This window comes from Rhipicephalus microplus, unplaced genomic scaffold (genome assembly GCF_043290135.1).
Source record: "Rhipicephalus microplus isolate Deutch F79 unplaced genomic scaffold, USDA_Rmic scaffold_21, whole genome shotgun sequence".
In the NCBI taxonomy this organism is placed as follows: domain Eukaryota; kingdom Metazoa; phylum Arthropoda; class Arachnida; order Ixodida; family Ixodidae; genus Rhipicephalus; species Rhipicephalus microplus.
In genome coordinates this window covers 2631611-3208326 of record NW_027464594.1, presented here as the reverse complement: position 1 = coordinate 3208326, position 576716 = coordinate 2631611, and the positions used below count along the sequence as shown (strand labels likewise).

Here is a 576716-nt window from a genome sequence, read left to right as displayed (position 1 = left end):
ATTTCTCGTGGACACTGGTGCCTCAGTCTCTTTAATCAGTGCCGCTGATTTTCATAGTCATTTTTCCAACATTCGGCTTTTCGCCTTCACACGTCGTTCTACAAACATATTCCAAGGAAACGATTGATAATTTAGGTCATTTTACAGCTCAGTTATCCTATCGCAGTCGCACTGCTTCCATTACTTTTTATGTAACTGCCAATGGCAGCTCGCTTTTGGGACGTGATGCCATCAGGGCTTTGTCCATCAACATCGACGATGCGTCTATGACGTGTGCTCAAGTCGACGTCCAAGATGATCTTCCAGCCAACGCGCCTTCTGACTTCCACCACCTGTTCACCCGTGAACTGGGTTGTGTGTGCGGTTTTGTGCATAAAGTGATGCGTCGACCAGGTGTGTGCCCTGTGCGTGCCAAGCTGCGCCGCATTCCTCTTCTTCTCCGTGAGCAAGTCTCTGCGGAACTGTCTCGCCTTCAAGCCAGCGGAATCATCGAGCCTGTCTCTGCTTCCGACTGGGTTTCTCCACTGGTCGTCATCAAGAAAAAAGATGGATTCCTTCGACTATGTGTCGACTTACGAGAACCGAACAAGACAATCGTCGTAGACGGTTTTCCACTTCCTCACATTGAAGAACTGCTTCATCAGCTCTCCGGAGCGGTATGTTTCTCCAAGCTGGACCTCGCGTCCGCTTATCACCAAGTTGAACTTTCTGAGTGCAGTAGAGACTTGACCACATTTGTATCGCACGAAGGCTTGTTTCGGTTTCGCCGCGTGTGTTTCGGGCTTGCATCTGCCCCTGCAGTGTTTCAGAAAATGATGTCAATTATTCTTAAGGGTTGTAATGGCGCCCTTTGTTACTTGGATGATATTTTGGTGTGGGACGTACTCGCGAAGAGCACGATGCTAACTTGCATACTGTTCTCAACCGCATCAGTGATTGTGGTATGAAACTTAATAACAAGTGCATTTTTTCTGTGAATGAGTTACAATTTCTAGGGCATAATGTCAGTTCCCGCGGCTTGACACCTGTTGAATCTAAAGTTTAGGCCCCACGGCCTACTGATGTTAAATCCTTGCAATCTTTTTTAGGTCTTGTTGGTTATTATGCCAAGTTAGTTCCTCACTATGCTGATGTTGTTGAACCACTGCGTACTCTACTTCGTCAAGCACAGCCTTTTAACTGGTCAACTGAAGCTGAGGAGAGCTTCATTCAAGTTAAGTCAGTACTGGCCTCAAAGCCAGCTGTTAGTATTTTCAATTAGAAGCTTCCCATCGTCATCACGACGGATGCGTCCGATGTTGGACTGGGAGCAGTGTTTCAACAACTCAGAGATGATCAGCTGATCTCTATTGCTTTTGCATCTCGTATATTGACCCCTGCTGAACGCAGATATTCAGTAGGAGAGCGTTAAGCTCTCGCTTGTCTTTTTGCCTGTGAGAAATGGCATGTTTACTTGTGGGGCCGGCACTTCACATTATGTACAGATCACCAAGCTCTAGTTGCTCTTCTTTCTGCAGGATCCGAAAGCCGCCGCCCCATTCGCATTTCTCATTGGTGTGCCAAACTCATGTATTATAATTTCAGTGTTCAATATTGTAAGGGTTCTAATAACGTGGTTGCTGATGCACTGTCGCGCCTTCGTCTTCAGATACCGGTTACTGAAGAGCGGGATGAGGAAGTTGTTTCATTAGTTACTTTTTGCATTACTAAAGCTGAGCTTCAGGCAGCTACAGCTGCAGATTTAACTTTGTCTCAAGTTCTCAAATATTTACGTGAAGGATGGCCTTCCAAAGGTGCTCTTGCTTCTGAATTCTCGCCTTACTTCGCAGTCCGACAGCAACTGTCTTGTGTCGAGGACTTGCTTTTCCGCGATGAACGCGTGATTCCCCCTGCTTCTTTCCGTAACAAGCTAATACAGCTTGCCCATGAGACCCATCCAGGCATTGTCCGCACCAAACAGAATCTCCGAGACAGGTACTGGTGGCCAGCCTTAGACAAGCAGGTCGAGCATGCAGTTTACAACTGCCATATATGTCAGGCAGCTGATAAGTCTGCCAAACCAGCATTTTCTCCGTTACACCTAGTCCAGTGGCCTGATCGGCCTTGGCAGAAACTCGGCATGGACATCATCAGTCCTTTGCATAATGTTCCGCAAAATGCCAGGTTCATTGTTTCCCTCATCGACTACCATTCCAAATGGCCAGAAATTTGTTTCACGCATACGGTTACTTCTGAGGTCATCATTGAATTTCTGTCTTCAATCTCCAGCCGGGAAGGGTTTCCTGATGCCATAGTTACGGACAATGGTCCACAGTTTCAATCCCAACATTTCGAGGCTTTTTTTTTCACAACGAGGAATTCAGCACTTGAGGACATCAGTTTTCTATCCCCAATCGAATGGGCAAATCGAGCGCTTTAATCGCGTTCTGAAGGAACATATCCAAATCACCCAATTAGAGCACCGTCCCCTCAAGCAAGTCTTGACTGAATGTTTAGCTTCGTACAGGTTCACACCACATGGCACCACTGGAGTGTCGCCTGCTCAACTTCTCCACGGTAGGCAACCGCGAGTTGCTCTCGACATAGTCTCTTTGCCTCGTAACATAGCAGTGTCTTCTCCTGATCAAATTCGTACCAGGGTTTTTCCTCGTCAACAAGCAATGAAAAAGTATGTCGACACCCGTCGAGGTGCAAAGCAGTCCAAAGTTCGCACTGGCGATCTAGTCAAGGTTCGTGTGCCAGGCAAGCGCCCCAAGTATCGGGGTCCTTACAAAGTCTTGGGCCAGGTTAGCTCCACTTCGTTTCGCTTAAGTGATGGTAACATCTAGAATGCTGCGCGCCTTGTTATTTTTTATACAGATTCGCCTTCAACACCTAAAAATCTTCCCCATCACGTTCCGTCCGTGCCTTTCAACTATCCATCAGATTATTAAATGTGGCCTCCATGCACAGGTATTTCTTGGAGGGTTGAGTAGTTACCAGTCGGTGTCGCTGGTTCAAGTACACCAAGTCATACGGTTCACTTCGAACCTTTAAATACGGCTGAGACCGTTGAACCGGACTTCGGTCCGCAAAATTCTTCCGAAGCTCATGCTGCGAGCTTTGATGAGACCGCAAATTTTAACGCTCGTTCAGAGCCTTCACAATCTTCCACTGATCTTGATGTGTCACATCAGAGCAGAAGTGACCAAGGTGCAGAGACACCTGATTCTACACCCAAAAGGGCCCGCCCTAAGCGGAAGCGGCAGAAGCCTCGTCGGTTCGAAAACTATGTGATGTAGAACTCTTGTTCCGAACAGTTGTGTACATTTTTTTTTTGTTTGCCAGTGCATTTTCAGGACTCGTAGTGTGTGAGTTCGGAGTGCCGTGCTCCGAATTTTCATGTGTTCTAACGTACATACCTTGTATATACTTTTTTATCGATCATGTATAAATATAAATAGTGTATAGGTGAACTTTTTTCTAGGAGGGAATGGTTGTTGTGGTCTGGGTTTCAGTTTCGGATTGACATGTGAGGATGCCAGGGGGCGCCGCTCTGGCATCTAGGACTTCAAGGCGACTAATTTCAAGGCGAATAGGAGGAATTTCAAGGCGAATAAAGAGTGTGTGTTGGGTTACCGTGGAGTGTGGTTGTTGTGCTTTCTTTCGGCGCTTCGCGCCAACCCATGTGTTCCGGCTGGTCAGTGTCCCCGCCGGCCGCGTACGTCTCCGTCGGCCGTCTTCTTCTTCTTCTGCTTCGTCGGGACCAGCCAGCCCCAATACAGCAATAAGGTCAATCAATGCCAGAAATACATTTACGGAGTGGAGATGGCGAGCTACAGCAGTTTTGCTGGCCTCCACTGGCAGTATACAGTGGGCGTGCCAGTGTACGGATATATGTAGATATATCATTACCAACAAAAAAACAACCATAGAAATAACAATGCAATCCGCTGAAAACGTATGCCAGGGCGTACCAAATTACCAACTGAAAATTGCGTGTTGTGACATATCAGTCGGCGAAGTACCGGCAAATGAGGCCGGCAGCTTTCGGTGACAGCCTGCGTAGCTGAAAGCGCGACGTTCGATCGTCAGCGCTCTTTGTGCGAACATCGACACAAGACGAAATAGTTGGTTTACGTTCATGGATGTCTAAACTATACTTTACTGTTATTCTCACACTTTAAAGTTGTGTGTGCACGAAGGCAGAAGCGCCAGTAACACATATATCAACGCGGCTGGCACGACAGCTTTAATGCTCGCTGGGCCGGGCACTAAGTAAGGCCGCTCTTGATGCGTTGAGTTGGTATGGTTGAAGATTCTGAATTTGAGCATCGCAACATTTCTTACTCTTGCCTGAAGTGAGTAGAAGGATAAGCATGACGAGACGTACATTTATGCAGTGTGGCGGAAACGAACGACAGCTTTTTTTTCTCGCTTTCGCTGGGAAACTTTGTGACGCAATCAGCTCATTTAGGTTTCCTCAACATTACGGTAAAAAAATTTCCCGTTTCTGTTAGGAGTGGCGTGCAGCTCCAAGCTTACAACCAGTGGAACTTGTAATTGTTACAGCAATACACGGATGACGCGAATATGGCTGGTTTACGCGGGGGCATATGTGAAAAAAGGTGCATTATGGTTAATGCGATACGTACGTGCGCCGCAAAAATTACGTATGCTCGGTATGTGTTAGCGTAGGATCTCTCCCTGCCGTCGAATCAAGTGTTTTATATTCAAGGACACCGAAACAAACCACGGCACACGCTACAATAACATGCACGCTGCAGCTACGCTGGTAGAAACAGTGCGTGCTCCAGTATTCACCAGTGCCAGTAAAAATTCTAGCGCTTCAAGAACTTTGCAGGGCACACCATCATCACAGCGGTTAAGCCAGCGCCCCTACCAGTGCGACGTAGCTTTTTTCCAATGCACCCAGCGAAGTGCCCGTGATTACAAGCGTGCAAAGTGCCTCCAGCGTGTATCAGTGCCAAAAAACGTACTGACATCACGCTGGTTTGCAATAGCAATGGACAGACTGATGGACGGACAGACAGACGGATGGACAGATAGATAGATAGATAGATAGATAGATAGATAGATAGATAGATAGATAGATAGATAGATAGATAGATAGATAGATAGATAGATAGATAGATAGAAAGATAGATAGATAGATAGATAGATAGATAGATAGACAGACAGACAGACAGACAGACAGACAGATAGATAGATAGATAGATAGATAGATAGATAGATAGATAGATAGATAGATAGATAGATAGATAGATAGATAGATAGATAGATAGATAGATAGATAGATAGATAGATAGATAGATAGATAAATAGATAGATAGATAGATAGATAGATAGATAGATAGATAGATAGATAGATAGATAGATAGATAGATAGATAGATAGATAGATAGATAGATAGATAGATAGATAGATAGATAGATAGATAGATAGATAGATAGATAGATAGATAGATAGATAGATAGATAGATAGATAGATAGATAGATAGATAGATAGATAGATAGATAGATAGATAGATAGATAGATAGATAGATAGATAGATAGATAGATAGATAGATAGATAGATAGATAGATAGATAGATAGATAGATAGATAGATAGATAGATAGATAGATGCTCAAAGTGGTTGCAGTACGTAAAGAAATTCATTTTAAAAGCCATTGACAGTATAACCACTAGAGTTATATTTTTTTAATGTGCTTTGTTCTTGAGGGCAAGAATTATCACAAAAGACCCTAAAACCTTTGCCTCCTGGCCTGCATTCCATTAGGATTCGAGTCAAAACAAAGAATGATAACATTCCAATGAATTATCTGACACTCGCCGCATATGATACTCAAAACGGTGTTGGAAAGGGAGTCCGACGTTGACATGGGAGGAAAACTGTGTCAATGGAAATCGAAAGCATATTTTCAATTTTTTAGATAAATATTATTATTTGAAATTTTGACTGAACGGCGATTTTATTCCCGACACCGTTCACCCTAATCCGAAAAGATAGTTTGGTGGATTCGTTCTCAGAATGCTTTTCTCACACGACAGCCTTCGGATTGAGCCTTCTGTCTGCCCTCTTGATCCTACTTTTTCATTCTGGACACCGTGCTGGCTCCGTTGGAGCGGGGAACAAGATACATTTTCCTTGTTCGACCGATAACTTCTTGGACACAGCGGCACAATACACGTCCTTTCTTTGCGTTGCCGCTTAGCTTTTAACATCTCAGGGTGTTGCAGTGTACATATGACGCCATCGAACTTCACAGTAAATCAGATGCTGTAACACACTAATTTTAAACGTGGCGAGGCTCCGGCAGCAACAGGACGACAGGAATTTCGCGAGTTCGTGCACCCTCTCGACACGCAGCGCCGCTTGTGGCATCTGAGTGCATTGATCACATGCGGGGCCAACCTCTCTCGTACGGAATGCGGGCGCTCAGCACACTAGGCAGTATATTTCTACACACTGTAGCTACAGTTGCCTGCTCCAAGTATCGAGCCACTTGTTATCCTCCGCGTGACTTCGCACTTTCTTGCCGTAGCAATCATTCGCAGATCCTTGTGGCGAAACTGTGCCCAAATAACGTGAAACTACCTATGTGATAACGCATTTCACTTACGTGTTATAACGATTCCTAGAAAGAGAAATGAGCCAAGTTTTTTGTAAAGCTCGTCCAGATTTTGTCGCGTCACTTTGGACGCACACTGTTTCAGCTACCTTTGGCCTAGATACAGTACAAGTAAAATAGCACCGACGGCATGATAACGATAGGTGCACTGTACACGCACACACAGTATTACGTATCACTTTGTAATGAGTAGTTAATTATTTGATTGGTTTATGATTTGCGCACATTTTATCGTTGGTTGAATTCCTAGCAGTGCACTTTCCCAAATAATTTAAAAAAAAACGAAATACGAAACGCTCCAAGTATGATATAGACGCGTGCTCACGTGCCACTACTCCGGCACTTACAAACCTTGATGGAAGGGTACACAGCTGCATACATTTATCACCAGCATAGAAGCCTAAACTGAAGGGAACGTGCCTATATTTGACTTATGTTAATTAAAAGGTATACGTTATGACGGTGAGTGGTGCAGAAAAGTTTTTACGACAACACATAGTTTAAGATTAAAGGCTGAAACGTACAATAAACTTCAGCATCAACTTGGCCAATTTTTCTGCCTATTTTTCAGCACCCCGGAATGTGGGCCGTGCGTCATTCATCGCTCAGGTCCTTGCTCAGCTGGTCGCATCAATCTTTCGCCTTTTACTAAAGATTGCCGTGGGGTAGGACACTCTAATGAGCCAATAGGCCAATTTTTGGGAGGCCTTGCCCGTTTGGGTGAGGCCTACTTTAAAAATCAAAAGTAAGACTTCAATGCTTTTGTGTGTTGACTTCAAATAGCCGCTGGGGTTACAAATCGAGTGAACTTTCGTTGCTGGACCTCACACCCGACGGACGCCATGGTGGCGCTTTTTTCCGCGATTGCCATGACCGGCTTTACCAACGGGGTGGACTGTCGGTGCCTTTTGAACGCAATCTTATATACCCGCCTCTTGTCTGAGCAGGCGATTTCTTGTTTACTCCTAGAGAAATTTATTTACGCCGCCCCCTGTATTGCTGGTGTCGACAGTGCTGTGATTCACGAAGTTTCAAAACATGGTGCTCCAGCTTAATCGGGGTAGAATTTTAAGATACGCTGACGCCCTCTATAACAAATCAGCGTTGTTGACTACTGCTAAACCAATCATTTTATAATAAATAATTAATTGGCAGAGATTGATTAACTAACTTTAAAGCAATGATGAGTCAACCGAGAGTTTGACGGAAACCAATCTTGTTGCAAAGGAACATTATCGCAATCAAGGTAAACGCTGGGGATTAAAGAAGCATAAACGAAAAAAAAAGTGTTTTGTCAACTGCATTGTTCGCAGGGCTCCCTTGCTGAAGCCGAAATGCCTTGTTTTTATATGGATGTTATATTGTGTTTTTTTTTCACTGTCCACGTAAATCATAGTTGAGAGTGAGCTTCCGACAACTTCAACCTGGAGTGCTGATGTATAAAATACATCACCAACATGTATAAAATATGCACACGTAGATTACGCAGAATCAGTTTAAAAAATTTCTCTGAGAGTGGCGCCGATTTTGCAAACTTTTTGAAAAGACAGGATTTATTTCGGACTTTTTGGCACAACTGCGGGTAAGTGAAAAGTTTACCAATAACAACACTGCTGGTTATTATGATTACCAAGTCACACATTTCGCAGAGAACAAATTTTACCGCATCCAGCTGCGATGCGACGCCATGAAAGCAACGTTTGTGTCTGTCGTCTCCACAACATACTTGAAGTATTTCGCGTCGAACAAAAAAAACACACCACCACAAGATCGCGCTCACGAAATATTCGGCCCTACCGGACCATGCCATCAACGCTGCTCACACCGAACTGCTCAGCGGCAGAATAGCGGTGGTGGCCATGGAACGGTGGATGCTGGCACCCACGCCACCAGAGAGTTGGTCTTCCCTCAAAAGATTGCTTTTTGCGCCCACGAAATCACGTGATTAAAGCAACAGAGGTGCTAGCGGCGAGTCATATCCAACGCGGATACTGTGTTCTCCAGGGGAAACATTTACAGCAATTCTTTTGCTCACGTTGCTCAACGCATTGCAGTGCTCGAAGTAGATTTGAAGGAAAAGGAAAGTGAAAAAAGTGCGTCAATTTAACTGTCTGTGTTTTGCGGCGGTCACTGCAGCACTCCCAAACGTTACGCATAGAAACGAAGCGCTTCTTTCGCTGTGGTTCCTGACAACAATAAGGCTGTTTCACATGCCGCGATTGCAGCGAAAAAAATCGTTGCGTTCGCTCCATTCGCTCTGTTCGCAACCGCTGCTAATGGTGGTTTCATTTCACATGGTCCTTGATTTTCGCTCTGCGACTGGAGCGTCGAGTTCTTGCCACCCTTCTTTTTGACAGACACCGCAGAATTTTTCGAACGTAATGTAATGATTTGTGCATTATTATATCATTAAGTTTCTATAAACGGTAACGAAGGGTCCGCGTGTTTCAACGTTTAAGAACACTTCTTAATCTAAACTAATTTTAAAATGCACAACATCGGCCATTACTAAAATAAACACGTCAACGCTATTACGACGGCTTAGCCGGCCTGGCCCTTTTTCACAATTCCCGACCGAAAATCGCTCCCGCCGTTGCGACCAGAGCGAAAATTTTCCACATATTGGAAGCTCGCCGCACACCGCTGCGGCGTGAGCGAACTGGCTTTTTTTTTTTTTGCTGCAAGCGAATTCGCGCACTGAAAATCGCTACTCTTGTGTCATGTGAAACGGCCTATACGCAGACGAAGCGGTTATCTCCTGTGCGACCTTGAGAGGCAGATTAGTCGTCACGCACCGATCACCATCGTCACTGTGGTGCATTATGAGCACCGCAGTTCGTGCGTGCAAGTGGCAGATCAGGCGAAAAATTTTAGGGACGAAGCTCTAACCTTGTACACCGCCAGGCGTAACCGGCAGTATCAGACAAACAGACATACAGACAGATACACAGTCAGACAGATGGACAGACGGAGAGGCGGACGCACGGAAGCACGAACAAAAGCACGGACGGACGAGTGGCCGGATGCACGAAGGACTCACAGACAGACAGACAGACAGACAGACAGACAGACAGACAGACAGACAGACAGACAGACAGACAGACAGACAGACAGACAGACAGACGCTTCGCCCCACTCATCATCGTTGACTCCGAGGATATGTAGTAATCTTTTGTTGTTTCGCAGGCATCTGCAGTACGAACATTATTAAATGCGAAGCATTACTTAGCGAACTTCGGTGAATATTACCGTATCTATCTATCTATCTATCTATCTATCTATCTATCTATCTATCTATCTATCTATCTATCTATCTATCTATCTATCTAGCCGCCTACGACTTTTAGCTCTCCTGGCCGCTCCAATAATAATATTGATACCGAAATTGATATGGCAAAACCTTACTGTATGAAGAATGTATCTGACTAGTCATAACATTAAAATCACGATATCTATGTCATAAATTTTATGATTCACATTTCATGGTCCTTCAGCTATTGCGGTGGTTTCGTTCACATGGCATGTTGCAAAACTGGTATGGTATGACATGATTGCATGGCGAACACAAGCGACTGACCCTAACATGAAAATCATGACATGCGTGGCATGTAACCACATGACTACGTTCCATGCTCATGATGCGCTCGCGGCCGTTTCGGTAGCGTCACATATACCAAATTTCGTATCACAGAAAGTGAACTGATGACGAAGGTATGCGACTGATGCAAACATGATAATCATGAGATGCGTGTCATGTAACAGCATGACAACATGCCACGCTCATGATGAAGTCGCGGCAGTTCACTAGCGTCACATATACGAAATTTGGTATTACGGTACGTTAATGAATGACGAAGGTATGTGACTGGTGCAAACATGATAACCATGAGATGCGTGTCATGTAATAACTTGACTGCATGCTACGCTCATGATGCGCTGGCGGTCGTTTCGCTAACTTCACATGTACCAAACTCGGTATTACGTGACGCCAATAGATGACGAAGGTGTGTGACTGGTGAAAACATTATAATCATGAGATGCGCGTCATGTGAGAACATGACCACATGTCATAGTGATGACGCCAATACATTTCGACGTGACGTGGTGTGCCTGCTCACCGGCGTTCATTTCGTCGCGTCACGCCGGCGTTGCCATGCCAGGCGCACCGACACGTACCGGTGCTTTCTGTGCAACGGCTCTGAAAACAACTTTACGTGTATCAATGAAAATCATTCAGCCCCTGCATCATCGTATTTGAACTCGCCCGGCAGTGGCTTGCGCGTTCTGCTCGCCGCAAGGCCTTTTTTTTCTGTCTTTCTCTCTTAGCCACATGTTCTAATCTACGGGCCGAGTAACAGTTCTTTGTTCGTATGTATAAATAGTGTCAGTGTGGCAATGCACCATTTTGAGAGCTTGCTTCGTAGCTATTCTATGCAACGCCGGCCTAGTACTTGACGTACTTCACGTCGGTATGAAGGCACAGCTGTATTGTATACGAGATCGTGCACGTAAATTGTGTATTTCAGTGCGCACACATCTAACACGCAGTGAGCGCACACCGTACAATGCATATACACTCAGTCCGGTAACAAGAAAAGATTATTGTCCTTCCGCATGAACGACACAACTTCTAATAACGCGACACGATGCTTACATCACAAAACGAAAGTTCGCGTGTGTTCACAGTTGACACAATGAATAAGAACCGACGGAGCGTACAGCTGAGAGCTCCGCGTGCAAATTCCATCAACAGTGAAGCAAACATACGTGAAAAGTGCCGCCAGGCACATCCGGCGGTGCACGCGATTCGCACCGAGTATACACTACAGCTGGGCATCGCACAGCTTTTCTTAACATAAACACGCAAAAGAAGCAGCACTCGTGGATTGACTCGCTGCCGGCAGAGAACACCACTTCCAAGGTGGCTGCGGCAGCTGGTCGCCGGAAATCGCGATGTGTTTATGCGGGTGTTTGCGATGCGCTGGCTTCACGAATATGACGTCATGGCCTCTGCTATATTTTTCTTTACTACATAATACAGCCCCTGAACTAGCGTCATTTACTACCTGCTACGCACGCGAGGGGAGAAGAGCCTGCACATTGTCAGTTTTTTTTTTTTTTCAGTGACTTCACTACTGCGCTGCTTTAGGCGCCACGAGAGGTTGGTCAGACCCGATGGTTTCTTCAATAAATAAAATATCAATTTTTTTTCTTTTCGACGCTGGGATTTGAACCCGTACCCTCATTCTCCGAAAGCGAGTGTCTTTACCACTAGGCCACACACCCTTTTTTTTCTCTTTATTGCCTTCTTGACTACAGGTCAAGCTCATGTGACAAAACCATCACACGTGTTTCATGTGGGATAACGCATCAAACAAAGATATTACATCTTCAACACAGTTGGTAGTCTCGCACTTTTATATTATAACAGCTTCCACGAAACACTCATTAACGAATAGAACTCTTACATCACAGTGTCTGTACGATAGCATATTACGCCAAACCGAATGAAGACCAAGTAAAAATATAACATCCAAATTTTGCACAGAACTATCGCAAGGCAAAAAACGAATTCCATATGAAGTAAGAGATAAATCTTTTGTTCAAAGTTCTCTGTAAAATTTCTCAAAAGAAAATAGCATTCTTACAATCAACAAACATGTGTTCAATGGTCTCAGGTTTGTTACACAGGAGACAGCTGCTTCCCCATGGTCCATACATCCCTCTCTTTTCAAGGCACGTTTTTACTGGCAAGGTTCCCGTATGAAGTTTAAAAAAGAAGGTTTTAACTTTGGGTGGTGTACACATGTTTTTCACTTGCTTTAATACGTCATGTTCATATTATTTTTCATACTTTGAAGGGTAAAGGGGCACAGGAAAGACATTTTGTATTAAGTCTTTCATAAGGCACTTTCTTTTCACATTAGTTAGGTAATCTATCGAAAACCTTGCGCTTAAGAAACGATATGAGGACACAACTTCGCGCAAGAACGATGAAAATGTGTGTCGTTCTCCCCTGTCTGAAGATAAAAAGAAGTCAGGCATGTGGTGTAATAGTGTTGTTTGAAATAAAGAATATAAAAAAGCGTCAGACCAGAAACCATGACCCTTTTCATATTCCTCTCACAACATCATACCTATAGTAATTTCACAGTGCCCTGTTTTTTATCACCGCTGCATTTCTGTTACCTTCAGTCGTCACGTATCTTTCGTGTTGCCTTAGGTACTCGGCCTCATTGCTTATTCATACGCCCAAATATTTGTATTTTTCTGTTATCTCTAGCGTGATCTTCTGTATTCTAAGCTCACTACCTTCATTATCATTAAAATCATGACTGCTGATTTCTTCATACTGAATCTGAAATCTAACCTATCTCCCTCATTACCACAGATGTCCATCAATCTCTGCATATCTTCCTCTTTCTCTCTCTCTCTCTTGTTTTGCCGCGGAGCGCAGTCCGTGTGTTTACACTGGGGGAAGGGTTCCGAGAGAGTGGTTGATGTTATGGGCTGTCCTCTGTATGCATGTGCCTCAACTCGAGTAATAATCTTCTTCTCCAGTTCAGCTCGCTTTCAAGGATGGCCATCGCTTCAAAATTCATCCGGTGATGCAACGTCTTGGCTTGTTCGGTGACTGCGCTGCGCTCTTTGTAGAACTTCCGCACATCGTAAAAGGGAGTACTGGAAAATACCGACAGTGCGAACAATATATGGAAAAGAAACACTCGGGAACAACTTACCAAGATTATTAAGCAGATTAATTTGCGAAGGGCTTCAATTAGATAACATGTCTCTTAAAGCCATACACATTTATTTTCAACTCAAGACAAATAATTCTGGAAAGGCATTCTTCTGATGCCTCTCATTTCTAAATCTCGCGCGCACGAATAAATTAAGGTCTTGTAAAAAGAACGTTATTGTAATGCTGTATTTTTCTTTCTTCTTTTGCCTTTTTTTTCTTTGTCTCTGCAGAGTATTGTAATTATGTAAACTTATACATAATTGTTTTTTTATATAGCAAAGAATTGCAATTATGTAAACTTATACATTATTGTTTTTTTCTATATATGTCTTGTATTACATAATGCTGATTTATGTTGGTTTCTTGTTGTTGCATCACTGCTGTTCAGCGCCAATGAGGGGGCCAGCGGCCTCGTCAAGCTGTCCAAACGACAGCTTTTTCCGCCCGCCCCGTCATATCATTCATTGTATTGATGCGAAAATAAAGTCATTGCCATCGTCATCGTTGGCACTTTGCTTCAGTCGTTCCGGTAGGTTTTTAATCTCGCCGATATACGAAGAGGGGAACTAGGTGCACGGAATTTGGTAAACGACACCAGGGGTCCGGTTCATTGTTGGCCCATCTTTCGGCCGGAGGAGGAGGCGGCCCAGCGTACACGAACGCACGTGCGCGATGCGAACCCCTTCCTTCTTGGAGATTAGCGCCAACATCTCGCTAGTACCCTGAATGTATGGAACCAGTACGCCTTTCGGAGGGATACCAATTAAGGGTGATTGAGTTTTTCGCATCCTCTGTTGCTCTGCGCGGCGGGTGGCGGCTCGAATGAAGTTGTTTGGGTATCCGTTTTTTCTGAGGTCCGCAATTACGCGGCCTTCTTTTTTCTTTCGCTCTGCGTTATTGGAGCATAAGTTCCTAGCTCTCTTGAGTAGCGTGGTCACAACCGAGGCCTTATGGAAGGCGGGGTGGGAAGAATCAAATTGAAGGTAGCAGCCAGTGTGCGTTGACTTCCTATGAACGGAGAACTCCAGGCCGTTGCGCTTTCTTGCCACCTGGACGTCGAGAAACAGCAGGCAGTGGTCGCTTTCACATTCGGTCGTGAATTGCATGGCTGGCTGCACGGAATTTAGGTGTTGTAAGAAGCTTTAAACTTCAGATGTTTTAATGACGCCAAAGCAATCGTCCATATAACGCATAAAAACCTTGTGTCGCGGCGAGAAGGAGCTGAGTGCTTTCCCTTTTATGTACTCCATGGTCAGCTTTGCCATCGTGACGCAGATGGAAGCTCCCACTGCAGTTCCACTGTTCTGCCTGAAAATAGTTCCTTTGTAGGAGAAGTACGTACTACTGGACAGGCAGAAGTCCAGTAGACGGCAGAGCTCGTCGACCGCCAACAAGTCATTTCACTCAGGCTTGCGTCCTCCTCAAGCACTGAACGGCAGCGGAAACAGCTAAGGGAAGTGGCACGTTGGTGAACAATGAAACGACGTCAAATGAGACTATGCTCTCGTCATCGTCTATGCTCACATCTTACGCTAACTGCACGAGGTGGCTGGAGTAACCAACATGAGAGAGAGAGGGGGGGTCATTATCCACCCCGCGAGTGCTTTGAAGACGCCGCTGCTACGTAGTCGCCGCAGTCATCCCTGAGGAAGGAACCACGTCGGTTTCGAAACGTCGGGTTTCTTCAAAACTTTTGGTTGCAGTCGAAATCATCTCTCAGTTTCGTACCCAACCAGACAGACTTCTTTCGAATGTTTACATTCAAGTCAATTAGCCATGACTTCGGACACGATACCATGCAGCTCGTCAAGTGCTACATACGCATCAAGGAAGGCATCTCAGTCTTCACGACTCATCTCGACTTCAGCCGCACCTGCAAAGAAAGGAAAGTCGTTCGTCTAAGCCTGCGCCTAAAACGACCTGTCTTGACCCCTGAAGACTTGGAAGTCGTCACGAAAGCCGAACAAGAACTGATCAATGTCCGACTTCATGAAATAACGCCTCTCTGCGGAAAAAAAGAATTGAAACTGTTCTTCGCCAAGCGTCAACTTGAGCACCGCATCACGGAGTTGATGTCTGCGGTCGACGCGTTCGCGGACGCCGTTACGGCATCAACGGCAAAAAATCACCGGACCACTCTGGATAAGAAACTCTCCTACCTGTTTGACCGGAGTTTTACCCAAAGCATCCGAAATTCCAGGCTTGTCACCAATCTTTCATCTCGTCCACTCACTGATCGGGAAACTTCTGTCCTGGCAAAGGGACATGGCTATAACATGGCAACGACGCCCCGTCTACCGAAACTTGTCGCGGCTGTAGAGGAAGCCATCCAAAGCGTGAGGCCGGGCGCCAGAGAAGAAATTGGGCTGAAATCGATTGGGATCGTTTAGAAATTACCTTTACAAAGGAAAAAGAACTTGACCACAGAGGAGAACAGAGCACTTTGGGAACTCCGACGGGATCGAAGCATTGTCATCTTGCCCGCCGACAAGGGCAATTCGACGGTGGCGTTGGACAGTAGAGACTACGATCGGAAGGTTTCAGCTCTTTTAGAAAGGGACGCATACACGCAGCTAGTAAAGAACTCAACGAAGCGAACCCAGACACCGCTAAACAAGCTACTCGCGGAAATTTTCAAGCATTACCCGGATCTAAAAAACACTTTACCTGTGACTAATCTGCCGTAATGGATCCGCACCGAGTTTCTATGGACTACCGAAAATTCACAAGCCTGACGTCCCCCTCTGATCGATGGTAGACTTCACTTCCTCTTCATTGCGACCCCTTTCAAATTTTCTACACCGAATCTTCACCCCACTTATCCGGAAGACACCACCTCATGTGCGTGACTCCAGTCACTTCGTGCAGCTAGCGTCAGATGTGAGCATGAATGATGGCGAGAGCATGGTCTCATTTGACGTCGTTTCATTGTTCACCGACGTGCCAGTTCCCTTAGCTGTCTCCGCTGCCCGTTCTGCGCTTGAGGAGGACGCAAGCCTGAATGAAAAGACTCCTTTGGCGGTTGACAAGCTCTGCCATCTACTGTAGTTCTGCCTGTCCAGTACGTACTTCTCCTACCAAGGAGCTATTTTCAGGCAGAACCGTGGAACCGCAATGGGAGCTTCCATCTCCGTCACGATGGCAAACCTGACCATGGAGTACATAGAAGAGAAAGCACTCAGCTCCTTCTCGCCGCGACCCAAGGCTTTTCTGCGTTATATGGACGATTGCTTTTGCGTCATTAAAACGTCTGAAGTTGAAAGCTTCTCACAACACCCAAATTCCGTGCAGCCAGCCATACAATTCACGACCGAGTGTGAAAGCGACCACTGCCTTCTCTTTCTCGACGTCCAGGTGGCAAGATAGCGCGACGGCCGGGAGTTCTCCGTTCATAGGAAGTCAACGCACACTGGCTACTACCTTCAATTTGATTCTTCCCACTCCGCCTGCCACAATGCCTTGGTTGTGACCACGCTACTTGAGAGACAGCTAGGAACTTATGCTCCAATGAAACAGAACGAAAGAAAGAAGAGGCCCGTGTTATTGCGGACCTCAGGAAAAACGGATACCCAAAAAACTTTATTCGAGCCACCACCTGCCGCGCAGAGCAACAGAGGACACGAAAACCCCAATCAACCTCAATTGGCAGTGTCATAACCGGCAATACAAGGAGCCGGCATGCAAGGGACGCTCATCGGCGTACCTGCCATACGCTGTCCGCGTTCCACAGGAACGCGGGAAATCTCTTGGCGCGCTGCGAGGAACGCGCATCAGCAGGCCTGCTGTACGCAGTCGGCGTCTAGCGCGTGCGCGGACGGCTATAAAAGGAGCGTGTCGGGAGTGCACTGAGCTCTCTCTCTCTCTCTGTACTTCGCTGGCCCGCTCGTCTCGAGTGCGCTCTGGGCCCTTGTGATGGAAAGGCGCGTCAGTACGCTCTCGCTGTGTCAACAGCACTCGAGTTCGCACAGCTGAATTCTCCGGCAGCGTCTCATTATCCGGCAGCGTCTCCGTGCTTGCACGGGAAACGCTGCACTGCTTTAACATGCACTCCGAACTAAAGGAGGCCGAACTCCTCCGCTTGGTCCAAGCCTTCGTTATCAGTAAAATAACTTTTACAACGCCTTACCTACACTTTCTTAAATCAGAATCCGACCAGATAGACATCCTTTTACGCAAAGCGTATAAGTTCGCTTTAGGGGTGCCTATACGGACCTCCACTGAAAGGCTTATGCGTACTGGCACCTTCAACACCCTTGCTGAACTAGGAGAAGCCCATATTGCATCTCAGTATAACAGACTTTCTAACACCGTGACAGGCCGACACATTCTACAAACCCTTTCTGTCACTCCGGCATCCATCACTAAGGTCAAGTACACCATTCCACACCACATACACGAGAACCTATACATTCCACCACTTCCAAAAAACATGCACCCTGAGCACCAGAAACAGCGCAGGATGCAGCGCGCGAGGGCCCTCAAAAAACAATTCTCCTCCTCCAATGATGTGCTCTATGTTGACGCCGCCGATTACGGAAACAGGCATCATTATGCAATATCGGTAATCAACTCTCACGGCCAGGTCGCTGCGGCCGCCTCCGTTCTTGCTTCTTCTTCGGAGGAAGCGGAAGAGGCGGCCATAGCCCTGGCCCTGACAATACCTAGTTCATCCGTTATAATCAGTGACTCCAAAACAGCTATATATAATTTCGGAGCGGGCAGGGTTTCTAAGCCAGCCCTTTCCCTACTTTTGCATCATCCCCTTGATCGACTTGTAGCACTAATCTGGACTCCCGCACATGCGGGCCTTGCCGGAAACGAGGCGGCTCATGCCAGTGCCCGAGGATTCACAGTCCGGGCACACGCATCCGATGTGTCGCAATTCGCTACGAATGAGGCGCCATTTACAGCGCGGGATCGCCTTATTTCATTCCACGATATTTGCACACACTACCGTTTAGAGCGATTAACCTTCCCGCCACTCACGCGCAAATCTTCACGCAGGTGCGAAATTCTGTGGCGACAGCTGCAGACTCGCACCTTTCTTTCGCCTTACCTCCTACACCGCATTCATCCATCCTGTTATCCTTCCCCCTCATGTAAATTTTGTGCCTCCTCCACAGCAGACTTGAACCACATCATGTGGCGCTGCCCTAAGCACCCTCTTCCCCCATTCCTGAAACGCCTAATTTCTAGTGAGGAGCAGTGGGAGGCTGCCTTGCGCAGCTCGAGGCCCGCTATCCAGGAGGCCATCCTGGAGTGGGCTGAGAGGGTAGAGGAGGACTACTTCAAGTAGTTCATCCCCACCACACCCTTTCCTGTTGCCCCCTTCCCTTTAACAAGGGATAAATAAAGTTGTTCATTCATTCATTCCTGAGCGCGTCCACTCGGCGCGGTTGCCCATTGGTTCAACGAACATTCAAAAACAAAAGTGAACCATCGAGCCGGGACCGCATAGCAACGCATTGTCTGAGAGAGGAGAACGAGCGGAGATTCAAGCCATGACCGCAGAGCAACTCATCGCAGAGCGAGCCGAGACGCGAGTGGCGTCAGACGGAGCCGATCGAGCTTCTGCACCGAGTCCAGTTTCCTTATACATGTAACCTCTGCCGATTCACCTGTAACTTAGCACAACACAGTTTTTCTTAAAATTTGAACCTTGCCTTGACTACATCCATTCGGACATCACTGACATGGCGCAGCCGACAGGATGTGAATCGACCGAGCTGCATGCGGAGGAGGAAACGACGGCACGAGAAGGAGCGACGCCACGCCGTACATCGTCTCGGGACTACAAAACGACCATCGTCGAAAGCGCGTTCACAACCCTCGACCACAGCACGATGGCCAATGCAACGAAAAAGCAACTCGTCGACGAGCTGAGAGCACGATGTCTACGGTGCTCCGTACGAAAGGGCGAGCTCATCGCAAGAATCATCCGCGACATCACTCGCCAAGCCCTAGAACCGACGGACTCGTCAACGAAGGACCAGGCTGCCTACGACGACGACAGGCAGGCGCACCTGGAGACACTGTCCGCCGACAACGCGAGGCTTTGCGCTGAACTGAGCAGCCTGTGAGCCCAGCTTAACCGTGCGACCACGAGTGAACGTGAGACATTGCACGAAGCCCATCAGAACGCTTCACTGCCAACGGAACGGGTGACGACTCCAACCCTAGGGCTGCACCATTGCGTCCCTGCTGACATACAATGTCCTCGGGTTCGACGCGGCCACCATCACTGAACGACGGCACCAATCAAGACGCGGAACGCCCCGTCGCGCCAACCGTTTCAACGCACCAGGGAGAACCTTACATGGCCCAGATCCTCGCCGCGCTCGTGAACACACAAGCCCTGCTCGCCAACACGCTGTCGAGAGGTCCACCGACGACGAGCCCGATCCAGATTCATTTCACAAGCGACACGCCATCCTCAATCACCTTGTTCGATGGGACACCGCAACAAAGTGCTCACGAATGGATTACGCAAGTGGAGAGAATCGCAGAGCTCGCCCACTGGACGCCATCGCGGACGTTGGTGACAGCAGCAAGCCGCTTGACGGGATCTGCCAAGGATTGGCACAGCGCCGACGGCTCACAGTATGACACCTTGGAGCAATGGAAAGAAGCGCTCATTTTCCGATTCAAACGAAAGCTGACAATGCAGAAGTTCCTCGAACTGCAGACGAAGCGACGCATTCAGAGCCACGAGACCATCGTCGAGTAACTGTACTCGAAGAACGCCATTCTGAACAAGGTGCCGTACCGTTTAGCCGAAAACGCCAGCATTGATCAGGGCGGGCGAGAAACGAGCGAAGAGGGACAATAGCAGCCACGAAACAGGGACTACGTCACCTAGGCAAGCGAACTCTTTTAGATGCGGAGCTTCTAATACTCGAGGCTTGTAGTGCGGCGCCGTCCGCAAGCTTCCTCCTCCTTCTTCCACCATCTGTGCATCCCTTCCTCCTCTACACACCGCGCGCGCTTCACTCCTCCACCATCTGTGCACCCTTCCTCCTCTACACACCGCGTGCGCTTCTCCTCTTCACGAACATTCGCTAGCTGTATAATGTAGCGCGCATGCGCCGTCACGCTTCGAGAACATCGGCAGCTGACGCGCGCGCATGCGCCGTTGCGCTTCTTCCCCTTCTCGAACATTCGACAGCTGACAGTGCATGCGCCGTCGCGCTGTATATATACTCAAGGTCGGTGCTCGCTCGCTCAGTTGCCGCTCGTCGGTTGGTTTGTACGGCGCGTCGACGTCCAAGGTCGCGGAGAAATGAATTCCAACGAATCCACAAACATAATGATCGACGTCCCTTCGACCAGCGCCGCCCTTTCGCATACGTGTGTACGTGTTCACTCATTTAACACCCCCTCCTACAACCACGTTAACCAATTTAGCCATCGACCCAAGTAAGTCGCAATTTAACACCCCATTTCCCAACCACGTTAACCAATTTAGCCATCGACCCAAGTATGTCGCACTTTAACACCCCGTTAACCAATTATATGCTCCGCCTCCTCCTCAGTGTTCCCCCGAGGGAAGCTGCGGGCAATTTTTTTTGCATTCGACGGGCGGCACATTACCAATAGTGTCCGGTAATGCTAACAACTGACCCGTCCGCGTGTGCATTGACAGTGGCGCCAACTTATCCATCATGAGTGCCAATGCCTTGACGGACGACATTCCCACGCACGCATGAGTATCGCGCGAGAACATTGAAGTTCTAAACCGCAGCATATGCCCAACTCTCGCTGCAACGCTGGATGTGACACTGGGCACCACGAATGTGCGAAGACGTCGTGGTAACGGAACTGCCCAGCGGCATCGACCTGATTCTGGGATCAGACTGGCGACGAGTCGCGAACGTCGACGTAACGTTTCACACGTCAAACGATGTGACTATCGTTCCAGTCGAACCCTCCGGAAAATTTTCATCGTCCGAAGTGCCACCCCCGAAACAAGGCACACCAAACCGCACCGGGTAAACGCTTCTTGCGACGTTCTGCCGGCTATCGGACGAGAGTGTTTCCAAAGACGAAGGGTACGTGTGCCTCAACACGAAATGTCCCGCACCCGACGAAGACTTCACGAGTCTAGTCGAAGATGCCACACGGAAGATAACGAAGGATGCCACCGAGGCAGAGAGGGAACAACTTCACGCAATTCTGTTAAAGCATCACCAAGCGTTCACTTCCAAAGGCGACACTTTGGGCTTGTGTCTTCACACTGAACACAGCATCGAACTCAGAGACAATATACCAGTGTCATCGAGGCCGTACAGGTGTTCACCGGCTGATCGCAAGTTCATCCGAGAACAGGTAAATGACTACCTCTCCAAGGGCATCATAAGGCCGAGCGAAAGCGAGTACGGTGCTCCAACTATAGTCTTCGACCAACCGCACCCCCCGACGACTCCACGAAGAATGGTACACGACTATCCCAAACTCAACGAGAAAACCATCAACCCTTCTTATCCAATGCCTGTCATGGAAGACGTTATTGACGATGTCATGCGTGACGGATCGGCTTACTTCACTGTGTTGGACGTGAAGACGGCATTTCTGACTATACGAATGAAGCCAGACGACGTACACAAGACCGCATTCGTCACTCCAGACGGAAAGTACGAATACCTTCGAATGGCCTTTGGGTTTTCCAAGGCCCCTCAGACCATGCAAAGAGTCATGCATCGCACGTTCGATGGCTTACCTAGGACAGCTACGTACATGGACGATGTCGGGCAGGGAGCCACAACAGTGAGGGAGGCTTTGGATTTGCTGAACGAATCACTAAGGAGAGTCGTGATCAACGGCTTGGCTATGGGTCTCCGGAAATGCCAGTTGATTCAAGTCAAAGTATCTTTCTTGGGTTACGTGATCTTCGCCGAAGGACGAACACTGGATGAATCCAGAGTTGCCGCTGTCGAGAAGTTCGAGCCGCATCGCAACGCAAAGAAGCTGTACTCCTTCCTGCAGTTCGCTAACCACTACCGAAAGTTCATACCGGAGTTTGCAAAGGTAACGCACAAGATACGGCACCTTCTGGCGAAGGACGTTCCTTTCGTATGAACTGACGCTCATGAAGCAACCGTCAACGCCATAAACCACGTCTTGAAGAACCCGCCGATTTTGACGAGCTTCCACCCAGACTGCCCGACTAGCGTTCACGTCAACGCTTCGCAAACCGGGCTGGGCGCGGTGCTTTCTCAAACTCAAGATGGAAAGGAGCGAATCATAGAGTACGCAAGCAGATCACTAAACGAGCACGATCGTGGTCTACACTCTAATCGAGTGCATGGCGCTCCACTGGGCGATCATCGAGAAGTTTTCGGTCTACCTGAGAGGAGGCCCTCGTTTTACGGTGTTCACGGACAACTTCAGCTTGTCATACCTCGTCCAGAAGGGAACCAGCAACCGCAGATTTGCGAGGTGGACGCTCGACTTAGCAGAGTACACCTTCGACGTCAAGCACAAGCCAGGACGCCAGAACTCCGCTGCTGACGAACTCTCGAGGCAGTCGGAATCTGCAGAGGCTTTTGACCAGGGCGTTTCGACCCGAGACCTCCACTGCTACGCAGTAATGGTCGGCAAACACAGTCGCCTACGCGAGTTTCAGGAGAGGGATACTGACTGCAAAAGATTTCGGGAGGAGGCCAAGCACAAATCTTCAGACTACGAGATTGAAAACGACATACTGGTGAAGAAATCTCTCGAGGAAGGACGGATCCGTCGGGGGGTGATCAATCCCGCTACCCTCCGAAGCAGTGTGATGATCGTTTTCCACGACAACAACGGCCACCTAGGCGTCGAGAAGACAATAGACCTGATCATGTGAAAGTACTGGTGGCCATCGATGAAAAAAGACATCCGCGAGTATGTTGACTCCTACCACACGTGCCAGACTATCAACGCCCGCACGACACGGAATGAAGGTTGCCTCATCCTACGCGATATTCCTACTGATCCAAACGCGGTGATGTCCCTGGATCACATGGGCCCACTAAACGAGAAGTGAGACCACATCCTCGTGTGTATCGACCACGCCACGAGATACATAGACGCCGTGACCGTACCGAGCACATTGTCGACGCACTACCTTGACTTCATGACAAACCGGTGGATTCCGCGATTTGGAGTTCCCAGCGTCATAATTACGGACCAAGCCAAGGGATTCGTGAGCAAGAAAACCAACCAATTCCATCATCGACTGGGAATTGCTCATCAGAACTCCCCACTGTACTGGCCACAATCAAACGGACTGATTGAGCGAATGGTAGGAACATTGAAACAGGTGCTACGCAAAATGCTAAACAACAAGGACAAATGGCAGAAGGAACTACCCCGAGCAACGCTTGCAATCAACGTCACGAAGCATCGTCACAGTGGCCACAGCCCATTTCGACTCATGCACGGCTACGACCCAAAACTGCCAGGAGAGCTCAACCTCGCCTCAGTCGAGGGAGACATCGACGAGTCTCATAGACTGCACGACTTGGCAAGGGGACGTGCGGAGACAAGAGAGAGGCTACTGCAGAGTCAGCGCAAAACAACGGTCCGATAAGACAAGAAGCGGCGAACTTCGAGGTTCATAACGGGGGACCTCGTCCTGCTTGATTTGAGCGCTCGAGGCACATTATATCCTCGCTCTGAAGGTCCGTTCGAGATAATGGCCCTCGTCGGAGGAAACAGGGCCGAGATCCAAAGAGTACCCCACACACCGGGCATGATGAACTAAAAAATCGTCAACGTGGAGCAGCTTCGTAGATATAAGGAGCCGCTCCTAGAAGTTACGGAACCATCGCCATCTAACGACACGCACGCCTGAGTACAGGCGCGATTTTCGGGAGGGCCGTGTCAGCGGCACTCGAGTTCGCACAGCTGAATTCTCCGGCAGCGTCTTATTCTCCGACAGCGTCTCCTTCTCCGGCAGCGTCTCCTTCTCCGGCAGCGTCTCCGTGCTTGCACGGGAAACGCTGCACTGCGTTAACGTGGACTCCGAGCCCTGAGCACGTCCACTCGGCGTGGTTGCCCATTGGTTCAACGTACATTCAAATACAAAAGTGAATCTTCGAGCCGGGACCGCATAGCAACGCATCGCCAGAGAGAGGAGAACGAGCGGAGATTCGAGCCGGGACCGCAGAGCAACGCATCGCAGAGCGAGCCGAGACGCGAGTGGGGTCGGACGGAGCCGATCGAGCTTCTGCACCGAGTCCAGATTTCTTATACGTGTAGCCTCTGTCGATTCACCTGTAACTTAGCACAATACAGTTTTTCTTAAAATTTGAACCTTGCCTTGACTACATTCATTCGGACATCGCTGACAGCTGCAATGTACTTCTCTTGCATATATGTAAATTAAACGCATCTTCTACTTTTTCGTGAGACGCGTCGCAAGAGTCGTCCTTTGCCGGATCCTGGGTGGCAGCCTCAACCCCTCCCCGGGCATATCAACTGGTTGGCAGCGGCGAGATCGGTTCGTGTTCTTTCCTGGTACCGATGCTGGTGAGTTCTCACTTTCTGAAGAGATTCTGCCAAGTGTTTTGGATAAATGGTGATGTTTATCCAAAAGGGTAGATTAGTTGCTGCTTTGTGAAGGATTGCGTTTATTAGAGGTACCTTCACGGCAGTTTGAGCAACGGAAGTCTGCACGGGGTGACCATGGACTTGAACAAATTGAGGAAACCGGATTTAGTGCTGTTGTGCCAGGAGCTGGGGATTGAGGTGGCGACTATACATAGGAAGCCACTTTAATACAGGCAGTTAAGGATTCTGGCGCGGATGCGGAGGAGCTCGCCGAGTACTGGGAGCTAATTCAGGAGAGGATGAAAAGGGCACAAGAAGTCGAAGAGCGAGAGCGCCTTATGTTTGAAACAGAAACCGTCAGGCGCAAAGAAGAAGCGGAAAGCCAAGAAAGGGAGCTTGAGCGCTTGCGGCTTCAGCTTAAGATTGCAGAGGCAAAAGGCGCTAGTGATCTGGGAACAGAAAATGCAGAGATCCGGGCAGGCGCACGAGTGAGCATGAGGGACCTCTTGCAGCCTTACAAAATGAGCGAGGACATAGCGTTGTTCCTTGTAAATTTCGAAAGAACTTGTGTGAGGATGGGGTTTGATCGTGCCACGTGGTCTCAAAAGCTACTAATGATATTGCCCTGCGAAGCAGCGGACACGCTTGCGCGTTCGCCAGCAACAGACGCGGATGACTATAACAAAGTGAAGGCTGCCCTCCTAAAGAAATTCTGGCTTTCAGCAGAAGCGTTACGCCGACGGTTTAGGAACGCACAAAAGAAAACGGGCGAGACATTTCAGGAGTTAGCATTCAACATGAAGGCCGATTTGGTGGAGTGGCTGAAGGGAGAAGGTGTCTACGAGGATGGGAATAAGCTGGTCGACTTGATCTGCCTTGAGCAATTTTACGGGTGCTTGGATGAGGAAATGCGCCTGTGGATTCAAGATAGACCGGGGGAGAGGAACATGGAACGCGCGTCTGAGCTAGCTGATGAGTACACCGTCCATCGCCAGTCAGAAAAAGCACGCGTTCGTCCATTCAGCATACGGCCGCTCAAAGATTGCTTTGTGCGTAAAGGCGCCAGCTCTGCAATGAATGCGCCCGAGACCGAAGCAAAGGAAAACTCGGGGAAGGAAAAGAGTTTTGAGGTGAAAAAGCCACGTTTGTGTTTCCAGTGCCAAGAGCCAGGACACATAGCGGCTGGCTGTCGGAAACCGAAGGTAGTGTTTTCTTTTACGGGCAGTGGCGACGAAAACATGCAGCTTTTGAGACCATACCTTCGAGACTTAGTCGTAAACGGAAAAGAATGTAAGGTCCTTCGTGACTCCGCAGCTACAATGGACATTGTCCATCCTGAATATGTTGAAGCTAAACACTTCACAGGTGAGTGCGCGTGCATAAAGCAGGTAGTAGAAAAGAACAGCGTTTGCCTGCCTATCGCAAAGGTAACAATTGAGGGTCCATTTGGGGTACTGGAGACTGAGGCAGCAGTATCTCCGAACCTACCGAAGCAGTACCCGTACCTTTTTTCGAACAAGTCTGATATGCTTTTGAAGCAGAGAGGTCTCAGCTTCGGGGAATTCGTAGCACAGGCTATTACCCGTTCCATGGCGCGCGAGCTCGCCGCTGTGAGGACTAATGAAGTCGAACAGCCAGTACCAGCTGATCACTGTGAGCAAGCATCAACTAGTACGCGTGAGGAAGGAAGCATGTCTGAAGCACCTGTGACAGTGGACGATAGCAGTGCTACAGAGGCTGCTATTCAATCATCAACGCAAGTGCCCGCATGCTACACAATGGAACAGGCGTTTCCCCACATTGTGCTACCACATTCTGAAAGTTTACTTGACCTCCTCAATGTCGACACGGAAACTTTAGTGCACGAACAAGATCTAGACCTGTTGGTGCAAAATTTAAAGAACTTTGTCCAGGAAGGAGTATCTCGTAGGCGAATAGGTTTCCAACGCCGTTCGGGTCTTTTGTATTGTCAATACAAAGATAAGAAAGGGGTCCATTACGACCAGCTGGTTGTCCCTGAGAAGTATCGGAAACAGATTATTCGCCTGTCACATGGCGAGGGATGGGCTTGCCACTTGGGAGTGAAGAAAACTAAGGCTAGGTTGTTATGGGAGTTCTATTGGCCTCGTTGCTTTAACGATGTCGATAAGTATGTACAAACATTCGATGCATGCCAAAGAGTAGGAAAACCACATGAAATCCGAAAAGCACCCATGAAGTTGGTGCCGCTAATCACAGAGCCTTTCAGGCGCCTTGTTGTAGATGTAGTAGGGCCGCTCCCCGTGACCAAATCAGGCTATAAGTACCTTTTAACCATGATTTGTCCAGCCACAAAGTTTTCCGAGGCTATTCCACTGAGTGAAGTCAATTCAGTAAAAGTGGTGGATGCGCTACTATCTATTTTCTCAAGAATAGGTTTTCCAGCAGAGCTTCAAAGCGATCAGGATAGCGTATTTACCAGCGCTCTGACGACGGCGTTTCTGGAGCGGTGCAGAATTCGCATTGTTCGAAGTTCAGTGCAGCACCCGCAGAGTAATAGTGTGGAGGCGTGGCACGCTGTGCTAAAAAGAGTACTCCGCACGATTTGTTACGAACAGAAGAAAAATTGGGAGGCTTGTTTACCTGCCACTTTATTCGCCTTGAGATCTGTGCCACATGAGTCTACTGGGTTCAGTCCTGCAGAACTAGTTCATGGCAGGTCTCTAAGGTCACCCCTCCGCATGCTGCGCGAAGCATGGGAAGGCCGCGGAGAAGATCATACCGTAGTTTACTACGTTTTGAAGCTCCTAAACCGTCTTCAGTCATGTAAGAAGTCTGTGGAAGCCAACATGAAAAGCGCCCAAGCTAGGGCCAAACTGTACTATGACAAAATCGCCCGCAAGAGAACTTTCGCTGTGAAAGACACGGTGTTATTGTTAAACACTTCGCGAAAGAATAAATTGCAAGTACAGTGGGAAGGTCCCGCAGAAGTGGTAGAAAAGCTATCAGACACGAACTATGTCGTTAAAATGCCAGAGCGGCGTAAAGAGGTTAAGATCTACCACTCCAACCTAATGAAGCCTTATAAGGAACGCGAAGCGGTGGTTCAAATGGCGCTGAATGTACCTGAGGAGTTAGAAACCAATTTTCAGTATCCAGAACAGAAACATGAAAATTCGTTCGAAAAGCTCTTAGCAGATATTGAGGAGAATGCGCACCTAAGCAACCAAGAAAGGCAGGAGCTCAGTGATTTAGTGCGCGAGTTTGAAGATTCCTTTAGTGACACGCCAGGGAAGACCACTCCAATAGAATACGACATAGAACTGATTTCTAACGACCACATTCGGTCAAAACAGTATCGTTGGTCTCCTAGACAGAAAGAAATCTTCGAAAGTGAAATCAAACGCATGTTGGAGCTTGGTTTGATTGTCGAAGTGGATAGTGAGTATACCTCACCTATATTTCTCGTAGAAGCTCCAGGCAAAAAGCCTAGACCATGCATTGATTATCGTCAGTTAAATGCAGTAACTCGGGACCAAACCTACCCCATCCCTAACCTAGAGGAGAGAATAGAAATCATAAGCCGTGCAAAGTATATATCGACGCTCGACCTGACCAGAGGCTACTGGCAGGTTCCGCTAACTGAACGGGCAAGCCGCTATGCCGCGTTTATTTCTCCTCTAGGAACTTTCCGTCCCTTAGTCCTTAGCTTTGGGCTGAAGAATGCACCATTTCGTTTCTCTCGGCTAATAGATCACGTTCTCAAAGACATGCAGGAATACGCATTGCCATACTTGGATGACATTGCGATTTTTTCTGGTAGCTGGGAGGACCACCTCTCGCAGCTGCGACAATTGTTAACGCGCTTGAAGATTTCGGGGCTGACCGTAAAGGCAGAGAAATGTCAGTTGGGAAGAGGAGAGGTCAGCTACCTCGGCCACAAGGTTGGTCAAGGTTACCGGCGTCCGCTAGAGGTTAAAATCGCAGCAATAGCTGGTTACCCCAGACCTACCAGTAAAACTTACACTCGATCCTTTCTTGGATTGGTTGGGTACTACCAGCATTACATTGCCAACTTTTCAGAGATTGCTAGTCCACTCACTGATAGCTTGAAAAAGAACGAACCTATGAAAGTGCAGTGGAGTGAAGAGAAGGAACGCTCATTTGCTGCTCTGAAATCTGCTCTGTCCAGTTGGCCTGTGTTGAGGGCACCTGATTTTGACCACCCGTTTGTACTGCAGTCCGATGCCAGTGATCGGGGAATGGGAGATGTGCTCAGTCAAAACGACGCTGAAGGGAACGAACACCCCGTGGTATTTGTCAGTAGAAAACTCACGATTCGTGAGCAGGCGTACAGTGCATCGGAAAAAGAGTGTGCGTGCCTCGTATGGGCAATACAGAAACTATGATGCTATCTGGCTGGATCCCATTTCGTGGTCCAGACAAATCATTGTCCTTTAACATGGCTGCATAGTATGTCGTCGAAAAATGGAAGGCTTTTGCGTTGGAGTTTAGCGTTGCAGGAGCATAGCTTTGAGCTCAAGTACCGCAAAGGCAGAGACAACGGTAACGCCGATGGCCTGAGCCGAGGTTTTCCGTAGCTGAATAGCTAAAGGAAACGCGGAACTGTACAATTTTTTGAGTCCTTTGTCAGACGCAAGTGCTACTATTTAGCCTTGTGCGTGTGTGCGCGCGTTTTTATTTCTTTGTTCGAGTTTTGTACGTCTAGACCACCATAGTGTAGTCTTCTGTTGTGCAATAAATTACGAGCCTTGCAGCAAGGTACACCTGGTGATTCTCGGGAGAGCTGAGTGTTCTCAGTGTGGGTGACCGGTTTGAGAGCGTCTTCCCCGCTAAAGGCAGGCAGAAGATTGCTATGCCTACCGGTCCAACAGCATGGCATGGTGGACACGACGAACCAGCTATTGCGGACTGTGGCCCTTCGGTAGGGCTTCCTGCTTCCTTCGGCCAGTGGACGACCAGGCAGCGGGGATGGGGCCTTTGCAGTTGTGGACAGTCACATGCTGTGACCAAGCGTGTGATGTGCTGGGCCTCTTCACGACGTCGAGGTGAGCCTACCGTAAGACCTGCTATGTGGTGAGTGTCTCTGTGTTGCGGTGGACAGTGTTGCGCCTACGGAGACGGACTACGGCCACTTCAGGGAGCAGCGCCACTGCAACCCTTACGTGACCTCTTCGGACGGCGGACGAGCTGTCATAACCGGCAATACAAGCAACCGGCATGCAAGGGACGCTCATCGGCGTACCTGCCATACGCTGTCCGCGTTCCTGTGGAAGGCGGACAGCGTTCACAGGAACGCTGTTAGGGGAAATCTCTTAGCGCGCTGCGAGGAACGCGCATCGGCAGGCCTGCTGTATGCAGTCGGCGTCTAGCGCGTGCACGGACGGCTATAAAAGGAGCGTGTCGAGAGTGCGCTGAGCTCTCCCTCTCTGGACTTCGCTGGCCCGCTCGTCTCGAGTGCGCTCTGGGCCCTTGTGATGGCAAGGCGCGTCAGTACGCTCTTGCTGTAATGTACTTCTCTTGCAAATGTGTAAACTAAACGCATCTTCTACTAGTTCGTGAGACGCGTCGCAAGAGTCGTCCTTCGTCGGATCCTGGGTGGCAGCCACAACCCCTCAACGGGCATATCAGCAGCCCCCCGAAACGCGTACCATTTCCATACGTTCGGGGAACCAGCGAGATGTTGGCGCGGATCTTCAAGAAGGAAGGGGTTCACATCGCGCACGTGCCTTCGTGTACGCTGAGTCGCCTCCATCCCACCCGAAAGACTGGCCAACAATAGACCGAACCCGCGGTGTCGTTTACCAAATTTCGTGTGCCGAGTGCCCCTCTTCGTATCGGCGAGACGAAAAACCTACCGGAACAACTGAAGCAACACGCCAACGATGTGCGGGAGTTCTACAAAGAGCGCAGTCTAGTCGCCGAACATGCTGAGACGTTGGATCACCGGATAAATTTCGAAGCGACGGCCCTCCTTGAGAGCAAGTCGAACTGGAGGAGAAGGTTATTACTCGAGTCGTGGCACATACAGAGGACGGCCTATAACATCAACCGCTCTCTCGGAAACCTTCCCCCAGTGTATACACACGCACTGCGCTCCGCAACAAAATAAGAGAGAGAGCGAGTCATTATCCACTCCGCGAGTGCTTTGAAGACGCCGTTGCTACGTTGTCTCCACAGTCACCCCTGAGGAAGGAACCAAGTCGGTTTCGAAATGTCGGGTTTCTTCAGAATTTTTGGTTGGAGTCTAAATCATCTCCCAAACAAATGTTTTCATTGACCTCCTGAGGCGGCTATTATATGTTGTGGAAGAAGAGTAGAAGCGAGCATGGGCGCTCCATCTAGCGGTTGGTCAGAGCCTATCTTGCTGGGCCACGAAAAGGCTCGAGTGGCCACTCTTTATAGTATGTGTTATGATGTTTATTAAACCAGAGAAGCCGCAACGATGCCGCAACGAAAAAGGGCCGTACGACAAGTCTGGCAAAGGCGGGTGTAAAGTACTCGGCGTCTTGTAAACAGTCAAGAGCATCGTCTATTCGTGGTATTCTTTCTTCGTAATCTTCTTTAAGTGGCGATAGTCCACGCACAATCGAACGGTGCCATCTTTTTTTCTTTACCAGAACCACGGGTGATGACCAAGCGCTTTGAGAAGGCTGTATGACTCCACGTTTAAGAACGTCATCTACTTGCTCCGTAATGGCGCGGCGCTCTTCGGCGGAAACGCCGTAAAGACGCTGTCGAAGAGGCGAATGTGAGCCGGTGTCGATAGTATGAGTGATAGTCGTGGTGCGGCCCAAAGCAGGTTCTTGAAAGTCGAAAAAAGAGCGAAACTTGTCAAGGAGAGCAACAAGTTGGCGGCGATGCGAGAGGGAAAGGTCTTCGTCAATAGCGTTGTCGAAGGCTGACGAACTTGGTGGCTCAGACGCATGAGTGATTGCGGCAATGTGACATGGCGTTTCGTCGGGAAGAATAATATCATCGATATGGTCAACAGGTTGCACATATCCCAACGTTTCACCACGAAGTAAGCCAACTGGGTAGTTGCAGTGGTTGGTAACCAGCATTACGGTTAAACCAGGCGCAATTGTAAGAACGGCAAATGGGAGAACGATGCCCTTGCGTTCAGTAAAAACCGGAGATGGCGTAAACACCACCATGGCGTCAGGTTGCGCCACACATGAAAGGCTTATAGGGACCGAAGCTTCCGGAGGCAAGGTGGCGTCGTCGTCAGCGATGAGTTTGCAGATCGAGCCTAGGAGACCGGTCGGGTGGTGGAAATTCACATGTTGGCACAAGGGACACTTCGGCACGGGAACAATTGATGATAGCCTCATGACGTGATAAGAAATCCCAACCGAGGATGAGGTCATTAGAGCAAGATGGCAGAACAAAACACTGTACGACGTACAAAACATCTTGGATGATGACGCGCGCTGTACACAGCCGAGGGATGAATGCGTTACGCGCTAGCCGTGGACAGCACCATGCCACAGATAGATGTGGTCACTTTCTTCCGTTTCCGACAAAATTTTGCGTTCATCACAGAAACGGTGGCCCCGGTATCAATTAACGCTAATGTGGCGACTCCCTCAACATCGACATCAACAACAATTTGCGGCGAAAACGGAGGCCTTGAGAATTGCGCACAAGTTGCAGTTCTTGCCTCCGGAACTGCACTGATTAGGTTCCCTCCTCAGGAGGTGGTCGACGACGCATAGGCGATGGCTATCGGCGACGAGGGGATGGGAAACGAGCAGTCGATGGGCGGCGATCCGAGTCTGCGTGCCTCTGTTCATATGCAGATGTGGTGGCCTGATGCGGCGCGTAGGTAGGAGTTCCGAAGTATACGTTTGCAGGTGTGGGGCGACGGCGGCAGAAGCGTGCAATGTGGCCAGCGATGCCACAGGCGAAGCAGATAGGACGATTGTCTTGGGTGCGCCACTCATTAAATCGACCGAAAAAGCGAGGTGGGGGCCTGTAAACTAGAGGCGAGGCCGGAGGAGGTGGAGCCGATAAGGCGACTGAATGCGGTGGGGGCCGGCCGACCACAGCTGCGTAGCTGAGAGGTTAAGGTGGCGCAGGTGGTGCGTAGCCGACAGCTGAGAGATTAGTGCTACTGAAGTGCATGGGTAAGGGGCCTGCACTGTAGGGAGGACATCGCAAATTTCAGTGCGTATGGCCTGCTACAGCGTCGAAGGCAGGCTTGCGGTGGGCGCGTCGCTATGCGGCAGCAGGGAGAGCTGTCGGGCGATTTCCTCCCTGATGAAGTCTTTGATCTGGTTGGACAGACCTTCTTTGCAATCGTTGGCATTTGCGAGTGCGACGGCGGAGATCGAATCCGGCGGTGGGACACTCTGTCGGGCGATGGAACGCTGACGGCGCAATTCATCGAAGCTCTGGCAGAGGCTTACGAGGATTGCCACCGTGGTCGGGCTTTTCGCTAGCAACATCTGGAATGCGACATCCTCGGTGCCCTTGAGAATCTGCCGAATTTTCTCTTCTTCAGACATATATGGATTCACACGCCTGCAGAGGTCGAGCACGTCCTCTATGTAACTAGTAAACGTCTCGCCTGGCTGCTGGGCTCGGTGGCGCAGCCACTGGTCAGCGCGGAGCTTGCAGATCTCTGGTCGGCCGAATGCTTCAGTCACAAGGGTCTTAAAGGAGGGCCAGTTGGCGATGGCGGTTTCGCGCTTGGTAAACCAAAGCTTAGCTACGTCTGCCAAGTAAAAGATAACATAGGCGAGCTTAGAGTCGTTGTCCCACTTGTTGCTGGCGCTTACGCGTTCGTACAAGGAGAGCCAGTCTCCGACGTCTTGCTCACCACTGCCGCTGAAGATTGGTGGGTCCCGTTGGCGAGTAGCACCGGGGCAGGTAGACGGGACAGCCGATGGTGCTGGCTGGGCTGAGATGGGCTGGTTGGCGACTGCGTCCGTCATGTCTCGCGGTGGTCTCTCGGGCAACTTGCGAGAGCGGAGCTCCAGGTCTGCTTGGGGATCTCAGCAGCCTCCACCAAATGTTATGACGTTTATTGAACCAAAGAAGCCGCAATGATGTCGCAACGAAAAATGGCCGTACAAGTCTGGCAAAGGCGGCCCAGGTTCTCGTGCAATCAGAGCACGGGGTTTTTCTTCTTTTTGGAAGGCGCATACGCGTTAGTGCGTATGCTCCACTACATATGTTTATTTGTGTTACTTACGTGAAACCCTTCCCCTTATTATTATTTCATAAGTTATTTTTTTTCTTCGGGTTTCGTATTGACGACAAGTCAACCCAAATATTTCGCTATATCTTTGAAACAGGTACTCATGGGTATTCATACAACAGTATACATAAGTAAACCAAGTGCTGTGCTGGCGTGATTCAACTGACATAAGCAGACTATCACTAGCATCATTCGTCATGTCACCAGCTAAGATTATGCGCATGAAACACTTCTAATTAAGCGTTTGAGGGCGAATTGGTCGCCCTAGAAACTTGCCTTTATTTGCTGTACGCAGTTCAAGTGATCCGAGCCGTAGTAAAGTACTTCCCGTTGTTGAAAATTTGTGTAAGTTGACATTCTGTGGGTCTTTCCAATATCTGTGATGATGCATATGTAATATACTGGACGTCCTGTAAGATACAGGACATAAACGCCGTCACATGCACCTTGGACCCACTCATGCTTTTTAATGATTTCGGCATTGGTTTGGACACTTTATAATATCTGTTGCCTTTTTATGTACAAATTCCTGTCACAAACTAAATCGTGTGATTTGTTTCTGCTTTGTTTTCGCTGGTACGTGTGCTGTTTGTGGCTGTGCAAAGAAAAAAGTGCCGCCATATCCACGAAGTGAATGATGATGAGTGGGCGAAGGTCTGGAGGAAAACCTGGTAAACCATGAATCTTCCGTACATTTTGCCTACTCGATTTGATTACAATGCTCCCCCTAGCGTACGTCGCCGCACTAAATCGAACGATTGCCTTTCACCAATGACACGTGCCATATGTGACATCATTCCTATTTTATAACATCTCGCATCTTTCATCATCAACTACAAGTACCGCCGCCTAGTTTATAACATCTTGCATCTTTTCATCATCAGCTACAAGTCCCGCCATCTAGTGAGCACTGAAAGAACTAAACGAGAGGTGGCTACATGGATGGATGGATGGATGGATGGATGTGGCTGTACCCTTTAGATCGGGCGGCGGCTAACGCCACCTAGCCGTAATACTTAGTGAACTAACCATTACATTTATCTTTTTTTTTCCTTTAAATAATGAAGTTGAGGATTCGTACTTCGCAGTGAAGGATTTAATTTTCACTTGTGCCTTGACTTTAGCCACCAATCAGATAACCTACTTCTAGTTAAGTCTACCCGCTTCAAGTCTATTTTGCCCTCGCTGTCCCTAAATCCCAGTGCTTTGAAAAAGTCTGCGCCATCATCCTGGCTACATGGATGGATGGATGCTATGAGCGTCCCCTTTATAACGGGGTGGTGACAAGCATGCCACCAGGCTCGACAAAAAAAAAACTTTTTTCTTTTTTTTTTTCATGTTGGCCTAATGCCTCTACTTCGATAAATTCTATCTTAATGGAGAAAAGGTAAATTTTCAGCTTAAGGTCTCTGCCATTTACGGCACACTGTCCATATTTTATTTTTCCAATATTTATTTTTGTCCTTTCTCTCTAATTTTCTGCCACCAATACTCTAACCGTCTCTTACTTATTTCAATCGCGGGTGTGTTCAGCTTTCCATTGTTGTCCCTAAAACCCAAGGCTTCCTGTAGGCTCGTGCCCAAACGTACACCTGGGTGGATATCTCCACATTCAATCAGAACATGCTCCGCCGTTTCCTTATCTTTCCCGCAGCATGTGCATTGTTCTTCTTCTTTACTGAATCTTGCTTTATAACTACGCGTTCTAAGGCAACCCGATCTCGCTTCAAACAGTAAAGCGCTTCCCCTTGAATTATCGTAAAATGCCTCCCTCCTTATTTCATTTTTGCCCTTTCGGTAGTTACTCAAAGCCGGTTTTTTCTCTATAGCTGCCATCCAGTAAATCCTCTCCGCCTCCCTGACTTTTCCCTTAACGCTCTTTGTTGACATATGGCTCACAATACCAGCCGTATATTTACTAGTGAGTCTTCTAGTTCTTTTTCTCCACTGTGTGTCCACGCTCTTCCTATACAAATAACGGAACACCTTCTCTGCCCATCTACTCTCCTTCATATTTCTTAGCCTTTCTTCGAACCTTATTTTGCTCTGCGCTTCCCTCGCCTCAAAACCTGCCCACCCCATATCGCCCTTTACAGCCTCGTTTGTCGTCTTCCCGTGAGCACCCAACGCGAGGCGTCCCACAGTCCTTTGATTTACATCCATTCCCGATTGCACCTCTGCCCTCATGCACACCACTGAGTTCCCAAAAGTAAGCCCTGGAACCATTACACCCTTCCACAGACCTCGAAGCACCTCATACCTATTGTATCCCCACAACGCTCTGTGCTTCATTATTGCCGCACTCCTCTTTCCTTTTGCTGCCGAGGCTTTTTCCTGTACCTCCATGTATCTATCATTCTCATTTACCCATACTCCAAGGTACTTGTATTCACTTACCCTCGGTATTTCTTGGCCTTGTATGGACACCGTCTGATCACAGGGATCATTGAATACCATCAAACCACACTTCGTTACACTGAATCCTAGTCCAAGAGCTTCACCTTCCCTTCCGCATATATTCGCCAGCTGCTGTATATCATCTCGACTGTCCGCAAATAAGACGATATCGTCCGCATAAAATAAACCTGGAAGCTTCTGCTCAATCATCATGCCGCCCTGTTTGTGTGACAGATCAAAACCAATGTTGCTACCTTCTAGCGCTTTTTCCATACTCACCATGTACAGCATGAATAACAGTGGGGACAAAGGACATCCCTGTCTCAGACCCCTGCTAACCTCAACGTTCTCTTTGCTACGCATTCCTTCCCACTCTATGCAAACTGTATTTTCCCGGTATATCTCCCTCAAAAGCTGTATACAGTCGTCGCCCATGCCCATTCCTTTCAATATATCCCACAAAATTTCCTGATTAACGTTGTCGTATGCCCCAGTGATGTCTAGAAAAGCCACGTACAAGGGCCTATTCTCTATTTTAGATATTTCTATACACTGAGTGAGAACAAACAGGTTATCGTCTAACCGCCTGTCGACTCGAAATCCGTTCTGAAGTTCTCCCAAAATATCGTTATGTTCGGCCCATGTTTCTATTTTCATTTTTACTGCTTGCATCGCCAACCTGTATAGTACCGATGTAATGATTAGTGGTCTATACGAGCGAATCTTGTCCTTTTCTCCCTTGCCTTTATAGATTAAGTTCATTCTACTTTGTCGCCAACTGTCCGGTATTTGTCCGTCCTTTAAGCTTTTTTCTACTGCTTTTAACAATGCTTCTTTAGTGTTATGTCCTAGTTCGTTAATGAGGCTAACGGGAATCCCATCTAAACCCGCGGCAGTGCGCTTTGGAATTTTTCCTTCGGCCTTTTTCCAGTTGAAATTATCTAGTACTAGCTCTTCCTCTGTTGCTTTCTCCGCCACACTTTTACTCACCGGGGAGATCCCCTGGACGCTCTTTTGAAACGAATCGGCTGTTACCTTTTGGATGTAACCTAGCGCTTCGTACCCTTCCAATTGATTTCCTCCTTCATCTAGAATATGCTGTTGCGTTGTGACAGACTTCCTACCCAGCGCCTTTATGTGGCTCCAAAAAATCCTAGGCGCGGCCTCCTTTTTTTCGTGTATCTCTGTCATCCAGCGTTCACTTTCACCTTTAATTTTTGCCTCTACCAATTTCTGTACAAGGGATTTTTTCTCCAAATATATTTCCCATATTTTTTTTACTTCGTCCTGCGGCCGCTTCTGCTTTTTTGCCTTTCTATGCTCCCGTGATGCTTCGCGTCGCTTCTCGATCGCCTCCCGGATTTCCTTGTTCCACCAACTTTTTGGCTTCCTTTTTCCTTTCCAGCAAACGGTTTTCTTCTCTTTCCATATCTCCTTCGTCATTAGATGTAACAGCTCCCTATACTCCCAGTCCTTGCCTGGTATTTCGCCTACTTCTTCCTCGACCCTTGCGGCTATATTTATTATTTGTTTGTCATTTAAATACGAGCTGCCAGACTTTGATTCCATGCTCATATTTTTAGTTTCGTATCCCATTTGTAATGTTATTCGTTTATGATCACTACCCAAGCTGTTAATGCCTTCCTCGTCTATCCTCATTTCTGTCAGTTTGTGGTAAATTCCTTCAGTCATGAGGCAATAATCAATACTTGATTGCTTGTTTCCGACTTCCCATGTGATCTGGCCGTCACATTTAGGCCCCGTGTTAACTATCTCCAGACTATGTTGCTCGCAAAGATCTAGTAATAACTTCCCATTGGTGTCTGAATATCCGTCAAGGTCATGTATGTGGGCATTCATGTCCCCTAGAAGGATGATTTCGGCCCCATTACCAAATTCCTTAATATCCGCACTCATGCAATCCACTATCTCCTGATTCTTTTCTCTGCAGTTCATGCAGGAGACGGTACCGCCATCTAGTGGACACTGCAAGAACTAAACGAGAGGTGGCTACATACAGGCTACAGGGGACGCACAGCCCACGCCCTAAGGAGCTTCGCCTCTAAAAAATGGTGTATGTACCGACAAGCTTTCACGTTGATTTGCGTGGGAAGGCACAAAAAAGATAGGCCAGGCCTTTTTTTCAGTTTTATGGTGACGAAAACCGTCGCAAATCAGCCGCAGCTGTGAAACGCGAGAACTTGCCTTCGATGCCGCTTCTCGGTTATGTTTTGGAGCGGCTTACAAGGAAAAACCGATTAGCTCTCTCAGGCGTTGAAATAAACCATGGAATTACGCATTTTTCTTTAAGTAAGCCGTAGAGGCGCCTCAAGGACGTTTGCCTCAAAGCACGTTACCGTTGTGCATAGCATTGCCATATGCGAGGCATTCTTGATATGTGGCGTTTAACGTCCCAAAACTACCATATAATTATGAGAAACACCATAGTGGAAGACTCCGAAAATTTCGACATCCTGTGGTTCTTTGACATGAACCCAAATCTCAGTACACAGGCCTACAGCATTGTCGCCTCCATCAAAAACGCAGCCACCGCCGCCTGGATTCGATCCCGTGGCCTGCGTGTCAGCAGCCGAGTACCTCAGCCACCATATCACCACGGCGGGGCAGCGAAGCATTGTTCACGGTTGCCATTGTTGATATAACTGCAAAACTCTTCGACACGTCAAAGCGATATCGTCATACTCGCGCAAACTAAAGGTGTCACTCGGTCATCGAGCCAACGATCCAGCATGTATTTCTTCCTGCGTGGTTATGGTTCATTAAGGTAGCGAACGAAAAGATGACTAACAGACTAGTTGCTTTTTTCTGATTATATGCGGCTGCAATGACACACCTGACGCACGTGCATTGCGCAGGGCTATTCTGGCTGTGGTGCGCTCCACGAGACTTTCTCGTGTGCAAAACTAGAAATATTTAAATTAACAGAAATGATTTGAATTAACACAAAAACATCACTACGGAAACTTGCCGAGTTTGTCTACGGTCCGTACGCATTTCGCGGCGTTGGCTTGAGCGTACGTATAACCGTATTGTCTACAGCATGCTGAGGAAGCATTATCGCGAGCGTATTGCGGGTGAAAGTGTCGCCCAGGTCGCCCTTATTGTTTGCATGAATGACTTCTCCGGTACATTTGTTGTATGCGAGGGTTCACCGTAATTATTTGTGGCTACGTAGTTTTACACCACGCATTTGCATTTGTACCCAAGAGCCTCTTGCTGAACTGGTTCTGTCCTTGCATTAAAACGAATTCAAATGTGCACATGTGACGTAGGCTGCAGCAATGACGATGACATTTTGCAAATGAGCTACATTTCTGCCATTAAGATACCTCACATATTTTGATGAGGTTCTCGAAGCTAGAGCTACACGTCAACATAGCTTATATGTTCATTTCAGGACCCTTCTACAGCCACTGCAACTTCCTCTGTTGCGGCTGCTACTTTTAAACCTGCGAGCGTCCCGATGCTCTCTTCTCGTAGGCAGCTTGTGTATTTGCTGCGCTTGTCATCACGTGATCATAGAGGCTGGTGGCGCGCTTTTAGCTGAGACGACTGGGCGAAGCCAACGCACTTTGACGCCACTCGGTACCCACTGGGTTTACAAACATAGAATGGGTCTATAGCAGTGGACGGGTTGACGAAAGCCCTATCACGTTTCAAAAGAAAATAAGCCACGTTCCGTATGTATCATCCTGCCAGCCTCTCGAAGCAGCTTTTGCTATGGGCTGGGTCCGTACTTGCCTCACGCGCCAGCTCCCCCACTGGGCATGCGTATTCCCGTCTTCTCTCTTTCTACTCTCTTACGCTCCTCTCCTCTGTCTCCCGAGTCGGCGGCGAAGGCAACAAAACGCTTCCTCAGTTCACACGATCACCTTGTCACCGCTAATCATCGGTCTTACAGTTCACCTCGTTTCCGTGCGAGAGAGCGTGTCTGCTTTGGTTAGAATGTGATTACGCTCGGTGTCTGGCGTGTGCGTTAAGGGAGCAACTGCGTAGCAGTGCTATAGTCATAAATGATATTCGGCAGTGCTCACGACCGCAGTCCCCAACATCAAGCGATGGTCACCGGAAGTGTAAGTCAGATAGAGGTATACTGCACGTTGGTGCACCTTCTTAAGGCACGGGGACGATCTTCTGTGGGTGCCGTTATCCATCTTTCCGCTGCTTCGCATCCACACATGGTTCCCTTCAGTAGGAGATGGCGTAACTTTGTTTTTCTCGTGCTAGGTCACGTAAATACCAAGCTCTGGAGGTTTTCCGCCTACAGTCCACCCAAGTGGCGCGGTGGTTATACGGTTCACGGCGGCCAATGAGAAAGTCGCGTGTTCGATCCCACGAGTCATCATAAAGCTAAAGGGGCACCAAGGTGGAACACTCAGTTTGTTTACACCAATTAGGTAGCCCCTGAAAACGCAAAAGTCGTGAATTTCTCTATCATGAAAATAGGGAAAAAATTAATGCCCATATTTAAATTTTATGCCATTTCACCGCGCGTTACACCACAAGTTTCAAAGTGTTCTTGTATTTTGGCAACATCGTCTCACTGAAGTTTCCTGAAACTTGGTGCATTATGTCTATGGCCCCCTCTGGTGTCAACGTACGGCATTGTTGCAGATTAGGGCCTACCATAGGCACTTGTAGGCCATCAAAACCTATGACGTCTTGGCGTTTCGTGTTCGATCATTTTGGTGGCTTCGCCACCAACGTTTTTTTTTTTTTTCTTGCAATTACGCAAGAGAAAATGCCAAGTCACGTTAGACCTCAAGCTAACCTTCGAACGCCAGTGTTATCGATGTGTTTCGTAAGTTCATGGTGTGTACAGAAGTGCTACACTTGCAAAACACATCGATCTACCTCGTAACTCTCGTAGCGCTTCGCTCAAAGCTTAAAGGTGCAGCAAAGAACCACTCGCTCACTGTTTCAAATGAAAGCGATTTCCAGAAGGCCTGGGATCTGTGGAACTTTTCAATTCCTTTTTTAAAGACGATACTCTTTCTTGGAATACTTGTATGCAAAAACATCGGTCTGTCTGTCTGTATGATTGATTTATTGGTATGTGACGTTTAACGTCCTAAAACCACCTTATGATTAGGAGAGAAACCGTAGAGGAGGGCTCCGGAAATTCCAACCACCTAGGTTTCTTTAACGTGCCACAAATCTGAGCACATGGGCCTACAGCATTTTCGCCTCCATGGAAAATGCAGCCACCGCAGCCGGGATTCAATGCGGTGACCTGTGGGCCAACGGCCGTGTACCTTAGCCACTAGACCACCATGGTGATGCTATATATCTGTCTCTCTGTTACATTATTCTGTCACCCAGCAAAGTTTAAGCACTTGCTGAACGCCCAGTCATCTTGAACTCGTGTTTGCATTCATACTTGTGGGCACTGTCGATCAAAAAGCCAATATTACTCATATCCGAAACGCAACATTAAAACGTAAGTTTTCGGTGGTGGTGTTCCTTTACTAGAAAATGCATATATACGTAATTTCAAAGGCCCTAGTGCTTCTTGCGCTGCGGTGAAAAAGCGACGCTGGCGTGAAAAAGGGCTCTGCCGACGAAGGTGCTGCCACCTGGTAGGTGCCATGGGTTCTGCACAAGCTCATGTTTTCTTATGGCACTGCCACGTGGCGTTCCTATCTCATGCAGCACCTCCTCCATTTTATCAATGCGATACAGATGCAACTGATTCAACGTAGAGGAGGCGCTGCCGGAAACAAGGCAAAACATAAATGGCCGCTTAGCCGGCTGCAGGCTATCCACCCTTTCAATCACGGCTCCCTGGGTGCTGCCATAGTCCTCTCTGAGCTGTTGTTAGAGCACGTCACCCCCCCCCCCCCCCCAAAAAAAAATTAAGAATCAGTGTACTGCCAAGTTTGTGACGTCGGCTTTTGTACTCTCCTGCAACAGCCCATAAAAGAGGAAATCCTCCTCTCCGTAAAAAAGGACCATTGTCTCTCGATGAAATTTGCAGACAAGTACGCAGACACGCGTCCAATTTAAAGAGGCGAAGCTTCTGAAGGCGTGTGTAGTTCATCTCCTGTATGTAGCAGTCACCTCTCGTTTTAGTCCGTGGAATATCTGCTGGATGGCGGTACTTGTTGATGATATGTGGGGTTCAACGTCCCGAAACCACCATATCATTAACAGAGACGCCGTAGTGGAGGGCTCCGGAAACTTTGACCACCTGAGGTTCTTTAACGTGCACCCAAATATGAAAACACGGGCCTACAACATTTCCGCCTCTATCGGAAATGCTGCCGCCGCAGCCGGGATTCGATCCCGCGACCTGCGGGTCAGCAGACTTGTACCTTAGCCACTAGACCACCGTGGCGGGGCGATGGCGGTACTTGTATATGATGAAGATATGATGGAAAGATGCGAAATGGCAGTACTTGCAGTGGTCACTAGTGGACGGACGGACGGAGAGACAGCCAGACAAACAGATAACCAACTGGCAGACGGGCGGACGGACAGGCGGAGGGACCGCCGGACATGCAGAAAGAGAGACGGATGAACGAACGGACGGACAGGCAGATGGACGGACGGATGGATGGACAGACGAATGGACGCGGCCAGCGAATGATTCACGGTTTGTCGTTAAAACCCTTCGATGCTTCGCCCCACTCACCATCGATCACTGCATGGATATGCAATGATTTTTTATTCCTTCGTCTATCTACTCTCGCTCGTCCTAGTTAGTGCATCCCGCTCTGGACAACTCAACGCCGCGGGAAAGAGCGCCGGGTGCACATTTTCTGTCAGTATAACAGTAGATAAAGGACAGGGCGATGAGAGAGCGCCGGCGAAGTAATTGTATTGCACGCGCTGGAAACGCAGACGCTATTCACCATTGTTATAGATTTATTCGAACACGCCAGGGCATAACAAAAAACATAACAGCACCTTGGTAAAAATTTTCAATGAAAGTTTCAGGCGTAAACCACATGTATTGGGAAGAATAAAAAAAATGGCAGCATATCCACGGGGTGAATGATAGAGAGTGGGACGAAGCATCCATCCGTCCATTCATTCTTGCTTCCGTCCGTTCATGCGTCCGTCTGTGTGACCATGCGTGCGTTCATCCGCCCGTCCGTGCGTACGTCTGTTCGTGTGTCCATCCCGGCGTTCGTCCATGCATCCGCCCCTGCGTCCGTTAATGCGTCCACCTATGCATCTGTCTGTGTGTCCGTTCGTCTTGCTATTCAACACTCGAAGTACCACCATCTCGCATCTTTTCATCATATATTCCCCATATAGAAGCACCGCCATCCAGCGGACTTTCCAAGGACTAAACGAGAGGTGGCACACGCACACTTTCTTACGGCTTGCGCTTCGTGTCTACTACCCACCTTTAACCACCTCGAGTTCGTGGTATTTACTAGTTCACTCTATTCATGGCACTGCGGCCCAACGCTCGCTAAACGTGGCTAAGACCAAGGAGGTTACGCCCAGTGAGTATAACGTAGCAACCCTTTTTGTCAAATAGTGCTCAATGTACATGCCAATGGCTGTTAATGGGGCAGCAGGGACAGCATACTTAATGGGGCAGCAGGGACAGCTTACATAATGGCGCTGCAGGGACAGCGGACTTGGCAGCAGGGACAGCATACGACGGGGACGCTCATTGCTGTTGTTTTCCCAGGTTAGGCATTTGCCCTACTGTTTTGTATAGTTCATTCGCTATCCTAATGCTGTCTCTGTTGCCTATTTTCAAAGTTCGTACTGTTGTTGCCCACTGTTGAATCTGTAAACTGGCCTTTATTCACGGGTACTGAGTTCGCGGACTTCAAACGCGACATTCGGAAAGAAATCAGAGAGTTAAATAAAAGCCTTGAATACATAACCAAAGACTACGAAAATATAAAACAAAAGTATGCTGAAATTAGGAAAGAAAACGCTGCTCTCAGGGCGTCCCAAGAGGCAATGCAATGTGAGATAGACCATTTGAGAAAGTTGGTGCACGAAAATTCCACGCGCCTAACTGCTCAGAATCAATACTCTCGAAACAAAAATATATAAATTAAAGGGATCCCTCGTGTCCCTAATGAAAGCCTTGTGCAGTTGCTTGCCGAAGTTGGTGACGCCTTGGGGGAGCCAATAAGTGAACAGGACATAGAAATATGCCACCGTTAGCCAGCGAGGAGTGCCGCTTCGCAAAGTAACACGGCACCAGACACAAGTGTTGCAAAGAACAACGAGGTACGCCCTCGTGTAAGCGCTGTTCCCGATCGGGGTAGCAGAGCGGGCAGTGACGCCTCCCTGAACGAAAACATCGTGGTTGTTTTCAATCGCCGAGCTAAGAGGGATGTCATTGTTAAGACAGCACGGAGAACTCAATTCACAGCTGAGGAACTGGGATTCACAACTAAACAGTCTGTTTTCGTAAATGGGCACCTTCGTCCCCAACTGAAAAAATTGCTGGGCATGACGACTGCTAGGAAACGGGAAATGAACTGGCGCTTCGCGTGGGCAAGTGGTGGCAAAATATTTGTGCGTGAAACGGAAACATCTCGTGCAGTTCAAATCACATATGTGAAGCCGACTTGCATAAATGTAGACATTAGCACAGTAATTGAAACTAATTCCTCAACCATCAACATTAGAATAGAGTACGATGAAATCTTTCCCCCACAAGCCAAGTTGCAATCTCTTAGATTTTTTGACCACTACATTAAACGATTACTTGGTACATGCAGAAACAAAAAATGTAATAGCTACAGATGCTTCTGTCAACAATGAAAAGGCAGGCGTAGGAATTGCGTCTGATTTCCTCGGCTGGTCTTTTTCAGTAAGGCTTCCAGATTTCACTCCTATATTTGAAGCCGAGCTAGTAGCTATTATTTTAGCTCTTCGTAAAATTCCTACGACCGAGACCAGTGCAATCATTCTAACAGACTCACTTTTGGTGTGTGCAGCTCTGACAACCTCTGAACAATCTCGTGCCCTAGCAGCGTTCCCCACATTAGCACCGCCGCATTTAAAACTACTCAAATTAGTGAGGGTCCTAGGTCACTGTGGATTACAATTAAATGAATTGGCAGATGCTTCGGCACGAGCATCACTCGATGGACCAGTAATTTCAGTAATTCCCGAGTTAGAATACTTATCAGGGGTTAGATATAGGAAATTCGCTATTTTTACAGATAGTTTAGAAAATATCACACAATGGACAGATTATCAGCACCTCAAATTTCCATGGAAAGCCCAGTGGAAACCGTCAAAAAAACTTGAAATTGTAATCTCCAGATTGCGGTGCCGTGTCCCCCCATTAAATTTTTATTTACACAGAGCTGGTATGACACTTTCCCCCCTTTGTCCGTTCTGCGAAGAATCAGAAACTATTGAACATTATTTTGGCTCATGTCGTAACTATGCATTAATTAGGAAACGACTTTTAGATACTGTATTCCATTTGCGAAGCTAGGTTTAAATTTAACCACAGAAAATGTTCTAAGTTTTGGTGCCTCTGTTTTGGGAAATTGCCACAGAGATGCATTCGATGCGGTGTGTAATTTTATTCAAGACTCTAAACGTTTTTCAACATAAAGCCCACCTTAACAGATACTCAAAAAAAAAAACGGGTCGAAAAGTAATTTTCAATTCTGGATAAATCCGTGACATATTAAATTAATCGGGTTTGGCAAAACCAGCTGTCTGGTCGGCTCCCAAAATCAAGTTGTAGCTATTAGTCTCTACTTTGTTGTTGATTCTTTTTTTTACTATCTAAATCTTTGGTTTCTTTCTTTTTTTTAACATACTGTCTTCACTATACAACTCCTCTTTTTTCCGTTGTAAGCAATAATGCAGTTATCGTCCATATGAGACTATGTGTTCTCTTGGCCAATCCCCCAGAGAGGGTACGAGCCATGAATTAGAGGATACAAACAAACAAACAAACAAAGATGCGCGCGGCCGCTTCAAGCAGCCGCGGGGCATCTAGCATGCCTTAGGCTTATCTGATTAGCGCTTTCGTTTTTGCGGCGCGACCTTTTTTTAACTTTACTTTCTTTTCTTCTTCCTTTTTTCCTTTTGTGCAGATGGCGATATTACCACGTGATATATACATACCTAACACTAGTGGATATTGCAGTATCGTGCACTTAAATGCTTGATCAGCTCGCAACAAGCACGATGATATAACTACGTTTCTCGACGACTTCTCGTTTGAATTCGACATCATCATGATTTCTGAAACTTGGTACACGTGCAATGACGAGGTACTACGCTTGCCAGCGTATAAATCGTTCTTTCTTAACAGGCCCTCTCGTCGAGGGTGAGGTGTGTGGCAACTAATTGCTGACCATTTAATTTGCAGCCTTCTCTCAGACTTTTCAGCGATTACACCAGACTACGAAGCATAATCGCTAGTATGTCACAAGTATGTATATGTGGTAGGTTATGGTCCACCTCACGAAAAAACAAAAGCGTTTTTTTTTATTTCTTGAAAATCTGCTTACGTATGTGTGCTCTAACAAGTTGCACATAATCATAGGGGGCGACTGCAACATCAACTCTCTACAGCAAACTGAAACATCTGGTAACTTCAAACTACTACTTGATTCTTGTGCGTGTGCTAATATTATTACTGAACCTACACGCACTTCAGATACTGAAAGTCTTATGGACTTTCTTATTACAAATGACATAAGGGATTCAACCGTATCTGGAACTGTTATTGCCGATATTAGTGATCACTACCCTATATACATGTTTCAAAATCGCAACGAGTATCTTAATTATGCGAAAGTATCAACTCCAGAATCATACAAAATACAGGAAATTAGTAACAAAACATTAGACACTTTAAGGCGTGAAGTTACCCATATTAGTTAGAATCCTGTCTATAAACCAGTTAACGCTAATGAGGCGTATGAAATATTCATGTGCCTGTCAACAAAAACTTACCATAAATGCTTTAAATATAAAACGGTCAAAACCCTCAAGAAAGGTCGGAAACAATGGATGATGTGAGAATGTCTGGAAACGATTGAGAAGAAAAATCTACTGTATGTGAAATTCGTGAAAACAAGACACCATAACGATCTTTCGGAATTCAAGCGGTACAGAAGTTTTGTAACGAAGCACCTGAGAAAAAGTAAGGATGCGTACAATGAAGCTCTCTTCAAGAGGGTTAGGACTCGTGGCGACGTGCTTTGGCGAGAAATAAATAAGCTTCTAAATAGTCGTTGCTGTCGAGACAACGCACTTGAGTTAAACATAGATAACAAAATAGTAAATGCTGAAGAACTTGCTAAAAAATTTAACGTGTACTTAACATAGCTGGTGTCCTCCGATTTATCAAACCCTTCTCGTGCCTGTAATAGCGATTACAGGGACTTTCTAGGTGGGCCAAACATGAGCACTGCATATTTTTTAAACAAAACTCCTGAAGAAGTATTGTCTGTATTTCTGTCACTAAAAATACTGCTGCTCGGGACATAGATGACCTACAAATTAAGCATATTAACGCAGCACTTGATCTTTTGCTACCTGTTTTTACCCATCTGTTTAATACCTGCTTATCTGCGGGAGTTTGCCCAGAAAGAATGAAGCATGCAAGAGTTAGTGTCTTATACAAATCTGGTGACCGAAATATCTTTTCTAACTATCGTCCGATCTCCATAATTCCTGTTATATCTAAAGGGCTAGAGAAAATCATGTACCAACGTGTCATGTCTTTTTGTGAAAAGTACTCTATATTATCACCGCATCAATTTGGCTTCCGATGGGGCATGTCCACGCAACTGGCTCTCCTCACACAAAAAGAACTCATACTTAACTCATTTGAAAAGGAACTGTTAACATTGGGTGTTTTTATTGACTATTCCAAAGCATTCGACAGAATCAACCACGAAATACTCTATGCGAAATTGCGTCATTGTGGTTTTCGCGTAACCCCACTTTCTGAAACCGTATTTATCACAAAGAACGCAATCTGTATATATAAATGACCGCCAATCCTCCTTACTAACCATAACGTCAGGTGTACTTCAGGGCAGCATATTACGGCCCCTACTGTTTATAATTTATATAAATGACATAACAAGTGTCAGCAAATGTGTGGACTTTATAATTTATGCAGATGACACTAGTACATTTTTTCATAGTAATGATTTGAGTAACCGTGCAGACGCAGCCAACAACATTCTTAACGACATCTTTATATGGAGCACTGCAAATTATTTAATGATCAACACAAAAAAATCCAAAGCTGTGGTATTCGCACCGGTTCAGAAGGCTGTCTGTCGTGGTTTGGATATACACCTAGGGCCCAAAAAAATTGAGGTTGTCAAAGAAGTTTCATCATTAGCAGTATATTTAATGAAAATACTAATTGGAATGAACACGTTAATAAAGTAACTAGAAATATAGCTAGGACGTGTGGTACACTCGGCAGATGCTTCCAGCAAACATTAAACTTTTACTCTATAATACATTGTTTTCATCTGACATAAAATATTGTAGTCTAGTGTGGGTAGATGCATCTAAAGAAAATCAGAACAAAACATTTTTACTGCAGAAAAAAGCAATTCGTCATATTTCAAACGTACCATACGACGCACATACAAGTGCGTCGTGTGGTACGTATATTCAGAGAATATAACATTTTACAAATCTATCACAAACACAGCTTTAACCTTATTATGAAATGCATACAAAGCTTGCTATCAAACAACGCTTCTTTTCTTAAACTGTGTAACCTCAGGAAAACTACGCAGTTTCATTATGACATTCTGATAAGGCCTTCCTGGTTCGTTCCTTATTCGCGAACTAATCATGGTTTGAGAAAACTTGAACTCTGTATTCCTGCTTGTTTCAACATGTTTGAAAATAAAAACATCGCCATCTTTATAATACATAAAAAACCACTTCAGGAGCTTCTCATCCAGAATAGCGGCGTGTAGCTTAGCTTCTTCTAATTGTACGGCTAAAATACTATATATGTAAAAGAAACACCCCATAATAGTGCTCGTGTGTAACATGGCATCCTATGATATTTGCTTTCTTTGCCATTTTTATTTGCTTTTTTTACGAGTAAAACAAGTATCATTTCACTCGTCATTGTTTCCCTTGTACATCAAAACTTGTGCTTTTCGCATACTCAGTGTTGTAAACGTTTTATAATCATTTTGTAATACTTCATTAGCCATTTAGCAACGTGTGCATTGTTTCATGATTGACCGTACCCTGTTTTCTTGTTTTGTTTGTTTTCCTCTCTTTGTGGTTGGCTTATTTTATGTAAACCTGAAACTGATCTAATTTTATCCCTTTTCTTTTTATTTCCTAATTTCTTGAAGTTTGAAAATCGACGTCAAATTGTTGTTTTTTTTTTATGTTTGTGCTCTGCGGATTTGTAATGCCATGTGAAACGGGGTAGGAGCCTCGTCAAGCTGCTAACATAGCAGCTTTTTTCTCTTACCCTTGTGTTTTCTTTCCGCAACTCAGGGAAGAAAATGCTCAATAAGACTGAAAATAAATCAAATGAAATGAAATTAAATGAAATGAGAGACAGGAGAATTCGGCTTCTAGTGAACGCGCACGCTGCGAATTTTTTATTGTTCAACAACGCACAGGAGGAATCTTCCACCGACACCACTTTGCAGGGCAATGCGTAAGACATGTTTTACACTATTACGAGGTACGAACGGGCGCTCTGTTAAGTAGCTTCGCCCTTAAAGGAATTTCTGTTTACAGGTACAAACAATTCCTGTTGTGCATTTGAATGTATATTAAGATATATTAGCATGTCATGAGAACTAACAATGGAACACATAAATGTCTTTTGTGTATGTATAATTTTTCTCAGAAATAAAAGTCTCTTGAACGACTTTGGTCGGAAACGTGATCTCAACCAAGAATTTTCGTCGGTGTTTATGGTTTTTTTCCGTGGCCTTTTTAAATGCTTTCATTCCTAAATCTAGCTTTGGGCGATCCAGCAGGCCAAGGAAGCTGCCGGGAGACACGGTCTTTTCGTTAGCTCCTAGGTGGAAGCCCAGCCCAGCAATCTGCCGAAAATAATTAAGTCTACCTCTCTCTCTAAATTTGAAGCTACGAACAGTGCATGTCACCGACCTAATATCTTCGCCTTCTGTTAATATCTCACTCTCTATTTCTCTCTGTTTTGCGACTAACTAAAGTCATGTGGTTTTATTACAATGACATGGTGTACAATATCTCACAAAAGAGCACTGGCTTGCACATGGTCGTTATCTCTGGTCCGGTGGAATCGCCGCACGTCCCGCTCTTCTCTGCTCACCCAAACAATAAAGAGCAAAGAGAAAATAAACACGCGCGCGCATTCTACGACGCTGCAATGCAGTGCATGCGAATGGCAGAATATCTGTGCACAGCTCGCGTTGCAAACATGTGGCCACGGCAGGAACGAAAACAGGAGAAAGAACTGTTCATTGTTTGCGCCTGACGTCGGGACCATTCCGTCGCCGTTGGCGCCCCGTCGCTTCTTTGTTCTTTCATGACTTTGCCTATCTGTCGGCGCTATGAATCTAGCAGCGTTTTGTTTTGTTCTTAGTTTTTTACTTTTATTTTCAATACCCAGCGACCCACTATTCAGACCACTATTCTTCCTCGTGTCCCAGACGCATCCGTTGTTCGCAAAGGCACAAAAGTTCACAAAGCGTCGGCGACAATAAGCTTTGAAGCCTGCGTCCCACAGAGCTTCGGAAAAGTATATTAGTTAACAAGTCGCTTCAGGGGTCGAACTATAGAGAAGATTGTTTTGATCTCGCATCCGTGCTTAGGGTTGGCATATACAGTGATGATCATCTGTCAGTGTGGTTGGCCCATGGGTTGTGTTTTTGGTTGGTCATGTCACAGCTGATGGCAACCGAACGCGTCCGCGCTATACAGATGGCTCAGATGCTACAAGAATAAGAAGGCTAAGAATAAATTCACCACTGAGTCATCGTCTTTATCATCAGCAGCAACAGTATGAGTGCGCCCACTGCAGGGCAAGGCTCTCTCCCATGTCCCAGCAATCAGCCCAATACTGTTCTTGCTGTTGCCTCGTTATATCCGCCAGCTCCTATATCACTTCTGCCGACCTAATTTTCTGCCTTTGAGCCCCCTCCCCCATACCATCACACGTAAGTCTTCTCTTGGGACAGAGTCAGTTACTCTTAATGACCAGCGGTTATCTTGTGTATACGAGCTACATACCCTCCCTGCCCATGTCCATTTCTTCTTAATTTCTACGATGTCCTTTAAATACCTTGGTTGGCTGACCCACTGTGCTCTCTTCTTGTCTCTTAAGGTTGCACCTATAATCATTCGGCATATTTCTTTTTATTGCTCGCTGTGACCACCTCAATTTAGGCTGAACCCTCTTTTTAAACCTATAGGTGTCTGCTCCATATGTATGTACCAGCAAGATACCGCTGTTATATGCCTTCCTCTTGAAGGATAATTGTAAACTACCATTCATGTTTCGAGAATGCCTGCCGAATGTGCTCCACCCCATCCATATTCTTCTAGTTATCAAATGTGAAATATTCATTTGCGTACTGTAAGCACTTCTGGCGTCTTATCTACGTACCTATCTTTCTATCCATCCAGCCGCTTACGTCGGGGTGCTCTCGTGATCAGCTTCTTAACTTGGAGCGAACCGAGATTAGCATGGGAGAGTAAGATGGTTTGACGAATACGACTTGTGGTCGTGAAATGAATAGTACCACAATCTCGTCGCGTACGTCGTCAAACACTTTCCGCCAGACAGTGGCACATACCCGCGGGTGGTTATCTGCCACTGGTATGAGGGTATGTGGCACAGGTGATTGACATTTGATATCCTACCAGGAACGACGAGGACACACGCGAATACTTTAACGCGCGAGCGTTAAGAAAAAGCTAGTATCGGCTGCGTTGACCCGACGATTGTAAAGACAAAATGTCAAGGTCACAGCAGGAATCAAACCCTAGCATTCTGCGTGGTAACCAAGTATTCTACCACAAAGTCATGCCAGGTCTCGTAACTACTTTTCAAGTAGACCGTTATTTATTTATTTATTTATTTATTTATTTAGTTGGTTTTTCATTTATTTACTTATTTATTTATTTATTGACTTATTTATTGTTAATTTATTTATTCGTTTCAATATACTGCAGGCCAACTTGCAGGAGGGGCAGTACACATAAAAGAACAAAATACAAGGATGGCTTAATACATGCAATGATCCCATTGTGAACATGATGCATAACATTCTTAACGCTCTTACGTAGATAAATAAAAGAACGTCAGCACTAAGGAAACATACATCCTAACAAAAAAATTGGCCCCATGTCTGCAAGTTTCACTGCAAATGTCGTCGAAAGACGATATTTGCAGTGAAACAGACGATGTTCTTGCGTTTGGAGAGAGTGAACAAAAACGTTTATTTGATGTCCTGCGCGAGAAAATTAGTGACTCTCTATTCTGGAGGCGCTGCGTTAGAGAGTCTCGACCCGTGAAGCGAAGGCGAGCGAGGCACGTTAGACACGAGCGCTATCTAGCATTTACCTTCGAAAACCGATGGAAGGCGTACATACGCGCCCGTCTTGGAGGCGATAAGGTGTAGAACGTGAAGCGACGGACAGGTGCCACCACAATGTCGTCTTAGCAAAGCGTTGGAAATGCCTTTCTGAGCATAGCGTTGCATTGTCGGCGCAGCGTAATAAACGCTACCGTCTTTTGAATTAATTTTGTATGCCTTCTCTAGTATAAAGACACGCATACAAAGTATTGACGTGTTGTTATGGAGCCTCAGATATTCGCAGTAATTGCTTTTTTATTGACAATCGCACAAGCATAAACGCTGCAATTTGAGCAATATTGGTGGGCACCGCGGATAGCGTTGGCCGTTTGGTATCGTTTGGTGCCGTCTTGGGCTTGATTATACTTGCTGCAGCATATCGGCCTCCTTGTGAGTTTCAGTAGTTGTAGATGTAAACCAACACGTCCCGGAAGCACAAGAGTATGATTTACCTATGCCCGAAAGAAGGTATTTAGCACAGACTTTGTTTTGTGGTCGTGCATGGTACATATCTCTTGTCATACAGCCCCCATTACGAAAACCTAGGTCGTTGCAATCCCTCATTGGTTCATTTTTCTGGTCAGGTGGTACAGAGCTGGTTTGCCGAGCAGCACTTGGGCCATCGCGCAACTGCGGTGGATTCGCATTCCCATCCGTGTCTGTTCGCTGCCAGCTGCTTTCCCTGCGATTCTTACTTCGCTTGTTGCACGGTGATTAGTGTCCCGCGCGTGGGATCTTGGCTGCTATTTGTTAGGCACCAAGATACGATATTTGCCACCAGATGCAGGGCTTAATTCTGCACCGCAAACACTTGACGTGCGTGCATTTTATTCCACGGCAGTAGCATTTTATCGACACGCACAGCAAGTTTATCCCGATGTAGACATTCTAGAAAGTCGTTTTGTAGATACGACGGCGGCTCTTCTGCTTCCTCTGATTCCTCCAGCCCGTCTAGCACGATCGAGACATGTCTCGTGGAGCGCGATAACGGCATCGTTTTTGCCTGGTCACCTCCGTGACATTATGTGGCGTCTTGGATGGAGAGTACCCCCACCACGGGACAGACTGGAGAAGTGGGGCGTGGTCCCATCTTCTACCTGTCCTAACTGCCCGTTACAGGAGTCTAATCAGCATATGCTGCACCAATGTGTCAATGCAAAGGTGTTTTGGAAGTCAGTTAACACTAGTTTTCGTGGCCTAGGTGTTAATCACTTTGTCACATCTGGTCGCTGCTCGCGTAGCCGCCTTGCACGCCTTCCAATAGCTGCGGGAGCTTTTTGTTTGTGGCGTAATAGGTGCGAAGCTGTTCCGGCAGGTAATCGTCGTCGTGCTCTTTTTCCGATTCTGGAACTCCTCTACTCTGAACTCTTATCGTTTCTGTCGGAGGAATGATTCTTCCTTGGTAAGGAAGAATTTCTCCGACAATGGTCGTGCCGTTTCGTGTCCGTAGTTGATGGACGTGTTTGGCTAGTTTTCCACCTGGCCTAGTTCTTATAGCCAGGTCACCTGTCATTTACTGATTAGTGCATGTAATCTGTATGTGTTTACTATTTCTATGTATGCTTGTGTATGTCCCGTATGCGTGTGGGTTCGTGTACATATGCACTTCATTCTAACGTTGTAAATTGTGTAAATTACACCCATCTTGATACTGATTGCCTATATTTGCCAACATCTTCATCAAGTACTGTAAACTCTTTACATATATAATCATGTACATCATGCATATTTTAATTACTGTATACTGTATGTAGTCATTAGTAACATGTGTTAGGGATGCCCTACGGACTTGGACACGTTTGTTTGTTTGTTCGTTTGTTATGGTGCTTGTTGTAAAGACACTGGTTCCATGGACTTGTCACTTCCCACGATAGAATAATTTTTTCCAAACAGGCAAATGTACAGACAGAAAGACAGACCAAAATTTTTGCGTCAAAGTACTTAAAAAACATGCTCTTCTATAGCTTGTACATTGTGTGGCGACGTTATGACAGAATCTGGAAGTCTGTTCCAGTCCATTATAGTTTTGGGAAATAGGATATTTTTAAATGACTTACTTTTGACGAAAATCGGTTTCAGTGCATGAGGTCTCGTGTGTCTTTTTCGTCTTGTAGGACGACGAAGGTATGTCAAGTCACCTACATTCATGTCACCAGCTCATATGTTACGTAGGAACTTTATGTGATGAAAATGTCTTCACTACTATAAAGAAAATATTTTGTTTTTGGTCATGAGGGCAACAAGAGAGTCTGTTCGCTTATATTTACAAAAAATAATCTAACAACCTTGCGTCAAATTGTTTCGAGCTGATTACTGTCTTTTAACGTATGTGGGTCCTATATTTGTAATGCATATTCTAATCTTGATCGCACAAAACTGTTCACCGCAAGTATGCGCACTTGAGAAGAAGCATGACGGAGCCTTTTGTGCAAGAAGCACAACTTCTTAAATGCCTTCGCGCATACGCTCTGTAATACGTTTAGTCCACAATTACTTACCGGTAAAAGTGGCTCCAAAGTACTTGTAATTGTCAGCTGTTCAAATGGGAACGCTGATGGTTATTATTATTGCGGAAATTTTCCTAGTGATTTCTAATAAAACTGTAGGCCCCTGTGCTCAGATTTGAATGCACGTTAAAGAATCCCAGGTGTTCAAAGTTTCCGGAGCCCTCCACTACGGCGTCTCTCTTAATCATATGGTGGTTTTGGGACGTTAAACCTCACATATCAACCAATCAATCTAATAGAACCATTTCCTGTACATTTAGCTGCATATCCCAAAAGTGACTCGAAGAACTTATGTTATCAATTTCTTGATAGAGCAAATGTTGGTCGCTAGTAGAAGTACTTTCTTTAAAAATAATGCAGTCATCTGCAAACAGCTCTACTGACACAGATAGTAAAATGCGTCTTACAAACTGTCATTCATTCATGTCACGTAATACCAAATTTGGTATGTGTGAAGCTAGCGAAACGGCCGCAAGCGCACTATGAGAGTATGTCCCAAATGAGCCCTCAAAAAAAAAAAAGCGTGCGCTTCTGGATTTTGACTGCTACGTGAAATTGAGGCACCAAACTGACTTGACGGAAAGCGGTGAAAAGAAGAAGACAAGCATCGAAGGACTCCTCGGGTGCGCTAGAGATACTGTATATGCTACCTTTATATACAGTAACTATAGGGTGCACCGCCTCTCCTACTCGAAGGCACCGCGCAACGCTGACCAACCTCCTCGCATCCATCGCCGAGTGACCTCCAGAATAATCGAGAAGGAAAGCGTGAGTCACTCCCTAGTTGCATCACGTGTCGTGGATAGTTCGATAAAAGTCTCGCCCCTTCCCCAGCTTTGGTTGTACAGCGCGCCGACGAACTTTCCAGAACCCAGGGCGAACGTATATAACCGAGCAGTGGCGAAGGGAGAGCAAGAGATTTGCGCCAATGTGCGTAGGGCGGGAGATGAAGAGAGCTTGCCGCCGTCAGCCAAAGTGCTGGTTCTACAGTAATCAAGCAGATTAGATGAAGAGGTTTTCCACCTGCGGGTGAAGGCTTCTATTACAAGCAGGGGAAGAGTGTGTGTTTACCACCAGTGGGCGAAGACGCGTTCTGCAGTCGCAGTGCGTGAGTGGCCGACGTATTACCGGCGAAGATGTCTTGTTATGGGAGTGCGGACATTTGACGATGCGAGGTACCCGGAAGAGAAACATCTGGAGCAACGGAACGACAATTAGCGCAAGACTTTGAGTGAATGGTTCCTTGGAAAGAATAATTCAACCTTTGTTCCAGGAACTTTGGACTGAATAAGTTTAACGAACTTCTTTTTTGTCTTTAAGTGTCTTGTTTAGTGCATCGGATTGCAATATAGCGCGTGTTGTTGTTTGTTCCCATTGTTTTGAGTATATCTTGCGGGGTTGTGTACCCATCGTTTAGAGTACCTTGTGATTAAAGACTTTTCGTGTTGGACCATTACCGACAGTGCATATTTGCGTGCCGTTTGTTTGGCCATATTTCAGAATATATCTTTCTTTCGTTATGAACTCTCGGCTCTGACTCGTTATTTGGGCCACAGCTGATGTTCGCTGGTGCGCCAAGTAGGACCACATCTAAATTGTTCGTGCTTTCGTGGTGCAGTTCAGGGGGCCGATACTTCAGCCCTTGGAATTAGCTCGTATCGCTTCCCTAATTAACAGGACTGGTGACAGCGTAGCATGTAGTCACGTTTTACATGACACGCATCTCATGATTATCATGTTTGCGCCAGTCATATACTTCCGTCATCCATCCATGTCACGTAATACCAACTTTGGTATATGTGAAGCTAGTGAAACGACCGTGAGCGCAGCATGAGCGTATGGTTTGTAGTCACTCGTGACTTTCATGGCATGCATGTCATGGTTTCCACGTTAGGGCCTTTCACTTATGTTCTCCATGCAGTCATGTAATATCGAACCAGTTTTGCAATATGCCATGTGAACAAAACCACCGCAAGAGCAGCAAGACCATGACATGTAAACAATGACATACGTATAATGATTTTCCTGTCATGACTAGTCACTCATGCTCGCCATACAGTCATGTTATGCCGTATTATTTTTCGTATAGATCCCATTTACAAAACGGCCAGGAGAGATAAAAGTCGTAGGCTGCTAGGTAGGTAGATAAGTTTAAAGTCACCGAATTTCACTGAGTAATGCTTCGCACTTAAATAGTGGTATCACGTGATACCAATGGCATTCATGAGCATGTGAAATTTGATGTCAATAGTTGCAGCCGCTTCTAAAATATTACGTGAAAACTGACATATACCACTTACCATACTTCCGGTCCCTTAGAGAAAGAAAATATGCAAAGTCGTACCTTATTCAGCAGTTTATTAGACTTCAGCCAGCAGAGTTAAAAGTTTCAAAAGAGACTCTAGTCAGGCAGTAGTTTGTTCTTGTCCTCCATCTCTAAGATACACGGTGCAAATGAAGATTTGGTTTAACTTGAAAACCACGATATGATTATGAGAGATGCCGTACGGGAGGACTAAGGAAATTTAAAGAAATTGCGTTTCTTTAACGTGCACCTAAATTTAAATTAAAGAACTCCATGATAAATGCGGATGCCGTGGCTTTCGGGTCAGAAGTAGAGCACGATAATCACTAAGTCACCACGACAGGTATCACACTGCTGAAACGTAAACTGGCCACGGCTAGTTTTTGAGGATCTACATTTCTGAGCACTGCATCAGAAACTTAAGTTGCCCTGTCCACAGCAAGTTATCTTTTCGTCTACTTTTCGTCCTTCTCATTTGCATTAGAGTTATTTCTAACGCTCTGCATGCTTAGATCTTTCTAATATTGTGTATGATAAAGAAATCGAGCCCTTAAAATCTGCACTTATTTCTTTCTTTTTAACGCGTGTATTACGTCCCCACTGTATCCGCAGTGTATATATTCTCCGGATGTCCGAGACAAAAAAACAATGCGGACGCTTGATAGATCTCAGTAACATCTTAAAAAGTACCACTTGCGCCTCAGATGTGCTTCCATTCAGACTATTAGCCTTTTTAAGGACTAAGTCATGTGCGTAGGGCAGTAAACATAGCCAAGGCCTGATCTGCATTTTTCAGACACTACAGTGAGCTTTCAATGAAGTGACCTTTAAGGGACCCAAAGAAATAGTTCACTTAATCACCACAGTAAATATTCACTGCAATACGGAAGTACAGAGTGTACGCGCAAAGGTAGCCTTTACATGGCTGATATACTATAATGAAAGCTCACCAATATTTTCCACACTGAACTTCTGGTTGGGTCACTCATATGCGTATCCAGCGCAAGTTTATGCACTCGTGTTTGATACCACGTGCTTCACTCCGTTAGTGCGCTTTTGTAATTCACCTGCAATTAACAGCTTTGTGAATTTCCCGCATGTTCACTTATTTTCAGGGCCTACCGGCTAGCGGACCATTTTCACAAGAACCATGAGTCCCTAAAGAAATGCTGCTCTCACAGTTACTACCACAACCATTTACGGCGGCGGAGAAGCATTCTCCCCTTTGCCCTTGACTGCCCTATAGTTAGCGGCTTCGTTTTGCTCTTGACGTACAACGCAATTATAATAAGCCTTGCCTGAACCTTTAACTTCTTATCACAAACGATAAGCTTGTTTTGCGTACCTAATACCAAATCAATCACCGATGCAGTTTGCCGGCCCACCAACCCCTCCCCCGCCTGGAAATGGAAAGTCCATACACTTTTGGTTGCCACAATTAAAAGTTTTTTTTTTCAGAATTCACTATCTCTCACATAATTGATGAATGGCAGATTCAAAAGAGGGGAATGGACATCTCTACCTCCTGCATGTGAACTCTTCACGCGTGGCCAACACGGAGCCCTCCATTCTACACTGTCCTGTCCTACTTCCCTATCGAAAGAACAAAGCCATTTTGAACATCCCTATTATGCGGCAGTACGCACAACAGAAAGACAACCCTCATCAACTTCACATTAGCCGATTTCAGAATCAGCAGCAGCTTGGCACGCGTGATTTAGTGTCTGCCTATCACCCCTTCCAGTCTCCCAATCCATCAGTGACCTTCGGTCCTCTAATAAAAGAATCTATCTATCTATCTATCTATCTATCTATCTATCTATCTATCTATCTATCTATCTATCTATCATCTTCGCACCGTGGCACGCGAACGTAGGAAAGGCATAAGGACAGCAACGCGCAAGCAAAGCAAGGGCATAGAACTCGACACGTCGCGCTGTACGCAATACTCGCTCAGTGGTCGACGAACCCGCTTGCCAGTGATAAGTATAACTGGGTAATGCACCCTGTACAGTTTTTTTTTTTTTAATAAGTAAGAGCGATTAGGAACACCACAAGCGTGCAGCCTTCGTCGACAGCGCCGCGCCTTCGCTGAGCCAATGAGTGGCACGGGTTACACGAGAGGGTTGCCCAATCAGCTGCGCGCGCTTGCATCATCAGATCCGCCTCAAGCCGCCCTGTCACACGGGCTCCGACCGGTTCCTAAACTCGACCATAAGTTCATTGTGCAAGCGTGCACACTTTAGCAACCGCAACTTGACGATCAATTTTAAACAATAAAGAAAAAAAAGGCTTTTGTACTTATTCTACATTGTGGGTCACGATTTCCAGCGCATTTCCACGCATCAGTGCGTTTGTGCATGCGTTATTGCACACGCTTTAGTTATTTAACAAAAGAACAAAAAGCCTTCTGTGATACGCAGTCCGCGTTTTTTTTTTTTTTTTTTTTTTTTTGCTGGAGAGCCTGCATTACTAGAATACGCTTTGATCAAGATCGCAGGGCCCGCCCTCCATAACATTTTATCAGCCAATTTAACTTCCGGAATTAGTGCCGAACTCGCCGGTCTTTCATTTTTTTTCTAAGTAGTCACGACATTTTTCATGAACTTCTGATATCTGAAAGTATATCGCATTTATTATTTTTGTTTAGTACAAGAAGAGAAACTAAAAAAAATAAAAACAAGGTGCAGTTGAGGGCGGCTGTCCTTTATTGCATGCCTTGGCGCAGGACGTACTGGAAGCCTAGGTATTTATTTTATGCTATAGATACACGGTAACACACTGAAAATTGCAAATGTCATTGCTTCGCCGTAGCAAACAATTTCATGATTAATAGTTAATATTTGTGGTATATTTAACGCATGGTGTCACACAAAGCCTCGTCGTCATCTGCAACCATGTCCAGGGTAAGAACAGTCGCTGTCCGACACAAAGACCGTGTCAACACTAACGCTGCTTTCTGTACTGCTGCAAGGAGTGCCTTTTTCTTGTTGCATCGCCGCCACCGACTTTGTTCTTGTGAAACGGCATTACGAGATGACTGTTTCCTAGCTTAAAGCACATGCAGGAAGCACGCAATGCGTTTTTTTTTTTTTTCTCCTTTCAAAAATCACCGCCTGTTGAAAATCGCAAGCAAAGCAGTTGACCATTCGCGGAAATCTGCAAGGCGATTTTCCTGCCAGTTTATTTTCCAACCAAAAAGAAGAAAAAAAAACAATTGGCAGATCCCACGTACAGTGAGAATCGATGATATGCGAAGCACGAATGAAAAATTTCTATGTCTCTTTAAAATCAGCTCAACGTTACGATATGGAGGTAAATGATGTCGTAGATGACTTCCGTGCCATGATTACCATGTTTGGACGTGTCGTTTACCTTTGTCGTCTATTCGCGTCACGTGATAGCAAATTAAGTATATGTGGAGCAAGCGAAACGCCCGCGAGCACGCTATGAGCGTGGTATGTTGTCATGTTCTTACATGGCACGCGTGTAAAGACTGTCATGTTTGCCCCAGTCATATATATCGTCATCCATTAGCCTTACGTAGCACCAAATATGGTATATGTGGAGCTAGCGAAACGGCCGCCAGCGCATCATGAAAAGTCCAATATACTACAATGTACCGTTGGCGCGCGCGCACGCTGGGCACAGCGACGCTACGTTAGCAAAACGCAAGCACTTATAGTGTGACGCCAGGCGCGACCAGCGTCCGTCGGCGCGGGCCGACGGCAACCGTATCAAAATGCGAGATGATGCATTCCGCGCCGATTCGTTACCCAGACATCCCCTCATCTCCCTCCTTTAGTGACGGAGGGACGCCGGATGCGCTGAAACGCGCATGCGTCAAAGCAACGCAGCGCGGCATGCCCGCGCGTGTGTATGGCAGGACCGTTGCCTTGCATGGCAATGCCGGCGTGACGCGACGATATGAACGCCGGCGAGCACGCGCATCACGTCACGTCAAAACGTATTGGCACCTTGACTGTGGCATGTAGTCATGTTCTCACATGACACGCATCTCATGATTATCATCTTTGCACCAGTCACGTACCTTCATCATCCGTTGGCGTGACGTAATACCAAAATTTGGCATATGTGAAGCTAGCGAAACGGCCGCGAGAGCATCATCAGTGTGGCTTGTAGTCATGCTGTTACATGACACGCATGTCGCGATTATCACGTTTGTATGTGTCATTTACCTATGTCGTCCGTTCGCGTCGCGTAATACCGAGTTTGGTATATGTGACACTAGCGAAATGCCCGCAAGCGCATCATGAGCTTGGCATGGAGTCATGTTACATGACAGGCATGTCATGATTTTCACTTAAGGTCTGTTGCTTATGTTCGCCATGCAATCATGTCATACCATACCAGTTTAGCAACGTGCCGTGTGAACGAAACCACCGCAAGAGCTGCAGGACCATAAGATGTAAATCTTGACATTCATGACACACAAATATTGATTTTCATGTTATGATTAAATGTGTTCTTCATACAGTCATGTTAGGCCATACCAAGTTTATCGAAACAGCCAAGAGAGCTAGAAGTCGTAAGTGGATAGATAGATAGATAGATAGATAGATAGATAGATAGATAGATAGATAGATAGATAGATAGATAGATAGATAGATAGATAGATAGATAGATAGATAGATAGATAGATAGATAGATAGATAGATAGATAGATAGAGATAGATAGATAGATGGATAGATAGATGCGCTCAATGTCGACAAAGTTCGTTAAGAAATGCTTCGCATTTAAAAAAACCTCCAGTGCCCCGACTGCTTTTCTCGCTCACTGTGCTTTTACCACTCCTCTTACAGTGAAAACACCCGAGTGCGACAAAACAACTTTTGCCCCCAACAATGACTGTGTGGTTGTCTCACCTCGAACTTTCCTCAAATCCCATGGTGGGCGAAACACCTGTGGTTTGTAAATAGGGGAGTGGGGGAAGGCAAAAACACAATGAGTAAGGAAACCAGTCTGAGAAGGAGACCTTTTGGTTGGAAAACAACCTTGCAGGAAAGCCAGCTTGGAGATTTACATAAATGGTCAATTGAAGACCATGACAGTCCATGATACCGCTATCACGGCGGAAGGACCAGAAAGTCCGACTCAACGAGTATCAGTTATCGTTGACATTACAGTACAAATCCGTGCGACGAGTACAGCTCGGGATTGGTGGTTAGAGTGTCAATACTTCCACAGGTAATTTTTGGTCCATCACTGGTTGCTCATTTACATCAGGCCCAGTTAGACTGCAAATATTACTTGAGACTTATTACGCGCATCACTGTCGCACGGCTCCGGCACCTTCGCATTTCGTAATCAGGGGATCGCTCGAAAAACCGCCTTCCGAAACCCAACGTGCGACCTCATGCGTTCAACGTTGGACGCAGTCAGAGGCCGCTAACTACATTTAATGCGCAGTGCCACAACAACACGACAGCTTACAAAAAGAACAATCGCATTTATTGCGTCAGATCCCGTTAAATTAAGAACCGATGTGGCCGATCAATAGCTTCGTCCGAACATTGTGTAGAATACGGGTTTTCTCGTGCACCCGGGGTTGACGCACTTGTCTCCCTCCTCGACCTTGGCCGGCTGGTCGAACGGAATGCACAGGCTCTTAGCACCCATGGCAGGCGCGCCGGGCTCCGCCTCAGCGTCCTTGGCACTGTTCTTCTTGATCTCGTCCTCACAGTCCATGTCGCCGCAGAAGGGAGCCATGATGACACACTTCTGCTCCAGCTTCTGCAAGAAGACGTCCCAGCTCTTTGTGACCGCCTGGTACTTCACCTGATCTGCCTTGGCACGATCGAACATCGCCTTCTGAATCGTCTCCAGCAGGCTCTTGATGTCACCAACTGCGCTAGCGGCGCTGTACGTGATCTTCTCACCCGTGTCCCTTCGCACGGCCACGAACTGGTTTTGCTGCATGTCCCGCGGACCAATTTCCACCCTGACTGGAACTCCCTTGAGCTCCCAATGATTGAACTTCCATCCCGGCGAGTAGTTGTCCCTGTAGTCACCCTTACACCGGATGCCCTCCTTGCTGAGCGTGGACTCGAAGTTCTGGCAGAACTTGATGAGTGCAGCCTTCTGCTCCTCCGACATCGCAGCTGTGATACCGCACGGGACGATGACGATCTGATAGCTGGCCACCCGCGGTGGCAGCACCAGTCCCTGGTTGTCCGCATGCACCATCACGAGCACACCAATCGTTCTCGTGGTCAGACCCCACGAGTTCTGGTACGCGAACTTCTTTTCGCGCGTCTCCGGGTCCTCAAACTGAATCTCGAACATCTTGCTGAAGTTCTGACCCAGGTGGTGCGACGTGGCACCCTGGATGCCCCGACCGCTCGCGGGCACGTAGCCCTCCACGGTCGTCGTGAAGTCGGCGCCAGCAAACTTCTCCTTTTCCGTCTTACGACCCCGTACTACGGGAATGGCCAGCAGCTCCTCATAGACGGCCGTGTAGATGTCGAGGATCTTGTAGACCTCCTCCACGGCCTCCTCTCGGGTCGCGAACGCCGTGTGGCCCTCCTGCCAGAGGAACTCTCTGGTCCGCAAGAACGGCTGCGGGTGCTTGAACTCCCAGCGCACAATGTTGCACCACTGGTTGAGCTGTAGCGGCAGGTCGCGGTGCGATTGGATCCACTTGGCGTACGACGGGTACATGACAGTCTCGCTCGTCGGCCGGATGGCAATGGGCTCGGCCAGATCGCTGCTGCCAGACTTGGTGACCCAGGCGACCTCGGGGGCGAAGTCTGCCACGTGCGTCTTCTCCCGCTCGAGGGCCTGAGCTGACACGAACATAGGGAAGTAGCAGTTCTGCACACCAATGGCCTTGATCCTCGCGTCGAGAAACTCCTTGATGTTCTCCCAGATGCTGTAGGCCCACGGACGCAGGATGTAGCAGCCGCTCACGTCGTAGTACTCGATCATTTCAGCCTTTGTGATGACCTGGATTGTTGAAAAACGAAAACAAAAATGCCACAAGTTGTCGATATTTGCACTAGTTATGCCCGAGAGATGTCTTCAAATAAATTAGCAGGCATCACCTCAAAAGAGTACAGAGGCAATGACAGAACTTTTTTTTTTCTCAGTAAGAGTAGTGTGGGAGGCCAATTACAATTATACGATAATGTAGGGCTGGTTTTCTGGTCAACGTGGTAGCAGTGTGGGAGAGGGGGGTGCCGAGCACTGCCTTGCTGCTGCCGCCCCCTTTGCCACCTTTAAATACCTATGCATAACAGTATGGCAATTTACCCATTTTCAAATGGCACAATTTAAACATAAGTATGTCATGACTGAACACGATATTTCAATATGCCAGAATCATTGGAAGGTTCAAGGGGGATAGCAGTTGAACAGATAAGGTGAAATTACTTCAAGAACAGTTTCACACTTTCACCCCAAGAAGACTTACTGATGCGACCCAACTTAAACACACGTAGCAACAATGACAATGTGCAGGGCAATGACAAAAATAACATTAATTTTGACAGAAAAAAGTGACAGTGTGTACACATATTTGCAAGAATAACAGCAATGCAACAACAGTCAGTTACAAGATAAGAACAAGTGTAAGCTCTGCCCACAGGTGTCACTCTATCACCGAGAAATAATTTGCAGATGCCCCGTCTGTTGCCTGATGCCACAGAAATATGCAAACTGCATTTGCTTGTTTTTGTGACATCAAGAGCCTTTCACATATATCAGGTAGATAGTCTTCCCATACAGACAAATGCTGGTGTCAATGGTTCTCAGTCAACAACTTGAACATCCTGGCCAATTTCGAAATTTCTGCAGTGGAATAATTCTATGATGATGCATTCCATTGCACAACTGCAAAATTAATCAGATCTGAGGTCATGTTACAAAGAAGATACTAGCATATCGCAAAGGAACAGTGTTGATTTGTTTGTTATTCAAAGAAATACAGATGGAACATTCTATTAAATGCAGTTCTGTTGCAGTAAACTGAAGTTCAAGACGTCTCAATTATTGAAAAAAACATTAGAGAGCTTCAGAGAGCCCTAAATACTTGACCACTGACCTTTCTTTTCACACAAGTTTCTGTTTCAGTATGGAGTCAATGGCTACATAGACACCACAATATATTGGGTTATTATGTTTCTACAACCCATGTTGCAGTTACACATGAGGTCTGAGCCCAAAAGAAATGTCAAGTTTTCTTACGGGAAACAACGCCTCACACAATGTCCTTAAATTTCACTCTCGTATGAGATTGCAATATCACGCAACAGGGCAATCCATTAGAAACCTTTCACATGAAATTAAGAGAACATGAGTTGTGGATTTATTTGCTGTAATTTTTCGGGTCAAACCTGATGATGGTAAACAGACGTGCTTGGTTTTTTTGTGCTGATTTCAAATATGCAGCAATTTTTCTGGGAGGTCAACTTGTTCATAAGAGAGACAATGCTACCAAGCTACTGTTTCCACAGAAAATGTTTAAAAAAAAACAGCTGAAGCCAATGCAAATGTTATCGCACACCTTTAATTATAACATGCAATAAGTATAGCACTGCAAACACTTTTCAAATCAAATTTTAATTTGTCATTCTGCATACAATCTAGTGCAATGTTCGGACCATAACTGCCACAAAGGAAACCAGAAATATGTGCGGAAAATTCAAGTAATCCTCGATTAATGCGTGGGGTTTAACATCGCAAAACCACCGTACGATTATGAGAGACGCCATAGTGGAAGACTCCGGAAATTTCGACCACCTGGGGTTCTTTAACGTGCACCCAAATCTGAGCACACAGGCCTACAGCATTTCCGCCTCCATCGGAAATGCAGCCGCCGCAGCCGGGATTTGATCCCGTGACCTGCGGGTCAGCAGCCGAGTACCTTAGCCACTAGACCACTGCGGCGGGCAATTCAAGTAATCCTCAACCGTGAGCTTCGACTCTGACAAACTAAAGAGAAGCCAGAAACATTTCATGCTCATTTTTTACAGGCGCTCTCAGAATGAGTCGGAACACCGAACATGCAGCCGCTCGCTGGCGAAGTGCACTGGCAGATAAATACAGGCAAGGTCTGTGCATGGGCGGTCTACCTAGCTAGCAAGTTTATCTCTCTAGTGCATCTAGATTGATGTCGTCTTGCTCCAAAAGGATAGCACTAGGTGCTCTTCAGCAATACATCGTGGGCTGGACAGATAGAGGCCTTTAGCATGCCACGCTCCATAATTTATAAATGATGAAAACTTGTCGATTCCTTTATAAATGATGAAAACTTGTCGATTCGCAATCACCTGCATTTATTCTGAAAGACTGCGCAAGAGTAAGATGGCATGGCTACGCTGGCATTGCTGCCTTCTTAGAATTGCCTTAGTCTGTTTTCTGAAGTATTGTTTCTTGATTTAATTACCTAGTGATCAGTGTTTCTGCTAGCTTGGTTATACGAGGGCGATTTCTACTATCAAAGACGCTCCCCTCACGAATGTCTCTGTGATAGCACCAATGAAACATTTTAGGTATTTAAATAAGGTGGCATGTTGGTCAAGGCGAATTTCAGGCAGATGAACTGATTTCATGCGCACTCTAATAAGCTCTGCGCCACTGTGAAGCTTTTTATTAGCACACCACATATCATAACTCGCATATCTTTGTGCACCAATTACAGAATCTGGGCTCTTGGTAAAAAGTATTTTTACACTTCAATCACGTCTCATCACTTCTTACAACAAACATTCGTTGTCTTTTGCTAAGAGGTAGTAAACAATGCTAGTCAGTGATAATCTGTCTCACCTAAAAGCAAAATAAATAGAATCATAGAATATATCTATTTATAAAAGGAAGAACACCTTTCATTGCTTTCATATAGAACAAAAAGTCGAGATGTACCCGCGTTTAATCGATATGCCCATGGTTCCAAGACAAAAACACCACCCTTTGTCAGCGCTAGTCACAGCCACATCACATACATCTTTTGATGAAATAAAGAATACAGCCCAAAGTAACAAACAAAAAACACCAAAGCACTTGAACATGCATGCACGCACGAAGGCTTATGCTCTAATGCGATGCATGCGCACACACAGCGTGTCGCGGACACCAACCACAAAGCTGCCCTTATCAAAGCACTAAGGGGCACCTGGTGCTACCGTTTTGTAGCCGTGCAATGCAAGTCTACATGTACACTGTTGTCCTTTATGAAAGGGAACACGAACGCGTGGCCTGTGCTTTGCGACAGCTGCCTGGAGCACCATCAACTAACACCAAAAGAAAGCACGTTGGCTTTCGGCATCATCTCTTGCCAAAAAAGATAACGAGGCATGGCCGGTAGACAAGCGCCACTAATTACACCCCCTCTCCGCTCGCACAAAAGATGCCTGCAGTGCGCAGTCTACAGCCAACATATAAAATGTTGTGCGCGGCCACGCAGTTATCACTCGATATCCCTCGCCGCGCGAGCGTGAGGGAACTTAATGCAGCAGCGTTTGTCTACTGGCCATGACTCGTTATCTTGCTTGGCAACAGATGATGCCTACAGCGAACGTGCTTTCTTCACTTGTCGGTGGATGGTGCTGTAGGCACGATCCACCGCCAAGTGAAGAAAGTACGTTCCAAATGCGTGGCCTGTGCTCTGTGGTGGATGGTGCTGTAGGCACCATCCACCACAGAGCACAGGCCATGCGTTTGCGTGTTTCCTTTCATAATGGACGACAATGTACAAGAGAGCAATGCTTGCTTTCTAGGGAAACCACGCACACGCAGACCATCATACTACTTTTGTGCAAGCACGATCCTCACGTGGGCAACTGCGTGTATGGTGTTCCGAATCATTCTGAGAGTGCCTGTATATGTTACAGAAAACTGCAGTGCAGAAATGTTCTGATCAGAACTGAATTAAACACTTTATGTATGTATAAAAATGCTGCAGATTTTATTACCTTTTCAAAAATGTTTCTTTCACATACTTTTTGTTTCTACAAGCAATGTCCCAGTATTTTATAAAGCGGTTCTCAAAATCTTCACTTGCTAAGTGTCATCGTCCCAAGTGCAAAGAAGCAAGTGGTAGCACCAAAAATGTTCGAACATTCTCCATTGAGTTACATACACACAACATCACTACTTTAATGATACACCACAATATCTCATATCCTGTCTCCTCGTGCAACTTAAAAGAATCCTAAAAATATTCATGATCCACTCCACCCTGCGAAGGTGGCTGACTAGCGAAGCTGTGTAGCCCCCCCCCCCTCTGTTGTATATTTATTTTATTCACATTTATTTATCATTTTTAATTTAGCTTAGGCTCCATACCTGCCAAGTTCAAAAATTGTGAATCCAGGAGACTTCCACGGCAAGGGAAGGGGGTCGCATTGTTTTATCCCTGTCCCCCTTTTTTTTTTTTTTGCACCAAAGGAAAACTAAAAATGTCGCAAAAACTGGAGAGGGAGCCGCATTAGTTTATTCCTACCATTTTAGCACCAAATGAAAACAAAGATAAAAATTTCAAAAAAAAAAAAACTGGTGGTGAGGGTGGGGGGAATCGTCAACATGGAATTGTGGTCTTATAACAACTCGAAGTGGCCGAACACACGAAGGTAGGGTTCCCCTACTACAGTAGAAGGCGCAATTCTTGAAGGGGGAAAAATTTGCTTTAATCTCCAGAAATTTCGCATCATCAAAACAACTAGCAAAATATATTTTTGTCAAAAGAATTCGCATAAGTCTTCCAGGGCACACGTGAATGATAGGGACGCACAGCAACTGGCGGGAAAGCGTGCGTCCAAGCCTCGCATGAGACCAACTAAAAACTGACTGCCAAGGTATAGTCAAAGCATGCAGCTCGACAAGAACGTGTTACTAGATTGTTTGGACAGGAACGCCAACACGCTTCTAGCCTTTTTTTATGTCTTTATTGCCTTTAATAACCACTGCGTCAGCCCCATGCCCTCGGCTAGTAGTCACTATTGATGATTGCATTGCTGGGACCGCGGTTCCTCACGTGGCAGTTGCGCAAAACAGTAGTTCCGTTTTCAACTCGGCTGTGCTGGCTGCGCGCATGCCTTCAGAACCAAGTAATTTCTTTGCTATCTGTGATTGCATCTGCCGCTGTTTTGTCCGCAGCGTCCATGGAAAGTAACGTCGCTTTGATTGGCCGAGTGTTGGACATGCATGCACTTTTGAAGTTCTGTCAGTTATGTCGTCGCCATACATGATCTTGGCTGGAGCGAGCGCGGTTTCGACCACAAATGATAACCACAGTTCTGACAGTGCGTGCTTTGGCCGCGCGGGTCCTTCCGAAGTTTCAAGCATGCTGATCTCGCCCTTCGTGTGACGATTCGGCTTATATTATGACCAGCCACGATGAGGAAAAGTGTGCTGAACATCTGAACCAATGGATGTAGCGCAACTTGACTGGGAAGGTTCACGAATTCGTATCTGCCGGTTTCGCATCATTCAGATGCTACTGTACAGCTACATTAATGCCTCCTAAATTCGTTTACAATGAAATGCAACAGGTTCCCAGAAAGCCTGGTTCGGATCGTGCTGCATTTTTGTCAATGCGGCCAGATCACGCACAGAAGTTTCGATTTCCAGCAGACTTTTCTGACAATACAAACGTAAGAATCGGTCAAAATCAGGAAGTCCCCCCGGAAAATCCGGGAGACCTGGCAGGTATGCGGCTCCATCTACCTCAACATGCGTGGGACAGGGATGCAGCACACAGGTTAGATTTTATTTATTTACACATTTGTTTATTATTATTTTATCCATTCATTTACTTATCTATAATTCATTTTTTTACTTTATATGCTTATTTTTAGTGGACCAGTATTTGAGTAGTAAGGCTTGCCCAATTTCAGTCTCGTACCTGTTCTTCGAGGAGTATTCTGTAGAGTAGAGGACAATTGATGGAGTTACCATATGTTCAAGGACAGTTTCCTAACAGCTCTCTTTCTTTTTGTTAGACACAATATTATAAAAGAACTAATAGATAATAATGCCATAAAAAGGCAATAATGGTATTATTACCATACTTGGCATTATTGTCTGTTCTCATTATTATTACTCTCAGGGTCACACTCATGTCAATACGTTTGCCCAGTTCGCCAGCAGTAGCTCGAGCTCAGCCAGGCTGTTAACGACCACTTATTGACTATTATTTATTTAAAGGCAAATAAAGGACACTCATTATGATTATATTCTGTTGAGTAGGTAACCCTTCATGGAGTTACAGCAGTGTGACCATTTGCAGCAACATATACAGGAGTTATGAAACTGACTGATGTGCCCCACCTGAGAGTACCAGTCCGGAAGGTTTTCCTCCTTCTTGGCTTCCAGCCCGAGGCGCGTGACCTTCTTGGGTCCATCCTGTGGTGCAGGAGTGCTCTCCTTCGTCGCTGCTGGTTTCTTGCCTTTCTCTGCCTGCTTGGGCTTGTCTGCCTTCTTCGCCTTGTCACCTTGCTCCTTTTGCTTTTCCTGAGACAACGATTTCGTGCCGCTGCTCGATGACGGCTTCTCAACCGCTGCCGGCTTCCACTCTTGGCCAGTGGCAGCCTTGTAATCTGCCTTCAACTGGAGCAGGGTCTTCACCTCGGTGTCGACGACATCCTTGGTGGCTTTACTAGCCTTGAGGGCCCTGACCTTGTCCCCTTGCGCCCGAATCTTCTTATCTAGTTCCTGCGCACCACCCGATGCCGAAATGTCGCCCGTGCCAGAAGCTGGTGGCACGGTGGGGTTGCCGGGCTTCCATTCGTTTCCAGTGGCAGCCTTGTACTCGGCCTTCAACCTCAGTAATTCCTTGATTTCAGGCTCCAGTGTCTCCTTAGATGCCTTCTCCGCTTTCAATTTCCTCACCTTGTCACCCTGTGCCTGAATGCTTTTGTCCAAGTCTGCGACAGAAGCAGAGTTTTGTGCAGGAGGGTGTGGATGACTTTGCTTTGCAACAGGTGGTGCCGACGTTGGCTGCCAGTCTTTCCCGCTCAGCTTCTTAAACTCTGCTTTCAAGGACAACAACACCTGAACTTTGGCATCTACTTCCAACTTCTGTGCTTTGTTCGCCTTCAGCTGCCTGACCTCGTTGCCAACCTCTTGTATCTTGTTACCCAGTTCCTCCAGCTGCCCAGATTGCATGACCACAGGCTTGCTGTCCTCGATGGGTGACTTCTCCGATGCCTTGCCCTTGGCTCGTTGCTGTTGTTCCTTCAGGCTCTCCCGTGCATCATAGAACTTTTGCACCACTTCTGGAAGGGTCGACGTTGACTGCGATCCATCAGGAATGTGAAAAAGCACCAGGGGTCCCTCCACACTAGTGTGTCGCGCAGCTTCTGGGTCGTACGGCTGGTCACATATGAAAAAGCCTTTTCTTTGAATCTGGATGATGTCGGATTTTTCGAGTTTTGCCAGGAGTGGGTCACCCAGCATGGGCACCTCAAGGCGGGTGTTTTTTCTCACAAAATCTTTGAAGTCATCGTCTTTACCCAATACTTGTTTGGAAAGAATGTGGTCGAAGAAGACGCACTTGCAGCGCACCAATGGTACTGAAGGCGTCTTTGCAAGCCATGTGACCTTGAGTGTGTTTTTGTAGTTTTTGTCATCAAGATTTGGTTCCGCAACAATTTTGCTGACTTTGCCATCACCACCTCTGTCTACACTTTTGATTTTTAAGTTTCCAAGTCCAATGAAGGTGACATTATCCCCGGCCTTCATGACCTGGGCATCAACCTGGTCTACGAGCAACTGCTGAGCCACAACTACTTCACGCTGTCCAAGAGCCGGGTTCTTTGGGTGCACTGCAACTTGTAGCCTGTCCTCTTTCAATCCTGGGACATCAACCACAACGACATCTTGTTCCTCAACAGCTGTGTGCCGGGGAGCTACCGGGTCAATCACCTTCTTGTTGAATGCCCAGATTTTGTCCCAGTCCATCATCACAACAGACCTAGAGGACCCCTGGGCAATGATGAACTGTTTCAGACCTTCAACAGTCATTCCTCTTCGAAGAACTCCGCGGACAGTGGGCATGCGTGGATCGTCCCAGCCGTCTACAATATTGTTTTCAACAAACCAGGTAAGCTTTCTTTTTGACAGCACTGTGTTCATCATGTTGAGCCTGGAGTATTCATAGATGTGCGGCTTCCGCATACCGAGGCTGTCAAGAACCCAGAAAAACTGCTCATCTCTGTCATGATATTCGGTGGTCCTTAGTGCATGAGTCACATCCTCGATGCTGTCTACGATTGGACAAGCAAAGTCATACGTGGGGTACACCTTGTACTTGCTACCTGTTCGCGGGTGGTTCATTATTTTGCACCGATACAGGGCGGGGTCCCTCATGCAACCGTTGTTGGAGTTCATGTCGATCTTTGCCCTGACGCAGCACTTGAGCCCGCGCTCACTGCCTTTCTTCATTTCCTCCCACAGTTTCAGGTTCTGCTCGACCGTGTTGGACCTGTTTTTGGACTCGATCCTCTGCTCGCGCTCGGCTTTCATCGTTTCCGCGTCGGTGTCGTCGACGTAGGCGAGACCCTTCTTGAGCAGCTCCTCGCACTTATGCAGCAGAAGCTCGAAGTAGTCGGACGTGAACGTGAAGCGATCAGGGGTGATCTCGAGCTTCTTGACGTCGTCCAGAATCACCTTTTCAAAGTCTTCCTTCTCCTTCTCCGGGTTGGTGTCGTCGAAGCGCATGATGAGCTTGCCCTTGAAGGCCTGCTGGTAGTACTGGTTAAGCAGGGCCGCCTTGGCGTGCCCAACGTGCAGGTAGCCGCTCGCCTCGGGAGGGAAGCGGACCACCACTTTGCCCATCTCGGCACCGGGAAGATCAACGAACTTGCCTTCTTCCTTGCTGACCCTCGTTCCGGCGTCACCGGCTGTCGTCTTGGGTAGCTCGCGCACGGCGGCAACGCCGGCCGGCAAGCTGGCAACGACGTCCTTCACGTTGGGCTGCTGCGCGATGAAACGGTACCAGCGGGAGACGTTCTGCGGGCATCGTTGCGCGGCCAGCGCCGCATGCCACGCCGGGTTCCCGTAGAGAGCCTCCCAGGCGGCGATGTCGGCCAACGTGACGGCCCGACCCACGAGGTAGGTGACCGAAGCGAGAGCCTTGTCGAGGCATCCCAGCGCATGGGCGAAACCGGCATCCGAGCCACGAGACAGCCGGGCGGTCGCGAATTCGATCCAGTGGTCGACCTCCGTGCGTTCGAGAACCGTGTTGCCGTACAGCTGGCCGTCGGGCGCCGTGCGGGCTAGGAAGCGCGAGATGAGCGCCGATGATCCGAAGGACTTGCCGCCGTCGAGCTGCAAGCACGTACTGCTGTTCCAGTCCACGTTGACAAGGACGGCCGGCTTGACGTACGCGGCGGTGATCAAGGCACCCACGGGGGGCTCTGTTTTGCTGCAGCTTAGCTTGAGCTGCATCTTGCGACACGGCACGTCGGTTGTCACAACGAGAGAAAAACGGCACTGTTTTGTTCCGGCTCCGGAGCGCAAAACTCAGCGGAGCGGATGCGGCGCGTAGCACCACGCTGTCACGGATTGCCAAGAAAGGATAATTGAATGGGATCACGAATGGGATGATGTAAACTTCTTAACTTTCGCTTCCTCGTGTTTATGAGAAGGTGTCGCTACTAAGCAATCATACTAAAACAGCAAGTATTTAAATTGCAAGTAAAGTGACACAACTACCAAGTTTACTACAATTTGGCTGTCAAATTATAAATGTTTTGCGTTGTTTTATTGCCTAATTTAGGCGAGTTTTTGAACTTGACGAGTACAAAGTGGAGCTAACTGACCTTACCCGAAACCAAGTTTGAAACGTTCAACCAGTTCAATCGACATCGCAGCTAGCAGAGGATTCTCGTCTGGTCGTGGTTGGTGCTGCAGTCCAAGTACGGCGAGCCGAAGGAATGCAAAATTTTGGAGCACTTTCAAGCAAGTTTTCGAGTAACAGCTCCTGTTCGGGCTCCCACAGTGTATGATAGCCCGATATCGTTTTGGTTTAAACATATCCGACTTTTGGTAAAGGCCCGAAATGTCGATATTTACGCCCACCAACCAGATACGGTTGACTAACGTCGCCGTGGTTCGCATGAAGAAGGGTGGTAAGCGCTTCGAAATTGCCTGCTACAAGAACAAGGTCGTGGCTTGGAGGAACGGCGTGTAAGTACCTTCTCTTCTGTCCTTAGAAGACGTCCGCTCAAGCGTTGTCTGTTTGCGCCAAAGCTAGGCAACTTTAGCAAGCTGCGTAACTGTCATACCAGAGTGAGTTACTAGTGGTTTTGCCACTGGCATTACATAAGCGAGACAGGCATTTTGTTGTCTGTTCACGTCAGTCTTCTCTTTCACAGAGTTTAGAAATGAAACGGCAAGAGCTATATGGCCAGTTTTTTAAAGCTTTAACGCGTTTCACGTGTCAAAACTGTTAGCATGCCACAGCTTTATGGCAGAACATTGCCGATGTTTCGTAAGCTTTTTGCATTAAACTAATGTTGCGTAAAGGCTTGAAATGATTATCAGAGTGTGCGGATGACACATTTAGGTTGGAATTATGGTGGACTGTCTGTAAATGTTCCAAAATTGCACCACTTCATTCCATGGCACTTGACATTCTGATGCATAAAGAGGAAGGGGTAATTGTTAAATTGTGCATGTTTCAGTAATTAATCTTAGTCAGCGCGTACTAATCCATATTTAATGGATTCAGTCTGTTCTACTTCTACGTGGGAACAACTGTCGGGCCTAAAATACATGGGCTATTTGTTATGACTTATAACTTTTGTTGCTCATGGAGTGGGCAACGTCAATGACTCATCAAACATGCTAGTATCTTCTGCAGCAATACGCAGCACGATGAAGTTAAGTGAGCTGTACTTTTCCAATTGTAAGATTGTGCAAATGTGGACAGTGTTTCAAGTTGAAGTAAGACTTGGAGCGTGACAAGCTTCCACAACTTGTCACGTGAATGTACACACTGCTGCTGCACGGGATATGTGCGCGTGTAATCGGAATATCGGATTAAAATGATGTAGGTTTTGCAGTTCCATGTGTGTTCAGCTTTAGTTGTGCTATTTGATGATGCAGCATATTTGTTTGTATTTGAATATAGGCAGTAACAGGATTTATTGGAGACTACAGAGAGAACATTCAATGTGTGAACATTCGAGGACATTTCCAAATGGTTTTCCTTTAAAAGAGGGTCGGTTTTTATGCAGAAACACCACTCACTGAGAAAAAAAAATCGTACCAGCCAACTTTGCCTTCGGACAGCTTATAAGTTTATTTTCGTTAATAAGCAAGAAACATTTATTATTGAAAACTCGCATCTGTTTTTTTTTCCTCTTCCTTTTGAATTCATGCACTAGGCCCCTGTGTCTTGTATCGCTAATGCAGCTCACTACAGGCATGGTCATTATGGGGGAAGGGTGATGGTGTTAAATCTGATTACTGCCGTTGTATTGGTGCATTAGGTGTGATCACCTTTCAATTTAGTATTTACGAAGCCCCACTCAACAAGGTGCATAGTTTGGAATGGTATTGTAATCGTAGTAAACTCTAAGTAAGCTCTACTGTTTTTTTTTTTCCTGAACTCCAGGCAGCCTTTAGGATTTGTCTTGCTTAAATATGGAAAATATTGTGTGTTCAATTTATTATAAAAATATCATTTTTTTTTCATGTGTTCGAGCTTGTCTTGCCAAGTGTGCATACATTTAGAATGTGTGGCACTCGGCATTGAAGGCATTTCCAATTTAATTTCACTGCATTTTAATGATGTGCTGTTGTCTTGTTTTATCACCTTTATTGTCAGTGTTTAGATAACGGTTATTCTGTTACAACAGAGATCTCAGTCGCATTAGCTACCGGGCTGCAGTCAGAAAATTTATTTCTACAAAGGGCCAGGGCAGTGAAGAAGTTGGCAGCTAGGGCAATTAAACAATATTTCAGGTGTTTTCTAAGGAATTTATCAAATCTCGTACATATGGGTCACTTTTGAAGGGGATTTGGAGTTTGTATTCAAGAAACATTCTATGCTGATCTCCACAATAAGTTGAAATGTGGGTGCCAATACTCCAGTATAGATTTATTGCCCCTCGGTTATGTTATAACAGAAAGTGGCTGCATGGGGTGCTCCATGAAAAAAATATGCTTAAGACCAATCCTCTAGCTTGCCCAAAGAAAGTGGTATTAATTATGGCAGGCAAGGAAATTTAGCGACATTTATAAATGTTGCAAACAGTCAGATATTGATACAAAAAGTATGGGACGAAGGCTCTCATGTGTGGGCCGCGTGCTGCTATCAAAATGTCCGCATGTTTAAGACCTTCGATTACAAGTTTCATGGTTTTTTGAACATCCAGAAAATCACTCATGGTGGCAAGCAGTTGAACACACATGCTCAATATTAGTCTTTTTTCACGAAGTAGACTTAGCGAACCATGTTTCTGTTTCTTTAGTTCATTACTCAAGTGTTTTTTCTGGAATTTTAGCGTTCAGTTTGATCAGGGGTAGTCCACTCTTTGAATGACCCCTGCACAAATTGTAGTTGAGCAGGGATCGTAGCGTAGTGTCGTTTGATGCATATGATTGGAGCTCGTCACTGACGAGTGGGGTTTTGTTCCTGTACGCTCTTCATCGCAGGGAGAAAGACATCGACGAAGTTCTCCAGATGCACACTGTGTACACGAACGTCTCCAAGGGCCAAGCAGCCAAGAAAGAGGATCTAATCAAGTGCTTTGGTACAGACGACCAGACCAAGATTTGTAAAGAGGTACTGCAGCTTGTTGATGTGCTAGCATCCATACTGTACTTGTGCAAAGTTCATTTTTTTTGTCTTTAGTGTAATGTTGCTGCATAAGTTGCTTTAAAAAAGTTATTATGGTGCCATTGGAACTCTTTTTATGAGGCAAAAAAATGGAAAAGTGATCATACTTCTGGATAATCAGTGTGGTGGCAGACCCGACATCAGAGATTTGGCTGCCCTGGCCATGCTTTGATTATTTCAGAGGCCATGCTATGGAATGTGTGTCATGCGCTCTAACTACAAGGCACACATTTCATGAGTGGGTGCTGCTCATAGGCCAATAATGTAGTGAACACTTCCCAGTTTTGTCAACTTATGGAGTCTTCAGTATTATGATATTAAGGAGTCTTTTGTGTCTAACAATGAAAACCAGCCGTTAAATGTACATTTCTTAGGACTTTTTCATTGGCCAAGTAGGTAAGCTCTGGCATCCAGTAGATGTCAAACCTTTCCTCCTCTCTGGCTTTTGTAGGCCAGTGCAATCTAGCTTATATGTGCTGTGCAAGTACTCTGTCTTTATTTTAAAATTTTACGTGGTATCCATTCATACAAGGTTATCGAAAAACGAACTTGTAGTCTTTGGATGCTGTGGTAGCTACATTACGAAAAAAAAAAATTTGGCTGCACAAATACGTGCGCATCAGCAGCTGCAGTGTGTGTGGTATTGTGAAGTATTTAGCTGCCTTGTTTTTCACTCGCCAAGAGGCGGTGACACATGTGGATCACTGGCATGTATCTTCCAGAACCACCTGTGTGTTTAGGTGCACCTTGTCTACTGTGTTGTCTCTGCATTAATCTTGTGTGCCCACCGCAGTGGAGTAGCGGTTACTGAACTCAGCTGCTGACCAGAAGTTCATGGTTTCTGTCCCAACCATGGTAATTGCATTTCGATAGAGCTAAATTGAGCGATTTTGTTAGAGCAATATGCTAGAGGCCAGTGTGCTGTGTCGTGTCTGTGCACTCTAAAGCAAATGGTCGAAATTTTTGGAGCCCTCCACTGGAGTGCCCCTCATAATAAACTGGTGCATATGGGTCGTTGAACCATGGATATTATTAGCCTTGCGTATCAGGTTGACAGTGTGGTTCAGCACTGCAGTCACTGCCCTTGACGAACCTACATAGTACACAAGCTTTATGCTTTGCCTCTTTGCCCTGTTAAGCAGTAACATCTGACAGGGACCTCATCAAAGAAGAGATGACGTGGATAGTACTGTGTCAGCCTTAGTCTCATAGTCGGTACATATCATGGAACCATTAAAAACGTTGAAGTTTTCATGTCACACCATTGAAAGGGCAGTACGAACACAAAAAATCTACAGTCTGGTACAATTTCACAAGTCTTGAGAAGCGCCGCCTAGATGACCAAAGCACAGGAGCCGATTGCCTCTGCGACAAAAGAAATAGTCTCGCTTATTCACTCGGCAATGTTTGGCAGAGGTGAAGTCACTGGCTGCCCTGTTTATCACGTCTGGCTGGAGTGTGCACCCATTGGGCATCTGCACCCATTGGGCATCTGCACATGTGAAGAGAATGTCATGTACCTCTCAAGTTGTATACGACCTTAGTGCTGTGCGAATGCTTGCTTCAATATAAAATTTGATATGTTATCAGATAATGTGGCTCGACTTTTAAATTCATGTTTGTACGTAACGAATTATTTTACACCACGAAATTTCAAAGTACTCAAAATGAATGAATGGTAGGATTTTGCCTCATCAGAATCGCCTGTAAAGGTGGTTTCACTGTCATGTGAGGCTTCTATGCCGTGAGAATACGTGTTAGAGGGTAGGCAGCCGTGAGGTCCTACTTCGGAGATGAGCGGGAATGTTACCTGCGCACAGATTATTTCTTCCATGTTTGCTCTTTTTTTTAGTTTAGAAATGTATTGTATGGCTTTATAAGGGCTAAGTAAAGCAAATTTAAAATATAATGTCCCGCTTTTAACTTGCACTTTATTGCTGTTAAAGGCCTGCTAGTATTTGAATATGCTTCAAAATTACTTGATACATATTACTATTTGCTTTGATTTGACTTCGAACCAAAGGTTGACATTTGCACAAGCTTAGCACTGTTCAATCCTAGCAGTTGCAGTTGCGATTAAATGAGGCAAAATGCCATAATTACTCACATAATTTGTGCAACCCTTATATTTTGCCAGCTTTATGGAAAAAAAAATTTACTCGCAAATGTTACGCTCGTCGACCCGCCCGGGTGAGCTCACTGGCACGCGCACAGATACTTTCGACTATTGGGAGCTTTGAATGGGTGCGCTGTGCGCGCGCCTCGCCGAACTGGCAAGCGCTATCAAACGGGCTGCGAATGCGAAGCCCTTTTTTCCCAGGCGTTCCCCCGTACTAGGACGCTGGACTGCTCGAGCATTTGCCGCCCTTGACCTCCCTCTATCTCCCCATCTCTACCATGAAAATGTATGCTCGTGTCATGGCACAGGCAGCTTTCTGCCTTGGAGGCGTGCGAGCGCCTGTCATGCCAACAGTTCCCCTCGTTCTCTGCGTCCACGCTGTAATGAGCTCTTGATTAATTTTTGAAGTTTAGGTCTCGCCATCCGTCGGTTGTGTGTTTACTGTTTTCTTGCGATGGGCTATATTGTATTATACAGGGTTTTTTTTTAAGCAAAACAGATTTTTTTTTATCTGTAATAGTTGAACACCTGTTGTCTTCACAGCCAATTTCAGGTAGCGATAGCCTTGGCGATGACGGAGCCTTCGCGTACAGAGATATTTACTGACTCCAGGGCTGGCACCCGGGCCTTTGCCTCGGGGGTAATCTCTAGGAAGGCTGCCGCTATTCTTAATTCCAGGGGTGTGGTAGGCCACCACACAATCACCTGGTTTCCGGCCCACATGGGCTCAGAGGTGCATCAGACTCTTCCCAACGCCAACGAACTTGCCCATAACCGTGCGCGAGAAATCACGTGCTGCGGCGGTCCGGGTGGGTACGGAGGTGGGTTCGCGGATAACATTAAAGATCCACTTGGCACCTTTAACGAAGTGACGTCTCATTATCAGTTGTCTAGGCGGAGGTACCCACTTCCGCATTCCAAGCTCACTCGGCCACAGTCGTCGGTTCTTCGGATGCTACAGGCAGGTTCATTCCCATCTCGTAGCACATTCAGCCACTTTGCTGATGGCATAACTCCAGGATGCCCTAGTTGTGAGGCAAATAACTGCACACTCGCTCACATGCTGTGGCAGTGCCCGGCGTTACATGGCGCAAAGTTCAGCACAGAAGAACACTGGGAGAGGGCTCTTAAAAGCCCCGAATTCTCAGTCCAATACTCGGCAGTCCAGGAGGCCTGCGAACGGGCGGAGAGCCACGGTTTCCAAGTCCCGGCGTGGACGCGGCCAGCAACTGCGGCGGACACTTCTTAGGGGCGTGTCTGACCAGTTCTCCAGGACCAAATAAAGTTCATTTCACTTCACAGCCAATTTTTAGGTCGAAGCAGAAAGATATTGCCACAAATTAGATCACTCAGGGATGATTGACAAAAATAATTTAATTAAATCTAGCACCGCTGTATAGAAACTCAACGATAGATCTCTAAAGCTGCGCGTTATATTTTCAATCTTTTTAAACTGCGCTCGCCATAATTTGTGACCTAGAATAACTTTGCCATATAAGAAACCACCCTAAAATTGATAATAAAAAGTTATTTGAAATTTTTTTTATCTATTAATCATTTTTAAGTGACCTAATTAGTGGCAAAATATTTCTGCTCAGCCTAGAAATTGGCTACGAAGACAAGTGCCTGCCTATTAGTCTTTTAAGGAAAAATCTGTATTGCTTAGGAAAAAACACCTTGTATGTACAGCAAAATTCAAGCTCGCTGTTATAAAGTTTGCAAAAAAAAAACTGCAACTGTGCGGCCAAGCACTTCTGTGTAAACTTCAACGTGTGCCGATCAGCATGATCAGTATGAGAGAAAGCAGATGAGTGTGTGCTTGCTAATACAAGTTTTTTGTCTTTGAAGCAGGCATTTTCAATTATGAGCAAACGCTTAGGTCCTTCGGTATCATCCTGTCATGGGACGTAGTTTCTCCAAGCATTGTCGAGAATAGCTTAAAAAAAATGGGACATGCAAATACGCTCATTGGAACGAGGACTATGCGCTTTTGGAAAGACGTGACAGCGGCTGCGATGATTCGCAAGTGGAACTTTCGATCAGTGAATCCAATTAGATTGTGCATGACCGGAGCTTACTGGTTAAAGTACGTGCTAACTTTGTTTAATTAACTAATAGTTTATTTATGCTTAGATTTATTTTTTTTATGTGTATACTGTGCGCGTTTGGACCATTGTACTTTATGTTGTATGCATTCGCAAAATCCCCGTGTAATTTGCGGAACCTCTTCTCGGAGCCCCAAAATTCCCCCAAAAGAAGTGCTCAAAGTATGCGAGTGAATACGGTATTAGGGGACTGTGTACTGCGGGATGTCAGTGCAGATGAAAGAACACAAGATGGTCGAAATTCCCTGATCCCTACACCTTGGCCTGCCTAATCATATGGTGGTTTTGATATCTAAAACCCCAGGCATTACTATTATTGGATTCTCGGGTTCTGCTGGCCAGTATTTCTGCTGTTTCAGCTCATAATAACTATGGAGCTAAATGATAATTTAGTTTATATAGCATACACCAATTTCTCGCCACCTGTTCAGGATATGCCGAAACTTGCGAGCCTCTTTAGTTTATCAAAATAAGGAATAGCAGCTCTGTTAATTGCTGCTGTGAGTCTGTGCTGGAAGTTTTGTGAGCACTCCTGATGTTGAAACACAACGATGAAGTACGACAGTAAATAGCATTTAGTATGACAGTAAATAGCATTTGGTTGTAAAAAAAACAATGAACCAAATTGGCTATAGTAGTCAAAAAGAAGCTCTGTCCTCAACCATCTGTAAGCTCCTAATAGATCGCCACTGTTTACACTCGGGAATGCTGTTGTTGATCGGAATGGTGGCCGTTTAATTAGTGATCGACCCATGCACAGGCAAAGCCTTTGGTATTTATGGCCACTATTTGACACTATTGGGTTTTGTTTGAGATGACATTTCACCATTCACACAACCCTACCAAAAGCGACCAGCAAATGCTGCGCAGTGTACGTTTGGCACACAGCACAGAGCATTTGTCCAAATTCAACTTGCAGATGCCGTCACTGCGTATTCAGTGCGAAACCACTCATGATGAGACTATGTTGGTATTTTAGTAGCGCATACTGCTCACATATAGGAAGTTTAGCTAGAGTGAAATTGCATTTTGTTTGCTGTCTAACCCACTGCCCATCAATCGACCTCCAGATCCTGACCAAGGGCGAGCTCCAGGTCTCAGAGAAGGAACGCCACAGCCAGCTGGAATCTAGCTTTCGGGACATTGCCACCCTGGTGGCCGACATGTGCATCAACCCGGAGACCAAAAGGCCCTACCCTGTCAGCATTGTCGAAAGATCCATGAAGGAGGCACACTTCTCGGTGCGGCCCAACAAGAACACCAAGCAGCAGGTGGGTGGCACTTCCTTATACAACTGGAAAATGTGCTACAGTGAAATCTTGTCAATTCGACACTTGTTAACTAGGAAAGTTATATCTTTCATAGGTGTTCTCTACTCCCGGTCGATGTATGCATTGTTTAATGCAGTCGAAATTTTGTTAATTTAGTCGTATTTGACAGCAACCCTGTTAATCGGGCAGACCTCAGAGTGCGCCAACTCCAAAGTGCCACAGAAGTGCAGCCCAAAGGAATCAAAATGGCTTTCGCAGGCAGTTGAAACGGCCAAAGGCTTTCGGAAAGGTGCGGTTGCCACATACAGTTGCGTTGTTGGTGGCTAGTCAGGTACGGGTTCGGAGCAAATTTTGAATTAAGACATTGGGGTCAGTCAAAATGCATTCGTATTGTGAACAAAGTTGCGAGTGATGAAAATTTCATCTTAGCTCTGCTGTGGTGCAAAATAATTATTGGCTTTACATCTGCATCAACAAAATGAAAGTGCATTGATATGTTCAACATATATTTATTGTTTCTTGATGCTTTTGACAGTTTTATATTCCATACACTCGGACACTTTTTCTAGTCACGTGAAATCGGAGTTAACAAGCTTTTACTGTATATGTTGAATTAGGCTTCTGTGAATAATGTACCAGCTGAAATATTTGAATGAATATTGCAGTATTCTGGTTTGCTTCAGTCTGGATTTAAATTATAGAAAACATTTCGAAGTATGCTAAAATCACAAATATCTGTCCGCATGTAATCCTTTGTTAAAGGTGGTTTCGCTGTGATGGAGTGCTGTACCGTGAAAACACCTATTCAGAGAAATTACGTACGCACTGCTGCGCTGCCTCACCTCAAAATAAAGTAAAGGTATTACTCTCACATCGATTCATCATAATTCAAGTGTAAAAGCTTGTTATACTGGCTGTTTTAGTGAATACGGTTAAGTTAATTTTAAAACCAGCATATTTTATTGTTACTTGCATTCTATCAAAAGTCAGTTCCTTTTGCTAGTTGAAGTTGCTTCTAATTCAAAACAATGATATTTACATATGCCATGTTTCAATTTAAAATATATTTTTTGCATGAGAAGTATGTTAAGGTTCTATAACAATTGAAATATACATTCGAACCCACTTATAACGATCCCAGATATAACTATCTATCGGTTATAACGACCGTATTTGGTGCACTTACGATTTTGCTATGCTACCCTTTGAAACTGAGTCCACATACAGCGAACATCTTTCAAAGCCTCCTGCCTTTACAATGAACACGGTAGCAGTAAAAGTATAGTGCACATGAAACAAAAGAAAAAAAGCTAAAAAAAAAATCCAAGCACCCTAATGCATGTGATAGGTGGGCGCTCACTTGTGCTCTCCTGCAGTTTACTTGTGATGAAGTTATCACAGACTGCGACCAGCACCGCTTGCAGATTTCAGACATTGCAAGCAAGGTCGTTCACTTTCCAGACGTTTTTCAGTGGCAGAACGGAAGTGGCGAAAAAAAGAAATAAGAGGCAATGTGATACTTGCGGTCAGCTTTCGCACAGGAAACTTTGGCGCCGTTCTCGGCATCTCCGACTGCCGACAATTAACTAACAATGCCTTTGATCCCGAGGAGCCATAAATGCGAGGAGTGATAACTTTTGTCCCATAAAAGTTCACTGTGACGCTCAACTCTGACACCACCATGGGCCTTTAAAGGTTCTCGATCTTTCGGTAATGGCAAAGACCGCTTGATTAGTGATAATGACTTCCGCGCTGTTGCGGCGGTGCCTTAATAGATAAGCATAAAAAAAGCGATGGCGAGGTGGTTGGTGGCGATGAACATGCCATTTCGAGTTTTTGACACACCACCCACAACCTTATCACAGTAATCTGAAGATAGCTGCTCAGCACAGTAACCGTGGTACAAGCGTGTCATGCTGCCATTCGCAAGTTCGCAGCCGCTGCATCGTGCGAGGCCGTTTGCCTGCGTTTCTCGCAAAATTCTTCGTTCTGTAAAACAGTCTGCTTGGCGCACCCAATCACGATCTCGAGTGAAGCATGTTTGCAGAATGCACAAATGTGCACACACATTTGGACTGCTAGCAAACTGTCATGCTACGGCAACAGCTGAGTAAGCGACGTGCTACACCTAAGTAATCATTGTCATCATGACCCAAGTAGCCGGGGTTGATTGGTTGGACGTTGTGATACCGTGCTTTAGTGGAACGGTGGGAGTTCATTGCAAACATGGTTTAATTCACTCGTGAGCATACAGCCATCGTTAGGCGACAAGTGAGGCGAAAAGGTCTAACTTGTCAGCGGTAGCGTTGTCTGCCCTTTTTAATAAAAATACACAGAAAGAAAATGGTTTGGTCACTAAGTGGACATTCTTATGGGTGGGTTTATATATGATCTACTGATATAATGACCATTTATCACGGCACCGTCGGGTTCGGCTGTACATATATATATATATATATATATATATATATATATATATTTTTTTTTTTCACTTACTATTCAAAATTGTTTGACCAAATCACTATTTGCCGCGAAACCTGGAATTTGCTATTCACACAAGGTAGGTGCTACAAATCTGTGCTCCGATTTTAGAGCCAAGCATAGCATCAGCCAATTGGGAATGAGAGCTGACTGAAAATAACTGATATTCGTGTCACTCACTATAATTTTTATGTTTTCCTGCATTGCTGTTTTATATTTTGCAAGGTAACTGTAATACTGCTCTAACTGTTCAGAATCTTTGAGAAATTTGTATAAAAGTCTAATGGTTCGCCTAGCTGAGCAGCCACTTGTTCAAACACCACTTGTTCAATTTGAACCATAGTTTCATACAATAATACCTAGAGAGGAATCTGGTGCTGTAATCGTACCCCCATGGGAATGATAAGAAGTACAGGCTTCGGATTGGACAGCATTAGCTAGCGAACTGTCTACGAACCTTTTTCTGCAGTTTGTTTTGTTCTTTGTGCAGGGTGGACAGTGGGGTGCTGTGCAAAGCTCTGAAGCAGTGCCTTTGTTGTTCAATGGTGCTACAAACTGCTAAGTATTTTGATTTCGTGCAACGTTTGAGCTTTACAAGTCGTATTTGACAGGTTAAGGGGGCAAACTGCTCTTTGGGACCCAAAAGTGACAAAAATATTCATTATTTAAAAGTGACATATTTGGTTTCTGCAAGTATTTTTCTATCTCTCTGCAAATTTTCACGCACCAAGAAGTAGTAATTTTTTTGTAATGTCATTTTAACTGTCCAGATTCTTGGTGCTGTTAACATGCAGAACCTGCAAAAAAAATGGGGAACCGACTTTGAGGCTTCTTTATAATTTGCCAGCCCCTTTGTCTAAAGCTCTACTACCAATTTATGAGCGCCTTCGTGAGGATTGCTAAACATGCGCACCATGATCGTTGCTTTTTGAAGAAACTGTGTGTTTTCAGTTTTTTCCATTTTTCTCAAAAAAGTAAATTTGTGACTATTCAATTTTGAGGCCCCAATATCTCTGCAGCTAGGGAAGGTACAGCAATATTTCTATTTGCAGTGGAAATCTGTATGTGTGTAGAATGCAAGTATGGGAGCAAAATTTACAGCACATGCCTTTTTAATTAATTACTAATGAAAATTGTAACACAATTCCAACTGCTTTTGATAATGTATAGTTCATTTTGCTGCAAAATAACCAATAAAGGTCTAAAAACAAAAACCTCTTCCATACTTTCACTCTATAGTCGTTAGTCTATGTTGGCATATCTTAAATATCACTTTTAATTAAGCACTTTTTTTTCTATGGTGGCCTTAAACAATAGGGAGTGAACTTAAGTTATCTCAGCAACAAAGTGAGTTACAGGACAACTGATTACGTATTTGAAATCAGCAGAAAAAACTGTATAACCCTGGGCAGTTTTATCAAGATCACTGAAGAAATAAACAAAAAATGTCTAAGACCAGTCTGCCCCCTTAAGTAAAGCGTCGTCCACTCACCACTGCGCATATGTAGTGTTCCATGCCAGTGCAAAATACTGTATTGAGTTCATGTTTCTTCATAAGTGTGCCCTGCGAAAACTCATTTAAATCAACTCCAAACCAACAGTGAAAGTAAGTAGATGCACCGTCACGCTCCTTTGACTCAGCGTCGCAATAAAATGAGGTGCATCAGAGCAGGGCAGACTCCTTGGACAGACTCGCCTGGCACCGCAGCAGACAAAACGTTTAGTGTCTCTCACTTAATACTGTACTGTTATTTCCATAAATAGATATAATGTGTATTTTGGAGGAAACAACAAGCATGTTTGTTTTCAAGTGTTGCAAGAAATAATTTATTGTATTTTTATGCCAAATCTGGAACATGACAGAAAAGTAATGCGCATCTTTGTGGTTAAATCTGCCCAGGTTTCACTTCTACTCCACTGTTTTGGAAACCTTTTGCATTAAGTATTATGTACAAAAGAATGAAGCAATTTGTAATTAAATATAACTTTATACAGGGGTGCAACAACTGTGCCAATTTGATACCATTCCCCATTGTTGTGCCGAGCCGTGCCAAAACCTTGAAATTTGCTTGAATTAAGCCAAAATGCCCGACTAGCCGCAAAATTATTCCAGGTGCTCTAATTTCACTGAGGAATGGAGGCCACATGGGCCACCTGCACTTTGCATCATCGCCCCGCCGCGGTGGTCTAGTGGCTAAGGTACTCGGCTGCTGACCCGCAGGTTGCGGGTTCAAATCCCGGCTGCGGCGGCTGCATTTCCGATGGAGGCGGAAATGTCGTAGGCCCGTGTGCTCAGATTTGGGTGCACGTTAAAGAACCCCAGGTGGTCAAAATTTCCGGAGTCCTCCACTACGGCGTCTCTCATAATCATATGGTGGTTTTGGGACGTTAAACCTCACAAATCAATCAATCAATCACTTTGCATCATCATTCAAACCAAGTGTGCAGACCCTAATCCTAAACCACAGTGCAATTTGTATACTCGTTTGGTGAGGACACTCCTGAGGCACAATCGACCAGTAAAAGTATAAGATGAAGTTGCAACGCCGCGCACCCATCGGTCCGCTGACCACGGCGGATATCTATTGGCGAAACGAGAGAACTTCAAGCTGAAAAAAAAAAAAAACGTTGCCGTAGCCACAAATGCTTCGTGGGAAGTATGAATATTCTAGTCGGCAAATGGAAACAAGGTCGACGTGCTGTGAATGCCATCATTGCCATAGCCGTGGTGCATAAAACATTTTTCTGGCTTGAAGTTGCGCCATCTCGACAACAGATATCCAACGCCCTCGCCAGGCCAACGAGCGCATGTCGTTGTTACTTTACCTGGTTGTACACTTGTGGCAAGCGAGCCAAGAAGTTGTGTGATAAGCCTAACCCCACCGTGAAACAACAAAGAGGTGGGGGTGTAGCGGTTTGAGAATTGCTTCGCCTTGTTCTAATTCGTGCAAAACCTTGTTTAAGCCGCCTTCGCTGCAGTACACCACTGTTCAGCAGAAAAGTGTTTAATGATTTGGAAGGAGCTGTTAGCGCTAGTCACTCAACACATCACATTTTGTTCAATTATTCAATCGTGTATGCGCTGCATAATTGCGAGTATAACTTATGATCGCTGACGTGTAAAAAGGTTACTGGCAATAATTTGGAGCAGCAATTGGAATTTCTGCTGCCCTAAGAAAAAAAGTCACAGCTTCGCCACAAATGCGAAGCAATGAACACGACAGCAACAAATTGGAAGGTCACACAGAGAATGGAATGCAGATCGAAATGTGCCCCACGTTTCTCACGACGTGCAAATGGCGCGCAACACACACTCACAGGTACAGATGCACGCGAATAAACATCTCAGTTGTTACTTCACTGGGTCTGAAAAGCATGCACTTTTCGCAAACGGAGACTGCAATGATTGCAGTGACCTTTGTGCACCCGGTAACTGAAACAGAAGTGTTCCAGGTAAAGCCAGAGGCCAGCCAAGACGTACTATCCTTCCCTCCTCCCCATCGCGAGATAAGGGCACAAGAAAGCGTCCCTCCCCTCTAAATGGGGCAAAGTATGCGTGTAAGATTAGAGCGCACGCCGCCACGCAATGTGGCGAGGCCCGCTCATTGCGCCATGTCGCTGTTAATGCTGAAAACACGAAAATACTATCCTCAGATGCCCGTGAGCAGCGGTAAGTAGTAGATATAGCTTGCCGTTTGAACGGTGAAGGACGTGCTCCTCGGTGGCTCAGTGGTTAAAGCCTTGCACTCACGATTGAGAGGACCCACGTTCGATTCCGCGTGCTGAAGTCTTTTTCTGGTTTTTTTTTTTTTTCTTTCTTGCATTTTCGTTTATATAAGGACGTATACCTATACGGTGAGTGACGCCGATGCCGGCGGCAAAGTCCAGTTGAGAGTGTCCATATCATTCATATCGCAATAAAAACTTGCCAATGTTATTTTCACCACCCCTACTGCTTAGTTTTGCGAATCTCCCGAACTCCAAGGTCACCAGCTTGGCAGTGCCACATATGAATTTGTAGAGTCGGTCAAAAGATTCGGCAGGTGCAGCAAATGCTAATGTGGGCTCGTCTGTTCAGGAGGGTAATTCAGAATAGTACCTTTTACTGAAATAGCATTGCTCATTTTCATTCTGCAGGATTTAGGTAGGTTTAATGTTTTGTAGATAAATTTTTTTTTAAACATAAGCGTTCCTTTCATACTACTCCAAATTTGGTCTGTCATGATAAAAAAATTGTTTTTTTGTTACACATAACCTTCTCGAAATTTGGATTTGAGTGCTCCAGAAGTGACATTGTGCTTCTTCGATAATTGCTCCAAATTAGATTTTGGATGTTGCACGGGTGCTTTATATCACTTTGTTCTACACGCGGCCAACAAGCGTTTCAAATCTCAAGAACGTGATCCATCTGTTTTACACACGGCCAACAAGCGTCGCGAATCTCAAGAACATGGTCCATTTGATGCAGATCCGAAGCCTGTGCCCATGGGGGTACAAGCACCGCTGAAATAGCCAGTGTAGACACGAGTGTCGAATTCCCCTTAGACTATTGTTGTACGAAACTCTATGGTTTGATCAGTCTGGAAGCTGGTTTTATATTGTTGGCATTGACGAATCAAGGTAAGCTTACCAATTTTTTTAGAAAGCAGTAACTGTTTTCTTACTTTATTGGCTCCATCTTGCTTATTTACTAACGTTTGAATGCTTGGCTCTTATCAAATGTATTCTCCATGTCTGTAATGGTCATTGTAGACAGATTCGAACACACTTGCTTTCAGCAAGCTTCCTTCTTCCCTGTTCTTGTTCGGTGTCAAGCGTGAAAGAATGTTCTAGTGAAAACGTGCCGTAATAGAATTTAACTCGCTTAACCGTCTTTCTGCAGGCTCTAGAGGCCATCCGTCAGCTGAAGGAAGTGATGCCTCTGGAGCGGTCACAGATGAAGCTACGGGTGGTGTTGCCTCATGGCAAGAACGTGCGACCACGCCTGGAAGCACTCGCCTCATCTGTCGAGATGGCCACCATTCACGGAGACACGGGCACACTCGAGATGGTCAGTGCTTCATTATTAGCGTATTTGATGTAGATGGTAATTTGACAAAAGTGTGCCACAATCATCCTTTTTTTTTCTCCTACACAAAAAGCTGCAGTGCACAACTTTAGCGTGGTAGTTATCAGTTTTCTACTTGCTATCTGTCAAATATCCACTTACTATCTGTCATGTATATGCACACACACATCTTTGTCATGTGTTAGCATGACTTATTGGCAAATCAGCTTTGGAAATTCAATTAAGGTGAAAAAATGTTATCTGCCATGTTATATAGTACAAAGCTAGATTAAAATTTATATGGATTTCTTGGAAAGAATGCTTCCTCCTTGACCAAGAGTTTGTTCTGGCCAAGGCTTTGAACTCAAGACACTTTCCTTGCCAATTACTCTACGATCCAGCTGATCAAGAGGCTAGCGAATCTCGGTGCAAGCACAATTAGCTAGCCGGCAATCGTTGCAAGAGAGGCCTCTTAGGGTGTTGGAGCAGTTTGAGCAAGTGCAGCTAGTTTTCTTTAATCCCCATTGATCTACATAATTGATTGTTTTAGAAAAAAAAGCTAGTCTTATATTTGAGATTTAATGTGACACTAAAGGCAATGCATGTCAGAGTGACAGCTCAATGTATGACAATGTCGATAAGGGCAATATTAAAAGCAGTGCCCTACTTACCGAGAAATCAAGCTAAATGTACCGCATGATGGGTGGGCCCCACGAGTGGAATAGTTTGGGAATGATCCCAATGATGGTCAGAGCAATAGACCACAATCAATTACTAGTATTCAAACTTGCGGCAATAAAAAAAGAACCTTCCACGTATCAAGAGATGTAATAAAATGCTGCTTGTTCGTTTCTGTAAAAGGAAAGAACGGCCTGGTGTTACTACAGGGAAGGGTGCGAGTGGTTCGAAAATTTTGTTCTCTCCGGGTTAGGCTGGATAGGTGGTGCCATTTAGCTACAGTGGCCAGAATGGGAAAGTGTGACGAACGGCAAGCGGCTTTTATGGGAGGCGCTGAAGCCTGAGGAGAGGAAACCACGTGGGGGAGCTCTCTCCCACATTCACGTCACTGAAGCTTCACCACACCAAAACGCATGCTGTTTCTTTTCGTTCAGTGCCATGTGCGTGCGGTTAATTTTACAGATCTGCGTGCATAGTACCCCCCCCCCCGTATTCTGTAGTCATGCTACTGACGCAGAGTTACTGTTTCGTGCCTGGGTGTACAACAGGATGCAAGTTTAATAAGATTAAAATGTTCTTGTTTGGTGTAGGGAAGGGCATAGCCTTGCTTGCACAGTGGAAACGGGCTGTTCCTCGTATCGGAAGAAAATTGTGCAGTGTGCAAACTTCACTTCAACGACGGGTTCATTTTTAGATATTTCGAGCACACTGAATGGTGAGCTCATCCGCATTGACAGAACCAGGCCTGCACTGCTTCTGGAAGCAGTTTCATCTCAGTACCCAAATCTTCCTGCCTATTGCTCAAAGAAGCTACCACCGGAAAGAAAGTTATTTACAAGGTCTGAACAGCACGCCCCACCGAGGAAGAAACGTGCACAATAAACTGCCGCGTCACTAAGTATATGCTGAGAATGCTATCAATAATGTGGACTTTGACAGTGATTCGTACATGCCCCCGGCTGCGGCGGCTGCGTTTCTGATGGAGGTGGAAATGCTGTAGGCTCATTTGCTCAGATTTGGATGCACGTTAAAGAACACCCGGTGGTCGAAATTTCTGGAGCGCTCCACTACGCGTCTCTCACAATCATATGGTGGTTTTGGGACGTTAAACCCCACATATTCATCAATCGATTAGTACATGCAGTTTGAAAATCTCAACTTATTGTCGCCTTCCTGGGGAAAGCATACGTTCAGTGTATCTCCTCTAATTGTTGGTTACAGCGTGTATGAATCCAGAAAAGATGAAAGCATCTTGTTCGCCAGGAAGTTAGTTGTTTTCACACAAGAAGAAAGCACGGTGAAGCAAGAAGTATTTGTGAAAGGAGTGCAGATACTGCACACAATGCATGTGATGACCCCTCCTCACTGCTTGGGCGCGTAGACTCTCTAAGTGTGTGCTCAGGGGCTTGTGTGTAAAATCTAGGCTTATGCGAATAGTGAATTTTAGGTTCGAAGCGAATTCACAGTGAAAAGTGTTTTTGGTTCATTAATTTCTTCGTATAAAATATATGACGTATAAGGAAAGATGGGTGTATTTATCATGACCTAACTAACCTGCACATTATTTTGTGAACAAGGCCTCTATGCAAGACCTTTCTTTCCTTTTTCCATTCAAAGGAAGTTGAAACAACTTTTAGAAGCGGCAGGATTTGATTTTGAGAGGGATGCAAGTGATAACCTGTAAAATACATACATTATTCATTACAGCTAGTGTCTATAAGCCGGCAAAACAAGCTTTTAATCTTGAAAAATGATCAATCTATTTGAGGATAATATGTTCACTTAAAGAGACTCTGCAAAAGTTTTTCAAGAAGTAGACTCGCTAAAGAAGCTTATTGCCTTGTGAATTAACGGCCGCAAAAATTTTTAGAATCTGTCCAGTATGAGCGGAGTCGCAAAGATTTGCTGCATGCTGCAATTGCATTCTTTCTTCTCGCCCCAACAAAAGTGCTTTAAACAAAGGGAGAGATGCCATCATTAAGCAGCATGCGTGTTCATTAAGTACTACGTACAGTATTTTTAACTGCAGATGAGGTACGGGCATGTAGGGACTGCAGCCGGAATAGTGTGTGCCAGTCATCTCGCATGCATGCACTGGTTGCGTAGGTGCTCCTGACAGACCCGGGCAACTTCAGGCAAGTGGACGAGCTTGTGAGCAAGGAGAGCAGAGGTCGTGGTCAGCTGGAGGTCATCAGCCTCAAGGAGATCCAGGAAGGGGACGAGCTGCTCGAGTGATCACCTCACAACATCGTCAGCCGCAGTCCGTGCATCACATTTACTGAGGTGTGCCCTTCAGTGACCATAACTGCATCGTTAAGACTGGTACCTGGTGTTGTGGCCGAGGCTAAATGATTAGAAGAAACTTTTAAACGTTGTTGCATGTTGATTGTATTCAAATTAGTTGCTTGGTGATCATGCCAGTATAGAGACATGCTCGGAAATGGGGCATTTTTCTTGAGTGTAGGTGTGGTGTGGCGGGGCATGTCACGGTGGGGCATAAATGTACTGTACGCAAAGGTGATTTAGGTGAGGAGCATGAAAAAATGTAAAAATTTTAATGTTTTCTCACTGTGACGAAAACGAATAAAATTTTACAAATCAGTGCACTGCCTGCTTTTTTTTCCCATCTTGTGGGGTATTGCACACATCTGTCTTCAGCTTGGGTCACATTTGAAATCTGCAAGGTGCACTTGACTGATCTGAAATGCGATGCAGCTGTGCATTTTACCCGGGCCACACATAACATGAAAATAACTTAAATCCAGTATTCACCTTAGTCTTGTATATGTTAATGCTAATAATCAGAACAAGCATTTTAAATTTGCTTTATTGTGCGTTATAATTCAAGATATAGTGGCGCTCTTCATGGTATTTAGGTTTAATTGTAATATAAGAATTTCTGAGCCTTAATTCTTTAGTTTTTTTTTTTTTTTTTTCGGGCCTCTAATAGGAAACACAAAACCCCATTGCAGTTAATGAAGACGCGTTTGAATTCCAAGGCATATTGCAATATATTCTTGAGCGGATAATTTCAAGCGGCGGTCAGCACCAGTCTGATTGATTCGAAAACTTTGGATGCAGTGTGCCAATGCCCGATCCAGATTTCACCACAAAACCGCGGGAACAACAATCCTTAAGATATTGAATGTCCCCATGAGAAGCCAATGTTGCATTGATATCTAAGCTCGCTGTTCAGACGTGTATAAAATTCGGCACTTTTGTCGCATCTGTGCTTAAAAAGGCTTTCTGTAATGCAAAGAAGTGCATGTGTTCCTTTCAGGCGTCATTTATCATGGTAAAAGCAAAAAAAAAAAAGGTTCATGAAATTGGATTTATGCAGAGCTTGTTGTCTTGGCTAACCAGGCACGAAGCTACATTTATTCGATGCAGTGCTGTACCTGCATCGCTTTTCAGTACAGGACATGAGACAAGTGAAGTCTAAAAACTATTTATCTGCTTATTTGATCCATATGTTCTTTAATAAAACACACTGTACTTAAATATCATAAGGTGCACTGAGGAAATGCCCTTGTCTAAGGTTTCTTTGCATTTAAGATATCTGCCATGTACCTGTCTTGAGGGACTTAAAGGCCACAAAACGGTCACCCAACTATTTGCGATTATCAGCGAAATCTATAAGTAGAGGGTCTATTATGCCTATGCAGATATAAGAAAACTGCTGGGACTGCGTGGAACGTGCAGCACTGTCGCAACGAAAGCTGGAAGAGCGGACTTTCAGAGCCTTTTCTGATCATTCTTTAAGTAACTGCCGCAAGCAGACTTGCTGGGTACACACTGCGCCATAAATAATCATAATTTTTGTGTAGTAGGCTGGCATTTACTATGCTATCCTTTGTAATTATTTGGAGAAGCGTGTTATCCGCTACACATTTGCAAGAAATTTTGTGCAAATTTTTTATGCAGTGGCGAATGAGGATGAATTATGCCTTAAGTGGGTATGCGCCACATGTAATAAGTGATCAAGAGCAAGCTTTTGTATTGAGTTGGAACATTGGACGACCCCATCATCATGCAATTCACATTGTGTGCTGTCTGGTTGTTCCTTTGATGTTCTAAAACACCTTATTACTCATAATAGCGAGATTCCTGTCCTGACATCAAACCTGCCTATAAGGCCAGTTAGGAAACGAGTTGCAATACCCAGCGTGCCTCAATGGTAGAATGCTAAGCTGGCACGCAGCAGACTCTGGTTCGAATCCCATTGTGCCCTTGGCGTTTTTTATTTACACAGTTTTTTTCTCATTTCTTGATATACTGGTTATGGACACCGGCGGACAACTACGGCACTGCACATGACTCCTGTTCTGCTCTGTTAACAGCTTTTGCTGTAAAAGATATTTCTGAGTATAACAGGCCCTAGAAGTCACCGGCTGCAAATCTCGGCCCCCAGCAGCAATTGCCATTTTGTCATGGTGCCTGTGGCTTCACATACAGCAAGGTGTGGTGCTGTTGTCTGCTGCTGGTTTGAGCAACTGCAAATCGTTCACTTTCTGTGCCAAGCAGAAGAAATCTCCAAGTTCTCTCGCGCACTGCTGACCATAGAAAAATGTCGTTCGCTGGAATGCAGATGCTCGCACAGCCAAATGCTTGTTACCTCACGGCTCACAAGTGCTTCAGTGTTGCCCGACTCTCAGGTCGCACACGCATTTGCAAATACTCGGTAATAAGTTAGGAGCTCAATCAAATGTGCTAAAATTCTGCCAGCTTATAATACCCAAGACGTTAGTTGAGAATACGACCATTTCGTCGTCGGCAGCTGGTGAAACGGGCGCGAGCCACCAAAGTAATTTGGGAACACTGGTCTCGCTCGTTTGCCTTGTCTGTTTGAGCGGGGGGCATTTTTGGAGAATGTGACCTCACCGTGCTCTGCTTTATTACCCGAGGATCTGTCCCCTGTGTGAATACCTCTTAAGGGAGCACTGGTCTCTACACCAAAAAATTCATTGAAAAATCAGTTTTTCAAGAACATTACTTTTGGAATTACTCAATTACTCTCATTATCTATTATGGTTCCTGTCCCTGAGGTCAATAGTTTAGCTGTAACACCAATTTAAAAACACGTAGGTCACCAAATCTTTTGCCAGTGTTAACACTAAACCAACATATTCAGTGATACCACACTTGCGTTTCACTGCCTTAGGGCTCTACTGATTGTAGCTAACTAATGTTCTGCCAGTGCACACGTGCACACACAATGGTGCTTTTCCACAATTAAATGCCACATTTGTTTTCTTCATTCCTTCAGAATACTAATTTTGCACGCCAAGCAAGACATTTACTGCAATTTATTGGTTACTATCACGGGTAGATGCAGATAGAATTTAAAATTCTTTTCTGCAGCATGAAGTTAAGAGTTAAGAGTGCAAGACAGCGCAAGTAAACTTTAATTAGTTTGGTTTTAAAATTTTTGAAATCTGTCTTTCATGCCTTCTGTACGATCACTGCATGGCCATTTTCAAAACTATGGCATTCAACGTACTGTAAAAAATAAGCAATAAATATGCAGTCATTAAAATGCTGCCTTTATTACGAGCCTTGTGCTTTTTTCTATTGATGAATAAGTCACTTGTAATGGAGGCATAAATGTTGTAGGCCCGTGCGCTCAGATTTGGGTGCACGTTAAAGAACCCCAGGTGGTCGAAATTTCCGGAGCCCTCCACTAAGGCGTCTCTCATAATCATATCGTGGTTTTGGGACGTTAAAACCCACAAATCAATCAATCAAGGTGACTTATACCTGCCAAGTTTCCCGGATTGGCTGGGAGACTGCCGGGTTTTGACCGTTTCTTTCGTTTGTAAGGTTTTCAGAAAAATCTTTCGGAAATCAAAATTTCTGTATGTGATCTGGCCGCATTGACAAAAAAGCAGCTCAATCCACTCCAGGATTTTCGAACCTACCACATTTTATTATAAATGAATTTGAGGCATTCGTCTAAACGTACAGTAGAATCTCAGTGTTGTGAAACCGCGGAAGATACGGATTCATCAAATTCCCCAGCCAAATTCCACATGTCTAAATTTGAGTAAGAATAAGTCACTAAGTCTAAATTCGAATGTTTCGAACACATTTCCTAATCCCGGCCAGTGATATGAACTTTAGTACGGAAACCAACGAACGAAGGCCAAGAGCAGCGTACTCAAAGCTTCTGAAGTATGTGTGCAAGCGGCGCGCACACTGGCACTGTCTTCTACAGTGCATGTGATTGTCATAGCCACAAGCGCTGCGGACAAAACCGCGGTCGTTCTTGACACGATCATGTATGGCAACCACGTAACTTTGCAGAACCATAAAAGCGTGCGCGCGTCCAATGCTCAACCAGTCAAAGCAACGCTGCTTTCCACAAACTCTGCAGACAAAACTGCAGCAGATGCGATCATAGATGGCATAAAGCGTCTAATTTGTAGGTGCATGTGCAGCCAAGCACACAATGATTAAAAAAGAAAGTATATCGTTTGCCGCAACTGCCGTGCACGAAACCGCGGTCGCAATGACGTGATGGGGATCTACGACGGCACGCAGCTAATGTAGCGGTAGATTAAAGGCAGTAAATATGTCAGAAAAAAAAAGGCCAGACGCATTTTGGCATTCCTGTCAAAAGAATCAAGTAGTAAACAAAGCTTTGACCAGTGCTTTTGTGGCAGCCAGCTGCGCCATCCCGTCCTTCACTGCCTTCATGATTCTTCACTGCCTTCATGATTGACTCACCTTGGACCAAGCTAACACGTCATGGGACAATTTCATCATGCGGCATTACATAGCGTGTCGTGACAGTGATGTGATGATAATGTCCGAAATTTCTGCAACTTGTCTTATATGTGGTGATGTCGTCAAGTGATCATTATTTATTTCTATCACTTGTTTCATCCCTGACCCTGCTGAGAGTCAGTTTTCACATTTGATGAGGTTTCTGAGGCTTTCACCTTCATAGACTTGGTCATTTGCTCACAAATGACAAATGATGCAACTTTTTTTTTTTTTTTTCCGAATTGTCTCTCCCTTTAGAGTGATAAGGAGAGATGCAATTCAGAAAAAACTTCCGTTTACGTGCAGCCTAAGGCAATGAAATTTTCGCAGTACATATAGGCTTTTATGCGGATTTCAAATATGTAATAATTTTTATAGTAAGTTGCAGAGCTTTTGTTTTAGGCCATGACAATGTGTGAAGTATAGTTCGTTTTGTACCAACTTTTTATGTCACTAAGCTTTTATGGTTCTGAGCCATTAATGTCTCATATTGAAACCTCGACTTGCGCAAGCTGAAAGAAAAACTAAAAGAAAAATATGAAATAGTGCCTGCTTTTTTTTTTTTTTTTCAGCTTGTGCAGCAAGTCGAGGTTTCAAGTATGAACCCACAAGTCTGCAAAGAAGTGTGGCTCATATTTCTTTACTGTAGAATGCAAATAACTGTCAGAAAAGTGTATAAGACATTTTAATTCACAAGAAACATAGCATTATGAGAATTCTTTGAATCCTCAGCCCATACTAATTGCTTGCTTTAGGTGCATATTAATTACACAGGCATTATCAATTTTAAAGGAGACACTTGCACCAATCACATGTTAAGGAATATGTGGGCAAAATTTCATCCCAATCCGGCTACTATTGTAACGAATGTAGCAGCTTCACAACAACGATGTTCTATTTACACGGTTTATTAAGGGGGAACTTGTGCCCAAAGTGAACGACGCAGATCCAAGGGCGGTAGTCCTCGTGAGCCTCTGCCTCGAGCACCCTCGTTCTCTTCTTCTTCACGCGCGTTGGCTGTTCGGCGTAGTACCGGGCGCATGCAGGGCCAGCTCGTGCATTACGGCTGGCTTCGTCGCTCGTAGTCGTGCCGTTAGCGTTTCTCTGGTTCCCAACGTCCGCGTTGCACGGAGCAATGGTAATTTCCAGTGGCATTATCCCCCCTCTCAAGAGGCATCGTCCCGATGCTTTCGATGATAAAGTATGCAGCGTTTCCGTCTCGGAAGGTTTGTAAGAGGGAAATAGTTGTACAGCAAGCAAGTGGGGTGGCTAGTCTTCGTACCGGTCGTACTACGGTTTCATGCGCACAATGTGTACACGCTCGGTGGGATTGCGTCGTTTAGAATGCTCATGTCCTGTAGGCTTGGCTTCATAAACGAGGTCGCTGAGTCATTGTACTACCTCGTAAGGACCGAAATATCGACAAATAAGTTTTTCAGACAGGCCTCGTCGTCGTACTGGGGTCCATATCCACACTTTGTCACCCACTTCATACCGTGTTTCACGTCTTACTCGGTTGTAGCAGTCGGCATCGATTCGTTGTTGGTGACATATTCGGTACCTTGCTAATTGGCGGGCCTCCTCCGCTCTCTCTATATAGTCATCGAGATCAGAAGGGTAGTCATCTTGATCTATAGGTAACATAGCGTCCAGTGTTGTGGTAACTACACGACCGTAAACTAGTTGAAACGGGGTAATCTTGGTAGTCTCTTGTACGGCGGTGTTATAGGCGAAGGTGACGTATGGTAAAATTTCGTCCCACTTTTTGTGTTCGACGTCCACATACATAGATATCATGTCAGCTAGAGTTCTGTTAAGGCGTTCAGTTAGGTCGTTGCTTTGAGGGTGATATGCAGTAGTTTTCCTGTGAACAATGTTCAGCAGGCATTCCATGAGTTCCGCCGTAAAAGCCGATCCGCGATCGGTGATTACAACAGTTGGAGCGCCATGCCGTAGCACTATGCTCTGTACAAAGAATTTGGCGACCTCAGCTGCCATTCCTCGATGCAAGGAGCCTGTTTCCGCGCATCTCGTTAAATAATCAGTCGCTACAACGATCCACTTCTTGCCAAGTAAAGATGTCGGGAATGGTCCAAGGAGGTCCATTCCAACTTGTTGTAAGGGTGCTTTCGGTGGGTCTATCGGGTGCAGAAGGCCCGCTGGCTTAGCACGAGGCGCTCCGTCTTTGGCACTCGCGGCATGTTCTGACATAGCGCTGTACTGAAGACAATAGCTTGGGCCAATAATAGTGCTGACCGATTCGTACAAGCGTTCGAGTGACCCCCAAATGTCCAGACGTAGGCTCATTGTGGCACGCTTGTAATATTTCTTTCCGCATAGTTGCGGGAACGACAAGCAGAAACTTTTCACGGTTGGGCTTAAAGTTTCTCTTGTAGAGGACATTTCCACGGAGGCAGAACGATGCGAGGCTTCGAGAAAATATACGAGGTACTTGTACGTCAGCTCCTTTCAGGTGTTTCATGAGCGGGAGCAATTCTTCGTCCGCATGTTGAATTTCAGCTATCTTAGAAGTCTCGACAACAGCCACCAATGGAAAGTCCTCTTCATCTGATAGTGCTGTGTCTGCAGGTGCCCGTGACAAACAGTCGGCGTCGGTATGCTTCCTGCCAGATCGGTATACCACAGTTATGTCAAATTCTTGCAGTCTGAGGCTCCACCTTCCTAGTCGTTCGGACAGGTCCTTGAGGTTGGCGAGCCAGCAAAGGGCATGGTGATCTCTGATTGCCTTGAATGGTCTACCATACAAGTACGGCCGAAACTTACTGATGGCCCAGATGACGGCAAGGCATTCTTTCTCTGTGGCTGAATAATTGGTCTCCGCCTTTGTTAGAGTCCGGCTGGCGTATGCTATCACCTTTTCTTGGCCATTCTGCCACTGTATTAGGATGCATCCTAGGCCGATGTTGCTAGCGTCTGTGTGTATTTCCGTGTCAGCTGTTTCATCGAAATGAGAAAGGATTGGGGGCTCTTGCAACCGTTTTCTTAATTCGTTGAAGGCGTTGTGTTGCTCTGTTTTCCACTGAAAAGGTACATCTTCTCTTGTAAGTTGTAGTCACGGGAACGGGGGACGTCACCTCTCACTGGAGAATCTGGACGAGTGGCTTGGTTGGCGATCTGCGCACAGAAATCTTCTGCGACATCGATGTCTTGCCTCCTTTGAAATAGCGCGAGCGCTTTGAATGGAAAGCGCTGTTCCGTAGGGTGACGCAGACCTTGCACTGTTTTCCAAATGTGTGAGAGTGGCTTGCGAGGGTCTAGTGACTGGCAAAACGTTGTCCATTGTTCCGACGCTAATCTATCCATGCGACGCTGAATCTTCTTTTGCATCCTCCTGGCTGCCCTAAGATCGTGAATTGATTTTGTACGCCGATACCGACGCTCCGCCCGGCGTCGCAGTGCTCGGAGTCGCTCCAACTCTATATCAAAGTCGTTTCGTGCGGAAGATATCGTCACCGTGCGAGTGGCGTTTTGCATTGTGCTCTTGTTTCCTCTAACCCAGATCGTAGGCCATCGCTGCAAGCATCTTCCATGTCAGATTTGAAGTTGGTCCATTGGACTGCTTGAATGGTCGTCCGTGGACCATAACTAGACAAGCCTTTGATGTTAAGGTAGATTGGAATGTGATCACTTCCTCGTGTCTCAACATCTGGAAACCACTTGACGTATCTCGCGAGGGAGTTGGAGACAAAAGCAAGGTCGAGACAGCTGCCATATGTCACCCCTCGAAGAAAAGTGGGGCTGCCGTCGTTCAGGAGAGTAAGGCCATAGTTGTAGGCGATGTTTGCTAACCTGCGTCCTCTTGCATTTGTCTGCGTACTTCCCCATGCGTGACTGTGCGCATTGAAATCACCTATGAGGACCCATGGTGCAGGAAACACTCTCAAAATATCCGCTAATCTCCTGGAATCGAGATTACTTGACCGAGATATATAAACGCCTATGAGAGTAAACATGAGTTGGTTCTTTTTCACAGTGATGCAGACATACTGATTGTCATCGTGAGGTGCAATTGGTTGCACAACATACGTCAGTTCACGACGAACAAAGACGATGATTTTGCTGCACGCACCGTTCGTTGAAGACATGACAGCTTCGTACCCCGATAGTCTTATTGGTTTCGACAAATTGGGTTCACAAATGACGATGATTGGAAACACGTTGGTAAACACAAACTGACGAAAATCTGACTACCACATGGACCTCCTTTTTACAATGGAGGAGCTCGAGGCGGCACTAGCTCTCTGCAGGCGTTCAACTTCTCCGGGCCCAGATGGTATTCCGTACCAAGCCTTGTGCAACCTTGGGGAAGGTGCAAGGAGAGAACTGTTGAGCCTCTACAACATCTCGTGGCAGGATGGCAATGTTCCTGATGACTGGAAAGTAAGCCGCTTGTTACCCATCTTGAAGCAGGGCAAATCCCCACTCGAACTCACCTCATACCGCCCAATAGCACTGGCCAGCTGCGTAGGGAAGATAATGGAACGGATGATACTAGGCCGCCTGGAGTGGTATCTTGAATACTACAAGATTTATCCCAATTCAATGCCTCGTTTCCGACGCGACCGCTCTTCTATTGACAATGTCGTTGATCTAGTTTCGTACGTTCAGCACGAAAGATCCCGTACGCGACTATCTGCAGCTTTGTTTTTAGATGTGAAAGGCGCTTATGATAATGTATTACATGAAGCCATCTTGGGTGCTCTTGCGGTGGTTGGCCTTGGTGGTCGAGTCTTTCGGTGGATTTCGAGTTACCTGGCTTCAAGGTCATTCTTTGTGTTAACAGAAGATGGCCCAACTACGCGACGCTATACTTCCAGGGGTGTTCCTCAAGGCGGAGTTCTTAGCCCGACGCTATTCAATCTTGCACTAATTCGCCTTGCTGAATACTTGCCAAGCACCATTAAAATCTCAATATACGCAGACGACATCTGTGTCTGGACATCGGCAGTCACACGTCCTCAGATACGTTCCCGGCTTCAAAAAGCAGCAACTATGATTGCCAACTACTTGTTCAAACAAGGTCTCAGCATATCACCAGAAAAATGCGCGCCGGTGGCTTTCACTCGCAAAGCGATGACCCCTTATGTCATCTCAATCTGCAGGCAACTGATTTCTTATGCCAAAACCCACCGGTTTCTGGGCATCATTATTGATAGGGACCTCTGTTGGAGTCCGCATGTGACCTATATGAAGAAGCGCCTGACCGCTATTTCTCAACTGTTCAAGTTCCTGGCAGGAAAGACGTGAGGGATGTCAGTAGACGCAATGATGGAGCTCTACAGGGCCCTGTTTCTCGGTTTCCTCAGATATAGCTTGCCCGTGCTTAGCAATACCTGCAAGACCAATGTTCGTGTTTTACAGGCAGTACAAGCCCAAGCGCTGAGAGTGTGCCTCGGTCTGCCCAGATGTACGTCAACAGAAGCAACAATTGCAATTGCTGGTGACTATCCGATACAAACTCACATTGTTGTAGAAGACCTGAGAACGCACATCCGACACTTCGCACGTGCCCCCGGCCATCACCTTGCACTGTTGCCTTCAGAGAGGCGCCAAGCATCGTTCGCCAAAATTATCGTGAAATACAACGATAAACTTCCCTCGGGCTTCACTCATGCATCTAAACCATCCATACCACCTTGGTGTCTTATTCGACCCACAGTGCATCTTAGTGTACCAGGGATCCGGAGGAAATCTGAGTTTTCGTCGCCCGTGCTGAAACAACTGTCTCTCCTTCTTTTGCACGAGAAATATTCAGACAGCATACATGTATACACCGATGGTTCCACGAACCACCAGTGTTCGTCAGGGGCAGTAGTTATCCCAGCAAGAGGTGTTACCATCAGCTTTAGGACTGACCACTCCACGCAATCTACAGCAGCGGAACTAGCTGCTTTGCGCGCTGCACTTTGTGTGGTCAATCGAGAACCACCGCAACAATGGTCGATTTTCAGCGACTCAAGGGCTGCCCTACAATCTGTGCTCTCAGCACTGCGTCGCGGCTCGTACGAACAGCTTGTTTTCGAAATTCGATGCCTTCTCCACACTTTACTCGAGAAAGGGCATCATGTGACGCTTCAATGGCTGCCAAGTCACTGCGGCATCATAGGGAACGAACATGCCGATACTGCCGCGCGGGCAGCCCTTGAAGGAACACGAGAAGAAGCCATACCACTTTCGAGGATTGATGCTGCCAGTAATCTTCGACGACTTGCGCGTGAAATCACGTTTTCAGTATGGTGCCCACCAAGCATCGATACGAATCGTCAACACCACCTGTCCTCTTTGATGGCTCTCCGCATGCCCACTGGACTCGACCGAAGAGAAGCCACCTTTCTTCATCGCTTATGGCTAGGAGTGGCATTTACAAAGTCTTACTCCTTTGTCATAGGAATGGCCGACAACGCTCTCTGCGATGCCTGTCATTGCGAAGAGATGCTACACCACATCCTGTGTGACTGTCCATTGTATGAAATCCAGAGACAGTCACTGGCGTCTGCTTTAGCGCGCATCGACAACAGCCAAATGTCTGTGGACACTATTCTGTCATGTGCCCGAGAGAAGACCTTGCAACAGAAGGCGACGAAGGCTCTGTTGAAATTCCTACGCGACACCGACTTGAACAAGCGACTGTAACAGCAATGTCACACACCGCGAAAGACAAGACTGGACTATGACTGAGTGTGCGCGCGTGTGCTGCCGAATATGCTGTTTCTATCTTCCCTCTCCGCTCTCTTTCATCTCCCCCATCCCTCTCCCATGAGCAGGGTAGCAAACCGGCTGCCTATAGGCTGGTTAACCTCCTTGCCTTTTTTTTCCCTCTATTTTCCTTCCTTCGTTCCTCTTGTAAGTTTCGTCAAGGGTTCTGCAATCTGCTGGAAATTTCTGACAAATCGTCGGTAGTAAGCACAGAGACCTAGGAATCTCCGTACTGACTTTTTGTCTGCTGGCACCGGGAACCTTGCAATGGCGGCTGTCTTTTCGGGATCAGGGCGCACACCGCGGGCGCTGACAACGTGCCCAAGGAATCGAAGCTCTTCGAAACCGAATTGGCACTTCTCTGGCTTGATGGTTAAATCTGCCGAATGGATTGCTTCTAACACTGTTCGCAGGCGCTTGATATGCTCCTCGAATGTAGCGGCGAAGATGACCACATCGTCAAGGTACACTAAGCAACACTGCCACTTCAATCCGGAAAGTACAGTGTCCATCATGCGTTTGAACGTTGCCGGCGCACAACAGAGACCAAAAGGGAGAGCCTTGAATTCATAGAGTCCGTCCGGGGTAACAAAAGCAGTCTTCTCGCGATCACGTTCATCAACTTCAATCTGCCAGTACCCACTTTTCAGATCTAGTAATGAAAAGAACTTGGCACAACGTAGTCTGTCTAATATGTCGTCAATACGCGGGAGGGGATATACATCCCGTTTAGTCACAGCATTTAATTTCCGGTAGTCAACGCAAAACCTTGGCGTGGGTCACAGAACGAGCGCTAAACAAGAGCGCGCCGCCAAATCCTTGCGACAACGGGCGGCAGAAACGCCGCGAGGTAAAAAGAAAAAAAAAAGAAAGCAAACATCCAGGGCTCCCGGGCGCGCGCTCTCCCCGCAGAAGCACGGCTTCGCAGACGATCCTCCTCACCCCACATCGGCGGCCCAGCAAGGCCGCGATTTTTCTAGAACGAAGGAGGCGGGGTCAGACCGAGTGAATCATCCTCCGGAGAGGGCAGTCGAACCGTCTCGTGCCTCTTCCCAGCCTTCGCTGCGTATCGCGCCGACGAAATGACGAGAAACATCTGGAAAGTCGCGCGGAAGGTATTTAATCGAGCGGCCGAGACGATTGTACTGTGTAGTACGTTGTTTGATTGGTGACGTATTGTATGTAACTATTGTGGAGTGTGCATTCTTGTGTATTGTTTTCGATCTGCCATTTGTGAGAATATAATATTTGTTTTGTTTATCAACTCTCGGCTCTGACTTGTTCTTTGGGCCACAGCCGGCGTCCGCTGGCGCGCCAAAAAGGACCACTTCTAAATTGTCCACGCTTTCGTGGTGCGGTTCGGGGGGCCGATACTTCGGCTCTTGGAATTAGCCCGGCGATTGCCCCCCTAATAAACGGGACAGGTGTGACAATTAATCTGGCGTCCGCGATACAGGACCTTTTGGTGCACAGTGTGTCCAAAGTAGTGAGAAAGAGCCTCGAGTTGTTTATAGTGCTATCGGAACGATTTTGTGTGTTGTTCAGTGTTCTCGTTAACGAGTGTAGGGGAGTGTTCCGATAGACTGATTTAGGCAGATACTTTTTGCACGCGGCAAGGTTTTATTTGAGAGTTGCGAGACACCATGGATCTCGAAAAGTTAGTTGCTCTGGGTGAGAAGATGGGTCTTTCTGGCGCCGAACTACGGAAGTGGGTCACCCAGAGGGAAAAAGAAGAAAAAGAGAGGGTCAAAGAGGAAAAGGCAGCTGAGCTGGAAAGGGAAAAGCTGGCGGTCGAAAGAGCCAAAGTGGAAAAAGAAGCTGAGTTGGAGAGAGAGAGGTTGGCGGCAGAGAGGGCCAAGGAAGAAAAGGCAGCTGAGTTGGAGAAAGAAAGGCTGGCCGCTGAAAGGGCGAGAGAAGAAAGAGAAGCAAAGGAGCGACAGCTGAAAGAAGAAAGAGAAGCAAAGGAGCGACAGCTGAAAGAAGAAAGAGAGGCAAAAGAGCGACAGCTGAAGGAAGAAAGAGAGCAGCAATTGAAGTTGGAGCTGGAGAGAGAAAAGTTGGCAGCCGAGAGGGCGAGAGAAGAAAGAGAAGCGGAGATGGCTGAAAGGGAGCGGCAGCGGCAGCACGAGATGGAACTCGAGCGGCTCCGTTTGCAACAGCGAAGTGAAACTCCCGTCCAAGCTAGAGTTGAAAGCAGCGAACGGGAAGATCACGGCTTCCGCTTGAACCCAAGCAAGCTGCTCGTAGCGTTTGATGAAAGGAAGGACGACCTAGACGCGTACCTCCACAGATTTGAGACGATTGCGAGGAGCCAGAATTGGCCGGAACAGCAATGGGCAACTGCTTTGAGTACTTGCTTGAGTGGTGAAGCGCTCAGTGTGTACGGTAGGCTGACGCCGACCGATGCAGCCAACTACGCAAAGGTGAAAGCGGCTTTGTTGAAGCGATTTAGATTCACGGTGGAAGGATTCCGGGACAGATTTCGGACAGGAAAACCAGCTGATGGTGAGACGGCTACGCAGTATGCCGCCCGACTTTGCCATTATTTCGACAGATGGATTGAACTTTCAGGGACAGCGCAGGAGTACGATGAACTTAGAGAGCTCCTAATTAGAGAACAATTTCTTACTAGTTGCCACCCAAGCCTGTCGCTGTATTTAAAGAGAGGAAGGCTGAGTCATTTGAAGGAATGCTTGAATTGGCTGATCAATTCTTGGGAGCGCAAGGTGGCACTAATTTGGCCAAGGTAAAGAAGGAGTGCCCCGATGATTCGAAGAAATTGGCTCCCGAAGAAAAGAAGCGTGCACCAGAGAGCATTCAGCGATGCTTTCTGTGTAACCGAGTGGGTCATCGCGCGAAAAACTGTCGAACGATCTTTACGAGCCCTACGGTAGTGAAATGTTTTAAGTGTGGTCAGACTGGGCACAAAGCAGACGCTTGTCGAAACGGAGCGAGTCAAACTCACCAGGTATCCTGTGTGCAAGCAGCACCGAAATCTGATAATAATGCCGTCACTGATGGATTCGTAGAGTTGAAGAATGGGGAGAAAATTCCTATTGTGGGTGCTGTAATGTCAAAACAGCCAACCGGTGTTACGAAAGGAATGCCAGCGCTACCTGGAAAAGTTGCGGACAAAAAGATTACGGTGTTAAGAGATACCGGCAGCTCCACTGTTATCGTGAGGAGAAATTTGGTACGGGAAAGTGAGTTGACAGGCAGAACGAAACCGGTCTGCTTAATTTGACCGTACGGTTCGGATGCTTCCCGAAGCAGAAATTGAGGTTGAAACCCCGTACTTCAGCGGGAAGGTCACTGCTTTATGCATGACGACCCCCCTGTATGACCTTGTCATCGGAAACATCCACGGGGCGCGAGGGCCAAGTGATCCAGAATGTTTGGGAGAAGACCCGAAGATAGAACCCTCGCCAACACAGCGGCCGCGAGATACAGGGGAGGAACATCCCGTGACGGATCTCGCTAGAGCCCAAGGTGAAGCTGCGGCGCAAGAGACAGCGAAGGAGAAGACGATCGTGTCGAATCAGTTCACAGGCCGAGCAACTGGACGTACGTCGGCACGACCTCAACCGACAGACAGTGTAAAGGAGACGGTGTTGGCCAGCCGGGCAAAATGTAGAGGCATTATCAAGCGGGTAAATAAACAGACAGGACCCGTCGAATGTAATGACGCATTAATGGTGTCGGAAGAGACAACGATGGCTGAGACGACGCCTCAGATATCGTCGTTGGAAAGGGCTCGCCGAAAAAGAACGTGGAAGCACAAGAAGAGATCGAGCGAGCACCGCAAAAAGGGGCGCAAGCGCTGTTCGAAGTATTCAGGATAAGTGCTGAGGTCGAATCAGAATGTGTTTGGCAGTGTTGAGTGCCATATGTTGTGTTAATGTTGTGGTATCCTGTGTCACAAGTGTCGAAGTGTTGTGCTGTGATGTGATGTATAGTATTGTACCATTGTTGTAGTGAGAGAACTTTGTACATTTGTATTATTGGGAATGTGTGGTGCAGTGTTGTACTCATGTGCTTGTGGTGGTGTTTTCACGTGTTGTTTAATTGAACTACAATGTACGATTGTATTGAGTGATATATTGTGAATGTGAAGTGTCATGAGCGACGGATTGTGTTACAGTCTGTGAGAATGTGTGGTGACTGTTCGCGCTCGTTTGTGTGGTTTTGAATATTATGAGATAATATTCTTAAAGTGGAGGGCAGTGTCACAGAACGAGCGCTAAACAAGAGCGCGCCGCCAAATCCTTGCGACAACGGGCGGCAGAAACGCCGCGAGGTAAAAAGAAAAAAAAAAGAAAGCAAACATCCAGGGCTCCCGGGCGCGCGCTCTCCCCGCAGAAGCACGGCTTCGCAGACGATCCTCCTCACCCCACATCGGCGGCCCAGCAAGGCCGCGATTTTTCTAGAACGAAGGAGGCGGGGTCAGACCGAGTGAATCATCCTCCGGAGAGGGCAGTCGAACCGTCTCGTGCCTCTTCCCAGCCTTCGCTGCGTATCGCGCCGACGAAATGACGAGAAACATCTGGAAAGTCGCGGGGAAGGTATTTAATCGAGCGGCCGAGACGAGAAATCAGGAGAAGACGGAAAGTTAGCGCCGGAGCGCGTAGGAATTCCGCCGTGTAGTCGGCGAAGGTTCTGCCCGTAGTGACAGAACAGGAGGAGACGGAAGTGAGCGCCAGAGTGCGTAGAGATTCCGCCGTGTAGTCGGCGAAGTTTTTGGTCCGTAGGGACGGCTCGAGCTACAGGCAAGAGCGTGGGTTTACCGCTATCGAGCGAAGACGCGGGCAACAGCTGCGTGTGGGAAGCCGACGGATTTCCGGCGAAGAAGTTTGAAGCTTGGAGAGTGGCCATTTGAGGACGCGAGGTTTCCTGGAAGAGAAACTTCGAGAGCTGCGGAACGACAACAACGCTGGACTTTGAGTGAGTGATTCTCGGAAGAGTATCATTCAGACTTTTGTTCCAAGGACTTTGGACTGAATAGGTTTTCTATCTCTTTAGTCCTTAAGTGTCTTGGTTGTTCAATGCATGCGACTGCATTGTAGTGCGTATCGTTGTCTGTGTCCGTTGTTTTGAGTGTGGCCGATTGTACTGTGTAGTACGTTGTTTGATTGGTGACGTATTGTATGTAACTATTGTGGAGTGTGCATTCTTGTGTATTGTTTTCGATCTGCCATTTGTGAGAATATAATATTTGTTTTGTTTATCAACTCTCGGCTCTGACTTGTTCTTTGGGCCACAGCCGGCGTCCGCTGGCGCGCCAAAAAGGACCACTTCTAAATTGTCCACGCTTTCGTGGTGCGGTTCGGGGGGCCGATACTTCGGCTCTTGGAATTAGCCCGGCGATTGCCCCCCTAATAAACGGGACAGGTGTGACAGCGTGTTATCCTTCTTCTTTACAAGTACTACAGGAGATGCCCACGGACTGTTAGAAGGTTGAATAACATCATCTTCAAGCATCTTCTGTACTTGATTCTTGATGACTTCCCTTTCTTTTGGTGAAACGCGGTACGGGTGCTGGCGTACCGGCCTGATTGTCTCGTTTGTTATGATCCTGTGTTTTTCAATGATTGTGCGTCGTACCTTTGAACTATAGGAGAAACAGCTGCCAAATTCCCGTACAAGGTCGTATAGCTTTTGACGTTGGATCACTGAAAGATTGGGATTTACGGATATTACGTCGCAGACATCAGATGTTGGTTTCATATTCGTTGACGTTGTTTCAAGGCTGCATATTTCTGTGGCTTCACAAACCTCATGAAGAAAGGCTATGGCTGTCCCCTTTGCTATGTGCTGGAATTCATTCCCAAAATTTGTCAGGAGAACGTCTGCATACCCGTTTCGTAGCTGGATAATCCCTCGTGCCACACAAACACCTCTTTTCAGGAAAACATCCATGTTGCTGTCTGCCACACCTTTGTAGTCACCAAACGTATCATTTCTGACTAGAACCATTACACTGCTCTGCGGCGGTACAGTTACATCATCATCGACGATGCGCAGTGGAGTGGTGTATCGCTCGTCTGCTCGAGCTACCTTTATAGCTTGTTTCGTCGAAAATGATACGCTGGACCTCTGCAAATTAATAATGGCACCATTTGCTTGCAGAAAATCCATTCCGAGTATAACTGTTCTCGAACATACGGGCAGGACAACAAAGTCACCAACGTAAGTGAAACCTCGTATCTCAACTCTTGCGGTGCATCTGCCGAGAGGCGTAATAAGGTGACCGCCTGCCGTACGTACTTGAGGTCCACTCCATTCGGTCAGAACTTTCCTGAGGCACTTCCCTAAATCGTAACTTTTCACAGAGTAATCCGCACCGGTATCGTTTAAAGCCATGAGCTCTAGCCCGTCAATTACCAACGGCAAGTCTGAAGTTATCTTCTCATTACTGCACTTCTTTACCTGGAGACAGTCATCGTCGTTGTCGCACTGGTGTCGCAGTGGAGAATCTTCGTATTTCGAATCACCAGCGGCCTCGCCTCCACAGGTCGCCCACTTCAGTTTCCTGGGTTTGGACGAGGTGAACGATGCCTAGGTGCGTTCGGAAAGGAACGTGGACTTGGCGAGCGCTGACGTAGAAGGGATGGTGACAGCGGTTGGTGACAGCGGTTGGTGACGACGATGCAGGTCGAAGCTATGACGTGAGCACAGGTATTCCTCGATGTCGGACGGCCTTTCGCCGTTTCGCGGACACGGTGCGTTGACCTCAAATCCTCGAAGACCAGCTTGACGATATCGGCAAAACCGGTAAAGATGGCCAGCCTTTCCACAGTGGAAGCACAGGGGCCTACGTTCCGCATCTCGCCATGCATCGCTTTTCCGAGGTCTTGTCTCTGTCGGAAGAGGTGCGCTGCGAGTTGCCTCTACGATATGGTGCGGGCTACGTGTTGTCGGTGCGTAAGTACCAGGTGTCTCGTAGGCGCACAATGGACAGCAGGCCGCCTGAGCACCTCAGAATAAGTTACCGCGTGTCGTGTCGGTGGTGCATCCCTTTGCGGCTCCCGTATGGCCTGCCGAATTTCTTCTCGGACAACATCCGCAATAGACAGTTCCGGTGAAGCGGGTGGCTCCAGCTTGCGTAGTTCCTCCCTGACAACTGACCGGACGAGCTCCCGCAGAGTGTCAAGATTATCAACAACATTTGCCGAGAAGACCCCTGCTGATGTGCAGGCTACGTCACGATTGTATTGCCGGGCTCTCTGCTGTAGCGTCGTTTCTATTGTTGTTGCTTCCGACCGAAACTCAGCAACAGTGCGCGGGGGATTGAGAACGAGTCCTGCAAACAGCTCTAGTTTTACCCTATGCATGAGATGACGCACCTTCTTGTCTTCAGTCATGTTGGGATCAGCTCGCTTGAACAGGCGGGACATGTCTTCTATGTACATAGCGACAGTCTCATTTCTGCGTTGATTCCGTGCACGAAGAGCTGCTTCTGCCTTTTCCCGGCGATCATTGTTGCCAAACGTACACAGTAGCTGCCGCCGGAACTCTTCCCAGGACGTCAAAGATGCGTCGTGGTTTTCGTACCACACTGGCGCTGCGTCTTCCAAAGAGACGTATACGTTGCACAACTTGCCTGCTTCGTTTCATTGGTTTATGTTCGCCACCCTCTCGAAATGATCCAGCCAGTCTTCTGCGTCCTCGAACGGGTCACCATGGAACACCTTTGCTATGACGGGCTGGCTGACAATGAGCTGTGATGGTGCAACTTGGCTAGTCATGGTGGTGGCGTTTCCTGTTTTCATCGCTGATGCCCTTGGCACAGGGGGAAGTGGTCCAAATTCTGGTGAATCCCCTCGAATACGGCGACTGATCCGTTGGTGCACCGGCGTAAGCACCACGGCTTGCGGATGGTCAGGGCTTGGACTTCGTTCTCTCATAGGGGGTTGGAATCATCTACCCCGCACCTCCACCAGAAAATGTAACGAATGTAGCAGCCTCACAACAACGATGTTCCATTTACATGGTTTATCAAGGGCGAACTTGTGCCCAAAGTGAACGACGCACAGCGATCAAGGAGATCCAAGGGCGGTAGTCCTCGTGAGCCTCTGCCTCGAGCACCCTCGTTCTCTTCTTCTTAACACGCGTTGGCTGTTCGGCGTAGTACCGGGCGCATGCAGGGCCGGCTCGTGCATTGCGGCTGGCTTCGTCGCTCGTAGTCGCGCCGTTAGCGTTTCTCTGGTTCCCAACGTCCGCGTTGCGCGGAGCAATGGTAATTTCCAGTGGCACTATTAGAAGGAACAAAAACGTGATGTCGGAATTCAAGAAGTTGCCCAAAAATGGATCTTGAGAAAAATGCCATTTAAAGCTACAAGTTAAAGCTCATATATGCAGGAAAGATATTTTGTTAAGATGATTTCTTCTATTGAGAGAGCTTGGCAATCGTCATTATTTTGAGCATCTGGCTTCAGTGAACTTATGCGAAATACCATGGCAAGCAGCCAAGTGACAATTTCCAGCGGACTCTAGACAATGAGCTCTTTTCAATTTTTAGCAGCCACCTTGTGCTTTTTAAAAGCAATTTCGGCCTACTTGGAGTTTATTCACAATCGTCAGTTTTATTTTTTTTTTGTGAATGTAGAGAAACTAAATTTGTGAAAGTAAATAAAATCGAAAAATGTGTAATTTTTTTTTTAAATTTGCGTTCTTCAACTGTCATCTCCCCTTAACCTTGAGTGCCACCGTAGTGATGTAGTGGTTACGGAGCTGATCTGTTGACTTTAATGATGTGGGTTCAATCGCAACAGTGGCACTCGTTTTTTAATGGAGGGAAAATGCTTCAGTACTGTGCATTGTCGGTGTATCTTAAAAAACTGCAAGAAATTAAAGTTACCTGCAGCCCTCTGTTGTGGCATCTCTCATCGCCTCAGGGCTTTTTTAAATGCAAGACCACACAAGAAAAACATTCAACCTACCTAGAGACTTGAGGAAGTGGTTTGAAGAGGTTTGTGGGCTTCGTTGGCATTCAATTTCATTGGTCATCAAAGTTGAGTGTGTGACGGCCATACGAGGCGCACTTGTGGTATGTCGCTACACGCTGCAGTGCTTGTGACATTCTTTTACACTCTAGTGTACAAGGTCTGGGTTTAATTTCTGGGAGCATACAAATTACTCCATCAAAAACAAAAAAGAACAGCAAAATGCAAAAATTCTTCCTTTCATTGAACATAAAACAGCATCACAAGGCTGAAATTATTTTGCAGCCTCCCCATTGTGAATTTCTCACAACCCTTGGATCAGCGCATGAATCAGTGCTTTTTAGGGCATTGACACTAACTATAAAAAGTGCACATCAAAAGAGAGGTAATAAAGCATAGTTCATTTATTCACTATGAAAACACCTTAAATAAATGCACAGTATAGGGTTCACAAACGGTTGATATTGCAGTATGCGTGTGCATACTGCATGCATCCTACAATCCTTTGCACATGTCATAAATGAACTGGCGTAGGGTGGCAAAGTCAAAAGGCACGTTGAAACAATGCGTGGAACTTCTGAAAGGCTTTTGTCTGAAGCTAGTGCATCCAATAATGGTTTAAAAATTATCCACTTCCAAATGCATGGTGAATCAGTAGAAATGCACCCTTACCACTCTGTACAAATGTACACTCTACTTCTCATAGTTAGAAATTTTTTCAGCGCGCAAACATAGGAAAAAAAAAAAGGAACAGCACAGGGTTCTGTATACGGCCCTTGTCCCTTTTTTCTTATGTTTGTGCACTGAAAAAACTTGCAAATATGAGTACGAGCCAACTAGCCCAAGCTTCCACTCTAGCAAACTAGTTCTCACTACATGCTAGCACTTGCTTCTGTTAGGTCACGTGTGCAGAAGTGTGGCGTGGTGTTTAGCTTTAGGTTCAGTCATTTTTATGTTCGGTTAAGCATGGGAGATTCTTATGAGCACTCGTGATTAGGCAGAAAGTGACATTAGAATGATTGGGCAGTGTGTGTGATGAGTATTTAGGACTGATGAGTATTCAGTGCTCGTGTTGTTCAGATCTTCCTTGTTATTCATCTATGCGCTGTTACACTATGAATACCACCCAACTAGCCTGACTCTCCATTTTGCTGCAATTCAGAACTGCCTGCACTTCATTAAACAAACTTGCATTTGATGCATTTTCGGCTTATAGCGCTAGGGTACTCGTCCGACTGTTGCCCTCACCGGAGAATATTTCTTTGTCATAAAGCGACAGCAAAGTCACGTCATGCAGCTGCTGAATTGGTGTTTTCGGCACGTTAAAGTCAAGAAAAGACAATACCAGGAACCGTCTCCATAGTTGGAAACAGTGCAACAAAAACACCGACAAGTAATGACCTGTACGGATTAGTAATCCTGCGTCCTAACTTGTCCGTGTTTTTATTGCTTTTTTTTTAAACTGTGGAAGCATACCAATCGGCTCCCACTCAGGCATTGTTAAGTGAAGCCCGAACGAGCACACCGTGAATCAGGTCAGTGCTGAATAAGCAGGCATGGCAATGGCCGCGAAGGTTGTGCCTCATTTTTTTTGTGCACATTCTGTGCATCACTATCCTCAGGGCTGGCCTGCTTTGAGACGGAGAAATAAATCTCTGCGCTGCAGTATTTTTGGTCCCGTACACCCTCACGTAGCATCACTCAGTATTCCAAGAAACATTTAAGCTACACAGAGGCCTACATGAACTGCACCGTCACGTATGGTACGCAGTACTAGTGCACGCGCAGTGTTGTGCGTTGTGTTCTGTGCACAAGCTGCGTTTGAAAGTTTTGAAAGCACAGTGGTTTTAGATTGACACTGCACTGTAAACGATGCTCTGGCCTGAAGTTATTTCCCTTTGATTGATGAGTAGAGGTCAGTCTAACGTGACTCCAGGACAACCCAAGTCCACCTCCCAGTACAGAAAGCCTTCCTCTTCGAGCTGCTTGCACACTGCATGCAACTCGGTCCCACCGCTCGAACCTGCATAGAATTTCAGTTGCGAAAAACATTGATAATAATTTGAAGAGGCAGCTCACTAAGTGATTCAGCTGAGAAGTTTGCAAACGTCTCATGCATGCTTAACTATCGTGAAAGATATGTAAGAAACCTTGTTAAGCCAACTTCAGCTTCTTGTCATTTAAGATATGCAAGGTGGATGATTAAAACGTAGAGTTAAAAAAGCATGCTATATTATTTTGTTGTGGTTGAGCAATATGCATCACCTTGCCTAAAAACAGACTTGAACTTGGTGTATTAATTTATGGATTAAAAAGATAGGAATGCTCCTGGTTGTTCTTGACGAAAGTTATAGCTTAATTAGAATCCTCGGCTCAAACGAAGGGCATCGAGAGCACATATATTGTGATTTAAAGAATCCCCCTCGGCAATATAAGACATTAGTCGTAGCTGTGCAATGACCACCTCCCACTGCCTACAAAGCTGCCCCTGAAGCCAACATCAGCCGACAGTGATTACATAATTATGGAGCTACTCCGCTGCTTAGCCACCGTTGAAAAAACAAGGAATAGATGAATGAAAGCTAATGCAAAGGCACTTAGCCTTTTGTGGTATTGAAACCAACATTTCTCAAATTACATGCGTAGCTCTCTATCGTCGAGCCACCATTTCAGAGGCCTCTTAGCACACTAAATCGAGTATGCATGACGATTCATGTATTTTACACTGGCTGTGCAAAATTGTCCAGGAAAACATCCGGCAATCATCGCAATCGTTGGTACATGGCAGAGTTCTACGCACCCATGCTGTTTTGACAGCCAACACGGCACAGCAGTAAGGCACAGCCACCACCGCCCGCCCCCGTCAGCTTTGCAGCGAGACCGTGTTGGGCGGCAATCTCGGCAACCCGGTCCAGTCGTGGGTGGCCAACTCCTAGGCAGTTCAGCAGGGACTGGTTCATCTGCACCAGTTCCTGCACAATGCCCACACACGCACTCATGCAATTTCATTTATATTTATACGAGTACCCTAAGAGCCCAAAAAGGGCATTACATAGGCATGGATACAAGTGTGATACAAAAAAGGAACGTACATATGCAAAGCCTGCAGGGATACACGCCCCTCGCTCATGACATATGGTGTTGCCATTCCCACATGTTTTTTAAGTGTTTCCCTGAATCAAGCCGCCCTTGTTGCAGTCACGAGCAACGCGAACGTCTGTGTTTAGCAACAACTCCTTGTAATGTGCAGATTGATGTGCAAGAAAAACCTTTTTGCTTTGTCATTTGGTGCTACGAATATTTGTGTGCTTAGCGAAGGCCTTTAACTAGTGCAGCCCTTTTGAAGACAGTTTCGGTGTTCTGTTTTACATTGTTCAAGACTGTACATGCATAGCTAAATCAGGTCTGCATAGTTGTACCGGAAAGTTAAGAATGGCCCAAGAATATTTGCTTTTGTTCTACTGGAGAGAACTGTCATTCAAGTTGGAAAGGAACTTGCTTCTTTCTTTATATGTCTCGAAGTCGAGTTCACACACATTAGCTTAAGCTGGCATACTCGACGAGGTGATCTGTGGCACCACCCAGTGGACAGCATCCCGTTACTTCGAATGTGCCTCCATTCACAAGAGTTGACTGTGGGTTTATGCAACCATTTATTTTAGGCAGCAGCTTTAAATCAACGGCAGTCTTAGAATGAACTCAACGAGTTGCCTGACAGGTCTTTTATTATGTATATAAAAGCGACTAACACTTGCGGCAAGAAGGACAAGCCGTTTGATGTCATTAGAAGCCCTCTTGTGAAGTGCAAAGTAGCTGCAAGCTAATCTTTACCGGGAATGTGTAAGAGGGTGTTCCCATTTTTGACAAGTCCAGCAAGCTGTCTTGATGCTTTTTTGTGGTTTTCTTTACTAAAACAATTACTGAGCTCTATGCTGCATGCCTGATTGCAAGGAAAGATGTGCCATTTGCCTGAAATCGCTATAGCCCCCTAAAACACCCATAGGTAAAAATTTAATTGTGGAATTCGGGTTGTGCACAAGTCTACAGCGTCGGCATGTCGGTCCACCCCTTCAAGTTCCCTTCCTCGGTATCAGAGGTGAAAACGCAAGGAGCGTGCGCAACTGCTAGCAGAAGATAACGTGAGTGTCCGTTGGTGGTTCGGTGGCTTTTATCTTGGGGTTTCATGTTTATGTCATGAAACTTGATGACTAACGAGAGGTATTGTTCATGTTTAGTGGACCAATGTTAGTGGAATTTGCTCAATTTTTGTGGGACATACATGCTTTAGGATTTTCATGCTTACACAACGAAATTCTTAGACCAATGACAGGTATAAAGCTTTGCTCCAAGACACACTCATGCATCTTTGCACTTTGTTTGAGTAAGCGTAACATGGCAGCATTATAAGTTCCCGTCATTCTCACGTCTGCATCGCTTTTCATACCCCAAGGTCACTTGTGAGTTATTGCACTGCGATGTACTGCTCCTGTTAATGCTAGTCTGTAATGTCATTTATGTGGTCAGCAGAAATGAGATAGCTAGGCTTGTGCGAATAGTAAATATTAGGTTCAAAGTGAATTCGAAGCAAACAGTGATTGAGCCGAATAATTTCAAATCGAATTCAAATGGCATATATCACATAATGTAAAGAAAACCGAGCATATTAGTGATAAATAAACTAACATGCACAATATTTGTTCTTTTTTTATTGAAACAAGGCATGCACAAATGTACTTTTTGGCTCAAAGGAAGTGAAAGCAACTTTGATTGATAGCAGGATTTCACTTTCTGTAGAATACAAGTAATACCCTGTAAAATAGGTTTTGTTTCAAAATTTATTATATTTGGAGCATATAAGCCAGTACTACAAGCTTTTAAGCTTAATATACAATGAATCGATGAGAGGGTAATAGTACATTCATTTAACCTTGACATGCGGCTTCGCATCAATGCAAATTTCCCCCGGATGAACGTATTCACAGCACAGCGTCCTCCCACTGCCGTGAAACAACTTTTACTGAGAGGTTACATGCTGGTTATGCACACCTATTTGTTAATTTTGAATAATTTAAATTCGTGTCAAAGCAAATTCAAATAGTATAACATTTGTTCGAATATTTTAAGTGCTCAAATATTTGCACAATTCTAATGACAACCTTCCAGTTACTTCACTAGTACCCTACATTGTGGGCCCCACATTTATTAGTGTTGTTTCATTGCATTAAGGCCTTTGTCGGGACATGCACTGCTATCATACTACTTAGCTAGATCAATTATATATTTTTTATTACACTGTCTTTGCAGCAGTCATGCTTTTGTTATTTTTGGGTTGGAGCTGGGGTATCTAAATACAAACTATAGTTCGCAGTAATTGAATTGTTTTGCTAAAGGCTTACCAAGGATTTGGAAAACATGTTCTCTGCCGCATCGAGTGCTGTCTTTAGGAGCCTCCAGAAGGTTTCAGATATTGCTTCAATAGATTCCAGGACTGGCTTTATAACATCTGGAAACTGAATAGCAAGAGATTCGGTTCAGCTAACCTGATCAGAACTTTGTTGGATTTTACTTTGTGGTGAACTCTAAATGAAAGATGCTGGCAGCAGTGCATTTAACGATGCAGAGACAAAGTTGCTGAGGTTTCCGATAACATTTAATTTTTAATGCTCAAGTCTGGTGGACTGAGGACCGGTTTCCGCTTTCATCTCGCTCTCCACGCCTGTGTTCACAGCGTGGAGGGACAAAATAAAATGTTCTGCGACATGCTGGCAGTGCCACGTCTGCGCCAAGGATAATTTAAAGTTCACCACAACTTCAAAAAAATGAATAATTAAATTTTATACAATGTGACTAGTTACGTGTGGCTTAGGTTTTGTTGAATAATATGATTAAATTAAGATTAGTCATGCAAAATCATGCTGGTTTTCAAAAGAAGCAGTTCTACGTGGGTAAAAATTTTATCTGCTTCGTAAACATCCAAAAATGCATGGATGTGCAATATATGGGCAGACATGTGGTGCTTAATTTGACAAACAATTTCTTTATGAGCTGAGCTTATTACTGCACAACAATATCGTGGTGGGGCTAACATAAACAATCTGCAACTAATCTATCGTAAAAATGATCTCGAGAATAGACAATTTATTTTTCACAGCCTAGGCATCTGACAACAGTGGGCAATGCATGTTGACAACTCGCTACCTGATCATGCCTCTTCTTGACACCTGCCACTAAAGCCTTGGTGTTCCTGGGAACTCGGGTGTTTACCAGCAACACCTTGTAGCTGGGAATGCTGGAGAGAAGGAACAGAAGACAGTATCCAGAGGTTCTGATGATGAAAGTGGCGTGCAGAGCAGTTATCATTGTCTTCGTATCAACGGAAACTAAACTTACAGAAGAGTATTTCTACAGACTGTTTTGGTAATTAAAAAAACTTATTACTTGGTCCCAAAGTTTTTTTTTTCTTTTTGATCTAAACAACACTCAACTTTAAGTCCTTTGCTTTTTTTTTCTGAGCAGCGAATTTTCAGAACATCCTTCTTTACCTCGCTGTTACTGCAACATTACCACTCTCACTTGCTTTAATTTGTTTTGTAATTCTGTAAATGCTAGTGCTTTATGCAGAAAATGCACACATGCAGGTGCAATTTTTTATTCCCCATATTTATAACCAGCAACAAAATTTTGTGAGTATTATGGTTCGCATAAATCTGAATTCATGTTTTGTTAACACATTATGATTTAACTGTAATTAATCCATAATTCAAGGGTCAAGGTTATAAAATTAAATGTAACTGACAGTATTTAATTAACAGTATACTAGATACACTCAAACCTGATTATAACAAAGTAGCATATTACTAAAAAATAAGTTCATTGTATCTGAAAACCCATATAAAGGTTATTTCTAGCACCTTATCTATTGCAAGGCTATTGTTTATTAACTTTTTTTGAACCGATATTTCATTATATCTGCGTTTGGTATATTGAAGTTAGAGTGTACATGATTCATTGTGACCTAGACGCACTTTGGCCTTGTTGGTGAGCACAACTTTGTTGTGTTTTTTTTATCAATTTGACGTGGTGAAAGTTTTGCTAAACCTGCATGAAACAATAAAAGAACTCTATTATCTTCGTACATCATATGTGTGCCAATATGGACAACGGTACAGGCACAATATAAGTGACTGTCACAAATGTCAAGTGTTCCCGACCGCATGCCCTTTTGTCGAAGGGAGGTCTTTGAATTGAGCAAAGACTTCCAGCAAGTAACTACTTTTCAACAGCCCCGCCACAGCTTTCCTACACCTGCAGCAAAGAGGGCACGTATACGTTCGGGGAAAATGACCTCAAGGGGGATGCGTAAGCTTCAAAGAAAACTTGGCTGCTTCGGCAGTTGACGCTGAAACAGCAGGAAGGGTGGTCGTCGGTGTCGCGAGTCTCGCATATGTGGCAAGCATGGAGTGTTCTGCGCAGCGAAATTGAGTCGGCTGCAACACTGGGCACCTTTGCCATTTACCTAAGCTAGGGAGACATTCAGCGGCACCTCGTCAACTTCCCTACATGCACCAGGAGCTGGCCTGGTTCGTAAAGAACTGTTTGTAGTGATTTTTTTTCAACCGTTATTTCATTATTTCCAGCTTTAAATAATTGTAGTTGTGTGTACTGCATTCCACAGGAAGCTCAGGAAAGAGAGCACCTTTTTGTAATTCCTTTTTGTATCTCTCTTAGTTTCCATCAAGTCATTACTTCATTAACATTTTGCATCGTGTTTGCTTGTACCTATTGTAGTGTTCTTTTAGAGAATAGTTTGTTTTGTAGTTGTTCTTTCTATCATGTGTATTTTGGTTTGTTTTTTTCCGTCTTGGTCAAGTTGTGTTAGCTCTTGCCCTTGCACTTGCTTTAATTAAATGCTTGTTTGCGTTCGATCAAATGTCCGTGTCTGCTCTATGAGTACGTCAGTCAGACCCAAACGTCACTGCATGTGCAACCCGGCATGGGCCGACTGATCCACACAAATTTGAAATGTACCACTTGGAGGCCTTTCAGCCGTCGCAGGCCTAAACGTAAAGTGGAAGCCTGCGAGTCTGCCGTACGCCGCTGTTAGATCAGCGGAGCCACACCAGAAGTGTGTGACAGTGACGAAACCAAGCTTTCATTACGTATCACGGTTAAACCCCTTTGTAAGAGGCATGTTCCGGGCACCAATTCTTGTCTTTCATATGAGATGTCTCTTATAAGCAGGATACCATGTATGCATTTTCCTATCAAACCGTATTTTACTGTAGGCACACTGGTTTCTCTTATGCCTATTTGTCTTTTATATCAGTGTCTTTTATAAAGGGGTTCAACTGTAGATGTCTGACTTGTCCTCCCAGCCACTCTCACTCATGCATTTGAGTTCCCATTTGTCCTTGATATCAACTAAAGCACTCTGCCAAAGCTATCTTTTTACTAATAAGTTGAAAGAACTTGGCTAATATCGTTACTTACTGGAATCTTATTGGTGGAGACAGAGAGTTTCTTATTTAAACACTAGAGGGAACTCTGGCGCTAGTGTCTATGGAAGCTACAATGCACGCCACTTCAGCCACAATGGAAACGATGGGCAGTACACAAACTCATGCAATCTTCGTTCTTCTGGCTCCATTGCACGGAGCGCAACATGGACCCGCTTTGTCATGAGACGACAATCACCAAATGTTCAGCAGTTGCACTTCAGCACCTTAACCTTTTATGCTCACCAATATCAAATTGGGTCACAAAGTTCACAATGGTAGGTTCTTTTATTTAAAAACAAAAGCAAAACACTGCAATAAACAATGCCACAGGTGCATTCGAAGCCACTAGTACTAAGGCTAGGCAAATCTGCATACTACCCATCATTCCCACGGGGGCTGAATGATTGCAGCACCAGAGTCCCCTCTGGTTAATTTCAGAAAACTATGGGTGAAGAGAGCAATCAAAAAAATGTTCAGTACAAACTATAGCCATTGTTTGAGAACATGCAATCCAGCATGAATTTACCAAGTAAACCCAGGTTTTACAGAAACAAAACATTGTTGTGAAAGAAGAACTTGGCCAGTTTCAGGTATCGAACCTACTACGAATGCCTCCGTGAAGGCAATCACTCTAATGTCTGAACTAAGCAGGAAATTACTGGATCACAGAATGCGGTTTAGTGGTTGAAATACAAGCGCGTAACCTATAACAGGTCTTTAGAAGATAAGTGCGTAACAGGTTTCTAGAAGACATCGACATGCACTCGTCTTCATAAGTCCATGTTCAGGTTACACGCTAATTACTAAACTATACTATGAATAACCAACTTGCATAATCAGCCATTTTGACAAAAGTTTAGTCATTCAACAAATCAAACCATGAGGGCACCGAATGCAGCAATCGCATCGGTAAAAACCCTGACGGTTCGGGAATGTCCATCATTCAGACGGCACAAAGTGTATGCCTCGGTAAGCTGTCGGCCTCGGGTTTATCCTGCGGAATTTTTCCTTCAGCTGTCAAGTTTTTTTCATGAAAAACACTGTAGCTTTGTTCAACTTTCCAGTGGTGCCAATTTCTTTTTTTTTTCTTTCATCAATCGTCGTCAACATTTTGAATTTTCACAGAAGTGGTCTACCGAATATTCACTCACCTCTCAAGAGATTCACTTATTTTCCCACCCTTAAATAGAACAGCACCTCCTGAAAAAGAAAACAGTGCTTTCTTTATACTTTCAGCATGAACGACTACGCACTAGAACTGCACAGCATTTCAAAACTATTCTAGTCTTCTCTGTTTCAAATCTTCTACGTCAGGTGTATCAGAGACTACATGACTTTTTTATTTTTATAGATGCAGCTGCAACTATTCTGAGATCATCTCTTGAATGTAGGCATAAAACTACATGAGTATGTAGATAAATGTAAAGTCAAACCAAATTTTTACAAACTGACAAGAAAATTTATTGACTGAACAGAGTAACCGTGAGATTCGGCAACATGGAAGACAAATAGAGAATTATCAAATCTGTGATTATTGTCTGTGTAAAATAGTTTAGTGTAAAGAATCAGCTAAAAAATCACATGTGCACACATGCAAAAACAAACACCACCACAGTTTATAAATGAGCTAGTTAATTAGTGTCATTTGTTAATTAGTACCTATGCTGTCCTTCGTATTGCCTGCAATATGTTTCTTCCACTCATTTATTTTGTATAGTGAACCAGTAATCATATCTGTTTGTTTCAGTAGTACTTTAGGGTAATAAAGTGGCAGGCTAAGTCTGAAACCGCCGATGCTTCAAAATTGGTTCTATAAAAATATGTGCTTCAGTTGAGGCACAGAGTTCAGATTGTTAAGCTTAAATGTAATCATTTCTATAATTATTCTTATCCATTTGGACCTTTTAAAAAAATTATGATTTCTGCAGCATCCCGAAAATATTGATAAAAAAAGGAAATGAAATTTACAAGCTTTAAGGTAAACACCTCAATGACAACAACAAGAAAAATAGATTTGCGTGCAAAGATATACGCATTTTCGATGTGTCAAGAAACCGCAATATTGAACTAACACGTGCAATCACATAGCACGAAATTTATGTGCTCTCTAAAAAAGAATAATGAAATTCCCTTAAGGTAGTGCATTATTTCTAAATATATTTACTGAACGTAAGCATTGTATGAGTCAATTGATGGGTACCGTAGGTGCAGATGGTGTTGTCGATGCCTGAAGGTTGACCGTGCAGGATGCATTCTGCCTGGAAGGCCCAAGAGCAGATGAGCTCACGGTCCTTGCTGGACAGGGTGCACTGTACAACTCCATACTTTGCCAGAAGCACCGTCGCCAGGACCGTGCTGTAAGACGCCGACGATCCGAGACCCGCTCCCAGCGGAAGCCTCGAATTAATGGTGAACTTGAGTGGACCAAAGCGCCTGTGTCGTTCGAGAAATTTTTAGTTTAGACTAATGTCGTAGATAATTCTTGAAAAAACAAAACGCTCTCACATCAGTGCCAGAGTAGTTGAAAGTGGAAGTTTAAAGTGACCAGGATTTTTGGTAGAGCTGTGCAAATAGTGAAATTTTGGGTGAGAAAGAAGTAAAATATTGCAGTGAGTCCAAGTAAAGTATTTTGCTAATAGCTTGAAGCAAAATTGAGGAAAGAAGAAAGTTAGGGAGGATTCCTAAGCACATCCTTATGAAATAGCATTGTGAAAGTGTTTGCTAGATGGATGACGTGCTGGTGAGGGGGGGTACTTCTCAGTTGTCTTATCAAGCATGAGGCAATGCAAAGGCCGAATAGTATTAGTACATGATTCGGCGCTGCCGACAACACGTGAAAGGCAAGGATGCTCAATCTCTCCTCTTCTTTCAACTTCTGTGGAAGCCTAATTGATGGATGCACAAAGTTGTGCTACCTTTGAGTTAGGAGTTCCAAATACGCCTCGTAGACGTCAACATTCAAGAACATTAGAAATATTGAATGCTGAAAATTTTCGGCGTCTGATTTTTCCTACTTTCTGCCCAGCCAAAACAGCACTAACTGAGATCTCACCTTAGTCACATGTATTGTCACCATGTTGGAGCCAGCGTTTTCTCGAGTCAAGACAATCGCGACCGTAAAGCAGCTTGAAAGGCAGCTTTGCCGCTACGACAATGTAATAAGGTGAAGCATAAAAAAAATCAAAAGTGTCACTGGACGTTGATTGTGATTGTCTGAAAAGTTCGACTGCAGGTAAGCTTAAAATGTAGCTCTTTCGCAATACGAAAATGTAATAAAGTGAAGCATATTAAAAGTCTGAAGGTGTCACATTCAATCGAACGTTGACCCAGCAGTGTTGCAGAATGGGCGCCTCCACACCATTCTCGTTCTAGTCCAAGGAATTCGATCTTGCCTCAATTCCATTTCTTTGAATTCCTCGGAATGAAAAAACATAGCCCATTCCCACTACTAAAATGGCAAGGCAGGTCAATTCTATTCCTGTAATCCCTCAATGTAGAAAAGACATCTTGATAGCTTCCTCGAGTTAAGAATGAATGTGCCGTTGAGATTATGTCATTAGGTGCAATAAGAACTGTGAAAGTATGCAAAACACGTTACCAAGTAGAAGAGATAGTAGCTTAGTGACATATCTGGTGAAATTTCAGGCAAAGGGGCCGATATGTCTAGACAGGAGGGACAGTATTGTAAAAAAGGGTGGAGGAGGAAGGTATGAGGCAATACGGTGCACAAGCTCGAGTACGAAAGCTCCCAGAGAACACAAGCATCGCGCTATTGTCAATACGCATCACAACTCAGAAAAGCACTTTTTAGAACATAAGTTTGAGTCATTGACAACAAAGTAAAATCAACCAAGTGAGAGTTAGGGCAATAGCAGGTGGCCGAGGGAAAAAAATCACAAGGAGTAGGAGGGGGGAGGGAATTATGCCACCACCTTAGCTCTGCACAACAGATACCAACAGCATAGAGCCGCGGTTACATGAAGAAGAGAGACAAACTTCGAAGCCAAGCCATTTCAAAAATACTGTTTTATTATTAAATTTAAGGTGCTATATATTTTACTAATGTTTGATATTTGATTACCAGTGTGTATGCAAAAACATGCTCTATTTTTAAAAAAAGACACATTTTCACTCCGTGCAAAAGGTGCTTAATTCAATGCCCATTCTACACAAAAATAACTTCGTTATAGTACATGAAAATTTGCTACAAACACATATTCACAGCAGTGTATCTAAGAGAAGGTTGTACTCCGTTTACGTTATTTTAACCACGAAACAGCTTAGGAATACATCTCCCATAAGCAGAAGTATATGGTGTTCTTCAACAAGCAAAGAGTGCCAACGTGACATTAAAAACACTGACATAACATCCATGTGTCTTGGAGAAGTACGTGACATGGAGAACGCACCCATGAGAAGAATACTGAGCTTGATAAAGGAATCACTCCATTGACTTTAAGAACAGTGTCGCCTATAGTTTAGAAGGCCATTAAGCCATGTCATGGTCAATGCTTTCCTTTACTTCATCTTTGCATTCTCCCAAGATACTAAAATGTCCACCTGGAACTCCCTGTATTAATTGACAGTAGTTTTATAGAAAATCACTGAAAATGCAAGTAAAAGCACTTCTGACATGTTAAAAAATGAAAGAAAGAAAAAAACACCAAAGAAATATCTAGGAATATCATCAGCATAGTAAGCTGCTTAGCAATTTTTTTCACACTATGAAGCTGAACAGATGCTGAGAAAAACTCTGATGCGTAAGACAGTATACTGGCTAAAGTCAAGTTTTTGGGTCACGGGTGGAATGTTTAGGCCGCTGTGGTAGCTCAGTGGTTAGAGCATCGAACGCATTATTCGAATGTTTGCTCATAGCCTCTAAGTTAGACTTCATGCTTAAAACACCAACTGAAAAAGAAACAGGCACCAAGAGCAAAAAAGGTATGTCTCCCCAAAGCTTCCTTTTTTTCAAATCCGCAATGTTTTTTTATATATGTCGCACATAATTACAAACGGTCTCCAACTTTCATTGTTTTTGTTGCCATACATGTACACGATGACAGCACAAGACTGCATCATAATAAGCTCAAGCATTCGTATCAGTCAAGATCTTTTTCCTTCGTAGATGTTGCAGTGTTCATTCTTTTTAAACCAACTTGATTTTGGCATATGCACTTGGTCCATCTTCTTCATACTTGAAAAACCTTTTTTGTTAAGGAACCTAGCCATGAAATAACAAGGCGAGGCCAATAAATGGGCCAGTTTAAATGTTGTTAAACAGACAATCATGGGCACATGTAGACAAAATAGGCATTACCATCTCTTACCAGCCCCCATTGCAGTAACATGCTCAGCTCATTTCAGTTTTAAATGTATTGCATTAGCACACACAACAGCTGTCGTTTAGTGAAGGAAGGTTGCATTGCATAGTTTCTACAGGAGGTTTTAGCTACAAAGGATGTGCAGCTGCACAGTGAAGTCGAAACTGAATTCTATTGTTTGACCCTGGAAAAATTAGAAACCGCACCGTTTATCGTGATGAAAAAAGATCGTCCGGCTATAGTTTAATAGGCTCTACAGCTTCTCTATTGTATACTTTGCAACATTGCAACAAAGCTGCTGCTTTTCAAGTTTTTTGGTTCATTATTGATAACTGATTATTTTAGCTCATGACAATAAAAAGCACACCCACAAAAAAACTTGGGTAGCTAAAATTGACAGATAAGAATACTTTAGGTCTGTTCTGTTCTTTCAATATAAAGCACGCTTAAAGCTATGGAGTTCAAAACATATACGTGACAATGGTATAATAAAAGAAACAAGTGCCTTATGACTAAAATTCGCCTGTTTAGATGCATACATTTCTCTAGCTTTTTTTTCTCTACAACATTCATAGCTATTTCATATTATTGTTGCTAAAGCTGACGGAGTTTTTCACAGTAGCCAAGTGACAAATTGTTTATATATGCAAGAAGTATATAGGACAATCCTAAGGACTCGTTTCTCTTTCGGTGTTGCTCGATTAGTGTTGCTGTTGCCGTGATGAGGAAAATAACAGAGTGTGAAGTCAGCAGAAGCATAAGAGAAAGTTGTTTTGATTGTTTTCGATAACTGCTATTCAAGGGTGCGCGAGTATTCGAAAATTTGCACATAGATAACAACGGCACTAGTGGTAACGTTGAATGAAGGTGTGAAAAAGAAAGCCTCACGTAAAATTGAGTTTGGTGTTCAGTCGTGCCAGAGAGGCAAGAAGTATCGCCACTCACTTTTTTATTTTCTTCGTCTAGTAATTTTTTTCACATGCCTGAAATGTTCATCTTCTTAGTTATATGAAAAAGCCATAGGCCCACTGAAATGACACTGGCTGCTGATGTACGTACTTCCTCATGATATTTTTGTCATCTCTATTTGAAAGCCTGACAGCAGTGCCTCTGTGTTACAGCTAAGGAGCTGGCCCTCTTCCCTTTAGGCTTTTTATTTTTTGCTTTGAATACATATGACTTTCCTTACCCTACTGTACGCTACGACTTCTTATTTGTTTAGCATATGTGTGTAAAGAGAAAAAGGGGGGGCAGAGAGTGAGAGCTATATATACATAGGTGCCCATAAGGAAAACTTGCAGCTGCTGTCACAGTGAAGACACCTCCCGTTGTTAAAAGTGTTAGCTGTTGTGGCACTTCTTGTGCAACGACTCTGGCTAAAGGAGTGCATGAGCGGCAAACTTTTCTGCCTTTGGTTTTTTTCTCCCTCCCTCACTCCCCTGGTCAATTTCCCAGCATTTCTTTTATCTTGCTGTGCACCTGTGTGCACGCTAAATTTCCCATATGTAGATTCCAAATAATGTAAAAGTTAAATTACTTTATTTACATCACTCTTTTTTTTTACAATCATCAGGAGCTAACCGCAATAATATAATTCAACAACCTTCAAGCTCGATTAATACACATAAATTTTCACTCTTTCTATCAGCAATCTCTCACTGAAATGACTTAACTACTATTGTTGTGGATTGTGATGGGTTCTTATTACTAAAGTGCAAACTACTCGTTTCTGTTTGCGATTTCCCTTTTTTTTTGCCTCTGTAACCACTCCTGCAATGGTCATTTAAGCGTGCAGTATGTTCAGGTTCAAAAAAATACCTCAAGTACAATTGCCATGCATTTATACCTACCCATTGTTGTGCCGTAAAGTGATACCCACGACCAGAAAGAGGAAGGCCAGCTTTCCTTGGTCTCTAGGTTTGGAAGACTTTGCGTCAATTTCGAAGGCGCTGCAAATGTCTGGCACGAGGCTTCCGGACAAGATGACAGTGGTCGTATAGGCTGTGAGATAACAGGGTATTTTTAAGGCATGGCAGTATGATGCCGAATGTGAGCCAAACCTGCAATCGACATGCACTAATCAAGACATACTTTCATTCCTTTGATTTTTAATTGGAGCCTTTTGGGGTGTGCTAGCAATTTACGATGTGTTTTCTTCCGTGGCCATGTTTCTTCCGGTTCAGGTGTTTACTGGACAGCATGGAATTTTTAATGATTAATACAATTCCTTTCCTCTTGCTTTTTCCTTTTTTATGAATACAGCAAGTTAGAACTACCATCAGACAGTTTTCCTCAAACTGATATAAGTTTGAACCTTACTCATCTGAGTAAAGTATGTTCCCTAAATTAATTAATGAGTCATGACGTGTACTCACCTTGTCAAAATCTAACGGTTGGGTCAGAATTGAGACACCCGCAAAGATATATACATAGGTTGGTGCTTGCTTTGTTAAACGCAATTCAAATACCATATGAGCTTGTATTTTGGCTGCTGCTGTAATCTATAAAGAAGTGTACCCATGCCATTCTAAGGACGGTATTGCTCCACATAGAAAAATTAGATAGTTTAGACATCACACATTTATTTTAACCATTTTTAATACGAGGCTACGGAATGCATTACGATCAGGCTTGAACACCCATAAGTATATGAACCATTCATATACTCATGGGTGTTCGTACACCTCTGCTTTCTGCATCGTCCAGTGACAAGCCATCTGCCGTCGAGAGAGTATCTCTTACGAATTGCGCTAGAGCAATGCCTTCGACAGCAATTCCTTCACATCAGTGCTCTCAACCTCAGACGATTCCGAACTAGACAGCATAGACAGTGGCAGCGGCACGCACTCCTGTGGTCTGTATAATTTTGCTCTCTGGTGTACACACTATGAGAAAAACAAATAAAAAAAAGATGGCAATTACTTCAATAGTTTATTTGCAGGTGATAAATGACCTGCAAAATTGATTTCTTGTTGTTTACCCTAATTCTTCCAATGTAATTAAAATCTCACAAATTAGTTCTTACAGTAAGCACGCCTTCCTCTTCCAATGCATCCTTTGCAGCTGCCCTTTGCACTTAATTTAAATATATTCTTGAAGAATGGCTTTTGAAAATTTTTTGTTGGTGGTGTACCTGCTCATGAAGGTAGCCGCTTGATGTGAGTTCTGCGTAGAGGGGTCATAGTGCACGAACACCTCACACACAAGGTTGCGCTTACTAACTGCTGAGGTGCTGGCATGTGTGCCTTCTGTGAAGCAGAGCATTTCACTGTTTTGCAGTAACTCAGTGAAGCTATTCTCAGCAATGAAACGAAAAGCTGAAAAAAAGATCGTTCATAGGTGAGCTCTTTGCATCGATATTTGATGCAGTGATGACCGCGGAGTATCATCAATTTTTATTGATCGGCTAAGATCTAGCAGAGTATTCAGATGAAATGAGTACCTGTGTTTGCCAATCTGAACATGGACATATTCAAGGCATTTGCATAGCACAGCCACACGTTCCGCTTCATAGCAAAATGAGTGCCTGTGAAAAACTACGTAGCTTTATAGCAAAAGCTATGTAGCTTTGGCAAAATTTAAGATTCACAAGGTGCGTTATTGATTATAGCTCTCCTTGTGAATAAAAAAATATATGTTGGCTTTATGCAACCACACACTAAATTAAATTACTTAATACCTGTATACATTACTGGGCAAAAATATATATATTTTTCAATTACAAAGTGCAGAAATATAAGTGATTACAGGTAATTGATCACATAAAATTTATTGAATTATGTGTGATGGCTACATGAAAAGTCAACCAAAGATTTTTTAAGTTCTTCGAATGAACTGGAATTTCGGGTTATTCAAGTTTTGATGTCGAATGAGTCAATTATTTACACTGCCGAATATTCATATACACTATATAGTCCGCATACATTGACTTCTTATCGCGAGTAAACAGAAACATCGCTTAGGATGCGAACATTAAACGCACTTCTTTCGGGAACGGCAAAAGCTTCAAACTTGCTGACGGGCCAGGCTTCGACGAAGTCGAGGTCCGGCGCCTCCAAGACAACGAACGAATCGTGGTCGCAGCATGTCACGCGGGTCCTCAGGTTGACGCTCGCCGCCACTGCGGCCTCGAGAGAAAAAAAGAAATGCGTAGGCGGATTGAATGCTTTCAACAGATCAGCATATATGCGCAATATACAACCAAAACGTATACGTGCTGGCGTTATACTGTTACGTGGTTTCGGCTGACGGTAACTCCACGTAACAATAGGTAGGCGTCAAATAAATATCTGTAGCTGAGGATCGTGAGCTATAGAACAAAGCAGACCTTCCACAGACACATGCACGACAAAAATGCACGTACGATATATTACGCGTACGCGTATACGTGTGTACATGAAATGGAGTCCACCTACATAGATTTGTATCTAAAGGTCGCGAGCCAGACACAAGGCGGAAAAAGAGACACCGAACTCGGCGGCGAATACACGAATATCGAACACGAGGAAAAACGGGGCCGCCTCGTTTTGTTTTCCTAAGCGGGACGAAAGTGCACGCACGACCGAGCGCTGGTTTAGCTAGCCGCAGAGCGAGGAAAAAAGAAAAAAGGCAGCGTCTCAAAAGCAAGGAAAGACCACGACGCCCGACGACTCTGCACTGCAAACTCACCTTGCCGTAGACTACGGCGTGTTCGCCGTGAATTATGGTTTTTCCCGGTGCCGACGCCGTGATGGTGGTCATCGTAGCAGACGATGCCACGCGCTCGCGTCGCGAAACAAAAGCGCGATCACAGCCCGCCCACACACGACTTTGACACGCGTGCTTGTTTTGGTTTTGTTTTGCGCCAGTGTGCGCAGACGTTAAACATTTGCGCGCGTAATTTGGTAGCAAACAACGTTACTAACTTCAGTTGAGGTATTTATTGTTGATTACATGTTTTTAATAAAAAAGCGTTATAGATGTTTTACAGTTTTAAAATTATTTGTAAATTACAAGTATGTAAAACTTTTTTAATATTACATTTACATTTCAAAATACAAAAAAATTAAAATGCATTAGAATAACTTTACAGCCTTCGTAAATGCTCTGTCTTGTTTTGTTATTTTTTAAACGTGACTTACGGTTAATTTGTAGTAGTACAAAAGTTTACCTCAGTGTTAGCATCACTGTGGCTGTAACTGCTTTATTGTATTTTCTCCTCACCCTCTACGCTCACTTTTCTTCTCGCTCACTTCGTCGGCGGGCGGCAGCGAGCGTAGGTGCGGCGCGCCGAGAGTTTGGTTTGTGTTTCGTGTGGAGAGACGGGTCTTGCTCGGCCGGTTGTGTGCGTACGCGACGGAGCAACTTGCTCGCGCAAAAGTTCAATTGAGTTTATTCCTTCCTTTCTGGGGTCGGCTGCGCAACAGGTTACATCAGATTCGCATTCGCTCGGTACTGTCACGCTGAACATCGCCGGAAGAGTCGAGTCAGTGCCGGAGTCGTATCTACGTACACGAAGGTGACTTGGTTTGCGTACTTTCCGCGGAGTTTAGAAAGAGGAAAAACGAGGTAAGTGGTGCGCCCGTGAGCGCTCAAATCGCGTCGATCCGGTAGCTTATCCAACGACTCATCGACGCTACGCCTGATCGTTATCTAACTTGTCCTTTTGAAGTCCTAGAAACACAAGGTTAAACACGCCGAGAACGGAAAGTCGGGAACTTTTCTTTGGTCGTCGCGCAGTTTAGCAATCGCGCTTGTGTGTCCCGCTTGAAGGGGAAAGGGATATAACTTTGTACTCCTCGACCCGTCGCGTGGCATCTATTACGATCGACCTTCAGCTGTATGATTGCCATCCTCTTTGGTCATCGGGCAAGAGGAAAGAGAAGGGAGAGACCGGACGGACGCGGTGTCTTCGCGTGGATTCATTCTGTCCGCTGCGTGCGACGCGATTGGTCGCTTCCCTGCGCAGTTTCCGCGACGAGGAAACGAGCCGTGAGTGAGAAAATCGCGCAACTTTCTAACGGGGCTGTCATTATCCCATGTGCATCCTCGACGAAGCCGTGACAAGCTGTACATTGCTTGACAGCCATTCATGATGATGTCGCGTGCCTTGACGCTGTGTTTCCGTTTATTTATTGAGTGCGCGTTCATTCGCAACGTCTTGCGATGGTTGTATCATCATATATTGTATTCTACTTTGCTCACGTTCAGCATGTACGAGTGGCGTAGCCAAGGCGCCCCCCCCCCCCTCTTTCTTTTTTGCCATAGCACAAAATGACTCGACCACATCTGCCTGACCAGCCCCCACTTCATATCAAGGACTTGCCCCCCTCGCTTTCCCAAGAAAAAAAAAGATTTTGCCTATGCCCCGGGCAAGCACAGTAGCATATTCAGAACATCATTCATTTTTGTCTTCCCCAACTTTCAGCTGTATACATGCACCAGATCTTTTCTGAAACCAATGTGCATATTAGCCTGTACCATTTTTCATCAATAACATATATTAGACCTGCTGGGATGTATATACATTTTAATGCTGAGAATTCGAAACATACAATACAACTGTTATAGCCGAACTTGTACTGTTGTGTTGGCAGGTTGAAGGAAGATGTCGTTCGATCCAGAGCGCAGTAGCACCAATGGCAATGAGAGCCCGGAGCTCGAAGATGTGGACTCCCCGTGGGCAGCACCTTCGGCGTGAGTAATTCTCACACCCCTTTGCATGCTCACCGTTATCCAAGCAGAATGAGTACTCTTCCAAGAAAAAAAACTGATAATCAAGGGGCAGCGTTCGCAGTCGTTGACAGATTGCATTCTGGTCAGAGGCGGGAAGTTTCCTGCAAGAATTACGAGCACTAACACTGGCACTAGTAGCAATGTGAAAATTGTGTTCGCCCATGGATATGTGTCTGCTTTGTCATTCTAGCTCTAAGTGACTTAGTTATTCTGCAGAAGGTTGCTTTATAAATGGAGCATTTTGCAATGCTCCATTCTGTGCACACAGTTTTCTTGCCTTCGGCGCTCCTATATCACGGGGCTGCTTCAAAGTTTGAGACATTAAAGGCAGATTATGTTATGCGGTGGTGCAAGCGAAGCTTCGTGAACATTTGTAATAACATATGCCAAAGTTGGAAAAACCATTAAAGATCATGGTTGGGCTATATTAAACACCACTGCCTTAGAGTTCTGTAGTGACCTTAGCAAGAAACTCCATGACCATTGGTTGCTCAAAGCAGGCCCACATTATATACTTGAGACAACCATTTTTATTGCAATATACTTGAGTATGTTGCAAAAAAAAAGTTTTTTTTCTTGTGTTGAACAGAGCATTCTGTGCGAAAAAGAAGAGGGTCCACGTTTTATTGCATAACTATTGCGAGAGCATTGAAGCTTATGAAAGCGGATGATGAAATGGCAGATGAGTAGGGGAAGTTCAACAGGTAATGCTTGCTCTTTGTACAGTCGGTAAACTCACATAGAAGGTGCAATAATTGTTGGGGTTTAGTGTCCCAAAACAACTACTTCATCTATTTTACCCTGAACTGGACATGGCTTTACTGCGGAGAGTGGGATACATAAAATAAATTACATAAAGAGTAAATAAAGCAACATCAAAATGATAAAATTTACCGAAAATAATATTTTGTGCAAGGCAATTCAATTTTAATACAAGTGTAAGTATGATCAGAAACATACGGCAAACAAAGTAAAATAAAATATATATACAATACACATTTTGCGTGTCATTGAGGGGCACCGCAGTGGACGTCTCCAGAAATACACATTTTGCGTGATTATGAGGGGCACCGCAGTGGACGTCTCCAGAAATTTCAACCACCTGGGGGTTTTTAATGTGCACCTAAATCTAAGCACACTGGCCTCAAGCATTTTCGCCTCTATCGAAAACGCTGCTGCCGCGGCCGGGATACGAACCCACGACTTCGGGTCAGCAGCCGAGTGCCGTGGCCACTAGACCACCACGGCAGGTCGCATGGAAGGTGTAACTAAAATGCTAAACTAATGCACTGTATAATGAAATTGTTTATGTATATTTACTATATGCATAAATAAGTGTGCGCACATTTATAGCTGCACAAGTTGGAAACAGGTGGTTCAGCACAGCGCCCAGTTTACACTCATGTCGCAGGGACAAAACAAGAACAGTAAATGCTTAATGCACGCACACCTCTAATGTCAGCTGAGCTGTCTCACACCATATGTATGGTGTTAAAAGTTACTGCCTTCACAGCACCGTGCATTCTCACAATGCAACGATTCATGAAACGTGCGTTTCTTCGTGCAATAAATTGTGTTCAATGTGCAAGCATATTTCATCAAATTAAGGCAATGTGCTTAATTATACCTAATAATGCTTTTCGCGGTACTACTAAGTATTCGGACTTTTGCAAAAGAACAAGCAGCAGGTGTTTTGTTATATTGCTGCGTGGTCATAGTGTTCCGTAATAATTATGCATAATTGCAAACTTTGATTTACTCATGAAGACAGAGTTGTGTAATGATATCGCAAGTTGACATATTAAAATATATATAGTACTATAGTGAAGGCCAGGCCCTGGTCGAACATTGAATGAAGGGTTTGTATGTGTTACCTTCTGTATGCTTATATTTATATTTAAACTTAGTGCGAGCAGTGTAAAGTATAACTGTTCTAGGCATCAAAAAATACACAATGGTTAGTACTTGATTGATTTCACATTGTTTTCTTGCTATAAACCTTGCTTATGTGATCTTCAAAACACACGATAAGTGGTTGTACTGCTCTATCCCTAAAATAATATACTTATGTTAATTTTTCCTTTTTTTATTTGTAGCAACCTGGCCAATCGATAATTTACCACTGTATCATTATGTTTATATTATGGGCATTGTATGCTTGAGCTCTCAAGTACAGTTATCCTATAGGTACCGCCTGCCGCTGATGCAACCATTTCCCGACAGGTTTGTTTGACAGATGCACATTCATCTGCATATCACTTGGCTTCCGTTCTTTGGGAAGAGTCTCTTGAATGTGGGCTCACGGATAACACTTCTGTGGCCTCTGCAGATATTAGTTATTCACGTTCTTATCGTATAAATGGCTGCTTTACGGTAGCATTTTCTTTTTTTTATGTAAGACCAATGCGGCTTGTGCCTTTTCTCTGATAAGGGATGGCAACGCATGGCCTTGGTTGCCCAATGTTGCAGTTTTGTCACTACTGAACATTTTCTATGGTGGCCTTTTTATTCAGATCTATTCATGTGAATAATTTTGTTGGACAGCTCAGGTTTTTCAAACGGTCAATGTACATCTTTTTTTTTTTTTCCAATACGTACTGCTTGATTTGCTTGAGACACACTGCGTGCCTTGCCTGTCAATGCGTGGAGTAAACGAGAGCTTGCACCACATCTTCGTTCAGATGTGAAAGATTAACATCAGTGGGAAAAGCTGTAGATGTCCATCTGTTGCACAGCAATTGGAGTTGAACTAGTAGCTGTTGTGTGCGATCCACCTGATGAGTATGGCCGTCTTTGTTGGCCCTTTGAAACGCTTCGTACGCAATTGCGTGTACCATGTTTTTGCTAGTTTCATCGAATAGTGGCTTATAAAGAGCAAAACACATTGAGGTTTGGATAATTTGAACCTTCTGCCTCTAAAGTGCGACCTAGTTTAGTTTCATTCGCAGTATACTGCTGCATATGATTGCCTTACTGAAAGCACTACCGTGTTCAATGAGTCATTCAGCATGCCCGCTACCACGAGCCACATCAGAAGTATTGCTTTTCTTTGCTCAAAATGAACATAACTTAAAATTAACTTGCCCTGTTTAGCTGGAGATTCGATTTTATTTATGCAAAAACAGAAGATATGTTACTTCATAGTAAGTAGATATTCAATTACTACTTAATTTATATCAATCACAGTAAAATGCATATATCAACATATTGACATGATTTTTTTTAACACCGTATTAAGTGCTTTGAAATAATGTATAAATTTGATGGACATACAAGCAATTCTTCATAGCTGGTGTACGGAAGGTTATGCACAAACGCTCGTGCACTCTGCGGAATGAAACGTTATGATGCAAGTAGTGCGCATGCTGTAAGTCATTCGTTCAACTTACCCGAACCATTCTTGGCTACTCTAGTTTTTTCATTTTTCTTCTTTTGGGCCTTCTGCGTCTGAAAAAAACATTGAAATTCTCACCATTTTGGTCATTATTATTATTATCATGAGAGCACATCCCAAGTTCTTGAGAAGCCATGGCTCAGATAAGGAGAAAGAGGTAAAGAGGTGCACGATTCTACTTGCAATTTCAATGCAGTGCACGCAAAATTGAAAGTTTGAATGTAGAATACGCAGACCATCCGAGCTTGTTTCACTTTCCAGTGTCTGTTTCAACCTGTCACTGCAGTGCTATAATTCTAAACATGGGAATACAACTAGCTTGAACCCAAGCCTTAGATAATTCTAGTGTACATTAAAGGGGGGGGGGGGGGGGACCCAGTGATTTATAATATTTATATTTATTTTTTTTATATAGGTAGGGCAAGCTGGGTGATGGGACAAGAAAGTCATTTGCCTTTTGAGGTCTAGGCATGCCCAGAAAGAACAAAAAGCAGTTATAGGTGGTCTCTGCATTGTTAGTGCATCTGTAGCACTCTCAATCTCGGCCTTTCAAAAGGAGATGAAAGAGAAAAGCGATTCATACCCTCATGGAAAAGAAAAACCCGGCACTACATAATCACTTTCTTTATCACTTTTTTTTTTTTTTTTGACGTCCAAGTTTCGTGACGCAAGTTGCATCGTCCTTCGTGGTCTTATTCGATGTGGCAAGCAACCTATGTGTGTCGTGAGAAATTCCCCTCGTTTGTGAACTCAGTTGTCGTGCCAGTTATTAACATACAAAAGGTGGCAGCCCACTTTTCTATCATTAGCATTCTGCTTATGGAATTGGTTTCTTGGGTTTCAGTAAGCCTGCCTTGCAGGCGGAAAGGAATAAAAAAAAGGGAACCTCTTCATTGAAGCATCTGTAAATTAGCTTTTCTTTTTGTTTCCCCCCCTCCACTCGATAGAAATAGGCAGCACAGAAGTCATCACACTTGTGGTGGAATGGTGCTCTAGTTGCACAGCAATGGAGTAGTAGGAACAGAAACGTGATAGCGCGGAAGCAAACACGAGGGATGAAAATAGAAGGGACGCAGGCAAGCACCAACTGAGCTTTATTACGAAACGAGAGGTGCGTTTATATATTTAGGCTGTGGTTTTAGTGACGAAGAGAACGAGTAAAAGCAGACATCTTTCAATCATGCATCAACAGAAAGAACAGCACAGGTACGAACATGGCAAGTGAACAAAAATAAAAAAAGAAAACCTGCAAATAACCCAGCCAATGTACTTTTTCATTTGTTTTAGTTACGCAGTATGCTTGCAGTAACAAGACAAAGCACTTGTAGGTGAGCGAGTTTTTGTCAGGGGTTCCTTACCTTCCAGAGTTGTGCAAGCAATCTGTAGTCACCTTCATGCTTCGATAGCCTTTGCACAAATATCCAGCGAATGTCTATTGTGCCTGTTCTTTTTGCTTTAGTGCATGGGTGTTTAAATGGCTTCAATTGCGCTGGCCGTCATCATTCAAGGTTGCGTAATGCATGTCTGCTGATGCGTGCAAATGAAAGGGGCACTCACTACATTCATAACTTGAATTTACAAGGTGCATAAAGCGGAACAGGGGTTCCATTGAGAACTTTTGTCAGCCATGCCTGTGCGAGACAGCATTGGCAATGTCGAAGAGGTTGCGAAGTAGTTTGCCACTGTTCCAGTTCCGCTTGTGCTGCCTGACGTGGCACCTTAGCGGATATGGTGCTCTTGTACATTTCACCAGGTCACGGGCTCGACTCCTTCCCCAGGAGACCACGTCTCAATACGAGCAAAATGCGAAAATGCCTGTGTGCTTATTTCTACATGCAAATAAAAAAAAAGACCATTAAAGTAAATCTCAAACCTTCCTCTGTGGTGTGCCTCATTATGGTTTTGGCACATAAAACCTGGGGGTTCTAATTTTAACATCATTGATGTTGTTGTTTTTGTGACATTGCCAAGTTAGCTTTTTAGCTGTAGTTCAACTGCATCATACATTCACTTGTTTTTTTTTTTTTTGTGTGTGTGTGTGTGTGTGTGTGCGCGCGTGCGTGCGTGCGTGTGTGTGTGTGTGTGTGTGTGTGTGTGTGTGTGTGTGTGTTTAACAGAATATTCTCCTTTGCCAGTGAAAGGTGGTAGTTTTTGTCTTGATGCTTAGAGTATAGTAATAGCAACATCAAGGTAGTTTTCATACTAATGTTGGTGCTCAGGCTATTGTTTAGGCCTCTGAATATTGAAACTTCACATATTTTTCTTGCATGTTACTTTGCTAATATTTTCATATGCAACGGTGAAACAGTGGCTCGCTGGTATTGCTTTACATCTATTGGTCACTTTTATTACAGCAACAGCATTAGGACAGCTCGGGCACCAGTAAAGTAGAGTTTGCACCACACTAAGCAGTGGCACAGCCAGAATTTTTTTTTTCGGGGGGGGGGGGGGGTCAGTTATACTTTATGTATGTTGTTTGTTCATGCGGGAAATTTTCCAGGGGTTTCAAATGAAAAATCCAGGCAACTGAGGCTTTTCTGGTTTTCCCAATGGCACATGAATGTGGCTGAAAGCTGTATGTTTATAAGGTGTGAGTGCAGCAGTTAGAGCTTATTCAAATTAATGTTTCAAGGGGCTATGTATATAGGCGCTGATTTCTATCTTTCTTTTCTCTCTCTCTCTCTCTCTTTTTTTTTTTTCAAGCGCCTTTTGTTGCCTCACTCACCTGTGTCCCTGTGTGCTATTCGGCAATGCTGTGTATATGTACGCTGGCAAGTGCTGTTGTAACAGGGTGCGTATATATGTCCTTGAAAACCGTTAAAATTCAAAAGTACATTTTCAAAGCCCTAAAAAGTTCTTAAAACTGTTTCTTTCCTTGAAAACCTTCATACTTTTTTTTATGAAAAATACAGGCTCATTGATTATGTGACCTGCTTTTTAAAGTGTTTATCTGACAAACCCCCCTTTTAAAAGAAAAATGCCAGTGTTGTTGTGTTTTGCATGACTTCACTGAAATATGGAAGCACACCATGAACAAACTCGGAGACTCATACTCGCACCTATTCATAGCTCACCTATTAAGCCTATGCGGCCTTCTTCGTGCAGTGCCCCGTCATACGATTTGTATGCCCACCTGCCGGACTGGCTTGATTGAAATCTTTTCCTCTTACCTAGTGGCAACTCTACTCTGCCTCGAGTACTTGCACTGTTTCTTTTTCTCCTCTGTCTCTGCTGCGCAAGTAGTGCATGGTGGAGCTACTCGGTCAATATCTGCCAGTGCGATCAGTTGCTCAATGAAGTTCTCAATGAAGTTCTCACCTTTTGTTTCTCATACATAAAGAACAGTGTGTTCATCTCTGCTTTTGTAACGAAAGTGGTTTTGAGGTGACAAATAGTGAAATGCCATTCTGCCTGACCAATTAGGGACAAGCGCAAAGTGGAGGTGGTGCTTGTGACCGGTTCAAGCGGCTTCCTGGGCCAGCACGTGGTCAAGCTGCTGCAGGAGCTGGACAAGAACGTCAAGGAGATCCGCCTCTTTGACATCAAGCCCTATGAGAACAAACTGAGTGAGTGCCATTCACTGTTTACACTGAAACTTCGATATAACAAATTATCGGTTATAATGAAGTAAATGAAGAATAGCTCTGTCATATACAGTGTTGCAAATACATGTCTATAATGAATTTTCGGATATAACCAAGTATTTTTGTGGCAGGTAAAACTATGTTGTAACGAGGTTTAAATATATTACCCTACTTAACTTCCACAGTTCTCATAAAGCATGCATGTAGAACTCTTGAAAGGGTATGCGAAGAAGCCGATAAACATGTGAGCTCTTCGTTCCTGCCTGTTCTAAGGTGGACGTGTGGAACGATACAAACATCTCTGAGCTTACTACATATGGTACCAAGAGTTGGACCTTGACTAGGAAACCTATCGTACATTTGTAGAGATACTCCATATTGCTTTCGTACATAAGGGCAGTGTTATGTGTCAAAGAGAGAAAGCTTCTGGGGGTGAGCCTCTGTACAAGCATTCTGGCAACATTGAAGAATTGCCTTTAATTTCCTGAAAGAGGGTCTTAATCAGCTTAGCTTACACTTGTGACTGTGTAGAATTAATGCAAATGTGGAAGAGAAAAGCAGGCCACTACCTATGTCCAATTTAGTGCTTAGTTGTTCATTTTTGCTTTATTTTTTGCTTTTAAATAAGATGCTGATGTTTTGTCTTCTCTAGCTTAAGCTAACCTAGACTAGAAAACGGCACATTCATTAGGTGTGCTCTTCTGTGCACATTGCTTGCGTAGCTTCTCCTTTTATTGCCTCGGAAGGTTGTCTGTATAGCAGTGTCTGCATAGCCGTGCCTTTCAAGATTAAGCACGTGATATCCTGTCTAGTTTTCAAAGCACTGTAGGCATGTGCACTTGTGTTTAAATTGTAAGTATGTTAGAAAGACCAAAGTATTGCTGAAGGTCTAAATCAAGGTGGCGTTCCTTTGAAATCTGCTGTGGAAGTTATTGGTGCTATGTACCAGCAGCAGCCACATTCCATTAGTAGTAGTAATAATAATAATAATAATAATAATAATAATAATAATAATGCCATAGTTCTCACTTGTAGAATATCTTTTTAGGGTGCACGTTGAAGAATCGCATGTGGCAAAATTATTCTGGAGCCTACAGCACCTTAGGGTAATGAGCCACTCTGCAGTGTCAGGTTAATTAACCATGTAATTTAGTGTAATCACATCTTCAGTCAGTACAACAGCTGTGTAATACAGACATCACACAGGTGCCGCTGTCGTTAAACTTTTGTAATCTTCCTGCTGGTCTGTGTGCTGCGGGAGTTGTATACAGCTCCAAGTAGATTGTGAGAAAGAGTGAGGCATTTCAATACATGGTAAGAATGCAGGCATATTCAGTACCAAGTGAAGCAAGGAATATAATCTGCTTAACGAAAATTTGCCGAAGTCATTCATTCGAGTTAGCTTGAATGTATGACGTGCGCATCATGCTTTTAAACTAGCAGTTAGACAAAAGGGAGGTCACATTATGCTTAGAGGAGTCTGGACATACTAGTTCAGGTTTGCCGGAGTTCAAGTGTTCTACGCATTACTGCAGAACACAGCACCGAGAAGCCCATGAAGGCCACCGTGGGTGACATCTGCAATGCCAAGGCGGTGCAGGAAGCATTTGCAGGCGTCGACTGTGTTATCCACACTGCTGCCCTGGTGGACTGCACCATCTTCCCTGATGCAGAAGCCATGGAAGCTGTTAACGTTGAAGGTAAAATGCTGCTCAGAAGTAAAATGCTGATGCTTGTACATTTTTAATATTTTTGTTAACTACTGTCTGTCAGCGCCCAGCCAGCCGTCAAGATGTTTGCTGAGTGCAAGATGCTCACTTATGTGTTCGGAGCTTCCGAAATGTTATCGGTGATTCCAATCTGATTGCTTGCATGGAACCAGCAGCCGTGTACATTCTATAACGTGTTCTAGCACCAGCAGTTATATGCTGGAACTTAGGACAGCACCTGTAAAAAGAGTCCGAGTGTTTCGCACATAGATAAGATATTAACAGTTGCCAATTGCACCTGCCACTGTCATTTTTCCCAGAATGTGACCTGTTATGACTGGACACTCTCCTTGCAGCAAAGAGCTGCTTTGTTAACGTACGTCTCAAGTTCTGCTCTGCTCACCAAAGTGTGTGACTCTGGAAATCAGTAGATAACACTATTGGCTATTGCATTCCTTTCAGACGTTGTGCATTAGCTTCACAAGAACCATTGCTGGCATCTGCTCCGCCAGAATTATGCTTAGATGGCCACAAGTTGAAACACTGCATAGAAACGAAAAAACAGAACACAAGCTTGATTTATGTGTCTTTCTTTGGCGTGTTTCGAAAGCAGTGGTCACGGTGAAGTGTCACTAAAAGTTGGTGCATGCTGGTGATGCACATTAATTGCACTTATTCTCAGATGCCAGACATGGCTCTGATAATCTGATTGAGGCTACGAGCAATAACAGCTAAGCTAAGTTGTTTGGCTTGCAAACGTATCTTTCGGGGTGTAACTGCAGCACGCTGAGCTTATTTGCTGACTTTTCATTCTTTCTACAAAAGGAGAGTGATTCAAGTGGTTGTAGTAGTGTTCTTGTTCAGATTCCTTGCTCGCACTCTTTGCACTCACCCCACTCGCACTTTTCTGCAGTGGTTGCCGTGGCATGCAGTTATTTACTGTTGCAGTGCAATGTGATGCTGCCATGCTATAATTACTTTTGCACTGACAATCATTTGATTTAGCTAGCAACATTGAAGTCAGCATATAGTTAATGGGCTATTATGGTAGAGGTAAGTCTGACGTGTGGTAACATTAATATTGGGGCAGTCTATGACGGTACATCTACACATATTTCTGCTAATTTTGTGTCTTTCCCGCAACAGCACAGACCATAAAGCTTTTTATCGGATCATGCGGTTTGTTAACATTCAATGCTGGCTCTACATGCGTGCATTATTACTGCTATGAATGTGACCTTGATACAGTTGCCGGAGATTTCAGAAGTCTTTCTTGATGCCATCTGCCGTAGGTACGCGGACAGTCATCGACGCCTGCATTCGGCAAAACGTACCCTACCTGGTGTTCACGAGCACGGTGGACGTGGTCGTGAGCAGCAATCACATCTTCTTTGGAGCGGAGAACACCACCTTCACGCCGAAGCACTTCCTGATGGGTCCCTATGCCGAGACCAAGCACCGTGCCGAGCAGCTGGTGCTCCAGGCCAACCAGCGTGTGCTGGCCGATGGTAAGTACGGCACTGCTTCCTTCCCCTTTTTATTTTGAAAGATCATTGTTACTTTTCTTCAGTGTTAGAGCACAATAATATTTTGGAAACCACGCAAGTACGTGCTTCTATTATGTGCACATAGCTACCGTATCTACTTGCTTAAGGCCAGCACCTCATTTTGGAGTGTGAAAATTTGAAAAAACTGGCACTAAATATTAAACACATGCATGTGTGCATGACCTCATAGACTGTAGTGGCATGCTGTCTCAGTCCCGGGGACTGCACACATGCTACCAGCGGTACATGCTGGTATGGTTGACCAGGAGAAGAGGAATCATTCAAGGCTGCTCGGTTTTTGGTTACATACCGCTATTAGCCCCGAGAAGTTGGGTGCCGCCACCTGGTGGGAGGCCTGGGTGACGTCACGACGCGGACTCTTTGATGCCCGCTGCGGCACGCCTACATAACACTCGCTCACTTCATGCGCTGTTCCGCTGTTTGCAATCGCTTGGTTTGCTTATCTCAAGCTGCAGATAAATGACGAAAACAGAATAAGAAATGATCCTTGTAAAAATAATAAAAAGTTTGCTTTTACTTCTGTGCAATCACCAACGGTGCACACGCTCGGTCACACCCTAATATGAAAGGGATGAACAGGTCTGTGTCACGCAGCTAACCCCAATGATGGATTCCATTCCGGGCGACGGCAGCCGCATTACGACGGTGTGAAATGCAAGAACACGCTTCTGCTTAGGTACGGCAAACTTATTGCCGCATAATCACGTCATGATCTTGAGATGTCAAGACACCACATTTACATTATTATATTGAGTTCATGGGCGATTATATTAAGAGATATGGGGGTTTCTCCTCCAGGGTTGTTTGTTTCGAACGCATCCACGTATTTGCGAACAGCCTTTTTACTGGTGTGCCAAGCCTCGCGTGCAGTGTCGAGTTTCACAAGATATCTCAAATGCGATGGCCTCTATAGACTACCACTACAGCTTTTGTCTGTTTCTCATGTGCTTGTTCACTCACCACGTTGTTTAGTTTCATGTTTCTCTCGCAGTAACTTAGGTGCTTCATTTCACCAAGATTATTGAGGTTGAGTGCTGTTGAGGTATGTGCAGAAATTCTTGATTGTTGCTGTCACATCCTGTCTCCATGCAGCATCGTAGCAGCATTGCTGATGCGCTCGTAAGTACCAGTTAAGATAGCCACCTCATAAATTAATTTTCCATGCAGTTGATTACATGTAAGTGGGCATGATGTGTGAGACCTCATGGAGTAGTCACCTCATGGAGGCAATGGATATTTATTTATTACTTGGGCCGTGTCACTGAGTGCACTGTCAAAAAATTTATTACAACTCTCCAGCGCTTCTTTTAGAATCACTTATATCAGTGCTGCTCCCACATTATGCTATCACTGTGACACAGCGGCAAAGCAGACCATTATTTCACACAAATCAGTGTATACGACTACATAACCCCTGACGACCGTTGTTGTAGATATGATCTGAGTAAACAGGCATATCTCAGCATTTCTAAAATCATTGTGTACTACTTTATTTTCCAAATATGTTAAGTGACTGCTTTTTGCAGACAGTTTCATGTAAGGTCTTTTGTAGAAGAAAGCGCAATTCTATAAAATAATTTAAATTACAGTTAAACCTGCTTATAACGAACCTCCATACAGTTAAACCTCGTTATAACGAAATCGGAGGGCCGCCGCTATTTGCTCGTTATAACCAATATTTCGTTATAGCCGTAGCGGGCATTTACCGCAAATATTATTCACTGTACTTAACCCAAAATAATAGCGGGTGAAATAGCATCCCGCCGCATGGTGGTATGCAACAAAATAACCGCATTCCCAAATAAAAAGGAAAAAGTCATGCACCTGTTTTAATGACCTTCAAAATACACAGCTTGCATTTCAGGCAGACTTAGCTGCAAAGAAGTCCGTAATTGGACGTTGATGCATCTTCTTGATGCGAACGATGGCTCGCTCAGCTGCGGCCGCAATGTTCAAGCCATCTTCGCCGCCCTCGTGAGCGCCGAAGTAGCGGCGCAGTACGTCCACCACATCTAATTCCTCCGACGCCGTCGGCACGTTTGTCTCCTGTTCGTCGACAGAGTCATCGTCACTGGTTTCGTTACGATCACTGACAGCGCGCACAATATCGTCATCCAGGAGCTGCTCCGTTGCCACCGCTTCTGAGTCCGCACTCACATAGTCGCAAAACGACTCGCTGTCAGGCACGACACCGGCGTCACGAAGTGCCGTCCATAATGCAGCGACTTCGTCTGATGCGGCAAAACCGTCCGGTACAGTGGGCTCGTCTGATGGCTCATCGCTGGCGTCTGGTGCGGCGGCAAATGAGGCGTGTCGAAAGCAGTTTGCGATCGTGGTCGCCGTCACACTCATCCACGCGCCTGAAGCATTTCGAGCGCAGCGTACAAGTCAACATCGGTGTCTCGCTGCATCCTCATGTTGAGCAGGAGCTTGTCTATCACACGCTTGCGGTAACCTGCCTTCAGCGACATAATCACGCCTTGGTCAAGCGGCTGTATTTTTGCTGTGCAGTTGGCAGGAAGGAACAGCAGCTCGATTTTTTGAAGCACGGCAGCGGTATGGTGGGCGGTGCAGTTATCTAAAACAAGGCACACCTTGCGGTTCGCCTTTGCGATTGGCTACGTACTAAACTGGGAGCTGCCTCTTCCCCTTAAAGCAGGGAGGGGATGCACTTTTGCCAATTACGAAAATTTGCAGCTTCTCAGAGCCGGTCATGTTCGCACAAATTTGCGCAGTGATCCGCAGCTTACTTTGCCGCCATGGCACGGCTCGCCTTTGAGGGCTAACGTCTTGTGCGGCAACATCTTGAAAAACAGAGCGGTTTCGTCCGCGTTAAAAATATCCTCCGTGCTGTATTTTTCTAGCTGCCGCACGATGCTTTCTTTCGCCCACTTGGTAGCCTCTGCTTCGTCGACAGATTGCGATTCGCCGCAGACCGCTCTCCCGACAATGTCGTGGCGCTCCTTGAAGCGTTGGAGCCAACCCGAACTTGCTACGAAGTTGTCATAGCCCATGATGCAGGCAAAGTCTCTCGCTTTTCTTTGCAGCAAGGCGCCGCTCACCGGCAGATTCACGGCCCGCGTGTCCAAGAACCATTTAAAAACGGCCCTTTCGATCGCTTCAAAGGCAGGTGCCCTCATCCTATTAGCGCTTCCTTTCACGCCACGTGCAACAGCGTCGATGATGGACTCCTGCTTGCTCAAGATGGTTGACAGTGTGCTCATCGATACGCCAAAGTCTCTTGCCACGTTGCCTTTCTTGGTCCCCGATTCGACGGCTCTTATCATAGCCGCCCTCTGATCTAGCGTGATGCGCTTTCGCTTCCCGCCTGGCGCATTCATGTTGCTGGAATCACGAGCGCAGCACGATAAAAGATAAGGCGGAAGCGGTCGAATAAGAGAAGAAACACGCACGCAAAAGCAACGCGGCTCACGTCGGCGAGCGACAACACTTGCAGAGAAAGTGACTGTGAAGAGGAAGGGGCACTCTTTTGTGCTGCCCTCTAGGAACCGGTTACTCAAGGGGAAGGGGGTATGTAAGATTACGAAGCGCGCCTCAGTGCCATGAGAAAGAGGAGAGGGAGAATATAAAGAAGACACAAAAGAAAAGAAAAGGGCGAGACATTCGCGGAGCACTCCACTGTCGGTGATAGCCAAGCAGCGCATGTGCAGCGACCTCTCCTCCGGAAATAGCGCGTGCCGTCTGCACTGCGCGCGTTGCTGGAGGGCGTGTGGCGGGAGTTTTCAACTGCTAAATACAGTTCTCGCATTGCGCGCTGTCTCAAATTCGCGTTGTGCACTGTCGTGACATCGGCTCAAAATTTTACTTCCTAACAAAATTTGTTCGTTATATCCCATAACAGGCAAACTTTGCCTCATTAAAACGAGGTGTTGAATACATTGGTTTGTATGGGGACTTTCAAGGGGAATTAGGATTTGCTCGTTATATCCATTATTTCGTTATAGCCCGTCTCGTTATAACGAGGTTTACTTGTATTACGAATTCCTCAATAAAAAAGTTATATTCCCTGCGATTACCCCATAGAAGCACATGTATTTGTGGCCTCTATGTAACAGCAGGAGACGTCTTTGATATAACGAATATTTGCCACGGTGAATCGGGAATGTTGCCCCGTATTTTTTCATTTTGTCATGAACACGCATCTTTTGTGGTTGCCTCACCGCTGACAAAGCGCAAAGTGGCCGGCACGGCGCACTTGTGACCTCGGCGAGAGGCGGGCCTGTGCCCCAAGAGGTGACGTTGCTGCCGCGAGCGTATGTGCAGATGTGTCCTTCCCCTCCCTCCTCCTCTAAACCAAAAACACAAAAAAAGAAACCTATTTTTGTGTTGGCAGTGCCATGCTCTTATTAGGCGTGACGTGGGGCCGCGCTGCATATGGAAAGTGCTGTACCAAATAGTTTCCCGTGGCATCACTGTCGTTCGCTCTTCATTTTCGATACCGTGCACGCCTTCATGGTTTCACTGCATGCGCATGGTGTGGTCCCCAACGTCGTTTAGCTTTGCTTTTTTTTTCCCCTTTTTGAATGCAAACGGCTGGGTCGTCACTACCTATGGGATGTCAGATTAGGCGCTGATGGAAGCTCTCCTCGACCATGGTGAAAACAACTGATCTCCAGAGGCCGACGCATCACGTGCTATCGTCCTGACCCGCACCGCGAGTTTGCGGATCATAGCCTTCACGATTAGCTCTAGCGATGACGCGACGGCGCGTTGAATACAATGCAGTGAATATGGCAGGAAAAAAGGCAATGTTATATGCAGTCAGGCCGGCAGCTAACTCTTTTGGATTCGATATCACGGAGCTCCTACAAAACGCTGGTGTGAGCAAATACGGCTGCTCCAGGGAGAAGTGTTCTTTTCACACAGTCTCTTGACGTTGAAAGCACACCAACGCTTGCCGAGATAGCGCACGTGCCGGCGATCGTGCTCATTAAATCAAAGTTCATTGTTGCCACTCGAGTGACACCCCCCTCTTCGTGTTTTTTCATGCTCGTTCACGACGGGTGGTTTTCTTTCTGTTTGAGCAGACAGTAGTTCTAACACGTGGGGGCACATTATTGTATGCACCCTTCAGGCGATATAAATGGGCTGGCTCATTTTTTTATCTTTGCTTCAGCAGCGCTCACACGCTTTTACCTGCTCGTAAAAGTTACGCTGCGCAAGGGCATGCTATTAGATTGGACTTGTTACACAACATGGTGGCGACGGCAAGAGCCCGTCGAAGGTGTCTATCTTTATTTATTTTATTTATTACATACTGCTGACTTGTTTACCAGGTCTTAAACAGGAATGGGAATACAGAAATGTTTACTACAAAAAACATAATTGACATCACACAGCATACTGACAGTGGGTACAATCCAACACTTTTGTACTAATTTACAAAAAACTGAAGAAAAACATTTCAACAATGGCATAGCTTTGCTGACTGAAACGTAGTAAAAAATTAGAAGCATTGCGTAACTCTGGGCTGCATGACTACAAAAAAACTGTTAGTGGTTATTGAGAGCATGTAGAAATAAATCAACTGTTGGACACTGTACAGCATCGGGTGATAGGCAATTCCACTCACGGGTAGTTCTTGGAAAAAATGAATACCTGAATGTGTCTGTGCGGTTTACGTAATCTAGATCTTTCTTTGAAGGATGTGAGCGCACAGCATATTCACTTATTTGTCGAATGTGCACTGTTTTGTTGATACCAATTTTGTTGTGGAAGATGAGGTAAAAAAGCTTCAGCCTCTCCATTCTTCTTCTCTCCTGTAGTTTTTCGAGATCCGCTTTAATTAGTAGAAGTGAAGTGGTAGTATGCCAACTATAACAATTAAAACAAATCGGACAGATTTTCTTTGGATCATTTCTAACTTTTTAATATTGGACTCAGTAAAGGGATCCCACACTGCAGCTCCATATTCTAATACTGGTCTAATGAAAGTTTTGTACGCGAGAAGTTTGATGTGTGGTGTGGCATTCACAAGCCTCCTTCGCAAATAGCCAAGCTTTTTCATTGCCTTTCTTTCAATATATTCTATGTGTTCATTCCATTTTAAGTCTGGTGTGAGTATGAGTCCTAAATATTTGTGTTTAGTGACTTCGGATAACGCATGACCATTGACGTGATAGGTAAACAAAAGTGGCTGTTTCTTACGCGTAACTCGCATCGCTACTGTTTTTTTATAATTAATTGTCTACTGTTTTTTATAATTAATTGTCACCACGTTTGTAGCATTGCTAGTGCAGTATTTAAAGATTCCTGATCACTGTAATTATAAATTTCCTGATATAGTATACAATCGTCTGCAAAGAGCTTTATTTTTACGGGCAAGTTTAGCACAATATCATTAATAAATAACAGAAAAAACAACGGCCCCAAAATTGACCCTTGAGGCACACCCGATTTCACGGGGGCGGAACTCGAGGTGACACCATCGATCGCAACACATTGGCTCCTCATTGAAAGATAAGCAGTTATCCATGCAAGTAATTTCTCATTTTTCAGAATTGGTTTGAGCCTAATTATAATTTCTGGTGACTCACACGATCGAAAGCTTTTTCAAAATCCAATAATATAACATCTACTTGACCGTTCATATCGATCGCTGCTGCTAGGTCATGAAACGTCTCAATAAGCTGGTTTACCGTAGAATAGCCTTTTCGAAAGCCGTGCTGAAAGGGCGTGATTAGGTTATTTCTTTCGACTAACATAGACAAATGTTTGAATATTATATGCTCTAGAATTTTTACACTAGTGCATAGCAAGGAGATAGGCCTAAACGAGGATACAAGCGAATGGTCATCAGTATTTGATACTGGAGTGATCTTAGCGTGCTTCCAATCACTTGGAAGTTCAGCGTGCAGGAGAGATGATTTAAAGATCAAGCATAGGTATTTGGCATTCCATTCAGCATACCTTATCAGAAAGGTGTTAGGTACAGAGTCAATGCCCGGTGACTTGTTTGGATCGAGATTAAGCAGAAGCGATAAGACACCCCCTTCAGTGATACAGACGTCATCGATAGGTGGCATGGTGTCATAGGTGATGAAATCACGGGTACTGTCATTATCACGCGTGTACGCTGAACAGAAGTAATCATTCATCGTGCCTGCTATTTCCCTCTTGTCGGTTATAGCATCACCGTTAATAGATAAGCTTGATACTGGACTTTTTTTGGGTGAAAGGTATTGCCAAAACTTATTTGCTGATGTCAAGAAAAAATTTGTCAAAGCCTCGCTTTGATATTTTTCCTTTGCACTTTTCAGTTTGGCTTTCAGTGTGTGACGCATCTCTGATATATTATCTAGTCCAGACAATGATGGTCGTTCTATTTGTTGCTTTCTTGCCTTCTTTAGCTTGCGCCCTAGGCGTACAATTTCTTTTGTAATCCAGGTGGCTAGACGGGTTTAATACCTTGCGTTTGTGAGGAAAAAAGTTCTGGATACATTTAATTTCTAGGTCTTTGAAAAAGCACCACAATCGGTCAACAGAACATTCACTTTCTTAAGAAAGCGTTAGGAAATCAGAATAAGAATGATCAAGAGCGTCTATTATGTCCACATCACTAGCACGCAAGAATACGGGTACAAAAACGGTCTTCTTATTAGGCATTTTAGCATAGTACAGTTGAAAGCTTAATGACACAATTTTATGGTTCGAAATGCCGTCATAAATTTCTATTACCGGACTGCGGTTATATATACCTCTACTAACAAGAAACAGGTCTAAAATTGTGCTAGATTCGTTTTGAATGCGAGTGGGCATTTTCACAAGCTGCGTCAAGTCATGGAACAGCAAAACATCGAGAAAAGATACAGATGCAGCAGGGATGGCATGTAGAAATTCACCCGACCAATTTATCATGGGAAAATTAAAGTCGCCACCGATTAAGACGTTGCAACTACTCATTTTATACTGACACACAAACTCATCACCACAATTGGGCAGACAGTAAAATCCCCCAAAGATAATATGTAGCTCATCAAATAACACTGTAACGACAACAGATTCAATTCCCTTAATATTGGGTAATCGTGTCACATATAGCGATTCTCGAAACATGATAACACCGCCACCACGGGAATCTCTGTCATTACGGTACATTTAGCAGCCTGGTGGCGTTATTTCATCATCACCTATGTCTGGGTGTAGCCACGATTCTGTAATTATTAACATATGCGGTTTGTGGGCTATTATTACACTTTATAATTCAACGACCTTGTTAATAAAACTACGGGCATTTATGTTAAGACAACGAAACTGCTTAGTGTCCTTGCTTTTATGTCACTTCTTATCTCGCAGCCTGCTACTGCGTCGACTTATAGGAACCCTCTTGATGTGAATACTGTCCCATTCATAGGTTTCGTTATCAATTCGAATTTTATCATATGACAATTTCACCTTTACTCCCGCTTTCCTGCTATCAGAGGCACTATCTCATAGGTTCTTTCGGATTTGCCTCGTGGCTGCCGAGAAGTCCTCAGACACAGAAATGCCCATTCCTTTCAATTTAGAACAGTTCTTCAGCACGTGTCTTTTTTTCCCTTTCATCTATGAACTTTGAGATCACAGGTCTAGGTTTGTCGGGTTGCTTACGCCCCATTCTGTGTAGTCTTTCGACAGATTTTACCTCTACACCAAGCTTAGTTTTGAACAAGTCTTCAACTATTGCTGATTCCAGCGATTCTGGTGTTTCTCCCAGTTTTTCAGGAATGCCAAAAACCAGAAGATTGTTTCTTCTGCTTCTGTCTTCTAAATTCGCCAGCCTTATTTCTAGTCCTTGCACTGTTTTTTCGAGATTGGCGACGTTGGTACTCAGTTCCGTGAGGGTTGACACTGATGTTTCTACTTTTTTAAGTTCCGACTCTATAGTATCAAGTCGTTTATGCATAGTCTTTTGGCCTTCAAGAAGTTCTTTCAACATTTGTTCGGTAGTCGGACCTGGGTTCGATTCGATATCGCCACAAAGTTTCAATAGAGACAGTACTATGTTCCGCACGTACAGGTAACACATGCATAAGCTGGTGGGGCACGTCAGCTAGATAAAGCAAGGATCACTAGTTTAGACACAGGAATACTTGCTACTAACCTGCATAAAGAAAACCAAAGGGTTGGTCATGGCTGATACAGGCGGCCAGCCGACGTGCCCACTGAAGGAAAGCCGTGATGTTGGACAGCTTATATAGGCGTCAGTCGATGATGGTGGTAGCGTCCAAGAGTTGAGAACAAGCGATGCCATTTCTGTGCAGTCGCCGAGATAGATCAGCGCAGCGCCGACGGAATCCACTAGCTTGTTTGATGCATCAGCCGTGAATATCGCCCGTGCCAGGAGCAACTGCATAAGGAAAACCAAAGGGTTGGTCATGGCTGTTACAGGCGGCCAGCCGACGTGCCCACTATTGCGATACCAATATAATTGGTATCGCAATAATACAAAAGATTTTTATTGCTAAATAAGTGTATTGGGTAGCCATACCTTCAGTTTCCTTTTTGTATAGTTTGTGCATTTATTTTTCAAATTTTCGTACCGGACCTGCATATAACGAGATCCTCTCTAAAACAAATTTTTCAAAAATTTCTCAATTTCCTTATATCCTGGTTTAACTCTATTTTCAGACAGAGATGTAACTAGCATTATAAACCGCAATGTATTTAGTTAACTGAAAGCATCCAAATTTCACTTGGGATACTTTGGCATGCATATGTTTTAACCACAGAGTCTATGCCTAGTTTTAATCATAGTAGCACCACTTAGCATATTTTATGAACACCCATTTATTGGCGTACGCAATGAAAACAATGTGCGTCTTCCTGTCCTACACCACCATTTTCACAGCATCTCTTACGTTCAAATGGTTGTCTGCCTATCCTAAGCTAAATTATAAAAACCATTTACAGCTTGGATAACTTTCCCTAGTTGTGAAACATTCTACCTTCAGCGATTTGCATCACGAAATCGAGAAGTAATCACCACTGCATCGCTGAAGAGCGGGTACACTGCGGGCGCAGATAAGGGCGACAAGCGGCGGTGGAGCAGGCGAGTCCTTGCCGTGACATCACATTGCCGCGACCGCAGCAACGCCAGTGTTCGTTCTTGGGGGTAGTAAGAAGACGACAGGTAGTGAACCACAGGTGCTGTTAGTTTCGGTATTTAGCTGGTCAGGTTACATTAACTCAGTAATTATGAGCTAGGTGATGTCAGGCTAGTATAATTGTGGGATGGGTTATGTTAGCTGTAGTAATTTTTTAATTAAGGCACAATGAAAGAGTAAAAACAAAAAACAAACTTTCGGCAGGTCGGAACTTGCAACCTTTGCATAATGTGTGTAATGGTCTACCAGTTGTGCTGTGCTGGGTTGGCGAGTATACCGTATTTACTCGCATAATCCTCCCAATTTTTTTGCCGGAAAACCGATCGAAAGTTGGGGGGTGCGAGAATTACGCGAGGAAAACTTTCTACGAAAACGTACAGAGGGAAAAAGAAAATGAAGTGGCCGCAAATAGGAACTCTCACACCAACAACTAACAGCAATCTTTATGAAGTACTACTTAAAACTTACCTCAACAATAAAAGCAGAGGTTCAACATAAGACAAGATTTAATTGAGACATAAAAAGTGGAAGCAAATAGTCGTGAATTAGAATACCATACGCAAAGCTTGCGGATGTTGCGGGCGTAGCGGTAGCGTTCGTCGCTCAACAGGAGCCCTCAAGAGGTAAGCGTGGGACGTCAGTATTGGGCTGATGGCTATTTAACAGAATTGTCTGCAGTTTCCTTCTTAAGAAATAAAGTTTACCATCAATCCCTAGGGCCTACCGGCGGCCGTGTTGCCGTTCTTTAGTGCATTATCTATCACTTGCAACTTGAAAGCAGCCGTACTGCTTCAGTATCGCCTCATAACTTGACAAGGTTACCGACGCAACATACAAAACACGCCGCAACGCGTACTGGCCACTTCGGCTTGGCTTGAGTTGGATTGAATCTCTGTGCAATAGTACGCTTGATATTTAAGAGATGTCGCCAGATGACGTGCGCTATCATCATCAGTGGCTGGAAAGAGCAGACGACATTATTGCGGCAGTTTTCGGGGGTGCGATAATTACTCGAGGAAAAAAAAGAAATCGTATTTTTGTTGGGTGATGTGAGGGGTGCGAGAATTGTGCGAGTGCGAGGATTACACGAGTAAATACGGTAACAACCAGTGATTATCTTGCCAGCAACCACGTAAGACTAACCAGTCCACAAAGATCTGCATTGTTGTTGCGGTTGATGAGGTGCATTTGTTCTGAGCAGCAGCGGTATGATGACACGTCTCGCCTTCACTCTGTGATGCACAGGTCACACAAAGTTCAGCACGCTGGTACTCCGGCCAACTGCAATGTACGGGGAGGAGGACCAGCATTTTGTGGTGCAGTTTTTGCGCGTTGCCAAGTCCTCCAAGAACACGCTGACCAAGATCCGCAGCGTCGACGAGCGCTTCCAGGTATGCGGGCATAGTTATGCCTTGTTGTCATAGTGTTACTTTTGGAGGATGGTTTGCATGACGTGCGAGAGAAGACTGAGTGGCGAAGCGACGTTTCTTGCTGTACACAATGATATAATATCAAGGGAGAATTAGATTAACATTGAGTGTAGTGCTTTATTTGCCAAAACTGTGATATTACTGTTCAGGCATGTCGTTGTGAACTCCAGACTAATTTTGACCACCTGGAGTTCTTGAATGCACCACCTTAGTCGCAGTAGGCGAGAGTCCTTGCGCACTGACAGTACTGTGCTTTGTCTCAGTGCACATTCAAAAACTGCGAGTAGTCGGAAGTTACCGAAAGTCATTCACTACAGCGTCTCTCATAGCCCAAGTATGTTTGGTACATTAAAGGGACACTAAAGTCAAATAACAATTTTGGTCAGAGTGAAAGCTCAATATATGGCATCTAAAATGACAATATTATCAACAACAGTGCCCTACTTACCAAGAAATTAAAATAAATGCACAAGAACACAAGGGCCGCAGTAGGATATCTTCAAAACGATCTTGATGACATCAGAAGGACCGCCTACAATTAATCACTAGTAATCTATCTAACAGCACTAACCTTCCGTACATTGAGATGCAATAAAATGCTGCTTGTTTGTTTCTGTTTGATTCATAAAAAAAAAACCGCCGGATGTTACTATGGGAAATGGCGCGAACAATTCAAAAATTCAATTTTTGCGTGGTTACACGGGACATGTGGTGCCATCTAGCGGGGCGGGGGGCAGTTGAAACAAAAATGTCTGCAATTTCGAAGCCAATGGCGGGAAATTGATCAATAGCCGTTGTTGCTGCTGTGGCTCCCGCTGCTTTTGTTCTGCTGCTACTAGCACAGTAAAGCCGAGCAACGTTTGCATGGCAACAGTGACGTGAATCGGCCCGGTCGGTCTGCTTCTTGAGGCAGGTAACTTGAAGTGGGCTAACCCGATGCGGGCCACTAAAACTTGATTTTATTTCAAAATAGGCCCTTCCTTAAAACAAAAGTAACACTACGAGGTTTTTAGACTGCTGTTTCAACAATCAACGTCGACTTAATAGTTGCCTTTAGTGTCCCTTTAAACCCCGTCAAGGTTAACAGAACATTAAACAACTTTGATCTGTACTGATGAACTAGTTTGTAATCATGACATTTCATGAAGCAGCGTACAAAAGGACACAAACCATACACACTAAATATGCAAACACAGATGTTGCACATGCGTAATTTTATGTACTCGTCGTATTTGTCCTTTTGTGGACTGCTCCTTTAAACAACATGCCAGATAATTTTTTCGTCACTGCAATGACAGGTGACCTATGTGGGAAATGCTGCCCTGGCACATCTGCGAGCCATGGAGAAGCTGGCCGTGGACGAGTCAGTGGCAGGCGAGGTGTTCTACGTGACGGATGACACGCCCCTCGAGGACATGTACGAGTTCCTGCGGCCATTCGTCGAGTGCCAGGGCTGCCGCCTGTCAGACTACACGGTACCCTACCTGCTGGCCATCCTGGTGCTCATGCTGCTTGCACTGGTGCTGCGCCTGGTGCGGCCCCTGTATCGGCCGAAGTCCTACATTCCTCCACCCTCGGCCGTCACCTACATATGCACCTCACTTTTCTTCAACCGCACCAAGGCCACTCTGCGGCTCAACTACTACCCCAACGTGACGCCCGACGAGGCCGTCCAGCGGTCCGTCTCCTACTACAAGTCGCTCCAGTTTCCAGGATGATGTCTCGTCGCTGTTAAGGAGCTGACCACGCCACTTCACACTCTAGCAGTCCCCGCCATGCTTGTATCAGTGCTAACTTGTCATTCCCAAAAGTTCCTGGAAGCGGCTTCGGGGCTGTGTTAATGTGGTAAGAGTGGCGGGCAACCACTGTTTTGTAGGGTAGTGTATTTACGAGCTCGTTCCATTCTTGTTCACGTCAAAGCAGATTGTTTCAGCATGCACACAGCACCCATTCTATGCTTCTGGAATATGCCAGGGCAAAACCACGTCAGAAAAGTACATTTGTGGTTACTTTCTTTAGCAAAACTTCGTAGAAGCTACCCTAGCCATGATACTTGGTCGTGGTGATTCATTCAGGTAGTACAAAACTTCCCTCCATCCCTCCCTAGAGATGCCGCATGCCTCATAAAGTTTCAATCCAAGAACAAGTTCAACACGTTGTTCATGAACAGCATCAAGACATCCTGGGTTAACACTTGCACGCTGCTTCATGCCAGCCATGTCTGCAAACCTGTAGCTGTGCAATCGTTTTATATACTAGAGTCAAAGTATCATGCCTGTGGTGCTGCATTCATGTGGTGTTTCACATCAATAACTAGCTACTAATCATACTAAACAATGCAAGCTTGCATGATAATAGTTCATTATCATACCTTGACAGTGCCTGATTTGTAGCGCTGGTCTCAGCTCTTTCGTTAGTACAAGTTGTCTGAAGGAGATGATGCTAGGCTATTTTTCTTGCACCAGACTGCTCATAGCAGCGAGCCACGTGTTCTAACTGCCCTATTACTTAGTAGGATGTCAGCCAACAGCCTTGGTTAAATGTCTGTTACAGTATATTGCCGATTATAAGTCGATCCCCCAACGTGCAACCCTTTCTAGGCAAAAAAAAAAAAAAAATGTTGACTTCGAACACAGCCTCATGCTGCGGCCACAATGCACCAGTAAGTCTTTCAAAAACATCGCTTACGACTTGTCGTTGCTTGAAAGAAGGATGCAGCAGTCACAGTCATTGCCATTTTGTGAGCCATTGCTGCTGTTTGCTGTCAGCAGGGGTGCTGCTGATACAGAGATGCCGCACATGAAAAACGCTGGCCGGAGTATGTCGGCTGGAAGTCTGTACCAGGCATCATTAACCCATTGCGCCACTTCACTCAAAGAGCTCGGTTTAAACTTGGCTAGAGGGATGCGCATATTATTCACAACAGTACGTGCTTTTGCTTCAATAACATCGTAGAAAAACACTCGGGCTTTTGCTTCTCTGGTCGTGAACCCAGTCTCGAACCGCCTCATCAGCAGTGGGGTATCGTCCAGACTTCGGTCCACGTAAAGAACAGGGTGTCGCAGCGTACGCGGATATCTTGGTCCTTTGCTTTGTCCATTCCCTCATGTACTTTTCCGACTCATCGAACCTCTGCCCTGCTTCAACATTGCTTGCCGACACTGCATAGAAAATCACTTGCTGCTTGAAAGCAACGCTGTACTGTTGCCAGTGTAGCAGTGGCATCTTGGCATCTGTTGAGAAGCTTCGCAAATTGTGTACACCATCGTTCACTAGCGAGGCGAAATGCAGAAATGGCGAACAGGCATGAGTGCAAAAAAAGTTTAATTTGAGGAAACTCTATGGGCAAAAAGACGTGAAGACGCTTTTGGACGCATGCGTGGGGCACAGGCGACTGGTCATGCGGTTTAGTTCCCTGCAAAGTGTTGCCAGCCCACACGGTGCTGCCAGCTTTTCTCTGAGACACCCATGGTGCTTAGCGGGAAATTTGAATTTTTTAATTGACTTGTCAGCAAGTGCTGTTAGGGCACACTGTCCACTAAAGTGAGATATGCATGTGATGTCTTTCGCGAACGATAGACCTCATGTTTTTTGCAAGCAAGAGATGCATGTCGAGGTTCTCACGACAGAGAAACGCATGTCACATTGTTAGCAAGTGATAAAGGCACGTCGCGTTTCTTCGCGAGCCAAATGCACTGTCATAACCATAAACGGCTAGTGCCAGCGTTGTTGCCGATCTCTCGCGACAGACGCGCTGATGCGGTGGCACCATCATTGAAACCGTGATGCAGTCGGCGACGAATCATGAAAAAATGCTGTATTTACGACACGTCGTTGTTGACACCTCCCACCATAGATAGCTCTACCGTAGTTTTGCGATCGTCATGGCAGATCGTAAAATTGTCTGGCTCCGAAAGTGGCGTGCACGAGTTGGGAGATAGCAGTTGTCGCAACTCCGTTGCCTCTGCAGCTGTCATAACCATAAACGGCTAGTGCCAGCATTGTTGCCGATCTCTCGCGACAGACGCGTTGATGCGGTGGCACCATCATTGAAACCGTGATGCAGTCGGCGACAAATCATGAAAAAATGCTGTATTTCCGACACGTCGTTGTTGACACCTCCCACCATAGATAGCTCTACCGTAGTTTCGCGATCGTCATGGCAGATCGTAAAAATGTCTGGCTCCGGAAGTGGCGTGCACGAGTTGGGAGATAGCAGTTGTCGCAACTCCGTTGCCTCTGCAGCTGATGCTATCGATGTGTCAAACAGCAGTGAATCCGAGGACGGCGAACATTCATCAGACTTCTCAGAAAAGTTGACTTTATGATTCCTAGTTGACTTTACAATTTCGCGTATAGGTCGACTCTGATTATAGGTCGACCCCCTTACTGAAAAAAAGGTCGACTTATGATTGGCAATATACGGTAAGGCGAGAACTTCCATCAGTGCCACGTCACCTCAAATACATGCTGAAAAGCGCACATGACCGTGATCTCAGCCACTCTGGCTGCGAAAAAGTGAGGCCAACAGTTCGTCAAGAAATCTTCTACAAATCTTGCTGCACATAACCAGTGCTCTTTTCTCAGTCAGAACGTTGTTGTACTTGTTGATGATGCTTGTCAATGGCTGGATGACCTGAAAGCTGTCATGTTGCTCAATTGTGAGACATTCAACTCTTGTCTGCCAGCAACTTGCTCGCTCTTATTTTTCTCTGTATTTCCAGAAAATACCCCTAGCTACCCCCGTTGAATGCCCTCAATGAGAGCACCCGCTGCTCAAGTTGTATTTTCTCGAGGCATTTAGTAGTTTAGGTGTTTGTGTTACATGCCAAGAACATCCTGGTTGCTCATGTCTATCATTCTTTAACATTGGTCATCATGCTTTAAGTACAGCTTTGGTGGGAAGTGTGCGCTGACATTGCTGTGTTTTTCATGATTGTGTATATCTGGTATGGTGAATGGTCAAATTTTGTCATTGTTAGTACACGTGTGTTTAATTCATAGCTACACTGCAGAAGCCATGCCTAAGACTGGCACGGACCACAATATTGCTTTGCAATAACGAAGTCACGTCCGGCACAGAAGTACCTTCATTAAGGGGAGATGTGGCGATGAAAACTACTATGGTTATTTATAGTAGTTAAAATAAAGTGATCATGAAGGTGTCATTGGTTGTGCTTATATCATAACTGAAATCGGTCTTGAGCTATCTAACTTGAGTTACAACACTTAATGGACTCTTATTGTCATCCCATTTATAGAAAAACTGAACATTCTGACCAAATTTACCATTCCGTTTGCACGTCCCTCCTAAGTATCAGTGCACCCACCCACTGATATCGATAAGGCTCAATCACGCATAGCAAAACTGCAGCAACAAGCATTGCACTTTGGACAGGACAGTGACAGATCCACAAGTTTCGATGACCCACGAGTTGTTTGCTATGCACCTAAACAACTTTTATAAACTTATACCAATGTTCAACTAACACTTTTCATCATGCGCAGGCCCAACCTCGATTAGGCTCAATTCGAATCAGGTGCCACTTTAATTTGTGATAAGGCCTTGCTGAGCTCAAGGGGATTGTGATGCGCACATTGTGATTGGGGATTTAGGTGGTGCCTGCATCAAATTCAGTGAGGATTACTTTCGGCAGTGTAGTGGCAAAGATCGTTGATCTCAATCCAGAAATCTTATTTGGGTCTGCTGTGGTCATGATCAAGTGCACTTGCGTGACACAGGTGTTAAATTACCAACACGTTTCGCATACTGTCACTCCAATGCGTTCTCCGAATCGTATGGAATTGGCACATTGAGTTGGCCGGGTGAATGCCCGTCAATACAGAGCAAGTAACTAAACATACAAGCACATTTGGAATGTGTTATTTTAGACTGTTCTAGCTGACAGTTGACGCACGATGTGAGCGCAAGGGTATGCACACAAGAGTGTTAAATTACCAACATGTTTCGCATACTGTCACTCCAATGCGTTCTCCGAATCGTATGGAATTGGCACATTGAGTTGGCCGGGTGAATGCCCGTCAATACAGAGCAAGTAACTAAACATACAAGCACATTTGGAATGTGTTATTTTAGACTGTTCTAGCTGACAGTTGACGCACGATGTGAGCGCAAGGGTATGCACACAAGCTGTGAGCTAACTTTTCGCTGTCACAATTGACGCAAGATATGAGCGCACAACTGCTTGTTTTACTGTAGCCAGCATCGACTCTGATCTAACATTTTTGGTTTGAATGCAGCTGCAGAATGTTGACTGAATGAAAGTATAACCTGCGAAATCTTTTTATTTGCTTCTTTTTGTCTAGAAGTTCTTAACCTCAATGTTGTATTGAGGTCTGGCTTGATTTTCTGAAGATTGTAGAAACACTGTCTTGGTTCTCGTAGATTATCTTGTTGCATTGGTGCTGGGAGTTTTAATGTTGGCTTCACCTGGCAGTTACATCTGATCGAGTCACACCCTCGTGTATTGAATGGTCGTCTTCTCTCTTTCAATGTAGTCTATGTTCGTGGAGTGACCATTCATTGTGGTGCTATTTTAATGTTTTTGTTGATTGCAAATATGCATTTGTACATGTACACAAGTTTAAGGTGGAAGGTACGTGACATAGGGGCAGGGTCTGCACAAATCTCTTTTTGTTATTATTTATCAACTCAAGAAGAGGCTGGACCTCCCTGGGTGTGCTGTCCCGTCATAGTAGACCACAGCATCATACTATTTGAACTGTAGGCAGGGTGTGCCATCTTATTCTGCACATTCGTCAATCATCCTAATATTTCGTGCGGCCATCATGTTGTAACCTACGCTGTCTCAAAGTACCATACAAACTATGTCCGGTGCCTCCTCGAATAACGCCGTACTTTCTCGCGCATAGCCTGCCTCTGCACATGATCCACACCCTCCAACAGTGAACTGTGGGATCCCACATATACCCCTCTTTGAATTACTGCCGTGAAGCCAACTTGTTAACCTAACTTTTTGTATGACCTGTATGCCAGCTCTATCTCCGAACTATCCGTATATTTCATGCAGGTTATTCATGAGAATAAATATATATGTGCAGATTGGTTTAATGTGTGCTCAAGGTAAAAGTTAAGGCTGTGCATGAGCCGGTACCAACTTTGTGCAAACATTTATTAATGCTTGTATGTAAGTTCACTCATGTGGGACCAATGGATTTCTGAAGTCCAGTTAGTGAAAAATGTGGTCAAAGCAGACTTTAGTAGAGATTTGTTAAGTGTGATTCACGAAAATGCACTGTTTTCTTTTATATGTCCTTCATTCCATACTATACAAATTGTTTCACATGGATCTTTTTTTTTTTTTGTAGATGGAATTTTGCACAAGAAAACAGACAAGAAGGAAGAGAGTACAGACAGTTGCAGTCTGTGCTCTCTTCATTTTTGTCGGTTTTTATTACTTTTTTGTGCAAAATACCATCCACAATCGAATGTACGAACTTTCCCAACGGTCGTTTTTTTTTTTTTTTTTCCTGCGTTATTTCCCTCGGTGACCCGTGCTTTTGGACAAGTGTACAACTTGGTGCCGGTGTCTCTTGATGCAAGAGCCAATTTTTTTATGAACAAGCTCATATACTGAATGGTGGAATGTAGTATTTTTCAATAAAAGTTATTTTTCTGAATCACTGTGCCCATGTGTGCCTCAACTTGCTTTGGTAAATGGCTCAATGTTTCACTCTGCACGCCATTGCAGTAATTTAAGGCCAAACTGCGGTCATTGTTTGGATGCCAAGCGTGTTGGTACGTTAATTTAACTCAGTGAGCTCATATTGAAAGAATTATACGGGATGTGCGTCACAAAGCACGTAGCTAACTCCCCTTGCGCCATCATGTAAAATTATATGTAAACGGGTAATAACTGATAAAAATGCATATTACTCATAATTGCATGGAAGAAGAGCATCTAATAATTCAGTTGGTAGGAGTGCCAATAGTCCAAAGCATGTGCGCTTTGCATACTGAATTAAGGCACTGTTACAAAGGCAGTTGATCCTGATGTATAGTCGAACAACGCGTCAGAGTAGCTTCCAGGTAGGTCGCATTAGAATTTATACAGGCACGCCACCTCCGCCGGTATATGAGTTAAACAGTGTGGTATATACTCAATGAAACATTAATTTGACCTAAAGCAATTACACAGCACTTCCCTGTGTTGCTTACAACCATAGAAATATTGAGTTTGCCTGCAGAACCGTGGTGCCCTTGTGAAAGGCAGTTGGGCTTGCTGGTTGCCGCCTGAACCGCAAGTACATTTTTTTTGCTAATTTAAGTATTACCCATATTGAGAGTTGAATATACATCGGTGCAACCTAAAACATTGTGTTTGATTGAGTTGTGATGTCAAAATCCCAGAAGAACTTTACCAGGATGCATTTTCAACTGAAACCTGGCTACTCATACCTATGTCTTTAAAGGTACACTAAGGAGCGACTTGGTTTAGATTGACAAACTGCACTCTGTCAACTGTAATGCCATAAGTATTGCTATAATAAATTTGCTATTAGTCGAGAAAATCAAGGTTGATGTTTTATTTTTAAATTTCGTGCCGAAATTTCCACACATGATGTTGAAAATTTCAAAATATTTTTCGAATTTTCGCAACATTGGATCGATGAAATTTTCTGAAACATCATGTGCTATGTCTACGGCACCCACAGATGACAGTGTACTCCATTTTCATCGATTAGAAGCTATGTAGGACACAGTTGATGCTTTCGAAATCTACGGCGTCACGGTGTTTGCTGCGGGAATTTCAGGGTGGCGCCTCCACCTGCATTTTCTTTTCGCATGTTTTCTACTTTACAAAACATTGTCTTGTGGTAAGAGCGGTGTTTTCGGAATCTTGAAATTTTACTTTACTAATACGCGAAAAATTGTTTTGCCCTTTAGTGTCCCTTTTAAAGAAAGGGAAAGGGTTAGCTATCTGAAACATGTGACATGAAAATAAGTGAGAAGTGTTGATTGGAGCTCTTGCAATTGTCAGGAGGGAAGGGAAGTTGACGCTTGTGGTGCTTTTATAAGTGCGCAATACCTTGGGGCCCCGGCCAACACCACCTAGAAAATCTAGGTGGTGTTGCCCCGGCTCCTTGTCCACTGATGGATTTCGTGTGCCGAGGTCATGCTCATTGAAATGCTCTATATAGGCCTACAACGTAGCAAGCAATGCTCAAAACCAGGCTTAAATAAATGAATGAGATGTAAAACATTGTAATTAACAGTAATAACAAATAATTAATTGCAATAATAAATTTAAAATTGCTAAAAATGTTTCAGACACAAGCTTTTTGCTCCAGCACTGTACGACAGGGGGTGCCAGTGTCCCACAGAGCACACGATTTCTCCTCCCACCTGCACTTCCCCGGCAACTCGGTCGGTACATCTGAAGAGGAAAACAACCTGACGGTACTCTCTGTAGACGACAGTGTCTTGATCGCTATAACAAGCAGTAAGTCTGTAAAGCACATCAAAAAGTAGCGTACACGTTGCACACCAAGTTTATGAATCTCCCCAAGAAGACTCTGCCTGTGCTGGGAAAACCCTACATGTTTATTTTAAACATTAACGTCATCGACGGTTTGGTAAATATAGGAGCCGAAACTCTACAAATGGAAACCACTGCGTGACTTCCTCAGGTTTTAATGATTTTTTTTAAGAGCGATGCCCACTTCAGCTGAAACCAAGAAACACAGTTTCTTGCTACTGACTATACGAGGCCTGCTACAACAATTTTTAGGCGATGAGCTTACACCACGGCAATACTTTGAATCAATATTCAGGAGTAAATTTTTGATTTGGCTCTTATAGATAGAGTAGAATCTCAAAACTTTAAACATTGATAATTTATACCTTCGGTTAATTCAAAGAAAATTCAATTCTTTGGTTCGCCCTCTATTCTTTCAATGTATTTAAAGGCCTCTTAATTTATACTCAATCGTTCAGTTAATCCATACTTTTTGCAGTTCCATACCAAAAAATATCTGCTGCTTTCCCTCTACTATTTAAAACTTTATGTGCTTATATAATCCTAACAGTCTAAAAATGAAAAGTAAATGTCTCAGGCCTTCAAGAAAAAAGGCTTTGCTAGTAAACAAATGTATGAAACAAAGCACGCGCATGGTAAACCGTGATGCTTCTCAACTGGTATAGAGCTAGAGCTTTGTGCTGAAGGCACATAGTACCTATAGCAATGAAGCAGTTGGCGATTAATTCACGGTTTCTTTAGAAGGTCTGATCAGCACTAAACAACCAATAAACTTGTAGACCTTGCATCTCTGCTTTCTGTTCATTGTGTGCAGTTAGAGTTTAAAAATTCTTGAAAAAATTTTAACTGTGATAAAATCAATGTCTAATCATAATTTGTGGTGTAACCTCACCCAGAATCATCTGTCTGAAAACTTCTGATAATTCAAACAAAATTTAGAGGTGCCTTCGAGTTTTAATTAACGAGAGTTGACTGTAGAAACATTCCTTTTGGGCTTGAAGTAGTTCGTGAATGAGGTCGAAATCACATCAAACAAATGATATGGGAATATTTGCAGCAAAGTTAACACTACGTATCTACGAGCCTTTGTTGATGCTGTCCTTTCCTGCATGGCTGTAATGGCAATGACTTGTAGAGTGAGTGGTCCTTCCAGGCAAATGGCGCACAATTTTATTGTTATTGGCATCTACTGAAGGCCTTCAAAAGCTGCTTCAGCACTTCTTTGCTTAATGTATGCCGCACCACTTTGGTTCACTTCTTGTTCTTCGAGCAATAGATCGGTGCCAAATATGCTCCATCCAATTAATTTTTATTGAAAATATACTGTCTTCGAGCTGCATTTGGCAAAACTAAAAAAAACACTGATATGCAGAAAGAAGTAGGAAACCCGGCTCCGTACTCTTCACATTCAAGCTTTGCACTACAACACCTATAACTACAAAGAAAAACAAGGAAAATAATTGTCCTAGAAAACTAATTGCAGAACAAAACAGGACAGAAAATCTTTATTGATACAGAGAGTATTATGATAGGAGAGCCTTAGTCGAGTACCCCACCGGCTTAGGCTGCCCATTCAACCTGAGATGCCTTTCTGCAATGAAACACTGCCGCCATAATGACCAATCATCTAGTGGTGCGGAACGAAAGCACGGTAGGACACAAATGAAACAGATTGGAGGGGGCCGTGTTGGTCGTTTTGGGCACAATTCTTAACACAGTGATGATTCAATGAATCTCCATGGCTTAGTTTGAATCAGACAGATGTGGGATTTGGCTCATTTTTCATTCCAAGCCTAGTTTTGGAGTTCACACTATAATCAGAAATGCCATATTTTATTCCTAATTACGACTGTGAAATATACTTACGTACACCTTACATTCCCTCCCTTTTTAGTAACCCTGTCTCAGTTTTTTGTCTAACGTAAATGGTCAACATTAACTCTGCATTCAATACTTTATAGAACAGCTTATTTAAAGTAAGTTAAAAAATAAATGCATGTTACACATTAATTGTGTTTATCCATGGGGCACACACACTTTGGCAAAGCTATATGTGCAATGCCAAGAAAGCAGCATTACTTTGTTTTACATAACATAGAGGTGTTTAGAAAAGCTGAACTTCTTTTATTACAGACAGTTCACATCAGTAATATTACAACAGGTCATTTTCCTGTTGTGTGTGTTTAGAATAAATTGTGAACACTAGAGCACAATACAGGCACTCTACTATAGGAGAGCCACTAGCTGTCCCGGTCAGCATGCTTCAAGGTGTGTTTAAATAAAAGTGGTTAACGATTTAGAGTACTTGGTACTCTACTATGGGAGACCTGAAAGCCGTCCCTGGCTGCATCGACAATAATTACTCTCGGGCGGGCTGTACGTGGTTGAGCCGACCCATTGTGTACGACAAATTTAGGTGCAGTTGTCAGATAGGAATTGACGCGCTGCCCGGAGGCAGTTTGTCCCAGAGTCTCCCGTAACTCATCAACCCATAATCATCCGTAGGTCCATCCCGGCACTTCCTCCCTCCCAGGGTCTGGTGAGAAGGAAGATTTGTTGGGCCGGTTCACGCTGGAGGCAAGCATGCCTCACTGTAGAAGTAAAGGTGTAGAGAGAGAGAGATGCGCTGAGCCAGCGAGCGAGGACATATGGAGGGGATAGGAGAGATAGGAAAGATGGAAACACGGTCACAGGTGTCCGAGGACGGGGCACCACTTGCGAGAGCTCTTGTCGGCGTCAGGAGATGGCATAGGGCAAGTCCAGTAGGTCAGAGCTACGCTGTCGTCGGAGGTCGGCGTCAGGAGATGACGTAGGGCCAGCCCAGTCGGCCAGAGCTACGCTGACGTCGGAGATCGCGAGAGCACAACCGGTCGGCACGGAATCCAGCGAGCGAGTTTCGAGCGACATGGCTGAGCCGCGTCGTCTGCTTTCGCCTCTCCGCATTGTCTGCGTCTGCCACGGAGGAAGGAAAGGTGGAAAGGCGAAAAGAATCTTTTCTTCCTCCGTGGCGTCTGCCGTGGGACACTTCGAGCTGCCTTGCTCCGCGGTTTTGAATAGAGCATTTTCGCCTGTTCGGTATTTAAAAAAAAAAAAACGCACAACAATTGAAAATGACGTCACCAAAGCAGGCGTTTGGACAAGTGGCGCCAGTTATGCAACGTTATAGCAACAACAAACGTGTAATGTATGCCCTCCGAGTTTCGGGGAGGCGTGCTTTAGAACATCAATTATTTGAGTATGGTTCTCAAAAATGGTGCCGAATCGATTCGAGTACTGTGTTGTAAATGTTAAAGGACATGAGTCTAATGCAAATGGAAGCATTAGTTCGTAGTTTACGAGCTACAGAGCGCACGGAGGTTGCTTGATAGATTCGAGGCGGTCGACAACTGCATTTGGAAGGTCTGCCATGTTTGTCGGAGTAGCTTGCCGTGCAAATCGAACAGTTCTCCTGCGGGCGGCGCCGGTCTACGGCAGGCTTGCCGCTAGCGTGAACCGGCACTAACGAAGGGGCTGCCCTTCGGCGCGGTAACTTCAGTCACCGCCTACAAAGTGGACGTACCCAGAAATTGTCGCACAGCTCAGAGCCGGTGACGCCCCCACCCTCCTACGGATGAATGGGCTATCGCTCGGAGCAAGGCGCTTACTTTGAAAAAGTGTTGAACGACTTCGAGTATTTCGTACTTAACTATGAAGAAAAAAAAAAAGACAGATGCAGCAAAGATAGCAAAAAAGTCTGCTGTGTATTTAGATAGAGTGGTTATCTATTTTGAGTCTTGGTACTCTGCTATAGGAGAGCGTAAAGCCGTCCCGTTTTCAACCAGGAAACGACCATAGCAAGAAGGGTGGAGGTGGGGGGGTTTAGAAAATGTGGGTTACGATTTAGAGTACTTGATACTCTACTTAGAGCCGTCCCGTGACCATTTTAAGGCCCATAAACCACAGAACACTGAATAGTTTTGAAACGATCCGAAATCGTCATGCAAGTAACTTACTAGCGTTATTGCAGAGCCCTATGAAGAAGTCCGGTTATATTAGTTAAGCTTTGCATATTTATATAGTTTATAACCTAGAGTTTGCTTTGAATATCTCTGTTTAGAAGATGTTATTTCTATTCGAATGTTTCTTTTAATACAATGTCATAAATAGAATATTATTCAAGCAAAGAACATGCTTGAATTTCACTGAAAACTTGGAGCTTGTCCACGTGACGTGTAATGACGACTATTTCAAACTTCGCGGTCTTTCTCAGGTTGTCATAAGTGCTAAAACAAAAGAAATGTTTTTCTGAAAAACAAGTATTTTTACATAAAACAAGTACTTAGTGACGTAAGTTAAGAACAACTAAAAACTATTTACTTTAAATTCTTAATTCTAAATTTTAAAGTTGAAGGTTGCTGTATGTTGATCGCGCGTTTTAGGGCGCCGTAAGCAAAACACGTGACCGCACGTTTCTCCGCACGGACCACCACCGGTCAACGAAGGAATATTCTGTCATGGTTTAGTATTACTTCACGGAATTTATCGCTTCGCGAGTGATTGCGCGGGCGGACTTTCGGCAACTGCATCGCGAGACAATGACGCTCTTCTACTTGCCCGGCACCGCCAGTCTACTGGAAGAACTGGACAAGAAGCTTCTCGTGTTCCTGCGCGACGGGCGCACCCTGATCGGCTACCTACGGAGCATCGACCAGTTCGCAAACTTGGTGCTGCACCAGACCGTCGAGAGGATACACGTGGGAAGGCAGTACGGAGACATTCCGCGCGGCGTATTCGTCATACGCGGCGACAACGTCGTTCTGCTCGGCGAGATCGACGAGGACAAGGAGAAGGACGCCGACCTCGAAGAAGTGAGCGTCGAAGACATTCTCGAGGTGCAGCGCGTCGAGGCGGACGCCAAGCAGGAGCTAGAGATGCAGAGGGCCAAGGCCATGAAAGACCGGGGGCTGCACTATCACCACGAGATCACTCACGACGATTACTGACGACATGCGTCTGCGCGCGCTCGTAGACCGCAAGCGTGTGGTTGTGCGCGTCCAAGAACGTTTCGTTGCGGTGTATGAGAACACGCTAGTTTATTCATTTTTATTCAGTACTCACGAACAACAGGAAACGTTTGTTGCTTAACGTGGCGCGATAGTTTCGTTTTTGCGTGAATAAAAATTTTTCACTCACTCAGGGGCTCTTGTCTTCGCTGTGTTTGACAGGAAAGTAGTGCCGCTCTGTGGTGCTGCGAGTGCGAGCATTGGTTTCGTGGCCGCCCACTTATCGGCCGTTGACCCTTCATCTTGCCGAGTGTCAAAGTCTGAACGGACATTGTTGTCACAGGAGATAGAGATCTAGCCGTTCAGTCCGCTGCCTGTTTCCGTAGCCGGTCGCTCGATGACAGATGAGCAGGTTGCGGGATAATGACGATGCCATGGTCATCGCCATCAACGCCGGACCGAGTTTTTGCGGATGTATGCGTGCGGCCTGCTGCTGAATTTCCCTGCTGCTGTGCTCGTCGTGTAGGGTGTCCCCGCTGGCGGCAACGCCGCGGTTGGCGGTGACATAAGGCGATACCCGATGCCCCCATGTTCACGTACCGTCCTACTGGCGATACGCTGTCATTCGCTGCCAAGCGCGATCGTCCGATGACAGCGGCCGACGATGTCCGTCGTCAGGAAAAAGTCGACCGTCGACCCGAAAAGCATCGGCCCTTCGCTCTGCGTTACAGAACTCGTACAGGTAAATTCGCCCGAGTCCCCCTTTTAGGCGGGAGTGGTCCAATTCCTTAGGCGCCGTAGGAAGGTTGGCGTGTCCGGAGTGGCGCGCTGATACAGCGCGGCACGAGATGTCTGACATCTGCGTCTTTGGTGTCGCATTTCAGTTGACTCAGCTGGGCATTCCGTTGGAGCATGTGACATGGCCGCGTGTCACGATCACCCCGAGCCAGTGGCTCTGCATTCGCCACACCATGACCTGTCGAAAGTGAGTTTTGGCGCGGCTGGGCCGCTGGCGCAGCTCGCGAGCGCGGTAAGATCTGTCCGAGAAGCGCGCGCGCTGCCTGTTCACGCCCCCCAGTGTGCACGACGTTCTCTCCATGCCAGGTGCTTGGCATATTCACGTCTGAAAGCACTGCCTGCTCAAATAAGCGAAAATGATTTTACTGCATAATGGGAGTCGCACAGCTATGCCGAGTCCCGTCGCTCGTACGCCTTCCCGCACACATGACATACCACATTTGGCATCTTAGATTCGTGTGATATCGATGAATACCCCGTAGACACACCCTCTGGAGGCAAAGAATTCGCGTTTACGCCACCGTAATTTCTGATATGACAGCAGTATCAAGCGGTTGTTTCATAAAGCGCAATGGTATTCAAACTGGCCAATATGAAACTGTGGCTTGGTAGAGGAGGGGTGGTGACAAACCAAGGTCTCACAACAACCCCTGTGGCTTCTCATTTAGTTCCTGTCTCATAAGCTTACATCCAGTAAGTTTGAAATTTTCATTGACTATGTTGGGAACATATGTCTCCTAATTTTCTCCTAACTTGTCTCCTAATTGTCTCCATATGTCTCCTAATTTTCTCCTATATGAACGAATGTCTCCTATATATCTACAGATTGCAGAGCTTAATCGTTGTTCATTTGAAGTGTAGTACCAAATAAGGTTTTGCGGAGCACGTGGCTCCTCGAATGCTGTTATCACTGCTCTACTGCTAAAGCAGAGGCAATGACCTTAAACTGGAGGGAAACAGGGAGTCAAGGAGGCTAACCACATAGAAAAATTTCGTATGCCACGCTAAACTGTGCAATGGGAAGGGGGGAGGGGGCAGGCAGGATTCAACAGAAACACGAGAGTAATAGGTAAGCGAGAAAAAGAGGAAGTAAAGGCACACCATCAAGGTTGCTCATGATTGCAGCCTGCTCTCACTACACAGTAACACTTGTTTGTCACAAATAAAATCAATAGTATAGCCTGTATGCATCTCTCTACCTATTCTGCAATTTTTGAAAACTGCAACAGAGCCTCTGTAGCACTGAGCTTCAATGGCATATGTGACTGACTCTCCAAAATTATTTCCTCTCACATCGGTCTGTGGTGCTTGTCTCTGCTCAGTCAGCAAGAACAGTAGTCAACGTTCTTGAACTAGAGTGTGTGAAAATGTACATTGACACGAATCTAGCCTGAAGCTCGCTTATCCAAAGTATATTCAAGTCAGCCAGCACTAGGGGTGTGACACTTCAATGTTATTTGCTCCAGCGCTTCGAGCAGTGCCGATCGGTGCTCCGTGGTGACGGTTTTCAACCCACAGAGGTCTGCGCCTCAGACTTACAAAGTCGAGGCACGCTGTGCCAAGCTGAACCCAGACAAGCCTTTATTAGCCATCACAGGTAAGCGATGCATCAGTGCAATATGGGACTGTGGGAATTTAGTTAGTCAAGATTAATTAAAGTGGTGCTTAAAGACTATTCAGTCTAAGGAAACATCTGATGAACCCCGCTTCAGTGAAACCGGCATAGTGTCATGGCAGCATAACCGGACAACTGGAGAGATTATCAAGGCTTGGCACATACAAAAAGAAAAAGAATCATGCATCAGCCTGTTGTCTGTAGCCTTGTACAATACATAAATCTTATACTTGAATGGGTAGAGATACTGTTGTTTTTGTGTAAATTTATTGGTTGCTCACACTGGTTGTCATATGTCTATGTACGGGTTTGTTATCTGTGTGAAGCCACGCGTGAGTATATATTTATGTTCTGCGCATGCGAGTAAAAGTTCAATTGAGAGTCGGCAATTGTGTTTCGTGTTCCCTTTTTTATGAGCATTCGTCTTACCTCATGGCACCGTTTCAGTGGTATGAATCTAATGAAGTCGTTGAAACAAGCGAAGCAACGAAAAATTCATGCTACATCAAATGGCACTGCGAAGGACGAGGCAGGAAGCATTTGCAAAAAAAAAAAAAAGATAAGGATGACATCACCTCGTCAGATTTGGGTGCACGTTAAAGAACCCCAGGTGGTCGAAATTTCCGGAGCCCTCCTCTACGGCGTCTCTCATAATCATAAGGTGGTTTTGGGACGTTAAACCCCACATATCAATCAATGATGACATCACCTCTGGTGCTTCAGCCGTCAGTGGTGACAATTCTCTGTATAAATTGCTGATAATGGCACTGCTTGGAAACTGAATCCTGAGAACACTCGGAAATTGGTCATGTACTTTTGCGAACATAGCAGCAGTTTGGGACTGTGTAATGTAATGAAGCCATTCCTGTACTACTGTTCCTTTTCATTCTCTGGTCAGTGGCACCACTTGTGTTATATCAGTCTGTTATCTTTTCTAAATGATAAACAGGACATAGAATTATTTTAAAAAATTAATTGTGTTATACTGGCTTTAGTTTTGAATATTCTGTTGCCTCATGCTTACCTGAAACACAGAAATTAAATAAAAAAAATAAAACACTTCTGTTTAGGTGCATGCAGTGATGTAACTGTTGCTCCAAAAGAGAAAGGCTGCTTCAAAGTCTATTTTTGTAAGTAACTACTCAGAACTTGCTGCAATATGGAGCTGGCTATTTTTTTTTATTGCCTGACCGTTCAGCGAGCCTAAGCAAAACAAACAAATAATTAACTCTGGCTGTATACTACCCTATTGACAATTCTAACACACACATATATATATATATATATCAAGCACACTATTTTTGCAAAATGTGTTAGAATATTTCAACATCATAACGATTACTAACTACGGCTGTGATTGTGATGACTTTAATGTAGGTCTGATTGCATTTACCATCTTATGAGCTGTGGGCTCATTTATGCCACAAGAACTGGCATTTCAGGTTTATAGCTTATCTTACTTTTGAAATTTTCAAGGCACGCTCCTTTGGTCAAAAATATGAAAATAGCATACAGTGCCCGTACTGATTATAAACTGCTGCTTCAGCAGTAGTTCGGTGTCTCAGTGGCTGCTTTTGTAATTTGGTGCTCAGCTTTATCGCTTTTGTATGGTTTCTAGCCCAAGTATTGCCATATTAAATATAGGTAGCTCATCTTACCTAGTGTTCAGGGACCATCTATCTGCTTAATTGTTTGTTTCATACTGTTTGAAGTAATTATTTTATGCATGTGCAATATGTCTGATAAGTATTCATATTTATAAGATGCTTAAATGACACTTTAAACACCACAAGTCGTTTAGAACATCTTGCCATCTGCTCCGAAAACACTTGAAGCTGCTCCAAAGCACCATTTTTTCGACTCCGGAATCTGCTCCGAAAATCGAGATATTCATTCACTCTCACCTTGACATGTCTAGTAATGAATGATGTCATAGTTAAGGTGTGTAAAGCCTCAGAATTCATTTTCTTTCATCACATGCTTGCTAGCTCTTAAACATAATGTCATCCACAGTTGCACATGGGTACCTTGTGAAACACATCGAGCAAAACAAGTTTTCTTGTCATGGAGAATGTGCAGCAGACTCTGGCCTTTATTGGATGCACCTGAGGTGTTTTATCGCCTCCTTCTACATTCAGCAAGAACTGTTTTTCCATAAAAACCGGTTTAATCTTGTCATATGGTATATTCTTATGCAAGAAAAACTGTGAGCAAATGCCGAGAGGAGCTTAGCCTATTTAAATTTATCCCCTTACAGCTCGAGGTAAGCCTAAATTTTTCTTTTTTCTTTTTTACGGTGGTGTACCTATTAAATGTGACCTGTATTCATATCTGAGCAATATTTGATTAATTACATCGTTTGCATGTTGCCACCTGTCCTATTGTTCTAGCAATAATAGTTTATGGTATGAATTATAAAGAATAAAAACAGTGTGAAGGTTTACAGGCATTGTAGATGTCGCACTCCTCCATGAGCATTTAAACTGTCCCACACTTGCAGGAAGGATACAGGCTCGAGAAAAAGATGGTAGAGGGAAAATTTACATTAAGATATAATGTAAAAGCAGCATGACTGGAGGTCATGAAATAATTGTACGTGTGCACGGCCACTCGATTGCATGCAGACCAGTGGGCGCTGTACCTGTACAGCACACGCACCAAGAAGCTTCTGCACAAGAGCCGGCTGGAGCGAGATCTCGTCTACTGGGCTTGGGTCACGCCGTCCACTCTGGGCCTGGTCACTCGAGATGCTGTCTTTCACTGGGACTGCTCTTCGGGTCAGTACTGTGCAGCACCTGGATGGTCGAGGCAATACTCTGGGGCTAGGCTTACGCTTGCCTGCCGCGATGGTGCAGCGGTGGCAGAGTGGCGCTGCTGCGGTGAGACCCAGGTTGCCACTGAGCAAAGTACCGAAGGACAAAGGGTACTGTACAGGTTTGGTACGGTGCTGGGAACGGCTTATTCGATCCCAGCCTCAGCCCTCATATTTCTACGGAGGACTCTGTACTGTGCGATGTCAGATGGTCAAAATTTCCGGAGTTTATACTCTGGCGTTCCTCATAACCATGTTGTGGTTTTTGTATGCAAAACCTCCGATATTATTATTAGACTTGCTCTAAAGTTGTTTTAGGTTAGCACAAGTTTAGCGAATGGTGAAGCTCTTTTCAGTCAATGTTTCTGCGTCCGCTCATGGCATAGTGCTGGTTACGTAGCTTCATGATGTGGCGAGAGCGGGAGTCTGTAAGAAGGGGCAGGTCTGTGCTGCACCGATAAAGGGAGTGCCAAGGTGTAGTGGAGAGGGGGAACCAGTAAGAGGCGATTCAAAAGTAAGCGAGGGTGAGTTTGACGAAGGAGTGCATCAGTTTCGATGGCGTTTCCTGAGTGGAGATGGCGCATTTTTTTATGGTCATAATGAACTGCGAATGGTGCATGATGTATGGCCAAGAGGATGCAGGCTCCATAGTGCTTGTGAACTTCACTAACTTGTGCTATTCTTATGCGGAGCATTTCTGATCGACAAGAGCTGGGTATATTTTAATCCATCACTCGTTCAAATTCTCAAGAATTCAACAGAGTTGAAGCACATTTACTTTGCTCCTAAGTCCAACAAGTTTGCTGAACACCATTTCACAATCATTAGAAACAGTAGTGTGGCTTACAGGGATAATTGGTAGTTTGTACTGAATGCAAACAGCATAAACCAACTGGTGGATGAAAAGCTATAAGTCCTGTGTGCTGTCTTGCTTGTTTTGATGGTTTTGTGGTGTGTAGATTAGTTTGTAAACTGACCTCGAGGGTTGATGAAAATTTCTGGGGAGGCATCCTTCAGCACGCATGGTGTTGGCTAAGGTTGCACGGCGGGCTTGTTGGTTATCCGTACTATCTGAGGTATAGCGCATCCAAGATGGGACAGAGAAGAAGACACATTGCACATACACAGCCCCAACTTTCAACAATGCAGTTTATACCTGTGTCACACGGGCGCGCAAAAAGTCTTTTAAGTAAGCGGTCTTTTATACCCCTGTCACACGGGCACTTAAAAGTCTTTTAAATAAGCGGTCTTTTTCCGAAAAGGAGTTCCTGACAGCAAACACACGGCACAGAGCGAACTCTTTTTCAGAAGCAGTCTTTTTCGTAAACGGAGTTCGTCGATCTCTTTTACGGCTCCGAATGAGTAGCCTCGAAACCAGTGGGCGCCAGCAATTTTCGAGTGGTGGGAAAAAAAGAGCGAATGCTTATTTTTATGTCACCAAAACTCTTTGTAAAAACAAATTTCATATCCTGCAGAAGGTGTAATGAACTCTTTTAATGGTTATTTCCTTTTCTACTCTCGTAAGCAGCTACAACGCGTCGGCAATATCACGTGGTGACGCTCGGTCTCTCGCCGCGCCATTTTGCACAAGCGAGAAAAGCGTGGCAGTCATGTGTTTGCCCGTCATTCAAGTGGTCAAGCTTGTATAGGGCAATGCCGACTCGCTTCTCAGGAGTGATGGTTTCACGCATGTTGGTGCACTGTCTTTCGAGCTCACTGCGCAAGCTCTCCACAATGAAACGAAAGGTGGACGGGTACACTCGAAAAGATTGCTTGAAGTTCTGCTCATGAGGTACAGTTCCCTCAAACCACCTCTCGTTTCGTCTGAAGGCCCAGATCGATCGCAGGCCTTCTCCGACAGCTCCAGTGCGCACAGCAAGGAATTGCTGAACAGCAGTTGGTGCTTGATCCTCTCCTTGGCGGCTTTTGCAGCATCTGCCTCGCTTTCCAGAGCGAGAAGGCAGGCCGTGAGGCTTGCGATCCTCGCTTTTTCTTCCGTACGGTCGCCCATAACGTGTCGAGAGCAGTCGAGAGCAGCGAAAAACAAATACGGTAAATAAAAGCCCAGTGGTGCCAGACGGACTTGTGCACGTCGCTAGTTATGGGAATGCTTCTTTAACTAGTGCAACAAACTTTCACATTAGTGTTTCTTCATCTCTTATTCTTAAATTTATTTGAAGAAACGAGCAGTGCAACAAGTCGTTAATTTGTGCATCGTGATACATTGTTTAATTTTCATTGCTTCTCTTTTAACTGCTAGCGCCACGCTTTCGCTAGCGTCTTCGAACGAAATCACTAAAAGGAGATCGTTGCTGCCTTGTGTCTGTGCCGCAACACCTCTTTGTTAAAAGTCTTTCAACTTCAATACCTTAACACGGTGCGTAACAAACCACGTGCTCAAACATGAAATCGTGTATCCAAAGCAAATCATGCGATGCTCAAATATTCTATTTGTTTCACTGATAATGACACAAATGGCTGGCTGGTGCAGAAGTCGCCAAACTTGGTGATGAATCGCGCTTCTTTAATGAGTAGGCTTGTGCGAACATTCGAATGCTTGGAGTATTCGAACGAATAGTTGAGTATTTGAATTCGCTTCGATTCGAATTTAGATTACCGAATATTTTCGAAGTATTTGCAATGAACAAATAAATGTATAATAATCTGCATGTCAGCGCCTGTAAAGGTGGTTTCACTGCAATGTAGGGGTGCTAAGCCGTGAAAGCATTTATCTAGAGGAAATTCGCTATGCCGTGAAACTCGCCTTCAAATTTAAAGGGGCCCTGCAACACTTACTGATCATGGTCATAAAACGCTGCCAATCGGTAGTCGAGGCTACCGAGAACACGCGAGGCAAATATTGTAGCGCTGCACAGCACATAGCCTGTAATTCTCAATAAATTTTCAAAGCTAAAAATTGCTTTCTTCCTTCGGCAAATGACACTATAAGCTCAAAAATCACCTGTCACAGCCAAGAAAAAATACTACACGGCTCTAGTCACAGCCATTGGCTGATTTGAGCATGGCGTGCTCGTCGTTACCGGGACTGCCACTTGTCCATGAGTACTTGTGCGATCGCACTCAAAAGCCGTGTGTTCAAAGGAAAAAAAAAAGTGCTCAAGGTCACAAGGTGCGTGTGACGTATTTTCTTTCACAGTGCCATTCCTTCCTGCTTAGCTTCCAGGCATTTCGTCGGAACGAGAAGGGAGAATGCAATTGCAGCGTGCGACAAATTTTTAGAACTCCACGCGTACTAAACTGATTCTAGAAACTTTGCCGCAGTAAATTTGTGAGGCAACAAGCATGTTTACTGGCTCCATGGCTACTTAAAAAAGTGTTGCAGGGCCCCTTTAAAAGAACATGTTACCCTCAAATCAATTCTTCATTTTATTAAGCTTGTTATGACGGCTTATATGCTCCAAGTATAATCAATTTTGAAACGTTAAATATTTTACAGGTTATCACTCGCATGCTACTGAAACTACTACTCAAGGTTGTTCCAACTTCCTTTGAACGAAGAAAAAAAGAAAAGGGCATTTGCATAGAGCCCCTATTTCAATTTAAAAAATATATTGTGCAGGGTAGTAAGGGCATGATAATTATTCTCTTTTTTTTATGCCATACATACCATTCGATTCAAAATTATTCGATCAAAATCAGTATTCGCTTCGAACCTGAAATTTACTATTTGCACAAACCTAATAATGAGCCCTGTCATTTCGTTAGTGTTTCTTCCAATTATGCTTGTGTGATTAAAGAGAGGTTGCCAACTGTACTCCTTGCAAGATTGGTTTTAGCCCGCGGTTTGTTAAGCGCCGTGTTAGGGTATATGTATTGTTGATTCTCGTAATGAACTGCATTGTTGAAAGTTAGCTCTGTGCATGTGTTATGTGTGTTCTTCTCTGTCCCGTCCTGGATGCGCTATACCTCAGATACTACGGTGTTGGCATCTAATTATGGACAACCAAGTCAAGGCTTGTGCTTGTTTGCAAATCCTCCTTTTGCTATTTTTATGGTAGGGAAAGGTTTGCTGAAACTTCAATTTAATGGTTATACCAAGCAGCCTGGGATGGAAGAAAAGATAGGCGAAACGCGGAGAATCTCAAAAGGATGTTATGTACACAGGCTTGCGTAAGTGAAACCTATTGCGTTATAAATATTCTGGTCTAAATAACTAACTAGTGTCGCAGAGTACAGTGCTGCCTTTTTTGTCTCTGTCCATCACAGCACCCACAGTGCCGGTGTTCATGTTCTCGCTTCATCAGCGCATACGCAACACGGAATTGGTGGGCTACGTCACTGACCCAGGTCTCAAGTGGCTGGCTGTTACCGGACTCTTTCAGGAGGTGGGTACTAAACAGACTGCCTCTTTCAATAGTCATGTCTTGTTTCCGAGTTAGTTACTACATGTAAGTAGAATTTATTGCTTTTCATACACTTGAAACTTCATGGGGAGCGGCAGTCTGCACCCACTTAGTGGTAGAGATGTCCAGATTTAGAAATCTATTGTAAACAAGCTACAAATGAATACGTCATGTGGAATATAGAACCAAACATCGACAAACACTCTAGAGATGCATTTTCTAGCAAACCTATTTAACAGGTTAGAGCTGTGCACTTTATTTATTTTTTGTTGTATAATTAGTAAATACAGCTACTGCTGGTTTATTCATGAAGTAGGGATGTGCGAATATTCGAAGTTTCGAGTATATTTTGAACAGTGTTTGCTATTCAATTCGATTCGCACCATGCTTTTACTATTCAAGCTATTCGAACTTCCCAAAGACAAATACAGTCAACGTCTCATTAACAGTTGCTACTTCAAATTTTTTTTAAGCTTCACCTTCTTACACTTTTGTATTGCGGCAAAGCAGCCGTTATGGTTCTGCGATGGTTGAAAGTTCATTAATTCGAGAAAACGCTGGTTCTAACATGGAGGTGATAGATGTGGGGGCTCGATAAATGCTATTTTGGATCTGAAATTGAGGCAGGAAGATAAAAAGTTGGGTGCCGAATGTTTTAGCGTTCGAAATTTGAGATATTCTTATATATTGATGTCTGCCAGGCAGATTTGGAACTCCTCACTCGAAGGGAGCACACCCTTGTCCACCACAAACAGTTGGGCTTGACAGAAGCTGAAAGAGGAGGTGAGGCTGATGCAATGACTTCGCTGCCTTGCACGGGTAAGGTGTTGTCAGCAACGCCTTGATTGCACGAAATCGTGCACATAAACACAGTTCCGCCTTTGCATTGCCTAATTCTTTGTAAGACAACCATGAAACACCACCCCGTTGGTGCTTTATTAACATAGCCAAAAGAAATACTTTTCATGTTTCTATCTCATAAGAATATGCTTAGGAATCCTCTCCAACTTTTTCTTCTGCAATTTTGCTTTGAAGTATTTGAAAAATATTCTGGAGACATTTAGGAAGTATTCAAAAAATGGTTTATTCAAGTTGTGCTGACGCTTGGTATGCATTCAAATTCACTTTGCACCCAGAGTTTTCCAATCACAGAGCTTTGTCATGAAGTTGCGAAAACTGAGCATTTATCATTATTCAGAAGCTTTCTCAACAGATTGGAGCTGTTCACATTTAAATGCGAAGCAGCTCTTTGATTAGCCTGTGTAAAGCTGTCCCTCCGTTCGCACTGCACTTTCGTGGCTGCAGGTGTTAGAGCGGTGCCAAGTAAGTCGCACCTTCCCTCGCAGTGCACACATGTTGACGTCACTCTCTGCCTAGCCTGTCGCTGCTTGCCGCGTGTCATCTCTCTCACTTCACCCTCAATTTGCAATTGCAGCAAGGTATAACTTATTCAGCACTTCTTATTACTTTTGTTAAATTTGAGCCATTTTCATTATGCCTGGCCTTACAATCTTGGTCATTACCATACGGCAATGCACATGCACTAACTCCGATGCATTGGGCCCCATGCCAGTTCTCGCTGACAACACTTATCAACAAGTCATGTCCCAAGCTTAGGTAGCAATGCATAAGTGAAAACAAACGAACAAGTTCGAGGGCGCGCTGGCACTCTTTACCCATCCTAATAAAAGTGATAGTGTGCTCCCTTCTATGACCATTGTCTGGAGTGTGGTTTAGGGCAGAAAATATTGTTATTTCTGCGACTTCAAAGGCAGCACCCTAAATATGGAGAGGGAGGAGGAACAGAGAAAAGCAGAGAGGCCACCTTTCAGTACGGACACAAGCGAGTGCCAGGTTGAGGTACTCTTCTCCCCATTAAAAGAATCTGTGAATGTTTGGTGGCTCTGGGAATTAAAACCTGGTACTGCCTGCAGTGAAATCGGATGCTATGCCACTCGACCACCGCTGCGGTGGTCAAGTTGTAGCAGGAGATCACGCCACCAGTTCTCGTCCCAAAAACGAGCAATTGCGCAGATGCTATTGTGTGTTTTTTCATTGGTGACAAGTTAGTCAGGCAGGCAGTTCAGTCATCAACCTATACCTTTCCTGGTGTGTTCTTTAACGTCACTTCAGCATGAAAATCTGACAAAAGGACCTAAAAGGGCTCCTCGTGGATTTTCCTAAGATGACTTGAAGGTGAAAGCCATTTCTTGTGGTCATCGTTATCATCTTCTTCACTGATGATTATTGTCATCATCGATAGTTGGCACCATCATTGTTTGATGAATATAGTTCGTGGTCAACATGATGATAACGTTATCATCATCCCTGTTTAGAACATCTCGGTGTATCCTAGTATTGTGTACGCTGATGGCGCTGACTGTGCTGACGATGACTTTTCCTTTCTGATGAGGCAGGTAAAGCTTTCACTTTAACCACAGTGTAAAGCTCGCATGCATGGAAGAACTGGTGAGTGCTTCATCTTCCTGTGGTGTGGATGTTGCAGGAGCAGGTGGTCTCTGGTCTGGTCCAGCTGTACAGCGTGGACCGGCGTGTGAACCAGCTGCTGCCCGGCCAGTGCGTGCAGCTGTGCAGGCACCAGTTCCAGGACCAGCCGTACGTCTCGCAGCTGCTGCTGCTGGCCGACCGGGGACCTGCAGGACAGCGGCCCGAGGGGCGCCTCCACTTGACCGAGCTGAGCCCACCCGCCAGTTCGGGGGGCGCCCTGCGGGGACCCATTGCCGAGACGCTCGAGTTCTTCGACCCCCTCGACAAGTTCGACTTCCCTGTGTGTCTGCAGGTCAGTCGAGGTTTCTTTGATCAGTCGAAATGAGCTCCCATGAGATAGTAGCTGCCAAAATGTAGCAAAAGGGGTATCTGTCATTTTAAATGTGCTTTGAATTAATGCATGCTACATGTATGGAATACTGTCGTGTACCTACTATGATATTAGCAGTTATCATGTTGTACTGCTAAGTACAAGGTTGTGGGTTCAATGCCTGGCAACAATGGCCACATTTCGACAGGCGTGAGAAGGAAAGACAGTGCTGTGCTTAGATTGACGTGCCCATTAGAGAGTCTACACTGTAGTGTTCCTCGTAATCATTTTATGGTTTTAGTGTGTAAAGTTCAATAATGTAATTATTGATACTTCAAAAATAATTCTTGGCAAGTAAAGGGCATGACATGCTTTGGAAAAGAACAGGTTGAAGAATGACAGCACCTTTCTTCACCTCAGGGTTTCCCAATGCTTTGTTTGTTTGTCATGAGGCCAACTAGTTGATATGCATGCATGTTAGGGTAAATGCTGCTTATTGGTCAGTCAGCAAAGGGTGGTAGGGCCAGTATTCCCAGAGCTAGTAGTGCGGTCTGAAAGAGAGGGGTGTTGTTCCATTTAATGTCACTGAACCGTCCGTAAAGCTGTCATTCAGTTGGCATTATGTAGAGGGCAGTTGGACATCTGAACAAAGTGACTTTTCTGGAGATTTTTTTTATTTTATGCCATTTGTCTGAATCGAGAGTGATTCTGGCACATGTAGTTACAAAATTTAGTTGGTTTAAGTTGCATCAATTTGCCGTTTCACAACCGAAACTTGACTCCTTCATTGCCATGCTTATTCAACTCGATCACCAGTGATCAATGCTTTGAATTGCTAATTTTGAGGACGTTGGAATGGTTTGTCATGCACCTAGTACTTCTTAGTGAATAGTCCAGGCTCTAAGCTTTCAGAATCGGTTTGAATTTTTTCGCGGTGGTGACCTAGTGGTTTTCCACTGACCATTTCTGCAAACCAATGTGCATGTGTAGTTGGGAAATTTGGCGTGGCTGACGCATGAGAGAGGAATGTGTGCTGCCTGTAATAATGCTTCAATAACACGGACGTTTGCAAGTAAAATGTCGAATTGTAAGTGTCAGTTTCACAAAGGGACAGTGTTGATCGGTAATAATTACGAGAAAGTTTCACCAGCTACTCACTAGTGAGCTGTTGCTTCAAGTCCGGGAGAATATATTTGATCAAAACTTATTTCCATAGGTCCACCACACATATAACACGTAGAGCTGTCCTGTTCAGCCAGTGTCGAAAATTTTTCGTTTCGCATTTATCGTTAAATCTTACATAGGGCCACATACAGTTTTGCTAGTTGCCCATGGCCATGACGTCATGCGTGTCTGCGCTGCCTAAAGGTGCCTTGGCACACCACCTGGATTGAGTAACGAGGACACATTCTTTGAGTTTGAAGATGCCACTTGCACCTTAGCTTCAAACTTTGACCGCGATGATGTTTCGAGTCGCCCCGGGACATCTGCAGCCATTGAGCGTTTGGTTTTGTTCACAGCCCGAAGTAACTCTTCCGCCATGCGTACTTAGTTGTCAGCTTCTGCATGCAATCTAAGAGCTACTTCTGTGGTTGCGTGCAGGGTCGACACGTTGCTCTGGCAATCTGTATAATTTTTCTTCACACCAAGAAGGATGCACTGAGCATGTCTCCACCCTGCCCCATAGTGTGGTGGGAGACGTTTTATGACTGTGCACGATTTCTTCTTTCTTTTCTTTTTCGCCGCTGAGGGGACCAATATCATCTGTAAAAAATACAGAAGACGCTCAGTAAATGGAAATCTCTTAAGCGGAACTGCTACCTAAATAGAGCAATTGATTGGTTTGGTTTGACGATCGGTTTGGACCTGCCAAAGTGGTCTTGTGGTTAAAGGTGATCTAAGGCGATTTTTTGACAATGTCAAAGTGACGATGCTTCTACGTTCTCTGGATGCCCCAGCCGTGCACCTGATAGCACAAATACTCTGCGAATTCCAAAATAACTAAAATAGGCGTGAAAGCACAACACCGAAACCATAATCTAACAGAGCAGTACTGTCTTCGCGTGATGCACAAGTCAGCAAAAACCAGAAATCATGCAAGGCATGTGGTCCTGCTAGCACAGAGTATCAAAAGTGTGAAAGCCGTGGAGAGTGAACGCTCAGTGGGTGGGTGACCACACCGACCACGCTACACCATGTCTGTGACTGACTGTGCCACGTGCACAAGCTCCTCGGAGCTGTGGGGACAAAGACAGCTGTGATTCGGATGTACTTGGAGGTCAACGAGCATCGCTGTCAGTGCATCACGATTTACCCATTCACTCTGGAAATATAAATAAATCAACAAAGGACAGTCTTACTGGAATTGGGGATGTATGTGAACCTTCGATTGGTGGTCGCTCCAGCTATTTGCGCACCTGAACTGCTGGCAATGTGCAAAGCTCAGTTCGAAAACTTCAGTTATCATGTCTTCAGTCAAATCACATCCCGAATTCAGTCAAACTGGCCATTATTAAATTCTTTATTTTACCAGAAAGAATTAGTATGAGAGATAAGATGGTTTGACGAATATGAATCTCTGGTCATGACATAAATAATGTCACAATGCCATCACATATGTATGTCGTCAAGCCCGTTCCACCAGATGTATGTGCCACAGGTGATTGACAGTTTGTGTCTACCCAGGAGCAGCAAGAACAGACATAGGCAATTTTAATGCGTGAGAGTTAAGGAAAAAGCTGACATTAGCAGCGTTGACCCGAATGCAATGAATAAATGTGGGAACCTCAGCAGGAATCTGAACCCTAGCATTCTTTGTGGCAATCAAGTATTGTAGTACCACAGAGCCACGCCAAGTTTTGTAACTACTTTTTAAATAGACCCTAATGTTCGTGAAACGTCTATTGTGGTTGCAATGCTGGCTATCCAATTTTGTAAACAATATATATGTACTCTTAGGATACAGCCGTCATGTTGGGTTAGTGCAAGTTGTAGTTAGGTGCCATCCGCTGAAGTTGATTTATGTAGCAGTGTCCAGGGCTACCGTCCTCGCGAGCACCAGCACTTCATATCAGCTTACCACTTCTGGTGTCGCAAAATACTCATGATCCTGTTGGCATCGTTACTAGGCTTGTGCAAATATTCGAGTCCTTCACCGAATCCTTTGAATACTACCGTATGTGAATTCTGTTTGTTTTGAATTTAAGTTGTTGAAAAATTTGAAGTATTTGAAATGAACCATCTGGTGTAGTCCGCATGTAACTCCCAATAAAGGTGGTTTCACTTCAACAAGGGAGTGCTAAGATGTGAGAACACCCATCTAAGGAAAACCCGCACTGCTGCGAAGCCCGACTTCAAGGTTATATGAGCATATTATGCTTGCCTTGATTATTCATTTTTCAAGTTTAAAAGCTTGTTATACCAAATTATATGCTTTGTGTATAGTAAGTTTTGAATGTTAACATATTTTACAGGTTATCACCTTCATTCTACTGAAAGTGAAATGCTGCTACTATTTAAAGTTGTTTCCACGTCCTTTGAACTGAAAAAATGGCATTTGCACAGGCCTTGTTTCAATTCCTAAAAAATATTGCGAAGGTTAGTTAGGTCATGACAAATACTATGCCCATGTCTCATTATATACATGATATATACTAAACGAATTCGATTGAAATTATGTGACCAAAATCGCTATTCACTTCGAATTCACTTTTAACAAAGAATTCTCTAATCACACAAGCCTAATCGTTATGCAACTGTGAACAATTAGTTGTATTTTTTTCGTTGACGTGACCATCTTCCTCCATAGTCATCTCTGGCACCTTAGTTAATTAACCGCGACAGTCGCTCTTGAGAGGAAGACACAAGGTAAGCGGGCAAGTATAGAGGCCAGCCTCTCGAAGTAGGACAACAAAGTAGTTCGGTGCGTGTACGCTGTGGTGTTTCTTGGCCTTTTGTGCCAAGAGTTGTGCGTCCTGTTTCATATCCACGTCCCTGTTTCTCTGTGACAATATAAAACATATGCGGTTCTTTAACGTATGTCTGTGCGTTCATTTGTACATATTTTTAGAGCCACTTTGAACGTTTGGCTCAATAAAAAAGTTACCACACAGTCACCTTTCATCCACATGCTTCGCTTAAAATCAATTCCAAAGATAGGGGTATCTGCCAAACTTTTTTATTCCTGCGCTGCAAGCAGCAAGGCCTGAAATTCTCCTGTGTCTGTGGCAAAATTGTCAAGAGGTATTGCTGAAAAACAAAACTCTCAGAGCTGCAGACTAGCCCACACAGCCAACGAGCCCCTCTGATTACTTTCAATAATTCAAAGTTTCTTGTATCCCACTTTGTGTATGTTTCGTTGATTAAAAAAAATTGCTTACCTAGTTCAAAGACTTTTTACAGTCCCGGTGACTTAGAATTCACGAGGTTTTACTGTATGCAAATACGAGCATTGTAGGGAGCACTTATTATTTTTCATACTATTCCTGTGTCATTTACCTACAAAATTTATGTTCTAAATATTTTTGTTATGAATGTTTTTGTATACTATCTACCGTATTTACTCGCATAATCCTCGCACTTTTTTTGCCGAAAAAGCGATGCTAAGTGTGGGGGTGCGAGAATTACGCGGGGAGAACTTTTCACGAGAACGTACCGAGCGAAAAAAAAAAAAAAAAAAAAGTGGCCGCAAATCGGGATTCTCACACCAGCAACTAACAGCAAGCTTTGAGAAGTACTAATTAAGAGTTACCTCAACAATAAAAGGAGAGGTTCAACACAAGGCAAGATTTATTTGAGACGCAAAAAGTGCAAGCAAATAGTCGAGAATTAGAATACCATACGCAAAGCTTGTGGGCGTTGCGGGCGTAATGGTAGCGTTCGTCGCTCACCAGGAGCCCTCAAAAGGTAAGCGTAGGACGTCAGTATTGGGCTTATGGCTATTTAACAGAATCGTCCGCAGTTTCCTTCTGACGAAATAAAGTTTACCATCAATCCCAGTTTTAGGCCCACGGCAGGCCCAACGCGTCTTGGTGGCTTTCAGCTGCCGTCACCAGTAGCGATCACAAAACTCGTAGACTCCGAAGGGCCTACCGGCGGCCCTGATGTCGTCGTTTAGTGCCATTGTCATCTATCACTTGCAACTTGAAGGAGCCGTGTAGCTTCAGTATCACACCATAACGTGCCAAGATTACTGACACAGCATACAAAACACGCCGCAACGCGCACTGGCCACTTCGGCTTGGCTTGGATTGGATTGAATTTGCGTGCAGTAGTATGCTTGATGCTTAAGAAATGGTGCCAAATGTCGTGCGCTATCATCACAGGTGGCTGGAACGAGCAGACGACATTATTGCGGCAGTTTTCTGGGGTGCGATAATTACTCGAGGAAAAAAGAAATCGTATTTTTCTTGGGCGATGTGGGGGGTGCGAGAATTATGCGAGTGCGAGGATTACGCGAGTAAATACAGTAGTTGAACCCCTTTTAGAGAGGTGCATTTTGCGGCACCACACGGGGAACGCGTCTCTGTTTTTTTTTTCTAGACAACCAACCTCAACTTGCGTATTGAGTCTGTGTTGACTGTTGTGATCCTTGTGAGCACTCCCTCCTAGCAGACATATACAGTGGAAAGAGGGACAAGCTTGCACGAAAGTACAGAGGGTAATGTCCTAGCTTCAACAATCATTTTTGGCTGGTTATTTCATATTTACAACATCTCTGAGGGAGCCTTCATTGAAAGGAGCTGTCCATGAGGTGCTCACATGTGTGTGGTTTTTTTGTTCTCATGTATCCAGCTATTTTTACACAAAAACTGCTTTGGGTCCCGTCTCACTCAGTGCTGTCTGAAACTGTTAAGGTATAAAGTCCTTTCCAAATAATTAGCCGCAGCACGATCGAGCCATCGAGGTTTCCAGCCATGGTAAGTGGGTTGTTGGCTACTGATTTCCACAGAAAAACAAGATGCGAAATTTTTGTCAGTGCTCCTTTGAAGATGACACTTTTCTTGTGGTGATGACAGAGTTGATGCACTGAGCTTTAGAGTTTTGCCTCTTTAATGCGATGACATTGCTGCTTTCAAAGGGTGGTGTGCAAAAAGGAAGGTAACGCTAGAAAAAAAAAAAAACACAAACCCAGCACGTTGTTATTCTTTAGCATTCTTTTGTGTCACCACTGTGCTCCTTTAGCTGCAGATAAAGCATCATCTGTCAACCTATTAATTGTTGACGTCAGGCATGCGATCCTGCGACTGCAATGTCATTCCTCTGTCCAGGTGTCCAGTAGCCAGGGCCTGGTGTATGTACTGACCAAGTGCGGTGTCGTGCACTTGTGCGACCTGGAGACGATGACGCCTCTGTGTCTGCACGTTGTGTGTCCCGACATCACTTTCACTGCCTCGATCACACCCACATGTGGGCTCATGGTCGTGTCACGGAATGGCCAGGTGAGCTTCAGAATGCGATTCTTGCAGCCCTGCATCATTAGGGCAAACATCCTTAGGTTATGAGTGCAATTCTTGGCCTTGTTAGTGCAAGATATTCAATGGTAAATGCTGAACTTATGTGATGAAACAAGACAGGAACGAACGTAGACACATGCGCTAACTTTTAGCCATGGTTTATCCATAGCCAGACAAAATATATGAATGTGACTGCACACACTCGGGCATTCACATGCTATGGTCAAGGAACGACACCTACTTCCTAGCTGATTATAAAGATGTTCTATTCATGCGCTCTTGGCCTAACTTAGTATAATGGCTTAGTAATTTTATTTGGTGCTTGCGTAAAATATAACATTTATGAATAAGATGCCAACGCCCACATGTGCCTCTAATAGTTAACAAGCCATCTCTAGCCTTCTCAACATAGTTGTGCTCTGTCAGCCTTTCACTCCGTCAGTACTGCGTAGACAACTTCTAACATGATTTGCTGTGCAGTTGCAAATAACCCTACTATAAGCAGTATTGCACTTTAATTAAACTATTGTTTTTGAAAGACTATATGCATTCAAAACATTACAAACAGGCAGTCGTGTAATTCTGACTGTTAACATCCTTGGACTTGCAGTCCCGACATAAAAAACACAGGTGAAAAAAAGCACAATAAAGGGGAAAATCACCGACTAACTTTTTGGACTGGTGCGCATGCATGGTCAAAAACAGTGGCGAACACCAACCACCACTGCTCAGCCACTGCACACCTGCTAACAAGTGCATTCGCTTTCTTGCTTCTCTGAGAATTTTTCAGCAGCTTCATGATAACTGGTCTTTCATCTTGGGGGTATTGCTCAATAGGCAGTATACAAATACATGGAGTTCTTTAGGTGGCAAACGGGAGTGAGAAAAAGCGGAATTAGTTTAGCCAGTCCTGCACTGTAAGCATTTACATTATATATATTGTAAGCACATTTATCATACTTCATCGTTCTCACTTGTATACATGACCATCATCATCGCGATCGGGCTCGTTCATTGCATTTCTAAGCCAAAGCAATCATCGCGGAATAAATGATCGTGCTGGTCCTGCCTGGTGAAGTCTTCCTGCGTCTTTCAATATAAATAGTCTAGCTGTATCAGAAACTAGACAGCAACTGCCATTCCTTGACACCTACGCATATGCATGCATAGGTGCCTGATTGTTTATAACCGCATTTACTGTATATTACTACAAAAGCTGTTATGTGATCACGACTAGGATCATTTTTGAGCGCCATAGTTGTACGCCGCCACCGGTGTGTCAGTGCATAAAAATCTCTGCTCTTTCATTGAAATGCAGCATTTGATGCCTCGGGGCGTCAATTGTTCTTAGTTGTGTGCAGCACTGCGTACCGAACCTGCACGGCCACTGCCGGAGCACTTGCTGTACCATATGCATGCCTTTGCCACGAGTCTTTCTTGTGTGCAATCTATTCCTGAGTGCACCCAGTCGCAGTGATTGTTTACTTCTTCAATTCTTGAAAGGAACACATCTTTTCGACGCAGTGGTCTCTCACAAAGAAGCAGTAGTTAAAATTTCCGGAACCCTTAACTACGGCATCTCTCATCATATAGTTGTTTTTGGATGTTAAACCCCAGATAATATTAAAGAAGTAGTAGTGAACGGCAGCTCAGCACTTTTGTGTTGTAGCCTATTAAAAGTGTACATTACACTTGCAATTGTGCGATTTCACATGTAGGGCTGACTAGTTAGCTGAACTTGGCCGTTATAACAGGGTTGTAATCAAAAATGTACTGGTGCTTTTTGTATCTGCTGCCATCACACCTTTGTACATTTCCTGCCCTTATCGATAAAAGCATTGCCTTACTGCGATGCCTCATCTGTCATGCTGCAGCGAAAAGTCACATTTTCTCTGTGACGCTCATGCGCTGCCGTGGCCTACAACTTTCTCCTCCTCAAGTACTTCTTTCTTTGTAGATAGAACACTCAACTGCCACATAGAGAGCTCGGGTTAGATTCACATGCAACCATAAAAATTTTTTCTCATTTCATTTTTTCTCATTTTGTGCAATAGCGGTTATAGACACTGGCGGTGGCGGACAACTATGGCACCAAAATTGTCTGTTGTTGTGGTGTCATAACTGCCTTTGCTGTAAAAATCTTTCGAGGGTTCAACTATTAGAAGGCTTCTTAACTGCATTTCGAAAATTTAGACTTGTGCACATTACTTTTTTTAAAAAACAACTGTCTACTCAGTGTGGTGTGACATAGTATGTCACCAAAAAGCTAATGTTTACAAATTTTGCCTTTGTTACAATGTTTGCTGCAGCTCTCTGCGAGAAAATGCAACAACGTCCTTTACAACTTATGTCTACATGCATATTAAATTTACCCACGTAATCTAAACCTGGTGTCATCCCTTACCATGTGCCCTATAGTTATATTTATGCTTTGAAATTTACCATTTCTGAGGCATGTAGCTTCAGAGTTTGTAAATTTTTTTGACATTCTTACGCTGAATGGTCATCGTTGCTGCATGTTACACCACCCCTGTTTTTTTTTTTCTGTCAGGGTATTAAAACCATCCCCCCACCCCCCTTTTTTTTTCAAATTCACGCATGCTGTCTCTTTAATTGAATGGAGCGCAACACTTGGGATGCTCTCTGACAGTGCACTGACTATCATTAATGTGCTGCAAGGTTGAATATGTAGCCCATCTCAAATTTAAGCAGTTGTGAAAAACTTAAGAGGATATCTTTTTTTGGTCTGTGAAAGTTTTGTCAACTATACAGTTGTTTTTCTGTTTGCATTTCACAGGTCCTCTTAGTTGAGATAAAAAAGGCGGCGCTTCTACGGCGCATCGTAGAGGTGGTGAACAGACCGGGCATCGCAACTCGACTGCGGCAGACCTTGCCCTGAGTGTGCACCCTCGCTGGTCCTGATACTGCTCGGAGGCAGCGCACGGGCTGCACTGGGTCAAAGTAATGCTCTCGTGTTTTGTCTAGTCATCGGGGAGACCAAGTGTGATGATTCCGCCAGGGTGCTGCGAAGCGTTTTAGTGTGTACATGCCGTGCTTGTGCCGCTTGCCTTTCTAGCACGAAAAGGTGCGCACGGTGTGGTCCTTTTGCATGCACATAGCCTGCACCTGCACGCAAGTGACGTGCCCAGTTGCGAAGCTCGGGCAGGAAAAAAAAGAAAAGAAAGAAAAAAGTGGCCTCGTGCTAAACTAAGCATAGAGGCTGCATTCAGATTTTGAGAAAGCCAAGCCAAGCTAATGTTGTACTTTTGCAATTGTTTGTTCTGGCAGATGCAGGGGCATGGTGTGGCGTAAGAAAATGGACTAATTTGTACGCATAATTTAGATTCTGATACGACTGCACGGCACAGACGACTGTGTCCTTCCATGCAGCTGCATATTGATGTGTGCAGTTTCACTATGGAGCTGAACACAAGTGAGACAAAAGATGCTGTCATAACTTGAATTCGTGCTTTGTACTTGAGTTTGGTACTTGGATTTGGTGCAGGCTATAAGCACAGGTTTACGGCTTTGCTTTTCTCGCATTCAGCGAGATGGTGATTTTATCCAAAATGCACAGTGTGTGGTAGGTATGTATTGCAAAAGAGCCACTAGCTGCATTAAGCAAAGTACTGGTTTGTTTTAACAGAAGCAAGCTGTGATGATCGTAAGGTGAGAATGCCTAAAGTACATGAGCATGCTGTAGGGAGGACACGATGCAAGTAGTGTTGAGGATTTTAAAGTAAACAGCCGCAATTAAGAATGACGCTGTGAAATTATGCTTTCTTACATCATGAGTTTCAACCACATGTGGCCTAGCTGTCATCATTCACGGCTGTTTCATTTCCCAGCATTATAGCTATTTCCTAAGCCACACTTCAAGGCTGCGTGTGCAGCACATAAAACAAAAGAAGTGTCTGGAGGCAACAACCAAAGTTTTTGTTTATAGTCTTTATTTCATTACAGTTAATGGCTGGCTCTCAGATATATCTGTCCTCACCTACCCTTCAGACACTTCACTACTTTAGAAAGTTATCAGAGATAGGTTAACTAGTAGAGGGCCTTGCAAGGTGTTTACGAGTGAGAGCAAAAGGGGAATAGAAGTTAGTGAAAGCCAGGGGGGTTAACCAATGCAGAAACAAAGGGTTTGCGACACAAAGGGGTTGAGTGAAGATGGAATAAAGGGCGGCGAGAAAAAGCAGGCATGTAGAGAAAGAAAAAAAGAGTGAGGAATGGGAGTATTATAGTCTGTCTAATAGGCCACTGCCATGTAAAAAACTATACTAGCGAAGGACATTTGCTAGTAAGATCTCTTTATTAGCATAAAAGATGGCAAAGCGATTGCGTGGTCTTGTCCCGAGCTTGGAGGAGCTTTTTGATGCAGAAAGAGTTGGAGGAGCTTTTTTATGCAGAAAGGCAAAGATCCGACTGAGTCAACGAGTGTTCTCAAGCATGACAGTTGTTCACTCATTCTTGTCATTTACATTTTATGCTATATTTTGGGCGAGTGTTTTTTTTTTATGCTCATTTGCGTGAATGTGGTGTGTCGTTAACACTTACGGGATCGTTTTCACTGAAGCTGCATTGCGAAGGACAGGAGTAGCGCCATGCATTATTTTTATGTTTGAAAATACGAATTGTTTGCTTTTTTGTAGCAACATTTACTTTGATTTCTTGCATTTGTCCTTTGTATATACCTTTTATGCTCCTCTTGCAAAACATGGCATAAATAATGAAGCAACTCATAAGCGGCTTTTCCTGGCCGTAGTACTGAGAATTCTGTAGTGAAACGTTGCGCAGAATCAGAATTTTGAGATGAAATTTGTTCAAAAGCTGTGTAGCAGCTTCCTTAATTTCTCTATCATGGAGTGCGCTTTCACGTAAACAAACTGTTCCTCATCTTTCACGACGTTTGGAGGAAAAAAAAATAATTGCTAGTGACAGGAATCGCAGAAACTTCTATTACTGACTGTTACGGCTAAACATAATGCATACCTCCTATTTTCGAAACAACTGATGCCCATCATCGCGTAGACGGCCTGCACTTTACACTCTAACACCACTAGAGATGAGGTGGGCATATTTATGAGTGAAGCACCGCAGCAGTGTATCCAAGCATTGTCATATTCATTGAAGCAGTGCTCCTGAAAGTGATAACTTGGTGTGAAGTTGGGCCATGAATGCAACCGCCTTTTAATTCGAGAAGCTGGTTGTACCTACATCTTAAACTTATGCTACATGCTATCGAGGTGCTAGAGTGGCTGCTTCTCTTATTATTATTTTTCTTCCTTCCCACATGTCAAATGAGATGACTTTTTCCTTTCACATTGTATATTTACTTTTAAGAAATATTCGTGGTGTATATAATTTTACGCTACTCTACATTGAAATGTGTTGGATCATCAGCTCTGGTTGAGATGTTTTTACATTTTTTGGTACCGTTTATCTCCTAAACATAGCGTGTGACCTTCAATACTTGTGTGCCGACTTGGAGCTTTAGAAGTTGTCAAAAGTCAGCTGTTGCAAACACTAATTAAGCATGACAACTTTTTCATTTAGAGGTTGGGGGAGGGGTATGTTTGACTTTGTAGTGAAAACATTTGCTAGCACTTGTTCTGTTGTATACTAATGCGCCTTATCAATGCCAGAGACCTACCTGACCAGAAAGGCTACATGTGTTGTTTTCTTCTGGTTTTCCTTACGTCTAATGTTTTCATAAAGAGACGACTTTTAGGGGAGTGCGGGGGGTTACAGAGCAAAAGAAGTTTGTTGTTGCACAACATGTGTGCGAGTGTGGTGGTCAGTGACCTTTTGAGCCGACATAACCTGCTGTGAACTTTCAGTTCGGGGAACTTTGCTGGAAGTACATGTGTTGTCATTAGTAATAGCTTTTTGTGAATACTTTTTTTTTCTTGATGCTGCTGTCGTTGTTGTGCACGTGCCAACTCGCATGCCTCCTGTAGGAGAGGCCTGGTTGTAAGGGTATGCTTTTTTTGTTCATTTTTTTTTGAACTTTTGAGTCAAGTATCACGCTCTTACATATTGTGAAATACATGGAGTGTCCGCCTGTTGCTAGAATCCGGATTGGCAGCGAAGTAGTAGAGTCTCGGTGAACAGAAATCGGCTATGTGGCACAACGGCCCGCAATTCGGTTGGTTTTGATTTGGGTACTCCACCCATATACACCTTTCTGAGTAATTGAAACTCCTGTTAAATTGAGCATATATTCTCGCCGTTCATTCAGATTCTGTTGAAAGAGGCTCTACTGTACACTGCGGGTGCCATGCACTGCTGGTTCCACTCTGTGTGCAGTTAAACCTGCTCATAATGAATCTTCGATATAACGAATTTCTCGATATAACGAAGTTTTTTATTCCCCGCCGTTGCTCTATAGAAGCACATGTATTTGTGACCCCTATGTAACGAAGCAACAGAGGGAGACAGTCTTGGTATGATGAATTTTCCGCACAGACAATCTAGCAATTTTGCCCTAGGTATTTCGGTACGAGCATGCCTCTTCCACGGGTGCACCGCTGCCGACGAAGCTCGAAGTGGTGGTGGCGTGCACGGCTTAGCAAATGAAAACTAGCACTCGTGATTGCACACGGGTGGGAGTGAGGTGGACAGGCGGGCCTGCACCCCACGAGCCGGCGTTGCCGCTGCGGGCGCACATGTGGATGTGCTCTTTCCTCCAAACCAAAAGAAAAAAACAAAACAAAAAAAAAACAAAACTACTTTTGCTGTTTGCAGTGCCAGGCTTTTAGTTAGGGTCACATATGTCGGGCCGTGCTGCACTTGGAGGGCGCTTTACCGAATAGTTTTCTGCGGTATGCAGTCTGTGTTGTTTGCTCTTCGTATTCGACGCTGTGCGCCCGTGCATGGTTTCACTGTGCACGAATGCTGTGGCTCCCGGCGACTTTCAGCTTTGCTATATTTTTTTGTTTTTTTAATGCGGACAACCATGTCGTGACCACCGAGGGTATGTCAGATTAGGCGCTCATGGAAACTTTCCAAGACCACAGTGACGACGGATCTTCGGTGGTCGACTCGTCACGCACTTTTATCTTGCGCCGCGCCGTGATTTTGCAGGCTCGGAGCTTTCACAATTAGCTGATTAGTTCTGGCAAAAACACGACGGGGCGTTGAATGCAATGCAATGAATGTGATCAAGAAAAATTGTAAGTGTTACATGAAGTAAGGCCGGCAGCCAACTCTTTCAGATTCAATATCGCAGAACTCTTACAAAACGCTGGTGTGAGCGAATACGGCTGCTTCAGGGAGAAGTGCTCTTTTCAAACAGTTCCTTCGTGTTGGAAGTGCACTCATACTTGCCGAGATAACTAGCGCGCCAGTGATAACGACTGCCCTTAAAATCAAAGTTCATTGCTGCTACTTGAGCGAACCCCCTTCGCGTTTTTTCATGCTTGTTCAAGATTGGTGGTTTCCTTTCTGTTTGAGCATTCAACGGCAGTTCCAACATGCAGGGGATGTTATCTTGTGCGCCTTCCAGGCAATAGAGATAGACCGAATCATTTGATCTGTGCTTCAAGAGAGCTTGGGCTCATTTACCCGCTCGTTGAAGCTACAAAGTTACAATGCGCGGGGGTATGTTATCAATTTTAGGCTTGTTACAGAACACGGCAGCGATGTCAGGAACCCACCGAGAGTGTCTATATAATTGCTATCGCAATCGTAACCGAGCTTTTTACCGCTAAATATCAGTTTTGGATAAGCTCTGCATTCAATCTCCCTTTTTGTTTAATTTGTGCATATATTTTTCGAATTTTTGCACCGAACCTGCATATAACGAAAGCCTCTTTATAACGAATTTTTTGAGAATTTGTCAACTTTATTATATCCAGGTTTAACTGTACTTATATTGTTGGTTTACTTGTCGTTAGCTAACAGTTGACTGACAGCATTGTCAAATGGTTGTGTGGCACGTGTTGTTTCATGCATCTTCTTACGACTTGCTTGAGTGGTTGCTAGCAAGTGAAGCCGGCCTTGTTGCTACCCGTCATATGTGCTGCAAAACTGTATGTTGTGTAATATAATCGCCATGCCCTTTTTGATACCGTGCTGATCGTGACAAAAGAGAGTAGTAATTGATTAGAAGTTTAAGTGAAATGCCACTGTCATGCGTTGTTCTGATAATGTGTCGACTAATCTTGAGAAGAGCAGCTTATTGCACTGCTTTCCTGAAGATGTGTTTCTGAAATAATGCAGCAAGGAAGCTAGCTTCTTGAGGAGATATCTTGTCACGACTGACAGTTTTCTCTTTTAGTTTCGAGTGGCGTGCAGTTCACGAGCCACTGTGCGATATTTTCTCTGTTCTTTCATTTTACATATTCCTCGTTTTGTTTTTATTTTGCTTGTGCACTAGTTACTCAAGCCATTCGATGTTGAAGCTTGCCATACAGCTGAATTTTACAATCTCGTGCAGTTCAGGTAGTATCAGTCTGCACCTTGAGGCTAAATCAAATTAGCGCTTTCTTCCGTGACTGCGAGATGTGTGTCGTTTAATTTGTGTGTTGGCGAGTGAGTAATTTAGCAGAAGCCATCCGCGTTCATTGTGTTGGAGCACACAAATGTCGAACTGAGGATAGCTATAATGAAAAGAATGTTTTTGTCTGATGTGTCGCTCAGGTATGCCACATTGTTTGGATGGGTGCTTATCATAGTGGAAACAAATGAGACAAATCTGCACTTGTTGGTGCTTTAGAGACTTGTGATTGTACATGCCTAAATTAAGCATGTACTGTACTCAATGAATGAAAGGCACTCTAAGTAAAGTGTAGTGTAGACTGGCTAACTTTATTTGAGGGTGTTAGCACCACTGCCTGGTTTGCCCTGTATTTTACTTACAATGTGCTGGTGTCTGTGACTGCCGAGTAGTTCATGAGTCTATGTTTTGTATGATAATGGACCACACTGGATGCTCTAATTATTCTACCTTTCCTAATACTAGGTGAGCTCTGGCAGCTCTCGGCAACCTGTTCCCATACAGAACTGTATTGTCTTTATTTTTTTTTGCTGTTATTTATTTTTCAGTATTCACTTCTTATCGTCTCTCATATTTTTCATGCCGTTTGCATAGGTGGTGTCTTTCTGTGTTCCTGTTTTTACTCTGTACACGTTTGTCACCGAAAGTCTGGTGAATACCCCATCGTTTTCAAGGGGTACAAGCACTGATTGTGCCTGATTTCTTGTGTTGCCTGATTTTTCTGTCCCACCCTTATAAAGGGACTAATCTTTTGCAGGCACGCACTGTTGCTCATGTTATGCTCAGCTATGTTATGAATGTGCGTTAGGCAGTAAGCTACTGACCCATCCTTTGAAACTCTGTCGATGAGCAAGCAGTCTCTTGCATACTAGGCTTTTTGAACTCAAATACTTTTGCAAGCAATTTCGTTGCCTTTGTGTCATGTAGCTCTTCGAGTGAACGTCTCTTTCAGGCTAGGCTAATTCATTAGTGCTGGTTCATTTCTACTGTATATACAGCTAATTACCTTGTCATTTTATTCGTTACCTTTCCGGCCTCCTGAATGTAGACTGCTTGCACTACGCAGATTCCCAATTACCGTTAGCCTGTGTGAATCCAGTAGATATTTGTTCCTGAAAATTTCATAGCTGTCTTTTACTCTATCTGATTATGCTTTGTTGTCAGCTGCATTTTTCCATATTGGCAAAACCGTCCCGTTACCCCAAAATACTGTTGCTCACCTATCTAATGTTTAGGTAGCCTTCAAAATGGCACTCCTCTTGAAATTATTCATAACTTGCGTGTGGATCCAAATTTCGAAACTCGTGATACACAAAATTGTGCTGGCATAATGCACGTTGTGCGCTTTCCTTTCTAGGCTAAAGCTTCTCGTTCTGTCGTTCTTTGCAGGAGCCTGACTTCTTCCCAATCATATTTTCTATTTATAACAGTCTGCCCATGTGTCAATGCAGGTAACATGCAGTGATTGTGCACTTCTCAAAGGTAAGCCGTAACTCATGTGCCCCACACAATTCCTGCTCTTCCGTGGTGTCCTTCGCAATGTCTGGGACATTTGTCACTAATGGTCGTACATTTCCTAAGGACTGAGGCTATTTAAGGCATTTGTGTTTTCTAGGTAATCTTGACCTTCTAATAGCCATCACACAGTTTTTTATTTCTAGCCTTAGCGCCTATTTATATCCTAAAGACGGAGGTTATTTGCAAGATTTCTGTTCTCCAAGTAACTTTTCTAATTGTCATCTCCTGGTTTCTTGTCCGTAGCAATTACACGAATTCCGTCCTACAAAAGTAAGAATTTTGTCTTCACAACACTATTCTTAATCATTGCAAATAGTTGGTGCTTGAATATCAGTTGCAGTCAACGTCCAATCTTTTGAGCGGCGTAGAAACCACAGAATTGGCTGAAAAAGATCACCGCATACTTTTGTAACTGTGCTTCTGGGCTCAAATCTTCACAGCGATGCCCGAAGCAGCTCTGAAGGCCAGCCAGTACTATTATATCCCTCTGTACTTCTGCTATGGTGCTCTTTAACCTTTGTGCCATTAACACGTTACTCATCATAATCATCATTGCTAGTACTTGTGCTGTGACAAGAGATGATGGGTGAACATGAGAATATTTAACCCTGCTACAGTTGCCCCCTTTCCATTGTGTGTACGTTTTACTGCCGTGCTTTGTGCACGCTCAACTGCATGACACTTTTGTATTGTGGGCAAGGTGACTTTTTGAAACCTGTGTGGTCGCAAACAGATTAGCACGCAAAACTGCAGTTTCAGGGCTACAAGATAACATGGTAACTGTGGTTCATTTGTATCATCGCCTTTCCGGGCCTGCAATCTTTTTATCTTGGCACGAGGTTTGCAACAATTGGTGGCAAAGTATTTCACCATCTCAAATTTTAAGACATCTTTGCAAATTGGTATTGTGCATTGGCATTGGTACATCGGGTGCACCTATTGTACCAATGTGAATATATGAGACAGTAACTACAAGAACGTATAACCAACATATAACAGAGACAGTTGCTTCGGACAGAAAACTTGCTAATCTCGACAAACTTTATCAGAGATTCTTACTGTAGTACTCGGGCAGTGCTTGTATTTATTCTGACGTTGTCAGTGACTATAGAAGTTTTATTTGTTAGAGGTAGTCCCACATCAAGCCTGTATTGTTTTTTCTCTTTTGCCGCTGCTATTTCGTCTACTACTGTACGCACTTGACAGAGTTTGCTGTCAGTAGCAGGTAGTCGCAGAGTTTGCTGAAAGTTTTGTTCTTAATACTTTTTCAATGGCTGCCAAAACTTTTGATACAATGCCTACTTTGCATAACGTGCATTCAGTTAGAAAGTAACTACCAAAGGAATTTCTGCCGTTAACGTCAGCAATCGCCCTTATATTTAGCTACCTCATGTGGATCACGCTAGCTTTCAGGGTACCCTTAAGCGGCCTCTAGCATTTTGAACTTTTTTTTAAATAAGCATGCCCATTGTGCGGAGAATGCTTTTAGAAGAAAATAAAATAAATCCTGCAGCCATTTTTATGCTTTTGTAGGAGCTTCTGTGCACTCGGTGTCGCCAGCTAAGTCATGCGTGTGATGGTGCCAGGGTAAAAAGTTGTTTGTTAGTTCAAGTCATGGTGTGATGGTGCCAGGGTGGTTAGCTTCCAAGTTGTTGGTTAGTTTATCAATAGAAAGCAAGAGTGACTGAGATGAAAACTTTCTATGTGTTCTGAGGAAGACAAGGAGTTCGCCTAATATGTGCCATCAGTAATTTTGGGCCGTTTCTGTTGAGTACGCATTGACCATCGAAAGGCAAGCATTGGAGAAGCTCTTCCTTTAGATCTCTATTCTGATGCCACTCCCAGCTTTCGCTACACTGCACAGAATCGGCATGGTGGTGTGTACATAAGCGCGCAATGGGTGGGAGTCGAGTGCCTGCAAGGAGAGTCCCAAAGTCAAGCAAAACAGTGCAGTGGCTGCCAGTACCAAACATTTCTAACTTCACTATTGCAGCATCACTTCACTACTTCTTGCAGCTGTGTGTTCATTGCATTCTGATGAGGTAAGTAACTGTAGCTATATAATGTGACAAGTTGTCGAGCTTAGAAGGGCTTAGAATAATGATATTAAGTTAAATATGCATTTGTTAAGGTACTAGGATCAGCAAACGGTTCTCAGTGTTTGTGGAGTGACATGGTGGCACATAAAGACTTGCAAAGTGTTTGGGGAGCGCTTGAAGGGACCAGTTATGACAGCTACAAAAAAATTTTGTAATCGAAAAAGCAAGTGATGGATTCATTTCAGCTAGGCCAACAGTTGGGAAGTTGGGAAGCAGTGTGCAGAAACTGACAGAGGAAAGAAAATGCTTGTAATTGCGACTGCCTTGGTTAATTTTGTTTCCTCTGTTTTGTCCAGTATCGTGTGTGGCTTCGCATGCTCATCGTAAAAACACATTCAGGTGTGCGCTTGTGAAGAGTGCATGGGTATGAACCTTCCATCTCCGCTTCAATTCACCTGCAGTTCGTGATCATAAAGTCTCTAGATTTTTTTTCCTCTTCTTTCTTATATACCGACAACCATTGGAGCACCACGGACAAACCTCGCTAACAGTCATTTTCGGTAGCCATGTTCTTCCTAACACTTTTGCAGCACCTGGTGAAACGCGTCCCCCAGTCTCTAATGACGGGGGACTGACTGGAAGAGAAAGGCAGGTCACAGCACAGTGTCCGCTGAAAGATGCGTGGCTAATGCACTTGGACGTACATGGCTTTGTTAAACTTCCAAGTTCGGAGGAAAATGGCAGACAGAGGCTGTGCATGAGAAAAGGCTGGGAGAGGAGGCAGTTGTCGGTACTTTGGTTAAAGGGAAAAATCCAGGGGCTTTAGTTCACGAGGAGCAAAGCTTAGGGGGAATGAAACTTTGGACCGATCGTAATCTGTGATTAACACGAGACTCAACGGTTAAGTTTCTGGTTTCTTATGAACTACAGATCTCTGTTATGAAATATCTGATGTTCTCATTACGAAAAATTCAATTAACTATTGTGTGAACAAGCTATTCTATATTACATTAACAGATTTGGACATAAAGTTGCATTCGAACAAATATGCTGCTGAAGAAACCTACAAAAAAAAAGTTGAGTGAATCAGTTTTAGGAACTCAATCACTCCACAGAAAATGAGGGTTATGATGACCCACTAGAAATCTAGTGAATGTGATGGGGTTTACCTCAAGTGTAATATGCCAAGAATACCACTTGGGATGAGTTTGCCACCTGGATGCATTTACGGCAATCTATCGGGTGTTATCAATGACACCGCCGGATATATGTTTTTGTCTTAATGGTCAAATGGGCTGTACGCAATACTTTCAGTTGAAGATGTCGACTGTCCATCTTGATGCTGAAACACCACTTGACAAATGTGCTCAGAGTGGCGTATTTGGTGTCGATTAAAGAGCATGAAAGGTCAAGTTTTCGTGGGCTATTCACTGTCATATTTCGTAAGCTGTCTGCACCACGCAGTACGCAGCAGTTGGTCTTGTTGGTTTGTGGAATGTTTTTGTGCTTGTTTTGCATCACTGTACTGCTTTTGATTCTGATATCCCCAGCATTGTCACCATGTCTTAGTAACATGCTGTCTTTGTACTGCCTGCATGTAATGTGGTTTATGACTGCTAATTGCAAGGAGAGATTTCTAAAGATTCGAATTCCTTTAAAATGTTAATGTACTACTTCTATTTGTATAGCGCATGCTCGCAGCACAGTGCACCCACTGCATCCAGTCCACATGCTTTAGTTATCTTCTGTGCTTCTTTCACTATGGTGTGTATAATGTAGACAACTGGTGGTGCTAACCTTTAGCATTCTTTTGGGAACGGGTGAAATATATCACCGAGGTGTGCCATGACGTCACGTTTACAGCTAGCCACAGCACACACGGACCTTTGCCCTGTTTTGCGCATATGCTCACCACTGTCTAAACTTTGGTTTCAGCTCAAAGCGGGTATCGTGTGGTGCATTTTTTGATGCATAATGTAGGTTTAGGCTGTGAAAGATGTGAATGCAATGGGTGCACAGCTAACATGGAGGTAGCTTTAGAACTTGCAGTGAGGCCTTCTGCATCGACAGAACTGTCAGCAAACACTTGAAAAAGCCTTCAAAATGTTTCTTTTTTTTTTTTTTGTATCACATTGCCAGTTTTGATGAGTAAGGTGAGTGTTTTGCTATTAGCGTTGTGGCGCAGGGTGAAAACATTCAATGTGAGGGCCACATGAAAGCCCTGCCTTGAGATTTTGGCAATGTGCTTATTTAATGCATAAAAGTGCTAGTAACTGTGGCATAAAAAGAGTAGGCAAATGGTGTGCAGTTTGCCCTCTAAACCTTTCAAGGCGTATTCTGGACACCTTTTTAATCGGTGCAGGAGCAAGAAATCGGACCAAGAGGAGCCTCATAAAGAACACTTGAAACTGGCAGTTACAGAGCACCTTACACACCACATATTGATAATGCTGCTGTAAAGTCAATATTCACAAGCTTGCTTAATTGATTAGCATTCTGCTTATTCTATGTTATTCTACTCTTCCTTCGAATGTTTGTATCATCATGCTGGTGTGTTTTGCCTTTTATCTGCACCGTGGCCTTTGGTTCTCTTGAAAAATCATTCCTCAATAATTGAGACACCTAGTATATGCTGTGTACAAGACAGTGCAGTGTAGCCTTCTGTTTTGTTCTTGAAAGTTTTCTCTCGGTGCCGTCCCATTAGAGTAACCGTATGCAATCTCGTCCATATCTGTGCCAAAACTGTGGTCCCCATATGCGGCCACGAGCCGAGATGTGTTTAGTCCAGTAAGAGTAGATGAAGGTTTGTACTACCGCCCCCAATGCTTGGGTAAGTCATACAGGCCGGTGACGTCTTTCTTGCATTGTCTGATGATGGATGTATTCGCCACAATGTTGACGCATGCAGAAGAGGAAGCAGGTCGATAACAATGCGGGCACAGTCAGTGACATGCCTGCATCTTCACTTTTCTGCGTGCCCTCCTTGCCTGAACCAAATATGTCTTCTAGAAACACCAGCTAAGAAGTAAATGATGAATCTAGCCAAAGAATTCAACTATTAGAAGTTGTCCTCCGTCAGGCACTTCCGATAGTCAATGAAGTCAATCCACATCAAAGTTTCTTTTATTATAATCGTAGGGAGGAAGAAGATAGTGTGAGACTGTATTGCAGAGTGAAGCCTGAGTGTACGTGAAAACTGTTGCATCGGAGTGCACTGAAATCGGTGTCCTCTCACTTGAGCGCACTCGGAAGTGCCTGCGTGACAAAGGTAGAGCAGGGCTAAGGCGCACCTTGTGAGACATGGCCGATCAATATTACACTTTGTAATTGGAGCATTGGAGAAGACTAGAGTGGACGTGCACTTCATTGTTCTCGGAATGTACATGATCGCAAGCAAATTTTAGTTGTAAAGCAGTGAGCGCTATGCGTAAAACACATCCTGAACCTTTGCACTGAGCGCAAGAGTGTGTTGTCATGCCCTTTGGCTTCATTGCAAGCATACGTGTGCTTCACTAAGGCAATGACAACCACCATCTTCTTTACCTTTCTTTGTAAGCTTTGGGTCGTCGAAAAGTGTTGCGCTCCAAGCCAACGCGTCTGTAGTTTTAATTTTTCGTGGCCTTTGAGAACTGTCAAATGTATTGATTGATAGAAACCATCAAGCGATGATATGTGTTCAGTGTTTGCTGTTGTGGTGTGTGTACATGGCAAGAGAGAGTGTCTTTCTTAAGTCTAGATGTGCTATTAATGTGTGCTTCATTTTAAACTGTTGTTGTATAGACAGTGTCGTGTGTTACGCATACATGCCTGTGTCTGCATTTGCTCTTGAAACTTCTTGCTTTGGAGGCCTGCATTTGATACATCTCTGTACCGCCTTGATGAAAGACATTTGATTTGTTAAAGGTCACCAGGCATCTTGACATGAAATAAAGTGTTACCTGCGTTAAGTGGTCTTCATTCTTTATTGCATGTTTTCTAGTGCATGCATGTTAGATGTACAAGAAGTATTTGTATGTGTGCCCAGGTACACATGCATATATAGACACGTGTAAACTAAAAAACTGAGTTAACACCACAAAAGCCACTTCCTTACTTTAAGCAAGGCAATGTTATGCAGTTTTAATGATGTGCCGAGGATTCATTATCACTTTAAAAAAAACAATATAGCAATGTGAATGGCGGCATGGGACATGTTTTCCACATAGAATCCTGCATGTTCCTTCACTGTTGCACATAAGAAGGCACAGGTATTAAGTTATTGTTCGCAGTTTTTTCAGTTGGGGTGTGGCGATTAGTAGTGGCTTTTTTAGATGTCAAGTTTTATAAAAACGGTCCATTGTTGGAGGCCTTTATTGATTAGTGTTGAGGTGAAGCAGAAGTGCTGCTTATTAGCATTTTAGTGTTTTCAAACAGGAGAGAGCAAATGGCCGTATGGCTTTTGACATCCATCCAGCCTCTTCGACTTCCAAGATCCACTCCCAAGGTAGCGTGCTATTGAGAAGAGGAAGCTTTGTCGTGCGCTCTACTGTAAGTTTGTGCAGCGATTTTCGTCACTGGGAAACTCGATTCAAACTAAAAGTATTCTTGTGCCCGTCCACCAATCAGCGCTACCTTTTGTGATTTATTAAGAATTACAATGTGGACATTCAACCATACTGGAAAATCAATGATACAATATTCTGATTCATAATTGGCTATCATTGCACTCTGTGGTGTGCTGGGCATTGTTCAATGGTTCGTCTGCCCATTGATGCAGCTGAGTTATCGGGGAACTGGTTTCCCCACGTCGCCACGTTTGCGCTCTACATATGCATAAAAGGGTGTAAAAGGATTTTTGGTGCTCTTGAAGTGCCCCCAACTATGGCTAAGCCAATTGTTCCCGACTGAACCATAATTTTTTTTTTCCTCCCCCTAGCCCTTCCCGTTTCGCCCGTGTACCATATGCCACCTTCTCTCTTAGCCAAACACGCGAATGACGTCACTTCGACAATCCAATTATCGCCGTCATACACGTACAGTTCGCGTGCGTCATGCAGATCCTTTCAGCGCGAACAAATAAACGTTGCCCACTTGCTCCAACATTTATATTGGCCATACGGGGCCTCCCGCTGTACGTTGCCTCGGATGGCACCACTGGGATCGCTCCGGCTGTCTGAGCAGAAATAAAAGAATTGAACTGGAACGAAGAAGCAGTGGTGTCGTCTGCTGTAAGCACAGGAAGCCGGTCTACGAGGTCGTAACGGTGCCTTTCTTTTGAGCGCTAGTTTGTGGTTATGCGAGTACATGAGCTGTTGAACCATCATTAATACTTCCACGACGCAGTGTAAGCGCTGAGGTGAAAACGTTGGACGACGAACACCGCATGGAGAACGTGTTTCGTGTCACTCGAATTTACCCCGCAGAAGCGTGCACGCGGACACCGTAGCGCAGCGGCGCTCTTGTAGTCGCCATTTTCTGGCATGTGACTACAGTCACGTGACCGAACCTTCGTCTGGTTGTGTGGCGAAGGCGAGAGGAGGGAGGGCAAATCGAGCTCCATCAAAAAGCCCGCCGCGGCCTTTTAGTGGGGGGTTTGTGCTGTGTTGTGTGTCGTAGTTGTGGTGGCAGCCGCACACGAGAAATGCTGTGATGTAAGCAACGAGACTGGAGGATCGTTTAACCCTTGGGCCGCTGCTAGCCTTGCTACAGTTCACCATCGCGCGCGCGTGTGTTTTGTGTTGTTGCTGGGCCCGCTGGTATCCTCGTTTTTTATCGCAGCGCGCTCGCTATGCGGCTCTTGTGACCGTGCGGAGGATATCGTCGTCGCCAGAGACGCTGGCCCGAGCAGCCCGCAGCAGCGGAGGAGCTTTAAAAGTTCACGCTCTGGCGACGTTCTAGCAGTGTAGGCTCGCCGGGCAAGGCGGCGGCGGTCGAAACAGTACCGGTCTTGTGCGATCCGCAAACCGTTTCACGAAGGTGAAAGACCTTGGGAAAAGGAGCTCGTCGTTTTGTTGTCGGGCAGGCACGGATTCGCCAGTGCTCTGCCGTTGAAACACACCAAGGATAGACAGCGGCTGCAGGAAGAAAGCGGCGCCCACCGCTGCTTGAAAAGAAACTCGACCGCTCCTGCAATCGACCTTTTTTCTCGGTTCTGAACCCGTCTACGCTGCCGTGCGAGTCGATCGGCCGCAACAAGCGTCCACAACAAGTTTCGTGTGTGCGATCGGTGTTGTGTGTGAAGGTGCCGCAACCCTCTTTTTTTGGATTCCCACTGACACGACGAGAAAGGAAAGCTGGCCTCGCGCTGGTGGTGATGTCGGCGGGCGCATCCGGGGGACAGCAGCATCGGCGGAGACGCGAGTTTTGGCGGCGGACGCCGTCTAGGGCCCTGTGATTGTGCTTCTATCGAAGGGGGTCCTCCGTGCCCCCCCGACAAAGCAGCCGAGCTGGCGTCGTTCAGTGCCCGCGAGAAGGCGGCCGTCATGTCCGAGTACCAATGGTGAGATTTTTTTTTTCTTGTCGTTTCAACCCCCCTTCCCCCTTTTCCCCGCACTCTTTAAACGAACCAGCAGCGCACTGCTTGGAACCCGACCGACGGCGCCTGCCGAACCTCGGGGGTCAATGCAGCCGTTGGTATACCGCATGCGTCGAGATCGGACACAAATGGTTCTCACGTTTGAGCTACGATTGTAGTGTCCACAAAGCTCGAATTGCGAGCCTGTCGCGGTGGCGATCACGCGCTATTTGAACATTCCCGAGAACAAAGGCTCGCGTACTACGCACGAACTACTACTCGCGATGTTGCGTGCAGCCGCTGAACACGGACAGCCCTCCGTGTAGTTTCATCAGTGGTCTCTTGATTTCTATTTCTTCCCCTTCTTCTCACTAGGCCTAATGCCGAGCCGAAACTGGCCCCCCGGCCGTGTGAACGGCGTCGCCCAAAATGTGGGTCAGAGGCCGTCAGACAGGTGTGAGTGGCCGCACTGTAGCAGCGGCTTCGTGGAAGCCGCCGTATCCTGTGATGAAACGGGCGCACCGTAGTGCGTTGTGTTCGTTCCTCTTGTTGTTTTTTTTTTAATCGACGCCCGGAGTGTCGCGTTTTGTTTTGCTTGCGGAAATAGCATCGTCAAACATCTGCCCCGCGGTGGGAAGCTGCGAGAGACAGGAACTGCCATGATGAGGGCGAGAGGAATGGTAGACTCTTTTGAGAGGAAGTCGTCGCCGCTTCTCAGGGGTTGTTTTCACGTGAGACCGTCCCCTGCGGTTTTCCAGATCGGATGTCTTATCTCGACGGCATATTGACTCCGAGGGGGGGGGGGGGGGGGGGTTCAATATGCCGCTGAATATGGGGTCCATACAGATTAAGGCGGCAGGGCGTTCTTGGGAACAGCACTGTTGGGGTAACCAGTGCGTGGCCTTTCTGCGTGCTTTTTGCCAAGAAGTGCCCCTATGGCCCGGAACCTGGCGGTTAATGTAAATGTCAACATTAAGATGGTCATAGCGAAAGGGAAAGGTCACATTTTTACTGTAAATTGAATGTCGTAATTCTAGTGACGTGAAAAATAATAAAATGAATTGAAGCGACTGGAGGTTGGTTCCTTTTTTTGTTTCTCAGAAGCTTGCGGCGTTGATTGTTTCACTATATGCGTCGGGAGATCGCAACATGTCTCGGTTTTATGCGCACAGCAACGTTGTGTTGCTGCACTCGACCAAAAAAAAAAAAAAAAAAGTAGCCTGTGATTTGTATCAAAACATGAAGCGACTGTTTTATGCCGTCTCGTTGATGCGTATTTCCCAACGTGGAAACCATCGTGAGGGTGCAACAAAACACACACAGAAAGAGAGAGCGCTCTGAGTGGGACGCCTATTTAAAAATAGTTGCATCGGGGCAGTCGGCGCCTAAAACGGTGCTCATCGTGTAAGTGAGAAACAAATGAAAAGAGGTGGCGTTTTATGATTGAATCACCGTCGGTTGTGACATCGAGTTGCTGTTGCGCTGCGCCCTTTCGCTATATTTTCGTAAAATAGTCCGAAGGAGAATGCAGTCGGTTTCCTTTGTAGTCTTTCGAGTGGTCGGACGAGTAATTTAAATCGGGAAACGGCACTAAAGAAACGAAAGTTGAGAAACGAACACGGAACGCCGAAGTGTGTTTTGCTGCTCGTTCTTCTGTTTCGTGTTTAAAGTGCTGTTTCCCGATTCAAAATGTTCCAACCAACAAGCTAACCTTATTTGCCGAATGTCCACGTTATAATTGCCACCCACTATTTGTCAACACCGAGCAGACGGCTACCTAGCGTCGTCTGCTACTTTTTGTCTCGCGTCTGGTCCCGACGTTCAGTGAACGGGCTACCTTTCTCAGTGAGAAGTGCGTGCCGCTAACGGGTGTGCCGTCAAAGAATAGCTCGACCATTTATCGCACATAACCATCGAGAAGTTGCCGAGGCCCCCCTCCCCTGCCTTTTGTCGAGCTGGCTCGGTCAAGCCGGAAAGCAACAGCGCGACGGCATCGAGCGGTCCTTTTGCTTTGTTGTCGGTAACGAGCGCGGGTCAAGAACCCAAAGTAGCGGGACCGGTCGAACGTTGCGGCGTAGCCTTTGCTCGGTCGAAAGAAATAAGCAAACAAGAGCGGCATTGGTCATGCCGCGGCAGCGGACGCTTTGCCGCCCGACCAGGCCCTTCGGGGAATCTGGGTTGCGGACAGATTTCCGCGGAAGGAACCCTCTCTTGCCTTTTGCTTGTTCGATTCTTTTACTTTTTTGCTCAAGTTCGAATCGCAGAACCGTCGTGCCGTGACCTTTTATTTATTTTAGTATTTTTTCACGACTGTTGCGAGGCGGCGTAATGTAACACTACTTGTCGTACCGAGAAATTACGCGAGAGCTTAATGAAGATTCCAGGAAAAGGAAATCCGAAGTTTAATTTTCATTTTTTGCTCTTGAATAAATTCAATTCAGTAGAAGACCCTAACTGGTAGAGGGTCGTAGTAGAGTTGCAGGTAGATGGTCTGAAGAACTTTATTCAAGTCCTGGAGGTCATCCTTAACGCAAACGGCTGCCACGTGCGAGAGGTAAAAAATGAATAAATAAAAACTCAGCCCGCACCATAGGGATATATAACAGGCATTCGCTGGCCGCGAATTTACAAAGGCAAGCAGATAGACCCCCCCCCCAGGCAGCCTCACGACGCTCTCAGAAACTTCGTGCTCATTGGTTCGTGTGTGATTTCGTCAACAAACATGGCTGCGCCCATGATCGCGCTGCAGGGTTCGTGTGTCGGACGCGGGCACAGCAGATGCCGCGTCGAAGGCGACAACAAAGTTGACGCTCGCACGCGTCAGGGCAAACAGCCTACGATGAAATAGGGAGACGGCGATATCAAGTAGTTGGTGCTACCAAGGTGCTACAGAAACGCTGTGCGCACGCCTCCGTCGACGCTGTCGAAAGACTCGTCGCCCCGTTTGCAACGATCGCCGAAAACATCGAAGTCGGCGCAGATATGCAGCGAAAAGTCGAAGATGATGGTGTACTGAGTTCATGTGCGGACTATATAACAATAATCGCAACTCGGTAAGCCTTTGGTGCAGCTCGAAGAGCCGGTGTCGGAGAACTTGAACTTGAGTGTCTATACTCCGCGCACGTCACTCGGTCGGCCACACAATATAAGCTCAGTTTGCACTTATTCTGACATATCTTAGGCTACCCATGTGCCCATCCGCCGAAGTGTCCTTTTAAACGGGCTCTAAATGCAACTATTAAGTCGACGTTGATTGTTGAAATAACGGTCCAGAAATCTCGTAGTGTTACTTTTGTGCCAAGGAAGGGCAAATAAAATGACTGTTTAGTGGTGCGCATCGGGTTAGCGCATTTCAATTTACCTGCCAGAAGCGTAAAGTCTCACGTCACTGTTACCCTGCACAACGTTGCCCGGCTTTACTGTGTGGCCACCGACTCTAGTAGTGGCAGAACGAATGTAGCGGGAGCCACAGCAGCAACCACGGCCATTGAACAATTTCCTGCCGTGGCCTCGAACAACGCAAAGCTTTGCGTACGCGTGGGTCGTACGCTAACCTCTTGCGGGTTCCCGTTGAGGGACGAACGATACGCCTGCTAGCTTTCCGTACGGTATTCCAAAACTGTAGTGAGTCCTCCTGGAGCAGCGTTAGCCATCTCACATGAATTCTTCCGAGACGGATCGACGGAGCCCATGTGCGCAGGATATCTTGGTTGTGAATCTCGCGTATCAGTCAGCTGGACAGCCTTTGGTGTGTGTGTGTGTGTGTGTGTGTGTGTTGTTATGACCGGCGTCAGCAGGCGCCATGCTGTCGCTGAGAAGCGTAGCCGGGCCGCGTTCGCACGCCTGGAACTCCAGTTTTCTCGGAACCAGCGTCCAGAGATGACGGGGGAGCGGCGCTCTTTTAATCCCCAAACAAGTAGCCGACTCGCCGAATGTCTATGCTCGCCAGCTATTGTCCCTGCTAGCCGGCGGATGAGACGTCCTGTCGCCACGAAGCTGTAAGCCGTTCCGGAGGGGACAACAAAGAGCGTATTCCTTTGAAGAAACGGCGACCGCCGCCACAAAGTGCCCGGCTAATTGAGCGGACCGTTTGGCGGACCGTTTGATGTCTGCTGTCCCAAGCTTAGGACCCCTCGACCAGCGACATACACGACGAGCAAAAGACTCTCTGGCGCCACCTTTAAGTGCAGTGATCTTGACTCGAAATTGGCTGTTCACGTGCGCCGTGCCTGCTCGTACCCCTCACCTGTTGTGTGTGTATGTGATTGGTGTTCGACTGAAGAAGGAGGAGCCCGACAGGGCTTATAACGGCGCCGCAGAGTGCAGGACGTCGCTCTGGACCAAGAAAAGGTTCAACCACCACGTTCGTAGTTTGTGAAGGCTCTGAACCAAGTAAAGGTTTAACCACCACGTTCGTGGTTTGCGAACTCTTAACCTCATGCTGTAAATATTTGTAAATAGTGCCATAAACCTTGTTTGTTTTTCGTATCCCCATCTTGTAAGCGGTCGTTTCCTCAACCCGAAGCTACACCACGCTACCACAGCATCCCGGGATCACAACAACTGGTGATCAGCGGTGGGATCTCGACAGTGTGTGTGTGTGTGTGTGTGTGTGTGTGCGTGCGTGCGTGTGTGTGTGTGTGTGCGCGCGCGCGCGCGTGTGTGTGTGTGCGTGCGTGTGTGTGTGTGTGTGCGTGCGTGCGTGCGTGCGTGCGTGATAGCAGTAGCCATTTGTGGTAGTGTAGATTCAGCTGCACTATATCAACAGGCATCCGGCGTATCTTGGCTGGCACGGCGCCTCTGCACTGTTCTTTCATTTGGTTTCTTCATTGGAAGTGTTGTCAAGTTTTGTCTCCGTGGATTGGGCAATAACGCAGGCCATCACTACTTGCAACAAACGAAGTTGCAAAGACGCGTACATGGCGAGGGATGAACGACTACCCTGTCCAGTGGAGGTCACTCGCCCTCCGTCGGACTTGACCTGTCAGGCCATTTGTCACGAGTCGTCATCCTTACTACTGGTCTGGGCCGCCATTCCTCAGCCTCACTTTCAACCCCCCCCCCTTTCTTTGCTGTATGTGATAGAAGAACCATAGAGTGCTGTTACACATTTAGAGCATGCGTTCGCGAGAATCACAGGCTGGAGTAGTGCAGCCAATGGTGTAGTGGCTGAAATATTTCATTAGAATATTAATTAAGAACACAGTGAACTAGCAAGAATGGACTCTCTTCTGGCTGTATTCAGATCGTGTTTGCGGCGGGTGTACGGTGCTTTGAAAATGCGAAATTAAAAAAAAAATGTTTGTAATATTCTTCAGAAGGATCCATGGGAATGGTAGTTTGGGTGCTCATTATCTATTGTGTTCAGGTATATTAAGGGCCAAGCTCCTTAAGGCGTCACCCGATCGTGCTCTCTCGGGTATGGGCCACGGGGGAGTTTAGTTCTCGGAATGTCCGCTAAATGGCGGCACATGTGTATAATCAATATATGATGGAATGATGGTGGTACTTGGAGTGTTCACTAGATGGACGAACGGATGCTTCGCCCCACTCATCATCATTCAGTCCGTGGATATGCTGTGAAATTTTTAACGCGATAGCGTTAGAGAGCGCATTTCGGAAAAAAATCGGGCGTCTGTGGCGGCGTCGTTGGTTGTGAGCGAAAAATCATCGTGTGCGTGACCGAAAAATCGAGAAAGATGCAAATATAATTAAAAAAGCTGGGTCTGAGTGGGTATTGAACCCGTGTGGTTTGCGTGGCAGGCGGGCATTCTACCACGCCGTGTCACCCGTATGCTTGTGAATACAGTGAAAATAACTTCCTCTGCTCGGAAGTGCAGTGAAGGTAACTTTCGGGCTTTACAAACACACGAGTCCTGAATGCTGCAGACTTCACTACGCAACATGTAATATCACATTATTAATGCGTGGTACAAGCGTACACTGACGTCGGGAGTGAGAACATGTGTCTATTATAATGGCTTCCTGGCTTAAAGCCGGTCATCTACTACAAAAGGCACACACCTTACTGCGCCTATTCCCTTAGGGTCACCTTCGAAAAGTTGGAACGATTTCGAGTTCGAAAAGATTTCATGCACAAAGTGCTTGAAGTGCGCACTAGGTGTTGGTATACCGACATCGCGTTCAACTCGTAAAGGCGGAGCTTAGCGGTCTCCTGATTTTGGCCTCCCTTTCTGATTCTTCTTTCTCAATAACGTATCTATGTTGTACTGCTGTTGTCCATGCCGGAAATGACTCATGTTCAATCATCAAGTTCCGTACTTTTTTCTTTTATTATTATTTTTAACGACTAATGTAGCATCTTTTGCTTGTTTTAATGGCTACACTTCATAACTGCCACATACCCTGAGTCAGTGGCGTAGCCAGGAAATGGCACTCCGCCCCCCCCCCTCTCCGCGAAATATTTGTCTCCATGCATAGCTATAGCGCAAAATGACCATTTGCCTGCCTGCCCCCCCCCCCCCCACTTTAGATGAAACATGCCCCCCCCCCCCCTTGCCACGAAGATAATCTCTTCCTGCTATTGCTGCCTTGAGTCATAGCGCCTCGAAAAAAAAAAGTGGGAAATGCTTTCTGGCGATGTTCCTGATCAATTGCGATGCGCTGAGTTGTTTCCACACTTCCGCAGCAGTAAACACATGGGTCACTCACCCTGCGCGCGAACTCGAGTAAATTCGCTCATCTCGTACGTCGTTCATTGCTAGTGTAATTAGCATTTCGCCTCCGTCGAAAATGAGACCACCGCGGCGGACGAGACAGTCGCGTGGTGCGGGAAAGACGCCGTTTCTGCAGTATTCGTGGAAGGGAGCACGCCCTCGGCGTCCCCGGGTGCATAAGGGCGAGTGATAAGATGAACGGCGCTCGGGAAACACTCTTTCAGAAACAACGCACGGTGACATACGCACACTTGGCGACCACACTGCTACCCCGACAACGAGGAACGCATTGTACTCTAAAAGGTACCGGTCGACCCGGTTCGCCTCCCGCTGGGCTCCAGGTAGCGGGTTCGCTTGCCTCCCGCAGTGAAAAAAGCAGTGGGCAGGCAAGTACATCATAATTGCGAGGGTTATAATAAATACTATATTTGTGTAAACATGTTTGACGAGAGGTCGATCTGGCAAGGTAAAAATTGTACAAACGAAACAAACTCTCCTGCCGCTTTTGTCTGAAATTTCTAGTGTTAAAATAAATATAAATGCCCGGAGAGTTTGTTTTATTCGTATAGAAACGACATCGTGTGATTTTATTGAACGCCGTTGTGGGGAGAACTTTGGATTACTGTTTGGTGCAGATGGCTGAGGCGCAAAAAAAAAAAAAACATTTCGTGAAGAAGGAAGAGCAGAAGAGAAGAAAGAACAGCGCTCTTCTGCTCTTCCTATTTTAAGTAATGTTTTTTAGCGCCTTAGTTATCTGCACCAAGTAAGCACGAAATCTCCCAGAAACAATGTCCCTTTAAATTATTGTTTAGCGTGCACATGAATCGCACTTCGCCTGAATGCATATGCAAGTCTGAAGAATTTTCGTCGAATTTTTGTCGCAAAATACGAAAAATACCCTTTAAATCCGCGATGCCACCTGCAGTTATGTTGGCACGAAATTTGAAATTTGATCTCTGACCTTGGTTTCCTGTATTTCGAACGTGATGGTGAACTTGTCATTACATTTCTCAAGGTACAGTTTATTCTGTGAGAATATACCTCCTGTGCGATAGCTGATTGTCGATTCGGTGAGCATTAACGTTCATCTAAATATGTCGCACTTATGTTTAAGTGTACTTTAAGCGTATTCGAATTAGGTTATTATTATTATTATTATTATTATTATTATTATTATTATTATTATTACCTTTTATTTTTTGCATTGGGCTTTATTGTAGCAGTTTTATCCTTGTAATTTTATTAGTGAAATGTTTTCGCTATTTACTCAATATAAATTTTGATTACCCGTGCAAGTAGTCGCATTTTTGAGGAATCAGGCCCAACGAATACTGCCATTGGCCCCGGGTGTTTTGGAAACCCTGTTTGTTTATATTGCTAAAAGGGAAAAAAAAAACAGTATACGTAGCGACAGTCGCACTCACCTATGTTGGGCTTCGAGGCAACGTTAAGAAACAAACAAATAAAGGGAAGCCGACGTTACCGCACGCGAAGCTGGGAAGTTCGCGTGTTAGCCCTACATGGTGATGCTAGCTCGTCAACCGAAAGTGTGTGCGTGTTTTTGTTTTTTTTTTTTCAACTCTGGACTGACCGTAACGGCCGTGCAGTTTAAATTCTGGTGATAAATGATTCCACATTCTCGCCTCACGGCATGAATCTGTTAGTATTGAGGTGAGAAGCACAAAAAAAGAAGATGAATAAATAATCTAGGGAGAAATGAACAGCGTCTATTGCTGCGAAGGGCGGACAGATTTTGGTTTGCCATCGGTAAAGTACTGGAATTTGCGAGAACTTTGTCGGTTCGCGCAAAAGAAAGTAAGAAACGGGACGCAACTAAATTTATCGTCCGGTTGCTTCGAATCGGGGACATTGGCGCATGCGGTGGTTTACGGCGAAGGTTGCCGTACGCCGGAAGTGTGGAACGCTGCCAACTATGCCCAACGCAGTCCTGAAAGATATCGTGCTGTTTATACTTCACAGCGGAGCTGCCGTGCATCTCATTCTGCCAGAACGCGCTGGCATAAACTACCGTCGCCATGAGTGGCCTCTATACCGTTCTCGTGCCTGTAACGAAATAACTCGGCCGGCGCGCCCTCTTTTCGTCCTCTTCATCGTCTGCTAAGCTCCCCCATAGCCTCCGAGAGAGAGAGTAAAACTTTATTGAAAGGGAAAGGGAGAGGGGCGTTTTAGAGCCTTTATGGTTGGGGCCCTACGTCCAGGGCTCCACTGGCCTTAGCCGCCCGCCGGACTTGATCCAGTAGTGCGAGCTGCACTCCTGGGTCCGAGCTAGCGAGGTGTGCCTCCCACTGCTCCATACTAGGTGTTAAAGGTTCGCCGAGAAAATTGGTTATGTCACTTGGTTTACGATCGCACCCCCACGATATGTGGTAGAGAGTCGGTCTTCCGCCGCACCACGGACATACAGCCGGGTAAAGAGTTGGATGTATCGCGTGTAACTTCAGTAGGTGCGGAAATACATCCGTTTGAATTTTTCTAAGGTCAGTGGCCTCTTCCCCATTAAGGGATCTGTGAGGTGTTCCACATTTTTGACGCGTGAAGCGCTGGTGAGCTAGAATCTCCCTAGGTAAAATTGGCATGGTCAATGAAAGAGATGGATTCTCCGCTCGGTTACAAAACGCACGAGCTAGAGCGTCCGCCCCTTCATTGCCTTCGAGACCTGCGTGTCCCGGGCACCAGATCAAGCGATGGTGGTGAGTGAGTTTGGATCCTAGCAACCTCAGCCCCATTGCTGGAAGGCGGCCCCTTAAAAAGAGCCGGCAGGCTTCCTGGGAGTCGGATAAAATAACTGATGGCTCCCCTCTACGCTCCTGAAACCTTAAGGCTAAGGCTATGGCCATCGTCTCCGCCTTTGTAGCCGAGGTCGTGCGTACGGAGGCACTCGTTAGCAGCGTCATGTTGTTGTCGACAACAGTAATTATGTGTCTCTGCCAATCGAAACTGGCCGCATCGACGTACGCGACATTTGAAGCTGAGCCGAATTGCTTTCGAAGCCAGTTTACCCTCGCAGTACGTCGCTCAGCGTGAAAGTCGTGATGCATATTTTTGGGCACCGGTGCGATTGAGATTCGCCTGCGGACCTCTTGGGCTACGTCGACCAGCTCCTCATCAATGTGCTGTGGGTGGGGCGAAATTCCTATTCTAGTGAGTATCGCCCTGCCTGCTGAAGTTTCACTTAGACGATTCCTCTGAGACATGAGGACTGCGGCACTGAGCTCAGCATAAGTGTTATGTATACCGAGAGCTAGGAGCCGCTCGGTCGGTGTGCTGGTGGGTAGACCAAGTGCTGCCTTAAAAGCGCTTCTAATGAGCACATCCACCTGGCTCTCCTCACTTCTGTCGAGTGAGTGGTACGGTAGGCCATACGTCACTCTGCTCAAAACTAAGGCCTGGACAAGCCGGAGAGTATCCTTTTCTTTCATGCCTTTTTTATGATAAGTGATGCGACGGATCATTCTAGCTATCTGTTTAACCGTAGTCTTTAAGGTGGTTATCGTGTGACTGGCTTTGCCATTGCTTTGGACCCAGAAGCCAAGTATACGGGCCTGAGTAACCTCGGCTATGGCATGGCCGTCTACCTGTAAGTTTATGGCACCGTTACTTTTGTAATACTTACTGTGTATTCTTATGAGTTCAGATTTTTCAGGCGCACAGCTCAGCCCACTATTTCTTGCGAACTCTGCCACAGCTGTCGCAGCAGCCTGGAGGGTCTGCTCTTTCAGCGCCAGTGAACCCTTCGTAGCCCAGAGTGTGATGTCGTCCGCATACAATGTATATCCAAGGTGCGGGATTGCTTCGAGCTCGTGAGCAAGTCTGCGCATAGCTATGTTAAAGAGCAAGGGGGAGATGACTGCCCCTTGCGGTGTGCCTTTATTTGGCATCGAGAACGGCACCGACCTCGTGTCGCCTATCCCAATAGTTGCCGTCCGCCCAGAGAGGAAGGATTTAATGTAGTTAAATGTACGCTTTCCGCAGCCGATTGTGTTGAGTTCAGAGAGAATGGCCTCGTGCGAAACATTATCAAAGGCCCCTTTGAGGTCGAGGGCCAAGACCAAATGTTCGCCTCCCCTGGGTACGCAACTCATGACCTCTTCTTTTAAAAGGAGGAAGGCATCCTGGGTTGAGAGTCCGGAGCGAAAACCAATCATGGTAGCGGGAAACAGATTTTCTTTTTCAATGTAATTTTGAAGCCGTGTCTGTATTACTCGCTCGTAGAGCTTGCCCATGCACGAAGTAAGCGAAATGGGCCGCAGGGCTCCGAGCGATGGTGCTTTACCGGGCTTTGGTATAGTTATTATTTTGGCTTCCTTCCACTCCGGAGGAACGTGACCTTGGGACCAGCAGTGGTCGTTAAGAAATTGCGTTATCTGCTCAAGAACCTCAGTGCTGAGGTTTCTTATCATAGCGTTTGTTATACCATCCGACCCCGGCGCAGAGTTCCGATTGGCTGCCTGGGCTGCCGCGAAAACCTCTTCTTTCGTGATTGCGGCGTCTAATGTGGCATTCTCGCTGCCGATGTACTCTAATGCACATGGCGGAACCACATCAGTACCGATATAACGGTCTTTAAGCGCCTGGATCAACTCTCCGTCGGTGCCGGGGTAGCTGTGTACTATTCTTTGAAGAATGCGGTTCATGGAGGACTTAGATTTGTCCGGCTCCAGCATGGACCTCAGTATCGCCCACGTCTGGCTAGTCCCTAGTGTACCGCGGAGAGAACCGCAAAACTGCACCCAACCATCGGTGGCAAGTTTCGTTGCGTATTCATTCGCTTCCTCCGACAGAGCAGCGATTCGCCTGTAGAGGCAGCGGTTGAGGCGTTGTTTTTTCCATCTCTTGATCAGGCGTCGCCTACTATCCCACATGTGCAATAGGTGCCGGTCTATCGCAGGCGCCTCAACTGTGCGCGCTATTTTCTTAGAGGTGGCATCATGCGTTTCTCGAATGAAAGCAACCCACCCACTGACATCACAGGGCGTTTGCTCCGGCAGAGGGCGCTTTCGAAAGGTCACCCAGTCTGTCATCACAACGTCACCAGCGACACGACGAACTTTTGGTGATGCTATAGAGGTGCTAAGAATATAATGGTCACTACCAAGGTTTTCATCGAGGTTTGACCACGTGGCATTTTTAATGTTGAAGGTGAAGGTCAAATCAGGGTACGTGTCCCTGCTAATGCTATTACCAAGCCTGGTGGGTGCTGTTGGCAGAGTGATAAGGGTAAAACCTAATTTAGACGTGGTGTTCTCTAATAACACTCCCTTGGGTGAATCCCGGACGTAGCCCCAAGCGGTGCTCGGAGATTGCGCGCCATGTCGGAGGTCATGGCTCCGCGAACGCGATCACACTGCGCCGATTAATCCGGCGTGGTATGCTATAAATGGGATGGGCGAGAGCGTGAGTGCAGAGAGAGGGAGGGAGTAAGAAAGAGATAAATGTGAAGAAAGGAAAGAGAAAGAGGTGGCAACACACAGATACATATGCGTATAGAAAGACATCGAAAAAACAGAGCACAAGAGAAAGAAAAACAAAGAAGTAGAGACAGAAAAGTACAACGAAAGAGGAAGAGAGAAATATAGTGAGAGGATAAAAGTAGGGAGGAAAGTGAAAAATATAGAAAAACCGAGAAAGAGACAGAAAGAAATAGAGAGAAACAAACAACAGTGAAAAACAGAGTGAAAAAAAAAAAGGAAGCTACATCTGAAGCTAAAATTTATTCTCTTGAATTCACGCCCGTTTACTAACTTTACTTCGAGCTTAGAACCCGTGTGGTGCCCCCGTTCTTCCTTCTTCGTCATCGCGAGATCGAATCCCGGCTTTGGAGGCTGCATTTTCGATGGAGGCCAAAATGCTATAGGCCCGTGTGTTAAGATTTGTGTGACCGTTAAAGAACTCCAGGTGGTCGAAATTTCCGGAGCTCTCCACTACGGAAATTCGCGTTTCCTTGGCCTTATTTGCACTTTCTAGCAAACGTAGGCATTTTGGTGAACACGCTCACCAGTAGGAGGGTTGCAAGTTACGTCATCCGCTCGGGGTGCTAGCGGCGTCCGCCGCCATCTTGGCGGTTCGTCGTGGCGCTCATGTTTTCTGGTGCGAAATTCTGTCGAAGTGTACAATGGCGGCGATAGGCCGTGTGTGTGTGACTGTGTGCATGACACTGCATTGTGCACGGGCCGAATGCGGCTGAGTGCCTACGCAGAGACCACTAGATGGACGCCCTGCCGAATTCCCACGCTGGCGCCATCTAGGTGAGGCCCGCCCCAGTGCGATCCTCCTAAAGCGTGTTCGTCGATCACTGCTGAGCTGTTCGAGTTTGAAGTAAGACATATATCAAGGAATTGACAAGTAACGTTAAGGATCCTATGGCAAACGTGTTTTTAACCCAATGCAGACTATACCATGGAGACAGTGATAAAAACCTAAGTATGGGCTTGCGTGCGTAATTGCGCCTATTTTTGGTGTATAAAAATAATTAGTTATTTTTCAGAACCGTTAGTGTATATTTATGGGACTCCACAACGGTATTTAATCCTCGACCACAGTATTTCTTCCTGAAATGATGAAAAAATACGGGTTTAATTATTAAGGTATCATTTCTTTAGATTTATTAATAACTTCCCCTATACTTTTCTTGGCATTATTGTCTCTTAGATCTCATTCATAATGTGTGAAAACACGGAAAAACGAGCCCTTAAGTATACGGTTCTTTCCATTATATATATATATATATATATATATATATATATATATATATATATATATATATATATATATATATATATATATATATATATATATATATATATATATATATATATATATATATATATATATATCCCGACTACGGGTGTGGTGTACGAATTCGGGCAGCCCTGCGACATTACGGTCGACACGTTCATTTGGAGCTTTCAGTTGCTACGCGGAATGAAATGACGAGCGGGTTATGTACTGCGTGCCCCTTCTGGCGAAGCTGCCTGCGGTCGTGCTCCTGCGGCGCCTTAGCAACCGCTTCCATTCGCCTTCCGCCGTTTCGCTAATTGCCGTCGGGTCTTCTGTCCACGTAGCCCTTCCGAAAGAAAACACCATTAGCGACGCCTTTGGACACCGCAGAGTTCCTGGGAATGCCTGCAGCCGGCCAGCGGACGGCAACGATTATTCGAGTCGTTTTGTGACCGCCGAGGAAGACGAGGAACTGCGTCAATAACGCGCCATGCTTTTTTTGTTGTAGTTTGCTGAATAGTATGTATGTATAGTGGAGCTTGCAGCGTGCTTTAAATCGTTTCGTCCTCGCAGCATGTGCGCAATGAACGCCCTCGAGAAGAAGAAAAGGAAATGACCCCGGTGTGTGCAGTGCTATTTCCTGCTCTACGGAATTCGGAGCCGCTGGATATAGAGACATACCGCAACGATCCCACGATCAACCCCATTTTCTTCCTGCCCTCCCCCCTCTCCCCTTCTTTATAGTGTCTCTCTGCGTATACCATTCCGGGGCGTTAGGCACCTCGAAGACGTTGAGAATGGGAACATTTTCGTCGACAATGTCGCTGGTGCGAAAGAGTTGGCGTCATCGTCACCGTGGTGCGACGCTGTATTCGCAACTTCCAGGTACCGTGGCGCCGCTGAGCGGTGGCGTCCGGAAGCTCTGTGGAGATGATTGAAGCTTTGAACCTGCTTCAAGCAGCAGACGCTGCTGCTTGTTTTCACGCGTTTGTGGTCGTTTTTCCACGCTGTGAACGGTCTCGATATCACCGCAAGCCTTTGAGTTACTCAGGTTAAAGTAGAAAAAGAAAAAAAAAGTTGGCTGATTGCACTGCGAGCCTCGACGCTCACAGCCTATATACACCGGGAGGAAAATTAAGCGTCCCGTTCGAATTGGCGCGCCAAAAAGCCACCAGGAGTTAAGAGGGTTAAATTTAGCAAGCAAATAACCAAGGCGCGTAAATATATGCGGCACCCATTTTCTGTACGAGTACAGCAACTTTGAGGTTTGCAGTTCTCGCGCTTAGTTCGTCTGCTCGATACGATACAATTTTGCGCATATTTATCTTCTCAATATGCTACCCGGCATTTATTTACCTATATAAGATTACTATATAAGATTTACCTACCCTACTTTCTCAAGAACATAAATCTAAAGGCCACCGAAGTGCGAAGAATTGCAGTCTTCGCCTAAAGTGTACTTTCTGGTATCGTCTCTTTCAGGGCGACCATCTCAGCGACCGCCATGTTGATGTATAGTAGCGCCCCCAATAGTCGTGAAAGTTGTGAATAGCTTGCTTGATGAATGATTGATATGTGGGGTTTAACGTCCCAAAACCTCCATATGATTATGAGAGACGCCGTAGTGGAGGGCTCCGGAAATTTCGACCACCTGGGGTTCTTTAACGTGCACCCAAATCTGAGCACACGGGCCTACAACATTTCCGCCTCCATCGGAAATGCAGCCGCCGCAGCCGGGATTCGAACCCGCGACCTGCGGGTCAGCAGCCGAGTACCTTAGCCACTAGACCACCGCGGCGGGGCTGTGAATAGCTTCAGGTGTTATAGTGGAATGCAGGAAAGAAGGAAAGAAGCACTTACGAGAGCTCGTGATGTCATGCGGGCAATCTTGTGCGACTCTTCGAGGAAGCAAGCCCCTTGCGGCTTCTGCGATTATTTCAATTTTTTTATTTGTTTGTTCTTTTGGTTCACGGTAGCTGTTTGTGACGCCATGCTTACTACTATTTACCCTCGCTCTCACTCCAGTGTACGTATAGGCGCCTGTAGTGAATTGCAACTTGCCTATCACTCCGTTATTGAACATATATTTATACCGTGAGCATCTTGTGTCTTGTATTTGATCCCGGCTGGCGGTGGTTGCAAATCAGTGCAGGTGAAATGCTAGATGACCCGTGTATGTGCGATGTCAGTGGACGTCAAAATAAAAAAAAAACTGTGGGAGAAATTTTCAGAGCCTCCCACTATATGGTGTTCCTTTAGTTCAAATCGTGGTTTTTGGGACGTGTGCCTCCACACGTGAGTATTATGATGATGCGAAGCATCTATGATCGAGCGCAATCCGGTGTGCGTCATGACCACCCCTACGGCGCATGCGCGTCTCCTCCCCCTCTCTCGCTTCGCAACGTCGACGCAGGCAGCGTCTGGTGGCGAGTTTCTTGATTAAAAAAACAAAACAAAACCGACTGCTGAAGTTGCGCAGCCGTTTTCTGGGCTCCCCGTATATAGTCACAGGATCTTGGCCTCCAAGGTAATGCCGATGGTATATCTCTTTCGTGCGTTGTTGAACAATAAAAAATTCGCAGCGTGCGCGTTAACTAAAAGCGGACCGCAGGTCTCTCTGTGAAATTGAGAGTTCCTCGCTTTTCATTGGCCATTCGCAGCGATTGGCATGTTCCAGTACGAAACACCGGTTCATCACTGCGTGCTTTGCGCCTCCCCAGGTTTTTCTCCTGCGCAACGCCGCGATGAGCGTCAGCGTCAACGCCCGCTGCTTTGCATCTACACAAGGTTCCTTAAGCGGGATATTGTGTAATTTTATTTCTTGCATATCACGTGAGTAAGCTTCAGAAGTGTGTCGCGCCAATTGCGTCCGTCTCGAAAGTGTGATGCGCACAAACTTCCACCATGCAGTGTGCGTGCGCGTTGACGTGGCGGGTCGCGAGCCTATCAAGATTGCTCAATAAATCTTGTTGTTGATCTAGTTGGTTATTCGTCATGATGAGAGATATGTCGCGCAACCTTGCCTCTCGCAAACACTCACACATCCTCCCGAATAACACACACGGCACGCAGCGCTGAGTGTCGTGTGTGTTATTCGGGTGGATGTGCGAGTGTTTGCGAGAGTCAAGGTTTCGCGACATATCTCTCACATTATGACTGTCAGCATTTGCTAGCCTAGCGACATTGGATCGCAAGCCTATAACAACACGTGTCGGCAAGCTTGAAATAAATCTCCTCTGTGGAGAAAATGGTAAAGAACATGAACGGCAGTACTTTGTTCGCAGAGGCATCAACCTGCTAAGTTTTCGTCACCACTTGCATGGGCAGGACCTCGATCACCTGTGGAATCTAACGTCCCGAAACCAACATATTATTATGAAAGACGCCGTATAGTGGAGGGCTCCGTAATTTGTGTTCCAGTCATATGTGAAATCCGTTATTCGAAGTTTTGTGTCTGCTGTTTGAGGCAATTGTCAACTATAGCAAGGTATTTCGGAAGGTAAATCCCAGATATTAATATTATTATTATTATTATTATTATTATTATTATTATTATTATTGTTGTTGTTGTTATTGTTGTTGTTGTACTGCGTGTTCGTAAAATGTTATCTTAGTTTCATACTACGTGACCGTGCTTTTGTTTAGCTAATCGCCGTTGTTAAGCTAAGTGATTTAAGTAAAGTAAGGAAAACGACGCGAGCGTGACTGCAGACCACTACCAAAATTCCAGTTGCCCAAATTGAATGCCGCGTCTTGTAAATCGCCGCGTGGTTTTACGCTCGGAAAGACCAGAGTTGCTGTTCTTTTTTTAGATTTACAGTGATTGACTCTGAGCGTCTTCGACTGTCTGCTTTACCTTCCCCTCTCCCATGACGGTCACCTGTGCATTAAATTAAGCCAATGGATTTCCCTTAGGGAACGTTTCGGGCATATCCGATACCGTCAATGACCATCAATGAAATACGCGCCCATTGCGTGATGATGGCGGGCATACCTCGACCATGGCCTCAAAGATCTCCGTCAGTGCATCAGGTGTGCGCTGGCAGAGACTGTGCATTCGGTGCCGCAATATGCGTGAAAAACGGTGCTGTAATAAAAAAAGAAACGAAAAAAAAAGAGGAAATGTGATGAAGCGTCTTGCGGCGGCAATCGCTCTAGAAATAAGTCGGTGAAAACGCGGTAGCGTCTGAACCCTGAAGCAGATAAGTATGTCGTGTGTACTGATTTCTTTCTCTCTTTCTCGTCTAATCCGTGTTCTTATCAGTCATTCACTCTTTCTGCCTGCTTCTTCTTTTTTTTTTTTCGTCGAGACTGCAGTTGTCGCCGTCTCGAGTCCCGCTAGAATTTCATCGCCGAACCGAGAAACGTTTTTCCTTCTATGCGCATTCGCACAGCCTGTAAAAACAAACAAACAAACAAACAAAAAGGTTTATGCGTTCGAGCGGCACACCCGCGCTGTGTTGCTTCTATTTTCCGCGTGTTTGCGTCGTCTGAACTCGATGTTAAGTGTGCCCCGAATTTAACCTCCGTCTCACTACGAGATAAGCGCTTGCACAGACACGAACGCACACACACACAGAGACACACAAAGTATAGGGAAAGCTTAATAAACCATTGCAAAATAACACAGTATGAGCAAAAATACATTAAAAAATCAAAGGAAGAAGGAAAAGACGAAAAAAAAGAAGCCATCACAGTCGAACGGCTCTTTCATGCGCGGTGCGTTTCTCTCTCCCTCTCTCTACTGCGATCTCTGGAGCTCTCGCGAATTTCAGAGCACGGTAACCTCGATCGTTGCTGGGTTACGCAGAGCTAAGCAAACACGTATAAAAGAAGAGAAGGAAAACAAACAAAAATAAAGCAGCATAGTCGTGAGTGTCGGTGCGAGCACGTGTCTCTGTTCGCCGTCACACCCAACAAACCTATCCGTTCTGCCCGCGCATCGCCCATTGACCGAGTCACGACTGTACTATGCGTATACGTGCGCGTTCGTGAGAGAGGAAACGGTTTCCGTGTTATTGGGATGACGATGACAGTATTTGACGACATCGCTATGAGGACGCGTTCAGAGCCTTCGCCAGGGTTTACAGACTTCTTCTGTAAAGCCGGTGTCGTCTGAAGCTGTCATTTCTAATATACATATGTTCCTAGAGAAAGTAACGCTGGGTTTGGGTAAAACTATCCGCAGTGAATTAGACGCACGTAGGAAGTGACTTTATTTATTTCAATAGACTGCAGACCTTCTCGGTCCACGCAGGAGTGGTAATACATAAAATTAATACAATTCTGTAGAAAGTGACGAAGACATTAAAAAAAAAAACAGTAACGATTGGGAGCTTGAACGCCCAGCTATATGGCCACGTGACCAGCTGTATAGGGGAGGTTGTCATTCGTTCAGACGAAACTTCGGAGTGAAATTCTCAAGTCTATCCGTGCCCTTGTGGAAATTTCTGGTTTAAACGTCTCTCGCGCCTGCCAAATCGGCCAGCACTTAGAGTTCTTTTTTCTTACTTAGCTTTGAATCACAAAACACAAACTTATGGAGTTTCAGGGGACGCAATGTGATTGAAAGGCGCGCCGTTCTATGTAGAACTGCGGACTAATTTTGACCGCCCAAGGTTCCTAAACCTGCGCCTAAATCGAAGTGCGCGGGCGTTGTTTGCATTTCGTCCCCATCGATATGCGGGTGCCGTGGCCGGGGCCCGAGCCGTTAAGCTCGGGAATGTGGCACTCTATAGCTGATGACGTTGCGTGGTGACGTCATTAAACGACATAGTCATTTGATCAGACGTGGGCTGATCCCGGAGGCCACTGCAAAAGCCAGATGAGACGCAGGAAGCTTGCAATGCTTCATATCCTGAACGTATACGGCAAAAGCACGCTAGGCGGAGAAAGCTTTCAGAAGAGGACAGAGTCGCGCGAAGTTTGGCACAGCGAAACGCTGACCCGTCGAGTACGCACTTTCTCGGGATGCCCCGTGACTCTCTGCAGACGCGATCGGGAGCAGCGAGGCCATGAGCTTGCAGAGCGGAGGTGGTGCGCAAGGTCTCCGGTGGTGGGCGCGGCTTGGTGAGGTGGTGCGGTATGTGGTTGCTAAACGATGTGACGCTCGCTTCCTCTTTCTTTTGAAAGACAATAGTCTTTCTTGGGGACCTTCGACGGAAAAATTTTGGTCTGTCTGTCTGTACATTTGTCTGTTTGTCCGCCATAACGATACCTCAAACGGCATCGAACAGCCAACCCCATCCCCAGCGCCCACCAATATTGCTCAAGGGCGAGCGTTCATAGCTGTGCGATTGTCAATTAAAAAGCTATTATTCCGCATATCTGAGGCGCTACAACAATGCTTCGATGTTTTGTATGTCTGCCTTCATACTAGAAGAGGCACACACAAGTAATTCTAAGGAACGTAGCGTTTAATCGCGCTGCGCTGACAGGGCACTGCGATGCTCAAAAAGGTGTTTCCAACGCTTTGCTACGACGTCACGGTGGTGGCACCTGCCCGTCTCTTTGCATTCTACATCTTAATTATCACCTCCGAGACTGGCGCGCATATTTCTCCGCGGGCTGCACGCCTTCGTTTTTGAAGATAACTGCCAGATGACACTTGTGCCTAACGTGCCTCGATGTGCTCGTTCGCCTCCGCTGCACGCTCGAGGCACTCTAACGCAGTACCTCCAGAATACCATCCAGCGATTTTCTTGCGCAGAACATCAAATAAACGTTTTGTTCACTCTCTCCAGACGCAAGACTATCGCCTCTCGACGACATTTATACAGCGTAACATGTAAATTCGGGCCATTTTTTTCTCTATTTCTCTTTATATGTGCTCGTTATCACTGTTTCTACACACCACGCTGTAGTGGTACCTAATTTTGCACATACCCGTTCACTACGATAATGATAATTTTCGGGCGGAATCAGAAATTTGACCCCGAGCCAAAACATCTTCTCTTCTGAAGAGAAAAAAAAAAAAAGATGGCGGCTTTCGCCTTCGAGTAAAGGAACGTTTAATTTTTCCTGGACGAATGTATCTTAGCATTCCGTCGCGAACTGACAAGTAGTCTCTGCATTTTAGCAATAAGCGGACGAGAGTTCCGACCTGCAGTTTCGTTTTTTTTTTTACTCTCTCCTCGGGCAGAGCGGTTCCCCCCCCCCCCCCCCCCCAAATTTGACGCGCGTAGTTTTGCCCTTTGCAGGAGGTAGGTAATCAACTCTATTGATTTACGAAGAAATCAATTGAGGGGGGGGGGGGTGTGGCAGGGCAAGTGGATGCAGGATGACGACGGGCCCTCGGGCCGCTCTAGGTGGCCGGACACTGCTGTGCTTCAGAGACCCTTCTGGCCCAGCTGACTGTCCGGAGCTGTAAACCCGGTTGCGAGCTGCGCAGAGCAGCCTCCCATCGCTCCTGGTGTTCTGACCCTTGCCACGGAGGCTTGGATTTGTTTGGACAATTCAGAAATATGTGCTGGAAGTCGGCTCTGGTGCTAGGACATAAGTTGCAATGAGGCGAGGTTTCGCCATGTGTAAAAAAGGAGAGAAGGAAAGGAGTCGTCACTGTGGCCGTTTGAAGTCTGCGCCACAAAGCCTGGTCACTTCTGGGATGAGATTTATGCGCTGGGGCATACGTTAGGCGGGAATTTCGGTAAAATAGCGTGATATCGTGATAGCTGAGCAGTCGATCCCTGGCACTTCGAAGCGAAGGCAGGTCGCTGTGAGCCCGGTTGGCGAGTGCTCGGGCTTGGGTGTGAGCGGCCGTGTTGCCTGGGTGTCCACAGTGCGCAGGGACCCAGAGGAGGGTGATGAGGCGATCAGGCGGAAGAGATGATTGAAGAATATTAGCAGTCGGAGAATAAATTCGGAAAGCGGCGAAATTACGAATTGCAGTTTTTGAATCGGAAAAAATATACTCAGCGGAGAAGTGAACAATGGCTAACGCAATTGCCGCCTCCACTGCTTCCAGGGATTCTGTCGAATTTGGAACGAATGCACTAGCGACCAGTTTTTGAAATCCGTGTACAACGGCACGTGCTGGTTGGATCGATTTTTCGGTGCGGGGAAAGATGCAATTGCCTCTCGCAGTTTTTCCGGTCTCATATGTATACTTTATCTGTGTCCAAATAACGCAGGTCGCGTTCTGTTTTTTTTAATTAAATTTTGAAGCACTCAGATGTCATCAACGTCCCGCAATCACTTATTTGCTTTCCGAAGAAGGAATCACTGATAAATAGTCAATATCCAGCGTTAGAAGGGAGAAAGAAATAACAAAAAACAAAATCCAAGGCTTAAGTTTCAATAGAGTATGTATACATTTATTAGTATGTTTAATACGACTAGAGGTCAATAGTCATGCCTCTACTCCACACTGCATGCGACCTTCATTTATTATTTTTTTAAATCTTTCTTTAGTGTTTAATGCCAGTGAAAACAATAGACTTCCTATGTGATCTTTGGCGTGATTAATGAATTCATGACATTTTCATTCGAGTTATACATGACATGCGGGTGCATCCTGTTGATGGTGTTTGTAGGGACTTCATCGATCGTCTGTCTGGCCGGTCGCTGTAGCCTTGTTTCGGGTATATGAAATGGGCAGCCGATAACCACTTGTGTTGGCACGAAGCCGCAATGCAATCCACACAATTTTCTGCTCTGTGTATTATAAGGTTTCCTGTAGTCGGGTACAGCTTTGGAAGGAATCTCCTCTTCAAAGGCAGATGAATATGATCCTGCGCCAATAGGCACGCGCTGTATGCGTGACGTCATGAGCCGGACGCCATGCAGCGTCTCGGGCTTCGTCTTTTTTTGACCGGCCTTGTCCCAATTGTGCCTCGAAATCCGTACAGATTGCTCAGAAAGGAAAGGTTTCAAGTTCGAATTTCTGAAAACAAACACAAAAGTGATCACAGCGCATTGAACAGCGCGCGTTTTGAAGTGGATCCGCACCGACTTGCCCAAGCGTCAACCCTTTCAAACAAACAAAAATCGTCCTGGTCCGGAAATTGAATCCATATGTATTTTGCTTGCGGCTTCTTAACGCAAAAGAGTATTTGTCGATTGTTCGATTCATTACCCTTCCGCCATCCTGCGGTATTCCGTTAATACACATCTGCTATACTGCTGCAAAGTACGTTGTTTGCGTGGCGTTCCCCCTCTCCCCTGTCTCTCTTTCTCTCTCGCTGTGTGCTCGACCTACGGGGTCATTAGTGGTGCACGTCCACGGGGCAGTAATGAAAGCGAAGTTTTATGGCGTGCTTTACTGTCGCAGCCTGCGAGCCGTTTGACATGTATACACCCACGCACCCGACCTTCACCGCGACCAGCCGCATTTATGGCATCTCCCTCTCCTCTATCTCGAGATGACGTAAGTGCGGAAACCATTCGGCCTCTCCCCTTTTTCCGCCAGCGCAGCGGCGACTCATCAAGGCAAGGCACACGACCACCGCCGCGCGCGACGGAGTATCGTGTTCGTGTGCGAGAAATAATCTGCGAGGCGCGTGCCTTGCACGTCGAGTCGGCTGGGCATATGTATCCTCGTTAGACGTCTTCTTGCGCTCACTTTTCGCGTTACGTTGCGTGCGTCATGATCACGATGTCTCATAATGGCGACGATAATTTTGGGACCGAATCGAGCTATATCGTGCTTATTCACGTGTTTCTTGCACTGACGTCGTCAAAAATGTGTAGGAGGGGTGGTTGCATGAAAGGTTTAAGTCTCCTTCCCCTCTTCATCCGCCGCCTTCGCCAGACATTAGTTGAGGCGAATTTGGAGCGTGAAGCTGTTTATCTCCTTATGAATAATCAATGCAGTCATTCATTTTCGAACAGGTCGATATTTCAGTCACTGTTTGACGTGAGGCCATTTGTGAAAATTAGAAATAATAGCGGTCTCAAGAGGAAACCTTGAGGGACCCTACAAGTTACAGGGACTATGTTTGGTGTATGACCTTCATAGAACACGAACTCTGAGCGATCTCTTAGAAAATCTATTATACAAGAGAGCAGTAATCCGTCTCGTATCACACTCTTGAGTTTCACTAGTAATTTGCTATGGCATACACAATCAAAAGGTTTAGAAAAATCACGGAAAATAATGTCTGTTGGACCGCCATTAATAATGCTAAAAACAAGATCATGAACTACTTCCGTTAGCTATGCAACAGTGAACAATTCACTCTGAAGTTCGTGTTGATTGGGAGAAAAAAAATTATCTTGAGGAAGACAGGTGTTTTAAGATGATATGCTCTGGTAGCTTACATGAAATGCTATATTGAGAGATATGGGCCGGTAACGAGTGAGTAATCTCTTGATGTATGAATAGGAATTATCTTTGCCATCTGCCAGTCATCTGGTAGCTGGGATGAGGTAAGCGACTTTCGAAAGATTAGACGGAGAAACTTGCTAAACCATTCCGCGTATTTTTTGAGGAACTCGTTAGGAATATAGTCTGGACCGCTAGATTTTTTAGCATCTAAGTTAAGCACCAATTTCAGTACTCCTGCATCTGTGACTTCTAGGCGATCAACGCTTGGCGAATCAAAGGGTAGCACTAGAGGAATGATACCATTATCAGTTGTGAACGCTGATTGAAAAAAAAAAAGGTGTATTCGTTAGCCTTTCTGTTTCTTTCCGCCGGACCCGTGTGCGACTCTGTATTGCTGCTGAAGGTATCTCCAAAATTTATTTAGGTTGCTTTTAATCAAACCTGGATGTGCAGCACTACAGTAAAATTGTCTGGCACTTTTCGTTTTTTGCTTGACTTCGTGCACTGCAACTTCTGTTGAATGTATACTGTGCACTTATGATTTTTATGATTATCCAAGGATCATTCCCCGGCGCTTCCTTGCGTTTCTGAGGTATGGAGTTAGTAACGCAGTACATAGCAGTGGATTTGAAACTTTGCCAAATGAGATTAGCATTACTGGATGCATCCTAAACTAGCTGCAAAAAGTTTTCGAACTCGTGCGCGAAACGGTTTAATACACTGTTATCGTCAGCCCTTTTGAAATAGATTGCACTTATTCCGCACTGCTCGCATGCGATGCAGCAGTCAAGCGGTAGCTAGCATATGGCTATCTTATGGTCAAATACACCGTCAGCTACGTCGGTTCGAACACGGTCTTCCGGGAAGTGCCGACTAGCCAGTAGCAGATGTAATATGTTCTCGGTATACTGTTGTGGCAAGCGGGTCAAAGATAACACGATTCGCTGAAGGTTAACGTTCAACATTAGGTTAATAAAAGCGTTCCAGACAGGTGATGTGTGGTCCAGTCGGTGTATGGGAGATTAAAATCACCCGCAAGCAGGATGCGAACTCATGAACAGCAGTTAAACATTCGTGTCCGGTTGACGGGCTTCGATAAACGCATCCAATGAACATAAGAGTTGAAGAATCTGGCGGAAAATTGTATCAGCATCTGTTCCAGCGGAAAGAAATATATATGAATGACATTTGTTGATGAGTTAGGGCGACGCCCCTGCCATGCACGAAAAGGTCGATCTTTACGTATAATGCAATAATTTGGAGGAACAACTTCACTGTCGAATATCTCAGAAGAAAGCCATGTTTCTGTGACGCCTACCATATCAGGACTCTATTCTAGTAGGAGATTCTCGAGAGCAAAAAACACTTCTAGAGTTAACATAAAATATGGCCAGGACTTGGAGTTTGCGTGCAGACGCGAAATTATTATTATTATTATTATTATTATTATTATTATTATTAGTAGTAGTAGTAGTAGTAGTAGTAGTAGTAGTAGTAGTATTACCTTGCTTCAAATGGAAGGTCAAGCTTACCAGTACAGTTTGGCAGTAGCCAAGCTACAGTTGAAAGTATGAATCACCGACGCGACAAGCTTGCGCATTCTGTTTTTCTGCATCTGCGGCGGGGGTTTTCTTTCTCGAGTTTTTTTTTTTTTTGTACAAATTGTCAGGCGCGGGGTTGCCCATTTGCGGAATACCTTGACTTTTTTTTTTTTTGAAAAGCGCGTATTTTCATTGCTGCCAAATCTGTTATGACATCACAACACGGGACACGTGCGTGCCGTAGTTTTCTGTCGCCGCCAGTGTGCGTAACCACTATCGCGCGAAATAACAAGTCAATAAATAAAACAAAAACATTAACGATACTGTGGGATTCGAAACCGGTTCCCCTGCGTGCCAGCCCAGTATTCTAGTACTGATCCACGCCGGTGCTTGGAACTTTTTTGCAAATTAGCCCTAGGCAGGCTTGACGTCGGGAAATGAATCGCGTTAACGCTTTGTTGCATGCTGTCCGCTGTAGTGGACAAATTTCTGAAATTTTCGGAGCAGCTGTGGTGACTCTGAGGTGCGCATGTGCATATTGGTAACTAAAGTGGACAAAAAACGTTTTCATTCGCCGCATTAGACGGTGACATGGTGCAAGGCTGTTTCCTGCTCTCTTGTTCGAGATGGCAGATTCCTATATACTTTGGCGGATAAGTCAAGTTCTCCTCCACTTTCTTACTTATAACGCTTATGAAATTGCTATTTGGTGTGTTATATTGAATGCACGTGATAGAAGAAGCATTCAAAGCCATGATGTGTAAATATTGAGGCTTAGCGAAGCGAAGATATTCTTTTTTATATAACAAGTTCTTTAGTATGTCCAGTCTATAGTGGACACTATGCATGGTGGAAACGCAGATGTGGTGACTTCGAGGCGTGCATGTGGATATAGGTAACTAAAGTTGAAAAAGGGTTTTTTTTTTATTTCACTGCGGTAAACCAATGCAGGATCCCGTGCTTTTTCCTGCACTCTCGTTCAAGTAAACAGACTCCTGCTTTGGCGGGTTTTTCAAGTCTTCACTTTATTCTCCCTTATATCACAGATGAAATCTTGATTTAGTATGGTTTTGATCGATGTACGCTATAGAAGAAGCACTCTCAGCTACGAACTGCAGTGTGAATACTGTGGCTTAGCGAAGTGTCAAAATAATTTTTTTTAATTGTTCAACCCCCACCGCCCTCTCATCCTTCCCCACCTTAGCCCCCCTTCACTAGAAAAAAATTTCTCGTTACTTTCCTGGTGGTGCTGCAGCTAATTTTTTGTACTAATTTGTTCGAGCAAGACAGCTCGATGGCTGAAAAAAATTGCAACTTCACTGATCGAACTTCTTGTGCATGTTGTCCGCTATAATGGACATTCTGTATCTTGTGAAATCAAGCTTTTACTTCAACAATATTTTTGCTGTGCCTTTTTCTGAATGCAAAATAACAGAAAACCAAAAGTAAGTACTCTTTAGACGCGTGGGTTTCTGCCATGCAACAACAGGTTTATATGAGTAATAAAGCGTTTTAGAACAGCAAAGAACAAACCAGATGTCAGATAATGCGAATTTCGCAACAAGTAAGTAGGTTGTCAGATGCTTTAACCCTTTACAAAAGCTTGGCCTTGTTCACCTATTAATTATGGCGCATACCTACTGTGGGGGTAAAGCTTCTGGCATAATTCTTCATCGTCGTCAGCCACCGCACGCAAAGATTGCGCAAAGTTTTTTGTAAGTGTGCAGCAGGTACCACGCTTCTCTGAAAAATGACGAAGGATGTCGTAGTGGGTATACCCTGCTAGTACGCTTGCAGCAGCTACCCGAAGAGGGTTAAAAAAGAAGGCTCTTAAAGGGCGCTCTTCTGGTTTTCGCTGTAACAGTGCTGGGCGTTCAGTGCAGGCCTGTCGGCTTTTTATTGTTCTTCTAATGTAACCTTGCAATTGCTGGAAGGGCGTATTTATAGCTCTTTTTAAAAAAATTTTTTCCTATAAGGCATGTCTGCAACAGCTCACGAGGGGGGATTTCCAGTGGTTTATGCCTATACGCCGAAGATCTGCTTCACGATTATCATCAGCCTCAATCGTCACTCACGATCGTTATCATCCTCGCTGTACTTTCTTTACACTGCCCAACAGTCAAGTCTGTGTTGTCTACTTCAGTTTTTTTTTTTTTTTTTGGGGGGGGGGGGATGGAGGTACACGATTTCCTTCAGGCCTCCGGCGAGTGCATGGTGTTCAAACTTTCATACGCAATCTTCCTCAGCCGCGAGTCCGAAACCCTCTCGCAACCTGCCACCAACTCTTGGAGGACTCGTTTGATCTGTTCCCGTTTCTTTCTTACCCGTCGTTCTCGTCTTGATACGCCTGCCGCGAAATTTTTATGTGCAGCCAGTTGATTGCCGTCGGCTTCAGTATGCGTTCTCGCCGCGGTATATAGGGACGTCGCGATGAAAGGAACGACTTTGCTCGCGGGATAAGGAGGTGCGCACACACCTCTTATTACTGCGTGCGTGTTTGTGCGCTTTGGCGCCGCAGAAATAAGAGGAGCCAAGAACAAGTTTTGGAAGAAAACCGAGAAGCCACGCTCGGGGGAGGAAAGCTTGTACGGGGTCGTCTGCCCCCCGCGAATGCATAATGCAGCAGGAGCTCTCCGCGATGTGTTTGTCTGCGTGCGTGCACGTAAATGGGAGTGTGCAGTACTTTATACGCCCGTCTTGCCCGCCGACGCCAGTGGTATGGGCGCGTACGGCTGCCGGTATAGGTTTTTTTTTTTCAGTTTTGTTTTTATTTGTGTCGCGCGCTGCGAAACATTGAAAACACGACTGGAATTTCAATTTTTTTTCCTTTCTGTATCTGTTTCACTTCTTAACTCGGTCACGTGTCTCTTGGAGGTGTCGTGGATGTCTTTTATTTATTTATTTATTTATTTATTTATTTATTTATTTATTTATTCTTCTGTGTCCATCCCTTGTCACTGCTTCATCGTCTGTCAGAAGATGGACGCTAAATACTCAGCGAGCCTGCACCGTTGTAATTTTTTGGGGCTCAGAAATGGACATGACTGAGGCTTGGTTAGCGGCAACGTTATGGGGTTGGACGCTAAATGCCACGCGTTCTGTGCCACAAGCGTTCTGTGCCACAAGGATAACAGCTACAGCGACGTTCTGTGTGGCTGGGGTTCCTTGCTTCTTTTTTTTTTCGTGTTAGAACGATAGAAATGGTAGAAAAGATTAGCGTGGGATGATTCCTGGAGCTAATGCTGTTGACAGCACCCCAATGTTCATCGTTGGATAAAGTTCAATGCGAAGAAAAAAACCGCCGGGCCTGCGCAAAACGCGCAGCACTGTCCTACCGAAAGCTCGAAGAGCTGCCGTTCAGAGCTTTTTCTAAACACTCTTTGGGTAACTGCAACAAGCACGCTTGTTGGTTACCAAGTACGCCGTAAATTGTATTTTTTGTGTAGTAGGTTAGAATTTACTATGCTATCTTTCGTGAATTTTCAGAGAAGCGTGGTATACACTACACATTTGCAGGTAATTTCGTGGCTGGACGACGATCAGGAACTATGGCTGTAGTGGGTATGCGCCACAGTTAATAGGTGATCAAGAACAAGCTTTTGTAATGGGTATTGGAGCATACGACCCACTTGTTACGCAATGTGCATTGTACGTGCGACGCCTAGTTGTTCCTTTGTTTTTCGAAAACGCTTCATTACCCATACTAACGCGACTCCTTTCCCGACATCAAGCCTGCCTAAATAAAGTTTGCAACAGAGATTGAAGCAGCGGCGTCGATCAGCAAAAAACAAAAAAAGTGGCGTGGCTCAGCGGTAAAATGCTAGGCTGGCACGCAAACGACCCGGGTTCGAATCCCACTGTGTCATTGGTGTCTTTATCTACTGAGTGTCATTTTTTTTATTTCGTGTTGTAGTAGTTACGGACACCGGTGGCGGCGGACAAGCACGACGCCGTGCACGCGACCCTTGTTGTGATGTCATAACAGCTTCCCCTGTAAAATGGTCCCCTTCCCGGTATTCGTCGTTGGAAACTTCAGTGCGGATGTTTTAAGACGAGACAAGTGCTTCACTTGGTGTGTTCCGCAAGAGTGCGGTTTGAATCGCCACACCAATCCAGCTCATTCAACTACCCATCGGAGGTGATATATGAATTTTAACTTCGCCCTGCATTCCACCTTAGTGTTATAGCCGAACCAATTATGAAACTTCGCAGTAATTAATGCTATCGTAGCTCATTACAAAACGGTAAAAATAAATGCTTTTATACCTTTGTTTAACTATTGCCGCCATTACCTAATGATGGTCATGTGTACTCCTATCCAACCCCAACCCAGAAGTTCAGCGAAGATGGAAGGAAACGCTCTATATGTGCCCTTCATTGTCTTGTTTCTAGTTTTTCGCGCTGTTTCCTTCCAATATGTCGGATCAACACGCTGTGTTGCATTGAACTTCACCTGAGAGTGGAACGGCTCTCTTATCTCATGTGTGTGTTTGTGTGTGTGTGTGTGTGTGTGTGTGTGTGTGTGTGTGTGTTCTTGTCTTTGCTTTAGCCGACAGCTGCATCCGGCTCCGCAATCGCGGCTCGATGCAATCCCCTCCGTTTCATAAAACGCACCGCAAACATTTAATTTCGAAGTCATTCACAACAGGTCGATACAGTATAGGCGCGCGAAGTGGAGCGCAACTTCTCTCGCATCGTTACCGGAAACTGGTTGCGCGCGGTCGCATGGCGTCACACTTGTGGGTCAGCGAAACCCTCGCGGCGCGCTATACGTTCGCAGGCCACACTGTCTCGTTTACTTCGTTACGGGAGGGGGTCGGGAAGGAAAGATAAGATGCTCGACATTCGGTCGATGCGAGTCGCAGCGCATAAATTATTCCGTGCCGACTGCGCGGTCAATTGGGCGCTCGATGTGGAGCGCGGTGTGGTTTATGTGGACCACTGCGCCGGCCGGTACTGCCGTGACCGGCGGTCGCTTTAGGGTCTCTTTTATGGCACCACGTGATCTAGCAGTTCTAATTTCCGCGTCGTAAATGAAGCAATATATACACCTCTGCTCTACACAGCCGTTCCTTGCGATTGCACGCTCCATTTGGCGCGCTTTTTTTTTTAATACCAGGTCACGTTCGCGGACGTAATTAAGGATTTGTTGCGCTCCCTTTGAGGGACCACTAAGCCAGTGATTACTGAACGCGCTGTTCTATGCGACAATAGGTGAAACGCTTTCTTTTGTTTTGTTTTTTGTTTTTGCATTTTCTAGCTCTTTTATCTCCTGCGTCGCTGAATCCTATGTCCTGCTACATTTCCGCATGCGGCGTACAATTTTGAAATGTGTTCTCGCTGTTACCTTATTGAGTTCTTTTTGTCCGTTGCTTTCATCGTTCAAAGTCATTCTCGGCGAACCCCTCAGCATAGATTATTGAACTTCAAGCGAGGCGCAATATTACTGCATCGTAAACCTCCCAACTAATGCGGGAATGTCAGCATCGCACTTCCTGCTCCGCACTCTGCAGCTTCTTCCGTTATAACTGAAAACGTAGCCTTCGCAATCTCTTCGTGGAGAAAGAGGAAATTGGATTGTACGGATGAATGGTGCCCCTGTCCATTTTGTAACGCTGCGGCGGACCGTGGGACCACGAAGCTCGTGTCGGCCTAACGTGATAATTTATTTGTGAGGTCCTCAGGGTGCAAGTTTATACATTATCGAGGATTAGTTTTAGCCATTTTCAGCTCGGGTAACGACAGTACAAAAGAGTAACTGATTGATATGTGGGGTTTAACGTCCCAAACCACTATATGATTATGAGAGACGCCGTAGTGGAGGGCTCCGGAACTTTAGACCACTTGGGGTTCTTTAACGTGCACCCAAATCTGAGCACATGGGCCTACAACATTTCCGCCTCCATCGGAAATGCAGCCGCCGCAGCCGGGATTCGATCCCGCGACCTGTGGGTCAGCAGCCGAGTACCTTAGCCACTAGACCACCGCGGCGGGGCTACAAAAGATTAACTAAATACACACATCGAGTACAGTGGGCGTCATACGAAATCCGATCAGCGTTGAACATTAGAAATTGTTCAGCTCGCAGGAGTCCAGTTAGGCAGCGCTGCGCATGTCCATAGTGAAGACCTGGATGATGCGCACTATATATGCCACACTAGAGATACAATATATGCTACCTTTAGGTAGCATATAAAGTAACTCAGTGGCATACTAAAGGCCCAACCACAAGTGCGCGTTGCAGCGCTTGGCGCCGCGCTTTCTCTCCCTACGAAGGCGCGCCCTCTCTCTCTGTAGGGAGAGGGCGTGACTCAGTCTTCAAGGCATGCAATGCAGCGCGCGGGTGTGGTCGGGCTCACAGCTGTTTGGGTCTCATCTGACGTCATTAGACCACACAGACAATGCCCACAAATAAGTTTGTAAGGATGCCGCTTAGTACCACGCGTTAGTTGATGATCTTAAATTGAGGGTGGTCGCCGATTATTGATGCAGGTAGCTTATTCCTGCCGATCGAGCTGCTAGGAAGGGGATGATTTTGAGCACGCTTCGTTGTTTTGACGGTACGCGAGCACGTCGCGAGTACTCTGCAATAGGTCAAGGCCTTCCGAATTTTCATTTTTCGTATGTTATTTACCTCGGTCTCGGGCATTTTCAACCGTTCCTGTGCTGTCTCGTTTTATAGCTACGCGGGCAATTAACCCGAGCGCGTTCTAAACAGTACACCTCTACATTTCGCCATTCTGTGTGACTACTTCCATCTGTACTATCATAATCTTAGGGGGCTTTCTTCCACATTTCGTCTTTAGCCTTCAGGTATGGCTACATATACTCGAGGCCGGTTGTTTTATTTACTGGATTCTTGTCGTCCACGTAATAATATACGAAACCGCTCGCAATATACAGCCTGGCAGTAAGAACACCTTTATCAACGCCCGAACTGATCTAGCGCAACTAAAACATAATCGCGTGCTTTCGCGCATTTATACCTGCGGGCATGCACGAGTAATCGTGCTCCAGTCTGTCTCCGTGGCTGTCGGTGTAAGCTCCTCTCAAGGACGTAGTTGCGCGTTGCTGCATGCACACGGAAGCGCGCCCGGGCAGCTGGCGTTTATGTACGGACGCCCACGTGAGGTGCGTCCACCGAGCGACGAGGCACCACTGCGAGACCGGCCAGGAGGAAAGGTTTGGCAAATAAATTGTGGAGTGGCAGTTCAGGCGAGGGACGTGCTGCCTTGCAGCAGGTGTTGCAGCCAGGTATACGGACACCATTTCATGCAGTTAAATAAAAACAGAAAAGCAGCAGAGTGGCAATTAGACGATAAGCGCAGGTTCTTCTTCCTGCAGGGTGGCCTAACGTTGAGCGGCTAAACGATCAATGTGGGTAATTAAGTGAGGCTCCCATGTACGTTTCATTGACGTTATCTACTCCTCCTAGTTTCGTTCATTCGGCTCCCGCCGCAACTGTCCGCGTATTTTGCACAGTCCCTGCCGTGGCGGATGTTCCTTGAGGGGTTCATTGATTGTTCATTGATTGGGGATCAAAGTATTAGTGAAGGGCTTTTCCACGAAGTTGGGTTTGTCTGCGTGCGTCCACGTAACCTAACACAGGGGACCTGAAGAGGCAAGTCAGTCAGCACGATGATTATATGGAGAGCACTCTACGCAGCTTTGTTTAACTCTGCAACTTTAAGTTACAATTCACACTGAGCCTACACCAAGAAACGTTATGTAAAGTGATATCATACATTGTCAGCTGGCTTATGACTGGTTCGGTCCCCTACAGTAAAGTGCGCCGTGGGTCCCGACTTATCTCGCCCCCTGAAAAAAAAAAGAGAGAGAGAAGCCTCGAGTTGCTGATCTGCAGCCAAACCACAGTTTTACACGACTTGGCGATCGCCTTGCTTGAAATCAAGTGGGAAAGCCAAACGTAATCAATCCGAAATCGAGTTTACACGAGGTTCCTAGAATCTCGCCTCATAACTACAGTGTGATCTTCTAGTACACTGAATCGCAACCAAATAAGACGCGGGAGTTTCTGGAAACGGCGAAGTCTATGCGAGGGACTGCGACGCGTTCTGCAGCTCCAACTTCCAGATCCCACACAGGCCGTCAAAAAAAGAAGCGTAATTCAAGAGTGCATTCATCGGCAAAACAGGGGCAAGCGGAACTTGGCGCTTGAACGCTGGACTACAGTATACTTTCCTTTCTTCTTTCTTTCTTTATTTCTCATCGCACAATGCCCCCTCCTGACTATTTCCTTCCTTCATGCCAGCAATTGTACCTATCACCCACGTACTTAACAACACGCCAGTGACTATACCGCCAACAGCGGCGGTCATGCGTTCATGACCAGGCAACAGTTCAGGGCGGCAACGTGAAACGACAGTACACTTTGAGAAAGAGATCAGGTTGCCGTATCAGAAGACGACTGATCGCCGAAAAGCGTAAACGATTGAGAGAACATCAGCGCATACAAACGCGTCAGACCGGGGTACCATCGAGGGACGCATTAGTAATAAGATAAGAATTTCTGGGGTTTGACGTTTCAATACCACCGTATGATTACGAGGGACGTCGAAGTAGAGGCCTCCGAAAATGACCACCACTCTTATTAGATCTTGGACGTGCACCTACATCTAAGCAAACGGCCCTTCGGCATTTTCGCTTCCACCAAAAATGTGGCCGCCGCGGTTGGGATTCCATCCCGCCACCTTTGGGTCAGCAGTCGGGTGCCTTCACCATCGTGGCGTGTCGGGCGCCAACGCTCGTTGTCGCCCGGTTTGTTGGCATGCGACGCCGCCACTGAAATAATGGAGTCGTAGCATGCGTCACTTGCAAAAGCCTCCTGCGTAGCGTTGCCTTCGCCACAGCAATTTCAAGTTATGTATGACGCGAAACTTTCAGCCGGTAGCAGGCGGCCCTTTGGCCTGTTCGCCGCCATATCTGGGCCAATCGCAGCTTAAAAGATGGCTGCCACGATAATAGCCGTGGCGCCAGAGCGTCTGGAATGTCCCAGAATAGATATATCTGCACATTGTCTGCTTCCTTATCTCTTCGTTCTTGCCCGCGCCATGGTGTGTCCTTCAACTCCCTGTCCGGGTGTGTTGGTCTTCTATTGTTTGGCGCAAGTATTGTTTTAACGGGAATGCGTAGAAGAGAACGCACATACAAGCTGCTGCAGTTTTCTCTATAGGCTTTTGTTTCAGTGCTTCATGCGAAGAGAAGGAGAGAGAGAGACGGATAGAAACAAAGACTTGCTCGATATTTCATACACACAAGGCCGAAATTCGACGCTTGCGCACGCACACAGACACACGCCTGAACGCAATATGCGCGTCGCGTATTTAAAGAAGGGCCGTTCGTGAGCGCTTGTTCAAAGTTAAACGCACTTTTTTTTTCTTTGCGGACCTGTGGGAAGCCTCGACACCCGCAGTCTTCCCGTAGAAAATTGAATGGCGCCGCTTGACTGTGGGAACGGAATGCTGCCACTGAGCTTCTATACTGGCGCGCTGTTTGGCTGAAACCTCGTTGGGGCGAGGTCTGAGGCCACACCCGCAAGATTGCATTAAAAGAGCACGAAGGGTTGAGGGGGGGGGGGGGGTTGCGCTGAAGGCGAAGTGTACGCGCATTCTTTGTTGTCGTTTTTCTCTTTTTATCGCCCTCCCCCTCCGTGTTTTAAACTAGGTCGCGGGAAGACAGAAAGAAGAAAGCTCGATGTACGCGTAGTGTAATGCCTGAGGGTGGCTCTCTACTTTTTTTAATTAAACCACGTCGCCGCTCCCTCCTCGTGGAGAGACGGACGGATGGAGAGCAGGCTACGCACGCACGCACGCACGCACGCACACACACACACACAACACACACACACACACACACACACACACACACACACACACACACACACACACACACACACACACACAGAGAGAGAGAGAGAGAGAGAGAGAGAGAGAGACGTGAAGGAGTTGTTGCAGTCCGTTCTCGCCACGGGGTTCATCTCTCCTTTCATGGCGGCCCTCTCTTCTCGTTGCATAACGAGCGAGTGGTCGCTCGAGCGCGTGCTTTCTGCGAAAAGGCGTTGCTTTGTCGCAAGCCGTCTCGTGCGTGTGTGGGTGTTACGGTAAGTGTGCGACTAACGCCATGACCGTTCCCGGGAGCTATACGGTGTGCTCGTGGTCGCCGTCGTCTCCGTGCCATTCCACGGCTTCGTTACGAGGAGGTCTGCAAGCGGCCGCGCTCTTGCGCCATATCTCCCCCCGTCCTTGCCTCCTCGGAAAAAAAAAACGGAAAAGAAAGACTTCGCTTCATTCCTTTCTCGGTGCGTGGTAAGGGGACACTAAAGTCAAATAACAATATACCTCAGAGTGAAAGCTCAATGTATGACATCTAAAACGACGATATTATCAACAGCAGTGCCCTACTTACCGAGAAATTAAGGTACAAGAATACATGCGCTGCACTAGGACATTCTCAAGAGAATCCCGATTACGTCAGCCGAATCGCCTACAATTAATCACTAGTAATAGATCTAGCCGCCCTAAATGAAGAATCTTCCGTGCATCAAGTGACGCAATCAAATGCTGCTTGTTCGTATCTGATTCATGAAAAAAGAGAACCGCCGGGCGTTACCACGAGGAAAGGTGCGAGTGGTTCAAAAATTTAATTTTTGCGTAGTTAAACTGGACAGGTAGTGCCATCTCGGAGCCAATGGCAGAAAATTGATCAATGGCCGTTGCTGCTGTCGCTCCGCTGCTTTCGTTCTGCTGCTACTAGTGTTGGCGGCCGCGCAGTAGAACCGGGCAACCTTGTGCACGGCAACAGTGACGTTAGATGGTCCGCTTCTTGAGGCGGGTAACTTGAAGTGCGCTAACCCGATGCGGACCACAAGAACGCGATCCTACTTCAAAATAAACCCTGCCTTGTCACGAAAGTAACACTACGAGGTTTCTGGACCGCTATTTCAACCACCAATGCCCTCAATGTTCCTTTAAGGGTAAGAAAGTGGGAATGTGGTGGCGTTGCTAAAGCCTGTGTTCGGAGGTTTACGTGCAGCTGTCGAAAACATTATAAACGTGTGTATAGCAGCGCTTTACAGGTTGCCTGGCGGCAAGCGTATTCGCGCTTTGCGTATCAGCGGGATTCGATGTCTGAACGCAGACCAAGTTGCGAGTAGTTTTGCTTACGCGAAGGAAAGAGTAGACCTAAACGAAATACTCGTTAAGGGACATTTCAGCGAGAGACGTAGTGAAGGGTTTATTTAGGGCGAGAGCCGCTCTTCCAACGCGAAAATTGGTTGTTAATGGCGTAGTCGTCTAATACGAGTGATGCAAAAAAGTCGTAATCACGTCATTACGCCACCATGCGACATATGACGTCTCGGGCGCGGAGACAGCGCAAAACCATGCGGGGTGCATAAAGCGCGCAATTATATGTACAGTCGTCCGCAAGCTTAACATGAACGCTTCGATGCGTGGCCTGGACTACCTTGACTGATGCCGGTCGCGAGGCGCTGTATCCGACATAATACCTCGACATGTTCGGGTGGTATGCATGGGTAACATCTCGGTACAATGGCTATTCTAGCCACTGTAATCTCGGTAACAGTACCCAAAGCCACGCGGTGCTATAGCGTCAATCGAACTGTTTCAGGACACGTGGCGGAGCGTTCGTGCTAAGCTTGCTGAGTAATACGTGTCCGATTCAGAGGGGGGAGGGGGGTTGACCTGCCTCCCCCCCCCCCACTCAACCACTGGCCGCGACAGTGACCTCCACGTCTACATGCTCAAGTGAAAAAGCCACCTCCGATTGTGTGCCGGCACTTCTCCGCGCCACCGCTACGATTTACGTTTCAACAGCGTCTGTGACCTGGGCCGGTCATTTGTCAGCCAGTGCACAGTCGTTTTGCGTCACCGCTCGGCCTTTGTTATTGCGATTCATTACTTTCGAAGAGCAAACAACGAAGCCGGTGCGAGTACACTATAGGCTACAGGGGCGTACACTGACCCTCAACTGATGTTTACTTTGACAATCCGTACGAGCGTTTGATGCAGAAGTACATCTCTATAGTGTGATCTCTCTGCAAGCACGTTTTGACGTTATATTAGCTGGCGTGCAACGGCAACAAAATATAATATACCTGTGTGTGTGTGTGTGTGTGTGTGTGTGTGTGTGTGTGTGTGTGTGTGTGTGTGTGTGTGTGCTGCACAAGGTCACTGACATGTTAAAAATAGAAAGAAAATCTATGTGTGCTACAATCGCTAGAAAATCTCTGTCGGTTACTGCCCGCAATATTTTACGCGATACAAGCAAGAGAGGTAATTCTCCTAACATTCACACTACACAGGTCTATAGTTCACCCGCAAACTTTTAACTCCTCCCTCGTGCGGATAATTCATCGCGAGTACTAATATCGATAAAACCTATAGTTGACGATGCCAGTAACTGGGGCCGCGCGTCACCGGATGTTTTGTAGTTCGTGCGAGCCAACCGTAAACAGAGCTCGGGGATAGTTCAAAGGGAACTCTTCTCTTAAAACAAACATACGAAGTGGCGCTAAGTAAACCGTCGGCTTGTTCAACGCGGTATAATTAGTGCGACGCAAAAGCCTCTATCGCGCCCCTGTGCATATGCTAATGTACCAGTAAATGTACACGGCGCGGGTTTCGTGACTGCTTGCAGCGCTAACGGTGTGTTGTCGATCATCGACGGAGCCTCGCGAAAATGCAGCGTCGGCACACCGCGTCATCGCCTGGAGGGCGAAATCCGTTTAGCTGGAGGAGGGGGAGTTCGGTGAGCAGTCAGTCGTGATGGGAGTGGTTCAGTCGGCGCCCGATGAAGTGTGCGTGTGTTGTACGTAATACATACAATATAGTGTGTTCCCGCGGCCGCATTCCACCGACACTGGTCTTCGCCGCCGATGTGGCCCCCACGCTGGGTCTTCGGCTTTCTCCGCGAAGACCGTCGGGCTATCTGTCGACCATAGTCAGGGGGGGGGGGGATGTGGAGCGAATTTGCATCGGGAATCGGGTTGCGCGCGCTCGCTCGGCCCGACTGCGGCACCGAGTGGAAGACAATGGGCCCTCGAGAAATTGAGTCCCGTTCTTTCGGTCCCTCCTTTTCCCTCTCCTTCTTAGTTCGTGATTGGAAAGTGTCCCATTTTGTGGCGCACAGAGGTCCTCGCACACTCTATTTGACAAATGTGCGCAGGATGGTTTGGCGACTCCTTGAACGTCGTGCGCGACCGAAAAACGAGGTATCGTTTCTACCTGATATTGTGTGTGCGTGCGTGCGCGACCGGGCTTATTAAATTTGTGTGGTTGTCCTCGTCTCCTTTCTGGTGCTGAAAAGATCGTAAGCCACCGCGTCCGTGTGCTGAGCAATATGTTACAGCGGGATTGAAAAGCTCTTGGGAGTGGTGAAGTAAGGCAAAGAAGAAAGGTTAATGATAAAAAAAATGGCCGAGAGTATCCCTGGCGAAAACCGTGGTGCACTGGAAAGGGAACGTACCCTCGGTAGTATAGTAGTAGTAGTAGTAGTAGTAGTAGTAGTAGTAGTAGTAGTAGTAGTAGTAGTAGTAGTAGTTGTAGTAGTAGTAGTATCAGCACCAGCATGCAGCGTTAGTAACAACGAAATCACTGTATCGCCGCTAGGGCGAAACTATGCACGCGATGGAAAAGCCAGCGCTTGCGTGATTTCACTCGCGCGTAGAACATGCGATGCGTTAGGTGATGTTATCGATTTGTAACTTGTACGGAACATGACGGCGACGGCGAAATCCCGCCGAGAGTGTCCATATGAATGCTGTCGCAGTTATGTTAATAATAATAATAATAATAATAACAATAATAATAATAATGAGGAGGAGGAGGAGGAGGAGGAGGAAAAGAATGGGGCATTTGCATATGCATTTCGACGTGAACGAAACGAGGTAGAAGATGATCATGTGCCTTCATTTAGTGCGCCTCAAAACAACGTGTACTCATGGATTGAAGCGCAACATTATCTTTTATTTAAATATACTGGCTGCTATGAACAATTTCTCGTGATAAACGGGTCATTTCGCCGCAGATCTTACCGCCAAAAGTAAAGTTGGTTCTGATTATAGCACACTCATAATTCTGATGTATAAGCGTTTGAGTTGAAATCGCGCCGATATGACACGAAATGTTGACGCTGGAAACTAAAGTACACCTAGGCCTGACAACAAGTACGCGTTGCAGCCAAGGAGGATTAAAGAAAAATTGCTGGAGTGGAAGCTCCCGCAATGCTTTGCCAGCAGAAGTGAAGCCACCTTTTGCCACTGCCAAGATGGCGGAAACATGCTCTTTTCTGATGGTGCCCACTTGAAGATCAAGTGACTTTGATATGTTATGTAAATGCTACGTTAGTTCTATATTAAAAGAAAGTTCTTCCCGACGAAACAACACACAGCATTAAGTATGGGTGACTGAATCTTCAACGAACTTTGCCTCCAATTAGAGGCTCACTAAGGAAAAGTAGTAACTGTAAGACGCACTTGGTGCACTATGTGACCCAACGAAGTTCACATATTAAACTCGGTGGGCGTGCGAGGGAAATGCTTCGTTTTCAAACGCTGAACGGTGATACTTTATCATGCCCCTAGTAAGATGGCCGCCACAACCGCCATCTTGCCATAGGAACGGCTTCACTTCTGCGCAATCATTTCCATTCCAGCATTTTTTAAAATCCTCCTTGGTTGCAGCGCGTGGCATGTAGTCTCGGTGCCGCATCCTCTCGCTACGGAGAGATAGAGAGAGATGGCGCGTAGCTTCGTGTAGCTGCGCGTCCGAGGAGAGGCAACACCAACTGGAAGGAGAGGGCGCGAACTCCGTAGGGAGAGGGCGCGAACCGAGACTACACGCCACGCGCTGCATCGCGTACTTGTGGTCAGGCCTTTAAGTTCACGTGATAGGTGCGACTAACATAACACAGCGCTTCGCCGCGTGTCCTCCTGTTATGTGTACCCTTTTCGGTCGCGCCTTTTCAGAACAATAATCATCAAAACTAACTCGTCCAACCTTTTTATTGTGCTTAGTGCTTTTCAAAGCTCTAAATGGTCGCGTTTCACTCTGTTCGTACTGTAGAGTTCGTCAATGTACGACTGTCCGTCCCCTACACTCGCTGTGTTCGTGTTCTGGGGCAGCAATAATTGTTTGCACGCTAGTTCATTCATATGCTGATTTTCTCGGGTAAGGCTCCCATAGTTCACATTTAGTGCATGTGTGTGGTTTTATGTGAACAATAAACAACAAAAAGGTTCTCGTCGAGGCAGCCTCCGCTCCGCGTGCTCTGTTTTCGCACGACCCCGTTGTCAGTAACTTTTTCTTTATTTTATGGTCTTATCAGGCATAAGAATGTGTACACTAGAGAGGGAGCTTAGCTTCCCTCTTCTTCGTAACCCTTTGTTATCTCTTCTGTGAAAACATTGCTGCGGGGGTGCAATGCCCCCAGACGCCGACGGACGACGATACGCGAGTGTGCGGTGGGAATTGTTTGCAGCGGACGTCGTCGTGCCTTTTCGTTTGTTATTCTTGGCGCCGCGGCCTGTTATAACAGCATGTTTTTCTGGCTGCACTTGTTGTTGCGGCCTCTGTGCCGCGGCCGCATCGCGATCCGCGTAGATCCGTGGTGGCGCGTGGCGTTGTTGGCTTTTTTTTCCCCCTATGTTTTCTGTAAACCGAAGCTTTCATAACTCACAGGTTTCGGTGGGCGCCGTCCCACGCGATAAATCCCGGCGTTGGCGAGCGTTCGCAAATTGAGCCCTGACCACACGCGTCGCCGCACGTCAGCGCGTAGTTTCTCGACGCGACGTCACTAACTTTTCTGATGCGAAGACGAAGCGCGCGGCTGCCTGAAGCGGCGCGTCAAAAAGCCTCGCGTTGGCGCGCTTTAACGCGCACGTGTGGTCAGGCGTTTAGGACCTCGAAGGCGCGCTGGTCACATGAGGATTTATCCGCGTTTTGTAGCAAACGATGCTCTTTTGAACATACGCGCTCGTCGGCAATGGTGCGTTTCTGGTAGGCATGGCAATCTTATTCTGTATCGAGGTGACTTTGTCCTTTGGCTTGGGTGTCAACTTCTTTTTTGCCTGGATACGAAGTCGTGAACGTGGTTGTTGCCCGAAGCAACTAAAGTTTCGCGCTGATAAGCAAGTGGGGGAAGGTTCATTTTTCGGAGATCAGAGTTAATGATAATGTCTGGTGTTTAATCTCTTAAGGCGCAATTCATGATGCACGGCAGTATCTATACGATTGGTGTCGAATTCACGTGGTTTTACTCCAAGGTATTCAATATTTTATTACGAAAACAAGTGAGGGAATGTGTTTTGTGTAAGTCTGTCGTTAATTGTAGAAAGTACGTAATTAAATATGTAATTATCTTGTAGTCAGACACGTTCAATTGGGACATAAAAATAACGTAATCATAGAGTGCAAACGTGTGGGAAATTAGTTTGCGGTTGTGCTCAATTCGGGAAAAGAATTCGACGTTGCTTCTGGAATGCGGCATGTCGAACGACGTCTAGAACATTGCAGTGCCTGCCCCGCCGCGGTGGTCTAGTGGCTAAGGTACTTGGCTGCTGACCCGCAGGTCGCGGGATCGAATCCCGGCTGCGGCGGCTGCATTTCCGATGAAGGCGAAAATGTTGTAGGCCCGTGTGGTCAGATTTAGGTACAAGTTGAAGAACCCCAGGTGGTTGAAATGTCCGGATCCCTCCACTACGGCGTCTGTCATAGTCGTATAGTGGTTTTGGGACGTTCAACCTCACAAATCGATCAATCAATCAACATTGCAGTAATTTCTGCCCAATGAGATCGATTACAGTGACACACAATGTATTGAAGTTAAGACATACTGACTATTGAGAAGGTTCAGTTCGTCTAATAAGTCGACCCAGCTAGCATAAACAAGTTGCATGCCCAAACGTATACAGCCACCGCAGTTGAAGGGGACAACATTTCGAAACCACGATGCGGTTATGAGAGACGTCGTGTAGGGGAGGGCTCCGAAACTTTCGACCACCTGGTGTTCTCTACCGTGCACTGACATTGCACAGCATACTCAGGCCTCTGCCATTTCGCCTCCAAACGCATAAGTATTGGTGCTAAAGTCATCTTCGTGCGGTAAATATTGAAATAGCTACGTTGTGCTTGGAAACAGCTTGAATTGTGTATACTTTATGTTTACTTTCGCAGCCATAATTACCGAATGACATTTCAGAAACACTTTATTTTCAGTGTTCAGTGCGAGAGACTGCGAAACTTTAGGTGAAGTGATTTTACAGTATGGGACAATAGCATGTACAAAGGGCTGAGTAATATATGTTTGAACAAAACACAGAACGAAAGCACCATGGGCTTGCGCTGGGCTCCCCTATGAGGTGATGGCTTATAGTAGACCCCCCCCCCCCCCCCTTGCTCCGATTTCCCTCTGTGCGCGCCGCTATGAAAAACATGCATCTTTTTGAGTGCAAGGCGAAAAAAAAAAACGGGTACTTTCTCGGCTACAGTTTACTTGGCTGTGAAAAAACGAATCACAGAAAGTTTTGTATGGATCGTATGAACAGTGCTTCCACTGCGCGTATACAGCACTAGTCGGCAAGTTCACTCATCAGTCGACTCAACCAGGAGTCCGGGTGAGGGATATTTTGGTGAGATAGAGTGAGTGTGGGTCCGAGTGAGCCGTGAGTGCAAAATATATTTCTCGAGTGAGTGAGTGAGCGAGCGACGTATTAATCTGTCGACGTGTGCCTCTCTCAAGTCAGTGTCACCATTTCTCCCGTTTATACTCACGTCTACTCAAACGTGCTTCATCGCATGAGCGTTCATTCGCCAGCTCGATATTTATTCATCAGAGGTGTGGGTTGCGAGCGGAGGAGGCTGTGCCTTTACTTCTGCGCAAACTTTTTCCCCGATAGTTCTCCTTAAAAATACCTCGTGTCTGTCGTGCCTTTCAGGTAGCAACGACCTTATTGGATTTCAGCCGCTGATAAACCCTCTTTTTTAAAGGTACGAGCTCAAAAGGTGTCAAGTAGAGCGCCGATTACGTGAGATATTGGCGTTAAATATCAGTGGCACCATGATCGAAAAGGCTAACTAGACGCTAGCGCATTCGTGGGTCGACCCATTCAGGTGCAGATCGAGCCGTGAGTCTGCAGGGGGAATCTGAGTAATGTTTGCATTAGTTTGAGTGCGAGTTCATTTTGTGAGACTAAGCTTGAGTAAAGTTTTGCCGAGTCTTCAGCGAGCGCTGAGCGTGAGAAATGTTTCTTCAGCATGGAGAATGAAGAAGAACGGAGGGAGCATTACGTCACACAAGTGAAGCGCACCGTGTCGGCCCAACACGTGACCAAAACGTCAGAGCGTGCGGTAGCTTTTAGTACTCTCAGTGCTGTTCCGTTCGTGAACCTCCTGTGTGAGGCCGGGCTGCGGTGAACCAGCTCGTTTCATGTAAAAGCTACCGGGCGCCACACTCTGAAGCATCGGCAAGTCTCGTTGTTGGCGTGATCTTGCGCAAAAGGTCACTTGTTGGGCCGACGCTGCTGGCTCTAAAAAGGGTTGACTTGCAAAGACGGATGGCGTGACATCCTACTCTCTCCCTTTGTTTTTCTTTCTCAATATTCTTCAGCGAGTCTGATTGAGCTACACTTCCTTTTTGCGTATACCTGTCTTCATGTGGGGCCAATATGAGCGATAGCGATACAGGTTGTAGTACACCTCTGAAACAACGAAACCGAGCAGATTCCTCAGTGGTTCGCGCGCAAGCCACATGCTGCACCTCATCACGAACCACGCAGTGGACGAAGTCGATTTTTGCGCACGATGCCGCATTCTACAGCGAAGGGCGAAATATAAGCCGTGCGTTTCTCGCTAAAGTTGCAGGTGTGTCAGGAACTTCTGTCGGGCCATGCCGGGCTTTGATGGCTATAGCTGCTCATGTAAGGTGATTTAAGTGAATCTTGAGGGGAGAAATAAAAGGTGTGCTATCTTGAAGTGCTCTTTTGTAATCGCGTGTTTCCGTCGAGGGATCTTCAGTGCCTATAGATATCTCACCTTCTCCCCTACACGGCTGTACTTGTTGCTTCTGCGGTGAATGCTTTTGTTTACAACCATGAAGGAAAGGAAGTGGGAATTTTAAGGGCTCGTTTTTCTCCCTTTGTTAGACACAATGTTAATGAGAGCAACCATGTCATATATACACTCTGCTTTACATGGCTTCACTGAAAGCCGATAGCCACAGAGCTGGACTGACGCCCTCTAGCCTGTCCTTGGCGCCAAGAAATTATCTTCAGCAGCAGCATTATGAAATTAGGACGTTGTCCGCCAGAGCTTGTCTGACAGCCCGCTGACAGTATATAGCGCGTAGAGTAAGCAGGATGTTTCAGCATTTAAATAGGCAGAAGGTAATAGCGTTAGCTTAGCTGGCGTGTGCCAAATCCATGTTTTCTATAATTAATCACCTTGATTTCCAAACTAGGAAGATGGGTTGCCTTTAGGTTGGCGTATAAACCATTGGACCATTTCCCATTGGAATGCACTGCCTGCTGATGTTGTAAACTGCTCAACTGTCGATGAATTCGTTAGCAGCGTTCAGAATTTACATTTAAAATTGTAAAATAATTTGTATCATTAGTATTTCATAAGATACCCCTTCAACATGCACAGTTAATATAATACTGTTTGCTGTTTATATGTAGCTTGTTTGCTGCATAATGTTCATATTCCTTGTCATTTGTAAGTGCCCATACTTATTGCTCCGTATAGATGTTTTTTTTTTCAACCCACTCCTGCTTGGGCCCGAGAAGGCCTGCAGTATTGTGAAATAATAATAATAAAACGAGCCAATGAACAATCCCTCGTAGGCGGTTTCTGATAATTTCATAATTTTCACCCGAACACTTCTCCGCCTGCACTTCCATGTTTACCTGGTCTGCCGCGGTGAAGCAGTGATTGATTAATGTGCTCGGCTGCTGTCCCGAAGGTCGAGGATTAGATCCGGACCGCGGCGTTCGCATTCGGGTGGAGGCGAAATGGCGGACACCCGTGCAGTGTGCGATGTCGGCGCTCGTTGAAGTACTCCACATAGATGGTCGTCGAAATTTCCGGCGCCCTCCACTACAGCGTCTCTCATAATCAAATCGTGGTCTTTGGAACGTAAAACCCCAGATATTAAAAATTATTCCATGTTCACCTGTACTCCCGTTATATTCGGCCAGTCGGCTGCCAGAGTGTCGCACGCAACTAGGCCGTAGTAGCAGCAGCAGCAGCCGTAGCGCAGTGAATGAATGGGGTCTTGCCTGCTTATCAGCGCCGCTGCAGCCCTTGTACCGTGCCGGCTGCGGCGTATTATTCAGGGTTACCTCCTTTCCACAACGCAGCGCCCGTGGAAATGGGAGAAATGAGCCTTTTCCTCGGTCGTCGCCGTGATGATTGTGTGTTCTTGCGAGCGACGCGCCGCATTGTTTTCTTCCCCGCCGTCGTTTTTTTTCTTAATTTGTTTTTTTTTTCAATTCGCACGCTTTGCCGAACACAATGCGCGCGTATCCGCCAATGTAGGGCAAAGCAGTGCCAGCCGCTGCTGCATGTCAGCGTCCGGCGCTCTTCTCTACTCGGAGCAAGTGCCGGTACGTCCGAAATACGGGTGCATGCCGACGGGGAGGGACGCAAGTTTTACGGGTGGGGGAAAGAAGGGGGGGGGTTGTAGGGGGTCGCACAAAGGACTCATTACGACAGGCCCGGAGACACACGCACACTCAGTCGCGTACGCAGCCTTTTTTTCTTACGCAGAAGAGGGCCGCCTCGTCTGTCGTCGGCCGGTCCAGCGTGAATCCCGAGCTTGCACAAGCGCATGCGCGACGTCACTCTTTCTCGCTTATCTTCGCGCGGAGGACACGGTTTGCTCACAGCTTCCCACTGCGCTACTAAGTCACATTCGTCGTGCCCCAGCATCGGGGTCGGGGTGAGAGAGCGAGGGATCTTGTCGCAACGGCGACAACGCGTGGCCGAGCTCGCTTGCACCGTGCTACCCCGGGGCAGGGCAGCCACTGTGCAGTGTATGTAGCCGCTTGGGTAGACACACATGCAACGACATTGGTGGACCGGTGTAGCTACTGCTAATGATATTTGCTGTGATGGACGCTGTGAGCGTCCCTTTTATTTATAATAGAGCGGCGACGTGACGTGTGCGCCACCAGGCTCGGCAAAAAGAAAATGTAAACAAAAGAAAGTAACACCTTTATTTCTTTTTTAAGTTGGCCTAATGGCCTGTCTACTTTGGTCTAATCTATGAGCCCAGTTCTCTGTTGGTAGCCCGCATCGAAACTGCTCTTATTCCCTTAGACTACCCGATTTCATACCCGTTTTGTGGCTGGATTTTTGGCAGTAGTGCTCGCGTTACGCGATTTGGATACGGCAATTACATCAGCTGTTATAATAACATATTTTCTATCTCTCTGTGCGGCACTTTGTGTTCGTTATGAATCACAACTACTAAAGGCGTTCCGTGCACTAGTACATGCGCATTTGAGAAAAGTCCGAGCAGTTTGGGTATCTGGACATACAGGGTTGTTTTGCAATGAAATATGACCGATTCTTCAGCCAAGTCGTCAATAAGTGGGCCGATTTCACCGTACTTTTGATTATCTGCTCACGTGACTGCTGCTCGATTTCGCAGGCGTGCGACTGTGGAAGTCTTTGGAGAGACAGCGCTGTCAAACGACACTGAATATCGACATTTATTATATCCCTACTGAAACATTCCGTATGCGCTGTCCAATAATTCCGTATGTTTCCGTAAGAATCTTACGGAAATATATGGAAAATATATAGGAAACGTATGTATTCTTTATGGAAACATATGGAATTATTGGACTCGCATATGAAACGTTTCAGTAGGGATACCTGGCGGAGAGCATTTTGCCAAACCTGTGAACTAGAAGTATAGCTATCACGTGGCTGCGTTGCCGGGTGCCGAATCTATATTTATATGAACACACGTCTGCTCAAGCACCACTGTGCGCACTGTGTAGTGAATTGGAAACATATCATTTTTTTTACCTGCAGGCTGGTCACGACAATAGAACACACCTTTGAACACACCTTTTAGACATACCTTTGCGTGTTATTGGAATATATTTATCTATGCACCTCATTATGTCTTTTGGAGCCTCTATTTTTGGGTTCTCCAGGGTGAAGGTATGCGTGGCTGTCAGGGACTATATTAATAAAACTTGTCGGTTGACTAACTAATGAGTATTATTGTTCTAACTTGTCTACAATGTTATGTACGAATAAAAATAGGGGTATTGTTCTAATTTAAAAAAAGTTATTTTTCATAGATATATGCATTATACCAAACCTCTTCTATTGGCAGTGCTCCGGAGGCTTCTTATTAGGAAGGTTTATTGCATAAGCCTTCGGAAGAGCTAAGCAAGCTTCGTCTGTGCTGGAGCAGTGACGTCTATGGGGAATCTCGTGAAGTCATCGCCACCAGATGTCGTTGATTTCGTTTCGAAATCTTGGCCGTTCGTAAGCGAGCTAGTTCTGTTCAAGTAATGCGGTATATAATATCAACCGCCACGATTGTCCAGAAGACAGATAGCTTCATGATAAGAGTTGCTTCAGCGATCCCCCCCGTCCCCGCACTTCCACTGCCTACAAACTACGCTAGGGGCGTAGCTTATTCAAAGGGGGATCGGGGGTTCAATCTCCCCCAAAATTTTAAAATATTGCTTGCGTGGATATGCACGCACACACACAAACTCACAGCATGAACATACACATAAAGTGTGATTTAAAGTGTTTATCTGGGTTGCGTCCTATCCTCGTTCATTTCGCGCTTACAATTTTGAAGATTATGAACCCCACTCCCCCCGAAAACATTTTTGGCTACGCCCCTGCACTATAGGCCCGTGCCTGAAGCCGTTGTCGACCTTTTGCTTGACAGTGAAAGTTCAAGTTTATGCATTATTATTGCATGTACAAAAACGGGTTTCATTATACATAAAAACCAGGAGGTTCCAAAGTACGAGACTGTCAGGGGTTGGATTGGATTGGATAAACTTTTATTTGGTCCTCCAAAACACAGATCACTGTGTTGCGGGCAGCTCCCACGTGGGGACTGAGATGCCAAGCTCCTCAGCCGCCTCGCGGGCTTGGTGGACAGCCCAGAGCTGATCTGCCAAGGACGAGCTGCGGATTGCCGCCTCCCATCTGGCAGAGGTGATGTGCGATAAATGAGCGAATTTGGTGCACTGCCAGAGCATGTGTTCTAATGAAGCTATTTCCCCACAATGTGGACAAAGATTACTTGCGTATAGGTCAGGGTACATGATGTGTAACATTTTCAAAGTAGGGTACATCCGCGTTTGCAAAAGCCTTAATGTAAGTGCTTGGGGCCGGTTTAGATTTTTGTGAGGTGGAGGGAAAATCCTTCTAGACAGGTAGAAATGTTTAGTGAGCTCGTTATATGTTGTAAGAATTTCCCGGTTATCCCCTTCACCGGTAGAACGCATCCCCGGGGAGGCGCGGTTGGAGAGTTCTCGCGCCGCCTCGTGTGCTGCTTCGTTGAGATTGGGAGGGGAATCGTTGATTTGTCCAAGGTGAGCTGGGAACCAACTCAGAAGATGATGTGTTATGTTCTTGCCTTGCAGTATTTTCAGCGTTTGTTCACAGACCGTCCCCTTGGCGAACGCCCGTAGTGCTGCCATGGAATCACTGTAGACGACTTCGATGTTATCCATCTTGAGTGCTAAGGCGAGGGCCACTTGTTCCGCAATGATTGGGTCTTTCGTCCTGACCGTCGCTGAGTTGACGACATGGCCAGCCCCATCGACTACCACTGCCACAAACGCTTTCCCATTGGCGTAGGAAGCCGCGTCAACAAATACGACCCCTCGTTCCTCGTTTGAGACTTGACGAAGTACAGTCCTGGCCCTCGCTACTCTTCTTCCGACGTTGTGTTCTGGATGCATGTTTCTCGGTATAGGAGATACCGTGATAGTCTCCCTGATGTTGTCAGGGATATCATTGTAATTGCGTCTAATTGCTATTGGGTGTTGGCCCAGCTCCTGCAGGATCATTCTCCCCGACCTTGTAGTAGATAACCTTGCAAACTGTGCTCTCTCTTGGGCTTCTGCTAATTCTTCGAGCGTGTTGTGTATGCCAAGCTCAAGCAGACGCTCGGTGCTGGTATGTATGGGTAGGCCCAGGACCTTCTTGATAACTTTCCTGAGGAGCACATTCAGTGTCTCGGACTCTGCTCTTGACCAGTTGTGCAGACTGTCAGGGGGACTTTCTATATTTAGTGGCGTACATAAAAGGTAACAGCAGCAAAAAGAGCGAACAAATAAAAAAACTGAATATTTAAATAAAACTTATTCATTCATTCATTCATTCATCAAAACAGAATGATCTATACTAAAAAAGAAACTTGCAGCATTATACATAACTCAAAAATACCACTACAAAACACTGAGGTGATGATGAAAATAAATTTATTGCAGATGAACGAAAGGTTCATTTAGGAATATGTTTTTCATGTTGTGTTTAAAAGATTGCAGTGACCGAGATGATTTAATATGAAGAGGCATGCATGCGATTCCAAAGATGAATACCTTAGAAGCGAGCTGTAAATCTGCCATAGTTCGATTTCATTTTCGGTAAATGAAAGTTATTTTGCTCTGAAAATCTGGTATTATTGTTGTGGACAAGAGCATGGTGGGGAATAGTGTCTAATAATACTTCACGATGAATAAGACTGTATGTGATGAGGGACAATCTGCGATAAAACAACTCTTGAATTGGAAAATGCGCATCTGTTCATAGATGGGTACAGAATGGGAACGCAATGGGCTATATACACGTTATTAATTTTATCCTGGCATTCGGGAAAAAGGATAAGCGAGTGTCGATAAGTGGCCTCAAAGTGAAGTGTCTAAATTGACGGTTGATAACGGCGAGGGAAACAGTGTCGTCACTGAGGGAGTCGTCGAAGTGAATTGTAGATGCGTTGTTTGGCGCGTCGGCTTTGGTTTCGCGTGCATGATGAATTAGCCCGACTTCATTGCTCCGCGGTGATTACCGGTGGCCGCTTTCTCAAAATTTCAGTGTGGCTATGGACTATTCGTAAGAAGGGCTTGAATTCGCCCAATAGACTCGACCGGCTATCACCACTGGTTAAAAAGTTGTGTTAATTTCTATAATTACTACTGTAATTAATGTTTGTACGCATCTGAAAATGATTTCTGTCATAGTACGCTGCAGATACCTCCTTTCTGTCACTTTTAAAGGATATTGGACACATTTCTTGAAACACCCTGTATATATATATATACCCACGACAGGCCAAGAAAGTCCCCGCACTGTCTACGAGTCTGGTATCTTCTTTGGGTGCTCACGAGCTCTTTCTAATTAACCCTGGAGAGACGTTGAATTAAGCTCTCATTTCCTCCTTCCCGCCGTTGCTATACACTGCAGCTGTCAACTCCGTAAGCGGATTTGCGCCGGGCGCTCTCTCGTAATTGGCGCCGGCGTTTCGACACCGAATGCTCCGCCGTTTTCTCGTGTGTGCGTGCGTGTGCGTGCCTATACGGCGGCGTCTTGCGCGGATGGACTCGACATCATCTTCGCCTATTCGTAGAGTAGAAGCGTCAGAAGTTCGCCGTTTTCTCCTCCCGTATATAGACTGCAGCGTCTGTGGCAGTCTGGTCTAACGGATATAAGACACACGAGGAGGACACAGTTCGTTGCATTTTGTTTTCTTATACTACTGTCCGGAGAACTCGAGATTGTTATTCGGAGCAAGTGCGGACGGAGTCGATCGTGTGCTATGTAATTACGTGGTACGACAGCTACAGACGAGAGAACGAACATAGGCGCTCGAACATAATGGTAGGCGGTGACCTTTAGATTTCCGCCCAGGCTAGTTTTAGAAACGACTGGGTAGATGCATATGTTTTGCCGAGGACGACATAACTGACCAATTAAATTGGCCGCCGCCGGCGCAAGTACAATTTATCGACTCGTTTGAAGGTTCGTGGAACTGTGCGAGTTTACAATTTCCCGTAGTTAAATAGAGGTTGGGATAGCGTAGGGGGCTGGTATGGTGGTGACGTCGTAATTTGGAATTATTAGTTTCTTAGTGAAGTACGAAAATGATGTTTCAAATACGGTAAGTCAGTACGGCAATGCTCCTTACGGCGTCGCCTGAACGATAGGTTTCTCATTAAAGGGACACTAAAGACAACTATTAAGTCGACGTTGATTGTTGAAATAACGGTCCAGAAACATCGCACTGTTACTTTTATGCCAAGAAAGTGCTTATTTCGAAATAAAATCACGTTTTAGTGGTCCGCGTCGGGTTAGCGCACTTCAAATTACCCGCCTCAAGCGGAACGTCTCACGTCACTGTAGCCGTGCTCAATATTGCCCGGCTTTACTGTGCGGCCGCCGACACTAGTAGCAGCAGAACGAAAAGAGTGGGAGCCACAGCAGCAACAACAGCAACTGAACAATTTCCTGCTATGACCTCGGAGATGGCAGACGTGCTTGGTTCAACTGGGCCCCGCTAGATGGCACGAGCTGCCCAGGTTAACCTAAGGTTAGGTTGACCAGGCGAAACGTGACCTTTTGAACCAATCGCTCCATTACCCATAGTAACGTCCAGAGTTTTTTTTTTTTTTACATGAATGAAACAAAAACGAACAAGCAGCGTTTTGTTATTGCATCTCTTGATGCACGGAAGGTTCTTTATTTAGTACAGCTGGTTAGATTACTAGTGACTAATTATGCGTGGTACCTCTCACGTAATCGGTATCATTTTGCGAATGTCCTACGCGCAGCGCATGTGTTCTCGTGCATTTACCTCAATTTCTCGGTAAGTATAGGCCTCTGCTGTTTATAATGTCGTTTTAGACGTTATCATACATTAAGCTTTCACTCATACGTAAATTGTTATTTGACTTTAGTGAACATTTAACAATGGCTGACAGGCAGAACCATCTTTGGTAGAGCTTTTGTGGCGCCTTCAATGTCGCAATAGCACGAGCGGTATAGGAGGAACTCTATCGTGCTTCCTCATCGTTGTTGCGTACCGTCCTTCCGTATCTTGCTAAAAGTCAATTATGCAGCTTTAGCAAAGCGTACGCGAAGCCTTGTGTTAGCGTTTATCGCCACTGCGTATGTGTCGTAGGCTATTCTCTTGCGGGCCCGCCCCGTTATCCGACGGCGACCGGAACGAACGCTACCCTAGCTAATACTCCCTATTCGTTTTGATGAAACAGGCAGAACATATTTTGAAAAGCCCAAACGACGAAGACGAAATAAAAACGTACAACAGGACTAGCGCTGTTGTATATGATCATTTATCAAATACACACGTCACCTGCAGAGGAATATTACATTTCGTCTTCGTCGTTTGCGGTTTCGAGTATCATCTCCAGACGGACCAACTCGCACAAATCAAGGTACTGTTGCAGCGTGAACTACTGGACGGGCGAAGAAGGCTGTCTTTTTTGAGCTGTTCTACCATCCGCGCTCTTTTACAGAAAAGAATGAGAACCACTTAACCCTGTTACAGGGACTTCTGTGTAACGATTCTCTTAGAATTGTTTTATTTTTGTCCATTTGTAGTTCCAGCAGCGCTTGGCTGCCTTTCGGGAGTGGTGCATGACTGCTGTAAAAAAAAAAAAAAAGGAGACTCGTAGAATTGACCCCCCCCCCCCCCAAAAAAAAAAGAGGGGAGGGGGTGGCTGCTGCCTTTACCTGGAAGTTCAAACCAGCGGGCGTTGTGTTTGGTTGTCTGCGGAAGCAAAGGAAACAAAACAAATAATGAAATAAAAAGCTTGCACAGTGCTATCGTCCAAGTGGAGGGGGCATCAACACCGCGGAGTTGCTTCTATGCGGTCATTATTGAGTGCGAGTTCTCACCTTCTCGTCGAGGTGGAAATTTCGCGAAAGATAGCAAGCCTGCCGCATCGACTGGCTTTTTTTGGTTTTTAGGTGTATCGCGAACGACAACAAAGGAAACTGTGTATATGTGCAACCTCCGCTTCGAGGCCTGCGAGGTTTAATTCGAAATGAAAAGGATACGCGAGGCCTCGCACTTTCGATTGAAACAAAGTGATATACGTGCCCACAAGAGGGCTCCCGCATCAACAAAGCCCAAAAACCCCTGTATTTACAAAGCCTTCTGCTCTTATCGTCTCGTTCCGTGCCCTTCCCATCGACGGCGGCGTATACACGGAGTGGGCGACCGCGATGCGCGATCACTGACCTCGCCGCCAGCGCGCGACGAGCACGCCATCCGATTGCCTTGTAGCGCGTGCGCTCGTGAACGAAGCCGCTCGCGGGAAATCAATGTGGCCCTCGGGAGTAATGTTGGGAAAGGTAACAAGAAAGAAAGTAGAGTAAGAAATGTAGCAAACGCCGCGGGATGACTTACTACAGGGGTGCAAACAGTCGATATAGAATTTGGAGCAATTCTTGCAGCAACGAAAATTTGCTTTTGGAGCTCTAAGATGCAAATTTCGAGCAGGTGCCAGAAAAAAAAAAAAAAAACAGGCATTTTTTGTCATGATGGACCAAATCTGGAGCAGTATAAAAAGAAAAGGCTTACAATTAGAAAAAAAAGTATGTACAAACCGTTCAACATCACCTTAATCGTGCAGATGGCACTATTATTTCAGTAAATGTAGTATCTTGAACCATTGAGCAAACAGTGATAAATGAAGCATTTGCCGCATCTTTCAAATAATTTTGCACTTTGAGAATCCAAATGTTGATATGCCAAACTGGTGACCTTGAAAATCAGGGGACTAGTGAAACTGAAAAGTAGGAGTGGAAAAAGAAACAAAAAAAAACTGGCGTGAGGCTTTGACATTTTTTTAAGGTGCTAGCAATGTCATGAACTGCTCCAAATGGTTGGCCATAACATTTTCAGAAGTCAGCAATCATACTAATATTCACAGTTACGAGGTGTATGCAGGCATGAGTAATTGAACAAAGTGAACTGTGTCCAGTGATTAATACTAAAAGCCCATTCCAAATCGCAATACGCTTTCCCGCAGGACACTAGTTTACTGCGGTGACGGTGCCTTAAGCAGCGTTCTGCACAGGTTCGAGCAAGGTCAAGAAATTTCCAAACAATGCCACGCCCACTCCTCCCTTTTTTTCCTCATGGTGGGGTTAGGTATAGGCCACAACTTCTCAGATCACTTGCAAGGTGCGTTCCACCAGATAAAGTAACAAAGGCACGTGCCTGTTGATCCGGTATTTGATATTTATCGCCGGGACGTGCGACCAATGCAACTTAAAAGGCAGAAAAATGTTTTATGTGCCTTCTCTATGGCAACCAAAGTGGCCGCAACGCCGGCGTTCGCTGCAGGTGGACTGTCAGTGAATGTTGATTTGCATCATATTTTGCACTTCTTAGGCATCTGAACAGATACTGCAAAAAGCAGTAATTCATTACGGGCATGCTACCAAGCACCTAGCTTGATGTTCCTCACTTTCGTCATATACCACAATGCCCCCTCCCACAACACAGGTGCCAGTAGGAAGATTCTCTCAAGTACACTAAAGCCTCGTTGTAACAAAGTTGCATTTTAGACAAATTAAGCTTGTTACATCCGAAAATTCATTATGAAAGTAAATTCTTAACACAATACCTTTTGCAACAGTATTCTTAATTTACTTCGTTACAACCAATATTTTGGTATATCAGAGTTCGTTATATCGAAGTTTGAGCATATCACATAGCACTGATCTCTTCGATGCTATGAGTTCTCCCCTATTTCTAGATTGCCAGGCATTTCTGGTATAATTAATGCTAGCTAAAAACAAAGTGGAATGTCGTGGTTGTGTCAGTTGTGGTCTTGATGTAGAATTGATAGGCTATGTGTCGCGCTGACGTGTAACAGCGCAATTTTTTTGGTTTGCTTGCAATTTTCAATTTTCTATTGGCACACACGCCAGATTTAGTTAGCGGCATTATTGTGTGGATGTGCCAGACCCATTCCATTCAGTTCTTTTTTATTATTATTTTATGTCTAACTCTCCAAACTCTGCTCTATGCTGAGTTTGGAGGTGGTGAATACAATGGGTGAATATAATTGTATTCAAGTTTGAAGCTTGTTCTGCTGGGCCTGTGTCGGCTTTTTGACAGAAAATTTCTGCAGGGTACTAATTTTTTATTTACATCATATCTTTGCTTTGTTATTGCAATTGTTTTGTAATAATAATTATTATAATAATTTTTGGGATTTTTTTGTTCGAAAGCCACAATATGAGCAGCTCTTCTGTGCAGTTATATTCACAGAGTTTTAATTTTTTTCCCTCGCAGGGCGTACTCCTTGGTGGACTCGTCACGCGTCTCCACCTTCCTCATCTCCATTCTGCTCATGGTGTACGGCAGCTTCAGGTGAGCTCATTTGTCAGGTGCACACAGATGTTGCTCGTAATGTTGGTTCAATACTTCTGTTCCCTGTTCGTAAATTAGAAGTGCTCTTCCTGGTTTGCTTAGTCATGGAACTAAAGATGTTTTACCAGGGTCTGAACCACCCCCTTGTGTTTGGTGAAAAAATACTTGCAGTAAAAAGCAGATGCTGCTGTAAACATCTCAACCGAATCTCGAGGTTATGCGAGGCAAGGAGGGTGTACGAGTAGATCACGACAGTTCCACTTTCTCAAGCATGCTGTCTTCGTACGGAGGCCCGTCCTTTCTCTTTTCTGTAAGTGGGTAGCCAGCTGTACGCCGTCAAACATGAGGGCACTGCTATTCGCCTATAGCTGACTTAAACGGGCCCTGTAGCACGTTTTGAGCATGGTCATAAAATGCTGCCGATCGTTAGTAGAGGCTACCGACAACACACGAGCCAAATATTATAGCACAACACGCGGCCCGGAATGCACAATAAATGATCAGTCAGCTAAAACCTTTTTTTCTCTTCTCTCAACAAATCACGTTATAAGCCCAAAAATCACACGTCCACGACCCATCTATCAGCCATTGGCTGATTTGAACATAGCGCGCTCGCTCGTTACAGAGATCGCCCCGGGAGGCTGCTACTTGTCCACGTGTGTGCGCACGATCTCACAAAAAAAGCCGCGCATGCGAAGAAAAAAAGTTCATGAAGCTCAAGTTCGTGAAGCGCATGTGTTGCTTTTCTGTGGCGCTGCCATTTCTGCCTGCTTAGATTCCAGCGCTTTCGTTGGGATGAGAGAAGATAATTCATTGCAGCATGCGAAAAACTTTTGTAACTCCAGTCACACTGGACGAATTTTTAAAATTTTTGCGGCGTTGAATTTGTGAGGCAATAAGTTTTTCCAGTGAATTCATTCCATGGCGACTTGAAAAGGTGTGTCAGGGCCCCTTTAAACCAAGAGTGGTGTTTGGAGCAGATGTGCTTCTTGTCGAGGGGGGGGGGGGGGGGGGGGGGTGCCGCAACATCCTATGGGCAGTCTCCGCAGCGTGCTCACATTCCACAGTTGCAGCACCAGGGTCATCTCTTGTTTACGTGATTTCGGTCCTCTACGGACAGCTTTCAGTTTTCCTGCCTCATAAGAGTGTATATCGAAGAGCAGGTCATGGCTGCAGAGTCCACCTGCTTGCGACTGCAGTAAGTTTTCCTGGAACTCTGTCTCTCCGGGCTGCCATCACTTGCTTATTGAAAGCCATGTCACATGGAACAACAAAATTCACATTAGTGCCAGTGTTGGTGATCGGTGCATGTTCGCAAACTGCTGGTGATCATTTGGGCTCCCTCTCCTTGTGCAAGTTACAAGGCAAGTTGGTGAGCTAACGTGTTCGTGTGAACGTGCAGTGTAGCACAAGTGAGAGACATCTGTGCTGTGCTGCATGTTTACCCAGACATGCGCAAGTTAACTGCAATCAGTGGTTATCGCACAGAACATGTGACGGATGCCTATTACTATATACTCTTTTCACCTATAAAGTGAAGTTAACCTCTATGGTGTTGTGCACTCAAAATTTTATATCCTATGTAAAAGAAGAACCTGCACATTTATAAGCAATATCAAGAACATTAATCAAAATGCATGCATGCATTATTCCACATTGTTACATGCGAAGTATTAATTTGTAGTTTAAAGAGGATGAGATGGTGGCTGACGAGGCTGTGCCATGGTCGCTTCTTTATTGGGATGTGGGCGAAAGGAGAGACCGAAGCAGTTGCAGCTGCCGCATTCAGCGAGGTCAGGAGCCAGTGTGTTTTAACTTGCGCGTGGATCCATGCGGCCCACATTTTTCTTCGGTTAGATCAAACACATTTGGTCTGTTAACATTTATTTTCTTTCTTTTTTTAGTTTATTTCAAATATTAGCACATACTAGAACAGACGTGAAAATATCTGACTGTAGGGGCATCGCGGAGTGCTGCCAAACCGAATGAGTGCGCCTGTCAAAGGTGATCACCGGGGTGCACTCACTGTTCTATTGCTAGTGCTAAATTTATGTGCTCCACTATTCACGTTTAATTTAATGTCAATAGTACATGTGATGGCTTATAACTCTGTGGCACATGTTGAAGGTATTTTTTTATGTGATAAAAACAAAAATTAAGATTTCTTCATCAATGCTCTCTCTTAAAATAAATTATCACTTAACTCTCAACAAATGCAGCAGTTCTGATAGCTTGCTCCTTTTAACACAATCGATGCACGAACCTTGTAGCAATAAAATAATGCTTAAATGGCATATTTCTAGGTAAGAAATGTTTGTGGATATAAACATTTTTTTTTACTTTAACCTGTACAAATACTGCAAGAATTGTTGGTGTTTATGTAAAAGTGTTCACGGTCAGCCTTGCTTGTTGAAGAATTCAATAATCAAAAATGTAGGCACAGTTGCAGATAAAAAGAAGCTATCTTTATATTGAAAACAAAGTTGGTAAAATAGCCATCAGCTATTACAGACACAGCTTTTGTTAGTGCTTTTACTACATCACTTCAAGTGCAATTTTGTTTACTTTCAACAGGATACAGTGGTGGTATCCTTTCCCAGAATATAAGTGTAACTAGCAATGTAACACCTCATGTTACCAAAAAATGTCATTTTATGTATACTGCCTGTTACAATATCAAAAAAGAAATATTCAGCTAATTTTATGCCTTAAAAACAATCAGGCAGTAAAGATGGTAAGCATGCAAGTGTTAGTCAGATAACTTTAGGTCATAAATTCGTCACTAGATATAACATTTGTGTGCTTACACTTGATTGGGCGAAGGGAGACCACGTGGCCTGTAGGCTTAGGCATTGGTCTTTCAACAGATGCTTTGTGTCTCGAGATTTGCTGCTAGCTTAGCCAAAATCCTGTGAAGTGTGCTCATTGTTATTTGTATGACCCCTCTTATGTGTGCTGGTGCCTTGCCTCGCTCGATTACACTTCATGGAAGTACCTAACTAATGCAATTAATGAAAGTGCTAAATGCTTTGATATGTGGGGTTTACTGTCCCAAAACCACTATACGCTTTGCCTTGTCCTGGTTTATTACAAGTAATGTGTGTGTTATTAATGAAAGTGCAAAAAGGACTTTCAGGTATTTTATACTGAAAGTCATCGTCATGATTGTTTAGTTTATTTCTTTATTCGCTCCTCCCTCTCGTCCTGTGACCAGCTTGATGCCTACCACTAGTCCTACTACAAAAATGACGACACAGAGTAAACTAGAACAGTTTCATCTTAAAGTTGGTAACATGTGCATTACTGAGTTAACGAAAAAAGTTACGCATTATTGATAATAGCCATCAGCTATTGCACTATAATGCTGTTACTCGTAATGCATCACTGCCAATGCTGGATGGAAGTAATGCAAGGCAGGATAGTGGAGCCAGAGTTCTATGTTTGTGTATTGGGATAAATATTGCACCTGTGATTGTGCTGGCCATCTTGCAATCCGACAAGAGCAACAAATGGCATCTCTTTTTCCATGCAGGTCACTCAACATGGAGCAAGAGCAGAAAGAACGCAACGGCCAGGGAGCTGAGAACAGTCAGTGGCCTTTGCTTTTATTGTTGCTTTTGATTTATGAATCGCGTTTGGCTATCTAGCTGTCATCTGTTCCGTTCATATAGTTTCATGCAATAATACCTAGAGAGGAACCTGGTACTGCGATCGTTTACCCCCATTGGAATTATGGGAAGTACAGGCTTCGGATTGGATAGTGTTAGCTAGCGAACTGTTTACAGATCTTTTTCTGCGGTTTCAGTTTCGTTCTTTGCTCAGCACGAGTAGTGGGGTGCCGTGAAAAGTGCTGAAGAAGTGCTTTTGTTGTTTGAAGAGGCTGAAGACCACTAGGTCTCTTGATTTGCTGCGACGTTGGAGCTTTACGAGTCATATTTAAACAAAGCCTCGTTCACTCACTGCTTCCATAGATGTAGCCTATCATGCCAGTGGAGGATATTGCATTGAATTCATGTTCTTTCACGAGCGCGTCCTGCCTAAATTAGTTCAAAACGACTCCAAAACGATGGTGAAGCTTAGCAGATGCACCCTCATGCTCCTCTGACTCGACTTCAGGACAAAACAAGAGTTGCGTTGGGGGAAGATCACTTAGACAGATGCAGCTGGCGTCGCAGCAGACGAAACGCTAGGTGTTTCTCACTTGATACTGCTCTGTTATTTTTATAAATAAAAAATGCGTTCTTTCGAGCGAAAGACAAGCATGTTTGTTGTCAAATGTTTTAAAAATATTTCATTGTTCTTGATGTCAAATGTTGAATGAAATGGCAAAGGGACGCACATCATGGTGGTTAAATTTGTCCAGGTTTCACTTCTACCTCATGATTACAGAAACTTCGTGCAATAAAGTTTATGTTCAAAAGAATGAAGCAAGTTTCGATTGAATATGATTTCATATCACTTTGTTTTTTACTCGACAAACAAGCGTTGCGAATCTCAAGAACATAATCCATCTAAAACAGATGTGAAGCCTATATGAGAGCTCCTTCATCGAAGTCACTGAAAAAGCCCGCACAGACACTAGCACCAGATTCCCCTCTAGGTACTATGATATTAAACTTGATGGTTCCATCTAAGCCACAGATTGGTACCATTGTCACACGGACACTTTTGATTGCACTCAGTGGTGGTCCGGATTTGACTAGATCCAAGTGGGGTGCCCTTACACAGTCGAATTAAGGTGTACTTGGGCTTGACCAGCATTAGGACGATTGCAGTGTCACTGGTGTCTGCACCAAACTCTGTTCAGATGAGTTTAGACCATGCAGCATCTACCGTTAAAATATTTAGGTCAATAAATGGGATTTACATTGGCCTCGATAACATGAAGAAGTGCCCGTGTGATGCTGTCAGTACTGTTGCTTGCAATGCCACTACGATATGCAGGGGCAATGTTTTGGTTCCGAGAAAGATGATTCTGTGTGCATGTTTGTGTGGAAAATGTTATGGTACTATGAAGAAAAGCATTTTCTTAAACTTGAATTGGTAGCGTATACTTTTTGTTTGCTAAGGTGATCATTCCTGTCTCTCGGAAATCTGGTAAGGCGGATGATACCTTAAAGTAAATATGTGTTTCAGCGCTTTATCCAAATTTTCGCACCATGATCTTAAGTATTCAGCTACCTGCATGAATGTATTTTAAGTTTCCTCAACACCTAAATGTAGGGACGCACTCACAAAGCAAACAAGAGCAAGATCTGGTTACTCCTGGTAACTCTTTCAGTACACAAAATGTCTCAGATACACAAACATGTAGTCGACTTCGAGATGTGACGTTTGTCATAATCATCATTGCTGTTTGTGTTCAAAAAAAAAAAAAAAAATGGTGCGTACTCCATTTCACCTCTGCAGTTTAGCCTTTCTTTTATCGCAAGTGGTTTTGCAACACATCACTACAGGGCAATTCTGTCTAGTGCCATATATGACACCCGTAGAAACTGAAAATGAATGAAGGTATAGCGGGGCCCTTCTTTACAGTGTGCCTTTAAACGTGCACACTGTTTTACTGTCGCAGTTGCAAAATGTACAAAAATTGTGCTCTGTGTAAAGATAGGACCAACCATGTCCTACTATGGAGTGAACATCTTTCTTATAGAAGAAGCTTCATAAGATTAAGTTTAAAAAATTGTCCACTCATCTACACAATTTGATTAGCTCCGCTATACATACACATATAGGCGTAGAGTTTTTATTTTCCTGGAGGGAGCAAGGCCCGAGTTTTCCACATATTTACACCAGTGTGAAAAAGCATCCGCTGGCCGTTCTGTGAATGCTTTGTGTTCTCAGAAGCATTTTTGTTTTATAAAAAACGATTGCTACAATGTTTATGATCATTTAAATTGTCATAGCTCAAGCGGTCACTTCAGTTTTTTATGAGCCCAACATGCTCTGCACACACAAATCTATTTGATGGGCATCTTTCCACTGTATGTTTAACTTGTCACTGGCCCATGATCCAAGAGTTAAAAGTGTGCAAGGGAAAAGAAGAGGGCAATAACAACTGCTCTAGAAAAACTGCCAGACAGCACAATCCACTGTTTGTTGCAAATGGGCGGAGACCGAAGCGATGATTCTAACATTTGAACACTATGACGGGCCAGTGCTGGAGGAGGTAGGGTTCCTGCATTCCACGAAGCTGTCTGGAGAGGGCTCAAGACTCCAAGCACTTCATAGTCACTGCCTACGCATACACGGTTCACTACTTCCATAAAATGACCGTGGATGGTGTGTTCTTTATCTTGGTTTCAACGTTCAAGTATAGAGGTAGCTGATGTCTTAGTACATGTCAAGAGAAAAAACCTAACTAGTGGGGCCATGTCTTGGGAAGATAACTGTACGTCGGAATGGATGCCTTGAGATAGGAAATGCAGCTGAACACTGTAGATGGTTAGATGTAGCAAGGAAATTAAGGAATTTCTGGGTGTAAAATAAAACTAGTTCGCTCAGTACAGGGTGGGTTGGAAATCATTGAGAGAGGCCTTTGTCGTGCAGTGGTCACAAGATAGAGTGTTGATGATGAGTTGTCTTTAGAGCTGTACGTTGACATATACCGCCGATCCGATCATGGCATTTTTTTTTTTTTTGTTCCTGTGCAGATGTACAGACGTTGGATACGATGCAAGCTCTGTGCCTGCCACTGGGCGCTTCCATCTCTCTTCTGGTCATGTTCTTCTTCTTCGACTCCATGCAGATGCTCTTTGCCATCTGCACTGCAAGTGAGTGGACCCACTCTGTTTGACACAATTACTGATCACTTTGAGATGAGAAGAAAACATGGCATGCAGCTGTAAAATTTTTCTGGAAAGCAGTGTTTGGGGTGTACGGGCTCCCTCACTTTTTGCAACCTATGTTTATTCAAGGCAACTCCCCTTAAGAATTTTTTCAGGTATCTTGCAATCTTGTATTTTCCCAATTGATCTGATTGATTCCTTATCTTTTATTACTAGTATATGTAATGAACATGAATCTGATGAATCATTGTAATACAACAAAATATATATGAAGTGTCTCTGTGAAATATTCCTAAGCGTTTTGGGGCTGAGCGTGACTTAATTATTGCATAATCTGACTCTACAAGTGTATACCTTTCATGATTGGTAAGATTTGCGTGTAGTACATATTTTCTTTGGTAATCATTGCAGGCATTTCAATCTAAATGTTTAACTTGGTTGTTTTGTATAACTTTATAGTTCGTGATGCTTGTAAATTTTGGTAAAAATATTTTTGTTTGATTCATAAGCGATGTGTGCATCTGTCAAACTACATAAGAAATGAATACGTATGCAGTGCGTGGAAAAAGCCAGGGCTTACACTAGATAGCAGTATAGTAGTATTGCAAAGAGAGAAGACATTAGTAGTTTATACTCAAATTTCACTTAAAAAGTTGTTACAGCTTAGTATTACGTTAACCAGTGATGTAACTGGCAGTAATAGATTCAATCACAATGTATGCAGAGCCGAGGGCGGCTGGAAAATAAATAAATTGGTCAGGTTGGGAAATCCGCAGGCGCATCGTGGAATCGGTTGATGTTGAACTAGTGCCATAGGAGGTGTTTTTTTTTTGGGGGGGGGGGGGGGTGGGGGGGGGAATGTCATCACTTTGTAATGAACTGTGCTGCCCGGTCCTGACAATCTTGTGACACGTACGTGTGTGTTTGTTGTGTGCAGTAATCGCCACCATCGCCCTAGCCTTCCTGCTCCTGCCTATGTGCCAGTACCTCATAAGGCCATGCTCCAGTGGCAAAAAGTAAGTATTGTGCTCCTTCCAAACGAACATACACACGCTTGGGCTTCCTGTAGGTTATTGAAAACTCTGGCTGTTTCCACCAGTCAGACAGCTCAGAGAGCCAGCCATGTGCCGGCATGTAATACTTAAATCCTAGTATTTGTTAAAGCTAGTGAGGTTTTGAATATCAGCTCTCTCTGTACAATGCATATTTTCCTCTTGATTGCAAGTGCAGCATCGCACATGCTGTACACAATAGGCTCAGCTCATAGATGGCTGTAGCATCATCAGCATCATTCATCATCATCATCATTTCTAGCTACCGCGCCACGCCTCTTGCGCAGCTCATGCATAGCTAGAGCTGCACGAGAACAGAACGGGTTCACGCGCCTAACTTGTCGGACGCTGGCAGCCGCCGCAGCTCTGCTTTCAGCCTACGAATAAAGTGGCAAGATCGGCACGGCCACGTTGGCCGCCTTCGCGACATTGTCTCACGTCTTTTTCTACTCTCGCTGCTACAGTGGTGACTTGAAGGACACGTACTTCGACGAGCTACTGGCTACCATGCTTCTGCCACTCTGCCCGCCAGTGCTGCCGTTCCACCCGACCTTACCCCAGGCATGGCTCATGCGGCGCAACGTTGTTCTCGCTGTGAATGGCGTTGCGAACTAGCCACTTATGCACACCATCTTTCTCAACGCGCTTCCACTCGAGTTTTGCCATCTTGCTGCAAAATCGACCAAAAGCCTGCAGCCTTATGATGCCCTCTGCACTGCGCTGTTGGCCTGCTACAGCCAAATGTATCGCCCGCTTCCAGGGTCCCGTGACTTAGGGGTTGCGACTGCGTCTCAACGCGTGCTACTGACTAGCACGCAACCCTCCATTGACCACGACCTCATCACCATGGCTACGACTCCTCCTACCTCAGATCTGGTCGCAGGGACTACCAGTCCTGCATCTGACTACGACGACGAGGTAGCAGACGCTCCCACTGCGACTGACATTACCACCAAAAGGGCGTTTCCTCGGAGCCCGCGTAAGCAGGCCCATCGCACGTGCCTGTCACCTGCATGTCTTCTCTCACATCGACGGCATGCGACACCTCGGCACTACCATACTCCGCGACGGCTACCTTTGCGCATTCTTCGGACTCTGGCGCAGACATCCTTTCACCCGCTGTTCGCCACGCGATTACAGAGGCCTCACCGTCCGCAATGTCTGATGACCGTCACCCATCAACCTTGCCACTCTGCACGTCCTGCCAGCTGCGTCTAGCAATCCCCTCAATGTTGCTAGTCCGCATATGGCAGAGCAGACCACACATGTCATGCCTGCTATGGAGTGCCCCGGTTGCAGACCATGCAGACCTGCATACCAACCCTTGCACGCTGACAACCGAAAGTCGTCAGCGTGCAACGAGCACAAGTGAGCTGTTCGATCCTCTGGCAAAGCCCACACTGACTGGGCTCCACAACCATCATCCAGGGCCTTTGACGCTAGACGGTAACCACCAGACGCGTGTCCACGACGCAGGCTTGTTGGGGACAAAAGCGATGTCGCCCATTCCTACTGCATGTCTGCCACCTGTGACAGGGCGCAGAAGAAATCATTGCATTCGAAGTAAAACAGGACGGCTCTTTTTCAGGCATCCTGCTATGCAGCCGCGCGTTGCAGCCATGCCCTTCAAGGCGGCACAAGCACCTACTAAATCTGCCCAATGCGATGGACAACCACTTGCCTTGCACGTGACTACCCAAAGTGCATGGGTCGTCATTATTCGAGCACGGGGTTTTCGCGTCTGTCAATTCAACCACCCGTGCCGGCATGCCAGCCGTAGAGATACGCTAAGGTTGGCGTTCTATTGATGGCGACGTCTGCAACAGCACGACCAACCCGCTGCACCTTGTTGACAGCCTGGTCGGCGCCATGTTCGCTGTCAGAAATGTCGCCACGGTTGTTACACTTCTGCACTTGGTCGTCATGCCTATGCTTCGATAACTCGCACCGTTTTACAGACATCACCAGCACGGTCTCTTCAGCGCCTTACCACGGCTCTGCCTGCAGCCACCTTTGACAGCAGCAAGCATTCCCGACACAGGGTGTTCTCTCGAGCGATCCCACCGGGTCATCATTGTGCTTGCTTGCCTGTGACCACAAGGTCTTGGAGTCTTCTTCGGCCCCTGAACTTCTCCTAGTGTCGCCCGCCAGAGACTCACTGGTTCCAGATAGTCCCTTCCCGTTGACAGCCTGGACTGCTCACGGACCCTTTTGCTTCTCGACCGGCACACTTTTGTATATACGCTCTCATTGTTTTCATTCCAAGTTTATCTCTCCGGGGGGAGAGTAATCTCTAGCGTCATCATCATTGTAATTCATCATCATCATCATTTCCTAGCCACCGCGCCGCACATCTCGCGCAGCTCATGCATAACTAGAGCTGCGTGAGAACAGAACAAGTTCATGCGCCTGGCTTGTCGGACGCTAGAAGCTACCGCGGCTCTGCTTTCAGCCTAAGAATAAAGTGGCGAGATGTTTTCACGACGTCGTCTCGCATCTCTCTCTACTCTTGCCACTACAATGGTGTAAATATGTGAGCAGAAACATAAGAAATGAGGATAAACGTTACCAAGAACTCGTGTGTACACTCCGCAATGATTATGTTCAACTGAACACTTGGGATGTTCATATAGGTAACGTTGCATTCAAGTATTGAAGTATTGAGACCAATGGACTCAGGAGGTGCAGTTAAATTGTGCCAACACTAGGGCTTCTGTTTTGAAAACCTGGATTCTGTGAGGTCGATCTGAGATTATTGGTTCTGGTTTTATAGAGAGCCAGCAAGGAGAAAGACCAGACGTGTTGCATTTCTTGGCATTGACGTTTGCTTTGTAATATTTGATAAATTGGCACCAAGTGACACCCTGCTCCAGTAAAGATAAAGATGGCAAAGAAGACGTCATTGAAGTTTGCAGCATTGTTTTTTGCTTTCCATTCTAAGTTAGTAGGCATTGAATATCTGTATGGCCATAAATGGAACTTGCTGGTTGCATGATAATAAGTTCTGTTTGTAGGGATGACTACTATTGGTGCGCATGGTTCATTGTATTCACGTGCATGCCTAAGCCATGTGACTGTCGGTCCTGTCATGAGATTGTTTTGTATTTAGTTCTACTGGTTGTCTAATCAGTTTTACTAATTGCCGTTGTGCTTGCTTGTATGTCCAAAAAAAATTCTACTATGTGTTAAGGAATGGCGAGGGGTTGAAGGGCAGGCAGATCTTAAAAAAAAAAAAAGTAGGCGGGTTTTTCATTTAATGGAGCAACAAATAATTTGGACGTTTGTGGAACCTTTGTTTTTTCAATCGGTCAGGTTTATTCTCTAAGTTCATGAAGTATGTCATGGCCTGCTAAGAACAACTGTTGCCGGTGTTTGAACCTGGGCTTATACCTAGAGCAGCAGGAGAATCCCTGCTGCTGGAGGTTTTCAGCCAGGGGTGTACCCAAAAAAAGATTTTTTTTTTTGGAAGGGAAGAGGGGGAGGCAGGCAAATGGTCATTTTACGCCATGTATGCCTTGGCAATAAAAAGATTTCAGGGGGGCTCAGACTGTGGCCTGGTGTGCCACCCCTTAGCTACTCCACTGTTTGCGGCTCGTGTATATTGTGTCGACACATCAAAAGTGCGTTATAAACTGCTTTGTGCTGTCACTGTAAAAATGTCCTTCGGGTGCGTGGTATGGTTCTGCTTGACATTTCATGTTGTGGGTTGACAAGTGCGAGAGTTTTTCTTCCCTCAATATTAAGGCATATAGAGTGTAACTCTATCACTGTCACTGACATTTTGATACGTTTTCACATTTTCTGCCTTGCAGTGTCACTGACGTATTGGTACGTTCTCATTTGTGCGTTTGAAAATTCGTGCCCAAGTGCAAAGTCGGCATAATTTGGCATGAATCTACTTGCTGTGACATCTGTCAAATCTTTTTTTAGAGGCATGTATTTTTGACCCCCGCTGTTTTGGTATGTATGTGTATTAAAGGGTACGGACCGACTGTGCCCACGCTTCACTGCCACAGGGCATGGTCGCTCCACATGCGCCACTCTCTGTGGCTGAGCGATCATTTGGAGCCTAGAATGAGCCTCTTCGACTGTGGTGCCAATGCTCTTTAACACCAATATCTCACGTGATCGGGGCTCTTCTTGGTGCCGTTTGACATATCTTTGAAAATGAGGTCTGAGTGCTTGCAAACCTGCTAGGTCATTTTTCTTGGAAGATATAACGGCATAAGATAAAATCATCAAGAGATTGCCTGGAAGAGTTGGTGGTGGAAGGTCAAGACACCCCCCTACATAATTCACACCTCTAATTAATAACTATTACAACGGTGTATGAATGATTCTGCAATAGAATACAGGTGTGTCGACGCGAGTATAAACGTGAATCCAGGTAAGGCTGATAGTAATGCTAATAGAAGATGACTAGATAGAACCATAGGTCGGCCAAATGAAGTGGAACTCACTCAGACTCACTTAAGAAATATACTTTGCACTTTGGACTCACTCGGACTCAGACTCTCGAAAATGTCACTCACCCGGACTCGCTCATGCTCATAGCTTGATCCGAGTCTGAGCCAGTCCGAGTGAGTCGACTGATGAGTGAGTTCATCGACCTATGGTAAGAGGAACCTCCTCAAACAGCTGTAGTCAGCCTGGTGATCGCAGGCAATGGGGCCAGCTTGTGTTGACTAAAGGAAGGGCACATTGGTAGTGGACAGTGCTAAAAATACTTTCTGAACGACTTCTCAGCATTGATGCGTATTTGCTTTGCATGTATTTGTATGTGTGTGTGATGCTGATGTATAGCTGTTTTGAATAAATCAAAAGTCAAGAAAGAGGATGCAGACAAAACAGGAAAGAGCACAAGCCCCTGTGTGTTTACTTTGTCCTCTTTATCATGAACCGCCCTGCCCAGTAACTGCTCTCAGTAAGGTGTTTGGCCCTCGTGTTAAGACTGGCATGTTGGAATCGTCCCCTGAGATCTCCCCTTTCTCCTTCCTCTTCTGCAGAATTTCATTTGGGACGTGTGGCCGCTTCACGGCAGCAGAGCTGGTCTCCTTCTCCCTCTCTGTGGCCATTGTGTGTGTCTGGGTGCTCACGGGACACTGGTTACTCATGGACGGTAAGTCGTCAGAATACACCCTCCCTCTTCTTTTCTTCCACTAATCAGCAGTGTCATTGAAAAACAGCTTCTCTGTACGAAGCATTTTGCAATAACACTGAGCAGTTTAGCGCATTTGTAAAAGAGCAGTTGAGGCCTTCAAGGATGGTAGATCAGGCGAACCAGTCGTATGGGCAGCTGTGTCGTGTCTTGCGTACACCCCGTGAGCAAAACTATGCGCACCATAGAAGTTCGAGCCGAAAAAAATCTTTTCGCAAGTTGTCTGCTATCAAGAGCACTGCTCCGACTGAATTCGTCAGAGAAATGCTCCAGAAAGAAGGCGGTTTGCCACTAAGCAGCACAGGCTGCTCTGGTATATAGATGGCAGTGGTCTGTATATTTATGCTCACAAGTGTACATATCAGCAAATGGCCGCAGAGAGCACAGAGGAGAAGCGAGGAGACTGTACCCAGGCTCCTTGCTTCTCTGGCACCAACTGAAACTATGGAAAATCGTCTTAGTCAACAATATGTCTCAAGTAAATAAGTGGGCATTTGTGAGTGCCAGGCAGAAGAATGAAAGTGAAATCCACGAGCGTGTAATTTTTGGCTCACCATCTCGCAACTCCAAATCTGGTCATTGCAGAATACGGCAAAATAGTCGGGTGGTGTTTCCCAAACAGGCCCCTCACCAGATTTGGCCACTGCAAACAAACAAGCATGCCATGTCTATCACCCAACAACGATTGTACCTGTGAACAACGATTGTACCTGCCAAGCGATTGCTTGGAAAAAAAAAAAAAGAGATTAACCCATAACATGGAAAGTTTCAAGGTATTCTTTTGTGAAGGCTCTGTGCACACAGACCTGCATGCTCCTTGAAAACTCCGTGGGCGATCTGAATTTTCACATGAGTGTGGCCACACCAGCTGTGGAATGTCACTGACTGTGGTGCGGGATGCCACAGGATCCTGTGTGGAGCATGCAGAACCACAGCTGTGAGAGCTTTCAGAAGCAAAATAGAAAGAGAAGACAAAAAATGGAAAAAAAAAAAAACAGCCAGGGCTCATCACATTACTACAAGATCACTCCCTCGCTTCACGTAGTGGAGAGCATGCTGCACTTGTTAACTCTAGGCAAGAAGAAGAACATTGTTTTAGTAGTGAAGCTCACCTCCCGGAGGCATGCTTCAAAACAGTTAGGTTACTTCCATAATGCCCGCTAATCAATTGATTTGAAGATCCATCCTGAACCATACTCACAAGATGACATTTTGCAAGTTCTAGTGATTTACCGAAATGTTCGGGGGAGGGTCTGGTGTGGGGCCCTTTATTATTGTCTGTTGCACATATGTTCTAGTTATACTATTTTTCCTCTTTGCTTTGGATTAGGTTAGAATTTTGTCATAACTTTTTTTCTCTTAACGGCTTCTGTAGCATGCACAAAAGCAGTCGTTGCACGCAAGTTATTGTAAAAGAAGTTGCTGTGTTAGCTTTCAGTATCTTCATGCTAAAGTTCCAAGAATGCTAACAAAGTCAACATTTCTTTTTATGCATTGCAGTTGTGTGTCACCGCTTAAGAACCTTGTCATTATGTTTTAATGTAACAGCTGTAAGGGAAACTTACATGTCCTGAGCTTACAATAGCACACTCTGAAAATTACGACAGTGTGATGCGAGCAATATTGTATAATGACCTCGGAAAGCTCGAAGAACATCAAATTTCAATTCCTCTCTTGTGTTCAGTTTTCAGTAACTTTCGAATAAGACATAATAGAAATATGTAAAGAAACTGCCGCTTGTGTGCACACTTTTCTGTATGTACGCTAACGTACATGAATGCTACTAAAAGGGCTGTATATTTGCTTAGTCTGAATTTTAAAAATTGCACAAGTAATGTATGTCAGTTTTGAGGAAATATAAATAGTTGCTGTGTATTACTCAATATAATTGTTAACTCTAGTTCATAGTGTAGCTGTTTTCATGCTGCGTAACATTATGGTATGCGAGAGCAATAAATAGAGCAAGAAATTTCAATTTATAAAGTTGTTAGGACTTGAGGTAGCAGTGTCTGCATAAAGCTGCATTTTGACCTAGATGGAAGTTGATTATTGCAACATTACTTTGTAGGTACGTAGCAAAGGTGACCAGAATTTAGCGTCAGTTTGTTGTCGTACTGCAGAGGTGAACATCATCTGTAACGACAGTTATTTCCTCGAGCTTATCCTTAAAGGGCCACTCACCAGGCCCCATACTGAATTTTAGTTAGACGTGGAAGTTGTTGGGTGTCCGATGAGAAATGTTTTGCCACAAAAATTTTTCGAATCGGTTCATTACGAGCGGAGAAAACAGGTTTTTTGAAGCGGCGCGAAACGAGGGTGAGAAGAGGTAATCTCGAAACCCTTGCCGCTCCTCCGTGCAGCCCTCGCAAGCCAAATCTCTTCCCCACACTCTCCGGCATACGACCAAGAGGTGACGTGCGCATGACGTGCCCGAACAAGCCCAGCCCCGTGCACGCGAACGGCGTTGCTTTGTTGACCAGCGTTATTTTGTGGTCTTCTGCTTGTTCCTGCGGGATTGTTTGGAAACGCTGGCTTAGACGCGGTAGAGTAGATGAGTACAATGAGTGAGCGAACGCATAGGAGCGTTCCACGGCGGTCGTCTGCTCAATGCGCTGACCGCTGGGACACGAACGCATGCGGAACGCTACACATTAGTCCGGCATCTCGTAGCATTTCAAGGGAAAAAATGTAAGAAAAACGCGCACAAGCTTTTATTGCGTCGCATTATTTATTTCGAGTTTTATTCATCTCTTAAACCAACAAGTACATAAACTACGCATGTTGATAATTTTTTCCATGTCATGTGGTATACTGTTGACAACGTCAGAGCAGAGTCGTCTACGTAGAGGACCAACGTCACTGCATTGCCATGCACGCAGGGCCATTCCTACGCCTACGTCATGCCCTCATTCTCTACGCGTGCACCGGCAGAGGGGAGGGAGATTAGCTTTCATCTTGAAATCTTACCCATTTCCGAGGCGCGTAGCGTTGTAAATTTTGGCAGACGTAATCATGAATGCCTCGTCTACGCATTGCGCTTGTCAGCTCAAAATTGTCAAACCTGGTGAGTGGCCCCTTAAACGCTATCAAGATTATATCTATAGAGAGGCTATGATTTTTCTAAGAAAATGAAAGCATTTGCTTATTCGTCACACTAATATAAACTGCGGACTGCACAATATACAAGGCCACAGAAAAAATATTATTGAGAACTAACAGACAGTAAAGCCAAGGAAAGTATAGCGGATGATATTAGTAGCAGTTGTAATGCAAATATAAAGAAAGAAAAGTGGACGAAAAGATAGCTCTCCGGTCGGGCATTAGGACTCATTATTCGAAGGTCGCAAGTTTGGTCCCTGCCGGCAGCAAGTTATCCTTTCATCTACTTTTCTTTTTCCACATTTAGATTCCAAGTACTGCTGATAAATCCCCCATAATTTCCTTGGCATCATCGTCTGTTGGCTCTCATTAATATTATGTCTAACTAAGAAAGAGAGCCCATAAATTTACACTTGAAATTCACAGAATAGATGCACAAGAACACTCACTGAGCATTTCCACGTGTGTGTAAATGCAATTCCCTAAGCTCTGTGCATTCATTGAACTATCACACATCCAATTTATCGTTATAAGCAAGTTTTAGATAGAGTAAACATGTTGGTTTCTTGAAGTCTTACAAAGAATTATTCTTTACTGTCGCTCGTTCTTGCTCGGTTTTCATCATCAGTGAGTACCAGAAAAATCTTAGTGGGGCACTGCCAACGTGTTCATATTAGTTCTTCACATCTTTTGCTACCTCTTTTAACTGACGTCTCTGCCTGCTTCTTTCTGTTTTTACAGGGCAACGGTAAGCTAAACCAGTCGTTTTTGTACCTTCGGGCATTTTTCGCTGTGCATGCCGGACAAGTGTGGAATGTGGCGCCTGCCTACTTTTGTGACGGGAGTGGATTCTCGTGCCTGCACAACTTAGAGTCATGAAGCTTTTGCGGTACATTAGCTCGACACTTTTCAACCGCACAAGGTGGTCTAATTAGTTTGTCGGCAGCCTAGTGCATGGTGCAAGATATGTACTCTTTAGGTGAGGCCACTCGCGAGACGCGATTGACCAGATAAAGTAACAACGCCAAGCGCCACTTGGACTGCTGATGGCAGCGGATACCTGTCAGCAAAATGATGCAACTTCAAGACAAGAATGCATTTCCATAGCAATTGTTGCTATGGAACACGGTTATGACATGCCAGCGACTAATGGTAGAAATGCATTCTGCATCTTTCGGGGGCGAAAAGCGGGACATGCGGTGGACGCTGCTGTTGCCTCCAACCATGTCAGTTGTTATAGCAATGGTGCAGAAAGCATTTTTTGTCTTTGAGTTGCATCTTCCTGCCGATAAATACCTGCTGCCTAGAGTTACTGTATATGCTACCTTTACGTAGCAGAATTGCGCCGCTGTTTTCCATGCACCAGTAGCTCCGCCTGTGGGAGTTCAGCGTCTCTATTCGCTGAGCGCCAACACAACACAGACGACAATGATGCTTCGCAGATTCCAGGGAGATAAAGCATTGTTGGCATCGGCTGTTGTTATTCTCGTCGGGATTCTTCTGTACTGTAGCCATGTAGCCTGTTGGTTGTGAGAAAAGTGGTCGGGAGTGCATTCTGTGTTGAGTTGTGCTACGTACAGCCCATGTGATTAGATGCAGGAGCAGCGGTTATTGCTGTTGAAAGATCAGTGTTCAGTGAGGAAGGAAAGGACGCTTGGCTGCTTTTTATCTATCTATAGCACTGCAAAACTTGTTCGATTTGTATTACCCACAGATGCAGTGAATACATTATACATGCAGAGTTGGTCAGTGTGTGTCGGCTGCATACGTCCACATTGGTCTCACGGGTAAAACACTGAAAATAAAGGGAGAATAAGTTAAACTAGAATTATTCGGATCGGCAAGGTGTTGAAGCTAGCGCAGGGATTTAATGCAGCTTTAAACCTTAAGCGAAAGAAGTGTTGGACGCGACAGGGCTTAACAATGACACAGATCAGCTGTCATAAGCCCCAATTGTAATACAAGCGTAACACGAGAGCCGTGAATAACTGTGGCATCGCACGGCCACTCTCCATCGCAACCCAGCTCGATTCAGTTGAAGACGAGAAAACTATAGCTTTTTCGCACAGCTAACAAATGAGTCCAATGCGATGAAGAAACCATGTTCCTAACTGCCTCGATCACGATCAAAAGTGTAAAAATAATTTGATATATGTAAATGGGAAAAACAGTAGAAAAGAAGACGAAGCTAATGTGTGACCAACTATAAATATATACCTCACTGTTTCGATGAGCTGACGCACTTTGTTTGCTGACTGGAGCAACCGAGTTTTGCTCATACATTTATAAAATATAAAAAGAAAGCGATGCTAGTACTCTGAAGCGTGAGTGCTGCTCTTGCGCTGGTGTTGAGTGGCTTTTTCTCAAGACATTTGAGCCCAAGATGGCGTACTTTGGCGAAACTCTTCTACCTAAAGATAGCATATACAGTAACTCTACTGCTGCTGTCAGCGAACCAATGGAAGCACATCCTTGTTACTTTATCTGGTGTATTGTTCCTTGCGTACAAGCCAAGAAGAGTCCCCCACGTGAATTGTTTACATCTTACATCTCAAGCGCAGCTGAAAGGCATACATATGAAGGACAAGGGCATGAAGAAAGTGTAGAGTGGGAGAGTGTGCTGTGGCCTGTTGACTTCAGGCATGACCTTTAGTACGACATAATTTGGAACAGTAGTGTGGGCTTTTCTTACCTTCTATTCAGGAAAATCCTTTCTCTACTTGATAGCCTGAGCAAATGAAACTGATTATGTCCTTTCATTTGTTCACCATGACAATTTATGATTTTGTAACCGCGTGCCCCTTGTTATCTTACGTGAATACACTGCGGTGAGGGTTTGTATTTTGAAGAACTTTTCACAAGAATTACACCAGACTATGTCACTGAAGCACATTGATATACTAATTGAATGGCCTTTTTATGAATGACATCATAAAAACTGAATTGCTTTAAAAGTCTTTCTTCTCTTTCATGTTTGATCAAGTTATTAGACAGATTTTCAGGAAGTTTTGGCAGGTTGGCAGTTAGCTGGTGGGGAGCATTCCTGGAGTGTTTCTTGAATGTTGACGTTCCTTAAAGTGTAAATACATGGGCCTAGTAGTTTCAGGTACATGAACGGTGGGCAGGAATTTTCGAGAATGATAAAAGTTAGTTAATGCATATATAATAGGTATTGTCTAGTCGTGAGTGCTAGCTTACATTCTTGAAAAGATATAATGTAAAATCTAATTTAATGTAAAAATCTAATCTAATGTAAAATCAAACGAACTGGAGGCAGTAGTTACATTTAAGTAATTTCTGTTTACCGATATTCTGCTGCTACACACAGAGGAAATGAAAACCAGCATTTAGTTTAGAGTAACAGACGGGATGCCATCGTAGAGGAAATTTGTCAATGGCAATGGGTGAACATGGCTTGCAATATGATGAGGAGTACTGCAGGCATTAGATGAAACAGGGGGATGACAGATTGCGGGGCAAATAATGGAAATGTTTATCCTATTTAGGACATGAATACAATAAAAGCAGCGGCGTGGTATATTGGGAACAGTGTCAGGAACTACAAGTTGCTTACACAGTCTTGTTGATCGACCAGCTTGGTTTGTTCATGTTGAGGACATGCTTACAGATCAAATGATAAAATTGGTATGATTAGATAAAAGTAAGGAATAATGTTATAGAAAATATTAGGGGTGTGCAAACATCAAAATTTTTGAATACGAATAGAGAGCTTCGGATACGAATCGAATATCGAATAATGAAGAGGCACAAGTTTTTTCCACCAGTAATCTCTAACTCAATCATATATTTATGTTGGAAGCAGTACAGTTGTTATTATATTCAGTTATTCCACAAAAAAAAAAAAATGTCACCATCTGTGCTTTTCAAAAAGTATAAGACTGTTATAGTTGAGCTTGTGACTGTGATGTCTTGAGTTCAATCCGCATGTTAAACAAACCTTTTGTACCTGCCATGATGACTAGTGAGCATGAGGCCAGCCACTAGTTTGATTGTGTAACAGTTAACACCTGTGTACTTAAGTCTAAGCAATTATCATAGCAGCCTAGGTGGTCACAGTTCATTCAGGTTCCCACACTATCAATCTTGGTTCGAAAGACACCGCTTTTAAAGTTTTCTTTAATTTTCTCCCCTGTTCTCACGGGTCAAACCATTAAGGGAAATAAGAGTACTTGGAGCGTTTTCTAACTACACCTGCAGCAATACTCGTTATCTTGCTCGCTTCGGTTGCCTTTCTCGAAGACTGCACGCTCGCCATTTTTCGATCAAGAATGCTGCGTTACGCTGATAGCAGCGCAATCGTGACCGAGGTGTACCAGGTGCTCAGTCATAATGCCAGGTAAGCATTCGAGATAGATGATTACTGATGTGTGATAAAAAGACATCCCAAATACGCCTTTTTGTTAACGGAGCCACAACTCCCGGCGACGAAGGTACTATTTTGTCGCATCGCAACCTCCTTCGGCACACTGGCCGCCGACGGCAGTAAACCGACGTTGGCAAAAGAGCGAGATCCAAACATCAGTGCAACAGAGGGTTTATTGCAGGAGAGGTTGCCGCGCGAGCGCAATGCGCGTATGATGGATTTTCAAAGGCGCTGTTGGGAACGCAATGAAACTACGCCTTAATGCGGCCATTACTTTCCATGCACCACCGTTAGCAATGGAGAACTATTGGGGATGATGCCATTGTAACAATACCAAAAGTGCATGGCCTTTTCTATGTTTGCCATTGCGCGGAAAAACAGTTCAGCTCATTTGCGTGTCCATATTCACTACCATGAAATCATTCTGGAACTATGAAGAGAGTATACATGCTGAAGTAGTGGCACAGCTGACGGACGGCTCGTCAGGCTTCGACATGTGCACGTACGTTTGTACGGCGATTCATTAGCGAAAAATGGCGTGGCTATACATAAAAGGCGTTACCATCGTACGTCAAGCTGAGTGCACCCCTAGCTAGTTGCATGCAGTGCGTCGCCTACTAAGCTCACTCCGTCAGTGTCGCGCCCTGTATGCATTTGCCCTTGCATAGAGATATTTTTATTGCGATAGCAATTATATGGACAGTCTCGGCTGGTTTTCGCCGTTTCCAGCGCCATCGCCATCATGCAACATATACATATCTATATACCATATGAAAACTCGAGAAATAAAATAAAGCCACCCGCGCTCCGCACCAGCTTGTCACGATGCGCCAACACGCGCTTATCTCTCACGCGTACTTTGCCCCGCAAATAAGGGCGGGGAAAGGGGTTAGGGGCTTGTGCGCCCTCGCGCACTTATCCTTCGGTGGCCAGAATCATGTGCCTTGGCCTTTCGCCAGAACAATTGCGTTAGTTGCCTGGGCCACTTCGTGGGCCACATCGAGTGGTACACTTCGATCGCTGGGCAGGCCCCGTTCGCAAAGGTATGAAAGCTGTTTTGTCGAGCTAATGCCGCAGCGGCGAGTTTCCTTCGTTTCGACGAGTGATAGGCACTTGCAGTTCCATGCACAAGGGTGCGGCAGCAGACGGTGCGCGCTAAACTGCTAAGCCAAACGTACTGGCATGCAGGCAGTGCATGATTTAGATTGATTTAGTTGTTTATAATTGGTAGGTTTGTTGCGATGATGGTCGGCCACATTCATCTATAGCCATCATCACGCTCCCTTGAATTTCCATACAGGCATCACCGCACACGCGCCGAAGTCGTAGTAATCACTGCATGCTCTACTGAGGCTCTCATCGCAAATGCGCAAGATCGTAAGGTCTTCACAGTGACATATGCGAACGAACATTCGGGAACATAGAGTATTCAAGAAATATTCGAGTTAGTTCGAATATTCGAAATTTTCGAATTTGTGGTTATGAATCGAATACGAATATTACAAATGCAATATTTGTTGAATATTCGAAAGTTTCGAATGTTCACACACCCCTAGAAAAGATACTCTTGCTAGCTTTATCTCTCTTGTCCTATAGCATTCTTCTTTTCATGGATATGAAAATGTTGTGTTTCCGCTAGGTATAAGTGGCTGTAAATTTAGTGCCATTTTTGAATGGTATTAGTACTGTACCAAAATGTTGCATCTCAGTAGAACAGGAAAATGCGCATGCTACCTTACCGCCTGGGTGAGGGTCTATGTGGCTGTGTAAACTGTTTTTCCATTTCTTCCAAAGATACTTTTGCTATGTAAAATTCCGCTTTTGGACGTTACTGTTACCACTCTTGTTATGTTTATAATGACCAATAACTGCTCTTATTTTTCCGCAGTGCTTCGCAAATCAAGGCAACGTAACTGGAGCGCAGAAAAAGTTTTAAGGAAATAATGCGAGTTAACCGCTACATGAGCCGACACCACTATGAGCAGGAGCTCCATGCATTGCGGACTCGCCAAAGCTTATGCATGGCTTTTTAAAAATTGGAAAGCTTACTGAACTGTAGTAGCAACAGAACACCTACAGTCGACTCTAATTAATTCAAACTCAAAGGGACCTCCGAATTTTGTTTTAATCATAAAGAAGTTTGAATTATCAGAAGTTCTCAGATAACTCTGAGTGAGGTTACACCACACATGAGGCATTGATTTAATCACATTTGAAATTTTTTAAGTATTTTTAAACCTTAACTGCCTGCAATGAACAGAAAGCATAAGTGTAAGGTCCACAAGTTTATTGGCCATTTACTGCTGATCAGACTAAAGAAATTGTGAATTTCCAACTGCTTTCTTGATTTAAGTATGTGCCTTCAGCACAAAGCTCTTTATACCAGTTGAGAAGCATGACGGTTTATCATGTGTGCACTTCATTTCAAACATTTGTTTACTAGCAAAGCTTTTTTGCTTGAAGGCCTGAGGCGCTTATTTTTCATTTTTAGACTGCTAGGATTACATAGGCACACAAATTTTTAAATAGTAGTGGGAAAGCAGCAAATATTTCCTGGTATGGAACTGCAAAAAGTATGAATTAACCAAATGACGGAGTTGGAATTAAGAGGCTTTCAAACACATCGAAAGTATAGAAGGCCAACCGAAAAATTGAATTTTGCTTGAATTAACTAAAAGTATGAATTATCAGAGTTTGAATTATCGTGAGTCTACTGTAGTAATTATTTTGCCTCTGAAGCTGCAAGGTGGGTTTGTGCATTTGTACCTGGGAGATCTGCTTCAGCATATTTTCGAAGCCTTAGACTTTTGCTTAGCGTCGGTAGCTGTAAAACCTACTATGTTCTTTTTTTTATTTTACCTGTTTAACTAGTAGTGCATTTTGAAAGTAGAGCAATAAAGCAGGTGCTATGCAGCAGTTGATGAAGGGTACAGCAGTGATCTGTAACTGCCCTTAGTTTCTTAATTTTAAAGACACTTGAATGAGAATGATGACCACCTAAAGCAAATGGGGACAGAGGGACCGAGTTTAAACTTTGAGGTAAAAAAGAAAGACTCTGTAAAAGTGGCAAGGGTGGGAGAGGGCATTTTCACAAATGTTTCCTATGCATAAATACAAGCAAAAGCTGTAGGAAGGCCTAAATATGTTCAAACATTTGAACCGGAGGTGACGTATGCAGAGATAAAGGGACACAGGATGCTTCAACATGCACCGTCTAGATTTCACGACGTGTTTCAGTAAGACGCCCTACTGGATTGGAGAGGGAAGTTTGTTAAGACTATAAGAGTGAGGAACAACTTTGGGAGGATGGCGAAAGGCTGGGTGATGTTGAAATGACCCATCGTCATACAAAGTCATAGTATCTGAAACTTGGCTGGAACGCTACTTCATAAACAGAATGAACATCATACAAATGATATTTGGAAGATATATGAAGATGCAGATTCGATAAAAGGTGTATGGCTGGACAGGTTGGTTTTCTCGGATTGTGAAAAAATAAATAAGTATAAAATAGTCCAAAAACATGTAGACAAAGCCTGTGCCCTGTGTCATCCTGTGTCTTTAAAGTTTTTTCCCTTTGTCCTTGTGATTTTGCGCTGCTTATTTTCATAATACACATTCACTAACCTTATCTGACAGCACTTGCTTTCAATATAAACTGTCCGTGATTTTCTGTTATGCTGTTTTCCGTTAAGAGCAACTGTTTCAAACACCCTCTTTGGTTCATTAGAATAAGCACTCTCGTGAGGCTTTCAGTCTTTTTGCTAACATTCAGAAGATGTGCTAACTAAAACGCAATTTTTTGTAGTATACAGCGCAATTTCTTCCCATATGTGGCATTCAAAATGGTTCTGCCTCAAGTGATAACTGGTTCATTGATGTGATTCTGCGGTACAAATTTTTAAATTATTTTTATTAGTTGCTTAATATTACTTTACTTTATACTAATAAGCTGTTAACTGCTTTATGTTCATAACATTAACCATAAGATAGGTTTGGTGTGTTTGCTGTACCACTCGTGAATGACGTGCCAAATGGGCCCAGTCTTCCGAGTGGCGCTGGTTTGGTGGTGTTTTTTTAGTACACCTTGCCCTCCACTGCATGGAACTGACTGCCCTCTTTTGTTTCTTCGTCACCCTTTCCCTTCTCTTTCTACTTTCATGATGCAGCGATGGGAATGGGTCTGTGCGTGGCCTTCATAGCATTTGTGCGACTTCCCAGCCTCAAGGTGTCCACCCTGCTCCTCACAGGGCTTCTCATATACGATGTCTTCTGGGTGAGTATGCACACATTGCAGAATATTGCACCGCTTCGTCCCCTCACATTGTGGTGCACGCTGACTCCATTATGTTCACGTTGGAGCTCTGCTGTATTCAAAGGACTGCCTTAACACTTCACTTCCCTTAGATGAGCTCGACAAGTTTCAACATTTTGCGGCCAATCAATAGTCAAGACTCAGAGGAACGCGCAAGCCAAACGTGGTAGCGCAATACACGGCCTGGAACTTGAGAGTTAATTCTCAAAGTCAGCTACAGGTTGCTCCCACTTCTTTCTACGAATGATGTCGCATACCCAAACTACACCCGCCTGCTGACCCGCAAGTTGCGGGATTGACTACAGGCTATGGCGGCCGCAATTCCAATAAAGGTAAAAATGCCCAAGGCCGGTGTACATAAATTAAGTTGAACCCCAGGTGGTCAAAATTTCCAAGTCCTCCGCTACAGCATTTCTTACAATCATGTCCTGATTTTTGAAAGTTTACACCTACAGTCATTGCCATTGCCCTAATTACTGTGCCATATACCCAATGTTTATGACCTTTGGCTGATTTGAGCAGTATGAGTTGCCTAGTTAGCGTGGCTGCCACAGAATGCCGTCATGTGTCGGCATGCATGATCGCATTGAAAATAAGCTGCTCATTCAAAGAAAAAGTGAAAATGATCAAGGCCATGACGTGCGCTTATGAAGGGGGGAATAATCTTGCTTCCTGTCATCTACCCCCTCACCTGCGTAGCTTTTAGCATGCTCTCTGGTACGAAGGGAAAGAGAAAGTGCTTAAAGCATGCAGCAAGTTGTACTTGACCGATTCTGAAAGGTTTTACCGCTGTCTATTTGTGAGGCAATAAGCTTTTTTATGAAACTATTAAAAAGGACCCAGCCACTCAGAAAATTATTGCTGGGTCCTCTTCAATATTGTAAGCCCACTTAAGAGCACAAATATGCCTTTATTTTTGTTTAGGTACTGCACAGAATTTTTTATGGTAATTATAAATATATATTGTTTTAGACAGGATAACCGCTGGTCATTAAGGGTAACCAACTGGATTCCCAGAGAAGGGAAACGGGTTAGGGGGAGACAGAAGGTTAGGTGGGCAGATGAGATCAAGAAGTTTGCGGGTATAAATTGGCAGCAGCAAGCACAGGACCGGGTTAACTGGCGGAACATGGGAGAGGCCTTTGTCTTGCAGTGGACGTAGTCAGGCTGATGATGATGATGATGATGATTGTTTTAAAGGGGCCCTGCAACACTTTTTAAAATAGCCATGGAATGGATTCACTGAAGAAGCTTATTTCCTCACGAATTTACTGCTGCAAACATTTTAGAATCTATCCAGTATGAGCAGACTTACAAAGATTTGTTTCATGCTGCAATCACATTCTCTCTTCTCTAGTCCTGATGAAAGCGCTGGGTAGCTAAGCAGGGAGGAATAACACAGAAAAAGAAAATACGCCATGAGCGCCCCGGGACCTTAACTTTTTCTTTTTTTTAAAGTTTAAATGCGCGGCTTTTCAGGGCGATCGCGCGTGCAGGCCTGGTAGCGAACAAGCGCCATTCTCAAATCAATGAATGGCTGTGACTAGTGATCTTTGAGCTTGTAGCATCATTTGTCGAGAGAATAGAAAGCAACATTTAGCTGACTTTGAGAATTTATTGTGAATTCCAGGCCACGTGCTGCACTATAATATTTGGCGCTCGTGTTCTCAAGGTCTTCGACTACCGATCGGCAGTGTTTTCTGACCATGCTCAAAAAGTGTTGCAAGGCCCCATAAAGTTGTCGAGCAGTGAGACGCAACGACAATGATATAGTGTAAGACAAGCACGTCACTGTTTTCAATAGTATGCGCAGCTTGCACAATTCAAGTTGCAAAAATGATTAAATTCAATAATTCATAATGCTCAAATGTGCTGCTATTTAAGAGTACTCGTTAGATATTGTTTTTTTCATCGTGAGTATGAGTACCCAGTGAACAAGGGGGCACATTCGTATTGTTTCTGCTTCCGTTGCTCAGTGGCTGTTGACGTTTTGATGGAGTTGAGGGTGCTCCATTGACTCTTCAAAATGTCCCACATAACAGCTTGCACAGTACCATTTAGTCTACAGACTATTATTTAGAAGACCTTCCAAACGTCCTTGTGGCACGGGTATAAGATCCCAGTACTGCAGACTTCTTTTTTCTCATGCAGTCCTGTCTGGCATACCATGGATCTTTTCCGTGTCATACAGCTTACTGTCATTCCAAGACATTGCCTGGAAACATAACAAAATACTGCAGACATTCTAGGAAGTGTAGTCTGGCAGTCTCGGACTCTGCTTGCAACTAGGGTGTCCTAAATTATAGTAATTTATCAGTCACATTGATGAGCTGCCGCAAGAATTGCTGGTTGCAGCGTGTTTTCTCACCAGATGAGGCCATAAAAAAAAAAATTAGCCTGGGCATGGCTGGTTTCGATAAGAATTTGTAGCGATTGTAACCTGCCTTGTGTTGTTTCAAAATCACATGCTCTCTCAAGCAGTAAAACATGTTCTGCCTTGTTTTTTTCGTGCAGGTGTTTTTCTCCTCATATATCTTCAATGCCAATGTCATGGTCAAAGTGGCCACACGGCCAGCAGACAATCCGGTGAGTGTCCCCCTTTTCCTTTTTTCTCATGTTTTCTTCAAGTTATGCAGTCTTCTTCAATTTTGCTTCTCTTCAGTAGTCGACACCTTTCTCTTGCCCTCCTCTTCCCACTTTTACCCTCTCTCTCTTTGTGCATGTGTGTGTGATATCATTGGCTCGCAAACATAAAGAATATTGCTCTCACCGTCTATATAAGGGAGGCCCAAATAAAAAAATTAGGATTGCCACAAATTTCACCCCGGTAGAAGAACAATGTTTCCCCAAAATAAATTTTAAAAGCCGACTTTATCTTCATTTAGTTACACATCGCTCGCTCTTCCTATGTCCAGGCACAAAGGATAGTAAAAGCTCTTATAAAGGAATGGTTGCCATCACTTTTTAAGGCAACATTGTCTGAAGTTTGCCGATAACGCGATGTTGTTGAAGTGCTCGTTTTGCAGAAATTTTAGTGTGTGTGGTGTTGGCAGTGATGTTTTTTTTTTTGTTGCGAGTGAAAAAGCAGTGTTGGTCGTGAGCGAATATTCAAGGTAGATGCAAATAATGATGGGAGCCACTGGTTGTTTCCACTTAGGCTCTTCTTGCGGCACCGTTCAGGTCTCCACCGACAAGTGAAGGCAATCTACCAATTAAAAAAGCGCGCCTGCGTGTGTGTGTGTGTGTGTGTGTGTGTGCGCGCGCACGTGCGTGTGTGGGTGCGTGCAGATATCACCATCACATTCAACATTTAAAGGTGAAGTTCAGAAGTGTTGCTCGTTGGGCAAGTTGGTTCAGCATCATAGTAGAAATTTGCGCAAAAAAGAAAACTTCACGAACGCATTGCAAGTTCGCTATGTTCGTGTGGTTCCTTATTCATCCCAGTTTTTTTGTGCTGAATTCTACTATAAAGGTGAAGCATTGCTCTAATCATTTTCTTAGGGATTTATGTTCCTGTCCAAATGAAACACAACTTCAGCTTCTAAGTAACACACCACGTTGTACAGCACTTTTTATTCTAAATGCAACTGCTCTATTTAGTTTTTGTTTTGTTTTTTCTCTTTAGGTGGGCCTGGTTGCAAAAAAACTCCACCTGGGCAGCATGGTCAGGGAGGCCCCTAAGCTGTCGCTTCCTGGAAAGCTGGTTTTTCCAAGGTGATCTATCATCACTAGTGCTCGTCATGCTTTCAAAAGGCCAACTGCATGATTTCGTTCATTACAAAAGGGATGCAACATTAGAGAAAGCTTTTCTCATGCCAAACACTGTGATACGAAAGTGAGAAGCTGCAATATATTTTAGCTTGAAAAAAAAAGCAAGGACCTGTCACATCTTTTTTTCTCAAACTGCAAATCTTGCTTTTCTTTTTGTTCCTTTTTGTACTACCTTCGTGCCCTCAGAGTATACACAGATATTGTCGCCTTCGTCTATTTCGCGTGGCCTAAGAGGCAGAGTTCGCTGAAACCGAAATGGCACTTCTCTGGTTTTAAAGTCAGGCCAGCCGAACGTATAGCTTGTAGAACTGCGAATAATCGACTTAGGTGTTCCTCGAATGTAGCTGAGAAAACGACAACGTCGTCTAGATAGACCAAGCATGTCTGCCACTTCAGTCCTGATAGCACAGTGTCCATTAAACGCTGAAAAGTGGCTGGCGCTAAGCATAACCCGAATGGAAGCACTTTAAATTCATAAAGACAGTCGGGCGTCACGAAAGCAGTTTTCTCACGGTTTCTCTCGTCGACCTCTATTTGCCAATTGCCACTTCGCAGGTCTATCGATGAGAAATAGCGTGCATGCCGCAGCCGATCAAGAGAGTCATCTATGCGTGGCAGTGGGTAGACGTCTTTCTTTGTTACTTGGTTTAACTTGCGGTAATCTATACAGAAACGCAAGCTGCCATCTTTCTTTTTAACCAATACCACGGGGGATGCCCAGGGACTCTTGGAAGGCTGTATTACGTCGTCTAAGAGCATCTTCTGAACTTGCTTTTGGATCTCCTCACGTTCTTTCGGAGCCACACGGTATGGGTTTTGATGGATCGGTCTCGTATATTCTTCAACGATGATTCGGTGCCGGGTCAGTGGTGTTTGCTTGACTTTCAACGTGCACGAAAAACAATTTTGAACTGGTGTATCAGCTCTAGTAGGCGCTGTTTATCCGAGGCTGACAGGGTTGAGCAAATGTTGACAGACAAAGGTGTCGAGGCTGGGATGGTCGCCTCGTCCGGTTGCAAAGCGAAGCAATCTCTGGCTTGGTCCACGTCGTCGTAGTAGGCAATCACGGTGCCCTTCTGGATGTGACGACGTTCGTTGCTGAAGTTGGTGATGAGCACTTCTGCCCGCCCATTGATTAGTGCCAGAACGCCTCTCACTATTGAAGCACCTTGCGTAAGCAATAGCGTGTCTATTCGCTCCGCTATCACCTCATTACGGCACGGCCGTTCACATAACACCGACACAAGGCAGCAAGATCTCAGCAGGAGCATCACAACATCATCCGCTACACGTAAACGTTGCAGTTGTTCTTCAGTGGTGGCGTCGACGTAAGGATGGGCGGAAAAGGTGACTATACGTTCTGGAATGTTTATGACAGCACCGTACTCTCGCAGACAATCCATACCCAAAATCAACTCTTTACAACAGTCCGGTAAAATGACATAAGTGGCGACGAAGTCCGAATCATCGATTACGAGCCGAGCGGTGCATTTACCGGTTGGCGTCAATAGCTGCCCACCAGCACTCCTTATGCTCGGCCCACTCCACGGCGTCTTGACCTTCTTAAGGCGGTCGGCGAGCTCTTGTCTCATAATAGAGAAGTCTGCACCAGTGTCAACCAGTGCTGTCACGTGGTGTCCGTCTATAATAACGCTGAGGTCGGCACATACAAATTCATTGGCATTAGTACTCGTAGTTGTCGTCGTCTTCGTCATCACCGTCGTCACGTCGTCTTTGTGTAGAGGCAAGGGGGTCTTTTTGGCGTCTTGGCGATTGGCAACCTTGCCCCCGGAGGTCGCGGCAGTTAGTTTTCCTGGCACGGGCTTGGGGAGCGGTTTCTGACGTTGCAGCATATCTTTGGCGATTCGGGGAATTCTGACCTCGTGCAGGTGAGGGAGACCGCCAGCGACGACTTGGTGAAGACGCTTGGTTGGTCGGCAGGTGATCAGCACTATGGTCACGAGGGTCTTCAAAATAAAAGGAAGCGGGCCGAGAAAAGTTTCCAAACCGGGCTTCTCGATGACGGCAGTAGCGCGAGATATGGCCTGGTTTGCCGCAGCGGAAACAAAGGGGTCGACGGTCGGCAGTGCGCCACAAGTCTGTCCGACGTACTGGTGGTCGCCGCACAGGTTGCCGCTGCCACCACGGCTAGGTAATGGGCCGTGGCTGAAAGAGTGCTTCTTCTGGGGCAGGCGGATGACGGCGGACGGCATCGGCATAGGTCAGTGGACGTGGTTCGGGTGGTGGCGCCGGTGATGGAAAGGCTTGCCGTAGTCCCTGGCACACAATTTCTGCAACAGAAACAACTGGGGGCTCGGTAGATGGAAGGCCGGGGGCTTGCAGCTCTTTCCGCAGGATTTGTCTAATCATTTGCCGTAAAAAGTTTTCGGAAACGGCAGCGTTTTGAGTGGCAGCACCAACAGGCGTTTGTTCGTGCAGGCAATCAAAGTGGCGGCATCGTTGCCGGGGCGCCTGCTCAATGACAGTCGCCTCTTTGATGAATTCATCCACTGTTGTTGGCGGATTTCGTACAAGGCCGGCGGAAAGCGGTTCCTTAACTCCCCGCATCAGGTGACGAACTTTCCTTGCCTCGGGCATGTCAGGGTCAGCGCGGCGAAATAGACGGGCCTTATCCTCAGCGAACATGGCGACGCTTTCGTTCGGCTTTTGCATGCGGGTTTCAATCATCTGTTGTGCGAGATCCCGTCGGTCCGAACTCAGGAACGTCTCGAGAAGCTTTTGGCGGAAATTGTACCAGGTTTGGAAAATAGGCTCCCTGTTCTCGTACCATGTGCGAGCGCCATTTTCCATTGCGAAGTAGGCACGGCCAAGTTTTTCTTGCACGCTCCAACGATTCACCACAGCGGTCCGCTCGAACTGGTCGAGCCAGTCCTCGAGATCTTCATACGGTTCTCCACGGAAGACTTCGGGAACACAAGGAGTCTCAAAAGTTACCTGGTAAGGATGCGTCGTCTGGGCCGGGGGAAGATTCGCAGACGTTGAAGGGGCCGCCACATTGGTAACAGGAGATGCCGTCAAGAGTTCTGGACTTAGGCCTAGTTAGGCACCGGCTGAATCGGTGTACTGGAGTCGTAACAAGATGTTGAGGCTCCGGACTGGGTGTATGGTCCCGAACAACGCTTTCTTGCATCAGGTTGCAGGCCCCAGCACCTCCACCAGTGTCGCGACGTGAAGGCAGAGGTCATATTTGAAGACGCTGAGAAAACAGCAGCGGGTTGGTCTTTTTATTAACCGCGTGCGCGCGAGAGTTCCTCGTCTTTCTCGTTGTTGCGTTCTGCATAAAAGCGTGCAGATGCGCGTATGCGCTGTCGCCTGCGTCTATTTCGCGGGACGCACGTGACAATATGTAAGCATACCTGTCAAATGGGTTATTTATGCGAGGGCGAACATTACTGTCACGAAAATTTGCGACAGTTTATGTAATTGCAAACTGACAATGTGCCAATAACGGTTGGATTGTTGCACGAGTGCATTTTATAACTTGAAGCCAACCGCAAGTGGAGCGTGTAAGGTCATGTCACTTGTAGCAGGATTGCATAACAGAGTGCTGCGAGCTCCATAAGCAACTTGCCCATTATCTAGGACAGTGGAAACTCAAGTCGGATGCACTTGGGCGTAGGCCACTGAGAGATTTGTGATGGGGTTTCAACAAGAAAGGAATAAGAAGTTTCTGTCTCCTAAATAATTCTGTGGACCTGGCTGCAGATTTCGCTGCCTCTAGCGTGCAGCTTAAAAGCTGCTTAGCAAATATTAATAACGGATGTGGTTATGGTGACGTATCAGTTCTGCTCCAGTTCTTTTTCTACTCAAGCCGTGTGAGTAATCCTACTCAGCCTGTGTTGTTGTCACGTTTTTTGGGTGTAAATAAGTGTGGTTCACAAGAAATGTACAGTACTCACAAATTCAAATGCCACAAGTTACCAGTTCTGCTTATAATAAGCAGATTTGGGTGCCTTTTCTCACGAAGTCACTTGTAGATTTTTCCTGTCGCTTGTTACATTGTTAAAACTTAGTTGCATTTTTCTCTCATATATAGTTAGGGATAATCTGTTCACCAATGGTGTGTTCTTTTGTTCACTAGCAGTCCATTTGTCAACGCCTTTGAGTATATGTGTTTGAAGTCGTCGGGGAAATCAACAAGTATAGTGTTAGTTATGCACTGGGAAACATGCATTCAAATAAACGACGACTAACCTGGACATGCTGTTAATAAATAAATATGGCCTTTTCTTCGTAGTGGCGACGTATACAAAATAACTGTTGGTTTTTTTTTTTCCCTTCACGTTTGAGTGACATTTTTTGTTTTCAAAAATGAGAAAATTTGTTATACTACTTCACCTTTCATTTTTAAGGCGGGGGGGGGGGGGGGGGGCTTATTCGCAAAAGTCATGCTTTTTCTTTCTTGTACTGTGACGATTATTTGCTCGTTAGCTCGGTAACATCTGGCAACTCTCATTTAAGGCCAGGTAGTGTGCATACTTTCGTTCGCAGCATCTATATTTCGAGTTATATTGACTTAATCTGCACTCTAGCACTTGCTTCAAAGCCAACGTTACCTTTAGCAGCCAAATTCGAAGCAACCTGACGCGGTTATTGCGAGCAGGTGCCTGTGGTAGCTGCTACGGGGTCATTTCATGCCAAATTAATCACCATTTTTTCGACCACTATGAATATGGCTGATAAGATTTGCACGTGTTTCTTGAAGTCCACAACTTATCCTGCTCATTTATTTTGGTGGCCGAAAATATTCCTGCTTATTTATGAGAGTCGGTATTTTTGCTTTGACTGATTTGGAGGGCATCAAACAATTTTTTTTATATATTTCTGGAATGCACTTGATAGAATGGTACTTGCGGGAAAGTAATGAAGTAATGTAACTGTAGGAATTCTACTGGTTACCACACTCTGGCCACATTCCTTGTGGCGCACCTGTATTGGCAATGGAACGCAGATAACTCCATTCTCATTTCGCTTGCTTTATATAGATAGCCCCAAGTTTGCTGTCTGCCTCCCAGGTCAGTCGGCTTGGGCTGAAGATTGCTTTTGCAGGTGTGTGATGCCACTTGAGTTACGTAGGTCAAAAGCTAGTGGAGATACATAATTTAAAAAAATATATTCTCATGTTTAAAAAAATTATAGTAACTGCACCTATATAGCTAATACGTCCAGCTTTCAGATCATATATTGGGGATATCTTTAGTCGGACTACCAAGGCGATTTTTTGGACGCTGAATACAGGGCTTTTTTTAAAGAAAGGAAATTTCACCTCTTTTTTCTATGGACAATCTGCTATAGCTTCAGCCCCCAAATCATTTTCATTTTGTAGCATCTCAAACGGATCACCGGCACATTCTTTATTTGTGCCTTTTGAGTTTGCCATGTTCACAGAAAAAAAAAAACGAATTCGGCAACTTTATTCGATTTTGCTCGTGCAGAAAAACCCTCGAAGATTCGATATACGTGCATGTCATTATTTTTACAGTTGCATCTCTTCATTGCCTTGCTGCAAGCACTATTTTATCGAGTGCTGCCAGAAACGCCTTCTGAATAAAATTGTCGTGTAGGGAACTATGCGAACAAAGACGAAGCAGCATGAAACGGCATGTTTAATTCCCTCTAGCTCGGCCAGTGCAAAACTACAGAGTCTCATAAATAGGCAGAGAATTTTGGCCTTGGAAATAAACAAGCAGGACGAATTTCAAACTTTGAGAAACATGTGGAAACTTTTTCAGCCATATTCGTGATGGTCAAAAAAATGCTGGTTGATTTGGCATGGAGTTATCCCATTTCAGAAAAATGATGTCACGTTTCGTTCCATGCGTCTCTCATAATCATATGGTGGTCTTGAGACGTTAAACCCCACATATCAATCAAATCAACGTTTTGTTCCATGAGTACTGTACATTGTGCCAGCCTACATTATACAGTTTATCTTTGCCTTCCGTTTTATTTTTCCTTCCCCACGTGCCACCTTCTCTCATTTTCGTCACTCTCTCCTGGCTGCAGTGTGCATAGCAGTGGCCACTTCTCCATGCTGGGATTAGGGGATATTGTGAGTACTCACTCTCTCTGTCACTTTATTTTTCAAGTCCATTTCGCACCTCTTCTAATCCCTTCGAGGGATGCTGAAAAGAAGTTGCCAAACAGCTCAGTCCAATAGATAACTCGACCTAAAGTTTGTTTGCTCTTCTGTGATTCTAGTATTGATTTATTAATGGAGGAAATGGAGGCCAACCTTCTCGCTTGTTAATTTTGTGCCCGAATTCCAGCCTCCTCTTCAGAGAAGAGATTTAAGTTATGTTTTCTTGTACTCAAACCTGTTTCATGTGTAGAAAGCACAAAAAAATTTGCAGTTTCAGCTTCTGTTTAAATCTCAGCATAAGTCTCAGCATATGTCTAAATTCACTTTTTCTTTCAAGTAATACTCTTTTTTTAGAGCATGTTTTTTCTCCAAATAAAACATGCCAGGCTAAGATACTCATTAGCCGCCTCCGTGTTTGCATCGTGCAGGTGATGCCAGGCCTACTTCTGTGCTTCGTGCTGCGCTACGACGCCTACAAGAAGGCCCAGCTGAGCTCGGCCGAGACAGGCCTGCCGCCGCCCAACCACCTCAACAAGATCTCCTACTTCCACTGCTCCCTCATTGGCTACTTCCTTGGTCAGTGTGCACTCAGTGAGCTAAGCTGATATTCCTGAACCAGGCATTGAGCACGAGTTTGTGAGTTCAGTCCCCACTGAGCCACGGTGGCTGCATTCTGAAGAAAGCATGTGCACGAAATAGCTGTCGTTAGGCGCACATTATGGAGCTTCAAAGTTGGTCGCTTGAACAACCAGTCACGGTGGCATGCATCTAGGCCATGCTGTCACACATAGAGCATAGAGTACCCAGTTATAACCTCATAAACTGTCACAAAAGCAGTAGCATTTGGGATATGGCACAACTGAAAAAAAAACACAGCTCTACAGGATTGAGGCCCCTAATGGGCCCTTGTATATCGCCACATATTTTTGATGGTGAAGAAGGCGGCAGTCAAGCCTTTAATGTTGACATGCTTTATTGCGTAAACTCGTGCCCAGGAAATGAGGTAAGGGTCACTGTAGAAGTGAGTAGCACTCGTAATACAAGTTGTATAATAGCAAATATAGTCGTCAATCGTTCAAAGATCTGATTGACGGCGAAGTACTTCGGCTTTTATACATGCATGATGGAGCATTGCAGCGTTATCGCTAGTTATCTCATTAGTTCCAGAATAAACTCGGCTACGCATATTGTGTACGAATTTTATCAGAACATTCTATAACAGCCGTGAATGTTCCCGCACAATCTGGCTTGACCTGTATGAAATGACACTGCTTTAGCAAGGGAGGCACGGTCATGACCAAAAGAAAGCATGTACAGCAGACTCTCATTAAAGAAAAGCTGAAGGGACCAGTAAAATGTGTTCCATTTAATAGGAGTTCCGTTTACTGAGAAATGAATAGGGGCACACAATGCAAGAATGAAACCAATCCTATCGGAAGCATTCGTTCCATTTAAACAGCAGTTTCGCTCAACAAATTTCCATTTACTGAGAGTCTACTGTAATAATATAATATGTTTGATGTTTTTTTGCGGATGTAATAGTATGTCTGGAATTCAATGCTGTCTACGTGTTGTACTTTCCTCACTTTAAAACAAGAGTTTTCAAATCTGTTGTTGTTGTAACTGGCAGGCCTCCTGACGGCCACGGTGTCCTCGGAGGTGTTCAAGGCTGCCCAGCCTGCGCTGCTCTACCTGGTTCCTTTCACGTTACTCCCACTTCTGACCATGGCCTACCTCAAGGTGAGGGCCGAGGGATGTGCTCTGTCCACTTGCTTTTACGTGTTCGTGTGTGCATATGGGAAGCGTGGTGGTCAAGGCTCGATAGAATTCTGCATGTGGCAGGCAAAGGTAAATTGCAGACTAACACAAAACGATAGGGCAACCACCGATACCGTTTTGAACCGTGAAGGAAAAGCATGAGCAATGCTCTCGTTAATGTTTTTGTCACGTGAGGGATGTCATTGGAGCTAGCTATACTGGCCCATGGCATCAGCAAGTCTTCATTTCTCATAACGGCGCAGCAACGTCAGTGCCAGGTTCACATCTTCAGACTAACTCTGATATCAACTTCAGATGTCTTAAGTTTCATAAAGTTTGCTTTCGTTAAATGTAAATACTACTGTCACATGCAAGTTTCTAGGATTCTTTCATGTAAAAGAAATGGGTAGCAGAGTTTCAGCAATAATAAAAATATGATCCATCATTGTAAATAGCGTAACACTTTGCGAAGGACAGATACAGAGAAGTAAACCACAAGTGCTTGTCTCTTTTGTATCCACTCTTCGTAAAGTGTTGTCCGAGGTACCTTCAATGGTGGGTTGACGTTGCTGTGCCATCACCAACTTGCCCGATCAGATCGTCTGTTAAAAAAATACGCATTGACCAGAGCATGACAAGATGCTTGCGAGAGCTCAATTTTAACATGCGCTTTGCAACCTTGGTCTTTCCTTCAGGGTGACTTGAGGCGAATGTGGAGCGAGCCATTCATCAGTATCCCGCCTTCCAAGCACCTAGACGTCTGACAGGCATTGCGCATGGCCGTTTCTTTGTCTTCGTCTGCTGCCACTGTTCTCGTTTATGTGTGCACGCGAGTGTTGCGTGTGTGCATGTAGGACGTTGACTGCCGCCATGCGCGACACAGTGCTCGGGAGAATGCGTCGACCTCATCGCTTCAGCACCTCATGCATCCCGCCTCTCATCGTCATCGTCCTCAACTTCCCCAAGGACAATGAATGTTGGCCACGACTGGACACCACGCTGTTACGGCCAATCTGTTGCAAGGAGGGAGTGTGTGCATTTGTCATCTCTTCAACGAGGAGTAGGATCGGGTCGGACTCTGCAACCACCTGCAATTGGCTGCCACGCTACTCGTACTGAGCTGTGTGTGGAAGAACGGAGCGCGGCAGCAGCTCTCTCCATGCAGTGACGCATCCTGAGCCGTGCTGTTGCTTTTTTCGGTGGATGTTTGCGTTGTCGGCTGAGAGGTAGTTGGAAGAGGCGAGACCGGAGTACTACCTAGGCAAGAGATTGTCCTGGATATTGTGCCTGTCATGCGTGGATCTGTTTTCTTTCTGTCCATTCAGCATCATCCATTGTCAGCCTCATGTGGTAGAAGTTAGCGTCTGTAGAAGAGCAAGAAAAAAAAAAAGGCAACGAATTCTTGAACGATAGAGCATCGAACGAGTCGGAAGGAATGCATATCGTAGGAAGGACACTCACAGACAGGAATAATTTAGCGAGTGATTGTCCTTTGTTCTCTCATGTTCGATTGTCATCTTCATTCTGCTTGTATGTGTAATTTGCAAAATTCTCATTTTGTCATCCTTCTAGAGTCCCTAACTAATGGACACGGGTGTGATAGAAAGATTTCGCAAATGGAATCGTGGAGGATTATGAGCCGTTTCAAGGTCAGAAGACGCTCCTACACCCCCTAAACACTAAGAGCTTCGGCTTGTTGTTGACAAGAAGTCCGAGGTGGCAGCAAATAACCATGCCAAAATCATAGGAATGTGTGCAGTTGACAGCACTTCTGCTTCTTGCCCATGGGTGGTGAGCAAAAATAAGTGGCATCGTCGTGTTTTCGGCTTCGGAATCGCTTCCAGCATCTGCAGTTTCTCAATGTGTAGCCTACGTGATGTGTTTCTGGCACTACAGGGATGTTCAGCAATGTTGCTTGCTGGGCAAATCATTTCATAATGGGAGACCAGTGTTAGATAGGTTGCACGCTGAAAAGGGGCCCTTATCCGGGGGTCGCGACATAACTCAGCCGCTCACGCAGACGACCTGCTGCAGCGTACGTACCGCTGTAAGCGTGCTCGCAAGTGCGCCATTCTCGCGCTTGATTTTGACATAAATAGCTCGAGCAGCCTTTGCACTCATAATACTACAGTGTTGTTTATTTTGTCACTTCATATGACTGTAGCTTGAGGCTATATTCACAGGAGGGCACTGAAAAACCGAGAGAAGTGCTGCAAAATGGATTACGTCAGTAGGAGAAGCTGAAATATACGCCCTTTGACCACCAGGGCGACTGCAGAAACTCCAACACTGGTTCCTTATAGCGGATAAAAGAAAATAGTTACTAAGAAAATTGCAGATAATTATGATACTCCCTCATGTGAAGTTTCAGCGCAGCTCTAGGTATGTTTTCTGGGTTGTCGTGCACTAATCACGTAACACAACAACAGCAGGGATTGTTGTGTAAGATTTGAATGTTACTTTGTCCATCTTGAAAACTATGTGACAGCGAAGTGCGAAAGGTAGACACGATGTGCATATGTCATCACCAGTACTAGTACGTCTTTTCGTTGAAAGATTTCAATGCGCATGCCGGCTTCACAGAGAGAAGGTTCTGTCGAGATGTGCACATGGCAGGGCAATCTGGTGCCATTAGAAGAAACCAAAATGCCACGTCGCATGACTACATTCTATGCTACGATTGGTTAATGCGTGCAGGAGGCATTCTTCTTCACCCTCTCGTTTTACCGTGTGCTCGTTCGCTTGTTTACAACAAAGGAAAACAAGGGAAGAGGCACACAGACACTTAACGTTGGAATAGGTGCCCAAAAGCTCTTGCATCAAAATGGAGGTGGCATAGAGCCCCGTCTAGCTGTTGTTTGCTGTCTTCATTTTTTTATCACTGGCTTCTTCCATTCGTGTATGTGTTCCCTAGGAGCTGGATTTTAATGCATGTCTCCTATTTCATTCCACCCTTTCTTATTTAGTTTATCCCACTGTCGTTGCATATGCATGTGCATCATCATGCATGGAAGCTCAGTGCATTTAAATAACTTTTTATTTTTGCTCAGGCTTTGTGACATGCGAGAGATTTAGACCTGTAACATCTTCCATTAGCATGTGACTGGAGCCACTGTCCCAAGCTTGGCTAAAGTTGATGTAGTAAATTGACGAGCCGCTTGAATGCTCAAGCACAGCTGCATACCTTTTGTGGCTCCTGATCCAAGTGTTCCCTGTTCACGGGTAAGCTTTGCGTCTTTATTATTTGGCAGCCATTCACTTACTCTATACTTTTGTTCCGTCGTATTGCACTGCAAGTATGATATCATTTGTTTTGGGGACAGCGTGTGCTCGTTCACCTCTTTCATCACTCCTCCAATCGTCCTAAGTAATCATCGAATTCGAAAGGCATGTGTGTGCATGTCATAGTGATCCCGTCGCTGTTGTGAGATTATGGCCCCATTATGTTTCTTCGGTTCATTGCCTTGCAAGTTACTTTTTTTTAATTGTTGCTATCTGCCAACAGCTGTAGCATGTCGAAAATATATACAAAGAAGCGACGAGCAGAAACCTAGCAGACACCCCAACAATCGCTCTCGTCCAGACAGATTAACTCTATCCATTGCACAAATGTTATTAAAAATTTGCCTCTGCTGGTCGCCGCGTAGGGCCTCTGTGATGCTGTGCTTAACGGTTCTGAAATAGACAGCGTCCTGCTTGCCTTCTCGTGGAATAAGTGCAAGAAAAATGTGTGATTTCAACACCAAGTATTAGGCAGAGACAACGGCAGCGTCCTTCAGTACGTTGACCTTTTCTGCCTGCCAAATGGTGTATGCACAATTTAGAGGAGGTGTTTGTCGAAAAACACAACTTGCAAATGCTACAACTGATCTCGCGCTACAAAAATATATTGACACGCGTTAAGTCATATGAGATGAATGGGCTTGTTGTAGTTGGCAACAGCAGCAAAAAACTGAATTTGTCTCGACTTTGATACGTTGTCCAAGTCTGTAATGCAGAGTCAACTATCAAGCTGCGTTCAACTGGTGAGGCGTTTGGTTACACTTGTAGAAGAATCTGACATTTTCAAGTGCTGCGACAGCATTTCATACATCTTGTCTTTTTGTCTCCAGTTGCGTTGTTGACGAATTGCTAAAAGCTATCGCAGAAGACTAAAGCGTGAATTGGCAGGTGCATAACACGTGCCATCGACTGTTCACGAGCAAGCATCTCGCTCCGTGGGCAGCTGGTCCTTCCACTTATTTTCCATTTAAGCTTTTCGCCTGACACGGACGCACCATGCGACTCCTTTTGTGCGCAGCAATTTATTTATGGAATCATCGTCATTGGTCGCATGCACTCATCTCACTTGCATTTTGCTGCTGTTGTGGAGATATCAAAACGTGCGAGCGCCCTCGTGCAATTCATCTAGATGCACAGTGGCGGTGCGCTGTCTCATTTGCATTGTGTACTACCGCATCTTTATGTTCCATTACAGTGTAGCACAGCTCCGTTTAGGCAGGACAGTTCAAGCATTGATTGCACATTTTATCAGCTGCACCATCTAGCTCCACTGCCAGGATCAAATGTGCTCAGAGTGTCCAAAGCAGATGCGATAGCCAAATGTACTGCGCTTGCCGTTGAGCTTGCCAGCAATTGGCAATCAAGAAGCCGAGACTGCACTTGTGCTTCAGAGTGAAGTGGACGCTATGTAAGTGGACGAGGCGACGGGCTCGATCCCTGTAACCTCCCCATTTAGAGCCCTTGTGGTAATAAGTGAAAAGTAGCGCAACAATACCTCATCGTACTTAATTACGAGGTGGCTGTTGTGGCCACTGCATTCGCGTGGATAGGTTAGCATTTCAGGTGTTGAGAAAGAAAGCCTGTTCTCATTTTAGCACACTTTTTAAATCTGCGCACTAATGCCTTATCTTGCCAGTGTCAAGCATTTTGATGGAGCAGTAGTAACAATAGGTTTTGCACACTTTCGGGTATGGTCTGCAGTTGCTCCCTAATCGACCCGTCATCAGCTTTTCAGTTGCACCTGTTTGAGTGATTTCGCTGCAGCTTTCCCGTTTGCAAACATAGTTGTTCTCGGTGTTCCATTTGTCCTTTATGACCATAGCTTTGTTGTGGCAAGGCAGTGCAGCATATCAGCGACTGTGATTGTTGTCTAGAACTGTAGTAACGGTGTTGGGGACAGGTTCTTTCGCACACTGTGCCTGCGCCTTATCACGCACGTTGAATACTATAGTAGTGCACAAGAGACCACAAAGACCAAAACCAATAGCATTCGTAGTTCAGACAGTGCAGTACTCTTGTCATAACAGAATCATGTAATTTAAAGTTTTTTTATGGTTCTAATGACCATCTGTGCTTACTTTTTAAACCAGACTACTGTTTGCTTCACTTAGTATGAAGTGCAGAAGAGCCTGAAAGTTTGTGCAAGACTGCTCGGTGTTGCTAAAATATCAACCCCTTGCTTTTTTTTTTTTTTCATATTGAGCTAGAAGAACTGGGAACTTCGCAAATAGACCATGCACCTAATTATTATCATTAGCTGGCTTTTGTCATTGTGTTGCCAGTGTTGAGATGTGTTTTGCTTCACTGAACGTTTTGCTATTCCACCTCCTTTGTCAGAGTGCCTCGTTTATGGCCAATAATAGTAGTTCCGCTCATAGTAACATTCATCTCCTTTTCCACTGGCTTTGTTATGACAAGAGTTCACTGTGTCCTGACCTGTCTACATTTTTGTACATGTTCTAAGCGTAACAGCGACCTAGCCATGAACATTTGCTACACACGCACATTTCTGCATTTTTTTGCCGACAATGAACAGTGAGGAAAATAGCCATAATGTTTATATCGCGTTTGACATTCGTGCAGTTTATTGTAGATCTATTTTCAAGCTTGTGTTTCATTCCTACACGTTCATTACTACATTTCAGACAAAAACATTCAGTCAAGCTCATAAAAATCTTCAGGGTGTCACTTTTATGAGACAAAAACTACGTTTTTTGAGTATCGAAATGACATAACCCGACTACTGTTTATGCACCACCACTGCAAAAAGTGCGATTTGCAATTGCCAAGGAATATGAAATATATAGGTCAAGAGCAGTTAACCTCTGCAATCAGCGTCTATAATCACATTGGATTCGAATGTAAAAAGAAACCCATTTCGTTCATTGCTTATTACTGATAGGAAGGCTTGCTTTGGTGACAGCATTTGGAATTCTGAAAGTGACATCGCTATAGTTGAGGCTTGCTATGGGATTTGGTGCCTCGCTTGACCTGCAGGATTGCCAGCAAAGAATAGGACAACTGTACGCTGTATCCTTGCCCCTTCTTTCTTCGGGTGCATTGTGCCGTTTTCAAAAAGCTGGTCATTTGATTTGCTTTCTCATTGTCTTAACAATTACACCTCTGTGACACTTACACTTTCAGCTGCCGTTGAACAAACTTACTTGAGCGAACCCAGTCGAGACACACCACCTGATAAGATAGTGGCTTGCATAAGTCACCCAAGTGTACATGCCTCAGTTGATATCTGCCATGTAGCACGTTGGCAAGATAACCGCTGGTCATTAGGAGCCTGCATTCCAAAAGAAGGCAAACGTGCGATGGGGAGGCAGAAAGCTGGGTGGACAGATGAGATTAAGAAGCTCTCGAGGTTAACATAACGGCAGAAAGCATGGGGTGTCGTGTTGATTGGAAAAACATGGGAGCGGCCTTTGTCTTGTTGTGGGCGCTGTCAGGCTGATGATAATGATGATGATTTAAGGTGAGACCATGCTAGTGTAAAAAGAACACCAGAGGGCAGACTCCACATTGCCTTGGCCAGTAACCAGCTGTGAGATTACAAACAAGCATTTAAAATCGTACGAGCAACTCTTGCTATAAAATGCTTAATTTAACATTAGTTGCTCTAAAAAAAATAACATAGGAACTACTCTTGGTTCTTTACAGGTGCTTTTATGTCACATGTCCACACTGCTGAACTTAGCTGAGCTCTGCAAGCGCATTGTAACTGCAAGTAAATTACTGATCTGTTGAACTGCAGCTTAAGTGTTAGCTGCTGCTCAAATCAGCGGCAGACGAAAGTGTCCATGTTACAGAGGTATGTCATCACTTGGCAAGCATAAAGTTCACTGCAACCTACCTGTCGTTACAGCCTGACCCAATGCTTTGCTGAAGTTCGAATCAAAACTTTAGAAGTCTGCGCAAGTTTTGAGTCATTCACTTTTTTGATGCTAGATTTGTAATGGTGTTATGAAATGCACAATGTGTCTATCAAGCCCTGCACATGATTCAGATTGCCTAAAGGTCTGGGCACAGCTGTAGGTCTACATCTTAGCACACTTCATCGCATCACGAAACCATAGCGCACAAGCTTTTATTGTTAAGTGCCCATTATGATATTACAGGTGGCCCTTTAAAACTCATCTGCATCGTTGACACAGTCCTCCAATGTCAGAGTTAACTTGGCACAAGGCGTAGCTCAGACCTGCTTGCTGTAAGGCAAGCATTATTTTGTTTCATTGCTTTGCTCGAGAGGCTGGGGGTGTTTCACCGCTTGTCGGCTTTGACCGATGACAGATGGGAGCATGATGAAGAGGTAGTTTTCAAGCTCCAGATAAGCGCTGCTCTGGCTGGGAGGAGAGTCTTAGCGGCTGTTGAAAGTGAACAACTTCATGTTGACGACCCGCAGCCTCTAATGAATGAACCGCAATGCCGGAACAATGCCCTTCGCCAGGGTACAGCATCGGAACATGCACTTTAACCACACCATTGACATCACACATACTGTGGAAGATGGGCACTCCCAGTGTGTCTGATTTCAGTTGAACACGCAGGCCTCTTCTTTGTTTCCGCTGCTACAGGACTTCAGAAAGTGGAACGAGGGGCACCACCGGTGTCCTCACCTGCACCCGTATGCATCGCTAGTCCATATGAAAGCACTTGCCTCGACTACATTCGGTAGGGTTCTTGCACTCCACCTAACAGGGCTGGCGGCCTGTTTGCAGTTCGCATTGGAGGTGTCTGTTGTGTGGCAGCTTTGTGGTCTTTCAGTCAATCAGTTGTTCGTCACCATTGTCTTTGAAGCATTTCCTGTTCCCAGTCTTCCCGGGGTTTCTTAGGAGCGCTCTAATGTGATGCGGTGTATTTTCTCTTTAGCATTGTTTTGTTTTTTATTCGTAGGTTGTCGATTATTTATTGCATTCTTGGGCACACATTTGAGAGCCTGGTGACTGCAGCCCTACGCACGATGTGCGACGCTGAAGGCACTTCTCTCATACCTTTGAGACTCTGATCGTTTCACATTAAATTATACCATACTATATATATATACATATATATATATATATATATATATATATAAAGATATACATACAAAATGTGTATATACCTATGACGAAATGCGAGTTTGCGGCTTCCAGTTTGACAAACGAGCAGTTGCGACGCGCCACTACGACTTTTATCGTTGTACTATTGAGATTAGCATTCGACAAAAAAAAAAAAGTAGTGTGAGCTGCAGTGGCAAAAGGGTTTTATATCCATGTGTCTGTGTGTTTTGTGTCTTGTTCCTTATATATATACAAATATATAACAAATGTTGTAAGAGACCGTAATTCATCTGGAAGCACAAAGAAAAGTATATGTCATGTGTGACTGTGGATTGCGTGGTGTGGGCTTAGGTGCGATTGAACTGATGCACACCTCTGTGTTTCCTAATTACAGGCCAAGCACAAAATGTCTGTAAGACGAATGAACTGCAGTTGTTTTAGAGCATTTTTTTGTCTGTCTGGATTTTTTTTTAAAATAAAGCCTTACGAAGGAATTCAGTGCTGCTCGTTTTGCACTACTCAATGTCTCCACATTTAGTTAGTATTTTTTTTTACAGCGAAAGTAGTTATGAGATCACAACTCAGGTCATGTGCAGCGTGGTAATTATCCGCTGCCACCACCGGTGCCCACATCTACTTCGCACAAAATGAGAAAAAATAAACCTTGTACCAAGGATACAGTGAGGCTCGAACCCGGGCTCACTGCATGCCGGCCTATTATTCTACCACTGAGCCACGCTGGTGCTTGGAACTTGTTCGCGAACTTGCCTTGGGCAGGCTTCATGTGGGGAAAGGAATCTCGTTAATATGAGTAATAAAGTGTTTTAGAACAGCAAAAGGACAACCAGGCATCACACAATGTGAATAGCGTAATAATTGGGTCCTCCAATGCTCCAACCCGTTACAAAAACTTGTTCCTAATCACTTATTAACTGTGGCGCGTACTCACTTCAGGCATAATTCCTTATCATCATCAGCTACTGCATGAATGATTGGCACAAAATTCCTTGCAAGTGTTTACCAGATACCACAATTCTCAGAAATTACGAAGGATAGCATAGTGAATGCCAGCCTACTAGCCAGAAATTATTATTATAATGTTGTAGTGGGTGTCCTGCAAGTGGGCTTGCAGCAGTTACCCAATAAGTGATTAGAAAAGGCTCTGAAAGGCCGCCCTTCTAGAATTCGCTGTGGCTGTGCTGCACCTTCCGCGCAGGCCTGGTATTTTTTTTTTACTGCCAACCTGGCCATCGTACCACTGCCCTTGGCTTGAGTGAAAGATACATAAACTTAAGGTACTCAGAAAAAAAGCCAAATACTAACACCAAATTCAAAGTCCTATAAACAACAGACCCACAAAACAATGCAACCTGTAAGAACACTGCCAACCTGAAACAGCAATGACAAGCCAACAGCATCACCCTGGAGTGCCTGCATACCAGTGCCTCGACGACTGCCTGCATGTGTGTTACTGCAACTAGTGTTTCAGCAGCATTTGACAGTGCTGTGTAGCATTTTGCCTGAATGCAGAAGTAATTAACTGGAATACCAGGTGAATCCAACACTGATACACTTTCTTCTGTTTTGATGCAGCAAAGATATTGTTTGAACAGCATGACTATGTCTTTTTTTCCTTCATCGTAAACCAATGAACGCAGACTTTACGACCGTATTTCGATGCAAGATCACACAACAAAAACGAACAGACTGATAGGCGAAGAAACAATTCACACAACTGGTGCTGACTTGCAAGTGAACAGTGGGACTTCTGTTTCTGCGTGTACCTTTTACTTTTCTGTGTGTGTGTGTGCTCTATAGCTATAGCTGTAACATGTCATCCAAGTTTACAGAGACCATGTGGCCAGCCTGACCCGGTATAGAAATAAAGTTAAGTGGAATGCTACTCTAAAAATGAATAAGCAATTATCCTAGGGCACCTTGCCGGGATCTAAGTGCAGCGTAGGAATGAAAAAAGGAAGAGAAGGATGGTGACAGGAGCAAGCACTATGCGGAGCTTGGGATTCTGCACAGCCTTCTAATACTAACCACCGCCGTAGGACTGAAAGGCAAAAATGTTTCATTTGTATGTTAGCTGGTCATTTGCACCATATTCTAGAATGCAAATTAATTGGGCCCGGCTGTTATACAAGTCGATCATTAATAGAAATAGTGTAATTTTGCTACCAATGATTAGACTGGCAGTTGAGCACAATAAGTTGGAACATTTCATTTTTTAATTGACAAAAGGGATCACTGAAGCTGCAACATCTGGTGAAGTCTTTGCCATCGATGCTGCTATTGTTCCAGATGGAGGCATGCATGGCTGTGGCGCATGTAGGGATTGCACAAGCAGCACGCTTTTCTTGGTTTTTGGTGCGGTGTCACACTGATGTGGGTTCTCAAGGTGTCAGGGCATGGGCTAGGGGAACATTCCCACTGTCATATACTGCCCGGAGTGGAACCAATCGAAGGAAATGACAAGCGTGTGTCATTTACTGTGGTGTGGCTTTTAGAGGTTTCTTTTAGAGGTCCTTAGATGTTTCTTTGCAATAGAATGTTGCCTTCTTTATGCCACGTTTTGCCTTAGAGACAAGAGATGGCGCCTTTGTGCTGCAGCTGACTTTTTTTTTCCGATTTGTGTTCGTGCTTTTTTTCTCTTGTCCAGGAAACAGTTCATGTTTTCTCATTACAAAAAGCAGACCACCGCTACATCATCGTCAGCCAGTATCCCTGTATGTCGTGCCTGTATGTGCTCCCAAAGAGAACAGAGTTGCACTGCTCAAGTATTATTGCGTGGTTCAAAATTGTGTTAAAGGTTATACTGTTCCACAGAGATGCCTGCTTTATTGATGACGAGACCCAACTTCACTGTTGCAATTTCCTAGTTATCAGAAGTAGCTTAGTGGTCAAGGGCCTAACATACCTGTCCATGAGGTATGGACAGGTAGGACCCCATACCCTCAAACCTCATTATAAATAACCCAGTTATCACAAAATATTGGTTATAATAAAGTTAATGAATTATAGTCTTTCAATAAATATAGTGTTGAAACTAGAAACTTTAGATCAAATTTTTGGATATAACAAGCTCATTTTCATACAAGATGCAAATAATGAGGTTATAATGAGGTTTAGTTCATAGCAGCATGCCAAGTTTGCCTCCTGCATGTGAATGGAATATGCATACCACGTGTCTCTGGAACAAAATGATGGACCTATGTGCAACTCGTGCTCTCCTTAGATGCATATACGAGTACACCAGTTATTGCAACATTTCCGAATTCATATTGTCGCATATGTGTGTGCTGGTTCTTCATTCATTGCTTCCCACTGCCAATTTCATGAGGAACCCCTAGACGACAACTGCTCTTTCTGCCAAGGTGAGATGGTGAAAGTGTACGCCACTCACTTCCCATGAAAGTGGCAAGAGGTTTACCAGCAACTGTCAGTTCGGTCAAGAGAAAGTTTAGGTAAGAATGCCATCATGCCTGGTTATGGCAATTTTCATTGCTAGAGAAGGCATCCCAACAAACTGGTCTGCAGAAAAAAAATAACTTGCATGCCTCAGCAACTTTCACATTCACATAGTGTATTGTAGAAGCAGTTACTTCTGCCAAGTTTATGCAAAGCTTTTGAAGTCCGTTGATTTTTTTTGTTGCACACTTATTCGTCGTGACTATTGGTATAGTCCAGGGGCGGGATGTGGTTGCACCAGTGGTGGATCCAGAGGAAATGGGGGCGGTAGGGGCGATCGCGCTTCCCCCAAACCCTGTCAGCACCCCCCCCCCCTTTTTTTTTAGTGCTTTCTGTTCATCTGCTATCCTCAATTGGGACAAATGAGCGGAACCACTTTGAGCACACATTAACACCATTTATGTTCTGAGAGAGTTTTTGGGGTCATAAAAACAAAAAATGATGATCACGCCCCCCCTTTCAGTGTTGCTGCAAGCGACCGCCCCCCCCTCCCCCCTCCTAAAATGATTGGCTGGATCTGCCCGCCCCTGGTTGCAACGTTTTCCCCCTGAGATTTTCATGTTTTGTATGCGTACATTATACACGCACACATACTAACACATGAAGATGTTTTAAATGCGCAGCCCTAGAAAAAATTTCTGATGTGCCTCTGCTAATAAGTGTTGCCAATGGCCATTCGAAATTCCCAAATATCAAGAAATCTGATATGTGCTCGTTGTCCTCACTTGCTTTTTCTGTAGTGGTGGGCATCTTAATTAAGAAGGCTGAGGGCATCATTTGGAACCGTAATTATAGAAGTGAAATTTAAAACTTTTTTTTAAAGTTAGTAGAGTTAGGCAGTTTGCAGTTGAAAAGTTTGCAGGTGTAACGTGGCAGCAGAAAGCAAAGGTCCATGTTGATGGGTGGAATCTGGGAGAAGTCTTTGTGGATGTACATCCTAAACTTCTTGGCCTCACTGCAGTGGTGTAGTTAGGTTGACGATGACGTCTCAGAAGAGGATGAGAAGCAAGCTTTATTGATGTGCAATGGGAGTGGGAATAGGTGAGCGAGGCTGTAAGGAGACTAGGGTGTAAGAAAGCTAGAGTGCCGCAACCCTAGCAGACCAGCGCGCCAGTTTGATCTGTATGTGCTAGTTTCTGCTCTCCCAAACTTCTTGGGAAGGAGCTGGCTGCAGGAGCTGGTCGTGGGGCGGGGCCATAAATTGAAATGCCCTAAAGGACCGCAAACATCTGGCGTGCTGATCTTCCTCGCTGCATCCGGCCCTCCCTCCCACTAAAGTCAAGGATAAGGGTCCACTCCGTGTATTTGCTTTTTCTTTCACTGGAAGACTACTTCATAAATATTGATGTAAAAGTAGGACGTTTTTTTTTTCTCATTTGAAAATATTTATGTAATATCTTGCTTTTTTATTATACCTTTCGCATTTTGAGTCTCGCACGAATAAAATATTTCTTGGTTACAGCCGATGATATCGCGTTTTCGGTTTCGTTGTGAAACGAGTGTCACTGAAATGAAGCGTGACTATCCAAAGTTCGTATTTAGTTCGCTATAACAGATAATTCGCTATATGAGTGTTAACGAAAACCGTAAAATTCTCATCCGCGTCTCATCTACTAACTAATTGAAGGGAGAGCTTGTTTTATATCAACTAAAATAATGTAACGTGAAATTGTGTTAAGCAAAGAAGCACTCCATCAGCAACCTTAAATTTTTTTTGCACCCTAAATTTGATGACTAGTGTAGCTTTTCAAAGATAATAAGAGCTAAGAAGCATGCCATATGACATGTATCATGCAATATCAAGAGTATGTGAGTCAGCCGGCCTCAAGTTATCTAGTAGGGAAATGACATGTTATGCTTGGCAGCTTTTTTAGCTAAAGGTGCCCATGCAGATATCCACATGTCGTCCCGCTCTTCCTGACTTCATTCTACGGAGGCACATACAATGAGAAAGCAGTGCAAAGGCGAGGTATCTGAGAGGTCGCGGACTATACGCGCGGCTGAATAGTTCTAGAGGAAAAGATAAAAGGAACGCCATTTATAAGGGTATAGCGCACCACGACAAGGACACAAAAAGAGAGACGCAAGCAAGCCCCAACCAACTAGCCCGGCAACGTGCCTTGGCAAAGGAAACACATAACGCGCCAAATAATTCACACTACGCAGACACGAAACCGAAACCTAAAGCGTGGCCGGGCTACACTGCACCTGCGCGCGCTTCTCGCAGGTGAAGTCTAGCCCGGCCGGGAATAAAACTGCGTAGTTTAGAATCTCGCCGCTTGGCGTCCCTTATTTCGCTTTCTCTAGAGTTACTGTATAAGCTACCTCTACAGTAACTCTAGTTTTCTCTGTTATCCGCGCGAAGGAAAAAACGTGGGCTGCTGTTGCGCGGGTTGTCGTTGCCCAGTGTGTTGTTATAGCCGTAATAACTATTGCACAAGCTGTATAATGGTATATTCCGCAGCTTTTATTTCAGTACCGCGTTTATGTGTCTCGTGTCTCCGTTCCGCGCGCCTCTGGGATGGCTGCACGCAGGCGTTGTGGACCGGTGATGTATGTGACTCGAGTGCCGCGTCGGTGTGGATTGAAGTTGGTGAAACGTCTTAGTGACCCTCGCATAGCGCCTTGCATGTTTGATGCTTTTTGGCCAGTTTCCCCATGGAGTTTCATACTGTTATTGTACGAAACTCTGCGGTTTTTCCGAACTCTTAAGCATGCACCGAAGCTAGGCTATAGCTAGGTGCCGAGGACGGTTTACTCTAAAGCAACTCTATAATCAAACATCAAACTATAATAGGTGGAGAGAACTCTGTGCGTCGCACGGTGGTGAAAAGAAAAAAAAAGCAAGGTGAGGTTTGACATGGTAATTGACAGTGCTGAGATTCGCAAACTTTGGGTGCCACGTGTGAATGCCCGGTCCCGATTTCGCCGCAAACGGGCGGGAACAACTGCTCTTAAGAGCCACAAGGCAATGCAGCGTAGTGATACTAATGAGTGGCAGCTAAAGCATTCTAGCCTCGCCGCTTCCAGCTCAAAAAAAAAAGAAGAAAAAAAAAACGGTTTCGTGGTCAACTGAAACGTGCGCCTAGCTGCAGGAAACAAGATCTGCTTCACTGCAATGCAGGAGTGACGCGTGGGCAGCATATCGTGTTTCTCGCTACGTCAGAACGTCCTTGCGTTATGATTTACCCATTCTCTCTGGGATTGTAAAGAAATTTAATAAAGAACACTTTGACGGAATTTGCGATGTGTGGGAACCTCCTGGTGCTGGTTGCTCTAGCAATTTGTGCACTTGCACTGTTGGCAGAGTTCTTACAACGCCTCGAAAACTAAGCTCTTCAATGGTCATGCTTTTCAGCCAAAAAATATCGCGAAGTTCTTCGCACTGGCCATTATTATAATTCTTTATTTTACCAGAAATAATCAGTGAATAGTCGCATCATGACGTGCTGGCGCAGCGAGGAGCAGGCTACATGCTGCCCGCTTGTCACTACTGTATTGCAGTGAAGCATGCCTTATTTTTCGCAGACACGCATTTCAGTTGATCACGCCTGAATTTATTATTTTTTTTTTTGCGTGTGTGGCAGCAGAGAGGCCCACCGTTTTTCCGTGTTCGCGTCAAAAATTAAGATCAGGTACTGCAAAAAAACAAAACATGACCTTTGGAGCCGCAAACTAGCCGGCTGCAGTAAATGATCAGCCCTGATTACTTTGAATAATTGAAAGTTAGCGACATCCCACTTTTCGTATGTTCTGTTAATTCGAAAACACGCTAGATTCGAAGATTTCTCGCGATCCCAGTGACTTGGAATTAATGGGGTTTTGCTGTAGTGCTGTCATTGCATTCCTTTCCAGGCACAAACTGCATTTGCACAGCACTAGAGTGCAAGCGTGTGCACAGCTGGTACATGTGCAATATTCATTACACTAACAGCTAGATGAGCTGTATCGGAATGCTAGAAAACTATTGTTACAAGATGTGCATGAACTGTTATTTCTATCTACTTTCTCATGATATTGACTATTTACCTATCTGTGCAGGGGCCAATGACATTGAGAGATTGAGACCTACCTTCAGGACATATCGGAACACTCTTCTTAGGTTTTGCGCGCCTAGTACCCTCATGTGTGCCTTCTTGTTTCAATGAGAAGTGTTTCCTGCCATCTGCTAGTTTTACTGTAGGGAGCACTGCGAAGCGATCAGTTTGAATCTGATGGGAAACCAGTGAGCCGTGGAGCAGCTATGGTGCAAATTTATTTTGAAAGAAAAATGTGTGCTATATGGTGAATTGTCAAAAACGGGAAGCAGTTCTGAGTGACGATTGAGAGAAACAGCAATTGCTACTGTAAAGTGTACAGACAGTGCACAGCGCAGTGCTGTTGTAGAGAATTGTGGCAGCTACTTTTGCAAGTTGTGCTTTGCAGTCAAGCATCAAATTGTGGCCTTTTTGTTCTCGTTTATGTTGCATTGATCAACCATAATCGGCGGATACGCTATGGACCTCCTTCATATATCATTTCTTGTTTGGAGCTGTGTGTCTATTGACTTTCAAGAATACGACAGGAATTGTTGCTTTATTATGCGACCAACTCAAAACACACTATTTCTTATGTGGATGGAACACTCTAGAAACCTAAATCCTGTGGCTGTCTTATACGAGATACCAGAGATAAACACATGCTACTACCGCACTGCTGAAAATGGAGGCCTTTTGAGTACTCACTGAGATATGAAGGACAAGGGACTGCTGTGTTTCCAAAGCGAGTGCACCAATGGAAAGGAAAATTTGGAAACTCTTGGGCACAATTACTGTAAGGCTCTCGACCACTGCATTAGATCCAACTCGTATGCACGATTTCTTGATACCAAATGATGGCCACTTGGGAAGTCTCTAATTTCACGCACCCCAAACTGTTTGCACACTTTTCAATTGGCTGACTGAAAGGTGTTGGCACTCCCTAGAATTCATACCATAATTATGCTCTCCACAGCTCTGTAAAAGTAATTCTAAAAAGCGAGGTGAAAAAGTGTTGAGTCACACCTACTTTACAGTTGTTCTACTAATGTGCCGAGATAACATTTTATGTGTGAGTGTCATTGAATTGTCAGTGCATGGAGCTGAAGTTATGTGCTATTGGTGGTCACCTGAAAGGCATGCTAAGTGTTAGCTTGCATGCATGCAAGCCACCTGGTTTTTTCCTTCTTGTCTGGTGTGCCTAAACAGGCCACCTTACATTATAACGATTACTGCCCTATGAAGTGTATTTAGGTTCTTATAATGGCAAATATCGGGCAACCAGAAAAATCACACCTTTGTAGGAAACACACATGGTTTAGAAAGTGTTTGGTTTAGGGTAAGCTTTCTGCATATTTTTTTAAATAGTTTATTTCAAGAGGATCTTTAGAATCTTTTTCAATATGCTAAATGTGCCCTCTAGCTTGTTTGAATGCATGCTCAATAATTTGTGCTTTAAAGGGATATAAAAGACACCATTGTGGCAACAAACTGTTCTCTAAAACTAGTTTCAGTGGTTTCACCATAGAACATGAAAAGATGACCACCAAGGTTTCATTTCCTCAATCTGGCACTGAAACTAGAGCCCATTATGGTAGAGGAAACAGGAGTTACATTTTAGCACTTATTCATCATTTTTCTATAATGGCCTAGTGTTCAGTCTTTTGCTATTTAAAAATATAATGTAGTCTGCATCCTTACAAATTAATATTTTCCCTAATTCTGAGGCTGATAAAGTTTGTGATATTACCTATATTAGATCAAGGAGATTCATAATGGCACTTGTGTTGGACTTTTGACACTCCTGTCTTCCAGTGATTAAAGTGATTATTTTAGCATAATAAAATCATTAACGCGGTTTTGTTTGGCCTTTGCCAGTATTGCACACACATCATCTGCAAATCATGCAACAGTGCCAATGTTCAAAAGGAGATAAAGTGCGTTAAAAAAAATCGCTACATATCCTCGGAGTGAGTGATGATGAGTGGGACGAAGCGCTGGAGGGTTTCATTGCTAAACCGTGAACCATCCACGAATATCGCCCACTATATCATCATAGATGTGACAGACACTGTATATATTTACACAAGAAATTTTATTTGCAAGTAGTAGCTATACGTTCCTTCCATTTCCCCTTCATTGTAATGGCTCTATGTCGGTGAAGTGGTGGATTCATGATGGGCCATAGTGGGGAGTTTGCAAGGACGAAGTAGTGGGCAGTTTGCAAAGGTGGAACTATAGGTGGTCACGTACAAACAAGGAATGGACACAGTGGGATAATTTATGGTTCTTTTAAGCGCACCTGGATACAACTACATGGCCATCTTGCATTTCATATTGGCTAATTCTCCACAGTATTTGCTTTATATGGTCGGTGAATGGGTGGATCAGTGATGGGGCATAGTGAGATGTTTGCAGGGACGAAGTAGTGGGCAGTTACAAAGGTTGAACTATAGGCAGTCTCATACATACATACAAGGGATGTACAGACCCACGCTTTTAGAAGCTTCGCCCCTAAAAGAAATGTTCAGAAGATGCGTCATTGAGTTTTTTGGTTTCTGTTCACCGCATTCTTGGTTTTTGTCGATTCAGAGATGGTTATCGCTGATCCAACTGTGTCGCTTGCAGAGCCGTACGTCGGCAACATAACGATCGATTACCACATGCTGTACGCGCGCCCTTACTGCCAATACACCGCCATGCATCGGTAGACTGTGAAGCTGCACCAATGCACCCACACAGGTGAGCGTTACCCAAAAACAGAATTTTTGTGTGCAACCTGTGCAGTTGACGCTTTGTGCTATGCACCCACCTGATGGTGCGCCGGAAGCACCACGTCGGAGTGAAAATGCCCCGCGAGTTGGAGTGCCCCAACTGTGAAGCATAATAGTCAAACGAGAGGTCGTTCAAACTGCACTGCTTGTCGCATATTTGTGGGGCAAGCTTCACGCTGCAGCCTGGTTACTACGGAATGCTGCACCAGAGTCACCCTAAATATATGAACTATTTCAGTGCAGCACTAATTGATTATGGAGCTCAAGGAGCGGTGTACCACTGCCCGTCTCCAGTGCTGGCTTCGTTGGTCCTCTTAGTGGACATTTACAGAATGTACCATCATATGATAGAATTATATTTTATGTTGAAAGAAGGGTGAATGGAGACGTCCTCAAGATTCTTGACAAAGAGATGCAAAGATTGCAAAGGAGTGTAGTTCTGCTGCAGAGTCGGTCTGTTACACCGTACAGAAGTGTTCTGCATTATCTTGGCAAAGTCCATCTGGCAGGGGGTCTGTGAACTGTTTTTGTTTTTAGACTATACAAGCAATCTTGGTGAAGCTTTGCACTACAGTTGATGTGAAGCACCTCATGTTGAAGCTTTCTGCAAACAATTATAAGTCGTTCTCTTCTCAAGTCGTGCTTTTCCACCTCAACATTGGCGCGTCGTGGGGGCTAAACTTTGACTTCAGCAGTCGTAAGCTGGTGCACCAGTGGACGATCACGCAGGCTGCAGTCCGTGTTTGTCTAGTTCATATTTGTGGGGAGAAACGTTGCCACAAACCCAGGTGCACCAGCGTTTTTTTATGCACTCTGCACACATGTAAGCTTGGCTGCTCTGATACGAAGAGCGACCACATTGAAGGCTCTGAGCAGCGTTGACTTACTGGCGATGCTATGAATAGTATATGACTGCGAATAAAGTCAATGTTTTCATCTAACGCCCGTGTGAGTGTGAGGAAACACAGTTTTTAAAAGCCGAGAGTTGGAATAAATTTTTTTGACATGTGCTTTGGTACTACACTTGTGCACAAATAAAAGAGTGGGTATTTCTTATCTCAGAATTAAAGAAGTTTTACTACATTTTATATGTAGTCTAAATTTGACAATGAAGGCTAGCAATATTCTTATTTTTTCCAGTGCCAGAAAGTTTAAAACTGGCCTTCAGCAAAGTAATATATCTGCACAAGGCACTGAAAGAATACCTGTGCATGCACTGATAACATGTGCATGGTGCAAATAATTACTTTTAAAAATAATCTGTAGTGAAAGCTGTTGCAGTGAGCCAGGGCTTGCTCCCACTTTATATTGCAAGCATATGCTTATCGAGTCATGTCTGCTCAGGCATCTAGTTGTTTGACTTTGTTAATGTAAACACAAAGTTAACTAACGATAATGTAAGAGATAACTGCTCCAGATAAAAGTTATGTTTATAAATGATTGATATTTTATGCCATGTTTTTTTATAATGATTAAAAGATAACTGTTCCAGATAAAAGGTATGCTAATAAATCATCGATATATCATGCCATGTTCTTTTATTATTATTATTATTATTATTATTATTATTATTATTATTATTATTATTATTATTATCATCATCATCATCCATGTGTATCTATTGTTTCCTTTTTTCATTTATGTTCCCGATTCCGGATTCGCGCAGCTTGTCCTTACAAAACTGCCGAGAGTCATTTTGAACTAGTCTAGATGGTCTGCTTGATAGAAAACCTTTCCTTGTCAGAATTATCATGCTGAAAATTTCTGACAGCATTTTTATACTTGGGCTTGTCCTTCATTAATTATTAGTAGGCAGCCAGACATTTTTTCATAAAGATTAGCTACGAATTTTATTAAATTTTACTTCATACATGCTTACATTTTTTTCTTCAACAGCAAGAGCTCTCCTTTTAGAAGTGGAGTATTCAGCAAACACTAAAACCTTATAACAAAGTTGCATCTTACAAAAAAAATAACTTCGTTATGTCCAGAAATTCGTTATTTAGTACTACATTTAGTACAAAACCAACCAAGACTTCTTCGTTTTCTTCTTGATAACCAATATTTCGTTATATCTGGGTCCAATATATCGACGCTTGAGTGTAACCATTTTGAGGAACCAACATTTAAATATATCAAAGCAGTTAAGGGCTGTTCATCTCCAATAACATTTGAACACATAGGGGAAAAAATATATGCAGTTCTTTTTTTTTTTCGTCACTGCGCGCTGTTCTCACCAAGCCAATGTTAATGAAAATGGCGGATGCTACATTTTTTTCTTCTTCTATGGGGTGCTCCATGTGCCCGTGCCTGTAAAGATTTATGCGCCATAGGTTCCGTCGGCAATATTTTATACAAGCTGCTCGTTAACATGGCCCAACGCTCCTAAATTTGAGAAAAATTTAAGAGCGTTGGCTTGGTCCTTGTTATACCCGCCGCACCTAACTGATGGTGGTGTGGCAGTCAGTTTCGGTTTCGTTTTCGACGTTAAACCCCGCGAGACCACGCTTGTGTCGCTTTTCTTCCGTATTAGACATCATCATCACTACTGAGGAGAGTTTTGGCTTTTATTTGTTTTTAACTGTTTGCGTGTCTCCGAAGCAAAGCGCGCGCTGTCGCCATGACAGAGCGAGTCTGTTCTTGTTTTTTCCTCGGCGAGGTCGGGCGCGCTGGCGGCCGGTGATTTATTTTTCCTCGTTCTCACCTAGGATGTGGCTGGGCGACCGGCGAGAGGGGAGCGCGTAGTAGTAGCACGCCAATCGCCAGTCGTGGAGCTCAGCTCCCGTTTTCTCAGTATTATTGTTTCTCTCGAGTGGTAAAAGACGCGATGAGCGCGGTCAAAAATTCGAACGTGCCCAACCCGCCGAGCTCCAAGAAGCGCGGCGGAGGCTTCCTTCGCCAGGCCAAGTCCCGAAAGGACCACCCCGCCGACTTGGAGCCCATCACCGAGGAGGAACTCGCCAAGAAGGACTCCATCTCACCCGAGGACGTTCTCAGACTACAGAAGATCACCGAAGGTGAGCGAGTGCAGTTCGCGATTGCAATACAACGCACGGAGAAAGGTGATCGAGAGGGTGCGAACGGCGCAGCGCGCTTGATTCTCGCTATGTACCGTTATATGCATGCCTCTGGCGCCCTGCTGACTACCTGACGCCGCTCTTCCATCAGCTGTTTCTTTTTCGCTCCCACCGTGACGTGTGCTCGTCTGCTAATAGCACTGGCGCGCGTGTCGTTTCGTGCTGCTGCCGGCTAGCGCGCGTTTTATCGGCATTATTGATCTGGAATCGGTGCCTTTTCCTTTTTATTCGTGGATCGCGCCCGCGAAGGTCGCCGGTCTTTCGTGCGCGCCGTCCTTCGCAGAAAGGCCCGGTTGCTGCGGTCGGGCGTTTTCACGTATTCCTCTCTCGGCGATCTATAACATCTCGCGGTCGACGCTTGCTCTTGTGCGGTCTTGATTTGGGCTGCGCTAAGTTCGTTTCAGTCGTAAGCTTATGGCCGCGACGCTCGAGGGGCGCGGGTTTTCGTTAATTACCGCGTTCGTAAATTAATTTGAACGCGGCTGTTATCTCGGGGACGACTGCCAAAAGGCGGCCGGATTCGACATCCGAAACTGCTGCGATGGGAGAACGACGTTCAGGCCGTGAAGCGCGCGACGTGCTGCTGGGAAGCTTTCGGAAGGGTGAATGCGAAACCGCGAAGGGTTCGCATGGTTGAGCTGCGCTCTCGTTTTGTGTCGTGAGGTGTTTCAAGTGTTCTGAGGTCACGTATGTGCGACATTTACAAGCTTGCCGCACTCCCTGCGAATGCGTCGATTACTTCCGTCATGAGAGAGATCGCGTTGTAGATCTCGGCGACATATGTCGGGACGTCGCGCGCGTATAATTATTTCTGCGTGCCAGTCCGTCGAATTATGTTCTTTAAAAGAGCGCGAGGTCGTTCTCTTGGTCCGCATTTATTTCGCCACGGCTCTGCAATAGCCCGCGCAGGCACCGTCATTGCGGGGCATCGTACCACCGCGTTGTTGTGGTTTCGACAGCACTGCGCGCCTCCCGCCAGGTTTCGCAATGAGGTGATGCAGCTCGCGTCCACGACAGTTCTTCGCTGCGGGATGTCGCTGGGCGCGGGAAGAATAGGATACGATGGGCGTGTGACGACGCTACGTAAGCGCGGTTGTTTCCGCCTAAGGAGTTCGTCAGCGGCGCGTTTCAACTGCACCCACCGCAGCGGAAAGCAGATAGAGCCGTGTTTGGGTTGCCACACGGAAGTTTCTCTGTATTGTGCATCAAGACCTGGCGAACGTGAGCCGCGGACGGTGCTCCCTATTACGCAGAGGCCGTGGAGCGCGCAACGAGCGCTGACTAATACGGCGCCAGCACGAGGAAACGGATGCGGCGCTGATACGTGCCGTCTGATGATGCACTGTTGTCGGGTGCTAATAAACCGAACATCGCTTACACGACTCTGTATGCGCCGTCGTGTGCGTGCCGTTTCTTGGCGGCACTCGACAACGCGGTACGTGAGTTGCATATTGCCCACAAGTACTTCAGTACGCCGCGCGAAGCTTAAGCCGAATGCTGCAGTCCACAGCACGGACTGACTGCAGCTTTTGCCACTAAATCACTAAACAAAGCGGGTACTTTTCACGGAACCAAAAAGGCAAACGTCAAACGCTTTTCAGGATTAGGAGCTCCTTAGGTCCACGCAATTCCCATTGTCGCCGTCGTCGTAGGTCCCCGTCGGATACCGTATGCGTTCATAGAGCGCATATGGTTGAAAGAAAGAAAGAAAAAAGACCGTACTCTGTCCGTTCGGCCGTGCATCTGTCCGTCGGTGGATCCTGCAGTCGCGGCGACTTCAACGTTGCCATTACGAACCTTAGGATATCTGGGTTGGCTCCATCATCAGCATTCACTTCGTCGGTCGGCTGCCATTTTTTTTTTTCGTTCCGTGCAAAGGTTGCACATATTTGTTTTGCAATAGTTAATCAAGCAGCCTAGCGTCACATTTTGGTAAGCATTCTACCATTCGAGCATCGTGACGCCGTACCCTACCTCTACATATAACTTAGAAGTGTGGTAGCTTGGGCCAGATGGTATGGCATGACGATAGTTGTAGCGCGAGAACAAAACGACGACGCAGAGGTAAGGACACGTGTCCTTTTTGTCTCTGCGTCGTCGTTTTGTTCTCGCGCTACAACTATCGTCCTACCTCTACAAGAGAGAAACAAAATGACACATCGACATGGGTTGCGTTCACGGCTTGTGCTTCTGTGCTGCTTCTGTTCCCGGATTCCTTTATGGTACATTCCACGGGTCTTCTTCGAGCGCTCCAGGGGCTCTGAACAATGTCAGTAAAGTACCAACCATAAGCACTACCACTAAGATCATCGGGCATGTACATAACCGGGAAGAATAGGAACGTACATGACCTGCACACATCCCTTTTTCTTGTTTTTTTTTGTAGAGCCTTAAAGTGGCTGAATTCACCGCTTTCAAACACAGAGCGCTGGCAAACGACCACCCGAATGTGCTATGAATCTCCTGTGCCGTTCTGTTCTTTTAACTCGTGTGCTTATACATTCGTACTGCTCACTACATGTTGTTCACGCATTAAGTCTGTGCGCTTGACATTTTACAATGGAGCTCACAAGTGAATGTGCATTCTTCTCCTCTTCATTAATCTTTTCATTCATTACCTTTATAAGTAAATGCATACTAGGCTGTACTACGAACGTTCTATAGGCCACTTTCCGAACGTTCTATAGGCCGCCATCTTTGGCTGATAACGTTGCTGATTCGTATCAAACAAAGAGTGTTATGGTAAACCCGTACGCACGAAAACGCTTCGGCCGATACATTCAGAGCTTCATGACCGTGATAAATCAATATTACGACATAGAAGAACGGAAAAACGAATGCTTATCAGCCCTAAATGGCGATGCAAATGAACAGGAAATGAGAGCTCGCTGCTTTTGGCTGAACAAACATTGTCACTAAGCCGAGTATATTGTGATCATGATGTTCCGCAGAAATCAACCAGTATGTTCATGTTTTATGCTAAAATAACGTAAACAAGCACGCTCGTTAAGTACAGCTAACAGTTCCATCTTGGAAAACGCATTTTCTGTAAATATATCTACCTTTAATGCACTGACGTAAGATGGCGTGGTTGCGCTTAGCTTTCGCGACATCATCATCACCCCGGCACCTTTTGTTTAACAGCCCCCCTTCCTTATTCTTTTTCGGAATGGCGTTACCGACAGTGCATGTGTCGTACGATGTCGCTGCTATGACGTCATAGCTGTAGCCCGTATGCTAATGTCACGCGCACGTGCAGGTGGCTATCAGTTTCGCATCTCGCAGTCTCATTTTTATGGGGCCTGCACGCGCACAACGTAGAGGTATTCTCCGCGGGGCAGCTTTTAAAATTAGGAGGAACTCGTTTTTCAAGCAGCCTGCGTGCGTGCGTGTGCTTGCGTGCGCGCGCGCGCGCGCGCGCGTGTGTGTGTGTTTGTGTGTGTTTGTGTGTGTGTGTGTGTGTGTGTGTGTGTGTGTATTCCCTGAAAAATCGAGGACAAATTTTATCTGACTTAATAACTAGACCAACACTATATTACCATCCGTCCGTTTGCCTCTCGCCCTCTTTTGCAAATTATTTTCTGAGCCTATATACTACAAATTCATTCTAAAGAACAAGTAATCAAAGCTACGTAGAAAGGATATCGTGTGTGCAATATCGATGAAGCCACCGTCAGCCAATATGACCGCTGTTTAATAGTTGCGTAAGAGATGGGTGGCGCCTGATACCTCTAGCTTGGACAAGGAATTTGAAAACACGGAACTTTGATGGCCACCGTCTTCAGGTCGAATAGTCGGCCTGTGTCCAGAAATTAATACAGAGTTTCGAAATAACACTTTACCAACCTAGGTTGGTTTCGTGGTTCGATTTAGTAGTGCTTCGTTAAAAGTATTTATCCCGAAAGCGCGTATGATTGGCCTGCGCTTAACCATTCAGAGTTATTTTGTTGCGCACGCATGTGTGCTTGACAACTACCTTTAATTGCGTCTTGCGCGACGATGCTGCGGTGCAGGTATAACTACGATTGCAGATTTCCTCTAAAACAGACAAGAGTGAGATTGAACCGCGTTAATATATCTCCAGCTTGACGTTCGCAAAATACGTATCATAGATTTTTTTTCTTACTGAGTTGAAAGAAATTTGTCATAGGATCAAGTTTGTGCAGCTGTTTGGGTAAAATTTTGTCCAGGCGCAATCCACATATGTAATCGTTCTTGCACTTGTTTCCTTCCCGTTGCTCTTTGAAATCATGAGAGGGGTTCCATCAATCCTGTCTGATAGATTGAGTAACTGAACGGAAGTTTGATCATCGTTGCGGGCCTGTATATAAATTTTCCTATTTGAAGAAGAAAAAAATAGTTATTGTATAGCTACGCTCAATTAAAACATGCAGCATCTTGGGGAGTAATCATCATCATTCTTTCGAATGTTAATATGTTGGGTTTCATGTCCCACAAACCAAGATATGATATAGAGATGCCCCGTGGTGCTTCGGAAATTCGCCCATCTGGTATTCATTAAGGTGCATACTATATAAGTGTCCTTACCATTTCGCCTCCATCGAAATTCGATCGCCGCTGCCGGAATCGAACCCGCGACCTTCAGATCAGCAGCCACTGATTCACCGAGGCGGAAATTCTCGCGAATTTTTCCGCGAACGATGATATGTGCGGTGCGTCCGTCATCTCCGATATAAAAACGTTTATACCGCGCCAAAGCGCGAGCGAAACGTTGCCCGCCTTCGCTATACTTCGCTAATCGCTATATTTCCGCGCGTGCTTTGTTCGGCCGAATAGGCGCGGGTTATATTTAGCCGAGGACATATATGCCGTGGTGGGGAAGTATTTCACAGGAGTGATTTTCCGGTCCTTCAGTGACGTATAGTCGCGGCGTTCGTTAATGCTTTCTTTTCCCGCGTGAAAAGCTGACCCAATGCTTGCGTCTACTTTATAATATATGGGTTACAGTAGTGCTATATAATAAAAAAATCCGCTGTCAGGCGGATTTCCGTGATTCATATGGCACCGTGAGCAGCTGTTTTACAATAGCAGTAAAATCGTTGCCACCTGTGTGTTTTTTTTGTTTGTTTTTCTCGTCGTCATCTGTTATTTTTTTACGTCGCGGTTCCGAATCCAGCCTGCGGTACGACGCAGTGTGACGCAATGCAAGAGCGCTAATTTGCGTAGTTCTCGTGCATCATAATTGGACCAAGAAAAAAATAATGAGACATCCGGAGCGCGTCTTGTGTTCCGCAGTCCGACGCGGCTTCAAACCTCACAATTAGATTTTTTTTCCCCCTCTTCGCAGCGCACCGTTTCTACGTTTTCTCTCGATTTATTGATACGTCCACACGTTATTCGTGGGTTCCCGTAAAATAATGAATAATTTCACCGATAATAACAAAGTCGTATCCAGCTTACTTTACGTAACTTGCAGAACGCCATACATAAGCAACGGGCCCGTCGTGTGACGTGCACGTCACGTGACGTAATTTGTTAAATTGGAAATTTCGTCATGGGACTCAACGAAAGTATACTTCTTTATCTCACGCGACAAATAGATAGACCGACGGACTGGAATTTTTTTCGTTTGGTATAGGCAGCTTTTCAGCCAAGGCTCCTTGAGCATTCCTTTGCCCATACAAGGCTTCCTTTATTTGCATATACACCTTCTCAGCTCTGGCAAAGGTGCATAGGCGTAGGAATGCATACGCATTTTAAAAAATTTAAGTATGGCTGGAACTCTCTGCTGGGGAGCTCCCAGTTTGTGCGGTAATGTCTCAGGAGTTTCTTGTTACTACACGCACTGTTTTCGTTGGCGTTAACTGTGTAAACACAAATACTCGGACGCAGTGCTAATGACAGATGCCCCAAAGAATAATACGACGTGCGCGATTGCAATCCCCCCGCCGCACAGTCGTTACCACGAAACGTGCGTTTCGTAGTGTGCACAGTTTGCAACAGCTGCTCTCCGTTGTTTTAGCGCTATTTTTAGCGCGTAGCTAAACAATTGCGCGTTCGCTTTAGCTACGCATCTGTAAGGGATAGTGCACCTGTTGCAGCGTTGTTTTAACGCAACAGCGTAACCGTTTCCCAAAAACTTCGGTGTCGACGTCGCTCTCGGCGGCATTGTCCGTGAACGAGACGTACGCAATTACCAATACACCGAAGGTTCAAGCCAGATTTGAACCCAAGCATTCTGCGGGGCAGCCGGGGGTTCCACCACGAAGCCACCAGTGCTAGAAACGTCCTTGGCAAGAACACTTCATGCAAGCGTCTCGTAAGGCGGGATGTCTCGTTAACAGATGTAGTACTGCGTGGAGTCACATCACGAGGCGTCACATCATCTCATTTGCGCAACTAATGGGCTGATTAAAAAGAACCACCGATTACAAAGCGCTCAGCCATGATTTGTCATCATCATCATCAACCACATCGTTAGCGAAGTGTGCAGCTGCGTAGGTGCGCGTATCGCCTGCGTGTACGGATGCGCCGTGGCTACTTCGCCGATCCGCCAAGTGACGAATCGTAGTGAATACTTCACAGCAGTACATGCAGTGGGGCCTTATGGTTGCCACTTATGGTTGCCCTTCCAGCGGCCGATGTCATGTGCACAGACTTTGCTAGCAGTACGGTTGAGGAGTCCGCCGAGAATCGAAGCGTGGGAAAGGAGAGAGGTGATGCGATCATGCAGAGCCTTCGCGTTCCACTTTTTAGGGGTGAAGCTCCTTATAGCGGCATCCGTTCGTCTGTCGTGGCCGTCGTAGTAGTGTGTAACAAGTATTACATTTTGACCTCCAAGGTGGTGCCGGTGAGAGATTTCTTCTGTGCGTTGTTGAACAATAAAAGATAGTGCTCAATGCACATGCCAATGGCTGCTAAGGGGTAATGAGAGACACGAGAATTCGGCTTTAGTTAACGCGCACGCTGCGAATTTTTTTATTGTTCAACAACGTACAGAAGACGAGGAAGGGTTGCTACATTATACTCGCTGGGCGTAACCTCCTTGGTTTTAGAAAGGTTTAGCGAGCGTTGGGCCGCAGTGCCATGAATACAGTGAACTAGTATATACCATGAACTCGAGGTGGTTAAAGATGGCAAGTAGACACGAAGCGCAAGCCGTAAGGAAGTGTACGTGTGCCTCCTCTCGTTCAGTCCTTGGAATGTCCGCTGGATAGCGGTGCTTCTATATGAGGAATATATGATGAAAAGATGCGGGATGGTGGTACTTGGAGTGTTGAATAGGTGGACAAACAGACACACAGACAAATGCATGGACGGATGGACGCATGGACGGACGCAGGAGCGTATGCATGGACGAAAGCAGGGACGGACGGCCGGATGGACGCACGGGCGGCCACACAGACGCACGCATGGATGGACGGAAGCAAGGACGAATGGACGGACGGATGCTTCGCCCCACTCTCCATCATTCACTCCGTGGATATGCTGCCATTTTTTTTCTTCCCCCTAATGTACCCGCACAATTAAGCGTTTCTTTCTTCGCATTACACAGCATGGCACGCGCAAATATAGGAAGAAATCAAAAGACATCGGTGGAAGCCTCCATAGTGACTGGCCCGCTCTAAAAGAAAATGATTGGTTATGCTTGTCTCAAATGCTGTTGTTTAAACAAACGACTAGAATGAATGTTCAGTACCATATACTAGAGTGATAACAGGCTATAATCTTGCGAAGTGCCCACAATACAATTATCACTCTTTCACATTTTTCGGAAGAGTAATAGGACATATGATTACATGATGTAGGATCGCTACCATATAGTTTGCCAGCTCCCTTTATGTAACACTTCCCCTTTGTTGTATATATACCTACGATCTGTCGCTGATCAAAACCAACAAAACAAAAGCCAACTGCATTGTGTTCCTTTGTGAATGCTTACTTTTATGGTAGTCACTGATTAAACAAGAGGTCAATCAGCGCGCTGTAAAATGGGTTCGTGAGTCATATACGCGATTATTGAATAGTATACAAAAATAGAATATGAACGGGTTACGGATATTCCAAAATCACTTTTTTTTTTTGCTCAGTTCGCGAAGCGCTTCACTTTGTTCTTTTTCGCTCCTTCCTCTTTCACAAGGTTGGTTTGGTGAAAAGATTTTTTTCTTATATATATATATATATATATATATATATATATATATATATATATATATATATATATATATATATATATATATATATATATATATATATATATATATATATATATATATATATATATATAGTCATTTTAACGCTTGGGATTTGTCAGTAGTGAGCAAGCTTGGGTCTATGGGTACAATGTTCATTGAATAGGTGTGCTGTACGCAACACCATTGTCACCTAAATAGCTTATCGTACGCGTACACACCTCATGGCCTCTCGCACGTGTGCTACTCGATAATGATCATTGTTTGCGTAGTGGCGAACAAGCGTTTAAACATCCGCTTGACAGGGTGGCGTCGCACTATGAGTGGTACGCGGGAGCTAATTGCTTTATTGGATGTTTGAAAGGCAACTCGTCAAAGTGTGACCGTATAAACAACAGAGACCGGACGCATTAATATCCGTGCGCCAGATAAACGTGCAAATGAACGGGGGGGGGGGGGGGTTATAAACCGGATATACGCGTATGGGGCGATTGCGCAGTGAACTGAGATGCGCATGACGCTGCTCGTATGCTTGTAATAGTGGCGGTACGAGGCAGCGTACGTCGGCGTCGATCAGCGCCATGTAGATGTGGATTTAGCGTCGGCTTGTGTAGGGAAAAAAAATGGAACAGAACAAGCGCACATTTACCAGCGAAATGTACAGGGCCCATGAAAACTACTTTTTTATTATATTAAAAAAGTTATATATATATATATATATATATATATATATATATATATATATATATATATATATATATATATATATATATATATATATATATATATATATATATATATATATATATATATATATATATATATATTTAGTCGATCCTCCGTGAGCGGTCACGACGTGGTTTATATAGACGTTTCGGCCTAGAGTCTGGCCGTCATCAGGATTGAGGGTACAGTTTGTTGGTGCTCAGCTGTATACGACACACACACACACACACACACACACACACACACACACACACACACACACACACACACACACACACACACACACACACACATATATATATATATATATATATATATATATATATATATATATATATATATATATATATATATATATATATGTAATCTTTATCTCGCCGGACTTCTCTTTTTTTAAATTAGGTTGCTTCTTCTCCTGTACTGGAGTCTTTTTCAATGGAGATGGGCAGTGCTCTTCAAATTATTTCTGAACTATGGCATAGTAGTACAGTTGCTGGCGTCACTGCCTCAGCAGTGCGTTTTTGGGGGGTCACGCATGGGGGATTATTCTGGCATCCTTCGTTCAAAAGGTGTACTCAGAGCAGTCCCGAGTTTATCAGAAAAACACCCATGCCTCACAAAGATATACATGCCTACCATATCGATTCTTCTATCGGGGAGGTGAGGAATAAAAATCTTAATTTTTGGGCTCAAATAATACGTACAGTAGGAGCAAACTTGTATTGGTAGTGCTGCTCTGCATGGAATCGTAGAGTGTACAGATGCTTTAAACATGCAGTAAAATTGTGATGCGCTCTAAACCGCATGAAACCCGCTTCAGTAAGGATTTGAAGATTGGGTATCGTTTGTTGTTTTATCGCGTTATGGCTTAGCGATGCTCACCGAATCTCTGGGAGTATTTCGTTGCCCGAGTAGGAAACACATCAAGACCAATTTACGAGGCCTTCAGCATCTATCAGTGAAGTGCGGAAGAAGTAATTTGATAAAACAACAATTATACAGATAAACCTCAGATACATCATCAACCGTGCGTGGCTACTAGTGATCATGCACTGATGATAGGCTATTGTTTTATAAGGCTTTCAATACAGGCAGCCACTTTATCAAATCTGTTTCATATCAGGCCAAACAGGTGTGTCAGCTGTTTTATTGAATATATAATTTTTATATTCAAATACAAATTTTACTTTGCATCGGTACAATTTTTTTTGGGCCTGATCGTTCGTATAGGTTATATGTGTACGTGTACTGCCCCATCTCTCTCTCTCCCCCCCCCCCCCCCCTCCTCCGATTCTCTCATGTGATGCCTTCGGGGCCTTGTGTTATGTGGACAAACAACTTTCACTTTCGCTGTCGACATGTTTCTTGATTCTGTCTTTATTGCCGAAACAATCACTCGACTCGGATGCACGTGCAGGACTGCCCCGTGATGCGGCGTACCTATATTTCGACACACATTAAAGCAGCAGAATTTAGCTGGCCCTGGGTCTTCCGACGTATCATCGTAGTCAGTGGTATACCATAGCGGACGCTGCAGAACGCGCCACAGCACATACTTCACCGCTTCCGGTTCTGCGGAATGCTTTGCAATGAATCATTCTCGACTGCATGTGGCCGCGCAGCCACGAAGTCTAGCTATAGTTGTAGGCGAAAAAAAAAAAGAAAAGAAGTAAAAGCCAGGATGACTTGCGATGGTCGGAGCAAGGCGCTCGCCATATATTAGCCCTCGATGCACGCGTCCTGCAACTGTCGTGGCGCTGCCGGCTTCATTTCGGTCCGAGGGATCTCCTCTCTCTCGTGCGCGCGATCATCCGCAAAACCGTGCAGTGTAGCGAAAGCCGCAGTGTGGTCCGCCGATACTGACCGCTGGAGAAAGTGCAGTTCTATATCGGTGTTCTGTGGCAAGTACCGCGTGCGCGCATTTCGCCGCGCCGGCCTCGATGAAGCAGTGCCGCATTTTCAATATTCGCAAAAGTGCGCTGTCATTATGGTAGCTGCGAAATCGCGTTAGCGCCTAGTCGCACTTTTCGCGCCATTGCGGCATGCGAGCCGTCGCCGAGAGCGTAACTCGTTTATGGAGTGGGTGAAAGTGTTCGCTCCGGCCTTCGCAGCAGTGCACGGTACTTTTCATTGCGGGGAAGCTGCGCGGCACTTTCGGCGGCGCGGAAACAATGGCCAATCGGCTAGCAGAGTCGCCGCAGCCTTGCGTGCTACGCCGCGACGGTTCAGTGAAGATAAGGAACCGCTCTCTTCTCATCCTCTCCCTCTTCATCTCCAGTCCTACCTTCATCTGGGTCACGGCCTACATTTTCCCGGGGGACGCTGCGCAGTGCCCGCGAATTTCGTTTTGCTGCTCGCTGGAAAACCCTTTTCGAGGTTTCATTGATAGCTGGCAGTGCTGCCTGCCTTCGTCACGGACGAACGCGTTTGCGTGTCTACGAACGAGGCACACACACACACATATATGCGCCTGACCGTTCCGGCCTGCTTGACACGCTTCCCAGCTTCTTACATTTCCTTGCGCGCCGTATGTGGCCTGCGCCGGGAAGGTAAATCTGGTGCGATTGCGATATCGACAGACGATAACCCGTGGAGGTAAATGCACCCCATGGCCGAGCAACCACACTAACCATGTAGCCTCTGCTGTACTCGATTGCTATCGCCTGCGAGAGACCAGCAGACATTAAGAATTGTGGAAAACTTGAATGGCTGTTTCGTGAGATTTCAGATATATGCCATTTGCTTGGGAGGTTCGATGTCCGCAATCGGGCACTCGTTTGAAAATGAAAAAAAAAATGTATATATACACAGAAGTATTTGGCTATCGTACGCAGGATTGTACTTTTAGAATGCAAGAGTCGGGATTCCCTACCTCATGCTCTCGAGATCACCCGTGACAGGTTTCAAAAATTGAGTATGTTACTTTGCTTGCCTTTAGGCACACTTTCCTTTGACATCTATTACTTTGAGGTTTTGACATTTTAATTTATGTTTGTACTGCTTTTAATGTGAGGCTTTCACATTCTAATTTATGATTTCAACCTGCCAAAAAGTCCTACACACAGCTGCTATTACACATTTAAGAATTAGGATAGTGTTGCTTGGTTAATTGTCAGACATAATTATAATTTTCCTTTAGGTATGTATTCACATTCTTGCCATTAATTACCATCAGGTTTTGACAATAGAATATATGTTGGCAGTGCTCGTAAACGGATTAGTGCAGCTTGCACTGCACACAATAGAAGGGGTTCAACAGCTGCGCCAATTGGATACAATTTCGCATTTTCGCGCCGAGCGGCGCCAAAACCATGGAATTTGCTGAACGCGCTGCGGCAAAATGCCCGACCAACCTCACAATTTTCTCAGTTGCGCTAATTTTTGCGAGAAATAGAGGCCACGTACGATGCCCACCTGCAGCGTGAGTCATCAGTCAATCCAAGCGCGAAGATTCTAACCTTGAACCACGGTAACCTAACCACATTAAACTTAATCCCGTTAGGGCAGGGCACTCGCGAGGCGCGATCGACCAGATAAAAGTAGCCGTGCGCCCATCGGTCCGCCGACCGCAACGGATACCTATCGGCGGGACGACACAACTTCAAGACAAAAATGCGTCGCCGTAGCCACGAACGTTTCTTGGCAAATGTGAACTTCCTAATCGGCAAAAGCGGCTATGCCATGCTAGCAGCTGGAGATGGGAGTACATACCGCGTTTTCCGCGCGCTAAGAGTCGATGTGCTGCGAACGCCGGCGTTGCCAGCGACCATGTTGGCCGCCACAGCAACGGCACATAAAACAAAATTTTCTGTCTTGAAGTTGCGTTAGTTGCGTCGTCCCAGGTGGCGGGATCGAATCCCGGCTGCGGCGGCTTAATTTTCGACGGAAGCGAAAATGCTCTAGACCCGTGTGGTCAGATGTGAGTGCATGTTAAAGAACCCCAGGTGGTCTAAATTTCCGGAGCTCTCCATTATACGGCGTCTCTCATAATCATATGGTGGTTTTGGGACGTTCAAGGGGCCCTCTAACACTTTTCACGACTTCATAGTTTTACACGTTTTTTCCAGCCGGTTGCGTACGCTGACGGCTTAAGCGATAAGCTCTGAAAGAACGGCAGTGATAGGGCCACGCAGTGCAAGTTTTTTCAGTGTAGAGATATCAAAATACAATGAAATGGATGCTTACCCTCAATTCGATTTTCGCGGGCTCACTTTACCGTGTTTCCCTCGCCCTCTGACGTCGGAAGGCTGCCCAATGAAATGAACTGAAAGCCCTACCGTACAGGAAGCTCGCATGACATATTGCCTGCTACGCGATGGTAACAACGTGGTACTTGAAGAGGGAACGACACGTCCGAAACGAGCCAGCTAGCGAACGATTCTACATTGTTTTGTAGCTTTACTGATCTTTCTTTTTGCAATGACGTATGTATATCAACGCTCTTACATTTTTTTGTCTTAGTTTCTTCAAATAACGGCGCCCGGAGCGTCGCCGGCGTGTTTCCTCCAGCACAGGGCGTTCGGCGCATTCTTTGAACAGTTATACAGTTTTCAAACTGAAAAAGTCGGAGAGCTTTATTCTCTGTCGCTTTGGGTGAGAAACTATGCTAATGAAAAAGAAAATCCAATAGTAATCCCTATTTTGTCATGCAATGCCGCGATCACACATTTAATGTTACATTTATCCAACCATATGGTGGCAACCTTCCGGCGTCATTTCCGCTCGCAGTAGTTCTGGCGAGCGCCACTACGAGTTATGCAGACGGCCCCGATGGCTTCAAGCATTAGAGGGCCCCTTTGAACACCACATATCAATCAAGTTGCGTTGTTCCGGCGATAGATATCCGGTGCTGTCGCCGGACCAATGGGCGTGCGCTGCTGTTGATTTATCTAGTAGAACGCGCCATGCAAGCGAGCCGAGATGTAGTGCTCTAACCTATCCCCCATCGTAAAAAAGAGAGAGAGAGGTGGAGGGGGGGACCGGTGTTCGAAAATTCATTGGCCTTTTTCTAACCCGCACAGAACGCTGCTTAAACCACCTTTGCCGCAATACACCGGGCCCTGCGGAAAAGCGTATCATGATTGGGAAGGGGCTGTTAGCATTACTCACGGGGCGGCAAATTTCGCTCGATTTCTTATGCTTGTATACGACCGTATAATTGTGAGCATCAGTGTGATCGCTGACGTCTGAAAAAAATTTACTGGCAATCATTTGGAGCAGTGTATGACACTTCTGCTGCCTTAAAAACAAAAACAAGCTGCAAGTTTTTTGTTTTGTTTTTTGTTTTTTTTTTCGCCACCCCTACTCCTCAGTTTCACGAATCTCTTGAATTTGAAGGTCACCAGCGTGGCAGATCTACATTTTAATTCACTGATTCTGTCAAAAGGTAATAGACGCGGCAAGTGCTAATGTCGACTTTATCATTGTTTGCTCAGTGGGGTAGATCGAAATAATAGTTTTATTGAAACAGCAGTGCTCATGCTTACTATGCATGATCTAGGTGATGTTGAATGGCTTGAACATACTTAATTTTTTCTAAATGTAAGCCTTCTTGGCTCCAAATTTGATCTTTTGTGAAAAAAAAAATAGATGTTTTACTTCCCATAACCTTCTCCAAATTTGTGTTTTAGTGCTCCACAAGTAAAATTCTGCTGCTCCCAAACTTGCTTCAAATTAAACTTTGGCTGTTGCACCCCTGCAATAGACCTTTCAAAGTGCAGCGAAACTTGCACGTCAAAAGGAGCTCTCGGAGCATTTTTCAAGCATTTGTTGTTTTTTTTTTAATGAATTCAAAAGCATGTGTCCCAACCTTCAGTTAAATATTGCTCTCGAAGCTTGCACATGCCCCGCCGTGGTGGTCTAGTTGCTAAAGTACTCGGCTGCTGACCCGCAGGTCGCGGGTTCGAATTCCGGCTGCGGCGGCTGCATTTCCGATGGAGGCGGAAATGTTGTAGGCTCGTGTGCTCAGAATTGGGTGCACGTTAAAGAACCCCAGGTGGTCGAAATTTCCGGAGCCCTCCACTACGGCGTCTCTCATAATCATGTGGTGGTTTTGGGACGTTAAACCCAACATATCTATCTATCTATCTATCTATCGAAGCTTGCACAGGTGTCTATGCCATTGATTGTATTGTGCGTCCTTGAGAATTTCAGAAATAGAAAAATAACTGACTCAGCTCTGCAGGCAAATTAGTGCTAATTGCAAAGCAAAAATAAAATGTGCTTGGACCCATGGCCTTTACCGACATTTGCACTGCAAGTCATTTTTCTTTGAAGTTGCTGAGGTCTGTGTCGATCTTTAATGACGCAGTGAATGCTGCAGGATGTGTGTGTAAACACATCACATGCCTTTCATTTTTTTCTGTTTTGCACACTTGAATTTCCTCCAGGGTGGTTTGCTACCACACTGCAACTTGAACCTCCGAGCCTTAAGTTTCACCGTCATATTTATACTTAACAAATTTTTAAGATTCTATCCTCCAGAAAACTCTTTAACATTAACTACATTAAATTGCTTAAGCCTTGTCAATATATATTGCTGCAATTTACCGGGAATATGTGCCACTGAAGACATGTGAATTAACACATTACTTTCCAGTGAATGAACACATATAAGTATTCTTTTTCATCATACTATAAATGAATAGAATGGTATTATTCAATCCACATACTCACCTTCAATTATTTTTGTTTTGGCTTGGCACACATATTTGCTGTATGTATTGTATGTTGTTGAAATAGATAGTTGGATGGAAAACCATCTGGTCAGGACGAGAGATGAACACAGTTGAAACAAGATGCTGAGCACGATAAAAGCAAAAAGTTTTGGGCCCCCTACGGGGGCTGATACATTGTTCCTTTATTTGCTTTTATTGTGCTTAGCCTTTTGTTTTTATTGTTTTTATATCGTATATTGTCCTTTCTGCTTGGACGACGTCTGCAGAAATAAATGAAAAATGTTAATAAATAAGCAAGTTAGAAACAATATTCGTTTGCTTAGGAAGAAGGTGTCATTACATATTACAAAATGACCAGGTACTCTTAATTAATCAGTTCAAAAGCCATACGTTTCGTAACATGTTAGTTTGAAGGCACTAGAGGATACTGTAGCAGCCTTTATTTTTCAAGAGTTCGTCTACATTTGTCGAAATTGCATATGTATGGATGGTTGACATACGTCTTGTTCTCAAATGGATCTATTTGTGTAAGAGGGGTACTTCCAGCATGCCAATTGCACCTGGCAATGACCCGCCTCACACATGGAACACAGTCAGGGCATTCACTCGCTGTGAGAGCATTATCAACTGGGCGTGGCCCAGCTAGCTGCCGAGGTCAGCAACCACTTTTGTTTGGGTCGTTAGGGAGTACCCACACCGAGTCTGGTGTCCGCCTAATGCAGTGAATTCGTTATCAGGCATGCGGTGTGCGAATTGAAAGGGGTGCACTCCTCAAGCTAAATGGCATAATATATGAAAGTGTTGTGATTATTAGTGTGTGCTGTTTCTTGTAATGGCTCTTTAGTGCATTTGGTTTCTCAGTGTGGCAAGGGTATGGCAAGGTGAGGATCAGGCAAGCATCTTAAGTTAATACAGTGGCGTACCAACTCTTCGCGAGTGGGGGTGCAAACCTACCTCTGTCGTCGGCCAGAAGAAAACACCAGGCTAGCATGGAAGCTTGCGCAGCACAGTCCCAGCGAAAGCTAGAAGAGCAGCCTTTCAGAGCCTTTTCTAAACACTCATTGGGTAACTGCTGCAAGTGTACTCCTGCTACCCTAAAATTTTTATTACTAATGCTGTAGTGGGCATCAAACAAGTTGCTTGATGCCCACTACAGCAATAATAATAAAAATTTTAGGGTCGTAGGCTGGCATTCGCTGGGCCATTTTTCGTCATTCTTCTGAGAAGCATGGTATCCGCTAAACTATTGCGAGGAATGTTGTGCCGAATGTTCATGCAGGGGCTGACGACGATGAAGAATTAGGCCTGTAGTGGGTACGCGCTACAGTTAATAGCTGAACAAAAACAAGCTTTAGTAATGGGTTGGAGCATTAAACGAAGGGCTAATTACGCTATTCGCATTGTGTGGCGACTGCTTGTTTTTTCGCTGTTTTAAAACGCTTTATAGGGCGTGTTAACGTGATTGCTTTCCTGACATCAGGCCTGCCTAAGGCAAGTTTGCCAACAATCTGACGCACTGGCATGGCGCAGTGGTAGAATACTGGGCTGGCACCCAGCTGACCTGTGTCATTGGCACTAAGTTTTTTTTTTTTTTCTAATTTCGCGCGATGTGATTACGGACACTGGCGGCGGTGAACAACTACGACGCTGCACGAAACCCGAGTTGGGATCTCATAACGGGCATTGCGGTAATATTATTGTGAGCATTCTTCGTACACTTCATCTTATCTCTTGTGGATAATTATCATCATCTGAGCAGCGGAGCTTAGGCTCGAGTGTCAATAAAGAGGTGGTTTGCTTCCTGAACTTTCTCTCATACTATATATATATCAAGAGAGAACTTTATTGACACTCGCACTTTAATGTCATTTTGCCCAGGATTTGTTCAATAGTGTAAAAAAAGGAAAAGCCAGTTTTAGGCAGCATGCACTGGGACAACACATATACGCGTGTTATGCATTGACTTACAGCAGCTTCAACCGAGCAATGGAGATGCTATTGGTTTTTGATAAAGGAAAATTACTTTTTTCAAGCAGCAAATGTTTTGACCAGTCTATGAAAAGTTTGCTCGGTTCCATCCATAACTGCGTCGGCAGTCACAGCAGAATAAAAGAATGAACAAGTGATATATTGTTATAAAACACCGGCTCAGTGCTAGCCTGCTCTGAAATTTACAGCACAAGTTGCAAAAGCATCGCATAAGCAGTCCGGCCCGCAAAGAGCCTACTAAGAAAGTTGTAACCACAGAATAGTTGGCAAAATACCACTAATTGTAACATTTCCTCGTAACAATATAATTGAGTGATTACTGTGGTGACGGAAAACTTCACTTGTTGTTGGTTTCCCCAGCGTTCAGGCAACAGTGACTACTGTAGAAAGTCGCCTCCCCCCCCCCGCCCAGCTGATACGCCTATGGTTAATTGTGTCACGCCAGGCTCTGCATTTTGCTTTGCTGTGAACCGTTGACTGCTTACAGAATCGTTTGGCTGCCGACTTGCGTGTCTGCATTCTCTTAGGTGTGGCTTTGAAATACTGAATAGTTACATAGTCTTAGTTCTGTTGTTTCAAGCATCATTGTTAAACGGTGGTACATTAATTTCACAGGCTTTCTATGAAATTGTTATTCTAATGACACTTATTAGCACACCAAGCCAGGTAATCTTAGTCGGATAAGTTTAAAAGTTGCATGTTTTTGGTTGCAGAGCTTTGGGCCATTTGATGCAGGCAGAGAATTAGAGAACAGGAATCACTAAGTCCATCTCGCATGCAGGTAGTGCCTCAATATGCTTCGAATGGTTACGTTGCACAGTAGAAAATTTTTTTCATAAAAAATATGAGTGCACAAATTCTAGCTAGTGCTATGAGATGCACGGATTGTGTGTACCATTGTGTATCAGCAGTTATTGAAGTTAAAGTTTGCCAGCTTCTCCTGCTAACTTTTTTCTCATAACAGATAGCACTTCTTGAGGCTTATATATAGAATTAGCTTTGAAATAAGCTAAGATTTGTGGCAGGCAGAATTTGTGCAATTATTGCCCGCTGCTTGTCACTGCTACCACAAATCACATAGATGACACGCACGCTTTGAATAAAATGGTTCATGCATGGCCGTGCATCTCGCTCTCACAGCTACAGCAATGTGAGAATATTAGGATGCCTAAATATTATTGTCAGGCTCAGGAAACGTGACATTTCGTTACAAAAAGGTCATGGAATTTTCTGAAAGTAACACAAAAACAATGTGTTATGTTGTCAGTTAACATCGCTGCGCAGAATCCTGATCACAGCATGGCATGTTATCTTAACCAAATAATTTTCAAGGATGGAAGCATTAATCACTGTATAAATGTACTTTGTCACAGCCTATGGGGAGAGCTTTTTGTTCTTGCATAAAAATAAAAGAAAAATATGGGCTATAAGAGCCAGCGTATGCGCATCTGTTTGCAGTATTTCATTGTCTTCAAAGTCCATTGTACTGGCCATAGATGTTTGTGTGCCAGCTGTTGAAGAGTGAGAGAAATTGTTTGTGTTGTGGTGGCAGCAGCTCATTTGAATTTGATGGAGCTGCCGTCAACCTCAATAGAGTGATTTTTTCTTTCGATATATGCACTCAAGTTTCTTTCGAGCCTGGCATGCTGTGTGGAGTGTGAATATTAATGAGCTTTTAAAGTGTGGAAGTAGGTTCTGGCTGGCTAGTTCGTAAAATGGCAATACTATAAACCGTATTGCTAATAGCCTTCCCCTATTTACTGGGTGTATTATGCATCACTTTATTAGGTTGTCAGAAATACCAAATTCGTAGAATGTAATAAAAGATGTAGTGCTTAGGCACAGCTGTAGTGCTTCAGGGGACTGCAAATTTCCATGTACTTCAGCACTTGCCTTGCTGCGGGCCTGCTTGCGGGGCAGTTCTTTTCAATGAATAGAGGAGTCTATATGCTGTCTATGGACCGTCCATGAACTTCATTGACCTCCTGACATGACATACGAGTGCATTTTTGTCCTTCTCAAATACTAGTTCGCCATGTTCAACGGATGGTAGGGGAACCAAAACTTTTATTAGTGATGTCGTCTGAAAGCTGTTTGTGAAATGCATCAGGGTAAACTTGATTAAATTTTTGTTAGCGAATGCTGTGTGAATGCTTGTTTTGCTGCAATTGAAATCAATTGGCCCACGTTATTTGAACTGCACTTAGTGCAGTTGTTCTTTGTGTTTGAATGAGCCTTAATCTACATCTTCAAAATTTAAACAGCAGTTCTCACGGGCTGCAAACGCCAACGGGAGGGTCTAGAATATACATATTTTAGGCACTATGCATTAGCATGGAGGGTCTTAGCTTTTAAAAAAGAATCAATATTTTGGCATTTTTAAAAGCACTGAAAGACAGTGTGCAAATGTGACTGCCTTAGTCCTGCACATTTTCTATAGCTGTAAGCGATGAATAATTATCAAACTCAACTCAAAGCACTGCTCAGCGCATTTTTAGAAAATAATGTTGCCGAATAGTACTGAAGAAAAGAAAGAAAAAGCAACTATCCTCACCACAAAACCTACACGGCTTAATTTTTGCTTACCTTTTTGTGCAGCCTAACGTGCAAAGTGGTGCAAGTTAAAGCCAACAGACGAAAACCTAAAAAATTTTATAAATTTAGCCATCGAACTAGCTATAGACACTTGCCATGTGAACTTTATATTGAAACATAAACGAAACGATAAATAAATGTAGGATATACAAAGTTTTGGCAGAACTCACGTTTATTGGCTGTTGACATCACGTGATAGGTTGTTTTGTAAAATGCAATGAGCGCTTTGAACACATGCTGAGGGACAAGAGTGCACTAAGGAGCTTGCGAGAATTCTTGGAAAATGTGGCGTGGTAATCACATGTCCTATGCATAGAAGTCAGAGATAAGCAAAGTAATAGCAGTTTCGTCCATTAAACAAAGTGGTGGCATGAGAGGTGGTGACGTGTACTGTGCAAACAAGTTTATATATTTCTACATGTCGTCCTCCTCAAGCTGGGACTGACAAGTTGGAAACTTGGTATGAGTAGCTGAGCATCTCGATGATCATGTACTCTGAGGCCAACACTTTTTCTATTTGTGCAACGGGCTGTTGAATGTGTGTGTGGTACCTCTAAATATGGGTGAATCGCAGAATTCATTCATATAAGAGCTGCTGCTTTCTTTATTTGCCAGAGTTGGCAAAACTAACCCAATTCTATTGTATAGCACTCTTCGAGTGCTATACAATAAAAAATTTTTGATATGTTTCCGTTCCGTATGCCTGCCTAGTGAAAATGTTCACGATATCATTATTATTATGTTAGGGGCTGGCAAGGACAGGGAAAAAAGTTGAGGCAGGTACGTGGCAAGACTCAGCGTTGACTGTCAACTCAATTTTTTAATTCAAGAAATGTCCTTATGATTTGGGGCCCAAACTTTTGCACCTGTGTACACTTAATGATGACATAGTACATATATAAAAAATTGTCGCTCTTTGACATGATGAACTAGTTCGAACTAGCCCTGTTCTTTGTACTCCTAAATCATTATCAAGCGATAGCTGTGCAATATTTTTGGTGAATTAAGTCTTATGTTTTTTTTTCAGATGGGTGTGTTTTTAATGTGTTTTCACTTGAAATGTGTCAATGCGATTTTCCTGCACTTATGAAAGGATGGGATGCTTTCGTGGCCCTGAGCAAACGCACTTTCGTGGTACTTGAAGTCTCTTGTTTGATTTCCTTATAAAGTGCGGGCCTAAATTTGTTCAGTGAATGTGGTACAATGTTGAATTTTTGGCTAGACTACAGTGGCCAAAAAGCTGATTGAATAGCCCAAAAATGCTATCACATCAAAAAACTTGGTGCTTATATGAGCTGTAGCTATGGTTGTTCCTTCATTCAGTTTTGGCTGCATGCCAGCTAAACCCTTGTTACTGTTTGTCTTAATTTGTAGCCTGAAAGTGCCAAGGCTGCCAAAATCTCTACATCTAAAGAATTGTGGTGCTTCAATTTCAATCTTCAGATAAGGTAAATGTATCTGTAGAGATTGTCAAGGGCAGTTTCTGTAGTAATGTGTCTTTACCTACTTCGTAAAAATTTATTTCAGTATATTATATATGTCAGCATTGAATGAATGTGTGAACAGAGCATGGATTTCATAATATCAGTAGCATATTGCTTGAGAGTATAAAAAATAAAAGAGCTGCTATCAATCTATATTTAGTTTACTTAATGGCACATGTCTTTTTCACCCTTTTCCCCCAGGGTACCTGTGTGCCCCAGACGCCAATGTCTACGACATTGACTTCACGCGCTTCAAGATACGAGACATGGAAAGTGGCATGGTGCTGTTTGAAATCGCCAAGCCACCACCTCCATCCACACCTGGTGAGAATTCATTTACGGAACGCTTTTCTTGTTTACTTGCTGTAGTAGCTTCAATAGTTGTGACAACTGGCAGGCAGTAATCCTAAGGAAAGTATGGGGGGAAAGGGGGACGAACTTTTGCTGCTGGTTGTAGCTTTTGAACCTGCCTGTGGCAAGTTTTCTTTTTGTCCACTCTACTTCTTCGCATCGATATTACAATTACTTCAAATATCACCCCTATATTTCCCTTGGCATTATGGTCCGTCCCTTCTTATCAGTATTGGGTATGACAAAGAAATACGAGCCCTTGAAATTTCACTTCTTTCCTTATATTCTTTGGTAGCTTGATATGTAAGGTGTCAAGCTACTGAGCTCGAGGGTGTGGGTTCGATTCCTCACCACTTCGGACATACTTCAATGGTGCGAAAGGTGAAAAACACCCATACGCTTAGAATTAGGTGCACATTGAGAAACCTCAGGCAGTCAAAATTAATGTGGAATGACATACCTCATAATCATATTGTGCTTTTGAGACATGAAACTCCAGCTGTTGCCTGCATTGCCTCGAGAACAATGTCATGTGGGGTGGGGATCTGGTTCGGGGATGAGGTGTTGAATTGTTCACAGCAATTAGTAATAAAATGCCGGAAACAGAGTTAAAATTAAGAATAGCAGCAAGCTGAAACAAAATGAAAACAATGGTACATTCTCCCACAGTTTTAAAAAAATATTTGAGGTCATTATCAGAGGCAGACATATAATCTTCTAGTACCACATACCGGTCTTGCAATGTTTGGGGTGTGTTGATAGATTGTAGATTGAAAGCAACATTTGGCCTGTTTTAACTACTTGGGTATCTTTAATCTGCATGTAGATTTTGCACAGTGCCTTCATCACAATGTCTGGCATGATTGGAAATTCAATTTTGTGGCCATCAACAACAGAACCATCGGCAATATGACCGTTGGCAATATACCACATCATGATGGCTTTAGCCACACCTTGAAGTGGTATTAGTATGCCAGCCAGGGAAGGAGGCGAGGGGTGAGGTCACTGAACTTAATTTTCAGGGCAGTCTCTTTCATGTGCAACACTACAAGGAGGAAGTGAGCATTGTTACTTGTGTGTGCATACTTCTAATCAAACTAGAACTTTCAGGGTAATGAGAACCTCCTCATGCACTTACCAAATATACTTGCTATTAGGTAGTTTATCAGCTTCCGCTGTGATGCCACTAAGCAGTTTTGCACCTTGTGCATCTTTTTTTTTTGTTGCCACGCTCGCATGTCGGAACTGTCGATTTCTTCCATTTTACAACTTTTTCTTTTTTACTCGTCCTATACGAGGCTGGCGCACCATGTTTCGATCTCCTATGATTTCTTACAGCAATTATCTTTATAGAGGTTCTTGCCTTGGCCACCATCAGAAGCTGCAATACAATTAGTATCACTTCTGCTGTGCGTCACTGCACCTCTTAGCGTACGTTCAAGTCCCAGGAATGTTAACAGGTTAGGTGCCGCAATAGTGCGAGGGCTATGGCTTTTTCATGGCTCTATTGTTCAGCTCATCTCTTTTGATTAGGGCATGCAGGAGTGGTTCCTGCTGGATTCGATTTGTAGTGGCTGACTGTTATCTGCTTCCTGACAAATGAAATGGCACATGGCCACAAACACTCCAGGTTTCCGCTTGTGCTCGGTATTAACCGATTTCAAGTGTGTCACGAGCTGTAAGCCAAGTAGTAGTCATGTGACTCATGTCAGCAATGATGTGGCTCAATGTTGCCTCGCACCATCTGTGCTGTGGGGTCCTGACAGTATTCCATATTGTTCACCTTTGCTTTTGTTGTTAGTAATATGCTAAAACAACTACAAAAAGTAAAAGTTTGCTGAGCTATAATTTGATGTAACAAATAATTGATAGCTGTATCGTTGATCAATGTGGCTGTTTGGGCAATGTTGTAGGATATAGTGTATCTAAAGCACCCTTATATCTCACATGTGTTTCTGTATGTCCTCATCTAGTTGTGCACCGAAACATTGTTAGTGATGTTCTAGCTGTAGTTTCAACGGCTGCAGACTTTTGCCACCATATTGAAAGCACCACTACAGGCCATGAAAAATAAGTTGTCTATGTTTGAAGCAAAAATTTGTGGTGCTGAAGAAATCTAAACTATATGACGTGTTGCAAATTACAAGATTACCAACTTATCATGGCAGGAAACCACGTTTTCTCAAGCATACAATGCTGAATAATGCTGAATTATTTGGAAACAGTTTTATACAGTAGTGCCCAGTTTCAGTTTTAATTTTAGAGCGTACATAAAAACCCCAGAGGAGTTTTTATGTAAATAAAGCTGGTTGTGTGAGCACAAAACTATGTGCACATGAGTGCTATGTGCACTGCGTTGGTAAATTGTTTTAATTAAGGCTCTCTACCGGACGTTGTAATCCTCCTGGGATGTTGTGAATATGCATGACCACCCGAAAATTCACTGCCAAGAAAAAGACGTTCTTGTATTTGCAAGTTCATAAAGGAGCTTCCCTCTCTCTATTGAAAAGGCCAACCACAAGAGAGCACTCACAAAGTATAGCAGCTTATGCAAACTCGTGACGCAGGTTGTTGGTTGTTTACGTTCCAAACAAGTTAGTGTCGATGTCACATGGTAGGAGGTTTTTGCATGCAGTCGCACAACAGGCACTTTAATATCAATTTTAAATACATTCTAACCTCTGTTAGCCATTGATATTTTACAGTTGATGTGTGTTTGTCTGCATGAATATGTCTGCCAAGTAATCTTGCCTTCGAAATTTTGAGTCAGGACTCCCTTGATAACTTTGTGCTTCACACTCTTGCAGACGGGGATGATTCCGGCGAAGAGCAGCCACTTGAGGGCGAGTGCCAGGACCCCAATGCGGGACGCTTTGTCCGGTACCAGTTCACTCCGCAGTTCCTCAAGCTCAAGACTGTGGGAGCTACGTGAGTCTCTCTGTTAAGCCATCCCTCGTTTTAGCAAAGCCTGTGCTTTACGTATCACAGTTGGTTTGAGTGGTATATAGTTCACAATGTACTGTCGTGAGCAATACGAGTCGAATACTTTGAACCCCAGTGTACAGATACTAAAATACTGGTGTAAAGAATTTAGTGGAAAGGTATGGTATAACTGTCAGTACAAGTGCATGAATAAATAGAAAGGAAGAGAGGACAAGTGCTTTCTCACAACTAAACTATTTATTAGAAAGGGAAGAATACATGAACAGGCAATCAAAAAACAACGAATGCGTGTGCAGGCAAAAAGTACACCCGTGGTACATTGAGAACACAGGGTAAAAGAAGAAAGATTATCTCTGAACATAATCTAGAAAAGCAAACTCTTTATCGTGCAGCAAAACCGAAGGCTGGCTGACGCATTGTTCCCCTCTTTTTCTTATGTGAAAAGCTTCTGTCAACTCACGAGTTAATTGATTGTTAGATCGAAAAACCGCTTCAGTATCCTGAAAAAGAGGATGACAACCGCACTCTCTGCAATGAGCCGCGAAATACGATGCACCCAAGGATTTCAAAGAAGAATCGTGCTCTCTGAGACGAACATTGATGCACCTTCCCGACTGACCGATGTACACTTTACCACAGCTAAAAGGAGTCATGTAAATAATGCCCATTGCGCAGTCCATGAACTTTTTGCTGTGTTTCATGCGACATTGCGGAAACTCTCTACGCATGCATGAACAAATAGACTGCAGTTTGCTTTTGGCTGAGAAAAGCACATCGACTTTATATCTACTAGAGAGTTGCTTAAGTTCATGCGATGTCTTATGAAGGTAAGAAATCACTGCAATCCTCCTACCTTTTCTACTCTCATCACGATGCCTCCAGTGGTTCCCTTCAAATTTAAGTTTCTTAATCAAATTGTTACAAATGGACATGATGACTTCATTAGGATACCCTGCTTGTACTAGTTTCTTTACTTGACTATCAAAGCTCATTTTCATTCTGTGTTGACAGGACTTTTTCAGAGCAAAACCCAAACTCGTAGTAACGATACTTCTCTTCACTAGCTTAGAGTGGCTCGACCTGTAATTGAGTATAGGCTTTACAGATCTAGGACAATAATACCAGCAAACATGCTGGGGAAAGGGCCACACTTATTCAGGAACTGTTGTCACCCTCACCACACTTAGGACATGTGGAATGTGTGACGCAGGTAACGGATTGACGTTATGCGCCTCTTGTACGGCTGGCGCTTAGTAAAGAGCACTGCTGTCGATTTACATTTTGACACATCTTGATTTTGTGTATTACTCACACCTATACACTCACACGAGCAAGAACACATTATCAGCGGTATTGTGCAGAGCTATAGACTGCACACTTTTGTGCTCTGCGTGGTTTTCCTGCCTTATCACTGCAAGTGGCTGACGATATAAACACTACTGAGGCGATAGGGCCTACACTTAAGCGAGGCTGTGTCACCCTTTCCATGTGATTTTCAACATGCTATGGTGAATCGCCTCACACTGGGTTTGAGGCTATTTCCCACGTGCTCACATGTTGTCGTTCATACTGCTCATGATAGTACTTGCTATGCTGGCATGGTGAATCTGTTCTGTGAAAGTTTCTAAGGTGGAAGATTAAATATTTTCATCCACTCATTTATAATACTAGCACCACGCCAATGTGAAGAGAAACACTTGAAGTGTAGTATGTTGGGTCAGTTGTGAATATGAATCTATTATACATACAGCACAAAAAATGGAAGACACGATCATGTAAGGGAGGTAATGGCAGGACAAATTCCCTGATTTTGACCGAGTTTTTAGACTGAAAGAATCGAGACCATACACAAAAAAAGGTTGAATTTGTACAGTGCATGTGTCAAAGAGAGGGAAATCCTTTGCACACATTGCTGTTACACTTTCTTTGGCACATCATTCTGCTCCCAGACGTCTTTGTTGGGCAAAGACTCTAAAGCTTGAATGAAGGATATTTGCAAATGTTTACAGATGTGTGCAACCTTGATGAGCTCACTCGGTGTTTGGCTCATAAATTTTGGCAATATGGGAATGGAGAAACAGGCGTACAACCACACTTCTGGCAATGCACCGATAGGCTTGAGCTTTCCAATTCCATCAGAGAATTGTGTTCTTATGAAGGGGCCCTGCAACATGTTTTCCAAGTAGCCATGAAATGAAATCACTAAAAGAGATTGCCCCATGAATTCAACAATGCAAAAATTTTAAGAATCCTTCCAGTATGAGCAGAGTGACAAAGATTTGTCGCATGCTGCAATTGCATTTTCTCTTCTCTCATCCCGACGAAAGCACTAGAAGCTAAGCAGGGGGGACGGCACGAGCAAATAAAATACATCACGTGTGCCCCGTGACCTTGAGTACTTTTTTTTTTCCAAATATGCGACTTTTCAGTGCAATCGCACATGCACGCGTGGACAAGTCTCGGACTATCGTAGGGATCTCTGCGATGACTGAGCGCACCATGTTCAAATCAGCCAATGGCTGGTAAACAGCTATGACAAGTGATATTTAAGCTTATTCTGTCATTTGTCGAGAGAAGTGAAAGCAAGTTTTAGCGCACCAGGCCGCCTGGAATTTATTGCGAACTCCTGGCAGCGTGCTGCGCTATAATATTTGGCTCGCATGTTCTTAGGAGCCTCTACTACCAACTGACAGTGTTTTGTGACCATGCTGAAAAAGTGTTGCAGGGTCCCTTAAAGGGCCCTACCACAACACTTTTGATCAAAATGTTCTACTGTTTGGTAGTCGAAGCTCCTGAGAACAAGCAAGCTAGAATAAGCTCAAATATCACTCGTCACAGCTGTTCTATCGGGCATTGGTTGATCTAACATGGCGCGCTCATTCTTTGCAGGGATCGCCACGAGAGTCCGAGACTTGTCCCTGCGTGCACGTGCATTCTCACTGAAAGGTTGCATTTTTAAAGAAAACAAAAAAAGCTCAAAGTCATGATGTGGGCGTGACTAGTATTTTCCTTGCTCATGCCATACCCCCCTGCTTAGCTTCCAGTGCTTTTGTCGGGACGAGAGACGAGATATTGCATTTGCGCATGCGACAAATATTTGTTACTCTGCTCGCGCTGGAAGTATTCTATGCATTTTTGTGGCAGTGAATTCGGGAGGCAGTAAGCTCCTTTAGGGAATTCGTTCCTTGACTACATAAAAAAGTGTTGCAAGGCCCTTTTAGCGGCATGTGAAGTCGTCTGCTCTGCACAAGCGCAGCTGCATGACAGTGAAATTGAGTGCACAACATCGAAATAGTATGATGCGTAACTGTGAACATATTTGTCACTGCATTTCAAATCGTAAACAGCGTGCTACCAGGTAGGCAGATTGTGCATGAAGGTAGACCGTCGGGTATAGAGTAAGGAAGCTGTTCATGGAGCTACTTTCACGATTGCCCTAATGGCCCAATGTGCTTGTACAAAACTTTTTTAAGGCAAGCCATGCCTGGTTTGACGTTCGGATCACGTTGAACATATCTTGACTGCCACACTCTCTTTTAGAGAAGCCACGTGGCTTTCAGAGAAGCCACGGGGTGAGCTTTCAGAATCTCACAACTTCCAGTTTTGGTGCCAGTGGTGTATACCGCAGTTGTCGAAAAATGTTCTAGCCTGAAACGAAGCCATACGATTTTCCTTGGAGGTCAAGTATTCTACTGCAGAGCCTTGCCACTATTTGAAACATCTTCAAAAAAGATGATATATCAGTAGCAGAGGCATAGAGTTGCACTGGGCACCACCATGTGAATTGTACGAACAGGTGGTTTAAAGCTTTCCCATTATTAAAAAAAAAGATCTCTGCTATGATGAGGTGAGCAGCCAAAAATTTTTTTCGAGGGGGGGGGGGGGCAGGGGGAGAGAGGGGTACCACTTTAAAATTGTCATTTTTCGCTCTCTATGCCATGGCAAAAAAAATTTCGGTGGGAAGGCTTAGGCCCGCTGTGCCACCTTCCGGTTACGCCCCTGGTTATGATTCATCATTCACAACAGCCACAGCAGCAGCAGTGTGTTGCAGCTACATAGGTGCTCACATAGCATCACAGGCACTTAACTGGCCCTTCACTAGTAAGATTATGATGACTTATTGAGTAGTTAGTACTTTGCAATTGTGCAGCAGCAGAGAGCCTAAGAGAGTTTACAAAGAGCTCCATGAAGGTTGCTGTGCGAGCTGAAGCTGTGACTGAGCTGATCATTCTACACAGGCCTTTTATCATTATATAATTTTGTGTTGCATTTGAGTGCGTTGCAGTTTTTCTTTCATCTGCTGTGCATTCGTGACAGCTGCACTAATTGCATAGTCTTCAGTATTGTCTGTCTCACCTTTTTTAATCACCGGCCTCGCAGAGTGGAGTTCACAGTGGGGAGCAAGCCCGTGAGCAAGTTCCGCATGATCGAGCGACACTTTTTCCGGGACAAGCTGCTCAAGACGTTTGACTTTGAGTTTGGGTTCTGCATCCCCAACAGCAAGAACACATGCGAGCACATCTACGAGTTTCCCACCCTCTCCCAGGACTTGTGTGAGTGTTGCATGCATAATTCCTGCATGATTATATAGTTTTGCACCATGTTGCACCACCCAAGTTTGTATCCTGCCACCACAAATATATCATAGCCATTCCTCATCATCACATGATATACTATTGATGCAGTTTACTCGCATAAGCGTCTACCACCGTAGTAATCCTGCCATATCATGATCATTTATTAACTCTTAAAGACCCTAAAAAGTGCATTAAAAAAAGGGGGGGGGGGGAGAAGAATACGGATTCGAAATGAGGCATAATTCAGCAAATGCTGAAAGCAAAAACTCAACAGCATTACAGAAAGCACAGATCATGCAAGAAAAAAATTGCACGACCAAATTTCGCTGTAAAGAGGCATAAAATACAATGATGTGATGGAGGGAAAATAATAACAAAAAGAAAAATGACATCGAACAAAGAGAAAGAGAACTGGACTTGATAATACAAGTAATCGTAGTGCTCATAACATGATAAGTGTAATATTTTTATCGTAGAGTGGTAAAAAAAATTGAAACATGAATACAAAAATGCATAGTAAGGTCATTTAACAAAGGTCGTACTTAATGATAGCTTGGATTTTTCTGGATTTTTTTCAAGGGCAATAAATTTGGGAAGGCAATTTCAATACTCCAGTATGATTTCACTTCCAATATGATTGTGGTTATTGAGTACTAAATGCTAAAGCAATGTATTCTCTTAACACTGTCTGGCACTTTTCACTATAAGAGTCAATAGCAGGCTTAGTTTGGAGCTTTCATCTGAATACATAGAAGTAAGGAATTTTCAATTTTCTATGTTGAAAACAAACAAGCTGCTTTTGTGCAACCAGGGCACCATTTGCGAGTACGAATATTCAACGTGACAAAATGTTTGAATTTACTACTAACTTGAGGAAATAACTGTATCCTCATCTCATGGGATAAAATTAAAGTACAGTCTGCTTAAACATCCCTGTATGGGGCTAGAAAAAATGTGTTCTTAACAAACAGGTGTACCGTTTAACAAGCAATGGGCAGAGGTACAGCACTGTCCATCGTACACCCTCTCAACATTGTGAGATTTGTTATACATTAACAAATGGAGGTGTCTGCTCGCTTCACCTCTACATTTAATGCATAAAGCACAGCACTATTCTACATCACAGTTTTAAAATGGCTGCTCTTGGCAGATGTGGCTAAACAGGGCCTTTGATACACGGTGCAGTGCGAGTTATGCAGGGGAAATCAGCAAACACACGAAAGTCTGGATGCCTTGAGCAGCTAGGGTTTTGTGTGTGCTCCATACGGACTTGCTTTACTTGACTTGGTGTATAGCCATGTTGTGCTATACATCTCTTCATAGTCAACACAGCTGTGTTGAATACTATATAGGGTGTACAGGACCAAGTGCTTTGCAGTAAGGCATACCACCACTGGCATAACACTCCTCTTCCCCCCCCCCCCCTTATTCTCAAATTTTGCGTGTGAGTATATGCGCACAGACATATGCCAAGCTTGGTGGAAACTTTCGTAGCTTTGAAGCACCCTTGAGATCTCCATCAAGCTATAGATTGGTCATGCGCCTGCTTTTCACAATACTGACACACTCTTAGAGATGCAAAGTTTTCAGTTTATCTTTGGATGAGCACGTTTTATATTTCAAAGTATCTATATATCAAACGATTTAAAATTTCCTTTTAGTCCACTCAAGCTTGACTCTATACAAAAACCTGCACCTAATGCTTTTGCATTACAATAGTCCAGTGATATTAGTCGTGGTTAGACCTTGACAGTGTAGGTACTTTGCCTGGATGAAGAAGATGCCTGAAAGAACAATAGTTTATCAAAGAAAAACTTCTCGGACTTTAGTTACATGCTGGTGTACAATGCTGCATAAAATAAATTTGGACAGTTGAGGTCATTTAGGCATTCTACATGCTACCTAAAAATGTCGCAGTACTCTGTTCACTAGCAGGTTCTTAGACTGTGGTACATATATAAAGTACTGGCATTCAAAAGTACTTCGTCTCAAAACATCTCGGTGAATAGCATCGTAAACTGTACATGATTGCTTCTGCACTGAAAATTTTGTTGTCAATATTTCTAGCTCTCCAGTTTAAGATGTGGGCATTACATTAGTTTGAACAATATACCTTGACATGTGGAATTTGTTTATAAGCGCCTGACAGATGTGCCAGGTTTTCATAAATCTAAAAAAAGTCAGTTATTGGCCTGTGTAAAAAAAAATTTAACCCATGAAGTTAGTTTACAGTCAAACATTTGTTGCAGTTCTATAAGCACAATATATTTGCTTATAATGTCACATTTCTCTTAAAATTTCATGATTGTGTTGAGCCACCTATTGGCAGGAGCGGTTCACCTTCATCTGTCCTGTGTCATCGTGATTATGTAGTGTGCGAACCTCACTGTGTGATACTACAAGCAATCTAAGCTGTGTCGTGCTGTGCCTTTCATTGCATTGCGAGTAAATAGATCAGTAACCAAGCAAGACCAACTAGGGGTTTCATTTTGTGGGCCTCGCTTTTATGTGCTACTCCGGTCGGTGACATCATGGTGATAAGCTATGCGCTTTCTGTTGTTGATTAATGATGCGCTATCATGGCTTCTATCTAGGTGTGTGCCGAACTCGTTTCGTTGTATTTTTGTGTGCATATTGGTGCTGCTTCTTTGAGTGTCAGTGTGTCATCATCATGATCAGCAGCCTGATTACACCCACTGTAGGGCAAAGGCCTATGTTCCGGCAATCAACCTAGTTTTGGGCTTTCTGCTGCCAAATTGTACCTGCAAACTTCTTAATCTCATCTGCCCATCTAATTTTCTGTCTCTCCCTCACGTTTTTGCCTTCTCTTGGAATCCTGGCAGTTCCCCTAATGACCAGCGGTTATCCGGCCCACGCACTGTCTGTGTGTCAGTGTACTTTATTTCTGTGTATATGTCTGACCATTGTGTTTATGGCAAACGTCTCACACCTGAAGGAGCAAGCCATATGACAAACGAGGCTAACATATCCACAATTGTCACCACCACCCATCTGCCTGATGCTGCAGGTGACGAGATGATCGCCAATCCATTCGAGACCCGGTCGGACAGCTTCTACTTTGTGGACGACAAGCTGATCATGCACAACAAGGCCGACTATGCCTACAACGGCGGTCTTCAGAGCCAGTAGAGGAGGAGTCCCACTGGCGAGACCTGTTTTTCCCCTTGTCGCCTCCACTCCGCTGCTGCAAGATTTGCACACCACTTGGCCAGTACCGTCGTGGTCAACATGGTGACTGCCTGTACCTCGCACATGGACTGCTCCTACTTGTGACCCACTCACCTAGGACACTACGCATACCATGTACGCACACTCCTCTGTGCCTGCCATTAGGTCGCTGCCATCTGCCACACGCACACGGTTCGTCGCAGCACGGGAGGAGGACGAGCTTTCCTCTTCTTCGTTGCATGCAGGAATCGGCAGCAAGGTTAGAGATGCCAGCTGTGGAAAGACCTGTACAGCCTCTGCACAAGAGCATCGTGGCATGTTCTGGCTTAGAATGCTTTTGTAATGGTGAGGACTCGCTTCTTGTGTTAGACCACTGGTCTGTCGTGTTTGCTTATGGAAGCTGCTGCAGTTGGGAAGAGCAAAAGTTGATATTGTGTGCACCTTCTTTGGTCAGTCATTGCCTCACCTTTCAGGTTTCTGGACTAGCTAATGTGCGTGGACACATTTTATAGTGGTGTTCTTGAGAGATCCGTGAAAAAAAGCACTGTGCAAATGAACTGTTGTGAGGGGTACAGAAGGTGCAGAATAAACAGTAATAAAGCTTCCCACAGTGGCACCAATCACATACTCTATCTCACTAACTGAGCAGTATTGACTTAATGAGCATAACGAGATACTGTAGTAGCGCAACATGAAAAAGTACATCATGATAAGCTGTCCCCTTTTTTGTGAGTTTAGTAATACTATCTGGGTTTTTCATCCCAAAACTGCGATACGATTATGATAGATGCTGTAGTAGAGGGACCATAGGGTGTTTATTAACATGCGCCGACATCGGAGAGAATGCAGGCCTCTAGCATTTCGCTTCCATCGAAATGCAACCATCGCATCCAGGATTGAACCCGTGACCTTCTCTCGTGTAAGTTCACTGCAATGTTCAGGACTTTTGTAAAACTTCTCTGAGGGTGCTGTTTTAAATGGTAAGGGTAGGAGTTGAGTAAGGATGATGGTCTTTGTTTTTCTTTTGTATGGAATGCTTGCTAGGTTAAGCCATGCATGACCATGTTTGCTAGTCTGGTGCTTGCTGGTGAAAGCACTTGTATAAAGTCGACCACAGGCTAAATATTTATCTAAGAAACAGTTGGAAAGCTTCCCGCTGTTTCCTGCTTGGCAAAAAGCTTGAACTGTATTGCACATAATCGGTTTTCTGAGAGAATAATATTTGTTGCTGCTTGAGTTGTGTCCAGAGTTGACGAAATTGTATTATGGTATTGACAACCTCTTGACCCACCTTTCTGGGTTTATTTGTCATTTCTGTTTTTCATTGTATTTGGGGGCTAAAATAACTTAACAACATTGCTGCGTACACTTCTGCTTTGCATTGAGTACCTGGTTTTTTTGATGACTTCGTTGAGGTTACAGTAGGGACATTCTTTGGCTGTACAGATCATTTTTGACAGCTGTGGTCTGTTTTGGCACACCTCATAGTGTCACAAATGCTGCGCAATTACTGCACGCACAAAAACATCCAAGTCTTTACATGCCCTAGTTTAGATGTTCGAACCGTATTATAGCGTTTACTCGTGTTAACTGCACGTGAGTGCCTATGATTAGTAGACAGTTGTGAACAAGCTCAGTTTCTCTTAATGATATGCTCTATTTGTATGTTGAATCTGCTATGCGACTTTCTTCATGGCCTCTTCCGTGTTCAGGCATCATTACTGATGAAGAAAAAAATAATAACTGGCTCAGAACAGTCTAGGAAGAGTTGCCGAAATTTCTCATTTTTGACTTCACGCCAAGTGTTTATAGAACAGTGGATTGAATCCGCTCCTACAATAAATACTATTACAATATGTCTGGCTTATCACGAGTAAAGTTTAACAGAATAACTCTTATGAACAGTCGGAACAGCACGCTCAAGTATTCTGGTGGCCCTGCTAAGACTGTCTTGTTTCTATGGCAACCAGAAAGCCAAGTTCAGCTAGTGGAGTCGAGATAGTTGTAGTTATGCATGCTTGCTGGGCTCCCTACATGCTGTGCGTTTAAATTCATATTTGAGCATCCCAAGTTTTTTTACCGTGCCATGAGGCGAAACCCTTTTCGAAACTGAAACGTTCACACAAAATTAGCTGACTTTTGTGCTGGGATGCAAATGACCTCTCCTGAATTGAATCTAGGTCCAACATGACCCGACATGTACCTCTGGTGAGAAACTGTTTACGCAAATGTCTAAAAATGGTTTACGCCTCAGTTTTAATGAATCGGAGCATACTTGGCAGCAGCACTGCATGTTGTAAAAACTTCAGAGTTTAATGGAAGTGAAGTACACGCAGGTGTGATGTGTGTTAAGGAAAACACCTTTTTTGTTTCAGAAATAATGGAAAGTTGTGGCATATTTAAGTGGGCAGCACAACTGTCGTGAAGCAGTGTCTGGATGAAAGAATTGTGTCTACACAAACCTTCGTGGCATTACTACACAGCTACTGATAGAGAATGGTTCTGAAGACACTTTCAGAAGTCTAAGCTACCGTATATGCTACTGTACACCCTACTGTACAAGCTACTGTCTTGCAAGACAGGTGGTTGGAATGATGTAGTGTGCTCATATGAACACAACATTAACAACATTGTACAAATGTTTTTTTTTATTTTTTTGATTGTTTGTATTGTGTCTAGGCACATTTTTGCTTTGTTTAAAACACCACCAGAGGTGACACCATTCTGAATTTTTGTCAGTGTGTTATTTAATTATATCAAGTTGATGCTTTTGCTTTCCATGCAATAAAGTTTCAAATTGCTTTCGGACAACTTTATTGCTTGAAATAGGGGCTAGCTTTCCTGTTTGCTTTCAGCCCAATACTCAATTTTCGATAGTTGAAGGCACGTCCCAGTTTGCCGAAGGAGCCTATGATTCAGCATTTTGAAGGGAAAAATTAAAACACAGCTTGAAGCTGTGGAACACAGCTTCATGTTCTGTGTTCCACAGCTATTTTTTGTGCGTGTATGTGCTCAAGCTTATAGCTACCAACATGACAGTGTTTGGGAGCATGTAATCTCAAAGAAAAGTACGTTTCATAAAGTAATATTATAAGTAGCCACGCGCAGGGCTTGAAGAGCTGCATTTTGTGTAGTGTAAAGGCCCTGTAGAATGAAAGCATTTTAATAGTCCTGTTAAATAAAGGCAAATAGCTGCTTTCGAAATGTGATGCATATTCATGAATCAACTTTTCGAAGTGCATTGATGTCATAACCGGATGTTGGACAATGACTATTTTTCATGTAGAAGGATAAAAAGGCGAGAACGACCGTATGTTGAGTTAGTAGCATATTGTAGAAAAAAAATGTGGCGGTAGTGGTGAGAGGCAAAGTAATTTGGACATGTTTTGGTTGTCATGTCCGTGTTTGTACGCCTTGCTTAAATTTGCTATTAAAAATATATTTATTGAGCGCTGGAGAACTAATCGGCAGGGCACTTGCACTGTAGATTGACGCTGGTCGTCATGCAGGGTTTCCAGATCTGCAGCGTGTAGAGTACGTACAAAGTGTCTCAAAGTAGCAAGAAAAGTAGCTAGTTGCCAGCTTACTTAGCCGATCATTTAAAAATATAGGGGTGTAGACATGCACATTGTGTAGCTGTTGTCACTATGGCATGCTAGAACAAGCAATCCTGAAGGCACAGACGAAATCGGTCGCTATGCTGGAGTGCACCCCCACCAATCTAGCTCTTTTTCGCTTACAAACTACAAGCATTTCTTTCGCAAGTTATTCAAGGCTGTATGATTGGGTAGATCGTTCTTGGACCCCTGCATCGTTTGTTGTGCAGAGGGTAGGAGATGTGGATGGTGCAAAAAAAAAACCGCGGCGTACCAAACCTGGGTGACCTGATTTGCTCCTGTTGGTTGGCCCAACAGCACGGCAGGCTAAGTAGTCATTTCAGCTGTTGCAGCTGCAGTAGGAAGCTGCTAATGCCTCGTGGTTTGTGACACTTGAAAGGTTGACACTGCGTAGCTTCCCTGCTCTTTGGGCTGTGATCGTAGTTCCCTTCTCTCTGCAGTCTGTTGCGAGTGATGCAAGTGCATTTTTATAGTTAAGCACTTGCTTACGGTAGTTTTAAAGCACAAGTTGCCTGATCGTAAGTATCTCCCGAGCTGCTCTTAAAGTACATTCTTGCTGATACACACTCACTTCAAGTTGTATGGCAAAGCTAGAGTGCGTAGTTCGAGCCACACATGATCTGCAAATTACTTTCATAGATTCGCCATCTCGCACAGCTTTCTGGTGATTGTGCCTCATTGCTCACACTTCTGTAGTTTCACACTGCCTCTTGCAATTTCGTTAGCTGCCCTGTACGATGCGAGATTCTTAATACATAGTTGCTAGAAGAGAATAAAGTGAATCGGCCAACGCTGTTTACGTAGTGCTGGGACATTGCGACTGGCTTGGTGGCCAAATAAGGAACCAGATATCAGCCCACCCCCCAAAAAAAGGTAATCGGACTACTCTGCGGAGAAAAGTAGCAGCCAGGAAAGCAGTCAAGCTACAACTGTATGATAAACCCTCTCGGACATTCATACTCTGCACCAGCAATTGAGTATGCCTTCAGCCAATAGTATAGAATTCAATGTGGTCAAAATAATATCGGTGATCAGCCAAGTTAGTTCATTGTGAAGTAGGCAAAGCTGGTTAAACTGCATTGGTTTTGTGTTTACATTCGTTTACAAAATGCTCATTTTAAGTTATGGTGATAGTGTCACTACCAATAACTCGGAACTATAATATAGCCTTCTCTGTCCACAGTTTCTGACCGTGCAAGTGTAGTGATTTTCGGCCATCTGTTCACGAAGCTTCTCAAGCTAAATAAACAGGTTATACGAGTCTGACCTATTCTCTGCCAATAGTCAAGTCCCTCTCATCTTCTCCTATTAGTGCCCTTGATTGTGAATATGCTTGTCCACTTGGTAGGCCTCTCTTCCTGGCTCTCCCTTTATTAACTGCACCGATTTCTGATTAGCTCTGCAATGTAGAGCGATACTTGGACTTGACGGCACTATTGCAGCCTTTGCACATGAAGTAGACACGTAATAGTGACAGCACTTCAGCCAGTCCATGTGTTTGTTGTTTTCCTTTTGTCTTCACAAGATTAGGCTGGCGGGCTTGCCTATTCGCGGCATGGATTTCATCATTAAGGAACAGTTATTAGCAAATCTGTAGATGCTTGCATCAGGTACACATAGGTATTACAAGGCAAGGTTGCAGGTGTGTAAAATAGACCGATGGAATTTACAGAGTGTGTAAAACAACTTAATTATGCAGTGTGCACATTTAAACTAATGAGAAGGGATCCTGTGTGTGGCTTCAAGTGATAGGGCACAACCTGGCGCAGGTCGTTGTAGAAAACAAATTTCTTTGTTTTGTGTGGCACTTAAGGAGAGTGCAGTGCTTTTATATAATGGAGTAGCACTTTAGAAGTTGACCACGGTGTGCGAACAAAACACTACTTTCGCTCCCACTTTTGTATTAAGAAAAATATTGGTGAAAAGCCACGCTGACCATCAGTTGTATGAATGTGCTATTTACACATATTATTCCCGCCCATTTTCTTCAATGCGTAAAGCAATCCTCTAACTGAGCTGCATGCAAAGTGCAGCCTGCTCGCTCGGCGATGCTGGAACCGAAGACCCAAGCATGGACTTACATAGAGTGCGACGATGAACCGCAGTAAACTGTGAAAGCCATTGTCTGTATTAAAATAGCATTCTTTCATCACATGTGCTAGCGCTAACTTCTGTGTCTAGGTCATGTTATTTTTCTGTATGACCATATTTGTGACTTCCGATTACAGCTTATTTCTTTGTCATTCAGTTATCTGGGCATGAAGAGTCAAAATTTCCTTCAAATCACGATTTCATCATTGTGCCTTGCTATATATAATAAGACGCCAGGTGTTTTGGTTCTGTTGATTAGGGCAGAACAGTGCTGCTGTCTGTTCCTGTGCACCACTCTTTAGCTCCTCTTCATGGTATTCCATGGCTTACATCCTTGCATCCTGAGCAGTATAGTTAATAATCGTGATGGAGCACATAATAGCCCTCAGAAACATTAATTGCACTGAATACCTTCTGGCACTATTCGATTTGCCTATCTGCCTGCAACTTGAATACGCATCTGGCACACAATTTATCTGTTGCACTTTCATTTAAATTCCGCCGGATTGAGATTCTGTTCCTGCAAAAGCTGATGGATTAACATAAATATCGGTAAAGTTGTACGCTCACTTACCTTTCCGAATTGTGCAGCCTCCCACCCTAAACCACATAGGCCTCCTCAAAAAATCCCTTCTCGGGTCGCCACTAATCAATATCTGTGTAGCCCTGCTTTTGTTTATCCCAGTGTTCATATAGTAATGGCTATGTTTGCATGTACTTTACACACTTTGTGTGCTTACAAAAAGGCTGTGCACTTTCAGCTTCTGACTTCACAATTCGATATTGTAGATCTCTCACAGTGATTGGAGTTGTCTAAGTTGTCAGTTAACCCCACAAAGTACGGAGGACTTGTCGTAGTGAACTTGGGATACCTGCGAACTAAAAGATGTAGAGTTGAGTGAGGTGTCGGTTGCACTGTATTGCTCACATTAGATGTGCTTCAAGCTCTGTTCGCAGGTACCTGTGCATGCATAGCAAGAGAAGAAGAGGGGCAGTGGTTCGTGATACGCGTTTATTTGGTGCAGTGCCTGTAAGGCATACTAATATGTTTGCTTCTGAGATTCCATTAAAGCAGCTGCAAATGTTTGGGGGATTTCTACCTTTCTACACTGTGATTGCGACTGTGCAGATCTGTTTAGCAAAGCTAATCTTTCTTGCTGGCATGTTTACTCTCTGCAATATGTTATATTACAAGGACAACCGTCATTATTGCTATTATGATATATAGATATATGTATGAATGCAGCACAGTGAATAATGAATTAAAGGCCTATGCTTCACCACAATGTGATGTCATCACTGCAGTAGTATAATACGTATTATCATTTCAGATGGTACTATTTATATGTAGGCTAGTGGTGGACTATAAACTTTCTATACACTTTCTGCTGAGAACACTTTTTAAAATTTTTCCTGTAATATTGTTTCTCATTGTTGAGCAGCTGTTTATATCTTATGCACAAATTAACATATTGTAGCTCGGTACGTCGGTTCCTGCTACCCATGCCAGCGTCGTAAACTCCCCACGTCGGCACCTGCTGGACCTCTACAGCCACTTCTGTGCCCTTCAATGCTGTTCGAGGTTGTAGGTGTTGACCTTTACGGGCCTCTCCCCGTCACATCTGCTGGCAAACGATGGATAGTGACTGCCGTGGACCACCTGACACGCTACGCTGAGACTTCCTCTGTTATTACAGGCTCAGCTGTGGAAGTTGCAGACTTTATTCTTCACGCAATAATACTGCGTCATGGGGCTCCTCGTGTACTGCTTAGTGACCGCGGCAAAGTGTTCCTGTCACAAGTTGTAAATGAAGTACTGCGCGCTTCTGGAACTACTCACAAGACAGCTTCAAGCTACCACCCTCAGACAAATGGTCTCACAGAAAGATTTCACCGAACCCTTGCAGACATGATAGCCGTTTATGTCCGACCCGACCACAAAAACTGGGATACTCTTTTACCATTCCTGACATTCGCTTACAACACCGCTGTTCAGCGAATAACTTGCTACTCACCGTTTTACCTCGTGTACGGACGCACCCCGGCTACCTTTCTCGACGTCTCCTTCTTTAGCAGCCATGGGAATTCATGTCAGTCTTCTAGCGAAGAATACATTTCCCGCCTGGCCCAGTCTCGCCATCAGGCTCGCATCAATACTGAAGCGTGACAGCACGAGCGAAAGATCATCTATGACGAATCCCACCGCGTTGTGTCTTTCCAACCTGGTGACGAGGTGCTGCTTTTGACACCTATTCGCACTCCTGGTCTCTGTGACAAATTCCAACCACGCTTCATCGGGCCATACATTGTTTTAGAACAGACTTCGCCGGTTAATTATCGTGTGACACCACTCGTCGCCCCAACAGACCGCCGCTACCGCAGCACAGAGATTGTCCACGTTTGTCGCATGAAACCTTTCACGCGACGTTCCCCGTCACTTTGACTTACGGCGGCCAGGGTGTCCGCTTCCAAGTGGGGGGAATTAGTGTGGGCATTTGTAACTTACATCGTCCTCATCCCTGCATAACCATAATCACCATCATCCGCTTGTCTCTTTGCCCTCATTGCCACTCTGGGTCATCATCATCGTCATCGTCTGTGTGCTGGCTCTGACCGTTCATTTTGCGAGGTCTTTCCTCAAATAAACGCTGTCGCAGCCAATACTACCAAGACTTCATAATATATATGTTTAAACAAGTATGCGCACATTTGGCCTGGTGCCTCCTGAAGCCTCAGGAAACAACTTCCCTTGTGGATGAATTTTTCAGTCTGCTAGGGAGGTACACGAAGGTTAAAATACAGAATTTTTCGGAAGGAGGAGGGGGATTCTTTATTTAAAGTGGGGAATAGTCTTATGGGGGGATTAGGATTCCGTTTCTTCATACCGCTTGCCCAGATATACCCGTGCTCACACACAACTACTTGTTGGCCTTTCAAATGGCTCCTGTCATCGTCATAGTGTTTAGTGATGATCAAATCAACGAAGTTCATAGGAAGTTAGGCTTGCATTATATACTCATTGCACACACAAGTTAGTCATGCGATTTTTCAATATACATCCATAGTGTACACCTTAATTCCATGTCGCTGCAGCAACTATGGCGTTTGGGGCACTGGCATCATTGTATATTAGTACTAACTAATATTGTGTCTAACAAATAAAGATGAGCCACAGCAGAGATCAAGACAAACATGTGAAATGCATAGAAACCATTGTCAGAGTGCGACTAAACAACACACAAGAAGAAACAGACGAGGGCAGGCGCAAACTAGCCTTGTTTGTTCCTTCTTGTGTGTTGTGTTTAGTTTTGCTCTCACGATGGTTTCTTTGTCAAAGCACCAGCTCGCCCAACGTTCCAACTCTTTCGATGTGAAATGCACTTTGTTTTTAAAATGGTGGTGATTTTTCCATTCTACTGAAATCTGTCTAGAGAGTCAATGTTTCTGAGCACTAGCTCTGACACAGCTTGTTGCTGTGGCACGAATTCTTGCAACTTTTTCGGCTAGTGATACAGGATTTGAACGTGGCTCAACCATAAGAACTTATTTGTTGCATTTTTCTTCTTTGGCTTTCAGAACACTAGAAAAAAATTCCCTAATCTGATAGTTCAGCCCAGCTGCTGAAACGCATGTGGCTCGTTTTTGTCTCTCGCACGGCCGCTTTGCCTCGGAGGCGCTGCATGCACTAGCGATGTTGTTGCACCGTCAATCAATAGGTTGCTCTGGGGTGGTATGCATGGCAGAGTGAAAAACTTCATTAAATTGGTCTAAAACATGAGCCCGGGTCCGCAAATAGAGTTCGTTGAATGGATATGTTCACTATATAGAATTTCATTTAAATGAAAGATTTTTTGTGTAGAATTGATAAGAAAACCGCCGGGATTTTTCTAAAACTTTGTCCTTCTGAAGTATTCGTTAAACCGACGTTCGTACACGTGAGAGTTTACTGTATAGAACAGAAACAGCCCCTTCTCAGTAAAACAGCATGGCCTACTAAAAAGGCGTGAAGTAGAAAGACATCATTTGGGGCTTCTCCGTGTTTTCAATACGCTGCGATAACTTCGTAGCCTTTACCTTTCAGTAAGCAGCGCGCACAGCCACTAGACTAGTGAGCATAACAGGAAAGCTAGCTTCTCGGCCCTCGAATAAGGAGTAACGGTACGTTGTAGATAACCTTGTATCGCAATGTTGCAGGGCATTGTAATGACCTGATATAAGCTCGCAAGAGAAAGTAAGGTAAAGACGACTGAAAATTGGTTGCTGAGTTGGGCATGGAGCCCAGCCCAGCAATCCAGGAACAGTGAAGATATACATGGGTAATTGAAATGCGACAGCGTTAAGAAAACGGACATCGGCAGCGTTGACCCGACGAATGCATAGAATAAATGTCAGGGTCCCACCAGGAATCGAACCCGAGCATTCTGTATGGCAATCAACTATTCTACTACAGAGCCACTCCATGTCACTAAACTGCTTTGGAAAAATATACTGTGCTGGCGTAATGTTGGTGAGGCGTCTATTGTCGTTGCAGTGCTTTATACCTGAATTTGTAAACATCACATTTGTATTCCCATGATAGAGACACGTTGGGATAGCATCTACTGTATACTTAAGCGCCATCCACTGACATTGTTCTACGTAGCATTAGGAAAGTTTGCCATCCTCGCAAGCAACAGTAACAACAAAATTAAAAAAAAATGCTTTTTACACTTGGCCTGAAACCTCGGGGGCAAGTCTTTGTTGCGCAATCACGGTGTAGTCTCAATAAAGAAAATGCTGGGAAGGACTGCCTCCAAGGAATACAGAACTTGCAGTGAGCACTGAGTTGATGGAGTTGACATACTGTTGAGGTGAGTACGCATCGCACTTATGAGGAATATCAAAACGGAGAGGACTTGTACGTTTTTTCCGAGGCATCTGTGGACGATGAGGGGCATAGCGGTGCAATACGCGCAGGCGCTCAATGAGTACGCAATTGTAGTGCAGGCAAGGAGACATCCACTGCTACATTCAATACATCTGCGCTTTTTTTTTTCCGGATCAAAAAACAAAAACGAACTGTTTGTTACTTTGTATCGGATATACAGGTAAGAAACAGTTTTCACACCTGTATTGAAAGGCTAGTTATAAGTCCGAGAAAGAAGGTTACCTTAATAATTCTAGCGCGAATGAAAACAGAAGAGAAAAAGACAGTGGTTGTAACATTTGCAATGAAGAAAAAAATGTCAACGTTCATTTCTAAGATCAATAAAAAGCAATTTAATGCCCAAGAACCAACATGCATTATGGTCCCGAAAAACAATGTAAGGGATATATAGAGATGCGTTAAGAAGATAGTGAGATGTTGAAGAAAGTATGCAGTAGTGATATTTAATAAACCTTCACTAGCAGACAAGATATGTCTAATGAACTGCAAAATACGCACATAATGAGCTGAACGAGACAAATAGCTAGGACTTCGCTACATTGTAGTACAGCACTTCCGTGTCAGAGTAATTGCACATAATGAGCCTAAAATATATAATTCGTACACACGTAGCGAAGTATTTATAATGTACTCTATCTTTAACAAAGAAAGAAGATATTGTTTCAGGCCACCGAGGAAGTTCGCCAAATTAATGACTGGAGCTGGGAGCCTGTTTCAAGTATTCCTCTCCGACTGTGATGCATTAGGCGGTGATGATGCTGACAACAGTCTGTCAGAAATACGGTGTCTGTCCGGACTGGGAAGCTGTATTCTCAGACTTCCGTCACTGACCCGAGCGCCGTCTCTTTCTCGTGGTATTTTTACGTTAACGAAATATGCATGTAGCAATATCAGCTGCCTCTTTGCCTTCAGTCGTCCCTTACCATCTGTCAATGTAAAGACAGTCCACAGTTTTTTAGCCTTTCTTGGGGACCTTCGATGCAAACATTTTGGTCTGTCTGTCTGTCTGTCCGCCCTTAACGGTACCCTAAACGGCACCAAAGTGTCCAAACGATACTCCAAACGGCAGACCCCATCTGCAGCGCTCACCAATATTGCTCAAGATTCAGCGTTCATACTTGTGCGATTGTCAATTAAAAAGCAATTATTGTGCATATTAGAGGCACCATAACAACACGTAAATATTCTGCATGCGTGTTTCGAACTAGAAAAGGCATACATTAGTAATTCTAAGGACCGTAGCGTTTATCACGTTGTGCTGACCATGCAACGCTTGCGCAAAAAGGCAATGCTTTACTAAGACGACACGGTAGTTGCACCTACCCGTCGCCTTGTGTTTTACACCTTATCACCTTCGATGTGGGCGCGCGCGCTTCGTTTTCCAAGATAACTGCCAGATAGCGCTCATGTCTCACGTGTGACGTGGCTTGATGCGCTCGTTTGCCTCCACTGCACGCGTGAGGAACTCTAACGCAGTGCCTCCAGAATACCATTCACCGATTTTCTTGCTCGAACTGCCGCCCTGATTCACCGCAACTTTTTTGACAAGGCCTGCCACCCTGATTCATCAACACCGCCCTGATTAATTTTGGGATTTTTCTACAGCAGAACAAAGATCCCGGTGACAACGACCTGTCGTCTGCTGGATGCGCTGACCGCGGGGACAGAAACGCATGCGAAACGCCACCTTATTAGCCCCATTCTCGCTGTGATTCACAAGAAAAAAAGAAAAAAAATTACGGCATATTCACGGGGTGAATGATGATGAATGGGCGAAGCTCCGGAGGGATTCATCGGTAAACTGTGAATATTCCGTGTAATTCGCCCAGTCGATCATCATGTAAAGACGTGAGAAACGCTGTGTGTGTATATACACAAATCAACTTTTATTTGTTCTTAGACGATGGATGGCTTGCGATGTCCCTTGCCTCGCGCGCTCGCACATCGGGATTCTGTCTGCGAGCGCGCGCTGCTGCCGCCTTGCGCTCTCTCCGCTGTGCAGCCTTATCCATCCGGCGACTCCGAGCGCGCGCCAACAGCGAACGGATTTTATTACAACGCTCCCCCTAGCGTACGTCGCCGCACTAAATCGAACGATTGCCTTCAACCAATGACACGCGCCATATGTGACATCATTCCTATTTTATAAGATCTCGCGTCTTTCATCAACTACAAGTACCGCTTTCTAGTTTATAACATCTTGCATCTTTTCATCATCAGCTACAAGTACCACCATCTAGTAAACACTACAAGAACTAAACGAGAGGTGGCTACATACAGGAGACGGTACCGCCATCTAGTGAACACTGCAAGAACTAAACTAGAGGTGGCTACATACAGGGGACGGTACCGCCATCTAGTGAACACTGCAAGAACTAAACTAGAGGTGGCTACATACAGGCTACAGGGGACGCACAGCCCACGCCCTAAGGAGCTTCGCCCCTAAAAAAAGACGCGCACATTCTCGTATTGCGTCTCATTATTTATGTAAAGTTTATTATCTTCAAGTAACAAAAACTCCCAAGCATTTCTCCAAGGGTGAACATGGTTAAGTGCGAATACACGGGGTGATGCTATGAGGGGTATTTATTAATTCGCACTATTATATTTATTAACCATACTATGGTGCCTTTATGGTGTAATGGTTCCTGGGAATCGCAATTTGATCACACGGGGGAGTTTACGTTAACTCACTGGCGAATGCCAACGGATTTTAACTTTACTCCCCCTCACGACCCGCTCTCGACGGGAGACTGAGAGAGAAGGCGGGCGCGCGAGAGAGAGGGGTGCGCGCGCAGCTGCAGCGAGCGAGGAGAGCGGAGGAGCGACACCGATATCAGCGTCGCGACCGTGGCTTAAGCCCAAACTCCATAAGCGCGAAAATGCACGCGACAGCGACGAGCGACGCGACGTAGATCGGCGTCGCGCGATCAGTCGCTAGCGCAGGCAAACCTCATTCACGCGACGGCTTCGGCGAGCGAATTCGACTGTTGCTGGCATGAGGCCGTCAACTCGCACCAAGAAAACCGCGTAGCGAGCGGTTTCCAATTTGAAAATAAGATATATTGTTGTGTAATGGAACGGAAAGTGTTTATTATTGCCTTGCAGCATTTTTTATATGCGCATGCGTAATAAACATTGCGTTATTTCTTGTTGCGCATACGTGACTCGGGCAGGGTAACGTGCACCTATGTAGTCTTTGTCTTTTCCGGTATTTCGCTATTGGCTGCTTCAGCCCAGCACTTCCGGGCGATGAGCGACGGTTTCCAAATCTGGAGAACCGAGCGATCGCGCGAAAACGAGCACGCGACACGTCGCGCGAACGCCCTGTTTTGTCGCTCATAGCGTCGCTCGTCGCTGTCGCGTGCATTTTCGCGCTTATGAGGTTTGGCCCTTATTTCTAATAACATGTGTCTTGTTGAACCAAACGTATCTCGGTACAGTCAATACGGTGAACTAAAGGTATCGTTGAGCGCTTCGCATGCAGCGTCCGCAACGTATCGTGCCGCGTACGTAGGCTCGTTACGTGTGCCCAGCTAAAGTGTCTTCTATTCTCTGAGTGCGCGCCCGCGAAAGGAAGTGGAGCAGCGTTCATCTTGAAATTTGACCCATTTTCGCAGGGCATAGCAGTGCACATTTTGGTAGACGTGATTGCGAACGCCCCATGTACGAATTGCACTAGTCAGCTCAAATTGTCAAACCTGGCGAGTGGCCCTTTAAATCAGTAGCAAGTGCGCCACAATGGTAGAGCGATTCCGGACATGAGTGTCGCGGAAACGAAGCGCTGCCATGGCCTTCGGGTGTGTAGTCAAGCAACGGAACTTGTCACGACCGCAAAACCCAACGGCGGGTCGAAGGTAGCAGATATATCAAATTCTACTTTTCGATTTGTACAGTAGGCCTCGCCCAAACGGGCAAGGCCTCCCAAAAATTTGCCTATAGGCTCATTTAGTTGTCCTTCCCCACGGCAATCTTTAGTAAAAGGCGAAAGATTGATTCGACTAACTGAGGAAGGACCTGAGCAATGATTGAACGGAGGTGCACGTTCCGGGGTGCTGAAAAATGGCTGGAGTACTTGGCCAAGTTTATATGGAGACTTTTTGTAGGTTTCTGGCTTTGATGTTAATACATATGTGTTATCATAGAACTTTTCTACACCAGTTACATCTTCAACGTATACCTTTTAAATAACGGATGTCAAATATAGCCATCTTCATTTCAGTTTATGCTTCCATATTGACGAGAAACACTTGCAGCCGTGTACACTTGCATCAAAGTTCGTTTGGAAGTGTCGGAGTAACGGCATGTGAGCACGCCTCTATTTCATACTTCGCGCGCTTCGTATTTCGTAGTTTCTAGAGGCTAAGCTCCTTAAAGGGTCCCTGAAACGGTTTTGAATACGAAGCATTTTTTAGCGAACTTCGGCGACTATCTATCTATCTATCTATCTATCTATCTATCTATCTATCTATCTATCTATCTATCTATCTATCTATCTATCTATCTATCTATCTATCTATCTATCTATCTATCTATCTATCTATCTATCTATCTATCTATCTATCTATCTATCTATCTATCTATCTATCTATCTATCTATCTATCTATCTATCTATCTATCTATCTGTCTGTCTGTCTGCCTGTCTGCCTGTCTGTCTGTCTGTCTGTCTGTCTGTCTGTCTGTCTGTCTGTCTGTCTATCTATCTATCTATCTATCTATCTATCTATCTATCTATCTATCTATCTATCTATCTATCTATCTATCTATCCGCCTATGACTTTTAGCTGTCCTCGCCGTTTACATAATGGTAACAATACCAAACTTGGTATGGCATAGCATGACTGTACGAAGAACATATTTTACCAGACATAACATGAAAATCATGAAATGTATTTCATGGTTCTGCAGCTCTTGCGGTGGTTTCGTTCGCATGGCATGTTGCAAAACTGGTATGGTATGGCATGATTGGATGGCGAACACAAGCGACAGACCCTAACATGCAAATCATGACACGGGTGTCATGTAACAATATGACTACATGTTATGATCATGATGTGCTCGTGGGCGTTTCACAAGCGTCACATATACCAAATTCGATATTACGGTACGTGAATGGAGTGTGATGGTATGTGACTGGTGCAAACTTGATAATCATGAGATGCGTGTCATGCAAGAACTTGACTACATGCAACACTCATGATGCGCTGGTGGATTTTTCGCTAGCTTCACTTACACCAAATTCGGTATTACGGGACGTCAATGGATGACGAAGGTATGATACAGGTGCAAACATGATAAACATGAGATGCGTGTGATGTAACAGCATGACTACATGCTACGCTCATGATGCGCTGGCGGCCGTTTCGCTAGCTTCACATGTACCAAACTCGTTATTACATGACGCGAACGGACGACATAGGTAAATGACACATCCAAACATTATAATCACATCATACAGGTCATGTAACATGACTCCATGCCACAGTCATGATGCGCTCGCGGCCGTTTCGCTAGCAAATTTTGTATTACGTGACGCCAATGGATGACGAAGGTATGCGACTGGCGCAAACATAATAATCATGATATGCGTGTCATGTGAGAACATGAATACATGTCACAGTCAAGGCACCAATACATTTCGATGCGGTGTGCGTGCTCGTCGGCGTTCATTTCGTCGCGTCACGCCAGCGTTGCCACGCCCGGCGCCGGTCCTGCCATATACTCACAGTCTAAGGCCGCGCTGCGTTGTTTCGACGCATGCGCGTTTCAGCGCGTCTGGCGTCCCTTCGTCACGAAAAGAGGGAGACGCAGTGTAGTCTGGGTAACACATCGGCGTGAAATACAGCAAGTCGCATTTTGCGCCGGTTGCATACGGGACGCGCCGACGGATGCTGGTCGCGCCTGGTGTCAGACTATAAAGTGCTCGCGTTTTGCTAACGTAGCGTCGCTGTGCCCAGCGTGCGCGCGCGTCAACTCTACATTAGACTATATTGGGCCTTTCATGATGCGCTCTTGGCCGTTTTGCTAGCTTCACTAAAGCCAAATTTGGTGTTACGCGACGTCAGTGGGTGACAAATTATGACTGGCGCAAACACGATAATCCTGACACGCGTGCCACGTAAGAACATGACAACAAACCACGCTCATAGGGTGCATGCAGCCGTTTCGCCAGCACCACATGTACTAAATTTGGTATCACGGGACGTGAGTAAAGGACGAAGGTAAACGACACATCTAGACATGATAATTACGACACGGAAGTCATGTGTGGCGTTATTTACCTCAGCATCGTAACGTTGTGCTGATTTTAAAGTGACATATACACCTTCCTCATTCGTGCTTCGCATATCCTTGATTCCCACTGTACCTGGGATCTGCCAATTTTGTTTAGAAAACATTTATCGCCACAAACGTCAACAACACTCAACAGAGCATTTCCTTCTTAGACATACTCTGACGATGATGACAAAACATACGTCATTTACATGAACATGGATATGAGATGACGTTGAAAGAACATGTAGATTCGATGGTTCACACAAACACTACCACAAAAGATACTTCAAGGTAAACAAGAGACACAAATAAAACATAAATATGTACATTTTGCATATTTACATGTTGGCATGCCATTTCTGCCGGCGCATCGACAGATCAGCCTACCAATACCAGGCCAGCCGAAAGACAAGTTTCACTCGTCCGTCATAGACCGACACAAAAGGGCAAGACCAGTGCCGAAGAAATTTCTCTTCACCGAGGAAGAAGAGCTCCTCCGACAAAACAGACAGCAGCTCCGAGTACAATCGTTCTAGGATCGGGTAGAGCGCGCGGCGGTGGCGGCCCGCTGCAACCGCCTCGCAGCGGTTGGGCCAGAGGCAGAAAGAGCCGGCAACAATGAGAAGACAAGCGAAGCGGCCTCGCGAACAACGCCCAGAAGAAACGAAGCGATTTGCTCTGAGGCAGTGAAATCTGGCATGTACGGCTCTCTAAAAAACGCGAGCAATGACACAATGCCTCAGAAAATGCTGATTTGTTTCCCGAAGGGAGCAGTTCGGACATGTTGCTGGCTGGACTATTCTACACCTTTCGAGGCGGTCGAGAGTGGGAAGCACACCCCATCCCAGGCGCCACATGAAGTCCCGGAGGTGTCCAGGCAGAAAAGAAGCCGATAAGGTGCTCCAAGACACCCGTCTAGAGCGAGCACCGCGGGCTGGCGGGACCAACGAAAGCAACAAAGCAGCAGTTGTCTCAACTATGTGGTTGTTGAAAACATCTATGCCAGGACAGCTCGACTTGACATGGCGAAAAATTGCAACAATTGTTGCATAAAACGCAGGAAGTGTTATTGACTGTGGCCTCCTGTTAAGTTGCACATTAGGCATCAAATGCCGAAGGTGAGTACCCAGAAAATATTATGCAAGCGTTCGTGCTGGAGATTCCTCCCCTTGCACTAGGCGCAAAAGGAAGCGCAGTGCCAGCAGCCGACAGCGTATGGACGCTGAAGGGAAAGCAAAGCCTCCCTAAGAACGCTGCTGTCCCAGTGCCGTGCGAGAGACCATCTCAGTGCCGCCTGACCAAAAAAAGGAACACAAAGCAGACTGCAGTGATCGCATGATACGTAAAGATGGTTGCACGACGTGAGAAAGGTACCAAATGCGACCGCAAAATACAGTCTGCACTAGGTACCTCCGCTCAAGAAGCGGGAAGTCGAAATCCCGTGCATCCTGAATTTTCAGTCTTCTTCGAGAGTGTTTAACAAAACAGATTCGCAAACGCCGTAGTGGTAGTATGAAATACCTAAAATACGAAGAGACGCGGCCGGCTGAATGGGAAAACCAGCGACAAGCCTGGAGTTTGGAGAGCCAATGAAGAAATACCGGGATTTGGAGATGTTCAACGCTGCACCTCAAATGTCGCCATACTGGGAAAATACGCGCACGCTGCGTGAAAGGCTATCTTCACCTGAAAGCTATAAGATTATATCATCAGCGAAAGCTGTGACTTTCACGACACCACTACCAGGAAGAGCAAGACCCCGGACACATGAATCCGCGTCAAGAGCACGCAAGTATGGCTCAAGGCTGAGGACAAATAGCACATGAGACAATGGGCATCCCTGACGAACCCCACGTGTTATGGAAAAAGCGGCACTTTCCCAGCCATCCAGAACTAGTGTGCTTTTCAGACCAGTGTACGTATTTTTAATCATTTCCAGAAACGAATGAGAAAAGCGGAAGGCTGTGAGCAAATTAGGGATATACGCGTGCTCTAGTCGGTCAAACGCTTTTTCCTGGTCCAAAGACACAAGGATACCACGCGCAGATCGCGACCGAGTATAGGCTATGATATCCCATGTGGTATATGACAAGCTGTGTATTTCTCGTCCAAGCACTGATGAAGTCTGGTGATGACCTACCAGGGTGTTCAACAGACCCCTCAAACGTTGAACAGCTACCGCCGCGAATATCTTATAGTCAACGTTGAGGAGCGTGATAGGTCTCCAATCTTCAGGATTAACAGAGGAAGCATCACCCTTTGGAATAAGCACAATTCGTCCTTCTCGAAAACTTGATGGAAAGACACCGTCCTCGTAGCATCACCGGATTACCGCGGTAAAGGTAGCACCAATCTCATCCCAAAATGTCAAGTAAAACTCAACAGGAAAACCGTCTGGCCCTGGGGCCGTTCCACGTTTCATAGATTTCAGTGCCGCCTTTACCTCTTCAGCCGACGGAGGGACGTGCAGGCAATCCGCAGCTTCTTGAGGAATACGGGGCAAACCTATAAGCATTGGCGGTGTTTGATCAGAGTTAGTCCGCATGGCCGAACACGACATTGCTTCGAAATGCGCCAAGAAAACAGATCGATCACGCGTAGGAAGCCGCTGTGCAGGTGGTATTTGTGCTGTCACAAAGACTAGATGGCTCTGATTGCCCAAAAAAATTGCCCGCAGCTTCCCTCGGGGGAACACTGAGGAGGATGCGGAGCATATAATTGGTTAACGGGGTGTTAAAGTGCGACTTACTTGGGTCGATGGCTAAATTGGTTAACGTGGTTGTGAAATGGGGTGTTAAATTGCGACTTACTTGGGTCGATGGCTAAATTGGCTAACGTGGTTGTAGGAGGGGGTGTTAAATGAGTGAACACGTACACACGTATGCGAAAGGGCGGCGCTGGTCGAAGGGACGTCGATCATTGTGTTTGTGGATTCGTTGGAATTCATTTCACCGCGACCTTGGACGTCGACGCGCCGTACAAACCAACCGACGAGCGGCAACTGAGCGAGCGAGCGCCGACCTTGAGTATGTATACAGCTCGACGGCGCATGCACTGTCAGCTGTTGAATGTTCTCGAAGCGCGACGCCACATGCGCGTCCACTGGAGAATCAGGAGAATTGTAGATGTCGAACGCGGTGTGTAGAGGAGGAAGGGTGCACAGATGGTGGAGGAGTGAAGCACGCGCGGTGTGTAGAGGAGGAAGGGATGCACAGATGGTGGAAGAGTGGGCGACGGCGCATGCGCGCGCGTCAGCTGTCGAATGTTCGAGAAGTGGTGCGGACGGCGCGGACGGCGCACTACAAGGCGCGAGTATAAGATGCTCCGCATCTAAAAACGAATGTCTCGCGTAGCGCAGCACCTCGGGATGTGCACATGGGTTGTGTCTACAGCGCCATGCTGCTGCCGCCAGGGACGAAGCAGCTGTCAAGCGTTGAAAGCGTTCACGCAGTTCACGCTGCCACGCTCGCATCAGAGGACAAGGCGTCTCGGCGCGCAAAGCAACGCGTAACTTCATCGCAGTGTCAGCAAGCTCTTCAGAATCGCGTCGACGAAGCGAACGCCCCTCTACTGCACAGCGCAGGCACCACTGTGTTTTAAGCGCATCCCAATCTTCAGGACCAGACGCCGTGAGCGACACACGTATTGCGTGTGACAAATGTAATCTTGAGCGTGCGTCCTGCAGGACGCGACCATCAAGACGCCATGGCTTTTCCGAAAAAGAAAATGGAACTTCGAGCTTCAAGACAATAGGCCGATGATCAGATACGTACACAGGAGAAGGTGGGAAGGAAGGAACGCATAAATCGGAGACAAACGCCTCTAACGCTCGTGGCATAGAGAAATAAAGGTTAAGAGTGGACACTCCCGTAGACCCCAGCGGCCCAATCGACCCTAGCACACCTAGTGGTTGGTGAGAGCAAGTGGCGTGCGCTTCCTGTTTCGGTTTCACTGGCGCAAATTTTGAATTACTTTGCATAACCGACGTTTGGCTATGACGAAAGTTCATGATTTCAGACCACTATTCATCGCCCAAATGGATAGTTTTTGTAGGTCGTTTTGATTTAGCGATTCCCTGTTTTGTTTTGTTCAGTGGTTCGTGCGAATCGGTCGTGACGTAATTTTTATTTCGATTAAGTTATAAGAAAAAGAGATGCAGGTAATGATAATTCACTACGGTTTTATTCATCGCGCTTGTGTTTTTCTTTTGAAACAAGTGATCAATGTATATATCACTCAAAGAGACAGAGTATACGCAATGGTTTATTCAAAGGCAAGGTAGAGTCTGAGAATATAAAAAGCACAAAATGACAAATGTAGACAACAAATGCATCTCGCCTTACAAATAAATTGTAACAAATATTGTAACAAATACAGAGAGAACACAGACAACGCACTTATCACTAGAGTTAGCAGAAGCCGAGAAGCTGGTGAAGTATGACACACCGGGCCAGTGGGTAAGTAAGAATCTATGGCAAAAACACAGCGCACAATGCTGATGAAGAAGGAAGAAGTGACATACACAGCAATGAAGTCGCGAATCACGCCTGGGGTTAACTGAAATAATGCATAGAAAAAAAGAGCGCACAGAAACCACACGACACAATATAGCAGAAAGGCAAAGGTGCAATGTGCTGGCTGTGCTTAAGAACAGCTAGCCCAAAATTAAAAAAAGCAGACTTGATGCCTGCTTGTCCTCAGAAAGGTAGGGCTTTGCAGCTTGCTCACTACGTGAAAGACAAACTTTATGCTACAACACTGGCAGGTCTTGTGGCTCTGCTTATGCGTCGCCTTTATCAAAAACTTAAGATCCCAAGTGATTTGCGTCTGGGTGTTGCTGTGACGCGAGCTAAAATAGATTGTAGTCATCACTTATCCAGAATTGTGGACCTTAATTGGTGCTACGAGAGCGGTATTACAGGGCTAATAAATAGCAGAAGGAAACCACTTTGGCTCATTATTTTTCACAAAGGCTCTACATCGTACGTTATCACTCACAAGCTATATAAAAACAAAAATGGCAGCGTCCGCAGCCCCATCAAACGCTACAAGTTTGGGTATTCTTTTGAAAATTTTGATGGGCGAGATGAGGAGGTTGATGAGAAGCTAAAATATGAAAAGTGTGATAACGTGAACCATGCTCACTTCATACTGTGTTCCTTACCCGCTCGAAAACATTTCAACAAGCGGTTTTGTTATTGATATATTACTTGAGCTGGAGAGATAAAGCATACACAGTGACAAAGCGACCCACAGTAAAGTGTATAGTTCGCCCGCATTTGCTACAAAAATACAGACAGGATACCCAACATCCTTTTTAAGGTTATGCAAATCACCTCGAGCGAATACACAGTGTCCCTACTCCTCATAGCGGGTAACCTAAACAATGTATGCAACGAAGGAGTGGTTAGTTCAGTTCAACTGAATATCAGCATATAAGACCATAATGAAGTCTGCTATAACGAAGTAATAACATAACAAGGCTATTGCAGGATTCGGCTCAACTCGAATACTTTAGTGTAAACCCGCCGCTAATTGCTAACCTTTGAACTTGTCAAGCTGTATGCCTGAGATTGAAGACTGGAACCTAACCCTATCTAAGTTTCAGTTCACAAAACGCACATGCCAACATAAACGAACCCGGCAAAACATTTTCAGAAACTTCGCGCGACACCCAGCAGAGCAGAAATGAAAATCGCCAACACTCGACAGATGGTGATACAAAACATCGCACACTTTCAGGTGATGTGCAGTGGCCTCAATTATGGCAAGAAAGTGAGATTCAAGTTGTTGTACGTATGCAAAAGCTGCTTCTGATGGCACAGTGAGATTTCCAAAAAGTTTGCTGGAAACGTGGTATGCTTTGAGCATTGTGAAATACTGGTGGGTACCCTTAAGCGTCTCACTGTCGTCTTTCAGTAACTGTGGGCAACTGCAACCGTCACATGCATTCCGAAGGAAGTGTTTGATGAGAAAACCAGCTACATAATATTGAAACGAAGATGCGCGAACCTACGGGGCGCGGAAGAAGAAGAAGAGTAGTGGAGCGGCGCCTAGACTGTGTGGTTGGGTGGAAGCGTACTTCTGAGTTGCGCCTCCAAGAGTACAGCTTTTCTGTTACCTATAAGAGCGGACGATGTCACACAGATGCCGACTGCTTATCCCGCCTTCCTTCAGTACACACCAATGCTGACGACAATGACATTGATGACTATTTAGTTTCTGTCTCGTCCGACTTCCCAGATACCAGCAGCTTCAAACGTGAGCAGCAGCGCGACCCTACTCTGAAACCTTTGCTCGAGGCTGCACACAACTCCGTCGACAAGCACTTTAAAATTTCAAATGGCTTGCTGTATAAAAGAAACTATTCAGCCGATGGCCTCCCGTTGCTTCTAGTGGTGCCGGAAAGCCTGCGCCAGGTCGTCCTTCGTTCTGCGCACGATGACATAACATCCGGTCATCTCGGTTTCACACGTACGCTGCATCGACTACGCGAGAGGTTCTACTGGCCAAAAATGTGGAAGACCACAAAACAGTACGTCACCAGCTGCGCTATATGTCAGCGCCACAAGCCATCCACCACTGCCCCGGCGGGTTATTTGCAGCCCATCCCTCCACCGACATCCCCTTTTGAAAAAGTCGGCATTGACTTGCTCGGACCCCTTCCTAAGACTCCATCGGGCCACCGATATGTTATAGTGTGCGTGGATTATTTAACGCGTTATACGGAAACGGACGCACTGACATCGGCCACAGCAGCCGCTGTTTCTTCTTTTCTGTTACAACGGGTCATACTGCGTCACGGTGCTCCACGGGTTGTCATCAGTGACCGTGGACGACAATTTATGGCCGATGTGGTTGAAGAAATTTTGCGCCTCTGTGGCTCCTCTTATCGCCACTCCACCCCTTACCATCCGCAAACTAACGGTCTCACTGAGAGAACAAATCGAACTCTCACGAATATGTTATCGATGTACGTTGATGCTGACCACAGGAACTGGGACGCCGTCTTACCGTTTGTTACTTACGCGTATAACACCGCCAAGCATGAAGTTACTGGACATTCACCCTTCTTTCTGCTTTACGCACGAAATCCACAGAGTTTTCTGGACACTTTATTACCTTTCTCGCATCAGGAAGATCTGTCCATCGCTCAGACGTTGTGTCGCGCTGAAGAAGCACGTCAACTAGCGCGCCTTCGAACATTGTCTTCGCAAGAACACAGCAAGAGTCGCTACGATGCCAAGCATATCCCCGTAAAGTTTTCTCCTGGTGACTACGTGTGGCTGTGGACTCCTGTTCGTAGAAAAGGGTTGTACCGGAAGTTTCTAGCAAACTATTCCGGCCCATTCGTGATAGTCACTCGTCTCAGTGACGTGAATTACGTTGTCGCCCGAGTCACAGCCAATAACCGGCGTTCGCGCACTACGCAAGTTGTTCACGTAGCCCGCCTCAAACAGTACCATCATAGGCCTATTTAACTCGCTCAGCGAGCTTCGTCTGCCGCCGGGGGAAATGAAACGAAGATGCGCGAACCTACGGGGCGCGGAAGAAGAAGAAGAGTAGTGGAGCGGCGCCTAGACTGTGTGGTTGGGTGGAAGCGTTCTTGGCCTGTCTCAGAAGTACGCTGCTATTTCACAACGCCTTTTCACCTCATCTGTAAATAAACACAGTCACTCGCAACAATATGCAACGGAGTCATCGATAATATGGGAGTGAATGTTGGTCGCAAGTTCAGAGAGATCGTCTAGAGCGGGAAAGTCGTCAGGCTGTGGCTGTGCACACTCCTCATTATCCACAAGAGACGCACTGGTGAGGGAGAATGGCGAGAGCTGCTCCTGGAGGAGGTCACATTCATCATCCTCAACATTTCCGTATTCTGACAGCTTGAAGAGTTTTCTTATGCAGATGTGCTTCAGGCCACAAATAAATTGTGCTACATTGGGGTTGGTGTTGCAACCCTGTTTTTGCCTAATTTGGCCAAATATGTTCTCCAGAGGATCCTGTTGAAGCCTGCGTGTTAACAGGTATTCAAAGTTGTAATTTTTGGAGAGGTCGTCCCATAGTTGACAAATTGCCTGAATTGTAATTTGCCAACCTACGATGGTTTGTGGTTGACGTCTGCCAACAAACTGCCATGATGCAATCCAGGGAAGCTGGCCTCGGAGGAAGTCAATCAGCTCTGAATCATTTTTCATGATTGCATGCCGCAGCTTTTGCGAAGTTCTTTTTTTACTCAAGTGTTCAAGGCATCGAAAATCCTGTCCATACGATCACAAAATTGAGCTGTAGTGATGGCCGAGGCAGGCAGCACCTTCGCATACACCAATGCCGTGATAGCAATCGAAACTGATGCACTGAGGACCTGAGTTGCTTCATATTAGACCTTCATACTAGACCTTCATATTAGAAAAAGGTTTCTGATGAACGTGTCGTTCTGTCAACTTTGGAGCCAATCGCAACCGCAACTCATGTGAGGATTGGTAAAGGCTTACAATGTGTGACCAGTTAACGATGTTATCGCCAATGTATAACTTGTGTGCTTGGACAATATTGCGCATTGTTTTAATTAAATGCGGAACATCAAAAATGTAATACACCCGCTCACCATTAACTTCAAAAAAAGGCTTTGCTACAGTCACTCTTAGTTGGTTAGCGAGACTTACACTTGGACTGTTCTGGTCACAAATGACTGCTTTCACTGCGATATTAATGCTCCTAAGCTCCAAAATGAGTGACACCTGCAAGTTATGCATAACAGATGACGGTGTTGATGTGTGCCCTATAGTAAAAGCAACTGGTTGAACCCACTTTCTCGAAACACCAACAAGAAGAAAAACCAGTGCTCGATCAGCGATGGTTGAAGTGCGATGAGTGCCATCATCTGTAAAACCCTGGACAACGTCTCTTGCAGCATCATAGTACAGATTCGTTTTGAGTGCTCTTTCGTCGAAAACTAAAGCGCACACTCGGTCCCGTTCATTCCAAGCTTGAGTATTTGTTGCAATGGAAGAAAGGATTCCTGGAATTATGCCTGGAGTCGTCTTTACATTAGCTAGCCACCTCCTTAACGAACGCCGGGAGGGCAAAGAAAAATATGGATCCAGAAATCGGTATGCTCGCGGACCTCGGAAGTTTAGGTGAAGAGCGAATTTCTTGAACCACACGGAAAACCGCTTGCCCTTGCGTTTGGGCCTCAAGTGAACATGTGCAGAAAGAAGTTTAAAAACCTCCTCGGTGACGTGTGGTCGGATAACTCCAAAGGCCTTTGAAGTCGATGACGGTGCTTGGTGAGGCTGTCTCCGCAGTCTTTTCGTCTTTTGATAGTTTTCTGCTGTGCTGCTACTTTGGCTTGCAGATGTTTAATGGTTTGCTTGTACTTCATTGATGGAGACATTGTCGCTGGCACACAGGAACGCACTGCGATAAACAAAAAAAAATGAATGTAAAAGCGAAGAACAACTAATCCCATACGAGCACTTTCCTCGCTCTTTTAGACCCAAGGTGCACAACTTTCTGCGGTGCAAAGTTTTCGATTCCACTACCTAAAAACAAACCATTCACAATGTTGACAATGCACAAAAAAATGAAAATCACTGAGAGCCCACCCTTACATTTTGTAAGTGCACACGTAGTATCCTTTTGAGGATAGTTTCCTCAGATTGTCCTAAACATAAAATAGCACATTAAAAACAGCTACAATAAAAGCATAGTCACCATTTTCTCTAGGGCACTCAGGCGTAGAGCTGTTGGCGGAGACGTCTTCTGGAGGGCCTTGTGAAGCTTGTTCAGTGCCTCGGACAGTGCTGTCGGAACAATCTTGCGAGCGGCCTGCGGAAGTCTCTATATCAATCCACTCTGGTGTTGAAGTGAACATACAACTTACTGGTCACACAAGTCCCTTTTGTGACAGCTGAACGACTGGTTAAGGTTTTCTCTGGCAAGACGAAGTCAGCAGAAGTTCTTTCACCAGCTACAAGGGAGCTGCCACCTCCAGAGGTTTGGTCAACAGTCAATTTGGGTAAAAGAAAAGAAATCGCGACACTGAACGCACCCTGCTCATCGGGGCACCTCAATGTGTAGGAGCCGCTTTTTGAAGCCTCTACCGCAGGTCCTGAAGAAATGAAATTACGACAATGTGTCAGTAAGATGCTTAAAATAACACAAACTGAAGCTCATCCGCACCTTGCAGTGCAGCTTCTGCAGCCATGTCACAGTCACTACTTGGAAGCGACGCTCAGAGAACCTGCATATATCTACAGTTGGTACAAGTTACAAGGCTTGTAGCATGGGGAAACTTAAACAGCTTTTTCAAACGCATAAATTGGTCGAGCGTGGAAGAAAAGAGAAGGCACCAACTAGGAAACAAGTAATTTGTGATTTTTGGAATTATCAACAGTGCCAGCCTTCACTGATGAAAGGTATACGTACATGTGCACTTAGGCTTGAAGATAACGTGAAATAGCCCTTTAAGTCTTTCAAAACAAGTTGCGCAAATCAAGAGCATCAAAAAACGACAGAAATGTAAAGCTGCTGTTAGGAAGGTAATAGCCCACAATTCACAAAATTTAAGACTTTCCAAGTGTTACTTCTATAGTGAGGTTTCTCCATCGGCTACAAAGATTTTCGCGGGTTAACTGTCGCCACTTATTCAATACAAGTGGCTGCTATTGCACATATTTGAGTTTCAGTCAATCACTTACATGGTGCAGCTGGTTGCACACTGGGAACAGCCATTTTTGTAAGCCTTGTGTGCCCAGGGTCCATGAAAGTTTGAGCAGTAAAATGGTCGCTACAAACCCTGTACGTTGCGTACAATAGGCTGGCTGGCTTACTAAGGAGATCATCGCGTCCAGCATACTGCATCCATGCTTTAATCCTGCATTGGCAATGAACTATCAGCTGAAAGGGGAAGTGCTTGACTAGTGATTTTTTTATTGTTACCCTCACTGAGCAAGTACGAACAGTAAGCCTAAAGACATGCAAACCATACAAAAGCTTTAACACACCTGCCGTCCCGTGGTATGCGGAAGAAACTCGTCCCAGGCTTCTTGTGGGTTCTGCCATTGTTGAAGCACCACGATACACCACAGTAGATGCCGTAGCTTGGACCGCCGGACTGCATGGCGTCAGCGCGGTCTGAAAATGTTAGTAAGTGGATGCTTCGCTGTCAAATTACGAAAAAGATATGTGCACGTCATAAGTGTACCAACAAACCCCTTTGAATGATTAGCTAATCGATGCACAATACAAAACCAGTGATACATCTCTGACCCATAAAACTCTGACTTGCAAAGATATACGTCAAGACCACGTACAAAGATCTTCAGAAGTTTCCAGGCCGCTATCCCTTGTAATGCAGTGGTATCGCGGCCTGGGAGCTTTAGAACACCTTCGTATGTAGGCAGTATCAGCAGTACCTTGGGAAGAAAAATCGTAGTTGAAATTTATGCGGTAAAATTATATTGGAAACGTCAAAAAAATTTGTGAGCAGCTTGCACTAGTGGCACAAGGCTAGCGAAAAAACGAAGATGATGGCCACTTGACTAGTCCAGATTTGCCTCCGGCACACCAAGAATTATTCGTGTTCCGAGCCTTCGGGAAACGCGTCGTGAAGCATGCGAGGCCCAGCGAATGCTTCTCAATATTTTGCACCGAGCCTATGACCCACCTGCCCAGCTACGCTCAGCGCACAGACGCTCGCGTCCGTGGCAGACGCAGCACGCGTCGCCTCGGCTTGACGCCGTGCCGCCTTTGCTATACTGCATACGTTGCACAATGTTCCCGTCTGGCCGCCGCATAGAGCCACAAACTTTCTTTTTAGCGAACCTCCCAGTCCTTACAAGCTTCAGAAAAAGGTTACAATTGCGTGAATGAGACGCCACGTAAGAAACAAACTCGCACACTCGAAGCGCAACGTGTGTGTGTGCATCTTTCCATGTTTGTTGCATGGTGTCTTATTCGCGCAAGTGTAACCGTTTTCTGAAAAAATGACCCAACAAGACCAACAACATGTCATTCAACAAGCCTTGCTTGAAAACGTGCCTCACGTGTTATCTCACGCACGAAAACGCCGACGCAGCCGACGTTGACGAAAGCGACGAAAGCTTCTCGCTGTCAGTCATGCATGGGCTTGTCGCTGGGTAGATGGTGTTTATGACAGTACGACTGAAGAAAAATAATCGCGTAAGGTGTGTTGAGTAAATTGTTTTTATGTATAAAGAACATACCAAATTTGGGCGTATAATTATTATTTTGTAAAAACAATTCTGTTGCATTGATTATAACTGTTTTTTTGCGCTTGCGCCCTCTGACGTTTGGTGAGAGCACTAGTTCGTTACGTAGTCGTGACGCACTTCCTGAGGCCAGGTTTCGCGGAGTGTCCGCTCTTGTCTTCTTCTTTCTCTATGCTCGTGGGACATAAGCACGGTCGAGCCTGCTGGAGGATCGTCCACGTCGCCATGTCCAAACAGAGGTATTTCCGTGCTCTACATTGTGCGCGTCTAGTAGTGAAAAGTGGTGGACAAGGCGACGCAGCTCACGTGAATTCCAAGTAGACGGGCCCCAGCCAGGACCTTGTACATCAGTTCGCGTATTTAGAACGCAGTTGAAGTCACCAATCAGAATGGCATCACGACCGTCAAGAAAAAACACATCCAGATCTCTAAAAAAGTCACTAGACTGTCCAGCTGGCGCTGGCCCATACACACAGTATCCTTAATCTGAAAGAAAAGTAGCTACAATCTAAAGCCAAAACTCTGCCCACGCCATCGTAACAAGCATGATGATCCCGTAATAGAGCTCGATTAAAAATAATAATACCTACTTCCGTAAAACGAGATGTAGCGAAAGAGAAATAAAAATCTAGGTTGAACTTTCGTTTAAAAGCAAGCACGTCAGATAGCGAGAAGAAATTTGTTTCCTGGAAGCACAAAATATCACAATTTGCAGCGCGGGCGACACTAATCACTTCAGCCTGCTTTGCCGGAGTGCGAAAACCCTGAGTGTTCAATGAAATAATATGCAGTGTAGTAGCCATCATAAAATGTAAAGACTAACCTGGACGCATAGTTCTAGACGATGTCCTGGAAAGTGTCCAGGGGACCCTTTCTCTACCCAATTACAACGCACTGTTCGACCCTCCAGAAGAGGGTCGAGGTTTTTTGGACCGTTGGGATTTACCACGGCCATCACTGCGTTCATCGGAGCGAGAGCTGGAATTGTGCCCTCGCTTTGTTTCACGTGGAGCTCCCATTTCAACGTCAAAATCGGCAAGGCTAGACATTCCGATGCTACTATCCAGTCCCAGGCTGAAGCCGTCTTCTGAAGACGTGTCCTGAGGAGGCAGGGACTGAGCCGCCGGCAAGCTTGGACCCACATCCTTGATGCTGGCAGCACTGTCCACGTCTCGGCAGGCCGGTGTAGGCACCCTTTGTGTGGGCGATTTTTTACGTGTACGACGCGATGTCGAAATGGTCGGAGCCACCGCAACAGAAGAGTCTTTGGTATTTTCGCCACTGTTTTCCGAAATAACAGGGCTCGTAGGGTCAACTCCAACAGCAGCAGCCTGAGAACTGGGGTCATTTGCGCACTCAACATCAAGTGGCATCAGAGAAGAGACGCCGACGCCGTTTTCAGGGCATTGCATTGCGTCTTTCGAAGTGCACGGTTCCTGCACCAGCGGGGAGGCCAACGCGCCAAGCGTCGCATCGACAATCGCGCTTTCGTTGTGCGCTTCGTTTGAAGGAACTTGTAGGGGTGAGGTCAGCACAGCGTCGGTGGCCTCCTCTGCGTCCCCCGAGTCGATAGTTGGTTCTGTTGCCGGTGTCAGTGGTGGAAAGGCACCAGCGGCAGCGTCTGAGTAAGAGTGGCGGACAGGGCAAACCCCAGTTGGGTGGCCGTCCCCGCAGCATCGACACGGGTGGTCACATCCTTCACTAACGTGACCGTGCACACCGCAGCGACCACAATATGGTGTTGTGCACTGGGCTCGTAGATGCTCCCCTGAGCTGCATCTTCGACATACACGCTGGAGACCACAGTAGTCAAACGTAGCACGGTGACCGGAGATGCGCAGGTAGTTCGGCACAGGATTAGTGGCGTTCATCTCCATTTGAACATACCGCGTTCCAGTGAGCACGCCGCGTCGCCCGCTCATCAAACCACTGGTGGCAGTGAGCACCTTGCCATATGGGGATAACGCTTGGACGAGAGCTTCGTTTGAGACGAACGATGGCAGGAACAGGCAGGCGACGTTGGTCACTTGTAGGCCAACGGGAACGACTTGAACACGCTCGCCGCCAATCACCATGTAGCCAGAATTGACGATTAGAGACATGGAGGCCATGCTCTTCACGGTGACTTGGAAGTTTCGAGCTCCCTGATTCTGCACGCGGTATACCTCTGAGAGGCCGACTATTGACGCGGTCGCATCAACGACGGTCTCGGCACTAGTCCCCGTGGGGACAACAACGTCGAAGACAAGCGCCTTCGAAGGCGTTCAAGACGCGACGGGCACCATGACTCGTACTGACGGACGCCCCTGACGTAGAACGACCAGGAACGTCCTTAGCGCTTGCAAACCGGGCGAAGCTCGTTATAGCGGCACCCATTCGTCCCTCGTAGCCTTTGTAGTAGTGTGTAACGAGTATAGGGTTTTGACCTCCAAGGTGGTGCCGGAGAGAGATTTCTTCTGTGCGTTGTTGAACAATAAGAAATAGTACACATTGTACATGCTGCTAACAAAAAATGAGAGACAGGAGCATTTGGCTTTTAGTTAAAGCGCACGCTGCGATCACCAGTAGCCGCCATTGGCATGTACATTGAGCACTATCTGACAAAAAATGGTTGCTACGTTATACTCGCTGGGTTTACCCTCTTTAGTTTTAGAAAGGTTTAGCGAGCGTTGAGCCGCAGTGCTATGAATACAATAAACTAGTGTATACCATGAACTCGAGGTGGTTACAGGTGGGAGGTAGATACGAAGCGCAAGCCGTAGGAAAGTAAATCGAATTCTCCTGTCTCTCATTCCCCATTAGCAGCCATTGGCATGCATTTCGAGCACTATCTGACAGGAAAAGGTTGCTACGTTATACTCGTTTGGCGTAACCTCCTTGGTTTTAGAAAGGCTTAGCGAGCGTTGGGCCGCAGTGCCATGAATACAGTGAACTAGTATATACCATGAACTCAAGGTGGTTAAACGTGTGAAGTAGACCCGAAGCGCAAGCCATAAGTAAGTGTGCGTGTGCCACCTCTCGTTTAGTTCTTGGAATGTCCGCTGGATGGCAGAGCTTCTATATGGGGAATATATGACGAAAAGATGCGAAATGGTGGTACTTCGAGTGTTGAATAGATGGACGAACGGACACACAGACAGATGCATGGATGGACGCATGAACGGACGCGGGGGCGGATGCATGGACGAAAGCAGGGACGGACGCACGAACATACGCACGCACCGACGGGCGGATGCACGCATGGACGGTCACACAGACGGACGCATGGACGGTCGGAAGCAAGAACGAATGGACGGAGGAATGCTTCGCTCCACTCTCCATCATTCACTCCGTGGATATGATGCCAATTTTTTAGCTCTCCAGGCCGTTTCGATTATGGTATCAATACCAAGCTTGGTATGGCATAACATGACTATGAAGAACATATTTGACGAGTCATAACATGAAAGTCATGACACAGATGTCATGAATGTCATCATTTCCCATTCATGGTCCTGCAGCACTTGCGGTGGTTTCGTTCATGTGGCATGTCGCAAAACTGGTATGGTATGACAAGACTGTGCGGCGAGCACAAGCGACAGCCCTAACATGAAAATCATGAAATGCGTGCAATGTAACAACATGACTACATGCCAAGTTCATGATGCGCTCGCGGGCGTTTCTCTAGCGTCTCATATACTAAATTTGATATAATGGTACGTGAATGGATGACGAAAGTATGTGACTGATGCAAACATGATATTCATGAGATGCGTGACATCTAACCACGTGACTATACATGCCACGCTCATGATCCGCTGGCCGCCGTTGCGCTAGCTTCAGTTTTACCAAATTTGGTGTACGGTACGCGAATGGATGACAAAGGTATGATACTGGTGCGAACATAATAAACATGCATGCGTTTCATGTAACAACATGACTACATGATACGCTCATGATGAGCTCGCGGCCATTTCGATAGCTCCACATCTACCAAACTCAGTATTACGCGACGCGAATGATGACATGGGTAAATGACACATAAAAACATGATAATCATGACATGCGTGTCATGTAACAACGTGACTACTTGCCACACTCATGATGCACTCGCGGCCATTTCGCTAGCTTTACACATGCCAAATTTGGTATTACGTGACGACAATGGATGACAAAAGTATGTGACTGGTGCAAACATGATAATATTGTCACAGCTAAAGGCCGGGAAAGAAGACAGAGGACGATGAAGTGATGAGCGTGGACAGCACCCATGGTTCCTCCGAGGAAGAAGAAGTCGAAGCGGCTGCTCTTTTGTTCTGTTAATACAGACGTCGTTTTTTTTTCTGGTCGCACCGTTGTCCTGTATTCTGTTATTTTCACCTAGCGACATTGGTGGAGGTGCTGGACTTCTCCAACTGATGCCTCGGACAACTCCGCGCCCTAGCACATCGAGTCCACCACCGCAATCCGTTCCTGCAGTGGATACTCCTGTCCACCGCTACAGTCGCCGACAGCGAGGCCTTAGTCCCGAGGCGATCCCGCTCGAACTTCTCCAGCAACACACCGTGCCAGGAGAAATGGCTACCGGAGGGTCTTCACAGCTTACTGTTGATCAGCCTCCAATTCCTGAGACCTTGCACGGTGAGGTTTATGAAGACGTCGAGAACTGGTTAGCCCAGTATGAGCGAGTCGCCAAAGCCAACCGCTGGCCCACTGAACAAAAGCTATCGCGCGTCTACTTTGCTTTTGCAGACAGCGCTCGTACGTGGTACGAGAACCACGAGTCAACGCTGTTTTCGTGGGAGGAATTTCGGCAGCAAATTCTCGGGACATTCGCAAACATCGACCGCCGTGATTCTGCTCTGCAGCTCATCGAGGCACGAATACAGAAACCAAACGAGAGCGTCGCCATGTTTGCGGAAGACATGGCCCGCCTATTTCAGCGGGCCGACCCCGAGATGCCTGAAGGTAAAAAAACTCCGACATCTGATGAGGGGAGTCAAAGAAGAGCTGTTTGCCGGTCTCCTACGCAACCCACTAACAAGCGTAGTGGAATTTGTTAAAGAGGCTACAACAATCGAGCGAGCACTACAGCAACGGCGCCGATACCATGACCAACCAAACAAAACATCTCCCAGCCTCTCTGCTTTGAGTGCCGGTATAGTGAGTGTTCCCTGCGCGAACTCATTCGTGAGGTCGTTCGGGAGGAGATCCGAAACCTCCTTGTGACTCCGCAAGAAAATACCATGGCTTGCGTTGCAGAAGTTATGCGGCAAGAACTCCGCCAGGCATTTTCGTTGCCCGAATCGCTCTCAGACCAGTGGTCTGTAAGCTACGCATCAGCTGTCCGTCGACCCACTCCAGTGTCGTACAACTCGTCACCACTGGCTTATCGTGACGTGAGCCAAGGGCCTTACAACGAGCCGTAGGCCCCAGCTCCCAATCCGCCGCAGCCGTATCTACAGTCCAACGTGCCTATGCAAACGGCGCCGATGTACACTCCGCCAACACCTGCATCTTGGTCGCAAGGTATGCCCACCAGTCGACCCCTCATCCGTAAGACGGACTTGGGGCGCACCGTCGACCGTCGACCACTTTGCTTTCATTGCGGAGAAGCCGGCCATATTTTCCGCGATTGCCCGTACCGTGACCGTAGACATCATAACTTTCTACAAACCTCCCCTCGTGCCTATTTCGATAACCGCCGTGACAGCAGTGCAGGCCCGCAAGCACAGCAACCCGAAGTGCCGTATCGTCGACCCCGCTCTCCTTCACCTGCACCGAACTCGCCGCCGCAGCGCAGTTACTCCGAGATGGTCCGGGGCAGATCTCCTAGCCCTCGTCGGGGAAACTAACAGCTGCCACCTTTGGGGGAAAGGTTGCCACCCGTCGAGATGCTATCACACCCCCAACATCTTCTCTACGACGCGATACGACGAATGATACCGCGGATCGTACGACGCACGATACCAAGGACGATACGACGTCCCCGACATCAACGGAAATCGTAAGCGCCAATCTAGACATTTGTATAAACGCATGCCCAATAACAGCCCTGGTAGATTACTGGTGCGGACTTCTCTATTATCAGCTGTAAACTCGCCGACTGCTTAAAGAAAGTAAGAACAATATGGATGGGCCCAAACATAAGAACCGCAGGAAGTCAATTGGTGACGCCGACGGGCAAATGTACAGCTCGAATTAATATCGGCAGTTCAGATTTCGTCGCTACTTTCGTAATTTTACCGGAGTGCTGCAAAGACCTGATCTTGGGCATGGACTTCTTGCGTGAATACGGTGCTATTATCAACATTCCTGAGAGATCGGTTACGTTTTGGACGGCCCCAGATCAAGTTTCGGATGTGCCCTGTACAGACCAGCGACGTCAGCCTTTGCGCGTCTTCGAAGACGACGTGACCATCCCCCCGCGGTCGAGTACACTCGTGGCTGTGACATGTGACACGTCGAGCGATTCTGAAAACATCACCGAGCAAATTCCAACACTGCTATTCAGCCATGGTTTATCTATCGCAATTGAGGCGTCGTAAGCATAAAATGTGGACACACGCACGTCCTTGTTACGAACTTCAGCTCTGAACGCCGACATTTAATGAGGGGCATGGCAGTCGCGTATGTGGAAGAGCTCGCCGAGATAACAGACTGCCTAACTCTTGAAAAAGATAATTCAACTGATCTGACCCCCGCACCTCTATTTGTTGATATTGGCCCAAGTTTGCTGCCGGTGCAGAAGCAAAGTATCATGCAGCTTATTAACAAGTTTGAAGATTGTTTCTCTTCGATTTCCAGGGTCCGTCAAACGCCGCTGACGAAACATCGAATTATAACAGACGACATGACCAGACCCATCAGGCAAAACCCGTAGCGGGTAGCTCCGCGAGAACGTGAAGCCATCGAAAAGCAGGTGCGACAGATGCTTGAAGACGACGTTATTCAGCCATCGAAAAGCCCTTGGGCTTCACCGGTTGTATTAGTGAAGAAAAAAGACGGCACCTTACGTTTCTGCGTGGATTACTGCAAGCTGAATCAGGTGACAAAAAAAGACGTCTACCCACTTCCACGTATCGACGATTCACTCGATCGACTACGCCACGCGCGTTATTTCTCGTCGATGGATCTAAGGAGTGGGTATTGGCAGATAGAAGTCGATGAAAGAGACCGGGAGAAAACAGCTTTCGTGACAACTGATGGCCTTTTTGAATTTAAGGTACTTCCTTTGGCTTGTGCTCAGCACCGGCAACGTTTCAGCGGCTAATGGACACCGTACTATCAGGCCTCAAGTGGCAGATGTGCTTAGTGTATTTATATGGCGTCATTGTATTTTATGCCACATTCGACGAACACGTCACGCGACTGCACTCAGTATTACAAGCTATCCGTTCCGCCGGACTAACACTCAAGCCGGAAAAATGCCATTTCGGCTTCGAAGAGCTTTTGTTCTTGGGGCATCTTGTCAGTAGTGAAGGTGTGCGGCCTGACCCTGAAAAAATAGCTGCTGTTACGAATTTTCCAGCGCCAACTGACAAAAAGGCGGTCAGACGGTTTTTAGGACTGTGTGCTTACTACCGACGCTTCATTGAGAAATTTTTCGTGCATTGCCTCGCCGTTGACCCGCCTTACCAGAGAAGGCGTCGCATTCGTATGGAATGAAGAGCAGCAAAAATCATTCGACGAGCTGCGACAACGCCTTCAGAAGCCACCAGTCCTCACACACTTTGATGATGACGCACCGACAACAGTGCACACCGACGCTAGCAATGTCGGCTTAGGAGCTGTACTCGTGCAGTGGCAGGATGGCGCCGAACGAGTAATTGCTTACGCGAGCAGAACTCTTTCACGTGCGGAAGAAAATTATTTCACAACGAAAAAAGAGTGCCTTGCGGTGGTGTGGGCGGTTATAAAATCCCGCCCATACCTGTATGGTCGTCCTTTTAATGTTGTCAGCGACCATCACTCCCTCTGCTGGCTGACGAATTTGAGAGACCCTTCAAGACGGTTGGCGCGCTGGAGCCTGAAGCTTCAAGAATTTGACATGACGGTGGTCTACAGATCGGGGAAGCGACATTCAGACGCTGATTGCCTTTTTCGTGCGCCATACGAACCTGCGACGGCAGAAGATGACGATACAGCCTTTGTAGGAGTTGTTAACATGGCAACTGTCGCACAGCTGCAACGAGACGACCCCGAACTATAGAACCCATAATACGTTTTTTAGAGGGTCGCACTTCAGCTGTACCTAGACTGTTTGCGAGAGGGCTTTCATCATTTTGCTTGCGCAACGACGTCCCGTATAAGATGAACTTCACGCCACACGGAAACGACTTCTTACTCGTCGTCCCAACATCTCCAAGGAGCGAAGTATTACAGGTGTGATGGTTAAGGAGACGTTCGTCACTATGTTTGCTTATAGCGGACGAGAAAGGATTAACATGAACTTTTTATTTCATGGCATGGGTGGAACGGCTGACGTCGCACGGATACGCTACCGTGTGCAGCGCCGTTGAGTCGGACGTCGCGGCCAACCCAGCAGTCAGGGTCGCAACTCCGGAGGTCCAAGTTCAGGCCACGGCTCACGAGGACCACACCCGGTAGGCCTCGCCCACGAACCTGCTCCCGGCGGCCACTGCACCCAGGCAGGAGCCGTTCCGCAGGTCTCGGCCTTGGACCTTGAACAGACACACCGGAGCTCGACCTGGCCGACACGTACGGGTCCCACGTCCGGCTCAGGAACGCTGCCAGTAACTCGTCCTCTCGAGCGGCGCACTGCTTCGTCTGCCTTCGTGGCCTCCACGCTCAAGCTCGCTTCTCCGCACGTTCCTTCTTCTTGGCCAGGGCACCGCCAGGTACCCTCGGGTACACACTGCAGCTCATGAGCTCGCGGCCCACGTCCGAGTCTGGCGCATCGCTCGGTACGGCTCGGCACCGCTCGGCGATCCTCGATTCAGCCAGAACTCCCCTGGCACCTGGATCCTCGGCCACCCTGAATCCTCGCCCGGCTCCGTGCTCCTCTGTGCGCACTCCCGCGTCTCGCCCGGCAGAACATCTCGCTCGTCCCTTGCCGAAGTGCGACGCTCTGGTGACACCGGTGCTTGATGGCGTGGGTGCGGCTACGGAGCAGTCAACCCGCATCGGAGACGCGATGCTCCATGCGGGGCATGGCCAGCCCGTCCAGCGAAGAGCGTGCGCCGAGACGCGATGCTCGACGCAACCGTGACCATTAGCCAGGCCACGTTCATCGCTGTGTCGAACGGCTGACCGTGGAGACGCCTCGCCGAGATCCGCGATGCCCTCGGCAAGGAAGAGAACAGCAGGCCAGGCCGCGCCCCGAGATGCAGTACTCGTGCCGGCAATGCCGCCCTAGCTGGTGGTTGGACGGCAGCAGCGGGGACGGCCGCGTTCCTTGGCCGGAACCTGGATCGCCTGCGTCCGACGCTTCTGCCCGCTGTCTCCCGTCTGCCGCTGCTCCGGCTCGTCCCCAGCCACACAGCCTACTGCCACGTAATGGTCGCCCATGGCCCAATCGTGGTACGCCACCTCTATGGGCCACCACAGGTCATCAGCTGATTCGCTGACACTCACGCGCACATTACACGCGCCTTGCCCCCGCACTCCCGTCGTTGTCGTTTTCTTCACTCATCACAACAGGCATGCCACGATGAACCAACATCCGGCCACCTGGGTTACACGCGTACGTTGTGCAGAGGGAGGCAGAAATACTACTGGCCAAGTCTGACGGCGACCGTTCAACACTATGTTCGGACGTGCCTTGATTGCCAGCGCAGAAAAGTTCCACCCGTCAAGCCAGCAGGCCTCCTCCATCCTATTGGCGTGCCTGTTACTCCATTCGCTCAAGTCGGAATGGATCTTTTGGGCCCATTTACAACCTCATCAGCAGGTCGCAGGTGGATTATAGTAGCCACCGACTACCTCACTCGTTACGCCGAAACCAAGGCTTTGAAGAGGGGCACGGCAAATGAAGCAGCCCGATTTTTCGTAAAGAATGTGGTGCTGAGGCATGGTGCTCCATCAGTGGTAATAACTGACAGGGGAACTGCATTCGCAGCCGAACTATTACACACAGTTTTAAAACTTAGTGGCACATCCCACCGGCGAACAACGGCGTATCATCCGCAAGCGAATGGTCTTACGGAGCGTCTCAACAAGGCACTAGCGGATATGCTCTGCGTGTACGTCGATGTGGAGCATAAAAACTGGGACGAGATCTTGCCGTATGTCACGTTCGCCTATAACACGGCTCATCAAGAAACAACAAGAACAACGCCATTCCGTCTTCTTCATGGTCGTAAAGTCAACACTATGCTGGATGCCATGCTGCCGCACGAGTGCAAAGACGTTGAAACGGATGCTGATTATATCACTCAGCTGGCCGAAGAAGCCCGACAACTCGCACGCCTACGTATTAGTCGCGAGCAGGACCACGATTCAAGACGGTACGACCTTCGTCACCGACCAGTCTCCTACGAGCCAGGAGAAAAAGTTTGGATATGGACACCTATTCAGCGCCGTGGCCTCTCAGAAAAACTGTTAAGATGGTACTTCGGTCCCTATAAAGTTCTGCGACGTCTCAGTGACATTAATTATGAGGTTGTTCCTGACACAAGCATTCTTCAAGGCGTCGAAGGTATGCTCTAGAAGTTGTGCACGTGGTACGCATGAAGCCTTATTTCTCAGAATGAACTCATGCGTTTCCAACGAGTACAAACCGCTTTGATTATAAAGCATTGGGATGATGCTTTCTTGAATGGGAGGCTAATGTCACGGCTAAAGGCCGGGAAAGAAGACAGAGGACGATGAAGTGATGAGCGTGGACAGCACCACGGTTCCTCCGAGGAAGAAGAAGTCGAAGCGGCTGCTCTTTTGTTCTGTTAATAGAGACCTCGTTTTTTCTGGTCCTACCGCCGTCCTGTATTCTGTTATTTTCACCTAGCGACAATATGAGATGGGTGTCATGTCAGAACAGGACTACATGCCACAGTCAAGGCGCCAATACATATCGACGTGACGCGGTACGCGTGCTCACCGGCGTTCATTTCGTCGGGTCACGCTGGCGTTGCCACGCCAGGCACCGGTCCTACCTTATACTCGCAGGCGCGCGCCACGATGCATTACTTCGGCGCATGCGCATTTCAGTGCGTCCGGCGTCCCTCCGTCTCGAAAAGAGGGATATGGGGTGTTGTCTGGGTAACGCATAGGTGCAGAATGCAGCATGTCGCATTTCGCGCCGGTTGCCGTCAGGCCACGCCGACAGACGCTGGTCACGCCGGTCGCGCCAGCTGTCAGACTATGGAGTGCTCGCGTTTTGCTAACGTGGCATTGCTTTGCCCAGTGTGAGCGCGCATGAACGCTGTATTGGAGTGTATTGGACCCTTCATGATGCGCTCGTGGCCGTTTTGGTAGATCCACATTTACCAATTTCGGCGTTACGTGACGTCAACGGATGATGAAAGTATATGGCGTATGCAAACATGATAATCGTGACAGACGTTTCATGTAAGAACATGACAACATACCACGCTCATAGCGTGACCGCGGTCGTTTTGCTAACTCCAATTATACTCAATTTGGTATCACGTGACGTGAATAGATTACGAAGGTAAGGGACACATTAAACATGATAATCATGACACGGAAGTTATGTACGGCATCATTTGCCTCCACGTCGTAACGTTAGGCTGATTTTGAAGTGACATATCAACATTTCTCATTCATGCTTCGCTATCATCGATTCTCACTGTACGTGGGATCTGCCAATTTTTTATTACAGTTATTTAGTTTGCACAGCGAGAGTGCTGCTGTTTGTGTGTTTATTGTAACGTTGTGTGGGTATATTTATTGCGCTTTTTTCTATATTACGTATTTGTTGCATAAACATGAAATAAATTATGTTATTCGGGCACTGGTGTTCTTTCGAATGTCTGATTAGAAAAAAAGGTTGACGCATGGCAAACATTGTGGCTGTACGCCATGTCTAAAATGAAATAAGTTAAAAGATACTGTGGTGGTACGGCCGTGTTCTCTTCCAGCTGTTGTCTGTTTTTAACAAAAGTAGTCAAGGCTAGCAAGTTATCTTATACATGTGTGCATGGCTGCGAACCACTGACGACCGTGACTGAAAGGTCGGCAACGTTGAGTGAAGCGGTCACTGCACCCGAGTGTTTCAGATGACTGAAAAAGCAATTCACTTTATTCATGACTTGTATTTCTTGCATGCATGATCTTATTACTCGCTTGACAATGCGATTCAGGTTTTTATCGTTCTTTCCATTCGTGTTATGCGTTTTTGCGCATGCACAGCTACCAAATTAGCGTACTCGAAATCTAGCACCAGAACATGACCACGTTGATGCCGTTTCAAAGATCAGTTCTTGCGTTCCCTTGCTGCCCCAGATATTAACACAACTCTTAACAATGGGTGAGCTCCATTCCACTCCTCATCACTAAAGTTGAGCATACTTCAAGTGTCCTGCGTGCAAATACAGCGCAAAAACTACCGCACGTCGCAGACGCCCCTCGCTTTCAGCGCGCTTCCGAGTGGCGCAGGGATATAATAGGGTGTCGAGATTGCAGAGCTTACCGAAATTAGGTATAGTTATTAGAAGGTATATTTTCTTTCTGTATGGGACGCCAAAAGTCTGAAGTAAGAACATATGCAGCGTGTTATATATTTTTAAGTTACCCTAATGGCAAATATCAAGAGTAATAAATATACGTGAATTGTCAACATAAAGAACAACATTGTCTAGCCCAACTTCAAAGGGTGTGAATAAAAATTACTGAAATAGCGTGCCTTTCTGGGATGGCACAGCAGCCGTATGAAGGAATGCTGTACGGTTCGAATTCGCTGTGATCGCAGCGTGTGGGGCCCACAGGAGAGTACCAAGTACTCTGAATCGTTAACCGTGTTGTCTAAACATGACAGTGTCCGGATAGACACTCACCAGGTGTGAGGCCCAACGGGACGGCTTTGTGCTCTCCCATGATAGAGTACCAAGTACTCTAAATTGTTAAACCTTGTTTCTGAACACATGATGCTCTGTTAGATTGTACTCTAAATAACTTTCTCTAAATACATATAACTGCAAGTTAAGTACCTTTGCGCCAGGGACGGCTTTTAGCTCTTCCATAGTAGAGTACCAAGTATTCAAATCGTTAACGTCTTCTTCTAAACACACATAAAAGCTTGCACTCTAAATATCCACGAACGACATTCTATATCTTTTTGTGTACACATGAGTTATGTAAGGTGCATCTGGAAACAAAACTATCTAAAATGATGGTACCGTAAAGGTGACAGCATGCATTTGCTGATGAGATCACGTTGTATTTGAAAACTGAGGAAAGTTTATCCCGCAGCCTACGACTTCTTCCTGAGTATGGCATGATTTCAGGTGCTGCGTTAAAATTTTCTTAATGTCAATATTTATTCATTGGTTCTCCAGTCGTCTGCCTAAGTCCTTTTTTCGGTCATCAAAGAAAAAACTCTCTCCAAATTCTGGGGCTTGATTATATTTGGTATGACATATCAGCCTCCCTGTGGGTTTCAGTAGTCGAAGTTCTAAAACGAAACGCCCATTATGGATGCTTGAAAAAAAAAGGTATTTAGCACAGGCTGTGTTCTGCGGCCGTGCATGGTACATAGTACAGCGCCCATTACGAATCACTAATTCGGAGCAATCTCTCATTGGTTCATAATTTGGTCAAGTGGAACAGAGCTGGTTTGCCGAACAGCACTTGGGCAACCCAGAAACTGCGGTGGATTCGCATTCCCATCCGTGTCTGTTCGCTGCCGGTTGCTTGCCCTACGATTCTTACTTTGCTTGTTGCACGGTGATTAGTTTCCCGCGCGTGATCTTGCCTGCGATTTCTTGAGCACCAAGATAAGGTATTTATTACCAGATGCACGGCTTAATTTTGCACCGAAAACACTTAGCGTACCTGCATTTTACTCAACGGCAGTAGCATTTTATCGACACGCGCTGCAGGTTTGTCGCGATGTAAACACTCTGGAAAGCCGCATTGTAGATACAACGGCGGCTCTTCTGCTTCCTCTGGCTCCATCAACCCACCAAGCATGATCGAGACATGTCTCGTGGGGCGCGATAACGGCATCGTTTTGTCCTGGTCACCTCCGTGACTTCTATGCCGTCTCGGATGGAGTGTACTCCCGACACAGGACATACTGGAGATGTGAGGCATGGTCCCATCTTCCACTTGTCCTAACTGCCAGTTACAGGAGTCTAACCAGCATATGCTGAAGCAATGTGTCATTGGAAAGGTGTTTTAAAATACCGTTAACACTTCCGTGACCTATAGGTGTTAATCGCTCTGTGACATCTGGTTGCTGCTCGTGTAGTCACCTTGCGCGCCTTCTAATAGCTGGAGCAGGTTTTTGTTTGTCGCGTAATAGGTGCGAGGCTGTTACGGCAGGTAATCGTCGTCGTGCTCTTTTTCCGATTCTGGGACGCTTCTACTCTGAACTTCTATTGTATCTGTCGGAGGAATTGTTCTTCCTCGGGGAGGAAGAATTTCTATGACAATGGTGGTGCCGTTTTCTGTCCGTACACTGTAAACAAAAATATACCCCGCTGGCAGGAATCGGAAAATGATGCCCTCGCTCTGGCCCGGTGGCCTCACTCAAACCGGATGGTACCATAGTAAATAAATTCGTTTTTCACAATTTTTCTCCGGTGCCCGCCGGACGAAGGAAACCGGAGGAAAATGGACCAAATCCTCTGATTGTGCTCCCGTGGTTGCCCCGGAAGTACTCCAGCACATCGCTTTTGCCCCGGTGGATGCTCCTCGATTGCTCCCGCTCATCGCTCAGCAGCATTCATTGGCTGTTCGAGTAGTGACGTAGGCAGCCTCGCCGCTGGGAGGCCGTTCCCCACCAACCAACCTGGCGCAGACAGAGCTGGCGCAGTGAGGGTTGTGCGAAGCGTTCAGCCGCGTAGGAGAAAAGGAAATTGTTCTGAACAACTTCTGGATATTACAAGTGACAAGCAGCAACAAAGGTGATCAACGACAGAAGGAGTTTGTGCGAACGGTGATCGTGTGATGGTTCCTGGCAGCGAACGACACATTGTGATCTCGCGAGTGTTGAGGGACGCGGTGGTCGCTGGTTCAATGAAAAAATAGTGAGTTAGCTCTCCTTGGAATTTCTGTGTTATTCTTGTCAGGAAGGGCTAAGATTTGATAATGTTGAGTTGATAATCAAAACATGCGATCAATATTAGGCTAATTTCACAAGACGTCAGTGAAAAGTCAGCGAAATTTTGATAATGCGTTGTTTGTACTATGCTTTTTTATTTTTTAACATAAATTCAGTAAAGCAAATCGGAGAGGTGAGCGAGTTGGTACTGGTTCATTATGGCGTAAATGTAGCGCGGAAAAAAAAAAATGAACAGCGCAAGCGCTTGTGGTTGTTCACTTTCTTGTACTCGTCCTTTTTGGGCTGCATTTACGCCATGATAACTTCGGTAAATTGAATCAAGCTACTGTAATATGTGGAGCGCTGATTAGATATGCAATAGAAAATATCATATTTTAAGGTTGATTCTATCAAACGTCAATAACTGTTATAGGTGACCCTAACTGATTAAAAGATATTCTTGGTCTTGTCAGTACACATAAACGATAACATTTGTTTGCTTGCCATATGAATAAACGCCAGGTCGAAGTCTACCACTGCATAAAAATTACTTTGATAGATTATGTAAGGTGAAGTAATAAAAACTTGAATTACTAAAATCAGTGTTAATTTGTTGTAAATGTAGAGGATTGAGGTAGGCCATTGTAAGGGGTACAGACTTTTAGAACGCATACACGCACTCATACTTGTGAAAATGTGTTATTGGTTGGATAAGTGGTATCTGAAATGGTGGTGCTTTCAGATAAAAAAAAAAGAGGTGGGCTAAATAAATCGATGATATAAGAGATGAGGAATGCAAAAAAAAAAAAAAGAGGAGTTGCTTGGCAGAGCGAGTCGTGTGACACTCGACGTTTCTGGGAAGGGGGGGTGGGGGGTAAAGTTAACCCATATGACCGCCCGGCTCAACATTCGAAGGTAGTCAAAGAAAGAGAGAAAGAGGAGGCACCCTTTTGAGAAACTAGCCCTATTTCTTGTATTGATGGTGGGAGAGATTACTATATTGCTGCTGCATTTTTATCTCTCTCTCTCTTTTCAGTCCTGCTTCCATGGCTGCGGCTGCAGTTTTTCAGGGCCGAGGCTCATTAAAGCGGCATCCGTTCGTCCCTCGTCGTAGTCGTAGTGCGTCTGGAGACACGTGGTGCGAATTCGGATGCGATTTGCCGTACGGCTGTTCGTGCCAAGAGCCGCATCCGACAGGCGTCCAACAGCATGCGGCGACGATTCGCACGCCGCGCGTACATCCAACTTGCTGGATGTATCCGCACGGCTGCCGCGCCGCTTTGGCGGCCGCAGCCAATGGCAGCCCGGGAGCGTGACAAGGGGTGCCACAGGTGGGCTCTATCGCAAGTTTCAGCCTTCCCTATCCTCGCCACTTGGATCGCCCTCACATTTTTGAATATCGCCGTTGCCAGTGGATATCAAAACCATTGGATAGACTGTTTCTGACGTGAAACAACTCATTATTGAGTAAAGTGATGCTTGAAGTCTGCTATTTCTGCAAGGTAAAGCCAATTTCCGAACCAACGACGAGATGTCGAGCCGTGATGGAAGTCCATTTCGCCGCTAAACAAACAGTGGTACCAGCTGTCTCGGCGAACCGGCGCGCTTCGTTCCCACCTTTGCTTTTTACATCGAGGCCATCGATTAAACAAGTTGCACGGTTGAAAGTGTCATATAGGTGTACGAGTTTCTACCGCGTTGAAAAAAAGAAGCGCTCGGCAATAAGCTCACGTTGGAAAGAGAGTGGCGCTACCGAGAACGTCGGCCCTTCTAGGTCTTCGCTCGAATCCGACAATAAATGTGGGCTGTGTCGATGTTTGTCGCTTGCGAAGGCGTAGCTTTGTTGGCGATGTTATTAGACAAAGAGGCACGGCTGCGTGAGCTTCTTTATTTTGCGCTTAATAAAGAGGATACGATGTCGTCCGAGCATGCAAGCTGAGGTGCCGTATGTAGGCGGAGCCTGAGCGCTGAGGGGGCTTCGCCCCATGTGGATTAAGAGAATTTAATTTCTGGATATATCTTACACAGCTTATGGCACACAGAAAAATAGAGAATGGTGATCGATGCGTATGTACAATGCAAGCTGTTATATACAGCGAAAGAACTTATAGTGTATGCTGTGACGTACACTGCAAAAATTCTACAACAAAGACAGGACATTCATGACCATCGAGATGATGAAACTTAAATAAAGAGTAAGGCTATATGAACTAACGGGGGGGGGGGGGAGGAGGGTCATTCACAGTGTAGGGTGATGCTTTGCATTCACCTGTGAGGACAGGTTGCTCCCATGCTCAAGAAAAATATTGCACAAAAAAGACATGTTTCTAAAAAAGAAAAGCAAAATACACACTGTAATTTGACTGTGGTATAAGCTCTAGCCCACCCCACCTCCTCAATAGGGGAGGAAAGGCATGGGCACTGTTGTTTTTTTACGATAATAAATCGCGTAGACCAACGTCGGAGGAAAGCCTCCTCTCCCAGCATGACTAGTTCTGCGTTGAGATGCATAAGCTAAACGTTTCTTAGCCGATGTAGCAGAGGAAACATGGCTCTCTGAGGGCGTCTCCTCAGGCGGGCCTGTCCCCTCCTCTTCCATAAGACGAAGGCTCCGGTAGCCATTGAGTGTTCGACAAAGTTATCCCTGTGGCTGGACTTCCACTGCTTACTTATTTGGAACATACTGGTAACCATGCGCCAAAAGGTGCGTACTACTATACATTCATGAAAAACATGGTTCAGCGTTTCGCCGCGGCCGCATTGCGGACATGTGGTGGAGGGCACCATGCCCCACGCCGCAAGGCAGTCGGCCGTTAGTAAAGCTTCCCATTCCCTAAGCCAGTTTATGTCACGGACTTCGGAGGGTAGGGACGTGTTTGTAAGAGTCCTACGTCTTTTCGCCTGGCATTTCCGGCACCGTTCCTCAGTTAGACGTTTAAATTCTATTAGTTCGCTCATGTCGGTGGGGGACATTTCCATAAGTTCTTGAACTGGAAAGTCGTTTCACCATTGTTGCAAAGATTTTATCACATGTGTGTAATATGCCGGTGGCTGTTCATCAGTTTGTCCCGTGTCGTTTGTTAAACCAAAAAATCTTCTAGAGGTACCTAGCAGATACACTACGTGTTGCCTGCCTAGATACGATGAGTTTTCTAAAAGTGCCCAGGTGTTTTTGAGAGCCAACATGCATGCGGCCCATTACATCAAGGTTGGGTATACTGAGCCCTCGCCATTTTACTGGTAGGCGGACCAAAGCTATAGCAACACCTTCAGTGTGTCCGTCCCTCCCTCCCCCACCAAAAAAAAAAAAATGAGCCGCACGCAGTAGCCACTCTCAGCAAAACCCGACGAGGTGGTCGAGCAATTCTGGCTACATAAAGCAGCGGCGCTGTTATGCTGGATTTAATTAGATAAGCTTTTTCAGTCAAACGTAGTTGAAAAGTTCTGGCGACCTCAATGCGTCTGTATACTTTGAGTTGGATCTCTTTCTATGTGGTGCGGCCTACCTCACCAGTCGAAAGGAAAGTTACACCTAAGACTTTAACTCCTTGGACGATTTGGACGCCTTCAGTGAACTCTTCAACGTGCATTCCAAAGCCCAATGCCTTGCTTTTTCCGGGATTAAGACGTGCTCCCGATAGGTAACTATATGCATGAAATATTCGCAAAAAGGCTCTAGCTGTAGCTATCTATGTTTCAAATAAACAACGAGATGTCATCGGTGTATGCCACTTTCACTTCGCCCAAGCCTGGGAGAGGAAAACCGCGTATCGAAGTGCATTTCTGGATTTGTTTCAATAATGGATCTATGCATAATACGAAGTGAATTGCGGAGAGGGGACAGCCTTGTCGAATGCCCCTGCTTACCGCAATAGGTTCAGATGTATGGTCATTCACTACTAATGACGTTTCTAAGTCAGTGTAGAGTAAGCGGATGACGTCGGTTAAACGGGCTGGGAAGCCGTAACACTCCAGCATAGCGAAGAGGTAATTCCATTTGACGCGATCAAAAGCTTTTTCCTGGTCCAAGGGAACAAAAATGCCAGATATTTGTGTTCTTGTAGCGTACGGGAACAAATCGCGAGTCATCGCAAGCGAGGAATAGATCGTACGACCTGGAACACAGCATGTTTCTATGTCGCTTACTATTTCCGGTAGAATGGTAGTTATGCTGTGTGCAAGGATGGCTGTCAATATCTTATAATCCGAGTTAAGTAAGGAAATGGGCGTTTACGCCCTTGGATCGGACGGCTCCCCTTCGCTTTTAAGCAAGAGCATAACTCTGCTCTCACGAAACGTATTCGGCCTGAGTCCATCAGCAAGAAGCCCATTTAGCACTGTCAAGAGATGGACTTCTATTGTTTCAAGGAAGGTTTTGTAGAAACTCAGAGGTATTCCGTCAGTGCCAGCGGCGGTGGTTGCGTTCATGTGCTGAAAAACTAAGCGTATTTCATCCAACTTCACTGGGCTGCAGAGACCATCACTAAGCTCCTCCGCTACGCGGAAAATTCCCGCGCAAAACTCATTAACTATGGTGGCATGGTTCACGTCGCCGGCGTTGTCCGTCCTTAAAAGATTCTAAAAATGTGTTTCAAAGACCCTCATTATGTCTTCTGCTCGTGTAGACTGTTCACAGTTCGGCAACTTAACGAAAGGAACATGCCCTTGTTCACCCAGGGAGCCGTTGCGAACGCTTCGAAGAAACGCTGGATCTGCAACCAGTCGTCCATTGATGAAAGACTGCGCAGCCGTGCGTGAACTAAGACGTAGCAAAAGTTCGTACCGCGCCTTTAACTGTTCGAGATAGTCATGCATTGCAAACGTCAGCGTCCCACCTCTTCGTGCAATACGCGCTTTTGCTAGCGTGTCGTTTATCTCCGTCATCAGGCGCGCTTTCCTTTCGCGCACCGTTTTGATAAGCTCGGTGCGCCAACTGTTTTTCAATGCATCCCTGATACGGGGTTCAAACGGCCTATCGCACACTTGCTCTAGTGCATTGCACAGTAATGCTACGCTTTCCAGGTCGTGTATGAGTGTGCTGTCCATTTTGCAATAGTTTCTAAAGGTAGTCGATTGCTCAAAGAAAAGTTTTACAGACACTGGAAAGTTGTCTGTGATGCTTGGGGCGTCCGGTGGAAAATGTAGGTCTTCGCAACTAAAGACATGTGTGGCTAGCACTTCAGGAAAGTAGTAGTTATCTAGCCAGGTCATGTCGCAACCGCGTTGCCGGGTTGCAACGGAGTCATTCCCGTGAGTGTCGACCCACGCATCCCCGAGCTTGAAATTGCGGATGAGTTGTCGCAATGCGCGAACTCCGCTATATTGTCTGCTCTGTCTGCGTCCACGCGCATCTCTGTCGGTGTCTTCAACACAGTTAAAACCCCCTACTAAGAAAGTAGGGTAGCTGTCAAACATAAATAAGTCGAGTGAATAAAAAAAAATCGGCACAGCCCCCATGTTGAGCTGTGACATATATTACGAGCGCCTTTACTCTTCTGCCATGATGACCAAAGTCTACTGCTAGTGTGCAGCCGTCAAAACCATAAACACAGTGTGCTCCTCGACGTAGCACGGGTGTAACAAGAAAACAACAACCCCAACTCCGCACATGTTTGAATCGGTCAGCGAAAAAAAGGCTTCGACTCCAAAAAAGTGAACAAAAGGATTGCACATCAAAAAGCGTTCTAGAGTTACATTCCTGTAAGAGGATGTCGACATGACGTGACCTTGCGAAGTGCATGACTTCTCTCTTCTTATATTGGCGTCGGAAACCCCTGGCGTTTAAGGAGAGAAAATGCACTGTAGTCATTTTGAGCAAAAAATTAGTGTACGCGCAAACTTCAGATAAACCCCTTGCAAAGTGTGGGGCAAGCGCTCAACGAGTGAACATGACCAAAAAGAGAAATTCTCTGACGTCGTCAGAGCATTGGTGAGTTTGGAGGCTTACTACGGTCTGTAGAGCCCTCAGAGTCTGTGGGGGTCCGCGCTCGCCCCAACCTTGCAGAGGGTGGGGCGAGCGCTCAACGAGTGAACATGACTAAAACGAGAAATGCTCTGACGTCGTCAGAGCATTAGCGAGATGTTGGGGCTTACTACTGTACGTAAAGCCCTACTATCGCTACTGTATCACAGTACGTGGTCGGTGGGTGGACACGTTTGGTCGCTGGACGGTCTATTTCCATGGCGCTGGCACCGACTCTCGCACCGGTGGCCGCACCTGTAATCTGGTAAATGAGTTTAGACAGGCTCAGTTTACGGGTCTGAGCAGAGTATTTGCTGTCTCGGGCGCTCATCATCGTCAGTGGCATAATCACCGCCGTGGTCTTATCTGGACCGATGACCGTAGCTTCTGCACGTCCAGTTGTTCGGGTGCCACGTCCCATCGAAACTCTCGGCGCCTCGGAGCTGCTGGTGGTACCAACTGGGTCAGAGCTGTAGCCCTCGTGGTCTCTGCTAGGTACAGACACTCTGGCTTTGACTTTGGACGAGCTGTGGTCTTCATAGGCGTCCGGCGAGAAGTCGCTGGTCTCGGACAGGGCGTGAAGGGTTGACGAGGCTTTCTCAGACAGGGGAGACAAGTCTCCTGCGTCTTGTGGTTCAGCATCGGCGTCAGTGTCGCTCGTAGGCTCGAGCGCCGTATAATCATCTTGCAATGCGAGCGTGAGGTCGGTGCACGCTTGTTCTTTGGTTGCCGCTGCTGCAGCCGCTGCGAAGGACTTCGGAAGTACGCAGTGAGCTGTGGCATGGCTGCCCGAGCACTTGCGGCACGGTTCTGCGCATCCCTCTGTGGCATGTCGAAACACGTTGCAGCGCGTGCAACGGGGCTTGGCGCAATCTTTGGCGATGTGGCCAGTATTCTGGCATTTAGAGCACACTTTCTTGACTCTCTGGTAGTCACACATGACATTGTAGCCTTGAATTGTCAGAAAGTTTGGTATTTGGCTTTTCATTTTCACTCGCCCCACACGGACACCTGTGCCAACCCCAGGGCGGCCCTTGAACACTGGCTTGTGGATATGTTGCACGTTGCCATAGGCAGAGAGAGCAGTCGCCAGGGCTGCGTCACCTACCCAAAGTGGTACCCGGAAGACTGTGATGTGGACTATTTGAGGACCGACGTTCACGAGTGGAACTGATACGCCGTTCAAGAGAATGGCGCCCCGACTCTTCAGCTTGGTGGCTGCATAGACGTTCGCGGCTGCGGCGCCAAATTTTGTGCCTCCCATGTGCTGGAAGGACTTGATACCGGCTGCGCCGGTTACTTCTTCAAGGGCATCGATGATATCGTCATCGGCGCTCTCCTCTGGAGCGCTGAAGTTAAAGCAGTGGGCGCCATGTGTCGGGAACCGTCGTACGCGGCGTGTGGCGTCGCGTGCCACGTCGGATGCCAAATCGCACCATGTGTCTCCCGCTTTGACCTGCAAGGTGGTGCCGGTGAGAGATTTCTCCTGTGCCTTGTTTAACAACAAAAAATTCGCAGCGTGCGCGATAACTAAAAGCCGAATTGTCCAGTCTCTCATTCCCCATTAGCAGCCATTGGCATGTACATTGAACACTATCTGATAAGAAAGGGTTGCTGGGTTATATTCGCTAGGCGTAACCTCCTTGGTTTTAGAAAGTTTTAGCGAGTGTTGGGCCGCAGTGCCATGAATACAGTGAACTAGTATATACCATGAACTCGAGGTGGTTAAAGGCGGCAAGTAGACACGAAGCGCAAGCCGTAAGAAAGTGTGCGTGTGCCACCTCTCGTTTAGTCTTTGGAATGTGCGCTGGATGGCGGGGCTTTTATATGGGGAATATATGATGAAAATATGCGAGATGGTGGTACTTGGAGTGTTGACTTGATGGACGAAAGGATACACAGATAGATGCATGGACGGACGCACGTATGGCTGCACGGACGGATAAACGCATGGATGAACGCATGAACGGACGCAGGGGCGGATGCACGGACGAACGCAGGGACGGACGCACGGATGGACGTGTGGACGCACGAACAGATGCACGCACGAACGGGCAGATGGATGCCCGAACGGTCACACAGATGGACGCATGGACGGACGAAACCAAGAACGAATGGACGGACATATGCTTCGTTCACTCTCCATCACTCACCCCGTAGATATGCTGCCATTTTTTAAAGATGATAGTCTTTCTTGGGGACCTTCAACCCAAAACTTTGTTCTGTCTGTCTGTCCGCCCTTGACGGTACCCTAAACGGCACCAAAGTGACCAAACGATACTTGGGGGCGCTGCACTGCCGTAAACGGCAGTGCAGCACCCCCAACCTTTGCTCAAGATAGAGCGTTCATACTTGTGCGATTGTCAAATAAAAAGCAATTATTGCGCACATTAGAGGCACCATAACAACACGTCAATATTCTCCATGTGTGTTTCTAACTAGAACAGGCATACATTAGTAATTCTAAGGACCGTAGCGTTTATCACGTTGTGCTGACCATGCAACGCTTGCGCAAAAAGGCAATGCTTTGCTAAGACGACAGGGTGGTGGCACCTACCCATCCCCTTGCGTTTTATACTTTATCACCTCCAAGACGGGCGCGCGTGCTTCGTTTTCCAAGATAACTGCCAGATAGCGCTCATGTCTCACGTGTGACGTGACTTGATGCGCTCGTTTGCCTCCACTGCACGCTTGGGGCACTCTAACACAGTGCCTCCAGAACACCATTCACCGATTTTCTTGCACAGAACATCAGATAAACGTTTTGTTCACTCTATCCTGACGCAAGACAATCGTCTTTCATCATTCGCAGTGTAGCATGCAGATACGGGCCTATTGCTTTCACCGATGAACAATCTTTCTATGAAGATTTGTGCTATCCATGGTGATTTGGATCATTCAAGACAGTTGCTTAGCAGGATTCCGCAGTGTGCGGCTCTACGCGTACAGCAGGGGCAAATCACCACCCGTGTTCCTGCTAACTCCACTCACATGACTCATTTTATGGCGCTTATGGCACTGAAGTGATATTGGAGCAGATGGACGGACTACGTATTGATGAGAGAGGGAGATGAAGAGGAGGACCGGGAAGTTAACCAGGTGTGAGCATCCCGTTTGCTAACCTTCACTGTTGCGGGAAAATAGGGGATTGAAGAGAGAGAAAAGTAAGTGGATGGCAATAGGTAACCTTTGAGGACAAACTTTACGCCACGAGAGTGGCCCCTAGTTAGAAGACCATGTCACTGTAACGTAACCTATCTGTATGTAGCCCTTATTTTGTTCTTCGGCGTTCTGCTGCATGGTAGTGCTGGTTTATTTAAATACTTTCTTCTCGATCAGCACCGGAAGCTCGCCACAAGGCGTGGACATGTCGACGTCGTATATACATCAACACCCATGGCCTTGTTAAGTGGAACGTGCACATGAGCTTGGGTCGATGTCTGCGGCCCTGGTGAGAGAAATAAGAAATCTCAAGTGGCCGACGATTAAAGCACTCTTGGTGATGGGGAGGAAGTTTGACTTGTACATTCTTGACGCCATTCTAAACCAGAGACTCGAACTTCCTTGACATGGCCTGCCGCCCTGATTCACCGCAACTTTTTTGACATGGCCTGCCGCCTTGATTCGTCAACACCACCCTGATTTAATTAGAATTTTTTCTACAACAGAACAAAGATCCCGGTGACAACGACCTGTCGTCTGCTGTAAGCGCTGACCGCGGGGACAGAAACGCATGCGAAACGCCACCACATTACCCCATTCTCGTTGTGATTCACGAGAAAAAAAAAGAAAAAAAGACGCGCACATTCTCTTATTGCGTCTCATTATTTGCGTAGAGCTTTGTTATTATCTTCAAGTAACAAAAACAAACTGTGCATGTCATGCTGAATAATTTCCGCCATGTCACGTGCCAATGTTGGCAACGTCAGAGCACAGTCGTCTACGTAGAGGACCAACGTCGCTGCACTGCCGTGTACGTATAGGGCCATTCATACGTGCACGACATGCTACATTTAGTTGGGCATACGTAAAAAGCCCACGTACGCAGCCGCGGGAGAGAACTGCGCATGCGCAGTACGTCACGCATCGATTCCAGAGATGTGCACGTACGCCCGAAAAAAAAAACGCGGCGTGCGTGAACGTGAAGAGGTGAAGCGTGCGTGGCGTGACGTTCTCGCGATATCTCGATTGAAATAGGAACCAGATAACAAAATGGCAGCGATGGCGTCGAACGCAGAGAGCAACAAAGCCTTCCCGAATCGAGTATATTAAAGACGTTAGTCTTTCTTGGGGACCCTCGACAAAAAGATTTTGGTCTGTGTGTCTTTCTGTGTGTTACAGGCTGCCACTCTAGCGTCACGAGCGCGAAGTCGGCGACGGGAATGACAGCAGGTTCGTTCGTTCCGTACGCAAGCAGAGACAGTGAAGAGATAAGAGACGTGAGAAAACAAAACAAACTTTACTCTAGTGATATTGTAGCACACGGGATCTAGTACAACACTTTAATACAACTAACAAAATACATCAACACTTGATACACCTAAAAATACATATAAACAAACAATAAATCGGCTTACGAGAGAGAACTATTACAAACTACACAAACTAACAACAATAGAAGAACGGAGGAGAAAGTTCGAAGATACAAACAGGTGAAGGCATACGTGTAATGACCGGCAGCGTTGTGTCCCCGACGATCGAATGCGAGAAGTCGAAGAGAGCTCTGGCACGACTGTGATGTCGGCGGTGTTGCAACGCTGGTGGCTCCGGGAGGCTAGTGCTTGCAGGTGACTTCGAGCAGGTTGAGCAAACTCGAGGCGAAGTCCCGATGTCTACGTTGCAGGCGTTAATATCGCGTCACGACTAGACGAACGGCTAAGTTTAGGTGGCCAGCAGATACAGAGCCACACTAAAAACTTCTAGAAGTGATGCTTGTTGATCTCTTTCTACACCATGCTGGTCAGCGACTAGTCTGCCTAGCAGGGCAAAATCCTGCGCTTAAATCCCTCTCGTGTCTTTTCGATCTCTTCCTTGGGGACAAGAGACCTCTACATAGGTCCAATCCTGCGTGTTCAATTGATGGAAACTCCACCCCCAAAAAATATATTGACCCCACCCCTTTTTAATTAGGAGAGAGCCCTCAACTAGCGAGAGTGACAACCTGTTGGGGTGTTGTCATACGACTTGGCCACCAGAGGTTTTCCCACGGTTTCCCCCGTGGGAATGGTCAGACTGTTTGGCTCTCAGCCAGTGTGTCCCGTAGTCTAATCCTTGTTCGGGGTACATCGCGGCCTTCCACGACCCTGCAGACGCCGCCGCAGTTACAAAAGGGTCAAATGTCGGCGGCGACGTTCGAATAAGAGCACGCCATTCTGCACTTCTCGGTTCTCTTTCATGCGCCCGCCGTTCCCACGGTCAGTGGGGGAGTACGGCGCCCATTAATTGCCGTGACGCAGGGTCACCAGAAATGGCCATCCGTGACATGGCTCTCACTTTCAGAAAGTTATTCATAACATTTGCTCACACGGAGGGGAATTTTTCGACAACAAGGAACAAAACACCACCAACAAGGGAGACATGAGGACTGTCACTCTCATACACAACATAACTAGGCAGAGTGCATCAAAGTGACAACAAAAGAAAAAAAACAATTGTTAGAGTACCAGCTTCAGTTACACACAACAATGATGTTACGGTGCATCATCGACAGGAGCAAGCGTGGCACTTTATGTAGGCGTCGGCGAAGGTTCGCGTTCATTACAGAAATGTGCGCTCCAGTATCTATAAGGGCAGAAATAGCCACACCATCCACGTCAACGTCTAACAAACTTTGTCTCGTTGGAAGCGTCAAGAGAGGATTTGTGGAGGGAGTCGAAAATGCAGCGTCACCTCCGGGCGCTGCACCGTTCAGTTTTCCGGGTAGGCAGGAGCGGGATTGAATGGGGACGACGGCCTGCGAGTCTGCGGTGAGCGAGACGACTGGCGACGTCCTGGAGGTGAACGCGACTGACGACCATGCGGTGACGGAGATCGGCTGTTGAACCTTCTGTAGTTGTTGTGTGGGGAAAGCTGCGCGGCAGATGCGAAGCGGGTGCTGTCCTGTCGGTAGTGAGGTTGAGATGAAGTCCGAGGTGGCGAGGACCAGCGGTAATTGCAGTAACGGACGACATGACCAATACGGTGGCAATGAAAACAAATTGGTCGATTGTCGACTGTTCTCCACGCAGCAGGGTCGCGAGATCAGGCTGTCAACTGCTGCTCGTGATAGGACGAGGGTGAACGCCATGGAGCTCGCTGCGGGCTGGGCAAAGCGCACACCGAGGGAATACCTATGCTGGCGAGTTCTTGGCGGACGATGGCTTGAACCATGTTAGCAGTGAGTGGGGTCGTGTCACTTGCAGTGGTGTGAGCCGGAGCAGAGGCAACGGCTTCAAGTTCACGTCGTACAATTCGGGTCACCTGATCAGATGAATCTAGAGGTGGCGGCTGTGTTCTTGCACGGTCTTCGCAAGACGACGTTGCAGCCGTATTCGGAAGGCGGGTAAACACGCTGTTAATCCACCGGCTCTTCGCTTGCTCAAAGCGCCGACATTCTTTTATAATGGCGTCCACTGTAGAAAAATTTTTGCAGATGAGGAGGTTGAATGCGTCATCCGCAATCCCCTCAAGAATATGTCCAACCTTGTCAGCCTCCGGCATCTCGGTATTGGCTTTGCGACACAACGATAACACATCTTCTATATAGGAGACGTAAGACTCGGTCGAGGTCTGCGCCCGAGACGCGAGCATTTTGTTCGCGGCCATTTTTACTCCAATCGGCTTTCCGAACAGGTCAAACATTTTCTCCCTGCACACTGCACACATTAAGTGCTCACGCCTGCCGCTTCCCGCACACTTCGTGTCGCTGATGGGAGGACCCCTGACGTTCAAGGGATGTGCACGGCCCATGTGTCCATCGCTGGTCATCCTACATTAGTTCAGTTTGCCGTCATTGAAATGTGTCCTCATGACTTAATGCTTGGTTTGGACTTCCTGTCACGTCATTCTGCACTCATTGATTGTGCCACTGGTGCCCTTCAGCTTGAACTGCCGCAGTTTGCCGATTTTCCAGCTGACTATTCTCCCCGTTTATGCTCTCGTCACCACGTTCGCTTGCCTCGGCAAGCTGTTACACATGTCACTTTGTCGTGCTCACGTCATGTGCCCGATGGTGACTACCCCGTCACTCCTATAGTCGACGTACTGATGGCCCGAGACGTCACCCTTGCTCACACTGTTGTCGCCGTCGCTAATGATACAGTGGTTATACCACTACTCAACGTGAGTCTCGTGACTCAGGTTATTCCGCAAGACATGTCTTTGGCCACCCTATCTCCACTTGACAGCTGCAACGTTACTGGTTTGGACACCGATACCACATCCCCCTGTCTTGGCCGCAATTACACTCTGCCTGCAGATGACATTAACAAGATGATTGCTCCCGACCTCACTGCAGCGCAAGCTGCCAACCTCCGTAGTCTGCTAACATCATATAGAGATGTTTTCGACTTTGAACACCGTCCCCTCAGCCAAACAACTGCAGTGACTCACCGGATCAACACTGGTGATGCCAGTCCTATACGACGGCGTCCATATCGCGTATCTCATAAGGAACGCCAAATAATTCAGATTGAAGTGGACAAAATGATTACTAAAGACGTCATAGAACCATCATCCAGCCCCTGGGCCTCTCCAGTCGTGCTCGTTGAGAAGAAGGATGGCAGCTGGCGCTTTTGCGTGGACTATCGCCATTTAAACAAAGTGACCCACAAAGATGTCTACCCTTTGCCTCGGATTGATGACGCCCTCGATTGCCTCCATGGTGGCCAATACTTTTCGTCTATCGACCTTCGGGCCGGTTATTGTCAAATTTCCGTCGACCCCATGGATCGTGAAAAAACCGCTTTTGTTACGCCCGACGGCCTCTACCAGTTCAAAGTCATGCCGTTTAGATTGTGTAAGGCGCCGGCAACTTTCGAGCGCATGATGGACTCCCTTCTCCGAGGATATAAGTGGTCCATCTGCTTATGTTACTTGGACGATGTCATCGTCTTTCACCTACCTTTGACAGCCATATAACACGTCTGTCAGCCGTTCTGGATGTTTTTCGAAGAGCTGCTCTCCAGCTCAATTCTGCAAAATGCCATTTTGGACGTCGCCAAATCACCATACTCGGCCACCTTGTCAGTGCCGATGGTGTTCAACCAGATCCCGAAAAGGTGCGAGCAGTACAACAATTTACTGAACCACGCTCAACCAAGGACGTCCGAAGTTTTGTGGGGCTATGTTCCTATTTTCGTCGATTTGTCCGCAACTTCGCCGACATCGCTCGGCCGCTTACCGATCTCTTAAAGAAGGACGTTCCCTTCGCATGGGGCATAGAGCAAGCGGACGCCTTTTCGGCTCTTATCCATCTGCTGACTACGCCACCAACACTGGCCCATTTCGACCCTGCATCACCTACAGAGCTTCGGTCCGATGCCAGTGGCCATGGAATTGGAGCGGTCCTTGACCAACGACAGCACGGGAAGGACCGCGCGATCGCTTACGCCAGTCGTCTTCCTTCACCTGCCGAACGGAAGTTCTCCATCACTGAGCGTGAATGCCTAGCTTTAGTGTGGGCCGTGGCGAAATTCAGGCCTTACCTGCATGGCCGAACTTTTTCCGTTGTTACGGACCATCACGCTCTTTGCTGGCTGTCATCGCTAAAGGACCCATCTGGACGTCTCGGTCGCTGGGCGCTTCGTCTGCAAGAGCACTCGTTCGTGGTCCACTACAAGTCGGGACGCCTGCACACAGACGCAGACTGTTTGTCACGTTATCCGGTTGAAACGCGCGACTTGACAGACCTTGATTCAGACCCCTGCGTTCTCTCCATCTACGCTTTGGCTGATATCTCCACCGAACAACGACTTGACCCGTCGTTACTATCCATCATCGAGCGTCTGACCTCTGCTCCAACAGACCCTTCCGTTCGCCTGTTCGAACTGCACGACAACATTCTGTACCGTCGCAGCTTCAACGCTGATGGCCCGGAATTAATACTCGTGCTTCCCCATCACCTGCGTACCAGCGTTCTCGAACAACTACATGACGTACCTACAGCCGGTCACCTAGGCGTCTCTCGTACCTACGATCGTATGCGACGTCGCTTTTTCTGGCCCCGACTGTATCGTTCTGTGGTTCGCTACGTCACTGCTTGCGACCGCTGCCAACGCCGCAAGCGCCCCTCTGTGCTACCGTCTGGCCTCCTACAGCCCATTGACATACCAACGGAACCATTTTTCCGTGTTGGCCTTGACCTTTTGGGCCCGTTTCCTACGTCCACCTCCGGAAATAAATGGGTTGCAGTCGCCACAGACTACGCCACACGCTTTGCCATCACTAAAGCACTGCCGACAAGCTGTTCCACTGACGTCGCTGACTTTCTCTTGTATGAAGTCATTCTTCATCACGGCGCTCCACGGCAGCTGCTTACTGATAGAGGAAGGTACTTTCTTTCACGTGTTGTGGATGACATTCTCCGCGCCTGCTCCACTGAGCACAAGCTTACCACCGCTTATCATCCACAGACAAATGGATTGACCCAGCGTCTGAGCCGAACGCTGACGCAGATGCTGTCAATGTACGTTTCGCCAGATCACCGTGACTGGGACAAAGCACTCCCCTTTGTCACGTTCGCGTACAATTCTTCACGGCATGACACAGCTAGTTATTCGCCGTTTTATTTGCTATTTGGCCGACATCGAGCATTGCCATTTGACACGCTCCCTCCTTCGGCTGCCCCCTTGTCTACTGAGTACGCCAGCAATGTCGTTTCTCGAGCTTATGCAGCCCGTCAGCTTGCCCGTGATCGAATGCACTTGTCGCAAACGCACCAAAAAGACCGCTATGACAATCGCCACCAAAGTGTGCACTTCTCACCGGGGTCTCTGGTACTTCTCTGGACACCAAACCGCCAAGTCGGCTTATCAGAAAAGCTACTATCACACTACCATGGCCCCAACAAAGTGTTACGACAACTTAGTGACGTGAACTACGAAATCGCACCCCGAAACAATGCCTCTTCGACCCCCTCACTCCAGACAGACGTTGTACACGTTGCCAGACTCAAACCGTATCACCCTCTTCGTTCGTCGCCGCCGTACTAAGCGCCGTGAAGGTGCTTCCGCCGCAGGGGAGTGATGTTACGGTGCATCATCGACAGGAGCAAGCGTGGCACTTTGCGAAGATGAAGAAGACGCCTGTGTGTTAAGCGCTTGCGCGAGAGGCAACTCAGGCATCTTGTTCAGCTGCCGATTCTTGGTGGACGCTATCTAGACCTCGCCCCGTCACAATATCAATGCGCCATACAAATAAGAAAAAGAAATAGCCGTGTACGGCAGCCCAGCCATCAATACAAAATACACTGCACGAATGTATACTAGGAAACAAAACGGGACAGATGCGCTCCTCTACTGTAGTGAAATCCTTCAATGTGCATTACAACATCTAAAAACAACCAATGCCCCAAGTAAAAAGAAAATAACTCAAAATACACTTCTTGTACAATGAAATATCCACATACAAACAGAAAACAAACGACGAAAGGAAAAAAATAACATGCTCATAGACCTCAAGAACTATATCCGGGTCAAGTAATCGGCTCCCACGTTTTCGCTACCCTTAATATGCGTAATGGTGAACTGGTACTCTTGGAGTAGTAAACTTCATCGAAGTACTCGAGCGTTCAGCTGTTTTGCCTGTTGGATATAGCTCAGAGGCTGGTGGTCTGTCTGGACACAAAAATGTACTCCGTATAAGTACATGGAGAATTTCTGAATTCCCCATATCAACGCGAGGCATTCGCGTTCGATGGTACTATATGAAGCCTCCCGTGGAAGCAGCTTTCGGCTGGCATAAGCTGTGGGGTGGAGCTTGCCTACGTGGGCCTGCAGGAGCACGGCTCCGAGACTTGTGTCCGATGCTTCCGTTTGAAGTACGAATGGTTGGTGCAAGTTTGGTAGCCGTAGTATCGGCTCCGTAGAGACATGTTGTTTGAGACTTCGAAAAGCCTCCTCGAGGGCTGCTGTCTCTCTCCTTGTACCTTTTCAGTAAGTTGGCGTGGAAGATTTTTCTGCCGCCAGCCGTGTCTATGACGTAGTCAGCTTCACATTTTTTTTCCCGGACTTCAAAAGGGCCCTTCCATTGCAGCAGCAGCTTGTTCGTGTCGGTGGGAAGTAAAATCAGTACCTTGTCTCCGGGGTTGAAACTCCTACTGTACAGCTTCGGGCACCATGCTCCGGCTTTTTCCAACTCCTCGTGTGCCAGGCGTCACGTTTCCCCCAGACGGTTCCGAAGGTCGAAGACATGCTGGTACGTTGTCTTAGCTTCTTCAGTCAAGCCGGCGTTCGTCCACAGCTCCTTCAGTATCGCCAAGGGTCCCCTTACATGGCGGCCGTAGAGAAACTCGAAGGGTGAAAACCCCATACTGGCCTGCGGAACCTCCCTATAGGCAAAGAGGAGAGGTGCCATGTAGCGGTCCAAATCTCTCGGTTTTTCGGCGCACATTCACTTCAACATTAATTTTAAAGTGCCGTTGAATTTTTCCACCAAGCCATTGGCCATGGAGTGGTGTGGAGCTGGCGCACGGAAAGGAGCCGCGCTACTTCCTTCATCAGGTCGGATGTGAAGTTCGTGCCACGGTCTCTCAAAACCTCGCGGGGGACGCCAAATCGGGACAACATCTCGACCAGGGCTTCAGTCACTCGCTCAGTTTCGATACTCAGGAGCGCCACTGCGTCTAGATACCGGGTGGGATAATCCATGAAAGTAAAAATGTATCGGTTCCCATGCTTTGTGGGCGGGTGAATTGGTACCACTATATCGATCGCCACACGCTTGAACGGGGTGTCGATTATGGGTGCCCTCCCCAGTGGAACTTGTGGTACACGGCCCCTTGGTACGGTGCGCTGACAAATGTCACATGAGGCAACGAATCTTTTTACGTCAGCTGTGATGCCTGGCCAAAAAAACTCCTCCGAGATCCGGCCCTTGGTTTTCTGCGTGCCCAAGTGTCCTGCCATGATACCATCGTGTGCTGTTTTAAGCACAGCTTCTCGGTGGCAGTGCGGAACGACTAATTGGCGTACAAGCCGTGCGTTGGCCTCTGTGTACTGTCGGTACAGCAGTCCCTGTTCTTGTTTATACTCGACGCTTCCCTTCTCATATCGACATGTTTGCTTCCTGTCGATCTTCCCAAAACACTGTTTTAGTGTCGCATCTCCCCTCTGCTCGCAGCCATAGTTATCTCCCGGCAATCCCGCCGTGGTCCCAGGCGTACGAAGCTTGGCAAATTTTTCCGGCTGTGCATGTGCTTGGGAATGGGTGATAGCTGCTGCTACAGGCTTTTCCTTAACTCCATTGTCTAGACAGGTTTTTTAGTCTCCTTTCTGGGATCATTAGGAGGTCTTACACCATCGATATTGCCCAGAATGAGGTCATACAGTGGAGCTTGCAGTCATAGTGCTGTCAGATTGCCAGTAAAGTAGGGGGTGTCAATCTCAATCCGTGCTTCGGGCAGCATCCTAGCTGTTCCGTCAACCAAGTAGACGAGTCTGCTTGGACCTGTCAGCTCGTCTTCCTTCACCAACTTCCTCCGCACGATTACTGTGTTGCACCCCGTATCCAGCAACACTGATATGTCTGTGCCTCGGAGGGTCCCTGTGGCCACTGGTAGGTTCTCGGCCAGATTTTCCGGCGGTGTCACCCTTACGGCGTTGACGACGGGAATTTTTCTGCCATTCCTAAGCTTGATATACCCGTCGCATATAAGATCCTCACGCGTTTCCCTTGGTGCGTAGAGGCAGGCCGCTTGGAGTGAGTTATTTGCTCCTGACCGGCAGTCGTTTGCCCTATGTCCTTTTTTGCCACACTTGAAGCAGACGATGGCTACATTAGTGGCAAGTCTGTTGCGACACAAGTGCGGCGGGTGATTCCCACGGTTGCAAATATAGCACCGTGGTAGTGGTGCGTGACTGTTGCCTCCTTTCTCGTATTTCCCTTTCTCGTCCGTTATGGAACTATCTTTCTTTGTTCTCGCTAGGCTTGCTCCACCCTGGGCTTCCAAAAACTGGTGTGCCAGCTCAAGCATGTCTGCCAGGGATTCCGCCCTCCTTTCTTTCAAATATAATGCCAGGTTCGAACCACGTCCATGCAAAAATCTCTCTCTAATTAACAATGCGCGGAGGGACTCGAATTCTGTCTCAGTTTCAGACAGCTCAACCCATCTATCGAAGTAATGTCTTAAGCGAGCCGCGTACTGTGTTGCTGTTTCACCCCCTACTGGCCTCTCCTTATTAAACTTGTCTCGGAACCCATCCGCCGTGAAGCAAAAGCGCTTCAGGAGGGCAGTTTTAACCTTGGTGTAGTCCGCTGCATCTGTAGGTGGTAGCCTGCCATAAACACTTAGCGCCTCTCCTGTAAGACATGTCGAAAGCGCCGTCGCCCATTGGCTTTCAGGCCACTTTTGCCTGCTGGCGATGCTCTCAAACCGGCGTATAAACGCATCTAAGTCGTCCCTTCCTTCGTCAAAGGTGACGAGCAGTCTACCTGCGTGTATTCTCAAACTCGGCTCCTCCCCGGCATCGCCGTGCTCACTGCTGGATCAGCTCACACTGCTACTCTCACTGAGGCGAATCTTTAATATCAGTAACTGCACTTCCCGCTCTCCGGCTTCCCCGCTTCCCTTGCCGCTTCTCGTTCTTTCTCCCTTTCTTCGCGTTCTCTCTCCTTTTCTTCGCCTTCTCTCTCCCTTTATTTTTCTTTTTCCTCCCAGGCCAGTGCCCGCTCTTCTCTGGCTAACGCCTACTTCTGTTCCTGCTGCTCCTTAACCCATTGTCTCAGTTCGGCGCCCTCGAGGCCTAACTGTTTACCGTGCGCGATCTACTTATCAAAATCCATACACTTCATACTGCAAGCTGTCACTATAATGCCACTATAAAACCAGCGCAATCATATTGTCGCGGGTTATAAATTACAGGGGGTTTATTTAAAAACACGGACAGTGGAACTTGTAGAGACGCTCCCAGAGAAGGCCGCTAAGATTGTCATCTTCTTCACTCACCTGCGCTGCGCCTCTCGAGCAAATCCGCGTTCTTCGTTGTCGTTGCTATCTCTCCGCTGAATGCAGCTATGCACGCGGCATTACCCTCCCACCAGAGTGAGCGTCGTCCCGATGCTCAACAGGTAGAGGCCAACAAGTGTTTACATCATTGAGAGTGGTAAAGTTTCATGCGGACCACGTGCACTGTCTCAGACAGATGCTGGCGACGTTTCAAACAGGAGGAGGCGTTGGGCACGACTTCGTACGTCACGTCGCTAAGACGGCGCAAAACCTTGTAGGGTCCGAAGTATCGGCGTAGGAGTTTCTCTGAGAGGCCTCTTCGTCGAACAGGAAACCAAACCCAGACTCTATCTCCCGGTTGATAAATGACGAATCGATGGCGAAGGTTGTACCGTTGGGCGTCAAGTTGCTGCTGGTTCATTATTCTGACGCGGGCAAGCTGCCTTGCTTCCTCGGCGCGCTCAGTGAAGTCTGCGGCGCCTGTCTCTGAATGATTGCAATCGTAAGGCAGAATGGCGTCGAGCATTGTCGTAACTTCTCTGCCATGAATTAGCGCGAACAACGTCATTTTTGTTGTTTCCTGGCGCGCCGTATTATACGCGATTGTGATGTACGGCAATATTCGGTCCCAATTCTTGTGTTCCACGTCGAAGTACATGCAAAGCACGTCAGCGATTGTCCTGTTAAGTCGTTCTGTAAGCCCATTCGTTTGTGGGTGGTAAGCAGTCGTCTTCCTATGCGCTGTGCCACTGAGCGTAAGCACAGTGCGCAAAAGCTCGGCTGTAAACCGGTGCCTTTGTCTCTTATGACGACAGCTGGAGCACCATGTCTCAGGACAATGTTCTCAATGAAGAACTGGGCCGCTTCAGCTGCAGTGCCACTCGCGATTGCCTTGGTCTCCGCGTATCGGATGAGGTAGTCCACCGCCACTATAATCCATTTGTTGCCGCTGTCCGATGTTGGGAATGGGCCCAGCAGATCCATTTCGATTTGAGAAAACGGCGTTTCTGGTACGGGCACAGGATGTAATAGCCCAGCGGGTTTGACAGGTGGTACCTTGCGCCGCTGACAGTCAATGCACGTTCGGACGTAATTTTTAACCTCTGCTGCGATTCTTGGCCAGTAATATTTTTCTTTGATGCGTGTCAGTGTTCTTGTGAAACCGAGGTGGCCCACAGTGGCTTCATCATGGCAGGCTTGTAAAATTTCGCTGCGGAGAGCTCCAGGAACTACCAGCAGATAGCTTCTACCTGTTGATGAAAAGTTCTTTTTGTATAGAATTCTGTCCCGTAAACATAATGACGATAAGTTCTTCAAAAACACTCTTAGTGCATTGGCAGCTCGTCCGTTCAAGAATTCTATAAGCGAGTTCAGCTCCCGATGATAAGCGAGTTCAGCTCCCGCCGAGAAATGATAGCTGCATCAACAACTCCTGAAAAACCTGGGAAATCATCATTCTCTATAGCCGTTGATTCAATCGGTGACCTTGACAAACAGTCGGCGTCCAAGTGTTGCCTTCCGGACTTGTAAACTACGGTCATGTCGTACTCTTGGAGCCGTAAGCTTCATCGTGCTAAACGTCCAGATGGGTCTTTGATGTTGGTCAACCAACAAAGAGAGTGATGGTCGCTTACAACTTGGAAGGCGCGGCCATATAAGTACGGGCGGAACTTCGCAACTGCCCAAACTACGGCCAGACACTCCTTCTCCGTTGTTGAGTAGTTGGACTGGGCGCGTGTCAACGTTCTGCTAGCGTAGGCAACCACTCTCTCCACACCATCTTGGCATTGGACAAGAACGGCACCTAGGCCCACATTGCTGGCGTCTGTATGGATGGCTGTTGGTGCATTCTCGTCGAAGTGAGCAAGGACAGGTGGAGTTTGTAGACGCTGTCACAGCTCGTTGAACGAAGCTTCTTGCTCTTCACCTCATACAAATGCAATGTCTTCCCTTGTAAGGCGGGTGAGTGGAGAGGCGATGTGTGCAAAGCCTGCTATAAATCGCTGGTAGTAGGCACAGAGACCCAGAAAACGCCTGACCGCTTTCTTATCAACAGGCCTTGCGAACTTTGCGACGGCTGCCGTTTTATCTGGGTCGGGCTTCACACCTTCGCGACTGATCACGTGTCCCAGGAACTGGAGTTCTTCGAAGCCGAAGTGGCATTTTTCCGGTTTGAGTGTGAGTCCAGCGGACCGTATGGCTTGAAGGACTGACAGTAGCCGCTTTAGATGCTCTTCAAACATGGCCGAAAAAACGATCACGTCCTCTAAGTACACAAGGCATGTTTTCCATTTCAGGCCAGACAGAATGGTATCCATTAGTCTCTGAAACGTGGCTGGGGCTGAGCATAGACCGAAAGGGAGGACTTTGAATTCATAAAGCCCGTCTGGCGTCACGAAGGCGGTCTTTTCTCGGTCGCGCTCATCTACTTCTATTTGCCAGTATCCACTTTTAAGGTCCGTTGACGAGAAGTAGCGCGTAGCCTGTCCAAAGAGTCATCGATCCGTGGTAATGGATAAACGTCTTTTTTGTAGCATGGTTCAGCTTACGATAATCGATGCAGAAACGCAAGCTGCCATCTTTCTTTTTCACGAGTACCACTGGCGATGCCCAAGGACTCTTTGATGGTTGGATTACATCATCCTCTATCATCTTCTTGATTGCTGCTGGATTACCTCAAGTGCTTTCTGAGCGACGCGATATGCGTTCTGTCGGATCGGTCTTGCTGTGTCTTCCGTAATGATGCGATGCTTAGTCAGAGCCATTTGACCCACTCGTGATGTCGATGAGAAAACAGTCCTTGAACTGGTCGAGCAGCTCCATAAGACGGCATCTTTCAGTCGGTGTTAGACTCGGACCGATATCACCTGGTGGTGTATGTGGATGTGATTGAGCTGTGGCTTCCCCTTGCATTAGAAGACAGTCGTGAGAGTAGTCGAGCTCTTCAAGGTACGCCACAGCCATGCCTTTACCGATGGGCCGGCGCTCATTCGTGAAGTTGGTCAGAAGCACTTCTGCGCGCCCATCCACTAAGCTGACGATGCCGCGAGCGATGGCGATGCCTTGGCGAAAAAGAAGGGCAGTGATGCGTTCGGCTATGGCGTCTTCATTACAGTGCACGTCACAACACACGGAAACAAGACTACATGATAGTGGTGGCACGCAGACGCCGTCGTCAAGCACACGTAACACCCTGGGTTCTTGGTCTGGATCTTGGGCCACAAACTTGTCAGCGGCGAATGGGATCACACCATCGCGTATGTTGACCACAGCACCGTACTCTCTTAAGAAGTCCATTCCCAGTATCATAGGTATGCAGCACTCTGGTAGGATCAGAAATGTGGCTACAAAAGCCACATTGTAAATCGCGAGTCTTGCTGTACATTTTCCGGTGGGAGTCATTATCTGGCCTTCAGCATTTCGGATATCAGGGCCGGTCCATTGCATCCTGACTTTCTTAAGTTCGTCTGCCAATCGTTCACTCATTATGGAGAAGTCTGCACCCGTATCGACTAAGGCCGTCACTTCAACGCCGTCAATCGTCACAGCGAGGTCGGCAGTCATAGTTTTCTCGGCGGAGTCTTCATCGTCATCTCTCACGTGTTTCGGCAGCAGTGGGAGATTTTCGGCAATTCGACGGCTTGCAACCTTCCCCTCAGAGGTCGCTGCTTTTAGTTTCCCCGCCGTGGGCTGGGAGACCGACCTCTGGTGACGTCAGCAAAACTACGGCGACTTGGTGAACCAAAGCGAGCCGGGGATGGTGAGCGCGTCCGGAAAGTAGAAGAGCCTTCCCGCCTGCCAGCCTGGTCGTCGTCGATGGGGGCATGGCTTTCGTTGAACTGTCGGCGCGTAGCTTTAGGTGCACTACCACGGTATTCAGCTCGGCAATGTGGACAAAAACGGCAAATGTGCCCTAGCTCTCCACAGTTGTAGCAGAGTGGTCGGCGATCCGCAGTGCGCCATATGTCGGTCTTCCGCATATAGGGTCGCCTGACAGAATCCTGCTGAGCCCAGGCTGCCACAGGATACGGTTCGAGGTACTGCGGCGCTGGCATGGGCGTGGGTCGGCGAACAGCGTCTGCATAGCTGTATCCGTTCGGCTGGTAGGATACTTCTGGATCCAATGGACGACGCACAGCGTCTGCATAGGTACAGGAGTTTGGACGGTGCGGTGGAGCGGAATACTGCTGAGGAGAGGCAAACGCTTGTCGAAGTTCATGGCGAACGACTTCAGCGACCGAGGCTACCATGGACCCCTGCTGCGGGGGCGCTTGTGACTGCAATGTGTATTTTGCGTTCTCCTTCGCGATCCCCGTTCAAACTGCTCAAGCCAGTCTTGCGCATCTTAGTTCGGCCGGCCATGAAATGGTTCAGGAATGCACATATTCTGGACCGTCCCCTGTGCACGACTCCTTGCCATTTCTTGAGTAGGGGTGGCTGCCGAAAGTGTTGCTCCCTTTAAAAGGCCGAATTCCGGTTGAAGACCTTGAAGGCGACGGCTTGAGCGGTGCACAGGCGTCTCCACGCATGGCTGTCTCGTAGGGCTGGACTCGGGGCTTCTCACAGGGGTGCTGACCATGAGCTGGTAGTACCCAGCGCTTCCACCAGTGTCGCGGGTTATAAATTTCAGGGGGTTTATTTAAAAACACGGACAGTGGAACTTGTAGAGACGCTCTCAGAAAAGGCCGCTAAGATTGTCGTCATCTTCACTCACCTGCGCTGCGCCTCTCGAGCAAATCCGCGTTCTTCGTTGTTGTTGCTATCTCGCCGCTAAGTGCAGCTATGCACGCGGCAATATGCAGGAAGACCGCTTCAACTGTGCGGCTTTATCACCACGCTGTCCGCACGGTTCTCGTTCAACCCTCACTGTCTTACTATTGTACGGAACGTCCTGTCGCAGACGCCAGTTTTGTTACAAGCTGCCAATTTAGCGTCGCCAGCGCGAACTCGGTGACGGGAATGACAGCAGGTTAGTTCGTTCCGTACGCAATCAGAGACAATGAAGAGATCAGAGACGTGAGAAAACAAAACAAACTTTACTCTAGTGATATTGCAGCACACGGGACTTGTACAACACTTCAATACAGCTAACAAAATACATCCACACCTATACAACTAAAAATACATATAAAGAAACAAGAAATCAGCTTACGAGAGAGAACTATTACAAACTACACAAACTAGCAACAATAGGACTACAGAGGAGAAAGTTCAAAGATATAAACAGGTGAAAGCATACGTTTGATGACCGGCAGCATTGTGTCCCCGACGATCGGATGCGAGAGGTCGAAGAGAGTTCTGGCACGACTGCGATGTCGGTGGTGTTGCAACGCTGGTGGCTCCGGGAAGCTAGTGCTTGCAGGTGACTTCGGGCAGGTTGAGCTAACTCGAGGCGAAGTCCCGATGTCTATGTTGCAGACGTTAATATCGCGTCAAGACTAGACAAACGGCTAAGTTTAGGTGGCCAGCCTATACAGAGCCACACTAAAAACTTCTAGAAGAGATGCTTGTTGATCTGTTTCTAATCCATGTTGGTCAGCGACTAGTCTGCCTAGCAGGGCAAAATCCTGCGCTTCAATCCCCCTCGTGTCTCCTCGCTCTCTTCCTTGGGGACAAGAGATCTCTACATGGGTCCAATCATGCGCGTTTCATTGATGGAAACTCAGCCCCCCAAAAATATATTGACCCCACCCCTTTTTAATTAGGAGAGGGCCCTCAACTAGCGAGAGTGACAACCTGTTGGGGTGTTGTCATACGACTTGGCCACCAGAGGTTTTCCCATGGTTTCCCCCGTGGGAACAGTCAGACTGTTTGGCTCTCAGCCGGTGTGTCCCGTCGTCTAATCCCTGTTCGGGGTACATCGAGGCCTTCCACGACCCTGCAGACGCCGCCGCAGTTACAAAAGGGTCCAACGTCGGCGGCAACGTTCGAAGAAAAGCACCCCATTCTGCACTTCTCGGCTCTCTTTCATGCACCTGCCGTTCCCACGGTCAGTAGGGAGTGCAGCGCCCGTTAATTGCCGTGACGCAGGGTCACCAAAAATGGCCGTCATTGACACTGTGCAATTGTCTTTTTGTCTGCCCTAACGATAACTGAAACGGCATCGAACGGCCAACCCCATCCGCAGCGCCCTCCAATATTGCTCATGATTTAGCGCTCAAAGTTCTGCGATTGTCAATTAAAAACCGATTATTGCGCATATCTGAGGCGCTACAACAATGCTTCGATGTTTTGTATGTCTGCCTTTAATACTAGAAGAGGCACATACAAGTAACTCTAAGGAATGTAGCGTTTAATAGTGGTGCGCTGACAGTGCAATGCGATGCTCAAAAAGGTGTTTCAAACGCTTTGCTACGACGTCACGGTGGTGGCACCTGCCCGTCTCTTTGCGTTTTACACCTTAATTATCACCTCCGTTTCTGGCGCGCATCTTTCTCCGCGGGCTGCACGCCTTCTTTTTCGAAGATAACTGGCAGTTGGCACTTCTGTCTATCGTGCTTCGATGTGCTCGTTTGCCTTCGCTACATGCTCGAGGCACTCTAATGCAGCACCTGCATAATACCATTCACCGTTTTTCTTGCGCAGAACATCAGATAAACGTTTTGTTTACTTTCTCTCGACGCAAGACTATCGTCTTTCGACGACATTAGCGATGTGACATGCCGATTTGGAACCCTTTTTTTTTACTTTGAGGGACGATGTTGAGCTGCTAGCGGAAGTCGAAACGAACGATCCGTTTAGGCATCCGGAGCAGTAGAATGCGATTGATTGATTGATTTGTGGGGTTTAACGTCCCAAAACCACCATACGATTATGAGAGACGCCGTAGTGGAGGGCTCCGGAAATTTTGACCGCCTGGGGTTCTTTAACGTGCACCCAAATCTGAGCACACGGGCCTACGACATTTCCGCCTCCATCGGAAACGCAGCTGCCGCAGCCGGGATTGGAACCCGCGACCTGCGGGTCAGCAGCCGAGTACCTTAGCCACTAGACCACCACGGCGGGGCAGTAGAAAGAGATTGCTTGGTGCCTCAAGGAAGTACTGAAAGAACAATTTACAGCGCACTGTGTGCGTGAGCACTTGGACCTGTCGCTGTTTTATTTCTGATAACATACGTCTTGTTGAACCAAACGTATCTCGGTACAGTCAATACGGTGACCTAGAGGTGTCGTTGAGCGCTTTGCATGCAGCGTCCGCAACGTATCGTGCCGCGTACGTAGGCTCGTTACGTGTGCCCAGCTAGAATTGTCTATACTCCGGGTGCACGCCCACGAAAGGAAGCGGAGCAGTGTTCATCTTGAAATCGGACCCATTTTTGCGGCGTGTAGCAGTGCACATTTTGGCAGACGTGATTGCAAACGCCCCTTGTACGCATTGCACTTGTAAGCTCAAATTGTCAAACCTGGCGAGTGGCCCTTTAAATCAGTAGCAAGTCCGCCACGATGGCAGAGCGATTCTTGTCATGAAGGTCGCGGAGACGAAGCACCGCCATTACTTTCGGGTGTGCAGTCAAGCAACGCTACTTGTCACGACCGCAAATCCCAGCGGCGGGTCGAAAGTAGCAAATATATCTAAGACATCGAATTCTTCTTTTTGATTTGTACAGTGGGCCTCGCCCAAACGGGCAAGGCCTCACAAAAATTTGCCCATAGGCTCATTTAGTTGTCCTTCCCCACGGCAATCTTTAGTAAAAGGCGAAAGATTGATTCGACTAGCTGAGGAAGGACCTGAGCAATGATTAACCCCAGGTCCATATTCCGGGGTGTTGAAAAATGGCTAGAGCACTTGGCCAAGTTTGTGTAGAGGCTTTTTGTGGGTTTCTGGCTTTTATTGTTAATATATATGTATTATCATAGAACTTTTCTACACAATTCAAATTCCTAACGTATATCTTTTAAATAACGGATGTCAAATATAGCCTTCTTTTTTTCAGTTTATGCTCCCATATTGACGAGAAATGCTTGCAGCCGTGTACACTTCCATCAAAGTTTGTTTGGAAGTGCCGGAGTAACGGCATGTGAGCACGCTTCTATTTCATACTTCGCGCGCTTCGTATTTCGTAGTGTTTAGGGGCTAAGATCCTTAAAGGGTGCCTGAAACGGTTTTTGAATACGAAGCATTTCTTAGCGAACTTCGGCGAATTTGAGCGTATCTATCTATCTATCTATCTATCTATCTATCTATCTATCTATCTATCTATCTATCTATCTATCTATCTATCTATCTATCTATCTATCTATCTATCTATCTATCTATCTATCTATCTATCTATCTATTTATCTATCTATCTATCTATCTATCTATCTATCTATCTATCTATCTATCTATCTATCTATCTATCTATCTATCTATCTATCTATCTATCTATCTATCTATCTATCTATCTATCTATCTATCTATCTATCTATCTATCTATCTATCTATCTATCTATCTATCTATCTATCTATCTATCTATCTATCTACAACTCTTAGCTCTCCTGACCGTTTCGATGATGGTATCAATACCAAACTAGGTATGGCATACCATGACTGTATGAAGAACATATTTGACTAGTGACAACATGAAAATCGTGACATTTATGCCTTAAATTTCATGATTTACATGTCATGGGCTTGCTGCTGTTGCGGTAGTTTCATTCACATGATATGCTGTAAAACTGGTATGGTATGACATAATTGCATGGCGAACACAAGCGAGTGACTCTAACATGAAAATCATGACATTCGTATAATGTAACAACACGACTACAGGCCACGTTCATAATGCTCTCGCGGCCGTTTCGCTAGCGTCGCATATACCAAATTTGATATTACGGTACAGAATGGATGACGAAAGTATGGTACTGGTGCAAACATGATAAACACGAGATGCGTGTGATGTAACAACATGACTACATGCTACGCTCGTGATGCACTCGCGGCCGTTTCGCCAGCTTCACATGTACCAAACTCAGTATTACGCGACGCGAATGGACGACATAGGTAAATGACACATCCAAACATGATAATCACGACATGCGCGTCATGTAACATGACTCCATGCCACAGTCATGATGCGCTCGCTGCCGTTTCGCTAGCTTCACATATAACAAATATTGTATTACGTGATGCCAATGGATGACGTAGGTATGCGACTGGCGCAAACATAATAATCATAATATGCGTGTCATGTGAGAACATGACTAATTGTCACAGTCAAGGCACCAATACATTTCGATGTGGTGTGCGTGCTCGCCGGCGTTCATTTCGTCGCGTCACGCCAGCGTTGTCACGCCTGGCGCTGGTCCTGGCATATACTCACAGTCGAGCGCCGTGCTGCGTTGTTTCAACGCATGCGCGTTTCAACGCGTCCGGTGTCGTTTCATCACGCAAAGAGGGACACGCAGTGTTGTCTGGGTAACGCATCGGCTGAAATACAGCAAGTCGCATTTTGCGCCGGTTGCAATCGGGCGCCTGCATGGTGTCAGACTATAAAGTGCTCGCGTTTTGCTATCGTAGCGTTGCTGTGCCCAGCGTTCGCGCGCGTCAACTTTACATTAGACTATATTTGGCCTTTCATGATGCGCCCGCGGCCGTTTTGCTAGCTCCACATATACCAAATTTGGTGTTACGCCACGTCAATGGATCACAAAATATATGACTGGCGCAAACATGATAATCCTGACATGCGTGCCTTGTAAGAACATGACAACATACCACGCTCATAGTGTGCTCGCGGCCGTTTCGCTAGCTCCACATATACTAAATTTGGTATCACGGGACAGACGACGAAGGTAAACGACACATCCAAACATGATAATCATGGCACGGAAGTCATGCGCGGCATTATTTACCTAAACCTCGTAACGTTGTGCTTGATTGAAAGTGACATATCAACCTCCCTCATTCGTGCTTTGCATATCATCGATTCCCACTGTACGTGGGATCTGCCAATTTTATGGGCGAAGCTCCTTATAGTGGCACCTGTTCATTTTTTTCTCTTTATTGCCTTTTTGACAACAGGTCAAGCTAATCTGACAATCACCATCACACGTGTTTCATGCGTGATAACGCATCAAAATAAGATATTACATCTTCAACACAGTCGGTAGTCTTATACACATCTCGCACTTTTATAACAGCTTTCACGAAACACTCATTAACGGATAGAACTCTTACATCACAGTGTCTGTACGATAGCATACCACGCTAAACCGAATGAAGACCAAGTAAAATTATAACATCCAAATTTTGCACAGAACTATCACAAGGCAAAAAACGAATTCCATATGGAGTAAGAGGTAATTTATTTAAAGTCCTCTGTTAAATGTCCTAAAAGAAAATAGCATTCTTACAATCAATAAACACATGTTCAATGGTCTCAGGTTTGTTACACAGGAGACAGTTGCTTCCCCATGGTACATATATCCCTCTCTTTTCAAGCCGCGTTTTTACTGGCAAGGTTCCCGTATGAAGTTTAAAAAAGAAGGTTTTAACATTGGGTGGTGTACACATGTTTTTCACTTGCTTTAGTACGTCATGTCCAAATGACTTTTTACAATTTGAACGGTAAAGGGGCACAAGAAAACATTCTGTAATAAGTATTTCATAAGACGCTTTCTTTTCACATTAGTTAGGTAATCTATTGAAAACCTTGCCCTTAAGAAGCGATATGAAAACTCAACTTCGCGCAAGAACGGTGACAAGCTGTGTCGTTCTACCCTGTCTGAAGATACAAAGAAGTCAAGCATATGGTGTAACAACAACGAGAATTTATTTGTACAGGTTTCGGAATTATTTACATCTATCTTCACCGACAATGATCTTCTTGTTGCTCTTGTTGCTTCGTGTTCCTGGGGCCACGATGCGCGCTATCTCGTCCTATCTTCTACGTGAACCATGCACTTGCCGCTTCATGCTACGCAAGGCCTATAACATCCTTATACAATGTTACAAGGAAGGGGTGAGCATAAGAAGGCGCGCAACACTGAATCGCGAGGAGGAAATGATGCTGTATACACTTCACACAAGTGCGCAGGCGCATTCTTATACAAGCCACACGAAAGGATTCCATTAAGCGGTGTTATTACATCTGCTTATGTCACTTCACAGGCATATTTGTCCTTGCGTGTTTTTCCAAGGGGGGGGAAGGCTATAATATGGGGTAATTGGGAGGTGGATCTTCCCCTCCTTAACAAAAAAGAATCTTGTATGCCAGCGGCGAAGAAATGCTTCCTCGCCGCTCGCCTCTAGCTCTTCCGCTAGCGAATTCCGCAAAAGTCTGCGGATTCGCGTTATTGCGGGGAATGCTGCACGCATCGGCGTTTTCCGAACCTCAGCCAGGCAACGCCGCTTCCATATTATGAACATGGTGCATACGATAACCAGTCGTGCGAATGCACCCTTGTTCCGGGCCAGTGCTGGGGGGGGGGGGGGGGGTCGGATCTTGAAGTCTCGCGCCACCAGCCGCCAGATGGGTATAGCTGCGGGGCACTCGTACAACGCGTGCTTCGATGTTTCAGTGGCCCGACAGTTGGGGCACTGGTCTGATGGTACCACTCCGAAGTTCTTTAATCGCTGCCGTGTTGGGAGGACGTCCCAGTTCAACTTCCACACGAAGTCCTGCACTTCTCTTGCGCAAAGGCGGCCTCTTTGTAACGTTTTCTTTTTCCATGCGCCGACTTTCATTCTCTCTTCTTCCGAGAGCTGGTTTTTTACTAGAGCCTCCGCAATGCTGACGGGCGGATCTTTGTCAATGTCGCACTCGGAGGCTTCCTTCTGTATCATGCGCATTGTTATTGCCACTGTTTTGTAGAACTGCGACGGTGTTTCCGCGAGTGGTCCCGTATGTCTCCCGGCGTCGAGAAACTCTGCGTTCGTACTCGCCCAGTATCGCAGGAGGTTCCTGCCGATGAATTCGCCAGCTTGGTGCAGGGTTCGTGTTGTCTTTAGGGCTAGAATTTTGCTCGTTACCGTGACGTGTGGTAAGGCGAGACCTCCTTCACTCATCGGTAAATAGAGCAGGTTGCGCCTAATCGGGGCAGGTTTTCCGTCCCACAATAGGTGCCCAATGATCTTATTCAGTTGGCTCGCTATTCGGGTTGGGATCACCACCAACCGGCTAACGTGGTTTGCGAAAGCGCATACGCTCAACTTGACTACCTGCGCCTTCTCCCGCAGGTTGAGCTCAAGGCTTTCGGCGCGGGTAGCTACCCGTTGAGCACGCTCCAGCGCTTGCTGCCAAGTCTTCTCTGTCACGCCGTTACAGCTGAAGTATATTCCGAGGACCTTCACCGTGTCTACCGTCTCAATATTCCCGAGTGCCTCTTAAGGGAAGGAACGAAAAATAAGCGCTTTGCTTTTCTCCGAGTTCAGCTCGGCGCCAGAGGCCTGGGCGTAACGGTGAAAGGCGCTCCGGAACTCGCGTAAGCCGCGCTCGTCTCTTAAAAAAAGAGACACATCGTCGGCGTACGCTAGCACCTTGAGCTCGTCGCTTCCGGTCAGTGGGAAGCCTCGGATGTTAGAGGCTGTGGTCAGGCTTGTCAGGAGCGGTTCGATCGAGAGGATAAACAGGGTAGGACCCAACGGGCAGCCCTGTCTTATACCACGAGTGTAGCTAAATGAAGGCGTGACCGCACCGTTCACAACCCCGTTGCTCGTCAAGTCCGAGTATAGAAGCTTGATGAGGTCGATGAAAGTCGTTGGTAAGCCGAACTCCTGCATAACCTGGAATAGGTACACATGTCTGACCTTGGCAAATGCTTTCGCTTGGTCTAGTGAAAGAAATACACCGGAAAGCATCTTCTGGGTCATGTACTCGAAAGCATCTCTCGTGACCGTTAGGTTCGCATAAATGGAGCGGCCGGGAACAGCACACGCCTGGCAAGGGGAGATTAACGTCGCCAAGAGTGGCTTCAATCTGTTGTTCAAGATGGCAGCAGTGATCTGATAATCGACATTAAGCATGGTTATCGGGCGCCACGATGCTGGGTCTTCTGGGGGTGAGCCCTCCTTGTACAACAGTACTATGCGGCTGGCACCAAAGGAGGCGGGTTTCTTCTTTTCAGTGAGAAAGGCATTCACTGTTTCCAGAAGGGCGTCGCTCAAGGAGTCGAAGAACGTGGCGTAAAAACCCGCCGTGAGCCCATCCGGTCCCGGGGCTGAATTCGGGGGCATGTTCCGTATAGCGCTGCTCAATTCTTCCATCGTTGCTTCACGGCATAGACTTGCGAGCTCCTCCTCTTCCGGGTGCCGGAGATTCTGGCAGAGGGCTTTAACCAGATGTAGTGGGGGACCGTCTCCTCGTGGTTCTCTTTCTTGAAAGCGGCCTGCAAAGTGGTTTTGGAAGATGCCTGCTATTTCTTGCGGGTCGGTAGCCATTAAACCGTCTGGGCGTTTCACCTCTGCCAGTTGCATACCACCATTTCCGTGCACTTCTCTTATGTCGTCGTAGAAGGGGTTCTCTTGACCTGTTGGCTGTGCCCGCCGGCTTGTCCTGCGTTGAAGCAGTTTAGCGCGGGTCTCTTCCAAAGCGGCGAGATAATCCCTTGTGCATGATGTCAGAAGCTCTGCCCTCCGTATAATTCGTATCCTGCAGAGGATTTCATTCATCTGCTGTGTCAGCCTCTTTTTCCTGTCTCTGCCCTCCTCCTGCAAGATGTCCTTCCACGAGCTCTTCAGCAGGTCCCAACTTTCCGGGTTTAAGGGGACAGCGGATTCTACTGACTCCTGCAGGCGGTCTTAGATTCGGGCGACGCAAACGTCGTCCTGCAGAAGGTTGGGATCGATCCGCCAGCCTAGGTCTCCCAGGCGTTGTCCGGGTGTTCCTCTCAACACCGTCACTAGCGGAGCATGATCCGATCTTTTTGCGAGGTCTATGGGGGGGGGGGGGGGGTCAACACTTCGCACCTAACTACTGAGGGAACCAAGTAGTCCGGGAGATAGATGCGATCAATTCGGCTTTGCGTGGTGCGTGAGGTCCTAGTTGGCACGAACCGATCATTGTGCATATGTACCCAAACGTCCGTTAGGTTGATATGTCTTAGGACGTTCACCAATTCCCTTGCGTGGTATGTTGACCCCCTCTGGCCGGGACCCTTCAAGTCTCGCTGCGCGTTGACGACGCAATTAAAGTCGCCGAGTAGTACGTGCGGAAGTGGTTTTAACACGAGCTGGTGTATCTCCGCAAAAAAAGCGTTCGTGTCGGACCTCGTGACCGGGGCATAAATATTGACGAATCGGATCTTTTTGCCGTTCACAAAAACGTCCAGCATCAGCATGCGCCCATTCGTTCCAAAATTGCAAAAGGATTTCTTCATGAAACGGTTGGAAATGAAGATAACGGCAACTCCGCAGGATTTGGAGCTGGTTAACGAAAAGAAGGCATCCACCTGGAATTTCCGACGGAAAATGGCCACGTCTAATGGGGTCCTGAAGTTCGTTTCTTGCACAAAAAGGATATCTATGGCTTGTGCCTGTGCGTAAATTAGTACATCCCTCTGTTTAGACTCGTCGCGAAAGCCGCGAACATTCCAGGTGGCGAACGTAAACATACACAAACAAAGCCGGGGCTCCGGCGAACGAAGGAGGTGGTGCGGAAAGGGAAGCAAAGTGAGCGCCGCTGATAGCGGAAAGGGTGCCGATTTACGCCATGACAGGCTTGGGCGCACTAGGCGTGCGCGGAAGGCAGTCTGGGGCGAACGGGCGACGCAGAAGCGAGCGTGCCCCAGGATGCATCGATGAAAACCACGTGGGAGAGGGGACGGAGCAAGACGGAAGCGAGCGTGGCCGGAGAAGTGTCAACAAACGACTCGCAGGAGAGGAGGGTGGCGTAGTGCCGTGCACGGTTGCGCAAGGCAAAGTGGAATCGGCTCGTAACGTCATTTTTATGTATGCCGCCGTCGGGCGTGAGCTTGTTTCCCTCTGGACGGAGCTTCCCAAGATTTTTTTTTTGTTTTTGCTTGTGGTGGTGCGTCACTGTCGCTGCTTGCTGGTTTAGTCTTGGGGCGCTGGGAGTCACAGAGTCTAGCTGGGAGCTGCGCAGCCGGCGAGGGCGTGGAGCAGCGCATACAGGGAACTTAAAGGCGGCAGGTTTGGCTAAAGACGAAGAGCAGACGACACCATCAGTGTGAGCTGCGTCGCAGCAAAAAAAAGAAACAGAATAAAGGGAGCCAGAAGGAATGTAACAAACTAAGCGGGAGCAGACAACGCGAGCGGCGTCGCCGCAAAACACAGAGGAAAGCGAGGTGGAACCACCAGTGAAATGGAAAAAAACCACGCCCGGCACAGAGGGCGCGAACAGCGTCTGCTCACTCCAGGCGCAAAGGGACGGCGCGTCCGAGGCGCGTAAGCAACCCCCCCCTTGCCCCGGTGCCGCACGGCGCCGATACGCCAGCGGCCTACTCGCCTGCTTCACCGCCATCCGCGGGGGCGTCCCCCTTGGTAACGGCGTTCTTACCCAACCTCGGGGTCTTCGCCTTCGGCGGGGCGTCGCTGTCGCTGCTGCTTACGTCAAGCCCGGTCCGCCGCTGCCTCGCCTCACGAGTGGGGAAACCCTCACGGGAGTCGCGCTGCGGCTCGTCTCCCTGACGACGACGCGAGCGAGACCTCGGCTCGCGGCCCGTGTCACAACTTGAGGCCCGCGCGCCCGAATCGCGACCAGCCCCGTCCCCGCGGCGACGACGCGAGCGCGAGCGAGATCTCCGCTCGCGGCCAGACGCCGGGTGAACCACGGGCGGGTCCGGTCGCCGGCCCTTGTGGGGCACAACCCGCTCGGGGGAAGGGTCTGACGACGCGTGGTCGTCGACTTCAGGCAGGGCGTAGTGCGCGCGGCTCACGATGGGCCTGTCATCCGGGGCCGTGGCTTGCAGAAGCCCTCCCAAATCCTGTGCCATGACAGGGGCCAGCACGTTGGCCGGGGCGTTGGAGACGGGGTGGCTTGTCTCCTCTTGCTCAGGAGGCGCCGGGGACGCGTCTTCTAAGGTAGCAAAAGGCGGCCAGTCCTCGGCGCCCGATGGGCTTGCGGGTGTCGTAAGGGACGCCGATCGCGTCGGGCCAGTCTCGGTATCGGTTGTATCTGCGCCAGAAGACGCCGACGCCGAAGCAATGGAGGCAGACGCTCCGCGCGTCTCTTCCTTGACACATGAAGACGCCGCACTGCTGCCTGAGCTCGAGTCTGATTCCCCGTCGCTACGCCAAGAGAGGGGGCCCTTTGCGGTCGTCCGGGGCGCGGTCTTAGGCATGAGGACCTGAAGGCGTGAAGAGGACTCACCCGACCTCGGCGAAGGGGCGCCGGATGACTGGCTAGGTGCTTCGTTGGTGACTGTCAGCACTGTTGAACCGCGGGCAGCGGCCGCGTAGGAACGCCTGCGGAAACACTCGCGCGTCCCATGACGGCCCCCGCAACGTCTGCACTCGGCTGTGCAGCCCTCTTTGGCAGACGTGATTGCGAACGCCCCATGTACGCATTGCGCTTGTCAGCTCAAATTGTCAAACCTGGCGAGTGGCTTTTTAAATCAGTAGCAAGTCCGCCACAATGGTAGAGCGACTCCGGTCATGAAAGTCGCGGAAACGAAGCGCCGTCATTGCCTTCGGGTGTGCAGTCAAGCAACGCAACTTGTCACGACCGCAAAACCGAGCGGCGGGTCGAAGGTAGCAGATGTATCGAATTCTTCTTTTCGATTTGTACAGTAGGCCTCGCCCAAACGGGCAAGGCCTCGCAAAAACTTGACTATAGGCTCATTTAGTTGTCCTTCCCCACGGCAATCTTTAGTAAAAGGCGAAAGCTGAGGAAAGGCCTGAGCAATGATTTAATCGAGGTCCACATTCAGGGGTGTTGAAAAATGGCTAGAGTACTTGGACAAGTTTATATAGAGGCTTTTTGTAGGTTTTCGGCTTTCAATGTTAATACATATGTGTTATCATAGAACTTTTCTACACGATTCACATTTTTACGTATACCTTTTAAATAACGGATGTCAAATATTGCCATCTTGATTTCAGTTTATGCTCCTATACTGACGAGAAATGCTTGCAGCCGTGTACACTTCCATCAAAGTTTGTTTGGAAGTGTCGGAGTAACGGCATGTGAGCACGCTTCTATTTCATACTTCGCGCGCTTCGTATTTCGTAGTTTTTAGGGGCTAAGCTCTTTAAAGGGTGCCTGAAACGGTTTTTGAATACGAAGCATTTCTTAGCGAACTTGTTGAGCGTATCTATCTATCTATCTATCTATCTATCTATCTATCTATCTATCTATCTATCTATCTATCTATCTATCTATCTATCTATCTATCTATCTATCTATCTATCTATCTATCTATCTATCTATCTATCTATCTATCTATCTATCTATCTATCTAGCCGCCTGCGACTTTTAGCTCTCTTGGCCGTTTCGGTGATGGTATCAATTTCAAACTTGGTATGGCATAACATGACTGTATGAAGAACATATTTGACTAGTGATAACATGAAAATCGTGACATTTATGCCTTAAATTTTATGACTTACATGTCATGGGCTTGCTGCTCTTGCGGTAGTTTCATTCACATGATATGCTGTAAAACTGGTATGGTATGACATAATTGCATGGCGAACACAAGCGACAGACTCTAACATGAAAATCATGACATTCGTATAATGTAACAACACGACTACAGGCCACGTTCATAATGCGCTCGCGGCCGTTTCACTAGCGTCGCATATACCAAACTTGATATTACGGTACGTGAATGGATGACGAAGGTATGTGATTGGTGCAAACTTGATAATAATGAGATGCGTGTCATGTAACAACATGACTAATTGTAACACTCATGATGCACTCGCGGAATTTTCGTTAGCTTCACTTACACCAACTTTGGTATTACGTGACGTAAATAGATGACGAAAGTATGGTACTGGTGCAAACATGATAAACATGAGATGCGTGTGATGTAACAACATGACTACATGCTATGCTCATGATGCAGTCGCGGCCGTTTCACCAGCTTCACATCTACCGAACTCGGTATTACGCGACGAGAATGGACGACATAGGTAAATGACACATCCAAACATGATAATCACGACATGCGCGTCATGTAACATGACTCCATGCCACAGTCATGATGCGCTCGCTGCCGTTTCACTCGCTTCACATGTAACAAGTATTGTATTACGTGACGACAATGGATGACGAAGATATGCGACTGGCGCAATCATGATAATCATGATATGCGTGTCATGTGATAACATGACTACATGTCAAGGCACCAATACATTCCGATGTGGTGTGCGTGCTCGCCGGCGTTCATTTCGTCGCGTCACGCCAGCGTTGCCACGCCTGGCGCTGGTCCTGGCATATACTCACAGTCGAACGCCGCGCTGCGTTGTTTCGACGCATGCGCGTTTCAACGTGTTCGGCGTCGTTTCGTTACGCAAAGAGGGAGACGCAGTGTTGTCTGGGTAACGCATCGGCTGAAATACAGCAAGTCGCATTTTGCGCCGGTTGCAATCGGGCCGTACCGACGGATGCTGGTCGCGCCTGCATGGTGTCAGACTATAAAGTGCTCGCGTTTCGCTATCGTAGCGTTGCTGTGCCCAGCGTTCGCGCGCGTTAACTCTACATTAGACTATATTGGGCCTTTCTTGATGCGCTCGCGGCCGTTTTGCTAGCTCCACATATACCAAATTTGGTGTTACGCCACGTCAATGGATCACAAAATATATGACTGGCGCAAACATGATAATCCTGACACGCGTGCCTTGTAAGAACATGACAACATACCACGCTCATAGTGTGCTCGCGGCCGTTTCGCTTGCTCCACATATACTAAATTTGGTATCACGGGACAGACGACGAAGGTAAACGACACATCCAAACATGATAATCATGGCACGGAAGTCATGCGCGGCATTATTTACCTAAACCTCGTAACGTTGTGCTGGATTGAAAGTGACATATCAACCTTCCTCATTCGTGCTTTGCATATCATCGATTCCCACTGTACGTGGGATCTGCCAATTTTATGGGCGAAGCTCCTTATAGTGGCACCCGTTCAATTTTTTCTCTTTATTGCCTTTTTGACTACAGGTCAAGCTAATCTGACAATCACCATCGCACGTGTTTCATGTGTGATAACGCATCAAACAAAGATATTACATCTTCAACACAGTCGGTAGTCTTATACACATCTCGCACTTTTATAACAGCTTTCATGAAACACTCATTAACGGATAGAACTCTTACATCACAGTGTCTGTACGATAGCATACTACGCCAAACCGAATGAAGACCAAGTAAAATTATAAGATCCAAATTTTGCACAGAACTATCACAAGGCAAAAAACGAATTCCATATGGAGTAAGAGGTAAATTTTTTTTAAAGTCCTCTGTTAAATGTCCGAAAAGAAAATAGCATTCTTACAATCAATAGACACATGTTCAATGGTGTTGGGACTCCGGGTCCTGCCGGTCTCGTTTTCGGTAGCTGGCCCCGTCGCAGGATCCATCGTCCGACAATTCAGCGAGAAGAAGCGCCCGAACGAACAACAGAGATTTATTTACAGGTGGAGAAGTGGTCAACTGACCCAAAGAGAGAAGAGTGCATGTGATACAAAACGTCTTCGGCATTTTATAGCGCCACGTTGTTGACACTGGGCGCCTTGTCCGCATCGTCAGCCAATACGGTGTCGCCGGCACCTCGGCCACGAGGGAGGGGAAAACACCTCTCACAACACAAGGAGTGGCACAACCCAACACGAGGTCCATATATGGTCCCGGCGCCCCAAAATGTTACCAAATATGGTCACGAACGCACAGCAGACCCCGTAGCTCTCCCGGCGAGGAGGAACCCGAATGGGGAGGTGGGGGTGGACGACACCGTCAGGTCCAGAACCGGTTCTCCCCCAAACTCTCCCTGCTTGGCTCCCCAGGGCCGGTCGTAACAGTCTCTCGCGCGGGGGGGTGAAGATCTCGATGGGCTGAGGTTTGCAGCCACTGTCCGGAGAGATCAGCGCCGGCAGTCGGTTTGGTGACGACCGTCTTTGATGAAGTAGAGGGCAACACCTGCTTCATTGAGGGCTCAACAGACGTCACATACGCACATGAAAACACAACTACTCAGCCGGTGAGCGCCGGACAATTCCGCCAAACTCCACCAGGCAATTTTCCCCTTTAACTGATATTAAAGGAAATACACAATTTATTCAAAATGTTACTCACAGTTTAAGGTGACACAAAACAACAACACTGGAAGCACACCGAACCCGAAACCCTGGATAGCCGTGTCTTTAACGTTTTCAAACAAGTACACCTAAAAGAGTAAAAAAAAAAACAATCACTAGCTCTTGTCTAGGTCAGGAAAAAAAATGCCAGAGTTCTCGAGACATCCTCTCGCGTCAGGGGCATCGACTTAAGCCATCAGCGTTGCGATGGAGTACACCCCTTTTGTAGCGTATTTCAAACGTATATTGTTGCAAAACGAGGCTCCAACGCAGCAGGCGGCCGTTCTTAGAGGACATGGTCTGTAGCCAGGTGAGAGGACAGTGGTCCACTTCCACAATGAACTTGCTTCCGGCAATATAACAAGCCAGTTTCTGGACTGCCCAAACCAAGCACGCACATTCCTTTTCGCTAGCGCTGTAAACCTGCTCGCGAAGGGTGAGTTTCCGGCCAACATAGAGGACGGGATGCTCTTGATCCCCCTCATCCCTTTGACTAAGAACTGCCCCCATGCCTCTATCACTAGCGTCGCATTGGACTATGAAAGGCCTCGAGTAGTCCGGTGAACTAAGCACAGGTTGGCTCTTAACACTCGCTCCATCACGGAGTGAAGCTTTTCTATCGAGTTCGACTGCGGATGGTAGACTGAACTATGCAATAATTTCACGCCACACCACTCTAGAAAGGTTGTCGTTAAGGCACTCGTGAAAATGGTGCCCTGGTCTGATTGTATCTCGGCAGGAAAGCCTACCCGGGCAAACACGGACAGAAGTGCGTTCACTACTTCGACGGAACTTAGCTCTTTTAGCGGGACCGCCTCTGGAAATTTAGTAGCTGGGCAAATTAAGGTCAGGATGTGACGGTAGCCTGAAGTTGTCTTGGGCAAAGGACCTACTGTGTCAATTACCAACCGACGAAAGGGCTCAGTGATTACGGGTACCAGCTTCATTGGAAATTTCGCCTTATCTCCCGGCTTACCCACTCGCTGACACACATCGCAAGATTTTACAAACCTCTCTACATCTTTAAAGCATCCAGGCCAGTAGTATTCCTGTAAAAGACGATTTTTCGTCTTCTTTACGCCTAAGTGGCCTGACCATGATTCTCCATGCACCAAACTAAGCAAATCCTGACAATACGCCTGAGGTACGACTACCTGGTCAAACTCTACTCCTCGCCTATCTAGATATTTTCGATAGAGTATGCCGCTCCTCTCTTGGAATCTCACATTTCGTTTGGCGATTCCCTCTTTCGAACTGTCCTGGAATTGCTTAAGCGTCGGGTCTCCCTTTTGTTCGGTTATTAATGAAGCGGGACTCACCTGCAGCAGCCGACTGAAATTATCCGAAGTTGGCATGACACACAACTCTTTTGTATTTCCTGGTACCTGGAATGTGTCACCCTCTGTGCTATCCTCTGTACTACCAGGAATCGGCTTGGGAGCAACGGCATTTTCTATTTGCTCGGTCAACGAGGCGTAATTGACCCCTTCCAATTCGGGAGGAGGTCAACGTCGCCTTTAGGAATGGTTGCCTCCGCGACTACGGCTTCTGCAGCCTGTTCTCGCACAAGTCGATTTGTTACCGTGGTGTCCAACTCGCAACCAGGCCCGTTGTCGATTTGAGGCTTGTTTGCCTCAGTGAATGATGCTCTCGCAGCTAGCGCACGTGCCTTCGATCTAGTCAGTGCCTGCACTATGCCTTCTCCCACCGTTAGACCTTTCTCCTTCAGCATTTGATCTGACTTATTTGAAAATAAGTAAGGATACTGAGGGGGTAGATATGGCGATACCGCGGCTTCCGTTTCCAACGTACCAAATGCGCCTTTAAGGACAACTTTAGCTACGGGGAGGCACTGACTGTTTGCTTCTACGGCTTGTCTAATCCAGGCACAGTCTCCTGAATACTGTCCGGACTGAACAAAAGACGGATGAACTACGTCCATAGTGGCTGCGGAGTCTCTAAAAACCCGACACTGCTTGCCGTTCACGGTAAGGTCGTACATATAGGGCTCTAACAACTTCATGTTCTCGTCGGCTTCATTTATAGATAAAAAGGCTACCTTTTCTTTCGGGCAGTCTTTCGCGAAGTGCCCTGTTTCGTGGCAATTGAAACAAGCAGCCGGTTTTCTCGCCTCAAATTTCCTTTTGCTTGCCTCTGCCGACGCCCCATGGTTAGATGAATTGTTTTCCTCACCCTTTTGTGCGAGACTCGTTGGTTGTTTTCTAAACGGCGCCTTATTCGGCCGTAGGAATTTTTCCCTTTTTGGCTCGCTGCTTGCCCCGAGGGCGCGGTGCGTAACGAATTCTTCAGCGAGCTCTGCGGCTTTTGTTACGGTGTTCACGTCCGGTCTATCCTGCACCCAGAACCTCACCTTTTCTGGTAACCTTTGATAGAATTGTTCCAGACCGATACACTCGAGCACCTTGTCATGATTCCCATACGCCTTTGCCTCTTTCAGCCACTCCCCCATGTTGGCCATTAACTTGTAAGCATCCGGGTATGAATCATTGCTCTCTTTTACGGCGTTGCGAAATTTTTGTCTGAAACCTTCCGCTGACAACCTGTATTTCTTGAGAAGGCTCGACTTTACCTCACTCTACTCGTCCGCCTCCTCTTTCGTGAGGCGCGCGATTACTTCTGAAGCCTCCCCCGGAAGTAGGGACAACAAGCGTTGAGGCCACGTATCCTGGCTGAAACCTTGCCTTTCACAAGTTCTCTCAAAGTTGACGAGAAACAGCCCAATGTCCTCCCCTAGCTTGTACGATCTCATTAGGTCCGTCATTTTGAACCTGGCCCGCTCTGCGGTACCGGATGCCTCGCTGCCTCCTGTTCTACTATTATGGCTAATCTCTAGCTCGAGGCGCTGTATTTCAAGCTCGTGCTTTCGCATCTTATCTGCCTCGGCTTCTGCCGCTTTCCTTTCGGCCTCCGCCGCCTTTGCTTCGGCCTCGGCCGCGGCCGCCTTTCTTTCGGCCTCTGCCGCTTGCCTCTCCTGAATCTCCTCGACACATTCTGACAGCTCGTCATCCTCCGCCCCCAATGCGAGAATCGCCTCTTTCAGCTCTGGCTTTCTTTGAGAGTCCGACACCTCCAGATTCAACTCCCTTGCAACAACATGGACTTTCGCAGGGATTTCAGATTCATGGCTGCCTCCAGTACCGCTGTCTCTGTTCCACGAAGATTCCTGTCCTGCAACTAATTAACCTTGACGGCAACGACAGCTCTAGATACCTGCCTTGCCTCAAGTTTTCCGTTAACTTAGTCTACAAATAAAGCTTCAAAAGCTCTTACACGGAATCCTGCCCTGTCACTGTTAACCTTGACGCCACTGACAGAAAGAGCTTAACCAAGCTATCACACAATTTCTGCCTGAAGCAAGTTACCTGTTAACCCAATGACCAAGACAGCCCCTCTCTACCAGCTTTTACTTAACACATAGAGTAAATGCCTGGTAAAATTTAACAGAGAAAGCCGGCACTCACCCAGTTCGCAGTCATGTCTCCGGCGTCGTGCCTCTCAGAAGTGCCGTTCGATTCCCTCTGGAAGTCGACGAGCTCGTGTCCTCCTTCTCCTGTCGTCCCGTTGTTGAACTTCGGGCTCACTCCGTCCAGTGGTCGCTTTCGGGGTTATCAGCATCCCGCCGCTGCCATCCAGTTGTTGGGACTCCGGGTCCTGCCGGTCTCGTTTTCGGTAGCTGGCCCCGTCGCAGGATCTATCGTCCGACAATTCAGCGAGAAGAAGCGCCCGAACGAACAACAGAGATTTATTTACATGTGGAGAAGTGGTCAACTGACCCAAAGAGAGAAGAGTGCGTGTGATACAAAACGTCTTCGGCATTTTATAGCGCCACGTTGTTGACACTGGGCGCCTTGTCCGCATCGTCAGCCAATACGGTGTCGCCGGCACCTCGGCCACGAGGGAGGGGAAAACACCTCTCACAACACAAGGAGTGGCACAACCCAACACGAGGTCCATATATGGTCCCGGCGCCCCAAAATGTTACCAAATATGGTCACGAACGCACAGCAGACCCCGTAGCTCTCCCGGCGAGGAGGAACCCGAATGGGGAGGTGGGGGTGGACGACACCGTCAGGTAAAGAACCGGTTCTCCCCCAAACTCTCCCTGCTTGGCTCCCCAGGGCCGGTCGTAACAATGGTCTCAGGTTTTTACACAGGAGACAGTTGCTTCCCCATGGTACATATATCCTTGTCTTTTCAAGCCACGTTTTTACTCGCAAGGTTCCCGTATGAAGTTTAAAAAAGAAGGTTTTAACATTGAGTGGTGTACACATGTTTTTCACTCGCTTTAGTACGTCATGTCCAAATGATTTTTCACAATTTGAACGGTAAAGGGGCACAAGAAAACATTCTGTAATAAGTATTTCATAAGACGCTTTCTTTTCACATTAGTTAGGTAATCTATCGAAAACGATGCCCTTAAGAAGCTGTAGCGCCCTCGTTCGGGTGGCGCGCAAACCGGAGAGCGCGCGATGGCGACAGAAGAAAATAAAGAAGGCGCTAGGCTGTGGCACGTGAAGCCACGGCTCACGTTCCGGGGCTGGCATCGGTTATCGTTCAGGCGTGTCTCTCTTTCGCTCCTGTGGCATAAGCCTACAAGTGGTGACCCGGACGAAGACAATGACTGACTCGAATGCACCCTTAACCGAACAAGCCTCACGTCCGCAGGACGTCTCGGCCGTGCAACTGCGTCTCATATCTTTCTGGCCCCAGGACCCGCATGTTTGGTTTCATCAGGTCGAGGCGCAATTCTCCCTGTACCGCATCGCCTCGGAAACGACACGCTACTACCACGTAGCCTCCGTCATTCCTCCTGGCGTTGCCAGCGAGCTCTCCGACGTCCTCTCCAACCCCTCGGACACTACGCCATATCAGCACATTAAAACCAAGGTGCTGGAACGATTCATGCCTTCGGAACGCGTCCGCCTACAGCAGCTCCTTGCAGAGGGGGACCTAGGCGACAGGCGCCCCTCCCAACTACTGCGCCGAATGCGACAGCTTTTTGGGAAACCCGACGTCTCTGCCCACTCAGCGTTGCTTCGCGAGCTCTTCCTTCAACGCCTTTCTCAGCCAATCCGCCTCGTCCTCGCGGCGGCCGGCGACGTCAATCTCGACCGCCTGGCGGAGCTCGCCGATCAGGTTCATGAAGCGACCTCCCCATCTGTCAACGCTGTCTTACCACCAGCAGACACAGCGATTTCGCGCCTTGAGGCCCGCATCGACAAACTCGCCGCCTCCATTGCCGCACTCCGGAGCCCCCTGCAGGAGACTCGTTCGCCTCGTTCCGGTCGTCGAGCTCTTCCACGCACACGAGATGCTCGGAGTCCCAGCCCTCCACCCCTCTGCTGGTACCACCGGCGTTTCCGACACCGAGCCACGAAGTGTACACCCCCATGTTCGTGGCAGGGAAACGCCTGCCGGGATCACTGACGGCGGCGTGTGATCTTCCTTCTCGTCCCAGCCGCCTTTTCATGGTCACGGACCAGCTATCGGGCGCCAGGTTCCTTATAGATACGGGCGCGGAAATTAGCGTTGTGCCCCCGACTAAGGCTGATCGTTCAAAGTCACAGGGGCAAGTGCTTCGTGCTGCCAACGCCTCGTCTATAGCAACGTATGGGCTCCGATCTCTCACCCTCGACATCGGCCTTCGCTGCATTTTCCGGTGGGTTTTCGTCATCGCAGACGTGGTTCAACCGATCATCGGCTCGCACTTCCTCTCATACTTCGATTTGGACGTCAGCGTGTGGCGGCGTCGCCTCATAGATGGTAAGACTCGTCTCTCCATCTCGGGAGTCCTGTCCGACATCGCTCCAATGACCATCCGCATGCTGATACCTTCCTCACCATTCAAAAAAATCTTGGCGAGTTCACCAGAGTTAACTAAACCGTGCAACCTCACTCAGCCGCCTAAGCATACGGTGACACACCACATCGTCACCCGGGGTCCACCGGCAGCCGCTCGACCACGCCGCCTGTTCGGAGACCGCCTAGCTATTGCTAAACGGGAGTTTGACCACATGCTGCAGCTCGGCATTATCCGCCCGTCGTCAAGCGCTTGGGCTTCCCCGCTGCATTTGGCGCCAAAGCGTGATCCTGGTGACTGGCGTCTTTGTGGGGACTATCGTGCGTTGAACGCCAAGACTGTCCACGGCAGCTATCCTCTACCTCACATCCAGGATTTTACATCGCGCCTCGACGGCTGCACAATTTTCAGCAAAGTGGACCTTGTTAAGGCGTACCACCAGATTCCTCTCGAGCCCGCCGACATACCTAAGACCGCCATCACGACGCCCTTTGGGTTGTTTGAATACGTGCGGATGCCTTTTGGACTCTGCTATGCGGCTCAAACTTTCCAGCGGTGCATTTCTGAGGTCACACGGGGTCTTCCTACTGTGTTTGCGTACCTTGACGATGTCCTCATCGCCAGCCGCACACCTGAAGATCATGAGCACCATCTACGCGCTCTGTTCCAACGTCTTCAGCAGTACGGCCTCGTTGTGAACGCGTCTAAGTGTACTTTCGGCGCATCGTGAGCTCGAGTTCTTGGGCCATCACATATCATCCAAAGGAATACGCCCTTTCCGGTCCCACGTTAAAGCAATTCAGGATTATCCTCAGCCTACAACACTGCGCCAATTACGCCAATTCCTGGGGCTTGTGAATTTTTCCAGGCGCTTCATACCACACTGTGCCGAACTGCTACGACCGCTCACCGACCTCCTTCGGTCGACCGCCGGCCCGTCCTCCGCCATTCCTTGGTCGTCAGAGGCCCAGGCTGCCTTTGCTGCTGCTAAGCAAGCGGTCGCTAACACCGTGCTTCTCATTCATCCACGCAGCAACGTCCCTACTCGGTTGATGGTGGACGCATCCAGCGTGGCCGTTGGAGCCGTCTTACAGCAGTGCATTAACTCCGAGTGGAGACCCTTGTCGTTTTACTCTCGGAAGCTACTTCCTGCTGAGACCCGCTACAGCGTCTTTGGCCGGGAATCACTAGCCATCTACGCTGCAATACAGCACTTTCGGCATTTCCTGGAAGGATGCTCGTTTTACGTGCTGACTGACCATAAGCCACTGGCGTATGTTTTCCGCACTAACTCATCCAAGTACGTGCCCCGTGAATTCCGCCATCTGGCTTATATATCGGAGTTCACGACTGACATCCGCCACGTGAAAGGAGCTGACAACACCGCCGCAGATGCCCTTTCTCGTATAGCCGCGGTTGACTCTCCACCGCCAACCATCGATTGGGCCTCATTCTCCTCGGCACAGTAGGATGATAGAGAGCTTGCCACTTTTCGGGAGAACCCCCGTTCTCTCCGACTACGCCTGGTGCCTCATCCATTATCATCTGAGCACTTGTGGTGCGATGTCTCAGCTGACCTTCCCCGCCCGTTCGTTCCCGCTTCAATACGACGCACCGTTTTCCACTCCTTACACGACATCTGTCACCCTGGCATTCGGGCTACTCAACGTCTTCTCACCGAGCGCTATGTCTGGCCCGGAATCAACGGTGATGTGCGCGCTTGGACGGGCATGTGCCTGCCCTGCCAGATGACAAAGGTCTCCCGTCATACTAAGACGCCGCCCCAACCTTTCCTTCCACCCAGCCGTCGTTTCGACCATATTCATCTAGACATTGTGGGCCCTCTACCAGTGTCTCAGGGGTACCGTTATATAATGACCATGGTCAATCGCTTCACACGCTGGCCAGAGGCTGTTCCAGTTCAAGATATCACAGCCGAGACAGTTGCCCGCGTTTTCATTTCTACGTGGGTATCCCGTTTTGGCTGTCCTGGCACCGTGACAACAGACCGTGGACGTCAGTTTGAGTCCTCGCTGTTTACTTACCTTAATCGCATCCTCGGAGCCAGACATTGCCGTACCACGGCTCATCATCCCTGCGCCAACGGCATGGTGGAACGCCTTCACCGACAACTGAAGACCGCCTTGACTACCCGCCTCAATAGAGCCACCTGGGATGATGCCTTGCCACTGGTGCTCTTAGGTTTACGAGCTGTCATCCGGGCAGACCTGCAGTGCTCAACAGCAGAGCTGGTGTATGGCACTTCCCTACGGCTTCCGGGAGACTTCTTCACGTCAACGAAGCTACCAGACCAGCCACAGCAATTCCTACAACGCCTCCTCGACTGCGTTCAAGACCTCCGGCCCACTCCACCCAGACCTTCCGAACACAAGACCATATTCGCCCACCCTGATCTGGCCACTGCAACACATGTTTTCGTGCGCCACGACGCGGTCAGACCACCTTTGACACCAGCCTACGACGGACCATTCCGCGTTCTTCACCGCACCCCCAAAACTGCCACTCTACTTCAGAACGGCCGTGAAGAGACAGTTAGCTTGGACCGACTCAAGCCGGCGTACCTGGAGACTGCCCTAGAAAGCCTCTCACCTACGAGTGATCTTCCGTTGGAATACCACAAACGGCATGTCACATTCCGACTTCCAGTCTACACGGGGGGCCCTGTAGCGCCCTCGTTCGGGCGGCGCGCAAACTGGAGAGCGCGCGATGGCGACAGAAGAAAATAAAGAAGGCGCTAGGCCGTGGCACGTGAAGCCACGGCTCACGTTCCGGGGCTGGCATCGGTTATCGTTCAGGCGTGTCTCTCTTTCGCTCCTGTGGCATAAGCCTACAAAGCAATATGAAAACACAACTTCGCGCAAGAACGGTGACAAGCTGTGTCGTTCTACCCTGTCTGACGATACAAAGAAGTCAAGCATGTGGTGCAACAGCGTTGTTTTAAATAAACAACCGTTCGTCCCTCGTAGCCGTTGTAGTAGTGTGGAATGAGTATAACATTTTGGCCTCCAAGGTGAAGCTGGTGAGAGTTTTCTTCTGTGCATTGTTGAACAATAAAAAATAGTGCTCAATGTACATGCCAATGGTTGCTAACGGGGAACGAGAGACATGAGCATTCGGCTTTTAGTTAGTGCGCACGCTGCCATCCTCATTAGCAGCCATTGGCATGTACATTGAGCAATATCTGACAGGAAAAGGTTGGAACGTTACACTCGCTGGGCCTAACCTCCTTGGTTTTAGAAAGGCTTAGCGAGCGTTGAGCCGCAGTGCCATGAATACAGTGAACTAGTATATACCATAAACTCGAGGGGGTTAAAGGTGGGAAGTAGACCCGAAACGCAAGCCGTAAGAAAGTGCACATGTGCGTCTGCCACCTCTTGTTTAGTCCTTGGAATGTCCGCTGGATGGCGGTGCTTCTATATCGGAATATATGATAAAAAGATGCGAGATGGTGGTACTTCGAGTGTTGAATAGATGGACGAATGGACACACAGACAGATGCATGGATGGACGCATGAACGGACGCAGGGGCGGATGCATGGACGAACGCCGGGACACACGAATATACGCACCCGCGGACGGGCGGATGGACGCATGGACGGTCACACAGACGGAGAAATGGATGGACGTAAGCAAGAACGAATGAACAGACGAATGCTTCGCCCCACTCTCCATCATTCACTCCGTGGATATGCTGCTAATTTTTTTAGCTCTCCGGGCCGTTTCGATTACGGTATCAATAACAAACTTGGTATGGCATAACATGACTGTATGAAGAACATATTTCACTAGTCATAACATGAAAATTATGACATGGGTGTCATGAATGTCATCATTTCCATTTCGTGGTCCTGCAGCTCTTGCGGTGGTTTCGTTCGCATGGCATGTTGGAAAACTGGAATGGTATGACAAGATTGTGCGGCAAGCACAAGCGACAGACCCTAATATGAAAATCATGACATGCGTGTAATGTAACAACATGACTACATGCCAAGTTAATGATGCGCTCACGGGCGTTTCTCTAGCGTCTCATATACCAAATTTGATGTAACGGTACGTGAATGGATGACGAAGGTATGTGACTGATGCAAACATGATATTCATGAGATGCGTGACATGTAACAACATGACTACATGCCACGCTCATGATCCGCTGGCCACCGTTGCGCTAGCTTCAGTTATACCAAATTTGGTATTATGGTACGTGAATGGAAGACAAAGGTATGATACTGGTGCGAACATAATAAACATGCATGCGTGTCATGTAACAACGCGACTACTTGCCACACCCATGATGCGCTCGCGGCCGTTTCGCTAGCTTTACACACGCCCAATTTGGTATCACGTGACGACAATGGATGACGAAGGTATGCGACTGGTGCAAACATGATAATATGGAATGGGTTCCATGTCAGAACAGGACTACATGCCACAGTCAAGGCGCCAATACATTTCAACGTGACGCGGTGTGCGTGCTCACCGGCGTTCATTTCGTCGGGTCACGCTGACGTTGCCACGCCAGGCACCGGTCCTGCCATATACTCGCAGACACGTGCCGCGATGCATTACTTTGACGCATGCGCATTTCAGCACGTCCAACGTCCCTCCGTCACGAAAAGAGGGATATGGAGTGTTGTCTCGGTAACGCATGGGTGCAAAATGCAGCATGTCGCATTTCGCGCCGGTTGCCGTCAGGCCACGCCGACGGACGCTAGTCACGCCAGTTGCGCCAGCTGTCAGACTATGAAGTGCTCGCGTTTTGCTAACGTAGCGTCGCTTTGCACAGCGTGCGCGCGCATGAACGCTATATTGGTGTATATTGGGCCCTTCATGATGCGCTCGCGGCCGTTTTGGTAGCTTCACGTTTACCAATTTTGGCGTTACGTGACGTCAACGGATGGTGAAAGTATATGGCGTGTGCAAACATGATAATCGTGACACGCGTGTCATGTGAGAACATGACACCATACCGCGCTCATAGCGTGATCGCGGTCGGTTTGCTAACTCCTCTTATACTCAATTTGGGATCACGTGACGTGAATAGAGTACGAAGGTAAGGCACACATTCAAACATGATAATCATGATACGGAAGTTAGGTACGGCATCATTACCTCCATGTCGTGACGTTATGCTGACTTTAAAGGGACATCTAAACTTTCTTATTCGTGCTTCGCATATCAGCGATTCTCACTGTACGTGGGATTTGCCAATTTTTCATTACAGTTATTTAGTTTGCACAGCGAGAGTGCTGCTGTTTGTGTGTTTATTGTAACGTTGTGTGGGTATATTTATTGCGCTTTTTTCTATATTACGTATTTATTGCGTATACATGGGATAAAATTGGTTATTCGGGCACTGGTCTTCTTTCGAATGCCTGAATTGAAAACGAGATTGACGCATGGTAAACATTTTGCTGTACGCCATGTCTAAAACGAATTAAGTTAAAAAAATATTGCGGTGGTATGGCCCTGTTCTTATGCAGCTGCTGTTTGTTTCTAAAAAAATTGGCAGATCCCAACAGTGGGAATCGATAATATGCGAAGCAAGAATGATAAAGGTTGATATGCCACTTCAAAATCAGCACAACGTTACGAGGTGAAAGTATACTATGCCTTACGTGGCTTTCATGTCATGATTATCATTGCACGTGTCATTTACCTTCGTCATCTATTGATGTCACGTGATAACAGGACACACAGGACAAACAACTTTATTTGTTCCTGAGAGGCAAGGCGGCGGGCCAACTATGTAGGTCCCCACCCAGCCGTTGGCTAGTCCCATGTCGGAACAGAGAGGCCATGCCTCTCCGCTCGTTCACGGGCCCTCTGGACAGCCTGAAGCTGGACGTCTTGTCTGGGGTCTGTGATTGCCGTCGTCCAGTCTTCTTCTGTTTTAAAATCCTGTAACGCAGGGCACTGCCAGAGCATGTGACTCAAAGAGCAAAATTCACCACAATCTGGGCAAAGTGGATCAATATCCGGATGAAGCATGCTCAGAAAGCCCCTAGAGGGGTAAGACCCCGTCTGGAGCATGCGGAGCGTGCTTGCTTGTGATCTGTGGAGCTTATGATGGGGAAAAGGAAAAGTCTGTCGCTCTCCTCTGTAATGAGATGTAATCTCGTGAAAAGTAACGAGAGGATCACTGTGGACGAGCTCTCCCGAACCCACCCGAGAGACCACCCCGTCGCGGCTTGTGAAACCTCGCGCACAGTCGTGGGCTATCTCGTTTGGGTTCAGGTGACCCGGCAGTACGTCTGGTCCCATGTGAGCGGGAAACCAGACTATGTGATGAATAACGTCTGAGGGGGGTTTGCTGTGGAGAATTCTGGCTGCCTCTGTGGCTATCAATCCCGATGCGAACGCCCTAACGGCCGCTCGGGAATCGGTGTACACCGTGGTGCGTTTCGTGTCCAGTAATGCCAGCGCTACAGCAGCCTGTTCTGCTACATCAACCAAAGAGGTCTTCACTGAAGCTGCCGAGACAAGTTCTCCCCTGTCATTGACTACTGCCACGGAAAACCCGCTGCCGCCGGCGTGGCGCGCCGCGTCCACAAATGTCTCTGTTCCGGAGAGGTTCTTTATGAAAGCCCTAGCCCTCGCCAACCTACGACCTTTATTGTGTTGGGGATGGATGTTTCGTGGAAGAGGGTCAACAATAAAGGAATTCCTTGTTTGATAATCAAGCTGCGTAGTTTCTCCCTGATTGAAGATAGGACGGAGGCCTGCCGCATCGAGCAGTTTTCTTCCTGTTTTGAGACTCGATAACCGAGTTATTTGTGCTGACCTTTGCGCTTCAATTAATTCCGAAGTGGTGTTGTGCACTCCCAACTTCATGAGTTTTTCTGTGCTAGTCGTGATTGGGACGCCGAGCACCTTTTTGACACTTTTGCGCATGAGCGTGTACAATTTATCTCTTTCCGTTTTGGTCCAATTGAGAGCCGCCACTATGTATATGATATGGCTCATGAGGAAAGCGTGGTGGGCCCTAAGGAGGATATCCTCGCCTATGCCGCCCTTCTTGTTGGACACCCGCATAATTAATCTCAGAATGTTCTCTGTTTTTGTGGTGAGATGGGCTATAGTCTTTGCGTTGCATCCCTTAGAGTCTAATAAAAGCCCCAGAATTTTCATAGAATTGACTCTAGGAATTGTGCGACGATCCTTGGTGCAAACGCTAATGGGCACCTGATCGAGAGGGGTGAGTCCCCTAACACCTCGTCTAGCCTGTCTGTACAGCAGGAGTTCCGACTTTTCCGGCGAAAGCGCCAGTCCCGTACCTTCCAGGAAAGACTCTGTAACGTCCAGAGCCTCCTGTAGAGCTTGTTCAACCGCCGCCTCCGATCCTCCGGGACACCAGATTGTAATGTCGTCAGCATATAAAGCGTGTCCGACATTAGGAACTTTAGAAAGGCTTGCCGACAGCTTGCGCATGGCTATGTTGAATAGAAGGGGGGAGATAACTGCCCCTTGGGGAGTACCCCTTCGTCCGAGTTTGAAAGGCTCCGAGACTGATTGTCCCAGTTTTATTGCCGCCGTCCGACTCTCAAGGAAAGATTCAACGAAGGAGAAGAATTTAACTCCCAGGTTCAAAGCCGATATCTCCTTAAGAATATAGTCGTGTTTGACAGTATCGAATGCTTTAGTGAGGTCCAGTGCGAGGACCCCTTTTACATCTTTGCTTGGAAAGTCAATTATTTGTGTTTTGAGGAGGAGCATGACATCTTGCGTGGAAAGTGAGGGCCTGAAACCTACCATATTATATGGAAATAGGTCATTCCTCTCGATGTAGCGCGATATCCTGTTGTGTACTGCATGTTCTGCCACTTTGCTAAGGCAAGAAGTAAGGGAGATCGGGCGGAGGTGATCTAAGCTGGGTGATTTACCTGGCTTGGGGATTAAGACCACTGTGGCCCTCTTCCAAGTTTCTGGTACGACGCCCTCCTCCCATACCCTGTTTATCTCCTTCACTAAGGCCTGAATGGCTTTATCATCCAAATTTCTTAAGAGCCTATTCGTAACTCCATCGGGACCTGGGGCAGACCTTCCGTTTAGGCTATGGAGCACTTCCCTGATCTCAGCTTCCGAGAAGGGAGCGTCCAACTCTGGGGAAGGCACACCCTCATACCGGTGGGGGACAGAAGTTGAGCTCTGGCTAAGCGGGAGGTACTTGTTGGCAAGTATCTGAAATTGGGAAGCTTCTGAGATGCCTGCCATTTTCTCCTTATTAATAAGTCGGTCTATGGCTAGTTTTTGATTGCCTTTGGATTGTCCATCATCTAGGAGGTGTTTGAAAAGGGTCCATTTGCCTCCTTTGCGCATTTTCCCGTCCGCAGCCGAGCAGGCGTCCCTCCATTGTTGTTTATGGAGTTCGGAGCAGTGCTCCTCAATATGCCTATTGAGCTCCGCAATCTTTTTCCGTAGCCTGCGATTTAGCCTTTGTTTTTTCCATCTCGCGATGAGAGAGCGTTTGGCGTCCAGGAGGTGCGCTAACCTTGCATCCATCCCCGGAGCATCAAATTCTGTTACTATTTCTTTGGTGGCCTTCTCGACATCCTTCTGGATTTGTACAAGAAGTTCACTGAAGGTTTCATGTACTGACTCATCTTCACCTCTGATTTGCCTAAAAAGGTCCCAGTCTGTATATTTATAGGTTCTTGGTGGTGGTGCTCTTATTTCCATCCGGAGTTCTATGATGCTGTGGTCGCTTCCCAAGTTCTCCTGTAAGTTGGACCACTCGACCACCGCATTTCTAGTGAAGCTGAGATCAGGCATCGTGTCTCTGGCGACCGAGTTTCCCAGCCTCGTGGGAAAACGCGGGTCGGAGATAAGCGTTAGGTTTAAGTCTATACTGGCTGCAACTAGATTGGCCCCTTTCTTTGTCCTCGTAACATAGCCCCAAGACGGATGGGGAGCGTTGAAATCCCCAGCTACTATTAAAGGGTGCGATCTGGCGGCAGTTGCGACGCTATGAAGGAGTGAGCGGATATTATGTTTATAAGCCGAAGGAGGGCTATACAGGTTAAAAACGAATATGTTGCTTCGGATTTTGCCGTTGGGGATGATTTCAATTAATTGTGCCTCGAGACCGGATCTCTTATCCGAGTCGCAAATTTTGACTTCGTGCTGCTCAAAGGAGGTATCTTTCCTGACCAATGTGGCGATACCTCTGCCATTTGCGTCTTTTTGGCTAATCGAACGGTAGCCCGAGAGAACTACCTTCTCGCTAAGTGTTTCCTGCAAGAGCAGGACGTGCGGCATTGACGCCTGTGCTTTGATAAGCTGCAGTAGAGCAGCTTTACGCCTTAAGAAACTTGCGCAATTCCACTGCCAGATAGTTATGTTTCCGGTTTGGCCCGCCATTTTGAATATTATTGAAGGAGCATAGCCTGCGGCGAACTCGTAGCGTCCGAATCCTGCTGCACTATCTTGGCTTTTGCAATCGTACCAGTGTTGGTCGTCTTGAGTTTGCTAGAGTCAATCATTTTCATTTTAGATTCGAGGATTCCTACTCGACGTGTCAGGTGGGAGACGCTCCCGTCCATACGTTCGATTGTGCTAGATTGAATGGCTAAGGCCTCTCTCACCTGCTTGAGCGATTCCTCAATCGCCGTTAAAGACGCGAGTACATTTTTCTCAGGGACCTGAGTGGGGGACTCGTCACTTTGCATTGCCACGCTTTCCGCGATCGCGGGGGGCGAACGGCCTTGCGCTTATTCGACCCTCCTGCTTGAACCGGTATGGGTGTGGCTACTTCACGGGGTTCACGCGAGTTGCGGAAGAGCTCGAACTCGGTCATCAGCGTTCGTAGTGCTTCTTTAAGTTCTGCATTTTCTTTTTTAAGCATTAAAATCTCTGATTGTTCTCTTTTTTGCTCTGGTAAAATGCCCTGCGTTACCTTTTGGCAGCTTGGGATGTTCATCCTGGCCTTGTCCGCCCAAGACATTTGCTTCTGAACGCGGCCCTTGGAACCCGATCGTCCTCTCGAACGGGAGCGACTGCTGCCCTTGTCACGCCCTCTGGAGCGAGAGCGCGATTTGATGCCGGAGCGTCCTCTGGAGCGGGAGCGTCCTCTAGATGCCGATCTGCTGCGATGAGCGCTGGAGAATGATTCTTCTTCCGCCAGTCCTTCTTCGCCTCCAGCTGTGTCGGAGCCACGCCGCGCGCGCCTACGACGGCGCCGCCGTCTTTGGCGCACGATGTAGGGCATCTGGAAGCGCTTTCTGCACTTGCGGTCCGCCGTTGGGTGCGCTCCGCCACAGATGGCACACGTGGGATCACACTGATGATCCGGTGATGGTGACTGCATGCCGCATCCGCGGCATTTCTTCTGTTCATCGCCCTTGTGGCAAACATCGGACCTGTGGCCCAAATCACCACATGCATAGCACACGTCCACTTGCCTGCGATACAAGGAACAAGGGTATCGAACACCATCACACACGACGTGCTGGGGGACCTTTTGTCCGTCAAACAACACGATCACTGTTGGTGTCTTCTTGATTCTTCGAACCCCCAGAGCGTCAGGGTTCCTCCGGTTGACGATCATCTCTGTCAGTTCTGCGTCACTGAGATCCACATTGATTCCACGGATCACTCCTTTACATGTGTTGTCAGACGCAGCCACGTAAGCCGCCAAGCCTATGACAGTCGAGCCCATACTTATCTCTTGGACCCTGGCGTAGGCGCGCGCATTCGCCTCGAACGGCGTGGCAACGACGAAAATGTTCTGGAAGGGGTTCGTGCACAGCGTGTCGTCGAACACCTGCTCTGCTGTTAGGGAAGCCGCCTTTGCGAGCGAGCGCTTGAAGATAAGAAGGTCTGTCTTCTTGACATCCATCCCTCCACGTGGCCGTATAATGGTCTTAAAGTGATCCCTGGGAAGGTTTGGGATCCTGGAAGCTTTCACAACACGCCTCAACACGTTCTGTGAGGCGGCAGTGCGGGAGCCGCCTTTACCGCTTCCTGTCGCTGACGTGGGCGTATTACCAGCGTTACAATCCGCCCGCTCGGCAAGTTTCTTCTTCTTGCTGGCTACTTCAATCCATCCCGCGCACTCCGCTTCTTCCGGATTGATGTCCATGCCTTCTACAACCGACACATTGGGGTTGGAGGCCATTCTTCAGCTCGACGACGCGTTAGGCGTCGTCGCGACGCTGTTGCAGCGCCCGAGAAACGCGTCGACGCGCGAGGCGTCTGCGTGGCGTGGGTAAAAGTCCTGGGGATGTCCAAAAATTTCACCCACCGGTAAGATGTTGGTATCTGCTGGTTCACTACAACAAACGGCGTCGAATGATGCACAGTTCTTGCTAGTTGAGGCAAAAAATCCGTGCCAGAACACTTGAACAATCGGGAGCCGACGTGTTCGCACATCCGCACTGGACGAGCGCCCCCTGGCGAGTCCTCACGTGATAACAAATTTAGTATATGTGGAGCTGGCGGAATGGCCACGAGTGCGCCATGATCGTAGCATGTCGTCATGTTTTATATGACACGCATATCGTGATTATTACGTTTGGACTTGTCATTTACATACATCGTACATTCACGTCACGTAACACCAAATTTGGTATATGTGGAGTTTGCAAAACGGCCACCAGAGCATCATGAAGTGTCCAATATACTCCAATGTAGAGTTAACGCACGCACACGCTGGGCACAGCCTACGCTACGTTACCAAAACGCGAGCACTGTATAGTCTGACGACAGGCGCTGCCAGCGTCCGTTGGCGCGGCTCGACGGCAACCAGGGCGAAATGCGACATGCTGCATTTCGCGCCGATGCTTCACCCAGACAACAGTGCACCTCCCTCTTTTCGTGACGGAGATCGCCGGACGTGCTAAAACGCGCATGCATCATGTCAACGCAGCGCGGCGCGCACCTGCGAGTATATGACACTGCAAAGTACTGCAAAGCACTGCGAATTTCTCTGCAAAGTACGAGTCTTCAAGCTCACTACTTAAAGGAAAAAAATAAATCTAGTTTTTGGTTTACTAAGTATTATGGCTTAGTGGCGTTAGCAACCGCCCGATCTAAAGGGTACAGCCATATCAATCCATCCATCCATCCATGGCAAGACCGGCGCCTGGCGGGGCAACGCCGGCGTGACGCGACGAAATGAACGCTGGCGAGATTGCTAACCGCGTCACGTCTAAATGTGTTGGCGCCGTCACTGTGGTATGTTGTCATGTTCTCACTTGACACACATCTCATGATTATCATGTTTGCACCAGTCGCATACCTTGGTCATACAATGACGTCACCTAATACAAATTTTGGCATATGGGAACCTTGTGAAACGCTGCGAACGCATCATGAGCGTGGTATGTAGTCATGTTGTTACGTAACACGCATATCACGATTTTTATGTTAGGGTTGGCCGCTTGTTTTCGGCATGTGATAATGTCACACCTTACCAGTTTTGCAACATGCCACGAGAACAAAACCACCGCAGGAGCTGCAAGACCATGAAATGTAAATCATTACATTCATGGCATACATGTCTCAATTTTCATGCTATGAGTAGTCAAATATGTCCTTCATACAGGGACGTTATGTCATACCAAGTTTTGTATCGATACCATCATCGAAACGGCCAGGAGAGCTAAAAGTCGTAGGTGGATAGATAGATAGATAGATAGATAGATAGATAGATAGATAGATACGCTCAAAGTCACCGAAGTTCGCTAAGAAATGCTTCGCATTTAAAAGTAGTAGTCAAGGCTAGCAAGTTATCTAATACAACATGCGTGCATGGCTGCGAACCACTGACGACCGTGACTGAAAAGCCGGCAACGGTGAGCGAAGCGGTCACTGCACTTGAGTGTTTCAGCTGACTGAAAAATTAATTGATTTTATTCATGACTTGTATTTCTTGCATGCATGGTCTTATTACTCACTTGACAGTGCGATTCAGGTTGTTGTCGTTCTTTCTTTTCGTGTTATGCGTTTTGCGCATGCACAGCTACCAAATTAGCGTACTCGAAATCTAGCCCCAGAACATGACCGCGTTGATGTCGTTTCAAAGATCAGTTTTTCGTTCCCTTGCTGCCCCAGACACTAACACAACTCTTAACGATGGGCGAGCTCCGTTCCACTCCTCATTACCTTCCACTCCTCATTACTAAAGGTGAGCATACTTCAAGTGTCCTGCGTTCAAATACAGCGCAAAAACTACCGCGGGTAGCAGACGCCCCTCGCTTTCAGCGTGCTTCGAGCGCGGAAAGCTCACGGGTCCGGCGCATCAGCGGCACGTAGCGGAAGTTCACCGCAAAAGGTCCACGCGGGAGCTGGCGCTTTGGACACTCCCTATATTCTAGGTCACTCTAGCTTTGCGAGGGCCTCTCCTCAGTTTTCTTTCCTCCATGGCTGTACATAACGAAGTCTGGCGTAGGGGTATATTAGGGTGTCGAGATTGCAGAGCTTACTGATATTTGCTAGTTATTTGGAGGTTTATTTTCTTTCCGTTTGAAACGCCAAAAGTCTCAAATAAAAAACATATGCAGCGTGTTGAATATTTTTAAATTACCTGAATGGCAAATATTATGAGTAATATATGCCATTCGACCTCACATTGCCTAAACTTCGCGTCAGCCTCTTCTCTATCCGCTTCTACGCTTGGGTCCACTTTCAAACCCACTCCCCATCCTGAACACTTTACAGTCTTTTTAGCCATGTCTATCTGACACCAATTGTTCCTACACTCGATAATTACTAAACTCGAGTCGTGCACTACGAAAAAAAAGAAAGTCTAAGCTTTACTACAAAAATTTGCGTGTTAAATGTACGCGCACCTCCCCCATGAGGTGGCAAAGGAAAAAAAACAACAGAAAATTTCAAACACACACACCCGCACTAATAAAGACCTGGTGACTGGCCCCCGAAAAAGCCGTACAATAAAATAAGTCTACGAAGATTTCAACCGCTGCCTTATAATTATAAAGACAAGCTCAAAACATGCAAAAACATTTATCTGCAACATAGATCCGGAGCGCTCGAAAAACACGTCCATCTTTCGTGACAGCCCGAACAGAACTCACGGGTCCGGCACAGCAGTGGCGCGTCGCGGAAGATCACCGCAAAAGGTCCACGAGGGAGTCGGCGCTTTGGACACTCCCCATATTCTAGGTCACTCTAGCATTGCGAGGGCCTCTCCTCAGTTTTCTTTCCTCCATGGCTGTACGTAACGAAAATTCTGGCGGAGGGGTGCATTTGGGTGTCGATATTGAAGAGCTTACCGAAATTTGCTAGTTATTTGAAGGTATATTTTCTTTCCGTTTGGGACGCCAAAAGTATCAAATAAAAAAAAACATATGCAGCGTGTTAAATATTTTTAAATTACCTTGATGACAATTATTATGAGTAATAAATATACGTGAAATGTCAACATAACCAACAAAATTGCCTAGCCCAACTTTAAAGGCTGTGGATAAAGATTACTGAAATAGCGTGCATTTCTGCGATGGCACAGCAAAACGATATACGTCTATGCGTCGCTGGGCCGGCGAACGCCCGTAATGGCAAGCCAGCCCTCGAAGAAGGCGCTAGCCTTCGACGTAGTCGTCCTCGAGGGGACTAGTCCCGAAGACGCCGTTGACGTGACGTCTTCCATAGTAGGAATCGAATAAGTGTACTGCGTTCAGCACTTTGGAGGCCGGAATCATAGAGAAAGAAGAAGACAAGAGCGGAAACTCCGCGTAACCTGGTCTCAGGAAGTGCGTCACGACTACGTAACGAACTAGTGCTCTCACCAAACGTCAGAGGGCGCAAGCGCAAAAAAAAAAACAGTTTGAATCAATGCAACAGAATCGTTTTTACAAAATAATAATTATACGCCCAAATTTGGTATGTTCTTCATACATAAAAACAATTTAGTCAACACACCTTACGCGATTATTTTTCTTCAGCCGTACTGTCATAAACACCATCTACCCAGCGACAAGCCCATGCATGATTGACAGCGAGAAGCTTTCGTCGCTTTCGTCAACGTCGGCTGCGTCGGCGTTTTCGTGCGTGAGATAACAGGTGAGGCACGTTTTCAAGCGAAGCATGTTGTTGGGTCATTTTTTTCAGAAAACGGTTACACTTGCGCGAATAAGACACCATGCAACAAACATAGAAAGATGCACACACACGTTGCGCTTCGAGTGTGCGAGTTTGTTTCTTACGTGGCGTCTTATTCACGCAGTTGTAACCTTTTTCTGAAGCTTGTAAGGACTGGGAGGTTCGCAAAAAAGAAAGTTTGTGGCTCTATACGGCGGCTAGACGGGAACATTGTGCAACGTATGCAGTATAGCAAAGGCGGCACGGCGTCAAGCCGAGGTGACGCGTGCTGCGTCAGCCACGGACGCGAGCGTCTGTGCGCTGAGCGTAGCTGGGAAGCTAGGTCATAGGCTCAGTGCAAAATATAGAGAAGCATTCACTGGGCCTCGCATGCTTCACGACGCGTTTCCCGAAGGCTCGGAACACGAATAATTCTTGGTGTGCCGGAGGCAAATCTGGGCTAGCCAAGTGGCCATCATCTTCGTTTTTTCGCCAGCCTTGTGCCACTAGTGCAACCTGCTCACAAATTTTTTTGACATTTCCAGTATAATTTTATCGCACAAATTTCAACTACGATTTTTCTTCCCAATGTACTGCTGATACTGCGTACGTACGAAGGTGTTCTAAAGTTCCCAGGCCGCGATACCATTGCATTACAAGGGATAGCGGCCTGGAAACTTCAGAAGATCTTTGTACGTGGTCTTGACGTATATCTTTGCAAGTCAGAGTTTTATGGGTCAGAGATGTATCACTGGTTTTGTATTGTGCATCGATTAGCTAATCATTCAAAGGGGTTTGTTGGTAAACTTATGACGTGCACATATCTTTTTCGTAATTTGACAGCGAAGCATCCACTTACTAACATTTTCAGACCCCGCTGACGCCATGCCGTCCGGTGGTCCAAGCTACGGCAGCTACTGCTGTGTATCGTGGTGCTTCAACAATGGCAGAACCCACAAGAAGCCTGGGACGAGTTTCTGCCGCATACCAAGGGATGGCAGGCGTGTTAAAGTTTTTGTGTGGTTTGCATGTCTTTAGGCTTACTGTTCGTACTTGCTCAGTAAGGGTAACAATAAAAAATCACTATTCAAGCACTTCCCCTTTCAGCTGATAGTTCATTGCCAATGCAGGATGAAAGCATGGATGCAGTATGCTGGACGCGATGATCTCCTTAGTAGGCCGGCCAGCCTATTGTACGCAACGTACAGGGTTTGTAGCGACCATTTTACTGCTCAAAGTTTCATGGACCCTGGGCACACAAGGCTTACAAGAATGGCTGTTCCCAGTGTGCAACCAGCTGCACCATGTAAGTGATTGACTGAAACTCAAATATGTGCAATAGCAGCCACTTGTATTGAATCAGTGGCGACAGTTAACCGTGAATATCTTTGCAGCCGATGGAGAAGCCTCACTATAGAAGTAACACTTGGAAAGTCTTAAATTTTGTGAATTGTGGGCTATTACCTTCCTAACAGCAGCTTTACATTTCTGTCGTTTTTTGATGCTCTTGACCTGCGCAACTTGTTTTAAAAGACTTTAAAGGGCTATTTCACGTTATATTCAAGCCTGAGTGCACATGTACGTATACCTTTCATCAGGGAAAGCTGCCACTGTTGATAATTCCAAAAATCACAAATTACTTGTTTCCTAGTTGGTGCCTTCTCTTTTCTTCCACGTTCGACCAATTTATGCGTTTGAAAGAGCTGTTTAAGTTTCCCCATGTTACAAGCTTTGTAACTTGTACCAACTGCACATATATGCAGGTTCTCTGAGCGTCGCTTCAAGTAGTGACTGTGACATGGCTGCAGAAGCTGCACTGCAAGGTGCGGATGAGCTTCAGTTTGTGTTATTTTAAGCCTCTTACTGATACATTGTCGTAATTTCATTTCTTCAGGACCTGCGGTAGAGACTTCAAAAATCGGCTCCCACACATTGAGGTGCTCCGATGAACAGGGTGCGTTCAGTGTCGCGATTTCTTTTTTTTACCGAAATTGACTGTTGACCAAACCTCTGCAGGTGGCAGCTTCCTTGTAGCTGGTGAAAGAATTTCCGCTGACTTCGTCTTGCCGGAGAAAACCTTAACCAGTCATTCACCTGCCACAAAAGGAACTTGTGTGACCGGTAAGTTGTATGTTCACTTCAACACCAGAGTGGATTGATATAGAGACTTCCGCAGGCCACTCGCAAGATTGTTCCGACAGCACTGTCCGAGGCACTGAACAAGCTTCACAAAACTCTCCAGAAGACGTCTCCGCCAACAGCTCCACGCCTGAGTGCCCTAGAGAAAATGGTGACTATGCTTTTATTGCAGCTGTTTTTAATGTGCTATTTTATGTTTAGGACATTCTGAGGAAACTATCCTCAAAAGGACACTACATGTGCTCTTACAAAATGTAAGGGTGAGCTCTCAGTGGTTTTTATTTTTTTGTGCATTGTCAACATTGTGAATGGTTTGTGTTTAGGTAGTGGAATCGAAAACTTTGCACCTCAGAAAGTTGTGCATCTTGGGTCTGAAAGAGCGAGGAAAGTGCTCGTATGGGATTAGTTGTTCTTCGCTTTTACACTCATTTTTTGTTTATTGCAGTGCGTTCCTGTGTGCCAGCGAAAATGTCTCTATCAATGAAGTACAAGCAAACCATTAAACATCTGCAAGCCAAAGTAGCAGCACAGCGGAAAACTATCAAAAGACTGCGGAGACAGCCTCACCAAGCACCGTCATCGACTTCAAAGGCCCTTGAAGTTATCGGACCGCACGTCACCGAGGAGGTTTTTAAACTTCTTTCTGCACATGTTCACTTGAGGCCCAAACGCAAGAGCAAGCGGTTTCCCGTGTGGTTCAAGAAATTTGCTCTTCACTTAAACTTCCGAGGTCCGCGAGCATACCGATTTCTGGCTCCATATTTTTCTTTGCCCTCCCGGCGTTCATTAAGGAGGTGGCTAGCTAATGTAAAGATGACTCCAGGCATAATTCCAGGAATCCTTTCTTCCATTGCAACAAATACTCAAGCTTGGAATGAACGAGACCGAGTGTGCGCTTTAGTTTTCGACAAAATAGCACTCAAAAAGAATTTGTACTATGATGCTGCAAGAGACGTTGTCCAGGGTTTTACAGATGATGGCACTCATCGCACTTCAACCATCGCTGATCGAGCTCTGGTTTTTCTTCTTGTTGGCGTTTCGAGAAAGTGGGTTCAACCGGTTGCTTTTACTATAGGGCACACATCAACACCATCATCTTTTATGCGTAACTTGCTGGTGTCACTCATTTTGGAGCTTAGGAGCATTAATATTGCAGTGAAAGCAGTCATTTTTGACCAGGGCAGTTCAAATGTAAGTCTCGCTAACCAACTAAGAGTGACTGTAGCAAAGCCTTTTTTTGAAGTTAATGGTGAGCGGGTATATTACATTCTTGATGTTCCGCATTTAATTAAAACAACGCGCAATAATGTCCAAGCACACAAGTTATACATCAGGGATGACATCGTTAACTGGTCGCACATTGTAAGCCTTTACCAATCCTCACATGAGTTGCGGTTGCGATTGGTTCCAAAGTTGACTGAACGTTACGTTCATCAGAAACCTTTTTCTAATATGAAGGTCAGCAGAGCAACTCAGGTCCTCAGTGCATCAGTTTCGATTGCTATCACGGCATTGGTGTATGCGAAGGTGCTGCCTGCCTCGGCCATCACGACAGCTCAATTTTGTGATCGTATGGACAGGATTTTCGATGCCTTGAACAGCTTGAGTAAAAAAAGACTTCGCAAAAGCTGCGGCATGCAATCATGAAAAATGATTCAGAGCTGATTGACTTCCTCCGAGGCCAGCTTCCCTGGATTGCATCATGGCAGTTTGTTGGCAGTCGTCAACCACAAACCATCGTAGGTTGGCAAATTACAATTCAGGCAATTTGTCAACTATGGGACGACCTCTCCAAAAATTACAATTTTGAATACCTGTTAACACGCAGGCTTCAACAGGATCCTCTTGAGAACATATTTGGCCACATTAGGCAAAAACAGGGTTGCAACATCAACCCCAATGTAGCACAATTTATTTGTGGCCTGAAGCACATCTGTATAAGAAAACTCTTCAAGCTGTCAGAATACGGAAATGTCGAGGATGATGAATGTGACCTCCTCCAGGAGCAGCTCTCGCCATTCTCCCTCACCATGCAGTGCGTCTCTTGTGGATAATGAGGAGTGTGCACAGCCACAGCCTGACGACTTTCCCACTCTAGACGATCTCTCTGAACTTGCGACAAACGTTCACTCCCATATTATCGATGACTCCGCTGCATATTATGTAGCTGGTTTTCTCATCAAACACTTCCTTCGGAATGCATGTGACGGTTGCAGTTGCCCACAGTTACTGAAAGACGACAGTGAGACGCTTAAGGGTACCCACCAGTATTTCACAATGCTCAAAGCATACCACGTTCCCAGCAAACTTTTTGGGAATCTCACTGTGCCATCAGAAGCAGCTTTTGCATACGTACAACAACTTGAATATCAATTTCTTGCCATAATTGAGGCCACTGCACATCACGTGAAAGTGTGCGATGTTTTGTATCACCATCTGTCAAGTGTTGGCGATTTTCATTTCTGCTCTGCTGGGTGTCGCGCGAAGTTTCTGAAAGTGTTTTGCCGGGTTCGTTTATGTTGGCATGTGCGTTTTGTGAACCGAAACTTAGATAGGGTTAGGTTCCAGTCTTCAATCTCAGGCATACAGCTTGACAAGTTCAAAGGTTAGCAATTAGCGGCGGGTTTACACTAAAGTATTCGAGTTGAGCCGAATCCTGCAATAGCTTTGTTATGTTATTACTTCGTTACAGCAGACTTCATTATGGTCTTATATGCTTATATTCAGCTCAACTGGACTAGACACTCCTTCGTTGCATACATTGTTGAGGTTACCCGCTATGAGGAGTAGGGACACTGTGTATTCGCTCGAAGTGATTTGCATAACCTTAAAAAGAATGTTGGGTATCCTGTCTGTACTTTTGTAGTTAATGCGGGCGAACTGTACACTTTACTGCGGCTCGCTTGGTCACTGTGTATGCTTTATCTCTCCAGCTCAAGTAATATATCGATAACAAAACCGCTTGTTGAAATGTCTTCGAGCGGGTAAGGAACACAGTATGAAGTGGGCACGGTTCACGTTATCACGCTTTTCGTATTTTAGCTTCTCATCAACCTCCTCATCTCGCCCATCAAAATTTTGAAAAGAATACTCAAACTTGTAGCGTTTGATGGGGCTGCGGACGCTGCCATTTTATTTTTATATAGCTTTTGAGTGATAACGTACGATGTAGAGCCTTTGTGAAAAATGAGCCAAAGTGGTTTCCTTCTGCTATTTATTAGCCCTGTAATACCGCTCTCGTAGCACCAATTAAGGTCCACAATTCTGAATAAGTGATGACTACAATCTATTTTAGCTCGCAAGCGTCGCAGCAACACCCAGACGCAAATCACTTGGGATCTTAAGTTTTTGATAAAGGCGACGCATAAGCAGAGCCACAAGACCTGCCAGTGTTGTAGCATAAAGTTTGTCTTTCACGTAGTGAGCAAGCTGCAAAGCCCTACCTTTCTGAGGACAAGCAGGCATCAAGTCTGCTTTTTTTAATTTTGGGCTAGCTGTTCTTAAGCACAGCCAGCACATTGCACCTTTGCCTTTTTACTATATTGTGTCGTGTGGTTTCTGTGTGCTCTTTTTTTATATGCATTATTTCGGTTAACCCCAGGCGTGATTCCCGACTTCATTGCTGCGTATATGTCACTTCTTCCTTCTTCATCAGCATTGTGCGCTGTGTTTTTGCCATAGATCCTTACTTACCCACTGGCCCGGTGTGTCATACTTCACCAGCTTCTCGGCTTCTGCCAACTCTAGCGATGTGTGCGTTGTCTGTGTTCTCTCTGTATTTGTTACAATTTATTTAAGGTGAGATGCATTTGTTGTCTACCTTTGTCATATTGTGCTTTTTATATTCTCAGACTCTACCTTGCCTTTGAATAAAACATTACGGATACTCTGTCTCTTTGACTGATATATACTTTGATCACTCGTTCCAAAAGAAAAACACAAGCGCGATGAATAAAACCGTAGTGAATTATCATTACCTGCATCTCTTTTTATTATAACTTAATCAAAATAAAAATTACGTCACGACCTATTCGCACAAACCACTGAACAAAACAAAACAGGGAATCGCTAAATCAAAACGACCTACAAAAACTATCCATTTGTGTGATGAATAGTGGTCTGAAATCATGAACTTTCGTCATAGCCAAACGTCGGTTATGCAAAGTAATTCAAAATTTGCGCCAGTGAAACCGAAACAGGAAGCGCACGCCACTTGCTCTCACCAACCACTAGGTGTGCTAAGGTCGATTGGGCCGCTGGGGTTTACGGGAGTGTCCACTCTTAACTTTTATTTCTCTATGCCGGAACTACCAAGTTACCGTCAACAGTGAGGCCGCACTGGCCCAAATCGTAGACGCGTCGCACCTTATCATCCGAGGAGAGCGCGTCGCCATCGTACCCCTGGGACCCCAAGTGACCGTCCTGTTCCTGCCGTGCCGCGTACCCAGCGAAGTCCTCGCACAAGCACTCTCTCCCTACGGGAAGGTGCTGCACGTCACCAGAGGACTCATGGGATCGCACCCAACCGTGAACACTGGGATGCGATACGTCCGCAAGGAAATGAAGGCTTCGTCACCTTTGCCCAACTACCTCAAGGTCGCGGGCCATCGAGTAACCTGTGACTATAAAGGCATCGAGCGAGTGTGCCCTCGATGTGGAGACAGTGGGCACTTCCGCATGAACTGCACAGCTCCGTTTTGTGGAAGGTGCGGCGTTTATGGTCACGACGGGAAAGGCTGCTCGCTGCCGTGTCGCCGTTGTGGGGACCCGCATGCCACCGTGGCCTGCACCATCATGCCATCGTATTCCGAGGCGGCATCCAAGAATTTCTCTCCACTTCAACCAGGAACGCCATCTAAGAACAAGTGCGACGATTCGTCAACGCGAGCCGCGGTAACCGACCACGACCAAGGTGCGCCAATCGCGACGCTGCACCAGACACCCACTGTGTCCCCAACAATTCCGGACCTGGTAATCCCTCCAGGTGCTGAAATATTCTTAAGTTCCCAGCGTCCCGTGGCCATTTCTGAGGAATCGCAGGCCAAGCCCTCGTCAGACGAAGTGCCTTGTGAGGACGGCGTCTCGGAATGAAATATTGCGTCTGACGCTCCTCGCGTTGCTGCTCTGTCGACAACAAGCTCAGGTGTCATCGAGGAGTCTACATCTCAAGACGACGACGCCTGCATCTACAAGGACTCCAACAGCACCGCGAGTGAGGCACCCCTACAAATTGACGAAGACACCAGCCCCAGTCACATAAGCCAGGACAGTAGAGACGCCTTTGTACCATCCTCGCTCAAGAACCTGGACTCCAAACGCCACCGGATAACAACTCGTGACTTAGAAGCCCCCACCAGAGACAGAAGTCCCCTGCGGACTTCGACGTGATCCCGGAAGCTCCGAGCCTGTGGTGGATCATCTGGCCGAAAAAAATGACTCAGCCACTTGCGGGGCACCGGCTCCCGCACGTGATAAAGGTACCCCTGCATTTGCGTGATCCTATACTATGTTTTCATTTTCCCCATGGCTCTTACTCTAAAGGTTATTACTTTTAACGTTCAAGGTTACCGCAATCCACAAAAACAGGCTAAGGTATTGGCTTTTGCGCGTTCAGTGCACTGTGATTTGCTGTTCGTGCAAGAAACAAATTTTTTCAAGCTTTCTGATGTACTCGCTTTCAAGCGCGCGTTCAATATTGATTGTTTCTTTGCGTACGCCAGCACGCGTTCGACTGGCGTCGGAGTCATTATTTTTAACCGAGGTCTTTTACGTGGCCATCATGTTTCCTTCGATGCCTTCGGACGCGTGCTGGCGTATGACTGCACCTTTTGTTCGTTAAGAATAATATTTGTATTTGTGTATGCCCCAGCGGCACGCGTGAACTCAAATGCGTTCTTCCAATCTCTTGACGCGTTCCTTTTAAATTCCCAACATGTGGTCCTTTTAGGGGATTTCAATTGTGTCTTAGACTCACACGCGGACGTTCGAGGTCCGGGTCGTGGCCGGTCAAACTGGAATGCCAGAGAACTCGAACGTCTAGTGCAGCAAATGGCACTGAGTGACATTCATCAAAGTGTGTATGACAGTAATTATGCCTATACTTGGTGTCGAGCAGCGTCGAGCAGCCGAATCGATCGCGTGTACGCGTCCCCCAGTCTCATTACCTACGTTCACGACACCGGAGTAATATCATTGCCACCGACACCAGTGTACATTAGCGACCATTGGCCGGTTATGTTCTCTCTCCGCCTGCCAGCGGGGACGCCAACAATTCACAGACCATGGCGTCTCTATTGCCGCGTCCTCCAGGACTCTCAGGCTACGGAGAAATTATCCCGAGTGTTACGCGCATCGCTCATTGGGGCGGATGTAGCTGATTGGGATCGCCTCAAAGAACAGTGGCGCCATCATTGCAAAGCGTCGGGCAGAGGACTTTGCACCCGTATGTCGAAAGATGCGTCATTGTTAGTCCAGAAGATACGCATTGCCAATCGAGATCCCAGTCCTTCCACTGTAATGCGGGCATGGCAAGAGGAGCTCGTTAAACGGTACCAACGTATTATGCGCGCTTCTTCACTCTCGGCTGCAGCTTGGCGCTGTAGACGTGCATCGTGTGCGCACCCTGAGGTGCTAAGGTATGCACGCAGAGCTCTGCTTTGTCCACCAGGCACGCCTGCCCACTCGCTGAACTCTATCACCCCAGCTGCTGCGGGTACGCGCGACTTTCAGGAATTCACTCAACACTTTGAGTCAATAGCTAAATCTGGTGCTAATGTCTGTTACCCAGGATCCGTTTCTTCGCATCCTCTGCTAACAGATTTACCTCATGATTCCAACATGTCAAATGACGTCCTCCTATCACCGCCATCCGATGACGAAATGAAAGGCACAATAGACGCAATGAAAAAGGGGTCGGCCCCGGGGCCTGACGGACTCCCTGCAGAGTTTCATGTACAGTTCTGGCCTATCATTGGTCCAACTATGTCACGCGTCATTCGCAAGTGTTTCCGAGATATTACACTTACAACTTCTTTCCACAAAGGCTGTATAACACTAGTTCCCAAGAACGACCCAATGTCCACGCGACCAGAAGATTGGCGCCCCATTACCCTGCTCAATGTAGATTACAAGCTCTTGGCTAACATTTTGGTGCGCCGAATCAGTCCATTTCTTGCAACATTAATCGCTCCCCACCAGGTCTGTTCTGTTCCGGGCCAAGAAATACACACCCATACGTGGTTAACGCGTGACAACATTCAATACACCATTAGCCGATGTGCGCAAGGACTGTTGGTTTCATTAGATCAAGAGAAAGCTTTTGATTTCATAAAACATGGCTACATACTAAATGTTTTACATGCATACGGATTCCCGGATAAGTTCATTGACCTCATCCACGCGATGTACACTACTTTAGAAAGTACCCTTTACTTAGATTCCCGTGAGAGTCACGCATTTAGAGTCACGCGTGGGGTCCGTCAAGGGTGTCCCCTCTCCCCAGTGTTATTTATCCTTGCATTAGAGCCCTTCTTAAGGGCTGTTGAACATCACCCGCAGATTCGTGGCTTATTTCTACCCGGTAACACTCAAGTAAAGGTCGCTGCATATGCATATGATATTACTCTATATGTACATAATGAACAGTCGCTACAGCATGCTCTTGATACATTTCATGATTTCGGTATTATCTCCGGTGCAAGGTTAAACTTTTCTAAAAGCCAGTATTTTTTCATTGGCAACCACAGTGGCCGTATCAACATCACGTCGCCTTTACAGTGGTCTCCTGAGATTTCAATACTCGGAGTTACTTTCACTGTATTTGGTATACAGGATAGCATCTGTTCATCCGTTGTACAAACTCTTCTAAATGATATCAAAGCAGCCAGGTAGTTCGAATTCTCACTCTTGGAACGCCGATACTTAACTCAAATGGCGTACCTAGGAAAATTTTGGTACCTTTGCCATTCTGTTAAACCACCGCTCCACGTCTGCAGGAAAGTGCAAAGCTGCATCAGTTCATTTTTTTGGTCTGGTGGCACAGAATTGTTATCGCGTCCAGCGTTAGCTCAACCACGAGATCAAGGCGGTTTTGCATTCCCCGACGTTTCCGTCACGGCATCTACATTGTGCCTTCGCACTCTATTGCGAATACTAAGCAATGATGACATGCCCGCTCAGACACTGGCTCGGTACCATCTGGTTCCATCACTACGTGTCTTCTTGCCGAATATCCAAATAAACAAAGGTCCCCCATCAACTGTATTACCCTCTTTGTATCGAACCCTTCTGGCATTTCACCGACGTTTGGAAGCTACGTGCCCAGAGATAGAAGTGGCCGATTCTAAAGTGGTGGACACAATGGCCGCCCTTCTACGGCCCTTGGTGCCCCAGCATCGTCAATCTGTATTGAACCGCGCTTGGAAACCAATAACTGCCGCAGTGTTGCCAGTGCATCTCAGAGACTTTGTCTGGAGGTTGGGCTGGGGCTTGCTCCCCACGCGAGATCAGTTGCAGCGATGGCAGGTGGTTCGCACTTCCACTTGCCCCAACTGCGTCATGGTAGAGACAAATCGACATGCGACGTTTGAATGTGTGGTTTCCCGCCTTTTTTGGCGCGCGGTTAATGCTGGTTTTCGGGGACAGGGTGTGCGAACTTTCGTGTCCAACGACCGATTTCCACGTAGCCGCTTCTCCGCTCTATTAATAGTTGCGGGGCTGTTCAGCCTTTGGAGAAACCAATGTGAGGCCGTAGCTGCCAATTGTCGCCGGCGTGCTTTGTGGCCGATACTGGGAAGAATGAGACGAGAGATCCTCGCGTTCCTCTCCGAGGAGCTTTTCTTCCTCAAGGAGCAAGAGTTTCTACGGCATTGGTCGTGCCCTTTCGTCAAGGTGGAACACGAAAGGATACAACTAATTTTTCGACTGACTTGGTGCTAAGCAGCGCCCGTTGAGTTGTTATATATGATTTCATTTGTTACGAATTGTGTTTCATTTGGATCTATTGTATCGTTATACCCTTGTATCGTGATATCACATTGAATTCTTGTGTACATGTATGCCAACATAATCATGTATATTAGAGCAAATGTCTTCACTGTAACGTCATGATGTTAGTCGTGAAATATAGATGTGCCGAAATGTATGTGCCCTGTTACTGGAATGGTATGAAGCCTCTGTGTTCTGTACATGCTGTAAATAAATTTTTTCTAAACTCGATTTAGCTGTGATCGCAGCGTGTAGGGCCCACGGGACGACTTCATGCTCTCCCACAGTAGAGTACGAAGTACTCTAAGTCGTTCACCATTCATTTTAAACACGGCAGTGTCCGGATAGACACTCATCAGGTGTGAGGCCCAACAGGACGGCTTGGTGCTCTCTCATGGTGGAGTACCAAGTACTTTAAATTGTTAAACCTTGTTTCTGAACACATGATAGATTGTACTTCATGATCGCTGTTCATGGGAACAAATTTCTCTAAGTACATAAAACTGCAAGTTAGGCACATTTGCGCCATGGATGGCTTTCATCTCTCCCATAGTAGAGCACCGAATACTCATATGGTTAACCTCTTCTTCTTAACACACATAAAAGCTTGCACTCTAAATATCCACGAACAACAGTGTATATGCTTTTGTGTACACACAAGTTATGTAAGATGCATCTGGAAACAAAATTATCTAAAACGATGGTACCGTAAAGGTGACAGCATGCATTTGCTGATGAGATCACGTTGTATTTGAAAACCGAGAATAGTTTATCCCGTAGCCTACGACTTGTTTCTGAGTAAGGCATGATTTCAGGTGCTGCGTTAAAATTTTCATAATGTCAATATTTATTGATTGGTTCTCCAGTCGCCTGCCTAAGTCCCTTTTTTGGTCTTCAAAGAAGGAACACTCTTCGCACTCTGGGGCTTGATTGTACTTGCTAAGGCATATCAGCCTCTCTGTTCGTTTCAGTAGTCGAAGTTCTAAAACGATACGCCCAGGAAGCACGAGAGTAATATTTATGGATGCTTGAAAAAAGGCATTTAGCACAGTCTGTGTTTTGCGGCTGTACATGCTACATAGCACTTGTCGTACAGCGCCCATTACGAATCACTAAGTCGTTGGAATCCCTCATTGGCTCATTATTTGGTCAAGTGGAACAGAGCTGGTTTGCCGAGCAGCACTTGGGCAACCGAGAAACTGCGGTGGATTTGCATTCCCATCCGTGTCTGTATGCTGCCGGTTGCTTGCCCTACGATTCTTACTTCGCTTTGCAAAGTGTTTTTGGTTGGATAAGTGATATCTGAGATGGTGGTGCTTTCAGAAAAAAAAGGGGGGGGGGCGAAACAAATCAACGATGCAAGAAACGAGGAAACATATCGGGCGAAACATATCGATGATGCAAAAGACGAGGAATGCAAAAAAAAAAAGAGGAGAGGTTGCTTGGCAGAATGAGTGGTGTGGCGCTCGACGTTTCTGCGAAGGAGGGGGGGGGGCAGTAAAGTTAACCCATATGACAGCCCGGCTCAACATTCTAAGATGAAAAGGACATTATAGTCAAAGAAAGAGAGGAAGAGAAGTCACCCTTTTGAAATACTAGCGGTATTTTCTGTTGATGATGGGAGAGATTACTATCCTTGCTGCTGCATTTTTTTGTCTCGTTTTCAGTCGTGCTGCCATGGCTGTGGCAGCAGTTCTTTCTTTTGCGCAAGGCGGAAGTGCGAACAGTGCTGAGACCATGGAGGAAGGAAAGGTAGAAAAGGGCATGCCCAGCCGGCATGCTACGTGAAAAGTGTGGAGGAAATGACACCACGGCGGCCATATTCACTAGTCACAATGGCGGCGGTGTTATGGTTACGTGTTGTGCAGTGTAGCTGGTCTAGCAGTGAGTGGCTCCGACTGGCGGTGGCATGAGTGTATCCGCAAATGTCGTGCTGAGCCGGGGCGGACACTAGAGAGCTTTAGTACTTCGTACGCTGCGTACGTGGCGGCGTTGCGTACGTAAGGACGCCACTTTCTGCGTAGTGCGCATGCGCAGACCGCAACGCGCACGTATCGCATTACGTACGCAGCCGCTACGTACGCACGCATGAGATGCGTGCGCGCGTACGTATGAGGTGATCGCGCCGCTCTCGAACAAGTTCGCGATAGCGTGAAACATCGTTTTGCAAAATGGCGGCATCGAAGGCAAGCACCGACCGGCTCTGTGGCTTAAAATATGGCCACAATCTGGCTATAACACTTGGATTGGCTCACATTGGCTGTCAACAACACGTGCTTCTATTTTGATCTATCAGATGGCGCAACACGCTTCACGCTCGTTACGTACACGGGTACTACGGCGTACTAAAAGCCGATTAGTGGCAAACGACGCCACGTAACGCAAAGCGCTTGCGTGATGCGTAGTACTATTCCGCAGTACTAAAACTCCTAATATCCGTGCTGTGCGCCGCGTTATCAGTTACGCAGTGCTCTCCTGGCAGTTACTCTTAGCAACGTATACAAATCCTTTCGTCCACCATGGGGCCTGAACAGTGCGTACAACCAGCGCATATACATTTTTTATGTGGCGGATGACGCGAATGAAGCATTTGAAGTGTTCAGCGAAATTGCGTTGGGCACCATGACGAAGCGGAACGACGATGAGTGCCGTGCTGGTCAGTGACGGTCGGACAGCGCTCCTGCTTGTGGCAACGGACGAAACTGTTGTGCCCAGCAAGGCGAGATGAGTACCATGTGCACATACGTGGTTTCGTGTTTGGTATGTGTACAGACACAACTTGCATGTGCCTAATAAAACAAATTTTCTGTTGCGCTTGTTATACTCGCCCCCAGTATTGTAATCTCAACATTAAAGCAACCGTGTTCAACTGTCACTTGCCCCGTGCAGAAAGTCACCACGGTCGCAGAATGCTGACGTCGGTGCGTTTCACAAGGATTACGGGCACAGTGGCCGGGCGCTGCGTCGGCCTCGTGTCGGAATGCGACCGTGGAAAAAGGCGCACGACTGATCGTGATGTCTGCACAGCTGCTGAATTAATTATGTGAAAACACTCGCCGTTGTCAGTGCATCTAGCGCGCGTTCTCTTGTACTTGCTTCGTTGCTGGTGAGCTGTTACTGAAATGATTTCACCAAGGTGTCGAGCTGGCCCAGCGTGTTAGCCCCCGTGTACTCTAAAAAAAGAGCGAGTTAAAAGGGTGTCTTTTTGTCCCACAACAATAATCGTCATCTATATTGCATTCCATTCTTGCGCTATCGCCCCGTGCCAGGTACATCCCGGTCACCATCGACATGCCCATTATCAGGGTTACATTGCATTCTCGATAGTAAAGTGGCCAGCGACGATTGATTGATTGATTGATTTGTGGGGTTTAACGTCCCAAAACCACCATATGATTATGCGAGACGCCGTAGTGGAGGGCTCCGGAAATTTTTACCACCTGGGGTTCTTTAACGTGCACCCAAATCTGAGCACACGGGCCGTGGTCAGCGCCGAGTTTTCAAGAAAGCAAGCGCACGCAAGCCTGATGACGATTATTGTTGTGGGACAAAATGACACCCTTTTTACTCGATATTTTTTAGAGTGTACCATTAGCTTCGGATCATCACGACACGCGCGCTGCGCAGCTCACGTGCTTTCCGAGCCGGAGAGAGAGTCGTGCCTTTTCTTTACATTCGGGTATAAACAAGAGAGGAAAATTTGCCCAGTCAATATGGCCGACTTCCGGCTTTGTCACGGCTTCACAACGAGTGACGTCAGGGCATCTTCTAGATTTCCTTCCTCCGTGTCTGACACGTACTTTTGACCTGTTCATTGGAAAGACGCGGGCCTGTGAGCAGAGAGCGGAAAGAAAATTTCTTCAAGAGGAGGCACTGGCACGTCTTGACACTTCAATGTGCATCACCTTCTGTGGCCTCATGACATTTGCACTGACCTTTCAGTTGAGTAAACTTGTCTGTCTTCCTTTTTTTTGTGAAAATGTAGTTGTCTTGGGTTGCGTAATGTTTGTGCAATTTATTGCATATTTATTTTGTTACGCTGTAGTGAACTCCTTACTTTGTGTTGGAATTGAAATACATGCTCATACAATAACTACTTTGAAAAGGTTTAATGTTCACAATGATGAGTATCAATACAGAAAGGGCTGTGCAAATAAAAAAAAACAATGCCAACATACCCCAAAAATTATTTTCCAAAGGAGGTGAAGCTAGGCTTTTCTTAAATACTAGCCGCAATCATGCAAGGTGTAAGAGTCCACTTTGCTAGAAGTATGGCGATGAGCACACACTGAAATGCGAGTGTAATAATCATAAATATTATTTGATAAAATTGAGAAATGATCGGGAGGGGAATTCTTGAGGCCGTCTAGAAAAGTACCAAAATAAAATTACTTTACTCAAAAATTGCTTTTGAATGTTTCAGCAAAGGTGGAGCTATCGATATAGAAATATATAGAAAACTTTGGCCAGTTTCGAGCTTTGTTCGCGTCTGGAGGTGTGTCTTTATCATGTTGCGGCTGCCTCGCATCGGATTATATCAGATGAGCTTTTTGATATTGAACGCTCATCCTGTGTGTGTGTGTGTGTGTGCGTGCGTGCGTGCGTGCGTGCGTGTGTGTGTGTGTGTGTTTGTGTGTGTGTGTGTGTGCGTGCGTGCGTGTGTGTTTGTGTGTGTTCTCAGTTTCCTTGCCTCTCGCATGATTCGCAGTTCTCATGTATGATTATTTTTCCCCAAAATATGCAGGAAGCAATCAGCTCCACCCTCGCGTCATCAATGATTAAGATGGATGGTTTCATGGATGGTGAAGAGATGTTCTCGGTGGCAACACTTTCTTCGATTGTCGTGCATCGTTTTGCAGCATTATAGGCTTCATTTTGAAGCGCTGTGCTTCAATGTTGAGTGCTGTTGATTTCCTGTGATCTGTCTTAGTGTGTTTTGTTTTTGGTGGCCTTCGCATGGTTGTTTGTTCTTGTCTCCTTTTGCCAAAGGCTGGGTAATCTGCAGGAAATGGAAGCTTACTTTGAATAAATGAAAAAATACGAACTCAAGTGTTTTACTGAACTTCATCTACTAGAGCTCGGGAAAAGAATGCACAGTAATTCTGCAGTGCTTGCTTGAGAATTGGGATTTCCTACTTCTAACCAATGCGTGAAAAGGTCAGCATACAATAAACAAACACCGGTGCAAACACTTTAAAAAAGTGCTCATTTATCTCACTGAAATTCTGTCCAGACAAAGTAAGTAAATTCGTAAAATACTCCGGAGTTACCACACAAAAGCTCCGGATAGCCGAAGGTAAGGACCCGCAAAAAATGCTCCGGAGGCTCCGCGTAATCGCCCCGGCCAGTCAAAAAAAAAAAAAATGCCGGTATCAAGTACCTCGGCGGCGCTACGCCATCGCTCCTGATGGCCGGAGTGAAACATGTTTTAAAAGTACTCCGGGTGCGTCACGCGATTCCTCCGGCGGGCCGGAGCAGAAATTGCTCCGAATAGGGGGAACGCTAGAGGACAAGCGTTTTACTCCGACCTCGGAGTAATTTTTTCTACAGTGTAGTTTACAGGCGTGTTCGGTTAGTATTCCACCTGGCCTATAGTTTCTATAGCCAGGTCACCTGTCAGTGTCTGATTAGTACATATAATCTGTATATGTTGTTAAGGCGTTTACTAGCCGGCAACGAGCGAGAATTTATAATGGCGACAGTCACAGCCAAGCACGGGCTCTCAGCGCGAGCGGCGTCCTTGTTGGGTAGCCCCACTAGAAGGTACTCAAGAGTTCGACCCATTTCAGCGTTCGGAGGCTTCGCTACAATTACCCCGGGGTCGAAGAGGGAGCCGCCTGGCGACCTAACAGCTCGTTACTATGAGCGGGTCATAATAAGCCTTCAGGCGCTCCACGTTGACGATGTCTCGCCCACGGCGGCGCATGTCCGAAGATTGTTCAACGGGTTCGATCAGATAGTTGACGGGTGAGGTGCGCTCGATGACACGGTAGGGGCCTTCGTATTTGGGACGTAGCTTGGAAGAGAGGCCAGCTGCAGATGTCGGGATCGAGAGCCATACAAGCGCACCAGGAAGGAACGTGGGCTCAGAAATGGTGGAGCCATCACGAATACTCTTCTGCCGCTCTTGCTCTTGCGTTGTAAAAGTCTTGGCAAGCTCGCGACACTCTTGAGCAAGCCTGGCTGACTCGGAAATTGGTGTACACTCAGATGGATTCGGCGTGTACGGGAGTATCGTGTCCATGGTGTGCGACGGGTGCCTTCCGTACAGCAAGTAGAAAGGTGAAAAACCAGTCGTGCTCTGAGGGGCGGTGTTGTAGGCGTAGGTGACGAAGGGCAGTATATTATCCCAATTAGTGTGGTTGGCAGCGACGTACATAGAAAGCATGTCGCCGAGGGTGCGGTTAAAGCGTTCGGTGAGGCCATTCGTCTGTGGGTGGTAAGCAGTAGTTTTGCGGTGGACAGAATGGCACTCCGTCAGAATGGCTTCGACGACTTCCGACAAGAAGACACGGCCTCGATCGCTGAGAAGCTCTTGGGGTGGTCCGTGGCGCAGTATAAATCGATGCAGCAGGAAGGACGCAACATCGTGCGCAGTAGCCGCAGGGAGAGCGGCGGTTTCGGCGTATCGCGTTAAATGATCAACGGTAACGATGGCCCAGCGGTTACCAGCCGAAGTCAGAGGAAGTGGTCCATACAAATCGATACCTACGCGCCCAAAAGGACGGTCAGGGCAAGGTAACGGTTGCAGACCGGCGTGCGACATGTGGGCTGACGGTTTACGGCGTTGGCAAGTGAGGCAAGAGCGAACGAACTGCTGCACATAGCGGTACATGCCGCGCCAAAAGTAGCGTTGTCGAATGCGATGGTAGGTCTTGAATACCCCAGAGTGCGCGCATTGCGGATCTGAATGGAAGGATTCACATATTTCTGACCGCAGACTGCGGGGTATCACGAGTAACCACTGCCGGCCGTTGGCGTCGTAATTGCGTCGGTGTAGAAGGCCGTCACGGATGGTGAAATGGCGAGCTTGACGACGCAAGGCACGCGTGGATGGCGTTGCGGATGGATCAGAGAGCATGTCGATGAGCGTGCCGATCCAATTATCCTTTCGCTGTTCGGTAGCGATGATGTCAACATTAATGGCAGAAACAGCAGCCGTGGATACTGAGCAGAGCACACCACCTTCAGGCAGAGGGGAGCGCGAGAGGGCGTCGGCGTCAGCATGCTGGCGTCCGTTGCGGTACAGCACGCGGATGTCGTAGTCTTGTAAGCGAAGAGCCCAACGGGCGAGCCGGCCTGAGGGATCCTTCAATGATGAAAGCCAGCATAGTGCATGATGGTCGGTGACGACATCGAATGGGCGGCCATACAAATAAGGTCGAAACTTTGTAAGAGCCCAGACGATCGCCAGGCACTCTTTCTCCGTGACGGTGTAGTTTTTCTCGGCTCTCGTGAGCGTACGGCTTGCATATGCTACGACATATTCAGGGAATCCGGGTTTTCGCTGCGCCAGGACAGCGCCGAGGCCTACACCGCTGGCGTCTGTGTGCACCTCCGTTGGGGCTGTAGGGTCGTAGTGGCGTAGAATGGGAGGCGACGTCAACAAATGGCAGAGGTTCGCGAACGCGTCGTCGCACTCGGATGACCATGAATTGAAGGGCCTGTTACTTCCAAGGAGCTTCGTCAGCGGTGATATGATCGTGGCAAAATTTCGTATGAAGCGTCGGAAGTATGAGCACAGGCCCACGAAACTACGCAGTTCTTTGACAGATGCAGGTTTGGGGAATTCGGCCACGGCCTGAAGCTTGGCAGGATCAGGAAGAATGCCGTCTTTGGACACGACGTACCCCAGTATGGTGAGTTGCCGTGCTGCAAAGCGGCACTTTTTCAGATTTAGTTGCAAGCCGGCATTGCTCACACGTGCGAAAACTTCTTTCAGACGTTGGAGATGCGTGGAGAAATCCGGAGCAAAGACAATGACATCGTCGAGGTAACACAAGCACGTGTACCATTTCAAGTTGCGCAGAACGGTGTCCATCATGCGCTCAAAGGTCGCAGGTGCATTACATAGACCAAACGGCATGACGTTGAACTCGTACAAGCCGTCTGGCGTGATGAAGGCGGTCTTTGGTCGAGCGTCGTCAGCCAAGGGTACTTGCCAGTACCCCGAGCGCAGATCGAGAGAAGAAAAAAAAATCGGCTCCATGAAGGCTGTCAATCGCGTCATCGATGCGTGGCAGTGGATAAACATCCTTGCGAGTGATCTTATTGAGCCGTCTGTAGTCCACACAGAACCGCACAGAACCGTCTTTCTTCGCAACAAGAACAACAGGAGACGCCCATGGACTGTCCGAGGGCCGAATAACATCGCGTCGGAGCATATCGTCAACCTGATCATTAATTACTCGACGTTCAGCAGGCGACACGCGATATGGACGTTGCCGTAAAGGTGGATGGGCATCAGTGTCGATGCGATGCGTAACAACGGACGTGCGACCGAGAGAACTTCGCCCGACATCGAAAGAAGAACGATATTCTTGCAGCAGGTCCAGAAGTTGGGAACGCTGTACGGCCGTAAGGTTGTCAGCGATGGAGGGGCCAAATACATCTGCAGATGACGAATCAGAAGTGGAAACAGCATTGATGGTACACGACCTGGGACCGCGCGTGTCATCGGGTACGTCCAGGACTTGTGCGTCGTCGACTGGTTCCACTCTGCCGAGACATTCCCCTCGAAGCAAGGTAACAGCATACGGGGACGGGTTGGTTACAAAAATAGCAGTGTTGCCCTGGTTGACCTGCACGGTCGCGAAAGGTACTAGCAACCCTCTCCTGGTGCAAGCGCGGTCAGATGGCGAAACAAGTCCAATGGTGTCGGAGAGACCAGCGCAGTAGACAGACACAGCCGTCGTCGAGTTTGGAGGCACTGTTGTATCGTCTTTCGTTAGAATCTTGCTCAGTGCCGGGGGACTGTCTTCTGGCATCAAATGCGAGAAGGGTGAGAGCTCAATTTCGGCGGCGGCACAATGGATGACGGCGTCATGGCGGGAGAGAAAGTCCCATCCCAGGATGACGTCATGAGAGCATGCCTGAATGACGATGAACTGGGCGACATACAGAACGTCCTGGATGACAACGCGAGCTGTGCACCCTGCTGTAGGATAAATGCGGTGCAAACTTGCAGTACGGAGGGATAACCCAGAAAGTGACGTCGTCACTTTTCGAAGTAAGCGGCAGAGTTTTTCGTCCATAACTGATACGGCAGCTCCAGTGTCAATAAGCGCCGATGCACAAACACCGTCCACAAACACGTCAATGACATTCGAGGGGCTGCTCTGAGGGCTTTTACATTGCGATAGCGTCGCAGTCCTTGCCTCGGGGACTGCGACGACTAGTTTTCCCGCTCATGAGCTGCCGCACTTGGCCGCATGGGGGACAGGGAACGACGTCGCGGAGACGGCGATCGTCGAGATGGACCTGGGCGAGATCGAGGTGGCATAGACGGTGGTTCTTCGCGATAAGGACGGCTGAGTTGGCCAGCAACAGGTGAAGAAATCGGAGCCGGCTGTACGCGATGGCAATAACGGGCCACGTGACCAGCGTAACCGCACGCAAAGCAGATGGGCCGGTTGTCGGGTGTGCGCCATCTGTTCACCGGGGTAGGTCTCACCCACGTCGCAAGGGCTGATGGACGGAACGGTGGCTGCATGGTGGACTGAAGCTGAGGCTGAGGGGTTACATCAACATACGTAGCGGGCACACCCGCTGCAAAGGACGGAGGTCGAGCAGCAGCTTCGGCGTAAGTCAGAGGGGCGGTTGCTGGAACGACTTGGGGCGGCCTGGCGACCACTTGCGCGTAGCTCAGGGGCGCAGGAGCCGGAGGCTGTGGGGGGTGGTACGCAGGCATTACCTCCGCTATTTCCTGTTCAATCGCTCGACGGATGGGAGGGAGAAGGGTAGTAGGCGATTGTTGCACAGTCGGTTGGTGGGCGAAGGGCAGGAGTGAGAACTGACGTGCGATTTCCTCACGGATGAAGGACTTTAGTTCTGCCATCAACGCCACTTGGTCACAACTGGCCTCCAAGCCAGCAAGCGTTGCAGCTCGTGGTGGGGAGCGTCGGGTCATCGAACGCTGCCGGCGGAGCTCCTCGTAGCTCTGGCACAGTGTGATGACCTCAGCCACTGTGCCGGGGTTTTTGGCGAGCAGCATCGTGAAGGCATCATCGTCAATGCCTTTCATGATGTTCCGGATCTTGTCAGACTCGGACATGGTGGGATTAGATTTGTTGGATAGGTCCAGGACGTCTTCAATATAGCTCGTGAATGACTCACCAGCCTCTTGAGCACGTTCACGCAAGCGCTGCTCGGCTTGCAGCTTGCGAACAGCAGGGCGGCCGAAGACGTTGATGATTGCGGTCTTGAAATCGGACCAGGTGGCGAAATCGGACGCGTGGTTGTTATACCACAAACTGGCAACACCCGTAAGGTAGAATACCAAGTTGGTCAGCTTGCCGTCCTCGTCCCATTTGTTGGGGACGCTCACGCGCTCGTAAATAGCGAGCCAGTCCTCCACGTCAGTGCCATCAGCGCCAGTGAAGATGGGTGGATCGCGGATTCTGGGGACACCTGGACAAGGGGGTGGCATCGGAGGAGGCGTTTGCTGAGAAGCGTCGTGGTACATAGTAGATGGCAGGGTACGTGATCGTAGCTCCAAAGGCATAGACAGGGATCGCAGCACCTCCACCAAATTGTTAAGGCGTTTACTAGCCGGCAACGAGCGAGAATATATAATGGCGACAGTCACAGCCAAGCACGGGCTCTCAGCCCGAGCGGCGTCCTTGTTGGGTAGCCCCACTAGAAGGTACTCAAGAGTTCGACCCATTTCAGCGTTCGGAGGCTTCGCTACAATGTTTACTATTTCTATGTGTTTGTGTGTGCCCCGTATGAGTGTGAGTTCTTGCACTTTATTATAACGGTGTAAATTATGAAAATTGTACGCATATTGACACCTGTTGTACATATTTTCTAACATCTTCACCAAGTCTTGTAAACTCTTTAAATATGTCATCATGTACAGTGTCCATATTCTGATTAGTGTATATATGTAGTGTATCTAGTCATTAGTAACATGTGTTAGGGACACCCTACGGACATGCACATTTTTGTTTAAAGGTGTCATGTTTGTTTTGCTTGGTCATTTGTTTATTATTGTGCTTGTCGTATAGAGGCTGGTGAAAATCAATTTTTTCGTTACTTTGTATTGCATATACAGATAAGAAACACCTTTCACACCTGTAATGAAATGCCAGTTATAAGTACCATAAAGAAGGTTACCTTAAAAATTCTAGCACGACAGAAAACAGAAGAGAAAAAGACTGTGGTTGTTACATTTGCACAACAGAAAAAAAAACATCAACGTTGATTTCTAAGATCCACAGAAAGCAATTTTATGCCCAAGAACTAACATGCATTAGAGTCCCGAAAAACAAAGTAATGAATACATGAAGATACGTTGAAGAAGATGGTGATACGTTGAAGAAAGTATGAAGTACAGATATTTAATAAACATTTGTTAGAAGACTAGATATATGTCTATTGAACTGCAAGATACGTACATAATGAGCTGAACGAGACAAATAGCTAGGACTTTGCTGCATTGTAGTACAACATTACCGTGTCAGAGTAATTGCACATAATGAGCCTAAAATATATAATTCGTACACACGTGGCGGAGTAATTATAATGTACTCAATCTTGAACGAAGAAAAAAAATATTGTTTCAGACCACTCGGTAAGTTCGTCGCTGAACCGAGCGCCGTCCCTTTCTCGTAGTATTGTTACATTAACGCAATATGCATATAGCAAAACCAGCGGCCTCTTTGTGGCTTCAGCCGTCCCTTACCATCTGTAAATTCGAAGACAGTGCACTGTTCTAAGAGAATTTTATTTCCAGATATGTCTTACACAGCTTATATGCACACAGAAAGATGGACAATGATGATCGTACGTAAGTACAGTGCAAGCTTCTATGTACAGCGAAACTAACCTATTTGTATATGCAGTGATGTACAATGGAAAAATTGTACAAGCACAGGACTTTCCTAAACATCGAGATGAGTAAACTTATACAAACAGTAAGGTTATATGCACAAATAAAGGGGGTCATTCACAGTTCAAGGTGAAATTTTTGCATTCACCTGTAAGGACAATTTGTTCTCGTGCTCAAGAACAATATTGCTAAAAAAGACATGTTTCTGATGAAGAAAAGGAACATACGCCCTCTAATTTCACAGTGGTACAAGCTCTCAGGGTTTAGGATAATTTTATTTCCGGGTATATCTTACATAGCTTATGTGCACACAGAAAAATGGGGGCGAAGCTCTTTAATGCGGTACTTGTTCGTCCATCCTCGTAGTTGTAGTGCGTAACCAGTCTTCCGCTTTGACCTGCAAGGTGGTGCCGGTGGGAGATTCGCCCTGTGCGTTGTTGAACAATAAGAAAATGGCAGCGTGCGCGTTAACTAAAAGCCGAGTTCTCCTGTCCCTTATTCCCTCTTAGCAGCCATTGTCATGTGCATTGAGCACTATCCGACAAAAAAGGGTTGCTAGGTTATACTCGCTGGGCGTAACCTCCTTGGTTTTAAATAGGTTTAGCGAGCGTTGGGCTGCAGTGCCATGTATAGAGTGAACCAGTTTATACCATGAACTCGAGGTGGTTAAAGGTGGGAAGTAGACATGAAGCGTAAGCCGTAAGAGAGTGCACATGTGCATGTTCCACCTCTCGTTTAGTCCTTGGAATGTCGACTGGATGGAGGTGCTTCTATATGCGGATTAGATATGATGAAAAGATGCGAGATGGTGGTACTTGGAGTGTTGACTAGATGATCTAATGGACATACAGACACATGCATGGACAGACTCACGGATTGCTGCACGGACGGATGGACGCATGGACGGACGCAAGGGTGGATGCATGGACGAACTCAGGGACGGACGCCCGGATGGACGTGTGGACGCACGAACAGACGCACGCATGGACGGTCACACAGACGGACGAATGGACGGGCGGAAGGAAGAACGAGTGGACGGACGGAAGCAAGAACGAACGGATGGACGGATGCTTCGCCCCACTCTCCATCAATCACCCCGTGCATATGTTGCCATTTTTAAAGACCATAGTATATTTTAGGGACCCTCGACCTAAAAATTTTGGTCTGTCTGTCCGCCCTTGAAGGTACTCTAAACGGCAACAAAGTGACCAAAGGATACTTCAAACGGCAGACCACATCCGCAGCGGCCACCAATATTCCTTAAGATTCAGCGCTCATACTTGTGCGATTAAAAGCCATTATTGCACATATCTGAGACCCCATAACAATACTCTGTATGTGTGTCTCTTACTAGGAAAGGCATACATAAGTAATTCTAAGGACCATAGTGTTTATCACGCTGCGCTGACCATGCAATGCTTGCACGGAAAGGCAATGCTTGGCTAAGACGATACGGTGGTGGCACCTACCCGCCGCCTTTCGTGTTACACCTTATCACCTCCGATGCGGGCGCGCAGGGCGCACGCGCTTCGTTTTCCAAGATAACTGCCAGATAACGCTCATGTCTCACGTGTGACGTGATTTGATGCGCTCGTTTGCCTCCACTACACGCTCGATGCACTCTAGCGCAGCGCCTCCAGTTTACCATTCACTGATTTTCTTGCACTGAACATCAGATATGCGTTTTGTTCACTCTATCCTGAAGCAAGACTATCAGCTTTCAGCGATATTTGCAGTGTAACATATAGATACGGGGCCAATGTTTTCACTGATGGACAATTTCTCGATGAAGCGTTGTGCTATTCATGGTGGTTTTTACCATTCAGGGCAGTTGCTCAGCATGATTCCGCAGTGTGGGGCTCTGCGCATACAGCAGGAGCAAATCACCACCGACGTTCTCGCTAACTCCACTCACATGACCCATTTTATGGCATTTATGGCACTGAAGTGACATTGGAGCAGATGGACGGACTACTTAACGATGAGAGAGAGATATGAAGAGGAGGACCGGGAAGTCAACTAGCTGTTAGCATCCCGTTTGCTAACCGTCACAGTTTTGGAAAAATAGGGAATTGAAGAGAGAGAAAGAGAAGTGGATTGCAATAGGTAACCTTTGAGGACAAACTTTACGCCATGCTAGTTGCCGCTAGTTACAAGAACATGTCACTGTGACGTAACGTATATGTATGTAGCCCTTATTTTGTTCTTCGGCGCTCTAATCCATGGTATTGCTTGGTTTATTTGAATACTTTCTACTTGATCAGCACCGGAAGCTCGCCACAAGGCGTGGACATGTTGATGTCGTATATTACATCAGCTCCCGTTCTGTAGAACTTGCACATGAGCTTGGGTCGATGTCTGTGACCCTGGTGAGAGAAAGCAGAGATGTCTGGTGGCCGATGACCAAAGCATTCTTGGTGAAGGGGAGGAGGTTTGACTTGTACATCCTTGATGCCGTTCTGAACGAGAGACTCGAATTTTTTTGACATGGCCAGCCGCCCTGATTCATGAACACCGCCCTTATTTCATTAGGGATTTTTCTACAGCAGAACAAAGATTCCTTTGACAACGATCTGTCGTCTGCTGGATGCGCTGACCGTTGTCACAAAACGAGCGCTTGAAAACGGGTTCGCCGCCAAAATCTCGCGACGAAGCGCCGAGAGGTCAACGATAAAAAAAGAAAACAAGCATCCAAAGACTCCCCGGGCGCGCGTCTTTCTCCCTTGGAAGCGTAGGTTCGCCGACGAAACCTGCTCGCATCGGCGCCCGAGCAAGCCCTGGAACTTTCTAGATGAAAAGGGGCGTGGCGATGCAGGGTTGCGTCATTTGTCGCGGACGGCCCACGTACCGTCTCGCCCTTTCCCCTGCCTTCGCATCCTATCGCGCCGACGAAATGATGAGAACTTTCTGGAATCTCGCGTGGAAGGTATTTAATCGAGCAGCCGAGACGGGAGATCAGCAGAAGAAGGAAGTTAACGCCAGAGTGCGTAGGGTATCCCGCCGCGTCTGTCGGTGAAGGTTTTGTCGTTAGTGACAAAGCAGGAGAAGAAGAAAGTATGCGCCAGAGTGCGTAGGGTGTACCGCCTTGTGGGCGAAGCCTTTTGTCTTCCGTGACAAAGGAGGAGAAGAAGGAAGTGGAGAAAAAGAGGATTTCCACCTGAGAGGTGAAGACTGTTGCGAACGACGGACCGATCCCGCCGAAGCCACCACTGTTGCGAAAGACGGCGACGCCAACACGGCCTCGAAGGCGCCACTGCTTTCAACTCCGCCGGGAAGGTCACCAGCCGTTTGGTAGCGTATGTATCTCAGCTCGCGACTGCTTCTGCGCCGAGCTGATAAGACGAGCGGACGAGACGACGGTGAGTTAAACAAGGTTTATGTACAGCATATATACAGAGGCGTTACAATTTCGGCACTGGGGCCGACAGAGACTCGAAGAGCCGAGCTCTCCTCTCTAACACATAGGTCAGCCTTTCGCCTAAGACCGCTGATCGCGACACGCCGCAGGGCTTCTTTTATTTGCACCGGGTCCAACCAAAATGTCCAATCAGAAGCGCCGCTGGTCGTCAGGGCAGATTCCGCCAATGGGGGCCGCCGCGCCATGCGTCAGACCACCAGACACGCGGCCGCCGGCTCGCTGTCACGTGCGCCGCTGACTCACTGCACATGGGCCAGAGGGGCGCCGCGCGTGTTCACGCCGTCGAGGTGATCGCGCCAGGCGGACTGGCCTTGACCCAGATTGCCATTTTCAGAGGCACGGACGTTTGACGAGGACTCGCTGGCATAACAGCACCCCCGCCGCCAGACAATGCACCGGAAAGACGAGCTGCTTCCACGGGGCTCGGATGTCAGGTGCGCTCGTTCGCCAGGTCCCTCCAGGTTCGCCTCCAGGGCCATGGGGAGAATACAGCTCCAGACTGGTCCGGGAACACATTCCACTTTTGACGACGGATCCCAGCTCCACTGGCTTGTCGCCACAACTTGCTGGCCAACTGCGCTCGTCTCTTCTGACCATCTTCGGTTTCAGCACTTGTCGATGATTCTGCAACTTGCTAAGAACGGTTCGACAACAGACAACACACGACACAAGCAAGTGCCCCCGGTCACCCGACAGAACACCAGACAAAGTATAATACAACATATACCTATCTACGTGTTTATCGGAATTTTGTTCCCTCTACATCAAGAGGCACATGTGGGACACAAGACTCTTAAAGTAAGAACTTGAATTTTTCACAATTACAACAACGCAACGAATTAGAATACCACATAAAGTTGGCCCCTTGAGAGCAATCTGAACGAGAGCGCTCGGCCCAGGTCGTGATGAGGTCAAAATTTTGCCCCGAATCGCCAGCGAGAAACCGAAAGGTTGAGAAGGTACTAACTAAACGCACGGCTCAATGCGTCGGCATTAGCGTTTAGCCTTCCTTTTTTGTAGCGAACGTCAAAGTTGTGCTGTTGGAGTATCATGCTCCACCTCAGTAACCGGCCACTTTTAGGCGACATGTTATTTAACCAGGTTAGAGGACAGTGGTCCGTTTCAACCACAAACCTCGAACCGGAGACATAACAAGCTAGCTTTTGAACGGCCCACACGAGGCAAGCGCATTCCTTTTCAGAGGTACTGTACGCCTCTTCCCTGCCGCTGAGTTTTCGACTTAAATACAAAACTGGCCTTTCGTTACCAGCACTGTCCTCCTGGCACAATACAGCTCCCATGCCGCGATCACTCGCGTCGCATTGAATCACAAATCTCTTAGAGAAATCGGGTGCCATGAGAACAGGCTTTTCGCTTAGGGCCTGTTTTAGCTGGCAAAACGCAGTCTCCTTTTCTGAGTCCCATACTACTTTAACCGGCTCGGACTTTCGAAGCGCGTCAGTGAGGGGGCTGGCAATGCTAGAGTAATTTTGCACGTAATGCTGATAGTATCCAGCCAAGCCCAAGAATGCCCTTATCTCTGATTTTGTGGTTGGTCGTGGATAGTTCACGACAGCGGCTACCTTAATTTCTGAAGGTCTACGCCGGCCACGCCCCACAACGTGCCCCAGGTAAGACACCTCGCCACACCCTAGGTGACATTTAGTAGGTTTCACGGTAAGGCCAGCCTTTCTCAACCTGTTCAGCACGACGCGTAGATGCTCGACATGTTCTTCCCAGTTGTTGGAGAAGATGGCGACATCGTCAATATACGGCAGAGCGAACTCGGAGAGGCCTTTAAGAACGCGGTCCATTAAGCCTGAAAAACAAAAGGGTGCATTTTTCAATCCAAAGCTCAGCTTAAGTGGGCGATACGTTCCAAATGGAGAAACAAATGTGGCATAGCGGCTGGCACGCTCTGTAAGGGGGACTTGCCAATACCCTCGCACGAGGTCTAACGTGGAAATATAGCTGGACTGTGACACAGTTTCCACACTCTCCTCTAGGTTGGGTATCGGGTAAGTTTGGTCTCGAGTTATTGCGTTAAGACGCCGGTAATCGATGCATGGCCTCGGATCTTTTCCTGGCACCTGAACCAATATTAGAGGGGATGTATAGTCACTCTCGCCCGGTACTATGACTCCCAACTCCAGCATTTTATCGATCTCCTCTTTCATGATCTGCTTTTGCACGGGGGAACAACGATACGGCTTGCTACGGATTGGCTCCTCACAAGTTAGCTCGATATCGTGCTCGATCACCGTCGTGTTTCCGGGACGGTCCGAAAACACGTCTTGAAACTCGGAAACAATCCTTCTCAGGTCCTCCTTCTGGACTTCACTTAACCTAGGCTCTAGGTTCAACTGCTCCAAGATTACCTCCGATCCCCCTTCGATTACATCACTAGAATTCAAAATTTCTTCTCCCTCTTCCTCTGCAGCATTCAACAGGAGATTTACGACCGCTTGACGTTGAACGTATGGTTTCATCAAGTTACTGTGGTAAATTTTGTTCGGCCGCCTTCCTAATTTCACTTCATAATTGGTATCAGAAAGCTTCGATATTACTTTGGCAGGCCCTTCCCAATGAACCTCAAGCTTGTTCTTTTTGGACGGCCGCAGCAGCATTACTTGACTACCAACTTCAAATGTGCGCTTCTTCGCCGATTTGTCGTAGTACTCCTTCGACAATACTTGTGCAGCCTTCATGTGGCTTTCCACAAGATCTTTCGTTTTTCCAAGCCTCTGAAGGAGGTCTAGAACATACGCAACTACATTAGGGTCCTCATCGAATTCCTCCCAGGACTCGCGTAGCATTTGCAATGGTGTTCTCAAACTCCTGCCATACACAAATTCTGCAGGGCTAAAACCAGTGCTCTCATGAGGAGCTGATCATAGAGCGAACATAGCGGGAGGAATACACGCTTCCCAGTCGCATTTGTGCTCATAGCAGAGAGCTCTCAGTATCCGTTTCAGAACGGAATGCATACGCTCTACCGGATTAGATTGCGGGTGATGGATCGAGCTGTGCACTACTTTTATTCCACATTTATCCATAAAGGTAGAGGTAAGGCAGCTGGTGAAGACACTGCCATTGTCGCATTGGACTTCAGAAGGAAATCCGACGCGTGCGAAAATAGATAGCAGCGCATCCACGACATGAGGGGAATTGAGCTCCTTAAGGGGTATCGCTTCCGGAAATTTTGTGGCTACACAGAGAGCCGTCAGGATGTACCGACAACCTTGCCTTGACTCTGGCAATGGCCCGACTATATCAATTACTAGGCGCCGAAAAGGTTCTGTGATAATCGGCACAAGCTTCATGGGTGCCTTCCACTTGTCCGTGGATTTCCCCGCTCTCTGACAAGTGTCGCATGAGCGCACAAAGTCTTCGATATCCTTCCAGCATTTCGGCCAATAAAACTGAAGGGAAACTCTAGCCTTGCTCTTTTTTATGCCGAGATGCCCTGCCCATGCGTTTTCATGCGCCAGTTCCAATAGTTGGCGACGATACTTTTGTGGCACTAAGAGCTGCTCATACTTGCGACCTTGCGCATTTGTGTAGCTCCGATACAAAAGCCCCGCTTTCTCAAAAAAAGAAACATTCTTTTTCTTTTTTTCTAAGTTTACGCTTTCCATTAGCGCTTTAATCGAGAGGTCCTCACGCTGCTCTCGAATGAGCGTTTCTCGATCAACCCTCGACAGCTCACTCCAACTTTCCGCTACAGGCGAGAGCGTTGCAGCCCTCTCCCTCTGATCCAATGGCGCCATGTCGTCTCCCCTTTCCACGGGAACCGCGCTGGTCGGTCCGGCGACGGGCCGCTCGCGCGACTGCTCACATGACTCACGCGGAAAGTTTCCTCTCTGAGGTTCCGTCGACCCGCCGACAAGGTCACTTGAGAGTTCACCGCTTTGAACAAGGTCAAGCTCTTGCGAGAGCTTCCGCGCTTGCGATCGCGTGAGGGCCATGTACGCTAAGTTGGGGAAGAACGATTTACCCTGCTCTTTGAGAAGCTGCTCTGAGTTGTTGGAGAAGAGATAAGGAAAACGATCGGGAAGCGCGGCAGACACAGCCGCTTCGGTGCGAAGCTTACCGAACGGGCCTTCAATGACAACCGTGGCGATTGGTAAGCAAGCACTCTGCTCCTCGGCGACTTGCCTGATCCACGCGCATTCTCCTGTAAAGTCGTCTGGAGACACCAATGAAGGATGGACAACATCCATGGGTGCCGCGGAGTCTCTAAGTGCTCGACACGCTTTCCCATTCACACTAATTTCTTGGATATACGGCTCCAACAACCGCATGTTCTTTTCCGATTCTCTAATTGTTGCAAAAGCAAACTTTTGCTTACAGTTTATCGCGATGTGCCCTTCCTTTTTGCAGTTGTAGCAGATTAGTGGCTTCCGTGATTCAAACGCCCGTGTGGTATCAGTGCGTTGTTTAGAAACCTCACTCGATTTTTCCGCTTCTGTTTTCCCTTCCTCTACAGTGTCCTTCGTAAGAGACGGGTCCTTTTTGAAATTACGGTGCGGAGCGGGTTTTCGTTGATCAGGTTTCTTTGAAAAGCCCTCCTTTCTTTCATCCTTTTCAACGCGCACTGCCCTGCTATGCAACTTTCGGCGAGTATAATACTCCTCAGCTAACTCTGCTGCCTTGTTTAGCTGTACTTCACCAAGTTTGTCCTGCAGCCAAAGTTTGACATCCTCCTCGATGCAGCGGTAGAATTGCTCCAGTGCAACGCATTCCACCACTTTATCGCGGTCATCATAAACACCTTCGCCCTTGAGCCATTCGATTAAATCGGCCTTAAGACGAAACGCGAAGTCAACGTGTGACTCATTCCCCTTTTCAGCATACCGGAACCTTTGCCTGAAAGCCTCGGGTGACAACTTGTAACGTCTCAAGAGCACTTCCTTAACCTCGTCATAGCTCTCAAACGCTTCCCTAGACAAGCAAGTTAATGCGTCGGACACTTCGCCGGGAAGAAGAGCTAACAGGTTCCGCGCCCAAAGAGGCCGCTCCAAAGCGTTTCGCTCACAGACGTGTTCAAACTTGACGAGATACTTCGCCATGTCCTCGCCTACTACGAACGGTGGCAGTTGGTCCCGAATTCTAAAACCGCTGACCTGAATCGTCGGAGGAGCTACGCTAGGCGCCTGCGAACACTGTAGGATTGCCAATTCTAGTCGTTTCAACTCTAGGCGCTCTTGTCTCTCGGCCTCCTCGCGACGTTCGCGCCTTTCAGCTTCTTCGCGAGCTTCGCGCCTTTCAGCTTCTTCACGTTCGCGAGCTTCGTGCCTTTCAGCTTCTTCGCGAGCTTCTACTTCTCGCCTTTCAGCCTCCTCACGGCGTGCTTTAATATCCACCCAGGCCTCATCGACTTCCTCAGCCGACACTCCCTCATCCTTCATGATCTCAAGGATCGCTTGCTTTCGTTTCGCACGGCCCAAAGTAATGCCGAGTTCCTCACAAATTTCGATGAGTTCCTTCACTTTAAGGTTCTCCATCGTTCACACTAGCCTCTTGCTGTTTGCCCCTGTTAACAATTTACTTGCCGTACCTACTATAAGTCAACTAGCAAGACGCGCAAGCAATTTTTCACTCTCCCGTGTTTACCCCCTCCGCATTAACTTTGGTTTCAAAGCACTTCGACTTTGCTTGAAACGATCAAAGCTCACTCTAATGCTTCACACAGCCCTTCTCTAAACTACTACAACCTGAGCTAGAGTAGTCTGGTGAACTGAGGGGAAAACATCAGGCACTCACCGCATCGATGTCGCTGACGCCGGCCGATCCCGCAGCTGCCAACCACTGTTGCGCATCTGCCTCCGTGGCTGCCACCGATGCCACCACTGTTGCGAAGCCACCTCCGTGATCCCACCGCTGCCACCACTGTTGCGAACGACGGACCGATCCCGCCGAAGCCACCACTGTTGCGAAAGACGGCGACGCCAACACGGCCTCGAAGGCGCCACTGCTTTCAACTCCGCCGGGAAGGTCACCAGCCGTTTGGTAGCGTATGTATCTCAGCTCGCGACTGCTTCTGCGCCGAGCTGATAAGACGAGCGGACGAGACGACGGTGAGTTAAACAAGGTTTATGTACAGCATATATACAGAGGCGTTACAATTTCGGCACTGGGGCCGACAGAGACTCGAAGAGCCGAGCTCTCCTCTCTAACACATAGGTCAGCCTTTCGCCTAAGACCGCTGATCGCGACACGCCGCAGGGCTTCTTTTATTTGCACCGGGTCCAACCAAAATGTCCAATCAGAAGCGCCGCTGGTCGTCAGGGCAGATTCCGCCAATGGGGGCCGCCGCGCCATGCGTCAGACCACCAGACACGCGGCCGCCGGCTCGCTGTCACGTGCGCCGCTGACTCACTGCACATGGGCCAGAGGGGCGCCGCGCGTGTTCACGCCGTCGAGGTGATCGCGCCAGGCGGACTGGCCTTGACCTAGATTGCCATTTTCAGAGGCACGGACGTTTGACGAGGACTCGCTGGCATAACAAGACTCGAGCTACAGGCAAGAGTGTGTGTCTACCGCTATCGAGCGAAGACGCTTGGCAACAGCTGCGTGTGGGAAGCCGACGTGTTTCCGGCGAAGAAGTTTGAAGCTTGGAGAGTGGCCAATTGAAGACGCGAGGTTTCCTGGAAGAGAAACTTCGGGGGCAGCGGAACGACAACAACGCTGGACTTTGAGTGAGTGATTCTCGGAAGAGTATCATTCAGACTTTTGTTCCAGGACTTTGGACTGAATAAGTTTTCAAACTCTTTAGTCATCAAGTGTCTTGGTTCTTCAATGCATGCGACTGCATTGTAGTGCGTATTGTTGTCTGTGTCCGTTGTTTCGAGTGTGGCTGATTGTACTGTGTAGTACATTGTTTGGTTGGTGACATATCGTATTCAACAATTGTCGATTGTGTATACTTGTGTATCGTTTTCATCTGCCATAATTGAGAATATGATTTTGTTTTGTTTATAAACTCTCGGCTCTGGGTTGTTCTTTGGGCCACAGCCGGCGTCCGCTGCCGTGCCAAAAGGGACCACTTCTAAATTGTCCACGCTTTCGTGGTGCGGTTCGGGGGGCCGATACTTCGGCCCTTGGAATTAGCCCGGCGATGACCTCCCTAATTAACGGGACCTGTGACAACTGTAGGGAGAGAAACGCAGGCGAAACGCCTCCACAATAGCCGCATTGTCGTTGTGATTCACGAGAAAAAAAGAATAAAAAAAGACGCGCACATTCTCTTATTGCGTCTCATTATTTATGTAAAATTTTACTATTTTCTTCAAGTAACAAAAACATAAACTACGCATGTCGTGATAAATAATTTTCGCCACGTCACGTGCATCTGTTCGCAACGTCCGAGCACAGTCGTCTACGTAGAGGACCAACGTCGTTGCACTCCTGTTTACGTATAGGGCAATTCATACGTGCACGACGTGCTACCTTTAGTTGGGAGTACGTAAGGAGCCCACGTACGCAGCCTTGCCACGGGAGAGAAGTAAGCATGTGCAGTACGTCGCGCATCGATTCCAGAGATGTGCGCGTGCACCCGAAAAAAGAAAAAAAAAACGGGAGGCGTGCGTAAACGTGACGAGGCGAAGCGTACGCGGCGTGACGCTCTCGCGATATCTCGATTGAAATAGGAACCAGATAACAAAATGGCAGCGATGGCGTCGAACGCAGAGAGCAACAAAGCCAGCACGAATCGAGTATAATAAAAACGATAGTCTTTCTTGGGGACCTCCGACGGAAAAATCTAGATCTGTCTGTCTGTCTGTCTGTCTGTCTGTCTGTCTGTCTGTCTTGGTCTGTCTGTCTGTCTGTCTGTCTGTACATTTGTCCGTTTGTCGCCCTAACGATACCTCAAATGGCACCAAACGGCCAACCCCATCCCCAGCGCCCACCTCAAGGGTTAGCGTTCATAGCTGTGCGATTGTCAATTAAAAAGCTATTATTCCGCATATCTGAGGCACTACAACAATGCTTCGATGTTTTGTATGTCTGCCTTTATACTAGAAGAGGCACACACAAGTAATTCTAAGGAATGTAGCGTTTAATCGCGCTGCGCTGACAGGACAATGCGATGCTCAAAAAGGTGTGTCCAACGCTTTGCTACGACGTCACGGTGATGGCACCTGCCCGTCTCGTTGCGTTCTACACCTTAATTATCACCTCCGAGACTGGCGCGCATCTTTCTCCGCGGGCTGCTCACCTTAGTCTTCGAAGATAACTGCCAGATGGCACTTGTGTCTAACGTGCCTCGATGTGCTCGTTCGCCTCCGCTACGCGCTCCAGGCACTCTAACGGAGCGCCTGCAGAATACCATTCACCGATTTTCTTGCGCAGAACATCAAATAAACGTTTTGTTAACTCTCTCCAGACTGAAGACTATCATCTTTCGACGACATTAGCGATGTAACATGCAGATTTGGAACAATTTTTTTTACTTTGAGGGACGATGTTGAGCTGCAGGCAGAAGTAAAAACGAACGATCCGTTTAGGCATCCGGAGCAGTAGAAAGAGATTGCTTGGTACCTCAAGGAAGTCCTGAAAGAATCATTTACAGCGCACTGTGTGCGTGAGTGCTTGGACCTGTCGCTGTTTTATTTATAATAACATACGTCTTGTTGAACCAAACGTATCTCGGTATGGTCAATACGGTGAACTAAAAGTGTCGTTGAGCGCTTGGCATGCAGCGTCCGCAAGGTATCGTGCCGCGTACGTTTATGCTCGTTACGTACGCCATGATAAAAGCGTCTATTGTCTGGGTGCGCGCCCGCGAATAGAACCAGAGCAGCGTTCATCTTGAAATTTGACCCATTTTCGCGGCGTGTAGCAGTGCAAATTTTGGTAGACGTGATTGCGAACGCCCCTTGTACGCATTGCACTTGTCAGCTCCAATTGTCAAACCTGGCGAGTGGCCCTTTATATCAGTAGCAAGTCCGCCTCAATGGTAGAGCGATTCCGATCATGAAAGTAGCGGAAATGAAGCGCCGCCTTTGCCTTCTGATGTGCAGTCAAGCAACGCAACGTGTCACGACCGCCAAAGCCAGTGGCGGGTCGAAGGTAGCAGCTATATAAAAAACATCGTATTCCACTTTTCGATTCGTACAGTAAGCCTCGTCCAAACGGGCAAGGCCTCCCAAACATTTGCCTATAGGCTCGTATAGTTGTCCTCCCCCACGGCAATCTTTAGTAAAAGGCGAAAAAGGAATTTTATTGTCCACCACATTACAGACAAATTCGGTTCCACAAACGCATACAAATTCGGTTCCGCATACACATGCAAATTCAGTTTCGCAAAATTATGGCACTTGACATTTGTGTTCACAATCAATCTATCACATGTTGGCACTGAATTGTTCTGGCACACAACACAACAAAAGCGTCGCGCTGCGACCCGCCAAGTCCTCTTTGTTTTAAAGATAGAGAGAAGACTGCGGACGCCGCCGATGGTGGTGGATGGTTTGGGGTCGCTTATAAAGTGTATTCACACTTAAAATTACTTTGATATAATATGTAAGGTGAAGTAATAAAACTTGAATTACTAAAATGAGAATTAATTCGTTATAAATGTAGTGAATTGAGGTAGGGCAATGTGTTTGGTAAAGACATTTAAAACGCATACACGCACTCATACTTGTGATAAAGTGTTTTTGGTTGGATAAGTGGTATCGAAGATGGTGGTGTTTTCAGGAAAAAAAAAGAGGGCGGGGGGCGAAACATATCGATGATGCAAGAGACGAGGAATGCAAAAAAAAAAAGAGGAGAGGGTGCTTGGCAGAATGAGTGGACTGGCGCTCGACGTTTCTGTGAAGGAAAGGGGGGGAGGCAGTAAAGTTAACCCATATGACAGCCCGGCTCAACATTCTAAAACGAATAGGACACTGTAGTCAAAGAAAGAGAGGAAGAGAAAGCACCCTTTTGAATTACTAGTGGTATTTTTTGTTGATGATGGGCGAGATTACTATCCTTTCTGCTGCATTCTTTTTTTGCTCTTTTTCAGTCGTGCTGCCATGGCTGGGGCAGCAGCTCTTTCTTTCTTTCTTTTTTGCGCAAGACGAAAGTGCAAACAGTGCTGAGACCACGGAGGAAAGAAACGTAGGAGAGGGCATGCCCAGCTGGCGCGCTACGTGAAAAGTGTGGAGGAAATGACATAATGGCGGCCATATTCACTGGGCACAATGGCGCCGTTGTTATGGTTGCGTGTTATGCAGTGTAGCTGGTCTAGCAGTGAGCGGCTCCGGCTGGCGGCGGCATGAGTGTCTCCGCAGGTCTCGTGCTGAGCCGTGGCGGACAATATCCGTGCTCTGCGCCACGTTATTGGTTACGCCGTGCTCTCCTGGCAGTTACTCTTAGTAACGTATACAAAACCTTTCGTCCACCATGGGCCTGAACAGTGCGTACAACCAGCGCATATACATACATTTGTTATGTGGCGGATGACGCGAATGAAGCATTTGAAGTGTTCAGCGAAATAGCGTTGGGCACCATGACGAAGCGGAACGACGAAGACCGCCGGGCTGGTCATTGACGGTTGGACAGCGCTCCTGCTTGTGGCAACGGACGAAACTGTTGTGCCCAGCAAGGCGAGATGAGTACCATGTGCACATACGTGGTTTCGTGTTTGGTATGTGTACAGACACAACTTGCATGTGCCTAATAAAACAAATTTTCTGTTGCGCTTGTTATACTCGCCCCCAGTATTGTAATCTCAACATTAAAGCAACCGTGTTCAACTGTCACTTGCCCCGTGCAGAAAGTCACCACGGTCGCAGAATGCTGACGTCGGTGCGTTTCACAAGGATTACGGGCACAGTGGCCGGGCGCTGCGTCGGCCTCGTGTCGGAATGCGACCGTGGAAAAAGGCGTACGACTGATCGTGATGTCTGTACAGCTGCTGAATTAATCATGTGAAAACACTCGCCGTTGTCAGTGCATCCAGCGCGCGTTCTCTTGTACTTGCTTCTTTGCTGGCGAGCATTTACTGAAATGATTGCGCCGCATGTGTCGAGCTGGCCCAGTGTGTTAGCCCCCGTGCACTCTAAAAAAGAGCGAGTAAAAAGGGTGTCTTTTTTGTCCCACAACAATAATCGTCATCTATATTGCGTTCCATCCTTGCGCTATCGCCCTGTGCCAGGTACATCCCGGTCACGATCGACATGCCCATTATCAGGGTTACAATGCATTCACGATAGGAAAGTGGCCAGCGCCCAGTTTTCAAGAAAGGAAGCGCAAGCAAGCCTGATGACGATTTTTGTTGTGGGACAAAAAGACACCCTTTTTACTCGATATTTTTTAGAGTGTACCATTAGCCTAGGATCATCACAACACGCGCGCTGCGCAGCTCACGTGCTTTCCGAGCCGGAGAGAGAGTCGTGCCTTCTGCTTTACATTCGGATGTAAACAAGAGAGGAAAATTCGCCCAGTCAATATGGCCGACTTCTGGCTTAATCGCGGCTTCACAACGAGTGACGTCAGGAGCTACATTTTCTTCCTCCATGGCTGACACGCACTTTTGACGTGTTCATTGCAAAGACGCTGGCCTGTGAGGAGAAAAGTGGAAAGAAAATTTCTTCAAGAGGAGGCACTGGCACTGGCACTGATGCAAAGTGCATCACCTTCTGTGGCCTCATGACATTTGCACGGACCTTTTAGTTGAGTAAACGGGTCTGTCTTCCTTTATCTCTGTGAAAGTGTAGTTGGCTTAGTTTGCGTAATGTTTGTGACATTTATTGCTCATTTGTTTTGCAACGCTGTAGTGAACTTCTCTTTACTTTGTGCTTCAACTGAAGTACGTGCTCATACAATATCTACTATAAAAATGTTCGCAATTATGAGTATCAATGCAGAAAGGACCGTGCAAATAAAAAAAAACAATGCCAACATACCTCAAAAATTATTTTCCAAAGGAGATGATGCTTGGCTTTCCTTAATGAGAAGCCGCAATCATGCAAAGTGTAAGGGTTCACTTTGCCCGAAGTATGGCGATGAGCACACACTGAAATGCGACTGTAATAATCAGAAATATTATTTGATAAAATTGAGAAATCATCGGGAGGGGAATTCTTGAGGCCATTTACAAAAGTACCGAAATAATGTTACTTTAATTAAAAATTGCGTTTGAATGTTTCAGCAAAGGTAGAGCTATCAATATAGAAATATATAAAAAACTTTGGCCAGTTTCGAGCTTTGTTCGCGTCAGGGGGTGTGTTTTTATCATGTTGCGGCTGCCTCGCATCGGATTATATCAGATGAGCTTTTTGATATTGAACGCTCTTCCTGTGTGTGTGTGTGTGTGTGTGTGTGTGTGTGTGCGCGCGTGCGTGCGTATGTGTGTGTGTGTGTGCGTGTGTGTGTGTGTATGTGTGTGTGTCAGCGTTCCCAGTTTCCTTGCCTCTCGCATGATTTGCAGTTCTCATCTATAATTAATTTTCCCCTTAATTATGCAGGAAGCAATGAGCTCTACCCTCGCGTCATCAATGAATATGATGAAAGGTCTTTCATGGATGGTGAAGAGATGTTCTCGGTGGCAACGCTTTCTTCGATTGTCGTGCATCGTTTTGCAGCAGTATAGGCTTCATTTTGAAGCATAGTGCTTCAAAGTTGAGTGCTGTTGATTTCCTGTGATCTGTCTTATTGTGTTTTGTTTTTGGTGGCCTTCGCATGGTTATTTTTTCTTGTCTCTTTTTGCCAAAGGCTGGGTAATCTGCAGGAAATGCAGCTTACTTTGAATAAACGAAAGAATACGAACTCAAGTGTTTTATTGAACTTCATCTACTAGAGCTCGGGAAAAGAATGCACAGTAATTCTGCAGTGCTTGCATGAGAATTGGGACTTCCTACTTCTAACCAATGCGTGAAAAGGTCAGCATACAATAAACAAACTCTGGTGCAAACAGTTTAAAAAAGTGCTCATTTATTTCACTGAAATTCTGTCCAGACAAAGTAACTAAATTCGTAAAATACTCCGGAGTTACCACACAAAAGCTGCGGAAACCGGAGGTAAGGACCCGCAAAAAATGCTCCGGAGGTTCCACGTAATCGCCCCGGCCAGTAAAAAAAAAAATGCCGGTATAAAGTACCTCGGCGGCGCTACGCATTTGCTTCGGTTGGCCGGAGTGAAACATGTTTTAAAAGTACTCCGGGTGCGCCACGCAATACCTCCGATAAGCCGGAGCGAAAATTGCTCCGAATAGGGGGTACGCTAGAGGACAAGCGTTTTACTCCGACCTCGGAGTAATTTTTTCTACAGTGTAGTTTACAGGCGTGTTCGGTTAGTATTCCACCTGGCCTATAGTTTCTATAGCCAGGTCACCTGTCAGTGTCTGATTAGTACATGTAATCTGTGTTTCCTATTTCTGTGTGTTTGTGTGTGCCCCGTATAGGTGTGAGTTCTTGCACTTTATTCTAACGGTGTAAATTATGAAAATTGTACGTATATTGACACCTGTTGTACATATTTTCTAACATCTTCACCTAGTCTTGTAAATTCTTTAAATATGTCATCATTTACAGTATCCATATTCTGATTAGTGTATATATGTAGTGTATGTAGTCATTAGCAACATGTGTTAGGGACATCCTACGGACATTCGCATTTTTGTTTAAAGGTGTCTTGTATGTTGTGCTTGGACATTTGTTTGTTATTTTGCTTGTTGTATAGAGGCTGGTGAGAATGAATTTTTTCGTTACTTTGTATTGCATATAGATATTAAACACTTTTCACACCTGTAGTGAAATGCCAGTTATATGTCTGATAAAGAAGGTTACTTTAAAAATTCGAGCACGATAGAAAACAGAAAGGAAAACGACTGTGGTTTTAACATTTGCAATAAACAAAAAAACATCAACGTTGATTTCTAAGATAGATAGACAGCAATTTTATGCCCAAGAACTCTTATGCATTAGAGTCCCGAAAAACAAAATAATGAATACATGAAGATACGTTGAAGAAGATGGTGATACGTTGAAGAAAGTATGCAGTACAGATATTTATTAAACATTTGTTAGAAGACTAGATATATGTCTATTGAACTGCAAGATACGTACATAATGAGCTGAACGAGACAAATAGCTAGGACTTTGCTGCATTGTAGTACAACATTACCGTGTCAGAGTAATTGCACATAATGAGCCTAAAATATATAATTCGTACACACGTAGAGGAGTATTTAAAATGTACTCCATCTTCAACAAAGAAAAAAATATTGTTTCAGGCCACTGGGTAAGTTCGTCGCTGACCCGAGCGCCGTCCCTTTCTCGTGGTATTGTTACATTAACGCAATATGCATGTAGCAATATCAGCGGCCTCTTTGTGCCTTCAGCCGTCCCTTACCATCTGTAAATTCCAAGACAGTGCACTGTTCTAAGAGAATTTTATTTCCAGATATGTCTTACACAGCGTATCTGCACACAGAAAGATGGACAATGATGATCATACGTATGTACAGTGCAAGCTGCTATATACAGCGAAACTAACTCATTTGTATATGCAGTGATTTACAATGCGAAAATTGTACAAGGACAGGACATTCCTAAACATCAAGATGAGTAAACTTATATAAACAGTAAGGTTATAGGCAGAAACAAGGGGGTCATTCACAGTTCAAGGTGATGTTTTTGCATTCACATGTAAGGACAATTTGTTCTCGTGCTCAAGAACAATATTGCTAAAAAAGACATGTTTCTGATGAAGAAAAGGAACATACGCACTGCCATTTCACAGTGGTACAAGCTCTTAGGTTTTAAGAGAATTTTATTTCCGGTTATATTTTACATAACTTATGTGCACACAGAAAAATGGGGGCGAAGCTCTTTAATGCGGTATTGTTCGTCCCTCCTCGTAGTCGTAGTGCGTAAGCAGTCTTCCACTTTGACCTGCAAGGTGGTGCCGGTGGGAGATTTGTCCTGTGCGTTGTTGAACAATAAAAAATTCGCAGCGTGCGCGTTAACTAAAAGCCGAATTCTCCTGTCTCTTATTCCCCCTTAGCAGCCATTGTCATGTACATTCAGCACTATCTCACAAGGAAGGGTTGCTAGGTTATGCTTGCTGGGCGTAACCTTCTTGGTTTTAGATAGGTTTAGCGAGCGTTGGGCAGCAGTGCCATGAATACAGTGAACTAGTATATACCACGAACTCGAGGTGGTTAAAGGTGGGAAGAAGACACGAAGCGTGAGCTGTAAGAAAGTGCACATGTTCGCGTGCCACCTCTCGTTTAGTCCTTGGAATGTCCACTGGATGGAGGTGCTTCTATACGCGGATTAGATATGATGAAAAGATGCGAGATGGTGGTACTAGGAGTGTTGACTGGATGGACTAACGGACATACAGACAGATGCATGGACGGACGCACGGATCGTTGCACGGACGGATGGACGCATGGACGGACGCAGGGGCGGATGCATGGACGAACTCAGGGACGACGCACGGATGGACGTGTCGACGCACGAACAGACGCACGCGCGGACGGTCACACAGACGGACGAATGGGCGGACGGAAGGAAGCAAGAACGAACGGACGGACGGATGCTTCGCCCCATTCTCCATCATTCACGCCGTGGATATGCTGCCCTTTTTTAGAGACCACAGTATATTTTGGGGACCCTCGACCCAAAAATTTTGGTCGGTCTGTCTGTCCGCCCTTGAAGGTACTCTAAACGGCAACAAAGTGACCAAAGGATACTTCAAACGGCAGACCGCATCCGCAGCGGCCACCAATATTCCTCAAGATTCAGCGCTCATACTTGTGCGATTGTCAATTAAAAGCCATTATTGCGCATATCTGAGACATCATAACAATATTCTGTATGTGTGCCTTTAACTAGAAAAGGCATACATAAGTAATTCTAAGGACCGTAGTGTTTATCACGCTGCGCTGACCATGGAATGCTTGCACGATAAGGCAATGCTTTGCTAAGACGATATGGTGGTGGCACATACCCGCCGCCTTGCGTGTTACACCTTATCACCTCCGATGTGGGCGCGCACGGTGCACGCGCTTCGTTTTCCAAGATAACTCCCAGATAGCGCTCATGTCTCACGTGTGACGTGATTTGATGCGCTCGTTTGCCTCCACTACGCGCTCGATGCACTCTAACGCAGTGCCTCCAGTATACCATTCACCAATTTTCTTGCCCTGAACATCAGATATACGTTTTGTTCACTCTATCCTGAAGCAAGACTATCATCTTTCAACGACGTTTGCAGTGTAACATATAGATACGGGGGCCAATGTTTTCACTGATGAACAATCTCTCGATGAAGCGTTGTGCTATCCATGGTGGTTGATTCATTCAGGGCAGTTGCTCAGCAGGATTCCGCAGTGTGGGGCTCTACGCGTACAACAGGGGCAAATCACCACCGACGTTCCCGCTAACTTCGCTCACATGACCCATTCTATGACATTTATGGCACTGAAGTGATATTGGAGCAGATGGACGGACTAAACGATGAGAGAGAGAGATGAAGAGGAGGACCGGGAAGTCACCCAGCTGTTAGCATCCCGTTTGCTAACCGTCACTGTTGTGGGAAAGTAGGGAATTGAAGGGAGAGAAAGAGAAATGGATGGCAATAGGTAACCTTTGAGGACAAACTTTACGCCACGCTAGTTGCCCCTAGTTAGAAGACCATGACACTGTAACGTAACGTATATGTATGTAGCCCTTATTTTGTTCTTGGGCGCTCTAATGCATGCTAGTGCTTGGTTTATTTGAATACTTTCTACTTGATCAGCACCGGAAGCTCGCCACAAGGCGTGGACATGTTGATGTCGTATATTACATCAGCTCCCGTTCTGTAGAACTTGCACATGAGCTTGGGTCGATGTCTGTGACCCTGGTGAGAGAAAGCAGAGATGTCTGGTGGCCGATGACCAAAGCATTCGTGGTGAAGGTGAGGAGGTTCGACTTGTACATCCTTGATGCCGTTCTAAACCAGAGACTCGAACTTCCTTGACATGGTCAGGCGCCCTGATTGATCAACACTGCCCTGATTTAATTAGGGATTTTTTTACAGCAGAATAAAGATCCCTGTGACAACAATTTGTCGTCTGCTGGATGCGCTGACCGTGGGGACAGAAACGCAGGCGAAACGCCACCACATTAGTCCCATTGTCGTTGTGATTCACGAGAAAAAAAGAAGAAAAAAAGACGCGCACAATATTTTATTGCGTCTCATTAATTATGTAAAGTTTTATTATTTTATTCAAGTAAAAAACACATAAACTTCGCATGTCGTGGTAAATAATTTTTGCCACGTCACGTGCCTCTGTTGGCAACGTCAGAGCACAGTCGTCTACGTAGAGGACCAACGTCGTTGCACTGCCGTTTACGTATAGAGCAATTCATACGTGCACGACGTGCTACTTTTAGTTGGGAGTACGTAAGGAGCCCACGTACACAGCCCTGCCACGGGAGAGAAGTGTGCATGTGCAGTACGTCACGCATCGATTCCAGAGATGTGCACGTGCGCCCGAGAAAAAAGAAACGCGGGGCGTGCGTAAACGTGATGAGGCGAAGCGTACGCGGCGTGACGCTCTCGCGATATCTCGATTGAAATAGGAACCAGATAGCGAACTGACAGCGATGGTGTCGAACGCAGAGAGCAAAGAAGCCAGACCGAATCGAGTATAATAAAAACGATAGTCTTTCTTGGGGACCTCCGACGGAAAATCTTGATCTGTCTGTCTGTCTGTCTGTCCATCTGCTTGTACATTTGTCTGTTTGTTGCCCTAACGATACCTCAAATGGCACAAAACGGCCAACCCCATCCCCAGTGCCCACCAATATTGTTTAAGGGTTAGCGTTCATAGCTGTGCGATTGTAAAAAAAAAGCTATTATTCCGCATATCTGAGGCGCTACAACAATGCTTCAATGTTTTGTTTGTCTGCCTTCATACTAGAAGAGGCACACACAAGTAATTCTAAGGAATGTAGCGTTTAATCGCGCTGCGCTGACAGGGGAATGCGATGCTTAAAAAGGTGTTCCCAACGCTTTGCTACGACGTTACAGTGATGGCACCTGCCCGTCTCTTTGCGTTCTACACCTCAATTATCACCTCCGAGACTGGCGCGCATCTTTCTCCGCGGGCTGCTCGCCTTTGTTTTCGAAGATAACTGCCAGATGGCACTTGAGTCTAATGTGCTCTCGATGTGCTCGTTCGCCTCCGCTACACGCTCAGGCACTCTAACGGAGCGCCTGAAGAATACCATTCACCGATTTTCTTGCGTAGAACATCAAATAAACGTTTTGTTCTTTCTCCCCAGACGCAAAACTATCGTCTTTACACGACATTAGCGACGTAACATTGTTATGTTTGGCTTGGAAATTCGTCTGGGCAGACGCCATTGTGCGCAAGCCGGTCTTCTGGGGAGGCTCTCACGCTGTCGAAGATTTGAGCGATTACTCTGACCATGCGGCAAGCAAAGGCGAGTTCCCGTCTTTCAAATGCGGACCCTTTTGTCATCCCTTCAAGCAGCTGTGGTGCCTTATGACCTCGGTGATTCATCTGGCGACGGGAAACTGTTGTGACCGGCGCCAGAGCTGACAGGAGAGTGGCGCTCCTTTTAATTCCCGATCAAGTAGACGACCGGCTGGCTGCCTATGCTCGTCAGGCATTGTCCGTGCTAGCCGGAGGATGAGTCGTCGTGTCGCCAAGACGCCGTTAACCGTTCGAGAGAGGCCAACAAAGACAGCATCTTCCTGGAAGAGACTACGGCGGTCACCGCAAATCACCCCGCTAATTAGGCGAGCTGTGCGGCAGATGTACGCGTTCAGGATCGTGGGAACTCTCGATTAGCGGCACACACACGACGAGGAAGAGCCTTGCTGGCGCCACCTTGCAGTGCAGTGTTCACGACTCAATATTGGACGTTCACGTGGACCGTGCATGCTCGTCCCCCTCACCTGTTGTGTGTGTGTGATTGGTGTTCCACTCAAAGAGGAGGAGCCCGACAGGGCTTAAAACGACGCCGTAGAGTGCTGGACGTCTCTCTGAACCATGTAACGGTTCAACCAATACGCTCGTGGTTTGTGAAACCCCTTACTTTTCTTTGCTGTAAATATGTGTAAATAGTGCCATAAACCCGTTTGTTTTTTGTATCCTCCTGCGATCCTCCTGCGATCCTCCTTCAACCTTAACAACTGGCTGTTGGACTTCACGACATGGTGCTGTGCTGTGGTGAGTGCTTGGTCTTTGCTATAACTTTCCAGGCTTCATGTTGTGAGTGTGAATCGATTAGAAGCCGGATTGTGTGTGCGTTAGAGGATCACCTATTAGTGAGTTAGAGGGATCACCCAATTATGTGTGAGATGGAGGACCAAAGTACAACGGCAATCATGTCGTGGAAGGCAATGCTAAGAGATGAACTTTTGGCTGTGAGTAAGCATCTAGGCATTGAAGTAGATGAAGGAATGGGAGGACAGCAATTGTGGGGCTGATCTCGTAAAAAGCCAGTGAGAAGGAGATTACAAACGCGGTACAGATTGTAGAAAAACAGGAAATTGAGGAGCGAGAAAGAGAACGGGGAAGAGAAGAAACGAAGAGATTGGAACGAGAGCAAGAGAGAGAGCAGTGGAAGGAAAGCCTAAAAGTAAAACAGGAAGAGACAAGAAGATCAATACAGTGCCTTAGATCATCTCAAGTAAATTCGAGGATCCATGCATTCGAAGAGGGTGAGGATTTAGAGAGTTATCTAACCTCTTACGAAAAAGTTTGCGGAGAACTATAGCTCGACAAAGACTATTGGTCTACCCCCTTATTGAGTGTCCTTCCGTGCAACTTAATGGGTAGGGTACTCTACCTTTCCGAGGAACAGTTCAATAGGTACGATGTAGCTAAGACAGCATTACTGCGGTGCCTCGGCATCAGAGTTGACAGAAAGCGAATTGAGTAGAAGCTCACGAACGCTCCCGTGAACAACGCGCGACGTTGTGCTTGTAGTAAAACCAAGCCTGAGAGAGGTCCGCGTGTCTCTTATAGCACCAAGGTGGATAGTGAGCGAAAATGGGAGATAGAAAAACGGGAGTGAGGTGAAGAGCGTGAGCGAGCACTTAGCCTAGAGATTGAACTGTCGGAAGAAAAAGTCGAAGCAAGGCGGCGGAAGATTCAGCCACTCGCAAGTGTAGCGCACGAGAAGTGCGATGACCAAATAAGTGAGGTGCAGCCCAGAGTTTTAGAGAAGGCTAGCACGTTTAATGACAGCAGAGTTTCGACGTTGAACCAAAGGTGCTGCGAAAGGAGCTGCGTTGACTAGAAAGGCCGACGAAGGCCAGAGCGAATGCGACGAGGTGCTGTGCCAGTGTAATACTAGCGAGACAGCTAGAATAGCGGTAGACAGGCTGGTACAGACCTCAACTGTGTTTGTCATGACGGTAGATCTTGCAGACTATGTGGAAGTAGTCAAGGGCACCGGAGAAAGCCCAGTTGTAGGCTGGAGATTCCGACACAGGGGTTTCATTGGAAACGTATTTGTTTGTTTATATTTGGTTTTAAAGTGGTGTTCCTGTGGCATCTCCACAGCTAGCTTGTTTAGTTAGTTTTTCCCTTGTAGATTTTTAAAAGCATTGTAAGTGTTTTTAGTTAAGTTGTTAAACATTATGCCGATGCAGTGACCCGCATCGGTCAACTGACTGCTTCAAATGAGTTTTTCTTTGAGAAAAAAAGTCGTAAATGAAGTTTGGTTCGCCCGATAAATTTGAAAGGGGGTAGCATTGTCGAGCGGAGCTGTAGTTTGTATGCTTCGTGTCCTTTGTTGTGTAGCGCAAAGTTCACTCAGCCTAGAGCACTCAGCCTAGAGATTGAAACCAGTTCAAATAACCCAGATTGAAACCAGTTCTTATTGAAACCAGTTCAAATAACATGCCAATACACAGTTTTTTAGAGCAGTTCACGCAGTCATAAACTATTTACACGCACACCTTACTATTCTACTCTCAGTATATACATGACCACATTTTATATATACCCATCTCTGGCTGTCTGTCATAGGCGCTTGTCCAGTCTGGTCTCCACTAAAAAGACTGTCAGGAAGATTATTGCCTTTTTCTGGAGATGCATCTCAGGCCATGGTCCAACTAGTTTCTTTATTGTGAGGGGCCGTCTGTCCAAACTTGCCAATTTGTTGTTTAATTTTTCTCTTTCATTCGCGTATTTAACCCACTCCAAAAGAATATGGCGAACATTTTCTTCTACATGACCACAATGGCATTCCGGTCAGTTCGATCGATGTATCTTGTGCAGGAAGCTGTTTGTGTAAGCTACTTTCAATTGAAGTCGATTGTTTAATGTCTCTAGGTGTCGTGGATTCGAGGTGGTTAAAGGTGGGAAGTAGACACGAAGCGCAAGCCGTAAGAATGTGCGCGTGTGCCTCCTCTCGTTCAGTCCTTGGAATGTACGCTGGATGGCGGTGCTTCTATTTGAGGAATATATGATGAAAAGATGCGAGATGGTGGTACTTGGAGTGTTGAATAGGTGGACGAACGGAAACACAGACAGATGCATGGACGAACGCACGTATGGATGCAGGTACGGATGGACGCATGGACGGACGCACAGAAACGTGCGGACGCACGAACAGAAGCACACACGGACGGACGGATGAACCCACGGGCGGCCACACAGACGCACGCATAGATAGACGGAAGCAAGAACGAATGAACGGACGGATGCTCTGCTCCACTATTCATCATTCACTCCGTGGATATGCCTCCATTGTTTTTTCTAGATTCACCACTTCTCTGATTGCGCTCGTACTAGCTTCAACCGATTTGCGAACGGCACAGATATTAAACACAGCTGCACTTTTCACAAAATGTCACTCATGCAGGGAATTCTAATACATGTAGCAGCACAAAGAAAACCTAACAAAGCGAGCGGCGACTCCATTTGTTGAGCCAAGAAAGAATTTTCTCGCAAACGTGCTGCGAAGCATTCCCGACAGCTTTCTTTCGTGAAGCAATCTACGGAAACAGAACGCGAAGAGCACAAAAGAGATCTCTGTGACGAACTGCACAATGCCAAAAACGTTAGGTTAAGGCTTCAATGACAAATGCAATACGCACTTAACACAGTATTTATGGCGCTCCTACCTACCAGCAGCCAAGCTGAGAGGCAGCCGAAAGAAGCGAAGACCATGACGCACTCCAGGCACGTTATTGCACATCTGTTATGTCATCTCCCTGCTGCGGCCTGTACTACTTCATTGCCGCAAATGCTCATAAACACGGAGCGTGACAACGTGGCTGTTGCGTCGACGCCATGTGCAGTTCTCTCGCGTCGGATTCATGCCTGATCCCAGCCCGACGTTATCACACCGTATAATCGCAGATGATAGAAACGGGTTCAGGCCACTATCACATGCGCAAATACACGTAGACGTATAATACATCTTCGTCGGAAGCGCGATAGCTATTACACAGAACACACAACACAGATGGATTCATACCAACTGGCCCAATACAATTGTTTACTGACGTGTGATACACTAGAAAATATAAAGTAGTAAAAAATTGGCAGATCCCATGTACAGTCGCAATCGATGATATGCGAAGCACCAATGAGAAATTTTCATACGTCACTTTAAAGTGAACACAACGTTATGTGGTGAAGGTAAAAAATGCCATAGATGACTTCCGTGTCATGATTATCATGTTTGGATGTGTCGTTTACCTTCATCATCTATTCACGTCCCGTGATACCAAATTTTGTATATGTAGAGTTAGCGTAACGCCCGCGAGCACTCTATGAGTGTGGTATGTTATGTTCTTACATGACTCGCGTATCAGGATTACCATGTTTGCACCAGTAACATATTTCGTCATGTAGTTACGTCACGTAACACCAAATTCGGTAATTTGGAGCTAGCAAAACGAACACGAGCGCATCATGTAGGGCCCAATGTATCCCAATGTAGCATTGACGCGTACGCTGAGCACAGCGACGCTATATACGTTAGCCAAACTCGAGCACTCTATAGTCTGACGCCAGGTGCGACCGGCATCCGTCGGCGCGGCCCGACGGCAACCTGTCCGATATGGGACATGCTGCATTTCGCACGGATGCGTTACCCACACAGCACTGCGTCTCCATTTTTTTGTGATGATGGGACGCCAGACGTGCAGAAACGCGCATGCGTCAAAGCAACGCAGCGCGGCGCGCGCCTTCGAGTATATGGCAAGATCGGCGCCTGGTGTGGCAACGCCGGCGTGACGCGATGAAATGAACGGCGGCGACCACGCGCACCGTGTCACGTCGAAATGTATTGGTGCCTTGACTGTGGCATGTAGTCATGTTCTGACATGACACACATCTCATGATTATTATGTTTGCGCCAGTCGCATACCTTCGTCATTCATTTGCGTCACATAATACCAAATGTGGCATATATAAAGCTAGCGAAACGGCCGCGAGCGCATCATCAGCGTGGCATGGAGTCATGTTACATGACGCGCATGTCGTGATTATCATGTTTGGATGTGTCATTTACCTATGTCGTCCATTCCCGTCTCGTAATACCGAGTTCGGTACATGTGAAGCCAGCGAAACGGCCGTGAGCGCATCATGACCGTAGCTTGTAGTCATGTCGGTAGTTGACACGCATCTCATGTTTATCAAGTTTGCACCAGTATCATACCTTCGTCATCCATTCACGTATACCGTAATATAAAATTTGGTATAAGTGAAGCTAGCGAAACGGCTGTCAGCGCATCATGAGCGTGGCATATAGTCATGCCGTTACATGACACGCATCTCGTGATTATCATGTTTGCTCCAGCCACATACCTTCCTCATCCATTCACGTACTGTAATACCGAATTCGGTATATGTGACGTTAGCGAAACGGCCGTGAGCGCATAATGAGCGTGGCATGTATTCATGTTGTTACATGTCACGCATGTCATGATTTTCATGTTGGAGTTTGTCGTTTTTGTTCGTCATGCAATCATCTTTGTTTTAATGCAATCATCATTGACTCATCATTGTTTTAATGTAACGTAATCAATCTCTTCCAATTAATTATTTATCACAAAGTGATTGGCTTACGCAGTAGTCAGAAACATTCATTTGTTGATGTCGCTATAGAGGGCGTAAGCGTATTCTAAAATTCTAGCCCGATTTAGCTGGGGCACCGTGTTTTGAAACTTCGTGAATTATAGCACTGTCAACACCAGCAATACAGAGCCCGGCGTAAATAAATTTCTGTAGGAGTAAACAAAAAATACACTGCTGAGGCATGAGGCGGGTATAGAGGCTTGCGTTGCAAAGGCACTGACAGTCCTCGCCGCTGGTAAAGCGATGCCGGTCATGAAAATCGCGGGAAAAAAGTGCCACCATGATGTCCATCGGGTGTGCAGTCAAGCAACTAAAGGTGTCTGGATTTGTAACCCCAGCTGCTAGTTGAAGTCCACAGATGAAAACGTTAAAGTCTAACTTTTGATTTTTTAAGTAGACCTCACCCAAACGGGCAAGGCCTACCAAAAATTTGCCTATAGGCTCATTAGGGTGCCCTACCCCACGGCAATCTTTAGTAAAAGGCGAAAAAGGAATTTTATTGTTCACCACATTACTCACAAATTCGGTTCCACAAACGCATACAAATTCGGTTCCGCATACACATACAAATTCAGTTTCACAAAATTATGGCACTTGACATTTGTGTTTACAATCAATCTATCACATGTTGGCACTGAATTGTTCTGGCACACAACACAACAAAAGTGGGTTTGTTTAGGTGCTTCTCAGGCCTTGAATCGGCGAACACACCAAAACAACCCGGTTGTTGACGGTTTTAATGAAGGCACATGACCATCGTTTCAGGAATGCCTCCTGTCCTAGTGAAAAGAATTCAGATTCTGAATGATCCGTTACAGTATTATACAACCTCAAAAGCAAAGGCCATTGATTTTTACGGGCTTTTGCTTGATGCACAGCCAGACACCTGTTTTCCCACAACATGAACATACCAGCGGTCACAACAAGACGTGCTAGCGCGCCATTTGGACATCTTTTTCTTTTGAGAAATCTGTCTACACCAAAAGGGTGGTACGCCCTGTCCACGAGGGACCAAAAGGTCTTGGTCACTCGACAGGCTAACAGAGCGTGTTTGTTGTCCTCGAACATGCCGCAATGCACGCACTGCTCGGACCGAACGTAGTGCCACTTGTACATTCGATCCGCCGTGGGCAGGACGGAACACCCATAACGCCACACCACATCCTGAATGCTGCCCGGCAGCTAACTGGGTGTCAGCAACACCCACGGAAAACCTGGGTTTTTGACCTCCCAGCCCGAGTTTACAAGCAGCTCTTGAGTGAGCTCCGTGTTACGCACCTTCAGGATGGGGGTGTCTAGATTTAATGTGGTTATACGCTTGTAAATTCCTACTACATGCCTATAAAAAGGCGTCGGGTTGATTGCCTTTGGCCACGCGGGTGGCGTCTACAGGAACAAACGACCCTGCACTCCCAAGAAATATGTTGCCAGTTTCCTGGCGGGATGTTCCTTCTGAAGTTGCAGGACCTCAAGGGTCGTCTTCAAAGCATACGTGTCCGCGAGGGCGACCACCGAAGGGATGTTCCATCAGCCCTTCTCGCGAGGCAACCCCAACTGATCGTATTTAACGAGGGCCGTTTTGGCATTCCAGAAGAACCTAATTATTTGGGACTTGACCTTACGCGCGATTCTGTACGGCATGACTGCAGAATTTGTCAAATACCACAGGCGCCCAGTAAAAACGGCCATGTATTTATCGACGTACGTAGTACGGAAAGTTAAATTCAAGTGCCCTGGTTATTTTCTGTTTAAGTGTCTTCACCTCCTCCTCCCAACTTTGGTTGGTTACGCCAGTGGCCCTGTAATTTACTCCTAGGATAGTTACATTGTCTACGACAGAGATGCCGTGTACACACGTTACCGGGGATGCATGAAGACATAAAGACTTGCATTTATGCAAGTTAAGTTTTGCGCCGGATAGCTCTGCATAGGTTGTGAAAAGTTGAAGGACGGCGATGAGGCTGTTTTCGTCCCTGTGATATATCGTGATGTCGTCTGCATAGGCAGCTACCTTAAGTGAACCGCTACCTGGGGTCTGCAACCCTAGGACACTCGGGTGTCTTTCTACCTGGACAATGAAAGGTTGAACTGTCAGCGCGAACAACAGGGGGGAAAGGGGGAAGCCCTGTCGCACGCCACTAGTTACCGGAAAGGAAGCAACTGTTTCATTATTTACGGTTAAGTCACTATGAATAACATTATACAGTTCCATGATGAGGTACACGAACTGTCTAGGAAAACCGAATGCCAACAGAGTGGCAAAAATGTATTTATGTTCTACCCTATCAAATGCCTGTGCCTGGTCAAGGGATGTAAGCCACCCCTTCGCTTGTCGCTGTCTCGTGTAGTCTATTATATCCCTGTTCAGCATGTTCAGGGTTTGGACATTACGTCCCACAACAGAGCAGGACTGCCAGGACTTGATGAGGGACGGCATGACTCCCTGTAGGCGCAGGGTTAAGACAGTGGTTAACATTTTATAATCGGTGCCTAACAATGTGATTGGACGCCAATTGCGTGGGTCCTTTAAGTTTTCTTGCGTTTTGGAAGCAGAATAATTCTACCATTCTTAAACGACGGGGGCAGCGTGTGCCTGCTCGTGAAAACATTCAAAACCTCACACAAGGCGGGTCCTATTACGTCCCAAAACTCATTGTAAAATTCAATGGTGAAACCGTGACTTCCGGGCGCCGATCCGCGGTGGAGGCGGCGCATTGCCAATGTAAGTTCCTCTAAGCTTATGGGGGCAACCAGACAACAATATTCCTCTGAGGAGAGTTGCGGGAGATGACCTAAAAAAGGATGCTTAATAAGCGAGTCCAGATAAAGTTGCAGCTGATTAGTGCCCATGTTCTCAAAGTGCGTACAAAACCTAACTACGTCCTGTCTATTTAAATTGCCGTGGTTTTCCAACTGACTGAGTCTTGTACTGTTAATATAATTAAGAACTTCGGAGTGGGAACTCGGTAAGTGTCTGGCCTGGTAGGAGCATGCTGTGGTGGACGTCAGCGTCCTCAGCCGTGCCAATCTTTATTTCAAGTCGTTAGCATAAGTCTTCATAAGTAAACAGGTGGGTTTCCCTTTTTCCACTATTCTGATGCGCTGCAGCGTTTCTCTCACCAGTCCAGAATACCGGTGTTTCAACTTTTTTCCCTCATCCGTGCAGATTTTTTGCCACTCCTGCTTAAGACCGTCCCAGCTGAAGTTTTATATGGAAGCTATCAGGTTGTTACGCAGGCTGGCCCTCGACGTCTCGTCACTAAGAAGACGATTATCCACTCGCCACGGTTGGCGATAAGGCGACCTGTCCTTAAGGTTCAGGGACACGGCCACCGGCCTGTGGTCAGAAATACCAAGGGCATACAAAGGCGGGTCTACCGCCTGACAGTCTACGACCGCTGCTTGTAAGGACGAGGTTACATAAACGCGGTCTAATCGGGCCTACCAGCTACTTCGCGACCAGATGTGTTGGAAAGTCTGTCCATGACTCAGTACATAAGCATCTAATAAATTGAACTGTTCTACTATTTTTCTTAATTCTGTGCTATACATGCCTTTTTTCCCTACCTGACCCTGTCCTATCAGTTAGGTTATTTAAAACACAATTAAAGTCCCCTGTTACGATTAAGTGCTTCCTTTCCAGAAGCATCGGATTGAGTTGTCTATAAAAGCTCGCCATGGCTTGGCTTTTAACAGGTGCATACACGTTAAATAATCTGAATTGTTCCTTTTGAAACTCAAAGTCAAACACAGCCCTACGGCCGTCAGGGTCGAAAGTGAAATGGCCCCCGTTAAGGATGGACCAATTGAACACTATTATGGCTGTACCACACGCTTTGCGTGTGGGAAAAGAGAAACAGCCGCGGGGCAGAGAACTGCTGTAGTAGGTCTCTGGCCTTACTTGAACAATCTGTATTTGTCTCCTGTAGGCATAAAATGTCACACTGCAGTTTCCTAGCTGTTCTAACTACTAACTTTTGTTTATGTGGGGTGCGCAGGCCCCGAACGTTCCATGTAACTATCTTCAGAGACATTTATGTTTGATGATGACAACGTGACAATTTTTGTCTTTCTGCACCTTAATGCATGTGGCTAAGCTGTTCTAGGAACCAAATGTAACGCTAGATTATGGCATGGCATATTATTCACTAAATGGTATCAAATACACAACGGCTGAACTGTATGGACAGCCACGTGAAGCGAAAGGCTGTAAAGCGGCAAGTGTCACAGACACAGCTTACAATAGGCCCTCGTCAGCACCTGGTAGGATGGGACTAGATTCACTCCTTGTGGGGCCATCGTGCATGGGCTACCGGTATGCTGGGGAGGATACCCTATCCTCGAAATAAAGCAAGACATAACACGTAAGACACTCAAGTGTTTCGGCAATATACCACTTTGCTATATGGTGGCCCGACTATGGACAGAGACAAATAGCGCATATTGCGCTCACACATCATTATCAAGTGTCTCCCTCGAGGCAAAAAAAAAAAAAAACACGCTTCATGTGCCAAGTGTCGACAACTCGCCCATTCCATCACTACTACCGTGTTGCTATTCTAGTGGTGCACTCGAACGATCAAAATGCAATTACCACTGGGAAATGTACACTAAACTTGCGCGCGCCAGGGAATCGGCCAACTGCCTGTCGTCACCACCTAAAAGGCAGGTGACCGCTTCGGCTCGAAGGACATAGAATGCATGACATAATCGCACTCATTTAGCAGAGGAAATGGTTCAACAAGTTAAGTGTACGACCGAACAAATGGCTAGGCTTGACCCAAAGTAACAACAAAAGAAAAAGGGAAAAAAAATTAAAACGCCCATATGGCACAGACGAGTATCTAGACAAATGTCTGCACCACTTTAGACAACCTAGTAACAACGCTGCTCGGTCGTGTGCCTACAGCACATATTTCCGGACGGGAGGCCGCATAAAGACCGTTGCGCTGACTTCCGACTACATGGTGTTGCGAAGCGCGCCTCCTACGACGTTACGAAGGGCGCTACGAATCTCACCGCTGCAACCACTGTTTACGAAAGACTGCGACACCAGCACGGTCCCGAAGGTGCCACTGCTTCGAACTCCACCGGGAAGGTCACCAGCCGTTTGGTAGCGTAGGTTTCTCAGCTCGCGACTGCTTCTGCGCTGAGCTGATAGACGAGCGGACGAGACAACGGTGAGTTAAACAAGGTTTATGTACAGCATATATACAGAGGCGTTACAAATTCGGCACTGGGGTCGACAGAGACGCGAAGAGCCGAGCTCTTCTCTCAAACACATAGCTCTACTCTCAAATGGGTCTGCTAACACATAGCTGAACTCTGACACACAGCTCAACTCTCTATCACATAGCTCTCTTCTCTGACACACATGTCTGCTCTCACTTAGCTCAACTGCGACACACATGTCTGCTCTCCAACAGGTCTGCTGCTCACGACGCGCCGCAGGGCTTCTTTTATATGCACCGGGTCCAACCCAAATGTCCAACCAGAAGCGCTGCTGGTCGCGAGGTCAGGATCCTCTAATGAGGTCGCCACTGGGCCACGTCCTTCTTTCTCATCGAATCTGGAGAGGCTGCGCTGCAGGTGGCTGCACCCAAGGACGAGTGACATCGCCGCGCATTGCGTCAGCCGCCAGACAGGAAGACGCCGGTTGTTTACTCGACGGGCTCGCGGCTGCGCTGATTCACTGCACGTGCGCGCCAGAAAGGCGCCGTCGTGTGTTGACGCCGTTGAGTTGTTCGCGTCAGGCGGGCTGGCCTTGACACAGATTGCCTTTTTCCGAGGCACGGACGTCCGCTGCGGACTCGCAGGCATAACAATGTAAACATGCCCAAAGGCGTTGAAATACAAAATTGCAAGAAATACATTGCTTGTCTTAAGAAGACAGGTGCAGACACACTAGGTGCGGAGTAAGCCGATAGGAACTTTGGCACGGCAATAAACCGACAGGGAAGCGGCACACTCGCGACACCGACAATGAGGTACCTTTTTTTGGCACCTAAAGTGCCGAAGACGAGCAAGGAGGAAGAAAAAAAACCGGGGGGGGGGAGCTTGGCACATGTCGAGACAGCCCTTCAAACACAAGGTCAAAGACAGCAAGTTAGAACGCAAGACTGTTACGGCGCGCTTATTAGAAATAGGCATTGCGCAACCCAACATGACTGTCAAAGAAAAAAAAAGTCCGTCCTTATAGCGCGGACGGGTATCTAGGCAAACAGCCGTGCCCCTTTGGACAGTTAAGTAAATAGCCACACTGCCCAGCCGTGCACCTACAGCACACATTATCAGACAGAACTTTGGCGGCGATAAGCCGACAAGGAAGCGGCACACTCGCGACGCGGACAGTGAGGTACATTTTTTTCTTCCCTTCCTGCGTCTAAACTGCTGAAGACCAGCAAAAAAGGGGGCGGGAGGGGGCGTAGCCCGACACATGTTCACCAACGACTTTTCAAAGGCAAGTCACAGACTGAACGAAGGAAGCAGAAAAAAAAGAAAAACCTTGCGTGACAGTAATGTCAAAGTCACAGTTTCACAGTTTTGGGCACTACTGGTAACACATTTCGGGGATGCTCGGTCAGTTTTTCCGGCGCCTCGCTGATGAGGGCAGCTCTGACAACACGTAACGGCGGGGAAGTCATGGAATGGACCCACCTATCAGTAGAAATCGCTGTCTGTGTCGACGTCGCCCGTCGCCGGCTGCTGGCTTGAGCGTTGCTTTGACTTCACCTCCTCGTGTTCGCTTCCCGGAGTGCTGTCTCTCCGGCGCCCTGCAACGTCACGTCGCGCCTTTTTGGTGCTGCGTCGAGTACGCTTCTCGTCGGTCTCGGTGTGAGCGCCCGGGCCCGAGGGCCTGAGTGACAGGGAAAGGATGCTACCGTGGGTGGCCTCGGGGTTGCGACTCCGGCTATTCCGCCCGCGGCCGACACCTGCCGGCATCGAGAAAGCTTTCTGTGGAGTGCTGTTCAGAGGTTCGGGTGTCGCTGCCCGTTCGTCGATGACGAGCTCACCGGGTTCCAACTCGTCTGACGATGCTGCTCCCGTCTGCCCCTCCAGCTCGTCCGCCGCCGCCATCTTCCCCTCTCGGTTCGGCTTCATCCCCACGGCGCCATGTTGGCTTTCCTCCTGGCCACGCCGCTGCGACGCGCCGCCAAGTTGCGGTGCAGGTTCGGACGGCTCTTGCCGGCGGCTGGGACTGGACGGTTCGGTGCGCTTGGGCGCGCCTTCTCCTGACGCCTTCTTGGACGTTTGCTGTTCGGCGGGGCTGCTGGGGTTCTTGCCAACTGCGGATTGCAGGACCTCGCCGTGCCGCACGTCGTCGTTATCACCTTTCTTGTTCCACCTTTCGCTGCATGTTGCGGCGCTGGTTACTTGCTCGGTCTTTGCCGTGAGGCTAAGCCTCCGTCCTCCCTGTGGCCCTTTGCGCGCCGCGAGGCGGTCCTCCTGGTTGTCTTTCCCGTCGCAGCGACCTCGTTCGAGGCAGCTCTCCCCAACGGCCATTTCCTCGACACTAACCCAAAAGAGCCACAATAATACGAATGTTGTGCGCTCTTGTGTAGCTCCGAGAATATGGAACGCGTCCATAAAAATAATTTTGGACTGGCCAGAGACACTCATAAAAGTATTCAGAAAGTAAAAATATCAAAATACACTTGCTGGAAGCCTAAAAATACAAGTACTGAACGATATATATTGAAGACATAATGAGATATTAGAAAGATAGTTTTTCAAAAATTTGAAAAGAGTATCCCAGAATACAGTTACACGAGCACATATACAGTACAGGCACTAAAATATTTTAAAGTTAATTGGGTATTGATGTTCCGCGTGTACATTGAATAAATGTACCGTAACATTGTCGATATTGCTGCAGATAATTAAAATGCTGTCAGCCGTATCACTGTACTCCATAACAAACCACTGATGAGAAGTAATCTATACTCTTATTTCACACACATGGTCGGTCTGTTTTGCCGAGAAGGTTTACACTAACTAAAATAACAGAAGCTTCTAAAATAGACTGTCAGTAGACAGAGTGCCGGTAAAGTTTGAATTCAAGACTGGCGATATGGAGAAGTCTGTCTCTTATTGTGGGCGAACACAACTTCGTGTTATAACTACTAAGTACCGAAATTGTCCCCGAAAATGAAATTGACAGTGCTTCACTGGCCTTGAGCGAGATCCAAGACAGCCTCCTCAATCCTACCGTCAGTCGCGTCAAACATATCACCATATAGGACATCCTGTGCATATATGGGGGATTCTTGGCTAATCTCCATGTGTCGCCGACTGGCGGGGCACTTTTGCCTTACCAAGCTATGTGCTTACAAGCTTTTTCTTTCGATATTCGATACACGCCAGCTCAGTTTCTACGAAAGAGTAGCGAGATAACCGTGTCTTCGCAGTATATTGATACATTCTATATACAAAGAGAAAGTATTTCACTACTGCGATACAAATACATTCTTCAAAAGTATCTATGAGATGCTTCGCGGTACTGTCCGGCCCTGTACTACAAATTTCGTGAAGGGTACAAACGACCACCGCAGCCATTCAGTGTAGTCAGACGGCAGCAGTTTCACTCTGTTTTAGCGAGTTTTACAAGCTGGAGCAAAGGAGTACATCTGCCAAAGTTTTCCTGTCTAACTCAATGTTACTTTCACCACGCCAGCAAAAATACCACGCACAAGCGACTACAATCGCCATTGCCTGTTGCCCCAACGCACGTTTAACGTTGCTGTGGGAGAGGAGGCTTCAGGACAAAAGCGCAGTGGCCCCACCACACCATGCCCGAAAATTTCCGTGTGTTTCGCCTCACCGCCGCTGCTTGCTTCCACTCTCCACTCATCCCCTTACCCCTATCTAGAGCACTCTAGAGCACTGCACTACAACTGCCACTGGGACTAAATGACGGATTAAACTTGTCGTCTGCAAGGCGACTGGGACGCGAATTATCTACCCCGGTAAGAGGCATATTGACAGTTTATTTCACATTTATTATTCATTACGCGTGAATACTACTTCTTTTAATCTGATGGCACCAACTCCGAGCAAGGTTCGCGATTACTCTAAGCAGACGACAAGAAAAGTGCAGAAAACCGGCGCTCGAGCGGTAGCGAGTGTCGTCTGCAAGAATGAATGAATGGATTGATATGGTTGTACCCTTTATATAGAGTGGTGGCTAGCGCCACCAAGCCGTAATACTTAGTGAACGCAAAACTACATTTATCTTTTTTTCCTTTAAATAGTGAGGTTGAGGACTGGTACATTACAGTGAAGGGTTCAATTTCACTCATGCCTTGACTTTAGCCACCAATCAGATAACCTCCTTCTAGGTAATTCTGCTTGCGTAAAGTCTATTTTGCCCTCCATGTCCCTAAACTCAAGGGCTTTAAAAACTCTGCGCCATCATCCTGAACTATAGGGTGAAGCCATTTACAGAACATTATAAAGTGTTCAGCAGTTTTCTCCTTCTCTCCAGACACACTGCATACCGTGTCTACCTCTTCGTATTTGGCCCGATGCGTCTTGGTTCGCAATATTCCCGTCCTCGCTTCAAACAGTAGAGAACTACCCTGAGTATTATCATAGCCATTTTCCTTGGCAATTCCCTGCTTAAAGGTTTGATAGATCCTTAGCGCGGACTTCTTAATCATGCCGATTCTCCGCATATTGGTCTCAGCTTACTTCACCTAATTATTTTTAGTTTGGCCGCTTGCTGTTTTCCAAGTATTTACCTGTCGATTTTCTGGTTTGCTTCCTTCATTTTGTATCGACAGTTTTCATGTACAAGTAGCTGAAAACCTCCCTAGCCCAACGCGCCTCCCGCATTTCTCTCAATCGCTTCTCAAATTTTATCTTGCTGCTAGCTTACCTGCCCTCAAATCATGTCCATCCCATATCACCTTGTACTCCCTGATTTGGTGTATTCCCGTGAGCTCCTAAGACAAGCCTACTTATTCCACGTTGCTTAATTTCTAATCTTGCTTGAACTTCTGATCTCATGCACAAGCCCACATTGCTGAACGTCTGACCAGGAACCATGACTCCTTTTCATATTCCTCTCACAACATCATACGTATTGTAATTCCACAGAGCCCTATTTTTTATTGATGCTATTCCTGTTACCTTTAGTCGTCATGTATATTTCGTGTTCCCTTAGGCGCTCGGTCTCATTACTCATCCATACGCCCAGATATATGTGTTTATCTGTTACTGCTAGCGTGACCTCCTGTATTCCAATCACTACCTTCATTATCATTATAAAACCATGAGTGCTGATTATTCCTTACTGAATGTGAAATTTTACCTATCTCCCTCATTACCACAGATATCCATCAATCTCTGCAAATCTTGCTTGTTGTCGGCCATAAACACTATATCATCTGCGTACATCAATGCTGGTAGTGTCTGTTCAATGAGTTTTCTTTGTTTGACGAAAGAGAGGTTGAAGCCAAGTCTACTTCCCTCCAATTTGGCCTGATATCTTGTAGGTACATTATGAATAACAAGGGCGACAGAGGACACCCCTGCCTAAGCCCCCGTTTTACCTCTGCGGGCTTGATACCTGTTTTTCCCAATTTATACCTACCTTGTTACCTCTACAGATATCCTTTAGAAAATCAATTACTCCATCTCCAACACCTAGTGTGTCCAGTATTCCCCTCAAGTCCTCTTGAGCCACGCTGTCTATACCCTCAATTGATTTCCAAAAATGCTAGTCACAGGGGCCTGTGTTCCTTTTCAGCTATTTCGATGCACTGCATCTGTAATAACAGATTGTCTCCTAAGCTTCTGTGTTTTTGAAACCCATACTGCAGTTCCCCTACCACCCCCTCATCCTCTATCCATGCCTGCAGTCTTTTCTTTATAATCTGCATTGCCAGTCTGTAGACACCTGATGTCAGTGTTATAGGACGGTAGTTGTTTGTCAGCTTTGTCCCCATTTCTTTCCTTTAGAGATCATGTTCATCCTGCTAAGTTTCCATCCATCGGGGACTTCACCATCGATTATTATTTTTCTCGCTGCCTCTATGAAAGTCTGATTAGGCTTCGGACCCAATGTCTTTATCAGCATAACTGAAATGCTATCTGGGCCTGTTGATGTACTACTAGGAACTTCCTGCTCAGCGCTTTACCACTCTTGTGAAAATGAAGTCATTACGCCACTTGATTCATCCTTGTCTATTATGGTGTATAAAGCATTTGTTTGTTGAGATTTTTTTGTCACCCTTGTTCTTATATATTCAATAGCAATGTCCCCTTCTGGCCTAGCTCCTTGAGGTGTAGTTATAAGCCTCTGCTCTGGGCTCGTCTTATTTCTTAGGGAGTTTAGATGGTTTCGAAATTTAGCAGCTGCCTTTCTATCCTTTTTATGTACTTCTGCCAGCTACTGAGCTTCCTTTCTTCTAATATTTTCATTGATCAGAAGGGATGCTTCTCTTCTAGCTGATAAAGATGCCCCATTTTCTTTCAACACCATCTGTCGGTTTACCTCGCTGCTTAGCATGTCTGTGTTCCCTAGAGGCTACCTGACGTTTTTCTATGGCTCACTTAACTTCCTCATACCACCAACTCTTAGGTTTGTGTCTTCTTTTTCGGGGTGACTTGTTACGTGCCTAGAGAGTATACGGTTCTGAGCACTAGCCCTGGCACAGCTTGTTGCTGAGGCCGGAAGTCTCGCAACTTTCTCGGCTAGTGACACAGGATTTGAACATAGCTCCACCATAAGAACTTATTTGTCGCACTTTCTTCTTTCGGTTTCGGATGAACACTAGAAAAAATTCCCAAATCTGATAGGTCAGTATCACTGCTGAAGCGCACGTGGCTCGTTTCTGTCTCCCACACAGCCGCTTTGCCTCGGTGGCACAGCATGCGCCAGCAATGTTGTTGCACAGTGTGATGGAGGTTTAGGATTCAATAAATTGTTGCTTGGAGGAAAAGCCTCGGAGCTAAAAAATGACGAAGTCGCTTAAGGTGTGAAAAGAAAAGTAGAAAGTTTAAGCATATTTAAGAGAAAAAAAGAGATGAAGTTGCAATTGAGAGACACCGAGTCTAAGCTGGCAAATAAAAACATGTCCTGTGTGTTGTCCAGCTATAATGTTTATAAAAATCAACAGTCACCGGTGGCGTTGATGGTGGCGGTGGCTTGGTGGGCTGAGGCGGCGGACGTTGGCGATGTCTCAGCAGCTGGAGTCACGCACTGACCAGCACGGCGACGCTTGGTGGAAGACGAGGTAACCCTTACCTTAGCAAGAACTGCGGCCGCTTGCTGATGCTGGTTCGTTTTGAGGAGATGATCACCACGCGGAAGGTTCTACCCTCCACGGGTGGTTCGGGATTGGAGTCGAAGCCCGGACACCTGGGATGTGACCTTGAGCAGTCACGACCGGAACGAACATCTGGAATGTGACCTTGAATAGTCACGACCGGAACTCTGGAAGGCCGCGTACCTCCGAGTACACCGTGGGCAGCTGGAGCGTCCTGGCCTTGCCTGACTTCACGCGGTCGGATCCGGAGCCTGACACCGCAGTCGCGCGACACCCAGGATCTGCACTCCAGCCAGCTCGATCTCGTTCTGCCCCCGAATCGTCTTCCTGTCTTCCCCCTCCTGCTTGCTTGCTTGCTTGTTCCTTTCTTTTGTGGCTCTCACCCACTAAGGGGGATTGGCCAAGAAGCCGGTGGTTAATGCAAGTAAATACCTATAGATTTTCTAGATTAGGGGAATATGAATACTGTGTTTTGACTGTGAAATTAATTTGGCGCAATGTTAGAAAAAAAGAAAAAAAAGGGGGGGGAGAAATAATAGAATTTGTTAAATATCTGTGGTGAAATTGTTATATGAAATTCTCCTGAAAGTTGAATCATTGCAGTGTATCAGCTAAATAGTAAGTGGTAGTGTGACTAGTAAAATTCGAGAGCTGATGGCTGACTCAGCAAGGTAATCTTCTTGTGTTATATATGAAATCGCAGAGAGCCCCGCAGATGTTCCTGTCGCTATGTCCCAATGAAATGGCCCCAAAAGACAAAATATTGGGCGTATTAAGTGATATTCCTAATTTTCTGAATAAAATTTCGAAGCAGCTTTTTCTTTGATTTTTGAATCGGTGACATGTGATAAGAAAATGGTCGATATGTTCAGGTTCGTTACAGCTTGAGCACAGAGGGGATGGCACCAGACCAGACCTGTTTAAGTAGAAATTAAGAGGTGGTACACGGCAACGTAATTTTGTTACCAAGACTTCCAATTTACGCGTGGGACACCATTTATTATTCCATGTGAAGTGCAGGTGCGAGAAATCTGGATTCGGTATCATGGTTTTTGATGAGTCTTCAAGAAGGGAAAGTTTTCTAAACCTCGCTGCTGTTACATAAGCTGTAGGACGCATGATTGGCACAATCGGAAGATCAAGAGATGTTCGCGCAAGTTTGTCAGCCATCTCGTTTATAAATATACTACGATGGCCTGGCACCCATATCATTCGCACTAGACGGATGTTTGCTGGGATTAATGATTTAAAAATCTCTAGTACTGCTGATGTCGACGACGATGATAAGAATGAACACACAGAATACGAGTCAGTCACTATCACAGCTGTCGAATGAGTCACAGGAAGTTTACGAATAGCTAGTATAACGGCCGTTAATTCCGCTTCAAATATTCGTGTATAATCTGGGAGGCGTAATGAAAATGACCAGAATAATGAGAGAGAAAAAATACCCACACCTGCCTTCTCGCCACTCATAGATGCATCCGTTGCAATTACTGTATTAGTACCTAATTGAGACAGGTGTTGTTCTAATAAACCAATCAAATATTTTGAGGGCAAGTGTTTAGCGTTCATGGGAAAGATATCGTCAAATTCTATTTGCACTTGGCCGATTGGTTTGACAGATGGTGTGATCTCGAATATACTAACATTTAAAGCATCTAGAAGTGTTTGAACAAATAGCACTTGGGGTTTATATAAACGGGACCAATGCTCATTGAAAAAGACACCAGGCTCGGCAAAGAATACAAATTGTCGCCTTCTTAAAGTGGATTCAGAAAATTTTAAATAGGTGTTTACTGTTAAAATACGAAATCTGCAAGCAAGGGTGGTGCCTTGGCAGTGCAACCTTTCGCACAAACTTCCTCTTCCTTTTTGCGGGCCGCAGTTTCATGCGTGACGTTTCGCACCAACGTCATCTTCTTTCCGCCGCTCAATCGAGAAGCACCGCTGCCGTCACCTCCGAGCACGTTGTACATAACACCACGGCGCCAACGCACTTGACAAACACCACCACGACACTATACTACACCACACATCATCAATCGAAGGGTGCTTCTGGGGTGGCATGCATGGTACAGCGCAAGCCTTAATTGAATTGGTCTAAAAAATAGCCAGGGTGCGCAGATAAAGTTCGATGATTAGATATCTTCACTATATAGAAGTTAATCTAAATGAAAATTTTTTGTGTAGAATTATTAGGAAAAACGCCGGGGATTTTCTAAAACTTTGTAATTATGAAGTATTCGTTAAACCGACGTTCGTACAAGTGAAAGTTAACTGTATAACACAGTTGTACATCAAAAGCGCCTTCTCAGTAAAACAGCATGGTCTACTAAAGAGGTGTGAAGTAGAAGACATCATTTAGTTCTTCGTGTTTTTAATACGCTGCAACAACTTCGCTTCGCAGTCTTTACCCTTCAGTAAGCAGCGCGCACTGCCACTAGACTAGTGAGCCTAACAGCAAAGCTAGCTGCTTGGCCCTGTATAAAGAGTAACAGTATGTTGCAGATCACATTTTATCGAAATGTTGCAGGACATTGTAATGAGCTGATCAAAGCTCGAAAGGTAAAGACGACTGAAAATTCGTTACTGAGTTGGGCATGGAGCCCAGTCCAGAAATCCGCTGGAAATCAATCAAGTTTACCTCTCTCTATATATATAATTTCCTTGGCATCATTGTCTGTTAGTCCTAACTGATACTGTGTCTAACAAATAAAAACGAGCCCTTAATTTTACACTTATTTCCATCAATATTAGGGAGGGTAAGGGGTTTGAATAATGTCTGGCTGGTCATGACATGAATAACGCGAAACTCCCGTGACGTACATCGTCATACTTTCCTCTCGACACAAGTGGCACATACCTGTGTACAACAGGCCGCGGTATGTGGGTATGTGCGGTGGTGGTGGTGGTGGTGGTGTTGCAGCAGGCGGGGTTAGCCTGGCCTGCATGGCCGGCTATTGTTCCGCCTGAGCATCTCCTGAATTTGGAAAATGTCACCACGTGTCAGGCAGCCCAGTGTCTCGCAGGAAGACCAACAAAATTCGTAGCACGTTCCTCCTAGTTGCCGCGGGTCCTTCAGCAAAGATGATGTCATCAACAGTCCGGTGCCTAAGACAGCCTTTTCGCAAGGTGCGGATCATCGCTGCTCTTTGCACATCATCATCATCATCATCATCAGCCTGACTACGTCCACTGCAAGACAAAGGCCTCTCCCATGTTCCGCCAGTTAACCCGGTCCTGTGCTTGCTGCTGCCAATTTATACCCGCAAACTTCTTAATCTCGTCTGCCCACCTAACCTTCTGTCTCCCTCTAACCCGCTTCCCTTCTCTGGCAATCCAGTTAGTTACCCTTAATGACCAGCGGTTATCCTGGCTACGCGCTACACGCTCGGCCCATGTCCATATCCTCCTCTTTATTTCAACTATGATATCCTTAAACCCCGTATGTCCCCTAATCCACTCTGCTCTCTTCTTGTCTCTTAATGTTACACCTACCATTTTTCTTTCCATTGCTCGCTGCGTCGTCCTCAATTTAAGCTGAACCCTCTTTGTAAGTTTCCAGGTTTCTGCTCCGTAGCTAAGTACCGGCAAGATACAGCTGTTATATACCTTCCTCTTGAGGGATAGCGGCAATCTACCTGTCATAATTTGAGAGTGCTTGCCGAATGTGCTCCACCCCATTCTTATTCTTCTAGTTACTTCGATATCGTGGTTAGGCTCTGTGGTTATTACCTGCCCTAAGTAGACATAGTCTTTTACAACTTCAAGTGCACTATTACCTATCTCGAAGCGCTGCTTTTTTCCGAGGTTGTTGTACATTACTTTAGTTTTGTGCAGATTAATTTTAAGACCCACCTTTCTGCTCTCCTTGTCCAACTCCGTATTCATGAGTTGCAATTCCTCCCCTGAGTTACTCAGCAATGCAATGTCATCGGCGAAGCGCAGGTTACTAAGGTATTCTCCATTAACTCTTATCCCTAACTGTTCCCATTCCAGGCTTATGAAAACCCCCTGTAAGCACGCGGTAAATAGCATTGGGGAGATATTGTCCCCCTGCCTTACACCCTTCTTGATTGGTATTCTGTTGCTTTTTTATGAAGCACTATGGTAGCAGTTGATCCCATGTAGATTTCTTCCAGAATGTTTATATATACTTCATCTACGCCCTGATTCCGCAGTGTCTGCATGACGGCTGATATTTCTACTGAATCAAACGCCTTCTCGTAATCTATGAAGGCTATGTATAGTGGTTGGTTATACTCTGAGCATTTCTCTATTACCTGATTGATAGTATGAATGTGGTCAATTGTTGAGTAGCCTAATCGAAATCCTGCTTGTTCCTTTGGTTGATTGAATTCTAATGTTTTCTTGATTCTGTTAGCAATTACCTTTGTAAATAGCTTGTATACTACAGAGAGCAAGCTGAGCGGCCTGCAATTCTTCAATTCCTTGTCATCTCCTTTCTTATGTATTAAGATGATGTTAGCGTTCTTCCAAGACTCTGGTATCCTTCCCGTCAAGAGACACCTCGTAAACAGGGTGGCTAGTTTTTCTAACACAATATGTCCTCCATCTTTCAGCAGATCTGATGTTACCTGATACTCACCAGCAACTTTGCCTCTTTGCATGCTCTCCAAAGCTTTTCTGACTTATTCTATAATTACTGGGGGGGGGGGGTGTCATCTGGGTTACTGCTAGTTCTTATAGTAATAAGGTCGTGGTTGTCTCGGCTACTGTACAGATCTCTGTAAAACTCCTCCGCTATTTTAACTATCCTATCCATATTGGTCGTTATTTTGCCTTCTTTGTCCCTTAGTGCATACATTCGACTTTTGCATATCCCAAGTTTCCTCTTCACTGCTTTGACGCTTCCTCCGTTTTTCAGAGCGAGTTCAATTCTCTCCATGTTATACCTTCTTACATCGCATACTTTACGTCTATTAATCAGCTTCGAAAGCTCTGCCAGTTCTATTTTGTCTATTGTACTTGACACTTTCATGCTTTGACGATTCTTAATTAGGTTCTTCGTTTCCTGGGAAAGCTTGCCAGTGTCCTGTCTAACTACCCTGCCTCCAACTTCCACTGCACACTCCGCAATGATACTCGTCAGATACTCGTCACATCAAACTGTAGGCAAAGCCAAATGAAATGTTCAATATCCCCGATGTCACCACAGAAGGCACAGAACGGGGAAGCGTATCTGCCAGTCTTGAATGACCAGGCTGGGGTGTAGGCGGAGCCGGTTCTTATGCGCTACAACAGCGTCGCTTCTTCACGATAAAGTCCATTAATTACACATGCTTGGTGTGGAAACTTGTAGATCGCCTTGAAATGATTGTGTATCACATCTTTGTTGTTCTGGTAAGTCTTGGGAGTTCTTACTTTTGGAAACGATGTACGAGCTTCGCATGCAAGGGCATCATCCTTTTGAATGCCCTCAATGGCAACGTGGGATGGGATCCACTGGAACTTTATAATAAAACTCTTGCCATTTAGGTGTTTGATTAGTGCCAGAGATTGCCTGGTGAACTGTTCTTGAGGTAGGCCACGATGCAGTCTTTGTAGCGCCGATTTGGAGTCCGTCAGCCTACAACATCTCGTGCGGGAAAGGATCGCAATTTTCGCAAAGCCGCCGTAATTGCAGCGCTTTCTACCATTGTGAATGAAACCACGCGATCCAGGCGGCCCGACCATGACACGCCAAGGCAGGGTATGCAGAAAGCCGCTGCGCAGTTATGCGTTTGTGTGCACACTGATCTGTCGGTGTACACTTGTAGGTGGCTGCGGTACATGGTGCTCAAGTGGTCCAGCGCAAGAAATTTTGCTTCCGTGGCTAGAATGGTGCGCTTTGCTGGTAGATTGGGTACGCTGAAGTTACACGCAACATCTACAAAAGACCATAGCGGGTTCATAGGGCGCCGTTTAGGCAGTTTCAAGCCTAATTATCGAAATGTGTTTAGTGCCGCGTTGAAATGTGAGCTAGTTCTTGCTCTTAGCCGCCAGAGAAGCGCCGTGCCTGCGAAGAATTCGCCCATTCTTGACAGCTGCGTCAATAAGACCTGAGACGCCAAAAGGCGGAGCGGAAGAGACTCGGCTTTATTGGTGACCTTCGTGTTTGAAGCCGCCTGAGGGACTCCCATCGCCAAGCGAAGACCCTTTCTGTGCACTGCCTTTAAGCGTTCGAACTGGATTGGTGATGGTGATATCAGGGGCTGCTAGGCGTTTGAACTGGCTTGGTGATGGTGATATCAGGGGCAGCTGATAAATAATGTGGCTTGTTGTAAGCGCATCATTCAATTTAAGCATGGACATAGGATTGTTGCCCCAACGGACCCCTGCCATGCGACGAAGAGCGTTGATCCTTTGCACTGATGCAGTGACTATACCATTAACCGCACGTCGCCATAATAGCTTGTTGTCGATGGTAATGCCCAGGAAACAGTATTGTTGGACAACGAATGGAGCGGCCTCGAATATTCAGCGACAGACGTGTAGACTTCCGTCGCGCTCCCGGGAGGAGCACGAAGGCTGATTTTTCCGCTGATAAAAATAGGACAAGTGTCAACAAGTGACGCTCAATGATTGAAATAGCGCTCTGTGATATACGGGCCAAACATTTGTGCTGGTACCCTGAGATCCAAATGCAGATGTCATCGGCCTAGATGGATATTTTAACTGCTTTCAGAGCTAAGTGCAGAGTGTCGGGAAGACTGGCCATGGCACCGTTAAAAAGCAAAAAAGATAGAACACTTCCGACGCCGAGGGAAACGCGTCTCTCTTCGCTCGTTACATTTCCGAGCTTAACACGGACACAGCGGTCTCTGAGAAATTCATGTACGAACCGAAGAGCATTTCCCGACACACCCACGGCTTCGAGCCCGTTCACGATGCCTGCCTGAAGCACACAATCATGTGCCTTGGCAACGTCCATGGAGACGGCGAGTGTCGAGAGTCCGCTGACGTGGTGGTGCTCGATGTGGCTTAATAGGTCCAAAACACTGCCCCGGGCACTCATTCGTGGGCGAAATCCGGTCATACACGATGGCCATCGTCTTCCTTGTTCAAGGTACCAAGTTAATCTTGTACATATTGTGACGAAGGAACGCGTTTATTTACAGGAAAATGGTTGAGATCGGTACAGCTCAGAGCCAGAAACCGGCGACCGAGCTGCTCGTGACCCAGACCGCTTCTACCTCTTCCTCTTCATGCGCCCATCGAGGTGTGTCATTTCCCCCGTTCGCAGACGATGCCCACTGGGCGAGTCAATAGGAAGGTTGGTGGTGATATGGCTTGAGGCGCGCGACGTGTGTCAGCTGTGTCTTGCTAGAGCGCCGACCATTGCTTGTGACGCCGGAGATGACGTATGTGACGTCACTGAGACGGTCAATGACTACAAATGGTCCGGAGTAGTGGGCCAGAAACTTTTGGCATAAACCACGTTTGCGGACAGGTGTCCACAACCACACCAGGTCACCCTTTGTGTAGGCAACGGAGTGATGGTGGGCGTCGTACCGGGTCTTGGAGCGCTGTTGAGATGCAATGGTTCGAAGGCGTGCGACGCGACGGGCTTCTTCAGCGCGGCATAGTGACTCGGCAACCGATGTTTCCACATCTAACGTAAAAGGCAGAATGGTGTCGAGGCAACTGCGAGGGGAGCGGGCGTAGAGCAGGAAAAAGGGCGCGTACCCTGTTGTCTCGTGTTTCGCGGTGTTGTAGGCGTATGTGATATAGGGCAGTACTTCGTCCCAGTTTTTGTGCTTGGCATCAACATAAATTGACAACATGTTCGTTAGCGTCCTGTTGGTCCGCTCTACGAGGCCATTCGTCTGGGGGTGATACGGGGTTGCGTGGCGGAATTGGCTGGCAGACAGGCGTAGGATCTCTTCAACGACGTCAGCGACGAACTGACGTCCCCGGTCGCTAATGACGACTCGTGGAGGACCATGACGGAGAATGATATGCCGAAGCATAAACTGCGACACGTGAAAGGCTGTTGCAGTAGGTATAGCCGCAGTTTCTGCGTAGCGCGTCAGGTGGTCGACGCACACGATGACCCATCGATTGGCACTGGCTGACCGCGGAAACGGACCTAGAAGGTCGACACCAACAATCTCGAAGGGAGAGCTAGGAGGTGGTACGGGATGGAGAGGTCCGGGTGATGTAGTCGTGGGACGCTTGTGACGTTGACATTGTTCGCAACCCGCTACGTATTTTTCTGTGTCGCGTCGCATCTTGGGCCAGTAAAACCTTTGCTGGATGCGATGAAACGTTCTGGCGAAGCCCATGTGCCCACTGGTTGCGTTGTCATGGCAGAACCGAAAAATTTGGGGACGTAGAGCGCGTGGAACTACCAGAAGCAGACGGGCGCCTTGGCCAGAATAATTCTTCTTGTAAAGGACGGCGTCATGGACTACAAAAGAGCTTGAACTGGCCGGGTCATTCGCGGAGGCAAACAGGTGATCTAAGCAATGATCCTCGTGCTGTGCTGTCCGGAAAGCCGCGATGTCAGGAAAATGAGAGTCAATAGCTGTGATAAAATCGTCAAAATTATCAGCTTCACACTCGGTCGTTGGTAGAGGAAGCCGTGACAGGCAGTCAGCGTCTGCGTGGCGATTACCGCTCTTGTAGCGGACCGTGAAGTCAAATTCTTGTAACCGTATGGCCCATCGCGCAAGTCGACCAGATGGATCACGTAGGCTCACCAACCAGCAAAGAGAGTGATGATCGGTGATGACTGAGAAACGACGACCGTAGATGTAGGGGCGAAACTTGTGTACGGCGAAAACGACGGCGAGGCACTCCAATTCGGTAACCGTATAATTACGCTCTGCCTTGCTCAGGGACCGGCTTGCATAGGCGACGACGTGTTCAGCATTGTTGTGTCGTTGAATAAGCACCGCGCCGAGACCAACTCCACTGGCATCGGTGTGGATTTCCGTGGAAGCAGAGGGATCGAAGTGGCATAGTATTGGCCCGGAAGTGAGAGCGAACTTTAGTTGCTTAAACGCTGACTCACAATTTGGTGTCCAGTGGAAAGGGACGTCCTTGCGCAGCAAGTCAGTCAGTGGCTGGGCCTTTTCAGCAAAATTAGGTACAAAGCGGCGAAAATAAGAGCATAGGCCCAGAAAGCTTCGTAGCTCGCGGATAGACTGTGGCTGCTTAAACTTGCTGACGGCGTCCACTTTCTGCGGGTCCGGCCTAACACCAGCTTTGTCCACAAGGTGTCCTAAAACCAGTGTTTGCCGTTCACCGAAACGACATTTTTTTGAGTTCAGTGTCAAGGCGGCTTTCTCCAAACATGTTAGAACAACGTCAAGGCGATGATTATGTTCTTCAAAAGTTCGTCCAAAAATAACCACATCGTCCAGGTAACATAAACAAATTTCCCATTTAAGGCCTCTCAAGACGGTATCCATATAGCGTTCAAATGTTGCCGGAGCATTACACAAGCCGAACGGCATAACATTAAATTCAAATAGACCGTCTGGCGTTACAAAAGCCGTCTTCTCTTTATCAACTGGATCCATGGGAATCTGCCAATACCCGGATCGCAAGTCTACCGAAGAAAAGTAGGAAGCTGAATGAAGGCAGTCAATTACGTCATCAATGCGGGGGAGGGGGTACACGTCCTTCTTGGTTATAGAATTGAGACGCCGATAATCAACACAGAACCTCCAGGACCCGTCTTTTTTCTTTACCAAAATAACAGGTGCAGCCCACGGACTTGACGATTCTTGAATTACACCAGTGGCTAGCATCTCGCCAACTTGTTCAGCAATAACTTTGCGTTCGGACACGGACACGCGATAGGGCTTTTGTCGGAGAGGATGAGCAGAGCCAGTATCGATCTTGTGACGAGCGCGCGTGGTCGGTATCTGAGCCCTAGGCACCGTCCGTGCAAAATCAAATACTTTAGCATGTCTCGCCAGCAGTGCAACCAGGTCTTTGCGCTTCTGTGAGGAAATGGACTTGCTAACCATTTTTGAAAATTCAGCTTCCATACCAGAAGTTTCCGGACCCGCCCTTTCAAGATCGCTTAAAGCTCCAATGCAGGTGCTGCTCTGCTTTTCGAACAGGGCAAGGCGCATACCAGCCGGTAGTACAACCGACTCGGGTGAGCTGTTTATCACCCATAATTGAGCCGTCTCGTCTGCGAGAGATACAATGCACCGTGGTACAAAGATGTTTTTCTTGAGACAAGCTACAGGCAATGGCTCAATCACTATGTCACGTGAATTCAAACTCGAGTTGGTTTCCGAAGTGGTCACTTGTACGCTGGCCGTGGACCACGCTGGCAGAAGTACATCTTTAGCTACAGTGAGGTTACCTTTCTCACAATCAGGCTGCTGGGCGAGAGTAGACAACAGAACCTCACCTGCTCCACAATCCACGGTCGCACGACACTCTCGCAAAAAGTCTATGCCAAGTATAACGTCATGCGTTGATTGAGCCAGTACTGTGAATTCCGCCTTGAACGTTTTACCGGCAACACTAACAGACGCAGTGCAGACGCCGACAGGACGCAAGAATGCGCCGCTCACTGCCCGAAATGTGGCAGGTTTGTCCCAGTGAAACATAACCTTACGGCCCAGTCGTTGCTTAAAAACTAAACTCATCACGGAAACACTTGCGCCAGTGTCTATCAATGCCATCGTGGGAACGTCGTCAACAAGTACCTGAACCTTATTCTGAAGCATAGAAACTGGTGGAGGCATTCTTTGATGAAAATCGGTACGTCCAGCGACCTCACCTCCGTCGGCCGCGCTGGCTAGTTTCCCGGTGGCGGAGACGACATTCGTGACCGGCGCCGTGGAGACGGTGACCGAGGTGGACGGGTGGTGGGCGGCGTTAAGCTGCGCACAGATCCGGGCGAATCACTCCGGTTGATCGGCTGGTAGGCGTGCCGCTCGTCAGTTGGGTTGGGGGGCCAGTAGGTGTAGTCAGGCCGTTGGCTTCGTTGTGCAAACGTCGCGGATCTCTGAGGGAATGTCGAACGTGGATTACGTCGCATTGGGCAAAATCGGGCGATATGTCCACGAACACCGCACTGGTAGCAGACGGGCCGTTCACGGGGCATAGGGAACGTCGCTGGATGTTGAGGGTACGCGGCGCTCTGTTCCCACTGAGACGCAAAAGGAGGTGGATGGCTGTTGTAGCCGTAACGACTGTGGGGAGCATGAGGCGGCTCTACATAAGAAGACGCCGGTGGTGGAGCCCTTAGCTGAGGGCCGCGGTTGGAATAGCTGCGCTCCTCGAAACTCGTAGCATTGATACTTGTGGACGGTGTATCGCACGGTGGTTCTCGGGCGTTCAAGGGCGCGTAAAGGTGACGACGGAGTTCCTCACGTACAATGAGGCGAATCGTTGACGAAAGGTCGGTAGGCACGGAGTCTTGGCACACATCGACAGTGGCGACGGTCGTAACATTGGCAAGGCGTCCGAACTTCGTAGTGATGCGGCGAGTCTTCAGGGCCTCAAACGTTCGGCAGTGCCCAATCACATCGGCCACAGACTCAAGACTCTCCTTGCCGATAAGGAAGTGGTAGACGTCTTCCGCAATTCCTTTGAGAATGTGGCCCACCTTGTCCTCTTCCGTCATGTTGGTGTCCACACATTTGCACAGTTTCAGTACCTCCTCAATGTAGGTTCTGCATGTCTCACCACAAGCTTGAGCTCTCTGCGACAACATTTGCTCTGCACGTTTCTTCTTCGTCGCAGGGTCGCCAAAGCACTTCTTGATCTCCTCCATAAACTGGTCCCATGTTGTCAAGGTGTCTTCGTGATTCTCGAACCACACTAAAGCACTGCCATCGAGAAATAGACCCACGTGGGACAACTGGCTGGCCGCATTCCAGCCATTGGCTCGGCTCACCCGTTGATAGTGGCTGAGCCATTCTTCAACGTCATCGCCAGGTTTTCCTGTAAATGTGCGTGGCTCTCGGTAGTGGAAAGACGGCGCCCTCGCGACCGGCTGCTGGATGTCTCCGTCCAAGTTCATATCTTGAGGTAGTGGTGGCAAGCCCGCTAGTCGACGGCTGCGGCGAAGCTCGTGCTCTTGCGGTTCCGTCGTTAGTAGACGGCTGCTCTCCGGTCTCGCTTGACAGTAGCTGGCTTACCCAGCACCTTCCACCACAACTGTGACGAAGGAACGCGTTTATTTACAGGAAAATGGTTGAGATCGGTACAGCTCAGAGCCAGAAACCGGCGACCGAGCTGCTCGTGACCCAGACCGCTTCTACCTCTTCCTCTTCATGCGCCCATCGAGGTGTGTCAATATTATTATTTCCATCAACTTAGATACGCATAATGTAACAGATACCGTTCGATATGACAAGAGGCTCGCAGGATCTTTTCCGGACTTTAGGACTGGCACCACCCATGCTTTCTTCCAAACAAACGGGATCTCTCCCGTGCTCCAGACATGATTAAATATGTCCAAGAGCGACCTTTTTCGCTCATATGGTAGATTCGTCAGCATTTGATTGCTGATCAAATCGGGACCCACGGCACAGCGTCTTCTTAATTTGCTAAGTGCCATATCCAGCTCTCAAAAGGTGAATGGCGTATTCATCGTGTGAAAGAACTGGGGTGACAGAGGAATCGCCGCTCCTGCTGATCTACCAGATGTGTACACATCTGCGAAATCCTCTGCAAGGGTTTGTAAATCTATCCCTTGTTTCAAAGCGAGTGCTTCGAATGGCCTGTGTGTTCGGATCATCCTAGAAAGACCATTTATTACTGCCCATATTTTTGTCAAGGGCGTAAACGTTGATAAACTCTCACAGAAAGCGGCCCATCAATTTCGTCGTAACTTTTTTGTATGGTAACGAATTGCAGCGTTTAGCTTGTTATATTCGGTTTTCGCAGACGGATTTCCTTCTTTTCTCATTATTTTTCGCTCCGCCCGTCTACGTGCTGCGCAGAGGTTCTTCAATTTCAAGTCAGGAGCCGGAAAATGGTCGGGCAGTTTCAGCAACGAAGTTGCTGCTCGCTTGCTTTGCAACATATCTGCGAACAGCTCACCAGTGGATTTGTCCAACGCCTCTCTGTAGGAGTCCCAGCGTGTTACATTGTAGAATTGTCTACCAGCAGTTCGAAACCGCAGGATATTGGTGAAGATGGGGAAATGGTCGCTGCCCATCCTGTATGGAGCCGTGGTCGATGATACCAGAAGGTCCGTGGAGTGAAGTACAATGTCTATTGCACTCCATGAATCTGGTGGCCTGAAAAATGTAGGATTGCCATCGTTCGCCACACATCAGTCGGCAGCATCCGCAGCTGCTAGAAGTTCCTTGCGTCGAAAATCTACACTCTTATCTCCCCAGAGGAGATGGTGCGCGTTAAAATCACCACATATTATTCGAGGAGCGGGACACCGAGTACAAAGGTCCTTTAGGAAAGTCTCCATGGAGGCCTTTGTTCGTGGGCTTATGTACACCGATACCACACTCAGTTTTCAGTTTTCCAGGCACACTTGCACAGCAGCGACTTCCAGTGAATTGGAACAGAGGTCTTGCACTGGTAAAGCGACGTGAGGTATTTCTCGCCTTATGTATATCATTGTGCTTCCATTTGCAAACGACGTTATGCTCGGGTTGCCGTGTCGGGTGTACCCTGGGAGCGTCCTTGCATTCGGTAGACCGGCTTCGGAGAGGGCTAGAATCGGTATTGGAATGTCACGCAGGAAAAGAGTTGAGTTCGCACAGACGTTGTAGAAGACCGGCGCAGTTCCATTGCATTATTAAGGGCACTTTTGAAGGACAAAATAGACCTGGTGGGCGAGACATTGCCATTATTCTACTGTGTGTTTGTGGAAGCAGAGCATAGTAACACTGACTCTAGAGCCAGGTCTGCTTCCAACATATCCTTCGTTGAACTCGCAGGCATCTTAGCGACGTGTGAACGTAGTGCGGTGAACAGAGCACGAATAACGTGCTCGAGGTTTTCTTGCTGTTTGCTTCCAGGTGGTACTTGAGGTGGGCTCAGTGCATCAGCGTAGGTGCTCGTGGCGGACTCTTTCGTGATACATTTCTCACCAGCGTTGAGCACTTGCGTTGACTGAGTACCAGCTCTTGTCGGATTTAGGCGCGCAAAATTTCCTGCGTACTCGTTATCCAAACCGCCATGTTGTGGCGCGCCGGACGTCTTCTTTGTGAGTGATGGTTCGTTCACAGTCTTCGGGCCGAGGACAAACGTCTTATTTCTTCGCTGCGAAGCTGTTTCTCCTGGACATCGGCCCTTGCTAGCTGGGTGTTCACCGCCACAGTTTATACACACAAGTTTTTCTTTACTTGTACACGTCTTAAAGTCATGAGGCCCCCCACAGCGCTTACACCTTTGTTCCCCACGACAGTGCTTAGCAACATGTCCAAACACCGACCTTCAAAACAGCGTGGCGGCGTCTACACGTAGTCTACCAGCTTGTGTCTGGTGAAGCCAAGGTTGATCTTCTCTGGACGTTCCGAATTGGGAGCGAATGTGAGAACCACAGAGTCAGTGCGCCTTGATTCCCACTCGAAGGATGAGCTTTGGACCCGTCGTATGATTCTTCTTGCGTGGTATACTCTCTGAGGTCTCAGGTAGGTTAACAGCTCTTCGTCCAAGTACCATCTTGGGACTCCTTTTATAAAGCATGGATTTTTCATGTAGCTGTGTGGTACATGGGCAGATATGGCAAGGCTACAGTTAGTGTTGGTCTCTAGAAGCATATTAGCTTGGTGTTCTGTCTCTATATCGAAGAGCAGGGCTCCCTGTGCTGTGAAATGGCTCTTACCTGGGGCTCCATTGAGAATCGTTTTGATTTCCGAGTATAGGTCAATAGGATTCACTTGCCTCAAGTTAGCTCCTTCGTATGTTGGAGCAATTAACACAGGAATGTCCACCGTCCTGTCTTTGCGATGTCGCACACCGTGGAAACCACCTTCGTCCATGTCTAGATCTGTGACGTTCACCCCGTTGTGGTCCCCGATGACAGTTGATTCGTCCTCTTATTCAACGCTGTGTTGTCGCTTGCAGTCAGGTATGCTTGCGAAAACCAGCTGGTGCTTTTGACCTGGTGTCACACCTTGTGAGGTCATGGCGGCGCTCTCCCTGATGCTTGTTTCGTTTCTTCTAGCACCTTTAGACGCGGCGGGCTGCACAGCACCCGTCGGTCGCCAATAGGTTAGGTACCTTTTCGAGTCGTCCGAGGTCTTGAGAAGTGCTGAGCTGTAATATAAACAAAAATAAACGATAAATGCAGACAGAGCTACTTAGCCAAGCAGCAACAGCTTCGTCGTCTTCTTCCTCCTTCCTGTGGGTATGCGCTACAGCTGATCGACAGGTGGTTTCTGCCTAGGAACAGTGACGGTATACATGGGTAATTGAAATGCGACAGCGTTAGGAAAAGTGACATCGGCAGCGTTGACCCGTCGAATGCAAAGAATAAATGCCAGGGTCCCACCAGGAATCAAACCCGAGCATTCTGCGTGGAAATCAACTATTCTACTACAGAGCCACTCCATGTCACTAAAATGCTTTCGAAAAATATAATATTGGCGTCTTTGGCGTTTATTGTAGTGTCAGTGCTTTATATCTAAATTTATAAACATCACATTTGTATTCCCATAATAGAGACACGTCGGGATAGCAGCAACTGTATACTTAAGCGCCATCCACTGACATGGTTCTACGTAGCATTAGGCAAGTTTGCCATCCTCGCAAACAACAGCAACAACAAAATTTGAAAAAGAAAATGCTTTTTACACTTGGCCTGAAACCTCGAGGGCAAGTCTATGTCGCGCAATCATGGTGTAGTCACAATAAGAAGAACGCTAGGAGGGACTGCCTCCAAGGATTACAGAACTTGCAGTGAGAACTGAGCTCATGGAGTTGACATTCTGTTGAGGTGAGTACGCATCGCGCTTATGAGACATATCAACACGGAGAGGACTGGTACGTTTTTTCCGAGGCATCTGTGGACGATGAGGTGCATGGCGGTGCATTCCGCGCAGGCGCTCAATGAGTACGCAATGGTAGTGCGGGCAACAAGACATCCACTGCTACATTCAATACATCTGCGTTTTTTATTCGGATAAAAAAACCAAAATGATTTTTTGTTACTTTGTATTGCATATACAGATAAGAAACAGTTTTCCCACCTGTAATGAAAGGCTAGTTATAAGCCCGATAAAGAAGGTTACCTTGTAAATTCTGGCGCGACAGAAAACAGAAGAGAGAAAGACTGTAGTTGTAACATTTTCAATAAAGAAAAAAATGTCAACGTTGATTTCTAAGATTAATAAAAAGCAATTTAATTCCCAAGAACTAACATGCATTATGGTCCCGAAGAACAATGTAAGGGATACATAGAGATGCGTTAAGAAGATAGTGAGATGTTGAAGAAAGTATACAGTAGTGATATTTAATAAATATTTGTTAGAAGACTAGATATATGTCTACTGAACTGCAAACTACGTACATAATGAGCTGAACGAGACGAGTAGGTAGGACTTCGCAACATTATAGTACAACACTACCGTGTCAGAGCAACTGCACATAATGAGCCTAAAATACATAATTCGTACACGCGTAGCGGAGCATTTAAAATGCACTCCTTCTTTAACAAAGAAAGAAAATATTGTTTCAGGTCGCCGAGGAAGTTCGCGAAATTAATGATTAGAGCTGGGAGCCTGTTTCAAGTATTCCCCTCCGATTGTGATGCATTAGGCGGTGACGATGCTTACAACACTCTGTAAGAAATACGATGTCTGTCCGGACTGGGAAGCTGTGTTTTTAGACTTCCGTCACCAACCCGAGCGTCGTCACTTTCTGGTAGTATTGTTACGTTTACGCAATATGCATGTAGCACTATCAGCAGCCTCTTTGTGCCTTCAGTCGTTCTTTACCATGTGTCGATGTTAAGACAGTCCACTGTTTTTAGGGGCGAAGCTCCTTACAGCGCCACCCGTTCGTCCCTCATAGTCGTAGTCGTAGTGTGTAACAAGTATTGCATTTTGACCTGCAAGGTAATGCAGGTGGGAGATTTCTCCTGTGCTTTGTTGAACAATAAAAAGTTCGCGGGATGCGCGTTAAGTAAAAGCGGAATGCTCCTGTTTCTCATTCCCCATTAGCAGCTATTGGCATGTTCCAGTAGGAAACGTTAGTAGAAGAACAACTGTTAAAAGCCGAGTTCTGCTGTCTCTCTATCTCAGTAGCAGCCATTGTTAACATCCAAGGTAGTGTCTGGTGAGATTTCTCCTGTGCGTAATTAAACAATACAATGTTTGTTGAAAACGCCGTTGATTGAAGAAATAAACCAATGAAAGGTGCCAGATGTTTTCTAAAAGCAAAACGAAAAGACGCCAGATGTTTCCAAAGCAAAACAAAAAGAAGACACCAGCTGCTCAACGAAAGATTGGATTGGATAAACTTTTATTTGGTCCTCCAAAACACAGATCACTGTGTGGCGGGCAGCTCCCACGTGGGGACTGAGATGCCAAGCTCCTCAGCCGCCCCGCGGGCTTGGTGGACAGCCCAGAGCTCATCTGCCAAGGATGAGCTGCGGATTGCCGCCTCCCATCTGGCAGAGGTGATGTTCGATAAATGAGCGAATTCGGTGCACTGCCAGAGCATGTGTTGTAATGAAGCTATTTCCCCACAATGTGGACAAAAATTACTTGGGTATAGGTCAGGGTACATGATGTGTAACATTATCAAAGTAGGGTACATCCGCGTTTGCAAAAGCCTTAATGTAAGTGCTTGGGGCCGGGTTAGATTTTAGGGGCGAAGCTCCTTAGGGCGTGGGATGTGCGTCCCCTGTAGCCTGTATGTAGCCACCTTTAGTTTAGTTCTTGCAGTGTTCACTAGATGGCGGTACCGTCCTCTGTATGTAGCCACCTCTAGTTTAGTTCTTGCAGTGTTCACTAGATGGTGGTACCGTCTCCTGTATGTAGCCACCTCTCGTTTAGTTCTTGTAGTGTTTACTAGATGGTGGTACTTGTAGCTGATGATGAAAAGATGCAAGATGTTATAAACTAGAAAGCGGTACTTGTAGTTGATGAAAGACGCGAGATCTTATAAAATAGGAATGATATCACATATGGCGCGTGTCATTGGTCTAAGGCAATCGTTCGATTTAGTGCGGCGACGTACGCTAGGGGGAGCGATATATTAAAATTGAGTGGGCAAAATGTACAGAGGATTCATGGTTTACCAGGTTTACCTCCGGAGCTTCGCCCACTCATCATCATTCACTTCGTGGATATGGCGCAGTTTTTTGTGAGGTGGAGGGAAAATTCTTCTAGACAGGTAGAAATGTTTACTGAGCTCATTATATGTTGTAAGAATTTCCCGGTAATCCCCTTCACCGGTAGAACGCTTCACCGGGGAGGCGCGGTTGGAGAGTTCTCGCACCGCCTCGTGTGCTGCTTCATTGAGATTGGAAGGGGAATCGTTGATTTGCCCAAGGTGAGCTGCGAACGAACTCAGAAGATGATGCGTTATGTTCTTGCCTTGCAGTATTCTCAGCGTTTGTTCAGAGACCGTCCCCATGGCGAACGCCCGTAGTGCTGCCATGGAATCACTGTAGACGACTTCAATGTTATCCATCTTGAGTGCTAAGGCGATGGCCACCTGTTCCGCAATGATTGGGTCTTTCGTCCTGACCGTCACTGAGTTGACGACATGGCCAGCCCTATCGACCACCACTGCCACAAACGCTTTCCCATTGGCGTAGGAAGCCGCGTCAACAAATACGACCCCTCGTTCCTCGTTTGAGACTTGACGAAGTATAGTCCTGGTCCTCGCTACTCTTCTTCCGACGTTGTGTTCTGGATGCATGTCTCTTGAAATAGGAGACAAAGTGATAATCTCCCTGATGTTGTCGAGGATATCATTGTAATTGTGCCTGATTGCCATTGGGTGTTGGCCCAGCTCCCGCAGGATCATTCTCCCCGACCTTGTTGTAGATAACCTTGCAAACTGTGCTCTATCTTGGGCTTCTGCTATTTCTTCGAGCGTGTTGTGAATGCCAAGCTCAAGCAGACGCTCGGTGCTGGTATGCATGGGTAGGCCCAGGACCTTCTTGATAACTTTGCTGAGGAGCACATTCAGTGTCTCGGACTCTGCTCTTGACCAGTTGTGCATTGCTGCCTCGTAGGTGAAGTGGCTTAGAACAAACGCATGGATCAACCTGATGAGGTTGTCTTCCTTGATCCCATTTCTTTTGTTGGCCACTTTGCGTATGACGCGCACCGCACTGTCTGTTTTCCAAGTTAACTTGGCTATAGATTTGCTGTTGGCGCCGCTAGACTCTATCACCATGCCCAGGACTTTGATGGAGTCGACCCTCTGGATGGCATCCCCTTGATTTGTATGGAGGTGGATGTCTATCTGGTTTAACCGCTTCCATCCCCTGGGCTTCGGTCCCCGGCGTGCAGTCCGATACAGTAAAAGTTCTGACTTACTCGAGGAGCACTTGAGCCCAGAAGGACGAAGGTACTCTTCTACGGTGTCAATCACCTCTCGCAGGGCGCTCTCAATCTGCCCCTCACTTCCACTTGTGCACCAGATGGTAATGTCATCTGCGTAGTCTGTGCTTCAATCCTTCAATGCTCGATAATTTCTTTGACAGTCCAATCATGGCAATGTTGAACAGCATTGGTGAAATCACTGCCCCTTGCGGCGTGCCCCTTGCTTCTAGTTCGATTGCTGTGGTCTCGATATCTGCAATCTTCATCACGGCTTTCCGATCCGTAAGAAAGGACCATACGTAGTCATAGAAGGCTTTCCCTAGACCAAGCTTGGAAATTGCTTCGAGTATCAATGAGTGGTGGATGTTGTCAAACGCTTTTTCTAGATCTAGGCACAGAATGGCTCTCACGTCTCTGGTTTCGTTGTCGATGACCTGGTGTTTGATAAGCTTCAATGCATCTTGTGTGGATAGCCCTGCCCTGAATCCAACCATATTGTGTGTATATATGTCGTTATCTTCTAAGTACTTGTATACCCTGTGCACTATAGCATGTTCTGCAACCTTGCGGATACATGATGTCAAGGATATTGGCCTCATGTTGTCCAAGGTAGGGGGCTTTCCTGGCTTAGGAATAAGGATCGTCCTGGCTAGCTTCCACTGCTCTGGCACCCTGCCTTCTTTCCATGCTGCATGATCATATCCTTCAGGGTTTCAATTGAATCGTCATCAAGGTTACGAAGGGCCTTGTTTGATATACCGTCCGGGCCAGGGGCCGACCTGCCGTTGAGATCATGCAAGGCTCTTCTGATCTCCTCGATGTTAAAGTCGCCCTCATGACCTTGATTGGGCCTGCCCTGGTACTGTCTGTTTGGTGGTGCCAATCCTCTTTTGATTGGGAGGTACTTATGCACGAGCCACTGCACAACTTGCTGTTCTGTAGTGCGCCCTATCTCTTTATGCAAAATTCGAGTGATAACATGCTTTTGATTTGTTTTGGTGGTGTTTTCGTTGAGAATATGCTTGAACATATTCCATGTCTTGCCATTGCGCATCTGACGATCGAGGGAGTTGCAGATTTTGTCCCATTGCTGCCTGGATAGTGCGCGACAATGTTCCTCGACTGATCTGTTTACCTCAGCTATATTCTTCCTCAGTCTTCGGCTCAGGCGCTGACCCTTCCAACGGTTCAGTAGTACTTGCTTTGCCTCAAGAAGGTGAGCGAGTTGGCTATCCAATCTTTGAACCGAAAAATCTGTGGTAATGGTGGAGGAGACGGATTTGATGTCATCTGTAATCTGTTTGACCCACTGCTCCAAGCCTTGTCTGTGGCCATCTTGTTCCCTTTCCATCCTTATCTTCCTGAACTTATCCCAGTCTGTGAAGTGGAATTCTCTCTGCTTTTTACGCTTCACGGAGAAGGTAGTGGCAAGAATGCAGTGGTCACTCCCTAGGTCTACAGCAAGGTTCATTCACTGGGCATTCTTGATGGTCCTTACAAATGTGAGGTCCGGGGTGGAATCCCTGCAGCAAGATGTACCAAGTCTTGATGGTAGGCTGGGGTCTGTGATTAGGGTGAGATCAAGTTCACTGGCACTTTGCCAAAGTCGATTTCCTTTCCCAGTGTTGTACTTGTAACCCCATGTATGATGAGGGGCGTTGAAATCACCTGCTATGACGAGTGGGCATTCCCCGGCGATATTTACAGCTTTCTTTAGAAGCGTCTTGAACCCTTGCCTTTGTTCCTTTGGACTGCTGTATATATTAAGAATGAAAATGCTGTGACGGTTGCTGGTACCGGGCACGATCTCTACCATGACGTGTTCCAACCGGCCTGCTTCTATCTTGAGGTCGTGGGTTACGTGCGTTAGTTTGTTGCATACGATGGTGCAGACTCCCCTCCCTTCAGTATCCCCTATTACAGGCCGGAATCCAGGCAACGTTGCTTGCGGTGAAAGGGTCTCTTGTAATAATATAATATGAGGCTTTTCTTGGCTGCTCCTGATATACTGCTGTAGGGCTGCCTTCTTTTTAAGGTAACCTCTACAGTTCCATTGCCAGATACGAAATGCTTCACGTAGCGCTGCCACATGGTTATTACATGGACAGCCAGAGCCTGATGCTGCACGTGTCGACAGGTTTGGTACCACTAGTATTGGTGGCCGAAGGGGTGAGTTTGGTGCATGAGGAGGCCTTGCTGTATTCTGCAGATATGCTTCAACTTTTGTATTGCGCAAAGTCATATGCTCTTCTAGTGCCGCCATGCTTGACTGTAGCCTACCCATCTGCTCGCTAAGATTGGCTGCTACTTTGCTGAGCATGTCAAAGACCTATTTCACATCTGACATGGTCGTTTGGTTGGCTTCCACGTGTTCTGCCATGTCTGCCCTCTTTTTTGTGGTTCTCGAGTCCGCCACGTTTTCAGCCACAGGGACATCAACTGGCTGAGGCATTGGTTGTGAAGACTGCGCGCTGGTTAGCTTAGTGAGAAGAATTTTTCTTTCCTTTAGCTCAGCTGACAGCCTCTCATTCGATTTTGTAAGTCTCGCGTTTTCTTGCTCTAGCTGTGCAATTCTATCATGCTCTGGCAGCTTACCTGTCATCACCTCTGCCGCGCCGTCGCGCACTCGCTCAGCCCAGCTGCCTTTCGATGTAACTGCAGGCGTCCTTCCCGGGTGTGAAGCCGTGATCTCGAACTGAACGCCAGGCAGCTGGCCATTCGGGTGCCGCCCAGGCTGATCCCGACCCTGATGGTGACCTTGAGAACTCGAGCGCCCCCGTGATTGTGAGCGGGCCTTGGGTCTAGAACCTCTTCTGGAACGCGACCTTTCCTGGTGTGGGGCCGCCTTTCCTGTTCTTGTGTAGTTTGGATGCTCTGGGTCCCGTAGGCTTGAATAAGCTGCTTGTCGTTGATATCTGGACTCGATGTGATTGATGCGTCCCGGACTTCTGCGGCTGCTCGCGATCTTTTCCAACGTCTGCGTCTGACGACGTATGGCACTAAGAACCTGTTCTTGCACTCCTTGTCTGCCGTGGGATGGTGACCGTCGCACAGCCTGCATCTTGGATTGCACTGCTGCAGGCTATCTGGGTTCTTGATCTCGCAGCCTCTGCAGATAGTTTCAGCTGGGTTCAGACAGACGTCAGACCGATGTCTCAGCTTTCCACAGATGTAACATATATCGATGTTCTTGCGGTAAAGGGAGCACTGCAAAAGTGAAGGTCCATATCTCACCAATCTGGGCACCTTGTGTCCATCGAACGCTATGAAGATTGTCCCGGTGGCCTTGATTCTCTTGGCCTGCAGCGCGAGCGGGTTGTTCGCGTTCACAATCTTTCGGGTCAAAATGTCCTGAGTATTGCTTACGGGGATCCCGCGAATCACTCCTTTACAAGTATCGTGGGGTGCCGTGTCGTACGCGCTAACCTTGAAAACTTTGCCTCCAATGTCAATTTGCTTGACCTTGAGGTATGTTGAAGCTCTGTCTTGGTCCGGAGTGCTTGCCACCATAATGTTCTGCTTCAAGTTGGAACAGATGATGTCCTGCATGGCCTCCTCCTCTTTGATGCCGGCCGCCAGTACTATCGCGTCTGCCACGGCTCCAGTGCCAATTCCCGAGATGTTTAATCCTCCACGTGGTCGTAGCACAATTTTGCTGAAGTCCTTAGGTAGTGGCGGCATGCGTCCAGCTCGCACGATTCTATGCTTGGTGTCATACCTACTACGACTGGCTCGAGCGTCTCCCGCAACGCCAACCTTGGTCCAACCCTTGGCAGCAGGAACGCTAACCGCGGCTTGCTTATTCCTTGAGCGTCTCGTTTCGGCTTCCTTCCAACCCATGTCTTCCGTGCAATCCTCTGGAGAGATGTCCTCTCCATCTACATGGCATTCCATTCTCAGTTGCAGGCCCTGGAACGCGCAGAGCGTTGAGTCACGTTGGCGCCTGGTCGGCGCATCGGCGACAATCGCCTCCTTGGTTAGGCTTAAATCTCCGGTGGCTTTGCCGTGTGAAAATGTCCCCAAAACCGTTTAAAAGTCCACTCACCAGCACAAAGGTGGTATCTGCTGATTTCTTGAGAACTTAGGCACACGATGGAACTGAAAACTCAGCGACAAACTCGTGAATACCACAGGAAAGCATTCTTGAAAGCAGGAGCCGATCTTCGCGCGTCCGCACTGGTCGGCACCTCGCTCAACGAAAGATGCCAGGTGTTTTCTTAAGCAATGGTTTTATAATCAAAACCATATAGATATAGTTTTGTAGTTGCTGATGCTCGTTGCCGTCGGGGTGTGCTCGTATGGATAAGGATGCTGAAAGGAGGCCGCGCAGGATCCCGACCACAAAGCGGTCATAATGAAAGCACAACGAATACCAGCAATAAAAGTTTGATAGAACAATTATTCAATCGTTTCACGTCTTTTTTTCTATCGGACAAATTAACGGAAGAAAATTTCACGGTATTGCTTCCAGGAGCTTCGCCCAATCTCATTATCATTGACCTCATGGATCTGCCGTCAATTTTTTAGTCTTTCTTAGGGACCTTCGACGCAAAAATTTTGGTCTGTCTGTCTGTCTGTCTGTCTGTCTGTCTGTCTGTCTGTCTGTCTGTCTGTCTGTCTGTCTGTCTGTCTGTCCTTAACGGTAACCTAAACGGCGCTAAAGTTGCCAAACGATACTCTAAAGGGCAGACCCCATCTGTCGCGCCCATCAGTATTGCTCAAAATTCAGCGTTAATACTTGTGCGATTGTCAATTAAAAGCTTTTATTGTGCATATCTGAGACACCATAACAACACGTCAATATTTTGTATGTGTGTCTTTTACTAGAAAGGGCATACATAAGTAATCTTAAAGACCGTAGCGTTTATCACGTTGCGCTGACCATGCAATGCTCGCACGGAAAGGCAATGCTTTGCTAAGACGACACGGTGAAGGCACCTACCCGTCGTCTTGCGTTTTTCACCTTATCCCCTCCGAGACGGGCACGCAGAGCGCACGCGGTTCGTTTTCCAAGATAACTTCCAGATAGCTCTCATGTCTTACTTTTGACGTGAACTGATGCGCTCGTTTGCCTCCGCTGCATGCTCGAGACACTCTAACGAGCGTCTCCAGAATACCATTCACCGATTTTCTTGCACAGAACATCGGATAAACGTTTTGTTCACTTTCTCCGGACGCAAGACTATAGTGTATCATCATTTGCAGTGTAACATGCAGATACGGGACTATTGCTTTCACTGATGAACAATCTCCCTATCAAGCTTTGTGATATCCATGGTAATTTGAACCATTCAGGACAGTTGCTCAGTAGAATTCCACAGTGTGGTGCTCTGCGCGTACACCAGGGGCAAATCACCACCCACGTTCCTGCTAACTCCGCTCACATGACCCATTTTATGGCATTTATGGCACTGAAGTGATATTGGAGCAGATGGACGGACTACTTACTGAGGAGAGAGAGAGATGAAGAGGAGGACCGGGAAGTCAACCAGCTGTTAGCATCCCATTTGCTAACCTTCACTGTTGTGGGGAAATAGGGGATTGAAGAGAAAGAAAGAGAAGTGGATAGCAATTGTTAACTTTTGAGGACAAACTTTACGTCACGCGAGTTGCCCCTAGTTAGAAGACCATGTCACTGTAACGTAACGTATCTGTATGTAGCCCTTATTTTTTTCTTGGGCGCTCTGATGCATGCTATTTCTTGGTTTATTTAAATACTTTCTACTTGATCCACACCGGAAGCTCCCCACAAGGCGTGGACATGTCAACACCCTATATTACACCAACGTCCGTTCAGTGGAACGTGCACATGAGCTTGGGTCGATGTCTGGGACCCTGGTGAGAAAAAGCAGAGATGTCTGGTGGCAGATTACCAAATCATTCTTGTTGAAGGCGAGGATGTTTGACTTGTACATCCTTGACGCCGTTCTGAACCAGAGACTCGAACTTCCTTGACATGGCCTGCCGTCCTGATTCACCGCAACTCTCTTCACATGGCCTGCCGCCCTGATTCGTCAACACCGCCCTGATTTAATTAGAGATTTTTCTACAGCAGAGCAAAGATCCCTGTGACAACGACCTGTCGTCTGCTGGTTGCGCTGACCTTGGGGACAGAAACGCATGCGAAACGCCACCACATTAGCCCCATTCTCGTTGAGATTCATGAGAAAAAAAGAAGAAAAAAAAGACGCGCACATTCTCTTATTGCGTCACATTATTTATGTAAAGTTTTATTATTTTCTTCAAGTAACAAAAACAAACTACGCATGTCGTGTTAAATAATTTTCGCCATGTCACGTGTCTTTGTTGGCAACGTCAGAGCACAGTCGTCTACGTAGAGGACCAACGTCGCTGCACTGCCGTGTACGTTTAGAGCCATTCATACGCTCACGACGTGCTACTTTTAGTTGGGCGTACGTAAGGAGCCCACGTACGTAGCCCTGCCATGGGAGAGAACTGCGAATGTGCACTACGTCACGAATCGATTTCGGAGATGTGCACGTTAGCACGAAAAAAAGAAAAAAAAAGACGTGGCGTGCGTAAACGTGAAGAGGCGAAGCGTACGCGGCGTGACGTTCTCGCGATATCTCGATTGAAATAGGAACCAGATAGCAAAACGGCAGCGATGGCGTCGAACGCAGAGAGCAACAAAGCCGGCCCGAATCAAGTATATTTTACTTTGAGGGACGATGTTGCGCTGCTGGCAGAAGTAGAAACGAGCGATCTGTTCAGGCATCCGGGGCTGTGGGAAGAGATTGCTTGGCGCCTCAGGGAAGTCCTGAAAGAACCATTCACAGCTCACTGTGTGCGCAAGCGCTTGGACCTGTCGCTGTTTTATTTCTAATAACAGTCAATACGGTGAACTAAAGGTATCGTTGAGGGCTTCGCATGCAGCGTCCGCAACGTATCGTGCCGCGTACGTAGGCTCGTTACGTGTGCCCAGCTAAATGTGTCTATTCTCTGGGTGCGCGCCCGCGAAAGGAAGCGGAGCAGCGTTCATCTTGAAATTTGACCCATTTTTGTGGCGCGTAGCAGTGCACATTTTGGTAGACGTGATTGCGAACGCCCCATGTACGAATTGCACTTGTCAGCTCAAATTGTCAAACCTGGCGAGTGACCCTTTAAATCAGTAGCAAGTGCGTCACAATGGTAGGGCGATTCCTGTCATGAAAGTTGCTGAAACGAAGCGCCGCCATTGCCTTCGGGTGTGCAGTCAAGCAATGAAACTTGTCACGACCGCAAAACCCAGCGGCGGGTCGAAGGTAGCAGAGATATCGAATTCTACTTTTCGATTTGTACAGTAGGCCTCGCCCAAACGGGCCAGGCCTCGCAAAAATTTGCCTATAGGCTCATTTAGTTTCCCTTCCCCACGGCAATCTTTAGTAAAAGGCTAAAGATTGATTCGACTACCTGAGGGAGGACCTGAGCAATGATTTAACCGAGGTCCACATTCCGGGGTGTTGAAAAATGGCTAGAGTACTTGACCAAGTTTATATAGTCTTTTTGTAGGTTTCTGGCTTTTAACGTTAATACATATGTGTTATCACAGAACTTTTCTACACAATACACATTTTTTAACGTATACCTTTTAAATAACGGATGTCAAATATAGCCATCTTTATTTCAGTTGATGCTCCCATATTGACGAGAAATACTTGCAGCCGTGTACACTTCCATCAAAGTTTGTTTGGAAGTGCCGGAGTAACGGCATGTGAGCGCGCCTCTATTTCGTACTTCGCGCGCTTCATATTTCGTAGATTTAAGGGGCTAAGCTCCCTAAAGGGTCCCTGAAACGGTTTTAAAATACGAAGGATTTCTTAGCAAACTTCGGTGACTTTGAGCGCATCTATCTATCTATCTATCTATCTATCTATCTATCTATCTATCTATCTATCTATCTATCTATCTATCTATCTATCTATCTATCTATCTATCTATCTATCTATCTATCTATCTATCTATCTATCTATCTATCTATCTATCTATCTATCTATCTATCTATCTATCTATCTATCTATCTATCTATCTATCTATCTATCTGTCTATCTATCTATCTATCTATCTATCTATCTATCTATCTATCTATCTATCTATCTATCTATCTATCTATCTATCTATCTATCTATCTATCTATCTATCTATCTATCTATCCGCCCACGACTTTTAGCTCTTCTGGCCGTTTCGATGATGGTATCGATACCAAACGTGGTATGGCATAACATGACTGTATGACGAACATATTTGACTAGTGACAACATGAAAAGCATGACGTGTATACCTTAAATTTCATGATTTACATGTCATGGGCTTGCTGCTCTTGCGGTAATTTCATTGACATAATATGCTGTAAAACTGGTGTGGTATGACACGATTGCATGGCGAACACAAGGAACAGATTCTAACATGAAAATCATGACATTCGTGTCATGCAACAACATGACTACAGGCCACGTTCATGATGCGTACGCGGCTGTTTTACTGGCGTCACACATACCACATTTGATATTACGGTATACGTGAATGGATGACGACCGTATGTGACTGGTGCAAACTTGATAATCATGAGATGCGTGTCATGTAACAACATGACTAAATGAACACTCATGATGCGCTGGCGGACTTTTCGCTAGCTTCATTTACACCAACTTTGGTATTACGCAACGTGAATAGATGACGAAAGTATGGTACTGGTGCAAATATGATAATCATGAGATGCGTGTGATGTAACAACATGACTACATGCTACGCTCATGATGCACTCACGGCCGTTTCACCACCTTCACATGTACCAAACTCGGTATTGCGCGACGCGAATGGACGACATAGGTAAATGAAACAACCAAACATGATAATCACGACATGCGGGTCATGTAACATGACTCCATGCCACAGTCATGATGCGCTCGCGGCCATTTCGCTAGCTTCACATATAACAAATTTTGTATTACGTGATGCTAATGGATGACGAAAGTATGCGACTGGCGCAAACATGATAATCATGATATGCGTGTCATGTGAGAACATGACTACATCTCACAGTCAAGGCAGCAATACATTTCGATGCGATGTGCGTGCTCGTCGGCGTTCATTTCGTCGCATCACGCTAGCGTTGCCACGCCTGGCACTGGTCCTGGCATATACTCACAGTCACGCGCCACGCTGCATTGCTTTGACGCATGCGCGTTTTAGCGCGTCCGGTGTCGTTTCGTCACGAAAACAGGCAGACGCGGTGTTGTCTGGGTAACCATCGGCGTGAAATACCGCAAATCGCATTTTGCGCCGGTGTCAATCACGCCGCGCCGACGGATGCTGGTCGCGCCTGTTGTCAGACTATAAAGTGCTCACGTTTTGCTAACGTAGCGTCGCTGTGCCCAGCGTGCGCGCGCGTCAACTGTACATTAGACTATATTGGGCCTTTCATGATGCGCTCGTGGCTGTTTTGCTAGCTCCACATATACCAAGTTTCGTGTCACGCGACCTCAGTGGATAACAAAATATATGACTGGCGCAAACATGATAATCCTGACACGCGTGCCATGTAAGAACATGACAACATACCACGCTCATAGCGTGCTCGTGGCCGTTTCGCTAGCTCCACATATGCTAAATTTGTTAACACGGGTCGTGAATAGACGACGAAGGTAAACGGCACATCCAAACACTATAATCATGACACGGAAGTCGTGTGCGGCATCATTCACCTCAACCTGGTGACGTTGTGCTGATTTTAATGTGACATATTAACCTTCCTCAATCGTGCTTCACATATCATCGATTCCCACTGTACGTTAGATCTGTCAATTTTTGGAGCGAAGCTTTACAAAGCAGCACCCGTTCATTCCTCGTAGCAGTTGTAGTAGTGTGTAACAAGTATACCATTTTGACCTTCAAGGTGGTGCCGGTGAGAGATTTCGTGTGTGCGTTGTTGAACAATAAAAAATAGTGGTCAATGTACATGCCATTGGATGTTGATGGGGTATGAGAGACGGGAGCCTTTGGCTTAGTTACTGCGCACGCTGCGATCCCCCTTAGCAGTCATTGGCACATATATTGAGCACTATCTGACAGGAACAAGTTGCTACGTTATACTCGCTGGGCGTAACCTGCTTGGTTTTAGAAAGGCTCAGCGAGCGTTGGACCGCAGTCCCATGAATACAGTGAACTAGGATATACCATGAACTTGAGGTGGGTAAACGTAAGAAGTAGACCCAAAGCGCTTGGAACGTTTAGTCCTTGGAACGTCCGCTGGATGGCGGTGCTCCTATATGGGGAATATATAACGAAAAGATGCGAGATGGTGGTACTTCGAGTGTTGAATAGATGGATGAAGGACACACAGACAGATGCATGGATGGACGCAAGAACGGACGCAGGGGCGGATGCATGGACGAACGCAGCAACAGACGCACGAACATACGCATGCATGGACGGGCGGATGGACGCATGGATGGTCACACAGACGGACGCAGGGACGGACGGAAGCAAGAACGAATGGACGGACGAATGCTTCGCCCCGCTCTCCATCATTCACAACGTGGATATGCTGCCGATTTTTTTAGCTCTCCGGGCCGTTTCGATTATGGTATCCATACCAAACTTCGTATGGCATAAATTAACTGTATGAAGAACATATTTGACTAGATATACCATGAAAATCATGACATGGATGTCATGAATGTCATTATTTACATTTCATGGTTCTGCAGCTCTTACGGTGGTTTCGTTCATATATATGGCATGTTGCAAAACTGGTATGGTATGACAAGATTCTGCAGTGAACAAAAGCGACAGACCCTAACATGAAAATCATGACGTGTGTGTAATGTAACAACATGACTACATGCCAAGCTCATGATGCGCTCGCGGGCGTTTTGCTACCGTCTCATATAACAAATTTGATATAACGGTACGTGAATCGATGATGAAGGTATTTGACTGATGCAAACATGATATTCATGAGATGCGTGACATGTAAAACATGACTACATGCTACACTCATGATCCGATGGCGGCCGTTTCGCTAGCTTCACCTATACTAAATTTGGTATTACGGTTCGTGAATAGATGACAAAGGTATGATACTGGTGCGAACATCATAAACAGGCACGCGTTTCATGTAACAACATGACTACATGCTACGCTCATGATGTGCTCACGGCAATTTCGATAGCTCCACATGTACCAAACTCAGCATTACGCGACGCGAACGATGACATGGGTAAATGACACATAAAAAGATGATAATCATGACATGCGTGTCATGTAACAACGTGACTACATGCCATACTCATGATGTGCTCGCGGCCGTTTCGCTAGCTTTACACATGCCAAATTTGGTATCACGTTAGGACAATGGATGACGAAGGTATGTGACTGGTGCGAACATGAGAATATGAGACGGTTGTCGTGTCAGAGCAGGACTACATGCCACAGTCAAGGCAGCAATACATTTCGATGCGATGTGCGTGCTCACCGGCGTTCATTTCGTCGGGTCACGCGCTGGCGTTGCCACGCCAGGCACCGGTCCTGCCGTATACTCGCAGACGCGCGCCGCGATGCATTACTTTGACGCATGCGCATTTCAGCACGTCCAACGTCCCTCCGTCACGAAAAGAGGGATATGGAGTGTTGTCTCGGTAACGCATGGGTGCAAAATGCAGCATGTCGCATTTCGCGCCGGTTGCCGTCAGGCCACGCCGACGGACGCTAGTCACGCCAGTTGCGCCAGCTGTCAGACTATGAAGTGCTCGCGTTTTGCTAACGTAGCGTCGCTTTGCACAGCGTGCGCGCGCATGAACGCTATATTGGTGTATATTGGGCCCTTCATGATGCGCTCGCGGCCGTTTTGGTAGCTTCACGTTTACCAATTTTGGCGTTACGTGACGTCAACGGATGGTGAAAGTATATGGCGTGTGCAAACATGATAATCGTGACACGCGTGTCATGTGAGAACATGACACCATACCGCGCTCATAGCGTGATCGCGGTCGGTTTGCTAACTCCTCTTATACTCAATTTGGGATCACGTGACGTGAATAGAGTACGAAGGTAAGGGACACATTCAAACATGATAATCATGATACGGAAGTTAGGTACGGCATCATTACCTCCATGTCGTGACGTTATGCTGACTTTAAAGGGACATCTAAACTTTCTTATTCGTGCTTCGCATATCAGCGATTCTCACTGTACGTGGGATTTGCCAATTTTTCATTACAGTTATTTAGTTTGCACAGCGAGAGTGCTGCTGTTTGTGTGTTTATTGTAACGTTGTGTGGGTATATTTATTGCGCTTTTTTCTATATTACGTATTTATTGCGTATACATGGGATAAAATTGGTTATTCGGGCACTGGTCTTCTTTCGAATGCCTGAATTGAAAACGAGATTGACGCATGGTAAACATTTTGCTGTACGCCATGTCTAAAACGAATTAAGTTAAAAAAATATTGCGGTGGTATGGCCCTGTTCTTATGCAGCTGCTGTTTGTTTCTAAAAAAATTGGCAGATCCCAACAGTGGGAATCGATAATATGCGAAGCAAGAATGATAAAGGTTGATATGCCACTTCAAAATCAGCACAACGTTACGAGGTGAAAGTATACTATGCCTTACGTGGCTTTCATGTCATGATTATCATTGCACGTGTCATTTACCTTCGTCATCTATTGATGTCACGTGATAACAAATTTAGTATATGTGGAGCTGGCGGAATGGCCACGAGTGCGCCATGATCGTAGCATGTCGTCATGTTTTATATGACACGCATATCGTGATTATTACGTTTGGACTTGTCATTTACATACATCGTACATTCACGTCACGTAACACCAAATTTGGTATATGTGGAGTTTGCAAAACGGCCACCAGAGCATCATGAAGTGTCCAATATACTCCAATGTAGAGTTAACGCACGCACACGCTGGGCACAGCCTACGCTACGTTACCAAAACGCGAGCACTGTATAGTCTGACGACAGGCGCTGCCAGCGTCCGTTGGCGCGGCTCGACGGCAACCAGGGCGAAATGCGACATGCTGCATTTCGCGCCGATGCTTCACCCAGACAACAGTGCACCTCCCTCTTTTCGTGACGGAGATCGCCGGACGTGCTAAAACGCGCATGCATCATGTCAACGCAGCGCGGCGCGCACCTGCGAGTATATGACACTGCAAAGTACTGCAAAGCACTGCGAATTTCTCTGCAAAGTACGAGTCTTCAAGCTCACTACTTAAAGGAAAAAAAATAAATCTAGTTTTTGGTTTACTAAGTATTATGGCTTAGTGGCGTTAGCCACCGCCCGATCTAAAGGGTACAGCCATATCAATTCATCCATCCATCCATGGCAAGGACGGCGCCTGGCGTGGCAACACCGGCGTGACGCGACGAAATGAACGCCGGCGAGATGGCGAACCACGTCACGTCGAAATGTGTTGGCGCCGTGACTGTGGTATGTTGTCATGTTCTCACTTGACACACATCTCATGATTATCATGTTTGCACCAGTCGCATACCTTCGTCATACATTGACGTCACGTAATACAAAATTTGGCATATGAGAACATTGCGAAACTCTGCGAGCGCATCATGAGCGTGGCATGTAGTCATGTTGTTACGTGACACGCATATCATGATTTTCATGTTAGAGTTGGCCGCTTGTGTTCGGCATGCATTAATGTCACACCTTACCAGTTTCGCAACATGCCACGTGAACGAAACCACCGCAAGAGCTGCAAGACCATGAAATGTAAATCATTACATTCATGGCATACATGTCTTAATTTTCATGCTAAGACTAGTCAAACATATTCTTCATACAGTGACGTTATGTCATACCAAGTTTGGTATCGATACCATCATCGAAACGGCCAGGAGAGCTAAAAGTCGTAGGTGGCTAGATAGATAGATAGATAGATAGATAGATAGATAGATAGATAGATAGATAGATAGATAGATAGATAGAAGGACGGACGGACGGACGGACGGACGGACGGACGGACAGACAGACAGACAGACAGACAGACAGACAGACAGACAGACAGACAGATAGATAGATAGATAGATAGATAGATAGATAGATAGATAGATAGATAGATAGATAGATAGATAGATAGATAGATACGCTCAAAGTCACGGAAATTCGCTAAGAAATGCTTCGCATTTAAAAGTAGTAGTCAAGGCTAGCAAGTTATCTAATAAAACATGCGTGCATGGCTGCGAACCACTGACGACTGTGACTAAAAAGCCGGCAACGGTGAGCGAAGCGGTCACTGCACCCGAGTGTTTCAAGTGACTTAAAAAAGTAATTGACTTTATTCATCACTTGTATTTCTTGCATGCATGGTCTTATTACTCGTTTGACAGTGCGATTCAGCTTGTTATCGTTCTTTCATTCGTGTTATGCGTTTTTGTGCATGCAGAGCTACCAAATTAGCGTACTCGAAATCTAGCACCAGAAAATGACCAGGTTGATGCCGTTTCAAAGATCAGTTCATTAGCTGCCCCAGACACTAACACAACTCTTAACGATCGGCGAACTCCATTTTACTCCTCATTACTAAAGTTGAGCATACTTCAAGTGTCCTGCGTGCAAATACAGCGAAAAAACTACCGCGCGTAGCAGACGCCCCTTGCTTTCGGATCCGTGCGCTTCAAAGCAGCGCAGGGGTATATATAGGGTATCGGGATTGCAGAGCTTACTGAAATCTGCTAGTTATTCGAAGGTATATTTTCTTTCCATATGGGACGCTAAAAGTCTCAAATAAAACATATGCAGCGTGTTAAATATTTTCAAATTACCCTAATGGCCAATATTATGAGTAATTATTATACGTGAAATGTCAAAGTGACGAACAAATTTGTCTAGCCCAACTTTAAAGGCTGTGAATAAAAAGTTCTGAAATAGCGTGCCTTTCTGCGATGGCACAGCAGCAGTAAGACGGACTGCTGTATGGTTCGATTTCGCTGTGATCGCAGCGTTTGGGGCCCACAGGAGAGTACGAAGTACTCTAAATCGTTAACCGTATTATCAAACACGGCAGTGTCTGGATAGACACTCATCAGGTGTGAGACCCAACGGGACGGCTTTGTGCTCTCCCATGGTAGAGTACCAAGTACTCTAAATTATTCAACCTTGTTTCTGAACACATGATGTTCTCTTAGATTGTACTTGATGATCGCTGTTCGGGAGAATTAACTTGTCTAAATACATAAAACTGCAAGTTAGGTACATTTGCGCCAGGGACGGCTTTAAGCTCTTCCATTGTACAGTACCGAGTACTCATATCGTTAACCTCTTCTTCTAAACACACATAAAAGCTTGCACTCTAAATATCCTCGAATGACATTCTATATCTTTTTGTGTACACATAAGTTAGGTAAGATGGATCTGGGAACAAAATTATCTAAAACGATCGTACCATAAAGGTGACATCATGCATTTGCTGATGAGATCACGTTGTATTTGAAAACTGAGGAAAGTTTATCCCGTAGCCTACGACTTCTTTCTGAGCATGGCATGATTTCAGGTGCTGCGTTAAAATTTTCATAATGTCAATATTTATTCATTAGTTCTCTAGTCGCCTGCCTAAGTCCCTTTTTCGGTTTTAAAGAAGGAACTCTCTTCACATTCTGGGGCTTGATTATACTTGCTATGGCATATCAGCCTCCCTGTGGGTTTCAGTAGTCGAAGTTCTAAAACGACACGCCCAGGAAGCACGACAGTATTATCTATAGATGCTTAAAAAAAGGTATTTAGCACAGACTGTGTTTTGCAGCCGTGCATGGTACATATCACTTGTCGTACAGCGCCCATTACGAATCACAAAGTCGTTGCCATCCCTCATTGGCTCATTATTTGGTCAAGTGGAACAGAGCTGGTTTGCCGGGCAGCATTTGGGCAACTGAGAAACTGCGGTGGATTCACATTCCCATCCGTGTCTGTTCGCTGCCGGTTGCTTGCCCTACGATTCTTACTTCGCTTGGGTCACGGTGATCAGTGTCCCGCGCGTGATCTTGCCTGCGATTTCTTAAGCACCAAGATAAGCTATTTACTACCAGATGCACGGCTTAAATTTGCACCGAAAACCTTAACGTGACTGCATTTTACTCAACGGCAGTAGCATTTTATCGACACGCGCAGCAGGTTTGTCCCGATGAGGACATTCTCGAAAGCCGCATTGTAGATACAACGGCCGCTCTTCTGCTTCCTCTGGCTCCTTCAAACCAGCAAGCACGATCGAGACTTGTTTCGTGGGGCGCGATAACGGCATCGTTTTTGCCCGGTCACCTCCGTGACTTCATGTTCCGTCTTGGATGGAGAGTACTCCGAACACAAGACAGACTGGAAAAGTGGGGCAATGTCCCATCTTCCACTTTTCCTAACTGCCCTTGTCAGGAGTCTAACCAGCATATGCTGCATATATGTCTCATCGTAAAGGTGTTTTGGGAAGCCGTTAACACTAGTTTTCGTGGCCTAGGTGTTAATCGCTCTGTGACATCTGGTCGCTGCTAGTGTAGTCGCCTTGCGCACCTTCTAATAGCTGCAGCAGATTTTTGTTTGTGGCGTAATAGGTGCGAGGCTGTTACGGCAAGTAATAGTCGTCGTGCTCTTTTTCAGATTCTGGAACGCTTATACTCTGAACTTCTATTGTTTCTGTCGGAGGAATTGTTCTTCTTTGGGGAGGAAGAAATTCTATGACAATGGTCGTGCTGTTTTCTGTCCGTACACTGTAAACAAAAATATACCCCGCTGACAGGAATCAAAAAATGATGCCCTCGCTTAGCCCCGGTGGCCTCACTCAAACCAGATGGTACCAGAGTAAATAAATTCGTTTTTCGTCATTTTTCTCCGGTGCGCGCCGGACGAAGGAAACCGGAGAAAAATGGGGCAAATCCCATGATTATGATCCCGTGGTTGCCCCGAAAGTACTCCCGCACATCGCTTTTGCCGCAGTGGGTGCTCCTCAATTGCCCCCGCTCATCGCTCAGCAGCATTCATTGGCTGTTCGAGTAGTGACGTAGGCAGCCTCGCCGCCGGGAGGCCATTCCCCACCAACCAACATGGCGCAGACAGAGCGGGCGCAGTGAGAATTGTGCGAAACGTTCGGCCGGGTAGGATAAAAGCAAATTGTTCTGAACAACTTCTGGAGATTACAAGTGAGAAGCAGCAACGAATGTGATCAATGACAGAGGAGTTTGTGCGAACGGTAATCGTGTGATGGTTCCTGGCAGCGAACGACACATTGTGATCTCGCGAGTGTTGAGGGACGCGGTGGTCGCTGGTTCAATGAAAAAATAGTGAGTTAGCTCTCCTTGGAATTTCTGTGTTATTCTTGTCAGGTAGTGCTAAAATTTCATAATGGTGAGTTGATAAATCAAAGATGTGATCAATATTAGGCTAATTTCACAAGACATCAGTGAAAAGTCAGTGAAATTTCGATAATGCGTTGTTTGTACTACGTTTTTTTTATTTTTTAACATAACTTCAGTAAAGCGAATCGGAGAGGTGAGCGAGTTGGTACTGATTCATCATGGTGTAAATGTAGCGCAAAATCAATGAACACCACAAGCGCTTGTGGTTGTTTACGTTCTTCTACTCGTCCTTTTTAGCTGCATTTACGCCATGGTAAGTTCGGTAAATTGAATCAAGTCACAGTAATATGTGAAGTGCTGATTAGATATGCACTAGAAATTATCATAGTTTCAGGTGGATTCTATCAAACTTCAATAATTGTTATAGGTGACCCTAATAGGTTAAAAGATATTTTTGGTTTTGTCAGTACACATAAACTGTAACATTTGTCCGGTTTCGATATCGATAACCACTGCGTAAAAATTACTTTGATAGAATATGTAAGGTCAAGTAATAAAACTTGAATTAATAAAATCAGTGTTGATTCGTTATAAATGTAGCGAATTTAGGTAGGGCAATGTGTTTGGTAAAGACTTTTAGAACGCATACACGCACTCAAACTTGTGAAAAAGTGTTTTTGGTTGGATAAGTGGTATATGAGATGGTGGTGTTTTCAGGAAAAAAAAAGAGGAAGGCGAAACAAATCGATGATGCAAGAAACAAGGAATGCAAAAAAAAAACAGAGGTTGCTTGGCAGAATGAGTGGTGTGGCGCTCGACGTTTCGTTGAAGGAGGGGGGGGGGGGTTTAAAGTTAACCCATATGACAGCCCGGCTCAACATTCTAAGACGAAAGGGACATTGTAGTCAAAGAAATAGACGAAGAGAAGGCACCCTTTTGAAATACTAGCGGTATTTTTTGTTGATGATGGGAGAGATTACTATCCTTGCTGCTGCATTTTTTTTGCTCTTTTTCAGTCATGCTGCCATGGCTGTGGCAGCAGTTCTTTCTTTTTTTTTTTGCGCAAGACGGAAGTGCGAACAGTGCTGAGACCGCGGAGGAAGGAAAGGTAGGAGAGGGCATGCCCAGCCAGCGCGCTACGTGAAAAGTGTGGAGGAAATTACATAATGACGGCCATATTCACTGGGCACAATGGCGGCGTTGTTATGGTTACGTGTTGCGCCGTGGAGCTGGTCTAGCAGTGAGCGGCCGCGGCTGGTGTTGCCATATGTGCCTCCCTAGGCCTTGTGCTGAGCTGTGGCGGAAAATATCCGTGCTCTTCGTCGCGTTATTGGTTACGCAGTGCTCTCCTGGCAGTTACTCTTAGCAACGTATACAAAACCTTTCGTCCACCATGGGGCCTGAACAGTGCGTACAACCAGCGCATATACATTTGTTATGTGGCGGATGACGCGAATGAAGCATTTGAAGTGTTCAGCGAAATTGCGTTGGGCACCATGACGAAGCGGAACGACGATGAACGCCGTGCTGGTCAGTGACGGTTGGACAGTCCTCCTGCTTGTGGCAACGGACGAAACTGTTGTGCCCAGCGATACGCAATGAGTACCATGTGCACATACGTGGTTTCGTGTTTTTATGTGTACAGTTACAACTTGCATGTGCGTAATAAAACAAATTTTCTGTTGCGCTTGTTATACTCGCCCCCAGCATTGTAATCTCAACATTAAAGCAACCGCGTTCAACTGTCACTTGCCCCGTGCTGAAAGTCACCACGGTCGCAGAATGCTGACGTCAGTGCGTTTCACACGGAACACGGGCACAGTGGCCGGGCGATGCGTCGGCCTCGTGTCGGAATGCGACCGTGGAAAAAGGCGCACGACTGATCGTGATGTCTGTGCAGCTGCTGAATAATTGATGTGAAAACACTCGCCGTTGTCAAAGCATCTAGCGCGCATTCTCTTGTACTTGCTTCGTTGCTGGCGAGCTGTTACTGAAATGATTTCGCTGCAGGTGTCGCGCTGGCCCAGTGTGTTGAACCCCCGTACAATCTAAAAATAGCGAGTAAAAAGGGTGTCTTCTTGTCCCACAACAATAACCATCCTCTATATTGCGTTCTATCCTTGCGCTATCGCCCCGCACCCGGTACATTCCGGTCACAATCAACATGCCCATTATCAGGGTTACATTGCATTTTCGATAGGAAAGTGCCCAGCGCCGAGTTTTCAAGAAAGTAAGAGCACGCAAGCCTGATGACGATTATTGTTGTGGGTCAGAATGACACCCTTTTTACTCGATATTTTTTAGAGTGTACCATTAGCTTCAGATCATCACGACACGCGCGCTGCGCAGCTCACGTGCTTTCCGAGCCGGAGAGAGAGTCGTGCCTTTTCTTTACATTCGGGTATGAACAAGAGAGGAAAATTGGCCCAGTCAATATGGCCGACTTCCGGCTTTGTCACGGCTTCACAACGAGTGACGTCAGGGCCTCTTCTAGATTTCCTTCCTCCGTGTCTGACACGTACTTTTGACCTGTTCATTGGAAAGACGCTGGCCTGTGAGCAGAGAGCGGAAAGAAAATTTCTTCAAGAGGAGGCACTGGCACGTCTTGACACTTCAATGTGCATCACCTTCTGTGGCCTCATGACATTTGCACTGACCTTTCAGTTGAGTAAACTTGTCTGTCTTCCTTTTTTTTGTGATAATGTAGTTGTCTTGGGTTGCGTAATGTTTGTGCAATTTATTGCATATTTATTTTGTTACGCTGTAGTGAACTCCTTACTTTGTGTTGGAATTGAAATACATGCTCATACAATAACTACTTTGAAAAGGTTCAATGTTCACAATGATGAGTATCAATACAGAAAGGGCTGTGCAAATAAAAAAAATGCCAACATACCCCAAAAATTATTTTCCAAAGGAGGTGAAGCTAGGCTTTTCTTAAATACTAGCCGCAATCATGCAAGGTGTAAGAGTCCACTTTGCTAGAAGTATGGCGATGAGCACACACTGAAATGCGACTGTAATAATCATAAATATTATTTGATAAAATTGAGAAATGATCGGGAGGGGAATTCTTGAGGCCGTTGTTACGACCGGCCCTGGGGAGCCAAGCAGGAAGAGTTTGGGGGAGAACCGGTTCTTGACCGACGGTGTCGTCCACCCCCACCTCCCCATTCGGGTTCCTCCTCTCGCCGGGAGAGCTCCGGAGTCTGCTGTGCGTTCGTGACCATGTTTGGTAACATTTTAGGGCACCGTGACCATATATAGACCTCGTGTTAGGTTGTCCCACTCCATGTGTTGTGAGGTGTGTTTCCCCCTCTCTTGTGGCCGAGGTGCCGGAGACACCGTATTGGCTGACGATGCGGACGGGGCGCCCAGTGTCAACGGCGCGGCGCTATAAAATGCCGAAGACGTTTTGTATCACACTCACTCTTCTCTCTTTGGGTCAGTTGACCACTTCTCCACATGTAAATAAATCTCTGTTGTTCGTTCGGGCGCTTCTTCTCGCTGAATTGTTGGACGATGGATCCTGCGACGGGGCCAGCTACCGAAAACGAGACCGGCAGGACTCGGAGTCCTAACAACTGGATGGCAGCGGCGGGATGCCGATAACCCCGAAAGCGACCACTGGACGGAGTGAGCCCGAAGTTCAACAACGGGACGACAGGAGAAGGAGGACACGAGCTCATCGACTTCCAGAGGGAATCGAACGGCACTTCTGAGAGGCACGACGCCGGAGACATGACTGCGAACTGGGTGAGTGCCGGCTTTCTCTGTTTAATTTTACCAGGCATTTACTCTATGTGTTAAGTAAAAGCTGGTAGAGAGGGGCTGTCTTGGTCATTGGGTTAACAGGTAACTTGCGTCAGGCAGAAATTGTGTGATAGCTTGGTTAAGCTCTTTCTGTCAGTGGCGTCAAGGTTAACAGTGACAGGGCAAGATTCCTTGTAAGAGCTTTTGAAGCTTTAGTTGTAGACTAAGTTAACGGAAAACTTGAGGCAAGGCAGGTAGCTAGAGCTGTCGTTGCCGTCAAGGTTAATTAGTTGCAGGACAGGAATCTTTGTGGAACAGAGACAGCGGTACTGGAGGCAGCCATGAATCTGAAATCCCTGCGAAAGTCCATGTTGTTGCTTCTTGCAAGGGAGTTGAATCTGGAGGTGTCGGACTCTCAAAGAAAGCCAGAGCTGATAGAGGCGATTCTCGCATTGGGGGCGGAGGATGACGAGCTGTCAGAATGTGTCGAGGAGATTCAGGAGAGGCAAGCGGCAGAGGCCGAAAGAAAGGCGGCCGTGGCCGAGGCCGAAAGGAAAGCGGCAGAAGCCGAGGCAGATAAGATGCGAAAGCACGAGCTTGAAATGAAGCGCCTCGAGCTAGAGATTAGCCATAATAGTAGAACAGGAGGCAGCGAGGCATCCGGTACCGCAGAGCGGGTCAGGTTCAAAATGACGGACCTAATGAGATCGTACAAGCGAGGGGAGGACATTGGGCTGTTTCTCGTCAACTTTGAGAGAACTTGTGAAAGGCAAGGTTTCAGCCAAAATACGTGGCCTCAACGCTTGTTGTCCCTACTTCCGGGGGAGGCCTCAGAAGTAATCGCGCGCCTCACGAAAGAGGAGGCTGACGAGTACAGTGAGGTAAAGTCGAGCCTTCTCAAGAAATACAGGTTGTCAGCGGAAGGTTTCAGACAAAAATTTCGCAACGCCGTAAAAGAGAACAATGATTCATACCCAGAGTTTGCTTACAAGTTAATGGCCAACATGGGGGAGTGGCTCAAAGAGGCAAAGGCGTATGGGAATCATGACAAGGTGCTCGAGTGTATCGGTCTGGAACAATTCTATCAGAGGTTACCAGAAAAGGTGAGGTTCTGGGTGCAGGATAGACCGGACGTGAACACAGTAACGAAAGCCGCAGAGCTCGCTGAAGAATTCGTTACGCGCCGCGCCCTCGGGGCAAACAGCGAGCCTAAAAGGGAAAAATTCCTACTACCAAATAAGGCGCCGTTTAGAAAACAACCGACAAGTCTCGCACAAAAGGGTGAGGAAAACAATTCATCTAACCATGGGGCGTCGGCAGAGGCAAGCAAAAGGAAATTTGAGGCGAGAAAACCGGCTGCTTGTTTCAATTGTCACGAAACAGGGCACTTCGCGAAACACTGCCCGAAAGAAAAGGTGGCCTTTTTATCTATAAATGAAGCCGACGAGAACATGAAGTTGTTAGAGCCCTATATGTACGACCTTACCGTGAACGGCAAGCAGTGTCGGGTTCTTAGAGACTCCGCAGCCACTATGGACGTAGTTCATCCGTCTTTTGTTCAGTCCGGACAGAATTCAGGAGACTGTGCCTGGATTACACAAGCCGTAGAAGCAAACAGTCAGTGCCTCCCCGTAGCTAAAGTTGTCCTTAAAGGCGCATTTGGTACGTTGGAAACGGAAGCCGCGGTATCGCCATATCTACCCCCTCAGTATCCTTACTTATTTTCAAATAAGTCAGATCAAATGCTGAAGGAGAAAGGTCTAACGTTGGGAGAAGGCATAGTGCAGGCACTGACTAGATCGAAGGCACGTGCGCTGGCTGCAAGAGCAACATTCACTGAGGCAAACAAGCCTCAAATCGACAACGGGCCTGGTTGCGAGTTGGACACCACGGTAACAAATCGACTTGTGCGAGAACAGGCTGCAGAAGCCGTAGTTGCGGAAGCAACCATTCCTAAAGGCGACGATGAACCTCCTCCCGAATCGGAAGGGGTCAATTACGCCTCGTTGACCGAGCAAATAGAAAATGCCGTTGCTCCCAAGCCGATTCCTGGTAGTACAGAGGATAGCACAGAGGGTGACACATTCCAGGTACTAGGAAATACAAAAGAGTTGTGTGTCATGCCAACTTCGGTTGATTTCAGTCGGCTGCTGCAGGTGAGTCCCGCTTCATTAATAACCGAACAAAAGGGGGACCCGACGCTTAAGCAATTCCAGGACAGTTCGAAAGAGGGAATCGCCAAACGAAATGTGAGATTCCAAGAGAGGAGCGGCATACTCTATCGAAAATATCTAGATAGGCGAGGAGTAGAGTTTGACCTGGTAGTCGTACCTCAGGCGTATCGTCAGGATTTGCTTAGTTTGGTGCATGGAGAGTCATGGTCAGGCCACTTAGGCGTAAAGAAGACGAAAAATCGTCTTTTACAGGAATACTACTGGCCTGGATGCTTTAAAGATGTAGAGAGGTTTGTAAAATCTTGCGATGTGTGTCAGCGAGTGGGTAAGCCGGGAGATAAGGCGAAATTTCGAATGAAGCTGGTACCCGTAATCACTGAGCCCTTTCGTCGGTTGGTAATTGACACAGTAGGTCCTTTGCCCAAGACAACTTCAGGCTACCGTCACATCCTGACCTTAATCTGCCCAGCTACTAAATTTCCAGAGGCGGTCCCGCTAAAAGAGCTAAGTTCCGTGGAAGTAGCGAACGCACTTCTGTCCGTGTTTGCCCGGGTAGGCTTTCCTGCCGAGATACAATCAGACCAGGGCACCATTTTCACGAGTGCCTTAACGACAACCTTTCTAGAGCGGTGTGGCATGAAATTATTGCATAGTTCAGTCTACCATCCGCAGTCGAACTCGATAGAAAAGCTTCACTCCGTGATGAAGCGAGTGTTAAGAGCCAACCTGTGCTTAGTTCACCGGAATACTCGAGGCCTTTCATAGTCCAATGCGACGCTAGTGATAGAGGCATGGGGGCAGTTCTTAGTCAAAGGGATGAGGGGGATCAAGAGCATCCCGTCCTCTATGTTAGCCGGAAACTCACCCTTCGCGAGCAGGTTTACAGCACTAACGAAAAGGAATGTGCGTGCTTGGTTTGGGAAGTCCAGAAACTGGCTTGTTATATTGCCGGAAGCAAGTTCATTGTGGAAGTGGACCACTGTCCTCTCACCTGGCTACAGACCATGTCCTCTAAGAACGGCCGCCTGCTGCGTTGGAGCCTCGTTTTGCAACAATATACGTTTGAAATACGCTACAAAAAGGGTGTACTCCATGGCAACGCTGATGGCTTAAGTCGATGCCCCTGACGCGAGAGGATGTCTCGAGAACTCTGGCATTTTTTTAGATGCGGAAGCATCTTATACTCGCGCCTTGTAGTGCGCCGTCCGCGCCGTCCACACCGCTTCTCGAACATTCGACAGCTGACGCGCGCGCATGCGCCGTCGCGCCGTCGCCCACTCTTCCACCATCTGTGCATCCCTTCCTCCTCTACACACCGCGCGCGCTTCACTCCTCGACCATCTGTGCACCCTTCCTCCTCTACACACCACGTTCGACATCTGCAATTCTCCTTATTCTCCAGTGGACGCGCATGTGGCGTCGCGCTTCGAGAACATTCAACAGCTGACAGTGCATGCGCCGTCGTGCTGTATATATACTCAAGGTCGGCGCTCGCTCGCTCAGTTGCCGCTCGTCGGTTGGTTTGTACGGCGCGTCGACGTCCAAGGTCGCGGTGAAATGAATTGCAACAAATCCACAAACACAATGATCGACGTCCCTTCGACCAGCGCCGCCCTTTCGCATACGTGTGTACGTGTTCACTCATTTAACACCCCCTCCTACAACCACGTTAACCAATTTAGCCATCGACCCAAGTAAGTCGCAATTTAACACCCCATTTCACAACCACGTTAACCAATTTAGCCATCGACCCAAGTAAGTCGCACTTTAACACCCCGTTAACCAATTATATGCTCCGCATCCTCCTCAGTGTTCCCCCGGGGGAAGCTGCGGGCAATTTTTTTTCCTGACCTAGACAAGAGGTAGTGATTGTTTTTTTACTCTTTTAGGTGTACTTGTTTGAAAACGATGAAGACACGGCTATCCAGGGTTTCGGGTTCTGTGTGCTTCCAGTGTTGTTGTTTTGTGTCACCTTAAAGTGTGAGTAACATTTTGAATAAATTGTGTATTTCCTTTAATATCAGTTAAAGGGGAAAATTGCCTGGTGGAGTTTGGCGGAATTGTCCGGCGCTCACCGGCTGAGTAGTTGTGTTTTCATGTGCGTATGTGATGTCTGTTGAGCCCACAATGAAGCAGGTGTTGCCCTCTACTTCATCAGACGGTCGTCACCAAACCGACTGCCGGCGCTGATCTCTCCGGACAGTGGCTGCAAACCTCAGCCCATCGAGATCTCCCCCCCCCCCCCGCGCGAGAGACTGTTACGACCGGCCCTGGGGAGCCAAGCAGGAAGAGTTTGGGGGAGAACCTGTTCTTGACCGACGGTGTCGTCCACCCCCACCTCCCCATTCGGGTTCTTCCTCTCGCCGGGAGAGCTCCGGGGTCTGCTGTGCGTTCGTGACCATGTTTGGTAACATTTTAGGGCGCCGTAACCATATATGGACCTCGTGTTAGGTTGTACCACTCCATGTGTTGTGAGGTGTGTTTCCCCCTCTCTCGTGGCCGAGGTGCCGGAGACACCGTATTGGCTGACGATGCGGACGGGGCGCCCAGTGTCAACGGCGCGGCGCTATAAAATGTCGAAGACGTTTTGTATCACACTCACTCTTCTCTCTTTGGGTCAGTTGACCACTTCTCCACATGTAAATAAATCTCTGTTGTTCGTTCGGGCGCTTCTTCTCGCTGAATTCTTGGACGATGAATCCTGCGACGGGGCCAGCTACCGAAAACGAGACCGGCAGGACCCGGAGTCCCAACACCGTCTACAAAAGTACCAAAATAAGATTACTTTACTCCAAAATTGCTTTTAAAGGTTTCAGCAAAGGTAGAGCTATCGATATAAAAATATACAAATCTTTGGCCAGTTTCGAGCTTTGTTCGCGTCAGGGGGTGTGTTTTTATCATGTTGGGGCTGTCTCACATCAGATTACATCAGATGAGCTTTTTGATATTGAACGCTTCTCCTGTCTTTGGGTGTTTGTGTGTGCGTGTGTGTGTGTGTGTGCATGTGTGTGTGCATGTGTGTGTGCATGTGTGGTCAGTTTTAGAAGTTGTTTCTTCTCATATACTCACAGACCGTATAGTATTTATTGACTGTCCGTAACTCCAGTGTTCTCAGTTTCCTTGCCTCTCGCATGATTTGCAGTTCTCATGTATAATTATTTTTTCCCTAAATTATGCAGGAAGCAATCAGCTCTACCCTCGCGTCATCAATGAATATGAGGGGTGGTCTTTCATGGATGGTGAAGAGATGTTCTCGGTGGCCACGCTTTCTTTGATTGTCGTGCATCGTTTTGCAGCATTATAGGTTCACTTTGAAGCACTGCACTTCAAAGTTGAGTGTTGTTACTTTCCTGGGATCTGTCTTATTGTGTTTTGTTTTTGGTGGCCTCTTGCAAGTTTGTTTGTTCTTGTCTTCTTTTGCCAACTGCTGGGCAATCTGCAGAAAATGGCACCTTACTTTGAATAAATGAAGGAATAAGAATACAAGCGTTTTATTGAACTTCATCTGCTAGAGCTCGGGAAAATAAGGCACAGTAATTCTGCAGTGCTTGCATGAAAACTGGGACTTCCCACTTTTAACCAATGCGTGAAAAGGTCAGCATACAATAAACAAACAGTGGGGCGAACACTTAAAAAAGTGCTGATTTACCTCACTGAAATTCTGTCCGGACAAAGTAAGTACGCCCGTAAAATACTCCGGAGTTACCACACAAAAGCTCCGGTTAGCCGGAGTGAAAGACCCGCGAAAAATGCTTCGGAGGTTCCGCGTAATCGATCCGGCCAGCCCAAGGAAAATGCCAGTATAAAGTACTTCGGCGGCGCCACGCAATTCCTCCAGTGAGCCGAAGCAAAAATTGCTCCGAATAGGGGGAATGCTAGAGGACAAGCGTTTTACTCCGGCCGCGGAGTAATTTTTTCTACAGTGTAGTTTACAGGCGTGTTCTGTTAGTTTTCCACCTGGCCTATAGTTTCTATAGCCAGGTCACCTGTCAGTGTCTGATTAGTACATGTAATCTGTGTTTACTCTTTCTGTGTGTTTGTGTGTGCCCCTTATGGGTGTGAGTTCTTGCACTTTATTCTAACGGTGTAAATTATGAAAATTGTACGTATATTGACACCTGTTGTACATATTTTCTAACATCTTCACCAAGTCTTGTAAATTCTTTAAATATGTCATCATGTACAGTGTCCATATTCTGATTAGTGTATATATGTAGTGTATGTAGTCATTAGTAACATGTGTTAGAACACCCTACAGACATGCACGTTCACTTTTGTTTAAAGGTGTCATGTATGTTGTGCTTGATCATTTGTTGGTTATTGTGCTTGTTGTATAGAGGCTGGTGAGAATGAATTTTTTTCGTTACTTTGTACTGCATATACAGATAAGAAACACTTATCACACCTGCAGTGAAATGCCAGTTATAAGTCAGATAAAAAAGGTTACTTTAAAAATTCGAGCACGACAGAAAACGGAAGGGAAAAAGGCCGTGGTTGCAACATTTGCAATAAAGAAAAAAAAACATCAACGTTGATTTCTAACATCAATAGAAAGCAATTTATGCCCAAGAACTAACATGCATTAGAGTCCCGAGAAGCAAAGTAAAAAATACATGAAGATATGTTGAAGAAGATGGTGATACGTTGAAGAAAGTATGCAGTACAGATATTTATTAAACATTCATTAGCAGACATATATATGTATGTCCATTGAACTGCAAGATACGTACATAATGAGCTGAACGAGACAAATACCTAGGACTTCGCTTCATTGTAGTACAACACTACCGTGTCAGTGTAATTGCACATAATGAACCTAAAATATATAATTCGTACACACGTAGAGCAGTATTTATATTGTACTCCATCTTCAACGAAGAAAAAAAATATTGTTTCAGGCTACTGGGGAAGTTCGTCGCTGACCCGAGCGCCGTCCGTTTCTCACGGTACTGTTACGTTAACGCATTATGCATGTAGCAACATCAGCAGCCTCTTTGTGCCTTCAGCCGTCCCTTACCATCCGTTTATTCCAAGACGGTGCACTGTTTTCAGAGAATTTTATTTCCAGATATGTCTTACACAGCTTATGCGCACACAGAAGGATGGACTATGATGATCATACGTATGTATACAGTGCAAGCTGCTATATACAGCGAAAATAACTTGTTTGTATATGCAGTGATGTACAATGCAAAAAGTTTTACAAGGACAGGACATTCCTAAACACCGAGATGAGTAAACTTTATAAACAGTGTAGTGGAGCTTATGCACCAACGCGTATGCGTCTTCGGAAGATAACGAAAAAGCCCCGTGCTCTGATTGCTCGAGAGCCTGTGCCGCCTTTGCCAGACTTGTCGTACAGCCATTTTTTGTTGAAACATCGTTGCGACTTCTCTGCTCGAATAAACATCATCACATGAAGCGTGGTGGTCTGTGACCACGTCGAAAGGACGGCCGTAAAGGTACGGGCGAAACTTCGTCAGTGCCCAGATTATGGCCAAACACTTCTTGTCTGTCACATAGTAATTCAATTCAGCCTTATTGAGAGCGCGACTTGCATAAGTGACGACGTATTCGGTTTGGGTGCCTTTCCGTTGCGCCAAAACTGCACCAAGACCAACTCCACTTGCATCGTTGTGAATTTCTCTGGCAGCAGTGGGGTCGTAGTGGCGAAGAATAGGTGATGTGGTCAGCAGGCGACGCAGCTGGCTAAATGCGTTTTCACATGCAGGTGACCATACAGATATACCTTTGCTGTTGGAAAGTAGACTCGTGAGAGGTGCGATGATGGATGCGAAGTTGCGCACAAACTGACGAAAGTAGGAGCAGAAACCAATAAAACTTCTTAGTGCTTTCAGTGATGTGGGCATTGGGAAGTCAGTGACAGCTCGAAGCTTATCGTGATCCGGAAGAATACCGTCTCTTGTGATGACATGTCCCAAGAGGGTTAGTTTTCGTGCTTCGAAGTGGCACTTCTTGGTGTTAAGTTGTAGGCTGCAGAAGTTAGACACGACAGAATCTCGTGGAGACGACCAAGATGGGTCGGGAAATCAGCTGAAAAGACTGCGGTGTCATCCAGGTAACACAAGCAAGTTTTCCACTTGTGGGCACGCAAGATGGTATCAATAATGCGCTCAAATGTCACAGGGGCGTTGCAGAGCCCGAAAGGCTTAACTTTAAACTCATATAGGGCATCCGGCGTTACAAAGGCGGTTTTAGGGCGATCACATTCAGCCGTTGGCACCTGCCAATACCCAGAACGCAGATCCAATGATGTAAAGTACACGGCGCCTTGTAAACAGTCAAGAGCATCGTCTATTCATGGTAACGGGTAGACGTCTTTCTTTGTTATCTTGTTTAAGCAGCGATAGTCCACGTAAGATAGAACGGTGCCATCTTTTTTCTTTACCAGAACCACAGGCGATGATCAAGCACTTTGAGAAGGCTGTATCACTCCACGTTTAAGCATGTCAGCTACTTGCTCCGTAATGACGCGGCACTCTTCGGTGGAAACGCGGTAAGGACGCTGTCGCAAAGGCGAATGTTAGCCGGTGTCAATAGTATGAATAATAGTCGTGGTGCAGCCCAAAGCAGTTTCTTGAAAGTCGAAAGAAGATCGAAACTTGTTAGAAGAGCAACAAGTTGGCGGTGATGCAAGGGGGGAAGGTCTGCGTCAATAGCATTGTCAAAGGCTAACAAACTTGATGCCTCAGACGCATGAGTGATTGCGGCAATGTGACATGAAGTTTCGCCGGGGAGAATAATATCATCGATATGTTCGATCCCAAGGTTTCACCACGGAGTAAGCCAAAGGGGTAGTTGCAGTGGTTGGTAACCAACGTTACGGTTAATCAGACGCGATTGTTAGAACGGCAAATGGGAGAACGATGCCCTTGCGTTCAGTAAAAACCGGAGATGGCGTGAACACCACCGTGGCGTCAGGTTGCGCTACACATGAAAGGCTTATAGGGACTGAAGCTTCCGGAGGCAAGGTGATGTCGTCTTCATCGATGAGTTTGCAGAGCAGAGAACGGTCGGGTGTCCCTTGTGCCAACATTCACATGTTGGCACAAGGGACACTTCCACACGGGAACAGTCTAGGATAGCCTCATGACGTGATAAGAAATCCCAGCTCAGGAAAAGGTAATGAGAGCAAGATGGTAGAACGAAAAATTGGACGATGTACAAAACGTCTTGGATGACGACGTGCGCCATACACACAGACAAGGGATGAATGCGTTGCGCGCTAGCCGTGGACAGCACCATTCCACAAAGAGATGTGGTCACTTTCTTCAGTTTGCGACAAAGTTTTGCGTTCATCACAGAAACGGCGGCCCCAGTATAAATTAACGCTAGTGAGGTGGCTCCCTCAACATCGACATCAACAACATATTGCGGCGAAAATGGAGGCCTTGGTAATTGCGCAGAAGTTGCAGTTCTTGCCCTTGGAACTGCACTGATTAGTTTCCCTCCTCGGGAGGTGGTCGACGACGCATAGGCGATGGCGATCGGCGACGAGGAGATGGAAAACGAGTGGTTGATGGGCGGCGATCCGAGTCGGAGTGCCTCCGTTAATATTTAGACGTGGTGTCCTGCTGAGGCGCGTAGGTAGGCGTTCCAAAGGAGGCGTACGTAAGTGTGGAACGGCAGCGGCAGAAGCGTGCAACGTGGCCAGCGATGCCACACGCGAAGCAGATAGGACGGTTGTCATGGGTGCGCCACTGATTAGATGTACGGAAAAAGCGAGGTGGTGTCCTATATACCGGAGGCGAGGCTGGAGGAGATGTAGCGGATAAGGAGACTGGCTGCCGTGGGGGCCGTGCGACCACAGCTGCGTAGCTGAGAGGTGAAGGTGGCGCAGGTGGTGCGTAGCCGACAGTTGAGAGATCAGGTGCTACTGAAGCGCATGGGTAAGGGGCTGGTACTGTAGGGAGGGCATCGCAAATTTCAGAGCGTATGGCCTGCTGAAGTGTCGAAGGCAGGCTTCTGGTGGGCGCGTCGCTATGCGGCAGCAGGGAGAGCTGTCGGGCGACTTCCTCTCTGATGAAGTCATTGATCTGGTTGGACAGACTTTCTTGGCGAACGTTGGCATTTGCGAGTGCGACGGCCGAGATCGAATCTGGTGCTGGGACACTCTGTCGGGCGATAGAACGCTGACGGCGCAATTCATCGAAACTATGGCACAGGCTTACCAGGATTGCCACCGTGGTCGGGCTTTTTGCTAGCAACATCTGGAATGCGCCATCCTCGGTGCCCTTGAGAATCTGCCGCATTTTCTCTTCTTCAGGCATAGATGGGTTAACACGACTGCAGAGGTCGAGCACATCCTCAATGTAACTAGTAAACGTCTCGCCAGGCTGCTGGGCTCGGTGGCGTAGACGCTGGCCAGCGCGGAGCTTGCGGACCTCTGGTCGGCCGAACGCTTCAGTCTGAGGATCTTGAAGGAGGACCAGTTGGCGATGGTGGTTTCACGGTTGGTATACCAAAGCTTAGCTACGTCTGCCAAGTAAAAGATAACGTAGACGAGCTTAGAGTCGTCGTCCCACTTGTTGCTGGCACTTACGCGCTCGTACAAGGAGAGCCAGTCTTCGACGTCTTGTTCACCACTGCCGCTGAAGAATGGTGGGTCCCGTTTGCGGGTAGCGCCAGGGCAGGTAGACGGGGCAGCCGATGGTGCTGGCTGAACTGGGATGGGTTGGTTGGCGACTGCGTCAGTCATGTTTCGCGGTGGTCTCTCAGCCAACTTGCGAGAGCGGAGCTCCAGGTCTGCTTTGAGATCTCAGCAGCCTCCACCAAATGTTATGATGTTTATTTGAGCAGAGAAGTCGCAATGAGGTTGCAACAAAAAATGGCCGTACGACAAGTCTGGCGAAGGCGGCACAGGCTCTCACGCAATCAGAGCACGGGGCTTTTTCGTTATCTTCGAAGGCGCATATGCGTTGGTGCGTGTGCTCCACTACAACAGTAAGGTTATATGCACAAACAAGGGGGGTCATTCACAGTTAAGTGACGTTTTTGCATTCACCTGTAAGGACAATTTGTTCTCGTGCTCAGGAACAATATTGCTAAAAAAAGACATGTTTCTGATGAAGAAAAGAAACATACGCACTGATATTTTAAAGTGGTACAAGCTCTTAGGGTTTAAGAGAATTTTATTTCCAGGTATATCTTACATGGCTTATGTGCACATAGAAAAATGAAGGCGAAGCTCTTTAATGCGGTACTTGTTCGTCCCTCCTCGTAGTCGTAGTGCGTAACCAGTCTTCCACTTTGACCTGCAAGGTGGTGCCGGTGGGAGATTTGTCCTGTGCGTTGTTGAAAAATAAAAAATTCGCAGCGTGGGCGTTATCTAAGAGCCGAATTCTCCTGTCTCTTATTCCCCCTTAGCAGCCATTGTCATGTACATTGAGCACTACCTGACAAGGAAGGGTTGCTAGGTTATGCTCACTGGGCGTAACCTCCTTGGTTTTAGATAGGTTTAGCGAGCGTTGAGCTGCAGTGCCATGAATACAGTGAACTAGTATATACCACGAACTCGAGGTGGTTAAAGGTGGGAAGTAGACACGAAGCGCAAGCCGTAAGAAAGTGCACATGTGTGCGTGCCATCTCTCGTTTAGTCCTTGGAATGTCCACTGGATGGAGGTGCTTCTATACGCGGATTAGATATGATGAAAAGATGCGAGATAGTGGTACTTGGAGTGTTACTAGATGGACTAACGGACATACAGACAGATGCATGGACGGACGCACGGATCGCTGCACGGACGGATTGGACGCATGGACGGAGGCAGGGGCGGATGCATGGACGAACTCAGGGATGGACGCACGGATGGACGTGTCGACGCACGAACAGACGCACGCACGGACGGTCACACAGACGGACGAATGGGCGGACGGAAGGAAGCAAGAACAAACGGACGGACGGATGCTTCGCCGCACTCTCCATCATTCATGCCGTGGATATGCTGCCATTTTTAAAGATTTTTGGGGACCCTCGACCCAAAAATTTTCCTCTGTCTGTCTGTCCGCCCTTGACGGTACCCTAAACAGCAACAAAGTGACCAAAGGATACTTCAAACGGCAGACCGCATCCGCAGTGGCCACCAATATTCCTCGAGATTCAGCGTTCATACTTGTGTGATTGTCAGTTAAAAGCCATTATAGCGCATATCTGAGACACCATAACAACACGTCAATATTCTGTATGTGTGTCTCTTACTATAAAAGACAAACATCAGTAATTCTAAGGACCGTAGTGTTTATAGCGCTGCGCTGACCACGCAATGCTTGCACGGAAAGGCAATGCTTTGCTAAGACGACACGGTGGGGCACCTACCCGTCGCCTTGCGTGTTACACCTTATCACCTCCGACGGGCGCGCAGGGCGCACGGGCTTCGTTTTCCAAGATAACTGCCAGATAGTGCTGATGTCTCACGTGTGACGTGATTTGATGCGCTCGTTTGCCTCCACTACACGCTAGATGCACTCTAACGCAGTGCCTCCAGAGTACCATTCACCGATTTTCTTGCGCAGAACATCAGATATACGTTTTGTTCACTCTATTCTGAAACAAGACTATCATCTTTCAAAGACATTTGCAGTGTAACAAATAGATACGGGGCAAATGTTTTCACTGATGAACAATGTCTCGATGAAGCGTTGTGCTATCCATGGTGGTTCGAACCATTCAGGGAAGTTGCTCAGCAGGATTCCGCAGTGTGGGGCTCTGCGCGTACAGCAAGGGCAAATCACCACCCACGTTTCTGCAAACTCTGCTCACACAACCCATTTTATGGAGTTTAACTAAAGTGATATTGAAACAGATGGACGGACTACGTTCTGATTAAAGAGAGAGATGAAGAGGATGAGGACCGGGAAGTTAACCAAGGGTTAGCATCCCGTTTGTTAACCTTCGCTGTTGTGGGAAAATAGGGGATTGAAGAGAGAGAAAGAGAAATGGATGGCAATAGGTAACCTTTGAGGACAAACTTTACGCCACGCTAGTTGCCCCTAGTTAGGATACCATGTCACTGTAACGTAACGTAACTGTATGTAGCCCTTATTTTTTTCTTGGGCGCTCTAATGCATGCTAGTTTTTGGATTAATTAAATAACTTCTACTTGATCAGCCCTG

General features: G+C 46.3%; 8 protein-coding genes, 2 long non-coding RNA genes, 4 other non-coding genes and 1 pseudogene across 17 annotated transcripts; 7 read left to right on the top strand and 8 right to left on the bottom strand.

The window, feature by feature from the left end:
- Positions 1 to 7236: 7236 nt before the first annotated feature.
- On the top strand, positions 7237 to 7362 carry LOC119160235 (U5 spliceosomal RNA). Its single transcript, XR_005108306.2, has one exon. It is a non-coding gene; the product is annotated as a U5 spliceosomal RNA (small nuclear RNA).
- Positions 7363 to 63324: 55962 nt separating this feature from the next.
- Positions 63325 to 74454, bottom strand: LOC119169833 (Glutamyl-prolyl-tRNA synthetase). Its single transcript, XM_037420849.2, has 2 exons — positions 71162 to 74454; positions 63325 to 64840 (listed from the first exon to the last, which is right to left on the bottom strand). Exons 1-2 carry the CDS (start codon positions 74279 to 74281, stop codon positions 63389 to 63391), a joined length of 4572 nt encoding a protein of 1523 aa, XP_037276746.2. The 5' UTR covers positions 74282 to 74454; the 3' UTR covers positions 63325 to 63388.
- Positions 74455 to 74740: 286 nt separating this feature from the next.
- Positions 74741 to 93988, top strand: LOC142785411 (ribosome maturation protein SBDS-like). The gene is made up of 5 exons (XM_075883893.1): positions 74741 to 75022; positions 77498 to 77627; positions 82976 to 83176; positions 90540 to 90707; positions 93489 to 93988. Exons 1-5 carry the CDS (start codon positions 74895 to 74897, stop codon positions 93615 to 93617), a joined length of 756 nt encoding a protein of 251 aa, XP_075740008.1. The 5' UTR covers positions 74741 to 74894; the 3' UTR covers positions 93618 to 93988.
- Positions 93989 to 114192: 20204 nt separating this feature from the next.
- On the bottom strand, positions 114193 to 132475 carry LOC119169815 (mevalonate kinase). Its single transcript, XM_037420833.2, has 9 exons — positions 132294 to 132475; positions 131608 to 131752; positions 129476 to 129626; positions 124505 to 124737; positions 123456 to 123504; positions 120005 to 120095; positions 119203 to 119316; positions 116607 to 116778; positions 114193 to 115829 (listed from the first exon to the last, which is right to left on the bottom strand). Exons 1-9 carry the CDS (start codon positions 132363 to 132365, stop codon positions 115723 to 115725), a joined length of 1134 nt encoding a protein of 377 aa, XP_037276730.1. The 5' UTR covers positions 132366 to 132475; the 3' UTR covers positions 114193 to 115722.
- A 374-nt stretch (positions 132476 to 132849) lies between these two features.
- On the top strand, positions 132850 to 163792 carry LOC119169799 (3 beta-hydroxysteroid dehydrogenase type 7). 4 transcript variants are annotated; one of them, XM_075883830.1, is made up of 7 exons: positions 132850 to 133122; positions 134201 to 134300; positions 141157 to 141299; positions 142853 to 143017; positions 144319 to 144534; positions 155946 to 156091; positions 157429 to 163792. In XM_075883830.1, exons 2-7 carry the CDS (start codon positions 134212 to 134214, stop codon positions 157846 to 157848), a joined length of 1179 nt encoding a protein of 392 aa, XP_075739945.1. In that variant the 5' UTR covers positions 132850 to 133122; positions 134201 to 134211; the 3' UTR covers positions 157849 to 163792. The 4 variants fall into 4 exon arrangements, with proteins under 4 accessions (XP_075739945.1, XP_075739944.1, XP_037276713.1 ...); XM_075883829.1 differs by having other exon boundaries at positions 132850 to 133172; XM_037420816.2 differs by lacking the exon at positions 132850 to 133122 and adding an exon at positions 133573 to 133595.
- LOC142785350 (uncharacterized) lies at positions 153786 to 170945 on the bottom strand. Its single transcript, XR_012888931.1, has 2 exons — positions 170824 to 170945; positions 153786 to 153943 (listed from the first exon to the last, which is right to left on the bottom strand). It is a non-coding gene; the product is annotated as an uncharacterized LOC142785350 (long non-coding RNA).
- Positions 170063 to 170826, top strand: LOC142785349 (U6 snRNA-associated Sm-like protein LSm1). Its single transcript, XM_075883831.1, has one exon. The coding sequence runs from the start codon at positions 170226 to 170228 to the stop codon at positions 170631 to 170633; it is 408 nt and encodes a 135-aa protein (XP_075739946.1). The 5' UTR covers positions 170063 to 170225; the 3' UTR covers positions 170634 to 170826.
- A 26-nt stretch (positions 170946 to 170971) lies between the features above and the next one.
- On the top strand, positions 170972 to 205499 carry LOC119169781 (clathrin heavy chain 1). The gene is made up of 8 exons (XM_037420801.2): positions 170972 to 171375; positions 171518 to 171618; positions 172898 to 173028; positions 175671 to 175823; positions 180086 to 180204; positions 182729 to 183022; positions 189310 to 189480; positions 192293 to 205499. Exons 1-8 carry the CDS (start codon positions 171298 to 171300, stop codon positions 192392 to 192394), a joined length of 1149 nt encoding a protein of 382 aa, XP_037276698.1. The 5' UTR covers positions 170972 to 171297; the 3' UTR covers positions 192395 to 205499.
- A 1559-nt stretch (positions 205500 to 207058) lies between these two features.
- LOC119169771 (signal peptide peptidase-like protein) lies at positions 207059 to 308949 on the top strand. Its single transcript, XM_037420794.2, has 13 exons — positions 207059 to 208030; positions 263623 to 263700; positions 267233 to 267288; positions 270354 to 270473; positions 271426 to 271504; positions 276547 to 276659; positions 288351 to 288457; positions 291011 to 291082; positions 292122 to 292210; positions 298295 to 298340; positions 298799 to 298946; positions 300001 to 300110; positions 300824 to 308949. Exons 1-13 carry the CDS (start codon positions 208014 to 208016, stop codon positions 300890 to 300892), a joined length of 1104 nt encoding a protein of 367 aa, XP_037276691.1. The 5' UTR covers positions 207059 to 208013; the 3' UTR covers positions 300893 to 308949.
- Positions 308950 to 321401: 12452 nt separating this feature from the next.
- On the top strand, positions 321402 to 354896 carry LOC119169761 (unc-119 lipid binding chaperone). Its single transcript, XM_037420785.2, has 5 exons — positions 321402 to 321736; positions 343622 to 343744; positions 346579 to 346699; positions 351095 to 351267; positions 354320 to 354896. The coding sequence occupies exons 1-5, from the start codon at positions 321547 to 321549 to the stop codon at positions 354439 to 354441; spliced, it is 729 nt and encodes a 242-aa protein (XP_037276682.1). The 5' UTR covers positions 321402 to 321546; the 3' UTR covers positions 354442 to 354896.
- Positions 354897 to 369015: 14119 nt separating this feature from the next.
- LOC119160219 (U5 spliceosomal RNA) lies at positions 369016 to 369140 on the bottom strand. The gene has a single exon (XR_005108292.2). It is a non-coding gene; the product is annotated as a U5 spliceosomal RNA (small nuclear RNA).
- An 11563-nt stretch (positions 369141 to 380703) lies between these two features.
- On the bottom strand, positions 380704 to 381519 carry LOC142785317 (uncharacterized). Its single transcript, XR_012888911.1, has 3 exons — positions 381447 to 381519; positions 381110 to 381383; positions 380704 to 380812 (listed from the first exon to the last, which is right to left on the bottom strand). It is a non-coding gene; the product is annotated as an uncharacterized LOC142785317 (long non-coding RNA).
- Positions 381520 to 426510: 44991 nt separating this feature from the next.
- Positions 426511 to 426635, bottom strand: LOC142785417 (U5 spliceosomal RNA). The gene has a single exon (XR_012888955.1). It is a non-coding gene; the product is annotated as a U5 spliceosomal RNA (small nuclear RNA).
- Positions 426636 to 435573: 8938 nt separating this feature from the next.
- Positions 435574 to 435684, bottom strand: LOC119160209 (U5 spliceosomal RNA; annotated as a pseudogene).
- A 113969-nt stretch (positions 435685 to 549653) lies between these two features.
- LOC119160229 (U5 spliceosomal RNA) lies at positions 549654 to 549777 on the bottom strand. The gene has a single exon (XR_005108300.2). It is a non-coding gene; the product is annotated as a U5 spliceosomal RNA (small nuclear RNA).
- Positions 549778 to 576716: the final 26939 nt, after the last annotated feature.

What these genes read in the sequence shown, in the direction of transcription:
- LOC119169771 (XM_037420794.2), top strand. An exon ending in CGGCCAGGGAGCTGAGAACA is followed by an intron (nt 267,289 to 270,353) that starts GTCAGTGGCCTT and finishes GTTCCTGTGCAG; the next exon opens with ATGTACAGACGTTGGATACG. An exon ending in ACACTGGTTACTCATGGACG is followed by an intron (nt 276,660 to 288,350) that starts GTAAGTCGTCAG and finishes TTCATGATGCAG; the next exon opens with CGATGGGAATGGGTCTGTGC.
- LOC142785349 (XM_075883831.1), top strand. Translation starts at nt 170,226, where the DNA reads ATGACGCTCTTCTACTTGCCCGGCACCGCCAGTCTACTGGAAGAACTG.
- LOC119169815 (XM_037420833.2), bottom strand. Translation starts at nt 132,365, where the DNA reads ATGACCACCATCACGGCGTCGGCACCGGGAAAAACCATAATTCACGGC. An exon ending in ACGCCGTAGTCTACGGCAAG is followed by an intron (nt 131,753 to 132,293) that starts GTGAGTTTGCAG and finishes TTTTCTCTCGAG; the next exon opens with GCCGCAGTGGCGGCGAGCGT. An exon ending in TGGCTGTCAAAACAGCATGG is followed by an intron (nt 115,830 to 116,606) that starts GTGCGTAGAACT and finishes AATTCTATGCAG; the next exon opens with GTTCGAGCGGTGGGACCGAG.
- LOC119169781 (XM_037420801.2), top strand. Translation starts at nt 171,298, where the DNA reads ATGTCCGTCGTCAGGAAAAAGTCGACCGTCGACCCGAAAAGCATCGGC. An exon ending in GCGTTACAGAACTCGTACAG is followed by an intron (nt 171,376 to 171,517) that starts GTAAATTCGCCC and finishes GTCGCATTTCAG; the next exon opens with TTGACTCAGCTGGGCATTCC. An exon ending in TTACCGGACTCTTTCAGGAG is followed by an intron (nt 180,205 to 182,728) that starts GTGGGTACTAAA and finishes TGGATGTTGCAG; the next exon opens with GAGCAGGTGGTCTCTGGTCT.
- LOC119169799 (XM_075883830.1), top strand. Translation starts at nt 134,212, where the DNA reads ATGTCGTTCGATCCAGAGCGCAGTAGCACCAATGGCAATGAGAGCCCG. An exon ending in CCAGCGTGTGCTGGCCGATG is followed by an intron (nt 144,535 to 155,945) that starts GTAAGTACGGCA and finishes TGTGATGCACAG; the next exon opens with GTCACACAAAGTTCAGCACG. An exon ending in GCGTCGACGAGCGCTTCCAG is followed by an intron (nt 156,092 to 157,428) that starts GTATGCGGGCAT and finishes CTGCAATGACAG; the next exon opens with GTGACCTATGTGGGAAATGC.
- LOC119169833 (XM_037420849.2), bottom strand. Translation starts at nt 74,281, where the DNA reads ATGCAGCTCAAGCTAAGCTGCAGCAAAACAGAGCCCCCCGTGGGTGCC. An exon ending in TTCCGGACTGGTACTCTCAG is followed by an intron (nt 64,841 to 71,161) that starts GTGGGGCACATC and finishes TCAACAATCCAG; the next exon opens with GTCATCACAAAGGCTGAAAT.
- LOC142785411 (XM_075883893.1), top strand. Translation starts at nt 74,895, where the DNA reads ATGTCGATATTTACGCCCACCAACCAGATACGGTTGACTAACGTCGCC. An exon ending in GTGGCTTGGAGGAACGGCGT is followed by an intron (nt 75,023 to 77,497) that starts GTAAGTACCTTC and finishes TCTTCATCGCAG; the next exon opens with GGAGAAAGACATCGACGAAG. An exon ending in AGACCAAGATTTGTAAAGAG is followed by an intron (nt 77,628 to 82,975) that starts GTACTGCAGCTT and finishes ATCGACCTCCAG; the next exon opens with ATCCTGACCAAGGGCGAGCT.
- LOC119169761 (XM_037420785.2), top strand. Translation starts at nt 321,547, where the DNA reads ATGAGCGCGGTCAAAAATTCGAACGTGCCCAACCCGCCGAGCTCCAAG. An exon ending in ACCACCTCCATCCACACCTG is followed by an intron (nt 343,745 to 346,578) that starts GTGAGAATTCAT and finishes ACACTCTTGCAG; the next exon opens with ACGGGGATGATTCCGGCGAA. An exon ending in CACCCTCTCCCAGGACTTGT is followed by an intron (nt 351,268 to 354,319) that starts GTGAGTGTTGCA and finishes CTGATGCTGCAG; the next exon opens with GTGACGAGATGATCGCCAAT.